Source organism: Podarcis melisellensis (genome assembly GCF_964234715.1).
Source record: "Podarcis melisellensis genome assembly, chromosome: 8".
Lineage (NCBI taxonomy): Eukaryota > Metazoa > Chordata > Lepidosauria > Squamata > Lacertidae > Podarcis > Podarcis melisellensis.
Window position 1 is genome coordinate 7,593,433 of NC_138540.1, and position 540,980 is coordinate 8,134,412.

Consider the following 540,980-nt stretch of genomic DNA (forward strand, 5'->3'; position numbering starts at 1 on the left):
AGATATAGTAAACTTGTTTTCTCCTGCCCTGGAGGCAAGGACCTGAACAATTGGCTTCAAGTAACACAAAAGGAGATTCCAGCTAAGCATCAGGAAGAACTTTCTGATGGTAAGGGCAGAGTGGCTGGATCAGAAAATTAAGTTTTAGTCTAACTGCATGTATTCAGGTGCTTAGGGTCAAGGTCAATGGCTGGAAGCACTTGGGCCAAAGCTGGTCCAGTGTGTGGGATGGCATGGCCTGCTTCTGCTCTTGCCAAAGGGGAGCAAGGGGACACTTTGAGCAATGCAACTGGCATGCAGGCTGCTGCAGACCCGCCATCCCTTTTCAGCCTGGAAAACTCGCTGTTGGCAATTGGAATTGGGCCTACTATTATGAAGATCGTGGCCACTGGTCCCATCACCTCCTGGGAAAAAGAAGGGGAAGAAATGGAGGCAGTGAGAGATTTTACTTTCTTGGGCTCCATTATCACTGCAGAAGGTGACAGCAGTCACGGAATTAAAAGACGCCTGCTTCTTGGGAGAAAAGCAATGAGAAACCTAGACAGCATCTTAAAAAGCAGAGATGTCACCTTGCCAACAAAGGTCCGTATAGTTAAAGCTATGGTTTTCCCAGTAGTGATGTATGGAAGTGAGAGCTGGACCATAAAGAAGGCTGATCGCCAAAGAATTGATGCTTTTGAATTCTGGTGCTGGAGGAGACTCTTGAGAGTCCCACGGACTGCAGGAAGATCAAACCTCTCCATTCTGAAGGAAATCAGCCCTGAGTGCTCACTGGAAGGACAGATCCTGAAGCTGAGGCTCCAATACTTTGGCCACCTCATGAGAAGAGAAGACTCCCTGGAAAAGACCCTGAAAGATGGAGGGCACAAGGAGAAGGGGACGATGACAGAGGGCAAGATGGTTGGACAGTGTTCTCGAAGCTACCAGCATGAGTTTGGCCAAACTGCAGGAGGCAGTGCAAGACAGGAGTGCCTGGCGCGCTCTGGTCCATGGAGTCACCAAGAGTCGGACACGACTAAACAACAACAACATTGGGCCTCAAGGTCGTTGCCACAGCAACAGCGCCATGCTTGTAATTCCTTCCCATGATGCCTCGGGGGCGGCGCTGTTCTACCCGAAGCGATTGGGGGAGCCGCCGCCGGCTTCAAGTCTGCAGCGGGATTTGACGAGGCTCCCGTCGTGCCTTGCGCCGTCTCCATAGCTACCGCTCGGCGGGCGTCCTCCGTTGCCTAGGCCGCGGCGGCCTCACCGGGAGGCGGGATGGGCCCCGGGTCGCCGCTGCGCTTCTTCCCGGGGCTCCTCGCGGCCTACCTTCTCCTGCCGCTGTCCTCGTCCACGGACGCGCCGGCAAGCGCGGCCCCCTCGGAGCCCCCGACCGGCTGGGATGAGGCCACGTCGGGGGCGCCGACAGCGGGTACCCCGCCTCACCCGACCCCTAGCCCCGGCCAGGCCTCCCCTAGTCCGGGCCCCGCCAGCAGCCCTGCGTGGACTTCCGACCCGGGCCCCGCCAGCAGCGAGCCCAGTCCGACAGACGCGGCGGGGGTGCCCGTCCCTTCGGAGCTGCCGGACCCCGGAACGACTCCCCGACCTGGTCCGTGGCCCGCGCCGGTGACCGACGGTGAGCCCCCAGCCCCGCCATGAGCGATGTGGGGAGGGTAGGAAAGGGAAGAGGCGGGAGGCCCGGCGGCTAAATGGAGCCTCCAGAGACAGGGGGAGTCTACCTCGGAACCGCAGCGCCGGCTCGACAGAGGGGCGTCTCTACGTGCCCAGTTTCCTGGAGGTCCCCGTCGCAGTCGCTGTTCAAAGTAGGATGCTGAGCAGTGCGGACTTCTGGCCCCGTCAGTGGTGCAGTTCTGATGTTCTTATACACGTGTATTTTTTTCAATTTTTTAAAAATCAATTTTCCAATTTTTTTTAAACAAACAAACATAAATTCCAACTGCATATAAACCAATCTTAGTAACATGGTTAAGTGACTTCCTCGAATTCCCCTCGGTGAATTTCAGTGTATATCATTATAACAGTTTTCCAAAACCAATTTTCTCATAAAATTAACTTAATCACTTAGCATATTTTTTTCTTTCTATTTTAAATTTAAACATATTAATCTCTTAACATGACCTGTCTGGTATTTGCAAGTTTTTCCAATTACATTATCTTAACATATTTAACTACCGTATTTTTCGCCCTATAGGACGCACTTTCCCCCTCCAAAAATGAAGGGGAAATGTGTGTGCGTCCTATGGGGCAAATGCAGGCTTTCGCTGAAGCCTGGAGAGCGAGAGGGGTCGGTGTGCACCGACCCCTCTCGCTCTCCAGGCTTCAGGAGAGCCCCACCGCCAGCCCCACAAGCACGGGGGACAGCGGGGAGGCGGAACGCCGCCATCCCGCTGTCCCCCGACCTGGTTTGGAGGCTGGTGGCGGGAGAAGCCTGCTCCTCCCCGTTGCCAGCCCCGCAAACTCGGGGGACAGCGGGAGAGGCGCGGCGCGCCTTTCCCGTTGTCCCCCGACTTGGTTAGAAGGCTGGCGGCGGGAGAAGCATGTTCCTCCCCGTCGCCAGCCCCGCAAACTCGGGGGACAGCCAGGGGGGCATTTCCCCCCCAAAAAAACTAGGTGCGTCCTATGGGCCGGTGCGCCTTATGGGGTGAAAAATATGGTAAATAGTCTTTGAATTTCATCCATTCCTCCTGGTACTCCTCTTTCTCCTGGTTGCGGACTCTTCCAGTCAGGTCGGCTAGTTCCGAAAAATCCATCATCTTCATCTGCCATTCCTCCACTATAGGGACTCCTTGTGTTTTCCAATTCTTAGCTAACAAAATTATTGCTGCAGTTGTGGCATACAAAAACAGTTTAACATCTTTCTTGGGCAATTCTAAACCTGTTATACCAAGAAGAAAGGCCTCTGGTTTCTTAACAGATATATATTTCAATATTTTTTTCAATTCATTATAAATCTTCTCCCAGAAGTCTTTCACCTTGGGGCAGGTCCACCACATATGATAAAAGGTACCCTCCTTTTCTTTACATTTCCAGTTTAGATTATCACTGTTATGATAGATCTTTGCTTAATTTCTTATACACGTGTATTGCACAAGTTCAGCCCCTGCTGCTCGGAAGCCGCATCGCTCTGCATTTTGATAGTGTTGGAGGGACACCCGACTTCAGGTACCTCTTGCAAGTGCATGCAGCTGGTTGCTCTCTGCCACGGGTGGAAGGATGAAGAACCAGGTGGACCTTTTGGTTTGCTCTGGTGGGCTCTTCTCAGTGCGGATGAGCAGCACAGCAGATTATGCAGAGCTGTTTTAAAATTAAGGTAAAGGTAAAGGTACCCCTGCCCATACGGGCCAGTCTTGACAGACTCTAGGGTTGTGCGCTCATCTCACTCTAGAGGCCGGGAGCCGGCGCCGTCCGCAGATACTTCCGGGTCACATGGCCAGTGTGACATCGCTGCTCTGGCGAGCCTGCACCAGCGCAGTACACGGAACCCCGTTTACCTTCCCGCTATAAAGCGGTACCTATTTATCTACTTGCACTTTTTTAAGGGTGCTTTCGAACTGCTAGGTGGGCAGGAGCTGGGACCGAAAGACGGGAGCTCACCCCGCCACGGGGATTCGAACCACTGATCATACGATCAGTCCGAGGCACTGTGGTTTTACCCACAGCGCCACCCGCGTCCACCCGTTTTAAAATTAGATACCATAAAACAAGCCCATTGGAAACCAAAAGCATTAAAAATCTTTAAAACAATGGGGATGGAGCCAGCTAAGTCATAATTATGTCAGGTTCATTTATTTAAGTATGACCCTATTTCAGTATCCCCATTTCAGTATTTCTGCCCCCTTATTGTACATTCATATAAACACAAATTACTAGTATTAAAATGCACACAATAAGCTGCATGAATATGGAGAAGAAGATTTTGAGAGACTATGCATGAAAGCAAGTCCTTCAAACCTTCTGGTTTTGTGGCTCTGTATATAATAGAAGAAAGAAGTTGGGCCGTATCCAGTATTGCGCCTGGAAGAGGGACTTCCTTGCCCCCCCCCCTAGGTTTAACATTCAGTACTATTTGTGAAAACCTGTTTGTTTTCAGTGGCCGAGTTGTGTGTCTGTGACCTCCTGGTGGACCAGTGTGATGTAAATTGTTGCTGTGACCCCATATGCACTGCTGCAGATTTCAGCCTCTTCACTATGTGTTCAGTTCCTGTTGTCACGTAAGTGCTTGCACATGCATCATGGCTTGAAATATAAAGATGCAACTTTGAACAGATTCATAAGTTCAAGAAGGGTCTGTGCTGCAGTACAACCTCAGAATATCTATAGGCATATGTCTGCCTAAAAACCAGTCTGTAACCCCAGTGCAGCTTCTGAGTGGAATGGAAAGAAGAGCTGGTTCAAATATGCAGCTTTGAACATGGCTTGCAGGACTGTACCACCCCAAAATACTTGGGGGGGGGGGAGAGGTAATTTCTCTGGAAGCTTCCCCACATCAGAATGTGCATGAATGTGAAAGGTCAGCACATCAGTCTCTCTGATGGATGAGCGTTCCATATACAGTGGTTTTGAAATGGAGACGTGTCCCTCTGAGTATTATGAGATGGTACAGCCCCATAAGAGTAAGCAGCTACATGTTTGAATTGACCCCCCCCCCCCGCTTTCCATTCAGGAACTTTTATTTTAATAGTATTCAAATAAAATAATTTTATTTTAGTTTAGATATTAAGAAATGGTGCTTGAGACAGAAAATACAGATTTTGTATCTCTGTTGGGCTGAAATATTTTTCTCATTCTCTTTTTAAAAATCTCTGGGTGCCTTTTTCAGCTGAAGAGCAGAGTAAAAAATATTTGAATCAGAAGAAAGCTTTTTTTCCTGGGGTATTTCTTAACAGGGCTGTGTTGAAAAGGGAAAGCCATTTTTCACAAGAAGGCAATCCAGGCTATTGACTAAGAGGAGTAGATTATAGAAACTGAGCAAGTATAGCTGAGTTTGCTCACATGCGGTAATGTTGCCAAACTTCTACTAGCCAAGAAAAGAACTATCTTGCCTTCTCAACCCCTTTTCTGACTTCTAGGATGTTGCTGACCGTTACCCACAGTTTTTCAAGCTAGCCTTGCAGGTGTTAAAGCCACAAACTCACTGTAAAGTGCCAAATGATGTTCTCTGAATATGTAGAGTTGTGCATTTCTGCTATGTGATCAATTGCACAAAATCCAGCACAAAATTCCTGGCTTTGATATCCCAGAATTAATTAAGAAGAAGCGTAGCAATGCTTTTCATATCTCCATACCGGAAGGATAATTCTCTACCCATCGAGGGATCTTTTGTTAGGATGCATTTATGTATACAGCATGTGCTATTCGTGTCCCACTGCTGCCCCCGCTCTGTCTTATTAAAGCACCACATATTATGCATGGGGAGCTTTGCTCTGGTTTTCTTTCTCTAGGCAATCTAGCTGCTTTCCTCTTAACAGCTGTTTATGCCTCTGGTATTTTTGTATGTTGTGAATGAGACAACCAAATAAAGCCAGGCTGGTTGGTGGCATTTTTGTTGAATACAAATATGCCAGCAAGTTTTTATTGCAGCATTCAGGGCTTGAAACACCGGTTTTGTTCACTTTTTTTTTTAAAGAAGAAGATTGCTTGAAATAACTGTGAATTCTGGGGACAAAAGGCCACCCTTATCAAACTATTCCCTTCTCTATACATCAGCCCAATCTCACTGTGAGGGCTTATTTCCAGCTCTGTGGGAAATGAATCATCCCATCACTGGGATTGATGCTTGCCATTGTTCTGGCCCACATTGCTGATTGCCACCCACGTTCAGGTACTTTCAGAGCTCTTAGAGACAGCAAAGCAAAAATGTATTGAATTTTAGATGAATTTTCTGTTATGAAAAGAAATGTGGCCTTGCCAGTCGAGAGGCAAATCACATGTGTTTATGTTCTGTGCTGTTCCCTCTGGAAAGTGCTGCTAAAATGTCAGGCATTGTACACAAACACCTCCTTGCATTGCCATTCTTCTTACCGATAATCACTTATTAACAACAAATACAAGTTGGAACTAAGGAAAAATTAGAAACCTAAGCTTAAAACGAACGACAGAGGTGGCGGTTGAAGCCGCTACCAGGGAGCTGACCTATAATGTGCTCTCACTGTTTCTGTGAAACTCTTCAGAGGCTCAGCTCCATTCTCATTGGTCATAGCAGTAATCACATGTATCAGGTGAGACAAAAGATTGACTCAAGCCTATGTGACTGAGCCAGGATTTGAATCTAGCCCTCAGCAGAGTAGGGCTGGGCAATATCAACTTTTCAACATTGCAATGTATCACCAGCCAAACATCTCACTATGATGTTGAAAAGTGGAGGGAGGAATAAGCTGCATTGGCCCAGGCCCTGTGAGACACTGGGGTGAAACCGCCTCCGCTCTCTCTTCACACACCTGCCATTTGGGTGGCAGAAAAAATCAGAAATTCTCCACAGAGACAACTAAGGTCCGTGCAGTTTGTTCCAGTTTGGCTTCTGCTGCTGTTCAGAGGTGGCCACGCATTTACACTTCTAGTAAATAGAAAGCTTTCCTTTCTCATACAGGAAACCATTCATTACTTTTAACAGTTTTATTTTCATAGGGCTAAAAAGGAATATACATATATAAACAGATAATATCACTCCAAAGGAAGGTTGCAGCTTGAAAATCTATTGAACTGTATCTAATATTCCTTGTTAATCTCCTTTGTATGATTTGATATTGTTGCATGATATCGGTAAGGGTCTCCAGCTGTTTTAGACCCTTTTCCCAGAATCATTTGCAATAAATTATCTTTATCATTTATATGCCTTGTTTTTAGTGTCTGAGGCTTGAGTGGTGAGCTATAATAGCACGTGGTTGCTGCAGTGTTATGTCTGGTGCCAAAAGCATTCCTTGGGCTGCTCCTGCCCTGTGTTATAAGGATGTCTCATGTGAGAAGAGGTTTGTTTGGTTTTTTAGCTTTAATTTTTATGTTTGTTTCCCCCGCAGAGGTGACAGGCATCTCTGCAGGCAGCAAGAAGCTCTCTATTCAATAGATCCAACAGCGCATCCTCCAGAGAGGATCTTTCAATTAGCCGACAAGGTCAACCCCAGCATTTTCTGTATTCAGTCCACCAACAGTAAGTAGAGCCAAGTCGGGCATGAACCTCTTGTCTGGTTGATTCTTCAAAGGCCTTGTGTTGAGGGTTGAGATGAAGAGAGAAAGAAGAAGCCTGTCATCTGTGTGTGTGTGCGCGCGCGCGTGCGTGCGTGCGTGCGCGCATACACACACGGTGGAGAGAGGATGAAAGGGAGACATACAATGTGCCACTCACTAATCTCCAACTTCATACTTTCTCTGTGGAATTCCTTTGCCAGCAATACAGTCATTTTCTCGCAGTGTGTCAGAACTTCCTTCAAGACACTTTAAAGCGTATAGTTGGCTCTTCCTTAGTCTGCTCTGTTTGTCTTTAGATGCCTCTGTATAATATGGCAATGTTATTTTACTGTTTTATATTTTTGCCCCTATAATTTATCCCAATTATTTTATTATATCCTGCCTTTCAAAATACAAATCCTTCAAAGGTACCTTACAGAAAGCGGTAAACTACCGTATTTTTTGCTCTATAAGACTCACTTTTTCCCTCCTAAAAAGTAAGGGGAAATGTGTCTGCGTCTTATGGAGCGAATGCAGGCTGCGCAGCTATCCCAGAAGCCAGAACAGCAAGAGGGATTGCTGCTTTCACTGCGCAGCGATCCCTCTTGCTGTTCTGGCTTCTGAGATTCAGAATATTTTTTTTCTTGTTTTCCTCCTCCAAAAACTAGGTGCGTCTTGTGGTCTGGTGCATCTTATAGAGTGAAAAATACGGTACTTACCAAAAAGCACCCCCCAATACTTCTTGCTTCTTGCAAACTGCCTTCAGTATGTAAATGAAGGGGGGCTTTAAAAATCTTTTTAAAGTGTTTATTGTTCGTTTGTTTTTTATTTGTGTTATTTTTGTTGAAAAATCAAGAAAATATAAAAAACACTTTAAATAATAAAATAAGTATTTCATTAATACAGTTGATTAACTTTAGAGGGATTTATAGCAGGGTTGGGAAACTAGCCCTCCAGATGCTTCTGGACTTCAGCTTTCATGACTATTGGCCGTGCTGGCTGGAGCTTAAGGGTCAGTATCTAGCAGCTGTTTGGAAGGCCACAGGTCCTCACCCCTGTTCTGTAGGGTGATACCCAACATCAATTTATTTGATTTCAATGTGTCAACTCTTGAGTACGACTAACATCTGAATATCGCCCCGTCCTGAAGACTTGAAATTGGTAGCAAAAGCTAAAAGCAGCCAAATACACCTGAGTGTGTTTCCATTGGTTCTTCTCTAGTCTTCCAGCCCCTGTTAACCTGTCTCCTGGACATCACTGTTCCTGCTTTTTGTACATTTATAGGGAGCAGGCGTGCCATCTCCTGTGGGCCAAGATGTCTTGGGCCTCCTCAGTGTTGAGGGGCCTTCATGCCGGCATGTTCCTTTGACGATCACCAGAGCGCCTCCGTCAAAGGTGTGCTGGCGATCTCTGCCAGGGAGCCGGTTCGCCCTGGCACATCCTTTTGCTGTTCACCAGGGCTCCATCTGGGAAGGTGTGCTAGTGATCTCTGCCAGGGATGTGGTGGGATGAAGTGTCTTCTCCCTGGTGCGTCCTATTCATTATCACTAAGGTGCCTTCTGCACTAAAGCGCTTCGGCAGAGGGGGAGTAGGTGGCCTTGCTGAGGCAGCCTCAGTCTCATGGCAGTGAACAAATAATAATAATAATAATTTATTATTTATACCCTGCCCATCTGGCTGAGTCTCCCCAGCCACTCTGGGCGGCTCCCAATCAAGTGTTAAAAACAGTACAGTGTTAAATATTAAAAACTTCCCTGAACGGGGCTTCCTTCAGATGTCTTTTAAAGAGAAGATAGCTGCTTATTTCATTCACATCTGAAGGGAGGGCGTTCCACAGGGCAGGCGCCACTACTGAAAAGGCCCTCTGTCTGGTTCCCTGTAACCTCACTTCTCGCAATGAGGGAACTGCCAGAAGGCCCTCGGTGCTGGATCTCAGTGTCCGGGCTGAACGATGGGGGTGGAGACGCTCCTCCAAGAAAGTGGGCAGTTGGGGGATGGTGGGCCAAGTCAGCCTGGTTGGGTTGCGGTGGCACGCATGTGACGTCATGCACGCACAATGCCCCCCCAAATGTTGGGTGCAACTCGCCGCCTCTGATAGGGGTAGACAAATTTCTTCACCTTATGGGATGGCCCATAGCATGGTCTCAATGGCCATTCACACATGCTCTTAAAGCAGTCTCTACCTTGTTTCCAATCTTGTTGTCCCAATATGTGGTGGCATTTTTCCTGTACGATCCCAGACTTGGGAAGAACTTCCATGAGTCCCAAAAGTTCAGTACAGTGGTACCTCGGGTTAAGTACTTAATTCGTTCCGGAGGTCCGTTCTTAACCTGAAACTGTACTTAACCAGAAGCTCCACTTTAGCTAATGGGGCCTCCTGCTGCCGCCGTGCCGCCAGAGCACAATTTCTGTTCTCATCCTGAAGCACTACTTCTGGGTTAGCGGAGTGTGTAACCTGAAGCGTATGTAACCCGAGGTACCACTGTAAAAATAAACTCCAAAATTCAGTTAAATGTACTACATTGAAGCACTTTTTCTTCTCTATCCATCTCCAGACAAAGCTGCTTTATCGTTCCAAGCTCCAGAAATACCTACTATGTACAATTTTGATAGGTTGCTTCAAGAATTTGGCGACAATACCTTTGGTATTGAAAGCAACCTTGCGCTGGTGGATGAGTTGGACACCCGGCAGGCTACAAGTACAAACAGTACCAGCAAGTACAAGGTAAAGTGGGGAGGTACATGTGTACACCCATTTCGTTAATTATTTATTCAAAGAAAGCTCTTTAGCCAGACTTTCAGAGTGGCTTACATATCAATGAAAAGAGCACAGTTTCTTTTTAGGCTTGCAGTCTAAAAAGACACAGCATCTGAGGAAAAGGGATGTGGAGGGAAAAGGGGAAAGCAAGCAAACTCAAGCACCATATCCTTAATGTCCCAAGGTTCTTAGCATTACCAGCTGGGAAGTGGGGTGCTTATAAAGGTAAAGGTACCCCTGCCCGTACGGGCCAGTCTTAACAGACTCTAGGGTTGTGCGCTCATCTCACTCTAGAGGCCGGGAGCCAGCGCTGTCCGCAGACACTTCCGGGTCACGTGGCCAGCGTGACGAAGCTGCTCCGGCGAACCGGCACCAAAGCAGCACACGGAAACGCCGTTTACCTTCCCGCTAGTAAGCGGTCCCTATTTATCTACTTGCACCCGGGGGTGCTTTCAAACTGCTAGGTTGGCTGGCGCTGGGACTGAGCAACGGGAGCGCACCCCGCCATGGGGATTCGAACCGCCGACCATGCGATCGGCAAGTCCTAGGCGCTGAGGTTTTACCCACAGCGCCACCCGCGTCCCTATAGCTTTATAGTTTTATAGTTCAAAAGGTGCTTATAGTTCAAAATAAAACCGCCTGTGTTTTTTGTTGACAGTATAACGATCCCATACAAACATCAGATGGGTTTCTAAGTCTCCCTGCTCCTCTCTTCCTCGCCTGGTGTACCCACAGCAACCCTGCAGGTCAGAGACTATGTGTTGTCCTTTCCTGGCTCTTTCTACCCTGCTATTTGGGCTTTAGCTGAACAACAACAAATATTGTTAATTTTGTAAATATGTAACCTGCCTTTCCACCAGATGGCGCTCAAGATAGCTAACAAATATTTTTATTTATTATTTATTAAATTTGCATACTGCCCTTCGTCCGAAGATCACAGGTTGTTTCACAACAAATAATATTATTATTACCACTACTAATATATCATATTGCTTAATAATGTCGTTTCTAAGTGTTGTTGCTGCTGTTATTATTCTGCAGTATAATCAATTAAATTGCAGTAAAATGTCAAGTAAAAAGCATAAAAGCAAGACAGGTTAAACATCAGTAAAACCAGGAGAGCAATTACTGAATCTCTGTGCCCATCGCAACATACTTACAGGCCAGCATGTCTAAACAAAAAGGTTCCTGTACGCTGGCTAAACATTTTAGTGGTTTTGTTTGACCGCGGATGGCAGTTGGATTTATTAGTAGCCTGAAAAAATATTTTTGGCACTTCTCTTGTATTTTGTGGTTTCTCCAGGGTTTCTTGTGAACCAGGCAGTGAAATGCAACACGATGATCACGGGAGATGCATGCACCACCTTGCCAGGCCTCAGCATGCAGTTCTACACCAGTTCTAGTGTTTTGGCTGTAGGTGATTATTTTGGGAACCAGCCAGAGGGTGGAATTTTGCATGTAACAAACTGAGGGGTGGGGTAGGAAATCAGGATGGCACATGTATCTGCTTTTTATTCAGAAATAAAAGTAAGCACCATTTGTAGCAGCAGCTATAACTTATGTTTTCAGGACCCCCAGTTTTCTAACAAGAATTGAATTTTATTAGTGGAGGATTCTGGGCTGGAGGTTTAATCGCTTGTCACTTTTGCGAAAGCTAATGCAGCTGTGTCTAAAATGCTTTTTCTCTATTATTCCCGCTAGGCACCAGAGTCAAGACTTGTGGTAAGTGTCTCTTTATTCTGTTTGAGAGATTTGCTGCTTATATGTGGGCACTATGTATTGGATATAGTCTCTTACTACACTGATGCTACAATCAAGGCTTAATTGCCTCCGAATTGACCTTCCAATTAAGTGGGGCTCTGAGTCAGCCGCCATACCAATGGTGTTGTTGTTGTTTAGTCGTTTAGTTGTGTCTGACTCTTCATGACCCCCTGGACCAGAGCACGCCAGGCACTTCTGTCTTCCACTGCCTCCCGCAGTTTGGTCAGACTCATGTTTGTAGCTTCGAGAACACTGTCCAACCATCTCGTCCTCTGTCGTCCCCTTCTCCTTGTGCCCTCCATCTTTCCCAACATCAGGGTCTTTTCCAGGGAATCTTCTCTTCTCATGAGGTGGCCAAAGTATTAGAGCCTCAGCTTCACGATCTGTCCTTCCAGTGAGCACTCAGAGCTAATTTCCTTAAGAATGAGTTACAGATAGGTAGCCGTGTTGGTCTGCCATAGTCAAAACAAAAAAATTCCTTCCAGTAGCACCTTAAAGACCAACTAAGTTAGTTCTTGGTATGAGCTTTCGTGTGCATGCACACTTCTGTATTCAACACCCCCTCCTGGTCTTTTCTGGAGGAAGGTGCTAGCAAAGCACATGCTGGGTTGGTGGGAGGGTTGCTGTTTAAAAGTGCCCTGAGCACCTTTGTAAAATGATGATTACGTACTCTCTCCCCATGCTGATCTTTCTGAAGAGGAGGGCCAGCTCAGAGAGGAGGAGCGTAGCTTCAAGTAGTAACATCCAAGCCTCTTCCTCCTCGTCCCTGTCCTTTTCCAAGGGGTCAGCAGGGAGGGGAGTGCTGGCTTAAATCTTCTTGGATAAAAGGCGCTCAAGCCTTCCCTTCTCTACTTACTCCTCTAAATGTTCCTAAGGTTGTGCGTGTGTTTTTGTTCCCCTCGGCATTTTTTGGATTTGTTTTCTTTCCTTCCTGTACACCAGAGCTTTCCAAGCTTTCTCCCACGGAAGCTCTGTGCGTCAGTTTCTCAGCCATGCAAATGTGCTTTTCAGAGGGCACTCCCCTTGATAAAGCGCTGAGAAGCTTAGTGAATGTGCCAAGTTCTCTTTGCCTGGTTTGTGCGCTAAATTGCAGCCAGCTGGATTTGTTGAGGCTGCTCTGTTGTATTTTTACAGGTGAATGTCACCATCCAGTCCATAACCGTGCAGAGTCCGGAGGGGCTGCGCACGCGTCTGAAGAACACTGATGCTCTGATTCTCCCCACATTAAATGGTCAGTCATGCAGTAATGTGGTTCTGGAGGTAAGTGTGCAGTTAGCATTTCAACTCAGCATTTCTTGAAAAGACAGGAGAAGAGGCTTGTACAGTGGTACCTGGGTTAAGTACTTAATTCGTTCTGGAGGTCTATTCTTAACCTGAAACTGTTCTTAACCCGAAGCACCACTTTAGCTAATGGGGCCTCCTGCTGCTGCCACGCCACTGGAGCACGATTTCTGTTCTGATCCTGAAGCAAAGTTCTTAACCTGAAGCACTATTTCTGGGTTAGCGGAGTCTGTAACCTGAAGCGTATGTAACCTGAAGCATATGTAACCCAAGGTACCACTGTACTCCATTCTGGAAACCGGGTGAAATGTAGAACTGCAATAATAATAATAATAATAATAATAATAATAATAATAATAATAATAATAATAATAATAATTTATTTATACCCCGCCTATCTGGCTGGGTTTCCCCAGCCACTCTGGGCGGCTTCCAACTGAATATTAAAAACAGTACAGCATCAGACATTAAAAACTTCCCTAAAGAGGGCTGCCTTCAGTTGTCTTTTAAAAGTAAAATAGTTGTTTATTGCTTTGACATCTGCTGGGAGGGCGTTCCACAGGGCAGGCGCCACTACCGAGAAAGCCCTCTGCCTGGTTCCCTGTAACCTTACTTCTTGCAATGAGGGAACCGCCAGAAGGCCCTCGGCGCTGGATCTCAGTGTCCGGGCTGAACGATGGGGGTGGAGACGCTCCTTCAGGTATACAGGACCGAGACCGTTTAGGGCTTTAAAGGTCAGCACCAACACTTTGAATTGTGCTCGGAAACGTACTGGGAGCCAATGCAGATCTCTCAGAACCGGTGTTATATGGTCCCTGCGGCCACTCCCAGTCACCAGTCTAGCTGCCGCATTCTGGATTAATTGCAGTTTCCGGGTCACCTTCAATGGTAGCCCCACGTAGAGCGCGTTGTAGTAGTGCAAGCGGGAGATAACTAGAGCATGCACCACTCTGGCAAGACAGTCCGTGGGCAGGTAGGGTCTTAGCCTGCGTACCAGGTGGAGCTGGTAGACAGCTGCCCTGGAAACAGAATTGACCTGTGCCTCCATGGACAGCTGTGAGTCCAAAATGACTCCCAGGCTGCACACCTGGTCCTTCAGGGGCACAGTTACTCCATTCAGGACCAGGGAATCCCCCACACCCGCCCGCCCCCTGTCCCCCCAAAACAGTACTTCTGTCTTGTCAGGATTCAATCCCAATCTGTTATCCGCCATCCATCCTCCAACTGTAAACAAACTTCATCAAAATAAAAAGCTGGGCCATGCAGACAAGTGGTCTGTTCTATTCCTTTTGGTCAACCCTTCTGACTTGCATTGAAATATAGCTGCTTTACTACCCTTGCCCTCTAGATTTGCAGTTATGAACATAAAATAGCAGACACATTGCCAACAGGCATGAAGAGCAGGTTCTGCTGGACCCATTTTCCTCAAAGGATCAGAAACCAAAGGACTCTCTGTTATGTCTAGAGCAGGCTCTGCTAAGGCTGCTCTGGAGAGTTCTCCCAGGAAACTCAAGACAGTGCCTTCATTCATTCATGCTGCATTTTCCCACTGGATTATGCCCAAGGCAGCTGATAACAACACTGGATGAACAATAGTAACAGTTAAAAACATAATATAAACCATCAAGCCCATTCTAAAATCCTACCTCATGGTGAAGCACTTTCAACTCAGCTGTGGAAAAAGCCTAATAACTACGTGGAACTGAGTTTGCTTGGTTTTCCTTAAAAAACTCCTATCCCTCATATTTCCAAAAAAGAATTCAATACTCCTTGCAACTATAAAATAGCAGCATAAAAACAAAACAGTACATAAAATCAACATCACAATAATGCAACAGTTAGAATATACAGTGGTACCTCGGGTTAAGTACTTAATTCGTTCTGGAGGTCCGTTCTTAACCTGAAACTGTTCTTAACCTGAAGCACCACTTTAGCTAGTGGGGCCTCCTGCTGCCGCCGCACCGCCTGAAGCCCAATTTCTGTTCTTATCCTGAAGCAAAATTCTTAACCTGAAGCACTATTTCTGGGTTAGCGGAGTGTGTAACCTGAAGTGTATGTAACCCGAGGTACCACTGTAAAGGAGAAATTTCAGCGAGCAGCCATCTTTCTCCCTCTGGGTTCCCCACCCCACATCAATATTTGGATTGTATGGGGCAAGGACCTGTATTTTGTTTCTGCTACATGATGAGGTGAAATGTATGCCCAGGGCACTATATAAATCGGATGGGCAGTCTTAAGCTCGAGGGCCAAAAGTGGCCCTCCAGGCCTCTCCATGTGGCCCTGGGTACTCTACCCAGGCCTCACCTCTTACCAGCCCTCCTTCACACCCTTGTGTGTCTTTGAACTCTTGATTTCCTGGACGGAAACTAGCCTGCTGAACAAAAGTAACATTTACATTTGTTGCTTTGCTCTCTTGTGTCTCTGGCCTTGCCAACTGGTGGCATGTGCCTTCCCCTGCAAGGTTGCCCAGATGGCAGTGTGGCCCTTGGTCTGAAAAAAGGGTTTCCCATCTCAGATATCTTACCTTGTTACATATAATAAAAATGTAAGGATGTCGCCATACTGCAGTTTGTGTAGCTGCTGAATGATGTGGGTTCAAACTGCCGCGTGACAACAGAACAGCAGCATTGGAGAGTGAAGAGGAGAGAGACATGGGCAGGCAAGCGAACAGGTGGGCAGCCCAGGCTAGCAGGACCAGCCGTGACAGGCTGGTGGAGCTCCCCACCTCACACTGACGCCCCCTTTTTGGCTTCAGTGACATTGGAGGCTGAGGAAGAAGGACATGGAGGCAGGAGGGGACTCCAGGCAAACAGCTGAGGAAGTCAGGACAGGTTGTGGCAGCTCCCCAGAAAGTGTCCTGGTTTCTTGTTGCTGCTCTTTGTTTCCCTTCTCCTCACCCTCCTAATTGGTGTTGTCGGCATGAGGTGGGCAGTATGATGTGGGGGGGCAGGATCAAGAGGAGAACGACGGAGAGAGTGTGATTTGGGTAAGCTGTAAGGCATGGGTAGGCAGACTAAGACCCGGGGGCCGGATCCAGCTCAATCGCCTTCTAAATCTGGCCTGCGGATGGTCCAGGAATCAGCGTGTTTTTACATGAGTAGAATGTGTGCTTTAATTTACCCCGTAATTTTCGCTCTATAACACGCACCCGACCATAACACGCACATACAGTGGTGCCCCGCAAGACGAATGCCTCGCAAGACGAAAAACCCGCAAGACGAAAGGGTTTTTCGGGTTTTGCGACGCTTCGCTAGACGATTTTCCCTATGGGCTTGCATCGCAAGACGAAAGCCCATAGGGAAATCTCGGGGACCTTTTTTTAAATGCTGGCGGTGGGGAGCAAAGCCTTTTTCCCCCCTCCGGACTTCAGAAGAGGTCCAGGAAGGCCGGCGGGGGCGAAAGGCTTTGCTCCCCACCGCCAGCATTTTAAAAGCGGTCCGGGATAGCAGGGAAGCGCTTCCCGCTATCCCGGACGGCTTTTGAAGGCAGGCAGGGGGGGCAAAGACTTTTGCCCCCCCCCGCCCGCCTTGGGAAGAGGTCCTGGACCTCTTCCCAAGGCGGGCGGGGGGCAAAAGTCTTTGCCCCCCCTGCCTGCCTAACCGGGGGCTTTTAAATCGCCCCGGGACTGTCCGGGGCGATTTAAAAGCCCCCGGACGGCTTTTGAAGCCTCCCCCCGCCGCCCGGCATCGGAACCATGTCCCGATGCCGGGCGACGGGGCGAGAAAGCCTCCCCCCGCCGCCCGGCTTCGGGGCATCGTCCCGATGCTGGGCGGCCGGGCAGGAACGCCTCCCCCCGCCGCCCGGCTTCGGGGCATCGTCCCGATGCCGGGCGGTGGGGCAGGAACGCCTCCCCCCGCCGCCCGGCATCGGGGCATCGTCCCGATGCCGGGCGGTGGGGCAGGAACGCCTCCCCCAGCCGCCTGGCTTCGGGGCATCGTCCCGATGCCGGGCGGTGGGGCAGGAACGCCTCCCCCAGCCGCCCGGCTTCGGGGCATCGTCCCGATGCCGGGCGGTGGGGCAGGAACGCCTCCCCCAGCCGCCCGGCTTCGGGGCATCGTTCCGATGCCGGGCGGTGAGGCAGGAACGCCTCCCCCCACCGCCCGGCATCGGAACGATGTCCCGAAGCCGGGCGGCCGGGCGAGAAAGCCTCCCCCCGCCGCCCGGCATCGGAACGATGTCCCGAAGCCGAGCGGCGGGGCGAGAAAGCCTTTGTCCCCCCTGCCTGCCTTCCCAGGGGCTTTTAAATCGCCCCGGACAGCGGAGAAGTCCTCCGCTGTCCCGGGCGATTTTAAAATGCCGCCCGCCAGAAGAGGTCGGGGGAAGGCGTTTTCCATAGGAACGCATTAATTGATTTTCAATGCATTCCTATGGAAAACCGTGCATCGCAAGACGAAAAACTCGCAAGACGAAGAGACTTGCGGAACGAATTAATTTCGTCTTGCGAGGCACCACTGTAGTTTTTAGAGGAGGAAAACAAGTAAAAAAAATTCTAAACGAAACAGTGGATGTATGATTTTTGTGCTTCATGCTGTGCCCACAGACATGTGATCTGACGGTGAGTTTGGGGTAGCCCAATGCAAAAATCTTGAGAATCCATGTGGATCCATGCTTTGTAACCACATTTTTGCACCACTGCGGCCCCAGGCAACAGTGGGTGCGTGATTTTTTTGGGTGCAAGCTGTAGCCATGGACATGCTATGTGATCTGATGGTGAATTTGGGGTGACCCAGTGCAAAAATCCTGAGGATCCATGTGGATCCGTGCTTTGTAACCAGGCTCTCTGTCCCTCTCTTCTCCCCACTCAGTGGCTCTTCTCCCGCTTTGCTGTTTCAAAGCGAGCCACAGAGGAGGGATGGAAGGGGAACCATGGATCCTCTGCTCACGACTGCAGCAGATCCCCCCGCCATCCGTAGGCATTCGCTCCATAACACACACAGACATTTCCCCTTACCTTCTAGGAGGAAAAAAGTGAGTGTTATGGAGCAAAAAAATACGGTAAAATGCATCTCTGGGTTATTTATGGGACATAGAAATTCGTTCATTCCCCTCCCCCAAAAAAATATAGTCCGGCCCCCCACATGGTCTGAGGGACGGTGGACCGGCCCCCTGCTAAAAAGGTTTGCTGACCCCTTCTGTAAGGGGAGTGGGGGCATGGTTTGGGGGATTGGCAGGGTTGGCGAGTGAAGTGGGCAGAGGTGGCAGCCCTTAGTAAATGATAAAGAGCTGTGGACTTTCCTATTAGTTAAGCTGCAAAACGTTACTTGTTTTTTGTATTCCAGGCAAGTTACCTTATTACCTTCACAGAGGCAGGTGAAATTGCCAGTGTAGGTGTATCTTTGATCCTGGGGACCATTAACATGATGGCACGTTTTGTATTGCAGTCCTTTGAGATCCGTTTCATTCAGGTAATTTCCCAAATTAATATTTTTGAGATCCAAAAAGATTTAACAAAACAAAAATTTAAAAAGGTTACACGATATTATAATATAACACAAATTCAATTACCGTGGCTGCATTCGTACCATACAATAACCAATCTATGTCTCCTCTGTGCATGGTTAATTTTGCACATTAATTTGTCTAAACATCCATAATCACCTCCTAATATGTTAGTCCTGATGATCATATGATTATTCTAGTTTTTTTTATCTTACAGAACTTAACAAACTTTAAAATAGCTCAGTCTGTATTTCACCCAACATTGTGTATAGGTTTTGATTACATCTTACACTTTTCCCAGTATCTAATAAATAAACTCCACTTCTCAACAAATCCGTTTTCTTGATATCGTCCTCCTCTGGCCCTTATTAAATTCGTTAATTTAATCATCTTGGTTTAATCATGCAAGCAATGTCCCAGATTCTTATTAACCCAAGCCTCTATTGACAGATGCTCTGACTTTTTCCAGTCTTGGCAGATAAACCTTTGGGCTGCAGCTTCCCAAAATATTTTTAATAACTTTGTGGGAAGCTGGTTTGTAACAATATTTTAGAGCTGAAGGCACAGCGATTTCAGTCGCTCAGTGTGTTCCTGTTTTCCTTCAAAGCATAGGTTCTGAAAATCGTTTGTACCTGTGTGTCTTCTGCATGTACCTGAAGCAACAATTTAATAATAACATGAGCTCAATTATTCAAATGGTTTACTGCTTAGAAAACAGTAATTCAGTTTATCTATAATCCTGAAGGAATTTTTTCCTATTAGCTGCTTTGCCACAAATGCTTAATGGAAAATTAAGTGGTATTGTATTTTATGTCCCCTCTGCACATAGCAAGAAACTCAACCTGTTCGTCTCAGCGGAAGCCCTGGTTATGTTGTTGGCCTACCAATAAAAGCTGGATTTCGGACTGCTGGATATCCTTTTTTCATGACTTATCACAGCTCTGCAGAACTGTCCCTGCCTGGGGAAAAGTTACATTTCATAGTGCTCATTTCTTTCAAGGCTGAATCAGTTCCGGATTATTTCTCTGAGAAATTTTAAGTTGTTCAATCCTGAAGACAGTAGTCCCATATGGGAAAGCATACTATGAAATTAGCAATTTCTAAATTTTCTCCTGAAAAAAGGTGCCAGACAGTCAGCACAGAATTAACCATCTTACTCCAGCACACACAACAGGGCATTGCCAACTATCTTGGCTGTTTTGGTTTTGTGAGTTTTAGTGGGATAATGGCCCAAGGTTTTTCTTTTGGTTTTGCCTGTTTTGCTTTTCTGAACTCACTGAGCTGGAAGAAGCCATGTCACACACACACATACACACCCCATCATTTTGTGGGTGATGCTTGGGTTTGGGCAAGCTGTTTAGAAGCTGGAGAGCTAGCTGGGCATGGTGGGGCTTGGGCTCTCTGTCCAGCGTGGGTAGAGGGCTGGAGGGCATTCTCCTGCCACCTCTGCATTCTTGCATCTGGCTTTTGGGGGAAGGGGCAGTCAGTAGCTCAATAGCAGGGCACAGGCTTTGTGCACATAAAGTTCCAGGATCAAAGAATGGCCACCACCTGGAGCAAGTAATAATGCTCTGACAATGTGTGACAAGGCAGTTCAGAAAATAATAATAATAATAATAATAATAATAATAATAATAATAATAATAATTTATACTGCACCCATCAGGCTGGGTTTCCCCAGACACTCTGGGCGGCTCCTAATCAAGTGTTAAAAACTAGGTAAAGGTAAAGGTACCCCTGCCCGTACGGGCCAGTCTTGACCGACTCTGGGGTTGTGCGCCCATCTCACTTAAGAGGCCAGGGGCCAGCGCTGTCCGGAGACACTTCCGGGTCACGTGGCCAGCGTGACAAAGCTGCATCTGGTGAGCCAGCGCAGCACACGGAAACGCCGTTTACCTTCCCGCCAGTAAGCTGTCTTATTTATCTACTTGCACCTGGGGGTGCTTTCGAACTGCTAGGTTGGCAGGCGCTGGGACTGAGCAACGGGAGCGCACCCCACCGCGGGGATTCGAACCACCGACCTTTCGATCGGCAAGCCCTAGGCGCTGAGGCTTTAACCCACAGCGCCACCCGCGTATAGTTAAAAACTATACAGCATTAAATATTAAAAACTTCCCTAAACAGGGCTGCCTTCAGATGTCTTCTAAAAGTTTGGTAGTTATTTTTCTCTTTGACATCTGGTGGGAGGGCATTCCACAGGGCCACCACCGAGAAGGCCCTCTGCCTGGTTCCCTGTAACCTCACTTCTCGCAGCAAGGGAACTACCAGAAGGCCCTCGGGACTGGACCTCAGTGTCCGGGCACAACGATGGAGGTGGAGACGGTCCTTCAGATTCTAGATGTTGTGCAGTTTCCTCTTGACTCTAAATATACATCTGGAATTGTTCAGAGCACAAATGAAGCTGGCCAGCTCACCCTCATGAAGAGCACACCTGCTCAGGATTGCTTAGCTGTAGAAGGAGTTAGAACCCCAATATTGTTTGGGTACAGCATGCTGTCTGGATGCCAACTACGGTAAGGGCTGAAACCAGTCTTGTACTTAGACATGCCATATGCCATTTCCTATTCTTAAAAGGTAAAGGGACCCCTGACAGTTAAGTCCAGTCACAAACGACTCTGGGGTTGCGGCGCTCATCTCGCTTTACAGGCCGAGGGAGCCGACGTTTGTCCGCAGACTTTTTCCCTGGGTCATGTGGCCAGCATGACTAAGCTGATTCTGACGCAATGGAACACTGAAACCAGAGCAGCACACGGAAACACCGTTTACCTTCCCGCCGGAACGGCACCTATTAATCTACTTGCACTTTTTGGGGTGCTTTCGAACTGCAAGGTTGGCAGGAGCTGAGACCGAGCAACGGGAGCTCACCCCATCATGGTGATTTGAACCGCCGACCTTTTGATCAGCAAGCCCAAGGCTCAGTGGTTTACACCACAGCGCCACCCGCGTCCCATTCCTATTCTTACTTCCATGTTTAATAAATTGTTTATCACAGTGTTGGGTTGCAAGGAAAATGCTGGCATCTCACTTAGCAGAGTGGCAGAGTTTCATGTCCCTTGGGTGCCTCCATCTTGAATTTTGGACTTTGCTTCAGCAAACATGGTCTAATACAGTTCCTTGACACACACAGACACTACTCCCTCCTCCTGCTGTGTCCCTTCCAATACCCTTTGCTTGGGCATTTCTAAAAGAAAGAGAGAGATCTCTCCTGCAATGATTTCAGATGTTGTGGCTGTAAAGCTGATTTCCAGCACGCCAGGGACAGGCCTGGCAGGCCCATGAGGCAAGGTAAAGCAAATGCCTCAGGTGGCTGGATCCACAGGGGCAGCAGATTGGGTAGCCAAGGAATGCATTGCCCGCTGCTGCTGTTGCAGCAACAGCTACATGCTCTTTGGTGACCAGAACTGCTGCTTCCTCAGCAGTAGCAACCCGCCCACCAACACATCTTCAGCATGACACTTATTCCTGGTATAGATCTTCAATCACCCCTTCTTCCCTGGTGTGTTGGGGGGGCATTTTGTGGTTCACTTCAGGTCCCAAAATGTCTTTGGTCAGCCCTGGCCAGTGGGGTGGGCACTTGCCACCCCCTGCTCAAAGTGTCATTCTGGCAAAACTGAGTTGCCAGCCAAGGTTGCATTTCCACTGTTAGAGCAATTGCCAGTTTACCAACCACAGACCCCCCCCTCTTTGTATTTATGCTAACTTCTTTGAAATGAATGAAACTCACCTTTTGACTCAGGTAGACAAAATGGAGGAATGAGAATGGTGTAAGTGATTTCTTGGGGTTTTTTTTTCTCTTTCCCCCCCTCCACCCCCAAATATACAACCCCGTCTTACATTGCCAGTATCACCGTCGCATTGAGTAGCCAAAGATGGGAATGGCGTAGTTAGACTGCTCCACAAGGAGCCTTTATGTGCTGCTCTTGAAGAGTGGTTCATTAGTTGGTTGCTGTCCAGCACTGTTGACACAGAAATTTCTTTTCTGAAAGAATTACCAAGGATGCAGACTGCAGGCTCTTGGCCCCAGCGCTCCTGAGTGTGCTGAAGGGTCAAAACTTCCCAGACTACGTGGCCTCTTTTGGAGATTCTCTGCCCCAGAATGAACTGGATTGGCTGCAAATTTCTAACAACGTCACCGAACCGGTAAGAGTATGCCTACCTTGCCCTAAGTCAATATGGGTAGCCATGAGGTAATTTTACTACTTTTGGCCCTCTGACTTCTTCACCTGACTCAACTGCATTTTAAGTTCCATCTTTATCTGAGGAAATGTAACAGCTGCAATCCAGGAGGGTCTTCAGTAGCATAAGTGGGGGTGGGGATCCATTTCAGGCAGTTGGAAGAAGCCTGAAGTTCTCTCTTTTTTGCCAATGATGCCTTGTAGCTAGCAAAACGTCTGTCTCCTTTTTCAGAGCACCTGCGAAATTCCCGTGTCGTTTCAGATAGAAGTGAAATGGACTAAATATGGCTCCTTAGTTAACCCCCAGGCGAAAATCGTGAGTCTCACGGCAACGGTAATGACAGCCGCCTTGCCCCAGGTGGGTGGTGATCTCCTGTGATAGAAGGGAGCTCCTCGCGTGTATTTTTAACTAAATTGGCTTTCGCACTTGCAAGGTTCCATGTCTGTGTATGAGACAGATGTCTTGCTAATGAAACTGGCTTTTCCCACTCAAAGGGAAATCTTGGCACGTTGAAGGTTCTGTTCGCGCTTCCGCTCTAAAGGTGGCATTGAAGTGGTCGCCCCAACATGCTCGGAAGGAAGCTTTATGGACTCCTGGGGTTCTGTAGGAGGATCTGCTAAGCAGCCATCCTTTTTAGCTGTGGCGGTTGCTGGAACCCTGCAAGTTCCTTGTGGCTAAACTGGAAAGAGGGAGGAAGGGACTCTCAGAAATATGGGTGGAATGGAAAAAGAAAGAGAGGGAGGGGAAAGAGAGAGGTCCTTCCCAGCAGCCTCTTTTCCCCAGCTGCCCCCTCCCCACCTTTGCACTCCAGAAGCCAGCCAGCCAATCATTCGGCATGGGAGAGACACTTCCACTAGCCTGTTTGGGCCTCTTTGCATTGCATGTTTCTTTCATTAGGTGCCTTGAGCTTTTATGTTGGCAAAGCAGGAGAATAAATGTGATTGAACAAGCAGCACGGGACTGCTGCTGAAAGCAACTGCTGCCCCCCTCTCCCCGTGGTACAGCTTGCTTTGCCCGCTGGTGCCCATGCCCTGTGTGAGTTCTCCCATGGCCACGTACCCTCGGAGCAGCCAGTGGTGTGGCGCTGGAGGTGGACTCAGGGTAGATTGTACTACATATTAAGGAGCAGAGGCAACAAGATGCAGAGTTGCCATTTTCAGCAGTAGCCCTGTGTTTCTTGCATTTTATCTCTCCAGCATGCCTGTTGTGTCTTCCTTTCAGTTCTGAAACTAGCTGCTGCTACACCCCCAATAGCTGGAAAGGAAATGTTTTTGTACTGAGTTGGTGCTCTAAACATGCACAGTCCTGATCTTAAAGCTCTCCTGACCTTGGCTCCTTATCATATATATTCTGCCAGCTAACACTGACACAACAACCTCTTTTATTTTGGAGCTCAGCATTTGACCTGTTCTGCATGATTCATTCTGTGAAGTGAAACATTTCTTTCCTGTCCCCAGAGTGAGGAATGCATCTTCCTGTCTCTTGCAGGTTGACTCAGGAAGCGAACAAACAATCCAGATCTTCAGCTCTGCCACTTTTGTTGACGTCTCTGCGCCTGCTGAGCCGGGTTACAAAGCACGACCAACCATCGAAGCCAACTTGCCCTTCGACTTTTTCTTCCCATTTGTTTAGTCGCAGCGTGAGCTGCTTCTTCCTTCCTTCCTTTTCTCTTTTTTTTATAAATATTTATTAAGATTTTTAAAGAAAAAAGAAAAAAGTACATTAATAATAAACAGTATTATTTTGCTTTAACAAAGTTTCCTGTCATCTTTGAACTTCCTCCCGCCTCCCGCTCCCATTTACGTCATTAATAAGTTTTTGTCAAGCAAATTATCATCTTATTTCCAACTTGTATACCAATAAAATACATTAAAATGATTGTCCTTCAACTTTGTTTCTCTTAATCTCTCTTGTCATCATTTCCTGATCTGTTTTAGTGATGGCCAATTGTTTATAACCAAGCATCTTTCTTAACATTCCATTAAATCACAATATTTTTGTAAATAAGTCTTAAATTTCTTCCAGTCCTCTTCCATCCTTTCTTCTCCCAGGTCTCGGATTCTGCCGGTCATCTCCGCCAGCTAAATATAGTCCATCAGTTGCATCTGCCATTCTTCCAGTGTGGGTAGATCTTGAGTTTTCCAGTTCTTGGCGAGTAATATCCTTGCTGCTGTTGTCGCATACATGAAAAATGTTCTGTCTTTCTTTAACACCTTCTGGTCGACAATGCCCAGGAGGAAGGCCTCTGGTTTCTTAGTGAAGGTATACTTAAATACCTTTTTCAGCTCATTATATATCATTTCCCAGAAGGCCTTCACCTTAGGGCAGGTCCACCAGAGGTGGTAAAATGTTCCTTCATTTTCCTTACATTTCCAGCATTTGTTATCTGACGAATGGTATATTTTGGCAAGTTTAACTGGGGTCATGTACCATCTGTATATCATTTTCATTACATTTTCTTTCAAAGCATTACATGCAGTAAAATTCAACCCAGTGGTCCACAACCTTTCCCAGTCCTCAAACATAATGTTATGCCCAATGTCCTGTGCCCATTTTATCATAGCCGACTTAACCATTTCGTCTTGTGTATTCCATTTCAACAGCAAGTTATACATTCTTGAAAGTACCTTAGTCTTAGGTTCTAGCAGCTCTGTTTCCAACTTCGATTTCTCCACCTGGAATCCTAACTTTTTGTCACTTTTAAAAACTTCCTTAATCTGAGCGTAATGTAACCAGTCTCGCACTTTATCCTTCATTTTCTCCATGCTCTGCAATTTCCAATTGTCTCCGTCTTTTTCTAGCAATTCCCAATATTTTGGCCAATAGGCTTCCATATTGGTTCCTTTTCGGGCCTTAGCTTCCAAAGGTGAAAGCCACCTTGGTGTTTTATTTTCCAATAAGTCTTTATATTTTGTCCAGACATTAAACACTGCTTTCCTGACAATATGGTTCTTAAAGGCCTTGTTGATCTTAACTTTATCATACCATAAATATGCATGCCAACCAAACGCATTGTTATAACCTTCCAGGTCTAAAACATCAGTGTCCTCAAGAAGTAGCCAATCTTTTAGCCAGCAGAAAGCTGCGGCTTCATAGTACAACCTTAAGTCTGGCAGGGCAAAGCCCCCTCTTTCCTTTGCATCTGTTAATATCTTAAACTTGATTCTGGGCTTTTTGCCCTGCCAGACAAATTTGGAAATATCTCTCTGCCACTTCCGGAAACACTCCGTTTTGTCCACAATTTGCAATGTTTGAAACAAAAACAACATCTTTGGCAGCACATTCATCTTAATTGCAGCAATTCGGCCTAACAAAGAAAGCTTCAGCTTTGCCCAGCTTTCCAAGTCTCTCTTAATTTCAGACCAACATTTTTCATAATTATCTTTGAATAGACTCAGATTTTTGGTTGTTATATTAACCCCTAGGTATTTTACCCTTTTCACCAGTGATAATTCTGTTTCTCTCTGAAACCGTTCTGACTCTATTTCTGTCATATTTTTTCCTAACACCTTCGTTTTTTGTTTATTTAGCTTAAATCCTGCAACCTGACCAAAGTCATGTATCAGTTGTAAAACTCTTTTCGTGCTAGACTTCCTTCCTTTTCTCAAAGCGAGAGGGAACCAGGTTTCAAACCACTCTTCCACTGGGATCAAAGATCCCTCCAAAACATTAACTGGCTGCATGTCTGAAAAGGGAGTATGTGGGGAAAGGAGCCCCAAATAAGCCTTGGCAGGGTTGGACTAGAAGAAACAACAGCAGCAAATCCTCTCCATAATCCTGTTTAGCAGTGAGAGAGAGAGGGGTCCTTCAGCAAATGCAGCTTCCATCATGTGCTACAGTGGAAGTTTTGTGGAGTACAGCTCAACTCTTGTGCAGGGAATTGTAAAGGAAGGAGCTGTGAATCAAGATGGCTATACTTTGCTTCCGCCTCTCCTGGGAAGCTCCAGTTCCCACCTTTGCTGCCCCCCCCCAACACACGCACTTGGATTGTACTACACACCTTGATATTTCTTCCGAATTTATTTTCCGCATGTTTTCCATTCTTCATAACTACTAACTCTCCAAAGCCCAATGCATGTTCCTATATTCATTTCCATGGTCCTGCAAGTAGGAAAAGCTTATTGTAAGACATTGCTTTATTATTTTATTTCATTTTTTAGACTAAAGGAATTGCTCTGTCAGGCATACCCAGGAATTTGCGGGGAAAGGCCACTGACTCACCTGCCATCCATCCTCCTTCCTCTTTAGGTACTTCAATAGTAACTTGCAGTTTTGTGAAGCTAATCAATGCCAACCGGTTTCACAGATTTTACTTTTATTAAATTATTTTTGCTGTTTTTTAAAAACTGTACAGCTGTACAATTAAAGATTGTAATAATTGGTTTTCAGATTTTTTTTTTTCAACACTTGAGTCTTAACAAGCAATAGGGATAGAATATTGTTCTAGGCATGGAAGGGAATGTACAAAAGAGTATGTTCAAAATGGCACAGTATGGAAACACAATTAGCTTCTCCTTGGCGCAATGGCTCAGTTGGGCCCAGGATGGCACCTTATCTGGACTGGCCGACAAGTCCATGTTGCTTCAACACAGCATTAAGCCTTTCAATTTCCAGCTCCTGTTGGAGAAGAGTAATTCTGAGGTCAGTTTGGGAGGCTATGAGGAACTAGAAGACATCCCCCCAGCTTTGAGGTGCGGGGGAAGAAGCAAAGATGAAAAAATGTCAAAACTTAATCACTTTGTAACAGCCTCTCAAACAGCTTTTCAGAAGGCTAAATGGAAAATCTTGAGTGTCACGGGGTCCCTCTACTTGTTCTAGTAAGTGGGAGCACATTGCAAGATCCACCTGACTCTCCACTTCTTAATATACAGTGGTACCTCACAAGGCGAATGCCTCGCTAGACGAAAAACGCGCAAAACGAAAGAGTTTTCCGTTTTTTGAGTCGTTCCACAAGACGAATTTCCCTATGGGCTTGCTTCGCAAGACGAAACGTCTTGCGAGTTCTTGCGAGTTTGTTTCCTTTTTCTTAAAGCCGCTAAGCTGTTAATAGCCGCTAAGCCGCTAATAGCCTTGCTTCGCAAGATGAAAAAACCGCAAGATGAAGAGACTCGCGGAACGGATTAATTTCGTCTTGCGAGGCACCACTGTACGGTGATTTTTCAAGAGCACTTACCCATCGTGATCCTAAACGCCTGTTTAGACAGTTAAGGGAGTCTGGAGCGCAGAAGCAAAACTTGAGAGACAGCAGGGGGAGCATCAGCATAGAGGGGCTCTTGATGTTCTCACCTCTCATAAGGAATACATCTGTGATGGGGGACCTCCAGCCCATGGGCCTAATCTCATGGTCCGTATCCTAACTTGTCGCATGCATCTGCTTTCCCTAAGCCACACTCGCCCGCCATGTGCCTGGCATCTATGAGGTTGGGTGACGGGCTGCTAAAGCTGCTCCCTGTCCTGTGCCTTTGCTGCTGTGACTTAATTTCAAGCCGACTCAGTTACCGTATTTTTTGCTCTATAAGACACACCAGACCACAAGACGCACCTAGTTTTTGGAGGAGGGAAACAAGAAAAAAAATATTCGGAATCTCAGAAGCCAGAACAGCAAGAGGGATCTCTGTGCAGTGAAAGCAGCGATCCCTCTTGCTGTTCTGGCTTCTGGGATAGCTGCACAGCCTGCATTTGCTCCATAAGACGCACACACATTCCCCCTTACTTTTTAGGAGGGAAAAAGTGAGTCTTATAGAGCAAAAAATACGGTACATGCAGCTGGATCAGAGCTTCAGCCACTGAAAATATGGCCTTACCTTCTCTGCACAGCTAGCTTCCATCTCCTGGACCTTTAGGGTGAGTTGCAGGTTGGCTTGCTTGAGCTTGGACATCTGCTGCTCAGACCGTGTTTTCACCGACAAGATGATTCCTTGGGGAATGGATTCAGAGGACAAGAAAGTTAGCCAGGCCCTATTGGCTGAGACCCAGGGATCACTTTCACGAGCTCTTTACAGCGGTTATCCTCACAACTGTCCTCTAGGATGTTCCTCTCACTGGAAAGAGGAGAGGGAGGATGGAGAGGAAGCAGCTGGAGCTGAATCAAGGCCCTCCAGCTGCAGGTCCAGTTTTATCTGTTGGTTTGGAAGCAGTTATATCTGTTGGTTTGGGACGCGGGTGGCGCTTGTGGGTTAAACCACAGAGCCTAGGACTTGCCGATCAGAAGGTCAGCAGTTTGAATCCCCGTGATGGGGTGAGCTCCCATTCCTCGGTCCCTGCTCTGCCCACCTAGCAATTCGAAAGCACGTCCAAGTAGATAAATAGGTACCGCTCTGGCGGGAAGGTAAACAGCGTTTCCATGCGCTGCTCTGGTTCGCCAGAAGCAGCTTAGTCATGCTGGCCACATGACCCAGAAGCTGTACGCCGGCTCCCAGGGCCAATAAAGCGAGATGAGCGCTGCAACCCCAGAGTCGGTCACGACTGGACCTAATGGTTAGGGGTCCCTTTACCTTTACCTTACCTTGCAAGCAGACTGGTCTAGCCAAGCGTTATGGGCTAAGTCACAAGAACCTGCATGTGGAAATAGTCTCAGCAGACCCAAGGGAAGAATGGCGATGGAGGAGGCAGGAAGGGTGAAAACAAGGCAGTGTGTGTGTGTGTGTGTGTGACAAAGCCACTCCTGTTAGGAAGGGCCTGGAGGCCTGGGGAGAGAGGTCAAGGATAACCAGGAAGAGAGGACTGGATATGAATGATCCAGAAGTCTCTGCACTTCCTCTGCCCACAATCAAATTCTGCTATACAATCTACTTTAGAACGATGGATCAAGGATACTGATTGCCAGTATTCTTTCTCATGTGCTCACAGAATTTGCTCTCTAGTGTTTTTTTTAGTTTAACATGTGTTTTCTAGATATGCCACATATCTAGGTCATTGGACGCCAGGCCTTTTCTAGGGCCAGATTTAGCCACCTCCCTCCTACAGTACAAACAGTCCCATGTGAGGACTGTTTGTGACCTTGTGGAGATAGGAAGTAGTCAAAACTTTGGGTCAGGTCTTTTTTGAATGTAATCTTCATATAGAGCAGGTCACAAGAGATTATTCCCCGCTCCAAAATAAGGAAGCATTTTGGAAGGACACTGGAACAGTACTCGGCTGATACAAACAAGTTAATAACAGAGATAATGGCCAAGTTCCTGTTCTCTACTCAAAGGTCTTGTACACTGATTCTAACCGCAATTTGTATCTCAAATTTTATCTTTGTACTATGTACTGTGTAATATATGTTTTAGTCATTTGCTTCATATTGTAAGTGAATGTTTTAAATTGTCAACTGTTCTATTTTAATGGGTCTGTGGCCAAATAATAAAATGATTAAGAAGAAGTCTAGCTGAAAGTTTGTTGTTCAGGCAATACTTGGGACGGCAAACAATGGCTTCCTTCAAGAAATTCCTGCATGGGTATTAGTGCCTGTGCACTGTGACTGGTTCCATACCAAAATCCATCTATTCCTCAAGATTTACCATTTATAATCCTGGCCACTCTCCACAGTCTAAGAAGGATCAGTAATCCAAGTGCTTCAAACTCATGCTCCCGGAAGAGAAGGACAATGTCAAGAACGAATGAGATGATGACAACAATGGCGTCCAGGACCTCAAACTTGTGATGGAAGAACTCCAACCGGTAGACAAAGAGTTTGAAGAAAATCTCCACCAGAAAGAGGGTGAGGATGCTAAGGCTCAGGTAGTGGAACACCTGCCAGGGTGCAAAGAGGGCAAGGCAAAGGTTAATACACTTTTAACAACACCTAGAGAGCAAGCAGTAGATTTTGAGTGAGGAGGAGGATAATAATAAAAATAATGAATTTATTATTTATACCCTGCCCATCTGGCTGAGTTTCCCCAGCCACTCTGGGCGGCTCTCAATCAAGTGTTAAAAACAATACAGCACTAAATATTAAAAACTTCCCTAAACAGGACTGCCTTCAGATGTCTTTTAAAAATAGGATAGCTGCTTATTTCCTTGACATCCACAGGGCAAGTGCCACTACTGAGAAGGCCCCCTGCCTGGTTCCCTGTAACCTCACTTCTCGCAATGAGGGAACCGCCAGAAGGCCCTCGGCACTGGACCTCAGCGTCCGGGCAGAATGATGGGGGTGGAGACGCTCCTTCAGGGATACTGGACCGAGGCTGTTTAGGGCTTTAAAGGCCAGCACCAACCCTTTGAATTGTGCTTGGAAACATACTGGATATACAGTCGTACCTTGGAAGTCGAACGGAATCCGTTCTGGAAGTCCGGTCAACTTCCAAAATGTTCGGAAACCAAAGCACGGCTTCTGATTGGCTGTAGGAAGTTCCTGCAGCCAATTGGAAGCCCTATCGGATGTTTGGCTTCCAAAAATAGTTCGCAAACCAGAGCAGTCACTTCCGGGTTTGCAGCGTTCAGAAGCCAAAACATTCCGGAACTAAGCTGTTCGAAAACCAAGGTACGACTGTACTAGTTTTATCCAGTGGCCCTTTTGCTGCTGAAATCCAACCTAGCCGATGCAATATTTATAGCACTTGTTCCAAGATCTGTTTGCAGAACAGCACAGGGATGCTATTGCTTCACCCAGAGTTTCAAATACTTTCCCCAGCTTTAGATTCTACCATGGGGAAGAGAAATACCTACTGGAGCTAAATCTACCTTTATTCCACAAAGCATTTACGGCCCTATAAAGTCTTAATTTTCTGGAAGGGAGAAAATCCCCAGAGATCAACCCGTTTTGCATTTGTGGAAGGGCCCCCCCCTTCCACTGAGAACTCCACACGCTATGCAATATACTCTGAACTGTACAAAACATCTAGGCATAAAGATTCAGAGAAATATTTAGCATTGCTTGCTACCCTCATGGTTATGGATAAGATTAAATATCCGTTGTCCAGTTCAGATAGGTCTGCAACATCTAAATTCGCAGTGAAGGCTGCTTACAAAACGCCTTCTGGCCTCCCTTGAGATCTAAGATTCTGTTTTTTAATGTATGTTTCATTTATTATACAGGTCAAGTTTTTATCTTTATATAGCGTTAGTTGATATATTTAAGGTTCATACATTTCTAATTGGCTCCAACCTGTAGCGGGATGCAGGTGGCGCTGTGGGTTAAACCACAGAGCCTAGGACTTGCCGATCAGAAGGTCGGCGGTTCAAATCCCCGCGACGGGGTGAGCTCCCATTGCTCGGTCCCTGCTCCTGCCAACCTAGCAGTTCGAAAGCACGCCAAAGTGCAAGTAGATAAATAGGTACCGCTCCGGCGGGAAGGCAAACGGCGTTTCCGTGCGCTGCTCTGGTTCGTAAGAAGCGGCTTAGTCATGCTGGCCACATGACCCGGAAGCTGTACGCCAGCTCCCTCGGCCAGTAAAGCAAGATGAGCACCGCAACCCCAGAGTCGGCCACGACTGGACCTAATGGTCAGGGGTCCCTTTACCTTTTACCAACCCATAGGAAATTATGGGATGCGTGGGTCACATGTACATACACACCTTCCCATATCTGCTCTACAGAGAAAGAGCACTACACATATCTCTTCAAGTATATATATGCATCTCTACAGGTCTAGCAACTGGCTTATTTTAAAAATGAGAAGTTAAGGTTCTGAGGAAGCTGGATTCTACACTTCACAGAAATGCAACACATGAACCATGATTTATATGCAGATTCCTTCCCTATTGCCCTTACCTTGGGTGCAATCTCATGTTTGTCAGGGTGGATGATTTTCAAGTCCAAAAGCAGTTCCCCGAGGACCAGTATGGCGTCCAAAATAACCAGGCAGACAACTAAGATCTGGGAGAGGAAGGACCAAGAGCAGAATAAATATGCAAACCTTTGAAGCCAAGCAGAAGATTGCAAAGTCGAGGCTTGGTGTTCATCAGCCATGGAAGAAAGGTGGCCGCTGGGATGAGGAGAATGAGGCAAAAGCTGCGGCTCAAGTGCGGTGGTGTAGATCATTAGGCTCTGCACCAAGGAGACCTAGAGAATGACTTGGCCTTGGGCAGCTCACTGTCTTTCAGCCTAGTGCAGGGGCCAGCAAACTTTTCCAGCAGGGGGGCGGTCCACTGTCCCTCAGGCCTTGTGGGGAGCCGGACTATATTTTGGAAAAAAATATGAACGCATTCCTATGCCCCACAAATAACCCAGAGATGCATTTTAAATAAAAGCACACATTCTACTCATGTAAAAACACCAGGCAGCCCCACAAATAACCCAGAGATGCGTGTTAAAGCACACATTCTACTCATGTAAAAACACACTGATTCCCGGACTGTCCACGGGCCGGATTTAGAAGCCGATTGAGCCGGATCCGGCCCCCGGGCCTTAGTTTGCCTACCCATGGCCTAGTGCACTCGGCAGGAAAGTTGAAAGACTCCAATGAAGACTCCTCTTTAAAACCACACGGAATTGCTTAGAGCTGGGATGCAAGTTTAACGATACTGTTCTCTATTTGGGATAACCAGGGCCGTCTGAAGCATATCTGGCGCCGTGGTTCAAAGATTCCTCCGGCGGCCCCCCCACCCCGTTTCCCAGAGTTGTTCTCCTCCTGCGGAGGCTTGGGAGGCAAGCTGCACGCCTGCCAGCCATATGGTTGACGGGCATAGCTGGCGGGCGTGGAGGGAAAGGGGAAGCTGCCAGTAAAGTCACACAACTCCCCCATTCGCTGGGGTGCCCCTGGGAGGCCAGCACCCTGCCGCAACGTGCCAGTAACCCCAACAGTAAAGATGGCTCTGGGGATAACACATCTCAGATTTGGTTTGAGGAACCACATTCATTCCCTGGTAGATACATACCTAGGCTTCCTTGTGCCATTGGCAAGGAGCTGTACCAGTGCCCCCCAGTCCTTTATGCCCAGGGCAAGGAGCTCTGCTGGGGCACCCAGAGGAGCCTGCCCACCTCGCTGCCACCCAGAGAAAGTGCATCTAGATCAGTGTTCCCCAAGCTTGGCCCTACAGCTGTTTTTGGACTACAACTCCCATCATCCCTAAGACCAGCGGTCAGGGATAGAGTGAACAAGAATCTAGGATGGGGATCACAAGAGCCAGACAAAACACTGGATCAAACAACTCTCGGCTATCTTTCTAATAGCTGTGTAAGAACTATCTAGCAACTATCTTTTTAACTACCCAATTCCAGCCCTCTTTTTCTAACAGCATGATCTCCAGCCTTGCAAATGACCACCCAAGTCTCTTCCTCAAGTTCTCCTTTCCCAAGCTCTACTCTCTTAGCGTAAAGTCTGTGGCTCCTAAAGGGGCAACCCCCTGGGCCTGCAGGCCAGCACTTTCTACAGACTCCTCCCTGGCACTCTCCCGAAGGACATGACAAATACGATGCACAATTTCCACGGCATATCTCAGGGGGCTGCGACTGTAGGCTTTGCATAGAGGGCAACCATCTCCCTGACCCAGCTGGGACAAAGTGATTGACCACACTAGTTCAACATAAGGAGGAAAGAATGTGCTTTGAATTTCACACGTGTCATAAAAACACGTGTCATAAAAGTAATTGCTTTTTAAATTATAATTATGAGCCAAATTTTAAACTTTGAAGTCCAGTGTCATCCTTTAAGAAGGTGGTTAGAAAATGTGATATGGAAAAACTGTGTTTTATTGCAGCTCCAAACATGCTTGAGGTGCCTTTGAGGAAAAGACACCCCAAGAACAACAACAACAAAAATGTGATTACAAGGAAAGCGCACAAAGTATTTGGAGACCCCAAGTTGACTGGGAGTTCAATTGCTCCTGCTGGTGGCAATGGCTGGTTATTCATGGTCACCAATTTAACCCTAGAGTCCTCCGTCTTATTTGCCTTCAAAGCTGGGCACTCCATACAACACTGAGGTCTCCTGGCCACCAATGTTTCCATTCACATAAGAGCAGGTACCTGCCACGTACCTGAAATTTGTGTGACTGGAACAACTTCTTCATCACCTCCCGGAAGGTGGGGGTCCTGGGGGAAGAGTCGATTTTGACGGCCGTCTCAGGGGTCTTCGCTTCCTCTTCCATCTCCTCTTCCTCCCATTTCCTGTAGTCATTGTTCCACTGAGCAGGATCGTCCCCCACCACGGTGAAATGCTTTAGGTACATAGACATGGTGGCAGCTCAAATGGGCATCACCCTGTAGAAACACACTGTGGAGGGAAAGCTTGAGAGCATCACTGCCTGAGAAGACGACAGCTGGACTTCCTCTAAGGAATGACAATACAAAAGGATAAGAAGAAGAAGAAGAAGAAACCATGTGATCTCACAGTACAAGACTATTTTTTTAAAATGTCTGGATTGTGTGTGGGGGATGATACCTACTTCCCTATTCAGAGTTTGGAAATATCTGAAGCACCCTTGGAGTAGGCTGCATTTAAAAACAACCAGCAAGTTCCTAGGCCTCGTGGTTGAAGAGGTAGATTCAGAACCACTGTTTGGTACTGCCAGAGCGGTACCTACTTATCTACTTGCACTTTGACATGCTTTCGAACTGCTAGGTGGGCAGGAGCAGGGACCGAGCAACAGGATCTCACCCCATTGCGGGGATTCGAACCGTCAACCTTCTGATCGGCAAGTCCTAGGCTCAGTGGTTTAGACCACAGCGCCACCCGCCTCCCAAAAGGGACAGACTCCCCTGCAAAATCATGGCGGGTGTTGATACCGGACCCAAAGAGCAACTTGGCACTGGGGGCTTGCTGTCATGTGCCAGTCCTGCTTGCGTCCCTAAGTCCCGCTGCCCAGAATCATGCCCTTGTGATGGGTGGGGGGCATGATGGGGGCAGCTGCCCAGAAAGCCACTGGCTCATTGCAGCCACTGATCTCCTTAGGTTTGGAAACAAATCCCAGGAGTTTGGATTTGATATCCCGCTTTATCACTACCCTAAGGAGTCTCAAAAGCGGCTAACATTCTCCTTTCCCTTCCTTCCCCACAACAAACACTCTGTGAGGTGAGTGGGGCTGAGAGACTTCAGAGAAGTGTGACTAGCCCAGGGTCACCCAGCAGCTGTAGGTGGAGGAGCGGGGAATCGAACCCAGTTCCCCAGATTACGAGACTACCACTCTTAACCGCTACACCACACTGGCTCACTTAAGCAGGGGTGTTCCTGGGACCAACCCAATGCCTTATGTTTTGTTACCTGCCCTGTGCACAGGTAATGGTGGAGACCATTTATCATGCGTGTCTTTTGCTATTCCACCACACAAGGGCAACATTCAGCACCCTAAGAATTCCCCTCCCCTGTAAAAGAAGTTTCTAGCCTTTAAGGCTGCAATGGCTGATGGGATAAAAGAAATCAGAGGAAGGGGACATGGGCTCAAGTGGAGAAAGTCTCATGTTTAATTCTTGGCACCTCCATTTAAAAGGACCTTGGGTACCAGGGCTGGGAGAGAGGTCGAAAGAGGCCTCAAAAGCCTCACTGACAGAGACTGGGAAGAGCATTGGGGTAAGGTAAAGGAAAAGGACCCCTGGACGGTTAAGTCCACTCAAAGGCAACTATGGGGTTGCGGCGCTCATCTCGCTTTCAGGCCAAGGGAGCCACCATTTGTCCACAGGCAGCTTTCTGGGTCATGTGGCCAGCAGGACTAAACTGCTTCTGGCGCGATGGGACACCGTGATGAGTGCCAGAGCACATGAAAATGCCATTTACCTTCCCACCATAGCGGTACCTGTTTATCTCCTTGCACTGGCCTGCTTTCAAACTGCTAGGTTGGCAGGAGCAGGGACCGAGCAGCGGTTTGGGGTAATAGCTCACCTTGGTAGAAAGTAGCTTCCTGGTCCCATCAGCACCATACATTTAAAGCCCTATGATACCACTTTGGAAAGAGTGACTGATGGTTAAACTACTGCAGGGAGGGAATTGTAATTTGTAAACTGCTTAGAGGTTTTCTTGCTATCAAGTAGTATATAAATTTTCAACCAACCAACCAACCACCACCTGCTGCTTTATAAAGAAATAGAAACCAACCAACCAACCAAAAAAACAAACCTCAAAGCCCCTGTCCAATCCAAGAGGAACAATCTTCATTTTTGGTGGGATGCAGGGTGGATGGTAGTGGAAGGGTGAGGAGACAAAGGAATAAGGTTTCAAGGCAAGCAAATGGGAGCATGCAGGCATAAGAATATCAGAATAGTCAGGCTGCTGGATCCGACCAAAGGCCCATCTTCTAATCCAGTATCTGGCTTGCCACAGCAGCCAACCGGATGCTGCCACAAAGTCCACAACCAGGACGTGGGCACACCAGTCCTCTCCCCAGAAACAGGATACTGTGCCTGGGTAACAGCAGTTGACAGATCTTGATACCAAGCCAGACCATGGATCCATCTAGTTTCATAATGGTGACCCTGACTGACTGCAGGGGTCGCGCCTGTTGCCTTCTGCAGGCAAAAGAGATGCTTTGCTCTCCCACTCCTACGTTTCCTGAGACTTCATTTTCATCTCAGGTCAAAGACTTGTGACTTTGCATTCGAGACAAAGGAAACCAGGGACTTTCCCCAGCTGACAGCTGAAGCTCTTTGCAATGACACGAGGCCGGCTGTCAGAGAGCCACAGTGTCGCAATCTGGAAAAGGCCACCATGAAAAAACCATGCCATGCTCTCAGTGGCGCATCACAGGGGAAATGAAGAATTCCTCCTGCACAGCCTCAAAGGCTGCAGTGCCACAGGCTAAGGCCTAATAATAATAATAATAATAATAATAATAATAATAATAATAATTTATTATTTATACCCCGCCCATCTGGCTGGGTTTCCCCAGCCACTCTGGGCGGCTTCCAACAAAACACTAAAATACAACAACTTATTAAACATTAAAAGCTTCCCTGAACAGGGCTGCCTTCAGATGTCTTCTAAAAGTCTGGTAGTTGTTTTTCTCTTTGACATCTGGTGGGAGGGCATTCCACAGGGCAGGTGCCACTACCGAAAAGGCCCTCTGCCTGGTTCCCTGTAACTTGGCTTCTCGCAGCGAGGGAACCGCCAGAAGGCCCTCGGCACTGGACCTCAGTGTCCGGGCAGAACGATGGAGGTGGAGACGCTCCTTCAGGTATACTGGGCCGAGGCCGATTAGGGCTTTAAAGGTCAGTACCAACACTTTGAATTGTGCTTGGAAACGTAGTGGGAGCCAGTGTAGGTCTTTCAAGACCGGTGTTATATGGTCTCGGCGGCCGCTCTCAGTCACCAGTCTAGCTGCCGCATTCTGGATTAATTGTAGTTTCCAGGTCACCTTCAAAGGTAGCCCCACATAGAGCGTATTGCAGTAGTCCAAGCCAAAGTCGTAGCCTCACGTCCCGTGAAGTATGCCCCATCTAATCCAACAGGATTTACTTCAGGGCAGGCAGAGATAGCATTGTGCTGCATCATAGGCGCCGACTCCATGGGGCTTGAGGGGGCCCGAGCCCCCTCAAAAATTCGTTTGGGGGGGCTCCGTCCCCCCAATAATCTCTGGCGCCCCTCCAGCAGAGCGCCATCGCCGCCCCTCCCCCAGCCCAAAATGCACAGGGAGGGGCGGGCTGCATGCCTCCTGCCCTCCCTCCCGAGCAAAAGCGCCACCCAATTTCCTTTGGAGCTGATTAATAGGCGCAGCACGCTCTCCCCTATTCGCTCACGAGGAGGCGGCGCCACTTTATTTGCATATTCATGAGCTTATTTATTATTCATGAGCTTTCCCGGGCCCCCCCAATATTTTTTATAAGTCCGCGTCCCTGTGCTGCATCGTAAAGCATCGATTTAAGAGGCAGCAAACAACTCCTTTGAAGACCAACTCAGAATGTGCCCCACTGATCACATCCTGGACTTCTTTTAACAGCTTACATGGTTTGCTAATGTTCACACTGGCCAGATAAGCAAGATCAACAAGGATCAGCTCGCCTTCCTTGTTGAATCACTCTCACCTGACTGGTTAGAATGGAGCCAAGAGCCTTAGATAGATGGTTCTGGGGGACAATTCACTACCCCAAACAATGTTGTTGACTATCAAGCACCAGGGACAAAGAACAGGATGGGGTTCAGACCCTATTTGTAGACTTCCTGGAGGCAACTAACCGGGCACTTATGGAAGCAGGAGGCTGGTCTAGGTGGACAGGGAACCTGCAGTCCTCCAGATGTTGCTGGATTGAAACTTCCTTCCGCTACAGGTGTCATGGGAAATAGACAAGGAGGATGGAAGGTGTAGGCCAATAACATCTGGAGGACATCAAGTTCCACGTCCTGTCCAGTGCTCTAGAAATTCTGCTTCTCTGGATCTATTTTTGTTCGTAAAACCACCACAGAGCATTCATGGGATCCATCACTGCGCCCGGAGGGCTCAGGTGACAAGGAGCTGCCTGGTTCATCGGCTAAAACTGGGCCTAAATGCCTTGGCCGCAGTACTCTGTGCTCTGATAACTTCCAGTCTGGGTCCTTGTGACCTGCTCTGAAGACGACTCAGAAACTTCAGCTGCTTCTAAATGCAGAAGCCAGATTACTGGGCTGGGGATCTCCGAGACAAAAATGGCCTTTGTATCAAGGTAGCTGCTTTTCTTGCCAGTTGGTTTCCAGCCCCAATTCAAGGGATTTGAAGCCCCGAGTGACTTGGCCCTGAATTAGCTGAAAGACCTCCTCCTTCCCTATAGACCCACTCAGTGGATAGGGCCATAGCTGTCAACCTTCTCTCTTTTGGCAGGAAATTCCCTTATTCCAGCACCGTTTCCCGCTGCTATTCCGGATTGTTTTTATATATATATATAAAATTTTTATTAAGAATTTTACGTTACAAGAAATAAAAAATTTAAAAAAAAACAGAAAAAAAGAAAAAATATCCAACAAAAATTGTTAAAAACAATCAATCTTTTCATCTCCTTATTTTTCATTTACTTGTTTCTCGGACCTCCTCGGACCTCCCTTTTTTTGTATTCCAAATCAAATTATTAATTCAACAATTTCTTTCCCTCTTTTTGCCTGCCAGATCTTATTCTTAAATTATTACAATCTTAGATTTTTACTTATATAAACCCATTTTTTCATATTCCTTTAACCCATCACAGCTAGAAACCACTTAGTTCCAATCCAACATTATTCTAAAATTCCTTAATTTTACAATATCTCTGTAAATAGTCTTTAAATGCTGTTCCGGATTGTTAGATACTGTATCCCGTAGACTGAAAGTTGACAGCTATGAATAGGGCTCTTGTGCTCATGTTCTGCTGCCTAGTTTCCCACTGGGTTCCCATCTGGTTGGCCACTGCAAGCAGCGCCGGATTCATGTATAAGCTAAACAAGCTATAGCTTAGGGCCCCACTCTCTTGGGCCCCCCAAAAAAATTTAATGGGAAAAAACCCTGGATGTACATTTCCAAAATATAAGATAAAAAACAAATGAAATAAAATCTACAAACAGAAACAGTGCTTTGTGTTGTGTAGGCTCCTATGATGTAAGTCCTGCCTGCTAGCCTTCTCCCTCAAATATCACTGGTTTGCTCCTTTCTATATATAGGGTGCCTACATTCTGCATGGACCATGGCAACATGTGCAAATGGGTTTAGATACCTATTAGGTCCATAAATTACCAATATAGCATATAAAAAGGTAAAGGGACCCCTGAACATTAGGTCTAGTCATGGCTGACTCTGGGGTTGCGGCACTTATCTTGCTTTATTGGCCGAGGGAGCCGGCGTACAGCTTCCAGGTCATGTGGCCAGCATGACTAAGCCACTTCTGGCGAACCAGAGCAGCGCACGGAAACGCCATTTACCTTCCCGCCGGAGCGGTACCTATTTATCTACTTGCACTTTGACGTGCTTTTGAATTGCTATGTTGGCAGGTGCAGGGACCAAGTAACGGGAGCTCACCCCATCGCGGGGATTCAAACTGCCAACCTTCTGATCAGCAAGTCCTAGGCTCTGTGGTTTAACCCACAGCGCCATCCGCATCCCTGTCCCGTAATACTAGAGCCAAAAAACATCATCCAATGAAGCTGAATAGAAGGGGATTCAGGGCATACAAAAGGATGGGCTTCTTCACACAACAGTTAGAAGATTCTACAGATCCACAGAGAAAGAAGCCCAGCAGCTGCTATGAGTCATGACGGCTAAATGGAACCTCCAGCTGCAGGGGAAGTATATCCCTGAATGCCAGGCACCAAGAGGCTACTGCTCTGCTCATTAGACCTCCCAGAGGCAATCAGCTGAGCACCTGTGGAACCAGGACATTGGACAAAAGATGGACCTTTGGTTCGATCCAGTATGGCTTGTCTTATGTTCTTGTTATCTGTGAGCTGGGAAACCCTAAGGAAAATTTTCAGCTGAGTCTCAAACCTTAGGGAAGACACCCCCTCAGCCCCTAACCCGCCTATGTAAGTTGGAGATGAGAGTATTATCCTAGCTCATAGAGCTGTTGCACAACTTAGTGACAGAGCAACTGCCTGGGATGCAGAAGGTCCTAGTTCCATTCCCCACTGGCAGCATCACCAGGTAGGGCCAAAAACTCTGGAGTGTCGCTGCCAGTCAGTGTAGACAATACTAAGTGGGTCAATGGTCTATTTAAACATAGAAAGCCTCCTTTAACTATGTTTAGGGAAGTTTTTAATGACTGATGTTTTAATGTATTTTTAATCTTTTGTTGGACGCTGCCCAGAGTGGCTGGGGAAACCCAGCCGGATGGGTGGGGTAGAAATAATAAATTATTGATGATGATGATGATGAAGATGATGTTTTAACTTCCATGTGCCCTCCACTGGACATTTCACAAAGAAGTTGGGGTCCAAAATGTGATAAATCTCTGCTAAATAAATTACAGCAGTACCTCGGTTGTGAAATGTAATCCGTTCTGGAAGACCATTCGACTTCCAAAACGTTCAACAACCGAGGGGTAAAGGGCATTTGGCAAAGTCAATTGAGAAAACTGAAAAACACGCATCGGAAGCTGTTCCGACTTCCGGAAAGTGTTTGAAAATGGAAGCAATTCCTTCCGGGTTTTCGGTGTCTGAAAACCGAAACGTTTGGCTTCCGAGATGCTCAAAAACCGAGATAAAAGGTAAAGGGAACTCTGACCATTAGGTCCAGTTGTGGCCGACTCTGGGGCTGTTGCGCTCATCTCGCTTTATTGGCCGAGGGAGCCAGCGTACAGCTTCCGGGTCATGTGGCCAGCATGACTAAGCCACTTCTGGCGAACTAGAGCAGCGCACGGAAACGCCGTTTACCTTCCCGCCGGAGCAGTACCTATTTATCTACTTGCACTTTGACGTCCTTTCGAACTGCTAGGTTGGCAGGAGCAGGGACCAAGCAACGGGAGCTCACCCCATCGCGGGGATTTGAACCGCCGACCTTCTGATTGGCAAGTCCTAGGCTCTGTGGTTTAACCCACAGCGCCACCTGCGTCCCTAGCAAAAACTGAGGTACCGCTCACCCCATCACGGGGATTTGAACCGCCGACCTTCTGATCGGCAAGTCCTAGGCTCTGTGGTTTAACCCACAGCGCCACCTGCGTCCCTAGCAAAAACTGAGGTACCGCTGTATTATTATGAAGATGGATGCAGAATATATATTCATAAGAATATACAGGCACAACAACAGCCCTGCTGGATCAGGCTGGTGGCCCCTTGAATCCAGCATCATGTTCTCACCTGGTCAACCAGATGCCTGTGGGAAACTCTCAGACACAAGGGCAGGAATCTCCCCTCCTGCAGTTTCCAATGACTGGCATTCAGATGCATTGCTTCCTCCAGTGCAGCTATCGGTCACAGCCATGGAGAACCCTCTCCTCCATGAACTGTCTAATCCTCTTTCAAGGCCACCCACGTTGGTGGCCATGACTGCCTCCTGTGACAGCGTGTTCCACCAAAACTTCTAACCCTGAGCCAGTGGCGTAGCGTGGGTTGTCAGCACTCGGGGCAAGGCAAGTAATTTGCACCCCCTAACCCGTGGATTTGCGCCCCCTAACCCGTGGATTTGCGCCCCCTAACCCTAACCCTCAGATGTTGCGCCCGGTGCGGCCGCCCCCCCTGCACCACCCAGGCTACGCCACTGCCCTGAGCTTTGTTTGAATCATAGAATCATAGAAACGCCATTTACCTTCCCACCATAGCGGTACCTATTTATCTACTTGCACTGGTGTGCTTTCATAGAATCATAGAATCATAGAGTTGGAAGAGACCACAAGGGCCATCGAGTCCAACCCCCTGCCAAGCAGGAAACACCATCAGAGCACTCCTGACATATGGTTGTCAAGCCTCTGCTTCAAGACCTCCAAAGAAGGAGACTCCACCACACTCCTTGGCAGCAAATTCCACTCTCGAACAGCTCTTACTATCAGGAGGTTCTTCCTAATGTTTAGGTGGAATCTTCTTTCTTGTAGTTTGGATCCATTGCTCCGTGTCCGCTTCTCTGGAGCAGCAGAAAACAACCTTTCTCCCTCCTCTATGTGACATATGTGTTGCATGTCCACAAGGTCTAGCGTCCGGAGAGAGGGAAGAAAACTTTCCTCCCTCCACTTCCTCCATCCAGCTAGAAAGCCACCGTAGATCCCTGATCCCCCACTTAGCTTAGCATGCCTTCGCTCTTACCTCTTCTAGTCTGCTCCTCTCTCTTGGTCCACGCACAGCCTCTGCTTTCACTAGCAGTAGCGGGGAGAAAACACAATTGCAGGCAGGGAAAAGCCGGGGACTGGAAGTATCAGCAAAGCGCTGAGACAGCCGAGCGAAGCAAAGTTTCCTGTCTCGTTTGGTATTTTGCATAAGAAGTATACTGTTGCAATGCAGACTGATGCAAGATGCCCGCATTGCTTCCTGCCTAGCTAAATCTCGCTATGGGGTGGGGGGTTGGACAGAGAGAACGAGAAGCGCACTAATGTTGGTTACAGTCAACATCCAGTCATTTAAAAACCCACTCCACAACTCCTCAGCTTGTTTGTTATGGGTACACAAGCTATCGCCGTATCTCGCCAGGTTAACAGCCACTTGCCCCGAGTGATTCGGGGGGTGGGGGGTGGAATCTGACGCAGAACTGTTTGAAAGTCAGACAACTGGACGCGAACATTTTGTGAATGAATGGGGGTGGAGGGTGGGGAGTCTGATACCTGTCAAATCCGCCGCAGAGCGCAATGGGTCGGCTGCAGTTTAGCCAAATCTAGCACCTGTTGATACTACTTAGAAGTGAACCAGTTAACACAAGGTGCCTTTCTGGGATACACAGTCAAGGTCGCTTGCAAACCAATTCTGAAACACTCAAGAACAGGTTTAGCTTCGAACAGAGCAACTTTGGCAAGGAGGTCTATCAGGGCAGGATGAGCGACTGAACTATCAACTGCTTAGAGCAGGTAACCGGACAGTAAACAGAAGTCAACCACACACCCTATCCTGTTTTGGGGGTTTTCCTGAAACATATTTTAGAAGAAGCAAAGCAAGTTGCCAGAAAATCCGGTGGTCTGTTCTTGGGTACGCTTCAAGGTTACATTGCAAAAATAAAAATAAAACTGCAGAGTATTCTATGAGGAGCTGTGCTTGTCCTCGTTCAAAAAATTAACTTAGTTTTTAAAACCTCGTGAAGAACTATGTCCACATTAAACACAACCCAATTTTATTTATATTTTTGAAAAAATGCCACCACAAAAGTCTTTGTGCCCACAAGGATAGCAGCCAACTGATTTTTGTTCAGAATAGACTCACTGGAATTAATGGACCCTTGTTACCAATGTATATGGGTGCAGACCCATATACAGTGGTACCTCGGGTTAAGTACTTAATTCATTCCTGAGGTCCGTTCTTAACCTGAAACTGTTCTTAACCTGAAGCACCACTTTAGCTAATGGGGCCTCCTGCTGCTGCTGCGCCGCCGGAGCACGATTTCTGTTCTCATCCTGAAGCAAAGTTCTTAACCCGAGGTACTATTTCTGGGTTAGCAGAGTCTGTAACCTAAAGCATCTGTAACCTGAAGTGTATGTAACCCGAGGTACCACTGTAGAAGCATTTCATAAAATAACAGCCATGGGGGGGGGGCTTTCAGGCAGGCCCCAAAGTGAGGGGTCACAGCACACTCTGCAAGACACCTGCTCGCCTGCTCACTATCAATGTGTTGGAAACAAAGAAAGAAGAGGAGGACTCACAACAAACAAAGTCTTGCAGTGTGTCTCCTCGCCCCACAACAGAAGCCTCCTAGAGCAGTTTGGGTCTCAGGTGGGTGGGTACTTTGGGGGTGGGAGGGAAAGGAAAGCAACTGCCCCCCCACTTTGTACTACGATCCGATCCGATACAATATGATATGATACGATATCTTAATTGTCAACGAAATTGAAAAATCTACATAAGAAATTCAAAAACTCCTAAAAACTCAGAAACCCCATTTTAAAATACAATATACTCAAGAGACACCTTATATTGCGTTTAAAACCAGAATTGCATTTGGGTAGAAACTGTTTCTCAGGCGGCTAGTCCTAGTCTTTATAACCCTGTAAGGTAAAGGCAAAGGGACCCCTGACCATTAGGTCCAGTCGTGGCCGACTCTGGGGTTGCGGCGCTCATCTCGCTTTATTGGCCGAGGGAGCCGGCGTACAGCTTCCAGGTCATGTGGCCAGCATGACTAAGCCGCTTCTGACAAAGCCAGAGCAGCGCACAAAAACGCCATTTACCTTCCCACCGGAGCGATACCTATTTATCTACTTGCACTTTGACGTCCTTTTGAACTGCTAGGTCCCTAGGAGCAGGGACCAAGCAACGGGAGCTCACCCCGTCGCGGGGATTCAAACCGCTAACCTTCTGCTCGGCAAGTCCTAGGCTCTGTGGTTTAACCCACAGCGCCACCTGCATCCTGTACCTTCTTCCAGAAGGCAGAAGCTGAAAGAGATCATTTCCGGGGTGTGCACTATCCTGCGCTATCTCTGCAGCTTTCTTATGGCACCTGCAGCATAGATTTGATCTAAGGTGGGAAGAGTGCACCCAATTATTCTCTCCGCAGTCTTTACAACCCTGGACAGCATTGTTTTTTCCCTGGCAGTGCAGCTCCCAAACCACACACAGAGACCATAAGTTAATACACTCTCCACAGTACAATGGTAAAAATGCCATCAACAGGTCCTTTGAGAGATTGTTTTTCCAGAGGATTCGCTACTATTGAAGTTCTCCTTGTTGGAAGCCGCCCAGAGTGGCTGGGGAAACCCAGCCAGATGGGCGGGGTACAAATAAATTATTATTATTATTATAAAGGGCTGAGTTCCAAGGGCTGTCAGCTGGCCCAAACCCGAGTGCTTTGTTCTTAGCTACTGTAGCGCAGTGGTTAGAGCAAACTGACCCTTAAGAACAAAGCATTCCTTGCTCCATGCACTGGCAGAGAATGGAGCGCTCTTCAACTGTCATAGGTTTGGGAGGCATCTAGAAACAATGACAAAAAGAAGAATACTGTGCCACCTTAAATGGAAATCCAATTTGGAGAGCAATTTGGAGAGGCCAAATTTAAGAGGCAGACTTTATCCAAGGGTTTATAAGCCTCCAAGCCAAGATGGGAGAACTGGGGTGCCAGGTCTTAGAGGACAACATGGATATAATAATAATAATAGCTTTATTGCCAATGTACAACCTGTGTACAATGAAATTAACTGAGCCCCCCCCCCACAAACACTGAATCTCATTGCACTCTGTGTGTTTGTCGTACAACTCCGAACGTCGGTTGCACTATATTATTTTCCGTTCAGCAGCCTAACAGCCCACGGATAGAAACTGTTTTTTAGCCTGTTGGTACGACTGGTTATACTTCTATATCTCCTGCCTGAGGGTAGAAGATTAAAGAGGTGCTGGCTGGGGTGTGAATTGTCCCTGAGAATTTTTCTCGCTGTCCTAAGGCAACGATCCCCTGCGATGTCATCTAGTGGGCTCAGGGAACAGCCCATGATATCATGTGCTGTATTTACTACCCTCTGTAAAGACTCTCTGTCCGTGGCTTTCAGGCCAACGTACCGCACCATGTTACACTATGAGAGGACACTTTCTATTGTGGACTGGTAAAAGGAGGTCATCAATTGTTTAAAATTGTTCTTTTGCAAGACCCTGAGGAAATGGAGTCTCTGTTGGGCCTTCCTAACCACCCGAGTTATATTGTTTTTCCAAGGGAGGTCTTCACAAAGGTAAACTCCCAGGAATTTAAAGGAAGAGACTCTCTCCACACACCCATACAGTGAGCATCACAGAAACCTGGTGGAACAGAGAGAACCAGTGGGGCATAGGTATCTCTGGCTATAAGCTCTGTAGCAGTGTTCCCAAACCTGGCTGTTTCGGGACTACAACTCCCATCATCCCTAGCTAGCAGGGTAAGGGATGATGGGAATTGTAGTCCAAAGGCAGCTGGAGAGCCAAGTTTGGGAAACACTGTTCTATAGGAAGGATAGAAGGGCATGCCAGGTGTGGCTATAGCTCTGTACGTTGGAGAGGGCACTGAGCCCAGCAAAGCTAGAAATCCCAAAAGGGAGAGTAAAAGGTAAAAGGACCCCTGACCGTTAGGTCCAATTGTGGACGACTCTGGGGTTGCGGCGCTCATCTCGCTTTACTGGCCGAGGGAGCCGGCGTACAGCTTTCAGGTCATGTGGCCAGCATGACTAAGCCGCTTCTGGCAAACCAGAGCAGCACACGGAAATGCCGTTTACCTTCCCGCTGGAGCGGTACCTATTTATCTACTTGCGCTTTGACTGCTTTTGAACTGCTAGGTTGGCAGGAGCAGGGACCGAGCAAGAGGAGCTCACCCTGTCGCGGGTATTTGAATCGCCGACCTTCTGATCGACAAGTCCTAGGCTCTGTGGTTTAACCCACAGCGCCACCCGCCTTCCAAAAAGGACAGACTCCCCTGCAAAATCATGGCGGGTGCTGATACCAAAGAGTAACTTGGCACTGGAGGCTTGCTGTCATGTGCCAGTGCTGCTCACTTCCCTAGGCCCCGCTGCCCAGAATCATGCCCTTGTGATGGGTGGATGGCATGATGGGGGCAGCTGCCCAGAAAGCCGCTGGCTCATTGAGGCCACTGATCTCCTCAGGCTTGGAAATAAATCCCAGGAAGAAGAAGAAGAGTTTGGATTTGATATCCCGCTATATCACTACCCTAAGGAGTCTCAAAGCGGCTAACATTCTCCTTTCCCTTCCTCCCCCACAACAAACACTCTGTGAGGTGAGTGGGGCTGAGAGACTTCAGAGAAGTGTGACTGGCCCAAGGTCACCCAGCAGCTGCATGTGGAGGAGCGGGGAAGCGAACCTGGTTCACCAGATTACGAGTCCACCGCTCTTAACCACTACACCACACTGGCTCTCGTTGACAGTCCTCTATTCCTCTACTCTACTCTATTCCGAACTTAAAAATGGAAAGCGTAATGCTGGTGGTCAACAAAAGAGGTTTAAAGACTCTCTCAAGGCAAATCTAAAGAAAAATGTAGTATAAACACTGACACTGGGAAACACTGGCCTGTGAGAGCTTCAGTTGGAGAACAGCCTTTACCAAAGGTATCCTGGGCTTTGAAGACACTCGAACTCAGGACGCAAGGGAGAAACGTGCTAAGAGGAAGGCACGCTTGGCAAATCCACACCGTGATCAGCTCCCGCCCGGAAACCAATGTCCCCACTGTGGAAGGACATGTGGATCCAGAATTGGCCTCCACAGTCACTTACGGACTCACTGTTAAAACCGTGTTTATGGAAGACAATCTTACTTGGCTACGAGGGATCGCCAAAGAAGAAGTAGATTTGAAGGGCTTTCCATTCCATGTTAGATGGGGGGGGGGGAATAAAGACACCCCCCTCCAAGAACAGAGAAGGCACCTTGAACCAGCTCATTCACAGTTAGCCTCCACACAGTCAGCTTAGGGGACACACAGGTCACCGAGACAAGACTTCCCCCATGGCACAGATGCAATTCACTTTAAACGACAGGCCTCATTTCTATATTTGCATCAAAACATTTAAGTTTGCACAGGCACTCTGCATTCTTTTGGGAGTGGTGATGCAGAGGCTCCTCACGGGGTCTCTGCCATGGGAGCATATTCACCCAGTGCTTTTCCAGCTGCATTGGCTCCCGGTGAAGTACAGGGTCAGGTTTAAGGTGCTGCTTTTGACCTTTAAAGCCCTTCACGGCCTAGGACCCTCGTACCTACGGGACCGCCTCTCCTGGCATGCCCCACGGAGGACCTTAAGGTCCATAAATAGCAACACCCTAGAGGTCCCAGGCCCTAAGGAAGTTAGATTAGCCTCAACCAGAGCCAGGACCTTCTCAACACTGGCTCCAGCCTGGTGGAACGCTCTGTCTCATGAGACCAGGGCCCTGCAGGATCTGATCTCTTTCTGCAGGGCCTGTAAGACAGAGCTGTTCCACCTGGCCCTTTGGCTTGGAGTCAATTTGATTCCCTCCCCCCTCATTCTCTTTCCTTTCTCCTCCTATGAAGAGATTGCACCTTAATGTTTTAATGTTGTATCTTAATCTTTTAAATTGTATTTTAATCAACTTGTTTTTATTATTGGTTGCTAGCTGCCCTGAGCCCGGTCTTGGCTGGGGAGAGCGGGGTATAAATAAATTATTATTATTATTATTATTATTATTATTATTATTATTATTATTATTATTATTATTATTATTAAGCGGCCAGCTTTCCTGTTCCGTCCCATTTTTTTGCTATAAACACCCTGGCAGGCAGGTTTTGAACCCTTTGCTCAGAAGAGCTACACACTCCTGGCCCTATTAATAGCTCCCTCCACCCATCTCTCATTAAAGCCCGAAGGAAGAATTTTGCCTGGTTAAAGATTCTCCACTCAAATATCCTGAGCTTGCAGAAAAGGAACACTCGGTATGCAAATTCCAGGGGTCACCACACAGCCTTTTCTGACTTCAGACACTTTCTGATAAAATGTGCCTTTGCTAGCCTTGTGAGATAGCATTTGATTTCATTTAAGTGAAATGCTATCTCAAAAGGCAAGTAGCACTGGGGAAGTTCTTTGTTCTTTTTTTACTGCCATTGTACAAAGGATACGATGAGCTGCTCAACACAACTTCAGGCGCTGCCCCAATTAACATCTCACCAGAGTACAGGTAACTCACAACTTACACACATTCAGGTTTACATGCTTGGCAATTTTATTTTTTCATTTTTTTTTTAAGGGGGCGGACATCTAGGAAAAAAGGTATTTGGCCATCCCAGTTCTGCGCACAGACGACAACTGATAGGCCGTTGAATCTTACTTTGGAGCTGACGGCAGGATAGTGTCCTCTACTGCAACTAAAGGCAGCAAAGCAGTTTGGAGAATGGATGGCGGGCCACACAGCACCCACAGCTCTCCCCTCCATTTCCTCTCCAGTCCCGCCAAATCTGCTGCCTGAGGCAGCTGCCTCACCCTACCTAACAGCAGGGCCGGTCCCTATATTGATCTTATCTGTATTGCCACATAATGGAAAGCTTTACAGATAACAAACCATTTCAAAATGGTTAAAAAAAGATTTGGGACACCATGTTATTGGAGAAACTGAATGACTTTTCAAGGTTACTTTAGAAGTCAAGACAATACTTTTTTATAATTTAATGTAATAATTATTATATACCTTAGCTGCATGCATACTTCCTCCTCTGTATTGTGGGTTACTAGTGGATTTTATATGGCATTGTCCACACATCTGTCTTACTTACTGTTTTATGATTCATGAACTACAGTTACAATGTTATTTCCATGAAATATGTTATAATTTATTTATAAACTTAGTAGAAAGAGTCGTTAAAAAAGCTACGAGGAAGGCAAAAAACCGGTTTGATCCCCTTTACACTCCTCTGACTTGGCATTTCCATGTAATTTGCTACATAGTGATTTATTTATGTTTGACTCACACCCATATTTACCAGTGAGCCGAATAACAAGACCAAGCACACCTCAGTCTGAATGTCATCACCCAGGACATGAGTTACCGTCATGATGACAGGTACCACACCTTAACCGTGACCTCTAACATCGACTGCACTAAATTTAAAACGGAACAAAATTGCATCACACAGAGATGTCACAACCATCACCTTAAGCATCCAGCTGTGTTTAGCTCCAAACACAGGAATATTTTCATTAACATTGAAGGGCCCTTGAAAGATTTCTTCCTCACTTAGCAAAGGAGGTAAGCAACCTGAAGTGTTTAGCCGCGATGGGAGCTGGAGTCTAACAGCACAAGTTCCCCAGCCCTATTTAAGGCTGAAATCACATACACACACACGGGATGGGGAACTTGTGGTCCTCCAGGTGCTGTTAGTCTCCAACTCCCATCGGCCCCAGACAAGAATGATGGGAGTTGGGATCTACCATCATACAAAATGCCACTTTGGGTAGACGTTGAGCCGCAAATCTCTTGCCAGCATGGCAGCAACAATGGCTTTGGGCTGCATTTTAATTGACCAAAAAATGAGAAAGAGAAAGAGAGAAGGCCTGACTGTGCTGTCTGAACGTCTCTTCTACGGCTTTTAAAGTTCCAAAAGAGAAATACTTTAAAGCAAATTAAGAAGGCATTTAGGGACGCGGGTGGCGCTGTGGGTTAAACCACAGAGCCTAGGTCTTGCCGATCAGAAGGTCGGCAGTTCGAATCCCCGCGACACGGTGAGCTCCCGTTGCTCGGTCCCTGCTCCTGCCAACCTAGCAGTTCAAAAGCACGTCAAAGTGCAAGTAGATAAATAGGTACCACTCCAGCGGGAAGGTAAACAGCACTGCTCTGGTTCACCAGAAGTGGCTTTGTCATGCTGGCCACATGATCCGGAAGCTGTATGCCGGCTACCTCGGCCAATAAAGCGAGATGAGCGCCATAACCCCAGAGTCGGTCACGACTGGACCTAATGGTCAGGGGTCCCTTTACCTTTAAGAAGGCATTTATAAATTATTTTGTGTATTAAATATTGATAAGCAAACACCGTGTAGTTACGAATTACCTAGCAATTAATTTTGTAGCTGGGTGGGGAGGAGAGTAGGAGGATAACACCAAACCAAGTAAAATCACTGAGAGCAGCAAAAAAATCTCACCAGCCCTACACATGGCCAAGATGTCCAGAGGGGTCTTCCTACGTAAGGCCCATTGAGCAGAACAGGAGCGGACATGCCTTTCAACTGGAGTTTTGCATGCTGGAGTTTCCTGCGAGTGGATCAGATCTGTGCCTTTCCCACTGTGCCACCCTTAATGGCAACTGGACACAGCCCAAGGTGCCTTCCTCCCCTTTTGCTACCTTACTGGTCGCTTTGGGCAAACAAGTTACCGTATTTTTCGCTGTATAAGACGCACCAGACCACAAGACGCACCTAGTTTTTGGAGGAGGAAAACAAGAAAAAAAATATTCTGAATCTCAGAAGCCACAACAGCAAGAGGGATCGCTGCGCAGTGAAAGCAGCAATCCCTCTTGCTGTTCTGGCTTCTGGGATAGCTGCGCAGCCTGCATTCGCTCCATAAGACGCACACACATTTCCCCTTACTTTTTAGGAGGGAAAAAGTGAGTCTTATAGAGCAAAAAATACGGTAGAATACCGTAGATGCCTGGCTGGCAATCAGAATGTGGGCTCTGCTTTCCTCTGAACGTCCCGGCAAGAGGACCAGCAAGGTCTGAAACACCTTGGGCTCCCTTGTTTGCTCCCATTTGATTTCTGCTGTGCCTTCCATGTCCTACTCAGGCTCTCCTTTTCCTCCACCTCATTTATATCCTGCCCGTCCTGCTAAAGGAGCCCAGCATGGAAAACGGCAGAAGAGCCATTGAAACAGCGCAATGTGAAATATGCTCTATGCCTGAGCCCCAAAACACACACACAAACACAAATCTCACGGGAACAGAGAGCAGCCTCGTGAATTTAACTTTCTGCAGGACTGCTGAGGTTGCACTGTGCTCATGACGACTTGCTGACTGTTTTCCCATCATGGGCCCATATTAGACAGCAGCACCTTTGCTCAACGCCCGTGCAATAAATATTTCAGAGGAGCCCTGCAGGATCAGGTGAAATTGGTGTGGGGGTGGGGTGGGAATCTCATCCTGATAAGAGTCTTTGCTGGATTGTCCCCAAGGGCCATAATGAGGGGGCTTTGTGGCTTTGCTTTATAGTGCTGCCAACTGCTTTGAACAGGGCCAATTATCTTTGATGCCAACTAATTTCTTGAAAAGTTATATTGCTTTTGCTGTTTTTACTGTTCTCTTTTGCATTTTGTTGTTAGTCGCCTTGGACCTAGCTTTGAGGAAGAGCAGGCAACAAGTCAGGCGGGGGAGGGGGAGATTCTCCAGCTGCACTGCCTTGTGGGAAACTTTCTGGGGGCCGCGTGCCGGGGGGAGGGAGCAGAGGCAAAAGATTCTGCAGGGCAATGGATGTGGCTCTCACCTTTCTATTTTCCAACCAGGCAAAGGTCAAATGACCAAGACAAGCAGACAAGAGGCATTGTCTTAGTTCAGGGCTCTTAAGGGCAAGTGAGGGAGACTGTCCCAAGGGCCAGATAGAGAGGCTGAGGGGGCCTGAGCCTCTCCCCCCCTGTTGTCAGCAATGGTTGCTATCATTAAATATCAGCATCCGGACTCCTGTTCTCATAGTGGCCAACACTGGAAAGCCTGCAGGTAGGAGTCAAACACAGCAGTCCCTGCCCCACTTTGCCCCCCCAGCAAGGGATATCCAGAGGTGTCATGCCACCCTCAGTAGCCCAGAGGCATCATGGCTAGTGATCTCTGATTACCTTATCCCGAGAGCTCTTTTAACACAGGCTGCTGACCTGGATAGTTGGACAGGAATGGAGAATCGGTTGCCCTGCGCATGGGTTCTCTCCAGCTCCCATCAGGACGATACGATACAATACAATAATCTTTATTGTCATTGTCCCATAAAGGTAAAGGTACCCCTGCCCGTACAGGCCAGTTTTGACAGACTCTAGGGTTGTGCGCCCATCTCACTTAAGAGGCCAGGGGCCAGCGCTGTCCGGAGACACTTCCGGGTCACGTGGCCAGCGTGACAAAGCTGCATCTGGTGAGCCGGCGCAGCACACGGAAACGCCGTTTACCTTCCCGCCAGTAAGCGGTCCCTATTTATCTACTTGTACCTGGGGGTGCTTTCGAACTGCTAGGTTGGCAGGTGCTGGGACCGAACGACGGGAGCGCACCCCGCCGCGGGGATTCGAACCACCGACCTCTTGATCGGCAAGCCCTAGGCGCTGAGGCTTTAACCCACAGCGCCACCCGCGCCCCTTCATTGTCCCATACAGAACAACAAAATTGAAAAATCTACATAAGACATTCAAAAACCAACAAGCCTGCTACCCCAGCTATCCCAACCTGGTTAGCCCCCTAAAAACTCTGATACCCCATTTATAAAATGCAATCATAGCTGTCAACCTTCCCTTTTTTTGCGGGAAATTTCCTTATTTCAGCGCCATTTCCCACTGCTTTCTGCTGCTATCCGAGATTGTTAGATATCCCGTAGACTGTCTCCAGGACAGATGAGGCTGCTGATCCCTTTTTTCAAATCTGGAAGTTGACAGCTATGAATGCAATATACTCCCATAGAGACTCCTTATACTGCGTTTAAAACCAAAATCGCATTTGGGTAGAAACTGTTTCTCAGGCGGCTAGTCCTAGTCTTTATAACCCTGTACCTTCTTCCAGAAGGCAGAAGCTGAAAGAGATCACTATCCTGCGCTATCTCTGCAGCTTTCTTATGGCACCTGGAAGCATAGATTTGATCTAAGGTGGGAAGAGTGCACCCAATTATTCTCTCCGTAGTCTTTACAACCCTGGACAGCATTGTTTTTCCCCTGACCGTGCAGCTCCCAAACCACACACACAGACCATAAGGTAATACACTCTCCACAGGACTTTGCTACCTGAGTCTTGTTGCAAAGCCAGAGACTGGAAGGGGCAAACTGGGTCTCTTGTCTAGAACCAATGAGCCAACACAAAGAAGTCCAGGATTCCCGTGTTGCAGGGGCTGGACTCGATGATATTGCGGGTCACTTCCAACTCTAGGATTCACACATTCACACTCCAGGCTTCCGCATGGCACCGCACCACTCCTGAACCCAACACCACACCACACCCATGCTGATGCTATGGGTAGATGCAATTTTAAATACACTTAAAAAAGAGAGAAGAAGTTAGACTGCCATGGATCAAACAAGGTAGGAAGGCAAAATAGTGAAGAGCCGATTCCACATTTTAACTCCTCATGTATCAGGTGAGGTTTGCGCAGGCTGGGGGGAAAGGGTTTTAAAACATGTTCTGCCGGAGGTTAGACTAGATGACTCTTTGGGTTCCCTCCAGCTCTACAATTCTCTGATTGTATATATAAAAGGACACATCCACACACACAATTTGGGTAACTGGAGACACAGCCACCTTGCTCCCTTAAGGCCCAGGCAACCCATTTCCCACTCCTAATTTTTAGGGAACATATTCAAACCCTTTTAGTAAAACCACTCTAGACCACCCAAAGCTCCCCAAGAGAAGGGTGAGATATGTGAGTTATTATTTTAAAATACTGTTTTTATGAACCCTGGGTTTGGCTCGGACCCACCCATTCCCCTTTAAGACCATCCGTTTATTTGTCTCGTTTCCCCTCCTTGCTGTTGCTCCTTTGACCCAACAACCCCTCGCCTCTTGATTTCACCAAATCCCAGGAGCCCACAAGACCAGAAAACTACCCCCAGCGGCCCCCCAAAACCCGAAGGCGAGGCCTCTGGGACCTAACACAAAGAAGGGGGAGGGACCATCTCTGCACCCCTTCGCCCCCCACCCAAGGCAGCTCCTCGAGGGAGGAATCGAGGGAAAGAAACTTGTTCCTTGCTCCCCTTTCACGCAGAGTTGGGGACCAGGGGGGGCTGCGCACGTTTCCTCCCTGGGATGCCCGGAGCCTCAGGTTCATGTTTCCAGCTTGCCACCCCAAGAGGTGGGGCAGTGCTGCTCGGGAGCCCCCCTGCCCTGCCCACTGGCTCCCCGCTCCCCCCCCAAAAAAACCATCCCCAGTACCGTGTCTGGCTGCAAGCAGGGAACAGACCCAGAACCGCCAGCCTACCCAAGACCGGACGCTGCACAGCTGCTGATGGCGAGGCTGCAGCCGCCGCCTCTTTCTCCGCCTTCCTGCCTTTCATTGGTGCATAAAGTGGGATTTATTTTCATAATGAAAAGAGAGAACGAGGAGGGAGGAGCGCAGATGCAGCCCAAGTCCCGGCCACCCGGATTGCGGCGGAGGAGCATCTGGGGGCAATAAATAAATAAACTGTAGATAAAACTCTACAGCGACGCCCGCCCGCCCCAGAATCTCTCCCATTCTGCCCCTCGGGCTTTTCCAAGAAAGTAAAGTTTGCAGGAATTTTATTATTGGATCCCCAGTTGGGGGTTGGTCAAATCCAGGCGTACACCCCGCCTCCAGCTCAAGTTCCTGTTTTGCACAGGAAATTTCCTTTCCTTTCCTTTCTTTGCTTGGCTTGCAAAAACATCGTCCTCCTCCTCCTCGTGTCTCCATCGCGGGAGGAAATTTGGAGGCGAGGAAAACCATATTGTGGTCAGCGGCAGTTTCATCTCTCGCTTTCCCGTTGCCTGATGGTCCGTTTCCCCCCCTTTTTTCTTCTTGCAAGCGTGCGGAGTGGCTGCGCCCCGGTAGCAGTCCCTGCTAACATGCAAGATGAGAAAGAATGCCTCTGTTTAGAGAAGAGGTATTTCCACCTGAGAGCGGGGAATGTCTCTGTAGAGAGAGAAACACGCTGTCTCTAGATGCTGCTGAACTCCCATCAGACCCAGGCAGCCAGAGATGTTGTGGGGTTGAATACAGAACCATCTGCAGGGCGCCAGGATCCTAACCCCTGATTTAGACAATCCTGCAAAGTATTGTCATCACTCACTTATTGCAGGTGGAAATGCTGGTCATTTTATCATGCAGCTTGTCTCACAGCAACCCCTTTTCAAAACATGTTAGGTTTATGCAAGCTCCTGCCTTACGATCTTTAGCTGCCTGAGGTCCAGCCTGCCACGCCTCCCTCATTCCTTCCATAGTCATTTGTGGGACCAGTCCTACCATTGGGTAGCGTGGTATCCATCTGGACTGTCTAGAGGAGTTGGGAGCACTGTTATGCAGTGGTTCCACTCCTTCCTCCTGGGCTGTGTCCAGAAAGTGGTGTTGGAAGATGAGTGTTCAGACCCCTAGGCACTCACATGTGGGGTGTCTCAGGGCTTTGTTCTCTCCCCCATGCTTTTTATATGAAGCTGCTGGGAGAGATCATTGGGGTGGGGTGGGGGGGCTGGATAATCACCAATAAACATATGATACCCAAGCTATCCCTCTCGTTTAAATCGAAATTAGTGAAGGCAGTGAATGTCCTGTGTGTCTGGAGCTGGTTCGAGGATGGATGGAGGTTAATGGATTGAGGCTGAATCCTGATAAGGCAGAAGTAGTTTTTGGAGGACAGAGGGAAGGCAGGTGTGGGAGACTCCCTGGTGTTGAATTGGGTAACTGTGCCCCTGAAGGACCAGGTGTGCAGCCTAGGAGTCATTTTGGACTCAGTTGTCCATGGAGGCGCAGGTGAATTTTGTGCCCAGGGCAGCTGTCTACCAGCTCCATCTGGTACACAGGCTGAGACCCTACCTATCTGCAGACTGTCTTGCCAGAGTAGTGTATGCTCTGGTTATCTCCTGCTTAGGGCTACCTTTGAAGATGACTTGGAAACAACAATTAATCCAGAATGTGGCTGCAAGACTGGTGACTGGGAATAGCCGCTGGGACCATTTAACACCCAGTACATTTCCGAGCACAATTCAAAGTGTTGGTGCTGACCTCGGCCCAGTATACCTGGAGCATCCCCATAGTTCAGCCAGGACACAGGTCCAGATACGAGGGCCCTCTGGGTAGTGCTGCCCTCTCTGTGGAATGTTCCCCCCCCCATCCGATGTCAAGGAGATAAAGAACTACGCAACTTTAGAAGATATCTGAAGGCAGCCCTGTATCAGGAAGTTTTAAATGCTTGACATTTTATTGTTTTTGTATGTGCTGGAATCCGCCCAGAGTGGCTGGGGAAACCCGGCTAGATGGGTGGGGTATAAATAATGAAATTACTATGTTCAGTCACATGGAATAGGGGTGCAATCTTGTCCTTTGCCCCCAGCAGCTGTATTTTGGACCGGCCCCAAAAGAAACCATTCCAGGCATCTTCTATGTTGACTGAAGAGATTAATATGAATTAACTGAAAAGTTTTTCCAAGAGGGAGCATACTGCAAACATGCACAGGCTCAACAGATTGGGGTAAAGGTAGAAACAATCCACATCTGACAATGTTCATGTTCTGTACATAATATTTATATCCTGCTCATCTGGCTGGGTTTTGCCAGCCACTCTTATTAGATTTTGCATAGCACATTGGTGGGTTTTCTTCGTAGGTTGGATCTATCTGCTATCATACAAGGCCTCAGAGCAAGGCTAGGTCTGGGTAGCTACTTCTAGCTTATGACAAACTGTGTGTATGAACCAATCTTAAGAGCCCACCCAGCATTATATCTGCATGCTTTTTCAGAGACTATTGTGGTTGTACAATGTGGACTTGTACATGCATGCATGTTGGCTGTGAAGAAATTTGCCTTTTCCAAATGGTGTGATTTTTCCAACTCCAGGTCTATCTTCAATGTACCGTATTTTTTGCTCTATAAGACTCACTGCCCCCCCTAAAAAGTAAGGGGAAATGTGTGTGCGTCTTATGGAGCAAATGCAGGCTGTGCAGCTGTCCCAGAAGCCAGAACAGCAAGAGGGATTGCTGCTTTCACTGCACAGCGATCCCTCTTGCTGTTCTGGCTTCTGAGATCAGAATTTTTTTTTCTTGTTTTCCTCCTCCCAAAACTAGGTGCGTCTTATAGAGCGAAAAATACGGTAATTGTGTAAATTTGCACGAAACCCATTTGGCAGTTCACACACAGGCAGGTCTCTACACACTATTCACACAGGTGTTTTCAGTTCACTGGCCTTAGGGCTGGCCATGCCATTAGGCAGATTGAGATGGCCACCTTTCATTGGGTGTAATGAAAGGACAGCAAATCATTATTTATTATGGGAAGGACGGGGCTTTTCTGTTTCGGGTGCCAAAACAACTCGACTGGGCTTGGATACGATGCACTCTGATGTGACAAAAGTTGCTGCTCTGCCTCAGGCGACAAAATTTCCAGCTCCTATTGTGCCAGCCTTAGGAGACTCTGCTGGGACTCCTCTCAACCATGCCAGCTCATGAAAACTGGGGATTTGAAAAACTAGATGTGTATTAACTATTTTATAGATTTAACATTTCCTGGAGATTTGAAGGCCTGGGAAAAAGGTCTCTCTCTCCATCCTACCCTATTCAGGAGAAACGAGGGATTTGACCATCTCAAGACCCAGCAGTAAACTAAAAAGGCTGGAGAACACAGAGTTGCAATGCAAGCACATTTCAGCATAGGGAGGGGGGGGGGGAAGAGCAAGCAATATCAACCCAACAGTTACACTGGGTAGGCTCCTTTGCTCCTGCTACACCATTCCTCCTCTCACTGCTTTTGACCTATGCAACTGAAGTGAATGAGAGACAGTTTAGAATATACAGGGCATATCTGCAGTTTCTTCTGAGCCGTGACTCACTCAAGAGCTGATGGCACAAGCTCTGCATGCCCTTTTCCACTTCTGCTTGTTGCAGTGCATCTTGAAGTGTGTTAACAAAAGGGCCCTGGGTCTGCAGTACGTTTTTGGTTCCTTCCTTTTCCATTGTATGAAACAAAGGGAATCAACACACACTCTGCACAACTGTTGGTCCCCTGGGCAAGACAGCCTTCTCTGACAATCCATGCAGTCTGCTTGCTTCCTGTTAAAAGTCCTGCATATCTGCTGGCAGTTAAGACCCCAGAGAGGCCTCTTAAATCTTGTGCCCATCCAACCCAAGTAGACTCTGAAACAGGCACTCTTTAGGTACAGTTCCTTATGATCTAGATTTGCCTGCAAGCTGACCAGCTGTTGCAAAGCTGATCTATGCTCACCCCAGAAGATGCCCAGTTGAAATCTACTCTCTTGGAGCACTGGGTTTCACTCTTTCTAACAAGGGAACCAGAGGAGGAACAGCCAGGCCCAGCTGGTCACTGAACTGTCAGGAATGGTTCAGAGGTGTGTATCCTGGCCTGTCATTTTGAGCAGCTGCTGTTCAAATTCAATTTCTTAAGGAGGACTCATCAGCATGGTAGGCTCAAGCTTCTTTGTGAAACATTTCCCCCCAAAGTTGCATTCTACCCTGTATGCATGCAATACTGATAAAATTGACACTGAGAAGATTTAACAAGTTATTCATTTAATAAGCATTTTACCACATTGTATTGTACACTGTCATCTGTTCAAAAAGATTAGGTTTTTTTAATTAAAAAAAAACACACACACCACAGGATACTGTGTTATATTCATAGAAACAGGTGAACAGTGTTCACTGTTGTAGCTGGTGGTTTTTTAAACTTTGTGGAATAAGTCTTCAGCTGCAACAAACAAACAAACAAACAAACAAACCCTAAAAGGAATTCTAATTCTCAGGCAAGTCTCTGAACAGCTCTCCACACGTGACAGCTTTCTGAACTGGCTAAAATAGCACAGTAGCAAGCTTCGACATTGAATATAGGGGAAGTATCAAAAGGCTTTAATCCTGCATCCCAGCTGATCCCAGCATTACTCTCTGCTAGTTCAAGTCGTCCTTCCTGCAGAGGAAAAAACCTGACTTAGATACTGCCAATGAATCCCTATGAGCCGTGCCAACAAGTTTTCTCTATGCACTTTGGTTTCACAAAAAGAGACACAAACCTTTAAAATAATGGCTTTAATTGTCATTTTGAAGTATATGGGAGGGAAGTGTGCTTGAATTAAAATATACATCATACCAGGGAAGCTGGCAAAGGTTATGGGGTGGTTTCAAAATGCTGACAGCAACGTAACTAGTGTACATGACAAGAAAAAAAGGAATCCCTTTAAAACAATAAAATAAAAGACATTCACAGTGGTTCGTATAAACAATGTGTAATTCGACAGTAATCAGTTTCCTAGTCTTGCAGCACACTAGTGCCTCTTAAGGTCCTAAAAGAAAAGCAGGCATCACACACCACCTGGTCTGTACAGGTTCAAGGAGTCAATTGTACAATTACCCGGAATGACAGGATAAGTTGCTGTGAAGTATACAGCTGGAACAATAAGGGGAAAAAGCATTTTTTCTCTCTCTTCAAATGAACATAAGAATTTTAAAAAACTCTTCTTGAGAAGGGAGAAAGTCTCATTTGCTGTTACAACCAGCAAACGCCATCCATCAAAATGAAAAAAAAATAAAACCCCACAAACACATTAATCTAGTCTTAGCAAGCTGACAGATACAAGTTACCGTTTTTTAAAAATGATTATATACTATAGTACAAGTCCCAACTAGGCAGGGCCAAGAGTGATTATTTCTTTGCTTGTTTTGTGATCATACCCCTGGGTGGTGTTACAGGCCGGCTAGCATTGGGCTTCTTCTTCTCGGCAGGCTTCAAAATCTGGAATGACAACGTTCTTTCTTAGCAATGGAAGCACTGTATGCAGCTGAACAGAGATGAGAGCACAAGAAGGGGCTACTGGTGATATCCCAAAACCTGTCTATATATATTCTACACCCATAATTTTGTGATTTCCACCCAATGGGCATGGCTAGGTGGCTTAGAGCTGTAAAATCATTCATTCAGGGTCTTGGCACACACAAAAATAATTATTTTTCAGGGCAATAATTTTAAACAGCCTCACCTTACTGAAATATTGCAGTGTAGGAAAAGACGACTCCCTCCACTCCCAAAGGGAAGAGGGAATAGAAGGGTCTTCAGGAATGTCAATGCAGATTCTATTGCCAAAATAGCCTTGCTCCAAGAGGAAGACAACATTTCTTCACTTAAGAGAGTAGCTAAGCAGGGTGCCACCAGAATCTCAATGCACGGGATGGGAAAGGCTCATTCAGTAACAGGTCTCCTGGGACCTCTGGCCTAATCCATTTAGGGCTATAAAGGTAAACAGCAGCACCTTGGATATAAATGTCACCCTGCTTTCCCTCCCACTGCTTGCAATTTTCGATGCCTCCTCTCAGATCACCAGCATTAGGCAGCAGGGAAGAGCCATGACTCTTTGGACAATCCAATTCAAGGTGGAACAGATTACAGCTGTCCTACTTATTTTATGGCAAGCTGGTGCCTCAGCACAGATTAAAGGAAATGGAACGCATTTTCAAATAGCTAGTGCTTATGATTCTGGTTTAATTTAAGGACGACCAGCTTAAAAGTGAAAAGAAGCAACATTATTGGGGGAAATGAGGCACCTAAACCCTAAAAATATACTGTACCTGGAAGGAACACATTAGAGTCTCATCCACGCTCATCATGGCACCCGCATTGTCAAACTCCCCACAGTAATTTGGGGCAGAAAACAGAGTTACCAGTTGCCTTTTTGCAAAGAACTCATATCCATCCTCAACCACCTTTAAAGAAAAGACAATTCAATTAATTGAAAGGGGGTGAATATCACACAACAGCAATAATTTTAATACTCCTAACTTTTTTATAATCCTCCTTCCACTCCTTCTAGTGCAGCAGAATTACTTTGGTGTTGTTGCTAACCCAAGTCGTGATTTCAGAGGTCCCTGGTTCAAATCTAACCACAGTTGTGCCATGTCATCACGACATGGTCTTAGTGTAAACCACTCCCAATCTCACCTGCTCCCCACCCCATTCTGTGATGATCTGTAACCATCTCTTTCTATATATATATATACATATATGAATGAAGCTCTGAGCATTTATCTAAATCTTTTAGCATGGGACACTGAATAACAGTGGCATAGTGGTCTATGCAGGAAGTTCTATGGCTGTACCTATGAATCGAGGCCTCTTGCGTGGTGGACCAAGGGGTGTCCACTGGGGCCCAGGAGCTGGTGGCTCCTTCCCCAGGATCAACTCTTAGCATTTGGTCTTTACCTGATGAGCTCTGCATATAAGATCCAAATCATGTTTATGAAGGAACTTTGCAACCACTTCAGCTCCAAACGTGAAAGAAACTCCTCTGTCATTTTCTCCCCATCCCAGGACATCTTTGTCAGGGTCAGACCACAGCAGATCACAAAGGAGGCCTTGATCTGGCACATCAGTAGGCCGCATAATTCGTCGGATTTGTTCCATTGATTGGAGGTCTGGTGATAAGCCTGCAGGGGATTAAGATGCAGCTGCTTTGCATTTTGTTCACATGCTGGGCACTCAGCAAATGCACACACTGTGCAGTGACAATATCTTCATTCCAACTGCAACCTCATCTATGATGAGGTTTTGTGGAAGCTATCCAGTGCAATCCAAAATTATTCCTCAGATATGTCCCATTTCTGGTATGAACTATCCTCTCATGCCAAGGACATGCTACTGCGAGGCAAGGAGACTGGTAGTGGAAGCATCTGATTTGGTATGCCTCACAGATGATGGGGCAAGTGGTTCAGGTTCTCAAAGCGAATTACAGGATATAACTTTGTAACTAGCACACAAATATATATGAATGACTGTACTTTAAAAAGACTAAAGAGTCATAGGGGGAAATGCCCATGAATAGGACACCTGTATAGGCATCCGCATGCTTCAGACCCAAGACTGGGTACCTTGAGTACTTGGTACTAAGAGATCACAGCTGTGCAAGAGTGGTGGTCTGTAGGGTAAGTTTATCCCTGAATATAAAAATTTGAAGTAAGCAGAAAGTGGCAGATCAAGGGTATTTAAAGAGGTCATAGTTGAGAAAATTTAACAGGATGAGGAACAAACTCCTTTACAGAATCACCACGGTGAAAACAGGTACCCAAAGCAACATAGTACAGGCATCTCCTCACTTAATGCATGTTTGACTCACGTGCGTGTGTTGTTAGGGAAATAATTAAATAAATTGATTTAAACTGCAGAAAGGTGTGAAATGGGCAAAAACAGCTCAAAAAGAACGGGGAAATGGCTAGCAATTCCAGGAGCCTTTGCACCAACCTTTGATGCCTATGGAGAGTTGAGGTTTGAGAAAGGAGGTGTGGAGAGGGCAGTTGTAGTGGAATTTGGCTTTTTAGATGCGTGTTTCCAACTACACATGATTTCATGTATATGCATGGTACCCAGGAACATAGCCCTATATAAGTGGGAAGGTGCCGGTACTACAGAGATAGTGTTTTTTCTTACGCAAGCACTGAACTAAAACTCCTTCCATATATTTATTTAATAAAAATATTTCTATAATACTGTATCATAAAATATATCAAGGTGGTAAATAGTATGTATGTGAGAGAGTGAGTGTTATACTGTACAATATACATTTTGCATGATTTCCTTTTTTTTACCTAAAGAGGTAAAATGTCTTTAAAATATTCCCATGTAGGATCTTACAACCAGTTACCATGACTGTGAGACAAATGGATGCACTTTTCAATTCACGATTCACACAGTAGACTTACAATGTGATCTTCATAAACTAGGATATTGTTATCTGCACAATGATTAACAATGCACCCAAATTTCAGTAACATACAATTTAGTTTTCTTTCTATATATAAAAAGTGCCTGGGACACCCACACCAAGTAGTCTTATTCATTTTTGTGATAGGGTACTTTTTGTTGCAATCAATGTTAATGTACTGGAGCAGGAAAAATGTCCCATGGTTTTCCAAACAAGAACTGATCCAAGAAAATGGATTTCAGTGTCCCTTTTCGGACACCACACACAGCTTTGTTTGGGAGATTTAAAGGTAAAGGTAAAGGACCCCTGACAGTTATGTCCAGTCACGAATGACTCTGAGGTTGTGGCGCTCATCTCGCTTTACTGGCCAAGGAAGCCAACATTTGTCCACAGAAAATTTTTTCAGGTCATGAGGCCAGCATGACTAAGCTGCTTCTGGCGAAACCAGAGCAGTGCACAGAAACGCTGTTTACCTTCCCGCCAGAGCGGTACCTATTTATCTACTTGCACTTTGACATGCTTTTGAGCTGCTAGGTTGGCAGGAGCAGGGACCAAGCAACGGGAGCTCACCCCGTCGCGGGGATTCAAACTGCCGACCTTCCTATCAGCAACCCTAGGCTCAGTGGTTTAGACCACAGCGCCACCCGCTTTTTACCACCCCATTATACATTGGAATTTGGCTTGGAGGAGTTACACAGCGTAGGGTTGATTGGCACAAAAAATAAATTTCTTCAAGATGGAACTCAGTGCTAAAAAAATCCATCTCTTTTCCAGTACTGCTGTAGGCTGTGAATGAAGGAGCAAGGAAGGCTACAGAATTAATCCTTCCTCTTACACCAGCCATCTCCAGAGCAAGCTGCCCATCACAGAGTCAGACAGTCACTATATCTAAGCTGCTCAAAAGTAGGACATTTTATTGCTTTAAAGCAGCTGCCTCAAATTAAAGAGGTATGACCTGTCCTTTCTGCAAGGTCAGAATATTTGTCCTCACATCTGTTCAGCTGTAGCCTCCCAATTCAACACCTAGTATTGCAACCCTGATGTTTTTGCCTGTGTAAGCATACTGCAGTTGCTTATAGTTCAGGAGTGGCAAGGCTAAATATTTAAATCAAAAATGGGTCAGGAGATGCTAGGTTAGTATAATACAAGTATTTTTATAACATGGCACTGGGAACTGTCCAGATAACTTACAATTACCTACAAGTATGCAATTACCCACAAGCAGATAGCATGCATTTATAGCATCATATTTCAGTGGAAGAGTTCCGGCAGTTACAAAATTAGGCCTTTTCAGTAGAAGTCTACTTCTCATTCTGTCTCAGATTATCCATTAGCCCCATCGTTACAGTAACATGTAAGCTGGAGCACCCTATAGTCACCTCACTCTAATGGTGGCGTCACCAAATGCATACATGGTTACTTCCCGTCACCAAATTCGTTGCTCTGGTGATTCACTGTCATGACTGCAGTTCAAATGGTATGGGGGAGGGAACTATATTCAGACCAACTCTGGTATATAATAACTCCTTCCTATATCACACTCGGTCAAAGTTAATTTGCAGGTGTTCCCCTGCAAACAAGGGTACGAATAGGCTGCTTGGACAAACATTCTTCAATACATTGTTACACCAAAAACCTGTCAAGAGTTAGAAACATTATCTCAATTGACATTAGCTGTGAAACTTTGCAGTGTGCTCAACCTGTGCTTTAGATAGAAAGAAATGCCGTGCCTTATAATACAGAGAAAGTGGCTCCAGGCCTGCACAGAGCTTGCCTGAGGCCTGTGGCAGGAGTCTTGTTAGAATAACATTATAAACTTAAATAAAATAAAATAAAGGTGGTGCCTGGCAAAGGCCCCTGGCCAGCTTAATCCTGTAGGGCCCGGGGCAAGTGTACCCAGCTGCCGCCCCACTGCACAGGTCTGAGTGGCTCTAATGCTGACTTACCCCAGATGGTCAAGCAAGTATCACTTTGTAAATCATATATCAACTTACCTCCATGACAGCAGAATATTTTCTCATCCACAATGGCTGCAATTGGTAAACAATTAAAGCAGTCTGTAAAGGTTTTCCACAGCTTGATGTTGTATCTTCTTTTACCTAGGGAGATATTTCAGTACATGGACTCACTTGGATTTTAACAGTGGCAGAAGAAGAGAATAGGAAGGACAAGGAGACCTACATTTACATTTTTGTATCTTTGACCTGCTTAACGTTAAGGTCTTAGTCTGTGTTGGCAGAGAGGAACTGTTTTCCATACCTGCTAAAACCCAAACACAGGGGTATCTCAAACCCTTGAGGATCTTTCCCCCTTCTGTCATAATACCTGCTCTAGAAGAAATAAACTGGCAAGAAGCTCAGGACAGACCACAGAAACGTACTACTTCACACAGCGCGTCATTAACGTATGGCGCTCATTCCACAAGCCACAGTGTGGTCAGTGGCTTGGATGGCTTTAAATAAGCTTGTGACACAAATTCGAGGCAGCTACCAACAGCTAAAACCCCTGATGACAAACGTCACCTGTGTTCAGAGGTAGTGCACCCCTGAATACAAGCTTTGAGGGACAACAATGGGGAAGGTGCTTTCACATTCTACCTGTAGGATGGTGAGATGCTTGATTAGATGAATCTTTAGTCCAGTCAAGCAGGACTCTTACAGTCATCACATCAGCCCTTTTCACATACAGATGCTATTCTAATAACTGTTCTAGCTTTTAGAGACTCCCAAGGCAAAAATAAGCCATGAGCTTGCTAATGATCCCTCACTGCATCTTCACCACTAATAATTGACCCTTAGTCTTGACCTGGAATTTAGGCTCCCATATCCTAGACCTATTTGAACATTGCTCTTACTTTACTGAAGCACATGCTGCCTAAGATGCTGTCAAATGGTGACAGCATCAAGTGCAAATCCTCTTATCACACTCATGGCAGTTTCCGCAATTTGCTTCCAAGCAAGCCTAACCAACAAATTATGCTGAACCTATTAGAAACCTGACTAAGTATGAGGTTCACTGAATGAAGGGGTGGGGAGTATGAGGAGAATCTAAGTGTGAATGCTGCAATTGGCCTACAAGATACAAAAATACACCTGAGCATCAGGCGTGTTAAGCCATTAAAAGGACAGGGATTTCAAACCACCGAGACGGAACCAGTGAACTGCAGACTATTCCATAATATAAAGCTGTAATGTGAAAGGGATCGTTTGGCTGTGTTTTTAATCACATGTTCTGCTTTATTAACAATTCTTCCTGGGATTACAGATATTAGTGAGCAGGCAGTCCCAGACAAATCAGAACAAAGGAAGCTGCCTTAGACCAAGTTAGACCAAGTTAGACATCTAATTCAGTATTATCTACACTGACTGGCAGCAGCAGTTTCAGACAGGATTCTTCTTTCCCATCCCTACTCGGAGATGTTGGGGAATAAAACCTGGGGACCTTCTGTATGCAAAGCAGGTGCTCAATTGTTTTGTATCCATTAAAGAAGTCGTTAAACAGAGAAATATGAGCATGCTTTGCAAGGCTTATGGCAAATGCCATCATTAGCATCATTTGGTACTATAAAATCACTGGGGAGAATAATGGTACAATGTTAATCTGAAGCTGCTGAAAAAGTGGATCTCCTCCCACCTCAATTAATACGAGCCACAAAGTTTGTAGTAGGTTTGCTGTAGGCAGTTACTGAAGTATTACGCTTTTACTGCTCTTTGTAAACCACTTTTAGTACAAATGTATCTGTGAAAAATGCAGTGTTTATTGATATAAATTATGTGATTCAACACATTTTAAAACCAGTGGGCTCAATGGCACACTGGTTACTAAAGACAAGCAAGTGACAGAGGCTATAGGAAAAGCAGACTATCTGATTCATAAAGTCCTGAAACAAAGTACGTATATTTTTCAAACCCTAGGTTTATATCACCAAATGGAACAGCCAGAAACTGAATTTATAATCAATTCCAGAAAGTGCAACAAAAGGAAACAGAGATTACACATTGTGTCATGGCATGGAGCATCCCTATTGTACTTAACCACCATGCAGAGAACAAAAAAAAGGCATGCAATTCAATCAGGCTTGCTTTTAAACAACCAATCAATCAATCAATCAATCAATTATTAAAGGACCAGAAGAGCAGTAACAAGGTATGTCCTATATTCAAGCAAGGCTGATAATGAACTGCCCTCCAAGGAAGGGGAGGAATTCACATCCAGTCCAGCAACTGGAGTAAGACAACACCACCCAGTGCCCACTCAAGGAGGAATGGGTTCAGCTTTGTACTTGCAAACTCAAACTGAAAAAGTTAACATTATAAATATGAGCTTAATTTAACACTTAAGTGGAGGCTGGCAGAGCAGTGAAGACCGGACTGTAGTTGCACCTTTCTCTTCTGAAGAGAGCAAAGGAAGAACAAGAAGACTATATTTCACCTGCCAAAATGATAGAAAAGTCTCTTAACTAGGCAAGTCAGTATTGTCATTAATAAGCAACTCACTCCAAACCCAGACGTTATTTTATAGTAAAAATAGTGCCATTTACACTATGAATCACTTTCCAAAGTATCAAAAGACAGCACCAGAAGTACTTACATTCATCGTAGAAGCCATAAATTCTATTAATGCTGGCACATTCATGGTTCCCTCTAAGGAGGAAAAAATTCTCTGGGTATTTTATCTTGTAGGCCAGTAAAAGACAAATTGTTTCTAAAGACTGTTTCCCTCTATCAACATAGTCACCAAGAAATAGATAGTTGCTTTCTGGTGGGAAACCTCCATATTCAAAGAGTCGAAGTAAATCATAGTATTGTCCATGGATGTCACCTTAAAACAAAACAAAATGGTGTTGATATGGTTTGAGAGTTTGGCTCATTAAAGCAAATGCATGCTAATATACTCACTTTAAAGAATAAGAATTGTTGCACAACATTAAGAAAAGTAAGCATATGTAACAGTAAGTTTCCTCCAATTAGCAATTCCTATTCCATTCATTGGTGTTTTTGCAAAGAGATGTTCAATGGACTGTACCATTGTTTTCTCCAAAGTAGAAACTTTCATACTATTATTTGTGATCTGTGAGGTTAGAAGCACAACAAAGCCAGTCCTAAAAACTGAAGCTGGCTTGAAGTGAAAATTTTATTTGTTATTAATTCTGACTAAGCAAGTCCAGTTTAATATTAATTTTTTTGCATTAAGCAGTATCTAACACAACTTACTTTGACTTCTTGTGAAAAGCAAGGCCTTCTGCTCCAACTTACAGAATCATGCAATGATGAAGAAAAATGGGCCACCACTTTTTAGCATACAAATGGTTATAGATATTACTAACACTGATACAGACAACGACCAACTGATGCACGCCCATGTGCATCACAGCAATGAGGATGTGGTTGAAAAATAGGGTGTAAAAGGGCAGTGGAATAATGTGGTGAAGCGGGCTTATGCATGCTCCACCAATGCGCACAGGGGTCAGGAACATAACCCCCAGGCAAACTGGTCGTTGCCTGTATCCATAACCTAAAATCAAATCTCCACTGGGTTGAAGGACAAAGCTTCTTCTTTCTGGGATTTGTGTCCTCTTTATTCTATCTACTTTCAAGTTTCCCTTCAGAATTCTATTCAAATCAATTCTACTTTTGCCCTCAAGTAGCATGATTTGCATAGGATGACTAGAGTACTTTGACAGCCATATTTTAATGGATTTGCAATCTTCGGAGATGGTGAAAATACCACCTAAGAAGTTGTGCCACATCATCATCAGTTCATTAAAAAAGGAATAGTTGGAGCCAACAAATCTCAATGCTTACCACATATTTTAAGCGGTGCTTCAAGTTCTAACAGAATGGGTTGACTGAGAAAGATTTCTCGAGATTTCAAGCATAATCCTCTTATTTCGTTCTCTTGAAGTTGCACATTTTTACCGGGTTTTGACCCTCTTACTGTGAAAGAAAAAAAGGATGGTCATGTTTAGCAAATGAGATCTACCGAGTTTCAAATCAATCATCATTAAACACATAAAACAGATTATTTACAATAAATGGAAATGACCAATTTTGGGTCTTGAAATATCTTCTGAACTCTTACAGAGAAGGCTCATGATTACCAAGCAGATTTTGATTCAAGCTGAGGGAAGTTTGCCCACTGCTGGAATTAAAAGGCAAATAATGAAAACGCTGCCTATTAAAATATGTGTTGTTCCTAAATTCTAGTGGTCCAGGAAACAAATGCTTCATATATAGGCTGCACCAATGTATTTTATGCTGGTGAAATATTTAGGCTACAGATACAAGAATTATAATTTGAGGACAACCATATGAAACAGATTCTACACCAGTGGTATTTATTTTCCCAGGAAGCACAACTGATCTAGTGCAACACTGCTTATTCCAACTCCATTCTCTCCCAAACATGTATATTACTCAAAACAGTCACATGGATTAATCATAGATTTAAGGCACTGCTCCTTCTGATGAGCTGACAAGATTACGCAGTTAAATTTTTCCCCCCCAAAGAGGAGAATATGTTTTAAATAGCAGTACCCATTTATGGTCCTATTTCAGTTTAACCTGCAACAGTGTTAGAAACTCAAGATATATAAGCTACTTGCCCAATGGCACCTTAAATCTAGGTTATGGTCACCACAAAGGAATGTCTGGGTGCCCTTTTTTGAGATGAAATTATTATTGTTATTACTCATTTCATTTCTCTACTGCTTTATAATTGAAAAAAGCAAGTTGTTTACAATGCATTAAGACATCAAATAAAACTATCTAGAATACAACAAATTCAAGCTTCAAGGAAAGTATTTCAGATCCTTCTCCAAGTGATATTCTGCTTTCCCCATTTTTATTTACTTACTTAATTTATATAGCTGCCCCACAGAAGTACTCTCTAGGAAGTCAGTGTGGTGTTTGGTTAAAGTGTCCAACAAGGACTGGGAGATCAGGATTCAAATCCCTACTCAGTCATGAAGATCACTAGATGCCATTGGGCCAGTAACAGCCTCTTAATCTACCTCACAAGGTTGTTGTAGGGACTAACTGAGAAGGGGGAGAACCATGTACTTCTTGGAGGAAAAGGCAGGCTATAAATTGAACAAGCTCTTTTGCTTACCTGCTTAAGCAAGCTGGAGGGGCCAGCCAGATGGAGATATCCATTGCCAAACAGGCATCTAAAGATCTCCATGTGGTTACAATTGGACCTGCACCAGTTGCAAAACACGCCTGGGGAATTTCAGGCACTGCCTGCATACAACTTCCAAGTTACTGCCAGTTAACAAAGCAAAGGATTCCAAGTTATCACCAATAGTTAAACAAATAGAAAAAGAGCAGGAGACTCTTGCTTACTGGGCTCTGGAGGTTCTTGCAAGCCTGTCTTGAGATTTCACAGGCTCTCCGATTGCCCTGCAAAAGTTTGCCTTTGCATGCAACCCCCAGGAACAAAACCCCCATGTAATCTGCAGTCCCAACTATTCTTAATTACATGGAAGGGAAGAGGTGCAAAAGTTGAATATCTTAATTCAAAACCAAGAGGAATTTGAAAACTGCAAGGGTTCCCAGCTAAGCCAGAGTATGATATTCACCAAACCCAATAAGTTACTTCAAATCAATTAAACCTGATGGCAAGAATGTTCCTCACACCACTTAGACATGCTACCTCATGTTTGAGCAGTGCAACTAACTAAGCCTTCCCAGAGCCTTCCCCAATTGATGCATGTGTTGTTTTCAGTGCAACATACGTTACTCTAGTTACGTCCTTAATTTGTTCCGAAGGTCCGTTCTTAACCTGAAACTGTTCTTAACCTGAAGCACCACTTTAGCTAATGGGGCCTCCTGCTGCCGCCGCGCTGCCGGAGCATGATTTCTGTTCTCATCCTGAAGCAAAGTTCTTAACCCGAGGTATTATTTCTGGGTTAGCAGAGTCTGTAACCTGAAGCATATGTAACCCAAGGTACCACTGTATTCTATTGACCTATTTCAATCTAGACACCACCTGTGCACTGATGTTATACAGGAAGCAGAACAAGCAGTTTAAAGTATTTGCACCGAAGCTTTGAAAATCTCAAAGGCTGTAGTTTAAGACGATTTACTTTGAAGTTTAGTATCAGAAAGGAGTTGCAATTACCAGCAGAATAATTGCAGGGCAATGGTTGTGACATGAGCAAATACATGTTTCAATTTTTCTTCCCCATCATTTGTTAGCATTCATTGATGACATTATCAGTACTATATATTGAGGGTGCAATTAAAATATTTAACACAAGTAATAAGGCATAAACCTATTAATATATTTCCCCATCTCTGCAGTGTGATTATGCATGAAGCTATTGAGCAATAGAGCAATTGCCCCAAGTTCTCCTTCCATACTATAAGCAGCCTCAAATGCAAAGTGTCCATCAGCAACAGAGTTTATAAAAATGACCCACTGATAATTACATTATATGCTTTTAAACAGCTAAGGGTGTTACTGTGTTAAAAGCTTCTATAGACAGAAAACAGATCAAGCATTTTAGAAACGATATGCTTGTAGCAATGCTCTTAAAGAGGGAACCAAAGGCCTGTAGGCAAAACTATTCAGCAGCATCTGTGAAACAGAAGCTTCTGCCACTGCCTCAGCTTATATTCTCATCACCCCCACAAGCAGAGAAGTTTGGCCAGACAGGGATGAAAAGGAATGTATCCTAGAATAGCAATCTGCATTTGATGCCATTCGGAATTCTAGTCATTTCCTATAAACTCTCCCTTACTAGATGTCTTCAAGGAGAAGCTGGAAAATATAGCCTACAAGCCAGGTTCCAACTTGCTACTTAAATCACCCAATAAATAAGAAGTATGACGAAGATCTCTGAAAGTGGTATGACTTAAAATGAGAAGAGATTACCTCTAGAAAGCATGCAGAATTTGCACATGTTGCAAAGATAGCATAAATTTTTCAAGCACTGAAATTTCAGATATTTTTGTTGTTTTCAGGAACTACTGAAAGCAACTATTGCCAGCTCAATGTCTGAAACCAGTATCACAATCTGAATGTCATACCAGTTTCAGACAACATACTACAATATCGCCCAGCTCTAGCAGGTACTTACAGCTAATCTACTATCTATTTTGCAATGTGATTTGTCTGTTCAGAATTCTCAAATGCTTTTAAAAGTGCTTCTCAATTAATCATATTTTAAGTCAATTATATCTTGTTAATTAATCTAACCAATTAAAGTTGCTGTAACATTGAAGCCTTTGCTACTTTCATATTTGACATTTACATGCACTTGTTGAAAATTTCAAGTTAGAACTAAATCTGAAAAAGTATATCTAGGTGTAGTTTGTCAGTAGTTTATGAACCTCTTGTAAACAGACATTCCTTCAGTATTAACAAATTAAGGGATTTGTTCTTGGTCCAACCAAGGAGCAACACTGTTCTGCCAAACTTTGCTTTGTGTAAATAAATTCCCACTCCCTGAATATCCTGTATCCAGAGATTTAAAGTGTCATCATAAATCTGATCTGTAAGAACAAAATAGCTGGGGCTCAACTATTTGCAAGGGATCACTGAACAGTATATCTCATAAGAAGCTGCTGTAGCTTAGTGAACCATCATTTAGAAATTAGTGCTTTTCCCTGTGAATACCCTGATAGTTGTATTGTTCCTTTGTATGAACATCAAACTACCATAATCTATGGTCTGAAGGGGGGAAAAACATTTTCAGAAATGGAGTTGTTTACTTAATAGCAGAAGGGACGCAGACCTCCCAAGGCAGGGAATCCCACAAAAAAGATGCTGTGAGGGAAGTCATGGTGCTCTAACCTCTAAATGAGGGGTTACAAAGTTAGGCTACTTAGAGAGAGAGAGAGGAGACACCCTATTCATGAGCTCAGTCGATACCTTAATGTCATCTCCCACAGCTATCACTAGTGGCCATTATGTAAGCGTTATATAACATTGTACAAGAGTTTATACCCAAATTCATTCCTTCTCCACAACTTTTTGCTTTCTATTGTGTTCTAAACTAACTTTACTATTCTAAAATAAGCCTTGATGTTGTAAACCAGCTTCAATGCAACAATGTTCACTGTGTGCATCAAGGGTTTGGACAGTGCAGTCTTGGACAGTCTTGTCAATCCACCCCTTTCCCTGCTAGAAGCAAACTGATTTAGTCACTTTCTGTGATTTTTGTAGAAACCATTTTGAGCTTTAAGGAAATTCTCCATGAAGCAAACAAGATATATATATAGGAAATATTTGAATGCTTAATATCTTCCTTCAGATTTCATGAAGACAAGAATAAAAAATCAGTAGCCCCACCTCGCATACTAGAGTCAGCCATTTGTGTGACCTAATAGAAAATAAGACTTGACAGAACTTCATCGATAAATTTCGATTAGCTAATTATAGTTAGAACAAACCGTAGGCCCTTGAGTTAGGACATAACAGGGAACTACAGTTCATTTTAAAATGACTGCAGTATATCTAGGGCTGGGCAATATATTGTCCAAAACTGCTTTGAAGTCTGTATCATCCATACCATTTCATAATTTTTGACCTGGCAATATATCGCAAATCATTATATGTGTGCTATGCAAAAATCACAATATGATTTTTCATGGGGGGGGGGGGAACTGTGTGGCCAGCCAATGCTTCTCTTGATTCCTGCAGCCCCTGTCAATTCTGCTGGCTCAGCTCACCCCTGCCTCATGTGGGGGGCAGCAAATTACAAGAGCAGGCGCTGGCAAAAATCACAATGCAGGGAAAACCATGAAGGCAGCCTTATTTCAGACAGTATATCATGATGTTTAGTTGGCAATATATCACCTTATTGAAAACTAGATATTGCCCAGCCCTACACTTCACATGCATGATGGGCATGGGAACATATACAAGCCAAATTGTCATCTTGCAGGATCATTCTCTGGCTCAATCCAGAAACGATAGAATACCAGTTTCTTTTTACAATAACTTCTTCCTCATAATGCCTACCAGGAGATTGAAAGTTCCTGCTTTTAGTTTTAAACCAGGGTCCCCAAACGTTCTTGGGGCACAGGGCTGCATTTATAAATCTAAGAAACTCCTTGTTGGCACTGAAGACAAAATACCTGGCAACAGCTTGTTCCCATAGAATTGGGGTGGGTAACCTATGGTCCTCCAGATGTTGCTGAGCTACAATTCCCATTAGCCCCAACCAGAATGGTCAACAGCCATTATGAAACCTATAATTCAACATCTTAAGGGTCAAAGGCTAGCCACTCCTGCTGCAGCATGAAACTATGGTTTTCCTCTACATCCATGCCAAACTGTAGTAGCAGTAGCATACAAGTGTTGATTTCCAGCACCTGATGAACTGTACCCAAGGAGCTTGCAGATGTAATCTTACAGCCTCTGCCTATATTTGACAATTCCTGGAGAACAGGTGAGTTCCCTACAGACTGCAGGTGGGCAAATGTTGCCCCCATCTTCAAAAAGAAGACCTAGGTAGCTACAAACCGGTCAGCTTGACCTTGATACCAGGAAAGGACCCAGAACAAATAATTCAACAGTTAGTCTGTGAGCGCTTAGAAAAAGATGATGTGATTACTAAGACATGTCATGCCAGATGAATCTAATTTCCTTTTTTTGATAAAATTGCAGGTTTGCTGCATCAGGGGAATGCTGTGGACATACGTTTATCTTGATTTCAGGAAGACTTCTGACAAAGTTCCCCATTGTACTCTTGTAAGGAAGCTGGTAAAATGTGGGTTGAATGAGGTAACTGTTAGGTAGATTTGTAGCTGGTTAACTGACCAAACCCAAACAGTGCTCATTAATAGTTTCTCATCATCCTGGGAAAAAGTGACAAGTGGGGTACCACAGGGTTCTGTCCTGGGTCCATTTTCAATGTCTTTAAAAATGACTTGGAAGAAGAAATTCAGGGGATGCTCATCCAATTTGCAGATGACACCAAACTGGGAAGGGTAGCTAATGCAGCTGAAGACAGAATTGGGATTCAAATGACCGTAACAGATTGGAGAACTGGGCGCAAGCTAACAAAATGAATTTCAACAGGGACAAATATAAGGTTCTGCACTTAGGCAGGAAGAATCAGATGCACCAATACAAGATGGGGGACATCGGGCTTACTAGTAGTACATGTGAAAAGGATCTAGGGGACTTAGTAGACCATAAACTTAACATGAGTCAACAGTGTGATGCAGCAGAAACAAAAGAAGAAGAAGAAGAAGAAGAAGAAGAAGAAGAAGAAGAAGAAGAAGAAGAAGACGACGACGACCTAATGATATTCTAGGCTGCATCAACAGAAGTATAGTGTCCGGTTCTGGGCACCACAATTTAAGGAGGATATTGACAAGCGGGAACGTATGCAGAGGAGGGCTACCAAGATGATCAAGGATCTGGAAACCAAGCCTTATGAGGAATGATTGAAGGAGCTGGGCATGTTTAGCCTGGAAAAGATGAGAATGAGGAGATATGATAGCCATCCTCAAATATATCATGGGTTTTCACATGGAAGATGGAGCATGCTTGTTTTCTCCTGCTCTGGAGGGTAGGACTCAAACCAATGGCTTCAAGCTACAAGAAAGGAGATTCTGACTAAACACCAAGAAGAACTTTAACAGTTAGAGCAGTTTGACAATGGAATGGATTCCCTCAGGAGGATTGTGGACTCTCCTTCCTTGGAGGGTCCAAAGAAGAGGCTGGGTAGCCATTTGTCATGGATGCTTTAGTTGAGATTCCTGCATTGCAGAAGGTTGGACTAGATGACCCTTGGGATCTCTTCCAACTCTATGATCTTACTATTGTCTCTTACCTTTTGCGTTAGCAATTTCTCTGACAATTTTAAACTTACTTCCCTGTTGATTGTATCAATTATTAGTCAAGGAGATGTTCTTTTTAGACCTTGAACAATTACACAATTCTCACCAATTAACAGTGAGGAAAAAGACTGGGAGACGACACGGAAAGTAACCTAAGCTTCTTGAGGAAGAGCTGGGTATGAATATATAATTAAGAAACAGCACTATCCAATACACAAATCAACCAAATATGTCTTACAACATTAACCTCTTTGAAGTCTCACGTTCATTGGGGCTGAGCTATTTTTAAGTATAAATTCCAAGTGGAAATGTTTCAAAAATTCTCTCCATTACTAAATGATTTAACATTTTATTAACACAAATTTGGCATTAAATTGCCATACAATTTATATTATCTTCTAAGATGTTGATGTGTCCTGCTTGGCTCCTAGAGTTATGTCTACACAAACTTTTCAAAGTTTATGTAGCAAGAAATTTAACACTGAAATTACTGAGAAATCAATCTACACTAAATCAATTTTGTTGGCATCTTAAATTTAAGCTCATTGATGAGATGGAGACATGATAAATTATATTTTTAAGTAAATCAAGGTGTTGGAAAACGGACTAACACCAAACCAATGGAAGCAATGTCTCTAGTTCTATTTTATCCAACCCCAAATATCCTACATTCACAAATCCTATCCATTTCCATCGCTATGCTAAAATAAATGAGAAAGACTTTTTAAAAGGTATCTTTAAAAAACTGGAAGGGACGCTGAAGTGAGGCGAGAGACTACAGCAAGACATATCCCTTATATTTAGCTCAGACCACATTGCTGCAGATTACTTTGCATCAAATGAAAAGTTAATTCCCTGATTGAACTCTTCAAGTATAAGTCCTGGATAGACTCAGACAAAGCTAGATTAGTGCAGCCTCCCTCCCTAGCTAAATGTGATATTGCTTGCTGCTACAAGGATAATTTGTCATCAGCTACGGTACTTCACAATGCTTCACCTCAGCCAAGATTTATAAGCATGTTTACCCAGACCTAGAAATCAAAACATGTACTATCTAAGATTTAGGGAATACAGCATATCAGAAACAACCAAGGTCAGACAGATGAAAATGTTCAAATGAGCAGACATCCATGTGGCTCACAATCATGTCTTTAGAGCAGTCAAATGTTCATGTTGCTACAAGGATTAAATTTTTAATTTGTTTGCAAGCTTCATCCTTGCCACAATAATGGCCACAACAGACTGGCCCAGGAGGGTGAGCAACATTTTAACGCCCTCATGATTCCCCAGGCCAGCAGTCATGCAGCTTCGGGAGGGAAACTAAACCAACACTGATTTCTCTTACTACAGAAGTAAGACTCCACTTTGCTAAGCAGAGGGCAAAACAATGAAAAATGACCAACCTACTAAGAAAAACATCAGAATAAAGCACTGCATGCACATCTAATGTCTCAGAATAAGAATTGTGTGCACTCCCACCTATCTTTAAGTTATATGTTTGTTTGTGTATGTATGCACACACAGACACACGGAGTGTATAAGAACTGAGGAAGAGACTGTTGTAATCTGAAAAAAGATCACTGAGGCACAAACAAAGCACCTCCAGACCCTCCATCTTGGATGTGGACCCTTTAGTCTTGCCTCCTTCCCTGCCAAAACAACTCAGGAGAGTCCAAAGACAAAGTCAGAATTGAGATGAGCGGAGGGCTATGGGATTTCAGATACCCTGATGTGTTCTATGCATATGTGTTCTTACCATCCTCCACATAGTCTTTCCCCACCCACAACAATTACTATTTTACTTCCCTTTCCTCTGGCTGAGACTCTTAACCTCACCTCACCTCCTCACAGAACCACAAAGGGGCACTTTTTAAAAAATGAGCCCACTGCAATAAAAAACCATTCCTAATTCGGTTCAACAGCTTCTCCCCACCCTGCCCTTAACAGCAACCCCTTACTTCACCCCTCCACCTTATGGGAACACTTTTTCACAGGCAAGCAACCCCAAATTCCGTTCCCAATAATGCTCCTCAATCTCATTGCTCCTCTGCAATCCACCCCAACCCACTTTCCCCCTCCCTACAGAAACAACAATGTAAATAAATATTAGGAGCCCACCCCCAATTCCACTCCAAATACTCATCTTCCCTCAAGCGGAGTCTGTCAAGGGCCTCCAAAATCCCTACTCTTCTCAAGAAAAACCTTCATCCCCCCCCCCAAGAGAGTTTGGGGGCGGTGGGGGGGGGGAATCCTCTCTATACCACTTTGACCTGTGTGTATCCATACATCCCATATTCAAACAAACACACACACACACACCTCTGTATTGTTAAGAGTCCTCTCTCAAATAATCCACGTACCCCATATTCAAAATATATATTACACAGACACACACAAAACCATTCCAGCTTCCTCCTTCCTACCAGTCTCTCCTGTCTTCTTTCTTTCTTTTTTGTGGCAAAAGGAACAACAGCAGCAGCATTTAGATGCAGTATATACTGTAAATGGATAAAGTCACACGCATACCTAAATCTAAACCACTACATGCACGCCCGTCCACCAGTACAACCCCCCCTCCAGAAACGTCCCTCATTTTTGGGTGGCGCCCCCCCCCCGAGAACATACAACAGCCCCCCCCAAGACACCCTAGATAACCCCCTTCCCTTGGCCTCCACACCTTCGGGTCTCCCCCAAACACAACAACGCTTCTCCCCCCCCCCCATTGAACCCTCCCAAGATACGGGAGGAAGGGAGAAGCGCCCCAAAAGTGCCTGAAACGAGAAGCCAAGAGGCGGCGAACGGCGCGCGCACACAAGTCACGCAATTAGGCTTCATTTATTACTATTATTACCGATAATCGTAATAGGAGGAGAGCAATAGTCAGTGGGGCTTTTTGTTTTGTAACTAAAGGGTGGGATGGTAATAAATAAAATAAAACGGCCTTCGCCCCTCCGCGCTCTTCCTCCTCCCCCCCCCCCAGACTCTGGGCAACCCCTCCCCTTTTAATGGTTTGCCGCCCCCTCCCCAAACCGCGGCATCGACCCCCGAGGGCGGCGGAAGCCCCCCAAGGAAGCCGCCTCACGCGCCGCCCCCCCTTAATCCGGCCTCACTGTACATCCTTATCCCCCCCCCCCCCACACACCGCCGCTCCGTTCCCTCAAGCCGCCCTCCTCGCTCACCCTCCAGCAGCCGTTGGATGATGCTGTCGATGTTGAGCTTGTCAATATCCGCCATCGCCTCTCAGCGGCCGGGGCGAGGGAGCGAAGCCGGAGCCCGCCGGGTCGACCCGCGCGGCTCTTCCCCCGCTCCCGAGCTGGCTCCTTCCTTCTCCTGAATGCCCTACCGCGCGCCCCCCTTTCCTCCCTCGCTCGCTTTCCCGCCCCCCAACCCAGCTCGGTCGCTCGTTCCGGAGGAGGAGGAGGTGGAGATGCCGCAAACAGCGTCGGCGGGCGAACAAAATGGCCGCCTTTCCCTCCTCCCCTCACAAGGAGCCGCCTCCTTCGGGCGCGCAGGGATATACGAGAGGAAGCTGAGGCCGGGGACTTCTTTCCAGGCAAGGGCGGGAAGATTGAGGAAGCAGCGCTTCCCTTCAGGCTGCTGGGCCGTTTGCGCGCGCTGTCTCTCGCAGAGCCTCGTTTCTCTCGCTCGCGCGCTCAAATCCTTCCGCCGATAGATAAGTCGGTACCGGTGGGGGGGGGGGGGAGAGAGATGGTTCTTCGCTCGTTCTTTCTTTCTTCCCCTCAAAGGCTGAAAGGCATTTGGGGGGCTAAAAAGAAGAAAGGAAATCCGCCCAAAAAAGAGAGACAGAGATGGGGGAAAGCGGCCACTAAGTGCTTTTCAGCCTTAACATGTGGTGGGGAAAGAGCACCCTTGAACATGCGCAGAGTTCTGTGGTTTATTTCCTAAGCCTTTCACATGAAGCCAGCACAAACAGCTCTTGGGGCACGATGTGACTGACAAACCTAGACAGCATCTTAAAAAGCAGAGACATCATCTTGCCAACAAAGGTCCATATATTTAAAGCTATGGTTTTCCCAGTAGTGATGTATGGAAGTGAGAGCTGGACCATAAAGAAGGCTGATCGCCGAAGAATTGATGCTTTTGAATTATGGTGCTGGAGGAGACTCTTGAGAGTCCCAGGATTGCAAGAAGATCAAACCTATCCATTTTGAAGGAAATCAGCCCTGAGTGCTCACTGGAAGGACAGATCCTGAAGCTAAGGTTCCAGTACTTTGGCCACCTCATGAGAAGAGAAGACTCCCTGGAAAAGACCCTGATGTTGGGAAAGATGGAGGGCACAAGGAGAAGGGGATGACAGAGGACAAGATGGTTGGACAGTGTTCTTGAAGCTACCAGCATGAGTTTGACCAAACTACGGGAGGCCGTGGAAGACAGGAGTGCCTGGCGTGCTCTGGTCCATGGGGTCACGAAGAGTCGGACACGACTAAACGACTAAACAACAACACAATGTGACACTTGTTCATATGTGAGTGGAGCCTTAATTTCTAAAATGAGGGTTCAAGAAACTTTGGTGTGTGTCTGGAAATTGGGGCCATAAAGCTTCACTTCCCCTCTCCCAGTTCCAGATGTTTATTTTACAGGAGTTGCAAACTTTACTCATACAGGAGTTTCATAGAGCTAAAGCCCTACCACCTGTCACTTAAGAAATTAATTATCAACCGCAAAATTAAAAAGCTGTTCACTAGCCTGGCCAGGCTGGTTTGCATAAGCCGGCCCAGGCATTCCTTATCTGTGACAGTTCTGCAGCTTGCATTTTTATTCATATCCCAAATAATCAAACTCTTACCATTTATTGATTTCTTGGGTTTAGGGGGGTTCCTACTCACAAACCTGCAGCAATATAAAGCACAAAAGCTTCTAAATGTAGGGCTTTCGCAAGTCTTCTACAGTTCTTTCTGAGAACTTTCCCTTTGGAATGTTGCATGGGGAGGGGGGGTTACTATCGGGGAAAGTGTGTGAACTTTCACTTATTTTATTAAATGAATTTTATTTGAAAAACCCAACTTGAACCATAGCTCAATGTTAGAGCACCACCTTTCCGAGCAGAAGGTCCCAGTAGGGATGGAAGGCTCTGGCAGTTGTTGTACTTCCAGGTTTTCATTTTTCCAGTCAACTTCAGTTCTCCACATTTTGCAGCGATTTGCGTTTTTGATTTAAGGCACACATTTTTGCAAGCAATTTCTGCTGATATTGTACATTTTTGTGTTATTTTTACTAGCACGCTTTAGAGGACTCTTCTTCATATCAAATTAATTAAATCTAGCAAAAAAGGGGGCATTTGGGGGTCATGGTAGACAAACCACAATGTGGGCCATATGTTAATTTCAGATTTAAAATAAAGATTGCAAGAGAAAGTCTTGTGGCACCTGAAAAACTAATGCTTATGGTGGCATAAGCTTTTGTGGACATGTAGACACGTGGTTTTCTTTTACGGGGGAAGGAAAGTACGCGCAGAAAAGTACAGGCAATGAGCCTGTATTTTCTGCATTGTGTTGCATTCTGACCTCACAGTGTATAAACTCCCATCCTGCAAGCCATGATTGTGTGTGTGTTTAAACAGCATCTCCCCCATTAAACAGCTCACCTGGTCCACCTGCCACCTGTGCTGCTTCCTTGCTCCCCTGCCCGTTTGCTGTTTGTCACACTGCAATTGCTGTGAGCACCTATTGGCAGCCATGCAAACTGCAGAACTGCAGAACGTGATGACAAGCTTACATTTTTATGTCTATAGAAAGATGAATATATAAATACTCTCTCTGTATACAGTGGAACATCGGTTGTCGAACGTAATCCATTCTGGAAGGCCGTTCAACTTCCAAAACGTTTGACTACCGAGGTGCAATGGGCAGTTGGCAAAATCCATTGGAAAAATGGGAAAACACGCCTCAGAAGTTGAACGGCTTCTGAGGCGTGTTAGGAAATGGAAGTATTCACTTCCAGGTTGTCGGCGTTTGAAAGGCGAAACGTTCAGCTTCTGAAGCGTTCAACAACCGAGGTTCCTGTGTATTCATGCACCACTGATGAAGTGGTTCAGAAAAGCTTGTGCCATAATAAATGTTTCCAAAGGAACCACAATACTCTTTGTTCTTGTGGTACTTTGTGCAACGGAAATCATAACTCCCACTCATGGGATGGTGGTGTAGGCGGGAACCCATGTAACCCGTGTAAGCTGGACCTGAAAGAAAATCTTGCAGTATGAATCACTTTTGTTTCAGCCACATATTCTTTCAGAAACTCCATTTCTCCTCACCCCTATATTTCTCCTCAGCCCCATAGGTGCTCAACATTCTGTGGGTTCTGAGCACCCCACATCCTTATATGGCTGTTGTGGTGTTTCCCCACCACCCTCTAAGTTTTTGTTTTTATGCAAACCCTGGGGTTCCCCCGAATCTGCTTTTGTCCATGTGACGCCATTTGGGCTGCCTAAGGATTAGCACACAGAAAATGAATTTGCTATACAGTAAGCTTTTGTCAAATACATACTTGTGTTCTTTCAAAAAGGCCCACAATTGGATGTGTTTTAATATTCATTGTTTTTCTTCTGGATTCTGCAGAAATCAGTCAGGGCGAAGCCAAGGAAAATCCAAAGCAATTTAAATCAGCTAAGTGCTGATAATATTTATAATTCCATTGGCAGGGAGAAAGGATGTGCAATGTTTAACTACTTTTGGTTTTAATCTTTGGCTGAATGTCGTTTAATTAGCATACTTATTGCTCCTTTAATAGTTAGGGTAGCGTTGTTGTTGTTTTAATTGACGCAAAGCCAGCTCTGCCTCTCTTTTCCTCCAGGGCAAATGCCTTCTTAATGTACACACCAACTGGATCTTTTACCCTGGCAGTTATATAATAACCATAACCATAACATCTCATTATAACTGGTGGAACTTGCAAATTAAGAGTTCAGGCTGGAACGATGAGTCGGAGGAATTTGCAGTGTCAGCTCACCTTGAAGCAAGTCAGGAAGGGAGAGTCAGAGCAGGTAAGATGTAGGTCACCTGCCGCTTAGGTAACCACCGCTGCTGCAGGCAATGACTCTGGAAACGCAAAAGGTTCTGAAGCAGGCTGGGCCTCAAATAGTTCCAAATCGCACCAGCTGGGAAAGAAGAGCTTTATAAATAGCAACAAAGTCCTATGTGGGAAGGCAGGCCATGTCAGGATCTTGCACTCCAGATGGAATTTGGTGGTTTGTTTCTTAAAATCCTTTTCCCAAAAGAACTTTCAACCCAGCTTTTGCATGTGTTTGCATTGCACCGTAGCTACAAACCACAAACAACACCCCCTCTTTTGACTTGATAGCCAGACCCCCAAGTTAGCTCACATGTTTTCTCCCCTGCAATGCTCCCTTCTACACGGCCAGCTCCACAAGGGATTTTTATTTTTTATTTTGTAGGCACTGCAGTAACAAAATTACAATCATGATTCTTAAGCGATAGCATTTTGCTCGTGAACACACTGGTTGTTAAAATGTAGGCTTCGAAGATACATTTCTTACGGAATTAATGTTACTTTAGCGAAGGCAGCTCTTTAGTTTGCTTGTTGTGGTTTTTTTTGTCGCATCAACAAAGCACCAACCAGGCCTTTAATTGTTTCAGTTTAATTGCTCCATACTCTTCCCGTTAAGAGCAGTGATGTGATTCTTGAAGGTAAATTCTGGGACAATCCCTTACATTTGCTGTACTTGGCAAAACACAGCCCCCCCCCCCTCCCCATGCGGTGGGTACTTCCTCCCTCTTGACATTTTCCAAGCTCTGAATTATAGTTTGGCTAAATAATATAAGATGACATGTTATTTATTTCACTCCCTGCGTTTTCGTTCTTTGCATAGCCGCCTCCTGCTCCTCTAAGAATTCCACAAATAGACCCCAGTTTAGAAATGCCTCTATTTGTTTAAGTTTCCCTTTCATATCTTTCTCCTTCTTGGATGTTGTTTCTGCTCTTGAAAAGGTTGCTGGCTTCTTAGACTGTGGCTGCTTCCTACTTCTTCTTAAGTAAATGATTTATAGTTGTAAATTAGCTGGGTTATAATAGATGACAAGGTCCCATTTTTTCTGTGGGTGTCATCACATTTGCAGTATTGATATCTATATGCATGCATATTTTAAATGAAAGGTTACATCACTTTTGCAAGGGGATTAATGTATTCCAAGACGGATCGAAAAATTATTGAAGGCTTCAGGGCTCTTAAGCAGAGAATCTGACAAAGGAGACCCAGGCACGGTCCATTTTATGTAGCTCCATGGCAGGGGTCCGAGGGGAGAGGCTGACCTTCTGTCTGTTGCACATTGGTGCCACCACTTTGAGTGGCCAGAGGGTAGTATTGCAGCTTACCAGTTTGACAGGGGTCAGGTGACATAATGGCCTAATAGGATTCCAGCTGATCCTTAAAAAATGCTGATGCACTGTTAGCTTGCACAGTTGAGTTGTATCATGCACTTCCATTCAAGATCTAGTCCTGCCTTTTTCTTCTCCCTGCATTTCTCTGCCTTCCTCCCTTCTGCTGGTCACTTGCATGCGAAGGGGTCAGAGGAGGCAGCAATGGGGGAGGCTTCTGGCCAGTGAAGGAAAAGGTAAATGGGCAAGACATGATTTCCTTCTATATGCATGACCTTCAAAACAGAATCCTCCACGTGTGACGTGACTCAGCTGTATCAACATGACCACAACATTGCAACATAATAATAGGAAGAAGTAATAGTTCCACTTTATTCCGCGCACTGTTCCGGACACCCAACTGTAAGAAGAACGTAGACAAGCCGGAAGGCCAACAAAGGTGGTCAGACAGATTGAAAACAAGTCCTGTAAGGAAAGATGGAAGGAACCTTGGTATAGTTACCCTGGGAAGGCGTTTGATAGGAAAAGCCTTGTTTGCTGCCCCAGAGATTCACTCTCAGAGGGTAGATTTTTGACTGAACATTAGGAGAAACTGCTTGGTGAGCTGCTCAACAGTGAAACCAATGACCTAAGAGGGGAAGTGACCTTCAAGCAGAGGTTGTGCAGCCATTCAGCTCTGGATTCCCTGCATTTGGCAGTGGAAAGGGAGCTCCCATTTTGGAATCCCCACCCCTCTGAGATATAGTTGGACCCTAGTCCTTGAAGCAGTAGATGGCCAGCCCAAGACCTGCTTATTCGCTCAGGCTTTTAGTGGAACCTGATGTTGGAATTTAGACCATCTAGTTTGCTTCCAGGGTGTCACTATTTTCACATGGGGTTCAGGTCTCACAATTTCAGTAGATTGGGAGGGTTTACGAAACAAACGCGCTTCCCCAAAAGTTCTGACTTTTTGCAACAAGGAAAGGGACATGAAAGTGTGAGGTGCCATGTCATCTAGCCTCTCCTGGCTCTCCACTAACAGATCAGGATGAATCAACAGGTTGTCTAAAAGCGCCTTTGGCTGGTTGTGAAACTTACCTGCCTATTTTTTACTAATTGTGTTGAGAATTTAAAACTTTTAGCTGCAACCCACTCTAAAATCTCTGTGCAATTAAGAACTGGTAAGAAATGTTTTTAAAGAAATGAAATGAAATGAAATGAATAGATGGCCCTACAAGGTCCTCTTCCTCTGTGATAAGGCTTTGGGCTCTTTCCTTGTTCCCCATTTTAAGGAATTTTCTTTCTAGGTTAAGATGGATGTGCATGTTCCCAACAGAAACCTTCCCCAAGTTTATGTTTCACTGCCCAATGATATAAAAACCAAATGATTTAATAGAATGCTCCTACGTAATATCACACTGAAGAAGATTCCAAGTTCTGGAGGCACCTATGACCAACGAGAATAGTTGACTCTTCCAAAATTTAAAAAGGTATTACTTTGCATTTGGAAAATACCGGGGAAATGTGTGCTTCCTTTCTCTCTGACATTTAAGGGAGTCTCAGAAGCATGACAAGGAAATCAGCCCTGAGTGCTCACGGGAAGGACAGATCCTGAAGCTGAGGCTCCAATACTTTGGCCAGCTCACGGGAAGAGAAGACTCCCTGGAAAAGACCCTGATGTTGGGAAAGATGGAGGGCACAAGGAGAAGGGGATGACAGAGGACGGGATGGTGGGACAGTGTCCTCGAAGCTACCAGCATGAGTTTGACCAAACTGTGGGAGGCAGTGGAAGACAGGAGTGCCTGGCGTGCTCTGGTCCATGGGGCCACAAAGAGTCAGACATGACTAAACGACTAAGCAACAACAACAGAAGCATGACAGTACTTTCAAGTGCTTTCAGTTTGGTGACGTTTCAGCACACAACTGAGAAGACAGGAAGTGACACAGCATTCCTTTCTCAGTTGCGCAGGGGTGAATCAAGGCCTTTAAAGGACCTAAGAACTGAGAAAATTATGGTGCCCCCAGTATATAAGATCAAAGCAATTCTGAACCGCAAAATAGAATAAAATTAAAATTATTTGATACTTGGAAGAAGAAGAAACCATTAAAGCAGTCATGGTGGGGAAAATAAGAACTCCCCCCCTTTTTTCAATTCTCTTCTTTTTACGTATCCCCACCTAAACCAGGGGGTGTCTTATTAACATAGATCGAAATTATGCGAGGGAATCTGATTTTACCATGTGTTGAAATAAATCTGCATTGTATTATTTTACGGTTTAGTACTGCTTTTGTTATGAACTACATGTTTGGGACACTATAATATTGTCAGTGCAATGACTGACAACCTAGACAACATCTTTAAAAGCAGAGACATCACCTTGCCGACAAAGGTCCATATAGTTAAAGCTATGGTTTTCCCAGTAGTGATGTATGGAAGTGAGAGCTGGACCATAAAGAAGGCTGATCGCCAAAGAATTTATGCTTTTGAATTATGGTGCTGGAGGAGACTCTTGAGAGTCCCATGGACTGCAAGAAGATCAAACCTCTCCATTCTTAAGGAAATCAGCCCTGAGTGCTCACTGGAAGGACAGATTGTGAAGCTGAGGCTCCAATACTTTGGCCACCTCATGAGAAAAGAAGACTCCCTGGAAAAGACCCTGATGTTGGGAAAGATGGAGGGCAGAAGGAGAAGGGGATGACAGAGGACGAGATGGTTGGACAGTGTTCTCGAAGCTACCAGCATGAGTTTGACCAAACTGCGGGAGGCAGTGGAAGACAGGCGTGCCTGGCGTGCTCTGGTCCATGGGGTCATGAAGAATCGGACACGACTAAACAACAACAACAACAATATTGTCAGTGCCTCTAGAGGTAATCATTCAGCCCTGATCCTGCATCTCTTCCAGCTGTCTTCCCCCCAACACACTGGATTCATCCCTACGTTGTAAGCCTTCCAGCTGGGATTTATTGGGGAGTGGCTGAGGAGCCCCGAGCCTGTGCCATGGCACCCCAAAGCCTTTTGAAAGACCTGGCAGAGCCTCTGCTTCCAGCAGGCCTGTCACTTTGCCCTGGCAGGTGCTTTCACCTTGGAAGGATGTTCCTGTCAGCTCTTATCCATTAACTGGCTCTTCCTTTGAAGGGAAGGCGCCCCCTCTGGGGAAATTCCCTGATGATTCAGCCTGCTGCAGTCTTCTCTTCGAGTCAGCATCTAGTTCACTCACTTCAGAGGGAAGTTGCATTAAGATTCTGGGCTCCTGAAGGTGACGCGTATCCAATAGTTGGTGACCTTCCTACTGGCACCGACTTTAGACAAGACTTAGCAAGGTGCTGCTATTCAGTTAATTGGATTTCAGCAAAGGCTTAGCTCCTTTTTACCATGAAACTGTCAGGCCCACCTTCCCTGTCTTTAGCTATAGCCAGCCAGATGCTGGAGGGCAGCTTGGTGCCTTCCAGATGTGGTTGGACTACAACTCCTATCAGCTGGCTGGGGCTGATGGGAGTTGTAGTCTAACAAGACTTGGAGGGCACCAGGTTCTTTGCAGGAAATGGATGTGGCACCCCAGGACTGGCAGCTGAATGTAGCCTCTGTATCAGGCATTCAGAATTTCCCCCCCAGGCCACTTCCCAGCCCAGCCCTAGTCAGGACCCTCCTGTGTTGCTTTTCATGGCTGGAATATGACCTTGGGACTGCAGTAAGATGTGCGCATGCATGCGTTGAAACCTCTGACTTTTGCACAGCAGGGATAAAGCCTATTGCACAAAGGTAAGGCTCGCAGTCATCACTCCATGACCAATACGGGCAATGCCAAGTGTCCCAATTTTCCAGAGACAGTCACAGATTTACAGAAGCCAATGTGGTTTCTGATTTGATCCCGGAATGTCCCCCTTTTCTTTAGGATGTCCCTATTTTCACCGGAGAAATATTGGGATGTCTCTGTTTTCATTGGAGAAATGTTGGAGAGTATGGCAATGTGGCCCACTAGGAAATAAACCCCTCGGGCTGAAAAAGCCCCCCACCCCACCCCCAGTGCTGAAGATCAGGGTGCACTTGTGGCACTAATGTTTTGTTGTAATTTTGTGAGTCATTCTGAGTCTGGAGAAAAGTGGCATGCAAGAAATTATTTTCTTATTTCAACCATTTATACATCGCTTAATTGCAATAGTCTCTAAGCAGTATACAAGTAATGCAACAAAAATTAAAATAAACAAATAGCTCCCACTTTACTGTAGTTAATTTGGGACAGAGCAATGGGAGCTGACCCTGTTGCGTGGATTCAAACTGCGGACCTTGCGACTGACGAGCCCAAGAGGCTCGGTGGTTTAGACCACAGCTCCACCTGCATCCCCTGGCTGTATGTATTCTTAGTTGCATTTAGGTTTTCCTCCCCATTGTATCTTCATTTTATCATTTCTATCTCTGCATGGGTTTGTATTGATTACACTTATTCCTACAGTGGTATCTTGGTTCTCGAACTTAATCCGTTCCGGGAGTCCATTCAACTCCCGAAACCGTTCGAAAACCAAGGTTCGGCTTACAATTGGCTGCAGGAGCTTCGTGCACTCAAGCAGAGGCAGCGTCCGACGTTCGGCTTCTGAAAAACATTTGCAAACCGGACACTTACTTCCGGATTTGCAGTGTTCAGGAGCCAATTTTTTTTGGCAACTAAGCCGTTCGGGAACGTGTATGAATTGGACGAAGGTGTCCCTCCTTCATGGTGGAGTGATCCTTTGAATGTATTATGAAGCATTCACCTGAGTTCTTTTAAGGGCAAGCATAAAAAGGCAAGGTGTGAATTTGGCAGTTGCGTAAACGAAGATCACACGGGTGTTTTTGTCACAGGGCCCATGACTGCAGGCAACACCTTGCCCAGTTTACCCGATAGCAAAACCCGGGTCCAGCCCTGTGCAACCTGTTAAACATTCCAGTTCAATGTAAGAATAGCCAAAACAATATGGAATGGTGTTCTGCACAAAAGATGGTAACTCCCCTAATCTTCTTCAGTAAATAGACTTTGGTCTTCTTATCTTGTGGTAGGATATCAGCAAAGTAACATTGACTGATTGGTTTAATCCACAAGTCTCCAGCCAAGTTGTTCTGGAGATAAAATAAGGGCCATTTACGTGAAAAGTCCAGTGACACGTACAACAGATAAGGGAGAAGTTTTTTCTCCCTCTCTTTCCATGCCAGGCATAATATTGCCAGCTTCTATCATGTCACCTCTTCCTCACCTTTTCTCTAAACCTAAAACCCCGCATGGTTTTATGGGACGCAGGTGGCACTGTGGGTTAAACCACAGAGCCTAGGGCTTGCCGATCAAAAGGTCGGCGGTTCGAATCCCCGCGACGGGGTGAGCTCCCGTTGCTCGGTCCCTGCTCCTGCCAACCTAGCAGTTCAAAAGCACGTCAAAGTGCAAGTAGATAAATAGGTACCGCTCCAGTGGGAAGGTAAACAGCATTTCTGTGCGCTGCTCTGGTTCCCCAGAAGCGGCTTAGTCATGCTGGCCACATGACCCGGAAGCTGTACGCCTGCTCCCTCGGCCAATAAAGCGAGATGAGCGCCGCAACCCCAGAGTCGGCCACGACTGGACCTAATGGTCAGGGGTCCCGTTACCTTTACCTAAAACCCCGCAATGCTGACCCTTTCCTTGTAGGGAAGTCATTCCACCCCCTTGGTCATTCTGGCTGCCTTTACGGTTGCCAAAGCCTATCACCCCTGGCCAGGCCACCCTCTTCCCTGATTGTAGCACAAGCCTTGCCCTTCCATTCTCTCCCTTCTCATTCACAGCTGTGTTGGCAGCCTTTGAGTCACCCTCTTGCTTCAGCAGCTACCGGATGGAAGAAGCACGCTGGCTGCTAAGGAGCAATTTCCCCACCCCCCTATTATTTCAGAACCAGCCAATATGGGGGACTAATCCTGTGTACTTCCTCCCCCCCCCCCCGCAGCGTATTCCCACTCCTGCAATTTCCTCTTCCTCTGCTGCATGTAGGTCACCAGGAAGCCTTAGGAACCCACCAGCTAACATTCGTCTTTTATTTTATTTTTTAATCTGTTTCAGTACTCGGAGGGGAGGGGGAATGGCATGGCAAGCTTCTTGCATGGCTGCAAGTAAAATGTATTTTCCAGGGCGCTGCCGCCACCAGTTTCATTAAACAAAGAAATGTAAAGGATTGTTATTTTTTTCCCGATGAAAAGAAGGAGAGGGAGAGAGATTAGCAAGGCCCCATCTGCCCTTGTCGCTGGCTCAGCTGCTTTCAGCAGGTTGGACAGCTTCTTGCGCAAAATATGAGCCTTTTTTGAAGGAGATCTTTCCATTTTTCTAGTTTTCACTCTTTCCCCTCTTTCCCCAAACACAGTTGGAGAGGAGCTGCTTCTGCCAAAGCATTATTATTATTATTATTACTACAGATTTTCAAAATCCCAAAACTTTGACCAACTTAATATGTTGCAATCACTATAAACTTTCCCCACAAAGGCCCATATTATCCAACTGCTTATGGTGGCAATTTGGCAGATTTGAGATACTTTGATTGCGTACGTTGCCCTTTAACGAAACCTAGCTTTAAGTGGATCTTAAAGAAAGAGATGCGGGTGGCGCTGTGGGTAAAACCTCAGCACCTAGGGCTTGCCAATCGCATGGTCGGCGGTTCGAATCCCCGCGGCGGGGTGAGCTCCCGGCTTCCGGTCCCAGCTCCTGCCCACCTAGCAGTTCGAAAGCACCCCTAAATGCAAGTAGATAAATAGGTACCACTTTATAGCGGGAAGGTAAACAGCGTTTCCGTGTGCTGCGCTGGTGCTGGCTCGCCAGAACAGCTTCGTCATGCTGGCCCCGTGATGGGCGCACAACCCTAGAGTCGGACACGACTGGCCCGTACGGGCAGGGGTACCTTTACCTTTACCTTTAAAGAAACTATAATGACCCCAGTGGAATTAATTGGTATAACAGGGAGCAGATAGAATGGAGGAGTGAAATGCTTTTTTAAAAAACTCGTTCAATAAATGAAATGGGCTTGCCTGGTCCCAGGGCAGGGAGACTCTGAGCATACCATGAGTGCCTTTCAATAAAAACGACGCTGCAGCTAGTTAGGAGCCATGCATTGCACCACAACAGGCAGCCTCTGGGCATGCTCAGAGTGCATTGCAAAAGGAAAGAGACAGGTAGTTCTAAAGTTCCCTGTGGGGAGGAAGCCTGTGGACTAGGGATGGAAGAACCTGTCAGTTTGAGCAGGAAGTGCCGGGAGAGAAGGTACATGCGGAGGAGTGGATAGACAAAAGAACAAATAATGCGATGGAGTTGGCCGATGTCTTCCTGCTTACATAATCCTTGAGGGTTCCTCCGAAAGCACAACTCTGCATGATAAGGCAAATTGCAGCAATAAGAGCAATTACTGTTGTGGTTTGGCAGCCGCAGACCTTTGGAATGAGAAACCGCTCCTTTGACACCCAAGGCAGCTGCAGGGATCAGGTTTCGAAAAAAGATCCATCGGCTGAAATGCTGCACCTCCTGTTGGCCTAGCTGAGCATCCTCCAGCAGTGCACTGGTTAAATGCGAGGTGCAGAAGCTCACATCCTGCCAGCCCCCATAGCCACCCCCAGGAGAACCCAAAAATGCAGCAGGCCAGTATGTTGATCCATTGATATACCGTATTTTTCGCTCTATAAGACGCACCAGACCACAAGACGCACCTGGTTTTTGGAGGAGGAAAACAAGAAAAAAAATATTCTGAATCCCAGAAGCCAGAACAGCAAGAGGGATCGCTGCACAGTGAAAGCAGCAATCCCTCTTGCTGTTCTGGCTTCTGGGATAGCTGCGCAGCCTGCATTCACTCTGTAAGACGCACACACATTTCCCCTTACTTTTTAGGAGGGAAAAAGTGAGTCTTATAGAGCAAAAAATACGGTAACTATCTATTTCCACCAGCATCTCTCAGCCTAGGGCCCTCGGTTTGCTACAGCTCCCATCATCCTCATGCTGGCGGAGGCTGATGGGAGCTGTAGTCCAAAGCAAACCGAGGGCACCGGGTTGGCAGAGGGTGGTGGAAATAGACACCAAACCACCCATCCTGAGCCACGAAGCCACGACTTCCCCAATGAAGGAGTATCACCAGCAGAGCCAGTTTGCAGTCACAACACGATACTTTATAAGAACAACAACTTGGAGACAAGGAACGACAGCTCAGGCTGTACCCAGGCATGTATCCGCTCAGCTGGTTCTGCAGAAACAGGGCAACTCAAATACCTGCAGCTGAATCCAAAGACTGGTATGGCCAGCAGAATGAGAAACGCCCAATTTGCTCTGAGCGCAAGGAACACCCAGGTAGGACCTGGGCCCTTGTGCAACAGAATGCTTTTTTGAAGGGCTGGCCTGGGAAGACATTCCTGGGCACGCAGGTGCACCTGCACTTAATTGCCACTGTCAGCCGGTCCCCAGGTGCAAGGTGTGTGCATGTCTGCAGAGAGAGTACACCTGGTGCAGGGTGGGGCTACGCCTTCCCCTTGCTGGTCTTGTACAGGTCTTGCAACCTGCAGATCGCACTCCCGTGCTAAACCTCCAGTGGCAAGTCCACAAAAGATGAGGCGATCTGTCTTGCGGGGGTGGGAAATAATCTCGTTCATAAAAAGAAAAGTGTTTCCACCACTGGTTGGGTTTCTAGCATACAAAGGATTTTTAAAGCCCAGCAGTGTGGCAGGGACCCTTATCCGACAGCATCAAAACACATTTGTATTTCACTTTTTCTTCAAGACACTCAAAGAGCCAGTGTGGTGTAGTGGTTAAGAGCGGTGGACTCGTAATCTGGTGAACCGGGTTCGCTTCCCTGCTCCTCCACATGCAGCTGCTAGGTGACCTTGGGCTAGTCAGTGGCGTAGCGTGGGGGGTGCAGAGGGGCCGGCCGCACCGGTCGCAACATCTGGGGTAACCCAGGGTTAGGTTTAGGGGGCGCAAATCCACGGGTTAGGGGGCACAAATTACTTGCCTTGCCCCGGGTGCTGACAACCCACGCTACGCCACTGGGGCTAGTCACACTTCTCTGAAGTCTCTCAGCCTCACTCACCTCACAGAGTGTTTGTTGTGGGGGAGGAAGGGAAAGGAGAATGTTAGCCGCTTTGAGACTCCTTCGGGTGGTGATAAAGCGGGATATCAAATCCAAACTCTCTCTAAGCAGCATTTGTTGTCCCTTCTCCGCCTTGAACCTCATAACAATCTTGTGAGGTAGGCTAGACAGGGAGAGGGAGGCAGAGACTGACTCAAGTTCAAGCGTTGTAGCTGAGCAGGGATTTGAACCTGAGCCTCAAATGGCATAGCCCAATAACAACAATAAAAATTTATTATTTGTACCCCGCCCATCTGGCTGGGTTTCCCCGGCCACTCTGGGCAGCTTCCTACAAAGATTAAAAATACATTAAAATGTCACACATTAAAAACTTCCCTAAATAGGGCTGCCTTCAGATGTTTTCTAAATGTCAGGTAGTTGTTTATCTCTTTGACGTCCAATGCTCTAACCACTCCACCATACTATCATGGCCTCCCTAGGATCTTCCAGTCCTGTGCAGCAATGTTCTCCAGGTTTATCCAGCTTGAGGATTCCCTTTGACTCTCCCACGAAACTCTCGCATGTTGTAGAGGGTCCTGCCGAAGGTTTGGGGGTTTAGAAGACCATTGCAGCCTGGTTGAATTGCAGGGGGTACAGACCTCTACGCCTGCTGCTTTTTGATGCAACCGCTACCTGGCTAAAAGGAAGAGGTGTTGGTGAGGGGTTTATGGCCCAATAATGCACCCCCATGGGGTTGTGGGTTAAACCACAGAGCCTAGGGCTTGCCGATCAGAAGGTTGGCAGTTCGAATCCCTGCAACGAGGTGGGCGCCCATTGCTCAGTCCCTGCTCCTGCCAACCTAGCAGTTCGAAAGCATGTCAAAGTGCAAGTAGATAAATAGGTACCACTCCAGTGGGAAGGTAAACAGCGTTTCCGTGCGCTGCTCTGGTTCGCCAGAAGTGGCTTAGTCATGCTGGCCACATGACCTGGAAGCTGTCTGCGGACAAATGCCAGCTCTCTTGGTCAGTAAAAGCAAGATGAGCACCGCAACCCCAGAGTCGTCAGGGGTCCCTTTACCTTAATGCACCGCCATGCATCCTTCTACCCGCATTTGAGCATTCCTCTGTATGTCTGTTGGGTTACAATGTTAGGAATGTAAGGACATAGCATGCTGCTTTATGGCAAATCCATTTAGCTCAATATTCTGTCTCTGTTTTGAAGGAAAAGCCTTACCTGTAGATATCAGGGCCTGAACCCAGGACCTTCTGTATGCAAATGTGTGCTCCACTACTGAGCCAAGACCCTTCTCTGAATATTGCTCCATTGCAAAATGCAGGCTTGGAGTAATAGCAACATTCCTAGGACTGTGCACTGCAGGAGAAGATTGTTTATTGGCAAGTCAGATTGTTAAGTTGTGGGTGAACCTATCAGATGACACAGCGATTCTTCAAACAGCTCTTGTTTATTCACAGGCCAGAACAGAACTGAAGGGTTCAGCCAGCCTGCTTATATAGAGCTCCAGTACAACACAACTGCAACCACTTTCTGTAACTATCCAATCACTGAACGTCATTTTCAACCCCTTATTTGCATATGTGGACCTGAGTGAAAACTATCTATAGTATCCCCCTGCTGGCCCAGGGTGAGAACTTCAGTACATAACACTTTCCAAACCCAGGAGCAGTGAAGAACTTGTCACTTGCTCCTGAACTCCCATCAGCCCTGGCCAGTTCAGCCAGTGATCTGGATGGAATATCCCAGCAACATCTGGAGGGCACCAGCTTGCCCCCTCAGGCCTGACTGAATTTATTTTCACCATTTTTGTAATCTCGAGTTGTCCCCTCTGCTCACACCATTTTGCCCTCACAGCAACCTTGAGGTTTAGGCTCAGGAGAACCGGCCCTGGTGAGATTTGCGGCTGAGTTGGGATTTGTGTCTGTACCTCTCCAGTCATAGGCCAGGCCAGCAGATGCTGGCTGTCCCTGTAAGCTCCTTGGGGCAGGGCTCTGCCATATGTTATTCTTTGTATCGAGGGGGTTGTAAGAAAGATGCAAGAATCGAGTCGAAATCACCAGGCAACATGAAGGAGATGCAAATTTTAACGACCACGACTGCTAACAGGAAGGGATTTCTCCCCTCTCCAGCTTTTTTTATGTAAAGCAAAATAAAAACAGCTCCCTAAAGGTGAATGTAAGAAGAGTCCTGCTGGGTCAAGCCAACCAGATGCCTTTGGGAAGCCCACAAGCAAGACCTGAGTGCAAAAAGTGCTCTCCCCATTTACAGCTTCCAGAAGCTGACATACTACCTCTGATCTTGGTGGTAGCATCCAGCCATCGCAGCTTGTAGCCACTGATTGCTGCCGACCTGAATTTGTGCCATCCGAGTTGGTGGTCATCACTATATCCTGTGGCAGAGAGTTCCACAGTTCAACTATGTGCTGTGTGAGGAAGTACTTTCTTTTACCTGTCTCCTGCTCTCCTAACATTCAGGGCAGACAAAAGGTGGAGGCAGAGACCATGCTGTTCAGGAGAGGGAATGGAAGAAGCCCTGCAGAAGACAATTCAAATGGAGGAGGTGGCAGAAGCTGCAACAGAGGAACAGGGTGGGGTCTGTGTGTGTTGCTCCTGCTCCTTTAATAGTAAAAGGTAAAGGGTAAAGGGACCCCTGACCATTAGATCCAGTCGTGGCCGACTCTGAGGTTGCGGCGCTCATCTATTAAAGGACTTTAATGCTGAAAGTTTTCATCTGGGGTTTGAAAGCAGAGTGATCTGGTCCCACTTACTTGGGAGTAAGCCTCCCATGCTTTGCTCCCCCACTCAGAGGGGCAAATTTGGGGTCTCACTGTAAGTTCCTTGGAACAGGCGAACTGCCAGTGTGGTGTAGTGGTTCAGAGTGGTGAACTTGTAATCTGGTGAACCGGGTTCGCTTCCCTGTTCCTCCACCTGCAGCTGCTGGGTGACCTTGGGCCAGTCACATTTCTCTGAAGTCTCTCAGCCTCACTCACCTCACAGAGTGTTTGTTGTGGGGGAGGAAGGGAAAGGAGAATGTTAGCTGCTTTGAGACTCCTTCAGGTAGTGATAAAGTGGGATATCAATTCCAAACTCCTCCTCCTCTTCTTCTTCTGTACCGCTCTCCCCATTTCAGAGGAGGCAATGTTCTTGAATACCAGTTGCAGGAAGTCACCAGAGGGCAGAGGGCTCTTGTGTCCTGTTTGCAGGCTTCCCATATTAGGCATCTACTGGGCCACTGTGAGAAGAGGATGCTGGACTAGATATGTCCCCTTTGGCCTGATCTAGCCAGCTCTTACAGAGAGAGAGAGAGAGAGAGAGAGAGAGAGAGAGAGAGAGAGAGAGAGAATGGAAGTTCCGTATAATCCAGAGAAGAAGGATTTAGGAAGCTTGCAGCAATGGCTTTCTTTAATTGCTCAGGGATGATGATGATTTATTGAATTTATACACCACCCTATACCCAGAGGGATGCGGTTGGCGCTGTGGGTTAAACCACAGAGCCTAGGTGTGATGGCCTGGGATTCCGATTCAGAGGATGAACCAGAGGAATCCCAGCCTGCACAGGAGTCCCCGCCTCCAGGGCCGGCTGAACTGGGGCAAGGCCTAGATGCTGAAGAGCCTGCACCTGTGACAGAGCATCAGGAGCTGGCCCCAGGTGAAGCCCTTCTGGCCCCAGAGGGGCTTGACGACTCAGTGGCCACAGGTGAGCCTCCTCCAGGGCCCAGTAACCCTTCGGCCTCTCCTGATCTGCAGAGGCTTAGGGCAGAGAGGCGAAGGGAACTGGTTGCCCCCAGGAGGAGTGCTCGCCTTAAGGCCAGAGGAGGCGGGGCTCCTGGGGGCCGGGACCGCCCCCGGCCTTAGAAGAGGATAAAAGCCCAGTCAGCCCGGCCCCAGGTTGCGGGAGCAACGTTGTTGGCGGCTTCGGACCTTCCTGTGTTCCTGATCCCTGCTCGGCCTCCTGTTCCTGACCATCCGGTGCTCCTGTTCCCTGCTCAGCCTCCTGTTCCAGCGTTCCTGTTCCCCACCCGGCTCTCCGCCTCGGACCTCGCCCCTCTTCGTGTGGACTTTGCTTACACCTACGGTACCTTACCCCCGGGACCAGCACACTAGGACTTGCTGATCAGAAGGTTGGCGGTTCGAATCCCCGTGACAGGGTGAGCTTCTGTTGCTCGGTCCCTGCTCCTGCCAACCTAGCAGTTCAAAAGTATGTCAAAGTGCAAGTAGATAAATAGGTACCACTCTGGCAGGAAGATAAACAATGTTTCTGTGAGCTGCTCTGGTTTGCCAGAAGTGGCTTAGTCCTGCTGACCACATGACCACATGAAGCTGTACACCAGCTCCCTCGGCCAATAAAGCAAGATGAGCGCCACAACCCCAGAGTCGGCCATGACTGGACCTAATGGTCAGGGGTCCCTTTACCTTTACCTTATACCTGGAGGTCTCACTGCAGACAGATCTGCAGCATGCATTGAAAGCACATAACTTTCCCTCAAGAAGCATGGAAACAGTCACTCATGTTCCCCTGCCCACCCCCAGCTGCAATTCTCAGCCCCCTTAGCAAGGAGGGCCCTCTCCTACTCCTTCTCCCTCTCCTTTCCAGTTGGGTACCAATTGTCTGGCACTTGTCCCTGCATCTAAAGAGGCTCTCCTTGCTTCCAGGCTAATGATTCAGTGGCCCTCTTGATAGAAGCGCAGAGGCTTCTGCCAAGCAAGGTTTTGGAAAGCCACCCAGCTAATGAAGATTAAACGTTCTGCAGCAGCCATGCATGATGAGTAATTGGGGCGGATATTTTCATATCAGCTGGACTTTAATAAAAAGTCTTTTTTTTCATATTTCTTTTTGAGAGCTTTCCTAAACATCATACTGGGGTTTTGGGGTGGGGTGGGGTTTGGGTTCCAGAATGGAGCTGCTCATCTTTGTGGGAGACTTTTCATTATCTGCTTCCTTCCAGACACCAAGAGAGAAGAGCACCTCTGAGCACATGCAGAGTGCATTTCTCCCCCAACAGTTGTCATTCCACATGGTCTCCCTGTAATATGAGTGAGTCTTCCAATCATGCCTAATTTCTCTATTTCCCCTGTTTTTTAAAATAGGTTTTAATTGATTGATTGATTTTATTTTTCTGCATTTATATTCCCACCTGTTTTCCAAGGCCATGTATGTGGTTCTCTCCCTCCTTTCTTTTTTGTTTTTTTTTTAATTTTTAATTTTTATTAATATTTTTATTAAGTACAAAATAGAAAACATACATATTCACAACAAAAGAAAATACAAAAGAAAAAGACAATCCATCTAACCAAGGAAAAAGAATTAGAGAATATTTTGTCTCTTTTCATATTTACAGTTATTTATACCTCTATAAAATGCTATTCACAATAAAGCAGTGAAATGAAAGATAAGATATCAGAAAAAGAAAAAAAAGAATAAAGAAGTAAAAGAAAAAGATCACAAGTGAAAATTTTTATAAGTAGATAAGTACTCACAATACATAGCTGTTTCCATCTATATTTATATTCAACTGTATAATTTCATCTTGTCCTTATCTACCTTAAATAAATTGTTGTTATTGTTTTTAAAAAAAGACTTCCACCCTTTACCTCACACGTTTTTAATAATCCGTTCGTCAGAACCTCTGTTCTTCATATTTTCCCTTTGGATTTCCTTAATGTCTCGCTTTGTCTTTTTTATATTACGCGCAAGATTATTCTAAACACAACCAGATTTTTGTAGTTGAGCCCTCCTTTCATTATCACAACAACCCGGTGAGGTAGCTTAGGTTCAGAGGCAGTGAGTGGCCTATGGCCACATCAGTGAGCTTTGTGGCCAAGTGGGGGACCCCCCTCTTCCTTGGGGTCCCCTGGTCCTTTGCACTTGGCTCTCATCCCAGGGCCCCACCTAGGGACCAAACAGCTCCCTCATCCTTTTTCTTTAAAGCAATGGTACGACTTGACATCGACAAACCTAGACAGCATCTTAAAAAGTAGAGACATCACCTTGCCAACAAAGGTTTGTATAGTAAAAGCTATGGTTTTCCCAGTAGTGATGTATGGAAGTGAGAGCTGGACCATAAAGAAGGCTGATGGCCGAAGAATTGATGCTTTTGAATTATAGTGCTGGAGGAGACTCTTGAGAGGCCCATGGACTGCAAGAAGATCAAACCTCTCCATCCTTAAGGAAATCAGCCCTGAGTGCTCACTGGAAGGACAGATCCTGAAGCTGAGGCTCCAAGACTCATGAGAAGAGAAGACTCCCTGGAAAAGACCCTGATGTTGGGAAAGATGGAGGGCACAAGGAGAAGGGGACGACAGAGGACGAGATGGTTGGATAGTGTTCTCGAAGGTACCAGCATGAGTTTGACCAAACTGCGGCCAAAGTATTGGAGTCTCAGCTTCAGGACCTGTCCTTCCAGTGAGCACTCAGGGCTGATTTCCTTCAGAATGGACCTGGCAGGTTACTTGATTGGATACCCTGCTTACTAGACTGGATTGCCTGGGGAGCCTGGCCAGTCTTTTGTAATGATAAATACTTAGTTCCTGGGCCATGTCACAGGCTCACACCCTGTTCAAATTACAGATAGGTAGCCGTGTTGGTCTGCCATAGTCAAAACAAAATAAAAAAATTCTTTCCAGTAGCACCTTAAAGACCAACTAAGTTAGTTCTAGGTATGAGCTTTCGTGTGCATGCACACTTCTTCAGATACAATGGGGAGGCTTTTCCATTTGACCTTGCAGAGAAAACATTTGGTCAGTTTGGGACAGTTTGGGAATCAAAATGGTTCCAGGTCGGTCTTCCTGTGCTGATCTATGTACGTGCTTGGTTGGTACACTTATGAACATTACCATATATCTAAGACCTCAAAATTCCTATCACAGGCTGGACAAGACTCCTGTCTGAAAACCTGGAGAGCTGCTGCCAGTCCGTGTCAACAGTGTTGGGCTAGGTGGATGAATGGTCTGACTCGGAATAAAGCAACTCCTGATGTTCTACATTCATCTTGCCAAACTGAACCCATCCGTGGTTTCTCAGTGCCCAGTGATAGTTCCTCAGCTGTTAAGAATGCTTTCCCCCCTGACATCACAGAATGTTCAGCCAGTAGCTCAGCAGAGCTTGCAAGGTTTCTGTTTTTAAAAGCCCAAGTATTCTTCTTTTCCCCTTGAAAAAGGGACACAGGAATTTGAAATCCAGAGAGAATAGTGGGGTAATTGTTGGAAGAGTCTTGATAGTCAAAGCGCTCTGTGGCCGTCAGGCTGATCAAAGCAAATTTGAGGTTGCGCATTTGAGGCCCGGGTAGAGAACAGGGCGAGCACAGCTTATAAATTTTAAAGCAGTGTGCGTCAGAGATGTTACATAAATCCTTGGGAGCTAAATATAACAGAGCACTCTTTTTTTGGGTGACGGCTGCTTTCCTTGAAAAGGGTGCGTTAGAGCCAGAAAACAGGAATTGGGTCTGTTCCCAAATTTACCGTGCATTTTAAAAAATGTACTCCTCCCCCCCCCTGCCGGCGCCCCCCACCGCCCCAGAGCCTTCAGTAAGCCTCAAGTTTCCCCTTCCCTTATAACTGGGAGGGGAGGGGGCGGAATTACATTTGCGGCTGCTATTCCCAAAATGAACGAAATGTACCCAAGCACTAAATGTCATGCAATTGTCCCAGTAAGTGTTTGGTAGGGAATAATTACAGTATATGAAACACTCTCACTGGGATACATCTATCTACATGACATAGCTGAGACCCTGTAATTGGGAATGAGGATTTCCTCTTCCCCAACCTATACTTGTCTGCTCCTGCCTACCCCAGCTCCCCCCCAAATCTGACCATATCACCTTCTGCCCCCCATCCTTCACATACACACAACACACACACACACACCCTGCTCCTTTGCCTGGAGGGCGTGTGGCTGTCTAGCATGCTGCCTGTGGTTGCTAAGCAACCGGAGGATGCCCTCTCAAAATACATCTGGGAGGCTGGTGGGATGCATCCTTTGCTTGGCAACGACCTGTGCTTCCTTTGCTCCCCCACAGTTCCTCTGGGGACCGGCAAAATGCCTGGGCCAGCCCACAAGTGCCACTTGGCATGATGGTACGCTCTGCAAAGGTGAGAAATAGAAGAAGAGTTTGGATTTGATATCCCGCTTTATCACTACCCTAAGGAGTCTCAAAGGGGCCAACATTCTCCTTTCCCTTCCTCCCCCACAACAAACACTCTGTGAGGTGAGTGGGGCTGAGAGACTTCAGAGAAGTGTGACTGGCCCAAGGTCACCCAGCAGCTGCATGTGGAGGAGCAGGGAATCGAACCCGGTTCACCAGATTACGAGTCCACCGCTCTTAAGCACTACACCACACTGGCTCTAATAATAATAATAATTGTATATATATAATAATATATGATATTATATATAATATATAAATAATTATATATATAAAACAATAATAATTATAATTATAATAATTTGGGCACGGGTGGTGCTGTGGGTTAAACCACGGAGCCTAGGACTTGCCGATCGGAAGGTCGGCGTTTTGAATCCCTGCGACGGGGTGAGCTCCTGTTGTTCGGTCACAGCTCCTGTCAACCTAGCAGTTTGAAAGCACCGCAAAGTGCAAGTAGATAAATAGGGACCGCTCCCCGTTGGGAAGGTAAACGGCATTTCCGTGCGCTGCTCTGGCTCGCCAGAAGTGGCTTAGTCACGCTGGCCATGTGACCCGGAAGCTGTCTGCGGACAAGCGCCAGCTCCCGGCCTATAGAGCTAGATGAGTGCGCAACCCCAGAGTCGGTCATGACTGGACCTGATGGTCAGGGGTACCTTTACCTTTAATAATAATTTATTATTTATACCCGGCCCATCTGGCTGGGTTTCCCCAGCCACTCTGGACAGCATCCAACAAAACACTAAAATACAATAACCTATTAAACATTAAAAGCTTCCCTAAACAGGGCTGCCTTCAGATGTCTTCTAAAAGTTTGGTAGTCGTTCTTCCCTTTGACATCTGGCAGGAGGGCATTCCACAGGGCGGGTGCCACTATCGAGAAGGCCCTCTGCCTGGTTCCCTGTAACCTCACTTCTCGCAGGGAGGGAACCGCCAGAAGGCCCTCGGTGCTGGACCTCAGTGTCTGGGCAGAACAATGGAGGAGACGCTCCTTCAGGTATACTGGAGCAAGGCCGTTTAGGGCTTTAAAGGTTGGCACCAGCACTTTGAATTGTGCTCAGAAACGTAGCACTACTAGTAGGAATAATAATAATAGGGACAATCTGGAATAACAGTGGGTCCCAGAAGCATCAACATGAAGGATATAGTTAAACTCTGGAATGCAGTGATGGCCACCAACTTGGATAGCTTTAAAAGAGGATTGGACAAATTCATGGAGGAGATGGCTATCGATGGCTACTAGCCAGGATTGTTCTGCTCTGCTTCTATGACCAGAGGCAATAATACCAGTTGATGGAAACCACAGGAGGGAATCATAGAATCATAGAGTTGGAAGAGACCACAAGGGCCATTGAGTCCAACCCTCTGCCAAGCAGGAAACTCCATCAGAGCACTCCTGACATATGGTTGTCAAGCCTCTGCTTAAAGACCTCCAAAGAAGGAGACTCCACCACACTCCTTGGCAGCAAATTCCACTGTCGAACAGCTCTTACTGTCAGGAAGTTCTTCCTAATGTTGAGGTGGAATCTTCTTTCTTGTAGTTTGGATCCATTGCTCCGTGTCCGCTTCTCTGGAGCAGCAGAAAGCAACCTTTCTCCCTCCACTATGTGGAAGATGGCTCTTGTAATCAAATCCTGCTTGCAGGTTTTCTATTAGGGCATCTGTTTGGCCACTGGGAGATCAGGATGCTGACCTTTGGTCTGATCCAGCAGCCAGGCTCTTCTTATGTTTTTATGGCACCGACAAAGCATGTTCAATGCAGGACAACTAGGATGGTGGAATAAAGTTTCAGTAGCAACACTTTCCAAGATTAGCATTTGGTATGGATGTGTCTGAGATGTGGAACAGAAGATTAAGTGGAGGAGCATGGGGCATGGTAAAGGGTAAAGGGACTCCTGACCATTAGGTCCAGTCGTGACCGACTCTGGGGTTGCGGCGCTCATCTCGCTCTATAGGCCGAGGGATCCAGCGCACAGCTTCTGGGTCATGTGGCCAGCATGACTAAGCTGCTTCTGGCGAACCAGAGCAGCACACGGAAACGCCGTTTACCTTCCCGCCGGAGTGGTACCTATTTATCTACTTGCACTTTGACATGCTTTCGAACTGCTAGGTTGGCAGGAGCAGGGACCGAGCAATGGGAGCTCACCCCGTCGCGGGGATTCGAACCACCGACCTTCTGATCGGCAAGTCCTAGGCTCAGTGGTTTAGACCACAGTGCCACCCATGTCCCACAGCAATTAAAGGTAAAGGGACCCCTGACCATTAGGTCCAATCATGACCGACTCTGGGGTTGTGGTGCTCATCTTGCTTTATTGGCCGAGGGAGCCGGCGTACAGCTTCCGGGTCATGTGGCCAGCATGACTAAGCCGCTTCTGGCGAACCATAGCAGCGCACAGAAATGCCGTTTACCTTTCCACTGGAGCGGTATCTATTTATCTACTTGCACTTTGATGTGCTTTCGAACTGCTAGGTTGGCAGGAACAGGGACTGAACAATGGGAGCTCACCCCATTGCGGGGATTTGAACCGCCAACCTTCTGATCGGCAAGCCCTAGGCTCTGTGGTTTAACTCACAGCACTAGCTGCGTCCCTATGGGGCATGGTTGGGGCCTTCAAATATCATGCAGAAGATATCTGAAGTATCTGAAGAAGTGTGCATGCACACGAAAGCTCATACCAAGAACTAACTTAGTCGGTCTTTAAGGTGCTACTGGAATGAATTTTTTTATTTTGTTTTGACTATGGCAGACCAACACGGCTACCTATCTGTATGCAGAAGATAGACCAGGCTCATTCTCCAGAGGGGAGGAAAAGACCCAAGGGGTGAAAATGACAAGGAATGGCAGATTTGGGCCAGCCATTGGGAGAAACATCCCAGCTGTAAGGGCTGCTTGGCTGTGGGACAGGATGCCTCAGGAGGCTCTGCTTGGCTGGAGATGTTTGAAGCGGAAGCTGCTTGGCTATCTACTAGGGGTTTGCTGCAGTTGCAAGACTCTGGCCCTGGAAACCCTGTACTGAAGAACAAGGCAACCAGATAACTTCTAGTGTCTCTCCTGAGTCTATGTTTAAATAATTCCATATAGTTTGGAAACAAGAATAGGCAGCTCTGGAATTCAGGTTGGAAATTCAGATGCAGAAAACAAGTTGTAGACTCTTGAAAATTTCAAAAGGCCAACAGGAAGACCTCACCAGCGCCCAGACTTTATTTCAGAGGATATGAGACCAGATGGGCAAACAGTGCCAGCATGAGGTCATAAAAAAAAAATGTTGGAGAGGAGACATCTGGGAAGCTCAGCTAGACTATAGAGGGTAGACTATTGGGTCCAGTTGTGGCCGACTCTGGGGTTGCGGTGCTCATCTCGCTTTACTGGCCGAGGGAGCTGGCGTACAGCTTCCGGGTCATGTGGCCAGCATGACTAAGCCACTTCTGGTGAACCAGAGCAGCGCACGGAAACGCCGTTTACCTTCCCGCCGGAGCGGTACCTATTTATCTACTTGCACTTTGATCTGCTTTCGAACTTCTAGGTTGGCAGGAGCTGGGACCGAGCAACAGGAGCTCACCCCGTTGTGGGGATTCGAACCGCCGACCTTCTGATCGGCAAGTCCTAGGCTCTGTGGTTTAACCCACAGCACCACCTGCGCAGCTAGACTATAGGCCCTCGTGAACCAACATCTGGGTAAGGGAAAGCAAAAAGCACTTCAAAAATAGTAGCCATTCAGTCCTGTTTGAGACTGACTGAGCGAGATCAAATTCCTCTTTGAAAGAAAAAGTCTTTTTAAACCTCTGTCTAAAAAAACAACATGCCAATCAAACAAAACTCCAACTCAAGCATCACTTGAGAGCTATGCAGTCCTTGATTAGATGTGGTTTGGGCAGCCATTGCAGCAAATCAGCTAATTGCAAAATAAAATTTATATATATCATGAGCCTTTGCTAAGCACAGCTGGCTGGATCTGATGGGAGTTGTAGTCCAAAGCATCTCGAACGCGTGGTGAAGGCTGAAGATATATATATATTGTGGGATGTAAGACACAAGAGCAGTCAAGTACAACATTCCTAGAGTGAACATGTTTAGACATGGGGAGGGATGTTTGTCCAGCCAGCAGGTAAACTTCCTGTTTCCCTCTGGGCTGGGACAGACTTCCTCTACATGTGACTAGAGGTAGGTGTGGCCTCACCTGTGCAGGTAATGATAAAAGCACAGGGCAGGGCAGCCATCTCTCTCTTCCATCTCTCTTTCACCTCTCTTTCACCACATGCATCGAAGGAGCAACATCTACTGAGTGAAAGATGCACTCTTGGCTCCCAGCCAAGAGTGGACAAAGGGACTGTCTTCTTATAAGATAGATTCCAAATGTATATTACTTCATTAAGCTTAAGTCTGCCTTCTGGGATCTGATTGTGAACAGAATGTAAGTAAACTCTTTTTATACTTTTTGTAAAAGACTGTGTTGCCTCTTCTATTTTATGAGGGAATAAGGGGAAATTACCAGAGTAGTTATTATAGAGGTTTTAGCGGACCTGAGCAAACGCTGCCATTGCAAACTTAAAATAAAGGGGAATGTTTTACTCTGCTGATATCGGGGAACTTGTTAACACAAGTTGGATAAGGATAGAATCAGACAATATATCCTCTCCTGCATCCCTGAACATTCATATATATATATATATATATATATATATATATATATATGCAGGTTTTGGTGTCCTCGGGTGTCTTCCCGTGTAAAAGTTGGGGTGTCTAGGCGACGTTTCGACGAGGTCTCACTCGTCATCTTCAGGCTGGTGCTTTCAGCTTCTTGTTACTGGAACAGAGCAGGATCTCAGTGTTTGAGTTCCTATAAATACTGTTGAGGGGGTGTGGTGTATAGCCTCCAATGTTCCGGGCAGAGAGGAAGTTCCCAGGCTAGTGTGCCTTTTCTTCTTTTGTTCCTATACACCACACCCCCTCAACAGTATTTATAGGAACTCAAACACTGAGATCCTGCTCTGTTCCAGTAACAAGAAGCCGAAAGCACCAGCCTGAAGATGACGAGTGAGACCTCGTCGAAACGTCGCCTAGACACCCCAACTTTTACACGGGAAGACACCCGAGGACACCAAAACCTGCATTCCTGTACCCGTGAAAATCTACGAAAGCATATATATATATATATATATATATATATATATATATATATATGTCATTCTAGTGAACATTAGATCACAAATCCCTCTCCCCTACCAGCAACACCACACCTCTATGAAGCTGATGAATTGAGACAATCGGGGAATCTTACTGGAACATCAAGAACCCACCAAGGGGCTGTTGGGAACACAGACGGCCAAGGAGATATTATCGGAGCAGATAATCTGCTCCAAAAACACCAAGCGGAATGAGAGAGACTGAGTGTTTTCTGCTGCTCCAGAGAAGTGGACACGGAGCAATGGATCCAAACTACAAGAAAGAAGATTCCACCTAAACATTAGGAAGAACTTCCTGACAGTAAGAGCTGTTCGACAGTGGAATTTGCTGCCAAGGAGTGTGGTGGAGTCTCCTTCTTTGGAGGTCTTTAAGCAGAGGCTTGACAACCATATGTCAGGAGTGCTCTGATGGTGTTTCCTGCTTGGCAGGGGGTTGGACTCGATGGCCCTTGTGGTCTCTTCCAACTCTATGATTCTATGAGTGTAAACTGCACCAGGGGTAAGGAGCACACTCGCAAGGAGACTTCTGTCTCTCCAAGAGTGGCAGAGTGACTCATTGCTAACCAGCCTGTGCTTCTTCCAGCCCACCCCAGGGGAATCTTCCTTGAACTGCATTCCAGTCCATCAACAGCAGCAGTTGTGTAGCATGGGGGGGGCAGGGGGGTCGTGGCCCCGGGTGCAAGTTTCTAATGGTGTAGTGGTTAAGAGCGGTAGACTCGTAATCTGGGGAACCGGGTTCGATTCCCCGCTCCTCCACCTGCAGCTGCTGGGTGACCTTGGGCTAGTCACACTTCTTTGAAGTCTCTCAGCCCCACTCACCTCACAGAGTGTTTGTTGTGGGGGAGGAAGGGAAAGGAGAATGTTAGCCGCTTTGAGACTCCTTTGGGTAGTGATAAAGCGGGATATCAAATCCAAAACTAAGGGGTGCAATCTGGTGCCCCCACAACAGGCTCCCTCATCAAGGCCAGAGCCGGGCCAGGTCTTTGTTACTGGGGCAATGTTTTCTTCTCCTTCTTGCAGGGAGGAAACCACCAGAAGGTCCTTGGAGCTGGACCTCAGTGTCCAGGCAGAACGATGGGGGTAGGGATGCTCCTTCAGGTATGCTGGGCCGAGGGATTTATCTCGGGTGATTCAGAAAAGCAAAAAACTGGCCTTGCCCTCCTGTCCTCACAGCTAGCCAGTCTGGGCAGCACACATGACTCCACCAGCGCTTTCCCACCTTTTTCTTCCTCTAACCCTCTTTGGTGGGTGGCAGTGGTGGCACCCCCTGGCTTCCTCCCAGGTGGTCAGGTGTCCTTTTCCTAACCATCTGAAGGCAGCCCTGTTTAGGGAAGCTTTTAATATTTGATGAATCATTGTATTTTAATATTCTGCTGGAAGCTGCCCAGAGTGGCTGGGGAAACCCAGCCAGATGGGCACAGTATAAATAAAAATATATATTATTGTTGTTGTTTTTGTTGTTTCATCGTTTAGTCGTGTCCGACTCTTTGTGACTCCCTGGACCAGAGCACGCCAGGCACTCCTGTCTTCCACTGCCTCCCGCAGTTTGGTCAAACTCATGCTGGTAGCTTCGAGAACACTGTCCAACCATCTCGTCCTCTGTCGTCCCCTTCTCCTTGTGCCCTCCATCTTTCCCAACATCAGGGTCTTTTCCAGGGAGTCTTCTCTTCTCATGAGGTGGCCAAAGTCTTGGAGCCTCAGCTTCAGGATCTGTCCTTCCAGTGAGCACTCAGGGCTGATTTCCTTAAGAACAGATAGGTTTGATCTTCTTGCAGTCCATGGCACCATCTGTAGTGATCATGGAGCCCAAGAAAGTAAAATCTCTCACTGCCTCCATTTCTTCCCCTTCTATTTGCCAGGAGGTGATGGGACCAGTGGCCACGATCTTTGTTTTTTTGATGTTGAGCTTCAGACCATATTTTGCGCTCTCTTTCACCCTCATTAAGAGGTTATTTAATTCCTCTTCACTTTCTCCCATCAAGGTTGTGTCATCTGCATATCTGAGGTTGTTGATATTTCTTCTGGCGATCTGAATTCCGGCTTGGGATTCATCCAGTCCAGCCTTTCGCATGATGAATTCTGCATATAAGTTATGCAATACTAAGCTCAATTAAAAAGTCAATTAAAACAAACTGTAAATAAGTGCACCTTCAGCATGTGACAAAACCTTACATGGTGAAGGTGCTAGACAGACTTTTTGTGAGAAAGTAATTTTCCTAAAAGCTGTCAGTTCAACACACACACACACACACACACACACACACACACACACGGGGAGGGGGTGTTAAAAAGAGGAGCAAATGAAAGTCCTTAGACCTCCATAGCTGAGCCAGCTCAATGCATGGATTTTCATCTCGTTTTCATATTAATAAACATGGGGGACCCACCATATTTCACAGGAAAATGGCACTGGAACTTCAGAGCCAGGTAAGTGAAGATAGGGAGTGAAAAAAATATTAACATCACATGGTTAGGACAAATTACATGGATACATTAAAAAGGGACGACAGAGGACGAGATGGTTGGACAGTGTTCGTGAAGCTACCAGCATGAGTTTGACCAAACTGCGGGAGGCAGTGGAAGACAGGAGGGCCTGGCGTGTTCTGGTCCATGGGGTCACAGAGAGTCAGACATGATTAAATGACTAAACAACAACAATATTGCATAAGTCCCAGGTCCTCATGAAGTGCAAGGGGTCATCTAGTCTAACCCCCTGCCATCCTGGAATCCTGCCCACAGCTGTCTCTCTGGGTGGGCTCAAACCACCCACCTTAGCAGACAGACCCACTGACCAAGTGTGCCACAGGACACTGAAGATAAGCTAACCTCCATATAAGAGTTTGCCAAGCAAATCTGTCTCTGTGGCACAAATCTCCTGATCACCCCTTCTTGCTCCTGCTGTTATTTTCCCCACAGGTTTTCCTCTCTCCCTACAGTTTCCCCACAGCTTTTGGGAAATGTGCAAAAGCTGTTTTATTTGCAGAAGAGAACCAGCAGGCAACGGTAGGCTTGACATTCAGCTCCTATGCAGTGATTCTCCCTTGCAAATCTTCCTCTCTGCATTATGTCAAGCCGCAGACTTGTATTTGAGGGAAGATGCCTTCAAAAAAAGGAATAAAACTTTTTGACAGTTCCATATTTAGCCCAAGTGACTCAAGGCTTAATCCTTCTACATAAGAAGCCCCAAACTTAACCATTTTTTAAACACATCTTCTGTCTTTTGACAGGATGAGGGAGTATGAATCTACCATGCCAATCCTGATCCTTTTCTTCTTTACGCCAGCATAGCTGCTAAATCAGTGGCTGCTAAACCACAATCCATTTCCCCGGAGATTTTATTTAATTATTTTATTTCTCGGTATGCTTACACTGTTTGCTTGTAAAAAAAAAAGTGCAAAATGTTTTGCAAAAAAGAATAAGACAAACACTATATCAGGAAAAACAGTTAAAAATGACTATTTTAAAACATTCAAAAAAACGTAAAATCAGTGGTAAATTTTAAAAAAGATTAAAACACACACCAATGTTCTACAATAATGATTTTAGCAGGTGCTGAAAAGTGTACAGCCAAGGAACCTGCCTGCTGTTGAAGGAATGGGTTTCCCCAAACCCAAAACTGACTGTGCAGGCAGTTTGAAACGGGCACCAAAATCCCTATTTTTCCTTAGCTAAAATCCATTAACTTGAGCTCTGAGTCAATGTATAAACAAGCGCTCAGAGCCCTCTCCTTTATCAGTTTGTGACGGCAAGGATGTCCTTGGCTGTTCCAGTGGAGTAGGGATGACATGTCTAGGTCTTATCTTATGTCCTGACCACACTGACACACAGACCTATTCTGGGAACAGCGCCAGAGTGTGTTCTTGGAAATGGTGACCTCTTGCTCCAAGATAAGAGTGGGAACAGGAATACCCTTTTATGGTCAGAAGTACAGGAAGGAAAACCCTTTTATGGTTAAGAGTAACCTGAGCAGAAACATCTATGATGTCAACCTGTGTGGACAAGTTGATGTGCTTGGAATCCTGGGGAGGGTGGGAGAGGGTGCCTGGAGGATATATATATATACTGCATGAAATCTCTCATTTTTTGGACTTACTGTGGACTGACCACGCAAATGCCTTTCTGCTGCTCTGGAGATCAGGAATAAAGAACTCTTTCTCTAAACCAACCCTCGGTGTCATTTGACTTCCTTCCTCCCATCCGGGAGCAACGCAGAGCCCACCAATCAGTAAAGTATAATAAGGCTACACTGTCAAGAGGCAGGGAGTTCCAAAGTGTGGGTGCTGCTAAACTAAAAAAAATGAAAACATTCCTTCCAGTAGCACCTTAGAGACCAACTAAGTTTGTTATTGGTATGAGCTTTTGTGTGCATGCACACATACCAATAACAAACTTAGTTGGTCTCTAAGGTGCTACTGGAAGGATTTATTTTGTTTTGTTTCGACTATGGCAGACCAACACGGCTACCTACCTGTAACTAAAAAAAAAAAAAGCAGTTTCTTAAAGATGCGGAGCGAATATTATGTGGCACATGTAACAGTGTCAGTTCTGCACATCAAACTGGCTGAGGCAGGCAGACCCCAAGATTGTGGTGAAAATAATAGGAGGAAATGCTGGCAAACCTTCGGCTTTCTTTTGAGCTTCCAACACATGCTGAAGAGGCAAGCCACCTCCCAGTTTCATTGCATAAGCAACTTACCTCTTCTGCAATATCAGTGGCTGAGCGCAGTTGTATAAAAAGCAGAGAATCCTTTCTCAGTTGTGTTACCCCACCACCGCCAGCTATGCTAGACTGGAGCCACTAAGGCACTGTGCAGCGATTCAGTTCTAGAAAGGAAGCCATGGGGACTGGGAGCAACTGTGCCCTTAACAAGGGAACAAGCCAGCTGGAACAGTGAGAAAACTTCAGTACCAAGCGGAAAAATAAGACACCATCTGAAATGGCTCTCTGCAAGCTGGAGGGAACAGAAGCAACTGCGGCCAGGAGCTGAAATGAAAACACTGGGCTATGGGCAAAGTATTAGAATGAAGCAGAACCTGCAGAGGGAAAGCTATCGGTGCAGGAATTGACTGCAAGCAAAGGCTGCAGATGTTGGCACCCAGTCTCTGACAGGATAAAGGGAGACAATTTCTCCTGCCTCCAACCCAGTCCCATTGAACGGGACTAAATAGGAACTCTCCCTGGTCTTTAGAACTGCAGTCCCAATGGCCTTGGCGGAACCTCAATCTCTTCGCCTTTACTGCAGCATAATAATAATTATAATAATTTATTATTTATACCCCGCCCATCTGGCTGGGCTTCCCCAGCCACTCTGGGCGGCTTCCAAAAAAATATATTAAAATACTGTACTACATCAAACATTAAAAGCTTCCCTAAACAGGGCTGCCTTCAGATGTCTTCTAAAAGTCTGGTAGTTATTCTCTTTGACATCTGGTGGGAGGGCGTTCCGCAGGGCAGGTGCCACTACCGAGAAGGCCCTCTGCCTGGTTCCCTGTAACTTGGCTTCTTGCAGGGAGGGAACCGCCAGAAGGCTCTCGGCGCTGGACCTCAGTGTCCGGGTAGAACGATGGGGACAGAGATACTCCTTCAGATATACTGAACCGAGGCCGTTTAGGGCTTTCAAGGTCAGCACCAACACTTTGATCTGTGATATGGGTACAATAATACTGACCTGACTTACAGGGCTGTTGTAATAGGAACAGAAGGAATGTAAATGCAGAGCTGTGGAAAGCCCAGGCAACGTTAAAATTCTGATTCCCTAACCTCTCGGACCTCTGAGGCTTCACAGTCCTCCCGTTTCCTTTTTTTTAAAATAGGATATTTATTAAGATTTTTTTAAAGTATTACAATAGAAATGAAAAAAATAGCAAAAATACAAAATAAAAATAGTTAAAAACACCCAGATTTTCCATTGCTAGTTTTCCTTTAGCTTGTTTCCTGGACCTCCTCATACCTCCCTTTTTTGTATCCCACTTCAAATTGTTGGTTCAGCAAATCCTTACCATTAAATTTTTACCTGTTTATAACCCTTTTTTCATATTCTCTTAAAGCATTACAGCTGGAAACCACTTAATTTCTATCCAACATCATTCTAACATTCATTAATTTTACAATATTTCTGTAGATAGTCTTTAAATTTCTTCCAATCTTCTTCCACCGACTCTTCTCCCTGGTCCCGGATTCTGCCAGTCTTTTCTGCCAATCCCATATAGTCCATCACCTTCGTCTGCCATTCTTCCAAAGTGGGTAGATCTTGTGTCTTCCAATACTTTGCAATAAGTATTCTTGCTGCTGTTGTAGCGTACATAAAAAAAGTTCTGTCCTTCTTTGACACCAATTGGCCGGCAATGCCCAGAAGGAAGGCCTCTGGTTTCTTCAGAAAGGTATATTTAAATCCCTTTTTCATTTCATTATAGATCATTTCCCAGAAAGCCTTCACTGTCCTCCCATTTCCAAGTATATCTTCACACCAATAAGGCTCATCCGCACTGAGGTTCGATGTGCATTTGGAGCAGCTTCTCTTTTTCTCATTCTTTGTGGCGTCCACATACCAATTAGATGTGTTTTGGGCAGTCACTGCAGCAAATCAGCTAATTACAAAATACCGTACCCTGTTTGAGGTGAGGCGACCAGAACAGAAGATTTGCTTCTTTTCGTCTGTCCTGAATCTCCCAGCGTTCAGTCTCCTCTGCTTGCATTAAAAGGCAAAGCAACCCCCTCCCAGCCCTTTTGGATTCAGATGCTACACACACACACACACACACACACACACACACACACACACACTGCTCATGCACAGTGGTGGTGGTTTCGCTGAGAAGCATCCCGGGAGGAGTGCTGAAGCAATGAAGTCACATCAGTTCCCAGCAAAGCCTGAGAGTTCTGCACTGTTTGAGATGGAAATCAAAGAGAAGCCCTTTTCTGTGGCCCAAGCAAATGTTTTCTGTAAGTGAGAAACATAAAGAGACACTTGACCGCATCATTTCCTTTCCCGACAAGTCCATTGACTGTTTGGTCCAGTGCCGGCAAACAATGGAGAATGGGGTCCATAGAAGTTGTGGCACAAAGGACTGTTGTTTGCACACACACCGAGATGGACAATGCACTGCAAGCATATGAAGAATAGCAGGGGGAAAGGCTCTTCTTAGACACTGTAATTGCAAAATAAAATGTAAATTGCAATAAATGGGAGAAGATCTTTCATACGAACCTGACTCACATCCTAATAAAGGTAAAGGTAAAGGGACCCCTGACCGTTAAGTCCAGTCACGAACGACTCTGGGGTTGCGGTGCTCATCTCACTTTACTGGCCGAGGGATCTGGCGTTTGTCCACTCTGCAGACAGTTTTTCCGGGTCATGTGGCCAGCATGACTAAGCCGCTTCTGGCGAAGCCAGAGCAGCACATGGAAATGCCGTTTACCTTCCCGCCAGAGTGGTACCTATTTATTTACTTGCACTTTGATGTGCTTTCAAACTGCTAGGTGGGCAGGAGCTGGGACTGAACAACAGGAGCTCATCCCATCACGGGACCTCGAACCGCGACCTTCCGATCGGCAAGTCCAAGCAGCACAGTGGTTTAGACCACAGAGCCAAGGGACATGTACCCCTATAACAATTTAGCCTACATATTCACAGTATCGTGTAGCCCCTAACACGGCCCTGTATGACAGACCAGTATTATTATTAGCCCCATATTGTAGATGGGAAGACTGAGGCTCAACTAAGGCCTCCTAGTGAGTTTGCAGCAAAGGGGCCTGGCAAACTGGGGACTTTCCAGTTTATAGTTCAGTCTCTGGGCTCTTTTTATTTAGATGATGCTTTCTGGGTGTTTTGCATTGCAGTTCCCTCCATCCTCAGGCAGCCCATCTGCTTGGTAAGGTTGATTCAGGGCTTGCCCACGTTTGAGCATCATTTGCCTGTTCATCCATGCCTTGAGATTAGTTGGGAGTACGGCAGACCAAACCTGCACATGCTTCTGTCTTTTCCTGTTCATACCAGGAGGCATTCCTCTTTTGTGGGACGTGGGTGGCGCTATGGGTTAAACCACAGAGCCTAGGACTTGCCGATCAGAAGGTTGGCGGTTCAAATCCCCGCAACGGGGTGAGCTCCCGTTGCTCGGTCCCTGCTCCTGCCCCCCTAGCAGTTTGAAAGCATGTCAAAGTGCAAGTGGATAAATAGGTACCACTCTGGCGGGAAGGTAAACAGTGTTTCCGTGCGCTGCTCTGGTTCGCCAGAAGCGACTTAGTCCTGCTGGCCACATGACCCGGAAGCTGTACGCCGGCTCCCTCGGCCAATAAAGCAAGATGAGTGCCACAACCCCAGAGTCGGCCGCGACTGGACCCAACGGTCAGGGGTCCTTTTACCTTTACCTTTTACTGCAGCCCAAACCTGCACATGCTTGCATTTGTGGATAGGGACCAACTTCTGTCTTTTCCTGTTCATACCAGGAGGCATTCCTCTTTTTGGGAGGGTTGGGGTCACTGCTTTCTAATCTGTCGATTCTATTGCACCCATAAAACACCAGCAGGGAATGCACTTTGTTTTCACAAAACCAAAAATGTGCAAAGACACCCAGCCAGGTAATTGTAAATGTGCTTGTGCAGTGTGTGAGGGGAAGGGCCATATCTCAGGGTGTCTGCCTTGCAAGCAGAACGTCCCAGGTCCAATCTCTCTCCAGGGAGGACACAGTGGCGTAGCGTGGGGGGGTGCAGGGGGGGCCGGCCGCACTGGGCGCAACATCTGGGGGTTAGGGTTAGGTTAGGGTTAGGGGGCGCAAATCCACAGGTTAGGGGGCGCAAATTACTTGCCTTGCCCCGGGTGCTGACAACCCACGCTAGGCCACTGGGAGGACACTGGGACTTCCAGCCACTGGTATACAGAAGCGTTGCTGCTTCTGACGAAGTAGAAATTAGTCTCCATCAGTCATGGTTAGTAGTCATTGGCAGAGCATCCTCTGGCACAGAGCATCCTCGTTTATTGTAGATGCATGAAGGGCAAAACTGTCAAGGTTCGGCTCCACGGTCCTGCTTTCAATCTTGAGGATTCACACTAGGAAAGATTCCCTGCGCATTCTCTGGGATTAGGGGTTAAATCCTAGTTTCTGGTGCTGAGCCATGAAGATCAAGCTCGGTGCGTAAACCCCAAAAATCAAGCTCGGTGCGTAAAGATCAAAGATCAAGCTCGGTGCGTAAACCCCAACCCGCAATGAGAAATCGGGTAATCTGGTGAGGATCGCCCACCCCGCGGAACGCCCGCGCCCCAGCCAATCAGAAGCTGCCCGCTCACAATCGGATTCCGCATTGTGCGCGGAACTCTCCGCGGGGCGCGTTCTAGTAAGCGAGGCGCTTCTGCTGCAAGCGGAGCGGGAGGCGGGCGAAACGCCGACGCTGGCCTCATTTTCTGCCCTTTGGAGGATGAGCATTTTCCCTTTCGTTGGCCGGCCTCTCTGAAAGGAAGGTAGAGGAGTCCGCCGTCGCGCAAGTTGCGCGGCGGTTCGAAGAAGAAGACGCTTGCAAGATCCTGTCCCGCAGAAGAAGGGAGGCAGCGCTGCGGCTGTTGCCCGGAGGAAAGTGAGGCTTCTACTTAGCCCAGGCTCCGTTATTCCCCTTCCTTCTCTCCCTATGGCTTGTCCAAATAATTGTTGTCAATCACATCTGAGCCCTCTTTCCCCATCAAGCCTCTCTATTTCCCCCCTATTTATGTGATCGATATTCACGGTTCTTTCAAAAGCAGCATAACTAAGGTCCCTGCCCCCAGAAGTTTACAATTTCTATGCTGCAAAATAAGCAGGCGGGAGGGTGGATCCAAGAGGTCAGTGCAATTGAAATGGGAGACGCATTTATTATTATTATTATTATTATTATTATTAATAATAATAATAATAATAATAATTTACAGGTATTGCATTTACTGTATATCCCACTTTTTTCTTCCAGGAGCTCAGGGTGGCATACATGGTTTCCCCCTCATTTTTTTTTATTAAAAAAATAAATTTATTTGTTTGATTTTTCAGATTAAATTTTATAATCGCATAACTCTCTGCTGGACTTCCCTCCTCCTATTGTTAATCATACCCTCCTGCATCTTTTATGATAATCCAAATCTTTTACATCTCCTTTATGTCCAAAATTCACCATTAAACTACAAATGTTATTCCAACCCTACTAACCATTATTTATTTATTTCTATACCGCTTTGCATTTTTAATAAAAATCTCGAAGCGGTTTACAGCATATTAAACCTCTTCATTAGGCCTGGTGTTTACAATGGTTTTTAGGATAAATTAGAAATTTTCCCCATTCCTAATTAAAATTTTGGTTTTCCTGATTTCTGGTTCTTCCAGTCATTTTAGCCCTTTTCAGCATAATAAATCCACTTCATCTGCCATTCTCCTCACCCTCCTCATTTAATCCGCACATCCTAGGTTAGGCTGAGAGGCAGGAACTGACTCCCTCACCCTGATCATCAAGGGAGCTTCATTTGAACCCTGGTTTCTCCCAGGTCGTAGCCCAACACTCTAACCACTGCACCACACTGGCATGAGACTCCAACAGTGCTTGGAAGTGTGTGGGCAGTACCTGATGTAAAGGTAAAGGGTAAAGGGACCCCTGACCATTAGGTCCAGTCGCGGACGACTCTGGGTTTGTGGCGCTCATCTTGCTTTATTGGCCGAGGGAGCCGGTGTACAGCTTCCAGGTCATGTGGCCAGCATGACTAAGCTGCTTCTGGAGAACCAGAGCAGCGCATGGAAACGCCGTTTACCTTCCCGCCGGAGTGGTACCTATTTATCTACTTGCACTTTGACGTGCTTTCGAACTGCTAGGTGGGCAGGAGCAGGGACCGAGCAATGGGAGCTCACCCTGTTGCGGGGATTCGAACCGCCAACCTTCTGATCGGCAAGTCCTAGGCTCTGTGGTTTAACCCACAACGCCACCCGAGTTCAGGTGTAAATAGACTAAATGACACACACACCCCACCCCGCCCTCACCTGCTCCCAAATTCTGGGCTTGGCAAACGTTAGTCAACCTTGCAACTCCTTCATGCAAAGACCTAATGAAATATCTAGGCTGACCCGCTTGGAATGGGTCCGTTTCCATAGAAATTTCAAGAAGGTTTGTGCCCCCACCAGTACGTGCTCTCTTGTCATTTCTATGGAAACCCAAGTCCTGAATGGGTTGGACAAAGCTGAGCCATCTGTTGCACCCCCTCATTATAGAAGGAGAACAGGCTCTGTGATGCCATCAGGCTAATGTTCTCCCGTTAAGCTCAGAGAGCCATCTGGGGTGATTTCGCCTTAAGGGAAGCAGAGGAAATGGGGTGAGGACCAAATTTGCCAGTACAATGGAGCAATTGCTGATGGGGTCTCGCTTCCGAATGTACATTTGCTGTTCTTTTCAGGGCACGGGTCTTCCTTCAAGAAACACATTACCTTCGTTTTGCTTGACGGAGGCGACTGACATCAACAGGAAAGAGAATGAAGGCATTGACTAAAATGGCGACTGGAACTACCCTGGTAACTGCTCTGGAATGACTCTTGAAGACATCTTGTGTTTAATTACACGGCACATTTATTGATGGGCCCAGGTTGTCACCAACATCTAACACTATATTGAAAAGATGACATTGGTACCAGTGGTTTTGTTTTTCTTTTTCTGAGGCCGTTTCCACATGTGGGTTTTGTTTTGTTTTCACTCATAATGGTTGGTCTGGGCTGTGGTTACATGCCTGACACACAATTTCAGATCAGGCAACCTCAGGTTCCAACTCTTAAATGGATTGGTTGCCGTGGGATGCAGGGCCTTTTTTGTCGTAGCCCCAGAGCTCTGAAACTCTCTTCCAAAGGATGTCAGCTGGGCTCCCTCTCTGACAGCGTCCTATCCCTAAAGAAGAGAAACGGTCTCCTGTGTGATTCGGATAACCCCTTTAAACCATGACCTATGTTTTAGGTGATATCACCATTGTTTTAAACCATGATCTATGTCTTAGGCGATATCACCATTGATATCCTTGATTAATTTATGAGCAGAGGGCAATGTATAGGTTACAAATTTATTGTAATGTATGATGGTGGTCTTTGTTTTTGTTTTGCTTCGGTTACTGTTTATCTTTTGTAAGTTTTGGCGATTTTAAATTTGGAGGTTTAAGTATAATATGTTGGTATGGGAAACTGTCGTGTAACGGGCCAATGGCCGCAATAAAGATCAATCCAATCAATCCAATCCTCTCTGACAGCAGAAAAATATGGTTTTGTTTCCTGCCCCCTGAGTTCTCCACTGGTATCTCCACTGTTGCTGCTGCTGTTTTAAAACTGCCCAAATAGGAAGATGCTTTCTTTCTCTACTGGGATTTTGGAAGCTGGGGCCGGGGGGGCCGGACGCTTGTGGGATTCCCAGTAGGGTAGGGTACCTGCTATGTTTCAGCCCCATCAAATGGCTTTTGTTGGTGGGAGATATATAGTAATCATCATCATTTATTATTTATACCCCACCCATCTGGCTGGGCTTCCCCAGCCACTCTGGCTGGCTTCCAACAAAACACTAAAATACAATAACCTATTAAACATTCAAAGCTTCCCTAAACAGAGCTGCCTTTAGATGTCTTCTAAAAGTTTGATAGTTATTTTTCTCTTTGACATCTGGTGGGAGGGTGTTCCACAGGGCGGGTGCCACCACCGAGAAGGCCCTCTGCCTGGTTCCCTGTAACTTGGCTTCTCACAGCAAGGGAACCGCCAGAAGGCCCTTGACACTGGACCTCAGTGTCCAGGCAGAACGATGGAGGTGGAGACGCTCCTTCTGGTATACTGTACCGAGGCCGTTTAGGGCTTCAAAGGTCAGCACCAACACTTTGAATTGTGCTCGGAAACATACTGGGAGCCAATGTAGGTCTTTCAAGACGGGTGTTATACGGTCCCGGCGACCACTCCCAGTCACCGGTCTAGCTGCTGCATTCTGTATTAGTTGTAGTTTCCAGGTCACCTTCAAAGGTAGCCCTACATAGAGCGCATTGCAGTAGTCCAAGCGAGAGATAACCAGAGCATGCACCACTCTGGCGAGACAGTCTGCGGGCAGGTAGGGTCTCAGCCTGCGTACCAGATGGAGCTGATAAACAGCTGCCATGGACACAGAATTGACCTGTGCCACCATGGACAGGGAAGTTTGAGCCTTTTGAGCTTAAAACAGACCCCACTCCCCTCTCTTTCCCCCTCCCCTCCTGATCTGCCCTGATCCGCAGCGCCGGAAACAATCCCGCTCCAGGAGCGAGAACTCTGACTACACCGAGAAGGAGAAAGAGATGATGGCCGAGATTGAGCTGAGGAAGCTGCAGCAACAGTTTCGGATCATGGTAGAGAATAGGAAGTCTTTTGGGATCAAGACTCAACGGCAGTTGTTCCAGCAGGAGTAAGTGGGGCAGAGTTTTGCGAGGAGGTGGACATATGAAGGGACGGCCACAGGGACAGGAGGTGGGGAAGCTCAGGCACAGGGGCCAAATGCGGCCCCCGGGTCTCCCTGTTTGGCCCTCGGAACTATCCCCAGGAGTATAGCCCTTGCTTTTCAAAGGCAAAGGTGCCAAATCCGTGGGGTTTTTTTGCCCCTGACCCCCACCTGTCCTGGCTCCCATCTGACGAAGGACATGGAATTACATCACGGTTTCTGCCAGAAGCTTTAATGACCACTGCAGATGCACTATTGACAAAAAAATTAAAAAATCTCTCCTATAGAAAAACTATGGAAACAAAAGGTAAAGGTAAAGGGACCCCTGACCATTTGGTCCAGTCATGGCTGACTCTGGGGTTGCGGCGCTCATCTCGCTTTATTGGCCGAGGGAGCCGGCGTACAGCTTCCGGGTCATGTGGCCAGCATGACTAAGCCGCTTCTCGAGAACCAGAGCAGCACACCGAAGCGCCGTTTAGCTTCCCGCTGGAAGCTATCTACTTGCACTTTGACATGCTTTTGAACTGCTAGGTGGGCAGGAGCAGGGACCGAGCAACGGGAGCTCACCCCGTCGCGGGGATTCAAACCGCCAACCTTCTGATCAGCAAGTCCTATGCTCTGTGGTTTAACCCACAGCGCCACCAGTGTCCCACTACGGAAACATTAAGACATTTTTAAAATATCCTAAAGAAAAAGCAATCTCAGCACAGTGGCGGCTCATTTTCCCAACAACTCCTTGGGAACTCGCCTCCTTCTTCCCCATAGTGCACATTCCTTAACCACCATTCTGCACCCGTTCTGTTTGGGGCTGAAGGAAGGTCCTTGGTTCATATTGCCACGTTGACTCAGATCAATGTGACCAGCCCCAGACCCCTTTTCCGGACCAGACCCCCTCTTTCAGATGCCCACTGGCATTAAGATGATAGCCTCCCACTATGGATTGGTTCCAGCGTCCAGTATTTGAGGCGCACTGTTCCTGCACATGGAGGCTCTGCTTTCGTTCCTGATGGCCATTGGCTGCCACTGTTTACGGATCCACCCCATCTCCTTTTACAGCCATGTAGGTGAACCCCCCCTTGCACATGCGTCCCGTTGTGCGGAGAAGTATTACCAAACGCACAACTCAGTTGTGGGCCTCCATTGGTGCGTCTGTGCAGTGTTTGATGTGAGGATGCACACTCTTAACCTCTTTCCCTCCTTTGCCACAGGAGGCAAATCCACGCCTTGAAACAAGAGCACGACGAGATCAATTTACTTCTGAGCCTCACCAAGTCGCCTCGGAACCTTTTCATCGACGACCGCAACTGCATGGAGCTTAAATTCCTTTTGCAGACCAAGGATGAGTACGACGCCCTCATCAGAGCCACCAAGGCCTTGATCTCGGAACTGGATGACAAGGTGCATGGTGGGAAATGTCCGGAGGGGTGTGAGGTCTGGTGCGCACACCCTGAAATTGGCTTGTATTTTTGGCTTTCTAGTTTGCTGCCAGCAGAAAGCCTCGAGTCATAGTATTATAAAGGTAAAGGGACCCCTGACCATTAGGTCCAGTCGTGACCGACTCTGGGGTTGTGGCACTCATCTCACTTTACTGGCCAAGGGAGCCAGCGTACAGCTTCCGGGTCATGTGGCCAGCATGACTAAGCCGCTTCTGGCGAACCAGAGCAGCGCACAGAAACGCTGTTTACCTTCCCGCTGGAGCTGTACCTATTTATCTACTTGCACTTTGACATGCCAGAAGCGGCTTAGAGAGCCAGAGTCGGTCACAACTGGACCTAATGGTCAGGGGTCCCTTTACCTTAAATTGGATTTAGAACAGTAAGAAAAGAGAATAAGATAGTTAATAGTTGGAAATAATTTTAGATTAAGAATGATATTGGAGAGCTGTTACATGCAGGTAGAATGAAATTCAGAAGGGAGGGATCTGAGGAAGTCAATTAGCAATGTAAGAGAAATTGGGTTTTTAAGGGATATGTGTTTAAATTTCCATCATTTTTTGTTTTTCTTGTTTAGTACTGTATTGTGTTTTCTTTTCTTTTTTCTATGTTATATTTATTATACGTAATTGTGGATTTTTTTTGGGGGAAAATAAAACCAGATCGGAACAGCAGCAGCAACATTTGATGTGTCTGAATAGACTTATCTAAACAGAAATATTGGGTGGGGGGAAGGCTCCAAAAAGTGGGTGTCTATGGGGCGAAGGGACCTCACGGGTAAACTGGTCCTGAGCTATTCATATAAAGGTCTTCATGGATCTCTTTCGTTTCAGATAACAGAACTGGAGAACAAGATTAAGAAACAGAAAATGCTTGTCATCAAAATGAGGCAGGAGTATGATGGCAGGTGGTTGCAGAAGCAGATTCAGCTCTTGGATAACCGACTCAATCATGTGAGCTGTGGCCCCCCCTGCCTCCGCCGGTCCAGAGCCCCCTCCTGAGTCCCACACCTTCTGCCTCTGCTGAGAACCAGAGTCTGCCTCCTCGTGCAGGTGGCAATGAAATAATCTCACCCCCTGCGAGAAACCAACATTATAAACCCAGTTAAAAGCAGAGGGAACTGTTTATATTCTGCTTCCAAGCTTCAGGGGAGCATCCTGCAACACACACACACACACACACACACACACACTCTGTGCTGGTCGAGTGGGTTACCTGAGAGGCGAGGTCCAAGTCTGGTCTGTGGTCAAAGGTGCAACGTGGAGGCTGTAGTAACTGAAACTGGGTGCAGGGCAGGGAGTTGGGTGAAGTCAGGAATAGGCTACCAAGCAGGGAGCCAGGGCCGGGTCAGGAGCTCAGGTAAGCAGGACAGGGTTCAGGCAGGAACTAGCAACCAACAATGTTGCTCCCGCAACTTGGGACTGGGACTGGCTGGCTTTTATCTGCCCCGAGGCATAGGGCGACCCCGATCCTCTGGTGACTCGCCTCTCCTGGCCTGGAGGCGAGCCCTCCTCCTGCGGGAACTTAGTTCCCTCCGCCTCTCTTCCCTGAGCCTCTGAAGCTCAGGAGAGGCTGGAGGGTCACCGGACCCAGAGGCAACCTCACCTTCTCCTGATGGGGCTGAGAGTGGAGCACCTGCAGGCAATGGGTCCTCCATCACTTCAGGAGCCAGAGCAGGCTCAGCTGATGCCTGCACCTGAGGACTCAGCACAGGTGAGGACCCTTCAGGCTCAGGCCCCAGCCCCGGCTCAGCTGGTTCTGGAGGCGGGGAATCCTGTGCAGGCTGGGATCCCTCAGGTTCAGCATCCGAGTCCAAATCCCAGGCCATCACACACACACAAGGGAAGGACCAGGAGACTTGCGGGGACCCCACGTTTTGTAGAAGGACCCATTTATTTATTTTTAAGGGGGGGGATCCCAAGGAGGAGAACATGTTGCACAATATCCCCAGAAGATCTCAGTGGCACAGGATGCTGAGATCAGAGAGAAAAACCGGGTAGGAGGGATGGAGGACCTCCGACCCAGGGGCCAAATGTGGCCCTCCAGGGTCCCCTCTGCCCCTCATGTCTCCCCCCCCAAGCCACATTCCCTCTCTGCAGGTCACAACTCTCGCTACCTCTGCTCCACATCTTCCTGGGATGTGCCCTCGAATTCCAGCCAAAGTAAACGTATTAAAAAACAACACCCGATCTAAAGTCATGACTATTCAGCAAATCTTTGCAGGAAGAAGGTTTTGCAGTTTAGGACAGTAATAATTATAATAATTTATTATTTATACCCCACCCATCTGGCTGGGTTTCCCAAACTCAGGGCAGCTTCCAACAAAACACTAAAATACAATAACCTATTAAACATCAAAAGCTTCCCTAAACAGGGCTGCCTTCAGATGTCTTCTAAAAGTCTGGTAGTTATTTTTCTCTTTGACCCCCTGTCCCCCCAAAACAGTATTTCTGGATTCAACCCCTTCCTCATTTTGCTCTTTCCAGGTCACGGTTTATTTTGACACCATCCTGATCACCAATGCCAAACTCCGCGAGGAGATAGAGAACCTCCAGTGCCGGAAGTCGGTCTTCGATAACATCTACTCCCGGCTTCACAAACAGCTGGAGCAGCAGAGGAAGACAATGGACATGTCTATTGAGCAATCGACGCAAGCCTACGAGCAAAGGTGAGAGCAGCCGGTCCCAGGTTCAAATCCCGCCAGGTTCAAATCCTGGGATCTGCCCCGCCCTCACCTGAAACCCTGTAGAGATGCTACCAGTCGTTGTTGTTTAGTCGTTTAGTCATGTCCGACTCTTCGTGACCCCATGGACCAGAGCATGCCAGGCACTCCTGTCTTCTACTGCCTCCCGCAGTTTGGTCAAACTCATGCTGGTAACCTTGAAAACACTATCCAACCATCTCATCCTCTGTCGCCCCCTTCTCCTTGTGCCCTCCATCTTTCCCAGCATCAGGGTCCTTTCCAGGGAGTCTTCTCTTCTCATGAGGTGGCCAAAGTACTGAAGCCTCAGCTTCACGATCTGTCCTTCCAGTGAGCACTCAGGGCTGATTTCCTTCAGAATGGGGAGGTTTGATCTTCTTGCAGTATATGGGACTCTCAAGAGTCTCCTCCAGCACCAGAATTCAAAAACTAGCCAATGTAGACAACACTGAACCAGATGGGTCAGTGGTGTGACTGTTAAAAGCAGCATCCCTGTGTTCCTTTCCTATTTCTGAACATGCGTTTTCCTGCATTGCAGGGGGTGGGAATAGATGACCTTTGGGGACCCCTTTGTGATTCAATGATTTCCCCGTCACCACCACTTCTGCCCGCTTCTAGGGTGGAGGCCCTTGCCAGGATCTCTGCGATGAAGGAGCGGCGCTGCAAGGACATTGCGCAGTTCAACATTGAGTTTCGGGAGCTGGAGCGGATCTACAACCACGAGACCAAGCTGAAGGCTTTCATGCTCATCAAGTTGGTTGACCGCTCAGAATTTGAGGAGCAGGCCAAAAAGGAAGAAGGTACCACGCGTTGTTGTAAACAAAAATCTGCCCTTTCCTCCTCTTATGGGGTATCCAAGAGCCCATATGGAGTCCTTCCCTATTGGTAGGAGAAAATAACAGAGGCCAACCAGAGAATATTGAGAAGCAAAGCAGCTAGTAAGCCTGATCTTTATTGATCTGTTGCAACAGGGTGCTCCCCTCACCCACAGGAGAGGAGGAGGAACCCAGAACCAAAGGAGTGTCTGCCCTTATATAGACATTTTAAATTGCCCGCCTTGGAGTCAAAGACCACCCCCTAAAACATCATACATACATCACAGAAGGAGGCGGTCTACAACAGAAATCCTGTTTGCCAGGATACCTGTTAATGGTCACTGATTGTTTTACTTGGGCAGCCTGGCCATTCTTTTGTGATGGTTAATACTTTTAGTTCCTGAATCCAGGTCATGGGCTCACCTTATTCATACACAAATACGTCCTTCAGACAAGATATGTAGACAAAAAGACATTTTCTCCCTCCTTGCAGATAAATATATTGAGGTCAATTTGGGAGAGTCAAAATGGCTTCAGGACTGCTCTCCTGTACTATTTCAGACATGTGGTTTATATACTTGTGTGTGTGTTTGCCTTGTACATTTATAAACATTTGTTTTATATTTGGGACTTTAGAATTCTTACAACAATATGCTTATGAATTTAAAGTTATGATTTAAAGGCTTGCTGAAGACACTCCTGTATTTATGAAATGAATAGATTTTAAAGTTTCTGCTGTTAGGGTCTGCTTTGTACATTTTAGCCAGTTGCTCAGCCTTTGGGCCCCTGAATGTGTGAAGCAGAACACACTTGCTGCTGAAAGCGAGAGGACGGATCCTGTGGGCGGTATTCAGTCACGGTGCAGTCATGAAACTGGCTCATATCCCGGCCTGTTTGGTTGCTTGACACCACAGCTTCCATGACTTTAAATTTCAGCTCTTTAATTGCTGCCTTTTAGTGGGTTGAGCAATTGATGATAATAATAATGAAAAAAAATTATTTACCGTATTTTTCGCTCTATAAGACACACCAAACCACAAGATACACCTAGTTTTTGGAGGAGGAAAACAAGAAAAAAAAATATTCTGAATCTCAGAAGCCAGAACAGCAAGAGGGATCACTGCGCAGTGAAAGCAGCAATCCCTCTTGCTGTTCTGGCTTCTGGGATAGCTGTGCAGCCTGCATTCGCTCCATAAGACGCACACACATTTCCCTTTACTTTTTAGGAGGGAAAAAGTGAGTCATAGAGCAAAAAATATAGTATATCCCGCCCTCCCCAGCTGAAGCTGGGCTCAGAGCGGCCAACAACAGTTAAATAATACAGCATTCTAAAATCAATTCATTATAAAATCAGTTCAAATCAAATTCATGGCAACCATTGGGCTTGAGTTCTGTGAGGATTACCGAAGGATGGGGTCAGACTGTGCCTTGGCCAAAGGCCTGGTGGAACAGCTCTGTCTTGCAGGCCCTGAGGAAAGATGTCAAGTCCCGCAGGGCCCTAGTCTCTTGTGATATGACAGAGCGTTCCACGAGATCGGAGCCACAGCTGAAAAAGCCCTGGCTCTGGTTGAGGCCAGCCTAATCTCTCTGTGGCCCGGGACCTTCAAGATGTTTTTGTTTGAAGACCGTAAGGTCCTCCGTGGGGCATACCAGGAGAGGCGGTCCTGTAGGTACGAGGGTCCTAGGCCGTATAGGGCTTTAAAGGTTAAAACCAGCACCTTAAACCTGATCCTGTACTCCACCGGGAGCCAGTGCAGCTGGTATAGCACTGGGTGAATGTGATCCCGCAGTGATGTTTTTTCATGAGTGTTGTGAGTCAGTGGGAGCGAGTTAACGGGCTTGATGCCCAAGTCTCCTGCACTTCTTGGGGTCCCGGATCCAACAAGGGTCAAAAATCAAATGGAGGATTCCGCTGTTGAGTTACCCAGGCAAAGGGCATAAGAACCACCTAAGTATGGTCCTTTGTATAACGAAGGAAGTAGCTTTGTGCCAGAGGGCAAATGGGTGGGTCCCCTCCTTCACCTGGCTGGTGGTGAGAAAGACCAAGACAAAGAGTGTGTGTCATCTGAGCCAGAAAAGGCAGAAGCCAGAGAGTGAGAGCCATGCTTGATTTCTGTTTAAATCCAGGGCTGTGGCTATGGGAGAAGCAAGACCTTCTTGGGGTGTTAATGCTATGAACTCCTCTTAGGCTCAGGTTGTATATACGTGTAAATAAACCATAGTCTCTGCTGTCCGACATTCTGCAAGGAAACATGAACCTGCCAGGAATGAGCCAGCTCCCAGTGAAGGTTTGCAGCCAACTGCAGAAAGCAGCCAGGAACAGGGAGACTTAGATGTTTGGCAGGGGAGAGCCGGCAGCTGCAGACTGCTGCTCTTCCTGACCTTGATGGCTGAGCGGATAAGGCAGTAGCTGAGAGCAGGCTAGAACACAGCCAAAGCTCGTAGGAAGCACAAAAAGGCGCAAAGAGTCTCAGAGGCAGCCTCTCAGACCAGGGAGAGGGTGGACCTGATCCACTCAGTCCGAAGAGTCAGTGAATGGGAGGGCTGCTAGACAGGAAGCAAAACAAGAGATGTGAGAGTCGTAAGTTCAATATCTTCTGAAGAACCCGGAAGGAATCTTCAGAAGGGTCATCTTGAGTAATGATGCCGGAGGCTTTGTTAGAGCCGTCCAGAGTTATCTGTTTGTCTTGGCAACAAATCCTCCTTTTTAATTATGTATGCTTACTGTGTTATCAACCTGGGAACTCCTGACAGAACCCTGGGTAAGTGCCTGGAACCCCCTGGAGCCTTGCACCCCTCGGAGACTGAGGTGGCAAGAGACAATTTTATGAACCCTCCCCCTTGAATCCCTTCCAGCTCTCAAGGCCAAGAAGCGAGCCAAGACCAAGGGGGAGAGCTTTGAGAGTTACGAGGTTGCCTACATGCGACTGCTGAAGTTGACGGAAAACGGGGACATTGACCTGCTGGTGGAGGATTTCATTGAGAAGGAGGAGAAGAACTTTGCCTACTTCAGCTACGTCACCGAACTGAACAATGACATGGAGAGGCTGCAGAAGAGGATTGAAGACATCCAGGTCTCCTCTCTGCCCTCCCCCCCTTCCTACGCCCCTCCCTTGTCCCTGGTCTTCTGGCCCTGGCTCCCCAGGCTGGGCTCTGGGCTGCTGATCCTGCAGCAAGTGGGCTGTGTAATAATAATATTATTATTAATATCCCGTCCTCCCCAGCCGAAGCCGGGCTCAGGGCGGCTAACAACAATAAAATAGTACAACATTCTAAAATCATTTCATTATAAAATTAATTCAACTCAAATTGATGGCAACCATTAGGCTGTGAAGTTCTGTGAAGATAGCCAAAGGAGGGGGTCAGGCTGTGCCCTGGCCAAAGGCCTGGTGGAACAGCTCTGTCTTGCAGGCCCTGCAGAAAGATGTCAAGTCCCGCAGGGCCCTAGTCTCTTGTGACAGAGAGTTCCACCAGATTGGAGCCACAGCCGAAAAAGCCCTGGCTCTAGTTGAGGCCAGCCTAACCTCTCTGTGGCCTGGGACCTTCAGGATGTTTTTGTTTGAAGACCATAAGTTCCTCTGTGGGACATACCAGGAGAGGCGGTCCCGTAGGTATGAGGGTCCTAAGCCGTATAGGGCTTTAAAGGTTAAAACCAGCACCTTAAACCTGATCCTGTACCCCACCGGGAGCCAGTGCTCCTGGTGACTCCTGGATGGAAATAGCTTGGCCACAGCTGTCCATGCCCTGGTAACCACACAGTGCTGCAATGCCCTTGGTTTGGTATGGAGGCTGCAACTGGCGCAGAACATGTCAGTCAAACGCCCACCAGAATGCAACACATTGCATGGGGGATCTGGCACTGACTGCCAGTTTGCTACCAGGCCACAGTCAAGGTGCTGGTACTGCCATCTAAGGCCCTGCGCAGCTCAGAACCAGGTTGCTTAATAATAATAATAATAATAATAACAACAACTTATTATTTATACCCCGCCCATCTGGCTGAGTTTGTTAAAAACAATATAGCATTAAATATTAAAAACTTCCCTAACCAGGGCTGCCTTCAGATGTCTTTTAAAAAGAAGATAGCCGCTTATTTCCTTCACATCTGGTGGGAGGGCGTTCCACAGGGCGGGTGCCACTACCGAGAAGGCCCTCTGTCTGGTTCCCTGTAACCTCACTTCTCGCAATGAGGGAACTGCCAGAAGGCCCTCGGCGCTGGACCTCAGTGTCCGGGCTGAACGATGGGGGTGGAGACGCTCCTTCAGGTATACAGGACCGAGGCCGTATAGGGCTTTAGAGGTCAGCACCAACACTTTGAATTGTGCTCGGTAACATACTGGGAGCCAATGCAGATCTCTCAGGACCGGTGTTATGTGGTCCCGGCGGCTACTCCCAGTCACCATTCTTGTACAGTCATGCCTCGGGTTTCAGACGCTTCAGGTTGGTTTTTTCGGATGTGCCGAAACCCAGAAGTTACTTCCGGGTTTGGGCGGTTGCGCATGCGCAGAAGTGCTAAATTACACTTTGCGCATGCGCGGAAGTGCCGAATCGCAACCTGCGCTTGTGCAGACGCGATGCTGCGGGTTGCGAACGTGCCTCCCGCACGGATCACGTTCGCAACCTGAGCGTCCACTGTACCTCCCAGAAGCAGTCAAGGACATTTTTGTTCTAACAGGTTTTCCCAGCTAGATAAGAGCGTCTACAAGTCTCTACTTGTTAGGGTTTTCATTTTGCTTTAAGCCAGTGTTTCCCAGACTTGGGTCGCCAGCTGTTTTCAGACTATAACTCCTATCATCCCTAGGAAGCAGGTCAGGGATGATGGGAGTTGTAGTCTTAAAAACAGCTGGAGACCTAAATTTGGGAAACACTGTTTTAAACATAATTGCTTTTTTGTGTTTTTAACTATTTTATGTGTAAATTGCCTTGAGATGGTGGCTTGGGAGGTGATTAACAAATCAATTGCAATAATACATACATACATACATACATACATACATACATACATACATACATACAGTGTGAGAGAGAAACATTTCAGTAGCTAAAATTGTCTCATTGCTGCCATCATGTAGCCAATGAAGGGACTACAAGATGGCTAATATGTTGGGAGATTGCTAGTTAAACCCCTCTACCACCACCACCATCTACTCTTTTGGTTGAGAGCTGGACCAAACCACTTGATGTACGCTCTGAAAATGCATTCACCAACACCCACGCACGAATTCTGGAATGCATACCAGATTCCTTCTATATATTTTTTTTATAATATTTATTAAAGATTTTCTTAATACAATAAAGAAGAAAAAACAAAAGAACAACAAAAAAGAAAACAAGAAAAGCACTTACACCTTATACAAAAAGCATACCACAACCGAATCAATTATATAATAACCATATTTTCTTCGCTTTTTGGACTTCCTCACATCTCTCGTTCCTGCGTTCCTGGTTTATAAAACTTTAACCAGCAATTTATCACCTTGTTTCAATTCTTATTTTATAATTTTCCAATATTGTGTCCCTAACTTTAGATACTTTTATCCAAACCTTAAATACTTAATTTAGACATAATATTTATCCAAAATTTATATTTTCTTAAATTTCACTTGTCTTCATATTCTTTTCAACTAGCTTAGTGGTGCCATGTTATTTACAATCTTGCATCTTTCTTAACACTCATACAATTTGCAATGTTATTGTAAATAGTCCTTAAATTTCTTCCAGTCCTCTTCCACTGCTTCCCCTCCCAGGTCTCGGATTCTGCCAGTCATTTCTGCTAGTTCCATATAGTCTATCAGTTGCGTCTGCCATTCTTCCAGTGTGGGCAAGTCTTGGGTTTTCCAATGTTTGGCGACAAGTATCCTTGCTGCTGTTGTTGCATACATAAAGAATGTTCGGTCCTTCTTTAACACCCTCTGGCCAACAATGCCTAGAAGGAAGGCCTCTGGTTTCTTAGGGAAGGTATACTTAAATACCTTTTTCAACTCATTATATATCATTTCCCAGAAAGCCTTAACTCTAGGGCAAGTCCACCAGAGGTGAAAGAACGTTCCTTCAGTTTCTTTACATTTCCAACATTTATTGTCAGACAGATGATATATTTTTGCAAGCTTGACTGGAGTCATGTACCACCTATATATCATTTTCATAATATTTTCTTTCAAGGCATTACATGCCGTGAACTTCATACCGGTGGTCCATAACCTTTCACAGTCAGCAAACATGATATTATACCCAATGTCCTGTGCCCATTTTATCATAGCTGATTTAACCGTTTCATCTTGTGTATTCCATTTTAACAGCAAGTTGTACATTCTTGAAAGTACCTTAGTTTTAGGTTTTGTTTCCAACTTCGATTTTTCCACCTGGAATCCTATCTTTTTATCCAAATTAAAAACCTCTTTAATCTGAGCATAATGTAGCCAATCTCGCACTTTATCTTTTAATTTCTCCAAACTCTGCAGCCTCCAATTATCTCCATCTTTTTCTAATATTTCCCAATATTTCGGCCATTTGGCCTCCATATTGAGTCTTTTCCGAGCCTTGGCTTCCATTGGTGATAACCACTTGGGGTCTTGTTTTCCAATAAGTCTTTATATTTTGTCCAGACATTAAACACTGCTTTCCTAACAATATGGTTCTTGAAAGCCTTATGACTTTTAACCTTGTCATACCACAAATATGCATGCAATCCATAAGCAAAGATTCCTTCTAAAAAGGAGCCTGCAACATTGACAGCTACAGGAACAAGAACAGAATTCTCTGATTAATCCATCCATTAAAATATTTTATCTTGTTATTTCCAGTTGCTTATACATATTCATGCAAAGGATGAAAGGGAAAAATAAAACAAATAAATAAAAACTATAAGCATGCAAAGGAGTAAAATATTTTACTCTGATTAATCACCAGCTATGCTATATTAGCATTAATAGCCATGGAAATTAATAATAATTATACAACCTAGGCAGGGGGCACCAACTCTTTGGGGCCCCTGCGTGCATAAGTGGATATCTATTGGCGACAGACGGTTTCTTCTTACAAGACTAGCATTGCACTCAGGTGGCACATAATTCCAACTTTTCTTTACCTATTAGTTTTCACATTTTATGTGATCTTTCAGACGAAGTGAGATCGAGGACTCAGCTATACAGCTGCAAATAAAACGTGTGTTGTAAGGTGCATTATACAAATGCAACACTAGATGGCGATGGTGAGCTGTGGCAAATTCAATATATTTTTCAAAACGTTTCTTTAAAAAAAGCACTTTCACAATTTTTAAAATATGTGCCTAGATTCCACCCTACTTCTGGAAATCTAGCGCAGTTGGAGCGACACCCATAGGATAAAGGGAGGAGCTACGTATGTTGCTCCACCCACTTTTGCCCCTGGCCCCGCCCACCATCTGCATGTGGGCCCCCGGAAACTTACCAATGAGAAAATATGGCCCTCACAATTTTTTGGGGGGAAAGGTTCTGGACTCTCTGCCTGAGACCCTTTGTGCCCTTCTGTGTTCTGTAGAATGAAATCAGCAAGCTGAAATCCGAGCACAAGAAGGCGGAAGACATCATTCACAGCAACATGAAAGAAGTGGAGGTAAATGGGGCACATGTGGGGCTGACCTGTGGGGTCCCGTCGCTGTGGGGAAAGGCTGCGACGTTTGGGACTTTCGAGTCCCATAGCTCAAAGGCAGCGTGTCAGCGTGTCCCGGGTTCAATGCCCAGTGGCATCTCCCGGGAGGGGTTGAGAGCTGCTGTTCAGTGCAGACAGTGCCAGATTTACATATAAGCTAAACAAGCTATAGTTTAGGGCCCCACTCTCTTGGGGGCCTGGGGCGCGGGTGGCGCTGTGGGTTAAACCCCAGAACCTAGGACTTGCTGATCAGAAGGTCGGCAGTTCGAATCCCCACGACGGGGTGAGCTCTGGTTGCTCGGTCCCTGCTCCTGCCAACCTAGCAGTTCAAAAGCACGTCAAAGTGCAAGTAGTACCTTCCTCTGGTAGGAAGGTAAACGGCGTTTCCGTGCGCTGCTCTGGTTAGCCAGAAGTGGGTTAGTTATGCTGGCCACATGACCCGGAAGCTGTACGCCGGCTCCCTCAGCCAATAAAGCGAGATGAGCGCCGCAACCCCAGAGTTGGCCACGACTGGACCTAGTGGTCAGGGGTCCCTTTACCTTTACCCCTGACTGTTAGGTCTAGTCACGGACAACTCTGGGGTTGCGGTGCTCATCTTGCTCTATAGGCCGAGGGAGCCGGCGTTTGTCCGCAGACAGCTTCTGGGTCATGTGGCCAGCATGACCAAGCCGCTTCTGGAGAACCAGAGCAGCGCATGGAAACGCTGTTTACCTTCCCACCAGAGTGGTACCTATTTATCTACTTGCACCCTAGAACAATAGGGTCCAGAATGCAGCAGTCTGATTGGTCCACAGGAGCCACCCAATCCAGCTCCAGGTGGAAGTGAATCCGCAACCTGATTGGCCTACAGGAGAATCCCGGAATTAGCCAATCACGTGGGGTCCATTGTGTAAATAATGTATATAAAGCAGACTTTCTGGGGGAACTTCCATTCCTCCTCACCACTATGAGCTGAATAAAGAGCATGAAATCCACTCTCGACTCCGAGTATATTTCACCTGACCACCTCTCCTTTGGTCCGCAGGAAAAGCTGCAGAAGACCACGGAAGATGCCAACCTGTACGAGTACAAGCTGAAAGAGAACAGCAAGATCCTGGACCAGCTGAAGCAGGCGGTGGACTTCCTGTTCAAGGAAACTGGCTGCGATGCCACCAAGATCAGGGAGCACCTGGGCGAGACGGGGGAGATCACAGATCAGAACCTGATGCAGTATTTCAGTGAGTGATGGGGCCATGTTGTTATTGTTGTGTTGTTTAGTCGTTTAGTCATGTCCTACTCTTCGTGACCCCCTGGACCAGAGTACGCCAGACACTCCTGTCTTCCACTGCCTCCTGCAACTTGGTCAAACTCATGCTGGTAGCATCGAGAACACTGTCCCACCACCTCATCCTCTGTCGTCCCCTGCTCCTTGTGCCCTCCATCTTTCCCAACATCAGGGTCTTCTCCAGGGAGTCTTCTCTTCTAATGAGGTGGCCAAAGTACTGGAGCCTCAGCTTCAGGATCTGTCCTTGCAGTGAGCACTCAGGGCTGATTTCCTTCAGAATGGAGAGGTTTGATCTTCTTGCAGTCCATGGGACTCTCAAGAGTCTCCTCCAGCACCATAATTCAAAAGCATCAATTCTTTGGCGATCAGCCTTCTTTATGGTCCAGCTCTCACTTCCATACATCACTACTGGGAAAACCATAGCTTTAACTATGCGGACCTTTGTTGGCAAGGTGATGTCTCTGCTTTCTAAGATGCTGTCTAGGTTTGTCATTGCTTTTCTCCCAAGAAGCAGTCTTTTAATTCCGTGACTGCTGCCACCATCTGCAGTGATCATGGAGCCCAAGAAAGTAAAATCTCTCACTGCCCCCATTTCTTCCCCTTCTATTTGCCAGGAAGTGATGGGCCCAGTGGCCATGATCTTAGTTTTTTTGATGTTGAGCTTCAGACCATATTTAGTCTATATCCAGACCATATCCAGACGGCGCCCTAGACCAGGCCCAATTCTCGAGTTGCTTCTGCAATGGACCCAGATGCACACAGACACCAAAAAGCATCACGGGGCTGGCAACACCTCTGGAGGGTTTCAGGCACAGGATCTTTCCCTGGAGATGCCACTAGGATTTGAACCTGGGACCGTCTGCCTGCAAGGGAGCCACTCTGCCACTGAGCTATGGCCATATCCCTGCAAATCTCCATTGGGCAAGAATAACCCACGTTGCTGGAATCCATTGCCCAGTAGCTCCAGCAGGCAGCATGGTTGGCTGCTAGAAATGATGGGAGTTTTAGTCTAGCAAGATGCTTGAAGCTCTCTGGCTTGCTTGGGGAGCAAGGAGCTCTCTGCATTCTGTTTCTGGAGGGCCCAGGATGCTCTTGCAAGATCTTGCAGGGCTGTTGGGAATATCCCAGACCTGGTACTTGGAGAGGACCTTGCTTCCCAAGAAAGGTGGAGAGCTTAAAGGTTTTTATGGACCAGGAAACCCATCCCATAAAGAGCGTTTAAGCTCTCTGCCTTGCTTGCATTTAATTTGTGAGATTTCAGCTCTTCAAGCAGCCTTCAACCATGTATGGTTAGAATGGCACAAGTTAAATGTGTGTTAAGTTAAATGCGTTACAGGTAGGTAGCCGTGTTGGTCTGCCGTAGTCAAAACAAAACAAAATAAATAAAATAACAAAAAAATTCCTACCAGTAGCACCTTAGAGACCAACTAAGTTAGTTATTGGTATGAGTTTTTGTGTGCATGGGATGCGTGTTAAGTAATCTTACAATTGCCACATTGGTCTCACTTTTTCCCCAAATTCCGACTGCGGAAAGTTAAAGTGCGGCTTATATTTGCGACCTTAGAGTATGCAGCCAGGAGCAGCGAGGAAGGGAGCAACTTATATTGGGGTATTTTTTATTCTCTCCCCCCATCAATTTTAAAGGTGCTGCTTGTATTTGGGTGCGGCTTATATTCAGGCCAATACGGTATAGTCATAATAGTGGATGCATTGCAAGAAGCAATGCAGATCTGCTTGTGTTGCCTTTCAGCTTGATCTACTTTTCCCTGTGCACAGGCGCGGGCAAATGATTCGTGGGCAACTTAAGCTGTGTTTTCTGTGAAGTCCCATTGTACAACACGGAGCTTGCATGCCATTCTCTTGAAGCAACTTGTGATTTTCAGTGCTCCTACATGCTTAGCTTTGGGAAAGACAGTGGTTAAAAAGACCCCCTTGCATGCAGATTCTGTAGCTCCAGGACACTGGCGACTGTGGAAACTGTGGGATGTGATCCATGAGAGGCAGTCAAGTACAACATTCCTTGTAACGCTAGAGAAAACATGCGAGGGAATGTTTGGTCCAGCCAGTCAAAACTTCCTGTTCCTCCTGGCTGGAGCATCCTTCCTTTTGCATGTGATAGAAGGTGGGTGTGACCTTACCTGTCCAGGTAACAAAAGGACAAGTCACGCAGCACACCTCTCTCTTTTTAACTTCCTTCTTCGTTTGACCAGCTTTTAGCTAGGACCGCTCTGCTAGCTTTCAGCTAGCAGAAGCACTGGGATTATTCCTCCATATGGGATAGATCCACATGTACATATTTGTAACTAAGTCTGCCTTCAGGGATCCAACTGTGAACTGATGTAAGTAAACTTCTTTTATTGACTTTGAATAAGATTGCGATGTCTTTATTCTTTTAAGAGGGATTCAAGGGAACTTACCAGGAATGTACAATTCAATCTGAGACAGGTTGAATTGTATAACAGTGAGAGGCTCACACGAGCCTGCAACCAGTTATCTGCTGTGCATGTGAAAAGGGGGACTGTAACTCTGCTACATAAAGGAACTTGCTAGCGCAAGTTAGGAAGGATATTAATAAACAATATATCATCTCCTGCCACTCTGAACATTCCCACAGAAACAGCAAGGGGTCTTTGACCCCTAGTGACCTCCAGCCAATACGGCGCCGCTCCTGAAATACACCACTTGTCTCCTCCCTGCAGGCATCGTGGAGAAGAAAAGCAATGACCTCTTGCTGATCGAATCTTTCCTACGTTACAAGGAGCTGGAGGGGGAGCTGGACTCAGTCCCCATGCTGAACCCCTTTTTGGGCGGCTCCGCCTTCCTGAAGAAACTGGAGACCATTAAGATTGCGCCACCTTCTCTCAGCGTCGATCCCTTTGCGGAGACGCTGGAGCCCTGTAAGTAACTGTGGCTCTGATGCAGAGGACAGTGACGAAAAATTGTTCTAGATGCTCTCAATATATGCAGCAGGCCTGCAGCTAGGGGTGAAACGAGGCTTTATTTCATGTGGGTCAAAGACCCAGTTTGGTACCAACACCACCCCACACATTTGTGTACACACACACACAGGCCGGCAGCCCTCTGGAGGCTTCACCCGGGGCAAAAAACCTGGCTAGGTCCCCCATAGCTACAACTCTGCCTGCAGCTTACATGTGATTTGCTTGCACCATTGCAGCTCTTCGGGGTGGGGAGACAAATAACAATAATAATATTTTTTTATTAATACCCCACCTGTTTGGCTGGGTTTATCCAGCCACTCTGAGTGGCTCCCAACAGAATATTAAAAATAGAATCAAACATTAAAAAATTCCCTAAACAGGGCATCCTTCAGATGTCTTCTAAAAGTCAGATAGTTGTTTATTTCCTTGACATCTGATGGGAGGGCGTTCCACAGGGTGGGCGCCTCTACCGAGAAGGACCTCTGCCTGGTTCCCTGTAACCTCACTTCTCGCAGGGAGGGAACCGCCGGAAGGCTCTCGGAGCTGGACCTCAGTGTTTGGGCTGAACGATGGGGGTGGAGATGCTCCTTCAGGTATACTGGGCCGAGGCCGTTTAGGGCTTTAAAGGTCAGCACCAACACTTTGAATTGTGCTTGGAAAACATACTAGGAGCCAATGTAAGTCTTTCAGGACCGGTTTTATATGGTCTCGGTGGCCGCTCCCAGTCACCAGTCTCGCTGCTGCATTCTGGATTAGTTGCAATTGCTGGGTCACCTTCAAAGGTAGCCCCACATAGAGCACATTGCAGTAGTCCAAGTGGGAGATAACCAGAGCATGCACCACTCTGGCAAGACAGTCTGCAGGCAGGTAGGGTCTCAGCCTGCGTACCAGATGGAGCTGGTAGACAGCTGCCCTTGATACAGAATTAACCTGCATCTCCATGGACAGCTGTGAGTCCAAAATGACTCCCATGCTGTGCACCTGGTCCTTCAGGGGCACAGTTGCCCCATTCAGGACCGGAGAGTCCTCCACACCTGCCCGCCTCCTGTTCCCCCCCAAAACAGCACCCCTGTCTTGTCCGGATTCAACCTCAATCTGTTAGCCACCATCTATCCTCCAATCGCCTCCAGACACTCACACAGACCTTCACCGCCTTCACTGATGCTGATTTGAAAGAGAAGTATAGCTGGGTATCATCCGCATACTGATGAACACCCAGCCCAACCCCCCTGATGAACTCTCCCAGTGGCTTCATATAGATGTTAAAAAGCATGGGGGAGAGGACAGAACCCTGAGGCACCCCACAAGTGAGGGCCCAGGGGTCTGAACACTCATCCCCCCCCACCACTTTCTGAACACGGCCCAGGAGGAAGGAGCGAAACCCCTGTATAACAGTGCCCCCAGCTCCCAACCCCTCTAGACGGTCCAGAAGGATGTTATGGTTGATGGTATCAAAGGCCACTGAGAGATCCAGCAGAACTAGGAAACAGCTTTCAAACAAATGCAGAGCTGGGTAGGGGAGAATGGACAGTGGGAAGAGGCCATCCAAGATCTCACGTGACCGTCCCAGAACCCTGTGAGCAAGGAGGAGGGCTTAAAAAGCTCTTTCCTTGCGGGGGTTTCTCGTCACTGAAAGAGTTTTCAAGCCCTCCACTTTGTTTACTGGGCTCTGGGAAGGCCCCCCAAAATGCCTCTGGGCAGCTCGTGAGTCATCCCGCAGCCTTCCAGAAGCCTTGCATGGCCATCCCAGAGTGTGGTGAGGAAGGGATAGTCTCCGTGGACAGGGAATGATGCTCCTGAACACCAGAGCATCTCCTGCTTGCCAGCTGGCCTCCGCTGCCACCAGTCCTGTTTAGCAAAGGGGGAACTGAAATGCAAGTGAGAGGTTGGCCAACCAGCAGATCGTTTCCTGATCTTTCCCAAGGAAGACCCAAGTTTACGACGAGCTGAGCAAGGGGACGAGGGGGTCTTACTGGTCATAGCGCCACTCCTTGGTGTGTGGAGTGCCGCAGGGCGCAATCCTCTCCCTAATGCTTTTTAACATCTTTATGCGCCCCCTTGCCCAGATTATCCGGAGCTTTGGGCTGGGTTGTCACCAATATGCTGATGACACTCAGCTCTATCTGCTGATGGATGGCCACACCGACTCGGCCCTGAACACACTGACCAGATGTTTGGAAGCTGTGGCTGGATGGTTTCGTGGGAGCCGATTGAAACTAAATCCTTCGAAGACAGAGGTCCTATGGCTAGGTCGGGATGGCATGGGGATGGGGGACCAACTCCCTTCTCTTGCGGGGGCCCAATTAGTGCCATTGCCTTCTGTTAAGAGTTTGGGTGTAATCCTTGATGCCTCCCTTTCCATGGAGGCGCAAGTTACAGCAACAACCAAGGTGACATTTTTCCACCTTCGCCGCATCAAGCAGTTGGTCCCTTACCTTTCCCGCCCCGACCTGGCCACAGTGATCCATGCGATGGTCACCTCCAGGCTTGACTACTGTAATTCGCTCTACGCGGGGCTGCCCTTGAAGCTGTCCCAGAAACTCCAGCGGGTGCAGAATGCTGCAGCGAGGCTCCTCACGGGGTCTCTGCCATGGAAGCATATTCACCCAGTGCTTTTCAAGCTGCACTGGCTCCCGGTGGAGTACAGGATCAGATTTAAGGTGCTGCTTTTGACCTTTAAAGCCCTTAACGGCCTAGGACCCTCGTACCTACGGGACCGCCTCTCCCAGTATGCCCCACAGAGAGCTTCAAGGTCCATAAATAGCAACACCCTGGTGGTCCCGGGCCCTAAGGAAGTTAGATTGGCTTCAACCAGAACCAGGGCCTTTTCAACACTGGCTCCGGTCTGGTGGAACGCTCTGCCTCATAAGACCAGGGCCCTGCAGGATCTGATTTCTTTCTGCAGGGCCTGTAAGACAGAGTTGTTCCGCCTGGCCTTTGGCTTGGAGCCAATTTGATTCCCTCCCTCCCTCTCTTTCTTTTTTCTTTTCCTTCTCCTCCTGCGATGAGGCTACATTTTAATATTTCAATATTTTAATGTTGTATTTTTAATTTTGTTTTTAAATTGTAATCATTTAACTTGTTTTTATTATTGCTTGTAAGCCGCTCTGAGCCCGGCCTTGGCTGGGGAGGGCGGGGTATAAATAAAAATTATTATTATTATTATTATTATTATTATTATTATTATTATTATTATCTGAATCAAGCTTGAGCCTGGGCGGAGGGTGAGGAGGAGCAGGTGGCCAGGCTCAAATTCTGTTTTGTTGCAAGCTATAATTAAAAACCAAGCCTAATGTTGCGGATTACACCTCTAAGCTGCAACCCCTTAATTTCCCAACAGTGGAGGGTCCTCTGGACCACAGCACCCTGCGGGCCATGATCCTGGAGAGCCTGGAGAGGGAGAAGATGAAATCGATTAAAACCTCGGTGGAGAGAATGGAGGCCAGCCGGGAAAAGAAGAAGTATTCCACCATACCCTAAGAGGAGGCAGGCCGGCCCAGGGATTCTCAGCCCAGTCCATAGACTATGTATGTGTGTGTGTATATATATATATATTTATATTTTAAAAAATACAAAATGGGATGGAGTACCAAAATGGGCTCTCTTTTATAAACATAAAAGGTTATTAATAAAGGACACAATTTGACTTTTGCATTTCTACAGTCTAACCTTTGCAATGTTTTATTTTTACTATTGGGACGCGGGTGGCGCTGTGGGTTAAACCACAGAGCCTAGGGCTTGCTGATCAGAAGGTCAGCAGTTTGAATCCCCGCGACGGGGTGAGCTCCCGTTGCTCGGTCCCTGCTCCTGCCCACATAGCAGTTCAAAAGCACGTCAAAGTGCAAGTAGATAAATAGGTACCGCACCGGCGGGAAGGTAAACGGCGTTTCCATGCGCTGCTCTGGTTCGCCAGAAGCGGCTTAGTCATGCTGGCCACATGACCTGGAAGCTGTACGCCGGCTCCCTCGGCCAATAAAGCGAGATGAGGGCCACAACCCCAGAGGCGGCCACGACTGGACCTAATGGTCAGGGGTCCCTTTACCTTTACTTTTACTATCAAATATTTCTCTCCATCTACTGGCTGAGTATGGTGGTGGGCATCTGTCTGCTCCTGTTTGCAGCATAGAAGCAGAACCATGCATGCACCCACATATTTCTTGAAAGCTTTTAAAAAAAATCCTTTACACAAAGTTTGCTTTGAGAGAGATGTGCTGCCGCACATTTGAGTGAACTCAGCCCCTGGAGAGGAGGGGGAGTTTTCCCCTCTAGAAATATGTGAATAGAGCTGTCCAGCTTGACCTTGATGCTCCTGCAATGCATATTGATATTTCTTTTTTCTTTTTAATGCTTGGCTTTTGCACAGCCAGGAGATTGGCTGGGTCCATTAGCCAGGGAAAACCCAGGGATCTATCCGAGCATCTCTTTGTTTCTTCCAATGACATTAGTGAAGCTTGGAGGACCAGGATGGGGCTGGGCTAGCCAATGGGAAGATCCTGGCAGCACTCAGATGGGAAATGTTATGTACTGAGTTAGATAGGATCCAAAATGCAGCAGTCTGATTGGTCCTAGAACAATAGGATCCAGAATGCAGCAGTCTGATTGGTCCTAGAACAATAGGATCCAGAATGCAGCAGTCTAATTGGTCCTAGAACAAAAGGATCCAAATTGCAGCAGTCTGATTGGTCCTAGAACAATAGGATTCAGAATGCAGCAGTCTGATTGGCCCTAGAACAATAGGATCCAGAATGCAGCAGTCTGATTGGTCCGCAGGAGCCACCCAATCAAACTCCAGGTGGAAGTGAATCCGCAACCTGATTGGCCTACAGGAGAATCCCGGAATTAACCAATCACATGGGTCCCATTGTGTAAATAATGTATATAAAGCAGACATTCTGCGGGAACTTCCATTCCTCACTAGTATGGGCTGAATAAAGAGCATGAAATCCACTCTCGATTCCGAGTATGAGTATATTTCAGGAAATGTACCTTAGGCAGAGACAGGGAACCTGCGGCCCTCCAACTGTTGGTGGACTCCAACGCCCAACAGTTCAGGCCAATGGGGTGAATGGTCAGGCATGATGGGAGTGGTAGTCAAACCACATCTAGAGGAACACAGGTCTCCTGTCTCTACTTCCTGCCTGACTCCATCCTCACTTCCTGCCTCAACTCTATCAATCAGAGTTCCTCCCATAAACCACATCCCTCCCCATTTCTTATTTATAATAATAATAATAATAATTTATTATTTGTACCCCACCCATCTGGCTGGGTTTCCCCATCCACTCTGGGCGGCTTCCACAGAGACAAAAAATACACTAAAATGCCACACATTAAAAACTTCCCTGAACAGGGCTGCCTTCAGATGTCTTCTGAATGTCAGGTAGTTGTTTTTCTCTTTGACATCTGATGGGAGGGCGTTCCACAGGGTGGGTGCCACTACCGAGAAGGCCCTCTGCCTGGTTCTCTGTAGCTTTGCTTCTCGCAGTGAGGGAGCTGCCAGAAGGCCCTGAGCGCTGGACCTCAGTGTCTGGGCAGAATGATGGGGGTGGAGACACTCCTTCAGGTATACTGGGCCGCAATGGAAGAACTAAGTCGCATGAGCATTATTTTGGTGGCATTTGCAAAACAAATCAGGCTGCAGCATCTACCCGCTCTCCCTACTCCGCAGGTGAAAGGTGGTGCCCTCCCCAACGGGGAATCTCCACCCCTCCAAATGCTGGGTTCATGGGATCGTGCCATAGGTGGTTCTGGATTCCAGACCATCTGGAGGGGGTCAAAGATGACATGTGTCCACAAAGCACTGTGGGGCTGAAGACCAGGCTGCCCTGACGCTTAGCCAAGCTCAGAGTCTGGGACCAAGTTGAGAAAGCCAGGCAGGTGGCCCCCATGAACAGAGGGAGGAGGGCCACCCCTGACCACTGGTCTTGCCAGCTAGGGATGATGGGAGCTGTAGTCCAAAAACAGCTGGAGACCCAAGTTTGGGTAGCACTGCTCTTGCTGAAGCAAGGATGGGGAACAGCTGTGGCCCTCCAGATGTTGTCGGACTCACAGCTTCCAGCAGCCCTAGCGAGAATGGCCAGTGGCTGGTAGGGTGGGAGCAACATCTGGAGGGGTCCTGTCAGGGGCTCCTTGGGGGCAGGAGGCAAGAGGGAAGGACAAATTCTTGTTGCTGAGAACCAGACACCCCATTTGTAGGGGGCATCGGGTGTCCCCACCCAGGCAGAGTGTGTGGAGCGGAGCCTTAGGGGGACAGAGTCCCAGAAACGTGCCCTGTTTCACTTTTCACAGCTTGGCCGGAGGGACCCGCCAACCATTTGGACGTCTTCGTAGTTTCCATTTGGTTTTCAAGCCTCTTGCCTCGTTCCTCATATACCTTGGAATCGTGGCTTCTGGACCTTGAACAAAAACCTGTTCCTTGCTGTCCATTAAGAGTCGCTGCTGTTGTGTGTGTGTGTCTGTGTGTGTGGCGGGAGCCCGGCCTTCCCCATCCTTGAGTGAAATGCTCTCATAAGAACACCAGAGGGCAGCACTGTCCAACGATCTGATTCTGAGTGTTGTAAACCAGCTAGGACTGTTTTAGTAGTATAGTGGTACCTTGGGTTAAGTACTTCATTTGTTCTGGAGGTCCGTTCTTAACCTGAAACTGTTCTTAACCTGAGGTACCACTTTAGCTAATGGGGCCTCCTGCTGCCGCCGCACCACCAGAGCACAATTTCTGTTCTCATCCTGAAGCAAAGTTCTTAACCCGAGGTACTGTTTCTGGGTTAGCGGACTCCGTAACCTGAAGCATCTGTAACCTGAGGTACCACTGTACAGTCATACCTCGGGTTACAGATGCTTCAGGTTGCTTTTTTCGGGTTATGGACCCGCCAAAACCTGGAAATACCAGAATGGGTTACTTCTGGGTTTTGGTGGTCATGCATGCACTAAAGTGCTAAATCATGCTTTGTGCATGCGCAGAAGCACCGAATCACACCCCGCATATGCGCAGATGCGCCGCTGCAGGTTGTGAACATTCATCCCACATGGATCATGTTCGCAACCCGAGCATCCACTGTACTCTGCCCTTCTTGGCAATTAAGCCCAACTGAGAAACAAAACAAGTTTCAGGACACATGGGACGTTAAGGCACAGGTGGGGAGCTGTCAGCTGATGGACACACAGGTGTGGTATGGGGGAAAAGACGCCATGAGCCAGCTGGTGAGCCCAGACTGGTCCACAAGCTGGAGGCTTCCTATAACCAGACAGATGGGGGCTGCTCCCATGAGTGCTGGCCCTATTGCATTGGGGGAGACAGCCCCCAACCCCTGCAAAATTACCATCTGGGAAAATGTCCCCCTGGAGGAACGGCAGATTCAAGACACCGAGCGTACTCTGTTGGGTCCTTCCCACCACCCTTCAGATCCATCAAAACCACCCCAAGCCCCAAGATACTGGTGAAAGCCCAGGCCTAAAGCTATCATTCCCACGTGGCAGTTTGAGGTCTCCCTTCCCTGAGTCCTCCTTGGGATGAGGAAGACATGTGCTGTGGACCAGAACTCTCCCAGTTCTCCCAGGGAAGGATGGGCCAGCATGGGTGGAGAGGAGTATAAAAGCTCCAGGACTGACGCAACACCTCGTCTAACTCAGGTCCCTGTAACTGTAGCTGGTCCACAGAATGGATCCCCAGCATTGATGGAGCAGTGGTGTCAGAAGTGGGATATGTGCTTGTTTGCAGCTTGGGTGCTGGCTCCTGCATGAGTTCATTCTCCCCTACCAGGTTTTGCCAAGCCAACTGTTATTCACGTAGGAACATGTGGTGTCAGGTGTGCGTGCAGGAGCTGGGCCCTGTGACCAACAGGACTCTGCAGGATTGGGGCCTTCCTAAGTTTGTTCTGAAGAGGCAAGACACGACCACACAGGTGAGCCGATTGGTAACTCACAGCACCTGGTGGCAAGAGCCGGGAAGGGATATAAGGTCAGAATTTTCCCTTCGGCTCTTTGCCTTGCTGCGTTTGGTTCCTTGACTCCTTGTTTCTTGATCCTCGGACCCTTGACTTCGTGACTCCCAGGTCTCTGACCCTCGGACTCTTGGCTTCCTGACTGCTGGCTTCTGGACTCCCGTTCCTGCTCCCACCCCGCCATCTTGCCCCCGGTCCCGACGTCCCCAGCCGGGACTTTGCTCGCCCGTGAACTGGACCGTGACACATGGACTCGGTGAAAAATTCAACACAAATACAATTTTGGAAATGTTTCTCAAGTCACGAATGAATTCTTTCACACAAAGAAGACGGACAAGGGACTGGGAACACCAAGAAGACAAGAACTATCAGGAAGCCTGTGAACCTCCCAGTTTTCACGGTGAGGAACAAACAGAGTTGTGAGGAGAAGGAAGCCCCACTGGGTACCATTCCAGGCCCCGTAGGAAGGGTACTCTTCCCCGCCTTCAATCTTTTTCCTCTCCGTGAGTGATGATATGGACGAGGTTCTTATAGTCCAGGTTGCCGGTCACGTCCGGAGGGAAGGCTGCAAACATTTGGTCTATCTGCGGGAAAGAAGCAGGCAGGGAAAAGTTCTCTGGAGGTTCATTTTATCCAACGTTGCACCGGTTATACCAGGAATTGCAGTCCTCTAACTGCTTTGACTGATGCTCAAGCAGCACAACCCTATGCACATTTATTTAGAAGTAAGCAAGCCCTGTAAGGATGGTGCTGTGGGTTAAACCACAGAGTCTAGGACTTCCGATCAGAAAGTCGGCGGTTCGAATCCCCACGACAGGGTGAGCTCCCGTTGCTGGGTCCCAGCTCCTGCCCACCTAGCAGTTCGAAATCACCTCAAAGTGCAAGTAGATAAATAGGTACCGCTCCAGCGGGAAGGTAAACAGCGTTTCCGTGTGCTGCTCTGGTTTGCCAGAAGCGGCTTAGTCATGCTGGCCACATGACCCGGAAGCTGTATGCTGGCTCCCTCGGCCAATAAAGCGAGATGAGCGCCGCAACCCCAGAGTTGGCCACGACTGGACCTAATGGTCAGGGGTCCCTTTACCTTTTAAGCCCCTTAAGATGGGTGCTCAGTGGGACCAAGTGTGCATAGAGGATTGCACTCTTAATCAACCCAAGCTCTAGCATGCACAGTTACCTGGGAATAACTTGCACTGAAATCAATAGGCATTATATCTCAGTAGACATGCATAAGACTGCCAGCCAATTAGCAGCAGGGCAACCTTATGCCTGTTTCCTTGGAAGTAAGTCCTTCTGTGTTGTCAATGTGTTTAGACAGGGAGTCTTATTATCCTTATCGTTAGTCCGGGGGGGTTAGTGTAAAAATACTGCTGAATACTTGCTGGTGCCCCGCCAGCAGAAAAGCAACATTACTAAGCCAAAAATATTTTATATGAATATATGAAGAGGCTGCTGGATCAGGCCAATGGCCTGCACCTAGGCCAGCATCCTGTTCCATACAGACGGGGCTGCTGAGATGAGAGCACAGAGTGAGAGCACAGTCCTCTCGCTTGCTCTCACAATACTACAATTCCCAGGGTTCCCTGGAGGGAAGCAGAGAGAGAACCCTTGGTCCAGGAGACTTTTCTAGCCTACCAGGAGTTGCTGGGAAATGATCCTAGGATCATTTGCCAGCAACGCCCGTGCTCTGCTGCTCAGATATGGCCCATCCCTAAAAATAAAGGGAGCTGCTCTACGTTCTTGACGCAGGGTGGAGTTAAGTAAGCTGGAAGGTGTGCAGAGGAGGGCAACCAAGATGTTCAAATGTCTAGAAACCAAGCCTTATGAGGAACGGTTGAAGGAGTTGGGGATGTTTAGCCTGGAAAAGAGGAGATATAATAGCCATCTTCAAATATCTGAGGGGCTGTCGAATGAAAGGAGCAAGCTTGTTTTCTCCTCCTCTGGAGGGTAGCACCTAAACCAATAGCTTCAAGTTATAAGAACTTTCTGACAGAAAGAGCTGTCTGACAGTAGAATGGACTCCCTGGGAAGGTAGTGGACTTCTTGGAGGTTTTTAAGCAGAGGTTGAATGGCCATGGGTCAGGGATGCTTTAGTTGAGATTCAAATCATTGCAGGAGGTTGGACTAGGCAGGGAATGGCCTGGTTGGCCCAAGGGGGTGCAAAAATTGCACTTCACTCAGTGTGATGGCCTGGGATTCAGACTCGGATGCTGAACCTGAAGGATCCCAGCCTGCACAGGATTCCCCGCCTCCAGAACCAGCTGAGCCGGGGCTGGGGCCTGAGCCTGAAGGGTCCTCACCTGTGCTGGGTCCTCAGGTGCAGGCATCAGCTGAGCCTGCTCTGGCTCCTGAGGTGATGGAGGACCCATTGCCTGCAGGTGCTCCACTCTCAGCCCTGTCAGAGGAAGCTGAGGTTGCCTCTGGGTCCGGTAACCCTCCAGCCTCTCCTGAGCTGCAGACGCTCAGGGCAGAGAGGTGGAGGGAACTAAGTTCCCGCAGGAGGAATGCTCGCCTCCAGGCCAGGAGAGGTGAGTCACCAGAGGATCAGGGCCGCCCTGTGCCTCGGGGCAGATAAAAGCCAGCCAGCCCATTCCCAGGTTGCGGGAGCAACATTGTTGGTTGCTAGTTCCTGCCTGAACCCTGTCCTGCTTTCCTGCCTGAGCTCCTGACCCGCCCTGGCTCCCTGCTACCTTGCCTGTTCCTGACTTCACCTGACTCCCTGCCCTGCACCCAGCTTCAGCTACTACTGACTGCCTCCACATTGCACCTTTGACCATGGACCGGACTTGGACCTCGCCTCTTGGGTAACCCACAGGACCAGCACACTCTGGCTCGGACTGGATATGAGTCCTGCTTGTTTCTGCACGGCTTTGGGTGGCCAGGCAAGGACACAGGTTCCTCTGGGCACCTTGGCAGAGGAACGCAAGGGGCAGGGGCACTGATACAGCTCCTTACCAAAGGCGTAAGGGAGTCTATGTATACCCCTGGCTTGACTAGATGGCCCTCAGGGTCCTCTACAGCTCTACAATTCAATTATTCTAGGAGCATAGGAGGCAGAGCAGTGTTCTCAGTATTGCATATCGTGATGGACAGCAGTGGTCCAAGGTCCAGTTTCCCCCAGTTTTACATGCAGAAGCATAGCTGTCAACTTACAGATTTGAAAATAAGGGACCAGCAGCCTCGAAAATAAGGGATCAGCAGACAAAATAAGGGATTTTCCGGGCACAGGTATGTTCAACTTCTGAGCCCCTCCGAGTCAAAGGCAGAAAGTCTAGCCAGCAGCCAAACGAAGCCTCATCAATAAGGGACAGCAGCGGGACATGGCGCTGGGATAAGGGACTGTCCCGCCAAATAAGAGACGCTTGACAGCTATGCAGAAGCCAGGCACTGAATGCCAAGCTGTCTTCTGTTTCTGAGCTCCTGCCCTCCCACTTAGCCCATTCAACGCCTGCCTTTCCCCAAGGCCTCTTCTTACCTCCTCCTTCGAAAACCGTTCTCCTTGCGTCATCAGCATCTCCTTGATGCTGCAATACAAAGCAGGGGACAGATGGAGGACCACGAGGGAGCAAAACCCCAGAGCAAAATGACAAGGAAAGCTTTGAGAGGAGCAGAGGCTGCAACCGCTTAATTGAAGGGCCTGAGAGACAGATGGCCCTCATATCTCATAATCAAAGAATGAAACAGGAAAGGATTCACCACGAAGCTTCCAAAATCAGCACCAACATCATTTCGGCTAGCATCCTGTTCTCACAGTGGCCACCCGGAAGCCCCAGTGGGAAACTCACAAGCAGGTTGCAAGCGTGGGAGCAATTCTCCCTTCCTGTGGCTTCTAGAAACTGGTATTCAGAAGATTTACTACTCTGGCTGTGGATACAGAGCGTAGGCACCATGGCTAGTAGCCGTCAATAGCCTTTTCCTCCATGAAATTGTCCACCCGCCCCCCCCTTTAAAGTCATCCAAACTGATGGTGATCCCTGCCTCATGTGGTAGGGAGTTCCACAGGTACTTACTAGTTCGCCTTCAGGCCTTTGCCTTCTGGATCGAACACTTTGAAAGCGTTCAGAATAGTCTCTTCTGGATCCGCACCTGAAAGTCACAGAAAAGAGATCTGGAAAGTGAAATACTTATGGGAGGCTGGCCTGTTCTCTCCATCACTGTGGGGGGAGGGTGTTCTTACATTGCTGGGGGTTGGACTAGATGACCCTTGGGGTCCCTTCCAATAATAATAATTATTAAATATAATTATTTATACCCCGCCCATCTGGCTGAGTTTCCTCGGCCACTCTGGGCGGCTTCCAATCGGGTGTTAAAAACAATATAGCATTAAATATTTAAAACTTCCCTAAACAGGGCCGCCTTCAGATGTCTTTTAAAGATAAGATAGCTGCTTATTTCCTTGACATCTGAAGGGAGGGCGTTCCACAGGGTGGGCGCCACTACCGAGAAGGCCCTCTGCCTGGTTCCCTGTAGCTTTGCTTCTCGCAATGAGGGAACCGCCAGAAGGCCCTCGGTGCTGGACCTCAGTATCTGGGCTGAATGATGGGGTGGAGACGCTCCTTCAGGTATACAGAACCGAGGCCATTTAGGGCTTTAAAGGTCAGCACCAACACTTTGAATTGTGCTCAGAAATGTACTGGGAGCCAATGCAGGTCTCTCAGGACCAGTGTTATGTGGTCCCAGCGGCCACTCCCAGTCACCAGTCTAGCTGCCGCATTCTGGATTAATTGCAGTTTCCAGGTAACCTTCAAAGATAGCTCCACGTAGAGCGCACTGCAGTAGTCCAAGCAGGAGATAACCAGAGCATGCACCACTCTGGCGAGACAATCCACAGGCAGGTAGGGTCTCAGCCTGTGTACCTGGTAGACAGCCGCCCTGGACACAGAATTAACCTGCGCCTCCATGGGCAGTTGTGGGTCCAAAATGACTCCCAGGCTGCGCACCTGGTCCTTCAGGGGCACAGTTACCCCATTCAGGACCAGGGAGTCCCCCACACCCACCCGCCCCCTGTCTCCCCAAAACAGTACTTCTGTCCTGTCAGGATTCAACCTCAATCTGTTAGCCGCCATCCATCCTCCAACCGCCTCCAGGCACTCACATCTCTATGATTCTATGTGTGTGGCAAGGTGGTTGGAGCAGACAGTGAGGAGATGCCAAGAACCTCTTCCCAGAAGGTGCTCCTTGCTTGTGGCATGGGGGGAAACACCTTCTATCCTCGTCTCCGATCTCACCTTTAAGTTTTTCTCCAAACATGGTCAGGAACACTGTGAAATTGATAGGCCCAGGAGCTTCCTTGACCATGTCGTCCAGTTCTTCATTCTTCACATTCAAGCGTCCTGAGGAAGGAGGGAAACATGACAGAGTAGAACAGGCACCCCCATCTTCAGCCCTCCAGATGTTTTAGACTACAGTTCCCATCATCCCTCACCACTGGTCCTGTTAGCTAGGGATCATGGGAGTTGTAGGCCAAAACAACTGGAGGGCCACAGGTTGGGGATGCCTGGAGTAGAAGAACTCTAGGGGAGATTTGTCAACGATCCATTCAAATATCGAACTAATAATAATAATAATTTATTATTTATACGCCACCCACCTGGCTGGGCTTCCCCAGCCACTCTGGGTGGCTTCCAACAAAATATTAAAATACCATAATACATCAAACATTAAAAGCTTCCCTAAACAGGGCTGCCTTCAGATGTCTTCTAAAAGTTTGGTAGTTGTTTTCTTCTCTTTGACATCTGGTGGGAGGAAGTTCCACAGGGTGGGCGCCACTACCGAGAAGGCCCTCTGCCTGGTTCCCTGTAACTTGGCTTCTCGCGGTGAGGGAACCGCCAGAAGGCCCTCAGCGCTGGACCTCAGTGTCCAAGTAGAACGATGGGGATGGAGATGATCCTTCAGATATACTGGACAGAGGCCGTTTAGGAATTATCACTTTAAGCCTGTGCAACAGGAGCAGGCAGCTTGCCGCCTTTTGGGAGAGTATAATTTCCACCAGCCCCAGCAAGCAGAGCCGATAGCCGTGGGTGACGCGTGTTTTAGTTTGAAAAGAGAGCACCGTGTTGGCCACACCAGATTGAGAGGCCCACCACCAAACCTTTGGCAACTGACCAACTGCATCTGGTGGCCCACCAGAGGACTGTTTTGTTACCTGGAACTGCAAAAATTAGGGTTGCTGGGCACACAACAGGCCACTATAAATAGTTCACAGGGCTCATGAGAGGCAGTGTGGTGTAGTGGTTACAATGCTAGACTGGGATCTAGGGTTCCAACAAGCGTTCAAATCCATGAAGCCTATTGGAACTCGCCTTGGGCCAGTTTCTGCCTCCCAGTCTCACCTCCCTCACAGGTTTGTTGTGGAGATTAAATAAGCAGGAGGAGATCCACTTCTTGGAGGAAAGGGTGAGATATAAATGCAGGGAATGAATGAATGAATGAATGAATGAATGAATGAATGCAGACTGGTTTGGGCTTGATGGGTTACAAGTCCTGCTGAACTTTCAGAAAGATCCCAGATCTTTGAACAGCAAACGATTCAGATTTCTGCATGTTTGGTTTTTCAGACTTTGTGGGAATCGACATTTTGAATTTAAGTTGGTGGACCTGGCAGAGAATTTTAGTTGGGTGGTAAGAGGAGAGAAAATGTTGGCAATTGAAATAGGCCTTTTCGTTGAAAAAAAAAATCCATGCATGCTTTATGTATGTCTATTTATTAAAAATGCTTCTAGGCTGCTCTTTGGGGTTGTTTTTTTAATCCAACTTGAGTCCTATTCAGAGCAGAACCACTGAAATTAATGAACCCAAGACGCCCAATCTTCTCTATGCATTTAAAGCAGAATCACAACACTTCAAACAGGCGTGGTCTCCCCTAAAGAATTCTGGGAGATGTAGTTTGTGAAGGGTGCTGAGAGTAGTTAGTAGGGCATCCTATCCCCCTCCCAGAACTACAATTCCCAGAGTTCCCTAGGAAGAGGAATACACTGTCTGGGAATTGTAGTCTCTTTAAAGTGGTATGATACTGCTTTAAATGTATACAGTGCAGATGGGGCCTAACTCAGGTTCATTAATTTCAGTGGGTCTACTCTGCGTAGGACCAGCAATGAATGCAACCTTTCCCCCCCCCCGCCCCCTTTTTATACAAAGATACCAGGTTGCTATACAAAGGTAAAGAAAAGCAAAACAGACAAATCCTGTGTAATACAGTTATGGATAATACATCATAATATTAAATAAAAACACTAGACGCAGTTTTAAAAGCAGACAGCCTAGATACAAAACCATAAAAATATAAGGTTTGTCCTGGTTCTGCTTACTAGCTTTTGGGTGTTTTATAGGGTTTCTTTGCTTACCTAATGCGGCGAACGTATCTCTCAGGTCTGCTTTGTCAATGAACCCATCGCGGTTCTGATCCATGATAGTGAAGGCCTAAATGAGGGATATCAGGGCACAGTTGTGTTACCTGGCCACATTGCAAGGTCGTGCTAGATGCAGAAATTGCTTTCCTGAGAATCTTGGCATTATTATTAGGGGTAATTACATCCGCAAATGTGTGCATTAGGAGAAATTCACACTAAAATGGTGGTGAATTTTCACGAGGGCTTTAAAATAAATGCATTGCCAGATGGTACACAACACCAGTGCAGTTAGGGAAAATGTACAAAACTAGTTCAAATATATGTTGGAAGTGTAAGGAAAAGGAGGGGACATTTTATCATATGTGGTGGGATTGTAAGGTAATTTTAAAAAATTGGGAAATGATATACAATGAATTGAAGAAAATGTTCCATTTAACATTTGTTAAAAAACCTGAAGCATTGTTATTAGGGATTGTAGGGAAAGATGTGCCAAAAAAGCTGAAAAACATCTTCATGTATGTGACAACGGCCGCGAGAGTTTTAATAGCACAAGGATGGAAGACTGAAGAAACCCCCAACTAAAGAATCATGGCAAGAAAAAATGATGGATTATGCAGAACTGGCAAAACTGACATACAAGCTACGGGACAAGGATAACTGTGACTTTAAAGATGAATGGGAACCTTTTACAAAGTATTTGAAGATGCAACAATGCGAACTGGACTCCTTGGCTAGTTTTGAATAAACATTCACAAACTTTTTATTGATAATAATCAGCTAAATAGTTTGAGGTTCTATACAACTGTGTAACATGCAGAAAACAGCATTTTTAGAGAAATCAAAGACTGGAACTGAGGGAAGTCAAGGAGTGGGGGTGGGTGGGTTCTGTGGGGGGAGGGAGGGAAAATGGGGGTGGAATAAGGATGATATGTTTCTGGATAATATGTTTTGTTTTACTTTTGAATAAAAAAGTTATTTAAAAATAATAATAATAAAATAAAATCAATGCATTGCGAAATGCTGCGGGAATGTGGTCACTGCAAATTGGGGAAAAAATAGGATGGGGGACGGGGACGGAGTGAAAATCAACCCAGAGTATGCACCACCTGCTGGTGTTTTGCCATGGGTTGAAATTGGCAGGAGTCTTGTATTCCAGCATTTAAGCTCTGGTATTGTGAGCAGGTTCCACGGCTGAGACCGGGCTTCCCATTTAAGCCCCTTTTAATTGGTTTCTAGAACCTTTAGTCTCTGAGAATGTGGACTCACCCAGGACTTGGCATGGAATTCTGTGCTTAAAATAAACGAGTAAAAGAATTGGCCTAGCCTGCCCTCAAGGCTCCCTGCGGCCGGCTGATTTGGGATAGCAAGTGAACACCTGCAAAGAGGTGCTGCTTTTATTACAGGTGTGGAACAGAGACTGAGAGATGAGCCAAAGGCTCTTCAAGGGAGTTTGTGGAGAGTGAGATTTGAATGTGGAGCTGCTTCTTTGACTCAGTGCACAGCCAGCCTGGACTGCTTTCTCAGAATGATCTAGGAAGCTAACAAAATTTTGTTAGCTAAAAATTGCAAACTACAAGATTTACCAACAGTGGAGGACTGGCAGATCATAGAATCATAGAATTATAGAGTTGGAAGAGACCACAAGGGCCATCGAGTCCAACCCCCTGCCAAGCAGGAAACACCATCAGAGCACTCCTGATGAAGATGATGGAATATTTGGAGCTGGCCAACCTAACCGGAAGAATCCGTGATCAGAAGGAGGAGGAGTATCAAGATGAATGGAAGAAATTTAAGGACTATTTAAATAAATATGTTAAGTTAATCTAAGTAGAACTACTTGTGAGTAACTGATTGGCCTAGGAGATAACTATGTTAAATTACATCATACTATGGATTGAAGTCAATATGGAAAGGAAGAAAGATGTTAAATGATTAAGAAATTATTATTGGAAAATAGTGTTGGAAAACTGCGACAATGAATAATTTGGAAACTCAGCTAGTGGGATTTGAGGAAGTCATATAACAATGGTGCAAAAGTGGATATCTAACAGTTAAGATAAATGTTTGTTTGCTTGTCTTTTTTCTCTTTAATGTAATGTTTTCTTTTTTCTTTTTATTATTGTTATATAAATTTAGAAACTTGATAATTTTTTTTTTGAAAAAACAAACAAAACCAGAATGATTTAGGAAGATTTTGGGTGCAACTCTCCCCCCAAAGGCCATTCCCTGTCTTGACGTACCTCCTTGAATTCCTGGATCTGAGCCTGCTCAAACATGGAAAAGACATTGGAGTTGGCGCCTTCGGATCGCTTCTTGGCTTTCTTGGGAGACTTTGAGAGAAGCAAGGGGGAGAATAGTTATTCACGGGTGCCCCCTTAAGCCTCGGAGCTGCATCAGGGCTGCAACAGAGGTGGGGAGCAGAAGGAAGGTGCTCCAGCTGCACAGCTAAAAAGCCAGCAGATTTTATCATTATCACTAAGCCGTCTTTACCATAGGGCTTAGTGGTGCATTGTGCCAGGGCGCCAGCCTCTCAGGGGCGCTCCAGAAAGCGGGGGAGCTGCGCGGCTTTGCTGGCAGCCTCCCCTTTCCCTACATACCCGCCAGTTGCGCCCCAACAACCATAAGGATTGCTCTCCTCCCGAGGAGGCTTGGGAGGGGTGCAATTTCACTCCCAAGCCTCTGCAGGGATCTCTCTCCCGCAGCGGCATGGGGGAGAGTAGCAGATGGCTGGCACTGTGCAGCTACGGTCGCCCCAACACTATCCGTGGTAATTTGGGGGCGCTGGGCAGATATTTGCACCCCAGCGCCACATCTGCAAAAGACGGCCCTGCATAGAATCACAGAACTGTAGAGTTGCGAAGGGACTCCCAGGGTCGTTATTACTATTAGTAATTGATTATTTATGCTGTTACTGTTTGATGCCCAGGTGGCTTCTAAGCAATTTGCCAAACACAAAAACCAGTTGCACCACACTGTTAAAATATGGAACAATTGGGGGGGAAAGTAGCTAAAATTCAGAACAAACCAATCCTATTAAAACATTAACCAATAAACATTCACCTATATATGTCCAATGTTTATTGGTTAATGTTTTAATAGGATTGGTTTGTTCTGTATTTTAGCTACTCTTTTTTTAAAAAAATTGTTCCATATACAGTGCCTAGGACTTGCCGATCAGAAGGTCGGCGGTTCGAATCCCCGTGATGGGGTGAGCTCCCGTTGCTTGGTCCCTGCTCCTGCCAACCTAGCAGTTCGAAAGCACGTCAAAGTGCAAGTAGATAAATAGGTACCACTCCGGCGGGAAGGTAAATGGCATTTCCGTGCACTGTTCTGGTTCGCCAGAAGCTGCTTAGTCATGCTGGCCACATGACCCGGAAGCTGTACGCCGGCTCCCTCGGCCAATAAAGCGAGATGAGTGCTGCAACCCCAGAATTGGCCACAACTGGACGTAATGGTCAGGGGCCCCTTTACCTTTACTATATATGTCCAATATCATGAAGGTGGCGGACTCTCCTCTATTGGAGTTTTTAAATCAGAGGTCTGTCAGGGATTCTTTAGCTGTGATTCCTGCATGGCAGGGGGTTGGACCAGATGACCCTTGGGGTGCCCACCTGCTCCACAATTATATGATTCTATGAAAAGAGGCCGTCAAACAAGAGGCCTTTTAAAGCATCCCGTTAAATTGTTCATACCCCACTCTTCATTATTCACACAATCCCAGAGGGAGGGCTTATTCCCATTTAACTTTCTGTTTTCCAGGCATTGCCCACACTTTAAAACTCCATGTCCGACTGCTCTTTCTCTGACTGAGTTTTCTCCCTGAAAACCCGCTCTTTCCTGCTGAATTGGCACAAGCGGCAACCTGCAGAAAACCCGAATTGCCATTTGTTGCGCTTCCGCTTTAAAGGGTGGCTTTTTGCAGGGAAAACTCAAGGCAAAAGCACAGTTCAGTGTGAATAACTTTTAAAACACAACAAATAAATATTTCACTTAAATATACAAGCAGACCGTATACTAACAGCTTAACTGCATCCGCTGAGTGAGGGGCAACACATTCTGGGAGCCTCCTCTCTCGGTTCATCTTAGCTGGTTTTACAGGTGAGTGTGAACCTTGGGAAATTCCTAAGTAAAGGTTTTTAGAACCACTATTCTGTGGACTTCACCGGAGAGCAATGTTTGCTGATCTAACAAATAGACAGGATATGGAACGCGAGGTTGCTCATTTTCTTCTCTTCTTGAGCGTTTGTGTTCCGTCATTTTATACTACGAGCCTTCTACAATTTATAAGCTACCTTTGAGGTCAGTGCACCCCAGTATTCTCTACAGCAACTCAGGGAGTTGCCTTGTGAAGAATTGGACCCTGAGTCTGTCTTGCGCAGTGCTGCCTACATCAACTGGCTGGACTTTCAGGTCATGGTCTCCAAGATCTCAGGTCAGGGTCTTTCTCAGTTGCCCGTGGGCATGCTGGGGACTCAGGCTGGCACTGTTTTCGAGCCGGGCACCTGGGAAAATGGCCAAATCCTCTTGGGTAGCCTTCGTCCTCGAAGTTCGTTGTCAGAACCACAACTTGCTGAAATAGTCAATTCCACAGCCTCACTATGAATTTCAGGCACGTCCAACAACAGGTTGATTGTGATCTACCGGTAGATCACTGGACGTCTGTGGCAGATCACCGGTAGATCACTGACTCCTCCCAAAGAAGCTAAACAACTTTGACCTGAACCGCAAAAAAATGGGTGGGCTTTCCTTCCAAAAAAAGGCTCAACAACTCTGAACAGAACCCCCCAAAATGGGGTAGATCACTGCCAGTTTTGAACTCTATGAGTAGATCGCAGTCTCTTGGGAGTTGGCCACCCCTGAATTATATGAACGACTTTCCTTTGGTTCTGTCCTGAACCCCAAACCATTCAGCTTTAATTGGATGCGGCTGGGTGGGGAGAATACATAAGATGCTGTCTTAGACTGAGTTTGACCACTGGTCCGTCCCACCCAATCTTGTCTACATGGATTGGCAGCAGCTCTCTAGGTTTCCAGGCTCACCTGCAGGTGGACCTTTCATAGGAGACACACCTTTTATAGGAGACACGTTTTAGATTGTAGGTGGACTCTTCTGTTTTTAAGCTTTTATGGGAAAAGGGGTTGTCTTTTCTTTATAATCATTTTCCGGATTTAAATTATATCTATACATCATGTGCTTTTAATGATATTCTCACTTGGGGTTCGCTGCCCTGGAATCTTTGGGCAAGCAAGGAATATTTCAAGTATACAAACGAACCTGCGTTCCCACTAACTTGTGGGGTAATTTGCATGCTTCCAAAACCTCAGAGAACAGTCATGAACTGCTGTAAAACTTCTCAGCCTCCTCTGATTCAAATCAGCTCCCCCAATTCATGTAGGCTGCGGTCCTTACCCCACTTACCTGGAAGTAAGCCCCACTGAATTCATTGGAGACATGTAAAGGAATGTGCTGTGAATCTAGCCTTGAACATCCTTGCGAAGGGGAACCTGATCCATTGCCCAGATTCACCTGTTAAGCAGCTCTTCTTCACCTGAGATCAATAACCAGCCAGTGGCATAGCGTGGGTTGTCAGCACCCGGGGCAAGGCAAGTAATTTGCACCCCCTAACCCGTGGATTTGCGCCCCCTAACCCGTGGATTTGCTCCCCCTAACCCGTGGATTTGCGCCCCCTAACCCGTGGATTTGCGCCCCCTAACCCTAACCCCCAGATGTTGCGCCCAGTGCGGCCGGCCCCCCCTGCACCCCCCACGCTACGCCACTGTAACCAGCCTGCTTTCCCAATATTTTCTGGGACCTGTTCTCACTCCATCCTCTGCCCTCTGCCCCAAATATCCCCTCTCTGACCCTCTTACTTACCATGTCTCAGACCAAACTGTGCAGTCCACAGTCCCGTTCCAAGAGGAATCTTTCAGCTGGTGCCCCTTCACTCCGGCTGCCGAGACAATAAATAGAGCCCATCCCAGATTAAAAATAAACCCATCTCCACTTTTGGCTGTGGCAGGTGAGTTAGTCCCCCTTTCTCTCTTCAACCCCCCCCCCATCTCCTTTCTCTCTTCTTAAATAACAGCTCATTGTCATGCGGTGACATGTGAGACGGACAACGGGCTCCAAGGTTAGAGGCATGCCGGGCGCCCTGACAGTTTCTCCATTTAAGACGTCGACGCAAGTCCTGCTCAGTGGCTGAATAATAGCTGGACACCTGCGTGTGTCAATTTCTCCTGGATGTGCAGCTGGAGGGGCAGCAGAAGTGTGTGTGTGTGTGTGTTAAATGGCACACCAAGCAGAATTACCAGCCGGCAGCGATGCATTTTGTGTCTGTGTGTGCATATCAGCCTTCAACAAACTTGGGGGCCTCCAGCTGTTTGGAGTTATGAATCCCTGGTGCAGCTATATAATGGGAGTTGTACAGTGGTACCTCAGCTTACAGACACTTCAGGTTACATATGCTTCAGGTTACAGACTCCGCTAACACAGAAATAGTACTTCGGGTTAAGAACTTTGCTTCAGGATGAGAACAGAAATCGCGTGGTGGCGGTGTGGTGGCAGAGGGAGGCCCCATTAGCTAAAGTGGTGCTTCAGGTTGAGAACAGTTTCAGGTTAAGAACGGACCTCCAGAACGAATTACCGTAAGTTCTTAACCCGAGGTACCACTGTAGTCCAAAATGGCTGGAGGGCACGAGACTGGCAAAGACTGGTGAGTGTATGTGTGTAAAAACGCAATTCCCATTGTTGTTGCTGTTAGCATTTTTGTCAATTTCCTTCTAAGCCACCATCTCAAGGCGTTTTATGCGCAGGAGAATCAAAAACAGTTAAAGGGACAGCAAACACATTGAAGGCAAGACGAAAACCCTGACAAGTGGACAGCCACGGCAGGGACCCATTTCACCAGCTGAAAAGTTCTGTCAGGACAAAATGGCCTTCAGCCGCTCCTGGAAAGTGTCTGTTGTTATCTTGACAGGAATTCTGCTCCGCAGAACCACACTGAAAGCCCTGCTCTATCCGCTCTTGAGCACTCCATCAGAGCAAATGGGTTTTCTCAGTGGCGTAGCGTGGGGGGGTGCAGGGGGGGCGGCCGCACCGGGCGCAACATCTGGGGGGTAGGGTTAGGGGGCGCAAATCCATGGGTTAGGGGGTGCAAATCCACGGGTTAGGGGGCACAAATTACTTGCCTTGCCCCGGGTGCTGACAACCCACGCTACGCCACTGGGTTTTCTGCTCATAGATGTGTAAGGGGTAAGGAGGTCCCTCAAGTCGGGCACGCTCTAGAGCAAGATTTCTCAACGTCCACGCTGTGGGGCAGTTTTCCTCTGTTTATACAAGATGCTGGGGCCCTGTCTGCTTGGGAGAGAGACCTTTCCGCTGACCCTGCCCTGACAGTCTTTGTGTTTATATTTTTAGCTTTTTACGCTGCCCCAGAGCATCTCCTTGCCTGGGGCCAGGAGCAGAGAGATACTTAGACAAGGGGGAAGGGGGCTGAAGGTGACACCCACAATACCCTGTCTTTGTCCTTGCTTGCAGCTGTCTTACTTGCACAGGATGAAAATGAATGATGAAGGTGGCAGCAGCTGCTGTTTTGGATGTGCTTCTGCACCACCCCTCTCCGAACTACATGGGAGAGTTGGAATTCAGTCTTCCAGGAAGGGGAGTCCTTCTCAGTCCCCAAAACAGAGCCTCCTATTTCTTCAGCCCTTCTTCAGTCTGTCCTTGCCCATGGAGACTCCCGCTCTCCCCATGCCTGACCAGTTGACCGTTGGCCATTGGGAACCCTGTGGGAGTTGACATCCAGCAACATCTAGAAGGCCGGAAGTGCCACATGTCTGATATACCCATATATATATGGGTAAAAAAAAAAAACATGATACCAAACAAGACACATATAACAAAGCTTCGCTATGAATTTAATTCTGCTGCTGCGTAAAGGAAAAACCCAAACAATCGTGAAGATGTAGAAAAAGCGAAATGGAAGGCCATGAAAGGTAATGTTTAGATTTTAAGTTTAGGTATAATGAAATAAGAGGGACACGGGTGGCGCTGTGGTTTTAACCACAGAGCCTAGGACTTGCCAATCAGAAGGTTGGCAGTTCGAATCCCTGCGACAGGGTGAGCTCCCATTGCTCGGTCCCTGCTCCTGCCAACCTAGCAGTTCGAAAGCACGTCAAAGCGCAAATAGATAAATAGGTACCGCTCCGGTGGGAAGGTAAACGGTGTTTCCGTGCGCTGCTCTGGTTCGCCAGAAGCGGCTTAGTCCTGCTGGCCACATGACCCGGAAGCTGTACGCCGGCTCCCTCGGCTAATAAAGCGAGATGAGCGCATCAATCCCGGAGTCGGCCACGACTGGACCTAATGGTCAGGGGTCCCTTTACCTTTTTTTATAATGGAATAAAGTTCCAGTCCATAATGGACGATGGATATCTAAGGTGGGAAGGACTGCTCCCTGTTGTCTCAAAACAAAAGTGACAAACAAAAACCAAAGTAACTGAGGATTGTTGAATTTAACTCCTCCAAGTTGTCTGTTTTGCTCTGTCTCTTTTTCTGTAACTGTCAACTGCTCCCATCTTGTTCCACCATCCTTTTCGAGTGAAATGGGAATATCTCCAGTGGTTGGCCAACTCTAGGGTTGCCATGTTTCAAAAAGTGAAAATCTGGACACAAAAGTTGTTGAACTTATTTCTGGTGGCAGCTATTTCTGTCCCGACACTGTTTCCGACTGCAGTATTCTGGCTAAGAAAAGCCGTGTGTAAGTTCCAGTGGGGGGTCAGGTTAGAGGGGAAAGTGGGTAGAGCAATATTACCTATTCCATTCAGGACAAAGCATTTGAGGAGACCACAGAGCAGGGCCAGTGAGAGGGGGCACTGTTGTAATATACAGTTACTGACTCACATTTGCATGCACGAAAGGGTTAACCTGAGCCCTGAGCTCAAGTTGCTCGTGAGGGTGTGGCTTAGCAGGCTCTCAGCAGGCTTTGCCCCACCCCTTTTTCTTTTCTCTTCCTGCTTCCGGAAACAAGCAAAGCAAGGAGCCAGGGGGCCAATGACTCCCAGTTGCAAGAAAAACCAAGTGAACTCAATGAGTCTCTCCAAAAGGGAGATTTTACAGCCTGCATCTTTGCTAACCCAAAGATTGCATGATCCTTTTTGTAAGGAAACAAAGTACCGTATTTTTCGCTCTATAAGACGCACCAGGCCATAAGGCACACCTAGTTTTTGGAGGAGGAAAACAAGAAAAAAATTATTCTGAATCTCAGAAGCCAGAACAGCAAGAGGGATCGCTGCGCAGTGAAAGCAGCAATCCCTCTTACTGTTCTGGCTTCTGGAATAGCTGCGCGGCCTGCATTCGCTCCATAAGACGCACACACATTTCCCCTTACTTTTTAGGAGGGGAAAAGTGAGTCTTATAGAGCGAAAAATACGGGACTTGTGTGTGCACTGATGAGTTAACAACTCTTAGGGAGTATTTGTCAATGCTGTTTTGAGGGAGGCAAATCGGGTGTAAAGGCACCCCCAGCCCCTGCCCTGGCACATGCTCAGAAAGAAAACAAATGTTCAGGGTTGGGGATTTTTTGTAACAGAAATAAATGTTCAGTCTGACCTCTTTTGGAGCACAGTGAATATCCTTCTTGGCAGCTGCTTCTCGCTCGCATCGCCTTTGTTCTGGATTCCTCCCTAGTTGGATGTTAATTCTCAGGGCTTTAAAGGCCTAGCAAGCTATCCTAGATATCCTGGGATGGAGATGGAGCTAAACTAAGCACCCAACACCAGGATGGAAGGAGCAATTCAGAAGAGATGAAAGGAAGCCACGGGGCGCTCCAGGTGGATAGGACAAGGCTCCTTCCGCTGATGCCCTTTTCAGGTGAGATTCAGTTGCATCCTGTTGTAAACAAAAATTGCTCTTTTCCCTTATGGGGTATCCAAGAGCCTATATAGAGTCCTTACATAGGTTCCCTATTGGTAGGAGAAAATAACAGAGGCCAACCAGAGAATATCGAGAAGCAAAGCAGCCAGTAAGCTTGATCTTTATTGATCTGTTGCAAGAGGGTGCTCCTCTCACACGCAGGAAAGGAGGAGGAACCCAGAACCAAAGGAGTGTCTGCCCTTATATAGACATTTTAATAATGAGAACGATTGGAAGTTTTTTATAGAAGACTTTATTGGATAAGACATGATGTTGTATAAAGATTTGGGGTTTTTTTTTAATTGACATTTTCTTGCTACTGTTAAACTCTTTTTTATCCTTCTTTTTCTTCTTTTTTCTTTTTTCCTGCTTAATTCTGTTGTACTTACCTTTATTGTATTGTATTTTAAATTAATAAAGATGTTATAAAAAGACAAAAAGAAGATGAATGTTGGAACATTCAAGAGAGGGAAAAGGAAGCCTAAAACTTTCCCCTGCAGGAAGCAGTGATGGCTCCCAACTTGGATGGATTTAAAAGAGGCTTGGGCAAGGTCACGGAGGAGGAGAGGGCTATAGATGGCAACTATGATGCTCTGCTTCCCTGGTCAGAGGCAGCAAGACCAGTTGCTGTGTTATGTACTGAGTTGAATAAGATCCAAAAGGCATTGGTTCTAGAACAATAGGATTCAGAATGCAGCAGTCTGATTGGTCCTAGAACAATAGGGTCCAGAATGCAGCAGCCTGATTGGTCCTAGAACAATAGGGTCCAGAATGCAGGAGCCTGATTGGTCCTAGAACAATAGGATTCAGAATGCAGCAGTCTGATTGGTCCTAGAACAATAGGGTTCAGAATGCAGCAGTCTGATTGGTCCTAGAACAATAGGATCCAGGATGCAGCAGTCTGATTGGTCCTAGAACAATGCAGCAGTATGATTGGTCTGCAGGAGCCACCCAATCCAGCTCCAGGTGGAAGTGAATCCACAACCTGATTGGCCTACAGGAGAATCCTGGAATTAGCCAATCACGTGGGCCCATTGTATAAATAATGTATATAAAGCAGATATTGTGGGAGAACTTCCATTCCTCACTACTATGAGCTGAATAAAGAGCATGAAATCCACACTCGACTCCAAGTATATTTCATGCTGGAACCCACAGAAGGAGAGAGGGCTCTTGTGCCCCTGCTTGCAGGTTTCCTTTTGGGGCGTCTGGCTGGCGACTGTGAGAAGAGGACGCTGACTAGATGGGCCAGGGGCCTGATCCGCAGCAAGGCTCCTCGGATGTTCTCCTAGGAAGTGTCACCTTCCCAGTCAGAAAAACAAGAGGGATCGTGAACAAAAGGGGGAGAGACTATGCGAGTTATTCTGGGGTGAGAGCCAAGGCATTTTGAAAGGGATTTAAATAGACGGCAGGCCAAGCCTGTCGGACAAAGAGAGACGGGATAAGAATAAACTCCTGGACTCAAGCTGAACCTTGCAGTTGGTTTGGCCGCCTTGCCTTGCTCCCCGGCTGGGGGACTTGAGGGAGGGGGGTGCCATTCCTCAATGTCCCAGTGTCCGCTGAAAGCGGCCTTGGGCCGAGGCTGACCCCTGGCCCATCGAGCTCAGTGTTTGTGCTGGGCCCGGGGGTAACCTGTGAAACGCGGTCCAGGGCAGGTCCAGAATCCGAAGGTTCCACTGGGAGTCAGTCCGACAGGGCCAAGGCAGGAAACCAGGCAAGGACAGGTCAGAATCTAGCATACAGCAATGTTGCTCCCACAACCTGGGGCAGGGTCCAGCAGCCTTTTATCTCTGTTGGGGTAAAAGCCGGTCCTGATCCCCCAGCAACTCACCTCCCTGTTTCGCCCGGAGGCGAGCACTCCTCCTGCAAGTACTCAGGTCTCTCCTTCTCTCAGACCTTACTCTCTGCAGCTTGGGAGACGTCAGTGGGTTACTAGACCCAGAGGCCGCCTCAGCCTCTCCTGACCCAACTGGTAGTGGAGCAGCTGTAAGTGATGGCCCAGCTGAAGGCAACAAGGTAATCCCCACATCTGGAGCCAGGGCAGGCTCAGGTCCCTGACTCGGCCCAGCTGGTGCTTGTTGCAGGGGAACCTGTGCAGACTGGGGCTCTTCAGGATCAGGCCCCAGACTTGGTTCAGGTGATGCCTGAGGCAAAGGATCCAGTGCAAACTGTGTCTCCTCTGGTTCCGAGACTGAGCCCAAGTCCCAGGCCATCACAGTGTTGTCCAAACAGCAGCAGCTCTCCAGGGTTTTCAAGATGCTGGAATTCAAACCTGGGTCCTTCTGCATGCAGATGCTTGGCTGCTGAGTTATGGCTCTCCCACATTCAATTAAACACCTAAGGTTCGGATACAGCCACTCTCACCCCTGAACTGTCCCCAGCAGATGCTTCTGAAGAACTGACTGTGTTTTCAGGCAGGGGTCCCTCCCAGTCGTCCCGTGAGGGTATCTGGGAGCTGGACCTGGGACCTTCCCTATGCAGAGCAGAAGTTCTAGCATCCCTGCTCTTCTAAAGATAGCTGCTTCACCGCTGCTGCCAATATACCTCTGCAATTTATTCAGATTTATAACCCTAGCAAGCAGCAAAAGGTCACAGCATATCAGCAACGCCTTGCAAGAACACCCCTGGATCAGGTCCATAGCTCAGCCTCTTGACTTTTGATTAGGTGACTGCTTGGCCGATTTATGCAGCTTGATTTCCTTTGTTTGTTTGTTCCTTTGATTAATTATTTCTGTTGGATTAGGTCAGGGGTCAGCAACCTTTTTCAGCAGTGGGCCAGTCCACTGTTCCTCACACCATATGGTCGGCCAGACGATATTCTGAATAAAATAATGAATAATAATATTTTTTTATTTATACCCTGCCCTCCCCAGCTAAGACTCAGGGCGGCTAACAACCAATAATAAAAACAAGTTGATTAAAATACAATTTAAAAGATTAAGATACAACATTAAAACAATTAGGGAGCAATCCCATCATCGGAGGAGAAAGGATGAATTCCTATGCCCCACAAATAACCCAGAGGCGCATTTTAAATAAAAGCACACATTCTACTCATGTAAAAACACGCTGATTCCCAGACCATCCACGGGCCTGATTAAGAAGGTGATTGGGCCGCATCCAGCCCACGGGCCTTAGGTTGTCTACACCTGGATTAGGTGGTGACTTTATTCCAAATTGCAAAGTGCAGCAGTTTTCTTTTCAAGAAGAGTTGGGTGAAAGACACCTGCCCACACCCCATTATTGCACACAAAAGTGTTTTATTTTGCTTCGTGTCCAGGTTGCTGAAACCTCCAGCAACTGGGGCTTCCAGACGAGTTATGTCGAGTAGAAATAGAAAGGAACCATGTGTATATGTGTATGTCTTAAGGCATTCCTGTAAATGCAAGTTATGCTGCTGGTTAAAAAATAAATATATAGAAGACAAGATTGGGTTTTCATTGCCCTCTTGTGGTCAGACTTGGCAGTAGCACCAATGCTCTTGGGAAAGGAAGACCCGTTGCCATCTCACCACTACTGTCTAAATAACAGTACTGTAGTAATAATAACACATGTTTGACTTGGGTAATTTGTGAATCATTGATTCTCCTGCAATTTGCATTAACAACAACAACAATAATATTTATTTATACCCCGCCCTCCCCAGCCAAGGCCGGGCTCAGGGCGGCTAACAAGCAACAATAAAAACAAACTGAATGAATACAACTTAAAAACAAAATTAAAATACAACATTAAAATATTGAAACCTCATCGCAGGAGGAGAAAGGAAAAGAAAAAAGAAAGAGGGGGAGGGAATCAAATTGGCTCCAAGCCAAAGGCCAGGCCGAACAACTCTGTCTTACAAGCCCTGCGGAAAGAGATCAGATCTTGCAGGGCCCTGGTCTCATGAGACAGAGCGTTCCACCAGGCCGGGGCCAGTGCTGAAAAGGCCCTGGCTCTGGTTGAGGCTAATCTGACTTCCTTAGGGCCCGGGACCACTAGGGTGTTGCTGTTTATGGACCTTGAGGCTCTCCATGGGGCATACCAGGAGAGGCGGTCCCGTAGATACGAGGGTCCTAGGCCGTGAGCATATGGCTTTGTTCACACATATCTACAACCTGAGCAGAGGATGGAGGGGTTCGCAGCATTAACGCTCCTGACAGAATTTGTTTCCCCATTAGGGATCTAGCCATAGCTTTGGGTTCAGTACGGAGCTCATACAAAAAGGCAAGGTGTGTTCACATTACAGACTTGAAATGCAAGGAGGCCCATGCCAAGCCAGATGAGAGAGGGGACAGGTGGGAATGACTCCACTTGGAGTCCATCCAAGTTTTGGTTTCCTTGAACCTGAACCCCTCCTGGGATTCCTACAGCTGCCCCCAAATGTTCACAGCACCCTTAGACACAAAGTGAGAACGCCTTACATTTTCTAGCTGAGCTGAAGCTGGTTTGAGAAAAGTGAAACCTGCGTCAAACCGTAGTATTTAACAACATAGGTAAAGGTAAAGGGACCCCTGACCATTAGATCGAGTCATGGCCGACTCTGGGGTTGCGCGCTCATCTCGCTTTACTGGCCGAGGGAGCCGACGTACAGCTTCCGGGTCATGTGGCCAGCATGACTAAGCCGCTTCTGGCAAACCAGAGCAGCGCACGGAAACGCCGTTTACCTTCCCGCTGGAGCGGTACCTATTTATCTACTTGTACTTTGACGTGCTCTCAAACTGCTAGGTTGGCAGGAGCAGGGACCGAGCAACGGGAGCTCACCCCGTCGCAGGGATTCGAACCGCCAACCTTCCGATCGGCAAGCCCTAGGCTCTGTGGCTTAACCCACAGTGCCACCCATGTCCCTCATTTAACGACATAGATTGTGGCTAATATTGTGTGGATGCAGCTTCAGAAACTGTCAGTGGGAGCTCAATGGTTTCAGAGTAAGCAGCAATGTGGACAACCCCACCAAATCAGTCTTCTACACCATAGCCAAATGGCCAGAAGATCCTGCTGGGATCACCCCAGCTGCTCCCCCCCCAAAAAAACCCAAATCCCTTTTGTTCCAAAAGTCTGCACTCAATGTGCATAGCATAGGGTCATTTTTACACAATCGATAGAACAATGAATCACTGTTGGAGAGTGAGAAGTGCAACAGAATGTTGTGTCCTGGAGTGCTTCTGTTAAGTGTTCCAGCCAGCCAGCCAACCACACCCTCCTCCCGGATATTCCATTCCATTCCATTCCCCTCTGGCTTTCCATTCCACCCCCAGCCCCCCCGAAAAGCCAGTCAGCAGGAAGAAATGCCAACGAGGGAAGAATGGAGAATGAAACTGATGGAATATGCAGAAATTGACAAATTAACAGGGAAAATTCGAAACCAACGCGATCAGAGATTCACCGAGGACTGGAATAAATTTACAGAGTATATCAAAACTGTGTGTGATCAGGAAATAACGCTTGCTGGATTTCAGGAAGCTCTGTGAAAAGAATAGATAGGAATGTCGCTTAAAAGAGAAGATAAAATAAGGATTGTTAAAGTGCAACATAAATTTAGGAAATGTGTGAGAAGTTGTGATAAATATGAAAATTGTCAGATAGGCTGATGGAAGTCTAAAAGATGTATAAGTTAAATTGGATGTTAAATTATAAATGGAATGGTTATTGGAAATTTGAATAAAAATTAATTTTTAAAAAAGAAAGAAAAGTCAGTCAGCATTCTCTGGCCACTGAGCATGCTCAGCCCTCATTAACCTGCTTTTCTGTTCCCTACTCTTGAAGAGGTTTGTAGGTTTTCATGTATGTTTTGCTCTTACCATAGAATAGTATAGTTGGAAGGGACCTCGAAGGTCATCCACTACTCCAACCCTGGGAAATGCAGGAATCTCAGCTAGATCAAGCCCCATGTTGGGTAATGAGCCCCATTGTTGCAGGAATTTATGTATAGGTTGGGGGGAGTGTTTGCCCCTCCGGCAGATATCATGCACATGCAGCCCACTACCAAAATCAGCACAATCGCTTTTGTGATTTGTTCCCACAAAACACTTCATCACAGTTTCTTCCTATCTATTCAAAGGGCCTTTGCTGCACGATACCAAATGTAACAATTCACTGATAAATGTACCTATGTACAGAGGTGCCTCGCAAGACGAAAATAATCCGTTCCGTGAGTCTCTTCGTCTAGCAGTTTTTTCGTCTTGCGAAGCAACCCTATTAGCGGATTAGTGGATTAGCGCTATTAGCGGTTTAGCGGCTTAGCGGCTATTAAGGGCTTAGCGGCTTAGCGGCTAAAAGGCTATTAGCAGCTTAGTGGCTTAGAAAAAGGGGGGGGAGCGAAAAGATTCGCAAGACTCGCAAGACGTTTTCGTCTTGCAAAGCAAGCCCTTAGGGAAATTCGTCTTGCGAAGCGCATCGAAAAACGGAAAACCCTTTCGTCTAGCGGGTTTTTCGTCTTGCGAGGCATTCGTCTTGCGGGGCACCACTGTACTGGCTCACTGGGAAAACTTCAGAAATTCATATAGACATGTGAGCTCAGCTACTCAGCAGCCCCTCTGCCTGGGTAATAATTCCTGGCATCCTGATACCTGAGTGCCAGACAGGTAGCCATTCCAGAAATAACAAACCCAGATGAAGACAAAAGGGTGTGATTAACTTGGCTGGGAAACAGGGAAATGCAAATATCTCTTTTGTTACACTTGATGGGTGTTTGGTGGAGGGCAAGGGGAACCATGGCGCAATGTCCAGGATGCTCAGATTACTGCCACCAGACCTCCCCTTTCAGGATGTATGAGTGATGTAGTTTGGGGGGGGTGTAACATGGGGATTAGCAGCTAATAAAAGTTTGGGGGCTCTTTTGTTTGGGGCATCCATCTTGTTCCACCTTGTGGCAGGTGGGAGTCCTGTCGCGATAGTCTTCAATAAAGACCAAGCCTACTGGCTGCTGTTTTGCTCTGGTATTCCTGGCTGGTGTCCTAGTTTTTTGTCCAAGGGAGCCCTCAGATTTCTCCGTTAACACCATGTTGGGCAAAAGACTCCTGCATTGAGGGGGGCTAGACTAAATGACCCATGTGGTCCCTTCCAACTCTACAAATCTGTGCTTCTGTGATACATGGCAGATCCAACCTCTACTTAAAAACTTCCAAGGAAGGAGAGTTCACCTTCGCTCATGGGAGTCTGTTCCACTGTTGAACAGCCCTTACTTATGCAAACCTAGGAGTTCCTCTGAGCCTACCTTGACATCTTTCCGCAGGGCCTGCAAGACAGAGCTGTTCCGCCTGGCCTTTGGTTGGGACTCAATCTGACCCTTATGTTTCCCTCCCCTTATAGTCTTGGTCTATGGGCTATTATTAAAACGAGGCTGCATTTTATTTTTTATTTTTTCAATTTTTTTATTAAGTTTCACAAAATTATACACAAACAAAACACACATACAAACAAACATAAATCATATCCTTATTAAAATTACACTTATTGACATTGTTAAGTGACTTCCTCGCTTCCCCTTTGTTGAATTTCCGTGCATATCCTTATAACGGCTTTCCAAATCATAATTCTTATAAACTTAGCTTAGTCCATTAACATCCTTATATCTTTTCAATTCGAAATTGTACATGTTAAACATCACTTAACTTAACTTATATAAATTCCTAAGCCAATCTGTTGCCTGCAAGCTATTTCCAATTAGTTTAACTTAACAAATTTAGCTAAGTAATCATTAAAGTTCTTCCATTCTTCCTGATACTCCTCCTCCTCCTGGTCGCGGACTCTTCCGGTTAGGTTGGCTAGCTCCAAAAAATCCATCATCTTCATCTGCCATTTTTCTATCATTGGTAATTCTTGGGTTTTCCACTTTTTAGCTAACAAAATACGAGCAGCAGTTGTGGCATACAAAAATAATTTAACACCTTTCTTGGGCAATTCCAAACCTGTTATTCCAAGAAAAAAGGCCTCTGGCTTCTTTATAAATGTATATTTCAACATTTTTTTAGTTTGTTATAAATCTTTTCCCAGAAGTCTTTCACTTTGGGGCAGGTCCACCACATGTGATAAAAAGTTCCTTCCTTTTCTTTACATTTCCGACAAAATGAGGCTGCATTTTAAATTGTATTTTTAACCTGTATTTTAAATTGTCCCCCATTATGTTTTTATTGTAATTTTACTGGTGTTAGCCGCCCTGAGCCCGGCTCTGGCTGGGGAGGGCAGGGTATAAATAAAATATTATTATTATTATTATTATTATTATTATTATTATTATTATTATTACCAACACTTTGCATTGGGTGTGGGAGATGCTCTTGCAGCTACCCTAGAGGCAGACCAAGCTGTGATGTGAACATCAGTCTCACCTGATGTCCCGGGGTAACCCCATTCAGATCCCTCCAAAATGACTACCAAACTAGGGAGCTGTCCTTGGTGGCAGAAGATCCGGCGCCAACTCCTGCAGCTTCCGAGTAGCAGATTACAGTGGTACCTCGGTGTCAGGGAACTGCCATCGGAACGAGAGGAGGAGGCGAGGCTCCACGACGATGCTGGAGAGGGGCCAAGTAGGGAGAGAGGCAGGTCTCCTGTTGGGGAAGAAAATCAGCGCAACACCAGGGATGGAGGGGGGACAATGGGGGAAGCAGAGAGCAGGCTCAGAGACTCTTCACTGGACACCAGCGGGGAGAGCACAGGTCCTCCGCTACCCATGCCCTCCCTGCGCAGAAGACTTCCGCGCAGGGAGAGTAGGAGGAGACTGGGCGTCAAACAACTTTTATGTTGGAAAAGGTTTAAGAAACGCCCACTGTCGGATTCTGCCAGCGACTGAACAGCCACAAAGTGAGGGGCTGTCCAGCCAGGAAAGGTTTAACCAGGCCACATAGCCAGGAGTGGTGGCAACTTACGCACGAGCAACCCCATATAACCATTACACTCGGGTTAAGAACTTAATTCGTTCTGGAGGTCCGTTCTTAACCTGAAACTGTTCTTAACCTGAAGTACCACTTTAGCTAATGGGGCCTCCCACCGCTGCCGGGCGATTTCTGTTCTCATCCTGAAGCAAAGTTCTTGACCCGAAGTACTATTTCTGGGTTAGCAGAGCCTGTAACTTGAAGCGTTTGTAACCTGAAGCGTCTGTAACCCGAGGTACCACTGTACAGCTATAAGAAGGCTGTGCATAGTAGAGCAATGCATATAGATATATGCATACATAAGTTTCTAGTCCTCATGGCCCTTGCTTCCCTTCTACCTTCCCTGCCCCTGCTTACCCCCTCCCAAACTGGCTCTTTTGAAAAACATGACTCATGAAAGTGGACAGGCAAACATGAATGGTAGAATATTTGCGGCTAGCAAAGGTGACGGGAAGAGTTAGAGGCCAAACAAAACAAAAAAGTCCACAAGGAATGGAGAATATTTAAAGAATATTTGAAGAACCATGGTATAAAGGGTAATCTCCTAGCAGACCTAGACTGAACCTTGTAGTATATAAAGGTAATTGACAATTTACATAGAAATATGATAAAAAATAGAAGAAATGATTAACTGTGTGGTAAAAGTGTATTTAACAGATAACGTATGATGATGATGATGATGACGACAACAACAACAACAATTTATTTATACCCCACCCATCTGGCTGGGTTTCCCCAGCCACTCTGGGTGGCTTCCAACCAAATATCAGAAATAATACAGCGTCAGATATTAAAAGCTTCCCTAAACAGGGCTGCCTTCAGATGTCTTCTAAAAGTCTGGTACTTGTTCTCTTTGACATCTGGTGGGAGGGCGTTCCACAGGGCGGGTGCCACTACCGAGAAGGCCCTCTGTCTGGTTCCCTGTAACCTCACTTCTCGCAGTGAGGGAACCGCCGGAAGGCCCTCGGCGCTGGACCTCAGTGTCCGGGCAGAACGTTGGAGGTGGAGTTGCTCCTTCAGATATACAGAATGTTTGGAAGTCTTCTTTAAAACCTCAACTACTTTTTTTTCTTCAATTTATTTTTATTTATTTTTCCTTTTCTTTCTTTTTCTCTTTTTCCCTTTTTTCATAAATTGTAGTGCCATGTGCATTGCGAGGTATACAAAGTATCTCTGCTTCAGTTGCCCCATTTTCTTTTTTGTTACAAACAAAAACAGAGAGTGTTATATAAATGTATATTTTTTAAAATAATAAAGATTGAATTGGATAAAAAAGAAAAAAAAGAAAGTGGAGTGAATTATGCTCGACAAAGCAAGGGTAAAAGGTAAAGGTAAAGGTAAAGGGACCCCTGACCATTAGGTCCAGTCGTGGCCGACTGTGGGGTTGCGGTGCTCATCTCGCTTTATTGGCCGAGGGAGCCGGTGTACAGCTTCTGGGTCATGTGGCCAGCATGACTAAGCCACTTCTGGCGAACCAGAGCAGCGCACGGAAACACCGTTTATCTTCCCGCTGGAGTGGTGCCTATTTATCTACTTGCACTTTGACATGCTTTCGAACTGCTAGGTGGGCAGGAGCTGGGACCGAGCAACGGGAGCTCACCCCGTTGCGGGGATTCGAACTGCTGACCTTCTGATCCTAGGCTCTGTGGTTTAACCCACAATGCCACCTGCATCCCTTAAAGCAAGGGTATATTTGAATATTTGTTGTTTGCATGTTTTACGCAGATTGCTCCAATGCATTCTGGGTCTGATCCAGACGAGAAGGAAGAGGAAGGATGCTGTGGCTTAGCTTCTTGGTTCGTGGAGGCAGAAGGGATGAATGAGAAAATCCAGCAGGAAGGTGACGCCAAAGGCCTTCAATGAAGCTCCGGTGGCTGTTTTCCTCCCCCGCCCTCTCTCCTCCAAAGTTCAGCTAAATTAATTGGCCCTGGGTGCAATTACCTTAATTTCCAGCATTAGCTAAAAATCTATAAATGTCAGAAAGTAACATGCGGCTGGCTAATGGGAGTTGTCATGCCAGCCACCGCCGGGTCCCCTCGGCCTTGCGTTCGAAACAGCGTGGGGCGCTGAATGCCAAAGAGAACAGAAAGGAAGAATGAGATACTTCAGGGCTTTGGGAGACCCACACCTCTCCCTCCCGCCAGAACGAGGACAGCCGTATAGAAGCAGGACACACACACACCCTTAAAGAGATTGGGGATACTTCCCACAAGTTTTAAAATCCATCTCGTCTGCTGGAGATTTGCCCCACTCTAACCACTACGCAACACATCCTTCCTTATCCTGTCTGTCAGTTTGGAAGCGAAATGGAGCCATCCAAAAAATAAGGGAGGGGTGGTGGTTGCAGTAGACTCGCCAGGAACACAGGAACGCAGAATTGCAGAATTGGAAGGGACCAAGGGTTATCTAGTCCAACCCCCTAGTCCAATATACAAGATTGCAAATTATTATTATTAATTATTATTATTATTATTATTATTACTATTATTATTATGTAATCAATCTTTATTGTTTTAAAATACAATCATACAACGAAGGTAAGTATATCAGAGTTAAGTACAAAAAAAAAGAAAACAAGAAAAGGAAAAGGAAAAAAAAAAGAAAATTCATCACATCAAAAAAAGGGGGGAGATTTTAAAAAAAGAAAAAGTAACAATAAAGAAAGAACCAAATGTTTATACAACATCATGTCTTATCCAATAAAGTTTTCTGTAAAAGACTTCCAATCTTTCTCATTATACTTTTTCTATAAGATTGCAAATTAAAAGAAGCTGTTACCGTATTGGCCCGAATATAAGCTGCACCTTTTTCTTCTTCTCCAAATTCCAACTGTGAAAAGTTAAAGTGTGGCTTATATTTGGAGCCAAGCGCCAGCCGCTTCCATCCCCCATTCAGCGTCGAAGTGCTGAAAGGCAGGCCTCACCTTCAAATAAGCCCGCCCTGTGGAACGCCCTCCCATCAGATGTCAAAACGATAAACAACTACTTGACATTCAGAAAACATCTTAAGGCAGCCCTGTTCAGGGAAGTTTTAAATGTATGATATTTTAGTGTTTCCTGGTTTCTATGGAAGCCGCCCAGAGTGGCTGGGGGGGCCCAGCCAGATGGGCGGGGTATAAATAATAAATTATTATTATTATTATTATTATTATTTGTGGGTGCGGCTTATAGTCGGGTCAATACGGTATATAAAACCCGAAAGCTTTGCTAAGGCATACAGAACATTTTAGGTGATGGTAGAGGAACCCCTCCCCCCGTTTCCAGACAGACACCTCAAGAGACCAAGGCTACAAGGGTCCTGCCTCAGGTTTACTGCCAGAGGCAGTAAAGGTAAAGGGACCCCTGACCATTAGGTCCAGTCGCAGACAACTCTGGGGTTGTGGCATTCATCTCGCTTTATTGGCCAAGGGAGCCGGCGTACAGGTTCCGGGTCATGTGGCCAGCATGATTAAACTGCTTCTGGCGAACCAGAGCAGTGCACGGAAACGCCGTATACCTTCCCGCCAGAGCGGTACCTATTTATCTACTTGCACTAATGTGCTTTCGAACTGCTAGGTTGGCAGGAGCAGGGACCGAGCAACGGGAGCTCACCCCGTCGCAGGGATTTGAACCGCCGACCTTCTGATCGGCAAGTCCTAGGCTCTGTGGTTTAACCCACAGCAAAGAGGGCACCCTTTCACCTCTTGGGGCTCATCCACACTCCTGCCACTTTCTCCCAAGGAACCTGCTGTTTACTGCTGAATTGGAACAAATGCCGGTAGGGATTCCTCCAGATTGGCCCAATTTAGTGCTAAAGCTTCTCAGACGAGCGTATCAGAGGCTGGCTGCTTGCAATCTTTGCTTGGCATTGCAATAATCTTTTTGCATCAGCACCTGCCACCTCTTTCCACTCGTCCTGCTTTAAATATGGTTGGGGCTTTAAAACCCTGGGAAATCCAGACTCCCAGACCTTCCAAGTGTCCCTATTTTCCAGGGACGCCCCTGATTCAGAGAAGCTGTTCCGGTTTCTGATTTGATCCTGGAATGTCCCCCTTTTCCATTAGGTCCAGTCGCAGACGAATCTAGGGTTGTGGCACTCATCTTACTCTATAGGCAGAGGGAGCCGGCGTTTGTCCGCAGACAGCTTCCGGGTCATGTGGCCAGCATGACTAAGCCGCTTCTGGCGAACCAGAGCAGTGCACAGAAACATCGTTTACCTTCCCACTGGAATGGTACCTATTTATCTACTTGCACTTTGAAGTGCTTTCGAACTGCTAGGTTGGCAGGAGCAGGGACTGAGCAACAGGAGCTCACCCCGTCGCGGAGATTCGAACCACCGACTTTCTGATCAGCAAGTAATAGGCTCTGTGGTTTAACCCACAGCGCCATCCACGTCCCTCACTTTTCCTTAGGATGTCCCTATTTTCATTTGAGAAATGTTGGAGGGTATGGAGTTATTCAATTCCCGAGCTGTCTGAAGGCAATCCTTTATAGGGACTTCTTAATAATGATGATGATGATGATGATGATGATGTTTTATTATGTTTTTATATATGTTGGAAGCTGCCCAGATGGCTGGAGCAACCCAGTAAGATGTGTCGGGTATAAATAGTAAAATTATCATTATGGAATGGGGCGTCCTTATTTTCATCGGAGAAATGTTGGATGGTATGGACTCCCCCTCGTCTTTGACACCACCTTTCATGTGGGTTAAATTAACACACAATCAGGCAAGCTAATTAACCTCGCCTGGCTCTCTGGCAGGCGACTGTGCGGCGGAACCCCCCCCCCCTTTGTGGCCCAAGGGGATAAATTGCTTTTGTTCCCTTTTTTTGTTGTTATCGGCCCTTTGCAGAAAGCGCGAGCCTCTTTCTTCTGCACCTCGCTCAGGCAGAGCAGACCAAATTGGGGGGAAAAGAATTCAGGTTAATCAAATCTTTTCTTCCTTCCTATTTTTTATCAAACGCAAGAGGGGGCTGCCCTATTAATTAGAAGGCCTTTTTTCATGTAAAACATGACGTCCTTTGCAGATAAGGAGAGAAGATACTTGATTCTCCTACCGTTACAAGCGTGTTTCTGTTGTTTGGTTCCACGCCTACCCATGCTGTGTAGGTGTCCCGATTCGTTTTGAAATTCCGTGGGTTTCTTCACCTTGGCATAAACAGATGCAGATTTCAGTGTGTGTAAAATCCAGGAAGGATTTCTGGATTTACACAGTGTGTAAAACAAACTGTTTCCTAGCATTTGTTGTTGTTGTTTAGTCGTGTCCGACTCTTTGTGACCCCATGAACCAGAGCACGCCAGGCACTCCTGTCTTCCACTGCCTCCCACAGTTTGGTCAGACTCATGTTTGTAGCTTTGAGAACACTATCCAACCATCTCGTCCTCTGTCGTCCCCTTCTCCTTGTGCCCTCCATCTTTCCCAACATCAGGGTCTTCTCCAGGGAGTCTTCTCTTCTCATGAGGTGGCCAAAGGATTGGAGCCTCAGCTTCAGGATCTGTCCTTCCAGGGAGCACTCAGGGCTGATTTCCTTCAGAATGGAGTGGTTTGATCTTCTTGCAGTCCATGGGACTCTCAAGAGTCTCCTCCAGCACCAGAATTCAAAAGCTTCCATTCTTCGGCGATCAGCCTTCTTTATGGTCCAGCTCTCACTTCCATACATCACTACTGGGAAAACCATGGCTTTTACTATACGGACCTTTGTTGGCAAGGTGATGTCTCTACTTTTTAAGATGCTGTCCAGGTTTGTCATTGCGTTTCCTAGCATAGCAGGTCTAAATCAGGCAGGGAAATGCAAAATGCCTTACTCAAGGCACAGGATTCAAATCCCATGATCCAAAAATGCCCTTCTTGGCATCTCTGGGAGAACTGCTGCTTTTATTTCAAGCTGAGACAGAGACCCAACATTTTACCCACAAGTTCACAATGTGTTGTGTAATAGGGAACAGAATGACAGAATGGATGCTAGGAAACAGTTTGTTTTGCACACTTTTCCTACAGTAGATTTAGGTTGCTTCCAGACAACCTCTTTATCGCACATCCATCCTGACTTGCTTGCACAAAGTTCGCAGGGCAGTAGATGGTCCTTTATTGTACATTCACACTGATTTGTCTGATGGAGATTAAACAACATTCGTAGCAAGTTTTGCCTCACAATTTTCAGTGTGCATTTCCCAATGACTTTCATTAGAACGAAACTCTGTTTTGGACTGCAGAGGGCGGGGAAGAGTTCATTGCACAACAACCCCAAATTCACTTAATCTCAGAGTCAAAATATTCCTGAACTATTTGGTTCAAAATTGGGAAAGGAGTATGACAAGGCTGTATATTGTCTCCCTGCTTATTTAACTTATATTCAGAATTCATCATGCGAAAGGCTGGGCTGGATGAATCCCAAGCCGGAATTAAGATGCCAGAAGAAATATCAACAACCTCAGATATCCAGATGACACAACCATGATGGCAGAAAGTGAGGAGGAATTAAAGAACCTTTTAATGAGGGTGAAAGAGGAGAGCGCAAAATATGGTCTGAAGCTCAACATCAAAAAAACGAAGATCATGGCCACTGGTCCCATCACCTCCTGGCAAACACAAGGGGAAGAAATGGAGGCAGTGAGAGGTTTTACTTTCTTGGGCTCCATGATCACTGCAGATGGTGACAGCAGCCACGAAATTAAAAGAGGCCTGCTTCTTGGGAGAAAAGCAATGACAAACCTAGACAGCATCTTAAAAAGCAGAGACATCACCTTGCCAACAAAGGTCTGTATAGTTAAAGCTATGGTTTTCCCAGTAGTGATGTATGGAAATGAGAGCTGGACCATAAAGAAGGCTGATCGTCAAAGAATTGATGCTTTTGAATTCTGGTGCTGGAGGAGACTCTTGAGAGTCCCATGGACTGCAAGAAGATCAAACCTCTCCATTCTTAAGGAAATCAGCCCTGTGTGCTCACTGGAAGGACAGATCCTGAAGCTGAGGCTCCAAGACTTTGGCCACCTCATGACAAGCGAAGACTCCCTGGAAAAGACCCTGATGTTGGGAAAGATGGAGGGCACAAGGAGAAGGGGACGACAGAGGACGAGATGGTGGGACAGTGTTCGTGAAGCTACCAGTATGAGTTTGACCAAACTGCGGGAGGCAGTGGAAGACAGGAGTGCCTGGCGTGCTCTGGTCCATGGGGTCACAAAGAGTCGGAGACGGCTAAACGACCAAACAACAACAACAACACTGTAGGGTTAGAATAGTTGTTGCTCATGGTCCCTTCCAACTCTATAATTCTATGAACCTGCGTTTGTTGGTATGTAACTGAATCACAAAATAGTGACAGTCCGAAAGAGCCCTTTCTGAAATGCATGGCAGAAGTGTCTGCCACAAGAAGCTTACAGTTTAAACATCAACGGTCAGGAAGAGAACCGATGGAGAGGATGAATCTTTATGCCACTGTGAATCTACTTTTGCACACTGCTACAAACTCAGCTCACTTTAATTGCTGCTGCACTTTCCGTGAAACCTGGGCCTCTGACTGCCATGGGAAGATGATGCCCAGCTCCCTTTGGAAAACTACAATTCCCAGAATTCTTTGGGTTGCAAAACTGTTGCAATCAAAGTGGGCTGAACAATCTGCTCCTCTTGGTCCTATGGCGTCTGTAACAGGCTAGAAAGTGTCTGCCGTCTTTTGGCATGTGTTTTCCAGTTAGAAGACAAACATTATCGTTTGAGTCCCAGATGTGCCTGAAGCTGTCAGTTTCTGGACCACAAGACGATGCTCTTAAAAATCCAGCTGCTGTTTGGTTGCATTTGAAGTTCTTTATTCCTTTCTTGCCTCTGTTACCATCTGGGTCTTCATCTGTTGGATTCTTGTGAGATCTTGAAAGATGGAGCCATGCACAGACTAGGGTGCAAGGCAGAAAGGCTGCATGGAAGTCTACAAGCAATGCTGCCTTTAACGGTGCGAGGCTTGTTCTTCGCGGCCTGTCATGGCAGTCATTGGCCCTGCCTGTGGGGGCAAAAGACTCCGCTGAATGTTCATCAGTTGTTGGGTTTTTTAAAGATATTTATTAAAGTTTTACAAAAAGAAAAAAGTAACAGAATAAAAAGAAAGAGAAGAAAAACAGAAAAATAGAAAAAAACATTTAAAAAAACCAAAAACAAATCAATCTTTTCATGCCTTATATTTCATTTACTTCTTTCCCTGACCTCCTCACACCTCCCTTTTTTATATTCCAGTTCGTATGTTTAATTCAGCAAATCCTTTCCCTCTTTGTTTTAATCTTAACTCTATATCTCAACATATTATAACTTTATATTTTCATCTATTATCAATCCATTTTTACATATTCTTTTTAACCTTGTTGCTAAAACCACTTCATTTCAATCCGACATCATTTTAACATTCATTAATTTTACAATGTTTCTGCGAATGAATGTTCATCAGTTTGGCTGGGGCCAGGCATGAAAGCAGTACCACTGAGGTTCAAAATATTTCCCTGGTTCCCTTTATTTGCCACTATCGTTTACTCCAACCTGCTATTGCATCAGTGTTATTTATTTATTTTACATTACCCTCTGTGAAATATACCCGGAGGCGAGAGTGTATTTCATGCTCTTTATTCAGCTCATAGTGGTGAGGAGGAATGGAAGTTCCCCCCAAATATCTGCTTTATATACATTATTTACACAATGGGCTGCACGTGATTGGCTAATTCCGGGATTCTCCTGTAGGCCAATCAGGTCGCGGATTCGTTTCCACCTGGAGCTGGATTGGGTGGCTCCTGTGGGCCAATCAGACTGCTGCATTCTGGAGCCTATTCAACTCAGCACAGAACAGGGTCTGGTGGCTGGTGGGCATTGGAACTGGTGGGGCAAAAGGCAGGGAGCCCGCCAGTAGGTGGCGCCAGAGCCAAGGACAGGTGGAGTCAAGTCCCTTTCCCTCCACTGAGTTTTACAAGAGAGAAGCTGAGACTGAGCAAGAGGAAATTGTTTGGTAGGGTCACCCTTCCTTCGTGGATTGTTTTCTTTTTGTATCATTTTTTATTACAGTTTTCCGTTTTACATTTTAGAATATTCATTTAAACAACCTTAAAATATCAATGACTTCCCCCTTTCCAAGGTTCATTTTGCATATGATAAATCCCTGCATATTTTACATAAACTAAACCTTCAGTATTCAGTTATTACAGCCGTCAAAACTGATTTACGCTGTTGAATCTATCTTAATGCTGCCAATGTTTCCAAGTGTACACAATCCACCCCATATATTCAATAAACATTTCCTAATCTTTAAACGTATGTTCTTCTTAAGTCTGCAAGCTGTGTGCATTCCATCAGTTTAAGTTGCCATTCTTCTTTCATTGGGACTTCGCTCGTTTTCCATTTTGGGGCTAACAAAACATGAGCCATAGTAGTAGCATACATAATCTTTTTTGACACCTGGGAATTTCCCTCTGAATTATCCCCAACAAAAAGGACTCTGGAGTTTTTGTGTGTGTGTGGTTTTTCTTTTTTTGAAAAGTACTTTTAAACATTTTTTTTCAATTCATTATGGATCATTTCCCAATACACTTTTACCCTTTTACAAGTCCACCACATATGATGGAAAGTACCCTCCATCTCACTGCATCTCCAGCACTTATCTGATTATCTTAGCAAATCTACTCATTAAATACCATCGGTAAATCATTTTCATGAATTTGTCTCATCGCCCCTTTTAAATCTCCTAACCCAGTTGCCATAACTGCAGCTTGCTTATTGATGTATTTATTTATTTGGAAAACATTTCTATACAGTACCGCTAAATCATAGAAATATATCAAAGCTGTTTATGACATTCAAATTTTTTTTTTTAATAAAACATACAAGCAGGAAAGTTAAAAACAAGCATCCATTCACCATTGCGGAAGAATGTATTCTTAATTGCCTGCATAGGCCCGGCAGAATAGAGATGTTTTCAGCAGGCATTTATAAGTTGCCTCCTGCTGAGTCTCTAGTGGCAGTGAGTTCCACAGGCCTGGGCTGATGACGCTTCTGGGTGTGAATGCCACAAACCAGTTCTGCATAGTCCTTGCATTCCTAATTTGATTTTGCTCTCAGCTTGTACAACCTGGCTGCCGAGAAGCCATTTTGGTAACAAAATCTGTCGGGATCACAATATCTAGGAGGGATTGCTTGCAAGATGAGGGTCTTGGAGGACACTCTGCTGGAAAAGAAATCTACTGGAAAAACGTGCCTTTCTCTATGTGGGCATGTATCTCGTTTTATAGCAGATTTTTATCTTCTTGTTAGCCCAAATTTGGTTTACAAAGGTCTCATTGAAGCCAATGCATCAGAGATGGTTTGTTCAATCCCCTGTCATCTAACTACTCAGGAATACATTCTTCATTCCCCAGTATATATTTACAGTATGTACTACAGGTACATGGGAGTATTATGGGTTAATGCAGTTCACGAAGCTAATACATATGTTTTGGGGGCTTTTTGTGTTGGGGGGAGGTAAGAAAATGGGAACATTCCCATCCCAGCCAAATATAAATTCCCTTTGACCAATCCAATTTCCCAGGAAATCAATGCATTTTAACATGAGCTAATATTTATGAAATTGAATTTTGCGGAGGAACTAATGCAGTCTGACTCTACTTTATGCATTTTTATTAAACTAATGCATTTTAAATTTATCTGTCATATATTAACGACAACAGACCACTGGTACTTACAGTGCAAAATAATATACGTTTGCAGAAATCGATAGTGCCCCCCCCCTGTAACCGCAAGCAGCCGAGTTCGTGCAGAGCGAGGCTGAGAGGTATATGACAAATCCACGAAGCTTCTTAATTTGCTGCTTATGTACATTAGCCAGTAGGTTTGTTTACTGGTAATGATTATTCTGTTTGGGAGGAAAAAAGTTATTAAAACAGAAAGGGACGGACTGCTGTTTTATGGCATTGCATACTGAAGTTGTATAGGCCACAAGCTCTCGCTTATATAATAATAATAATGAATATATTACAGTGGTACCTCTGGTTACGTACTTAGGTAATTCGTTCCGGAGGTCCGTTCTTAACCTGAAGCACCACTTTAGCTAATGGGGCCTCCTGCTGCTGCCGCACCGCAGGAGCACAATTTCTATTCTCATCCTGAAGCAAAGTTCTTAACCCGAGGTACTATTTCTGGGTTAGCGGAGTCCGTAACCTGAAGCGTGTGTGACCTGAAGCGTATGTAACCCGAGGTACCGCTGTATTTATACCTCACCCATCTGGCTGGGTTTCCCTAGCCACTCTGGGCAGCTCCCAACAGAATTAGAAACACGATAAAACATCAAACATGAAAAACTTCCCTAAACAGGGCTGCCTTCAGATGTCTTCTAAAAGTCAGATAGTTGTTTATTTCCTTGACATCTGATGGGAGGGCATTCCACAGGGAGGTGCCACTACCGAGAAGGCTCTTTGCCTGGTTCCCTGTAACCTCACTTCTCGCAGTGAGGGAACCACTAGAAGGCCCTTGGAGCTGGACCTCAGTGTCTGGGCTGAACGATGGGGATGGAAATGCTCCTTCAGGTATACAGGACCGAGGCCATTTAGGGCTTTAAAGGTCAGCACCAACACTTTGAATTGTGCTCGGAAACGTACTGGGAGTCTTTCAGAACCGGTGTTATGTGGTCTCGGCAGCCACTCCCAGTCACCAGTCTAGCTGCTACATTCTGGATTAGTTGTAGTTTCCGGGTCACCTTGAAAGGTAGCCCCACGTAGAGCGTGGACATATCATGGCTTTTGTACCACATCTTGAATTTGGGGTGCGTTGCCTGGAATGTTAAAACCTCTACTGGTGAACCAATAAGCTAAAATGAAGGATATTAGGGTCGTCTGTCTGAACATAAGAAGAGCCGGCTGGATCAGGCAGAAAGGGGGTCCCATCCTATTCTCACAGTGGCCCACCAGATGGGAAACCAGCACTCAGGATCCAAACACTCTGTACTATCTTTTATCTTTTCCTGAATCTTCCAACATTCAATTTCTTTGGCTTTCCACAAGTTCTAGTGTCATGAGAGAAAGAGAGGAGAGAAAAGACTTTTCTCTATCTGCTTTCTCCAAGTCAAGCATCATTTTATAATATCTATCATGACAGCTCTTATTCACTTTTGCTCTAAATTAAAAAGCCCCAAACGCTACAGCCTTTCTTCATCCCCGATCATGTTGGTTTGTGTCAGGTGTGCGTGCAGGAGCCAGGCCCTGTGACCAATAGGACCTTGCAGGTCTGGGGCCTTCCTAAGTTTGTTCTGAAGAGGCAAGGTGCGGCCGCACAGGTGAGGCCGCTTGGTAACTCACAGCACCTGGTGGCAAGAGCCGGGAAGGGATATAAGGTCAGCATTTCCCTTCGGCTCTTTGCCACAGCAACATGCTTTCTGCCTTGCTGTGTTTGGCTTCTTGCTTCGTGATCCTTGAACCTCGGCTTCGTGACTCCCTGCTTCTTGATCCTCGGACCCCTGACTTTGTGACTCCTTCCTTCCTGACCCTCAAATCCTTGGCTTCTGGACTCTTTGCTTCCTGACCCTCTGACTCTTGGCTTTCTGACTCCTGGCTTCTGGACTCCTGTTCCTGCTCCCACCCTGCCATCTTGTCCCCCGGTCCTGACGTCCCCTGCTGGGACTTCGATTGCCTGTGAACCGGACTGTGACAGTTTGCCCTTTTTCTGGAACGAATTAAAAAAGATTTTGAAATATAATTTTAATAAAAAACCAGAGGCATTTTTATTAGGCTTAATTGGTGAGGAAATACATAAAAGTGATGTAAACATGTTTATGTATGCCACAACGACTGCAAGGACACTTTTGGCTCAGAAATGGAAGCAGCAGGAACTTCTAACACTGGAAGATTGGCAGGTCAAGATAATGGAGTATGTAGAGATGGCCAAGTTGACGGGGAAGATCCGTCATCAGCGTGACAAACTGTTTCCAAAGGACTGGAACAAATTTATATTTTATATGAAAGAAAACTGTAAACATTTGTAAACGTTTGTAGGCTTGAATTGAAATGTTTTGTAATGTAAATATAAGATTTACCAATAATGAGGTGAAATATTATAATTTGACAAAGGGTAAATAAGTGCTTGTAGAAATGCGAAGAATATGGAAAGTTACGGTATGTGGAAGTTGGAAAGAGGGAGGGAATTACTTACAGAGTAATATAGAATTGTGTAACAAAATGTGAATATGATTTAAGTGGAAAACTCAATAAAAAATATTTTTTGAAAAAAGAACAGATGGGTGGGGTATAAATATTAAAACCATCATCATTATGGAAAAGGACACCCCTATTTTCATCGGAGAAACGTTGGAGGGTATGTTCTTCTTCTGCGCCATCTTGCTTTTTGTTCTTCTATGCAATTGTTCTTGTAGGGTTTTCAATAAATTTTTTGGGGGGGAGTAGAGTTATGGGTTTTTGTTTGTTTGTTTACCTGAGGGGTAAAGGCAGACTTAATTTAACAGCTACTGTATGCCTGACTGAACTCCATTTCCAAGCAAAGGAGCACAACCCCTCTTGCAATAAAACAAAAAATGAGGAAGACATTATTTGCATACCCTCCTTTGTGGCCTGCAGAGAAGTCCCTCCCCTCACTAAAAATGGATTTTCAGGGTGGGAGGAAGAAAGGTGCCTCTCTGGCTGGGGGAAGCGGCGGGAATATGTGAACAGCTGGGTGAAGTAATGAAGGCAGACATGGGTTTGCCTGTGGAGATGAAACTCCTATTCTGAAAAGCCTGGTGAAAGATGGGGAGGGGGGAGAGGCTGTGTAACCCACAGGTAGATAATGTGCCCCCCTTTTTTTACCCTGGGGATAACTAAAGTCTTATAAATGAGTAAGTATATAAATAATTTTCACAAAAGTTATGCTGACAAATTTTATTTCAAGGCTTGAACCGTATCTGCATATAAAGACAAAATGGAAAATATAGATATACAGTGGTACCTCGGGTTACATACACTTCAGGTTACACACTCCGCTAACCTAGAAATAGTGCCTCTGGTTAAGAACTTTGCTTCAGGATGAGAACAGAAATCGTGCTGCAGCAGTGGGAGACCCCATTAGCTAAAGTGGTACCTCAGGTTAAGAACAGTTTCAGGTTAAGAACGGACCTCCGGAATGAATTAAGTTCTTAACCCCAGGTACCACTGTATAGGGAAGCTTTTAAAAAATGTTTAAAGTTTTATTAGTTTTTTTATGTATGTTGGAAGCTGCCCAGAGTAGCTGGGGCATCCCAGTAAGATGTGTGGGGTATAAATAGTAAAATTATTGTTATGGAATGGGACGTCCCTGTTTTCATTGGAGAAATGTTGGAGGGTATGAGTTAAGGAGTCACACCTATTTCTCTGCCCCTGTTAACTCTGTCCATGCCCACGACAGGCTGAACCCTATTCCTCATCTCCTCTCTACCGGGTCCCTGGTCATCAGAGAAACTGAAAATATCTCTGGCCCTGGGACTGTGGTTTTTATAGTATCTCAGTTTACTAATTTTTCTCTTTAAAAAACACCAGTTAAGGGGTTCCAGCTCAGCAGCTGTGTCAAAGATTTTGAAAATACAGTGCTGCTTTTGACTTCAGCGCTAGCACTGAAAAGGCAGGGCTACAGTTATTAATAGGAATGGGATTTTCTGATAATCTCGAAGTCAAGCTTATCAGCACGGAATTATTTTCTAATTTCCAACTCGCTCATTAATCTCAGCAAGAAGCGAGTTTTCTCCCCCACTCCCTCCCCCAGTTCCATTAAAAATATGATGAACTCTTGCATAATTATCTGCATAATACTCATACGATATGCATATACCGTTCAGGTTTCCCAAGGTAAGCAGGACATAGGCAGATGCATTAAAAAATGCATATATAACTGTAGAAGAATGTGCATGAATTAATACTACAGAAATTTATTAACTCTCTAATACGTTGACTCTAAATATGTATTCTACATCTGTGTATAATTTTGCAAATAATTAGACAGGCTTTTTTTTATGAAAAAGCGTCCTCATCTGACAGATCCGTGGTTCAGATCGCAGCGTCAAAACAGCGAAATGGTAAAACTAATTAAAGATCATGCGCTAATTGTTGCAAGGAAGGCTGCCGAAATAAGGCGAGGCAGCTGGGAGAAGAAGCATCGTTTGACATCTGCCAAATGGTGATAAAGATGGGAAGAGATGTGTGGCACTTGGGAAGGGTGCAGCAGCACCCTTGAACAGGTGGCCAGGAACAGAAAGTCTAGCCTGTGGGAGAAAAGGACCCCAAGAACAGAACAAAGCCACCCGTTTCTGTTCCTTTCCCTTCCTAATTTTTTTCCAGTCTGAGATTGGGTCCAGTTCTCCCCATTCCCCAAGTCAGCCCCCAATTCTTGCTTTCTTTTAAAGCAGGGGTCAGCAAACTATTTCATCAGGGGGCCAGTCCACTGTCCCTCAGACCTTGGGGGGGGGCTGGACTATATTTTGAAAAATATAAATACAGTGGTACCTCAGGTTAAGTACTTAATTCGTTCCGGAGGTCTGTACTTAACCTGAAACTGTTCTTAACCTGAAGCACCACTTTAGCCTATGGGGCCTCCTGCTGCCGCCGCACCACCGGAGCCCGATTTCTGTTCTCATCCTGAAGCAAAGTTCTTAACCTGAAGCACTATTTCTGGGTTAGCGGAGTCTGTAACCTGAAGCATATGTAACCTGAAGTGTATGTAACCTGAGGTACCACTGTACCCTGCAAGCCAGTCCCGCAGCTGCCTCTGGACCTGGAGGAGGAACGCACTCTGCATGCGCTCAGGAGCACCTCTTGGTGCCGCCCGCTCACCGGCGTTGTTGATGAGTGACAGCCGCTCCATCGGCCCATCCCACAGAGCTCTCAGGCGGAGTGCACCATGCGCTGTGGCCTGTTGTCCGAGGCCAGGTTGGTGGGTAGGCCGCGCATGTAGAGCGCTGGGCATGTGGCGCACAGCTCACCCTCCAGCTGCTCCAGCGGAGCCGCTGAGCCCAGACCCACTGCCCACCCGCTGGTCTCTCAGTCCATGGCCACACCGGGTTTACCTCAGCAATGAGGCTTCAGATTGGTTGCAGGAACTTCCTGCAGCCAATCCAAAGTTGTGCCAGCACCGCTGAACGCACAGATGCCGTGCCAGCATCGCAGAAGTCAGTCCATGTGTGGTGAAGAGTCCGCAGCGTACGGGGACTGACCGAGTGGGCAGCAGGGTCCACAGGCCAGATTTACGAGCCTGGGGGGCCGCATCAAGGCTACCGGGCCTTAGTTTGCTGACCCCTGTTTTAAAGCCCTTTTGAAAATCCACCAGCATTGTAGTGGAACATAGCTGTCAACTTCCAGATTTGAAAATAAGGGACCAGCAGCCTCGAAAATAAGGGATCAGCAGTCAAAATAAGGGATTTTGCTTAGCTTATACATAAATCCGCCACTGATGGAGCCATGCTGCTTTTGCTGGGTTTTGCAGGGAGTTGGACTAGATGATCCCAAGGGTCCACAACTCCCACCAAAGAAGAGGGGCAGGCAAAACTGAAGAACGACGTCGAGATGGCAAAGCTTACAGGCAGAATTAGAAACCAGGAAGAGGACCTCTTTAATAAAGAATGGGGAAAGTTTATAATTTAGTTGAAAAGCTATTGTAAAGAGTTACATACATTGGTAGGATTGACAGAAAACTTGTAGTAAAAATTTGAACTATGGATGGACAAATGATTTATAAAAATAGAGTTATGAAAGGGATGCAGAGGGGGAAATCACTGCATTAAGACACTGCACTGGTTGGAGGGGATGCTAAGCAGCACGTCGGGGCTGTTGTCGTCCTGGCGCGAGGAGTTCCATCGGCCCTTCCGAGAGGGCCGAGAGGGAGGGAGGGAGGGAGACTCTCACCCACGCCGCCTGCGAGCCCGGCATGTGGCGGCTGCGGCGCGGCCACTGAAGCGCCGCCCTTCTGTGTCCCTTCTCTTCCTCCTCCCTCAGGCCGCCTACAGCTTCCCCTGGCAGCACGGCGGAAGTCTCGCAAGAAAGGGGCTGCCTGCCTGCCCGCCGCCATCCGTCTCCTCACGACGTGCCCCTGAGGGGGAAAAGGGAGAGACGGAGATGCGGCAGCTCATGCGCGCGCACTCTCGTGGCCAAAGACCCTGAGCCGCTGCTTCCCCCCTGAGCCGGGCGAGCATGAAACCCGGGAAATTTAAGGGACATCATCAATCCAGGACAGCAGCGAGAAACGGCGCTGGGATAAGGGAGTTTCCCGCCAAATAAGGGACGGTTGACAGCTATGTAGTGGAAGGCAGAGAGTTGAAAAGCTCCTTTTGCACAGCCCCTGACCTGGAAAGAGCTTATAAGCTCTTTTCCTTGCTTACTGGGCTCTGGGAGCCTCTCAGAACATTTTGCAAGGTTGTGGCTGATCCAGCGAAATCTCATGAATGGGGACGCAGGATCGTGGGCCTGAACTCTGGACAGTTTGTGCATCTTGAGGTCAAAATAGAGGTCCAGGAGTCCACACTGTGTCTGCGCAGTCCCGGATTGCTGCAGTGTTGCCCTGCCGCCACCAGATGGAGCCTTTAGCCAACGCGCCGGAGTTTGTCATATCCATAATCCATGTCAGGGAATCTATTAAATTATTAGTGGAAGTTACAAATTTATGGGGGAAGCAAACCTTGCCGAGGTGAGCAGAGCCCGAAGACTGACGCAGAGTAAATCACCTGCCGTAATAGGTTTGGACGTTAACAAGCAACAGCTTCCATTATTCATGAGGATGCAAAAGCTGAAACAAAGCTAAACCCGTTTAAATCATTTAATAACCCTTACAGGGAGGGATTTCTTTTAAAGCTCCTTGAGATAATGGGTCTCTCAGAGTCCAGGGGGGACTCATTCTGCTGGAGTCCAGCCTGTCTGCTAGTCAGAGGTGTGGTGGGGGCAAAGCGTACATTGCAAAACCGATTCCCCCCCACCCCTCTAAAGCAGGGGTCAGTAACCTTTTTCAGCCGTGGGCCGATCCACCGTCTTTCAGACCATGTGGTGGGCTGGAATATATTCTTGGGGGGGGGGATGAATGAATTCCTATGCCCCACAAATAACCCAGAGATGCATTTTAAATAAAAGGACACATTCTACTCATATAAAAACACCAGACAGGCCCCACAAATAACCCAGAGATGCACTTTATATAAACACACACATTCTTTGTTGTTGTGTAGTCGTTTAGTCGTGTCCGACTCTTCGTGACCCCATGGACCAGGGTACGCCAGACACTCCTGTCTTCCACTGCCTCCCGCAGTTTGGTCAGACTCATGCTGGTAGCTTCGAGAACACTGTCCAACCATCTCATCCTCTGTCGTCCCCTTCTCCTTGTGCCCTCCATCTTTCCCAACACCAGGGTCTTCTCCAGGAGGTCTTCTCTTCTCATGAGGTGGCCATAGTATTGGAGCCTCAGCTTCAGGATCTGTTCTTCCAGTGAGCACTCAGGGCTGATTTCCTTAAGAATGGATAGGTTTGATCTTCTTGCAGTCCACGGGACTCTCAAGAGTCTCCTCCGGCACCAGAATTCAAAAGCATCAATTCTTCGGCGATCAGCCTTCTTTATGGTCCAGCTCTCACTTCCATACATCACTACTGGGCACACATTCTACTCATGTAAAAACAAGCTGATTCCCAGACTGTCCTTGGACCGGATTGAGAAGGCGATTGGGCCGGATCTGGGCCCCGGGCCTCAGGTTGCCTACCCCTGCTCTAAAGCTATCAGATGCCAAAGGACTGGGCTTGCAACTCTCGACGCTGCTGCCTTCTACCAATCAAACCCCTAACCTAGAGAGCTTGGCATTGCCAACACTGGCCGGCAGCGTCCCTGCAGGGATTCTTCCCCATCCGTCCCTGGAGATGTCCGGGATTGGACCCCGGACCTTCTGCATGCAAAGCAGGAGCTGTGGCCTCTGTATGTCTGACTGGGGAAGCGAAATGGTCAAACATCCAGCAATAAGGGACCATGGAAGAGGTTTCTCTCCAGCTAACTATCTGTCAGGTCTTCAGGTACCCAAATACAGACGGTCTTTTACCCTCGCCAGATTTAACGTTCTTCCTTCTGCCTTACTTCAGGGCAGATTTGAGGGTAAACCATACACAGCACGGGTCTGTCCTTGTGGCTCGTTGGAAGTTGAAACTGCTTCACATGTACTATTACGTTGTCGTCTTTATGAGGATATACGCTTGACTTTTATCACACCTGTTTTGCAAAAGTCCAGGAAAGAATCGGAATACCATAGTTTAAAACTCCTGCTAGAGGACAAGAATCCCAAGACTACATTAAATGTAGCTAAATTCTGTGCGTCTGCAATCAATCGCAGGAAGCAAGTGGTATCCCATAATGTTCAAACCCCTAAATGTTAATTACAGGGGACACGCTAACAATTAATTTTAATTTTTATATTTAAAGCCTTGTTATATTCATATTGTCCCTTGTATTTCTGATATTTTTTATGATCTGTGATATTGTGTGTGTTGACGCTGGTCTGTGACCGTATTAATAAATTCATTCATTCACTGGGGAAGGAGCTGATATAGAGCTGGGCGTGGGGCCCCAAACTCTCCTCAATGCAGCAAAGCCAGAGCAGGAGGCTGCCCAACCTCAGAAATCTCGTTTCTCAGTGAACCTCTTTGGGTTGCAACCTCCAGTTCATGGTCACAGAAAGCAATTGATTGATGGGTGTCTCACCACCTGCCAGGTTAGGTTTTGTGATCTGTGTGGGGTGAGGCCTCCTCTGTGCTCCGCCCCCCCAGTCTGAGACAAGGCTGTCCCTCTCAGTGATCGGTTTTCGGGCATCTCGTGACAGCTGTGTCCACACAGGCATTTGGGAGAGGTCTGAACGGAACGGTCTGCATTGGTGCAATCAATGTGCTTTTTAAAAAAGGTAAAGGGCCCCTGACCATTAAGTCCAGTTGTGAAGGACTCTGCGGCGCTACTCTCGATTTACTGGCCGAGGGAGCTGCAGTTTGTCCGCAGTTTTTCTGGGCCATGTGGCCAGCATGACTAAGCCGCTTCTGGCTTAGAAATGAGAGCAGCGCACGGAAACGCCGTTTACCTCCCCCCCGGAGCTGTACCTATTTATCTACTTGCACTTTTGGGCGTGCTTTTGAACTGCTAGGTTGGCAGGAGCAGGGACCGAGCAACGGGAGCTCACCCTTTTGCAGGGATTTGAACCGCTGACCTTCCAGTGTGGTGTAGTGGTTAAGAGTGGTGGACTCGTAATCTGGTGAACTGGGTTTGAGTCCCTGCTCCTCCACATGCAGCTGCCCCACTCACCTCACAGAGTGTTTGTTGTGGGGAGGAAGGGAAAGGAGAACGTTTGCTGCTTTGAGACTCCTTCGGGTAGTGATAAAGCGGGATATCAAATCCAAACTCTTCTTCCGATTGACAAGTCCAAGGGGCTCAGTGGTTTAGACCACAGCGCCACCCACGTGCTTTTGTTGTGCTGTTTAGCAAATTTAGTTGTGTCTGACTCTTCGTGACCCCATGGACCAGAGCATGCCAGGCACTCCTGTCTTTCACTGCCTCCTGCAGTTTGGTCAAACTCATGCTGGTAGCTTTGAGAACACTGTCCCACCATCTCCTCCTCTGTCATCCACTTCTCCTTGTGCCCTCCATCTTTTCCAACATCAGGGTCTTTTCCAGGTAGTCTTCTCTTCTCATGAGGTGGCCAAAGTATTGGAGTCTCAGCTTCACGATCTGTCCTTCCAGTGTGCGCTCAGGGCTGATTTCCTTCAGAATGGAGAGGTTTGATCTTCTTGCAGTCCGTGGGACTCTCAAGAGTCTCCTCCAGCACCAGAATTCAAAAGCATCAATTCTTCGGCGATAAGCCTTCTTTATGGTCCAGCTCTCACTTCCATACATCAGTACTGGGAAAACCATAGCTTTAACTATACAGACCTTTGTTGGCAAGGTGATGTCTCTGCTTTTTAAGATGCTGTCTAGGTTTGTCATTGCTTTTCTCCCAAGAAGCAGGCGTCTTTTAATTTCGTGGCTGCTCTCACCTTCTGCAGTGATCATGGAGCCCAAGAAAGTAAAATCTCTCAGTGCCTCCATTTCTTCCCCTTCTATTTGCCAGGTGATGGGTTTTACTGGTGTTCAAATCCTTTGTTTCGTGGTTAAGCACGTAAGAAGAGCTTGCCGGATCAGGCCCATCCAGTCCAGCACCCTGTTCTCACAGCGGCCACCCAGATGCCTCCTCTGGGAAACCAGCAATCAGGACATGAGCACCAGATCCCTTTCCTTTCCTGCCCCGAATCTTCCAACCTTCATCTTTGTGGGAGGTCTAGAAGTGAAGCTCAGTGGGGTTTTTTACTTGTGTTCACTGCCCCGGGATCCTACGGGATGAGGAAGGGGACAGTTTTTGAATGAAAAATAAAATAAATAAAAGCAAGCAGCTTTTATCATAACCTCTCTGTTAGCTCTGGCTACCTAAACCCCAAATGGACTCTGAAGGGATTTATCTCTACAGGAAAGGCATTGTGGACATGCCTCTATAAAGCACAGAGAGATGGTTCGTCTGCTGGCATGATCTGTTTGCCCAGCTCTCTTGGTTTTACAAAAGAGGAACGTAAATAACTTTTCTTATCCTAAAACCAGGGAGCAATTTTAACGTGTGCGTTTGAGTGTAGCAATTTCAGCAGGAAGGTCAAGGTACGTAAGATGGCGAAAGCCTGTCATGGGGCGATATTCAGGATAAAACTGAAGGAGGCAGTGTATCAAGGAAGACTGGTACAGTACGGTTATCAACTCAGGTTCGTCTTGGAAGAAAAATGATAGAAAGTTGGGATAGATTTTTAGTTTAATTTACCATGCTGGCTACCAGTTCTGAGATCTTCAGCCAAGAATGGCCTGAAATAAATGAGAATTTGGGCTGTTTCCCCCCACCCCCTGAATATATATGTTCACTCCTTGATGACTTGCATAGATGAAGGACAGCTGTCACTTCCATACATAAATTCTGAGTAGAATGGAGGCGTGTTTTCTTTTCGTTTGTGCTTCAGCGTCCCTGTCCCACGAAAGATCTGCCAAATTGCCTCAAACACTCAGATCATGCGTTTACCTGCTTGTCAACAAAGGATAGTGTACGTTTGTGGGGGTCACAGTTAAGAATCTCGGGCTAGGACCACAGAGACCCAGGTTCAAATTCTGCCTCAGCCATGAAGCTAAGCTAGATGTTTAGTGCAACATCGCCTTGATACATCCACTCAATCTCTATGCAACATCATCTATTGGACAGGTCCCATCCTGCCTTGGTTCTTCCATTTTTTCTCAGACTCCAAAAAGCCCAATTTTTTTTTCCAGAAAAGGGGAAGTGTACTTCATTATCCATAGAGGAAGATCCCTCTTCGTGTTTCTCTTCCGTTTTGTGGTGAGCATCATTTTATGACCCCATTTTGTGTGTGTTAACAATCTTTTAATTAGCACTAAAATTTCTGGCTATATATATTTTAAAAAATGGTAAGAGAGGTATCGTGCTATAACACCATCATGCCGTCTTACAAAACAGTGTTAATAGCACGCAGAGTGGCATTAGAGCACGGTACCTTTCTAACATTTGGGGGTGAGGGGGAATAGCTGGAGAAGCGTTGTCGTGATAATGAAAACATTGGAATGAAATAAAGGTCACCCAATGGCACCTTCCAAAAGGGCTAAAGGAGCAGGGAGGTGGGAAGTTCTATCAAGGCAGACCACTGGGTCCATCTAACTCTGTATTATTTATTCTCACTTGCAGGAGGAGGGGCTCTCTGGGGTTTCAAATGGGGGGCATTCCCCGCCCGACCCTGGCTGGACCTGCGACCTTCTGCATGCAAAGCATGTATTTTAATATTTTGCTGGAAGCCGCCCAGAGTGGCTGGGGAAACCCAGCCAGATGGGCAGGGTATAAATAATAAATTGTTGTTGTTGTTGTTGTTGTTGTTGTTGTTATTGCCTGCCACTCAGCTGTGGTCCACACACAGTGAATGCGAGCCGGGCTGCAAATGCTTCTCCCATAGCACCTATGTTACGCTATGTTGGACAGGACATAATGTGATGCACACACAGAAAAAGCTCGATAAGCCCAGATTGTGCGGAAATTGCAATTCTGCTCACGGACTGCAATGGGTTGCGTTTGGGAGCCACCTGGGGTGACATTGGGCTGGCCAGCGTCTCTTGGCCCAGCCGAGGGTCATCATGCAGGCTGCCCTCCACACCTCAGAGGAAAGGTGGGATGCATAAATTGGCTCCCAGCTCCACCTGGTACCCAGGCTGAGACCCTACCTGCCTGCAGACTGTCTTGCCAGAGTGGTGCATGCTCTGGTTATCTTCCGCTTGGACTACTGCAATGCGCTCTATGTGGGGCTACCTTTGAAGGTGACCTGGAAACTGCAATTAATCCAGAATGCGGCAGCTAGACTGGTGACTGGGAGTGGCCACCAGGACCACATAACACCGGTCCTGAGAGACCTGCATTGGCTCCCAGTATGTTTCTGAACACAAATCAAAGTGTTGGTGCTGACCTTGAAAGCCCTAAACGGCCTCGATCCAGTATACCTGAAGGAGCATCTTCACCCCCATCGTTCTGCCTGGACACTGAGGTCCAGCACCGAGGGCCTTCTGGCGGATCCCTCGCTGCAAGAAGCCAAGTTACAGGGAACCAGGCAGAGGGCCTTCTCAGTGGTGGCACCCGCCCTGTGGAATGCCCTCCCATCAAACGTCTAAGAGATAAACAACTACCAGACTTTTAGAAGACATCTGAAGGCAGCCCTGTTTAGGGAAGCTTTTAATGTTTAACAGACCACTGTGTTTTAATACTTTGTTGGAAGCCGCCCAGAGTGGCTGGGGAAACCCAGCCAGATGGGCGGGAGATAAATAATAAATTATTATGATTATGAAATACAATATTGACTTGTGCCATCAAGCTTTGAGAGCGGGTCATGGGAGATCCGACACAGCACAGAAAACTCTTGTGCCAATGAGGCAAATACAAACAGTCTTACTCCTTTGTAGCCTGCTGCCCAGGGTGCCTGGCACTGCCCCACCCCACCTGCCTGTGGGGAGCCGGCCGGCCCTCAGAGAGCCTTCGAAAGCCACCTTGTCTGTGAAGCCACAACCGGTTAGCTCCTCCTGCAGGAGGAAAGCCAAAGTACACGTCCTGGAACTGCTGACTCTCCCCTCGTCTGCGTCAGTGTTGGGAGGGTAAGCGCCTTGGGGCAGGGGACTGTCTCATTTATTTCCCCCTAAAGGACGAAGAGGGACGTGGGTGGCGCTGTGGGTTAAACCACAGAGCCTAGGACTTTCCGATCAGAAGGTTGGCGGTTTGAATCCCTGCGACGGGGTGAGCTCCCGTTGCTCGGTCCCTGCTCCTGCCAACCTAGCAGTTCGAAAGCACATCAAAGTGCAAGTAGATAAATAGGTACCACTCCAGTGGGAAGGTAAATAGCGTTTCCGTGCGCTGCTCTGGTGCTCCAGAAGCGGCTTAGTCATGCTGGGCACATGACCCGGAAGCTGTACGCCAGCTCCCTCGCCTCGGCCAATAAAGCAAGATGAGCACTGCAACCCCAGAGTTGGCCACGACTGGACCTAATGGTCAGGGGTCCCCTTTAGAGGAAGGAGGGATGGGGAGGCGAGAGGAAGGCAAGCAAATTCAGGCACCACAGTGTTCTTAAAATAACCAACTGGGATGGAAGGGGCAGTGGCGTAGCGTGGGTTCTCAGCACCCGGGGCAAGGCAAGTAATTTGTGCCCCCTAACCCGTGGATTTGCGCCCCCTAACCCCCAGATGTTGCGCCCGGTGTGGCCGGCCCCCCCTGCACCCGCACGCTACGCCACTGGAAACGGGGCTCCTTGCTGTTAAAAAAAGGCCTGTCAGGCCTCTGTTATGCTCCCAACACATCAACGTTGCTGTGTTGGAAATCTTCAGATCCCAGAGCGCACCTGTGGACTGGCGCTACCATTAGGCGAGTGAAGCTGCTGCCTCGGGCGGCTGATTTGGCATGTCCTGAAACCATCAAATGGTTACTAACTTTATTACGCCTGGACTTCTACTGCCAGGGAGCAGCGCCTGTAAGATATTCCATCTCTGGTACCGATATAACTTGGGTCTTTGGGGCCTGGACTTTAGGGGAGGTGGGGATCATTTGCTATCCTGCACCAAGCAAGCAAATGTATTGAAGTCTGAAAAGGTTTTTTTGGGGGTGGGAGAAGCCACCCCTACAGAAGGAGGGGTCTGAGGCTTTTGCAAGCTCTCAAAGGGGGGTGGGTCTGCTGCCCTAATTTCTTCAGCCAGCTCCTTTGTGGATGGGCAATGTGGATCACGCCAATCGCCTTTGGGGCACAGCTTGAGCTGAATCCCAATGACTTCATGGGTTCCCTTCCCTTTCTAATTTAGCCATTTCATTTCTAGCAACTGTTGCCCCCATATCCTAGCTGAGCCCCTCTCCCCAGAAAGACCACCACCTTCGCTGCCATCCATCCCCATTGGATAGACTCCTGGGGTGCGAATTAATCCCGTATCCGAGCGCCGAACCAAATCGCCCATCGCACCGGCGACGGCCGCGATCCTACGCCCTGCGCCAACTTTCCAAGAAGCTCCCGGGAAGTCGGCGCGGTTTACTCCCGAGTAAACCCGACTCTGCTCCAAATCCCCCCTGTCGCCGCCGCCCCCCTCCCACTTTTGAGGATAAAGCTCCGCCGAACTCAAACAGGACCACCTTTCCCGGGGACCTGCGTAGAACCAGGCCGATCCTATAGGTGGGCTTCCTCGCGAGTATGGTCTGGCGACTTCGGCGCGAATGACTTATGGTGATGACACTCCTCCAGCAAAGTCGGTCGGACTTACTTCCGAGTAAGCATGCCTGGACCGGGGATGAAATATTTTGTTTCGCTGGGTTTGTATTGCAAGCGAATTTGCCGACCCTCCTTTTTGCTGACCCCCCCCCCCCAATCCCCCCGTTTCCAATATATAGATCTCCGTTTCATTTTGCTGCCTCGCTTGCAGTTTCTTTCTCCATCCCGCTATGGGGAGGAAGAGGAGAGCGGGGGGGGGGGGACCGAGTCCAGCCGCAGCTCAAGCCCCCCGAGAGGCGGCCGGGGACCCCCGCCGGCCGGCCAGCCAGCCTTCCCTCCCCCAAGATGGCCGCCGATGCGGGATCGATGGCTCGATATCGGGAGCCCGGGGCTCTCCTCCTCCGGCGGCGGCGCCAGGTTGGTGTCCGGAGCGCGCGCGGCGGCGGCGGCGGCGCTGGGCGCGGGGCCTTTCGGGGCGCAGCGGGAGGAGGAGGCGGCGGAGGAGGCGGAGGAGCGGGAGGGGGAGGACGGGGCGGTTGGCTGCCTCTGCCTCCCTCCCTCCCTCCCTCCCCTCCTCCCCTCCCCATCGATAGGTATTAGAAATTGATTCCCCGGCGCCGGCGCCGCTGCTCTTTGTTCGGTTCGCTCCTTGATCCCGCAGACGCAGCAGCGCCAGAGAGCGAGCCAGGCAGCCCACGCCGCTGCCCGTGCGCCCCGCAGCGCAGCCGGCTCGCCGGGCTGGATGGACGCGCCGCCGGAACCGGAGCGGACTCTCGCCGCCGCCGCCGCCGCTTCGTCCTCCTCCTCCTCCTCCTCCTCCGCCCCTTGGCGCGCATCCTCCGCCTCTCCGGCCGCCTCCCCCGCCGCCGGCGCGCGACTTCTCCGGGCTGCAAAGGTGACGCGCGCGGACTTCTCTCGCCCCCTCCCGGTCCCCCGCAGTTAGCTTCTTCTCGCTCCCTCCCCAGCTCTATTTTGGGGTGTTGGGGGGGGGAAAGGGGGTGGCTGGGTGTGTGTGTGCGCGCTTTGTGCTTTTCCTAACTAAAGGCGCCTCTCGGGGCGTCCCGGGAGCTGGAGGGAGGGAGTGCCGGGGTGGGGTGGGGGGGGGGGAGAACATGCGCCCCACAACCGGCTCCGCCTCCGGGCTCTCCTGCCTCTTTGCTCCCTGCCTCCCCCCCCCCCCCAGCGCTCTCCTTCACAACGATTCTCCCCCCACAAAACGGGCTCGCCCAAAGTGCCAAGTGAATGGCTGGAACTTTCGGAGCTGCGACTTAGAATGGTTTTTGTTGGAGGGGGGGGTCAACTCATTGTATTATTAATAATAGTAATAGTTTTTCTAGAGGAGTTGTTTCATGTGGCTTGCAAAGTGTGGGGGGGCGGAAAGGACCTCATCCTGTTGTCCCAAGTCCTGGGCGTCCCAAGACCCCCCAGGAGCTGAATCTCCTGGCATGCCTTGGGGGGGGGTTGTAATATTTCAGGGATGGGGGGGGGCGTGAGAAATAGAGAGGCGCTTCTCCGCCTGGGGATGTCCCCTGATGGCATCTTCGGCCCCAACATTGCCAAGCACTGGGGTTGGTACCCATTTCACATCTTCAAGTCGGCTCGCCAGGCCTAGGCGCCTGTTTTGTGGTTTTTGAAAATAGGTGTCTTTGCACACCCCCTTGACCTCCTCCAGCCCTCCCTCCCTCTCAGCCCCCCTCCCATTTCAGTGCAATTTTCGCTGTTTGTCTTTAAATGAGATGGTTTCAGGTTTAATTTTGAAAAACTGGACTCTAAATGTATTTCGGGAATGTCAGATAGATCTGCTTGGGTGTATCTCCCCCCCTCCCCCAAAAAAACCCCTAGCCATCCCGTTTGCATGTCCTTCTCTGCAAAATAAGGCAGAACTGCTTGGAGGTGTTCTCCCCTCGGCACACATCTGCCCCCCCCCCTGAATCCCACCTCTCCCCATCCCTTCTCCCCAAAAGCAGGTAAGAGAGTTGTTTAAAGGCTTGCTGGTTGTATTTACTGGACAGGAATGTACATCAGCGGCAGAGAAATTATGCTTGTTTTCTTTTCTCTCTCTTTTAAACTGCTGGGATATTAGGGAGACGGAGGGGAAGGCTGCAGTCCTTATATCAGTGGGGCTGGCTTGAGAGTACAGCACACTATTGTCTCCTGCACAAATTCTTGTGTTCCTTCGGAAGTGCCTTCTCTTCCCCGACAGCATTTTGCAAACCAGACCTCTGCGGCGCATGGAGGCCACTTGCTCTTTAGTTATGATTGATGCTCTGTAGCATGGAGAATGACAGGAGCATGGCAAAAGGAGAAGGTAGAAGTAAGGGGCGGAATTGGGTCTGTTCCTTGGTGTCCCTGGGCCCCTTCTGTGTGTGCGTGGGGTGGGAGGTGTTTGGAAACTTCAACTGCAAAATTGAGCTGGGCAGGTCTTTTTTTGGGCATGGCAGACGTCCTCACTGCCCAAATCTTGGCAGCTCTGCATGTTATGGTTGCATAGGAATCACCGGTGTTTCCCGCAGGAATTGCACGCAGCGCGGACTTAACGCATGAGGAGTTGGAGTGTAGGACACGTTTGTGCATGGACTAGCAAAATCCACACTCGTGAGAGCCGTTATTTTTATTGTGGGGAAAACGTCTGTGTAACTATTGTGTCCCTTGCAACGATTATAACCTGGAGGAGCTTCCCCCAGTTGGCCAAGGTGCTGTGCCACTGACAGCGTAATAGCATCTTTGCTTGCCACGCTTTCATTCGCGAAAAAGAAACCTGAAGTGCCCTTCTCTCAAATGCCTGGAAAAAGACTTCCTGCTCCTTAGGTTCAGTAAGCAAAATCGGCTTGCTCTCAGAAGAACCAGCCTCCTTGTTGTTTTTGCATGAGCAAAAGTGTCCAAAAAGTGCCTGCAGAGCAGCGACTCATGCAGGGGCACACAAGGCACACTTCTCTGAGGGCAGGCAAACCTGTTGCGTTACGAATGATGGCAGCATCCTAGGTTTACCTACCCCCAGCAGAGGTGGATTGGAATGAGCTGGGGCCAGCGTCGCAGTGGATCATGCAGAGATGCAGCGGGCAACCTCCTCTGTGGGTGAAGACTTGAATGTGCGGGAGTCTTTAAACGTTTGCTTTTAAAAACAACAACCCCAAGTTGTTGTAGCATGTTTGCATGCCCCAGACACACAGGTTGCTATTCCGTCTTGTCAAAAAGACCACAAAAGTTCCTACCGTGCACAATAATGTTTTGCTAGCCTGTTGGGAGCCGGCAGAGAAAGAAAGGAGGGTGCTTCTGCACTGAAATCCTGTGACCACCAGGCAAGTCGTTAAATGCAAGGCTGTGTTAAATCATGGCCTCAGAAGCTGCAGGTCCTGACTGGTTCGTAGCTGAGTGGTGTGTAATTGTGGCACCACAAGATTAGATTGCTGGCTGCTTCGAAGGCTCTAGTCCTCTACTTAACCTCAGACTGCCATTCGTCTGAAACCTGCAGGTGGAAACAGATGCAACTTGTGCTATGATTGCAGTGGCGTAGCGTGGGGGGTGCAGGGGGGGCCGGCCGCACCGGGCGCAACATCTGGGGGTTAGGGTTAGGGGGCGCAAATTCACGGGTTGGGGGGCGCAAATCCACGGGTTAGGGGGCGCAAATTACTTGCCTTGCCCCGGGTGCTGACAACCGACGCTACGCCACTGTATGATTGTGTGGGGTGGGTGGCTATCTTACGACTATATCCTACCTGGTTTCTTGGTATCCTGCCCCATTGCATTGGTGAGTTGGTAAATGGTATCCCCAACAAGCCATCCTGAAAAACATGTAGCCCCCAGGCTCTTCTCATGTGGGCAGGAGGTGGCAGGTAGATCTGGGAGGGGAAGCCCTTCAAAATGTGGACACCCCCAGCCCGTTTGTTCTCGTTCAGGTTTGAATCACCAACAAAAGTTCTCGCTGTCTCTGTGCACAAACTGCGTAACTGGATTGAGGTGTCTAAGCTGAAATCCACCGCTTTGCCATGGCTACAAATGAGTACTTGATTTTTGGATGGGCATTAAAACGAGCTTTAAAATGCAGTGTGCTCTACAGGGGCGGGGGAAGCAAATTTAGGTACACTTTCCCGATGCTTCAGTAACATATCGGCGGTTTGAGAATTTAATGCAGTTTAGCTTTTAAGGAGATTATGCGATGCAGCTGCAATTCCCAGGCCTAAATGGATCACAGGTGGTAGAATCTGTTGGATTTGGATGATGGTTCGTTGCTGGTCGATGAAAGGGGATTAAACCCTTTTCTCTCTCAGGGTTTGTGATAACTATCTGGTGCATTTTGTGGGCCCCCCCCCCTGGTGCCACAGAGGCTGTTGTGGGTGTCTTTTTGAGCTGGGGTTAGGGGTACTGCCAGCTGGTTAGGAGAACTGGCAAGAGGCTGGGTAGCTTTCTGGTGTTTGTGAAGGTTTGTGAAGTGGCATTGCTGCTGCATTGGCAATGAAGATGCCAATCCTAAAGGGATATGTCCACTGGCTTTTGCCTTTTTAAACACTCCTGTGTGCTTGGCTGAGTTGTAACTAAGAATGCCAGGAGAGCCCAGGAGCTGTCCAGAGGGGGAACACCTAGTCCAGTGTCCTTGTTTCCCGCAGTGGCTGGACAGATCATTCTGGGAACCCTGAAAGCAGGACTTGAACACAGATCTCCTGTGCTCAATAGCGGAATGGCCATTGGTTAGGGTTGGTGGTCATTGATGTTTCTTGCGGAGCATCCCCTATCAATTAGCTTCTTTTTCACTGGTCTGAATCTTCTGCTTCCTTGGATTTCCACAAGTTCTAGCATAATGAGAGACGGAGACAAACTTCTCTGGTCATGTCTCTTCTTATTCACCTTTTCTCTAAGCGGGGAAAAAACCCCAATCCTTTCCTCGCAGGAGCGGCATTCCAAACTAACTGGGCGCCAGCCACATTTTGTGACATTTCGGCTCCCTCGGCCAGTAAAGCGAGAGGCGCGCCCCAACCCCAGAGACAGCCATGACTGGGCCTAATGGTCAGGGGTTCCTTTATCTTTACCTATATATAGAGAGAGACAGACAGACAGACAGACATGGGAGGGGCAGATGAGAGCTGTTGCAAGGGTTTTGAGGCCTCCGTTTACTAGATAACTAATTCAGCCAAAGCAATCCTCTGAATCCTTAGGTAAAGGGATCCCTGACCTAATTAGGTCCAGTTGTGGCTGACTCTGAGGTTGCGGCGCTCATCTTGCTTTACTGGCCAAGGGAGCCGGCGTACAGCTTCTGGGTCATGTGGCCAGCATGACTAAGCCGCTTCTGGCGAACCAGAGCAGCGCACAGAATCACCATTTACCTTCCCGCCGGAGCTGTATCCATTTATCTACTTGCACTTTGACGTGCTTTCGAACTGCTAGGTTGGCAGGAGCAGAGACCGAGCAACGGGAGCTCACCCTGTCGCGGGGATTTGAACCACCGACGTTCTGATCGGCAAGCCCTAGGCTCTGTGGTTTAACCCACAGTGCCTCTTACATCCTTACCCGGGAGTAAATCCCATAGTAGCAAACGAAGTGGGCGAGATGGCAGGAAGAGTGATCACCGTCTGCAAACCCAGACGCTGTTGCCCAGTGGGTGAGCCTTCCTTCTGTACAGGAAATGCTCAGGTGCGTGTTGTCAGCTGCTCAGATTCCTGCAGGCGTTTGCCCAGCACAGTCAATAAGGACTAGATACTTGCTTGCCCCCACAATTCGTTCATTCCCCTTTGTTGTGGTCCTGTAGAATCTCAATGAAGACGCGGACCTCCTTGACCCGGTTTCCAGGACAACCTGAACCAGAAGGCGCAGGTTACTCCCTAGAAAAGGTGCTTTATTTGTAAACGGGATCCAGGGACAATAGTGTTTGGACAACATTGACAAATGGGTGCCGCGTGTAATACATGCCGATAGCACGATAGCCCCCCAAAACGCTTTGATTGTGGCGTTGGTCGTCGGTACAGCGAGAGCTCGCGGAAATGAGGAGGGATAAATAATTCTCTCTGAGATGACGCTGGGCATATTTCATTAGGCTCCGGAAATGGTCTTAATAGTGTAATATTCCTGATGTAGGGTTTCTTGCACTGTTCCCTAATAGGCACATAACCAGATTTATGCCTTTTGTAATTCCTCTTCTCCCCTCCCCCTCCTTTCTGCTTCTTGGGTGTACACTGTTTTATGATCTGCAGTGATCGTTCGGCAAGGTTTTACTGTTTGGTGTAGTTTATTCTGCTTTTGCTAATGGATTGAGGGTGGGTAAGGATAAGCAGGGTGGGTAAGGACGCGGGTGGCGCTGTGGGTTAAACCACAGAGCCTAGGACTTGCCGATCAGAAGGTCGGCGGTTCGAATCCCTGCGATGGGGTGGGTCCGTGCTCCTGCCCTCCTAGCAGTTCGAAAGCACGTCAAAGTGCAAGTAGATAAATAGGTACCACTCTGGCGGGAAGGTAAACGGCATTTCCGTGCGCTGCTCTGGTTCGCCAGAAGCGGCTTAGTCATGCTGGCCACATGACCCGGAAGCTGTACGCCGGCTCCCTCGGCCAATAAAGCGAGATGAGCGCCGCAACCTCAGAGTCGGCCACGACTGGACCTAATGGTCAGGGGTCCCTCTACCTTTAGCTTTAAGGATAAGCAGTGGTTTGCATTCTGGGGCAGGATGGTATAGTGGTTAGCGCATCAGACTACTAGGACCTGGGAGATCAGGGTTCATATCCCCACTTGGCCATGAACCTTAGTGGGCGTGACTTTGGGCAAGTCACTGCCTCTCTCAGCTAACCTACCTCGCAGGATTGTTGTGGGGTTGAAATGAGGATGGGGTTCGAAACTAGAAGGGCGCCAGGCGCAATTTGCGCCTAAAAGATTATCCATTAGCGAGCACCTCAAAAAGTCTGGGTGCTTTATTTTTGCGCCTGGCTGACACTCAAGGATTACTGAAATGTATGTGCTTTGAAGCCTCAAAGTATATGTTAAGGACAGACGATACGTTAAGGAGTTTAACAATAAAACATAGAGTGTTTTGTGTGGTACCTATATTTTTATTGTAAACAGCAAGTTAAACATGCATTAACAATTTCTGCTAAACATGTGAGATTAACAATATTATTAGCTTATTAGTTCATGCTTATCAAAATAATAAATAAAAAGTGTTGCCCCCCCCCCCACATGGCAACTGGACATTCTGTTTTGGCACCCATGACCCAGGTCCCAGAAGCCATTTGGCTCCTAACTCTTTAAAAAAAAAATTAATTGATTTTTCCATGTGTACTTCTTCTAACAATATATCTCTAACAGTGTTTCATATTTCCACCCTCCTCTCCTGGACTTCCCTCATACTCCCGTTTTGCTCTATTTCCATACTGTTCACCCTGCGTATTGTTTCCCCCAAATTTTCCTAATACATATAGTCCTATTTTTTGCTGTATACAGTTGTGATTGTTTACTCAAACCCTGCCAATGAGTCCATTTCTTCATGTTGCCTCTTCATATATGTTGTAAATGGTTCCCATTCTCTTTTAAAGTCTTTGTAGTTTTTCTGTTAGTTTTGCCAGTTCTGCATACAGTGGTACCTCGGGTTACATATGCTTCAGGTTACAGACTCCGCTAAACCAGAAATAGTACCTCAGGTTAAGAACTTTGCTTCAGGATGAGAACAGAAATTGTGCTCCGGCGGCAGCAGGAGGCCCCATTAGTTAAAGTGGTGCTTCAGGTTAAGAACAGTTTCAGGTTAAGAACAGACCTCCAGAACGAATTAAGTTCTTAACCCGAGGTACCACTGTATTCCATAAGTTTCCTTTGCCATTGTTCTTTCATTGGTATTTCTTCTGTCTCCAAGTTTGTGCTAGTATAATTCTTGCCGCTGTTGTTGCATACATAAATAATTTCCAGGTTTTTTTTTTTAAAAAATATAATAATAATAATAATAATAATAATAATAATAATAATAATAATAATAAAAAAAAATTATTTATACCCCGCCCTCCCCAGCCAAGGCTGGGCTCAGGGCGGCTAACAAGCAATAATAAAAACAAGCTGAACGAATACAACTTAAAAACAAGATTAAATACAACATTGAAATATTAAAACATTAAAATGCAACCTCATCTCAGGAGGAGAAAGGAAAAAAGTAAAAAGAAAGAGGGGGAGGGAATCAGATTGACTCCAAGCCAAAGACCAAGCGGAAAGAAATCAGATCCTGCAGGGCCCTGGTCTCATGAGACAGAGCGTTCCACCAGGCTGGAGCCAGTGTTGAAAAGGCCCTGGCTCTGGTTGAGGCTAATCTGACTTTCTTAGGGCCTGGGACCTCTAGGGTGTTGCTATTTATGAACCTTAAGGTCCTCCGCGGGCCTTCGGTTGCCTACCTCTGGTCTAGAGGTCTAGTGCATGGACAGGCAAACTAAGGCCCGGGGGCCAGATCTGGCCCAATTGCCTTCTCAATCTGTCCGGGAATCAGTGTGTTTTTACATGAGTAGAATGTCTCCTTTTATTTAAAATGCACCTCTGGGTTATTTGTGGGGCATTGGAATTTGTTCATTATTTCTTTCGAAATATAGTCTGCCCCCCCCCACAAGGTCTGAGGGACAGTGGACTGGACCCCTGCTGAAAAAGTTTGCTGACCTCTGGTCTAGTGCCTCTCTCTGTGCAGAGGGTCCATTTTACCATACTTCAAGTCATGTCCATCTCTGTCTTCCTTGCCCATTTTGGGAGGCGTGTGAGTGTGTGTTTGTCAAACGTTGAAGGGCTTGGGTGTGTTTCTTCCTCTGTGTCTTGGAGGAGTCTGGAAGCGCCTGACGGAATGTTTTCATTGTTTGGAATCTTAGACCTTGAAAAAGTGGGATGTTGATTAAAACATTATCTCTGCGTGATATACCAGAGTGCATAAATTTTACATACATATCAGCTAGTTGAGACATCCATTAAATGGCGTGACAGCTCGACTTATCTAAACGTGCTATCATTTAACGATGTGTCAAAATTCTTTATCCTAGATGACAGTGGTAAATAAGCTATCGCTTCCATTAAATTTGGGAAAGTTGGGGGGTTTGTCCTTAAAAAGGGAAACGAGAGAGAGAACAAGTTTTGCCTGCCTTGTGCCCTCCAGATGTTTGGGACTACAGTTCCCATCAGCTCCAGCCAGGGCTGATGGGAATTGTAGTCTCCAACTCATGGAAAGCACTAGGTTGGGAAGGTTGAGATAGAAGAGTCATGGTCAGAAGGACTGGTTGGGTCCCCTTTTTCAGGAGTGAAACTCCTGGAGGCTTTGTGGAATAAGCTTCCCACAGACTTTCATCTGGTACTGGTACCATCTTGGTGGTCTTTTTGGTACCAGGTAGAAACCTTTTTCTTGCCGACCGGAAGGTCGGCGGTTCGAATCCCCACGACGGGGTGAGCTCCCATTGCTCGGTCCCAGCTCCTGCCAACCTAGCAGTTCAAAAGCACGTCAAAGTACAAGTAGATAAATAGGTACCACTCCGGCGGGAAGGTAAACGGCGTTTCCGTGCGCTGCTCTGGTTCGCCAGAAGCGGCTTAGTCATGCTGGCCACATGACCCAGAAGCTGTACGCTGGCTCCCTCGGCCAATAAAGCGAGATGAGCGCCTCAACCCCAGAGTCGGCCACGACTGGACCTAATGGTCAGGGGTCCCCTTTACTTTACCTAGAAACCTTTTGATTCGCTCATGTCTTTTAAATGACTTACATTCTATAGCCTGAACCTCTCTGTTTTAAACTGGGCTTCTAATTCTTTCCATTTAATGAATTTGTTACAGTTTATATTGTATTACCATGTTTCTTGTTTTGGGAGCCTCCTGGAGAACGCTTGTTACAGAGCAATATAAATGTGGAAAATAAGTGTAGACCTTGCAGCAAATGTGCTTATTTGAACTCAGATTTCCGAATCTACGTCCCAAACTCTAGATCTGTTACATCATGCTGGATCCGTTTTGAGTATCCTCCTGTCTTCCAGCAGAGTTGGTTTATACAGAGCAGAGGTGAGGAATCCTTGACAGATGTTGCTGGACTCTTAACTCCCATCAGCCCAAGAGATGATGGGAGTTGGAGTCCAGGAACATCTGGAGGGAGGAGGGTTCCCTGGCCTGGGTGCAGAATGGCAGGTGGGTTCTGCTGCACCACTGTAATTTGACCAAGGGTTAGTGGCTGAGCTGGTTTCCTATCTCTCTTTCGCTGTTGGGAAAGAAATTGGGACAGTGAAGGTTTCACCCAATTCCACCTCCCTCTTTATTTCTCCTGTTTCCTGTGGTTTGCATAATTGAGACTCCACCAGATCAGATCCCTGCAGAAGACTACGAGGGTTTCCTCCCCCAATTTTATCTTTAGTACAGGCTGTTCTTACTTTAGAAACGGATGACCCCAATTGCAGCCCAAAGAGGGACTTCTTTCCTAATTAATAAGCCCATTAATTAATTGTGTGCACACCACAGTCCATTAAGAGATGGGGGCTGGCTGGCCTGGAGATGGAGGTTAGTGGATTCTTTCTGCAGCCCAGCAGACAAAACGGGGGTGCAGCCATTGAGGGGTGTACACAGAAAGCTGCTTGAGGTTGAGTCAGAGGGCTGTATCCCCTAGAGTTGTGATGCACAAGGACTCTCTCAAGTCTCATCTAGAGGGTCTTTCCAATCTCCTGTTACCTGAGTTGCTGGCAACTGAACCCGGGACCCCCTGTGTTCAGAGCCTGTGCCTTGCCACTGAGCTGTGTGGTCCTGCGTCATAAACCTCACTGCCACAGTTTCATAGAGGTGTTAGAATTCCTGCTCCATGATTGCAGTCATGGGATTGTTGTCTATCACATGATGGTGTATGTTTTCATTCCACAGAGTGGGAAGTGACGGAGACAGGATGTTTGTGTTACTGTGTTCCATGAAGTGGGACTATTGTCCTTTGTTCTTTCTCTTTGCTGTCTGATGCTAGAGAGAGAGAGGGAGCCATGTTGCAGTGCTCCGTGTGTGTTTATATGTAAATAAAGTAGATTAGCCAAAATGCTGAGTTGCTGAGGTCTGTTACGCAAACTGCAAAGATTCTGCAGATCCCTAAGTGTGCCGGTGTCTGTTGGCACTGGGTGCTGTGATGTTCGGGCAGAAGAAAGCTTTGGAAGCTCCCGAACGAATGGCCAGGAGAGAGAGAACATGCCAGTTGGGCATGTGTCTCTGCCAGGGTCCTACTCGAGTGTAGTGTTTGGTCCTTGAGAACCAGCTCAATTTGTAAGGGGTAAGGGACGAGGGTGGCGCTGTGGGTTAAACCACAGAGCCTAGGACTTGCCGATCAGAAGGTTGGCGGTTTGAATCCCCACGACGGGGTGAGCTCCCGTTGCTCGGTCCCTGCTCCTGCCAACCTAGCAGTTCAAAAGCATGTCAAAGTGCAAGTAGATAAATAGGTGCCACTCCGGTGGGAAGGTAAACAAATGGTGTTTCCATGCACTGCTCTGGTTCGCCAGAAGCGGCTTAGTCATGCTGGTTGTATGACTATATGCCGGCTCCCTCGGCCAATAAAACGAGATGAGCACCGCAACCCCAGAGTCGGCCGTGACTGGACCTAATGGTCAGGGGTCCCTTTACCTTTAAGGCACCACAGCCCAAGTGCTGGATGCCTGGGTTCAAAATCTCACCGTGGCACCTTACGGAAGGAAAGTGAAGTAGCCCCAACCCATGTACCATAAAGGGGAGCAGGTTGAGAGTTGGACAGGTCTGTACCACGGGTACACAGTCCACTAACTCTCTTTTTCCTGCCTGGTCACCTGGAGACACTTTCTCCTCGCCAAAGGCAACCAGTTGAAGGGCTGCCTATTTGGACCGAATCCTAAGTCATTCAAGCACCTCCGAAACCCCAGTCTTGAAAATCTGAGTTTGACTGAGGAAAAGTAGGAACGTAAGGTGTTAAAGCAAATTTTGAATCTTGCTGTGTGAAGCTTGGGGGTGGTGCTGAATGTTTAATTGCTTTGGCAAAGAGTTGGCCAAATGGTGAGGGCCAGCTGGAGGCACCTTATGAAAGGCATATGCTCAACCAAGGAACCTTATCCTAGCGCCTGCACCTCATTCACTGTTCCTCCCCATATGCTTGGTAAATGAGCTGGGTGCCCTCTTAGTCCTTCCTTCTTCCTCCTCTTAGCCACAGAGGCTTAAAAATAATAAAAAATGCAGGTATTATCCAAGCATCCTCAGATCCCTGAGCTAATGCTGTTTCCCCCTGCTGAGCATAAAGCTTTTTGATTGTCAGCTTGCAAATTGTGATTTTATTATTATTATTATTATTGCTATTTTAAAAAGGTTTAAACGCCTTGCTTTTTTTTAGCATAAGATCCTTAGTTGTTTAAGGGAAACATGTTTCCACGTTCACTGCGCTGCGCATGGGTTTCAGGGACCTGTGGGGTGTTGCAAGTAAGAATTTCAGTATGAGCATGAGGAAGTCTGGCTTTAAGGACGACAGGGGTGTTCTTTTTTATACATGTAATGAAAATGCATACTGCTTTTTTTTCTTGATAGAAAGGCATGCTCAGTTTAAGCAATAAAATTGCAGAATATAAAAACCTTACAGTATGATAAAAGGGAAAAAGGAACGTATATTATGTAAGATAGCAATGCGCACTTTCCTAACCTGGCCAGAAAGTGGTTGAATTCATTTAGAGAGGCAGTATGGCACAGTGGTTAGAGTGCTGGACTAGGAGCTGAGAGATCAGGGTTCGAATCCCCCAACTTGCCTATGAAACTCACTGGGTGACTCAGCCTAGGCAGGATCTGATTTCTTTCTGCAGGGCCTATAAGACAGGAGTTATTCTGCCGGGCCTATGGCTTGAGATCAACTCGATCCCCTCCCTCTCTTTCCTTTTTCCTTTCTCCTTCTGTGATGGAACTCCTATTTGGGGACTTCCCTGGCTTTTTTCTGGCCCATGTAGGACCAGTCTGGATAGTTGGCCTTGGTGAAGATTTGACGTTTTCATCCCCAAAATGTTTCTGATTTGAGTTCCTACTGAAATGAGGCTGCATTTTAATGTTGTATTTTAATCTTGTTTTTAAGTTGTATTTCAATCAATTGTTTTTATACCTGGTGTTAGCCACCCTGAGCCTGGTCTTGGCTGGGGAGGGCGGGGTATAAATAAATTTTGTATTATTATTATTATTATTATTATTATTATTATTAGTTTTGTTTTGTTGTGAGGATAAACCAGGGAGAGCTATGTGGGCCACCTTGAGTTCCCTGGAGGAAAGGTAGTATACAAATGGATTAAATAAACACATTTAATTTATGTGTTTTTATGTTCATTGTGAACAGACATGAACTAACTCAAAAGACAGGAGGTGGAATCATGTGACAGGCTCTGCCCTATGGGTGTTAAGATGCCACCTTGCCTCCCTGCAGTTCCTCCCTTGGCCTCAAGGGCGGCAGCATTCAGACCAGAACGTTCCGCCATTGCTGCTTTAACTTTTCCTATGTTTTAAATTATTGCTGTAATTTTTGCCTCGTGATGATTTTACCGTTTTATCTATTTCTGGACTCAAGCGGCATGTAATTTTTATGAAATAAATATCTGCACTTGAGTACCAGTCCCACCCCCTGCAAAAGAAATCAACAGTTACGAGAATCAAGATAGTCATAGCCTAGGGAACATCTGCGCAAAATTCTGGCTTTTGTGTTTTGTTGTGTTTCTTATTTAGCCTATTGCTAGCTGTCCAGGGTCTCCTGGGTGGGTGGAAGATCTGGGCGGGAAAATAAATATTAACTGATTAATCTACGTGACCTCTCTCGCTTTTCATCTCTAATCATAACATTGACAGGGAAAAGAGGGACTGGAGGCTCCAGAGAGGGGGGGGGGAAGGGTTGCTATTAATATTTATAAAGCTTATGACGGGAACATGGGTTTTAAGGAGTGTGCAAAAGTTGCCCACAAAATCTCGCTAGTTCAAGGGAGAATTTTTTGGTCTCCGAAGAAACCCCTCTGATGTTTTTCGCCTGAGTTCATTTCATTTTTTACTTGGCGAGGGAGATAACGGCAGATCACAACTGCCCCAGTGCAATAGTACAGATTTTCTGTTTTTGTATTGTGATTTTATGTTGTAACCAACCTGAGACCTGCGAGTATAGAGCGGTATACAAATTTAATAAATAATAATAGTAGTAGTAGTGGTACTACAGTGGACGCTCAGGTTGCGAACATGATCCGTGCGGGATGCATGTTTTCAACTCGCAGTGGCGCGTCTGCACATGCACAAAGCACGATTTAGTGCTTCTGCGCATGCGCAACTGCCGGAACCCACAAGTAATCCGTTCCAGTAATTCTGGGTTTTGGCGGTCCGTAACCCGAAAAAACGCAACGAAGCGTCTGTAACCCGAGGTATGAGTGTAGTAGTAGAAAGCCATCAGCACCCTTAACAAAGTATAAAGGTAAAGGGATCCCTGACCATTAGGTCCAGTCGTGACCGACTCTGAGGTTGCGGCGCTCATCTCGCTTTATTGGCCGAGGGAGCCGGCGTACAGCTGTCACATGGCCAGCATGACTAAGCCGCTTCTGGCGAACCAGAGTAGCACACGGAAACGCCGTTTACCTTCCCGCTGGAGTGGTACCTATTTATCTACTTGCACTTTGACATGCTTTCGAACTGCTAGGTTGGCAGGAGCAGGGACCGGAAAACGGGAGCTCACCCCATCGCGGGGATTTGAACCGCCGACCTTCTGATCGGCAAGTCCTAGGCTCTGTGGTTTAACCCACAGCACCACCTGCGTCCCTCAACAAACTATAGTTCCCAGAATTCTGCGGGGCAAACCATGACCATGTGTAGTGCTACCATAGTGCTATGAATGTGGCCTAAGAGTCAACCCAGTCCAGTTGGCACGGGTGCCAACGTAAATAAAATATTGGGGGGGGGTGTTTGCAGTTAAGCCCCGCCCTGCATAATCACATGACACGGTGCATGCGCACTATTTGAATGACCATGCCTATCAACTTGGAGGGGGCGGCCCCTCTCAATTATTTAATGGGGGGGTCGAAGACCCCTTAGCCTAGGATTGCCATTCGTCTGGGTTTCCCCAGACATATCCTCTTTTGGGGGTGGGGGCAGCATGCCCATACAGGTGGATTTATGCATTTTACATTGTGTCCAGTTTTTTTGGGGGGGCGGTGTTATTTATTTATTTACGGAGATGCGGGGTGGTGGTGGGGTGCCCCAATGTGCCTGGGTTTTTGCTACCTCAGCCCCTCGGAGTTGGCTCGGGTGCCCATCGACTTCTGCGTGTGGCATTGGGGAGGGGCGCCATCTTGTCATCAGGCAGCAAAATGCCTTGCCCTGTACTCCAGATGTTTTTGGAGTACGAAACCATGCTGGCCCAGGGCCGATGGAGGTTTGGGGCTTAAAACATTGGGGGGGGGGGGAATGACACACCAGGTTGGGGGAAATTCATTTACAAAGAGAGCAAGTTGCTTGTTGAGACAAGCTTGCTTTGTGGTTGTGCTTCACAAATGGCGGGTAGAAGAAATGAGCCTCTTTGTTGTTGTTCTTTAAAGATATTTATTGAAGTTTCAAAAATTATATAAAAGAAAAACAATGATACAAACAGAACACAAACAAAAACAAGTATAATTTCAATCCCTTATTTTCTTATAACTTACTTCCCCGACTTCCTCATACCTCCCCTTTCTGTATTCCAATTTCTAATTATTAATTCAGCAAATCCTCTCCCTTAATTTTCATTTAATTTTTAACCTTTCTTTTCTTTTTACTTAATCATTACAGCTGAAAACCACTTAATTTCTAAACCAACATCATTCTAACATTCATTAATTTTGCAATGTTTCCTAAGATAGTCCTTAAATTTCTTCCAATCTTCTTCCGCCGTCTCTCTTCCCTGGTCTCGGATTCTGCCAGTCATTTCTGCCAGTCCCATATAGTCCATCACCTTCATCTGCCATTCTCCCCTGGTGGGTAGATCTTGTGTCTTCCAATACTTTGCAATAAGTATTCTTGCTGCTGTTGTGGCGTACATAAAGAAAGTTCTATCCTTCTTTAACACCGATTGGTCAACTATGCCCAGAAGAAAGGCCTCTGGTTTCTTCAAGAAGGTATATTTAAATACCTTTTTCAATTCATTATATATCGTCTCCCAGAAAGCCTTAATCCTTGGGCACGTCCACCAAAGGTGAAAGAATGTGCCTTCATTTTCTTTACATTTCCAACATTTATTATCGGGCAAATGATAAACTTTTGCAAGCTTGACTGGGGTCAAATGACACACCAGGTTGGGGGATATTCATTTACAAAGAGAGCAAGTTGCTTGTTGAGACAGGCTTGCTTTGTGGTTGTGCTTCACAAATGGTGAGTAGAAGAATGAGCCTCTTTGAAACAGGGGCTTGAGCCACGAGTGATCCCCTTCCAAAACGGTCTTCGGATGAGTTATTTGCCCCTCCAGCCTCTTACAAAAGATGTCCTTCTTTGTGGTAGGTCTTTTAGGCTTCTGCTGAGATTGTTACCAATATTTATCCAATCTCTGTGCCTTCTTGTGGGGTTGGAAATTCTTCCTTTATCAAAACTGCTTGGACTTTGTTTTGGACCCTTTCTTTTACTTTGTTCTATGACCTGCTTTCTAGATTTGATGTTAAATGGTGCTCAGACCCTACGGGGTTAAGTTAGTCATGGCTAATTGGAGACTACTGCTGTCAGAGGACCTACTCTTGAGTAGGATCTAGATGGATACCATCCTTGTGTGTTGTTCCCCCCTCTCCTCCTTGCTGGATACAAATATTTTGATATCTTGCTTCCACACTCCTGTTGTCTTGGAGCAATTTTTGCTTGTTGGAAAATAAGTGGAAAGGATGGAGAATGTTTATCTTGCCCGCTGGAGATCTGTTATTGCATGCTGATCAAATTTGTCGCTCTGGCTTCCTTCCTTTCCATCTCCTGCTCCCCCACTTTTGCCTTTTTCAGCTGCGAGCTGCACATTGTGAGTCTGGAATGTTGCTGTGGCTGAACAACGCTACCCTGAGAATTACAGCTCCTCTACTTTTTATTTTTTAACAGCTAGGCTTCTAGCCCTCAAGGCTGTAGATGGTCAGCTGGAAAGCATTTGGCCAGGACATCTGGTAAGATCTTGAGAGAGAGGTTTGGTTTATTGCCGTCCCATCCAAAATGTGACCTGTACTTCGGATAGATGTTTTCGGAAATGGCCTTGGTGTTTGGTTGTTTGGGTTTTAAGATTTAATAGTTGGCAAGGTTGGCTTCACCCCAGATGCTTGGAGGATTAATGTAAGAGGCAACAGGATCAAAGAAAGAAATCTGGTTGGAAGGGTTTGATTGTAACCCAAAGGTTGTTTTAACCTTATCTGTACAAATTCTATTTTCTTTCGGCTGCTGCACAGAGATTTTCCTATCGGCACACTATGCCCCAAGACAGGTGTGTTGTTAGTGTGTGTGTGGCGTGCATGAATTTTTCTTTTTTCTTTCTGGTTGCTTTTTCAAAGTTCAATGATTATGCACACAACACCGTTTCGATGATAATCTCATTGTTTCTTTGTTGACAAAGCCATGCCATTTTGTACTGCCTTGCTGTGTAATTATTGGATTTTGGTGTGTGTGTGTATTCGTGTGTGTTTTTTTACTAGTTCAGTGTAACGTTTACTGATTTCCCCAAAGCTTCGAGAGGACCCTGGAGTATTGATCTAGCTGCAGTTTTAAGTGACTCACAGCCAACGCAGAGGCTGCTTTAATATTAATTGCTTGACGCGAGGTGCGCTCGCCGGCAGTTCTGCGACATGGATTCCAAAAAGAGAGAGTAAATAACCAAGCACGGGCTCATGTAAATATTGCCCTAGTGGGAGCAGGGCTGTGCGTCATTCGCACCACCAAGTGAATCACAGTGGCACTTGAGTTTAGGCCCTCTCATTGTTGCAGGAATGCAACTCAAGAAATGGAAAGTTCCTTTACACAACCCAAAGAATGGGGGTGCCTTTCTTCTTGAGATCTGGGCACCCACTTCCAGGGCGAAGTGTGGGGTTGTGCATTGTTGTTGTTTAGTCCTTTAGTCGTGCCCGACTCTTCGTGACCCCCTGGACCAGAGCACACCAGGCACTCCTGTCTTCCACTGTCTCCCACAGTTTGGTCAAACTCATGCTGGTAGCTTCGAGGACACTGTCCATCCATCTCATCCTCTGTCGTCCCCTTCTCCTTGTGCCCTCCATCTTACCCAGCATCAGGGTCTTTTCTAGGGAGTCTTCTCTTCTCATGAGGTGGCCAAAGTATTGCAGCCTCAGCTTCAGGATCTGTCCTTCCAGTGAGCACTCAGGGCTGATTTCCTTCAGAATGGAGAGGTTTGATCTTCTTGCAGTCCATGGGACTCTCAAGAGTCTCCTCCAGCACCAGAATTCAAAAGCATCAATTCTTCAGCGATCAGCCTTCTTTATGGTCCAGCTCTCACTTCCATGCATCACTATTGGGAAAACCATAGCTTTAACTATACAGACCTTTGTCAGCAAGGTGATGTCTCTGCTTTTTAAGATGCTGTCTAGGTTTGTCATTGCTTTTCTCCCAAGAAGCAGGCATCTTTTAATTTTGTGTTCGTACACCCCATAATTCTATGTGCAGAATGTGAGGATGTGCATGGAACTTCCTTTCCTTGGAACATCATTTTTAATATTTTATAAAAAATGCACACACAAGACAAGCGTGTCTGGTGTTTATGGCAGCCAAGACGTGCTTGAAAACGTTTAGCAGCCATTCGTTTGGGAGTGAGTGATTTATTATTATTTATTTCATAAAAAATTACACACTGCTTGATTGTAAGAAGGAAGAAAAACCCTCCAAGAGGTTTATAAAAAGAATAAAACAGTAAAATTATATCAGCAACAACAGTTGAAGTAGCTATTTAAAATACTCAAATAATAATAATTAAAATCAGCAGTAAGCTAAAATCAGCTTAAAACACTTATTAACATGCTGCATAACTGGGTAAGCTTGTCTAAACAAAAATGCTTTGAGCAGGTGCCAAAAAGAGTACAGCGATGGCACCTGCCTCCTATCAATCGGCAGGGAGTTCCAAAGGTGCTGCAGCACGAAAGGATCAATTTCTTACAAATGCAGAATGAGTATTATGTGGCAACATTAACAGGACCGCGTTGGCAGATTGAAGTGAATGAGTGGGTGTATATGGTGTGACGCAAGTTCAGCAACTTTTGTAGCTGGTCCGCCCCCCACCCCGGAGGGACTAGGACAGGGGCCAGCAAACGTTTTCAGCAGGGGGGCGGTCCACTGTCCCTCAGACCTTGTGGGGGGCTGGACAATAGTTTGGGGGGGGGGAATGATGCAAGAGCACCACGAGCCCAGGTGGCTGCTTACCTGTGTCTTGCGAGCGGCAGGGGCTGGCGGCAGTGGTGCACGAAAGGGCTCCGGAGAGGGGCTGCTTAAAATGGCGGCCGCTTGAGCACTGCTGCTGCTGCTGGCACCAACAAAACCCAGCCCCCTTCCTCCTCTAGGCAGGGCAGGGAGAAACCAGGAGGAGGGTGGGAGGAGGAAGCGCCGCCGCCGCCGTGTGAGGGAGAGGGGAAAAATGTGTGCACCCTGGCAATCCATGTGGTGATTGCTGGACTGTCCGCACGCCAGATCCAGAAGGCAGTTGGGCCTGATCCAGACCTTAGTTTGCCGACTTATGGGCTAGGATATTTTGCAAATACAGTGGTACCTCGGGTTGCAGACACTTCAGGTTACAGACTCAGCTAACCCAGAAATAGTACCTTGGGTTAAGAACTTTGCTTCAGGATGAGAACAGAAATCGTGCTCCGGCAATGCGGCAGCAGCAGGAGGCCCCATTAGCTAAAGTGGTGCTTCAGGTTAAGAACAGTTTCAGGTTAAGAACGGACCTCCGGAATGAATTAAATTCATAACCCAAAGTACCACTGTAGTGAAAACTTTCAGAATAAACAAAGTAAGAATTAAGACAAAAAATGCGTGATGGATACAGAATTCTTGGATGTGGAATGTGGAGTTTGGAATTTTTTGCGGTGCATGGTTTTTTGGATTCCCCAGGTGTGAAGGTTTTTAAAAACCGAAGCAATCTGCTCTGCTCTGGTCCCCCACCAAAGTCGCTGGAGCTGGGTCATTTCACAGCCAAGCCGGGGAATGACCTCAGCCCGTTCCAGCCTATGTCTCCAGCAAAAGACTCTTAAAGGCCCAGCCCTCTATCCTCAAAAGGGAAAAGTCTTCTGAGATGCCTTGCCCATCATGCTCCCTGCAATGTTGGATTGGTGGGGTCTTGAGAAAGGCATTCTGCTTGAAGGTGTCGGTCTGGCCTTTTTGCTCTGACTTCGCTCTGTGTTCTGGCTTTGGGCTTGCGTCCAACCAAGCTGGGATTAGTTGTAGTTCCTGCATTGCTGGACTAGATGACCCTGAGGTTCCCTCCAAATCCACATTTCTACGATTCTTGAAGCACGCCCCCGCCCCCCAGCAGCGGGTATTCAGAGCGATGCTGAATGGGCTAATGGGCATCACACTTGACTAACACTTGACTTGACAATCTTGCCCGGCCACCTACCCTGGGCACAGAAGGCAGCCCTCTCATAGGGTCTGGAGGAGGCAGCGGTCAGAGCAGGACAAAGCAGGGTCAGAGCATGAAGCCATGCCCCCCCTTTTCCCCCCCAAACAGAAGTTGGCCAAGAAATTCATAAAGAGGTCCTTGGTTTGTCTCATGACCCTCCTGTCACCTTTTGGCAGTTTTGTAGTTCGTTCCCAGTGCAATAAGGGCATGCAAGCTAAATTTCTGCCTGATGTCCTACCTAAGTCGTTCTTCCGCCCCGCAACACTCTGGGATTTACAGGACCCTAAAAAGTAGAGGTGGCGCTGTGGGTGGCGCTGTGGGTTAAAGCCTCAGCGCCTAGGACTTGCCGATCGAAAGGTCGGCAGTTCGAATCCCTGCGGCGGGGTGCGCTCCCGCTGCTCGGTCCCAGCGCCTGCCAACCTAGCAGTTCGAAAGCACCTCCGGGTGCAAGTAGATAAATAGGGACCGCTTACCAGCGGGAAGGTAAACGGCGTTTCCGTGTGCGGCTCTGGCTCGCCAGAGCAGCGATGTCACGCTGGCCACGTGACCCGGAAGTGTCTCCGGACAGCGCTGGCCCCTGGCCTCTTGAGTGAGATGGGCGCACAACCCCAGAGTCTGTCAAGACTGGCCTGTACGGGCAGGGGTACCTTTACCTTTACCTTTTTAAAAAGTAGAGACATCACCTTGCCAACAAAGGTCTGTATAGTTAAAGCTATGGTTTTCCCAGTAGTGATGCATGGAAGTGAGAGCTGGACCATCAAGAAGGCTGATTGCCAAAGAATGGATGCTTTTGAATTCTGGTGCTGGAGGAGACTCTTGAGAGTCCCATGGACTGCAAGAAGATCAAACCTCTCCATTCTTAAGGAAATCAGCCCTGTGTGCTCACTGGAAGGACAGATCCTGAAGCTGAGGCTCCAAGACTTTGGCCACCTCATGAGAAGCGAAGGCTCCCTGGAAAAGACCCTGATGTTGGGAAAGATGGAGGGCACAAGGAGAAGGGGACGACAGAGGACGAGATGGTTGGACAGGGTTCTCAAAGCTACCAGCATGAGTTTGACCAAACTGTGGGAGGCAGTGGAAGACAGGAGTGCCTGGTGTGCTCTGGTCCAGGGGGTCACGAAGAGTCGGACACGACTAAACGACTAAACAACAACAACAACAGAATCCTAGAAATGTAGACTTGGAAAAGCCTAAGAGGGTCATTCAGTCCAAACCCCTCCAGTGCCGGGAATATTTTGCCCAACGTGGTACTCGAACCCACAAGCCTGGGAGATTTGCACTGGAAATTCTGCAAATTGGACATCAGCTCTCTGAAGCGCTAGATTTGCATCTGGGCAGTCGCAGCGCAGCCCAGAATCCTCTTGGCTTGGGGAGTCAGGTGACTCCAACAAGGCCAATCAGCTGTCGCAGTGTCATATAAAGCTCCCAGATCTTTTGCTGCCTGGACAGCTTTCCACTGAGACCTCGTGACCCAGAGTCATAGAATTGTGGAGCTGGAAGAGACCCCCAGGTTCATTTAGTTTAGTGCAATGTAAGCGAAGGCCTGTGCCCCAAGGGGCTTGCAATGCGGCTGCCCGGGTGATTGGAAATGCTTGTTTCACATCTCGCAAGGGTAGCGAAGGTGGATTGGGCCCACTCCCGTGCCCGACCTCTTAGCAGACAAAGCTTGGAAAGGCTGCTGGGTTGGTGGAGTTTCTCGCATTCTAGATGCGCTCTCTCTCTCTCTCTCTCTCTCTCTCTCTCTCTCTCACACACACACACACACACACACACATTCTCCTCCCATAATTTGATTCCCCTTTATTGTAATCCAGCCTTTGGAGTATTCCTGCAGTAAATATCTGATTAGCAAAAACCGCACTGTGTCAACTGCTTTTATAAAAGGAGAGGTGATGGGGAGATGGAACATTCCCTTGTTATCCTTTGCGGCCGTTCCTTCCTTCCCTCCCCCCTGCCCGCCCCCCTCCCGGAAGATTGGAGCCTGCTCCAGAGTCTCCTGCTACTGAACTTTTCTTTCCAATAAAAGCAGCTAATTAACATTATTCTTTAATTATTGCCTCTATCAACAAGGGGTCTGATTCTACCAGCAGGCTAGTCTCGCTCTCTCCGCAGCTACCCTTGTGTACGCTTCAGTTCCTGTTGCCTGTTGAAATGAATTTGATGTCATCTGTCCATTGTCACTTAATGGGGGCTCCTGGGTAATGATGTTGCGTTCGGAGCGCTGTTAGCAGCCCGCCAGCATGTAATTCACCCCCTCAGGCAATAGTACTTTGGAAGTCTCTGGGTAGTTTTGAACTCTCTGTTCTTAATTAAATATGCATTTTTTTCACGGTAAGCAGGTTAATTCTTTTGTGCTGTGTTGTAATGCTGTTAGGAATTTTTCATAGTTCTTATTAAACATTATTCAGGCGTTGTGGATTCTGTAATTAAAAAAAAGAAAGAAAGAAAAAGGAAAGAAAAGAAAGAACAAAGATAATTTAAAGAAAGAACGAACCCCACCACCCCACCCCTACTACTCCCGGTTGTTTTCTTCCCCCCTGGTTAATTTATCAAATGAATTTTGCAAAAAGAAGGGGAAAATTGGTGGGGGGTGGCGGGGGGGTGGGAGGTGTGTGTACATCCCCAGAGTGTTTTAAAATGGGAAAGATTTAATTGCTCTGCTGGGATCAGTTGCTTATGGAAGATTTGGCTGTTTGATTAGCAAACCCTTCAGAGGAAGGCTTTTAATGCTCCACGAGTTTAAATCCCCCCCCCCCGAATCGCTGGGTTCTCTGCAGATGTCTTCTTCGTTCTAAATGGGCCTTTTTCAAGTGTGGGGTGGAGAGCAAGGAGGAAGGATTTTAGCAGAGGGAACAAGGAGCAGCCATGGGCTTGCAGCTCTGTGGTTGGACTAGAGTTCTCTAGTTTTGTGGAAATAGCTCCCTTTGCCATGGGTTTGTGATTCCATGGGCTTGGGCTTGATGCCCCTTGGGGTCCATATAGAAGCCTATGGTTCTATACGTAGCAGGTGCTTAGGGAAATGATGGCGTCTTTGTATAGGCACAGCTTTCCAAATAATTAGGGTTGCGGTGGTTTCATTCCTGGAGTGATTTGTGTTAATGAACTAAGCAATCCCTTTGATCAATTAAGAGGGTGTCCCTTATTAATTTGGGCAGCAGATTGCATCCCCCCTCTCTAATTTGCTTTTAATGCAACAACTTGCAAGAAAAAGGAAAAAGAAAACCCCTCTATCTTTCTCATGGAGGAAGGAATGCCTGCTTTAACTAAGATACTGGCTTGATATACACAGAATGCTGAACCATGATTTGTTTGAACAAAGTCCAGGAGGCTTAACCATGGTTTGTTACAAACCACAGTGCGAAGCCATGGTTTGTTGTTGGCTGATGAATTATGGCTTGTTTTGACTATGGCATTGTACAGTGGTACCCCGCAAGACGAACGCCTCGGAAGACGAAAAGCTCGCTAGACGAAGGAGTTTTTCGTTTTCTTAGCCGCTTCGCAAGACGCATTTCCCTATGGGCTTGCTTCGCAAAACGAAGCTTGCCCCGCAAGCTCCGGGAATAGCGGGGAAGCGCAGCGCGTCTTCCTAGCTGTCCCCGGACCTCTTTTGAAACAAGGGGTGGCAACAGGGAGAAGCCATCTTCTCCCCGCCGCCCCTTGCTTTAAACAGGTCCGGGGACAGAGAGGAAGGTGCAGTGCTTTCCCTCTGTCCCCGGACGGTCTCCATAGGAACGCGTTGATTGATTTTCAATGCATTCCTATGGGAAACCGTGCTTCGCAAGACGAAAAACCCGCAAGAAGAAAAAACTTGCGGAACGAATTAATTTCGTCTTGCGAGGCACCACTGTACTCAGCTTGCTTGACAGTGGTCTATTTGGGCTGGTAAGGTGTGTGATGTCCACGTTTGGGCAACAGGTGGATGTAGAGTTGGGAAAGATGTGCTGATGGGCACAGTGGACGGACACTATCCTGCTTCTCTACAGTGCAGAGCCTGCTGCAATTACGTCTGGACTGGAGCTTATAATCTGGCTGCAGGCTAAAAGCCTCTGACTCTCAAAACGTAGCCTGAGAACTCAAAAGTTAGCCTGGCGTAGCCACGCAGAGAATAGATTTTCACACATACAAACCCCATTTGGACCCTCTGATTTCATCAGTGCTGTAACGCGACCGAAAACTTTGTGTAAGCGTATGCATGTGTGTTTCCCACCTTTTAAGTAATTCCCAAAATTTCCTTTTTGAGCTACATGTCCTTTCCCTTGATCAGGTTACCGATAATCTACCTTGTCGCCTAACGAAATCATGCAGCATATCTGATTTTATCCAGCGGCAGAAACTGGTGGTTCTTCTGCTGTGTCCGAATCGGTGTAATATTTTCATTAGACGGTGACAGGAGAAATGGGCCATTGACATTTGCTGGTAACGATATTAAACCATCAAATTGGCTTATTGGCATGTTGGGGAAGGGGCCACGCTGGGATTCCTTGCCCTCCCTGCACACAGGAGGCAAAAGCAAGGCAGACTGTGTTGAAATCCCACTTGGCCTTCAGGATCCGGGTGGCCTGGGAAGTGAATACAGCATGGTGTAGTGGTTAGAGGGTAAGACTGGGACTGGGGAGACTGGGGTCCAGATCCCCTCCCTTCCAGCCGTGAAGCTTGTGATGTTCTGGTATTTCTTCCTATACACATAAGAACTTAAGGCTGTCGTCACGTGGCCCTGATTGGAGGACTTGCGGTGCCTCAATGCAGTCTTGGATTTGCATGATGGGTCCATAATGAAGCAGAAGGTGACAAGGGTGCTGAGGAGTTACAATGTGTGGGAGGAAGGAGGTGCTGGAGATTACCATGGGGGGGGTGGCTTGCGTGCAGGGAGGAGTTTGCACAAATGGAGGTGGGAGGAAAAGGAGGCATGGGGATGAAGGTGAAAACGGGCGTGCAAAGTGGGTTTGCAGAATCGAAAGGCTTTCAAAAACGGGGTTGGGAAATTGAGAAGGGGGTTTATACCTTGCAGATTCTCAGGTGGTCTCTACGATCCTGATCTCAGTTGGTTGTTTAATCAGTTTGATTGTTTCTGTTTGAACTGCTTTGGAATACCAATTGCCAGAAGGAGAAGAGTTTGGATTTGATATCCCGCTTGATCACTACCCGAAGGAGTCTCAAAGTGGCTAACATTCTCCTTTCCTTTCCTCCCCCACAACAAACACTCTGTGAGGTGAGTGAGGCTGAGAGACTTCAAAGAAGTGTGACTGGCCCACTTGTGTGAACTAACCACATTGCACGTTCTCCCTCCCCCAATAAAATCTGGAACAACTTTTCAATTTTCAGTTTAATGTGGAAGGAGGGCACAAAGCGAAGGGTTTGAGCTCTGAGATAGGCTGAGCAGGGTCAAGACAGAAGTGAAAACCTTGTGGGATGCTTTTTCCAACAACAGCCAACCTGGGCAATCATTGGAGGCCGTCTTCCAACTTACCTTATTTTTTGCTCTATAAGACTCACTTTTTCCCTCCTAAAAAGTAAGGGGAAATGTATGTGCGTCTTATGGAGCGAATGCAGGCTGAGCAGCTATCCCAGAAGCCAGAACAGCAAGAGGGATTGCTGCTTTCACTGTGCAGCGATTCCTCTTGCTGTTCTGGCTTCTGAGATTCAGAATATTTTTTTTCTTGCTTTCCTCCTCCAAAAACTAGGTGCGTCTTATAGAGCGAAAAATACTGTACCCCTCTAAGAGGGGATATCTTGGGGGTTAACCACCAGAGAGAGAGAGCCTTTTCTGTTGTGGCCCCACCGTTTGAGGAATGCTCTCCCCAGCAAGGCCTACCTGGCGCCAACACTGTAATCTTCTCAGCATGAGGTCAAGACTCTCCTTGCAGGCACTGATGGCTGATTTTCTAGTATTCTGCTGGACTTTTAAAATTACGATTTTTTTGTGTGCTGCTGTTGGTTAGATGAACACTGTGGACTCAAAACTGTATAGGATAATTTCTCTTGTTTCGCTTCAAGCTTCATAGACTTTTTAGGTTGCTGTGTTTTTCCTCCTGCAAGCATGTTTTCAGCAGCAGGTGCTGAACAAAAGGTTGTTTGTGTGATACGCACCACATACAAGCTGCCAGCTGGGAAGCTTCATCAGTCCTAGGGACTAGAAGCTTGGACGTTAGAATGTTGATAGCCAGAAACTGGAAAGAAGCAAAGAGTTTAAATGTAGGGAAATGGTATAGTGTGTTTTGGGAGATGGCACTTTCTGAAAAATTGATCCAAAAGCCTCTGGTTACCCTGGCGGACCTTTGCTTTGATTCAAAGGCACCTTTTTTAGTGTTTAGGTCCGTGGGCTCTTCCAGAGCATCTAGAAATTGGTCTGGAGGAGGGTTGTGGCTTTTAACACACACACACACACACACACACACACACACACTGCTGTGAAATGGCAGTCCAGACGAGATCAATATGATCAGGTCTGCAAGGCCCCCTGGAGGGGATTGTTTTGTTTTTTTTCCAGAAGAGGTTGACGTGATGCATATGCACTTATAAATATATTATTATTTGAGAGGGGATTCAGCCCAGACTCCAGACTCCGTCTTTTGTCTTTTTTATTTTTTATTCTTCTTTACATGGCGCCAGCATTCCGTGCAGTTGTGTTTTATGGCTGCCACTCTTGCTGAATTAACCCAAATAAGCTGCAAGATTTAGTTGTCTGTTGGGAATCAGTTAGGAAAGAAAAGGTTTTTTTTAAAAAAAAATCCCATCAAACTGGTCCACATTCACCATTTAAAGCAGCATGGTACCGCTTTAAATTGTCACGGCTTCCCCCAAAGAATTCTGGGAGCTGTAGTTTCTTAAGTGTGCCGAGAGTTGTCACATCTCTCCCCCCCCCCCATTCCCCTCACAGAGCTGCAGTTTATAGAGTTCCCTGTGGAGAGGGATTGATTGCTAAACCACTCTGGGAATTGTGACTGAGAGAGAAAATAAGGGGTCTCCACACTGACAAGCTGCTCTGATACTGGTCCAGATCCTATGGAGAGTTTTACATAGCATTGAAGACAGGGTTGTCGTTAATTCAATTTATATATCGCCCTTTATCAAAAGGGCAGTGGCAACATTAGAAACACATTACAAACACCAACGATAGAAACATAATAAGCACATAGTAAAAGTGCCATTTCTTTCATGGGGGGCGGGAAGAGTCTGCTCTGACTTGGGTGGGCAACAGCGTTCGAAAGCAGCTAGGCAACAGGCACGTTTTGCAACTGGTTATTGATCACTTGTGTCCAAGTCAAGGTGCCAAGATGATGCTTGACATCTCCACCATCTTGGAGGTGCCTGCCTGGAGATCCTTGGATCTGGACTGTTTTCACACATGAGCAACGCATTCTGCAGAATTCGATTTTATCTGCACTGAATTTCAGGAACCAAAAAGTTGCACTGAAGATTATGACCTTTGAGCCGTTTTCCGCCAAAATGGCAACTAGGTGTTCCGTTTTGGCGACTGTAACCCTGGTTTAACGAGGCATTTGGCGCCTAGCTTAGCCAGTGTGGTGTAGTGGTTAAGATTGGTGGACTCGTAATCTGGTGAACCGGGTTTGATTCCCTCCTCCTCCACATGCAGCTGCTGGGTGAGCTTGGGCCAGTCACACTTCTCTGAAGTCTCTCAGCCCCACTCACCTCACAGAGTGTTTGTTGTGAGGGAGGAAGGGAAAGGAGATTGTTAGCCGCTTTGAGACTCCTTCAGGTAGTGATAAAGCGGGATATCAAATCCAAACTCTTCTTCTTCTTCTTCTATCTGAGTTTCTAACACTGCCGGGCAACATTCTGTTGTGTAGGTGTGTTCTCCAGTAGGGCTGGAATAGATGCTCGGCTTAAGAGGGTGGAGGAAGAATGTCTTCTGGGGCTTCTGGGTTATTCTGGAGACACCTGAACTGGAAGATGGGGCAGAGTGGTCTACTTTGGAGTAGAGGATAGATTTTTATCCTTCCTGCTCCCCAGCCTTCCTCTCTGCTTCTGGGAGTGCCAAAACATGCTAAAAATCATTCTTTGCAGTCATGAGGCTAGCACCTTGTTCTTTTGAAAAAAAGAGTAAGTTGAGCATCTTGAACCCAGCCCACCAGGGATATTTCACCATACAGGGCCCAAATGCCTTTCATGGCCTGACTTCGCAACCATGAGGGCCACAGGACCTCGATGTTTCATTTAAGGGGAAAATGAGGTTTTTAGGATCTTAAATGTTGTTTTGGATTCTGAATGGTGGCATTCTCATAGTCCCGAGAATGGTACCCCAGGCCTCACTCACAACACTAACTTGGTGCCGTAGACTGTGAGGCTACATCTTAAACACACACACACACACAGCACAACATTTGGCATGTTTGCTTAGAAGTAAACTCCCCTGCGAGAGACGTAGGTGGCCCTGTGGTCTTAACCACTGAACTTGGGCTTGCCGATCAGAAGGTCGGCGGTTCGAATCCCCACGACAGGGTGAGCTCCTGTTGCTGGGTCCCAGCTCCTGCCAACCTAGCAGTTCGAAAGCACATCAAAGTGCAACTAGATAGATAGGTCTGGCGGGAAGGTAAATGGCGTTTCCGTGTGCTGCTCTGGTTCATCAGAAGCGGCTTAGTCATGCTGGCCACATGACCCAGAAGCTGTCTGCAGACAAACGCCAGCTCCCTCAGCCTATAGAGCGAGATGAGCGGCAACCCCAGAGTTGTTTGTGACTGGACTTAACTGTCAGGGGTACTTTTACCTTTTAAACGCCCCTCCAGTGTGTTCAGTATGCCTCAGATTGCAGCCTGAACCCACAAAACCTTTGCGTTGCAGGGTCCTCACCGCTTTTAAGGCTGTGCAAATATTGCTGCTTTCTGTCTTTGAAAAATCATTTTCGTCTTGGGTCTTCTGGAGGGAAAAAGTGAAAATGCGTGTTAGCAGGCAAAAGGAGCTTACAGGAGCTCATGCTGGACTGAGCTGATGAAATTGTATCTGACTGGCTGGCGGGTAGCAAACTCTTTGCTCGGAGCCTAACAGGTGTGAAGGTGTTGCTGTTTCCCTAGCCGCTCCTGAGGCTACAGCCCTCTGAGGTGTTCTTCCAAAGTGGCTTTCTCCTTTGAAAGCAAATCTCTGGGTCAGCGTAGCCGAATTGTGTTGAGGACCAACCTTGCAGATGAGGAGGAAAACGGGTGTGCAACTCAGTCGGGGCTGTGGCTCAGTGGTTAGAGCCTCCGCTTTGCATGCAGAAGGTCCCAGGTTCAGTCCCCAGCAGCATCTTCAGGCTAGGTTGGGAGACACTCCCTGCTGGAAACCTGGGGAGCTGCTGCCGATCCGTGCGGACAGTACTGAGTTAGATAAACCAACAGCATAAAGCGGCTTCCTGTTTGCAAAGGCTGCTTTGGAATGCGACAACAAACACAGATCAGTTGTAGAGTTGGTGCTGACCTCAGGCTTGCATGGTCCTCGCTTCCCTTTCCAGGGGGTTTGGGCTACAGTTCTTAGCTGTCCCAACCTGCACTTTGGAGGATGCTAAGAACTGTAGTCCAGAACTTCTGGAGGAAGGCTAGCAGAAAACGTCTGGTCCTGGTTAGCAGCAAAATGCAGTTGGGTGCAGGAGTGCCGACTTGAATGAAATAGGGGAGCAGGTAAGCTCCCACATAATCAATCATAAGACACAGTTGTTGTTGTTGTTGTTGTTGTTGTTTAGTCGTGTCCGACTCTTTGTGACCACATGGACCAGAGCACACCAGACACTCCTGTCTTCCACTGCCTCCCGCAGCTTGGTCAAACTCATGCTGGTAGCTTCAAGAACACTGTCCCACCATCTCGTCCTCTGTCATCCACTTCTCCTTGTGCCCTCCATCTTTTCCAACATCAGGGTCTTTTCCAGGGAGTCTTCTCTTCTCATGAGGTGGCCAAAGTATTGGAGCCTCAGCTTCAGGATCTGTCCTTCCAGTGAGCACTCAGGGCTGATTTCCTTCAGAATGGAGAGGTTTGATCTTCTTGCAGTCCACGGGACTCTCAAGAGTCTCCTCCAGCACCAGAATTCAAAAGCATCCATTCTTTGGCGATCAGCCTTCTTTATGGTCCAGCTCTCACTTCCATACATCATTACTGGGAAGACACAGTGCATGCACACAATTTGAATGGCAATGCCCGTCAACTTGGGGGGCTCTCCAGCCCCCTCAAATATTTTATGGTGGACCTTGGCACCTAGGATTTGGCTTTGTCTGGACTCGGCATGGCCAGGTTCAGTAACAAGCCAAATAGTCGGAAGCAGAGATGGTTGCAGGCCACCCAGATGGCAACCTCTGCTCCGCACTTGAAACAAGGAACCAGAATCGACAACTCCCTCGCCTCTCTTCAGTCTTTGAGGCCCCTTGGCCACCTGTAATCTTCCAGCAAAGGATAACAATTGCCGGGCGTCAGGGGAGGATTTGAACTGGGGCTCAGCTTCGTTTTTACAATCCCAGTCTAGTAGAGCTTTGGTGCCTGTCATGGAGGTGCCCCCCTCCTTCAGTCGGGGAAGATTCCTAGCTCAGAGGTAGAGCATCTGAGCCCAGCTTCACTCCCCAGTGGCATTTCCAGGTGGGGCCAGGGAAGAAGCCTGCCAGAGATGCTGCCGATCAGTTTAGACCAGGGGTCAGCAAACTTTTTCAGCAGGGGGTTGGTCCACCGTCCCTCAGACCTTGTGTGGGGCCAAACACACATATATTTTTTTGGGGAAAAGAACGAATTCCTATGCCCCACAAATAACCCAGAGATGCATTTTAAATACAGTGGAACCTCGGGTTACAGATGCTTCAGGTTACAGACTTTGTTAACCCAGAAATAGTACCTTGGGTTAAGAACTTTGCATCAGGATGAGAACAGAAATCGTGCTCCGGCAATGCGGCAGCAGCATGAGGCCCCATTAGCTAAAGTGGTGCTTCAGGTTAAGAACAGTTTCAGGTTAAGAACAGACCTCCAGAATGAAATAAGTTCATAACCCAAGGTACCACTGTAAAAGGACATGTTCTACTCATGTAAAAACATGCTGATTCCGCGGGCCGGATTTAGAAGGTGATTGGGCCGGATCCGGCCCCCGGGCCTTAGTTTGCCTATCCATGGTTTAGACCAGTTTTTCTCAACCTTGGGTCCCCAGGTGTTGTTGAACTACAACTCCCATCATCCCTAGCTAGCAAGGCCAGAGCTCAGGGATGATGGGAGTTGTAGTCCAACAACATCTGGGGACCCAAGGTTGAGAAACACTGGTTTAGACAGTACTGAGTTAGATGGACCTAATACCTGGATTGTTGACTTACAAGTTGCTACAAAGGGCTGGATTTGTGCCCTGGCATCGCACAGTACCAAGCCAAGGGAGGTGAGGGGTTCTATCAAGGAGGGCAAATCTTCGGCTCTCCAGATAGTTCGGGGCTCCAGCTTCTGTTGTCCCTGACTGGGACGGGTGGAGTCCAGAATCATCTGGAGGGCTGCAGGTTTCACATCCCTGAGTTAGATGCTAGGTCCAAGAGGTCTTCTCTTGGCAACCAGGTTGAGAGCTCCCCTCCCACCATTGCAGTTTGAAGCATCGCTGCCTTGGACCATGGAGGCAGAGAACAGCCATGGTGGCTACTGGTAGCCTTCTCCTCCTCCCAAAATTTATCTGATCCTCTTAAAGCTGCCCAAGTTGGTGGCCCTCATCACCTTTTGTGGGAGTGAGTCCCATAGTTTATGCTCTCCATGACAAACCCTTTTGCCTTCCGGTGCTCAGCTTTGTCAGATGTCTGTGAGTTCTAGTGTTACGACAGAGGGAGAAGAAACTTTTCTCTGTGCCAGAGTCTGCCTCTGAACGTACCAGTTGCTGGGGATCCCAACTGGGTGTTTATCATCCCCGGCCCACTGCCCTGCTCCTGGACTTTCCAGAGGCACCTGGACGCTGGGCTGGCTAGAGCCCTTGTGCTCGGTCCATCCGCCAGCTTCTTCTGACATTCTCCAGAGCCGAGAACAGTGGCGGCGGCAAAGGAGGCAGCTTGCTGACGCCAGTAATGTATTCCCAGTCATGACACAACGTGGCAGCATGTCATGAACCTCTTTCCCCGGGGACCGATGGGCCTGTGATATTGGCTTTAACCCACAAAGTCTCCAGTTGGCGTGCAAATTCATCAGGCTTCCGATATTGCTCTTGGACCACTGAATAATTTACACTTGCCACTCTCGGGCTGGGCCGGGTCATCGAAGTTCATGGGTTAATAACAGGGTGCGTTTTTTCCCCTTCCTCCTCTGGTGTGGTGTGTGTGCCTGTGTGTGTGTGTTGGCTGTCAGCAGCTGGCTTGATAACATATGAAAGAATCCTATTCTCTTGATTAGATTTTGAAATGGATCAATTTTTAATCAGCAGAACATCTGACCCACTCAATAAGAGTGTAGCATGGTGGCGGAAGGGTGGGGGGTGGACGACGGAGACCGGTGGCGGCGGCAGCGGGGGGGGGGGGAGAGAGAGGATTTTTGGCTTATTTAGAGAGCGGTGCGTTTCTTCCTCCGCAGTAGAGGCAAATGTTCGGGGCCGGAACCAGACCCCACCCTGAAAATAAAATTGACTGCAGGGCTTTAAAAAACAACAACAACAACAAATTCCTGACTCCCCAGTCGTCTGCATTTGATCCATCTGTTAGAAAATCCATCGGTGCTGCTTAAGAGATAAGAGCGCCAGCTAAATGTTTGAGTCCAGTTATCCATTCTTATTGACTCGCCAATTGGGAAACGCTGCTTAATGGATGAAGGGAGGGGTGCCCCTAAAGATGTCATCTAGCTAATGTGGCAAGCCACCTTGGCATTCGCACCCTGAAGATTGAGCCTGGGTCGGATCTGTGCAACCCTTGCTAGGTCTTTTTGTTGTTAAGTTTCCCAGACACGGCTTGGTCTGTCTCCGATCTCAAACATAAGGTCTAGAACCTTGAAGATTCAGAGGTTTGCTTCTGGCACCAGAACAATGCCACATGTCATTATGGAAGACTCGTGTGTGGATCCTGGCTAGATCCTTTCAAGGTCCTGAATTCCCAAGTCTTGTTTCCAATACCCAATTCTCCTGAGGTGGGCTGGCGGCCAGTGGGGGGGGGGGAGGTGTTGTTCTTATTTCTGGCATAAATTATTAACCTAATCCTAGCATAACTTAGTCCCATCTGCTCGCTCTTCAACGTTCTCCTCACCCAGCCTGTCAGTCCGACGCCACCCTTGAATTCAATTAAAGAGGAATATTGTAGCAATATGCATTCATCAGCAATATGGTGTTCCTTGTTTTGACAGCAAAAAGAGAGAGGGAGAGAGTTTTTGGGAGGCTCTGCTGTTTACCTCTTGCTGGTTCACCGTGATGCGAGGGTAGCAAAACCTTCAAGGGATCTTCCACTTTTGAAATCCCCGGATTTGCACTTTCAGAGATGTTCTGCCCAGGCTCTTTGAGAATTTTTGAGCATTCTTTGGCAGCGGAGTGGGGAGACATGCGCAGAGCCAGAGACTGCAGGAGAATGGCATGTTTTGAGGAATGGGGAGACAGGGTTGATGGATTTGCTGGAAGCAACTGGAGGCATGGGGGTGGGGTGGTGATTCCTGCATAGACGCCCCTCTCCCTGGTTTTCTTTTGTGCTTCAGGTTTGCTGAAGAGTTCCTGGACCCATTGGTGTGAAAGATGAGGGTTCACGCAGGCAGGACTTGGGGGCTGTCGGCTTGAGGGGGTCCAGAAGCATGTGTGTGATGTCAAACAGTCAAGGGTCAAGGATCCGACAGGGATGGGTGCTTGGGCAGCGCCATCATGCCAGACGCCAATTGCTTGGCATGGTGAGTGAGCCCTAAGTGGCCTGGCAGGCAGGGTTGACCATCAGATGGTGGACTCCTTAGTCCAGCTAGTACTGGAGCCTAGAGATCCATGATAAGGTTACCAGATTTTTTTCAATGAATCCAGGGACATTTTTCAACTTCAGTGGATTTTGTATGGGTACTGATTTGTAAATTCAGGGACTGTCCCCGGGAAATGGGGATGTCGGGTAATCTTAATCCATGAGCACAAGACATCCATTTGGCCTAGCTGCTGCTGCTGCTGCTGCTGCTGCTTCTTCTTCTTCTTCTTCTTCTTCTTCTTCTTCTTCTTCTTCTTCCTCTTCCTCTTCCTCTTCCTCTTCCTCTTCCTCTTCCTCTTCCTCTTCCTCTTCCTCTTCCTCTTCTTCTGCCACCCATCTGACTGGGTTGCCCCAGCCACTCTGGACAGCTCCCAACCAAATATTAAAAACACAATAAAACTTCAAACATTAAAAACTTCCCTGTGGTGGTGGGATGGGGGAAAGAGATTTCCACAATGCAGCAGCTAGACTGGTGATTGGGAGTGGCTGCCAAGACCACATAACACCGGTCCTGAAAGACCTACATTGGCTCCCAGTACGTTTCCGAGCACAATTCAAAGTGTTGGTGCTGACCTTTAAAGCCCTAAACGGCCTCGGTCCAGCATACCTGAAGGAGCGTCTCCATCCCCATCGTTCAGCCCGGACACTGAGGTCCAGCTCTGAGGTCCTTCTGGCAGTTCCCCCACTGCAAGAAGTGAGGTTACAAGGGACCAGGCAGAGGGCCTTCTCGGTAGTGGCGCCTGCCCTGTGGAACGCCCTCCCACCAGATGTCAAGGAAATAAGCAACTACCAAACTTTTAGAAGACATCTGATGGCAGCCCTGTTTAGGGAAGTTCACTCTCAGCCTAACCTTGTGAGGATGAAATGGGGAGAAGTTTGTAGGCTACCTTGAGCTCCTTGGTGGAAAGGCGAGATATGGATGGAATAAAATAAATAATACAAACATCTGGAAGGTGGGGAGCAGGTTAGGGGCAGCCGCTTCCAATGGCTGAGCGGGAATGGCTAAATCTGAGTTGGAGCCTGTGGGTCACAAAGCAGGTTTTCAGCCGAATCCCCTTTCTCCACTCTGGAGCCAAGGCAGTAAAAGAATTCTCAGTGTGGGAAAGACTTCCTCTAGAAAATAATACCAATAAAATAGCTTCTGTGGGCCAGTATGTAAAGGTAAAGGGACCCCTGACCATTAGGTCCAGTCGTGACCAACTCTGGGGTTGTGGCGCTCATCTCGCTTTATTGGCCAAGGGAGCCAGCGTACAGCTTCCAGGTCATGTGGCCAGCCTGAACTAAGCCGCTTCTGGCGAACCAGAGCAGCGCATGGAAACGCCGTTTACCTTCCCGCCGGAGCGGTATCTATTTATCTACTTGCACTTTGACGTGCTTTTCAACTGCTAGGTGGGCAGGAGCAGGGACCGAGCAACGGGAGCTCACCCCGTCGCGGGGATTCGAACCGCCGACCTTCTGTGGGCCAGTATGTTTCAGAAATGAACCCATTCAGTGCCATGCTGTGAAATACCTCTTTGCTGCTCTGACATCTGCTTGGCCAGCCCATCTAGGTGACCAGCCTGCTTCGAGAAACACTTAGAGGTTGGGTTGGAAGGTGCCCCCGCCCCCCAGAATGTAGGTTTCCGCAGCCCTGCTCTTTTTTGGGGGGGGCTATTGATTTCACCCCTCCAAAACCATTTCCCAGCACTGCAGGGTGTGGCGCTTGAAAGCCTACAGCTCCTCGCGTATGGGGCAGAAAGGATCCTTTTGGGTCAGATCCGGTCCTGCTCTGAGAGTCATGAGAATGGGGGAAGCAATCTGGAGATGCACTTTGAGTGTGTGCAGTCCTGGGGGCCTCGAGCGAAGAGAGTGTCGGAGGGCGTGGGGCACTCGGGGAGAGCATTAGCAGCGATCAATTCCAGCTTCAAGATACGCTCTTTGCTGAAAAGACACCCACTGCTCCGACTTTGAAGGCTCGCTGGGAACGGAGAGAGAGAGAGAGTGAGTGTTAGTTGGGCAGTTGAATGGAACTGACTTTTGTGGAAAATATGTGGAAAATATGAAGACTCTAAGGAAACTGGCGGTCTAATTAAATTAGCTATTAGATGTATTTTAATGCTTACAGTTTTGGGGTGATGTGATTATCTAGCATTTTCTCCACCTGCAAACATTTGGGGGCCGCTGCCTCTTTGCTTTGCTTTCCAAAGACACAAGGGCTTTTTGTTGCTTCCTTTTGTTGTAAAGAACAAAGGCAAAACTTCTGTAGCCCTGAAACAGCTGTAGAGAAATCATGCTGATGATGTTTTGTCAAAGCATATATCATAGAGTTGTAAGGGAGCCTAGAGATCATCTAGGGCAACCCCCTTTTCCAGTGCAGAATCTGGGGTGTGAGATACAGTCATAGCATTCCTGACAGATGACCCGTCCAGTCTCTGCTTAAACACCTCACCGAAGGAGAGCCAACTATATTTTTCTATATTGAATAATAGAGTGCATTTGTGATGTTATTAGTTAATTAATTAAACTTGTATATGTTTTAAAATAATAAAAAATATTTCATTTTCAATTAACAATGAAGGAGAAATGATTTAAAATAGTGTGGCATAGCTGATTGAGGGGAAAGATTTTTGGAAGGCAGCCTCGAGAACTTTTGTATTTTGGCCCCTTGTGGGTCGGCCACAGATCCATGCGGTCCTCAGCCCAGAAATGGTTAACTGCCCCTGGTTTATGGATGAACCTCAGCAAGTCTGACTGAAGGACCAAGCTCACTTGCCCCTTCCCTCTCTGGCCAGGAGGAGGAGGAGGAGATTTGCTGAGATGGCTCCAGTTTCAAAGAACCCCTGGTCAGCATTCTGTACACACCAGGGAACCCTGGTTTAAAACAATCTTTGGCTCGTTTAATACACCAGCTTTGTAAACTGTGGTTTGACTCTGGCTTGTTTTGAAATTGACCAGGGTTTGCATTGGACCAGGGTTCTCAGCTGATAGGTAACACTATCAGCCCTTGCACTAGACCTCTAGACCAGGGGTAGGCAACCTAAGGCCCGTGGGCTGAATGCGGCCCATTCACCTTCTCAATCCGGCCCACGGACGGTCCGGGAATCAGCATGTTTTTACATGAGTAGAATGTGTCCTTTTATTTAAGATGCATCTCTGGGTTATTTGTGGGGCCTGCCTGGTGTTTTTACATGAGTAGAATGTGTCCTTTTATTTAAGATGCATCTCTGGGTTATTTGTGGGGCCTGCCTGGTGTTTTTACATGAGTAGAATGTGTCCTTTTATTTAAAATGCATCTCTGGGTTATTTGTGGGGCTTGCCTGGTGTTTTTACGTGAGTAGAATGTGTCCTTTTATTTAAAATGCATCTCTGGGTTATTTGTGGGGCCTGCCTGGTGTTTTTACATGAGTAGAATGTGTCCTTTTATTTAAAATGCATCTCTGGGTTATTTGTGGGGCATAGGAATTCGTTCTCCCCCCCAAAAAAAAATAGTCCGGCCCCCCACATGGTCTAAGGGACAGTGGACCGGCCCATGGCTGAAAAAGCTTGCTGACCCCTGCTTTATACAGTACAGTGGTACCTCTAGTTACAAACTTTATTTGTTCCGGAGGTCCGTTCTTAACCTGAAACTGTTCTTAACTACGAGGTGTGCTTTCGCTAATGGGGCCTCTTCCTGTCACTGCGCTGCCAGCACACGATTTCCATTCTCATTCTGGAGCAAAGTTCTCAACTCAAGGTAACTCTTCCAGGTTAGCAGAGTTTGTAACCTGAAGCGTTTGTAACCTGAAGCATTTGTAACTCGAGGTTCCTCTGTATACAGAAGGACAGATCTCTCCCCGAGAGGCTTGCAATGTAAAATTGGACCCAGGGTGTGGGGACAGCAAAAGTAAGGGCATCAGGCTAGAGGAAGGAATATGTGATAGTTTCACTTGTATGATTACTGTTACCCATTGACCCTCCTTCCAAAATATTTGACATTTTAAAACTGAATGTGAGCTGGTTCCCTAGTGGGGATTATGTGCTTGCTATAAGCCCCTTGATAAGGGACGCAGGTGGCGCTGTGGGTTAAACCACAGAGCCTAGGACTTTCCGATCAGAAGTTCGAATCCATGCGGCGGGGTGAGCTCCCATTGCTCGGTCCCTGCTCCTGCCAACCTAGCAGTTCTAAAGGACGTCAAAGTGCAAATAGATAAATAAGAACCGCTCCAGCGGGAAGGTAAACGGCGTTTCCGTGTGCTACTCTGGTTCGCCAGAAGCGGCTTAGTCATGCTGGCCACATGACCCGGAAGCTGTATGCCGGCTCCCTCAGCCAATAATGCAAGATGAGCGCTGCAACCCCAGAGTCGGTCACGACTGGACCTAATGGTCAGGGGTCCCTTTACCTTTACCTTTATAAGCCCCTTGATACTCTGTGCGTTTAGTCATTGTTAACATGGAGAATGACTGGCCTGGCCAGAATTTGCAATCCATGCTATGTATATGTCAGACATATGTTTACAGAAATGGATAGATGGGGATGGAGTCTACTCATTCTCCCCACCAACCTTTTCCCCTTGTGGTAACAAATGAACTCCTGTCCGGAGTTAATACAGAGCTAGCTTGGTGTTATTATAGCAGCATCAATGCAGAGTTTTAAGAAACATTCTGCTAGACAGAAGTACTCAAGTAATGACCGCCGTAATGGCTTATTATCCCCTCTCCCTCGTGTCAGCGGGAATGCAAGATATATCAGCTGCTGATTAAAAACATTAGTGACTTCAGCAGGTTAAATATGCATATTATATCATCCCTGGCGTTTTTATTTTCTCCAGAGCAATGGAGAGCCCTAGATTAAAAGAGAGCGCGTCTCGACAATAGTAGTACTGGTTCAAAATGGCAAAATAATTTTTTGCAATATATAATTTTGAAAGTAAGTGCTTGTTTTGATTCAAGTGATTGAGGGCCTGTGTAATTGAAATGTTGAGTTAGTTGTTTGAAGGTAGCTGTCTGACTGGGGTTATGAGACTTGAACAGGCAACCGTGCAGCAAAGATGGGGAACACCCCCCCCCCCCGAATGTGGGCCTGGGACTAGATATCATCAACCCTCTGGGTTGCCTCCCCGCCCCCCCCCCAACACCAGGTGCTCAGTGGGGATGGAAATATCTACCAATCTTGGTTTCCTCAGCTTCACATTTTCCCAACCTTAAATTTCGTTCATTTTGCAGCAATTTGTGATTGATGGATTTTAACTCCTCATGAAAATTCAACAGCATTTTAGTGCAAAGTTCTCCTAAAAACCACATTTTTATATGTGGTCCTTACTAATGTACACATTGTTGCAAGCGGTTTCCCCTAATATTATGCTTTTTAAATGTTACGTTCGCTAATGTCTTCATTTCAATGCACATTTTCCCAGAATGTATGTATTTCTGCTAACATTGTTCGGAGAAACCACATCGCAAAATTCAGGTAAGTGTGACTTGCGAAGGATAGCTGCGTTTTGGTGTGTGTATTGTTCTGGAAAGTGCAAAAAGGATAGAATCATCTTTAAATGTGAACAGAGTTGGATTCCATCCCTAGTGGGGAGGGGAAAGGGCTTGTGATGTTGTACAAAGTATGAGATTGCATCTTCTTTCTGCGAGAAAATCCACCGCATGAAAATCAAAGCGGAAGGGAACATGCCACATCAAGCTTGGTAAATGTAAAGGGACCCCTGACCATTAGGTCCAGTCATGGCCGACTCTGGGGTTGCGACGCTCATCTCGTTTATTGGCCGAGGGAGCCGGTGTACAGCTTCCGGGTCATTTGGCCAGCATGACTAAGCTGCTTCTGGTGAACCAGAGCAGCACACGGAAACGCCATTTACCTTCCCGCTGGAGTGGTACCTATTTATCTACTTGCACTTTGACGTGCTTTCGAACTGCTAGGTTGGCAGGAGCAGGGACCCAGCAACGGATGCTCACCCCGTCCCGGGGATCCGAACCGCCGACCTTCTGATCGGCAAGTCCTAGGTTCTGTGGTTTAACCCACAGCGCCACCCGCGTCATCCAGCTTGGTATTCCTTGCAAATAAGCAGAAAGGAGTCCGTGCATCTTGCAGTTGCACACACAATTACATTTCTTGAAGTTTGAAGCTTTAAATAATCGTAGGAAAGTTCAGCTGCGTGTTGGCTTCATTGAGATTCCTAAATTCTTTCCCCCTGTTGCATGTCCAGGACAGATCAAGGGTGATGGGGGGGGTTGCTGCACTTCTTCAAGGACCCTGGGTCCCAAACCAGCGAGGTTCCAGAGTCGACCTCCCACAGATCCTTGTGTGGATGTGAGGCATGACCCTACTCACTGTGTATATTCTGGGAGATTGCTTGTTGGTGAAACATTTCCTTATGCATCCTTGAAGTTGGAAAGGGGGTGAATGTTTGGTGCAGGGTGGGGAGACGTTTGTCCCTTTCCTGCCCGCCCCCCAGGTCCAAAGGGCCTTTGAGATCACCTCCCTGTTTCTCACCGAAACGCCCCCCCCCTGCCTGCCTGTATCCCCCCTTTTCTGCCATGTGACAGCCACTGTTAATTCCAGTTTCTGGTGCATGCCCTGTTCCAGAGGCTTTTATTTCTTTGCGGCTGAAAAGCATTGATGCTGTGTGCAGCGAGAGCCTTTTGTGTGGAACTTAGGTTCCTGAAAAATTTATTTACTGCTACTGTGATCTGCAGGAGTGGACTGATGTTTATCTCCAGTAGTTCTTGCCAGGGAGAAAGCGGAGGGGGGGGAGAAAGCGGGGAGCAGTGCATTCCTCTCTCCCAACCCCTTGAGAGGCCTTTTAAATAAGCACCTCATAGTAGCCTCTGTGATGGCCGAGCGGCTGGCTTGATAGACAGCACAGGGGGATATTATTAGCCATAAGCTCACTTCATCTTTTCCTCGCCTTTTCAGAGGATGCATTCTGTCTTTACGGCTGGTGCGTCCTGGACCCACCAAGTATTTGAAGCTAAGCAAAATTATACCGGCTGTTACCGCTCCTCGGTCGATAATACTGGGAAGCACGCGCGGCTCTTGAACAGCTCTTTTCCAGCTCACCTCCTGACACGGAGCAGGTCCCATCTGTGCAGGCGCAGCTCAGAATTGAGCTGGTCAAAAGAAGCAACTCAGCTTCTTCCGAGAGGGCAAGGTCTCCGTCCAGACCCAGGGCAGGGCGCTGAGTCCCACGGAGTCCAGGTTTTTTTAATAATAAAGAAATAGCAAATAATTCTGTGTCAAGGACCACAAAACGTGCATCAAGAAGGAAAGGCTTCTTGTTGACATGTGAATGTGTGCATAGTGTCCTCTTTCCTTGGCTGTGCATGATTTGTTCAAAGACCGTAAGCAGAGTGGTCCGTCTATTCCAATATAGTCGTCCCGCGGAAGTTGAACGAAGTCCAAAACGTTCAGAAACCAAGGCGCAGCTTCCGATTGGCTGCAGGAAGCCAATTGCAACCCGTGGAACCCGTGTTGGACGTTTGGGTTCCAAAGAACGTTCGCAAACTGGAGCACTCACTTCTGGGTTTGCGGCGTTTTGACTCACAAGGTGTTTGACTTCTGAGGCACGGCTGTACCTGGATTCCAGCTGTGGCCACCCAGATGCCACAGCCACAGGATGAGGCACAAGGAATTGAGTGGAGGCATAGATGCCTTTCTGCTGATCATAAGGACTAGAAACTTTGTTTTTGTAACTGAAAGCTGGGCTTGTCAGGATGCTGATTTGTCTATTAGATATGGAATACTTATGGAGCTGCCTTATCCTACCAGAGGTGTGAGGGGCCCCAAGCCCCGAGGCAAAATGGTCTGGCCCTCAGAAGTCCCCCAGAGGCCACACCCCTTGCCTGCCTTGATTTGCATCCTGCGTATTTTCCCCTGGCTGGAGTGTGTCTCTGAAGTCTGCAAATGCCTCTTGCCCACTGAATGGAGGATGGAGAGCTCCTTTCTGTGTGTAGAAACTAGTACAAGGGGGAATCCTTGCTCTGCCCGTGTCTGCTTTTGGCCCTGCCCAGAGAGGCATGTAGCGCTGGGGCGTAATAATAATAATAATAATAATAATAATAATAATAATAATAATAATAATAATTTTTTATTTGTAGCATAGCCTCCATGAATTTGTCCAGCCTTCTTTTAAAGCCATCCAAGTTGGTGGCCTTCACTGCTTCCTGTGACAGGGAGTTCCACAGTTCAACTATGCACTGCAGGATTAAGCATCCTATTTTAACTGTCCTGAACCTTCCAACATTCAGCTCACTGGGCACCCACAAGTTACAGCATTATGACAGAGGGACATAAACAGTTCTCTACCCACTTTCTCCATGCCTGCCACAATTTTTGAAACTGCTCTCGTCTTGTTGCATCCTTTCTTCAGAGGAAGTCACTCCATCGCTTTTCCAGCTGTGCAAGATCCTCAGTTGCAGAACTAAGCAGCAGCCTGTTGAATTTTGCAAGAAGCCGCTAGATGCCTTGGCGAGAGGAAGCCGGGCCCAGGCCTGCGTCTTCCGCTAGCTCCATTGATTTTGAGCCGGCCCTGCTGCCTCCTTCTGGGTCAGAGGGCAGGACTTGGCCCCAGGACGGCAGCCTGTGCTGGAGGCTGGGAGAAAAGTCCGAGCTGCTTATGGGCTGAAGTAGAATTCCTTGATTTCTTCACAAAGGCCCTTCATTCCTCTGTTCGCTGGGCTGGATGGAAAAATGGTTCTTGGGTCACTTTTTTCTCAAGCCTGCTTTCCTTGCTCCTCAAATAATCTGAGACAGGAAGAAAGGCTCCTTCCCCCACCCCCAAAAAAATTGGGAGGGGGTGTCGATAAACAGTTGAAGCAAACAAGAGGCTTGCTAAACAGCCACAGTCCCCCCCCTCAACCATCTTGTGCAGCAGATTTTGCAAAATCGGAGGTGTTGAGGCGCTGCATGTTAACGGGTCCTAAATAGGTTAGCAGTGAGGAAGTGGATTCCCCCCCCCCTTGTTGTGAGTCCCAGGGCGCCTTTGGGGGGTCTTGGAGAATGCGCTTTTAAGATGCAAACTCAGGCTTGTCTTTCATTAGTCTCACCCCAGGGGCTCCTCAAGCTGCAGAAAGGAAAGGGGAAGAAAGGATCTTGAATTGGAGTCCTCGCAGGGCCCTTTGCTCTGTGGCGCTTCTGGCAGGCCGCCGGAATGGAACATCGCATCCGCTTTGCCCCTCGCCAAAGCTGGGGGTCCTTTGCGGGGGGGGGTGTTAATAGTCCAGATTCATTACCAGGGAAGTGATGGGTTCATTGCCCTGCTGTGCGTTCTGCACGTTCGGGAAACGAACTTGTATTTGATTCATTCGCCGTAGTTCTATTTGTGGAGGAAATCTTCCCTGGATAGTGTTGTGAGTAGCTTTTGCAAACCCTCTCCTTTCGGGCGCTTTCTATACAATTTTGACTCTGCGAGGAATAGTTTTTTGGTAAGGTGAATTATCTGACAGATGCAGTGCTCTGTGATTTTCTCCCTATGCCTCCGTAGAATCACGCCGTGCATGAGAATTGAAACAGTAATTGAATCATCTGAAATGTGCAAATGCGCTCTGATACATGCCTTAACGTAAAAGTATGAAAATCGTGTTTTTTTTAAAAAAATTGAAACAATATGGGTGCACACATACACACACCTGGATAATATGGGCTAACTCTAGGAATACTGCGCTCTGGAGTTGCGGGGGTTAGGGGAGGCCTGGGCGAGTGACCCATAGTGGAACTCCACATAATGAAGAGGGGCAGAACATGAAGGAATTTCTTCACGCCACACCTGGACACTTTGGTGCTCTTTGCACATGTAGGAATGATACGATACGATATGATAATCTTTATTGTCATTGTCCCATACAGAACAACGAAACTGAAAAATCTACATCAGACATTCAAACCAACAAGCCTGCTATCCCTGCCTCTTTACCCCCCTAAAAATTCTGATACCCCATAATTAAATACAATATACTCCCACAGATACTACCTTACACTGCGTTTAAAATAAAAATCACATTTGGATAGAAACTGTTTCTCAGGTGGCTAGTCCTAGTCTTTATAACCCTGTACCTTCCTCCAGAAGGCAGAAGCTGAAAGAGATCATTTCCGGGGTGCACACTGTCCTGCGCTATCTCTGCAGCTTTCTTATGGCACCTGGAAGCATAGATTTGATCCAAGGTGGGAAGAGTGCACCCAATTATTCTCTCTGATGATATTTTCCCCACACTTGTCATCCTTTGGGGAGGGGGTCTTGTGGAACTGAAGAGAAGAAAGGTGAGCTCCCCCTCCCCAAATTTTATATGCACAACGGTCCTGCGAGGTGGGTTAGTCTGGGAGAGAGGATCGCTTACCCACAGTTACACATGCATACACTGATTTCAGAGGCTCATGAGAGATTCGAACCTGTGTTTCCTAGCCTGAGAGTCTAACTGCTCTGTAATCCTGGGTTTCCCTGAATGCGTTGAAGCAGCCTGGACCGTCCCTGCCCTGGTTTTTATTTTGGGGATGCACAAACCACCTGCTTGGAAACCCAGAAGCTCTGGATGTTGAGCTTCAGCGACTTCTGAGGCTGCTATGTTTTTCTTTCTTTTATTGCTAGCGTTGTTCTCTTTTCCTCCCCACCCCCCCTGCCTTGCTCCCCAACGACTTTCATTCCCACTCTTGAGTGTCAAAAGAGATTACCGCAATGTTAGGTGCTGCAAAGTTCACATTATCAGCGGAGACCTTAAAAGAAGCAAGTTGTTTAGCTAGGCTGGTTTCGAGGTTTGTCGTTTGGGGTTGGGAGGGGAGGCAGGTGGGGAGAGAGAGGTGGGGTTTTTTGTTCCTTTTGCTCCCCCTCCAAAGGAGCTCTAACATGTTTGCAAAATGCAAATGTCTGTTGTGGGGAGGGCATCGCTCTGAGCGTTTCCCCGAGAGAGGCCATCAAGGCACAAAACCCTCTCCTTCCCTCTAAAACTTCAATGCATTAGCTCCTCAGTTTGCATGCTGTGATGGTGGCAAAGTTAAGAGCCCCCCTCCCATCTTCCATTCATTGATTGCAATTAGCGCAAAGGATTAAGGGGTGGTTGCCTAGCTGAGTGAGACCAGGGCAGTGGCAAGTGGTGGTGGCCACAGATCCAGACCCCATGTTCTCCGCTTCATCGATTTGTTGTTTAGGTTTTGCCTAACTTTTCCCCTCTGAAAAGGTTCTCTTTGGAAGTTCTCTTCTCTCAGTTGTAGCTGCCTCCACGGGGAATTTCTTCTCCCTAGCCTCCAGGTGGCCTTCCAGATGCCAGATGGAGCCACTGCCATGAGCCCAGTAGTGCTGTCTCCATGCAAAATATCCTTCCTCCCCAGCACTCAGCAAAAGGGACACTGGGCAAAGCGCTGCTCTGCGCACGTGCGCGGAGCAGTTTGCGCTTCTGTGCATGCGCGAGAACATGCGTGAGAGGTAAACCTGGAAGTAACCCATTCCAGTACTTCTGGGTTTGCCGCAGACGTTTGCCGAAATGGACGGTTGACGGGGCGGATGTTCGCGGAGGTATTACTGTAGTTCGAAACGTTGGAAGGCACCAGATTTGGGGAAAGCTGGCCAAAGATGGAAGAAAATTGGCACGGAAACCACAGCATTGAGGCAGGCTGGATTTCTTGACCTGGTTTGATGTGTGTTGTTGCAGCTGGACTGTTGCCGGGGGGAAAAGCCTCTGCTCCCAGCAGAAAAGAAGTACAGTACAGTGGTACCTCGGGTTAAGTACCGTATTTTTCGCTCCATAGGGCGCACCGGACCATAGGGTGCACCTAGTTTTTAGGGGGGTGAAATAAAGAAAAAATTTCCCACCCCAGCCCCCAGAACAGGTCCAGGAGCGGCGGCAAGATTGCGCGCAACCTTGCTGCTGCTCCCGGAGCTTGTGGGGCTGAGAACGGGGGAAGCCCGAAGGCTTGCGGATAGCTGTCTTAAGCCCGGGGAGCACATCGGGAGTTGGCGCTGCGCTCCCCAGGCTGCAGGCTGCAGGCTGCTATCTGCATGCCTTCGGAGCCCGGCGGGAACTCACGCCGCGCTCTGAAGGCTTGCGGATAGCTGCCTGAAGCCTGGAGAGCGAGAGGGGTCGGTGCGCACTGACCCCTCTCGCTCTCCAGGCTTCAGCGAAAGCCTGCATTAGCTCCATAGGACGCACACACATTTCCCCTTCATTTTTGGAGGGGAAAAAGTGTGTCCTATAGAGCGAAAAATGCGGTACTTAATTCGTTCCGGAGGTCTGTACTTAACCTGAAACTGTTCTTAACCTGAAGCACCACTTTAGCTAATGTGGCCTCCTGCTGCTGCCATGCCGCCGCAGCACGATTTCTGTTCTCATCCTGAAGCAAAGTTCTTAACCCAAGGTACTATTTCTGGGTTAGCGGAGTCTGTATCCTGAAGCGTATGTAACCTGAGGTACCACTGTATATACCACAGGGTATGGAGGAAGTGGATAGAAAAAAGATCTCCCTCTCTCATGCACATCCAATGAAGCAGAAGACTGGAAGATTCAGGACAGCTCAAAGAACCATGGAAGTGGGTAGTTTCATGGAGGAGAGAGCTATAAGGCACAATGGCTTCTGAATTCTAGTTGCCAGAAGCCACAGGATGGGGGAGTTGCTCCTGTCCCTGGATCCTGCCTGCGAGTTTCCCATTGGGGCATCTGGTTGGCCATTGTGAGAACAGGATGCTGGACTCCCTTTGGCCTGTTCCTGCAGGTGCTCTCCTTAAGCAAAGTGGAAACTGTATAAAGGGGTTGTTGTGGTGAGGAAAAAGCCCGAGAACACGTCAGGCGGGATCAATAAATTGCCAGCCCTTCAGAGCAATTTGGTCTGAAAGTGCTGATCACTGGGAATTTTGAGATTACTGAGGCACTGTTGTTACGGGAGCACCGAGAGCAATCCTGTTTGGAAGGGAAGCCTGCGTACTCTCCCCGCCCACCCCCAATTCCCACTTCTCCAGTACTGTCTACACGTTCACAGGCTGCAAAATGGGGAGCAACTTGGCAAAGCGTTTTTGCAGGGAGAGAGGCAAAGTGCAGCGAAAAGAGCCTTGCAGAAAACTTACCTTATTCTGGTGGCTATGGACTCGTTGCCTGCCATTTTGTGAACTGCCCCAGGATCTTCAGATGAACGGCGGTATGAATATTTAACAAACAGCAGCAATCTTTTCCCACAATCCACCTGGGAGCAATGCTTTATGACAAGACAGCATCATTTCACAGTGGACTTCTAAGGCCCTGTGACTAGCCAGACAAGGGAGCAATGTTGGCCCCCTTCTTGCCATCTTCTTCTTCTTCTTCTTCTTCTTCTTCTTCTTCTTCTTCTTCCTCTTCCTCTTCCTCTTCCTCTTCTTCTTCTTCTTCTGTTTTCACTTATAGACCACTTACTACCTGAAAGGAGGGGCGCGGGTGGCGCTGTGGGTTAAACCACAGAGCCTAGGACTTGCTGATCAGAAGGTCAGCAGTTCGAATCCCCGCGACAGGGTGAGCTCTCGTTGCTCGGTCCCTGCTCCTGCCCACCTAGCAGTTCGAAAGCACACCAAAGTGGAAGTAGATAAATAGGTACCCCTCTGGCGGGAAGGTAAACGGCGTTTCCGTGCGCTGCTCTGGTTCGCCAGAAGCGGCTTAGTCATGCTGGCCACATGACCCGGAAGCTGTACGCCAGCTCCCTTGGCCAATAAAGCGAGATGAACGCCGCAACCCCAGAGTTGGCCACGACTGGACCTAATGGTCAGGGGTCACTTTACCTTTACCTTTACTACCTGAAAGATTTCAGAACAGTTTACAGTGGATAAATACATTAGCATATGTGCCCAGTAATTAAAACCACGTCAGATGATTCATATAACAAAACTGATAAACAATAATTCATAGAATCGTAGTCAGAAGGGACCCCCACAGGTCATCTAGTCCAACCCCCTGTATTGCAGGAATGAGAGATGGCCATCCAACCTTTGCTTAATTGTACCCATGAACAAACAAAATCCCTCGCTGCAAGAAGCAAAGCTACAGGGAACCAGGCAGAGGGCCTTCTCGGTGGTGACGCCCGCCCTGTGGAACGCCCTCCCATCAGATGTCAAGGAAATAAACCTGACATTTAGAAGACATCTGAAGGCAGCCCTGTTTAGGCTAGTTTTTAATGTGTGACATTTTAATGTATTTTTAATCTTGGTTGGAAGCCGCCCAGAGTGGCTGGGGAAACCCAGCCAGATGTGCGGGGTACAAATAATAAATCATTATTATTATTACAAGGGAATTTTATTTAAAATTGCAACCAACACATCCTTACAATCGCTCACCTAATCTCACCCATGGTTTTCACAACATCTGAAGTCTTTGGGGCCTCGTTTCAGGGTCTTGCGGCAGCCTTCTGACTGTGTTGGAACTGGCTTATCAGCTCCAATTTGCAAACAATCCTTTTTGTGGGCCTGACCTCTGACCTTGGCCTTCAACCACCCTCAATAGCTCTTGGCCTTGCTTGCTTCTCCCGCCCCTCGGAAGCAGCTCCACTCCTGCGCCCTCCGACACATAACTGGATGTCACCACTGGTCCCACCAGTATGTTTCTCTGTGCCGCGAGAGCAACCTTTTAATTACACTTTATGATCATTGCTGGCAGCTGCCAGTCATCTTTTGACGAGTCGGCAAAGGGGTGCTGTCAGCTGGGATCAAAGCAGCTCCGTTTACACGGTGGCATATCGGTGGGCCAACACTGTGTGTGTTTTCCTCAAAATAATCCTTTCTTTTTCGAAAAGGAGATTTTTCAAGGAAGCGGTAAACACTGATTCAATTTGCCTCTGGTGAGACACCTCCGAGGGCAAAGGCACCTGTGTTTAATGCTGTGCCTGGGTGACTTTTGACCCTTGTGGGCGCTGGTTCTCTCCACGGGGAATCCAAGCTTCACGTGCGCTGCAGGAGCATTGTTTGTGCTGGATGCCACGGGGCTTCACCCTGCTCTGTTTGTGGGGAGGAGTTCCCAGGTGGCACATTGGGTTCTGCCGCTTCCAAAACTCATTTATGGATGCCTCTGTCTGCAAAATTGCTTCCCGTGTGCAGTTGAGAATATGAGGTGCAGATTTGAAGTTGGCAGCAGTGGGGTGTTAACATATTAAAGATAAAGGTAAAGGGAATGTGGGACGCGGGTGGCGCTGTGGGTTAAACCACAGAGCCTAGGACTAGGACTTGCTGATCAGAAGGTTGGCGGTTCGAATTCCTGCGACGGGGTGAGCTCCTGTTGCTCGGTCCTTGCTCCTGCCAACCTAGCAGTTCAAAAGCACGTCAAAGTGCAAGTAGATAAATAGGTACCGCTCCGGCGGGAAGGTAAATGGCGTTTCCGTGCACTGCTCTGGTTCGCCAGAAGTGGCTTAGTCATGCTGGCCACATGACCCGGAAGCTGTACGCTGGCTCCCTCGGCCTGTAGAGCGAGATGAGCGCCGCAACCCCAGAGTCGGTCACGACTGGACCTAATGGTCAGGGGTCCTTTACCTTTAAAGGGAATGTAAACTCTGCTAAGTAAAGAAACTTGCTAACGCAAGTTAAAGGTAAAGGGACCCCTGACCATTAGGTCCAGTCGCGGACGACTCTGGAGTTGCAGTGCTCATCTCGCTTTATTGGCCGTGGGAGCCAGCGTACAGCTTCCAGGTCATGTGGCCAGCACTGCTAGGGTTAAGAACTTTGCTTCAGGATGAGAACAGAAATTGTGCTCTGGTGGCGCGGCAGCAGCAGGAGACCCCATTAGCTAAAGTGGTGCTTCAGGTTAAGAACAGTTTCAGGTTAAGAACGGACCTCTGGAACGAATTAAGTACTTAACCTGAGGTACCACTATAGATAAATAGGTACCACTCCAGCGGGGAAGTAAACGGTGTTTCCGTGCGCTGCTTTGGTTCGCCAGAAGCGGCTTAGTCATGCTGGCCACATGACCCGGAAGCTGTACGCCGGCTCCCTCGGCCAATAAACCCCAGAGTCGGCCACGACTGGACCTAATGGTCAGGGGCCCCTTTACCTTTATCCCCTGCTTCAAGGGCACCTCGTTCCTGGTATCGTACGAACATCAGTTGTACCTGGAGCAAACGAGGTATGGTTTGCTCTGGCCCTTCCCCCTGCCTGCATCGGCTTGATCTTGTAGCATGAACTTCGTCCAACGCGGGTGTCTGTCTGCTGATGTACAGCGACCCCAGAAAATGGTCCGTGACCTTTGGTTGAGGACGAGGCCCTGGCCGGAGGCTAATTGCGGCTTAGTAATTGAGGAGTGTTAGTCAATAAGCCAATGAATCAAATTGTCCGCCTATAGGATAGGTCTTTGATCTGAACAAAGAGGAAAAAGCCTGGATGGCTGGGAAAGCCCTTGAGAGGAATATTGTTGTCGGAGGAAACGATGGACTCCCCACCCCGGCCTTTTGTGGGGGGCGCGAAAAGGCTTTTTGCCCTTTCAGTTTTGAAAATGCTCAGCATTTTAAGATCTGCAAGGGAAACGGGCTCACTCTTGATCCCATAAGTGCGCGTCACCTGTTCCGCAGGGATGCAGGCTAGATCCTATTCTGTGGCAGCCACTCCCACCCCCTATGGACTCTGGCGAACCAGAGCAGTGCACGGAAATGCCGTTTACCTTCCCGCCGGAGCGGTACCTATTTATCTACTTGCACTTTGATGTGCTTTCGAACTGCTAGGTTGGCAGGAGCAGGGACCGAACAACGGGAGCTCACCCCGTCGCGGGGATTCAAACCGCCGACCTTCTGATCAGCAAACCCTAGGTTCCGTGGTTTAACCCACAGCGCCACCCGCGTCCATATGTACCGTATTTTTCGCCCTATAGGACGCACTTTTTCCCCTCCAAAAATGAAGGGGAAATGTGCATGCGTCCTATGGGGCGAATGCAGGCTTTCACTGAAGCCTGGAGAGCGAGAGGGGTCGGCACGCGCAGTTGCGTCTTACGTTCTATTCAGGCTGAGAATGGGGTTCCGGAACGGATCCCATTTGCATCCTGAGTTACTACTGTACAGTGGTACCTCGGGTTAAGTACTTAATTCGTTCCGGAGGTCCGTTCTTAACCTGAAACTGTTCTTAACCTGAAGCACCACTTTAGCTAATGGGGCCTCCTGCTGCTCCTGCGCCACCGGAGCATGATTTCTGTTCTCGCCCTGAAGCAAAGTTCTTAACCTGAAGCACTATTTCTGGGTTAGCGGAGTCTGTAACCTGAAGCGTATGTAACCTGAAGCGTATGTAACCCGAGTACCACTGTAATCTACAAAGTTAAGTCCTTTGACTAGACTGAAACCACTAAGTAGTTTCTGAGTGGCTCTAAAATAATTCTCATCAGCATGTGCTGGCTGGGCCTGATGGGAATTGTAGTCCAGCTCCCATCTAGAAGGCAGCAGCTTGAGGAAGATTGGACTTTGGAGCAGCCAGTCCTTTTTCCTCAGCTTCAATACAAAACAAAGGACAACTTTGCTAAAGATCCTCTGGCTTGGAACGGGTTATATTTCATTCGTGTTTAAATTCATGTTCTCCGTGGCTGTGTTGTCTTGAGGAGAGTTTAATTGGTGGCAAATACGTTAAATTTAAAAAGGAAAAGGAAAGTCACATTACTCCCCCCCGCCTTTCTATTTTGGGGGCTGAGATCACTTGCAAATTCCATCTGAGCAGCTGCAGCGGTGTCGCAATGGCAAACTGAGCAGATTAGGTTAATGAAGTAATTGGGTTTATTTGAAGGAAATATTGTTTCAGCCATATGCCAAAAGTTGCAGACTTTGAAAACTGTACAACTTGGTGTGGGGTTTTTTTAACTGCTAAAAAAAAGAGTCTCATTTTGCAACCTCTTCTTATCGTTCTCTTGATTTTGGACAACTTCCTTGTATTGTTGATTTAAATATTTTAAGACTGTTAACCAGTTTAAAGGATTTTTCGGCGGCTTGGTTATCTGCCTTTTAATGGATGGATTTAAATTGAAACAAATTGGCATATTGCAAAATAAAAATAAAAGTGGGGAGCTGAATGATAGAGCATCTCCTTTGTATGCAGAAAATCCCAGGTTCAGTTCCCATAAATTGTAGGGTACAGTTTATTGCCTGAAGCCACTGCCAGTCAGTGTAGGCCACATTGCCTAGACCAGTGGTTCTCAAAAGGTGTGGCAGGAGAGGATCGCAAGGACAATCAAAGAAACATTTAAGCATTTCAGTGTAGTATAGTATGGTATTTATACTGCAGAATATAGACATATATAAACGAGAGCAAGATTTTGCATTGACAAGGAGATGAGAGTTTGTTTGTCTCCTAAATCAGATCTACTACGAGTGAGATTTCCCAGCAAAAACAAGTTCACGCCTGTCATTGAGTTTGTATCCATACTTTTTTATATAATAATTTTTATTGATTTTAACATATGAATTATAAAATGTGCCACGGAATTTATACAGTCTTTTTAGACTTCTATCAGCACCTCTGATAATCCACTGTTTTATCCACTTCTTATACATTTCTTAACTTTATATTGCCTTTAACAAATTGTCTCTTAACAAATTACCCTCCCCCTTATCCATTTTTACAATACTTCTAATAATACTCCTCACAGAACTTCTTGCAAACCTACAAACGTCGTCTGATCTTCACAAATACTTTTCAAATAGTCCGTAAATTTACTCCAGTCTTCCGTGAATTTCTGGTCCCGCCAGTTTCGAATTCTTCCTGTTAGTTTATTTAGTTCTGCATAATCCATTAACTTCATCCTCCATTCTTCAATCGTCGGTAATTCTTCTTGCTTCCATTTTTGGGCCAATAATATTCTTGCTGCTGTTATTGCATATAAAAAGAGCTTACATTCTTTTCTATTTATATCACTCCCAAGTTTGTATACATACTTAAGCTACATATATGTAAGAGGCTTGTTTCTAATTATATTTTGGGAGTGATTCATGTTCTTACGCAGCTGCTTTGTTTTATACTTCCTGGATGTCCCGTGAACATATTATAAAGTAGTTGTGTTCTGTGTTAGAAATCAAGCTCTGCTAGGAGTTTTTTCCTTTTTGTTTTCCAATGTATTTCTTACCAATGAAAAAAAATAGTGTGACCAGAGCAAATTTTTATTCTGAAAGTGTGGCCCAGGGGAAAAAAGTTTGAAAACCACTGTGCTAGATAGACCCAGGGTTTGACTCGGTGTAAGGGTCAAAATTTTTTGAATTATGGTGCTGGAGTAGACTCTTGAGAGTCCCATGGACTGCAAGAAGAACAAACCTCTCCATTCTGAAGGAAATCAGCCCTGAGTGCTCACTGAAAGGACAGATCCTGAAGCTGAGGCTCCAATACTTTGGCCACCTCATGAGAAGAGAAGACTCCTGGGAAAAGACCCTGATGTTGGGAAAGATGGAGGGCACAAGGAGAAGGGGACGACAGAGGACGAGATGGTTGGACAGTGTTCTCGAAGCTACCAGCATGAGTTTGACCAAACTGCAGGAGGCAGTGGAAGACAGGAGTGCCTGGCGTGCTCTGGTCCAGGGGGTCATGAAGAGTCGGACACGACTAAACGACTAAACAACACCAAGGGTCAAAGAATAGGATCATACACTATTAGAGGGGACCCCATGGGTCATGTAGTCCAACCCTTGAAAGATAGAGGTGTCTTCGTGCTGAATTTGAAGTACATTTAGGATAATTCACCACAAAAAGATTTAAAAAGCCAGATGTCTGAGTGGAAGAAGTTCCAAATAAGGCTTCCTTCTGTTCAGGACAGATAAAAGAAAGTACTTTTCATGCAGCACATGGAAAAACCATCCTAAATATCATCACAGAAGCTTACGAAAAGCTTGGCCTATCACTCAACATCCAAAAAACCCAAAGTGCTGCACCAATACGCCTAGGGCTTGCTGATCAGAAGGTCGGCGGTTCGAATCCCCTCGACGGGGTGAGCTCCCGTTCCTCGGTCCCTGCTCCTGCCAGCCTAGCAGTTTGAAAGCACGTCAAGTGCAAGTAGATAAATAGGTACCACTCCGGCGGGAAGGTAAACGGCGTTTCCGCGTGCTGCTCTGGTTCTCCAGAAGCGGCTTAGTCATGCTGGCCACATGACCCGGAAGCTGTACGCCGGCTCCCTCGGCCAGTAAAGCAAGATGAGTGCCGCAACCCCAGAGTCGTCCGGGACTGGACTTAATGGTCAGGAGTCCCTTTACCTTTTAAACCCTCTGCAGTGTCACAAATACAACTCAGTGGTCTAACGTTGAAAAATGTTGATAACCTCTCCTACCTGGGCAGTTATCTTTCCGCAAGGGCCGACATTGTTGCTAAAATCCAGCATCACCTGAGCTCTGCGAGTGCAACTTTCTCCCAATTGAAGTGCAGAGTGTTTGGGGACCAAGACATTCGTAGGGAAACCATGAAGCTTGTTTACAAAGCTGTTGTACTACCAACCTTACTGTATGTTTGTGAAACTTATAAACACTATCTCCAACTCCTTGGGAGGATTCCATCAACGGTGTATCCAATAAATTTTACACATCATTTGGGAAGACAGACGAACTAATACCAGTGTACTGGAAGAAGCAAAGATTACCAGCGTTGAAGAAATGATTCTTCAACATCAGCTTCGTTGGACTGGTCATGTTATGTGGATGCCTGATTATCATCTTCCAAAGCAACTATTCTATTCTGAACTTTAAAATGGAAAGTGTAATGCTGGTGGTCAACAAAAGAGGTTTAAAGACTGTCTTAAGGCAAGTTTTTAAAAACGCCAACAATGGGGAAACACTTGCCTGCGAGTGCTCCAACTGGAGAACGGCCTTTACCAAAGGTGTCTTGGGCTTTGAAGACACTCGAACTCAGGACGCAAGGGAGAAACGTGATAAGAGGAAGGCACGCTTGGCAAATCCACACCGTGGTCAACTCCCACCCAGAAACCAATGTCCCTACTGTGGAAGGACGTGTGGATCCAGAATTGGCCTCCACAGTCACTTATGGACTCATTGTTAAAACCGTGTAAGACAATCTTACTCAGCTACGAGGGATCATCAAAGAAGAGTTGAACTATGGAACACCCACCTACAGGAGGCAGTGAAGCCTTTAAAAGGAAGCCTTTAAAAAAGGATTGGACAGGCTAATGGAGAGGTCTGTCAGTGGCTACTAGCCACAATAACTGGAGGCAGCAAAATTCGTTTGGTCCTTGCAAATAGGTAAAATGTGGGGACTTAACATGTTTACACTGAGTGGTGCTTGATTCTGTTTGATTTTTTAAATTGCTACAGTGGTACCTCGGGTTAAGAACTTAATTCGTTCCAGAGGTCCGTTCTTAACCTGAAACTGTTCTTAACCTGAAGCACCACTTTAGCTAATGGGGCCTCCCGCTGCCGCTGGAGCACGATTTCTGTTCTCATCCTGAAGCAAAGTTCTTAACCTGAGGTACTATTTCTGGGTTGGCGGAGTCTGTAAACTGAAGCGTCTGTAACCTGAAGCATCTTTAACCTGAGGTACCACTGTATTTTTATTTTAGAAAGTCGGAAGGTGGCTGTCTATAGAATGCTGGGAAGATTCTTGCGGAGGGGGATGAAGGAGAGAGAGAGAAAGGACGAGGGGCTAACGTGACTGCGATGAAATGGATGTGCCTGTATGTTTTATCGCTGCATTATAGTTTAAAGGGACGTGGAAATAAAATCTCATAAATCATCGTCCGGTCTCTCAACAAGAACGAGAGAACCTGGCATCAGCCTTAATCTCTTTTCAGCCAGATAGAATGGCTCTGCACCCTTTCAGAGCCTTAAAAGTTTGTGTGTGGAGAAAATTAACCCCTTCCATGGATTCCCCCCCCACACACATATTGCAACGGGACAGTCTGTCTACTCCAGGGGTCAGCAGCCTTTTTCAGCCGTGGGCTGGTCCACCATCCCTCAGATCATGTGGTGGGCCAGACTATATTTTGAAGGGGGGGGGGAATGAATGAATTCCTATGCCCCACAAATAACCCAGAGATGCATTTTAAATAAAAGGACACATTCTGCTCATGTAAAAACACCAGGCAGGTCCCACAAATAACCCGGAGATGCATTTTAAATAAAAGGACACATTCTACTCATGTAAAAACACCAGGCAGGTCCCACAAATAACCCAGAGATGCATTTTAAATAAAAGGACACATTCTACTCATGTAAAAACACGCTGATTCCCAGACCATCTGTGGGCCGGATTGAGAAGGCGATTGGGCCGAATCCAGCCCCCAGGCCTTAGGTTGCCTACCCCTGGTCTACTCCCCTTCTGAAAACTTTGAAGGGTTCAAAGAACAGGCGAAGCAGTTTGTTCCTTCATTTTTTGAAAGCTGCATTTGAAGGGGGTTTGCGTGTGCAGGTTTGGTGCAATTCTGCTGGAGGCGAGAGGGTTGGGGTTTGGTGCCAAATTCATGAGAATCTCAGCTTTCCAAAAGCAAATTACAGTCATACCTCGGGTTAAATGTGCTTCAGGTTGAGCGCTTTCGGGTTGCGCTCCACAGTGACCCGGAAGTAATGGAATGCGTTACTTCCAGGTTTTGCCGCTTGTACATGCGCAGACGCTCAAAATGACATCACGCGCATGCATGGGAGCGGCGAATTGCGACCTGCAGGCGCGGGTTGCGTTTGCTTGTGGATGCGGAACGGATCCTGTTCGTATCCAGAGGTACCACTGTATAAACCATATGAAAGGAGGTTCAGAACTGTCCAGGCAATGCTTGATGAAATTTCAGAGCGACTCAAGTTTATATTATTTATTTCATAAAATTTATATACTGCTTGATCATAAAGAAAACAACAACACACACAATCCAAGGCAGTTTACAAACAATGAATTTATCAATAAAAAAACAAGTATTTGAAATAATGAGAAAATGATTAAAATCAGCTATGAGCTAAAACCAGATTAAAACACATATCAACATTCCACATACATTTATGTAAAGGTATAGGTAAAGGGACCCCTGACCATTAGGTCCAGTCGTGACCGACTCTGGGGTTGCGGTGCTCATCTTGATTTACTGGCCGAGGGAGCCGGTGTACAGCTCTGCTATGAATTTACCTAATCCCTTTTCAAAGCCACCCAAGTTGGTGGCCCTTTCTTCCTCTTGTGTGAGTGAGTTCCATAGTTTAACTCTGCACTGTGTGAAGAAGGACTTGAATACCAAATCACCCAACATCTGCACTTCGTTTTCATATGGTGCAATTAAATCCTGTAACGGTTTCACCTTTCAGTCTTTCAGCCTGCTTAATCTGAGAAGACTTGGTGCTTTCGCTGTTTATTAACCTTTGCTGAAAACCGAGATTCCGTTTCCCCCTCCTTCCTCATTGGAGGGGGGGGGGAGAGACCCGGCTTTGGCATTCATTAAAACTGAGAGAATTCTGTAATGACAATTGAAAACTGGCGCATGAAATGATCTTTCTTCAGTTTGCCATGATAGCTGAGAAAAATGAGGCGTGGTCTGGGGTGGTGGGGTGGGAATCTGATCTGCCAGTTCAAAGGGGTAGGTGTTTTATGTACCATACAGTGGAGCCCCACCCCCTAATAATCAGCCAAATTGGGGGGGCGGGGGCAGCATTCATTCATTCACAGTATCTGGACAAAGAAAAGCCTTATTTTGGAGAAGGGGCACTCAGGTGTGAGGGAGAAGTTTCGCTTCCTTCATCGAAATCTTTGTGGCTGAAATGAGTATAATCTTTGGGAATATTCTAGGAGCAATAAGCAGTGGCTCTGTGGCTGTGGTTTTCAATATTTGGGGGGGGGCAATCAAAAGTTTCTCCCCCCTCTCAAAATATTAGAACTCAGCAGGGTCCCTGTTGGAAGATTCAAGACAGGCAGAAGTCAGTAGGCCCGCACACAGCGCATAGTTGAAACCGTGGAAATAGCTCCAAGCAGGGTGGTCACTGCCCTGAACCTTTAAAACTATCATTTTAAAGACGAGTTTCTAGCAATGATAGCTATGGCCTTCTCCATTAGAGGCGGTGTTGTTTCCTGTTGTTGTTACCAGCAACTGGTGTTCAAAGCAGGGAGGGCAGTGTTACCTTCGTGTCCCGTTTGCAAGCTCCCCATAGACCTCTGGTTGGCCGCTGTGAGGGTATTGGGACATGGGTGGCGCTGTGGTCTAAACCACTGAGCCTCTTGGGCTAATAATAATAATACAGTGGTACCTTGGGTTGCAGATGCTTCGGGTTACAGACTCCGCTAACCCAGAAATAGTACCTTGGGTTAAGAACTTTGCTTCAGAATGAGAACAGAAATCACGCGGCGGCAGCAGGAAGCCGTTAAAAGAAAATGTTATGAAAATGGTATACAGATGGTATATGACACCAGTTAAATTGGCAAAAATGTACAAAACTTGTAACAAATGTTGGAAATGTAAAGAGAAAGAGGGTACATTTATTCATATGTGGTGGGAGTGTAAGAAAGTGAAGGGGTTCTGGGAAATGATTTACAATGAGTTAAAGAAAATGCTGAAATATAGCTTTGTAAAGAAACCAGAAACCTTCTTACTGGGAATAACTAGAAAAGAAATAAATAAGAGGGACTGTAAACTCTTTCAGTACGCAATAACAGCAGCGAGAATATTTATGGCTCAAAAATGGAAACAAGAAGAAGTACCGACTTTGGAAGAATGGAGAACAAAACTAACAGACTATGCGGAACTGGATAAATTAACTGGAAAAATTAGATTTCAAAGGGACCATAGGTTTCTAGAGGCCTGGGGAAAGTTCAGAGAATATTTGAAAACTATATGTGAAGAGCATACAACGCTAATGTGTTTTAAAGAAGTTTTGTGGAAAAAAAAAGAAATATTGTAAGAATGTAAATGAGGGGAAATTTTTTTTATTTAAAGGCGATATTATAATTAAGGACTGTGAAGTTAGGAATTCAACTACGGATGATTGTTAGAGGAGTTGAGGGAGGTCCAAAAAGTTAAAATATGCGGTGTGAAATTTGTACGATTGGAGATTTTATGGAAAAAACTTAATAAACATTTATATATATATATAAAAAGAACTTTGCTTCAGAATGAGAACAGAAATCATGCAGCGGCAGCAGGAGGCCCCATTAGCTAAAGTGGTACTTCAGGTTAAGAACATTTTCAGGTTAAGAACGGACCTCCGGAACGAATTAAGTTCTTAACCTGAGGCACCACTATAACAACAACAATAATAACAACAATAATAATTTATTATTTATACTCCACCCATCTGGCTGGGTTTCCCCAGCCACTCTGGACGGCTTTCAACAGAGCATTAAAAACAAAATAAAACTTCAAACATGAAAAGCTTCCCTAAACAGGACTGCCTTCAGGTGTCTTCTAAAACTCAGACAGTTGTTTATTTCTTTGACATCTGATGGGAGTGCGATCCACAGGGCGGGTGCCACTACCAAGAAGGCCCTGTGCCTGGTTCCCTGTAACTTGGCTTCTCGCAGGGAGGGAACCGCCAGAAGGCCCTCAGAGCTGGACCTCAGTGTCCGGACTGAACGATGGGGGTAGAGACGCTCCTTCAGGTATACTGGGCCAAGGCCATTTAGGGCTTTAAAGGTCAGCACCAACACTTTGAATTGTGCCGGGAAACATACTGGGAGCCAATGTAGGTCTTTCATGACTGGTGTTATGTGGTCTTGGCGGCTTACCAATCAGATAGTCGGTGGTTTGAATCTGTGTAATATGGTTGAGTATAAATAAAAATAAATATACTATTAAAGCCTAGATTTGCATGGGAATGGAAATGTATGTTTGAAGTGAATGTCTTCTTTATTTTTAGATGTGTGTCTTGTAGAGGGTGCCATTTTGGAAGAGATATTCCTCTTCTAAATGGCGGTTGGAGTGTAGCAATCTCTGGAGGGCCCCATCCTGGCTATTCGGAGAACAGAGATGTCTCTTCAAAGGGGTTTCCTGTCACCCGCACTTACTGCATTAAAAAGAGAATAAGAAGAATCCATTCCTGGGTTCAACTGGGAACACCTAGTTTAGTCTATTAAACGGTTCTTAAGTGATTAATCAGACTGATGAACTTACAGAACTTCAGAGTTCTATTTTTAGCTTAGCACCAGAAACGTGCAAGATTTGGAGCACGATGGAGGAAGAGCCGTTTCCCCCCCCCCCTTCCACGAATGCTCACAATTGTTGGTCAGGACTTGTCAGCTCTCCTTGAAAAGGAGGGGAAAAAAAGAAATCAAAATTAAAATACTGCACTGAAGTAATTCTGAGCCGAGGAAAGCTTTGATTTTCAAACTTGGGTGCACTAATTGCTTTAAATTGATGCAAATTGGGCCTATTACTATTACTTTCTAGATTAAGCAAATACGTGTTTACTACAAAGCAGCTTCAAGAGTGAGCCAAAAATGTACCAAATTGATGATTAAGTTGCGGAATCCACGCCCACAGGATTTGATTGTGGCCCATAGTTTTGATTGCTCTTATTTATTTTTTAGAAAGAGTAAACAAATGCATGGAGAATAGTACTGGACTAGCCAAGACCATTAGCCACAATTGTTAGTTGAGCCTCCCTATTCAGAGGCAGTCTATCTGTGATTCCCAGTTACTGCAACAGGCAAAAATGGCCAGTATCCTGCATGCCCTGTTTGTGAGCTTCCCAGAGGCACTTGTTCAGTTGTACTTCGCTTCAGAGCCCTGGACAAAGAACAACACTGGCTCCAGTATCACCGTTCTTAACATTTCCTGAGATACCCGATTTGCAAAGCTTCAGGAGTTGTGCTGCTTTTGGCATGACAGAACATCACAGGAGGTGTATCCCAGGACACTTTTGACCATCCCAGGCAGGCAGCGGTCCTGCATGCCTTTGGGAAGGATGAAGGAAGCCTCTGTCTTCCTCCTTGCGACTGGCTAGCGATAAAGGGTGGCTGCCGCCAGGGACGTCAGAATCCAATATCCTCCTGGTCTGCCGCCTCCTCTTGCAGAGAGAGGCTGCGCAGGGATGGGTTTCATCGGAGCATCTGGAATTAATGAGCCGGGCCGGTGCAGAAATCAATGCCTCCTGCTTTAATTGCGCCATGTCGAAGCTTTGTCTTTTTATTTTGAGTTATGTAGTTACAGCAGGAGACGTCTCTTTAAACCGCTCAGCTCTGGGTCTCCTCGGGGGGGGGGGGAGTCTAGAGGAGGGGCGTTCTTCTCCTAGTGCCGTGGTTGCTGAACTTCTGGGAACCGAAGCCCAACTCTGTACACACTTACACCATTTTGGAGGCACCCACAAAAGGCTTCATTAACTTACTAATGCCAGAATGCCTATGTTATCAGTGACCACTCTTAATTACGTCCTTGTACTTCCTGCATTTCATTCCCCCCCTGTCCTGAACCATGAGGTCTCCCTTCATCTTACGACAGGTGATGGCCCAAGCAAAGGGTCCCAGGCTGGCAGGAAAGTAAGGCAGAATCAGAACATTGGAGAGGAACTAGAATGTGGGTTTCAGGACCATGGACAGTTACCCAGTAGCTGAGGCAGAGCATTCACGTTGTTTCAGCAGTGCCTTAGAGCAGTGTTCCCCATCCTTGGGCCTCCAGCTGTTTTTGGACTACAACTCCCATCATCCCTTGCTAGGAAGACCAGTGGTCAAGGATGATGGGAATTGTAGTCCAGAAACAGCTGGAGGCCCAAGGTTGGGGAACACTGCCTTAGAGCAACCAGCTGCCCCCAGGGCTTCATAGCCTGAGCTAATTATTAGTTGGCTAAGGGCCTGGCCACTGAATGCAGCATCTGGCTAGTGAAAATCTGCCCTTGTCTGCCGTAGTTAGCTCTTTCTAAGGGTTTAAAGTTGAGGGACGATCCCCTCAGGGCTCTCCTGATCCTCCAAGGGGTCTGTGGACTTCAGCATTGCTCTTGCTAAGGGCAGCTAAAGGTCTGTATAGTTAAAGCTATGGTTTTCCCAGTAGTGAAGTATGGAAGTGAGAGCCGGACCATAAAGAAGGCTGATCGCCGAAGAATTTATGCTTTTGGATTATGGTCCTGGAGGAGACTCTTGAGAGTCCCATGGACTGCAGGAAGATCAAACCTCTCCATTCTGAAGGAAATCAGCCCTGAGTGCTCACTGGAAGGACAGATCCTGAAGCTGAGGCTCCACTACTTTGGCCACCTCATGAGAAGAGAAGACTCCCTGGAAAAGACCCTGATGTTGGGAAAGATGGAGGGCATAAGGAGAAGGGGACGACAGAGGATGAGATGGTGGGACAGCGTTCTCAAAGCTACCAGGATGAGTTTGACCAAACTGCGGGAGGCAGTGGAAGACAGGAGTGCCTGGGGTGCTCTGGTCCATGGGTCATGAAGAGTCAGACATGACTAAATGACTAAACAACAACAATACCGCAATATGGACTTCAAACAAGTTTTGGGATTGCATTCACGGGGACGGTTCAATGGCTTGCTAAACCCCCAAGGTTTAGTGTTTTGCCCAAAGTTTTGTCCGGAATCCCTTTGGCCGTCTGTCGTCAGATCCTGCTGCTTCAAAGTGGGTAGATTTCTACGTCCTTCCATTGTTTTGTTTCAGCAGTAATTCAAGGACACCAGTCAGGCTATTTGGCCCAATTGGAATAAGGCAATGGGCAATGAACGATTGGTTTTGTTTTTCTGCTTGTTTCTGCGGTGCTGCATTTAAATCACAATTGTCAAGCTGAACTCACACATCCCAGATGACTTTTTACAAGAAATAATTAGTATATAGATGCTTACTTTATTAAGAAGACTTCCTCTTCACAGGCTTCCTGGATGTGTTGAAAACGCGCAGGGGGGAAAAGAAAGGGAAGGAAACTTGAATCAGAAAATCCCATAGACTGGAGGGTGAAGGTGGAAATCACATGTTGAGAATACGACTACTACTATTAATGTTATTATTGTTTAATGACACAAGCTGATGAAACTTCTCATTCTGTAACAGCCTTTGCCAACCTAGTGCCCTTCAGATGTTGTTGGACTCCAACTGCCAGCACCTTTGACCCTTGGTCATGTTTGCTGTGGCTGATGGGAGTCCTCCTGTCCTGAACCATGAGGTCTCCCTTCATCTTACGACAGGTGATGGCCCAAGCAAAGGGTCCCAGGTGGGCTGGAAAGTAAGGTAGGATCAGAATATTGGAGAGGAACTAGAATGTGGGTTTCAGGACCATGGACAGTGACCCAGTAGCTGAGGCAGAGCATTCACGTTGTTTCAGCAGTGCCTTAGAGCAGTGTTCCCCAACCTTGGGCCTCCAGCTGTTTTTGGACTACAATTTCCATCATCCTTGACCACTGGTCTTGCTAGTGAGGGATAATGGGAGTTGTAGTCCAGAAACAGCTGGAGGCCCAAGGTTGGGGAACACTGCCTTAGGGCAACCAGCTGCCCCCAGGTCTTCATAGCCTGAGCTAATTATTAGTTGGCTAAGGGCCTGGCCACTGAATGCAGCATCTGGCTAGTGAAAATCTGACTCCAACTGCCATCACCTTTGACCCTTGGTCATGTTTGCTGTGGCTGATGGGAGTTGTGAGTCCAGCAGCATTTGAAGGCTGCCATCTGGCTAGGGAAACCCAGCCAGACGGATGGGGTAATATTATTACTACATTAGTGACCCATAAAGTAGATCATACCAAGCAAGATGGACCAGTGGCATGACTTGATAACAAGGTAGTTTCCTATGTTTTTCAAATTAATCCCCCTGTTGAGCCAGAGGGCTCTTCATGATGTTCCTGGACTTCTGTCATCCCTGCCCATTGGAGAACCTGGCTGGTGCAGATAATAATTTATTATTTATACCCTGCCTACCTGGCTGGGTTTCCCAGCCACCCTGGGCAGCTCCCAACAGAATATTAAAAATGTGATAAAACATCAACATTAAAAACTTGGGAATAAAGATGGGAGTAGGAAGTTCCACAACCTACGGAGATGTTCACCATCCCTTTTTTAAAGTGGTTTCCGTCTAATGGAAGGGAGAGACTTCCTTCTTCCGGTTGATGGTTGGTTGTGCTTAAGTGTTGCCATTGCCCCATCTCTGCCCACATTGATGCAGGACCTGGTATGGAGCACTAGGGAGGTTCCCTGTGTGTGTTGCACTCAGAAGACACTATTTCAGGGTTCTGTGATGCTGTGTAATTGCAAGAGCCCTTGTGTGAGTGATTTACTACATTTACTTTCTCTCTTTCGCCTGCTACAATCAGACCTTGAAATCTGTGCTGCTGGGGCTGATTCACTGATGGGTAGCATAATATGTGGGTGAGACAAACCCTTGACCAGAAGCTAGTATTTCATATAGTAACACTCGATTGGAAACCCCAAGTTGGCTGGAGATCTCAATGCCATGTGTGAACTCTGTTGCAAACCTGGGTTTGTTGCCATATAGCATGTGGAAAGCGCCCTGATCAAAATGCTAAATCCTGACTCAGTTTGTATACAAGGACCCAGTTGTCTGAATGTCCATGAAAGCCGGCCAAGCAAAGAGGTTTACTTGGGAGCAAGTTTCATTGATTTCACATGAAATCACTTCCAAGTAGATACGCTGAACGTCACAGCCATAATACCCCAATTTCATGTTTAATTAATTTCAGTACAACTTTGGTCCTATTCTGGCCAGGGGGTTTTAGTTACAGGCTGTAAGGATCAAGATGTTATTAATACAGTCTGAAAGTAAACAGGGTGTGGATATTTTTAGCAAATTGTTCTTTATGGTATTGATTTACATGTAATGTAGTACTTGCATGAACAGTGGTTATAAATCTGCAAGCATTCATCATCTGAAATAGCTATGAACTTAGTCAATTTTTTTTATTTATTAGATGCAATGATGGCGTTTTCTATCTGGATTTCTAAACCTACGCATCCTCAAAGCTCTGGGGAGGTGAGGGTTTATAAAAACAACACACGCAGACACACACACAGAGCAATCTAATTAAATCATAGCTGGACATGGAGGCCTCACCCCCATTAAAAAGTTTTTATTCTGACCACCCGGGGCCAGATCAGTGTGAAAAGGAACAGAACTTTTATAGCATTTGCAAACTTGGGCAAGTCTCCAAGGGAAATGAGTTCCATAGCTGTCAACCAGCCCATGAGAACATTTCTTTGTGCTGTGTACCGTATTTTTCGCTCTATAGGACACACCCGACCATAGGGCACACTTTGTTTTAGAGGGGGAGAACAAGAAAAAAATATTCTCCCCCTCTCTGTTCAGCGCCCCTTCAGCGAAGCGGCAGGAGAAACAGAGCCCCTTCCATTTCTCCTCCCACTTGGCTGAAGGGGCACTGCACAGCTCTCCCTCTCTGCTGAAGCCAGGAGAGTCTTGCTCTCCCGGCTTCAGTGAAAGGAACCCGAAGCCTTTGGAGTGCAGCGCAAGTTCCCGCTGTGCTCCAAAGGCTTCAGGGATAGCCGCCTTGCTCTCCTGGCTTCAACAAAAAGGAACCGGAAGCTTTTGGAGTGCAGCGCGAGTTGGTCAGGGAGCAATGTCTAGAGGGCAACAGATTCCCCATCCTTGCTCATGAATGTGCTGCCAGTGCATTGTCATTGCAGAGTGAGGGCAAGCACTTGGTCCCCTTTCTGTAGCACCACATCTCTTTAGGCTCCCGTAGGGATTTTTTGAAACTGGATTCTATTCAAACGCGATTCCTTAGAGCCATCCTTAGGATTTCCCCCTCGGTAGCGGGTGCGGTTATGAGACTAGAGGTCGGCTGGCAAGCTCTAAGGTATGTGGCCTTGAAGACGAAGCTCTGGCTATGGCTCAAGCTTTGTTTTAAACCAGTGGGTATTGCCCCCTTGATATTGAGGGACGATTTCCAATCATCGTGGGAAAGGGAGGTCATTAACGAGGTTCAATCCTGCGGATTGTCTCACCTTTACTTTGAGCCTATGACGTACAATCAAGCTAGAGCTGTGATCTCCCAGAGACTGAGTGACATTGCCAGACAAGAGGACATAGCCCAGGTAAAACCAGGGATGTTCCTAGGGGACCAGATTTATCGGACCATACCAGCCCCCTACCTTGCAGAAATCTACTATGTGGAATACCACAGACTTCTTACAGCGGCTAGATTAAATGTCCTTGACTCTGCGATATTGTGGGGAAGGTACAGGGGAGTACCATACGCCCAGAGAACCTGTCATTGTGCCATGGGTGTGGTTGAGTCCACCGAACACATTCTCTTGACCTGCCCTTCTTATGCAGAGCTTAGACAAAATTTTATAGACCCACTCCTATGTCAATTTAGCTTCCTACCCGGAGAATACCAGGTTTTACACTTGCTGAATAATGTCACTAGAGCTATACCTTCCTTGGTGGCCAAATTTCTTTTTTTAGCTTTTAAGCGTCGCAAGACTATAATTGACTGTATTGATATGGGGCTATCTGTTTAGCCCATTTTAGTGTTGGCTAAGCTGTAGCACCAACACACACACCAGTTTAAAAAGAAAAGTGGTTTTCACAGCCGACAACAAAATCAGCAAAAATGCCATGAGTGAGGTGGTATTTGCTTAGCTGGGTAGGTTCGTGGTTATGTAAAAAGGCGCAAGGCTACAGACCACAAACTAACCAAATCTGGTTAGCCTGTTCAGAGGGGTTGCAAATAACGTGGTCAGTTTTGAATATGATTCCGGGGCAACAAAATGGTTTCCATCCAGTTGTCTAAACCTCTTTGTTTTTCCCATGGGCATATATAAAACTTTGGGGCCTGTAGTTTGCAGAGAGTGTGTGATGTGCTCAAGTTCTAATTTTAGCAGTTTAAAAGAAGATTACAGGCTGCTCACTTGGGACTTTTTCTAAAAAAGCTTTTTACAATAACAAGTGAAAGCTCCAATGCCTTTAATCCTGAACTTTAATTTAAAATTAAAGAAATCTTTTCAACTTGGCGTTCTTTCCCTCTTTGCTCTTGCATTTTTTTTCCACGAGGATGAAGCTTTTAAAAAACAACAACACAATTGCTTACAGGGCAAAAGATGCGCTAAGCCATTTAAATTTCTTATGAAGATAATATATTTATTGAATGGGAAGGAAAATCCAATGGGTGCCTGAGGGGTGTAGAGATGCGGCAGCAGCAGTTTGTGGGAGCGGTGGCGATTTTGAGGGGAAGTGTGAAAAGTGTGAAATGTTAAATAAAAATGGAGAAGGGGTGCAATAAATTCCCATTGCCCAGTAGCCCCTGCCACCAAAACAAAGAATAGTTCTGGTGCCCAGAATTCTGAAAGAAACAAGGATCAGATTTATCTTGTTCTAATATGTTCTGCTGTTTGAATGTTTCTGTACAAGACTGTTTCAGAGACACATTTCTCTTCGAAAAGGAAAGGTGCCAGAGGGACAATAAAATAACAAAAGCCACAGGAAAAGTGGATACAGATATGCTTGCGCCCTTCTCATGCCTATCATACTGCAACTTGAGGTCACCTGTTGAAAGTGATTTGCCGGTCGGAAAGTACTTTTTCACACAATGCATATAAAATCTCCAGAACTCAGTGGTGCAAGATGTTGTAATGAGTTTGAGCTAAAAAGATGATGGCAACAGATCCATGGAAAGGAGAGCAGGTCTATCTGGCTGTTAGCCTCAAGGGCTGAATGGAGGCAACATCTCAATGAATAGGTAAAAGCTAAGGATACCCCTGACCGTTAGGTCCGACTCTGAGGTTGCGGTGCTCATCTCGCTCTATAGACTGAGGGAGCCGGCGTTTATTCGCAGACAGCTTCCAGGTCATGTGGCCAGCATGACTAAGCTGCTTTCTGGCAAAACCAGAGCAGCGCATGGAAACGCCGTTTACCTTCCCGCTGGAGTGGTACCTATTTATCTACTTGCACTAGACATGCTTTCAGACATCTAGGTTGGCAAGAGCTGGGACCGAGCAACGGGAGTTCACCCTGTCACGGGGATTCGAACCGCTGACCACCTGATTGGCAAGCCCTAGGCTCTGTTGTTTAGACCACAGCGCCACCCTTATTCTCAATGAATAGCTGTTGCCAAAACATGGTTAAAAAGCATTCTCCAAAAGCAAAAATGAGAGCAAATAGGAAAAGTTTTGTTTTTTTTAATAACCCATGGCACATGTCAGAAAATAGGAGTTACAGTATTCTTGGCATATAGGGACACTTTGAAGGACTGGGGCCATCTCCTCTTTCTTCATTAGAGCCAAACTAGCTGAGGTGGGCAACATTTGCTGTTTTTAATGTCTTCTTTAGGGACGTGAGTGGCGCTGTGGTCTAAACCACAGAGCCTAGGGCTTGCGGATCAGAAGGTTGGCGGTTCGAATCCTCGCAGTGGGGTGAGCTCCCAGTGTTCGGTCCCAGCTCCTGCCAACCTAGCAGGAATTTTGTTGGAGACCGCCTCCTTCTGTGATGTATGTATGGTGTTGGGGGGGGGTCTTGAGCTACAGGGTGGGCAATTTCAAAAGTCTATATAAGGGCTTGCGCACCATTGTTCTGGGTCCCTCCTGCCTCCTGCATATGGTTGTGAGCACCCTGTTGCAATAGTTAACAAAGATCAGGCTTACTAAGCTGCCTCGCTCCTCAATATTCTCTGGTTGGGCTCTGTTATTTTCTCCTTCCGATAGGGGACCTACTTAAGGACTCTGTGCGGGCTCTTGGATAAGGGAAAGGGAGCAGTATTTTTCTTATAACACATCCAATGGGAGCTGTGGTCCAAAATATCTGGAGGTCACCAGGCTTTAGTGTTTTGTTGGAAGCTGCCCAGGGGGGCTGGGGCAACCCAGTCAGATGGGCAGGGTATAAATAAAAAAAATATTATTATTATGGAATAAAAGGGTAAAGGTAAAGGGGCCCCTGACCATTAGGTCCAGTCATGGCTGACTCTGGGGTTGCGGCACTCATCTCGCTTTATTGGCCCAGGGAGCCGGCGTACAGCTTCCGGGTCATGTGGCCAGCATGACTAAGCCGCTTCTGGTGAACCAGAGCAGTGCACGGAAACGCTGTTTACCTTCCTGCTGGAGTGGTACCTATTTATCTACTTGCACTTTGACGTGATTTGGAACTGTTAGGTTGGCAGGAGCAGGGACCGAAGGATGGGAGCTCATCCCGTCGCAGGGATTCGAACCGCCGACCTTAGTCCTAGGCTCTGTGGTTTAACCCACAGTGCCACCTGCGTCCCTCAATTATGGAATGGGACCTCCCTAATTTCACCGGAGAAATGTTGGAAGGTATGAGAGAATGCGCCTGCGCATAAGTCAGTCAGGGAGGGGGGATTTGAACAAGGGCGAGCACGGCCTGCCCTCCCACCACTTCCACATCAAGCTTTGTAAAATGAAACGTTTGTGCGCTCCTGACAAAGAGGGCATGGGCTTGCGGGGGGGCGGGCTGGATAAAGAGGTGGATCAAAGGCCCTTCGCCGTGATGCAGAGATAAAAGGCGCCCCCTGTTCAGGCTCCCTTTAACTGTTGGCAAGCAAGCGGGGTCACAGTGCTCTCCCTCCTCAGCCTTGCAGGGCCCCCCCCCTCAAAGTTATGGAAAGCCGGAGATAATTAATGTTGTTGAAAGAAGATGATTCCGTTGGCGTCTGGGAGGCTAGGTCCCGTGTCTGCACTCTTCTGGAAAAGAAACAAGCTAGGGAATCGGGGAGGTGGGGGTGGCGGCCAGTGAGAATGGAGGGAGCTTCCAATTTAACTGAGCAATAAATAATATCCACAGATAAAGAGAACATTAAAAGAAAGAAAGAAAGTCAGACAGACAACCATGTTGCTGTTATCTGATAGCAGCTGAAAGTGCAACTGGTCTAGTGCAGACAGACTGTTCCGCAGTGAAATTTGCCCCATATTTCCTCGTAAACAGAGCCCCATAAACTATGCCGATAGTTTTCATCACTCTTCTGCCCCCTCCCCTCCGGCCACCTTTGACTGTAACGTAAGGAAAATTCTTGACCTGCTTACAGAGGTCTCGGGTTCACATATTATGCTGTGAAAATGCCATGTTGCGAACCGTCCTGGGGTCTTTGGATGAAGGGCAGCATACTAATTTAATTAACAACAGCAGCAACAACAACAACAGGGAGCATCTATTTTTTTTGGGGGGGTTGCAACAATTTAATTGCGGTTGGGAGGAGTTAGGGTGGCCCATAATGGAAATCCACAGATCCCACCTCTTCACTCCACACATTTTAAAAATAAAAACAATGCCCTCACCTCTAACGTTCCAACAAATGCGGACCATAAGACACACCTAGTTTTCGAGGAGAATAAGAAAAAAAAATATTCTCTCCCTCTCTGCGCAGCGCCTCTCCAGCAAAGTGGGAGGAGAAATGGAAGGGGCTCCGTTACTCCTGCGCCCACTGTGCTTGGGGGTCTTTGTTTGCTATCCCTGAAGCCAGGAGAGCAAGAGGGATTGGTGCGCAGCGATCCCTCTTGCTCTCCTAGCTTCAGGGATAGCTGCGCAGCCTGAATTCGCTCCATAACACACACACATATTTCCCCTTACTTTTTAGGAGGGGGAAAGTGCGTCTTATTGAGCGAAAAATACGGCAGGTCAGGGAGCTGGGGCTCCTATGCCCCCACGTCATCTGAATACTTTCCCTTGGCCTCTTGGGTCACAGGACCATATTGTGATGTTGGTGGGAGTGGCAGGCTCAGAAGTTTGCAAACTTCTACTTGCCCTGTTGAATGAAGTTTGGCAGGGCACTGAGATGATGCCTGGATCCAGCCTGCCCATTGCGTGGCAACAAACCTGACTTTTCAGACGGGACATTCCCAGCCCAGCTTGGAGATGCCATGGGACTTCCGCACACAAAGGTGATGCTGTGGCCCTGAGTTGTGGCTCTTCTCCATGACTTACGAGGAGCCACCCCAGTCCTGGCCACCAAGGACTGGGCCTTTACGGTGCACGTGTCCCAAGCATTCCTAAGCTGTGCACCTAAAAGGCAAGCAGAAAGAGGCCCTTGGATTGAAGATCACCACCATCTGATTCGGGGGTTGGGCTAGATGACCCTTTAGGTCCCTTCCAACTCTACAATTCTAGGAAATTGTGCCCCAAGTGGCTCACAGCAGGGGAGAATTAGCTGTGGGGTCTCAGAGCGGGTGATCTTCATAAAAGGGCAGGGGGAGGGAAGAGAAGGGAAATAAAAGATCAGGCTGGATTCAAATTAAAGGCCAGGCAGAATAGCTGTGTCTTACAGGCCCGACGGAAGGAGGTTAAATCCTGGAGGGCCCTGGTGTCATGGGACAGAGCATTCCACCAGGTCGGAGCCATCACTGAGAAGGCCCTGGCCCTGGTGGAGGATAGTCTGACTTCCTTAGGGCTCAGGACCTCTAAACTATGATTATTCATGGACCTTAAGGTCCTCTATGGGGCAGACCAGGAGAGGCGGTTCCAGAGATACGAGGGCCCTAAACCACAAAGGGCTTTAAAGGCTGCAGACAGGAAATGAGGTAAAACTGGAACAGAGAAGAGGAAATGAGGCGGTGGGGCAAGGGGAGGGAGATGCATAAATAGCATCTACATTTCTCCATTGATGTTGGTTTCGCAGGTATTTTGGAGGAAAAACCTGGCCTCTCGATTGGATAGCTGTGACAAACGTCCTGCTTTCTAAAAATCCCTTTCAGAAAACGGGAAGGAGTGTGTGATGCATTTCATTCCCCCCACCCCAGTGGTCAGCCTTCTCCATGTGCCAACCTGATGCTCTCTAGACACTTCCATGGTGGCTGTGCACTTTCTCCATGGTCAGATTCAGCAATGCTTCTGAACCCCCGTCACTTAAAAGCCACAGGAGGGGAGAGTGCTTTTCTGTTCAAATCCTGATTGCAGGACAGTCATCTGGTTGGCCACTGTGAGAACTAGATGCTGAACGAGATGGACCATGGCCCTGATCCAGGAGGCTGCTCTTCTGTACTTAACCGCCCATGTGCTACTTACAGCTTCCACCCTAGCTAGCTCACTTGATGCCGTATTTTTCGCTCCACAAGACGCACCTGACCATAAGACGCACCTAGTTTTTAGAGGAGGAAAACAAGAAAAATATTCTGAACGAAACAGTGGATGTATGATTTTTGTGGTTCATGCTGTGGCCACAGACATGTGATTTGACGGTGAGTTTGGGGTGACCCAATGCAAAAATCCTGAGAATCCATGTGGATCCGTGCTTTGTAACCATGTTTTTGCGCCATTGCGGCCCCACGAAACAGTGGATGTGTGATTTTTTTGTGTGTGTGCAGGCTGTAGCCATGGACATGTTATGTGATCTGATGGTGAATTTGGGGTGACCCAATGCAAAAATCCCGAGGATCCATGTGCTTTTACCTCCCCCTGCCAGGCAGCCTCCTTTATCTCTAGCGTCCCTTATCTTCCTCCCCGATTGCTTGCCGATCAGCTGCTTCCTTTCAGCACCCCCTTCCCTCTTGTTTGCCTCTTTTCCTTAGCTGGAGCAGTTTTTTTGCTCCTCCTTTTCTTCTAATTTCTCTCCTCATTGCTTTAGTCTTCCTGTCTCCTCTCCTTGCAAGTTCACTGTCTTTACCTCCCTACTCCTAGGCAGCCTCCTTTATTGCTAGAGTCCCTTATCTCCCTCCGATCGCTTGCCAATCAGCTGCTCAGCAGCTTTGTTTCAACACCCCCTTCCCTCTTTCCCAAAAAAAATTATCACGATCTGCTTTTTGCCCCTGGGCAATTCGGCTCCAGGGACCACGCATTCGCTCCATAAGACACACAGATATTTCCCCTTCCTTTTTAGGAGGAAAAAAGTGTGTCTTATGGAGCGAAAAATACGGTATATTGACCTGGGAAGTCTTGGAAACTCCCAGTTACCTTCGGCTTTCCAAGAAGGTTGGGCGGGCTGAGGTGAGGTGAGAGGAGGAAACCATCCAAGGTGGGAAAGGGACTGTGTTGTGGCTCAGGAAGTCTGGAAGAGGCAGCTGATCATCAGGAGCACATGAGAGAAGCCCTGGCCACGTTGCCATTTTGCAAGGCCCCAGTACTGCCTGGATTTTTGCTCGCTGCCTCTGCATTAATCTTCTGCGAGAGCAGTATATCTGTGAATAATTAAGCGCGACCCGAGCTTTCTAATGAGGCTGTTTTTAAGAGATGTGTTCTGCATTCTTGATCTGCCCTGGCCTCTTCCCGCTGATTGGGAGGTGCCCATTAACCATACGTGTGTGTGTGTGTGTTTAAATCTGTCTGTGTTAATAATCGATAGATGTATGCCGTTGCCCGAGCTGTTTATGCAACTCTTTTATCAATGCACAGGCAGCAGGGAATCAAGATGTGAGCGGATAAGGCCAATACGCTGAACGCGGTTTAAAAACTGGGATGAAATAATGACTAGGATTTCAGTCATCGGAGGAAATGCTCAAGTAGGTGAAGGACTGACCGTGGTACCAAATTGGGATCCCAGAAGGAAACGGGTGGGTGGACTTTAGGTTTGCAGCATTTGCGCTGGTGTTTACTAGATCTTTGAGATCTGCCAGCTGGAGTCAGGTGGAAAAGCCATATAGTTTTGAAGAATTCTGAACCCGGGAAATTGTTTTGTGTACTGAAAAAGAACAGAGCTCATGGTCCTTTCATGCAGAAATCCACTGCTATTTACTGCAAGCTGTCTTCGTTTCAAGGGATGCGGGTGGCACTGTGGTCTAAACCACAGAGCCTAGGACTTGCTGATCAGAAGGTTGGCGGTTTGAATCCCCATGACGGGGTGAGCTCCCGTTGTTTGGTCCCTGCTCCTGCAAACCTAGCAGTTTGAAAGCACACAAGTGCAAGTAGATAAATAGGTACTGCTCCGGTGGGAAGGTAAATGGCATTTCCGTGTGCTGCTCTGGTTCGCCAGAAGCGGCTTAGTTATGCTGGCCACATGACCCAGAAGCTGTACGCCGGCTCCCTCGGCCAGTAAAGCGAGATGAGCGCCGCAACCCCAGAGTCGGCCACGACTGGACCTAACAGTCAGGGGCCTTCGTTTCAGCACAATAATTTAGAAAGGTGGTCATCTTGTTGCTTCTATTGCTTTTAAAAACCAAAGTGAGACATCCCTGCTGATCTACTGCAACTATTCTCGGATCTACCAGTAGATTCAGATCTAGCTTCTGTCCACTCTAGATTGAAACCCATGTCAGCTGGTCCACATTGGCTGTCTCTGCCCTGCCCCAAGTACCTGTGCTTTGTGTGTTGAAGGCCCCAGCTTCAGTTCCTGGCACCTCCGTGTTTATCATCATCATCTTCATCATTTTATTTGTATGCCAGCTTTCCGTAGTTAAAACCATGTGCCAGGCAGCTTACAACATGAAAAGATGTGCGTAATTATAACAAAAGTAGTCATGCACAATAAATAAAGCCCACCAGAAAGTACACAGCCAAATTGAACAATTTCCTTGTAAATAATGAATCATAATAAGATATAAAAAATAAAGATATAAAAATAATACCAATAGTAGCAACAAAAACCCCTAAATCAGCCTTTCTCAACCTTGGGTCCCCAGATGTTGTTGGACTACAACTCCCATCATCCCTGAGCTCTGGCCTTGCTAGCTAGGGGTGATGGGAGTTGTAGTTCAACAACATCTGCGGACCCAGAGGTTGAGAAAGGCTGCCCTAAATGATGTCCCCTTAATGAGTCCGTTCAGCAGCCTCATCTTTTGCAGCTGGAGTCAGTCAAGGCACCACTGTTTACACCTCAGGGCCCCAATGTCTTTGAGAATGCTTCTCCTGCTAGGAACATACATGGCCCCTTAGGGCTTCTTTTTGAGGCCCCTTTCTCGGTCCTTCCTCTGAGAGAAGCTTAGAAAGTTGTGACAGGGGAGAGCAAGGGAGGAGAAAGGGGGGTGCGGTAAGTGTGGGCTGCCCCGGGGGTCCCACTGAGGGTGGGTGACAAAATGCCGGGCGGCACTCACCACGGGGCATGCAGTGTGCCCGAGCCACACGTCTCTTCTGTGGGAGACGTGGTGGCTTAGGTGTGCGCAGGCTCCCCGCTGCCCAAACAGTCCCCCCACTGCCCTCCCCCCCCAGCTGTAGGGCAGCTGAGTGGGAGGAGGCAGGCAGACTCCAGAGGCCCTGCAGTGCACCCCGCCCCTATGGGGGGCTCGCCCTGTCCCTGGGTGCGGTGTCCCAGGCGCCCGAGTGGCTTCCTCCACCACTGGGGGAGAGTAGGGCCTTTTTAGTTGTGGCTCCTCATCTGTGCGATGCTCTTTCCTTCAAGGGCCGCCCGGAGCCTTTGCTGACATCTTTTCGATGCCAAGTAAAGATCTGCCTTTCCCCTCAGTTTTTGATAGATTGAGACAATGCTGTTTGTACTAGTCTGCTGCCCCAACCTGCTGTGTGTGTGTGTGTGCGCGCGCGCGTACCTTTTAATGAATGGTCAATTGGTTGAAGGATTTGGGAACAGAAGAGGGGGCCCTTTCAGTGGCGTGCCCCCCTCCCCATTTTGGAACTTTATTCAAAGTGAGTTTGAGCAAGCCCCACCCTTTCTATAGGTATATATTTTAATGGGCCTTAAAGACAGACTTGGTTCTTTTGGGTTTGGAATCCAGGTGGGTTGTTTTTCTGTTTAGTATGCTGGTCCAATATCTTTTCAGGGTGGAATTGGATATCTGTTAACTGTTTAAATGGTTTTATTATTGGAATTTATATCTCTCTATTTGTATACGGTTGTAAAGAGTGTTTGGGAGATGGTTTTGCCCGAAAAGCAGTCCAGACGCCGATTAAATAAATAAATGATGGGAAAGACACTTCCACCCCCTGCCACTTCCCACCCTCCTTTTCTCTCTCTCTTTGCCTGAGATCCTTGAGAGCAGCTGTCCATCAGAGTTGACCATGTTGGGCTAACCAACTAGATAAATGGTCTGATTTGATGTGAAGAATCAGCACCAGCACAAGCGGCTGGGGGTGGGAACTGTTGTGCAATAAAAAGGTAAAGGACCTCTGACCATTAGGTCCAGTCGCGGATGACTCTGGGGTTGTGGCGCTTATCTCGCTCTATGGGCTGAGGGAGCCGGCGTTTGTCTGCAGACAGCTTCCAGGTCATGTGGCCAGCATGACTAAGCCACTTCTAGCGAACCAGAGCAGCACACGGAAACGCTGTTTACCTTCCTGCCGGAGCGGTACTTATTTATCTACTTGCACTTTGACATGCTTTCAAACTGCTAGGAGGGCAGGAGCTGGGACCGAACAACAGGAGCTCACCCCGTTGTGGGGATTCGAACTGCCAGCCTTCTGATCAGCAAGCCCAGGGCTCTGTGGTTTAGACCACAACACCACCTGTGTCCCTAGCACAATACTCTTTTGAAAAAACAAAACAAAACCATCCCCCCTTTCTCCATCTCTCTGTGTGTGAAAGTATTAAAAAGCCATTTTGGTTTAAAAACCCCTAATTTCATTCTGGTTAGCTTTTAATTTGATGGCACTTTAAAAAATTCATTTTCCTCCTAAACTTAATCTTTCATGGTGTAATTTGATATAGTCATTGGCCATAATGTTTAATGTCCCGCCGATAAATGCTATGGGCTGCTTTGGAATGATTTAGGGAGTCCTGAGAGATGAGAGGTGGGGAGAACCCGTCTTGCTATTGGGGCTTGGCTTGGCTTTGATCTCTACCGAGCACAATTCTCCATGGCTGTCTTCCACCGCAGGGAACAGGGGCTTTTGTAGAGGAGGCACGGGGAATACTGCTGCCCTGGCTCTCGCCGGAGGATGGAGAACTCACGAGTACGGTTTCCGCCCAAATCTGCAACGCTCAAATCAGTGCAGTACTAGGGATCAGAGGCACGACAGGTGCTCTGCATTGCTAAGACGTCGATCCTGTTAGGTGGGAATGCAGAGCGAGCAAGGCGGTTGCTTGGATTGGGCAAGCAAACGAGAACTCCTCCCTGAGAGCTGGACCTGAGGAGTCTGCTTGCTCTGAGGTCTCCGAGAGCCAGTGTGGTGTAGTGGTTAAGAGAGATAGACTCGTAATCTGGGGAACCAGGTTCGCGTCTCCACTCCTCCACATTCAGCTGCTGGGTGACTTTGGGCCAGTCACACTTCTCTGAAGTCTCTCAGCCCCACTCACCTCACAGAGTGTTTGTTGTGGGGGAGGAAGGGAAAGGAGAATGTTAGCCGCTTTGAGACTCCTTAGGGTAGTGATAAAGCGGGATATCAAATCCAAACTCTTCTTCTTCCATGACCCAGGTGATGGAGGAGGAGACAGCAGCAGCTCTCAACCAGGCTCCTCCTGAGAGGGTGGGCTGGTAGCTCCCAGGGTGGTGCTGGGATGGGTTGCAAGGCTGGCATGGGAGCCAGGAGTAAAGTACCGTATTTTTCGCTCTATAAGACGGACCAGACCATAAGATGCACCTAGTTTTTGGAGGAGGAAAATAAGAAAAAACCCCAGAAGCCAGAACAGCAAGAGGGATCACTGTGCAGTGAAAGCAGCAATCCCTCTTGCTGTTCTGGCTTCTGGGATAGCTGTGCAGCCTGCATTCGCTCCATAAGACGCACACACATTCCCCCTTACTTTTTAGGAGAGAAAAAGTGAGTCTTATAGAGCAAAAAATACGGGTGCAGAGAGCCTGGGTGACGTGTGAGGGGACAGGGTGGAGCTCCACTAGGACCCTCCCTCGTTGCTTGTGACTCCATCCTTGGGTGGCTTCTGTCTTGAGACCTAAGGCAGCTAAATTCCAACCCACTGGGCCCCTTCCCAGGGTCTTCAGTGGGCAGCTCCTCCAAATTCCCGCCCCCTTGTCCGGCTCCAGCCAGCCCCTCCAGGATGTCTCCTCGGGGCTCCTGACACCTGGGGCCCCTCACTTGCTACTGGACTACAATTCCCATCAGCCCTGACCAGTGGCCATCCAGGCTGAGGCTGATGGGAGCTGGAGTCCAACAACATCTGGAGTCTAAATGATATTTATTTATTTATTTATTTATTTATTTATTTATACATACCCCGCCCTTCTGGCTGGGTTTCCCCAGCCACTCTGGGTGGCTCCCAATCAAATATTAAAAATACAATACAGTGGTACCTTGGGTTACAGACGCTTCAGGTTACAGACGCTTCAGGTTACAGACTCCGCTAACCCAGAAATACTACCTCGGGTTAAGAACTTGGCTTCAGGATGAGAACAGAAATCATGCTGCGACAGTGGGAGGCCCCATTAGCTAAAGTGGTGCTTCAGGCTAAGGACAGTTTCAGGTTAAGAACGGACCTCCGGAGCGAATTAAGTTCTTAACCCGAGGTACCACTGTACCAGACTTTTAGAAGACATCTGAAGGCAGCCCTGTTTAGGGAAGCTTTTAATGTTTGACGGACTATTGTATTTTAATATTTTATTGGAAGCAGCCCAGAGTGGCTTGGGAAACCCAGCCAAATGTGCGGGGTATAAAGAAATTATTATTATTATTATTATTATTATTATTATTATTATTACAGTATCATCATCATCATCATCATCATTATACTAAATTTAAATGTTTGCAAAGCAGTTTTAACTTTCCACACTTCCCATGAAGCATTTCCTCGGGGCTTGTGTATTTTTTGTAAGAGGGCTGGGAATATTTCGCTCAAGACACCCCCTCACCCCAGCATTGCTTCTCCACAGGGCTACCATTTCTGGGCTTCCCAAGTTTTGGAGCTGTGTGAACTCGGCCAGTCCATGAAACTGTAGTGTAAACATCTTGTAACGGGGGTGGGAGGGGGGAGCGCTTGGTAGGATCTTTTATTTGGGTCATATACTGGAAGGACAAGCTGGCAGGGCTAGAATTGCATGAGGCATCAATTCCCAGAGTGGTATAACAACCAACCCTTCTTGCCCAGGGAACTCTGGGAATTGTAGTTCTGTGGGGGAATGGGGAGTCTCCTAACACCTACCAGCATCCTTAAGAAACTACAGCTCCCATAATTCTTTGGGGGGAAGCCATGACTCTTTAAACTGGTGTGATGTAGCTCTGTGAGGAAAGTTAATTAGGCTATCTTTCTTGCACTAAAAGTAAACTTTTTTGGGGGGTGTTTTCAGCTGTCCAAAGTCAGAAAATGGCAAAGTCTAATGCTCTCAGTGCAATGTTTGTATATATTATTTAACAGAAGTCCAAATGGGAGGAATCCGTATCATTTCTCTAAGTGACAACCTGCTTTCTAAAAGGGGACAAATAAAAAAAAGATGGAGAGAAGGCGGGATTGCTTTTGCATTCTAGACATAGTAAAAAAGAAAAAAGAAAAGAAAAAAGGCACCTTTTCTGGGTTTTAAATCAAGCTATAAAGTTACAGTGCAGTTGCATAAAACACTCTTCCAATTTAATCCATCTATCTAGTGTTCCATCTAATTACTACATTAGAAAAGGCTTCAGAGCATGTATTGAACATTATAAATGGGAATAAAATGATTCTGGTAATGGCTTAATAAAGCAGGTGAGCTCTGTCTCTGTCTGCTTACATACTTGGGTTGGGGCCAGATTGATTTATCAGGAGCGGGGGTGGGAGGGGAGACAGAGCCCCCACCTCTCCAGGTCTTCAGACTTGGGAAAAGCATCTCTCATTTAGAAGGCTATGGCTTTTATTTTTCCTTTTGGGCTTTTTTTTTTTTTTTTTTTTGCTTTTCACAAGAGACAGGCGTCATCGACCTCTTCCTTTCTGTGAGCACTGGACTTCTCAAGAGCTGCCTACAGCAGTGATGGGAAGCCTTGTGTGGCAGCCCCACTCCCAGTTGTTGCCAGACTCCCACTCCCATCAGCTCCAGCCAGCCTGACCAATGACCAAGGTGGGGTGGGAGATGATGGGCGCTGATGGCAGATGCAGCCCAGCATCAGGAAGGCCGCAGATTCCCTGTTCATGTGCTCAGCCTGCCCTGCTACTGCCCACACACAGTCTGTCTAGGTAGATCTAGCCCTCTCTGTATGGCAGAAGCTTCCTCACGTTGCGCAGAGAGGTGTCACCTGAACTGACAAGAGTTGCCGGGGATTGAAGCTGCAACCTTCTGCCTGCCTAGCACCTGTTCAGTTACCAGTGGAATGAAAATATAGATGATTGAACCTGAACAGTTTCTTTTCGCCTCCACCACCTCATTTGTTTCGTCAGAACCTGCTTAGCATTTGAGGGCTGGAGGGAGGGAGAGAGGAGTGGTCCCAGAGACAAGAAACTTAAGGACTGTGACTAGATGGCAGATTTATTTCATTGTTGTTGTTTAGTCGTGTCCGCCTCTTCGTGACCCCCTGGACCAGAGCACGCCAGGCACTTCTGTCTTCTACTGCCTCCCACAGTTTGGTCAAACTCATGCTGGTAGCTTCGAGAACACCATCCAACCACCTCGTCCTCTGTCGTCCCCTTCTCCTTGTGCCCTCCATCTTTCCCAACATCAGGGTCTTTTCCAGGGAGAATTTTAATTCTCATGAGGTGGCCAAAGTATTGGAGCCTCAGCTTTATGATCTGTCCTTCCAGTGAGCACTCAGGGCTGATTTCCTTCAGAATGGGGAGGTTTGATCTTCTTGCAGTCCATGGGACTCTCAAGAGTCTCCTCCAGCACCATAACTCAAAAGCATCAATTCTTTGGCGATCAGCCTTCTTGATGGTCCAGCTCTCACTTCCATACATCACTATTGGGAGAACCATAGCTTTAACTATACGGACCTTTGTTGGCAAGGTGATGTCTCTGCTTTTTTTTATTTCATAGTCAAGCCCCAATGATCCCATCCATGGTGTCTTTGAAATAAAATCAGGCAAGGAAGCAGAAGAATCCTCAACAGGATTCTCAGTGGTCCTAGCAGGGAAAATGGGGAGAAGAGGCCTGGCCCATAGGAAGCACTGGCTTCCAATAAACCGCAAAATCCACCTGCCACGAGAGATTGGGAAGGAGAATCCCAGCCTTCTCTCCAGTGGAAAGCGTGGGCATGTCAGACTGTGCAGTTAGCTAGTCCCTGATCCTCACATGGGGACATACGAGTCAACCCCAGCCATGGGAAGGGGACAGGGCCAGAGGGACTCTGGCCAGAATAAGGCAAAGGGACAGATGTCGGGAAACCAGCACATTGCCCCTTGGGTAAAACAGGGTGCGGGAGAAGGAGGAGATTTGGTCCAAGACAAAACCCAAGAAACATTCCCAGTAGCAGCAAGAGAGGGCAAGTTCCTGTTTCACACCACAGGACAGGATGAGGCAGCGTCTAAAGGGATTACTGGCAGCTCAAAAAAGGTGAAGCATTTAAGAAGATCCATGTTGGTGAGGTCTCCTCCGTGGGGAAAGCAAACAGTGTTTGTTCCAGGTTCTGGAGAACCATCAGGCAAGATGGTATTATTATTACTATAAATAAGCCCACAGCTTAGGGGCTGCTTCAGAGAGAGAGAGAGAGAGAGAGAGAGAGAGAGAGAGAGAGAGAGAGAGAGAGAGAGAGAGAGTTTGGATTTGATACCCCGCTTTATCACTACCCGAAGGAGTCTCAAAGTGGCTAACATTCTCCTTTCCCTTCCTCCCCCACAACAAACACTCTGTGAGGTGAGTGGGGCTGAGAGACTTCAGAGAAGTATGACTGGCCCAAAGTCACCCAGCAGCTGCATGTGGAGGAGAGGGGAATCAAACCCGGTTCACCAGATTACAAGTCTACCACTCTTAACCACTACACCACACTGGCCTTCTCATGTGCCACCCCCACCCCGCCAGACATCTGAAGGAGATGGAACAGCCAAGAGGGCCCCCTCTGTAGACCTGGGGGAGTGGGAAGGAGAGAGGGGAGTCTTTCAGGTATTGAGGACCAAAACAATTTAGGGCTGTTGACACTGGACTCTGTTTAAAATGGCTTCTCCGTGTAAATCAGGAAGTGACGTCTCCAGACACTGGAACGGCTCTTCTTCTCTTTGTGGCTGTGATCTCTTGGGTGAAACGGACGCTGTTAGGCAGTTGAATGTGCAGGCATGCTCTGTCCGTTTCCCTGCCACCCTTCCTCGCAGCCCCGGGCACTGGCAACCCATGCTACACCACTACTCGTGGCTACCCCTGCTTGCTTGCCAAGCTGAGAGCTAGTGAGCGAGCGGGCAGCGGTATCCGCTGCTCCTTCTCACTGCCACCACCGTTTACTGGGCCATTGTGAGAGGCAGTGAAACAATCAAGGTCTTCAGCAAATGCCTGGGTGTGCTCACTTTTGACACTGGCCCTGCTGAGCTGTGGTGCCTGATTTTTTTTGTTTTCCCTCTCCCCTTCCAGTTGCATCCCCATTTTTGTCTGTTAAATTGCAAACGACTAAAAGTGGCTTAATAAAAACTAATGCATTATATTTACAGTGACGTTATACCGTACGTAACCACTTTTCTGCCAGCGCACTCGAGGTACGTAAAATGTTGTTGTAAACACATCATCAGTATGATAAGTGCAGAGTGAGATTCTCAGGTTGAAATGAAAGCTGAGGAGGAGGAATTTGAACTCCTGGCTACATCCCCCTCCCCCCCGAGGCCTGCTTAGCTCTCCCACAACCCCACACACAACAGCAGCTTTCCGTGGTTATTTTGAAATAATGTTTGATGGCGAATGGGGCTCAAGGAGGCCCCCTTGCATATTTACAGCCCCTGGACCTATAATTTCTTCCTTGCAGCAAACTAAATGTGCAGGTGTCAAAAGGTTAAGTTTCAGCGCGCCAATCAGGTGCCCATCTCTCATGGCGGCCTGCCATTTTCGCTAGGCGTCTTCAGCGTTGTCATGGATACTGAAGCATGGGACCCCTGAGATCAGAGCCTTGGAATTAATGGCAGCCCCGTCTAAAGGATTCCTGTCTGGGCTGAGTTGATGGATTACATTGATGCGCCATTTGTCATACTGTAATTGTTGTGGCAAATGTAATACCCACCAGTATAAACATTGGGCTGCTTTGCTAATAAAACCCAGGATGGGAAGACAGAGGGTGATGCACTGTTACATTCACTTACAGAGACAATGTTTCTTTCTGTTTCGGGCTCGCTCCTTCTTTCTGAAAACCCCACGGATCCCCATCGTTTTTATTGATGAGGTGAAACGTGAGGCCACTTTGTGAGGTGCCTGTTTGAAGCCAGGCCTGCCTGGGCTTGGGCGCTGGTCTCCCGAGAATGACAGGGGCGCCTCCAGATATTTGCAACCCGTCGATGGGTGTCCGGCATCGTATGTGCCATCCCTCCGTCTCATTTCTGTGCAGCTTTAATTTATTTTTTTATGACATTAATGTTGTTGTTGTTTAGTCGTTTAGTCGTGTCCGACTCTTCATGACCCCATGGACCAGAGCACACCAGGCACTCCTGTCTTCCACTGCCTCCCGCAGTTTGGTCAAACTCATGCTGGTAGCTTCAAGAACACTGTCCAACCATCTCATCCTCTGTCGTCCCCTTCTCCTTGTGCCCTCCATCTTTCCCAACATCAGGGTCTTTTCCAGGGAGTCTTCTCTTCTCATGAGGTGGCCAAAGTACTGGAGCCTCAGCTTCACGATCTGTCCTTCCAGTGAGCACTCAGGGCTGATTTCCTTCAGAATGGATAGGTTTGATCTTATTGCAGTCCATGGGACTCTCAAGAGTCTCCTCCAGCACCAGAATTCAAAAGCATCAATATCCCACCCTTCCTCCCAGAGTTGTCCAGGGCGACCAACAGCCAACGTTGACACAATGAAAAAACATCTAAGAACAAATCCAAAGCATCGCATTGAAATAAAGTTCCTTTGCTCTGGCAAAAGTACATTGCATGGCCAGTGCCCCCTTGGGCATGGGATTCCATTCAGAGGCCTCTGTGGCTGTTGTACAGCCAATAATTTTAAAAAAAATAAAATGCTTTCCAGATACCATCTTGCAGCCATAATTTGGTTCCAGGAAGCTGTTTGGTCCAGTTGGCTGATAAGCTAATTTTGCAGCTGTGGGACCTTAGCATACCTTGAACTAGGGCTCTGTGCTGCTTGCCTCACCCACCTCCTGAGCTTAGGTGGGTCAGGCAAAGAAAGATAATAAAAATAATAATAACAGTAGCAAATAATAATTTATATTGCCTCATCTGACTGCGTTGCCTCCACCACTCCTGGGCACCTGGATTGTCAGAGAACGCCCTTCTCCAGCTTCCATTTTCATGAGAAGTATCTTATGTGTGTACAAAAGAGGAGGCCTTTTCTGTGGTGGCCCCTCTGACTGTGGAAATATGGCTGCCATGACACTGCATTCCTTCCAGCTCAGTGTTAAAACCTTTTTATTTGCCCGGGCATTTCAGTTTGGTATTTTTGGGCTGGGTGAGTGATTTGTTCTTTAGCGATTTGTATTTGTAATTTAAGGGTAGTTTTTTGTTGCTTTTTTGTTTTTTTAAAAATGAATAAATATTATGAATGGTCCTGTGGCCATCTTAGTGTGGCCCAGTCCAGCTTTATTTGGTTCCCAACCCATCAGTTGTGCAGCCTGGAGCAGAATGAGGCCCCTCAGCTTTTGTGCTGATAAATATTTGTTGGTCTCCTTTGCTGCATCTGAAATCTATTACTATTATTAATGCTCATGCTAATTCCATTCCTATACTGCTTAATATATTTTAAAAATCCAAGTGCTTTACAAAACACTAAAGCAACAACAGGCAACTTAAGCAACAGTCAATTTTACAAAAATAAGCAGTTACATATAAAAATGTTTTTTAAAATACAGAATTGTTAAAACAATGCACCAGGCTCCCAGAAACTGCTGACAGCACTCTCTAAAATGGTTTCCCAAACTTGGACTTACAGCTCTTTTTTGGACTACAATTCCCATCATCCCTGACCACTAGTCCTGCTAGCTAGGGATGATGGGAGTTGTAGTCCAAAAACAGGTGGAAGCCCAAGTTTGGGAAACCCTGCTCTAAAACATACAACCAATGGATCTGTTAACTGCCCAAAGGTTGCCGATGAGGGAGAATGAATTAATTTAGTAGCTCCTTCTTACAACAACCAGAAACCTATAGTTAGTGGCTGAGTTTAGGCTTAAATATATAAAGCACTGTTGGTGTCTCACATGTGTGTGTGTGTTTGGCGAAAATGCCAGCAAGACAGCTTCATAAAACCCACAGATTTATGGTGCCTTGATTGACTGCCGGTTTATTGTTCGTTCCTCATTATATTAATGTGATGAGATTCCCTGCTGCTTTCCTCTGCCATTATTTATGGCGGTGGAATTGTTCCTTCGACTTTCACCCATTGTTCCAGGACAGCCTTGCTCCTTTTGAAGGAAACACCATTGGTGCGTCCTCGGCTGTTCAGAATCGACATAGGAATATGGGGAGCTGCCTTACTTAAAACCGAGTCTAGACTGTTGGTCTGCCACTGACCATTAGCAATGGCTCTCCAGGTATCTTTCAGACACTTGGGTTGCAGGCAAGACAGATAAACAGTAAACAGCCCTTCCCAATGCTCGTCGTTCTTTAAATTCATGGAATCTTTATCCTAGGGATGTTTTTGAGATTGGGGCTGGGTGGGCTGGATAGACAACTGGTTAAAGAACAGGAAGAAGAGAATCAGTTGACAACTGACCCAATGGAGGAAAATTAGCATTGCGGGTTCACCTGGAACTGGAGCTCAGTGTTGTTCTTCAAGATCTGGAGTCACTGAGGTGCAGTAGGACTGGGCAATATATCGCCCAAAACCGGTTTGAAGTTCATATTGTGGCATTGTTGTTGTTTAGTCGTGTCCGACTCTTCGTGACCCCCTGGACCAGAGCACGCCAGGCACTCCTGTCTTCCACGGCCTCCCGCAGTTTGGTCAAACTCATGCTGGTAGCTTTGAGGACACTGTCCAACCATCTCGTCCTCTGTCGTCCCCTTCTCCTTGTGCCCTCCATCTTTCTCAACATCAGGGTCTTTTCCAGGGAGTCTTCTCTTCTCATGAGGTGGCCAAAGTATTGGAGCCTCAGCTCAACAATCTGTCCTTCCAGTGAGCGCTCAGGGCTGATTTCCCTAAGAATGGATAGATTTGATCTTCTTGCAGTCCATGGGACTCTCAAGAGTCTCCTCCAGCACCAGAATTCAAAAGCATCCATTCTTTGGCGATCAGCCTTCTGTATGGTCCAGCTCTCACTTCCATACATCACTAATTAGTTTCATAGTTTTTGACCTGGCAATATATTGCGAATATATTTGTGCTGTGCAAAAATCACAATGTGGGGAAAACCATTAAGCCAGCCAATGCATCTCTTAATTCCTGCAGCACCTGTGTGGTGCAGTGGTTAAGAGTGGTACATTCGTAATCTGGGGAACCGGGTTCGCTTCCCCGCTCCTCCACCTGCAGCTGCTGGGTGACCTTGGGCTAGTCACACTTCTCTGAAGTCTCTCAGCCCCACTCACCTCACAGAGTGTTTGTTGTGGGGGAGGAAGGGAAAGGAGATTGTTAGCTGCTTTGAGACTCCTTCGGGTAGTGATAAAGCGGGATATCAAATCCTCCTCCTCCTCCTCTTCTTCTTCTTCTTCTTCTTCTTCTTCTTCTTCTTCTTCTTCTTCTTCTTCTGTCGGCTCAGCTTTTCCCTTCCTCATGTAGCGGGCAATGAACCACAAAAGCAGGCGCCGGCAAAAATCACCATGTGGGGAAAACAGTGAAGCCAGCCAATGCCCCTAGCCAACTCCATCCTTACTTCTGACATCGTGACATATGGATATATTGAGATGTTTGGCTGGTGATATATCAGGATGTTGAAAACCAGATATCACCCAGCCCTGGTGAGAATTGGAACAGTCAAGTTTGCAGAGGGTGCTCAACGGTTCAGGGCGGTGAGATCCAGACTCTCCAAACTGGGTGAATGTAAATTTGATGTCCTGATGAAATTTGATGTCAGTTAAGTGCAAAGTCATGATTGTGCCAGAGAAACAAAAAATATCCCTTGGCCATGAATCTATCCCTTCCAGCCTGGTGCCTTGACAACTCTCCCAAGTTAAGTTCCTTCGTAAGAACATAAGCAGAGCCATCATCCTGTTCTCGCAGTGGCCAATCAGCACAGGAGCCTGGCTGGTTTGGTTGCCCTTTTCTGAATCTTTTCCAACTCTGCAATCTCCTTTTTGAGGTGAGGCGACCAGAATACTGTATGCAGTGTGTTCCGTATGCAACCACACTATAGATTTGCACAACAGCATTGTGATACTGGCAAGGTCCGTATAGTTAAAGCTATGGTTTTCCCATTAGTGATGTATGGAAGTGAGAGCTGGACCATAAAGAAGGCTGATTGCCGAAGAATTGGTGCTTTTGAATTATGGTGCTGGAGGAGACTCTTCAGAGTCCCATGGACTGCAGGAAGATCAAACCTCTCCATTCTGAAGGAAATCAGCCCTGAGTGCTCACTAGAAGGACAGATCCTGAAGCTGAGGCTCCAGTACTTTGGCCACCTCATGAGAAGAGAAGACTCCCTGGAAAAGACCCTGATGTTGGGAAAGATGGAGGGCACAAGGAGAAGGGGACGACAGAGGACGAGATGGTTGGACAGTGTCCTCAAAGCTACCAGCATGAGTTTGACCAAACTGCGGGAGGCAGTGGAAGACAGGAGTGTCTGGCGTGCTCTGGTCCAGGGGGTCACGAAGAGTCGGACACGACTCAACGACTAAACAACAACAACAACATTGTGATACTGGCAGTTTTAACCAGAAGTGATTGTGCCCCTTTGGATGCATTAAGAAACGCAGGGCACAGATGGGTTTGGTTTCCCCCTCCCCTCTTGAAAGAGACATGCGATTCTTTTAATTCCCTCTCTTTAAGCTCATGGCTAACCCAAGTGGGGGTTGTGAGGGGGGCAGGAATGCAGGAGGGGCAGAGAGCAAGTCGGAGGAGAGGGAGAAAAAGATAAACACCCTCTCCGTGTTTGCAGTCATCTGTAATTTTTATCTCTTGACCTTTTAAGCATAAGCAGCAGTAAAATGAAGAACTATGGTTGTCATTTAACACCCTGCCTGTATTAACTGGCTTCTACCCATGAGCCGTGGTTTTAAATTGGTTAATGCAGGCGACTTGCCGCGGCTAATAATAATTCAGATTACTACTGTCAGCCATTCCGGTTTCATGGGTAATTTAGTAGTTGAATAATTTTATATATATATATATATATATATATATAAATTCATCCGTTCCTGTGCGCTGTTATGAATCAGTAGATGGTTTACCATTGGCAGCGGTAACTGTAAGAAGATTTAAATTGCTACTGAAAAGGATTTGAGTGAAGGTAATGTTTTATAATGTTCTAAGCCATATGCAGTACTTTCAGGCCTCATCGGTTTTACATTGATTCCTAGCGAAGTGTTTAATTGCATCATGAATGCAATATAATTCAGTTCTTTTGGCTAATATGGTATATATCTCAAAGTGATATACAGCACCGGCAGAGGAAATTCAGAATTTCCTTGGGATACTGGCGCCTGGGCAGGGGTGGCCTGTGTGGCTGCAACTCATAGGCTCGAGGTTCTGTTCAGGAGGGGAATTTCATAGACACTGGGTGTGCAAATCACATGTGCCGAACTTCCCCAGTGGGGTGCCCTCCAGATGTCTTGGACTACAATTCCCATCTCTCTTCTCTCCACTTCCACCCAGTCCCAGGTTAGGAGTATTACTGGGGTTATGAATTTTAAGGATGGGTACACCCACAGTTTCCCAAACATGAGTCTCCAGCTGTTTTTTGGACTACAGTTCCCATCACCACTGACCTCTGGTCCTGCTAGCTAGGGATGATAGGAGTTGTAGTCCCAAAACATCTGGAGACCCAAGTTTCGGAAATTGGGGGTGTACCGAACTACAGTCATACCTCGGGTTGTGATCGTGATCCATGTGGGAGGCATGTTCGCAACCCGCAGCGCTGCGTCTGCGCACACACGTGACTTCATTTTCTGGTTCTGCGCATGCGCGAGCACCAAAACCCAGAAGTAACCCATTCTGGAACTTCCGGGTTTGGCGTGGTCCGCAACCCGAAAACGCACAACCCGCAGCGTTCGTAACCCGAGGTATGATGGTACAGAGCCGAATCGAAGCTGTTTTCGCCTTCGTAGCCTTTGTAACCTACATCTTTAAAAATACTCAGCATTAAGTATAAGAGTGTTCCCAAGCACTTTAGCAAGTACTTTAGCACTTAAGTACTTTAGTACTAAGTTGTAGACAACCTCTCAGTTAGCTTTACAAAAGGCAGGCTATAACATTACTATCCACATATTTCATTCAAAATATTGAGGTTGGAAATTTTACTTGACTAGGCAGGGTGGTCTCTAGGTTGGGGTTGGCGTCGTTCCCTACCAGCTTGTTGTGCTGGAGGACTGCAACATTAACACTGAGCCTCCTTTGTCAAGAGTGGCTCAGGATTTCTGGCCCAAGTAATTTCTGGCCCTACCCATCCTGGAAGGCACATTATGGACTTGGTTTTGTGTGCTTGATTGAATGTTGTGATCCTAGAGTGGAGGAACTTTCTATTGTTCTGTGGTCATGGTCAGCTCACTACTTGGTGGTGTTTAGACTTGCTACATCTCAGAGCCTCTGCAGGGTGGAGAACCGATTAAGATGGTCCACCTCAGGAGACGCTCAGGAAGTTTCTTGTTGCCTCAACTTGCGATTCTGTTGAAGCCCTGGTGGATCTCTGGAATGGACGGTGGACTCGATCACTCCTGAGCATCCCCTCTCACAAAGTAGAGCCAAATCAGCCCCTTGGTTCTCTGGGGATCTTGTGATGATGGAACACATGAGAACAGTGACTAGAGTGATATTGGCAGAAAACTTGGGAATCAGACTGAACAGAGTCTAGAGTCTTTTTGAAGTCCTATTCTGTGACAGTGTGGGCAGCAAAAAACTATTTTTTCTCTGCCTCCACTGTGTTAGCAAGGAGCAGTCCAACAGAGCTGTTTTGAGTGGTCAAGGGTCTTTACACTCTGGCCCACGTGGAGAGAATTTAAGACCACTCAACAACCCACTGTGAATAATTTGCTCAACACTTCGCTGACAAAATCACTTAGATCCGTTCTGACTTGGATGCTACAGCTGATACAAGTCTGGTAGATTTGGCCTTTGCTTGTCCAGTGGGACGTGGGTGGCGCTTTGATCTAAGCCACTGAGCCTAGGGCTTGCCGATCAGAAGGTCGGCGGTTCGAATCCCCGCAACAGGGTGAGCTCCCCTTGCTCGGTCCCTGCTCCTGCCAACCTAGCAGTTCGAAAGCACGTCAAAGTGCAAGTAGATAAATAGGTACCACTCTGGCGGGAAGGTAAACGGCGTTTCCGTGCGCTGCTCTGGTTTTGCCAGAAGCGGCTTAGTCATGCTGGCCACATGACCTGGAAAAACTGTCTGCAGACAAATGCCGGCTCCCTCGGCCAGTAAAGCGAGATGAGTGCCACAACCCCAGAGTCGTTCGCAACTGGACTTAACTGTCAGGGGTCCTTTATCTTTACCTGTCTAATGTTAATGGATACTTTTCAATTTGTACAGCCTGAAAGATGTGGACAGGATCTTTGGAAATGTGACAGCTACCGCATACGTGCTACATCCTTGCACTTCCTGGCTCATCAAAAAGTCCAGTGGGGGACTGGGCTGGGTGGGTGGGTGGAGTGGTCAATGCGTCCTTGCAAGAAGACAGGATTCCAACAGGCCTAAATGAGCCAGTTATAAGACCTCTATGAAAAAAGCCCTCCCTGAATCGCACCACATTTAATATTAATCGGCCAGTTCCAATATCCCATTATTGGGGCAAGGTAGCAGAACACGCGGAGGCATCTCAGCTCCAGGGGTTTCTGGAGGAGACAGCTTCTCTAGATCCATTTCAATTTGGTTTCAGGCCAGAAATGGATTTGGTCACCTTGGTAGATGACTTATACCAGGAACCTGTCAGGGGAAACATGTGACAGCTGGTGCAACCAGAGTAACGCAGTCCAGGTCCAGTCCTGAATCCAAGGGTTCCGCAAGGAGTCAGTCCAACAGGGCCAAGGCAGGAAACCAGGCAAGGTCAGGTACAGGATCTCAGGCAGGTTCTGGCAAACAGCAACGTTGCTCCCGCAACCTGGAGCGGGGTCCAGCAGCCTCTTATCTCTGTCGGGGTAACAGACGGTCCTGATTCCCTGGTGACTCACCTCCCTGTTTCGCCCGGAGGCGAGCACTACTCCTGCGAGTACTCAGGTCTCTCCTTCTCTCAGACCTCAGTCTCTGCAGCTCAGGAGATGTCGGTGAGTTACGAGACCCAGAGGCTGCCTCAGCCTCTCCTGACCCAACTGGTAGTGGAGCAGCTGTAGGTGATAGCCCAGCTGAAGGTAACAAGGTAAACCCCACATCTGGAGCCAGGCCCAGCTGGTGCTTGTTGCAGGGGGACCTGTACAGACTGGGGCTCTTCAGAATCAGGCCCCAGACTAGGTTCAGATGCCGCCTGGGGCAAAGGATCCAGTGTGGACTGAGACTCCTCTGGCTCCGAGTCCCAGGCCATCACACTTGGTTCTGGTGGACCTCTTGGCGGCTTTTGATACCATCTACTATGGTATCCTCCTGGACCACCTTGCCAGGGTGGGACTTGGAGGCATTGTGCTACAGTGGCCCTTCCTTGAGGGGTGAACCCAGAAGGAGGGGCTTGGGGTCCCTCAGAGTTCTGTTCTTTCCTCCCTGCTATTTAACATTTACATGAAACCGTTGGGAGAGGTTGTCCCAAGTTCAGTGTCACCAGTATGCTGATGACAGCCTGCTCTGTTTCTCCTTATCACCCAAGGAAGTTGTCTTGGTTCTAAACCCGTGTCTGTCATCAGTAATGGACTGGATGAGGGTGAACAAACTGAAACTTAATCTAGACAAGACAGAGGTGCTCTTGGTCAGCCTGAAGGCAGAACAGGGAATAGGGCAATACAGGAATCTTAACTAAAGCATCCATGACAGATGGCCATCTTTCTTCTTCTTCTTTGGCGATCACTTGTAGCCAAGTAAGATTGTCTTCCATGAACATGGTCTTAATGGTGTGTCCATAGGTGATTGTGGAGGCCAATTCTGGATCCACACATCCTTCCACAGTGGGGACATAGGTTTCCGGGCGGGAGTTGATCACGGTGTGGATTTGCCAAGCGTGCCTTCCTCCTAGCACATTTCTCCCTTGCGTCCTGAGTTCGAGTGTCTTCAAAGCCCACGACACCATTGGTAAAGGCTGTCCTCCCATTGGAGTACTCGCAGGCCGGTGTTTCCCAGTTGTCAGTGTTTATACTACCTTTTTTTAGATTTGCCTTGAGACAGTCTTTAAACCTCTTTCCATTTTTAAGTTCGGAATAGAGTAGTTGCTTTGGAAGATGATAATCATGTCCAGTCCATCAAAGTTGATGTTGAATCATCATTGCTTCGACACTGGTGATCTTTGCTTCTTCCAGAACACTGGCATTAGTTCGCCGGTCTTCCCAAGTGGTAGGTAACATTTTTTGGAGACACCTTTGATGGAACCTTTTGAGGAGTTGGAGATTGCGTTTTTAAGTGGTCCATGTTTCACAAGCATACAGTAACGTTGGCAGTACAAAAGCTTTGTAAACAAGCATTTTGGTTTCCCTGCGAATGTCCTGGTCCTCAAACACTCTGCACTTCAATCGGGAGAAAGTTGCACTCACAGAGCCCAGGTGATGCTGGATTTCGGCATCAATGTCGGCCCTTGCGGAAAGATAACTGTCCAGGTAGGAGAAGTGATTGACCCTCCAGCGAGTGACCGATAGCCATCCAACCTGTGTTTAAAAACCTCCAAGAAAGAAGAGTTTACAACCTCCCTAGGGTGTTTGTTCCACTGTTCAGCAATTCATACCGTCATAAAGTTCTTCCTGGTGTTTAGCCAGCATCTCCTTTCTTGTAACTTGAAGTCATTGTTCTAGATTCGGGTAGGTATCCGTGTTGGTCTGACGCAGTCAAAATAAATTAATTTTTTTTAAAAAGTTTAAAAATTAATTAATTAATTAAAAACTAATTAATTAAAAAAATAATTTAATTAAAAAATTAAAAAACTTAATTGGTCTCTAAGGTGCTACTAGATAATTTTTTTATTTATTGAAGCCATTGGTTAGAGTCCTACCCTTTTAAGCTGGAAAAACAAGCATGTTCCATCTTCCATGTGACAGCCCTTGAGATATTTGAAGATGGCCACACACACACACACACACACACACACACACACCAATCTCTGGCTTGTGGTCTACACTCACTGCTATTTGTTTATTCCAGCAATAAGAAGCTTGCTTTTACTACAAAAGGAACACAAGGTTCTCAGTGTACATAATTGTTTGCCGTGAAACGGCACTAGCCTAAAATGTGCACACAATGGGGCAGTATGACAAGGGACAGACTATGGTTCACACATAACACTAAGCCATAGTTTAATAAACCATAGTTTAACTATAGTTCATGTTATGTGCAACCCTGGTCAATGAAGGAGCTGGGACTGAATGATTCAGTCTTGCCCCCATTGACCATGGAATGGTTTTCGGGTAGGACTGTGCCAAACCTCCTTCAATTTTGATGTTCACTTCAAAAGTAGCACATTCAGCAGATGACCAGAGAAATATTCAGCTGAGCATGCCCTTTCATTTCTCCTTGCCTCCTGCTCCATGGATCTGTTTTTCCCATCATCTTCTCTGTCCTTGCCGTCCTTGGCCTCGTTCGCCCACACTTGTCATTTTTAATCCGATTTGGCTGTGGCACCCTGTGTGACTTTCCAAGCACCCATGACGTCGGCGTGTTGTGTGCAGCATCGTGATTTCGACGGCAAAATGGTGCCGCGGCTGCTATGATTAATGGGCGGGGTGGGCAAAGAAGGGTAAGTCAGTGAGGGCAAGGGAGGCAGAGGACAGGAGGGAACAGGGGACCAATGGACTCACAGCATGTGCCCCCAATTTTTGGCATTGGAAGGGGCTTTTCCATATGAAACTAAGCAGTGTCTTCCATTGGTATTGATTGATTGATTGATTGATTGATTGATTATATAATCCCATGATATGGTATATGATGAGACCACTACTTTTTAGAAGTTAAAGAGCTCTGGGTCTGGTCAATAACCACCTTGGGAACCAAATGTGTGTTGCTTTGGAAGAATATTGGAATATAAATATAAAGGGAATGGATGGATGGATGAATGGATGAATAAATAAATAAATGGATGGATGGAGGAGACTCTTGAGAGTCCCATGGACTGCAAGAAGATCAAACCTCTCCATTCTGAAGGAAATCAGCCCTGAGTGCTCACTGGAAGGACAGATCGTGAAGCTGAGGCTCCAGTACTTTGGCCACCTCATGAGAAGAGAAGACTCCTTGGAAAAGCCCCTGATGTTGGGAAAGATGGAGGGCACAAGGAGAAGGGGATGACAGAGGACGAGGTGGTTGGACAGTGTTCTTGAAGCTACCAGCATGAGTTTGACCAAACTGCGGGAGGCAGTGGAAGACAGAAGTGCCTGGCGTGCTCTGGTCCATGGGGTCACAAAGAGTCGGACACGACTAAATGACTAAAGAACAACAGCAACAACAGAGCTCCAGGGGCTTGAGGTGGTGCATTGGTCCTGCCTCTTCCAATTTTATCTGCATCACGAGCCTGTGAGGTAAGCACAGCTGAGAGATTGTGACTGGCCCAAGGTCACCCAGGGATCTTCATAGCTGAGCCAGGTTTTGAACCCAGGTCTCAAGATTCCAATTGTTGTTGTTTAGTCGTTTAGTCGTGTCTGACTCTTTGTGACCCCCTGGACCGCATGCTGGTACCTTCGAGAACACTGTCCAACCATCTCGTCCTCTGTTGTCCCCTTCTCCTTGTGCCCTCTATCTTTCCCAACATCAGGGTCTTTTCCAGGGAGTCTTCTCTTCTCATGAGGTGGCCAAAGTATTGGAACCTCAGCTTCACGATCTGTCCTTTCAGTGAGCTCCCAATGTAAGATACCAACTCCTCCCACCTTTTTCGGGGTCCCTGCTCAGAGAGTTTCTTTCTCCTGAGATGAGGCGGTTGGTGAGAAGAGACAGGGTCTTTGGGGTTGTGGCACCTCATTTCTGGAACTCCATCCCTTTAACTGCCCATCAGCTTCCCTCTCTGGTGATATTTAGGGAACAACATTTTTTAAAAAATAGGAAACTCTGCTTTCTACCCAACCCCAATGCTTTCAGTGGCATTTGACAAGCGCCGTTCAAATAGATCTGACAGCTTCTTTCATCTGTTTGTTTTGTAGCAATGGCCTAATTTGTTTAACTACTAGTCATCTTGAGAAGGCTCGTGATTGATAAGGAAGGGTACCAGCTTTTTAAACGAATTAATTAATTAATTGCTGACAAGCTGCGCAAACCATTGCTCATTTTTCGGCCGGGGGGGGGGGCTTGTGCCGTAAATATTCATGTTTAATTTGCACACGCCTGTCATTTGGTTTCTTGGGTCCCTCCAACCTCTACCCCTAACCCGTGTGCCAAGATGTAGCCTCTGTGACTTCATATCGTTTTTTTGAGCCCAGTTTGTTTACCTGGTAATATGGAGCAAAGAGGATGCTACCAACCCTGTTCCCTGAGGCCAGGTGTGTTCCCAGAAAAGCCTGCTCATCAACCCATTGTTTGGATAGTCCCATTGATTAGCAATCTCTTAAGCTTCGCCCTAAGGTCCGTATAGTAAAAGCTATGGTTTTCCCAGTAATGATGTATGGAAGTGAGAGCTGGACCATAAAGAAGGCTGATTGCTGAAGAATTGATGCTTTTGAATTCTGGTGCTGGAGGAGACTCTTAAGAGTCCCATGGACTGCAAGAAGATCAAACCTATCCATTCTGAAGGAAATCAGCCCTGAGTGCTCACTGGAAGGACAGATCCTGAAGCTGAGGCTCCAATACTTTGGCCACCTCATAAGAAGAGAAGACTCCCTAGAAAAGACCCTAATGTTGGGAAAGATGGAGGGCACAAGGAGAAGGGGACGACAGAGGATGAGATGGTTGGAGAGGGTTCTCGAAGCTACCAGCATGAGTTTGACCAAACTGCGGGAGGCAGTGGAAGACAGAAGTGCCTGGCGTGCTCTGGTCCAGGGGGTCACGAAGAGTTGGACACGACTAAACGACTAAACAACAACAACAAGCTTTGCCCCTGCAGGCGAGTGAGGTGGGTCCCCCCCCCCATTATGCTGCTTAATGTGACTTCAGAGTTGCTAGCGGGACTATGCTTTTATATCATGTTAGGGAACACGGATACTAATTCAATACAAAACCCTAATTCAGTAGAACTAAACTCTACCCCCTTTCTTTTTTGCTGAGAACAGAAAACTACTTAACGTCAATCTCCTAAATTCGTAGCATGGAATAATAAATACGTAACTGTGGATTACTTTCTGTTTTTCTGTGGCAGCCCCAACTCAAAAGAACAACTTTGGAAGCAGAAGTAGACCCACTGGAATTAATAGATCCCGAGTTAGTCATTTTCATTCATTTCAATGTTGTCTATTTTTAGTAGGGCTAATATTGGCTACAACCTGCTGTGTAGCCTCCCCAGCCTTGATATTCCTTTGAGCAATTAATCTGAATTTCTCTTCAACTGACCAGCGGTCTGGCTCAGTAGAGGCAGCTTCCTATGTACCTAAAACCAGTCGGTAGAGCAGAAGACTCTTAATCTCAGGATCATAGGTTCATGCCCCATGTTAGGCAAAAGATTTATACATTTCAGGGGGTTGGACTAGATGGCCCTTGTGGTCCCTTCCAATTCGAGGATTCTAATAATATTTTCAGTTAGGTGGTGCAGGCAAATGTGCAACATTTCTACAGGTTACAGAATTCAGCACTCGATTTGTGCAGGCATTGATTTCACAGGTTGCAGAAATCAGCTGTCAGTTTGTGCAGGTTGCAGAATTCAGTTATCAACGTACAGTGGTACCTCGGGTTACATACGCTTCAGGTTACACACGCTTCAGGTTACAGACTCCGCTAACCCAGAAATAGTGCTTCAGGTTAAGAACTTTGCTTCAGGATGAGAACAGAAATCGTGCTCCGGCGGCGCAGCAGCAACGGGAGGCCCCATTAGCTCAAGTGGTGCTTCAAGTTAAGAACAGTTTCAGGTTAAGTACGGACCTCCGGAACAAATTAAGTACTTAACCTGAGGTACCACTGTACACTGATGCCAATTTGTACAGGTTGCAGAATGTAGCTGTCACTGTATACTAGTTGTTGGTAGTACAGGTTTTTGGTCGCCTTGGTGCAGAATTAAAGGCTTTTTTTTTATAAAGTGGGGCATGCACATAGTTCGGTTATCAGAGCATTTATTACTGCTAGATGTGGCTCTAAAAGTAGAAATAGGAGGAATAATAATAATAATAATAATAATAATTTATTTATTTATTTATACCCCGCCCATCTGTCTGAGTTTCCCCAGCCACTCTGGGCGGCTTCTAATCGAGTGTTAAAAACAATACAGCATTAAATATTAAAAACTTCCCAAAACCTGGCTGCCTTCAGATGTCCTTTAAAGAGAAGATAGCTGCTTATTTCCTTCACATCTGAAGGGAGGGTGTTCCACAGGGCGGGCGCCACTACCGAGAAGGCCCTCTGCCTGGTTCCCTGTAACCTCACTTCTCGCAGCGAGGGAACCGCCAGAAGGCCCTCGGCGCTGGACCTCAGTGTCCGGGTCAGAACGATGGGGATGTAGATGCTCCTTCAGGTATACAGGGGTGCAGTATACCTGGGGTTCAGGAAAAGGAGTGCAGAAGGGGGCTGGTCCAAAACTGTTGCTTATGATCTATCTCAAGGGTGGCCAACTCCCCAGAGACTGTGATCTACTCACAGAGTTAAAGACTGGCAGTGATCTACCCTCTTTTTTGGGGTTCAGGTCAAAGTTGTTGAACTTTTCTTAGGAAGGAGGAAGGCCCGTTTTTGGGGGGTGCAGGGCAAAAATGTTGAGCTTTTTTTAGGGGAGCCAAACTTGCTGAGCTTCTTTAGGGGGAGCCAGTGATCTACACAGACGTCCAGTGATCACGATCTACCTGTTGGACATGCCTGATCTATCTGATCACTGTTCAGCTTTGTCATTTTCTTTCTTCACGCAGCACATAATTTAACAGCTCCATCTGGTACATAGGCTGAGATCCTACCTGCCTGCGGACTGTCTCGCCAGAGTGGTGCATGCTCTGGTTACCTCCCGCTTGGATTACTGCAATGCACTCTACGTGGGGCTACCTTTGAAGGTGACCCGGAAACTACAACTAATCCAGAATGCGGCAGCTAGACTGGTGACTGGGAGTGGCCGCCAGGACCACATAACACAGGTCTTGAAAGACCTACATTGGCTCCCAGTACATTTCCAAGCACAATTCAAAGTGTTGGTGCTGACCTTTAAAGCCCTAAACGGCCTCGGTCCAGTATACCTGAAGGAGCGTCTCCACCCCCATCGTTCTGCCCGGATGCTGAGGTCCAGTGCCGAGGGCCTTCTGGCGGTTCCCTCATTGCGAGAAGCAAAGCTACAGGGAACCAGGCAGAGGGCCTTCTCGGTGGTGGCACCCGCCCTGTGGAACGCCCTTCCAGCAGATGTCAAAGCGATAAACAACTACCTGACATTCAGAAGACATCTTAAGGCAGCCCTGTTCAGGGAAGTTTTTAACGTGTGATATTTTACTGTATTTTTGGTTTTATGGAAGCCGCCCAGAGTGGCTGGGGAGGCCCAGCCAGATGGGCGGGGTATAAATAATAAATTATTATTATTATAACATACAAGGTTCACAAGATGTGGTGATGGAACCTGGCTCAGGTAGCTTCAAAAGAGAGATTATTCATGGAGGATGATAGGTCTATAATGGTTTATGATGACTTAATGGAACTTCTGTATTTGGCCACTGTAGGAAGCGAGATGATGGATAGGAGGAACTTGGGCCTGATCCAGCAGGGTTGTCCTGAGGTTCCCATTCTGCGGTGCTAGCTTCAGGGTTTTGTGGTCAAGGCACCCAGAAGCAGTGGGATGTACTAATCAAAAATTCTCTGGCATTGCGGTGATCTCCTGTCTTTGGAAGGTTTTTGGTCCAGTTCTTGAAGAGGTTTTCATTCTATTCATTCACAGATTGTGTATTCTGTGAACATTCTTGTAATGACTGAGCTTCCAAACTACATAAGACTGAAATTAAGAGATCAAAAGCGTAACAGACTTGCAAAGAACTGGAGATCATTCATTTACTTGTTGGAACAGTACGCATGCAAGCATTATTATTCCAAGTATTTTGCGTCCTGCTTTTCATCAGAACAGATCGCAAAGCGGTTTAGAAAGGAAGTAGAACAAAATTAAATACAGTATATAAAACATCAAAATCCATAAAATAAGATTCTGTTTACTCAATACCCATGCAAATGCCACACTCTATAGGCACATCCATGCCTCAGTAAACCTAAACGTAAAAGGTAAAGGTAAAGGTACCCCTGCCCGTACGGGCCAGTCTTGACAGACTCTGGGGTTGTGCGCCCATCTCACTTAAGAGGCCAGGGGCCAGCGCTGTCCGGAGACACTTCCGGGTCACATGGCCAGTGTGACATCGCTGCTCTGGCGAGCCAGAGCCGCACACGAAAACGCCGTTTACCTTCCCGCTGGTAAGCGGTCCCTATTTATCTACTTGCACCCGGAGGTGCTTTCGAACTGCTAGGTTGGCAGGCGCTGGGACCGAGCAGCGGGAGCGCACCCCGCCGCAGGGATTCGAACCGCCGACCTTTCGATCGGCAAGTCCTAGGCGCTGAGGCTTTAACCCACAGCGCCACCTGCGTCCCTAAACCTAAACGTATCAGCCCACAAATACACTCTTCCTCAATCTCAACCATTATTGATCTCAACCACTTCAGTGTATATACAAAAAGTCGGTGCTTTAACATTGGCAGTCTTGAGGCTATGAGGCTAAAAGCAAATTTAATTTGTGGGGCTCCGCCAACCCAAAAGAAAACCTAAGTAGAACAGTACAGTCAGGTGATGATAGGCACATCTTTTATCAGTTTTAGGATTATATAATTCTATAATATTTGCTGTAATAGCGCAACTGGGAACCGCAATATATAGTCTTTTAATCTGAATAACTTGTATGAATATGAAGTTGAGCATTCTTTATAATATTTCGTTTTTAAAAATAAATAAATGAAACATACAAAAAAATATAATGTGGTCATGGCACATCATAGATTCAGATGGGAGGCCCCTGCATGACTTTCTGAGGACCGACTTAGCAAGTTAGGCTAAGGTTACCAGACGTCCCCGTTTCCCGGGGAAAGCCCCCAGATTTACAAACCAGTCCCCATACAAAATCCATTGAAGTTGAAAAGTGTCCCCAGATTCATTGAAAAAAATATCTGGTAACCTTAAGTTAGGCCCCAGCCTGAGCGACCCTCCCTCCCTGGGGGGGCGAGGGTAGACACCAGTGTGTTCACCTCCCTCTTGGGAAGCGCTCAGGTATTTTTAGCAAGGCGCGACCTTCGCCCACTTGGGTTTTGCAGCGACGCTCTCCCAAGATGGCAAAGAGCGAGTCAACTCACATTAGCCGTCCCCTGTCAGGGCACGTCATATTAGTCCTGCATCGTATTAGTTTTTGTCGGCACTAATGTGATCCGAAAGTTGCTAATCTGACAAGACTCCTGCATTGTATCAGTGAAAACAAATATTAATTCGATAGGATGGAAAATTGCTAATAAGAAGCCGAGTTGCTAATGTGACGTGATGGATCTCCTGGAGAGAGACGGCTCCTCGCTGTCCTGTACTTTTGCGAGAGTACCTTCAACTGAGGCTCAAAGGCAAGAGGACATTGTGTAAAGTTGGGCCTTTGTGGTAAAGTTGCCTTCAGTCCCTTGGGAACGCCTCTTGTGTGGGAGCCATTGCACAGCCCTCCTTTGTTTGGGTAGAGGAAAGGGGAGAGAGTGGGGGCCCTCCAGATGTTGCTACCGCCTCTTGCACCATCGCTGACCATTGGCCACCCTGGATGGGACTAATGGGAGTTGGAGTCCTACAACATCTGGAGCTGGGTTGGCTCAGGATGTTCTTGTTGCCAGAGGAGGAAGACAAGATGGCGCCCCTCATGCCATGTACCAGACTGGCAGCTGAATCTGAGTTCAGTCCTATTCCTCCTCCTCCCCGCCTGACCGCTCCCCACAAGACATTTCCACAGGTCTCATGAGTTTGGGTTGCAAATTTTCCTTGCCAGGTCTCTTCTTTGGCCATCACTCGTAGCAGAGTTAAGATGGTCTGCCATAAACACAGTTTTAACAGTGAGTCCGTAAGTGACTTTGGAGGGCAATTCTGGATCCACACATCCTTCCATAGTGGGGACATAGGTTTCCAGGTAGGAGTTGATCATGATGAGGGTTTGCCAAACATGCCTTCCTCTTAGCACATTTCTCCCTTGCGTCCTGAGTTTGAGCGTCTTCAAAGCCCATGACACCTTTGGTAAAGGCTGTTCTCACAGACCAGTGTTTCCCCATTGTTGGTGTTTATCCTACATTTTTTTTTAGATTTGCCTTGAGAGAGTCTTTAAACCTCTTTTGTTGGCCACCAGCATTACGCTTTCCATTTTTAAGTTCGGAATAGAGCAGTTGCTTTGGAAGACGATAATCAGGCATCCGAACATCATGTCCAATCCAATGAAGTTGATGTTGAAGAATCATTGCTTCGACACTGGTTGCCAGGTCTAATGGTACGGCAAGGTCCTGGCATGTGTCATCAACACAGGATCCTGGTTGGCCACTGTGAGAACAGGGTTGTTGGTCTGATCCTCCAGTCCTTTTCTTAGCATTCTTACGCATGGATGTTGAATTTGTTCAATGCTCTTGGGCTGTTCCACCACAGTGCATGAAATTCTAGGGAAGAGGGGGTGGAGGTTAGGGCTTTCAAAAGCGGGCTTTTTAATTTGGCTTTCCAGCACAGAACATGGTCCCTCTGTTCTTTTTAAATACACAAGAGCAAATTTATAGTGCTCATTATTAGTGCAGAGGAACAGCTGTGGGGACTGAGGAAGAGTTCATCTGTCCATGGCCCAGTGGAAGAAATTTAGTGTCAACTGATAGACTTGGCCTCTTCTGTACCAACACATGCTTGGAATTACAGGTGTGTTTTTATTATTTTTAAAAAAGAAGTATGGAAAATATCAATTTCTGTCTTGAAGAGGCATAGTTTGCGAACTGGAACTGAAGAAAAATAAGCATTAAACAATTACGGGAGTTTAGGTTTGTTTAAAATGCCAGCAGGGCTGGAGGAGCAAGCCACCTATTATCTTGTGGTGAACTATTGGACTGTTTAGCACCACGCTGCTTCTTGGCAAAGCCTGGGATCCGGGCTGACCCAGGCGGTGGCAGCCCCAGGATGTGATTGATTGGAGGGGAATCTGGAGCAGCAGCAGTGGCACAATTGCGTCACCATGGCGGGACTGCTCTGTATGAAGATTGCTTTGCTTATATTTGCTGTACTGGGTTTCATTTGCTGTTTCTTGCTAGGGTTTCTTGCTATTTGTGATTTATCCAGGAGTAATTTATTGCCTTCAGATCTCCTCGCCCACCTGTCCCCAGTCTCTAGGCCCCAGAGCAGGGGTAGTCAACCTAAGGCCTGGGGGCCAGATGCGGCCCAATCGCCTTCTCAATCCTTCCCACAGACGGTCTGGGAATCAGCATGCTTTTACATGAGTAGAATGTGTCCTTTTATTTAAAATGCATCTCTGTCTTATTTGTGGGGCCTGCCTGATGTTTTTACATGAGTAGAATGTGGTACCTTGGGTTACAGACACTTCAGGTTACAGACGCTTCAGGTTACAGACTCCGCTAACCCAGAAATAGTACCTTGGGTTAAGAACTTTGCTTCAGGACGAGAACAGAAATCGTGCGGCGGCGGCACGGCAGCAGCGGGAGGCCCCATTAGCTAAAGTGATACCTCAGGTTAAGGACAGTTTCAGGTTAAGAACAGACCTCCAGAACGAATTAAGTACTTAACCCGAGGTACCACTGTATTTAAAATGCACTTCTGGGTTATTTGTGGGGCATAGGAATTCATTCATATTTGTTTTCAAAATATAGCCCGACCCACCACATGGTCTGAGGGACGGTGGACCGGCCCATGGCTTATAAAGGTTGCTGACCCCTGCTCAGAGGTTGCCCGGGAAGTTGTGGTGTTGTGTTAAAACCCTTGTAGCTTTGGGCCCCGAGGAGAGTGTGCCCACTCAGCAGGAGATGATGGGAAGGGTGAAACTGGGTGCGCGCGCAGATTTGCCACCCAACCTTATGTGTGGGCAGACTTCTGACATTGTGCATAAACTCTGGCTGAGGTGGGGCAGGCGAGCGTTTGGAGATGGAGGCTGGCGTCTATGGGATAGCAGCATCACTCAAAAGAGGCCGGATCAATTTTTGTGGTGAAATATACCTCTGGGCCACTGTCAAGGCTAGGCTAACAATCCCCACATCAATCTGGGTCCTGGTTGTCATGCATGTGCGTCACATTGAGCACTTCCAGTATCTTTCATGCACACAGCAGGGCAGCCATGATGGATCAAAATGATTGACGCTATGCCATGCCTGCTTATCTTTAGCCTTGGTGCCCTGTGAACCCATGAGCCTGGCTGACAGATCGGGGCCACAGGGCTGCCCAGTCCAGCATCCTGTTAGCGACAACGGCCAACCAGAGGCCCCAATGGGAAGCCCACAATCTGGGCATGAGCACAACGGCAGCCGTACCCAACGGTACTGGAGGCAACGCACATTCATCCTCAGCCGCAGCGTCTGGCAACCTGACCATCTCCGATTGGTCTGATCTCAATGTTGTTTGGCAACCACTGCATCTAGTGGGAGCGCGAATTTCATAGTTCAGCCATTTGCTGTGTGAAGAAGTCCATCCTTTCTGTTTGTCTCTAATCTTCCAAGCTTCAGCTTCATCAGGAGACCCGTTTGGCTTCTAGTATGATCAGGGAGCCAGTGTGGTGTAGTGGTTAAGAGCGGTAGACTCGTAATCTGGTGAACCGGGTTCGATTCCCGGCTCCTCCACATGCAGCTGCTGGGTGACCTTGGGCTAGTCACACTTCTCTGAAGTCTCTCAGCACCACTCACCTCAGAGTGTTTGTTGTGGGGGAGGAAGGGAAAGGAGAATGTTAGCTGCTTTGAGACTCCTTCGGGTAGTGATAAAGCGGGATAACAAATCCAAACTCTTCTTCTTCAGGGCCAGACTTAGGTCTGATGAGGCCCTCAGCTACTGAAGTTATTGCGGCCCTTTATATGTCCAGCTGTCCTTTGTCAACAACAAATTCTCACTGTTTTTTTGTGATGAATATATGCTATATGATAATTTATGGACCTAATAGGTATCTCAAGCCATTTGCACATCACAAACTATGTATTTTTATCAAAGTAATTGTTGAACTGAAATACAATAATAGTGAAATACAGTTAAGAAGTGTATTAACAGTGAAATAATTATTAAGCTCTAACTTAAATTGATTGCTGTATGAAGGTTTTGTTTTATTTGTTTTTTATATTATTTTTTGGAAATGTACATCCAGATTTTTTTTCCTTTAAATTTTTTGGGGGCCTCCAAGAGAGCGGGGCCCTAAGCTATAGCTGATAGGTACAGTAAATCCGGCACTGAGTATGATAAGAAAGAGGGGGAAAGGCGCTCTCTCCTCTTTCTCTATATCATGCGAAATCTTCAACACCTCTATCATGCCCCTCTTTTACTCACCTTTCCCCGCCTAAACTTAAAACGCCCCCTTTGTTCTAAAGTTTGCTTGTAGGGGATTCCACTGTGGCTCCTTGGTCATTCTGGCTGGGCCTTTTCCGATTCCACAATATCCTTCCCACGGTGTGGTACAGAACAGCACACCTTATTTCAAGTGCACCTTATTTCTGCCCCCTCCTCTGATGAGTTTGTCTGACCCTTTTCCCACATTGGCTAAGCCAGACATGCCCATCGTGTCAGCTCCGAATAAAACGGCAAGTCGTGGGGAAGAGAAGCTGCTACCACGAGTCCTGTCTCCCCGCCCCGTCCCCTGGCAAATTCTTGGCTGCCATTAGCCAGCGAGTTAAGATGTAATCTAAATCGTCTCTGCTCCCCGGCTTCAAAAATGCACAGAAACTCGCAAGATACCTTGCGGGGAGAATTGTGCATCTTAGAACAGGTCTATAATGCAATCAATTCTGTATATCCCAAGTGAAACAGCAACATTTATTTAACGTCTTTTATGGAGCAGCTGAGTTTTATCACAAATCACATTCCATTTCCATTCACCAGGGACCCCTTGAAGGCTAAAACGCACTTACTTTTCTCTAAGGAAATTTACCAATTCCTCAATAAAGGCCCATTTGCCTCTCTATGTAAAATTGACACATTTATTGAATATTAAGCATTTGTTGGTTTCTTCCCTGTTCTTTCTCAGCTTTATTGGGCTGCCCTTAAAAGTCATTAGGGGGAGGATATATCAAAGTTGTAAAGGTCTATTTATTGTATGGCAAAGGAACAGCATAGAACCTGCTCCTCCTCCCCCCGCCCAATTTGTTTGCAAATGGTTGCTGTGTATCCTTGCTTTTCTCTCTCACCTTTTTCAGAGAGCTCCATCAAGCCAGACCTTTCATACCAACACTTGGGTTTCCTTGCACCATCTTTCCCTCAGGTGGGGGATCTAGCAGCTTGTTTTTATATTTTTATGAATGGGTTTTAAATATTTGTGAATGGCTCTGTTGTGGTTGGTGCCCAATGGCCTGATCAAAATAAGAATGCAATGGGTGGAGGGTCTCGATTTCTGCATTCTCCCAACTTTTGAACTTGGCAAGGTTGCGTGGGCACATGAAGCTGCCTTCTCCTCCGTCAGGTTTTTTGGCGCATCTTAGCCGGGATCGTCTACACTTGAGTTAGTCAACCTGGTGCTCATCAGATGTTGTGGACTCCAGTTCCTGTCGTGCCTGGTTGGCCACCCTGGTTGGGCCAAATTCAAACCATGTCTTGAAAGTTTCAGTGATACCACTTTGAGCAGCCATGGGCTCCTCCAAAGAATCATGGGAGCTGTAGTTTGTTAAGGGTGCTGAGAGTTGTTCAAAAGGGAAAGGACAGTTAAGTCCAGTCGCGAATGACTCTGGAGTTGCGGCACTCATCTCGCTTTACTGGCCGAGGGAGCCGGTGTTTGTCCGCAGACAGTGGACTAAGTGTGGACAGTGTGGCCAGCATGACTAAGCCGCTTCTGGCAAACCAGAGCAGCGCACGGAAACGCCGTTTACCTTCCCGCCGGAGTGGTACCTATTTATCTACTTGCACTTTGACATGCCTTTGAACTGCTAGGTTGGCAGGAGCAGGGACCGAGCAACGGGAGCTCACCCCGTCGCAGGGATTCAAACCGCTGACCTTCCGAACGGCAAGCCCTAGGCTCTGTGGTTTAGAGCACAGTGCCACCCGTGTCCCTTTTGCTGAGAGGTGTTAGGAGAGCTCTATTTCCCCTCACAGAACTATGGTTTCCCAGAGTTCCCTGTGGAGAGGGATTGATTGCTAACCCACTGATCACAACAAAAACCTGTGTAAGGGAGCTGATTGACGCATGAAAGGCAGTGCTGTTTCTCACAACATGTAACTTGGGCAAATTTGCTGCCACAAACGGTGTGGTGGACTGGAGCCAATTCCTAGGGGCCAAGATCCCTTCGCTTCTCCCCCCCCCCCCAAAAAAAAATATTCGAGCCCTCCCCCCAGTTGATAGACATTGCTATTCATATAGAGAGGTGTACCATGTCATGTGATTGGTTATCTGTGGTGGGGTGTAAAAGGTAAAGGGACCCCTGACCATTAGGTCCAGTCATGGCTGACTCTGGGGTTTGCGACGCTCATTTCGCTATACTGGCTGAGGGAGCCGGCGTTTGGTCTGACTGCAGTTGGTGGGACCTGAATGCTGCAGCAGAGCAGTTCTTAGGCCGTTGCTGAGCAGTGAGAGAAAGGTACTCTGCTCATGCTCAGGGAGGTTCTCTCTCACACAATACAAAAGCAGGTTCGGGGTGGAGTCTAGGCATGGCCAGCGATGGGAGTTGAAGTCTGGGAATGCTGGGATGACACCAGTTCCCCATTCCAGCCATGATGGGTTTTGTTGACTGCTAGCCCAAGGCTGTCACGTCAAATTATGTTCAGAGAGACAGAGACACTGTGGTGCAATGGCAGGAGTGCCAGGCTGGGGCCTAGAAGGTAAAGGGACCCCTGACCATTAGGTCCAGTCGTGGCCGACTCTGGGGTTGCGGTGCTCATCTCGCTTTACTGGCCGAGGGAGCCGGCGTACAGCTTCCGGGTCATGTGGCCAGCATGACTAAGCCTCTTCTGGCAAACCAGAGCAGCGCACAGAAATGCCGTTTACCTTCCTGCCGGAGTGGTACCTATTTATCTACTTGCACTTGGCGTGCTTTCGAACTGCTAGTTTGGCAGGAGCAGGGACCAAGCAACAGGAGCTCACGCCGTCGCAGGGATTCGAACCGCCGACCTTCTGATCGGCAAGTCCTAGGCTCTGTGGTTTAACCCACAGTGCCACCCGGGGACCTGGAAGACCAGGGTTCAAATCCCCACTCGGCCACGAAGCCAACTGGGTGACCTTGGGAACCAGCTGCTCTCAGCCTATCCTGCCTCATATGGTTGTTGTGAAGATTGAATGAGGAAGGGAGAAACCATGTAGGTGTGCTTGAAAGCTCCTTGGGGAAAAAGTTGGGATATAAACAATAAATGGATTGTTGAACCCCTGTCCAACCACAGGGCCGGCCTCCCAGACCAGCCTGCCTTGCTCCGCAGTGCCTTCATCCTCCCAGTTAATCCAGTCCCCATTTTAAAGGTGCGGGAAAGTGCTTTGAAATGCTTAGAGGGGATAAACAGCTTTTAATGAAGTTACAGTGCTACATAATGGGTATCATAAAATTGCCTTCATACTGCAGGGTCCCAGGATGGTTTTTACTATCGACTGAGAGCAAGCTGCGGTTCTCTCGCTTTCTGTTGCAGCTGAAGCGAGGGGCGGGGTGGAAGAGGAGAGTGGCTGGAAAAATGGGGGATGTATTGAAATTACTTAATAGAAATAACTGGTGGACACTCCCTCCTCTCCCTGCCTTTTTTTTTGGGGGGGGGGAGATGCGATTGGGAGCTGCCTTAAGGGGCTAGGCTGTCAGAGCCGGTTTGCGACTCCCGGAGAACATGGCGAGTTTCATTGCAGCAAAACAGATGTTCACCTTGTTTCTCGATCGGCTGTTAGATGAGAAATTTATTGCTCTTGCGCCAGGCTGGGAGCTCCTGTGCTGCGGAGTCTATTAGGCGAAAGTTGGGGGGGTGAGAGAGAGAGAGAAAGAGAGCTGGCAACCCGCCAGGCTGGTCCTGTTTTGATGGAAGCCAGAGGAGGCCACACCAGGCTCAGAGGCGCCAGCAGTAATGCATCGGCCAGACGCTTCTGATTGGGCGATCGATTGGGCTCTGATTTGATTTATTGATCGATAGCCTCAGAAAAAAAAATTGGCGTCTCAGAAAGCTTGGGCTAATCTTTAACTGCTGCAAACATCTTCAGGGGCAGAGAAGAGAGGGCGCATGTATGTGCATAGGGGTGTGTCTGCATTTGTGTGTATAACACAAACACATGTATGTAATCTGTGTCTCTCTCTGGAAAGGGAGCAGGCCGTAGGCTGGCCGAGAATTTCAAAACTGATAAAGGAATTTATGGAAGGCATTTGGGCTTATCTTAATCACACAGCGGGGGCCCGGATGGCAAGCCTCTTCTCTCTCTCCCCCCCCTCCGCCCCATCTTTCTGCGAGCCAGCAGACAATCGCCAGGCACAGAGAGCTGGGGTAGATCTATAAATTGATGGGATTCAAAGCCTGCAGCATCGATTACCATTATAGCAAAAAGAGAGGAAGGGGGAGGGAAAAAATCAGTGGCGTGCGGAATGGCTGATTATTTTTAGACAAAGATTTTGCCCCTCTCAGCAGCAATTTTTTGCTGATCCCGTCACTTGCGTCAGATGTCTGCTGTTGATTGCAATTAGATGCTTTAGACACCCCCCCTTGCCCCCACTTCTGTGGGGGGGGAGCTTTCCCTCCCCACCCTGCACTCTTTCTGCTTATTAAATCTCCTCTTTTGTTTCTCTTCTCTCTGAGCCTCTTTCTCCGAAACTTTGCAGCTGGCTGACTGGTAGGATTGTGTTACCCAGAAAAAAAAGGCCCCCTCCTATCTGGGGTTAGGGGTAATCGCGTTGCGGATCGTTGGATTATAGTTGGCATGGTTCAGGTAATCCCATGGAAAAATACAGAACTTTTGCACACACACACACCCCTTAAAAAAAAAAACCCCACTGTTCTCCTGGACCAGTCTTTGCCAACCTGGTTCTTCCAAGTTCTGAGAACCACTGCTGTCTGGGGCTAAAGGTAAAGGGACCCCTGACCATTAGGTCCAGTCGTGGCCAGCTCTGGGGTTGCAGTGCTCATCTCGCTTTATTGGCAGAGGGAGCCGGCGTACAGCTTCCGGGTCATGTGGCCAGCATGACTAAGCCGCTTCTGGCGAACCAGAGCAGTGCACGGAAACGCTGTTTACCTTCCCGCCAGAGTGGTACCTATTTATCTACTTGCACTTTGACGTGCTTTCAAACTGCTAGGTTGGCAGGAGCAGGGACTGAGCAACGGGAGCTCACTCTGTCGCAGGGATTCAAACCGCCGACCTTCTGATCGGCAAGTTCTAGGCTCTGTGGTTTAACCCACAGTGCCACCCGCCTCTGGGGCTAAATAGCACTGCAATTCGGAGCCTCTGAAGGGCAGCAGGTTAGCCAGAAGCTGTCCTGAGTGCTTCAGAATTTGGAAATCTGCTATACAGAATTTCCCCCCATGGCTGCCACCAGCAAGGACCCTTCGGGATCGGAACAAAGGTCTGGGATAAAAGGATCCTTGCTGTTAGGGGTGAGATTCCTGCTCCAATCGATTTCTGGCAGTGGATCCTGCCATCAGCGTCTTATTGCTTCCACAACCATGAGCCTATTTATTAGGCTCGTTAGTTGCTTGTTATAACAGAGGTCTCCCAGTGACTTGCAATGTATTGAGAAACATAAAGATATTATAATGTTAGCATTCATAAAAAAGTCATAGAAATATCCAGAACAACCCCTCCCCTCGCAAGAGCCGCAAGAAACTTTGGCAACACACTAACAGAAAAACACCACCACCTATCGAAACCTTGGGGGCAAAAATAAGTTTTTACCTGGGACTGAAAATAAGCCAGCAAAGGCAGATCTCCTTAGAGTTTCACAGGTGGGGAGCCACTCCTTTAGGAAGGGAGCCAGAGAAGGGCCTCAGGTGAGAATTGTAAGAGGTGGGTAGATTCGTATTGGGAGAGGCATCCCAGAACGTCACACTACCACTCCCATTAAAAAGGGACGCTTTGAGGGAAAGGACTTTCAAATTATGTGCAGCTGTCCATTTGTTGCGAGTAAAATGGAGGATAAAACTTCATTCCCATGGATTTACTCCTTTAGGAGCATAAGAAGCTGCCTTATTCTGAGTCAGAGCAGTGGTCCATCTAACTGACTGTCAGCGGCTCCCCTTAATGAGTGTTGTCCATTTCCCTTTACAGTGGTGCCTCAGGTTAAGTACTTAATTCGTTCCGGAGGTCCGTTCTTAACCTGAAACTATTCTTAACCTGAAGCACCACTTTAGCTAATGGGGCCTCCTGCTGCTGCTGCGCCGCCGGAGCACGATTTCTGTTCTCATCCTGAAGCAAAGTTCTTAACCTGAAGAACTATTTCTGAGTTAGCGGAGTCTGTAACCTGAAGCGTATGTAACCTGAGGTACCACTGTATCTGCATCTGCATTCCGTTCACCATATCTGCATCTCTGTGTGTGTGTGTTTAAAAAAAGCCCTCATGAATTTTTTTTAGTGTGTATTGTTTCTAATATTTTTGCAAGCAGTTTTGCATAACATCATGAATTTTTGTTTGTTATTTTCACTAATAATACAGTCGTATCTTGGATCCCAAATGCCTTGGTACTTGGATGTTTTGGCTCCCGGAAGCTCCCGGAAGCCAGTGTTCTGGTTTGCAAACGTTCTTTTGGAATCTGAACGTCCATTTCTGAGGCTTCCGATTGGCTGCAGGAGCTTCCAATCGGAAGCCGTGCCTTGGTTTCTGAACGTTTTGGAAGTCGAACGGACTTCTGGAATGGATTCCGTTTCACTTCCGAGGTACGGCTATATATGGATTTCTGTGCACAGTTTCCTCACACACACCCCCACCAAATGTGCACTTTTTGTGTACAGTGGAAACTGTTACGGACGGGATCCGTTCCAGAGGCCCATCTGTAACATGGAACTGACGCAAGCCGAAGTGTCGCGTCTGCACATGTGTGAGCGGCAAAACCCAAAAGTAACCCATTCCGGTACTTCTGGGTTGCCGCGGGACGTAACACAAAAACATGTAACCTGGAGCAGACGCAACATGAGGTATGACTGTACAGTGGTACCTCAGGTTACAGACGCTTCAGGTTACAGGCACTTCAGGTTACAGACTCCACTAACCCAAAAATAGTACCTTGGGTTAAGAACTTTGCTTCAGGATGAGAACAGAAATTGTGCTCCGGCGACGCGGCAGCAGCAGGAGGCCACATTAGCTAAAGTGGTACCTCAGGTTAAGAACAGTTTCAGGTTAAGAACGGACCTCCAGAACGAATTGAGTTCTTAACCTGAGGTACCAGTGTATACAGTTTTTGTTTGGAGAGCTGCATATAAAAAATTGGAAATTCCAAAAGATAGCTGTGTTTCATTCAGTTCATGTATTGGCTTCAGGAAATGTAAATAAGATAGGTTTGGCTCAAAATCCTACCCAAACAGAAGCTCTCCTCCATTCCCGTCTACTGATAATAAATTGCATGTGGCCAGTTTACACGACAGTCCGAGTGGAATAAAAATAATAGAATCATAGAATTGTAGAGGAGGAAGAAACCCTGAGAGTGATCTAGTCCAAACTTCTGCAATGCAGGAATCTCAACTAAAGTATCTAAGATAGATGGCCGTCCAATTTCTGCTTTTAAACCTCCAATGAAGGGGAGTCCACAACCTCCCAAGGGAGTCTGTTTCACTGTCGAACAGCACTTACTGTCAGAAAGCTCTTCCTGATGTTTAGTTGAAATCTCCTTTCTTGCAACATGAAGCTAGCTCCCCAACTCTGCAGGGAGCTAGTGCAGCTAGTAGCCACAAACTTGTTCTGTGTCCCAGAACTGAATAACGATGTCACAAAAAGCTGGGATAGCTCAGTCGGTAGAGCAGAAGGCTCTTGATCTCAGGGTCGTGGGTTCAAGTCTCATGTTGGTCAAAATGTTCCTGCATTGCAGGGGGTTGGACTAGATGACCCTTGGGATCCCCTTCCAACTCTACAAATCTATGATTTCCTTTTTTAAAAATTGCATGCGAAAAGCCGCTCCTGGTTACTTCTCCAGGTTTCTTCATTTCTGCAGTCTAGGGTGGAGAGGGTCCTTTTGATGCTTCCATTGTAGTAGTAGTAGTAATAAATAATAATAATAATAATAATAATACAGTGGTACCTCGGGTTACAGACGCTTCAGGTTACAGACTCCGCTAACCCAGAAATAGTACCTCGGGTTAAGAACTTTGCTTCAGGATGAGAAAAGAAATTGTGCTCCGGCAGCAGTTTCAGGCTAAGAACAGTTTCAGGCTAAGAACAGACCTCCAGAACGAATTAAGCTCTTAACCAAAAGTACTACTGTAATAATAATAAAAATTATACCCTGCCCATTTGGCTGGGTTTCCCCAGCCACTCTGGGCGGCTCCCAACAGAATACCGATAATAATAGTTTTTAAAAAGCGATAAAACATCAAACATTAAAAACCTCCCTAAGCCGGGCTGCCTTCAGATGTCTTCTAAAAGTCAGATAGTTGTTTATGTCCTTGATATCTGGTGGGAGGGCGTTCCACAGGGCGGGTGCCACCACCGAAAAGGCCCTCTGCCTGGTTTCCTGTAACTTGGCTTCTTGCAGTGAGGGAACCGCCAGAAGGCCCTCAGAGCTGGACCTCAGTGTCTGGGCTGAATTATGGGGGTGGAGACACTCCTTCAGGTATACTAGACCGAGAGTCAGAATCTTTAGAACATAACATCAGAAGGTAAGAAGAGCGCGGCTGGATCAGGCCCATCTTGCCCAGCATCCTCTTCTCGCAGCGGCCACTCAGATGCCTCAATGGCAAACCCGCAAGCAGGAAGAGAACACAAGAGACCCCTCCCCTCCTGTAGTTTCCAGGAAATGGTATTCAAAAGCCATTTGACCATGGAAGCAAAGCCATTGTGGCTATTAGAAGAAGAAGAGTTTGGATTTGATATCCCGCTTTATCACTACCCGAAGGAGTCTCAAAGCGGCTCACATTCTCCTTTCCCTTCCTCCCCCACAACAAGCACTCTGTGAGGTGAGTGGGGCTGAGGGACTTCAGAGAAGTGTGACTGGCCCAAGGTCACCCAGCAGCTGCATGTGGAGGAGCGGAGACGCGAACCCGGTTCCCCAGATTACGAGTCCACCGCTCTTAACCACTACACCACACTGGCATCACAGCAATTTTCCTAATCCTCTTACAAAGTCATCCAAGTTGGTGACTGCTGCTGGCTCCTGCAGGAGCGAGTTCCACAGTTTAACAGCTACATGAAGGAGCCATTTCTTTTAATGGAAACGGACGGGTGGAGATGCTATCCAGCTTCCTGACGATGACCTCAGCCAGTGCTGTTGAAAGCTCTCAGCGCCCGCTGGAAAACTCTCTGGCGGTTGCTGTTTTTCTTTCTTTTGGAAATCTAATATATTGATTAGCTTTCTTCAGTACAGCATCAATAAAAGTGTATAATGGCATGGCTGGGCCCTGTGGCGTCTTCCTCCTGCTGGTCTGAAAGCACCTCTATCCACTCCTCTCCTGCCTGCCCTCCAACCGGCAGGCAGGAAGCCAATGTCAGCTCTTACCTTGATGGCTGGGCATGGCTCCTGCTGGTCTGGCTGGTCTTGGCAACCCCGTCAGCAGGACGGGTAGCAAAACCTGACTTGAGGGTAGGTGGGGGTTGGCAGCCGGCAGCCCCTGTGCTGAATCCGGCCAGCGGGGCAATATCTCCTGCTTCCATGGGTGCAAAGCCAGAGGGAAGATGGACTGTAGCCTCGCCAGTGGTGCTCTTTGTTGGCAGAGAAACTGCTTCCATTCCCATCAATATGACCCTACACAAAAAACCGTTGCCAGCGAAGACGGCATTATCCCAGAGGCTGGTAACTCTTTCTATAGGGATGCAGGTGGCGCTGTGTGTTAAACCACAGAGCCTAGGACTTGCCGATCAGAAGGTCGGCGGTTCGAATCCCCGCAATGGGGTGAGATCCTGTTGTTCGGTCCCTGCTGCTGCCAACCTAGCAGTTCGAAAGCACGTCAAAGTGCAAGTAGATAAATAGGTGGAAGGGAAACAGCGTTTCCGTGCACTGCTCTGGTTCGCCAGAAGTGGCTTAGTCATGCTGGCCACATGATCCGGAAGCTGTACGCCGGCTCCCTTGGCCAATAAAGTGAGATGAGCGCCGCAACCCCAGAGTCGGCCACGACAGGACCTAATGGTCAGGGGTCCCTTTACCTTTTAACCCATTCTAAGGAGAGGGCCTCCTGCTTTTCTTCTTACATCCTTCACATCTTCCAGTAGGCCTGGTGAAACGATGACATCTTTTGCACTAAAGGCAGCTTTGCCAACAGTAATAACAGTAATTTATATTCTTATCTCTCTGATCCTGCATGCTGAAGATCAGGGTAGTTAGATCCTGGTGCCTGCCGTCCAAAGAAAGAGTTCAAGCAGCCTGCGAAAATTCCATGTGTTTCAGCCCAGCCATGAGCAAAGTGTTGTTTCTGCTAGTCTGATCACAAACTTCTTTGCCTAAATTGGGACTTAACCATCAGCCGACAAAGTTACAGCAGAAGCCTGCTCCACGTTTAAATTCTGTTTCCTTTTGAGTGTTGCTGCGTATGCTGCTTTCAGAAATAGCCTTTTTGTAGCCGTTCAAGGCAGCTTGCTGAGTCCCCTTTCTCCACCTGCATTTGTTGTTTTTCACCAGCCCTGTCTCAAATTAGGCTGTCAGAGCATCTTGCCTCTTTAATAGGGGGCATTTTTGGTCCGTCTCTGTCACAAAGCCATAGGTTAGGTTGCCAGAAATCATAAGGGGGGGAGAGATACTTAACAACAACAACAGTTTGGAAGTCCTTTTAATTTAATTTGGCCTTAACGTTTTAGTAGGATTATTATTTATTAAATTTGTATACAGTGGTACCTCAAGTTACATATGCTTCAGGTTACATACACTTCAGGTTACAGACTCCGCTAACCTAGAAATAGTGCTTCAGGTTAAGAACTTTGCTTCAGGTTAAAAACAGTAATCACGCTCCTGCGGCGCAGCGGCAGCAGGAGGCCCCATTAGCTTAAGTGGTGCTTCAGGTTAAAAACAGTTTCAGGTTAAGAACGGACCGCCGGAACGAATTAAGTATTTAACCTGAGGTACCACTGTGCTGCCCTTCATGCATGGATCTCAGGCCAGTTCATAGTATAAGAAGGCAAGACAAAGAAAAATACATGATAAAAACATTAACGCCCCTCCCCACAGCCCCCGCCCACAGACACATCTTAAAAGGGTCTAGGATGTTATTCAGCCAAAGCTTAACTTCTGCTCAGCTGTGAGGACTAGAAACTTGAGCTGTTGTTTCCCCCCCAAACAAAAGCTGCTGTTCTCCGAAATGTAAGCAGTAATTTCCTTCTTCCCAACCTAAGGACTGTCCCCACTGCTTGTCACTATTTAGGGCCACCATATTTTGAAGAGCAAAAATGAAGGCGCATATGTCGACTTCTACTTTTAACTACGGACGCGGGTGGTGCTGTGGGTTAAACCACAGAGCCTAGGATCAGAAGGTCGGCGGTTCGAATCCCCGTGACAGGGTGAGCTCCTGTTGCTCTGTCCCTGCTCCTGCCAACCTAGCAGTTCAAAAGCACATCAAAGTGCAAGTAAATAGGTACTGCTCCGGCAGGACTGTAAACGGCGTTTCGGTGTGCTGCTCTGGTTCGCCAGAAGCGGCTTAGTCATGCTGGCCACATGACCAGCTGTACGCCAGCTCCCTTGGCCAATAAAGCGAGATGAGTGCCGCAACCCCAGAGTCAGCCACGACTGGACCTAATGGTCAGGGGTCCCTTTACCTTTACCTTACTTTTAACTACAGATCACTATCAAGACTCTACCCAGGAAAAAGAGGGCATGTCCTGGGAAAAGAGGACATATGGCAACACTTCCCTTCGTAACTCCCCTCCAGGAAAAAATATTCTTCCTCCTCCTCCCCCCCCCACCACCAAACAGTGGAGCATCTTCCCTTTAACTAGTTTCTGACAGATTTACTTCTTGCACAGCTTGACAGATGGAGGATTGTGGTGAGATGTTTTCAGAGCGAGAGAACAATTTTGCCATAATTAGAAATTGGTTGGGTTAACACGCAGCCCCCCCCCCCGCCCCTTCCGCAAAATCTTTAAATGCAGCAGCAAATCTGGGTAAGGGATGTCTCTCTGCCACACAATCGGTTATTAGCACTTGATCAGTTTTCTTGGTGGATGGCTTGCCGCTGGTGCGTGAAGCTTGTACAATAATAGGCCTCTTGATTAACGGATTTGCATATCTTTTGAGGACCCGGAATCTGCATTCTCTGTCCTCCGCTGCCATTGTCACAGACCCTATACATCTGCACCAGAGAAATGCACAATGCACGCTTGGCTCTCGTGCCGCTGGGGTGAGTGAAAGCATCGCTCCCTAGAGCCAGCAAAATAGATAGGGATGCAGGGAGGTGGAATGGGTCAGACCAGGGGAGCAGCAGAGCTGCGGGGCAGGAGATTGCTGCTGCCAGGAGAAGTGGAGGCATTTGCCTGCGGTAGAATAACATGCAATGGAATGAGACCCAGAATTCACAGGGAGGTCCCAGCTGTGCCCGGCACAATGTTGATTGCCCTTCCTACTCGGTTGAATCCATTTGGTGAGGATGCCCCCAATGAGCCAGGGAGGTCCTTCCGGTGTTTGCCGTGGGTCACCCGAACAGACGGTTGTGTTGTAATTTGATGTCAGTGGGGCAAAGGACCCACTCCCAATCAGGCCAGCACAAAAAGGTCTTTCCTACCCTGGGGTGTGTGGTTTTTTGGTTGGGCTGCTTGCCAGTGTGGTGTAGTGGTTCAAAGCGGTGGAGTTGTAATCTGGTGAACTGGGTTCAATTCCCCGCTCCTCCACATGCAGCTTCTGGGTGACCTTCTCTGAAGTCTCTCAGCCCCACTCACCTCACAGAGTGTTTGTTGTGGGGGAGGAAGAGAAAGGAGATTGTTAGCCGCTTTGACACTCCTTAGGGTAGTGATAAAGTGGGATATTAAATCCAAACTCCTCCTCCTCCTCTTCTTCTTCTTCGGGTTCTAGGCTGGGGCATTGCTGTGGGGTGCCCAGACCCTGGTATGGTGTTTTTTATTGGCCCCACATTAAAATGAAAAGAAGAAGCTCAAACTCTTCTTTCTGAATTTGCATCTATCTTTCTGTCCGTCTATCTGGAGCTGCAAATTTTCTTCAAATCCAGCCGGGCTTGTTTCTGCTCCTCACATCTTCCATCTCTTAAGTCTCTCTTTTACAGATAAAGTTGATAAAACTAGGAAGCTCAGTATTTCTCCTTCTCTCTTAAAACCGAAACAAACCATTCTGGCTTGATGCCCATCCCGGAAAATGGAAACGCCACACCTTGATTAGAATTTGGAAGGGCTGGCGTTGGACCTGATCAAAGTTGATGGGCGTAGCCATTCACATGGTGTGTGTACAGTGTCTTGTGATCAATTATGCAGGGCTTACCTGTCGTCGTCCCCCCAATATTTTATTCAAGTTGGCAAGCCCTGCCTCCCCACCACGCTTGAGCCACACCATATTAACAGTCCAGACAAGAGCAGATGAAACATGACGGCCTCTTTTGAGCTGGACAGGTTTTCTGTTTACCTCCGGCAGAGGCAAGAACAATGGGTGTCTGTTGGGGAGCGAACAATGTGATGTGGCTCTGCTTTAATTTGCTCAGTGGGTTGGGCGCCTTTTCCTGATTGCCGGCTCCTGGCCTTGATGGGGATCAAAGAGGGAAATGATGGAGCCAGTGGGCGGGCGGGGGTGAGAGACAGAGCGTTCACATGCACAGACCGCAAACCCCACTTAGTGTCAAGTTGTCTGGGCTTAGTGAATAGCCCCGGGTATGGATTGCTAGCCTATAAATCAGAATGGCCATTGCCACTGGGGGGCTCCCTTTTGGTTTAGGAACTTAATAATACTGATAGCTACAGAAGTTTTGATGCATATAAAAAGCAAGATTTTGACTCCAGGTAACTTCTCGGTTAGATTACTGAAACGGGTTATACATAGGGCTGCCTCTGAAGCAGTGGCGTAGCATGGGGGGTGCAGGGGGGGCCGGCCACACCGGGCGCAACATCTGGGGGTTAGGGTTAGGGGGCACAAATCCACGGGTTAGGGGGCGCAAATCCATGGGTTAGGGGGCGCAAATTGCTTGCCTTGCCCCGGGTGCTGACAACCCACGCTACGCCACTGCTCTGAAGACAGTTCGGAAACTTCAGCTGGTGCAAAATTCAGCAGCCAGGTTGCTCACCAGGGCAGGACACTTTGAGCATATTACACCAAAACTGGACTGACTGCACTGGCTACCAATTAGCTTCTGGGCCCAGTTCAAAGTGCTGGTTTTGACCTATGAAGCTTGAAGCAGCTGAGGACCAAAATACCTCAAGGACTGCATGTCCCCATATAAACCTGCCCGGACTCTGTGTTCATCATCTGAGGGCCTTCTTTGTGTGTCTCCACCATGAGAGGTCTGGAGGGTGGCAACATGAGAATGGACCTACTCTGTAGTGACTCCCTGTTTGTGGAATACAGTGGTACCTCAGGTTACAGACACTTCAGGTTACAGATGCTTCAGGTTACAGACTTCGCTTAACCCAGAAATAGTACCTTGGGTTAAGAACTTTGCTTCAGGATGAGAACAGAAATCATGCGGCGGTGGCAGCGGGAGGCCCTATTAGCTAAAGTGGTGCTTCAGGTTAAGAACAGTTTCAGGTTAAGAACGGACCTCCAGAACGAGTTAAGTTCTTAACCCGAGGTACCACTGTACTCTCCCCAGGGAGGCTCGGGTAGAAATCATATATTGAACAGATGGAAAGCCCTTTAATCTGAGTAGGCTGAAAGCAAAAAGTAAGGTTACCGTAACTTCAGTCATAGAGCTTCAGTATGCTGATGACAATGTAGTGTGTGCACACTCAGAGGATGACCTCCAAACCATCCTAAATATCTTTGCAGAAGCTTACGAAAAGCTTGGCCTATCGCTCAACATCCAAAAAACCAAAGTGCTGCACCAACAAGTACAAAACAACCCCTCTGCAGTTCCACAAATCCAACACTGTGGTGTAATGTTGGAAAATGTCAATCACTTCTCCTACCTGGGCAGTTATCTTTCCACAAGGGCCAACACTGATGCCGAAATCCAGCATTGCCTGAGCTAGGCGAGTGCGGCTTTCTCCCAATTGAAATGCAGAGTGTTTGAGGACCGGGACATTTGCAGGGAAACCAAAATGCTAGTTCATAAAGCTATTGTACTGCCAACGTTACTGTATGCTTGAGAAACATGGACCACTTATGAACGCCATCTCCAACTCCTCGAAAGATTCCATCAATGGTGTCTCCGAAAAATTTTGCACATCACTTGGGAAGACAGGTGAACTAATGCCAGTGTTCTGGAAGAAGCAAAGATCACCAGTGTTGAAACGATTCTTCAACATCAACTTTGTTGGACTGGTCATGTTGTTTGGATGCCTGATTATCGTCTTCCAAAGCAGCTACTCTATTCTGAACTTAAAAATGGAAAACGTAATGCTGGTGGTCAACAAAAGAGGTTTACAGACTCTGTCACGGCAAATCTTAAAAAACGTAGTAGAAACACCGACACCTGGGAAACACTGGCTAGGGTGTGGGAGGCAGCAGACACCAACCATTAGGACTCCTAGGAGTGCTGCCACCACCAAGACCATGGTGTCAACGTAACAAAACATGGGCCAGGTGGAGAGGTACTTTGGGCAACACTCCCCACCCCCAGTCCCCAACGGGTCAAGCTGCCCAAGGCTGGTTGAAGTTGGAGCTCAGCAAGAGCCACACACTCCACCTTCCCTGACACAGATGGATAAAATGGTTAAAGAAGCAATTAAGATTGGATGCCCTGTTTCCGACAAGCGATCGAGGACTCGAGATTAATTCTTTTTCTTTCTCTCTGCCGCACAGTTTGGAAGTTACTCGCTTGAGGGTATCTCCGAGTCAGGCATCAGCGACTGTTAAGATCACTTAACAATAAACAAAGAGGCGCAAGGCACATTTTGCCTCGGAGGATGCTACGTTGCGCCTGATTTGGCATCACTCCCAACGCCCACCTCTACCAGTCTTGGGCGTGGGTTGCCAGGGTCCTGTTCCACCCTGACTCCTGTGTTCTCGCTGGGCGTTCTGCCAGTGCTTTTCCTGCTGAGGAGAACAGGGCATAAAGTCTAATAAATACAACAGCCCTTTAAGGTAGAGCAAGCTAATACTATCTTTATTTTGGAGAATGTCGGGGGGGCTATTGGGAGCAAGAGTGAGTGTCTTGTCCAAGAGGCAAGGAGGATTAGCCCATTGTTGACTACCAGCCACAATGGCTCAATCCTGCCTCCCAGTAGGAGGCACCAGTTCTTCTGAATACCAGTTGCTGGAAGCCACAGGAGATGAGAGGGCTCTTACATTCAGGTCCTGCTTGCTTATGGGCTGTCCATTGGGGCATCCGTAAAAACAGTGGTCTAGACTAGGTGGACGCCCATTGGGCTGGGCTGGAAATCTCCTCTTATGCTGCTTGTTGAGTTTATGTTGAAGCTGAGATTTGAGCCCCTTTGTTACAGCTCTCAGTGTGCACAGGGACTGGTCGCGGCTACTGTGTGATAGGATAGATCCTTCGCACATGCTCAGAGGTACTCTTATCTTGCAACTCCGCCATGCGTTCCAGAACCGAACCTTGCTATGCTTGTGCCCCCCAAATGTCTGCTTGCGCCTCGCCAAGGAGTCGGCGGGCCGCGCAGCACAGCCCTTTGGAGACAATTCCCTTCTTTCTCCATCGCCTGTGATCTTCCCCTAATCTAAAATGGAATCTCTGGCTCGGGAGCTTTATCAAAACAGTTGTAATGGGATCTCAAGAAGGACAGTGATTTTCACAAGCGTGTTAGATGTTCGTTCCAGGGAAAGATATGAAAGCTGTGGGGGTTTTTCCGCAGGGGGTGAGAAACGAACACGGTCAGGAAACGAGTGATGCTATCAAGCATATTACACAAGCCATAGCTCTGTGTGTTGATCAGCTTGGAGAGGAAGGCACAGAACTTTATTCATCCGGCCCAGTGGCTTTCTCGGCCTCCAATGCCACGCTGATAAGACCCAGGGCTTTGGTAGGTAAGCACAGCAAATGGTAAAGGTAAAGGGACCCCTGACCATTAGGTCCAGTCGTGACCAACTCTGGGGTTGCGGTGCTCATCTTGCTTTATTGGCCAAGGGAGCTGGCGTACAGCTTCTGGGTCATGTGGCCAGCATGACTAAGCTGCTTCTGGCAAACCAGAGCAGCACACGGAAACGCTGTTTATCTTCCCGTTGGAGTGGTACCTATTTATTTACTTGCACTTTGATGTGCTTTCGAGCTGCTAGGTTGGCAGGAGCTGGGATGGAGCAACGGGAGCTCACCCCGTCGTGGGGATTCGAACCGCCGACCTTCTGATCGGCAAGTCCTAGGCTCTGTGGTTTAACCCACAGTGCCACCCACGTCCTTATACATAAATCCGGCACTGCCCAGAGTTGAACAGGAGGAGTGCAGTGTAACCATCTTCCTCCGGGCTGGGCCGACGGTTAGCATACCCTGAAGGGGTGCAACGGCCAACCTCTTTCTGGGTTTGGAAACTTTTAATCGGTTTGTTCCTGGTGGTTCTGCATTTGCTCTCTTGTGGCACTTTGTTGCCCCATGGCCCACCGTTTGGGGATGACCTGGTGACTTTGCTGCCTCACACACTTGTCTGAATCAAGGCAGCTGAAGCTGTGAGGCTGTCCGCTGCACCCCTGCCTTGCCCACCGCAAAACCCAGAGCTAAAAACAAAACAACAACCCCCCCCCCAATCAAGCCATTCACGGGTCGTGCTGCAAGGCCATTAAAAAACCTGCTGACTCCCGCTTTCTTACTCCTTGTCTCAGTCTGTATACACAGGGGGGGATTCGGTTTTTATCTGCTTTTTCTCCAATATTTTTTTTATATCTAACAGTGAAATATTTATATGGCCCAATAAAAGGCGGAAAGCTTGCAATCTCTCTCAAATTCATTGGAGACCGAGAGGAGCTTCCTAGTACGAATTTAACACCCAGCCGTGACCCCAGTAATTGACTCCATACATCTTTAGCATCAAGAATTTACATAATACGCAGGAAAATGATTGATAGCTCCTGGAAGCCAGCCTGTCTGCCGAGAGGCCATGTGCACCGCCATCCGTCTTGCACGCTGCGGCCTGTCTCACCCTGCCCTGCATCGCAAACATGGCCGTGACACCGGGACTCTCCATGTCACCTCCCCCCACCCTGTCGACCACCACAATCCAGGACATTTCCTTTTTAAAGAACAGGAGGTCTCTCTTCAGCAGCACCTGTGGCAGCAAAAGGGTGCATAAAACTCAGATATGGCTTAAGGACCAATGGTCACAAATTGAGGTGCAGGATTCTGGGCTCGTTTTTTTCTGTTACGCCACGAGGCCTTCACACAAGGCGGTCACTTCAGGTGACGTAGTTTGGACGTTGTTTTAGGGGCTCCTGGGAGAGGAGGCAAACTCAGTTCAGCTCAGAGCGCAAAACCACGTTAGGAGGTTTTCTGAAGGAACATCTCCATCCCCATCGTTCAGCCCAGACACTGGGGTCCAGCTCTGACGGTCTCCTGGATGTTCCATCCCTGTGAGAAGTGAGGTTGCAGGGAACCAGGCAGAGGGTCTTCTTGGTAGTGGCGCCCGCCCTGTGGAACGCTCTCCCTTCAGATGTCAAGGAAATAAACAACTACCCGACTTTTAGAAAACATCTGAAGACAGCCCTGTTTAGGGAAGTTTTCAATATTTGATGTTTTATTGTGTTTTTAATATTTCGTTGGGAGCCGCCCAGAGTGGTTGGGGAGACCCAGCCAGATGGGCAGGGTATAAATTAGTAGAAGTAGTGGTAATAATATTCTCCCACACAAGCCTGCTTTGTTAATTTTTGCTGCTTTCATTTATTTATTTTTAATAATTTTTATTAATTTTACTTATAATCACAATCCATAACATTGTATCCTCTTACTAAATCTCTTGTCTCAACCGAGCCTAAACGACTTCCCTCCCTCCCGCCTAGTGGTATACAAAATAAAATTTTGCATTTTTGCATTGCACTTCCTTTCCTATTCTTGTTATATCATGACTTAAAATATTAAATTACTCAACCTGAATAGGTAGCTAATTCATCTTACAAATCTTCAGATAACCCTGCTAATGATGTTAATTGCTTACAGTTGTCTTTCAAATATAATATAAATTTGTTCCAGTCTTTTTGGAATACTTGATCTTGCTGGTTCAGGACTCTTCCTGTCAGTTTTGTCAGTTCTACACAGTCCATCATCTTCATCTGCCACTCTTCTTTTGTTGGTATCGTGCTGCAGTTGTTGCATATAAGAACAATTTTTTATCTTGTCTCGGTATCTCTTTACCCACTATACTCAGTAAGAAAGCTGCTGTTTTTTTTAACAAAAGTGTTTTAAAACATTTTCTTTAACTCAATATATATCATCTCCCAGAATGCTTTTACCTCTTTACATGTCGACCACTACACCATGCTGGCCCTCGGCGCTGGATCTCAGTGTCCAGGCTGAACGATGGGGGTGGAGACGCTCCTTCAGATATACTGGACCGAGGCCATTTAGGGCTTTAAAGGTCAGCACCAACACTTTGAATTGTGCTCGGAAATGTAGACAGAACCTTTTTTATGTATGCAACAACAGCAGCAAGAATACTCATCGTGAAGTATTGGAAGACACAAAATTTACCCACCCAGGAAGAATGGCAGATGAAGTTGATGGACTATATGGAACTGGCGGAAATGACTGGCAGAATTCAAGACCAGGGAGAAGAGTCGGTGGGAGAAGACTGGAAAAAGTTTAAAGATTATTTACAGAAATACTGTAAAATCAATGAATGTTAGAAAAATGTTGGAATGAAGTTATATGGCTTTAGTAGAAATGTTACAAGGAACTAAGTACAAATAGATTACTAATGTATTAAAGGGGAAAAATAAGGTTAGAACATGTTAAGAAAAATTACAGGACAGAAAACAGAGGAAGAAGGAAAGGAATTGCTGAAACAGTTAATTGAAGTGGAATTCAAAAAGGGAGGTGTGAGGAGGTCGTTGAAACAAGTGAATGAAAGATAAGATATTGAAATTATTGGATGTGTTTTAAATTGTTTTTGTTTTGTTAGTTTAATGTCTTAGTGTTAGTGTTATGTAGTGTCTTTGTTTTTGTATTGTATTGTTTTGTTTTAATTTTCTTTCTTTTGTAGTGTTTAAACTGTTAATAAATATTATTTAAAAAAAAAAGAATTGTGCTCGGAAATGTAGATGGGCCTTTGGCCTGATCCACCAGGCTCTTCTTACGTTATTGGCTGGCAGGAGTTTGCCCCCACAAGTAGGTGGGCCACTGCGCCCTGCACCAGCCTCCAAGGAACCGTAGTCCTCCTCTATCCAGCCTTTGTGATTTAAATCAATATTTTAAAAAGAAAGAAAAGAATAAGTAGCACAGCCACGAATGCGGGGAAGGACTTTGATGAAAAGCACCCCTTAAAATATGCAACATCATGGCAGCCGTGGGCTATCCTTTTGAGGGCTGTCCCTGATGTTCCTGGACTTTCTTTTCTAATAGTGTCTTTCTCTGCGTTCTAAAAAGAAGAATCTAACATTCCATATTTCCTTAATGGGTTTCACACGTGCCGGTCTGTCCCCCTCCAAAGCCAGCATGATATGAATCCATAATTCTTTAATGAAACATTTCCCTGCGCTTCCAAGTGAGCTGTGCTTGATTTACAGAGCTGTACACAAAAGGTCAGTTTACTCAATCCTGGCGCTTTCATCACCCCTGCCCCAAATTCTGCTGGAATTAAAAAGCCATCTAGATCTTTTGAAACCTTATTTATGAACACTTGAAAGCATAAGTAAGTTATCGTTTGGATGCCTTCTTCCTGTTCTGATATATATCAGCTGGTGATGGCATGGACTTGGAGCTTAAAAACAACAACAACTATATCACACAACGCAATATGGTGCTCTTCTACTATTTTGACACTCTTGCTGTGTTTTTCTTACAGTTACCAAAGAAAAAAAGGGAAGGGGTTATTAAGAATATTGATCAGCCAAGTGCTCTGTTAATTTGAACCCCCATCTGTATTTGTTTACATAGAAATCTCTCTATTCTAGATTTTATTTTTAATTTATTTTTTGGCTGCTTAATATATCCTCTTCTGTTCAAAATATTCAGCCCTGCTGGAGTTGGCTGGCACTATCTTAAAAGACCTGGACCACAGGCTATATGTGTGTGCTTAAGGACTACAAAGGGACACAGGTGGCGCTGTGGTCTAAACCACTGAGCCTCTTGGGCTTGCCGATCAGAAGGTCGGCGGTTCGAATCCCCGTGATGGGGTGAGCTCCCGTTGCTCAGTCCCAGCTCCTGTCAGTTCGAACTCCTAGCTGTTCGAAAGCATGTCAAAAAGTGCAAGTAGATAAATAGGTACCGCTCCAGCGGGAAGGTAAATGGACTTTCCGTGCGCTGCTCTGGTTCTCCAGAAGCAGCTTAGTCATGACCCAGAAAAACTGTCTGCGGACTAGCACTGGCTCCTGTAAAGTGAGATGAGCCCCATCTCCCACCTATGGCATCAGAATCAGGGAAGGTAGGAGCACTACTGGCCCATATCTCTCCCCTTTGACAGGCAGGGACATGCGACCCGCAGCTTGACCGTCACGGCTTCTTGTGGATGCTACCACAACACCTCAATAATTGGAAAAGGAGTCGATGTCTTGCTAGAGGAAACCTAGAACACGTGGCCATATACAGTGGTGCCCCGCAAGACGAACGCCTCGCAAGACGGAAAACCTGCTAGACGAAAGGGTTTTCCGTTTTGGAGGCGCTTCGCAAAACGAGTTTCCCTATGGGCTTCCTTCGCAAGACGAAAGCCCATAGGGAAATCTCTGAGACAGCGGGGAAGCGCAGCGCGTCTTCCCCACTGTCCTCGGACCTCCTCCGAAGGCTGGCGGTGGGGCAGAGAGACCTCCTCCCCCCGCCAGGCTTCGGAAGGCTCCTCCGAAGGCTGGCGGTGGGGCGGAGAGACCTCCTCCCCCCGCCAGGCTTCGGAAGGATCCTCCGAAGGCTGGCGGCGGGGCGGAGAGACCTCCTCCCCCCGCCAGGCTTCGGAAGGCTGCTCCCAAGGCTGGCGGTGGGGCGGAGAGACCTCCCCGCGCCAGCCTTCGGATGGCTGTCCTGAAGACTTGCGGTGGGAGGAGGGTTTTCCTTCCCACCGCCAACTTTCAGAATGCTGTTCTGAATGTTGGCGTGGGGAGGAAAAACCCTCCTCCCACCGCAAGCCCCGGGAACAGAGGAGAAGCGCTGCGCACCTTCCCCTCTGTTCCTGTACCTGTCCTGAAGGCTTGCAGTGGGGAGAAAAGCCCTTCTCCGCACCGCCAGCCTGGCAAGCGGTCTCCATAGGAACGCATTAATTGATTTTCAATGCATTCCTATGGGAAACCGTGCTTCGCAAGACGAAAAACTCACAAGAAAAAAAAACTTGCAGAACGAATTAATTTTGTCTTCCAAGGGACCACTGTATTTCCCATGCTAGTGAAAAGGGCCTACAAAATATGCTATCCTCTGCATCCCAACAAATCTGGATGTGGCATGCCTTGTCCCTGCAGTAAAGGTAAAGGGACACCTGACCATTATGTTCAGTCGTGGCCGACTCTGGGTTTGTGGCTCTCATCTCGCTTTCTTGGCCGAGAGAGCCGGCGTACAGCTTCCAGGTCATGTGGCCAGCATGACTAAGCCGCTTCTGGCGAACCAGAGCAGCACACGGAAACGCTGTTTACCTTCCCACTGGAGTGGTACCTATTTATCTACTTGCACTTTGACGTGCTTTCGAACTGCTAGGTTGGCAGGAGCAGGGACGAAACAATGGGAGCTCACCCCGTCGCAGGGATTCGAACCGCCAACCTTCTGATCAGTAAGTCCTAGGCTCTGTGGTTTAACCCACAGCGCCACCCGCGTCAAGTAGCGTCAAGCTGCTACTTGGGGCCAATTTAGCTGCATGATCGCCTCACTGTGTAAATACCCACTTGACCGCTTTGATTTGTGGAACTGGCCCTGGGACCAAACAACGGGAGCTCAGCCCGTCACGGGATTCGAACCACCGACCTTCTGATTGGCAAGTCCTAGGCTCTTGTGGTTTAACCCACAGTGCCACCCGCGTACCTGTACTTTGGCCAGTTAAGAAGCTTATAGGGATCAGGCACAAGCTCAGGTATATTTGCAATATGTCTAAATATCTGCTTCTCCCCCAATGCCCGGGGGCAAAGGTTTTGTGATCTCATTCAACCTGTGTCTCCACTGATGTGTCTTTCAATAAACTGAATTCCTTTTCCACTCACCGTCCCCTCAGTTGACTTAAGGGACCCTCTAGGGGCCACAAGACCATGTGCACTTATGGATGCTTTAGCCAGAGAAGATGACCTTGTTGTGGATGGATGTGAATTCCATACAAACTTGACCAAATAACGTAGGAGGAACGAATACAGTGGTACCTCAGGTTACATACGCTTCAGGTTACATACGCTTCAGGTTACAGACTCCGCTAACCCAGAAATAGTGCTTCAGGTTAAGAACTTTGCTTCAGGATGAGAACAGAAATCGTGCTCCGGCAGCGCGGCAGCAGCAGGAGGCCCCATTAGCTAAAGTGGTGCTTCAGGTTAAGAACAGTTTCAGGTTAAGAACAGACCTCCAGAACGAATTAAGTACTTAACCCGAGGTACCACTGTATTGCAAAAATACATGAATACTTAACCTGGTAGCTGGCGAGATTTGCGTTTGTGCGTGTTGTGATTATATTTAATTGTCTAGTTATATTTTGTTATACGTGTAAGAAAACCAATAACAGTTGCTTGAAAGGAAAACCAGGAATAAGGCAACAACCCACATTTAGCTCGGCCTCAAATATCTCCTTTGAGAAAGACTGTACACTATTCATGGTATGGAGATCACTTTGGGGCGGTGTAGGCCATTGTGGTGTTTATACGTGTTTCTGGGGTTGTTTTTTCCTACTCTGAGCCAACTTGAGGTTTCTTTAGACATGAAAGGTGGGGTGTTCATTTCTTGGGGAGGGCATTAATAAATGGCTGAATGTATGCAACAGAAGCTGCACCCCCTCTCTGCAATTGCCCTTGGCTCCTGGGGAAAGGGGTAAATGACTGTTGCCTGTTGCTTGCCCAAGGAGACTGGGTGCGTCTGTCTCCTAAATTCAAAATGTGCCATCGCTGGATGTTCCACTGCCAGTTAGTGCAAAAACCTCGTAAACTGACAGTGTCCATCTTTTTGACTTTCGAGTCAGTTGTGTGAAACGGCTTGCTTCAGAAAATGCTATTTGTTATATGCAAGGGGTAAAATGCCACGACTCATTCCTCTCTCTCTCTCTGTCTCTGTTCTGTTTTGGTTTGGTTTTGTTTTGTTCCAGAAGGAGCTTAATTCTGTTGCTTCCGAACTGGCGGCACGGCAGGAAGAAAGCGAGCATTCTCATAAACATTTAATTGAACTCAGCCGGGAATTTAAGAAAAATGTACCTGAGGTACAGTATATTTGCTATTATAGAATTAACTCAGTGGGTAGCTGGGTCTCCCTCCCTTCTCCCATTCAAACAGCTCTCTCTCTCTCGCTCTCTCTCTCTCTCGCTCTCTCTCTCTCTCTCTCTCTGTGTGTGTGTGTGTGTGTGTGTGTGTGAAAGAGAGATTTATATATTTATTGACAAACTTGAGTGACCAACAAGAGAAGGATAAGGTAATCAGCCCCAAATTCTGGCCTCAAATGCCCAACTATAGCATATTACAACACAATCTGGTGGTGCAATTGCAGCTAGTCCTCTTAGTTTCCGCGCATGTCGTTTATGGCATAAAATACCTCAAAGGGGTTCACCAACAATAAAACTATCTGTTAAAATGGTTAGAATGATGGGTCAGGCAATAATTAAATCAACCCAGTGCCGGATTTACATACAAGCTAAACAAGCTATAGCTTAGGGCCCCACTCTCTTCGGGGCCCCCAAAATATTTAGGGGGGGGACTGAATGTACAATTCCAAAATATACGATAAAAAACAAATAAAATAAAATCTTCACACAGCAACAGGCTTTGGATAGCTATTAGGTCCATAAATCACCATAAAGCATATATTCAACACAAAAAACAGCGGCAATTTGTTGTTGACAAAGGACAGCTGGACATATAAAGGGCCCCATTACCTTCAGTAGCTTAGGGTCTCATCAAACCTAAATCTGCCCTTGAATGAACCATAAGCTAAAAGCACATCAAAACACATGTTGACATTCTACACAGCTGGACAGGCCTGTCTAAACCAAGAATGTTTTTAGCAGGGATCGAAAAGAGTACAGCAAAGGCACCTGACTGATGTCAATAGGCAGGGAGTTCCAAAGTGTAGGCGCTGCCAGACTAAAATATCCATTTCTTACAAATGTGGAACTGGTATTATGTGGCAGCTGTGGCAGGTCCAGTTCCACAAATCGAAGCGGTCAAGTGGGTATTTACGCAGTGAGGCGATCATGCAGCTAAATTGGCCCCAAGTAGCAGCTTGACGCTACTTGACGTGGGTGGTGCTGTGGGTTAAACCACAGAGCCTAGAACTTGCCGATCAGAAGGTCGGCGGTTCGAATCCCCGCGACAGAGTGAGCTCCCGTTGCTTGGTCCCTGCTCCTGCCAACCTAGCAGTTCGAAAGCACGTCAAAGTGCAGGAAGATAAATAGGTACCACTCCGGCGGGAAGGTAAACGCCGTTTCCGTGCGCTGCTCTGTTTCGCCAGAAGCGGCTTAGTCATGCTGGCCACATGACCCGGAAGCTGTACGCCGGCTCCCTTGGCCAGTAAAGCGAGATGAGCGCTGCAACCCCAGAGTTGGGCACGACTGGACCTAATGATCAGGGGTCCCTTTACCTTTACCTTTTTAGCAGCTTGAGCTTGAACTTGACCCAGGAGCAATTTGGAAGCCAGGTCTCAGGCGTTGTAAGCTGACGGGGTCTCACTCCTGTCAGCAATTGGACTGCAGCATTCTGCACTAACTGCATGCCATCATGTCTTGGCTTGTGCCCTCGCCTGTCAGAATGACGGGGTGCCCAGCGCCTTGGCACAAAATCTCCCTTCTTTCAGAACTGTGCTATCCCCAACCCTGTCAAGTTATTTTATATAACAAGAAAAAGTGTTCCAAGGCCTCGTTGCAGAAATCCTGGCACCCGCCTCTCTGAGCAGATGGAACGCCACTTTGTTGCTGTTTTTGTTGCCGCTGCTGCTCTTTTCCTCTCCCCAAAATAAATGTTGTTTTAGTCAGTTTGACAGTTGGGGGCTTACCCCGCCTTCACTCCCCTTCCCTCCCAACACCGCCTCATGCCAGCTTCTACAATTATGTTCCTAGCTTGTATCTAAATTAAGAGGACTTGGGGTGTAGGGTTTGCAGCACCTTATATTATACTAAGGTATTAATTGGGGGGGGAGGCAATTAAGTAGAGAGCCGAAATCCACAAACCCTGTCCCATGAGAGGCAGTGTAGCATAATGGTTAGAGTGCTGGACTAGGACCAGGGAGAAACAGAGGTGGGGGACTCCTTGAACCAGCCCTCCCCCCCAAATACACAAAGCAAATCTTTCTGGCCCCAACCATATTGGCATAGCTGTCAACGTTTCCCTTTCTTAAAGGGAAATTCCCTTATTCCGAATAGGATTCCTCGCAAGAAAAGGGAAAAGTCGACAGCTATGCATATTGGCTCCAGTAGCAAAATAGGGGTGAGGGCAATAGAGTAGACCTAGTACAGAAATATGTTGGGAAAGATGGAGGGCACAAGGAGAAGGGGACGACAAAGGATGAGATGGTTGGATGGTGTTCTTGAAGCTACCAGCATGAGTTTGACCAAACTGTGGGAGGCAGTGGAGGACAGAAGTGCCTGGCGTGCTCTGGTCCAGGGGGTCACGAAGAGTCGGACACGACTAAACGACTAAACAACAAGAACAAGTACAGGAATGGACTTAGCTTAGCGCCCTGTTGGGGGTGCAAATTGCGCCTTCCCCAGGTGTTAGATCAACCATTTTATGAGCAATTGTGCCATAAATTGAGGAGAGGGGCTGTGTGTACCTGGGTGTGTACATGAGAGTGTGTGGATCAGCGTGTGAGTGGGTACACCCATTTTTGCCCTCATTCCCCACTGGTCTGCGATCATTGGAAGAGTGGCCAAGGATGAAACTGGCCAAAAAACATCACCATCTCCACCACACCAGCGTAAAAATGGGCCTTTGTTTCTCCTTTAAGTATTATTGTTCTTATCCTCAGTATGCAAATGTAATCAGCTAATTAGTCGATTTGAAACCTGCTCAATTAATCAAAACCAAGGCTTCTTTAATTAGGTGACAGCCCAGCTTCATAGGAGGAACCAGTCCCGATTCTGAGGGCTGGGTTAACAGACTCGGGTCTAATTGCGGGCTTCCGCCATTTTCTCTCTTCCAGGAGGTCCGCGACATGGTGGCTCCTGTCTTGAAGAGCTTCCAGGCAGAGGTAAGAAGCCATCTGTGCCCAAGGTACTTCTTAGCAACCGTGAGCTGCCTGTAAGCCGCTCAGGGGACACAAAGTAGAAGCAGGGCCTAAGAGAAAAACGAACCACACACAGCAGCGTCAGCAGCAGGTTCAAAGTCCAAAGATGGCGCCAGGTTTTCGGTGTCAACTCAAGTGGTAGCTAACATGGTGCCCTTCCAGATGTTGTTGGGTGTAGTGGTTAGAGTGTCAGACTTTGACCTCGGAGAGAGCAGGGTTCGAATCCCCATTTGGCCAGGAAGTTCACTGGGTGTCACCTTGGACCAGTCACTGCCTCTCAGCCAAACCCTACCTCACAAGGTTGTTGTGGAGATTAGATGGGGATGGGGAGACAACAAGCACACCAAAAGGTGAAGTGTTAATGCAATCAAACAATCAGTCAATCAATCAATCAGCTCTACCTCTCGTTTAAATCGGAACCAATGAAGATGGTGAATGAATGTCCTGTTGGTGTCTGGAGGCCATTAGAGGATGGGTGGTGGTCAATGGATTGAGGTTGAATCCTGACAAGACAGAAGTACTGTTTCTAGGGGACGGGGTGGGCAGGTGGGGGGGATTCCCTGGTTCCTAATGGGGTAACTGTGCCCATAAAAGACCAGGCGCACAGCCTGAGAGTCATTTAAAGCCCTAAATGACCTTGGATTTGTATACCTGAAGGAGTTTCTCCACTTCCATCGTCCAGAGGTCCATCTCCGAGGGCCTTCTGGCGGTTCCCTCAAAGAGAGAGCTCTCCCACTCAGATGAGACGACCTCTTTGCTGCTGTGGTAGAAGCCAATACCACACGAGCATATGGATTTACTTCCTCCATTAAATTACATGCACAAGAGATGGATTTGATGATGGGTTCACTGACTGGGTGTGTTTTTTCCACCACCCCTTGAAAACATTTATTATTATTGCCTGTCCTTCTCCCGCAGGTGTCAGGGCAGGTTACGACCAGTTAAAATTCAGAAATAAAAACAGTTAAAACATACTACATTCACACGAGCAGGGTGGGTCCTGAAACACACATCAGAGGTGTCGAAGGCCAGGGCCAAGAGTTGTGTCTTCAGCATTAACAACAAAGCTGTATATTGAGGGGCTGCCACAGAGAAGGCCCTCACCCAGGCCACCCCCCAAAACTTGTGAGGGAAGTGGAACTGCTGAGAGGGCCCCTGGGCAGGTCTGTTGTTTTTGATGGCTTCCTTAACTCCATCCATCAAGGCTTTTTTGCTGTGGGGAATAAGATCTATTCCAGCTTTCGGTGGAGCCATGGCTCTGAGAGATTTAAATGCTTCCGAGGTGGTGAAGGCAGGTGTTGGAGAAATATCACACTTTGGAGCGTTCCTAAAATCTTCATTATTCTTTTGCCGGGGTGGGGAGTGGAGAGGAGCAGAGAAATCTGTTCTGTGCGGCTTCTACCCCGCTTAGCTCGAAACCCCCAGAGAGACGCCGGCGCACGGCAACAGCACATTAGAGACTGTCATCTTGCGAGCTTTGCCTTACTTCTAAATCTGTCTCTTTGGAACGACATAACGGCACAAGGAAAAATATTAAAGTAAACAATAACTGGATTTACACAAATGTGGGCTGATTTCCATATTTTTCATCACTTCATTTTATTACCCAGTTTTTACTGATATGCTTATTTATTTATAGGGCAATCCGGTATTGATTCATTCCGAAACGCTCGGCGTAAACACATAAAAGAGAATGATAACAATAGGAATGTATTTCTGGTTGTTTTAAATACTGCCTGTTTCCCCAGCAGATGTCATTAGATCCTCTGGGAGAGGGGTGGGGTGGGACGGAGGGGGTGGGGTGCTGGCACAGAGAAGGGAGCAGGGCCGGGGTATCCATGAGGCACGGTGAGGCAGCTGCCTCAGAGCTCTTTAACCAGCCAGCTAGTTTGTAGGAATGCAATATAAGAAGAACCCTATTTTCCAGGGACAGTCCCGGATTTACAGAAGCCATCCTGGTTTCTGATTGGATCCTGGAATGTCCCGCTTTTCCTTAGGGCATCCCTATTTTCATCAGAGAAATGTTGGAGGATATGGAGTTGCCTGACCCCCCAAGCCAAGGAAATAAGTAACTATACAGTGGTACCTCAGGTTAAGAACTTAATTCGTTCTGGAGGTCCGTTCTTAACCTGAAACCTGAGGTACCACTTTAGCTAATGGGGCCTCCCACTGCCGCCATGCTATTTCTGTTCTCATCCTGAAGCGAAAGTTCTTAACCCGAGGTACTATTTCTGGGTTAGTGGAGTCTGTAACCTGAAGCGTCTGTAATCTGAAGCGTCTGTAACCTGAGGCACCACTGTACAACCTTTAGAAGACACGTGAAGGCAGCCCTGCATAGGGATTTTAAAAAAATATTCAATGTTTTCTTATGTTTTTAGATGTGTTGGAAGCCACCCAGGGTGGTTGGGGCAATCCAGTCAGATGGGTGGGTTATAATATTATTATTATTATTATTATTATTATTAATAATAATAATAATAATAATAATAGAGTGGTACCTCGAGTTACAAATGCCTCAGGTTACAAACGCTTCAGGTTACAAACTCCGCTAACCTGGAAGAGTTACCTTGAGTTGAGACTTTGCCCCAGGATGAGAACGGAAATCGTATGCCGGCGGCGAAGCAGCAGCAAGAGGCCCCATTAGTGAAAGCACGCCTCTAGTTAAGAACAGTTTCAGGTTAAGAATGGACCTCCGGAACAAATTAAGTTCATACCTACAGGTACCACTGTACAGTGGTACCTCAGGTTACATACGCTTCAGGTTACATATGCTTCAGGTTACAGACTCCGCTAACCCAGAAATAGTACCTCAGGTTAAGAACTTTGCTTCTGGATGAGAACAGAAAACGTGTGGCACAGCGGGAGGCCCCATTAGCTAAAGTGGTGCTTCAGGTTAAGAACGGTTTCAGGTTAAGAACAGACCTCCAGAACGAATGAAGTTCGTAACTAGAGGTACCACTGTAATAGACATCCCTATTTTCACTGGAGAAGTGTTGGAGGGTATGCACCATGCCATCTGGGCTGCCTAGCCTTGTCTAGACTGCAGTGGCAGAGCACAACTGTCCTAGCTAGCAGCTGCTGAAAACTTTATCCTTCATGAACTTGTCCAGTCCTCTGTTAGAGCCACCTAAGTTGGTGGCCATCCCCATTTGTTCCTCCAGGGAGGTGGGGCCTACCACACTTTGGCTTTCCTACCTGAGTCTTCCAGCCGTACCAGCTGCCTTCTGAAACAGCTTCTCTTAGCCCTGCCTTCGGTCTTGTGCATTTGACTTGGTCTTGTGACTGGACCCTGCTTCTCTGAACTTCAAGAGCCCACTGAGCTGGACAGGAGGGAGCCTGAGATCCCAGTCCATCCACAGTGGTCAAGGCCTTCAGACTGGTATGGCCTAGACCAGGTCGTTGGCTGCTGTCTCTAAACCCAGATAGACACAGTGTGTTCACTGGCCTCCCAAGTTCCTGAGGTCAGCTGCTGGTTCTGTGAGCCTACTGGAGCAGGGACCTATCTTCTTGAATTTTGTGAAGTGCCAGGCAGAGCAAGAATGTGAAACCTTTGGCCCTCCATATGTTTCAGAATTGCTCTTGGGAGAAAAGCAATGACAAACCTAGACGGCATCTTAAAAAGCAGAGAGATCACCTTGCTGACAAAGTATAGTTAAAGCTCTGGTTTTCCCAATAGTGATGTATGGAAGTGAGAGCTGGTCCATAAAGAAGGCTGATCGCCAAAGAACTGATGCTTTTGGATTGTGGTGCTGGAGGAGACTCTTGAGAGTCCCATGGACTGCAAGAAGATCAAACCTCTCCATTCTTAAGGAAATCAGCCCTGAGTGCTCACTGGAAGGACAAATCCTGAAGCTGAGGCTCCAATACTTTGGCCACCTCATGAGAAGAGAAGACTCCCTGGAAAAGTCCCTGATGTTGGGAAAGATGGAGGGCACAAGAAGAAGGGGACGACAGAGGACGAGATGGTGTTCTCGAAGCTACCAGCATGAGTTTGACCAAACTGCGGGAGGCAGTGGAAGACAGGAGTGCCTGGCGTGCTCTAGTCCACGGGGTCACGAAGAGTCGGACACGACTAAACAACAACAACAACATGTTTCAGAATTGCAACTCTCAGCGGCCTTATCAAGCATGGCTAGTGGCCAGGGATGGTTGGAGTTGGAGTTCAACAACACCTGGAGGGCCAGAGATTCCTCACCCTTGATCTATTCTAGGGTAATGGTTGTAGCTTAGTGGTACAGCAAATGCTTTGCACACAGAAAGTTCCTGCTTCAGTTCCTGGGACCACAAACCTAACATGAGCCAACAGGGTGATACAGCAGCAAAAAAATCCAGTGCTGTTCTAGATTGCATCAACAGACATCTAGTGTCCAGGTCAAGGGAAATAATAGTACTGCTCTATTCTGACTGGTGACAGCCCATCTGGAGTCCTGTGTCCACTTGTGGACACCACAAAATTTAAGAAGGAAATTGATGGAACTTGAGCAGAGGAGGGCAAGTAAGACGTTCAAGGGTCTGGAAACCAAGCTTTATGAGGAACAGTTCGAGGAGCTGGGTATGTTGAGCCTGGAAAAGAGGAGATATGATAGCCATCTTCAAATATCTTAATGGCTCTCAGTGGAGGATGAAGAAAGTTTGTTTTTTCCTGCTGTGGAGGGTAGGACTTGAGCCAATGGTTTCAAGTTACAAGACAGGAGAGTCAAACTAAACATCAGAAATAACTTTCTGATGGTCAGAGCTGTTTGACACTGGAACAGACTCCCACGAGAGGTGGTGGACTCTCCTTCCTTGGAGGTTTTTAACTAGATGTTGTATAATCATCGGTCATGTATGATTTAGGTAAGATTCCTGCATTGCAGGGGGTTGGACTAGATCAGTGTTTTTCAACCACTGTTCCGCGGTACACTAGTGTGCCGCAAGATGTTGCCTGGTGTGCCGTGGGAAAAATTGAAAAATTCGAAAGATTTAAAAATAAAGTATTTTATAATTTTTCATATTTCTCTTTACTTACTATTTCATAATAAAGTAATTATAAAATACTTTCTTTGTGTTTATTTGATTCCTATTCAAGAGAATTACTTTATATATAGTCAAAATAGGCACAGAGTTAATTTTTTTAACATTTTCTAATGGTGGTGTGCCTCGTGATTTTTTTTTCATGAAACAAGTGTGCCTTTGCCCAAAAAAGGTCGAAAAACACTGGACTAGATGACCCTCGGGATCCCTTCCAACTACAGTTCTGTGATTCTAGGGGAAACGCCTGCCTGAAACCTTGGAGAGCCACTGCGAAGTTAGTGTAGACAATAACGAGTGAGATGGACTGTTGGTGTGACTTGATATGAGGCAGCTTCTAACATTCATGTGCTTTCATTTTGTGGAGGATATGACGCTGAGATCCAGTGTGGTGTAGTGGTTAAGAGCAGTGGACTTGTAATCTGGTGAACCGGGTTCGCTTCCCTGCTCTTCCACATGCAGCTGCTGGGTGACCTTGGGCCACTCACACTTCTCTGAAGTCTCTCAGCCCCACTCACCTCACAGAGTGTTTGTTATGGAGGAGGAAGGGAAAGGAGAATGTTAGCCGCTTTGAGACTCCTTCGGGTAGTGATAACGCGGGATATCAAATCCAAACTCTTCTTCTCTTCTTCTAAATCGAGTCAGAACAATGCACCCATTTAGGCCAGTATGGTCTGCTCTGCTCTGAGTGGTGCCTGAGGCCAGGATCCTTTGCTGCCCTGCCACCTGAGAGTCAAAGAGTTGGACCTTCTGCATGCAAAGCCTGAGTTAAAGCATCAAACATTAAAAACCTCCTTAAATAGGGCCGCCTTCAGATGTCTTCTAAAAGTCAGATAGTCGTTCATTTCCTTGACATCTGAAGGTGTTCCACATGGAGGGTGCCACTACCTAGAAGACCCTCTGCCTGGTTCCCTGTAACCTCAGTTCTTGCAGTGAGGGAACCGCCAGAAGACCCTCAGAGGAGGTCCTGGCGTGGCATGGAGATTAAATGGATGAAAGAAAGTATATCTCCCTCTGTCGTAATACTAGAACTCATGGACTTCCAGTGAAGCTGAATGTTGAAAAATTCAGGCAAATAAAATGATGGCCTTCTTCATGCAACACATAAACTATGGAAGTCATTCCCACAGGAGGCAGTGTTGGCCACCAACCTGGGTGGCTTTAAAAGAGGATTAGACAGGTTTGTGGAGGAGAGGGCTATCGATGGCCACTAGCCAGAATAGCTGTGGTCTATCTTCACAGTGGCGCTGTGGGTTAAACCTCAGTGCCTAGGACTTGCCGTTCAGAAGGTTGTTGGTTTGAATCCCTGTGACGGGATGAGCTCCCGTTGTTCGGTCCCTGCTCCTGCCAACCTAGCTGTTCGAAAGCACATCAAAGTGCAAGTAGATAAATAGGTACCGCTCCAGAGGGAAGGTAAACAGCGTTTCCGTGCGCTGCTCTGGTTCTCCAGAAGCGGCTTAGTCATGCTGGCCACATGACCCAGAAGCTGTCTGCGGACAAACACCAGCTCCCTCAGCCTATAGAGCGAGATGAGCGCCGCAGCCCCAGAGTTGATCACGACTGGACCTAATGGTCAGGGGTCCCTTTACATTATCTCACAGCAATGCTTCTGAACACCAGTTCTTGGAAACCACAGGGCTCTTGTGCCCAGATCCTGCTTTCTGTTTTCCTTTTGGGGCATCTGGAGAACAAGATGCTAGGCTAGAGGCGCCACTGGCCTGATCCAGCTGTAGGGCTCTTCTTGTGTTCTTCCAGTGCCCCATGGCCCTTCTTTTCCATGGAAGCAGACTGGAGAATGTTGCCATCCTTAGCTCATCCTTAGGCCTGGCTGGTAAGGTCCTAGCATCTGGGATGTGATGAGCCTGCAGACTCTGGGCACACCCAGCACATAGCTGTCAACGTTTCCCTTTTTTTAAAAGGGAAATTCCCTTATTCCGAATAGGATTCCTCACAAGAAAAGGGAAAAGTTGACCGCTATGAACCAGCGGTGCCTGTGGGGAGCAAGGAATAAGAGGCACCCTCCTTTCAGAGGAGAGGTAACCAGCTTCTCTCTTCCCCCCCAACCTGATTCAATAAATAAAAACCTGCCTTTAATTTTCCATTACTGGGAAGACAAAAGGCCTGACCGCGACAGTAGTGGAGTGGCGACAGCTTGAAATGGCCAAAGTTTTTGAGTCTCCTTGCAGACAGGGAAAAGAGCAGAGCCAGAACCCCGCTAATTACAAAAGTTGCTTTATGAAAGATAATTCAAAGCAATAATTTAGCAAACATAATCAAGTAGCACAGATGGGGATTCTGATGAATAGTTTGCAACATGCAATTAGCAGCTCTTGCAGTTACATATCATTAACCCTCAGAGCACAAAAATTATTTTCTCATTATTAGATGAAAAGGTAAAATTAAGCTGACTAGACAGTTAAGGAACAAACTACAATTAATTACCTTCATTTATTACAGTCATTATTTGAAACTTTATCCCCCCCACCTTCTCCTCCTCCTCCTCCTTCGACTGGATGCGTGAAAACATCTAAATTAAAAGTTTTAGTACATTAAAATAAAGGTAACATAGTCTACATGCCTGAGCATCCAAAATAGTGGTGGAAGGAAAGCAAAGAGATGACTACAGTGTCCCAGTTGTCACTGACGGGTCTTTCAAAGGCTACGAGTTCAAGAATCCGGGTTATTTCACAGAGCTCTCCCCACCGCAGGAACAGAAACTGACATTCAGATAGGAGAGGCTATTCAAGGGGCAATTAAGGGACGCGGGTGGCGCTGTGGGTTAAACCACAGAGCCTAGGACTTGCTGATCAGAAGGTAGGTGGTTCGAATCCCTGCGACAGAGTGAGCTCCCGTTGCTCGGTCCCTGCTCCTGCCAACCTAGCAGTTCAAAAGCACGTCAAAGTGCAAGTAGATCAATAGGAACCACTCCGGCGGGAAGGTAAACGGCGTTTCCGTGCGCTGCTCTGGTTGGCCAGAAGTGGCTTAGTCATGCTGGCCAAATGACCCGGAAGCTGTACGCCGGCTCCCTCGGCCAATAAAGCGAGACCAACACCACAACCCCAGAGGCATCCACGACTGGACCTAATGGCCAGGGGTCCCTTTACCTTTTTAAGAGGTTATATATCATTTATCCTCAACCTGTATTCGTCGGGAAGCAACAAAATGGATAGAACTGGCAAACAGGAGCCTTTTAATTAAAAGCCCAGGAGCCACCAAAAGCCTCAATAGTGCTTTGCCTGTCTATACAAATAGGAGGGGTGCTGCTGGAGCTGGAGGTGCTGTAGTTATGTTTTATCACTCCCAAATCACCAATCCAAACTGAAAAAAATAAGAGAGAACCAAAGAAAGCAGTGGAATGTACTTATTTGAAAGTAACATTTGAGAAGGGACGCGGGTGGCGCTGTGGGTTAAACCACAGAGCCTAGGACTTGCCGATCAGAAGGTCAGCGGTTCGAATCCCCGTGGCGGGGTGAGCTCCCATTGCTCGGTCCCTGCTCCTGCCAACCTAGCAGTTCGAAAGCACGTCAAAGTGCAAGTAGATAAATAGGTACCGCTCCAGCGGGAAGGTAAATGGTGTTTCTGTGTGCTGCTCTGGTTCGCCAGAAGCAGCTTAGTCATGCTGGCCACATGACCCGGAAGCTGTACGCCGGCTCCCTCGGCCAGTAAAGAAAGGTGAGCACCGCAAACCCAGAGTCGTCCGTGACTGGACCTAATGGTCAGGGGTCCCTCTACCTTTACCTTTAACATTTGAGTGTTCCATAGAAAAGTGAACAAAGCCCAAAGCCCACTGGGCACCTCCATAGGGTTGTCAGTGGGCAGCTCCTTGAATGCTTTCCATGGAGGCGCTTTCCATGGAGGCGCAAGTTACAGCAACAGCCAAGGTGACATTTTTGCACCTTCACCGCATCAAGCAGTTGGTCCCTTACCTTTCCCGCCCCGACCTGGCCACAGTGATCCATCCAACGGTCACCTCCAGGCTTGACTACTGTAATTCGCTCTACATGGGGCTGCCCTTGAAGCTGTCCCAGAAACTCCAGAGGGTGCAGAATGCTGCAGCGAGGCTCCTTACGGGGTCTCTGCCATGGGAGCATATTCACCCAGTGCTTTTCCAGCTGCACTGGCTCCCAGTGGAGTATAGGGTCAGGTTTAAGGTGCTGCTTTTGACCTTTAAAGCCCTTCATGGCCTAGGACCCTCGTACCTACGGGACCGCCTCTCCTGGCATGCCCCACGGAGAGCCTCAAGGTCCATAAATAACAACACCCTAGTGGTCCCGGACCCTAAGGAAGTCAGATTAGCCTCAACCAGAGCCAGGGCCTTCTCAACAGTGGCTCTAGCCTGGTGGAACGCTCTGACTCATGAGACCAGGGCCCTGAAGGATCTGATCTCTTTCCGCAGGGCCTGTAAGACAGAGTTGTTCTGCCTGGCCTTTGGCTTGGAGTCAATTTGATTCCCTCCCCCTCTTTCTTTTTTCCTTTCTCCTCCTGTGATGAGGCTTCATGTTTTAATGTATTTTAATCTTGTTTTTCAGTTCTATTCATTCAACTTGTTTTTATTATTGGTTGTTAGCCGCCCTGAGCCTGGCCTTGGCTGGGGAGGGCAGGGTATAAATAAAAAATTATTATTATTATTATTATTATTATTATTATTATTATTATCATCATCATCATTATCATCATCCTCATCATCATCATCATCATGGTCCTACCAGCTCCTCCATAAGACTCATAACACCACCCCAAACAGGAAGCCTTTCACAGCCCTTCCTGTCCAAGAGTGGACCATGGCCAGTCTGGGTGGGTGGGGCCAAGGTAAAGCCTGATAATGCTTCACTATCTGGGCAGATGCTCCAGAGTGGGTGGTTCCCAGTCCTTGCCTGGCATTCTCCTGAGAGCAGGCTCTGCGGCAGATACTCTTAGAAGTTCTTTGCTGCACTGCGAAGCTACAATTGAAAAGATGAGTAGGCATATCCCCTTTAGGTAAAGGTAAAGGGACCCCTGACCATTATGTCCAGTCATGACCAACTCTGGGGTTGCAGCGCTCATCTTTCTGGGTCATGTGGCCAGCATGACTAAGCCGCCTCTGGCAAACCAGAGCAGCGCACGGAAACACCGTTTACCTTCCCGCTGGAGCGGTACCTATTTATCTTACTTGTACTTCGATGTGCTTCGAACTGCTAGGTTGGCAGGAACAGGGACCGAGCAACAGGAGCTCACCCCGCCGCGGGGATTCGAACCGCCGACCTTCTGATCAGCAAGTCCTAGACTCTGTGGTTTAACCCACAGCGCCACCCGCGTCCCATATCCTCTTTAAAAAAGGAAATAAAAAGCAGATCTCGCCCTGTTTATATATAAGGTTGTCCCTGTTTGTGTGATATGTGCTGTGCAGTTTGTTAATTAAAGGGATACAGCATGGGTCGCCTTCCCAAATCAAATGATAGTCTGTCACAGATTTCCCCTGCTCTTCTGCCTCTACCTCGTCTGTGCCTCAGTTTCTCCACTCGGCCGGCCAAAGCTCCATTCTCTCCCCACCCCACCTGCCTTGAAGGCACAAAACGGTTCAGAGTTCAGGGAGCAACACACATCCAGACTGACCTTTTCTCACTCTGGCACTTAAAATCAATCTCCTACGCTCAGCCCTGGCTGGAGTTTTCACTCAGGGACCTTTTCAGACTGGTGCAGGCTGGTTGTCCACCCTGCCACAACTGCCCCTCGTAAAATATGATCGCCAAATGTGTTTGCAAGTGCCTCGCTTTCTCCTTTCCCCCCAATGCTTGGTGTTTTCAAAGTTTTTAAATGGGGTGGAGGGGTGCAGAAAACACGCTTTTATTACTTCTGTTAGGGCAGCCTAAGAATTGCATTGGCCGGTTTTGCTGCCACACCACACTGCTGGCTCGCAACCAGCTTCTGACTGACTGAGATCTTGAGAGCTTCTTTTCACATGTGCTTCTGCCAAGCCGTTCTCTCCCTCCACCCCAAGAGGAGGTTTATTCTCGGTTCCCAGGCTTTGCCCGGGCCTCCACAACCTTCATACACAAGCTGGCAACTGCTGCCTCCTTGAACTCGGCCAGGATCCCTGTCAAGCGGTGGAAACGGGATTGTGTGAGTGTCCCTGTGTGTGGCGTGACAGGCAAAGGACTCCTTGAGAAACTTGTAATGAGATTACCGTCCTTTGGCTTCTAATATCAGGAACTTTGCCAGAGCTCCATTGTGCCTGTCAGGAAATATTATGAGGAAATAAAGGGCTCGCAGCAATTTTATTTCATTCAGCATCATCATCTTGGCAAAGTAAATGATTTAAAGCCGCCCCTCCCCCTCCTCTTTGTTTTCCTCCTCAGTTAAGCGGTCTTTTTCAGCAGATCTTTGTTATATATCCCATTAGGAATAACATCATCCAAAGGATAATACTGGTTCATGTATAATTTCTTCTTTTAACAACAGAATGATGATGATGATGTTGAATTTGACCAAAACACAGTCTTATCTTGAACTAGAACTCCCATGCTTTAGAATCAACTGTTTGATCTGTTTGATGTAAGCTGGGGTGGGGTTCAGTTTTGTTCTGGCCTTGTGAGATTTTGGGGGGTCTCCTCAGCCAGGCTCACACACCTCAGCCGATCTCTGTCCTGCCTTCTCCCAGCTGGGGAGGCCAGGCTGACACTCGCTGAAGGGACAGAAGTTTAGAAAATTATGCAAGACACGCAGAGAAAGTGGAGAGAGAACATTTTCTCCCTCTCTCCTAACACTAGAATTGTGAGTATCCAGGTTGGAAGGTTGGAAGATTCAGATCAGAGAAAAGAAAGGACCTCTTCACGTACACATGGTTAAACTGTGGAACTCACTCCCACTGGAGGCAGTAAGGGCCACCAACTTGGATGGCTTCAAAAGAGGATCAGAGTTCAAGTACACAGTCGAAACACTTGAGTTGAGAAGCAGGGGCAGGGAGAATTCCAAGGGCCAAGCAGGGAAGCCCATTTGGCCCCCAGGCCTGACCCGAGGGTCTGAGGAGACTCATTTGGGCGAAGGTCTTCCTTACTAGTTGTTGCAGCGCCGTCTTGTGTACGTTTTGGACTAACATGAGCCACCTTAAAATCTCTCTGCTCCAAAGAGCTTTGCTCTTGTCGTCTGGTTTGGGGTTGCATGGCGAGTTCCCGCCTCCCACCAGTAGGAATAAAGACACATGACACCGATATTTGAAGGTTAATGGGCTAAAATTGCCCGCAACTTTATTGGTTACAGGTGATGAGCGGTATTGGCTTAGGCATTGGTCCTATCCGACTATCCAGCTTCAGCCTGCTTGCTTGAAGACCCGGAAGGGTTAACACCAGCAGGGGGAGCCCTGCTGATGCACATCAACTAGACATTCCCCCGGGGTCACCACTTGGGGGCGTGCCTTGGGCCCTGGCCTCCATAGGCTTCCGACGGGGCCACACCCCTCAGAATCCTTTACTGGACTAGCCTTCAATATCCGGGGGAGGTGATGGTGCTCCGCCCCCCCATTCATCTACATAACAATACCCATACCAGTGCCTAACCACCAAACCGAGGAAGTTGTGACGATTTGCTACGAGGTAGGCGAAAAAACCAAATGGCTGGTGCCAATTTGCCAAGTGGAAAAATTCCTACTAGGCCCCTTTACGGCGACCAACCAAAGTCCATAGCAAGGTCAAAGGAGAAACCTTGAAGGGTGGGTGGCTGGGAAATTCACCCAGCTGAGCGGCGGCCAAAGAGGAAGATCCTCTGCCGCGCTTGCCTTAAATGCGGCAAGCCACACCCCCTGAGCCAGCCAATTGGCTGGCCAGGGGGATGACGCAGCAGAGGATTCCCCTGATTGCGCGGGGCTGGGAGTGTAAAAGCCCGCAACACCAGCTCCTCTCAAGGTTGGAAGTGGCTTTTTATTGTGATGGCGCAGTACCTGGAAGGAAGGTGGTTTGAGACTTTTTGTAAAGGAAGCCATTGGACAGCTAAAACTAACCCCCCCCCCAAAAAAGCTACCAATTGGGGGAGGGGACAATAGGAGGCATCAAACAGATCCCTTTGCCCCTCCTTCTTCACACTCACAGGGAAATAGCCTCCCATTTTCCACAAGGAGGTCTCTTTCCCTCACCTGGCAGACCCTATCTTAACATCTCCCATTTTAGCTTGCAGTTCCTGAGTTTGGAAAAAGGGTATCAACCCGGGCAGTGGGGGGTGGCGGAGCAGGGCAAAAGCTGCAATAACACCACGGTTTGTTCCATTTTCCTGTCATGGCCCCATTTGCTAATTTCTACATTATATCTGAAGAAGAACCTATCCATTCTGAAGGAAATCAGCCCTGAGTGCTAACTGGAAGGACAGATTGTGAAGCTGAGGCTCCACTACTTTGGCCACCTCATGAGAAGAGAAGACTCCCTGGAAAAGACCCTGATGTTGGGAAAGATGGAGGGCGCAAGGAGAAGGGGACGACAGAGGACGAGGTGGCGGGACAGTGTTCTCAAAGCTACTAACAAACTGCGGGAGGCAGTGGAAGACAGGAGTGCCTGGCGTGCTCTGGTCCAGGGGATCACAAAGAGTCGGACATGACTAAACGACTAAACAACAACGTTATATCTGAATGTAAAATCTATTGTAGACCCCTTAACCTGGAAAATCACGGGATTAGAGCAATGAAATTTTGGGGGATTAAACCAGCATGCCGTTCTTTCCTGCTCTTTTCACAGGGGAATTGTGGAAAGGACAAAAGTGCATCTGTGTGGAAACGGCGTCCGGTGATTTTTGTAGTTGTGAATCCCCTGGTGTGAATGACTTTTCCTGTGGCATGCCAATATATTGGTAAAAAAACCTACACTTCCGTCATGCAAATCGAATTAGAAAATGGGCCAGAAGCACTAGCATGATAAGCAGGAAAACTAACGCAACATTGTCAACATCTGAATGCACCCAGGGCTCCAGCTCACCAGCCCTTCCCTCCTCCAGGATACTCCCTTGCATTTCTCCACCTCAAAGCTTTTCCATTCTGCTATCCCTCCAACAAACTCTCAGCATTCTGTACCCACTGAGCCTGCTCAGTCCTTGTTTGACAGATTCCACACCCCCTGCTCTCCCTCAAATAAATATTTTGTTGTGCTTCTGCAAACTTCAGGGATTTCCCCACCTCAAGTCTGCTGATTCCACCCTCTTATGCACAGATGATGCTGTATGGCTGCATAAAGTTTGCTATTAGCCTAATAGAGGCAGTATGGTGTACATAAAGCTCCACACTGGGTGGATGAGTTTGCTATTAGCCTAATAGAGGCAGTATGGTGTACTGGTTAGAGCAACAGTGTTCAAAACCCCAGTTGACCATGAAGCTTGCTGAGTGGTGGTGGCCTTCGGCAGGTCAGTGCCTCTCAGCCTAACCTACCTCAAAGGGTTGCTGTGAGGATTCAAGAAGGAGGGTCAGAACCACGTCCATCACCTTGAGTTCGTTGGAGGAAAAAGGTGGGGTGGAATTGCAATAAACAATAAATAAATATAGCAGTGGTGGGATGCCTGTGGCCCTCCATATGCTCCTGGACTACAGTTCCCATCAGCCTCAGCCAGTGCGGCCAGCGGTCAAGAGCGATGGGAACTGGTGTCCAAAAACACTGGGATGGCCTCATGTTCCCTATACAGTATATATCGTGGAAAGTGGTTTGCCTGTCCATCCTCTATAAATTGGGCTTCCTCTTGAGATACTGTTGCCAAACCTGGCAGGAGAGTTCCTGAGGTGAGGGTGGCAGTTTTTGTCAGTGTTGGGACACCGGCAACCATTTTGAATCAAGATGGCGGACCCAAACGTCACTCAATTGCCCAATTTCTGACATAGGCTCGGCCGCCTCTGCAGATATTTCATGGTCTCCAGACTTGGCACAAAGGTTTGTTGGCACTGTTTGTTGATGTTTGGGTGTTGGGCACCATTTTGAATCAAGATGGCACACCAAAAAAAAAAAAAGGCTTTGGGGTGACTTCACCCGATTTTGGGTGTGACGGGTGCAAACTCACAAATCATCTATCAATTTTAAAATTACATATATATTTTTGGGAGGGTTTACAAATTCCCTGGCAGCACTGGGTATTCCCCATGCGTAACTTATAAACAACCTATTTGCCTTATAGAAAGCCAGGCAGATATCTTCTCCATTGAGTGGAGCTGTCAGTGGTTTCAGGAAGTGGTTTCTTTCTTTCTTTCTTTCTTTCTTTCTTTCTTTCTTTCTTTCTTTCTTTCTTTCTTTCTGTTTTTAGTTATACTTTTCAAGTTTATGCATTTCATTAGTTTTACAGTCAATTTAACATTTCAACGTTTGACTTCCTTCCCCCCTCTTTCTGCGGTTCCTTAAATTTATAAATTCAGCATCTCCAAATTCATTTAATTACCTACTTTAAATATATACTCATATGAAACTGCAGGTTATTACAATAATCCTGCTAATGCTTTTATCTGTTTGCAGTTTATCTGTAAATATTCAATAAACCATTTCCATTCTTCCGTAAAAAGTTTGTTATCTTGGTTTCTTATTCTTCCGGTAAGTTTCGCCATTTCTGCATAGTCTGTAAGTTTTTGTATCCATTCTTCCTTTGCTGGGACTTCTTCTTTCCAGTTTGGAGTGAGTAGCATTCTTGCTGCTGTAGTAGCATACATAAATTTCTGTTCAATTTAAGTAGTTCTGTCTCTATACTTCCCAAAAGAAAAGCTTCTGGGTTTTTTTTTTAAATTTTATTTTATAAAGGTTATCTTGAACATTCTTTTCAATTCATTGTAAATCATTTCCCAGTAAGCTTTAACCTTACTACAAGGCCACCGCATATGATAAAAAGAACCTTCTTTCTCTTTACAGTTCCAACACTTGTTTGATTTAGATTTATACATTTTTGCCAGTTTACTCGGTGTTAGATACCAATGATTAATAATAATAATAATAATAATAATAATAATAATAAATTTATTATTTATACCCCACCCATCTGGCTGGGCTTCTCTAGCCACTCTGGGCGGCTTCCAGAAAAATATTAAAATACTGTAATACATCAAACGTTAAAAGCTTCCCTAAACAGGGCTGCCTTCAGATGTCTTCTAAAAGTCTGGTAGTTGTTGTTCTCTGTGAAATCTGGTGGGAGGCCGTTCCACAGGGCGGGTGCCACTACCAAGAAGGCCCTCTGCCTGGTTCCCTGTAACTTGGCTTCTCACAGGGAAGGAACTGCCAGAAGGCCCTTGGCGCTGGACCTCAGTGTACAGGTAGAACAATGGGGGTAGAGACGCTCCTTTAGATATACTCATTTTCATGTAATTTTCTCTTAAACCATGGCATGCTGTAAACTTTATATCCATATTCCACACTTGTTCCTGTGTTTCCATATCTATATTATGACCGATATAAGGCACATGCTTTCTGTTTCTAGACTGTGACCCCTTTCTTCAACTGGCGCTTATAATGCCAATAACAAAATGAAATGAACAAAGAATTGGCCCACTTTTTCTCTCGGCCCTATCCACATCACCACCAGCGAGGGACAGGGAGCCCATGTTGCTGGACCCCAGGACTCATCACCCCCAGCCTGCATGCCAAAGGTTCTGAGTTCAAGTCATGCCATCTCCAGAAAGAACTTGGAAAGTTCCCAGCCTGAAAGCCTGGGCAGCTGCTGCTGCCAGTCCGTGTAGGCGATATGGAGCCAGGTGGACTGATGGTCAGACTCAGCACGAGGCAGCTTCCTCTGTTCCGGTTATGGGAGTTGGAATACAACAACATCTGGAGGGCCACAGTCTCCCTTTCCCTGTCATAAGCTTTCTGGAGTCACCTTGGATAACAGGACTTTAAAAAAATTATATATATTAGGGGGCTTTGTCTTCATTTTTTATTTTATTTTTTGAGTGACAATTTAAATTAAAATATAATTGCCACCAGTCCCTGTGTTGGGGGCGGGCGGACCTGAAGAAAGTTTGATGCAGCCTAAATCCTCCTCCAGTTGCAATCAGTCCTGCCAATTCTTGCGCTTTTTATCTGTTTGTGTTTAACCATTCCTTGATCTGGGGGGAAATATCAACAGACAGAGAAAGAAAGTGGAGGGCAGGAGAGAGAGAGAGAGAGCGTGCAACCCCCTCCCCCCCTTTTAACCCATCAATTACAATAATATTTTTGCTTCCAAATGTTGCTTTCTAAAAAAGAAAAGAAAAAAAATCAGAAAGTTGGCTTGATAAGGTATAATCATAGCACAGAGGCCAGCCTGACAGTAGTAATTAATTAGGCCATTATGCATTCTACGGTGATAATTGCTTTGCTGGAAAGTCACCAGCCATGGAAGGGACCCGGCGCAGAAATGTAATTCATCAATCTCGCGTCGTTGCAGAGCGCGGCTGTGTTTTCTCTCACCTTGAGTTAGTGCGCATGGCGGGGAGGGGGGGAGTTAATGATACATTGATGTATAAAAGTGTGGGGGGGCTGAGGGGGTTTGGCTGAGCGGGATTTCGTGGGGGGTGGGGAGGCGAGGATACGGAAGGTAGGGGAAGGGCTGTAGCTCAGGGGTAGAACACCCCCCTTGCATGCAGAAAACCCCAGGTTCAACACCCCCCCCTTGGCATCTCCAGGAGGGGGGGCTGGGGAAGACCCTCCGTCTGAAATCCTGGACAGGCACTGCTACCAGTCAGTGTAGACAACATGGGTGTAGAGCATGGGTAGGCCAACTAAGGCCTGGGGGCCGGGTGCTGCCCAATCGCCTTCTCAATCTGTCGGACGGTCCAGGAATCGGCGTGTTTTTACATGAGTAGAATGTGTCCTTTTGTTTAAAATGCATCTCTGGGTTATTTGTGGGGCCTGCCCGGTGTTTTTACATGAGTCGAATGTGTCCTTTTATTTAAAATGCGTCTCTGGGTTATTTGTGGGACATAGGAATTCATTCATTCCCCCCCCCCCCAAAACATATAGAGTCCGGCCCACCACATGGTCTGAGGGACTGTGGACCGGCCCCCTGCTGAAAAAGGTTGCTGACCCCTGGTGTAGATGGACCTAACAGTCTGGCAGGTCTGCAAGGCAGTGTCAGACAGACTGCGTATGGTCACATAGGTACAACCAGTTCCTTGCTGTGTCCATTATGGCTCAGGTGATGGAGGACCCATTGCCTGCAGGTGCTCCACTCTCAGCCCCGTCAGAGGAAGCTGAGGTTGCCTCTGGGTCCGGTAACCCTCCAGCCTCTCCTGAGCTGCAGAGGCTCAGGGCAGAGAGGCGGAGGGTTACTAAGTTCCCGCAGGAGGAGTGCTCGCCTCCACTGCAGGGAGGGTTCAGGGGGGGGGGATTCCCTTCCTGGCAGGTGAGCCAATTAACCAGGTGTATCTGGGGATGGTGAATGTGACCTAAGTTCCAGAGCTGCAAGGCAAAGGACGCTCTGCACTTTCTCTTGGAGAAATGTTTCTTAACCTGGGCCAGTGGTTATATGGAACCAAACAGGACCCTATTAGGAATATAGGAAACTGCCTTGTACTTAATCAGACCAGTGGTCTCTCCAATTCAATATTGTCTGCACTTCCATGACTCTCCAGGGTTTCTGGCAGGGAATTGTCCCAGACCCACTGTGATGGCTTGGGATTCGGACTCGGATGCTGAACCTGAGGGATCCCAGCCTGCACAGGATTCCCCGCCTCCAGAACCAGCTGAGCCGGGGCTGGGGCCTGAGCCTGAAGGGTCCTCACCTGTGCTGGGTCCTCAGGTGCAGGCATCAGCTGAGTCTGCTCTGGCTCCTGAAGTGATGGAGGACCCATTGCCTGCAGGTGCTCCACTCTCAGCCCCATCAGAGGAAGCTGAGGTTGCCTCTGGGTCCGGTAACCCTCCAGCCTCTCCTGAGCTGCAGAGGCTCAGGGCAGAGAGACGGAGGGAACTAAGTTCCCGCAGGAGGAGGGCTCGCCTCCAGGCCAGGAGAGGCGAGTCACCGGAGGATCGGGGCCGCCCTATGCCTCGGGGCAGATAAAAGCCGGCCAGCCCCAGTCCCAAGTTGCAGGAGCAGCATTGTTGGTTGCTAGTTCCTGCCTGAACCCTGTCCTGCTCTCCTGCCTGAGCTCCTGACCCGCCCTGGCTCCCTGCTGCAAGCCTGTTGCTGACTTCACCCGACTCCCTGCCCTGCACCCAGCTTCTGCTACTATGGACTGCCTCCACATGCACCTTTGACCTCGGACCGGACTTGGACCTTGCCTCTCAGGTAACCCACAGGACCAGCACACCCACCTGGAGATGCTTGCAGGGACTGAACCAGGGACCGTCTGTGTACAAGGCAGGTGGTCTCCCGGGGAGCCCTTCCCCCTGGTGCCTCAAGGCCTGCCTGGGCACTGTAACCTTCCAACAGTTTGACTTCACCCCCCAAGGCACAGTCCGCCATTTTCCCCCAGGACAAATGGATCCCTGCCAGCCTGGGCTGATGAGCTGTGTCACCCCCTCTGGCCATTGCAGGAGTGGCCCTACAGCCCAGTAGAATATAAGGCTCATAACTCCTTTAGTTTAAGGGCTTCCCTGGTGGCAAAGGGAGTAAAGTGCTCAGGCTCTCCTACCTGACAGTCCCGGATTCTAATCCCTGCATGAATGTCACAAGGTTTAATTGCAGTTCATTTTTCAATGTCAGGGCATGCTTGGGAAAATAGGAAGTAGCTCAGTGGAGAGAAAAGAGCCTCTGGTGTTGTGCATGCCCTCCTGTTCCTAACTCCCCTTTAGTTCTGCATTCTGCAGGATGAGACCTGGTAGCTCGGTTGCTGTGCAAATGTAAGAGGAGGCAGGGGAAAGAGGGGTGGGAATAGCGCTAGATGGGGGAAAGGCGGTTTCTGCACTGCAGTCTGTTCTCTTTGCCCCATACTACTCAACAGAACTGTGAAATTGACTACACCAGTGAAATTAACTGTACCAAAAGCCATTTGTGGTCTAGTTTCTTTCTCTCTTAGAAGAGATGGAGGGTTGTTTTTCTCCAACAGTTTTCAGTTGTGTAGCTGTATGTTTGAGTGAGTGAGTGCATTGGCTTGTGTGATGGCAGTTGTGGCATAGAGCCGTTTTAAGGTTACCAGATTTTTTTCAAAGAATCCGGGGACACTTTTTTCTTTGAAAAGAGAAAAAAGTTATTTTTAAAAAAGTTGTTTGTTTTTTAAAAAAGAAGTAATCTCTTCTGTGGTTTCCTCTGTTGCGCAGTCTTCCTCTGGGTCCCAGCCTGCTCTCTTGGAGTGCTATCTACCGTGGAGTAGGCTCGGGTCGGGCCTGGGCTCAGCCACATGTCCTTGCCCTCCCAGTGCTCTCCTACCTCTCCCCCTCAGCGGCAGCGTGACAAAGTTGGGGCTCCCCTCTTTTCTCTCCTTCCTCTTCCTCTCTCTTCCTTCTTCTCCTCCTCTCCTCCTTCTCCCTGTGTCAGCTCCAGGTTTTTCCTGGCCCCAGAGCACCACTGGGCAGTCAGTTGGGTGGCCAGGTTCTTTCACTCCCGGCTTGATTTGGGTCACGGGGGGGGAGGGTGTCAGCGGTTCCCCCAGTTGACGCACCGGGTGTCCCCGGTTCCCCCTCGGCAGTGGTGGCAGCAGCGGCAGTCTCAGCGGCCCAGAGCCAGCCTGGTGGTGCAGTTGGCTCTGGCTGGCTTCAGGAGCTGCTCGCTGCCATGGCGCCCGCCATTTTGTCTCTCTGGAAGTCCCCATATGATGTGCCTTGTGCCGTTGAACCAATCACACAACATTCACCACCTACTAATAAATCTACAACACTTAAAATATAAATCCGGGGACATTCCAGGGACGCATTTTGTCCGGGGACAGATTTGTAAATCCAGGGACTGCCCCAGGGAAACAGGGACATCTGGTAACCATGTGGCAGCCATGGCATGCACTATCCGCTCTTCCGAAATAGCTGTGAAAGGACACCTGGGGAATTCCCTTTGTGGAGAAAGCGTCACCTGGCTTCACCATAGAAAACTCAGGCCCACAGATGTATGGGTGCTCATGGCCCATGTGCAGAAGCTGAGGGTACCACAGTCAACATCATACGATCAAAATAGCTGGAAGGGGCTGTGTTGAGTGGTAGGAGACTTGGGGGGGGGGGAGCAGCAAGCTTTTTTGGTTCATTAATCACTGAATGCCAGATTACAGTGTGACATTTAACTTGAAAAAAGAAAAACTTTTTCAGGAGAGTGAGGTAAGAAAGCACCCAGGTAAAATACCAGTCTGCAATTCATCAGGTCACAGGTTTGCAGAAAATGTAGCATTTAAACCCGATGATGGAAGCAGGCATGAAAAGTGCCGCAAGCAGGCAAATCTTTGATCCCGTCGGAGCTGCCTGAACTCCCAGGAATGTCTCTTTCTCAGGAAAGGGGCTCCTCTTAGGTTACAGGAGGGTGAATTTCAGTTAGGGGGAACTGCAGATTGACCAGTTGGGTTATGGCTGTCAGAGGCAAAAGAGGAGAGGGGGGGCTCTTGCACCTTTAAAACCTGAGGGGGTTTCCGTAAGTGGAGTTTCTCATCAGTGGCGTAGCGTGGGGGGTGCAGGGGGGCCGGCCGCACCGGGCGCAACATCTGGGGGTTAGGGTTAGGGGGCGCAAATCCACGGGTTAGGGGATGCAAATTACTTGCCTTGCCCCGGGTGCTGACAACCCACGCTACACCACTGTTTCTCATGCAAAGAAAGAGCCCCTTGTACATTTTCTTCTACATTTGGCCCTCCTGAATTACCTAGAGGGCTCACTTGAGGTCAGGAAGAGACTGGAAAACCACCTCTTAGAGAGCCAGTGTGGTGTAGTGGTTAAGAGCGGTAGTCTCGTAATCTGGTGAACCGGGTTCGATTCCCTGCTCCTCCACATGCAGCTGCTGGGTGACTTTGGGCTAGTCACACTTCTCTGAAGTCTCTCAGCCCCACTCCCCTCACAGAGTGTTTGTTGTGTGGGAGGAAGGGGAAGGAGATTGTTAGCCGCTTTGAGACTCCTTAGGGTAGTGATAAAGCGGGATATCAAATCCAAACTCTCTTGTAGATGTTGCAGCTCGGGTTCCTTGCGCTGAACAAGTGGATGGGCTAAATGGGCCTACCAGACCCTCCCCTCCAAATCTAGCTTTTCTAAGCAGTGGGGTGCGAACAGTTTTTTTTTATTTTCTGGGCTCAGTGAACTGTATGTGGACGGAGCCTTGGTGAATAAACTTGTGGGTGTCACAAACACAACATTGTGTAGCACACCCACAGTTGACCTGGATGCAAAGTGTGTGGGAGGGTGAGTTAATTTTGCCTGTTTTTCAGAAGAGAGATGGGGAAATGGGTAGGAGGTTCGGGGCTTGCTCCAAAAGACCCAGGGCTTACGCCCCCTGGGTATATCCCCCGCTCCTCAGATTGGCGGCATACATTGCTGAGCACTGAGGAAGGTGCAGCTGTAAAGATCCTCAGTTCAAGGCTCTGGTCACCTTTAGAGTAAGGTTACCAGATTTTTTTCAATGTATCTGGAGACACTTTTCTTTTTTCTTTTCTTTTCTTTCTTTTTTGAATATTTATTGAATTTTAAATATTTATTTATTTATTTATTGAATTTATTGAATATTTATTGAATTTTAAATGCAAATCTCATTCATCATGTTATTTACAATTATTCTCCCTCCCCTCCTCTGGACTTCCCTCAACTCCCCCTCTGCCGAGTTATTTAGTTTTATTTATCGTATCCTGCTTTTCCGACACAAAAATAAAATCCCTTATCATTTCTCTGAAATATCTGTTACTCAAATGAAATTGTGAAAGTTCATTCAAATCCTGCCAGTGAATCCTGTCCGTTCTGTTGTTTCTGCAAATCAACTGTAAATGGTTCCCAGACTCTTTTGAAGTTAATCCAGGGACACTTTTCAACTTCCTACTAAATACAGTGGTACCTCAGGTTACATACGCTTCGGGTTACAGACTCCACTAACCCAGAAATAGTGCTTCAGGTTAAGAACTTTGCTTCAGGTTGAGAACATAAATCGTGCTCCGGCGGCGCAGCAGCAGCAAGAGGCCCCATTAGCTAAAGTGGTGCTTCAGGTTAAGAACAGTTTCAGGTTGAGAACGGACCTCCGGAACGAATTAAATACTTAACCCGAGGTACCACTGTAGATGGATTTTGTGAGGGGACTGATTTGTAAATCCAGGGACTGTCCCCGAGAAACAGGGACGTCTAGTAACCTTACTTTAGAATTTAGTTTGCCTTAGTACAGAGAAGGGCCAGATCCAGGAATGGGGACAGGGCCAGGCACATCCCAGTCACCTGTCATCACATAGCATGATTCAGATTGAAAGCCATGGTTGCAGAAGGAAGAATTGAGAGCACAATCTAAGGGTGCCTCTGATAGAGTATGAATTTGGCACTAATTTGAATTGGAGACTGTATAAAGCTGTATAAAGGTGAAGGGGCCCCTGACCATTAGGTCCAGTCGTGGCTGACTCTGGGGTTGCGGCGCTCATCTTGTTTTATTGGCCGAGGGAGCTGGCGTACAGCTTCCGGGTCATGTGGCCAGCATGACTAAGCCGCTTCTGGCGAACCAGAGCAGCGCACGGAAACGCTGTTTACCTTCCCGCCGGAGTGGTACCTATTTATCTACTTGCATTTTGACGTGCTTTCGAACTGCTAGGTTGGCAGGAGCTGGGACCGAGCAACGGGAGCTCACCCCGTCGCAGGGATTCGAACCGCCGACCTTCTGATCGGCAAGTCCTAGGCTCTGTGGTTTAACCTACAGTGCCACCCGCGCCCCGTCTTGAAGCTGTATAGGGTACCAGTAAAAAGGCCTCGGGGGAAATAGTGCGTGTTTCTGGTTCTGATTTGGTGGCATGGTTTCAGCATCTAGCACCCGATGTCATATGATGCCAGGGGAGGGACAGCTGTGCATGGCTATGTAAGGATATCCACACAGGCCAAATGCCAAGTCCTGGTGGACCCCACTAGATCTTTGAGCCTGAGGTTCCTGGCCAGTGCTTAGCATACCCTCTGTGGGACTACATTTCCCATCATGCTCTGTTTCTGCAAAATCGCATTATCTTAGCCTTGTCTGTGCCGTAGTAACCGTGCTGCATCTCTTTAGAACAGCACCTGGGTCACTATACAGTGGTACCTCGGGTTACTTACGCTTCAGGTTACAGACTCCGCTAACCCAGAAATAGTACCTTGGGTTAAGAACTTTGCTTCAGGATGAGAACAGAAATTGTGCTCCGGCGGCACGGCAGCAGCAGGAGGCCCCATTAGCTAAATTGGTCTTCAGGTTAAGAACAGTTTCAGGTTAGGAATGGACCTCCAGAATGAAGGTACCTGAGGTACCACTGTATTACATGTAAGGAAGTAATTGTGGGAAGGGCTACTTGCACACCTAAGTCCCTGATTGCTTTGTTTCATACTCACAGTTGAACCAGGATTGTGGTTTTTAATAAAATGCCTCGAGGGCAATATTTTTGTCGGTGGAAACTGATGAAAACACACTTTGCAACGATCCTGTTCCCTTTGGAAGCATTTTGGGGACGGAAGGGAGAAAGCAGGGCTGTGTACTAGGGCGCTAAAAAAAGACCCTGCCTTACCCAACGCTGACAATAGGGAAGGGGGGTGAATTGGAGGGGGGGGAGAGATAGAGCTGATCTTTGTGCTCCAATGCCCGGGAGCAGGAGCAGCAGCAACAGAGAGAAGGCCGTTTGCTCAGGTGGCTGGTGAATTACAAATGACTGGTACATCTTCTGTTCTGAATGACAAGCAATTTAAATTCAGTCTTGTGTGGAAGGTTTGCGAGCTTTTTTGAGCAGGAAAAAAGGAAAGGAAGAAAAAAATACATCTCTTCTCTCTCCTCTGCCTCCCCCCCCCCTCTTTTTTTAGATTTAATAGATTGGCTTAGCAGCTACTGCACCAGGACAGACTTCATTTGATAATTATCAAAACGGCCACTTGGGATTGGTGGCAACCATTTGCTAATAACATTGCTGCAGGGTTCGAATGGTGGCAGAATCTTTGGGGAATTTCAGCTCTGTGTGTGTGTGTGTGTGTGTGTGTGTGTGTGTAGCTTAAAATGCAACAGGGCTTCTGGGATAGGAGCTGAGCTAGGCAGGAATAACCGTTTCTCCCCAAGATGGAGAAGCTTATTCTAATACGTGTAAATGTGCTTCAGTCTTGCCCTGTTTTCTAGCTTCTCGCGATGCACCAATCTTGCCTCTTACAAAAAGGCTTGTCTTGGCATCAGGCTAAATGGAACCGCCAAGCCCAGAGACCGTGGGCTGCAGAATACCAGCTGCTGTGTGTGTATATTAAAGGGGTCACCTCTTTTATTTCTGGAGACATCTAGCTGACCACAGAGGGAAACAGAATACAGGACTAGATGGGCTCTTAGTGAGGTCCAGCAAGTCTTATGAGCTTGAGGCAAGTCAATAATAATAAGAATAAATTAACAAATCATTTCTAGAATAATAGGATGCCATCCGTGTGCACTAAAGGGATAGTTCTCTGCCCTGAGGAGTTAACAGTCTTAAAATTTGCTGCCAAGGAAACAAAGAAGAAGAAGGGGAGGCAACATTACCATCCACCCTAGAACATCATCTTAAGTCGATGACTTTTCCCCAGCAGTAGCTGTTAAGCCAATCTATTAAATCTGATGGAAGGGAGGAGAGAGGAAAGATAAGCGTTTTTCAGGAGACGCATTGCTGCCTCCATCTACGGAGACCATTGTGGCTACTAGCCACTGATAGGCCTCTTATCTTATCCGTGAATTTGTCCAGTCCTCTCTCTTTAAAGCCATCTAGGCTGGTGGCCACCAGTTCCTCCTGTGCGAGTAAATTCCATATTTTATGTGTTGCATGGAAATGTAATTCCTATTATCTGTCCAACATTGAGTTTCATTGGCTGTCCATGAAGTCTAGTGTTGCAAGAGAGAAAGGAAAACTTTGCTGTCTCCACTTTCTCCATGTCAGGCATCATTTTATAAACTTATATCATGAATGTGAAGACAGGCTCCAGCAGATCTAGCAGACAAGACCATGATTAGTGGGTCCAATGTGATCATTTTCATGTGGCCAAACAAGCAGAGCTGAACTCTGTGGCTGTTTTTTTCTTTCTTGTCAGGCCCAAAACTGCAACACAGAAAGCTGGTCTTTGCACCCCAGGTCTCTTTCAGAATATAAAGTGGTTGGGAAGAGCGATGGAGGTGTAGCTTAAGTATGTGTTTCAGGGCATTCGCAAGACCCATCCCTAACCAAAAGCGAGTGACTAAATAAATGTAAGAATGAATCAAATAATCAAAAAATTGCTTTTGAAGTGATGGTTACAGGGTCTGGGTTGGTTCATATGGGGAGAGGTGGTCCTTGAGGTTCTGAGCTGAATAAGGATAAATAGGTCAATACAGGCATTGTTGTTTAGTCGTTTAGTCATGTCCGACTCTTCATGACCCCATGGACCGGAGCACACCAGGCAGTCCTGTCTTCCACTGCCTCCCGCAGTTTGGTCAAACTCATGTTTGTAGCTTCGAGAACACTGTCCAACCATCTCATCCTCTGTCGTCCCCTTCTCCTTGTGCCCTCAATCTTTCCCAACATCAGGGTCTTTTCCAGGGAGTCTTCTCTTCTCATGATGTGGCCAAAGTCTGGGAGCCTCAGCTTCAGGATCTGTCCTTCCAGTGAGCGCTCAGGGCTGATTTCCTTCAGAATGGATAGGCTTGATCTTCTTGCAGTCCATGGGACTAAGAGTTTCCTCCAGGACCATAATCCAAAAGCATCAATTCTTTGGCGATCAGCCTTCTTTATGGTCCAGCTCTCACTTCCATACATCACTACTGGGAAAACCGTAGCTTTAACTATACGGACCTTTGTCAGCAAGGTGATGTCTCTGCTTTTTAAGATGCTATCTTGTTGCAAAACAGGCATACCTGAGTTTATTGAACTTTGCCCCATTAAGTCTTCCTTGCTTGTCACAATGCATTAGGATTCATAGACCCTCACCGTGGCGCAATGAACTACCCTGCTCAGCTGTCTTCTTTTAAACAGCAGCAGCTGGAGCTGCGACTCTATTTTAAAACAGCTGCAAAGAATGCTGTGGATAGACGAAAAGCAAAGGGAAGTGGTGAGAATTCCAAAGTATCAAAAAACGGGGGTTACGGGCTAGGGAAATAGTTGTAAGGTAAAGGGACCCCTGATCATTAGGTCCAGTCGTGACCGACTCTGGGGTTGCGGCGCTCATCTCGCTTAATTGGCCAAGGGAGCTGGCATACAGCTTCTGGGTCATGTGGCCAGCATGACTAAGCCGCTTCTGGCGAACCAGAGCAGCGCACAGAAACACTGTTTACCTTCCTGCCGGAGTGGTACCTATTTATCTACTTGCACTTTGACGTGCTTTCCAACTGCTAGGTTGGCAGGAGCAGGGACAGAGCAACGGGAGCTCACCCCATCACAGGGATTCGAACCGCCGACCTTCTGATCGGCAAGCCCTAGGCTGTGTAGTTTAACCCACAGCACCACCCGCGTCCCTCCAGGGAAATAGTTGTACCATATGGTTAATCCGGCACTGCCATTGGCAATATCCATGCGCAAGGCTCAGCTCGGATCTGCAAGGAGCGCATCTCACAGCTGCCCCGCCCTCTCAAAGTCTCATTTTAGCATTTCTAACAAGCAATAAATTGGACAACTTGACAAGTATATAAACACCCGAGGTCTTTTTTGGGGAAAGCGGGCATTTGTCTTTTCGCTGTGTCTTGCTGCACTCGCTGCTTTGATGCTGAGCCTTCCCCAACCATGTGAGAATTGAAGAATGACAGGTGACGTTTCTCTGACTTCAGCAAAAAAAGAGAGAGGGAGGATGCTGTGCTGTGGGAGTTTGGTGGCAAATCCATCATGGCTGACACAAAGTTTGACCAAAGTTGGGAGGAAAGTTTTAATTACAGCTGGAGCCACATGGAGCTGCGAAAATTCCCTAGGTTTTGCAGAGCGGTGCTGCAGATTTAACTAGGGTAAATAATTCATAAATGAGGAATGGTAATGTTGTGGTTGCATTTGTGCCATTCAGTTCTTAGCAGGGGTGCAAAAATGTTTTGCAGAAGTTAAGAGCCTGGGAGAGATTTAGCATATATTTTGCTCTATAAGACTCATTTTTGCCCTCCTAAAAAGTAAGGGAAATGTGTGTGCATCTTATGGAGCAAATGCAGGCTGCGCAGCTATCCCAGAAGCCAGAACAGCAAGAGGGTTTGCTGCTTTCACTGTGCAGCGATCCGTCTTGCTGTTCTGGCTTCCGGGATTCAGAATATTTTTTCCCTTGTTTTCCTCCTCCAAAAACTAGGCGCGTCTTGTGGTCTGGTGCGACTTATAGAGCGAAAAATACGGTACTTGCAGAGAGGGAGAGAGGGAAGTGAGAGTGCGGATCCTGCTTCCCCCATCCATGCCCACCTCCTTTCCAAGCAGTGCCGAGATGCCCCAGAAGTTCTCCCACGTGGATTTTTAAGATCAGTGTTGTCAGCACTGACTGTCTCGGATTTCACACAAGGACGCCGTGACCCCACCGTCAGTGGAATAAAGTGGGGCCACACTGAGCCACCTGCCCTCCCATGCAGGGGGGAGCCTGACTGGCCGATGTGGCCCTTGGCTGGTGGAGAGGAGCAGTGGGCTGGGCTGGGCTGGGGTCACCTGGTTCGCACCCCCTCAAAAAATTGTGCACCCAGGGACCTGACTACGCCCCTGAGCAGACCCGAGCCTTTGTTTTTTTCGGTGAAAAATCACTATGACATCTCACTAGCATGACAAATAATTTTTATTATGCCTCATTCTTTCTGGAGACAATTTGAATCCAGGAGCGCGGAGATGTATTCAATCTGTACATTTAGGAAGTGAAGTACAGAAATGAAAGTTTGCGCCTTTTTAATGTCCCAACACACTCCTTAAAGACATCGGTTGTTCTGGCTGGTTGAGGAAGAACTGAGGTGGGACTTATCTCCCCACAAACATATTTGAACGAAGAGGCGGAATTTGATTTTTTATTTAAGCCATGGCATTAAATTATAATTTTCACCTACTCAAGGCACATTAAAGTTTTATGATGGCGTGACATTACAGGAGCGTCAACGATTTTGCCTGAGGCGTCGGGCACGGTTTCGAATGCTGCGGGTCTGGGTGGCGGAAGCAGCAACATTTGTACCTTCTCTGGTTTTACATGATATCCAGGTGGTATTTGGGGAGGAAAAATGAAGCTCTGGGTAGGTGTGGCAATCTTTTTCTTTTTCTTTTTCCCCTTCTTGAAGTGTTTGCAGGAGTCTGTAACCCAAAACATTCAGAATTGACTACTGACCACATGTATGCCTCGATTCAGGACGGACAAAAGAAATATTTTCCCTCACACACAATACATGACTGGTGGAATTCACCTGCCACTAAATGTAGCATGAATAATGAAGGGTCTCTCAGTGGCTATTAGCCACTGACCCCATTTTCTGTGGCAGTCTGTGGAGAGCTTCCCAGAGACATCTGGTTGGGAGGGTGCAATAAAATAATAATAATAATAATAATAATAATAATAATAATAATAATAATAATAATAATATGTTATTTATACACCACCCATCTGGCTGGGCTATCCCAGCCTCTCTCGGCGGCTTCCAACAAAATATTAAAATACCATAATCCATCAAACATTAAAAGCTTCCGCAAACAGGGCTGCCTTCAGATGTCTTCTAAAAGTCTGGTAGTTGTTGTTCTCTTTGACATCTGGTGGGAGGGCATTCCACAGGGAGGGTGCCACTACCGATAAGGCCCTCTGCCTGGTTCCCTGTAACTTGGCTTCTTGCAGTGAGGGAACTGCCAGAAGGCCTATTTTCATTTGAGGAGTGTTGGAGGGTAAGGACTCTGCACCTGGAAGTCTTCGGCCTACTGTTGAAGGGACAGAATAGAACATGCGTTTTCGAGGTGGGGGGCCCCTTTGTACAGTGATGGTGGTCTCGGGGGCGAACAAAGGCGTCGTGACACCCGGGGCGAGGTGTCGCTACATAGGGCACGTGTGCGGCATCGCTACATATGACGCATGCGCTGTACGTAGCAACACCGCACATGCGCTGTACGTAGCGGTTTGCCGCCAGTGCCGTACGGACGGTGTCGGGATACCCTGCTGGATCCCACCGCCGTATGTACAATGCTCGAGTCATGCCAGCAGCAAACCACTATGTACAGCACGTGTGGCATCGCTATGTACAGCGCATGTTTGCAACGCAAACATAGCCACCAGCACAAGGAGCATCTGCTGCAGTTGTGAACAGAGGATCCTCCACATGCAGCTGCAGCGCCGTAATGGCTGGTCGTGCCGCCACGAGCCCCCGCAGGGCGCCTTCTTGTCACCCCCCCCCAGACATGGCATCCGGGCCGCACCCTCCCCGTTACGATGCCACTAGGTGAACTGTTCCAGTGCCACTGGATGGGATGTAGCGCTGAATATGAATGGACGCTCAGGTTTTTTTTTAACTTCTTCCTCTCCCATCCGGCTATTAGAGGGGGGGTTGAAGAGGGGGCCAGCCTGCCTGCCTGGCACCTAATTAGAGGAGATTAATTATTTCTTGGGTCTTCCTGCCAGTTTGAATGGCAGTTTGGGGGAAGGGATTTGATGCGCAGCACACACACGGAGAGTGAGATTTTGCTGACCACCTGGATTACAGAGAAGAGGGAAGGGGGGGCTAAAGGAATCTTCTATCCAGTGCCAGCCCCCAGATCCTCCCCTCCAATACATTAACAACAAAGGGAAGACATGGGTTAAAATCATGCTGGGCTATCTATGTTGAGGTGCAAAAACAGGCTTCGCCATACAGTTTCTATTCAATTTCTATTCTTATACTGCCCATTATATCGAGACTCAAGAAAAGAGCTGATCGAACCGATTCTGAGGAAAATACCTCGTAGTACAGACGACACCTATATCAGACACCTATTAGCTGATAAAGAGCCCAAAATTAACAGGCCTGTGGCAAAGTACTGTTACATTGCAACAAGAATAAGACGAGCAATGATGTCAGCAACGGAGTTCGAACCGTAAACATTGAAGGAACGATAATAAACAGGAGTGACATTTGAATTCAATTTTTAAAACCTTAAAAGACGAAACCTGGCATAAATATAAGCACCAGTTTTGTGAATTGGCCATATTTCCACTGGTATTTGTAGCACAATACTACTTATAATGTCATATTTTTATAAACTGCTTTCTGGTCATTGACCGTATTAAAGATATTTGATTTGAATTGTGAAGCCCATATTTGCAAGGGGAAAAAACAAGCAACTTTCAGGTTTGCGTGTGTGTATTTTAAAATTGTAATCCTGAAATGGGATTAAAAACTCACCCAAGATTTTGGCTTGTTCTTCAAGAGCGATGGCTGCTTGTTTCTTCCTTTTTGCCATCGTCATGTTGCTAAAGTTGATCTCTGTAAAAAGGTAAAGGTAAAGGTACCCCTGCCCGTACAGGCCAGTCTTGCCAGACTCCAGGGTTGTGCGCTCATCTCACTCTATAGGCCGGGAGCCAGCGCTGTCCGCGGACACTTCCGGGTCACGTGGCCAGCGTGACGAAGCTGCATCTGGCGAGCCAGCACAGCACACGGAACGCCGTTTACCTTCTCGCTATAAAGCGGTACCTATTTATCTACTTGCACTTAAGGGTGCTTTTGAACTGCTAGGTTGGCAGACGCTGGGACCGAACGACGGGAGCGCACCCCACCACGGGGATTCGACCCGCCGACCATGAGATCGGCAAGTCCTAGGCGCTGAGGTTTTACCCACAGCGCCACCCGCGTCCCTTATAAAAAGTTAGGTATAACAAATTTATAACCCGCTTTTTAAGCAAAAGGATTTTCACAAAGCAGCATGCAAGCACCAAGACAAGTACAATCCAACTGGCATCGTAAAAATGTAAAAATATAAAAAGCCAGCCTGTCGCTGAAGAGAGATGGTTGCAGAGTTGGGATTCAGTTTCTGAGGTCAGCTGGTGGAGAAAGGAATAGCAACCATCTTGGGTCACCCCAAGATTCTGTCTCTCACAACTTGCAAAAAATGCCCAAGGAACAGGAAGCTTAAACTGGTTTTAGCAGTCATTCCTGCTCCCTAGGTAAAGCTAAAGGGACCCCTGACCATTAGGTCCAGTCGTGACCAACTCACAGGTTGCGGCGCTCATCTTGCTTTATTGGCTGAGGGAACCAGAGCAGCGCATGGAAACGCTGTTTACCTTCCCGCTGAAGCGGTACCTATATATCTACTTGCACTTTGACGTACTTTCGAAGTGTTAGGTTGGCAGGAGCAGGGACCGAGCAACGGGAGCTCACCCCGTCGCGGGGATTCGAACCGCCGACCTTCTGATCGGCAAGTCCTAGGCTCTGTGGGTTCCTTAGGGAGCTGTAATTCTGTGATGGTGGCTAAGGAGTATTAATAATATAGAGAATTCACTGAACTGATTGTTTTTGGGGTAGGCTTGCCATATTCCGAAGAGCAAGGCCGAGCGTGGCTCTAGCGTCCCTGCCCCCCCGATAATTTCTTTTTATTATTATTTTAAAAAACCAAACCCAGGTACTTCAGTGGCCCCCGTCTGTGGAATGCTCTCCCCAAGTAAGTTCGCCTGGCACCTTCATTATGCACCTTTAGGCACCAGGCAAAAACGTTCCTTTTTAACCAGGCCTTTGGTTGATTTGATTGACATCCTATGTCCTTAAAAATAATAATAATTGGGGGGTTGGGGTTGGGTGGTGGCTGTTTTTATTTTGATTGTGGATTTTGTGTTTTGTATTTTGATTTTATTCTGTTAACTGCCCTGAGACCTGCAGGTATAGGGCAGTATTATTATTATTATTATTAAATTCAAAAATCTGCCCAGATGGGCACGCCGGCCCCCCAAAAGAGGACATGTCCAGCAAAACCCAGACGTATGGCAACCCTACTTTGAGGCCACATCCACACCATATATTTAAAGCACTATGATACCACTTTAAGTTGTCGTGCCTTTCCTCCAAAGAATCCTGGGAGCGTTTGTTAAGGGTGCTGAGCATTTTTAGGAGCCCCTCATATTCCCCTTGCAGAGCTACAATGTACAGCAGCGTTTTCCAACCTTGGGTCTCCAGCTGTTTTTGGACTACAACTCCCATCATCCCTGACCACTGGTTCTGCTAGCTAGAGATGATGGGAGTTGCAGTTCAAAAACAGCTGGAGATCCAAGGTTTGAAAACACTGATGTACAGAATTCCCTGTGAAGAGGGAGTGATTGTTACACCACTCTGGGAATTGTAGTTTGGGGAGGGGGCAATAGGGGGTCTTCTAACAACTGGTTAACTACCATAACATTCTCTCTCTTTTTTGCAATGTATACAGATTTTTGTTGCTGTTCTTTTTTGTTTTCTACATGGGTGCTATTTCTTTTCTTCTTTCTGTCTTGTCTTACTCTGTGCAATTGCAATTATGTGTTCTTTATCTTTCAGTAAAGAATATAAAATGATAATAATTTATTATTTCTATCCCGCCCGTCTGACTGGGCTGCCCCAGCCACACTGTGCGGCTCCCAACAAAAAAACAGTAAAAGCGCAATACACCCTAAAAACTTCCTTGAACAGGAATGCCTTCGGATAAAAACAAACAAATATACAGTTCCCAAGATTCTTTGGGGAAGCCAGTGCTTTTTTTCTGGGGGGGGGGGTACGCATTCCCCTAAACATTTTGTGAATCTAAGTTTGGCCTCATTGAGGGGCATTACAGTGGTACCTCGGCTTATATACGCTTCAGAATGCAGACTCCGCTAACCCAGAAATAGTGCTTCAGGTTAAGAACTTTGCTTCAGGATGAGAACAGAAATTGTGCTCTGGTGGCATGGCGGCAGCAGCAGGAGGCCCCATTAGCTAAAGTGGTGCTTCAGGTTAAGAACAGTACAGTGGTGCCCCGCAAGACGAACGCCTCGGAAGACGGAAAACCCGCTAGACGAAAGGGTTTTCCGTTTTGGAGGCGCTTCGCAAAACGAATTTCCCTATGGGGTTGCTTCGCGTCCCCCCACGGCTTTTTTTCGCTTTTTTTGCCCTTTTCCTAAGCCACTAAGCCACTTATCAGCTGTTCCGCTGATAAGCCGCTTAACAGCTGATCGCTGAAAGCCGCTAGACCGCTGTAGCGCTAATCCGCTAAGCTGTCAATGGGCTTGCTTTGCAAGACGAAAAACCGCTAGACGAAGAGAATCGTGGAACGGATTCTTTTCGTCTAGCGAGGCACCACTGTATCAGGTTAAGAACGGACCTCCAGAACGGATTAAGTTCTTAACCCGAGGTACCACTGTATTTCAATAAGAGTAGGAAAATGAGAGTACCCCTCAACTTTTTACTTTTTCTTTTTTGAAAAAAAGCACTGCCATAACTGTTCAAGGTGTTCTCCTGGTGCTTTAAATATATGGTGTGTAGATGCACCCTTAAACTGGTGTGAAACCAATTGATATTTTTAATATAAGCCTAGGAGAAGGGTTGCTTATTCCTGGAAACAGGGCCTAGTCCTAGTTTTGGCCTTTGTCTAGGACATGGCTAGGCAAACTAAGGACCGGGGGCTGGATGCGGCCCAATCGCCTTCTCAATCCGGCCCACGGACATGGGAATCAGCGTGTTTTTACATGAGTATAATGTGTCCTTTTATTTAAAATGCATCTCTGGGTTATTAGTGGGGCCTGCCTGGTGTTTTTACATGAGTAGGATGTGTGCTTCTATTTAAAATGCATCTCTGGGTTATTTGTGGGGCATAGGAATTCGTTCATATTTTTTTTCCAAAATATAGTCTGGCCCCCCACATAGTCTGAGGGACGGTGGACCGGCCCCCTGCTGAAAAAGTTTGCTGACCCTAGGAGCTCAGGGAGGCAGAAATTGTTCGCCCCTTCATCCCTCCCACATTTTATCCTCTCAAGAGTGAGATAGGGACAAAACAAGAATTTAAACCTCATTCTTCCTGGTCCTCTTCTGACACTCTGACCACTACACCTCACCGCAAGACATTCATTAAATAATAAATTAAATTCCTTAATGTATTATGTTATTTTACCACCTTCAGGGTGGTTCTGCCTCCGGCACTCAAGCTGTCTTGGGCTGTCCGATTTGCAGCGTCTTCACCTGAGAGCACAACTTTGCGGGAGAAAACTGCATTTCCCTTGATGGTTCCTGCGTGGTTTTAGTTACTGTTATTTTTATCTTCCCCTCAGGTGGTTGCTCTTAGTAAAAGAAGCAAAGAAGCAGAAGCGGCGTTCCTGAGTGTTTACAAGCAACTGATTGAAGCTCCAGGTATGGTTCGCCTCGGCTCCTTTCGCGGAATTGCTTCTGAAAGGGCAGAATTGTTGTTCTGAGTGCTTAGTTATGATTATCCAGAAGCCTTTGCTCACAGGAGCATCCTCAGGACTCGTTTGCTGTGGAAAAGGCGACGGCTAACAAGATGCCTAAGTCTCTTTTTATATTAGCGGTGCCATGAAAATGATAACCACAAAACAGGCCTTTTCATCCCTTGCAGTGCATCCAGTGGTGTAGCGTGGGGAGTGCAGGGGGGCCCGGCCGCACCGGGCGCAACATCTGGGGGTTAGGGTTAGGGTGCGCAAATCCACGGGTTAGGGGGCGCCAATTCACGGGTTAGGGGGCGCAAATCCACAGGTTAGGGGGCACGAATTACCGTATTTTTTGCACCATAACACTCACTTTTTTCCTCCTAGAAAGCAAGGGGAAATGTCTGTGCGTGTTATGGAGCGAATGCCTGCGGGTGGTGCATCTGCTGCAGTTGTGAGCAGAGGATCCATGGTTCCCCTTCCTTCCCTCCTCCGTGGTTACAAAGCATGGATCCACATGGATCCTCAGGATTTTTGCATTGGGCTACTCCAAACTCACTGTCAGATCATATGTCTGCATGAACCACAAAAATCATATACAGTGGTGCCTCGCAAGACGAAATTAATTCGTTCCGCAAGTCTCTTCGTCTTGCGAGTTTTTCGTCTTGCGATGCACGGTTTTCCATAGGAATGCATTGAAAATCAATTAATGCGTTCCTATGGAAAAAGCCTTCCCCCGACCTCTTCTGGCGGGCGGCATTTTAAAATCGCCCGGGACAGCGGAGGACTTCTCCGCTGTCCGGGGCGATTTAAAAGCCCCTGGGAAGGCAGGCAGGGGGGACAAAGGCTTTCCCGCCCGGCCGCCCGGCTTCGGGACATCGTTCCGATGCCGGGCGGCTGGGGGAGGCTTTCCTGCCCCACCGCCCGGCATCGGGACGATGCCCCGATGCCGGGCGGCTGGGGGAGGCGTTCCTGCCCCACCGCCCGGCATCGGGACGATGCCCCGATGCCGGGCGGCTGGGGGAGGCTTTCCTGCCCCACCGCCCGGCATCGGGACGATGCCCCGAAGCCGGGCGGGGGGGGAGGCGTTCCTGCCCCACCGCCCGGCATCGGGATGATGCCCCGAAGCCGGGCGGGGGGGAGGCTTCAAAAGCCGTCAGGGGGCTTTTAAATCGCCCCGGACAGTCCCGGGGCGATTTAAAAGCCCCCGGTTAGGCAGGCAGGGGGGGGCAAAAGTCTTTGCCCCCCCTGCCTGCCTTCAAAAGCCGTCCGGGATAGCGGGAAGCGCTTCCCTGCTATCCCGGACCGCTTTTAAAATGCTGGCGGTGGGGAGCAAAGCCTTTCGCCCCCGCCGGCCTTCCTGGACCTCTTCTGAAGTCCGGAGGGGGGGGAAGGCTTTGCTCCCCACCGCCAGCATTTAAAAAAAGGTCCCCGAGATTTCCCTATGGGCTTTCGTCTTGCGATGCAAGCCCATAGGGAAAATCGTCTAGCGAAGCGTCGCAAAAACCGAAAAACCCTTTCGTCTTGCGGGTTTTTCGTCTTGCGAGGCATTCGTCTAGCGGGGCACCACTGTATCCACTATTTCGTTTAGAATATTTTTTTCCTTGTTTTCCTCCTCTAAAAACTACGTGTGTGTTATGGTCTGGTGCGTGTTATAGAGCGAAAAATACGTACTTGCCATGCCCCGGGTGCTGACAACCCACGCTATGCCACTGAGTGCATCCTCACTTCCTACTTTTGTGTGTCATCAGAGCTGCTTGCTTGGGGGTGTTCCAGATTTCCTCAGCAGCCGGAGTCGATTTGGATCTCTCCGATTTTATTTTTGAAAGTTGCTAGTTCTTGTGATGGTGAATATTTGCTAAGTTCTAACTTTAGTCCTTATTTGAAGGCATGTTTTGTTACGTCACAGTAGACCCCTCCTGGGAGAATGTGAAGTGGGAATGCCTGTTCTAAGATGCTGTCTGGCTGTTGTTTCTGTAAGTCAGGCATAGGCAAACTCGGCCCTCCAGATGTTTTGGGACTACAACTCCCATCATCCCTAGCTAAGAGTTGTCAGGGATGATGGGAGTTGTAGTCCCAAAACATCTGGAGGGCCGAGTTTGCCTATGCCTGCTATAAGTACATATATTATTGTGATGATATTATACAATACATGTTAAAATTACTATTACACAGTATGATCACATATTGCACAGGGGTTGTGTTAGGGGGGTGGTGTGTCGATGCAAAAGCACGTACAGTGGTACCTCAGGTTACATACGCTTCAGGTTACAGATGCTTCAGGTTACAGACCCTGCTAACCCAGAAATAGTACCTTGGGTTAAGAACTTTGCTTCAGGATGAGAACAGAAATCATGCGGCAGCTGCATGGCGGCAGTGGAAGGCCCCATTAGCTAAAGTGGTGCTTCAGGTTAAGAACAGTTTCAGGTTAAGAACGGACCTCCGGAACGAATTAAGTATTTAACCCGAGGTGCCACTGTATACTCAAACCACCCCTGTGTGACCGTCCTTCCAGAGCCAGTGTACAAGATGAGCTATGCTCCCCCCCCCCCAAAGAAAACTTTTAAGCTTTCTGCCTTCCTTACCATGGTCTGGGAGGCTTGCAAGATATCGCAAGTTCCTTTGAGTTCCTGTAAGATCTCAGGAGAGCATCCCAGAGCACAATTGCAGCCAGCCAGCATTCAGCCACACAAGGTTGAAATTGCGCAGCTTAACCATGTATAAGATATGATCGGACTGTATCATATATATTATATAATAAGTGTATTATATATTCATATTATACAATGATAGGCCAGGTTCAGCTAACTAGTCGTGCCAGCAGAAGCCTGCACAAGGACTTCTACCAATGTAACAGGGATTTTCCCCCCTCTCCTCCTCCCACCCACCCTTGCAGCCCCCTCCAAAAGTAAAATTGGCTTGGCTTAGAGGTGCCGGGGAAACCCCTGGAGGAGAAAGTAGATCATTCCATTGGGTTAGCAGAAATCCTTGGGCTGGTGGAGCAATCTTCTTAGCACTATGTTGAATTTCTCCCAATCATAGTAATAATAATGTTGCCTGACTAATCAGTGACACATTTTTTTTGTCCCATTAAAGTTGGCAGACCTAACTGATAGGTGGTCACTGTAATTGTCTTTTCCTGGTGTGGGCATTTGGACCATACAGTGCAAAGTTTTGCCGGAGCGGTTTTATCGCTGAGCATCCGTCTCTCCACCTGCCCCTCCGGCGTTTCTGACTTCATTTCCCCCGCTGCGTCGGGTCTCGCCTATCGCTCCCTGCATGGCAGGAAGGGCTCGTGGTGAGCTGGTGTCCCCCGTGTTCTTTTTGAAGAGGTAGCAGAACAGACAAGAGGAAACATCTTTTGCTATCGCTGTATTTCAGTGCCTGAGCCAAATCTGTCTTGACAATAAAAAAGGAATACATTTGCTCTCGCCTTGTAATAACGCTGCCGCGATCCGCGCTTGTCTCTTTGACAGCAAGTTAACTAAGATGACTGAACTCCCTTCACAGCAAAGGGGCAGACAATGGAATTTAGATTTGATGGGTTGGAAGGGTTGCGATGCATATGGCCATACCTCTCAGGTATTCCTTGTTGTGTGCGTTTGACAAAAGGATTATGGAGCTGTAAGGCAGGAGCAGTGTTTCTCCACCTTTCCTTTACCACTTGCAAGCCCAGATTTTGGAATTTGAAATCCGGAAGGGAAACAACTACCTAGTCCTCATGGCTGTGAAGATTAGCTTGCAAACAGGTGAGCTATGCCTGATTGAATGTCAGAAGTCAGTGAGGGGGCTGAGAAGAGGTTCCATTGTTTGAAGCTGAGGGTGGAGCTCTAGTTCTCGGCTGATGTTGATTAAAATATTTTTCATTCGTTCTTGTAAATGGTTTCACTGCAATCCAATTCCTATATGCTTCTACACTCAGAAGTACCGTATTTTTTGCTCTATAAGACTCACTTTTTCCCTCCTAAAAAGTAAGGGGAAATGTGTGTGTGTCTTATGGAGCGAATGCAGGCTGCACAGCTATCCCAGCAGCCAGAACAGCAAGAGGGATTGCTGCTTTCACTGCGCAGCGATCCCTCTTGCTGTTCTGGCTTCTGAGATTCAGAATATTCTATTTCTTGTTTTCCTTCTCCAAAAACTTGGTGTGTCTTGTGGTCTGGTGCGTCTTATAGAGCAAAAAATACAGTAAACGGCACTGAGTTCAGCAGGAGTTACTCTGAAGTAACTCAGAAGGATTGCAGGCTAAATATTGCAGCTCCGTTTACTGTCTCTATAAATTCATTCCATCTTTGTTTGTTTTAGTTTTCTTCATGTGTGTCCAGTCCAGTGTGGCAGCTCTTATATTATCTGCAAGGACAAAAGAGGTCCTAAGATTTGATCAGAACACTCACCTCACGAGAGGTTCCAATGAATATTCTGCCTAGGAACATTAGGGGTTATCCATCAGTGAGAAAAAAGACCTTTTGAAGAAACGAACAAATACTCAAAATTGCAGCTATGAATAAATTAACAGAAGTGGCTTAAAGAAGAAATAGCTCTGATACTATTGATGAAAAAGTGACAATGCTTGTTTGGGTTTTGGAACTAGAATGCCAAGGACTGGATATGTCAGCAGTGCTCGGAATTGGTTTGTTTTGTAGTTATCATGATCCTTTGACTTTGAGGGGCTGATTCTTGTGTTCAGTTCCCTTGCCTTTATTTAATTCTTGTATTTATTATTATTATAGTTTAGTGCATTTATGTACCACCCGATTAAGACCTTTAGAGGCCCTAAGGAGCGGAAAGATTAAAGCACTTGCCCCCATATACAACTCAAAGGAAAAACAGTACTAAAATAATATTTCGTTTTTCGAAATGGCACAAAGCTTACATGGCATGCTGCAATGTTGTGCATGGTTATCGTGTGCAACACATGACAAGATCTGATTCCCTTGCATTGCTTTGATTTACATTAGTAGAACACCCCCCTGGTTTAGGTGGGAGGAAGTGATAAAAGGAGACCAGGGAAAGTGGGGTGTAAGAAAGTCTCACAAAGTTCTGATTTTTCCCGTGATTTATAGTTTTGATGTGGGGGTTGAGGGGGGGGAATGCCAAATGTCAAATTCTTTCAATAATTTCTCATTTCCGGCAGTGCCCCTGCTTTGCTTTAATTTGTTGGAAGCTGCCCAGAGTGGCTGGAGCAACCCAGTCAAATGGATGGCATATAAATATGTTGTTGTTGTTGTTTGCTGGTACCTTAAACACATGCTTAGGTAAAGGTAAAGGGACCCCTGACAGTTCAGTTCAGTCGCGAACGACTCTGGGGTTCCGACGCTCATTTCGCTTTACAGGCTGAGGGAGCCGGCGTTTATCCGCAGTTTTTCCAGGTTATGTGGCTAAGCCATTTCTGGCGCAATGGAACACCCTACATCAGAGCAGCGCACGGAAACGCCGCTTACCTTCCCGCCAGAGTGGTACCTATTGATCTACTTGTACTTTTTGGCGTGCTTTTCGAACACATGCTTAGTCAGCTTATTATATAATCCAGCACTGTGATGGTCCATGATTGGTGCCCATGCTCAGGGTCCACTCAGTCACCAATAGAAATTTAGAAATAGACAGCATTGCCTCTTATGATTGGCTGGCAGTAGGATGGTGCTCAATTGGCCAGTCCGCCTTTTCTCCTTTCCTTATCAAGGTGACCACTTTTGCTGCACTCAGGGTCAGCTGCAAGGACATGGCACACTCTTGAGTCTGTTTCTGGGTCTGACCCCACCAGAGTCTCTGGCCCGATCAGTCCTCCGCTCACCTCCTTGCCCTGGAACCAAACCCTGACCTGCCAGAGTGCAGCTTAGCTGAGTCTGTCAAGCTCCTAACAGCCAGAGTCCTACAAGAGAGCTTCTAAGAGGATGTTAATTCGTTTTCCAGGCAGTTAGGAGTTTGGGCAAAGCGGGTGTATGTCTATTCCCTCCCCTGTCATTAAATTTCATCATGGAGCATGAAACTATAAGGACTCTATGCTCTGCGATGGGTCACACACAAACCAGCCTCACACTGCAATTTTCCAGTGCACCCTTGCTCCTTTTTCCTTGAATACTCCTCTCCCCCAGAATGAATCTTTCCCTGCAGGTATTCCACCTATATATTTGTTGTATATTTGTTGACGAGCAAATTCTTTGTAGAACGTTTCAGAAGCAACAAACAAGTTCCTGATTCAACACTTTTTTAGACAGATTTCTTCGAGGGATGGTGTGTTTCTTTGGTTGAGTGTGTGTGTGTTTTGAATGGCTTCTGCCAATGCAAACGTCAAGCGGAGAAAGGCAGCGAGAAAGTCTGATTGCTCAGCAAGTATTTTGATAAAGTGAGCCCGGGCTTGTGTGTCTGTAATTACGGGAAGAAGGGAAAAAATCATAAATCTTCTTGATATTGTTCAGACAGATGTGGCATGGAGGAGAGGGACGGGTGTGTGTCTGTGTTGGGCTGGGAGGGTGGCAGGGAAGGGAAGCAGTAAAATCGTGTTAAAAGCATAATTAATGTCATTGTTGTCGAGGATGGTTTGATTTAAGCCTCCCTTTTGACTTGCATGGTGGTGATGGATGATGTCTTCATTGTGTTTTAGCTTTCATGGGGGCGGGGAGATCTAAACAAACCACAGACTTGTTGGAGAAAGTAACTTGTTAAGAAAGGGCAGGGCTAGGAATATGTGGGGTGTACGTAACATAATAGGGGCCAGGATTCAGCTTCCTTGGGATCCCAACTTTCAAGATTCTAGACCTCAAGATTCTCGCAATATACCGTATTTTTTGCTCTATAAGACTCACTTTTTCCCTCCTAAAAAGTAAGGGGAAATGTGTGTACGTCTTATGGAGCGAATGAAGGCTGTGCAGCTATCCCAGAAGCTAGAACAGCAAGAGGGATGGCTGCTTTTGCTGCGCAGCGATCCCTCTTGTTGTTCTGGCTTCTGAGATTCAGAATATTTTTCTTCTTGTTTTCTTCCTCCAAAAACTAGGTGCGTCTTATGGTCTGGGGCGTCTTATAGAGCGAAAAATACGGTATTTGCAAGGGCCTCGCATAATGAAATGATATGGCCTAGGACCCTCATACCTACAGGACCGCCTCTCCTGGTATGTCCCACGGAGGACCTTATGGTCTTCAAACAAAAACATCTTGGAGGTCCTGGGCCACAGAGAGGTTAAGCTGGCCTCAACCAGAGCCAGGGCCTTTTCGGCTTTGGCTCCAATCTGGTGGAACGCTTTGTCACAAGAGACTAGGGCCCTGCGGGACTTGACATCTTGACATCAAGACAGAGCTGTTCCACAGGGCCTTTGGCCAAGGCACAGCCTGACGGCCTCCTTTGGTAATCCTCAAAGAACTCTAGCCCAATTGTTGCCATTAATCTGATTTGAACTGATTTTATAATGAAATGATTTTTGAATGTTGTATCATTTTACTGTTGTTAGCCGCTCTGAGCCCAGCTTCGGGTGGGGAGGGTGGGATATAAATAAATTTTTTTTATTTTTATTTATTTTATTATTGTTGTTGTTGTTGTTATCATTATCTCAGGAGTTATCTCATTGTTTCAGCCGGGGAGCTCTTATATTCTGTCCTTGTCCCCAGCTGCAGGAGAAAACAGGTTGGGCAGAGGAGAAGGACGACTTTCATCTGTGTGCTGTAATATGACTGCTTTTGCACGTACAAACTTCTGCCAGAAATTTGTTAGTTGGGGCCACTGTGGTTGAATTCACATGTGCATGTGTTATATTTGAACCTGTGGAGTCTAGAGGCTGCTCCTCTGCATTGTTCTTCATTATGAACACGCCTCTTAGGGTGTTGTTGGGGGTAATGCAACATTTAAAAACGAGAGGGAAATGTCTCCCAAAAGCTCAGTATTGTAATACCCGATACTGTTTAGGGTGTGATGTCATTAGGCTGCATTAATTGCAAGCGGCATGTGAGGGCATTTGTTAACGTGGGGCGACCGTGCAGTGTGAAGGGTCTCTTGATGCAAGCAGGACGTTGAAAGATGGTGTACAGAGCCCAGGTTGGTCTTGCTAAGGTCAGGATTCACCACAAAGTCCTTTAAAAATGAACAGTTAATGTAAAAGAGGCAAGGGGAGAGATACAGGATTTGTTATGGTAGCTTCTATGCCGTGACGGGGTGAGCTCCCGTTGCTCAGTCCCTGCTCCTGCCAACCTAGCAGTTCGAAAGCACGTCAAAGTGCAAGTAGATAAATAGGTACCACTCTGGCGGGAAGGTAAACAGCGTTTCTGTGTGCTGCTCTGGTTCGCCAGAAGCGGCTTAGTCATGCTGGCCACATGACCCAGAAGCTGTACACCGGCTCCTTCAGCCAGTGAAGTGAGATGAACGCCACAATCCCAGAGTCGGCCACGACTGGACCTAATGGTCAGGGGTCCCCTTTACCTTTTTATGCCTTCTAAAAAGAGGCCAGCAATTGTCTGGTTGATTTCTGTGTCGCTTCTTCATTTTGAAAAGAGACCCCAGAGGTGGGCAGAAAGCAGGCTTGCAAACTAGCGAGCCGTGAGGAAAGAAGGTTTGAGCACCACAGAAGAGTGAGAAAGTGCAGGGTGCTTCCTTACACTGAGACAGAGAGTCTTTGCCCATGCAGCCCCGCTGTCATGGCCCCAAATAATCCTTGGAGGCAAAGTCCACCAATGAGGCACCCCAGGAGGAGATGGATCAACCCCCTGATCCATCCCATGTGGAGCCCATATCTCATCCCCCGAACCCCAGGGGGACATACTGTTGGTCCACAGATTTCTTGGGGGATCAGGGAGGCCCTTAGGTGACCACCCAACAGCTTGAAGAAGCCAGTTGCTACAGAGGAAGGCACCATCACTATGGCTAATCACATGTAGCATTCCTGGGGCATGATGATGATGATGAAGAAGATGCTAATACCCCACCTTTTTCCCAAACAAGGACTCGAGGTGACTTACAGATAAAATAGGTAAAGGTAAAGGGACCCCTGACCATTAGGTCCAGTCGTGGCCGACTCTGGGGTTGCGGTGCTCATCTCGCTCTATAGGCCGAGGGAGCCGGCGTACAGCTTCCGGGTCATGTGGCCAGCATGACTAAGCCGCTTCTGGCGAACCGGAGCAGCACACAGAAACGCCATTTACCTTCCCGCCAGAGTGGTACCTATTTATCTACTTGCACTTTGAGGTGCTTTTGAACTGCTAGGTGGGCAGGAGCAGGGACCGTACAATGGGAGCTCACCCCGTCGCGGGGATTCAATCCACCGACCTTCTGATCGGCAAGTCCTAGGCTCTGTGGTTTAACCCACAGCACCATCCGCGTCCCACTACAGTTAAAATAGAAGTGGTTAAAAACATAGGGGGGAAACAATTCATAAGCGGTTAAACGCAAATAATTAAATGTGTGTGTGTTTGTGTATTAAAACATGCAGATAATTACAATACAAATATCACAACACCATCCCTTTCCTTAAAAGCAGCCAGTCCTAAAAGCCTCTTGGAATAAGTAAGTCTTCACCTGCCAGCAGAAGGAGAACAAGGAGGAGCCAGTCTAACTTCCCTAGGAAGGGAGCTCCAGAGTCTGGGACCAGCCACCAAGCATATCTAGCCCAGGTTTTGAAGATCTGCCTGTTGCTTCAGGATACTGCTGGGACAACTTGTAGGATTTGCCTCAGCGGCCGGATCACTAACCCCGGTTCTGAAACTCACACCTAGGTCCCTCTCCTTTTTTTTTTAAATATAAATATTTATTAGAGTTTTTGAATAAAAGAATACAGTAATAATAAACATGTTTTGACAAAATTTCATGATATCCTTGAACTTCCTCACGTCTCCCGCTCCCACTTACATCATTAGTAAATTTTTGTCTCTCCAAGGTGCTGATCTTGCCACCTTCACTTTTTTCTCTGCCTAGAATTCTGGAACTACTGGTGTCCTCCTTGCTTGGGCCAACCTGTTGGGTATCCCCATGGATTGGGACACCATTGTTGTCTACTCTGACTGACAGCCCCTCTCAAGTGTGAAGAAGGGACTGAACCTGGGGCTATCTGCATTCAAAGGACGTTCCCTATCACATTGCTATGCGGCCATTTGAGGAAAAGGTAGCTGGGCTTTTCATGAAATGCACAGTTTGGAAAAGTTCCAGCAACCAAAATGACCATGGGGGTGGAGCAACTCTCCAATGAGGAAAGGTTGTGGCATTTGGGACACTTTGGTTTAGGGAAAAGGTGAGAAATAGGTGGTGGGATAACAAGGAGGGAGCCAGTCGGACCTCTCATGGGAGGGAGTTTGGCTGTATGAATGGTGTGTCATGGGTCACCAACATGGTGCCCTCCAGATGTTGATGAACTACAACTCCCATCATTCCAGATCCCTGGGAGTGGGTTACCCCTGCTTCAGATGGATTAACAGAAAAGAGGTTTCCCAGTGGCTTACTAGGCCCAGTAGCATTGCTGTGTGGCTTTAGAGCCCAACCACTAGGGCGGCAAATACATCTGAGAAACCTCTACCCTCGCAAATTGCCATATTGAGCACTCCAAAAATTGCAGTTTAGTTAAAATCAACAACATGGTTTGAGGTTTCATTCATGTGTGTGTGAGAGAGAGAGAGAGGGAGAGATGAGTTTTTGTCAAGACTGAAATGTACGTCAGCAGGGCTCTGGGCATGTCTGTTCCTTTGCAACAGGCGTGTTGTTAGGGGGTGAAGTGGGATGAGGAGTCTTTTCTGCTGGGCGCGGGATCTTCTGCCCCTTCTTATAAACTAAACTAAAAATAAGCAATGCATCAGGTCCCAGAGCAGGCTACAACAATTCAAAATATCAGAAACAGTTTAAAACAAATCTGTCACAGGAATATGGTGGGTCCCATAGGCGCCGACTCCATGGGGCCTGAGGGGGCCCGAGCCCCCTCAAAAATTCCCCCCCCCAATAATTTAAGAAAATTATTAGTTATATTATGCTTTGTAAAATCACAAAATTATGTTGGTATTTTTTATTTTCCTTGTTTGACGATAGTTACCTTTTAATATACATTCAGTAATGAGTTAAAACAAAGCCACTCCCGATCTAGAGAGGGGGTGGGGTTGCGGGCTCTCGACCCATCAACAATCTCGCGGGGGCTGGCGTCAGCAGCGGGAATTCCCCCTAGCTCATTAATATTCACCGCCCACGGCGGCAGCCAATCGGCTGCCGCAAAGGGCGGGCCCTCACAGGTTCACTTAAGGTCGGGGCAGCCCGGGGCTCGCCCCTTTCGTTCCCCCAGCAGCAGCGGTTTGGAGGTCTTGGGCCCCCCCAATATTTTTTATAAGTCGGTATGGGCCCCCGCCCCCCCCCCCAATATTTTTTATAAGTCGGCGCCCCTGGTGTGTCCTGAAAACATGTGTCTCAGGTGTCGAAGGCCAGGTGAAGAGCTGCGTACTGCAGAAACACACCTCCGTGGGGGAGGGGCTGTCATAGAGATGGCCCTCTCCTGGGTCGCCGACACCCCAAGCTTCTGAGGGTGATGGAATTACCCTAGGAAGACGCTGTGGGGGAGGAGGTGGTCTTTCTGATACTTGCATCCAACATTAGTTACGCTCAGAGTAGATCCATTGAAATGAATGGACCTGACTAACTGCACAGTCATAACTGCCTATTTGGAAGTAAGCCTTATACAGTTCAATGGGACTTACTCCCTGGTAAATGGGATTTGGGATTGCATGCTCTCTTAGGTAGATATATTTATAAAAAAATAAAGAAAACTTGCTCATAGGGTAGCAGATCTAGTGAGCCTCCAACCAACCACTGTCTTAATTTGCTTAGAGACCTAAATTTGCATCTATTAGCATACACAATTTTTATGCGAATTTTTGCCATGGCTTTGTACCCTTAGTCTATGAAGTACCTAGCAATCCCCTTGTTTCATAAGACATTGTCAAAATGTGTTTTATTTTCTTCTTCATCCACCTTCATTATGTGTGTGTGTGTGTGTGTGTGTGTGTTTTCCTGGAAGCCCTACGGAGTCAATACTTTATTACCCAAAAGGCTGACTTGAACAGAGAAGGGGAAAGTCATCCCCCCCACACACATACCTTTTTTCTGGTTGATGCAAAAACTGTTTCCAGAATAAATTGGGGGTTGCAAGTAATGTTCAACAGCACCTCCTCGTGGCCGGACGTCAAATAGGTGATCTAGATAGCAAGGCTTGCTTCAAAGACCGACTTCACTGAGTTTGGTCTCTTCCTGCGAACGTTCCATCGAATGCAGTCAAAGTAAATTAGCCGTTAGTGCTCTCAGGCCATAGCAAGCATGACTTTAAAGTACTATTTTGTTATATATTTTTCTGGCTTTGCCGGAAAAGTTCCCACGGAGGGAGAAACCAAACCTGAAAGTCAGTTGCCCTGTTGTTATCTTTTCATTCAGCAGCCTAACAGCCCACGTATAGAAGCTGTTCTTTACCCTGTTGGTGCGACAAATCATGCTTCTATATCTTCTGCGCAAGGGCAGGAAATCAAGAAAGTGCCGGCCAGGTTGTGAATCATCCCTAAGAATTTTCCTCACTCTCCTGAGGCAACGTTCTCCCGCTATTCCATCCAGCGGATTCACGGGACAGCCCATAATATATTGTGCTGTATTCACCACCCTCTGTAGGCACTTATTCCCTTAGTGTGACAGAGTCATGGGCATTGCTCAAACCTAAGAATAGTCTTGCTGGATTAGATCAAAAGCTCACCTGGTCTAGCGCCGCCTCCCAACACCAGCTGGCCAGGTGCTTCTGGGAAACCTCCCCTCTAGGAAGACTGTGACAACAACCAAACCACAGTTTAAGACATGGAGTTTGTCCATGTCTTCAGTACCTTGGAATAAGGAAGCTTTCATTTAGCTTTCTTGGCTGATAGCTACTGATATATTTCTCCCCTTCCATGAATTTCCCTAATCTCCACATAAAGTATCTAACCAGAGGATATCCTCTGTGTTTTTGTTACAGATAGGTAGCCATGTTGGTCTGCCATAGTCAAAACAAAAAAAATTCCTTCCAGTAGCACCTTAAAGTCCAACTAAGTTAGTTGTTGGTATGAGCTTTCGTGTGCATGCACACTCGTGTGCATGTGTATCTGAAGAAGTGTGCATGCACACGAAAGCTCATACCAAGAACTAACTTAGTTGGTCTTTAAGGTGCTACTGGAAGGAATTTTTTTTTGTTTTGACTGTATTTTTGTTTTTTAAATTAAAACTTAAAGCATCACCAATGGGCACCATCATATAGCCTGATCCAGATCATTGCTAGGAGTCTGAGGCATGGGCCCCAAATCTTCTTTTTTTATTTTTTAGGGTGGGTAATGAATTCAGAGGAAATTGAATTGTGGGGGGTGATCTGACTTAGTGGGTAGGGGGAAATAAATTATAGAAATACATTGAAGCTGACTATATCTAGAGATGATTTAAGAATAATGAAGGGGGATAACTGGAGGGGAATTGAATTGACTCGCATCAGGACCTGTTGGGAAATGAACTGGGGATGGGGGGGTAAATGAATTAATCAGGAGCTGATTTCGGGTGATCTGGGGCAGAGTGCAAATTCATTTTAAAATTATCTGGGGTGACTTGGGTGGGGAATTAGTTGGATTGCCGTCTGCAATATTTAAATTCCAAGTTTTGCATATGCAAAATTGACGAACATTTGTGCCTTTTGGTCCTATGTCTGGAACCTTTCATGTATCCATCAGGGCCCCTGCCTAGGTGTGCCTGTGTTTAAGAATTTAATATCCCTCCAGGGTAGTGTCTGCCCCCCACATCTTTGGGCAACAAAGTCCATTCATTCTTTAATATTTGTTGGAATTAGTTCTTTTGCTAGTACTGAACCCATGGTCAATTGACTTTGATGCATGACTCCAAGTTCAAATATTTGTGCATGTGAGAAAGAGATTTTCTCTCTGTATTGCTTAGATCAGTATCATCATCCAGTAGCCTATAGAGCATGTGATGTTGCCTTACTCCAGGGACAGCCAACACTGTGTCCTGGAGAAGTTGTTGGACTCCAGGTCCCATCAGCCCCTGCCACCATGGCCAAAGGTGAGAGGTGATGGGAGCTAGAGCTGTTCAGTCTGTAAAGCATAATATTGCTTTACACAGACACAGTCAATTGGTTCTAATCTTCTTGTTGTTGTTTAGTCATTTAGCCGTGTCCGACTCTTTGTGACCCCCTGGACCAGAGCATGCCAGGCACTCCTGTCTTCCACCGCCTCCCGCAGTTTGGTCAAACTCATGTTAGTAGCTTCGAGAACACTGTTCAACCACCTCATCCTCTGTCGCCCCCTTCTCCTTATGCCCTCCATCTTTCCCAACATCAGGGTCTTTTCCAGGGAGTCTTCTCTTCTCATGAGGTGGCCAAAGTATTGGAGCCTCAGCTTCAGGATCTGTCCTTCCAGTAAGCACTCAGGGCTGATTTCCTTCAGAATGGAGAGGTTTGATCTTCTTGCAGTCCATGGGGCTCTCAAGAGTCTCCTCCAGCACCATAATTCAAAAGCATCCATTCTTCTGCGATCAGCCTTCTTTATGGTCCAGCTCTCACTTCCATACATCACTAGGGGGAAAACCATAGCTTTAACTATATGGACCTTTGTCGGCAAGGTGATGTCTCTGCTTTTTAAGATGCTGTCTAGGTTTGTCTACCCTGTATTATCTCTTCCACCTGCCAGTGGCTCTCCAAGAATAGAGACTACTAGAGGGTATTCATGGTTTGTCCATGTTTCTAGTCCTTAAACATGTGAGAATGTGGGATGCAGAACCCCCTTTAGTCCTCTTAATTAGAGAAGAGTTCTGATGGTCCTCCTGTGTTGTGATTTTGCTGTCCTGTGTAGTCTTGCCTACTGATGGATTTATAGCATTTCATTGTACTCTGCTGTATATATTTATGCTGCTCACAGTTTGTTTGTTTGTTTGTTTGTTTGTTTGTTTGTTGGAGGGGGGCTAGGGCCCCCCAAATTGTTGTGCAAATAAATTGCAGAAGTAGCTGTGATAGTCAGGAAGTCTTTGGGGAACCTCCAGTATACCACAGAATACCAGTTAAAGGTACCCCTGCCCGTACGGGCCAGTCGTGTCCGACTCTAGGGTTGTGCGCTCATCTCACTCTATAGGCCGGGGGCCAGCGCTGTCCAGAGACACTTCCGGGTCATGTGGCCAGCGTGACAAAGCTGCTCTGGCGAGCCAGCACCAGCGCAGCACACGGAAACGCCGTTTACCTTCCCGCTATAAAGCGGTACCTATTTATCTACTTGCACTTAGGGGTGCTTTTGAACTGCTACGTGGGCAGGAGCTGGGACCAAAAGACGGGAGCTCACCCCGCCGCGGGGATTCGAACCGCCGACCATACGATCGGCAAGTCCTAGGCACTGAGGTTTTACCCACAGCGCCACCCGCGTCCCATACCAGTTGCTGGAGAGCAAAACAGCAGGAAAGGACTATTGCCTTCAAGCCCTGCCTGGGGGCTTCCTGGAGGATTTGACCACGGTGGGAAGCAAGTTGCTGGACTTTATATACCATTGACCAGATCCTGCAGAGCTGTTCTTGCATCCTCACCTTCCCAGTCCCAGCTGCTGCCCGAGATCCTTTTCACCGGGCCTTTAAGCACCGTTATTCTGCCACCTTTGCTATCACCCTGGCAGCAAAATAAAAAGAGAGCGTACACACAAAGTCTTAGGTGGCATGGTGCGAACGCCATCGGATTCCCATCAGCTCACACCCTGAAGCATGAGGTTTAATTGCCCATATCGTTATCTTAGCTTGCATAGCTGCAAATGTTATTAACAGCCATAAAGTTATCCAGTCCTTTATTCCACCCTCCCTGCTTCAAACCCAGCTACGCTCCACGTCTCTCGCTGATGATCCACCACAGCTGGGCGTCCTACAGGTGGATCATAAGACAGGCAAAAAACGCCGGTGCCCCTTTTATTGGCTCGGGATTTATTGCCTTCCAGTTTCCTGGAGTTTCTCTGAGCTGCAAAAGTGTGATACGCTAAGAAGGGGACACACTCTTCTGCAGGGTGAGATGGAAGAACTTTCAGATGGTAAGAGACCTGTTGACGGTGGAACAGACTCCCTCAGAAAGGTGGCGAGCTCTCCTTCATTTGAGGTTTTTAAACAGAGGTTGAATGGCCATCTGTGAGTTGAGGCCACTATAGGGCAGGCAGAACTTCAGCTCGTGTTGTTTGCTAGCTAGAGTGAAATTTGCATCCACCTACTACACAGCCGAGGAAGGTTTCCTTTTTGGATAGCCTGGGCTTTTAAAAACTCTCAAGGAGTAAATTGTTTCACTGGGTATCAGCTTCTATTTTTATTGTTAATACAATTAATTTTTAACTGCTTTCTAAACCACTATCTCAAGGCGATCTGCACATAAAAGAATTAAAAACGGTTGAAAACACAAAAACAACAAATAGATTTAAAACAAGACAGAAGCCCTTACAAGTGGGCGCTTGTGGTTTGCCAAGACCCTTTTATCCGGCTGGGAAACCCTATTTCCAGAAAGTGCAGATGGCAGGTGCCTGTCATATCTCAACAGGGGTGCTGTTGCACAGAACAGGGGCAGCCACACTAAAGGCCCTGCTCGAAGTTACTGCAGGGAAAAGGATGAGTGTCTCTCTGTGTGTAGAAACCTCCACATTTCCTTGGCCGAAATATAATCACCTGTACACAGATAAGCGTCTCAGCCGTTGCCTGGCCCTATCCACCACTGGGATGTGGCCCCCAAAAGATTTGCTCATGAGGGAATATGGCCCTTGGGCTGAAAGAGATTTCTCATTCCTGGTGGAAACTTTCCAAGGCCAGGAATGTTTTTTATTTCCATAAAAATGCGCACCCCGTTCTTTCCATCCCGAAAGGGGTTGCTTATAAAAGTGTCTTGCAAAAGCATAAGAACAAGTTCTAAAAAAATAAGAACCACCCATTGTTAAATACACAGTGACCAGTGTGATAGCGGTATCACAGGAAAAGACGCCAAGACTAACAACCCAATAAATCAAATTAAGCAGAATCAAAAGCTTGCTTAAAAGGAAAGAAAGAAATATCTCCAGTTTCTGGCAGCACACAAATAAAGAATAAGATATCGTGACCTCCTGGGGCAGGGAGTTCCACAGATGGGGTCCGAACATCACAAGGAAAGCTCCCTCACACATTGGCACCAAGCATTCCTCAGACAGCAGTGGCAAATGGAGGAAATGGGAAACAGTTGAAAGGATGGGTAGATTCATATAGGAGGAGGCAGTCCTTCAAGTAGCTTCAAGCTTGGAAAAGGTCGAAACCGGCACTTCGACTTACACTCAGAAACAGGCTGGCAGGTGGAGTCATTTTACAGGGCGAATTGCTTCTCTGGAACATTATGATAGGTGGCAGCATCCAGAACTGGGCCTTCGGAAGGTGATGCTCAAGGTGGAAGGGAACAAATGGGGCCGGCCCTATCATTAGGCAAAGTGAGGCAGTGGCCTCAGGTGGCAGATCAATGAAAGGACACCAAATAGTTGTTTAATTTATTATTATTGCATTTTGACAGAGGCAGGGAGAAGAAGAGGTGCTTGTAGGGTTTTCTTCCTCGAGTACCAAAATAGTTTGTCGCCTCGGGTACTCACTATTCCATCTCAGGCAGCAAAATGTTCTTATCTGGGTAGAGAAAATGTATTTGCCTGCAATGCCTTCTTGTCATCATGTTTTTGTGTCTCTGGGTGAGAGAGAATATCGTTAGTTATTAGTGACGCAGTCTCTGGAGTGATTTCACCTAGGCTTATGTCTGGACAGCATTGTATAAACCCAGGGCAAATATACTGTTTGCCCTCTGAGTGAGGACAGAAGTCCACTTTAAATAAAAAATAAATAAACGATGCTGCCACTGTAAGATGGCATCCCCATAACCTGTTTTCCCCCTCTATAACTTGTGGCGTGGGTGGCGCTGTGGGTTAAACCACAGAGCCTAGGACTTGCCGATCAGAAGGTCGCGGTTCGAATCCCCGCGACGGGGTGAGCTCCCGTTGCTCGGTCCCTGCTCCTGCCAACCTAGAAGTTCGAAAGCACGTCAAAGTGCAAGTAGATAAATAGGTACCGCTCCGGCAGGAAGGTAAACAGTGTTTCCGTGCGCTGCCCTGGTTCGCCAGAAGCGGCTTAGTCATGCTGGCCACATGACCCGGAAGCTGTACGCCGGCTCCCTCGGCCAATAAAGCGAGATGAGCGCCACAACCCCAGAGTCGGCCACGACTGGTCCTAATGGTCAGGGCTCCCTTTACCTTTAACTTTTGGCAAAATCAACCATGTTCCCCAATGCCATTTCCCTTTGCATTTCCCTTACTTCAAGCAGCCGGTGATGTGGAGTAAAAACAAACACAAAGAGGGTGGGTGTCCATGTTCTGTCATAAAATAGTGGTCACGAGGTGGTCCCGTTCAGGAAAACCGGTTGCCTCTTCTGCCATCATCTCTCAACATCACCCCCCTTGTAGGTTTGCCATACATCCAGAGCCTCCAGGACATATCCAGAATATTGCGGTCGGTGTCTGGGTGTGAATTGTCTAAACAATGACTTTTGGGATGGGGGAGCTTTTCTGTCTGGATTTTTACCTTCAGACAATGAGGGATCCCGTGGCAAGCAACACCTCCGTGTCACCATTCACAAGAACAGTCCAAAATAGCTGCCTTTGATTTTCTCCTGCCTGCTATTATGCCGGCCCTTGTTTTTATTGTCATAACTGAGGGCTGGTTTTCTTGCTGCCTTCGCCTGCCATATTAGCAAGAAAAACTCACTTGGTCCCATCTCTTCCTAGTCTCCCTAATTTTTGACCCTAGAAATCCCGATTCCTCGTCTCGTTCCCCCCCTCCTCCTCCCCGCTCAAACGAAAAGAAAAATAGGGGAAGGAAGAAACATGAGTCTAGTACAATGGGAGCCATTTTCTTGAACTTATTAAAAAAGATCCAGACTTGTAAATTAATTTGTTCGTGTTGTACAATGGCAGTGCAGATGGACTCATTAGCATGCACACAACAAATAATTATAGATGAATTTTTTAGCTGGCCTTCCTAATGGGCTTGCTGGGTTAATTATGTCAATGTATAATTACATCGGCCCTGGGAGGCATAATGGAGGTCTCCCGCTGAGCAGATGCCGGCTAATGATGGCGGCTTGCTGTCGGGAAGGAGGAGACCTGTTTGGAATGCACCTGCTTACCTCTGCAGAAACCGCCATTGTCTGCGCCCGCAACGGCCTGAGTAAACAGGCATTATTGGCAGAACGTGCTGTTGGACAGTAACTCCGGCAGGCCTGCAGTGGCAAACAGGAGCAGGATGGAAAATCCTTTAAGCCTGGACTGCAAGAGACTCTGTCACTTAGATCGGCTCTCCTGTTCGCAGGTCCGGCAATATTTGGGGTTTTTTAATAACTTTTTTATTCAAAATTAAAACAAAACATATTATCCTTCTCCCCCCCCCCATTTTTCCTCCCTCCCCCCACCCCCCGACTTCCCTCAGTTCCAGTCTTTGATTTCTCTAAAAATGCTGTTTTCTGCATGTTACACAGTTGTGTAGATCCTCAAACTATTTAGCTGATTATTATCAATAAAAAGTTTGTGAATGTTTATTCAAAGCCAGCCAAGGAGTCCAGTTCGCTTTGTTGCGTCTTCAAATACTTTGTAAAGGGTTCCCATTCATCTTTAAAGTCACAGTTATCCTTGTCCCGTGGCTTGTATGTCAGTTTTGCCAGTTCTGCATAGTCCATCCATTTTTCTTGCCATGATTCTTTCGTTGAGGTTTCTTCAGTCTTCCATCCTTGGGCTATTAAAACTCTCGCGGCCGTTGTCGCATACATGGAGATGTTTTTCAGCTTTTTTGGCAGATCGTTCCCTACAATCCCTAATAAAAATGCTTCAGGTTTTTTAAACAAATGTTAAATGGAACATTTTCTTCAATTTGTTGTATATCATTTCCAAAAAAAATTTAATTACCTTACAATCTCACCACATATGATAAAATGTCCCCTCCTTTTCCTTACACTTCCAACATACATTTGAACTAGTTTTGTACATTTTCCCTAGCTGCACTGGTGTTGTGTACCATCTGTACAATGCAATATTGGTGACGGGCAGAAAGGACTGCAAGATCTGGTCTTCTGGGGTTGCCGTTCTTTGTTAGGTAGCATGAACCAGCCGTTGGTTCTTCCACCTTTTCTTCATTGCTTGCCCTCATGGCATTGTGTGTTGTTTGGTCCCAGGCAGCTGCTGTAAATTCAGGGCTGGGGGTGCACTAGAGTTCCTGCAGAAAGCTGGCAACACTCTGGGTTCAAAACCCAGCTTCTGGCCTTTTGTAGGCTGCAAAGACAATGCTTAGAAGTGTGGTGGGTAATGCCGGCTGAAACCTGGATGTACCTGGGCAAATTCCACAAGCTTCTAGAATCATAGAATCATAGAGTTGGAAGAGACCACAAGGGCCATCGAGTCCAACCCCCTGCCAAGCAGGAAACACCATCAGAGCACTCCTGACATATGGTTGCCAAGCCTCTGCTTAAAGACCTCCAAAGAAGGATACTCCACCACACTCCTTGGCAGCAAATTCTACTGTCGAACAGCTCTTACTGTCAGGAAGTTTCTTCCTAATGTTTAGGTGGAATCTTCTTTCTTGTAGTTTGGATCCATTGCTCCGTGTCCGCTTCTCTGGAGCAGCAGAAAACAACCTTTCTCCCTCCTCTATGTGACATCCTTTTATATATTTGAACATGGCTATCATATCACCCCTTAACCTCCTCTTCTCCAGGCTAAACATGCCCAGCTCCCTTAGCCGTTCCTCATAAGGCATCGTTTCCAGGCCTTTGACCATTTTGGTTGCCCTCCTCTGGACACGTTCCAGTTTGTCAGTGTCCTTCTTGAACTGTGGTGCCCAGAACTGGACACAGTACTCCAGGTGAGGTCTGGCCAGAGCAGAATACAGTGGCACTATTACTTCCCTTGATCTAGATGCTATACTCCTATTGATGCAGCCCAGAATTGCATTGGCTTTTTTAGCTGCCGCGTCACACTGTTGGCTCATGTCAAGTTTGTGGTCAACCAAGACTCCTAGATCCTTTTCACATGTACTGCTCTCAAGCCAGGTGTCACGCATCTTGTATTTGTGCCTCTCATTTTTTTGCCCAAGTGCAATACTTTACATTTCTCCCTGTTAAAATTCATCTTGTTTGTTTTGGCCCAGTTCTCTAATCTGTCAAGGTCATTTTGAAGTGTGATCCTGTCCTCTGGGGTGTTAGCCACCCCTCCCAGTTTGGTGTCATCTGCAAATTTGATCTAGTCTTGCTTGCACCCTCCTCTCCTTTCCAACCACCCTGTTGAGGTTGAATACGAATGTATACACACAGAGAGACATGTGCTAAGGCATTTTTATCCCTCATACTTTCGGCCTGATCTTCATTTGCATTGGCATGAGTTACGGTCGTTTATGACTTGTTACGCGAACTGTTTTGCATCTTGATTCCCTTTTAAGAGCAATGATTTAAATACAAGGAAGTAGCTGGAGAGGCGACGGGGATCCCCTGTGTGCCAGAGCTCGGTGTTGCTAAAGAACAGCTGCAGGGATGCTGGCTGCTCTCCAGAGCGTGGGGCGTGCGCATTCAGCAGTGCGCACAGTGCTTCCGTGCGTTGAGGAATGGTTGCCTGAGCACCATCGCTCCCCTGGGAAGTGTGGGGCCAGCTGAACCTCCCTGCACGTTTTCAACCGGCTTGGTGGGCATTTCTGAGGACAGTAGTTTTCAAGCTGTGTTCGGAAGACTCCCTGGAGCCTATCGCGCTGGGGCTTTTCTTCAGGAAAATTACTGTTAATGTTGCACCAGTGCCCCGGGAGGAGAGTTGGTTCACCTCTGCAATGTAGGGAGGGTGCATGTTCTGGGACATCTCCTCTTGATCAAACAACATAGAAAGCAGAAAAATTGATTGTGGGCAGTGGGGGGAGAATAACATGATTGGATGTTTGTTGTTGTTTAGTCGTTTAGTCGTGTCCGACTCTTCGTGACCCCATGGACCAGAGCACACCAGGCACTCCTGTCTTCCACTGCCTCCCGCAGTTTGGTCAGACTCATGTTTGTAGCTTCGAGAACACTGTCCAACCATCTTGTCCTCTGTCGTCGCCTTCTCCTTGTGCCCTCCATCTTTCCCAGCATCAGGGTCCTTTCCAGGGAGTCTTCTCTTCTCATGAGGTGGCCAAAGTATTGGAACCTTAGCTTCAGGATCTGTCCTTCCAGTGAGCACTCAGGGCTGATTTCCTTCAGAATGGAGAGGTTTGATCTTCTTGCAGTCCATGGGACTCTCAAGAGTCTCCTCCAGCACCACAATTCAAAAGCATCAATTCTTCGGCAATCAGCCTTCTTTATGGTCTAGCTTTCACTTCCAGACATCACTACTGGGAAAACCATGGTTTTCAGTATACGGACCTTTGCTGGCAAGGTGACGTCTCTGCTTTGAATGCTGCCTCCACCCATATCCCCACACTTTGAAAAGTAGCTCAAACCTTCTTCCACGACATTTTTGTTTTCTCCTTGCGGGAAATCTTTGAGTGGGAGAGGAGGGGTTCAGCTCTGTGAGCCCCACTTGCGTTCCAGTTCCAGAATGTTGGCCCCTTTGTTTCTGGTGCTGTCATAACTTAAGCTTTAATTCACACGAAGTGGCCGTAAGCAAAAGAGGCAGATTTGCAGAATGTGTGCCCTTGAGATGAGAACCAGGACGCTTTGAGACGTTTCAGGTCTCTGTGGCAAGTGCTTGGGCTTCATCAGAACGCAAGGGGGGCACCCCCCAAAAAAGTAATATTATTATTATTTAAAAAGGCAGAATGATTGGCAATGTTGCATTAAGTCTGCCATGGCATTTTAAAGTCCACAGGGAAAGTGGTAAGCAGATAAAACTGTTGTTGTTTTAAAGTGTGCCCTGATCATGCCCTACACTGTCTCACAACCTTCTGCTTCTTACTCTGTGGCTGTTACTCTGTGGGGTTTTTTAATGGTAGCTAACTTGTTTGCCCAAAGACCTCCTTAGGGTGTAAATCTCATTGTGCCATCAGCTGTGCCACGCTGACTAGGCTGCAGCAGCCCACCGGTGTACCTGCCTGCCCTGGGTCTGCAAGCCATCGTTTGAATTGCCCACGATGCCTCAGGGTGCTGCTACGCCCAAGGGGATTGTGGGAGATTTAAAATGAAAGCTCACCGCCTCCCATTGTTGCCTGTAGGTTAAGTCCCACCAAGAAGGGGGATTTTTCCAAGGCTCTCTTCAGATGTGGAGCTGGCCCCAGAAATGAGGAGGGGGGAATTCAGAGACTGGCGCCATCTTGCCTTGCCAGAGTGGCCTCCTCGATGGGTTGACTTCCTGGGTGCTGGTACTACCTCTGTTCATCTTCTGCCCTTTGTCTAGATCCTGTACCGGCCCTCGAGACGGCGCGGAGCCTTGAAGACCGGCGCCAGCAGCTGCACTGCCTTGGTCCTGAAAACCCGCCTTTGAAGGAGCTGAACAGGCTGCGGAAGAAGAACTCGGAGCTCCTTTGTGCAAAAGGTACCAGGTCGAACAAGCCCCTTATGATTCAAGCAAAGCCATGTGTACCAAGCTGCAGAATGGAGTGAGGACAAGGGCCTGTGCAACTGATGCAGATACATGGGATGCAGGGGAAAGCCATGGAATTTGGCCCCCTGGAATCCCAGCTCTCATTTAGTGGGGAAACGGCCAAGTTTCCAGTCCTTATGCTTGCAATTACAGTCACACCTCTTGTTACATTTGCTTCAGGTTACATCTTTTCAGGTTGCATCCCGCAGTGACCCGGAAGTACTGGAAAGGGTTACTTCCGGGTTTCGCTGCTCACACATGCGCAGACACGCAAAATGACGTGCGCATGCGCAGAAGTGGCAAATTGCAGCGTGTGCGCACGACGTGGGTTGCCTTCCTTTCAGGTTGTGAACGGGGCTCTGGAACGGATCCTGTTCACAACCAAAGGTACCGCTGTATATGCTTGAAAGTGTACAGCTGTGGGGAGCTGATTGTCTGGTGCCTTCAGTGCCCAGTGTCCTAGTGGCTTTAGTTTTTCTTTTTATTGCCTTTATCCACTTTGGACATGCAGGGTTCTGCTTCTACACACACACACACACACACACACACATTTACATGGTCCAAATAGTAAACACTTTATTCCTACAAGAAGGGCATATACTGTATTTTTCGCCCTATAGGACGCACCTAGTTTTCAGGGGGGGAAATGAAGTAAAAAAATATGATTTCCCCCCCGCAGTTCTGGGAGCAGTGGACATGCTGCACGCAGCCTGTGCGCTACTCCAAGACCTTCTCCCTGCTTTTGTGGGAGGTGGCGGAATTCCCCCACTTCCCGCAAAAGCCCACAGGAGCCCAGCGTGACTCCTGCGGGCTTTTCGACCAGGAGGGAGAAGGGACCGAAACGGCCAGTCAGTCCCTTCTCCCTCCTCTAGGAAAAGCCCCCAAGAGCGGTACGCTCTTTAAAGGGTGCGCGGCTCTTGCGGGCTTTTCTAGGAGGTGGGGGAATTCCCCCCCCCCCTAGAAAAGCCAGCAGAAGCCGCGGAGCCCCTTTAAAGAGTGCGCGGCTTTTGCGGGAGGTGGGGGAATTCCCCCATCTCCCGCAAAAGCCCACAGGAGGCATGGAGAGTAGCGGGAAGGCGTCGCGCGCCTTCCTGCTGCCCCCCATCCTCTGGGGCGGGCGATGGGGGAAGCGCTGCTCCCTCCCCCCCCCGCCAGCCTCAAAGAGCAGACTCTCCTGGCTTCAGTGGAAGCAACGCAAAGCCTCCGGAGCGCAGGCTTCGGAGGCTTCGCGTTGCTATCGCTGAAGCCAAGGAGCCTGCATTCGCCCGATAAGACGCACACACATTTCCCCTTCATTTTTGGAGGGGAAAAAGTGTGTCTTATAGGGCGAAAAATATGGTAACACCTGTGCTCAGAGACCCACACTGGTTGCCAATTTCAGCTACAACTCCCATCAGCCTTAGCTGAGAAGTCTCACTTAGAAGGCTCCCAATCTGACGGTTCTACAGGCTCTTTTTACATGAGTATGGAGAGTTTCCGAGTGGCCCGTTTTGTGCTTTCGTGTTGTGCATAAAGAACGCAGAGTTCTGCTGCTCTTGAGGCACAAATTCTGTTTCTAATTAACTTGGTTTTTTTAGTGTGGCTTGCACGGCAGTCTGTGGCAGGTGGGAGCAAACTTTCCAGGGGGTGTTAGGGGGCTAAATGCAAGCTTCTGTCCCCATCCTCAGGCCAGAGGACTTTTTGCCTCCGTAAATTATGAACGTTAATAGCCGGTGCTGCCGAGCAGCGGGGAAGGAGACTCCATCCCCGTCATTTGCACACGAAACTGCAGGAAGCGCAGAGACGATGTGCCCCCACTTGGGCCTGGCATGAGCAGAGTCTTTTCTCACTCTGTCCATCAGCCTTGCCTTGTTGAAGGAAGCCATTAGCAGAGACAAGCAAGCCAGGAAACTGCTCACTTTGGCAAGCACCAGGGCTGCTCTCAGACCCCTGTTTCCCCTGCTGGGACTCCAAATTGCAATTGATACCGTGGTCTCTGAAGGCTTCCTGCCCTTCCCTATCGTGCTAATGGGTCTGGTTTTTACACCCCCAGAGGAACGGGAAGGTACCCCTCCGGCCGGCCTGGCTGCTTCGGAGGGGCCCAGGCTTGCCAGCATCAACAGCAAAGCACTCCTTGAGGAAAACTCGCTCCACAGAAATGAAGTCGAGAAGCAAAAGTACGTGAGTAGTTTTTTGTGGTTTTTTTGGTGGCGGGGGCTGACATCTGAAGAAAGAAAAATTACTGCATTGCGCTCTGTGTGGGGCTCCCCTTGCCCTTGATCTGGAAGCTGCCGTTGGTGCAGAACGCTGCAGCACAATTGCTAACAGGAGTGCGAACCCCAACAGCATACATACAAGGCCAAGGTGTTGCTATTGTCCAAGGCCCTTAACAGCTTGGGACAAGTTCACCTGAGAGATCACTTTACCCCATAAATGCCCACTGAACCACTTCGGTTGGCAGAACTGGCCCTGCCACAGGTGCTGTATAATACTTGTTCCACGTCTAAGAACTCGATATTTTAGTCTGGCAGTACCCAAACTTTGGAACTTCCTTCTATTGACATCAGTCAGGTACCCTGGCTGTACTCTTTTCGGCCCCTGCTAAAGCCATATTTGTTTAGGCAAGCCTACCCCAGATATGTGGGATGCAGGTGGCGCTGTGGGTTAAACCACAGAGCCTATGGCTTGCCGATCAGAAGGTCAGCCGTTTGAATCCCCGCAACGGGGTGAGCTCCCGTTGCTCGGTCCCAGCTCTTGCCCACCTAGCAGTTTGAAAGCACCTCAAAGTGCAAGTAGATAAATAGGTACCGCTCTGGTGGGAAGGTAAACTGCGTTTCCGTGTGCTGCTCCAGTTCGCCAAAAGCGGCTTAGTCATGCTGGCCACATGACCCGGAAAAACTGTCTGTGGACAAACGCCAGCTCCCTTGGCCAGTAAAGCGAGATGACTGCAGAGTCGTGAGGGGTACCTTTACCTTTACCCCAGACACGTAGAATGCTGACATGTGTTTTAATTTGGTTTTAGCTTATCGCTTATTTTAATTATTATTTGAATGTTTAAATACATTTTTTTCTGACCATTTTATTGCTTTATTCTTTTTGCAAACTGCTTTGAAGTTTGTTTGTTTTGTTTTCGACAATCAAACCTGGCATAAATTCTATGAAATAAATTGATTCTCCTCTTCCAAGAGATAGAGATCAAACACACGTTTCAGAATCAGGACTTGGGAGGAGAGGAGAGTTGAGGAGAGGGATCCATAAACCTTGGCATGCTACTGCTTTCCTTTTTGTAGAGAAAATAACCTTGCACGCACAAACAGCCTCCCCCTGCAAGTCCTTTGTGCATACCAGAGGGGCTTGCGAGGAGGGGAGGGGTCTTGTGCCACTCTAGTGGTGCTTTTTGTAGAATGTGGAACGGGGGGGGGGGCCTCCCACAGAGCCACCACAGATAATAATAATATAATAAGAATTTATTATTTATACTCCGCCCATCTTGCTGGGTTTCCCAGCCACTCTGGACGGCTTCCAACCAAATATTTTTTAAAAAATACAGCATCAAACATTAAAAACTTCCCTAAACAGGGCCACCTTCAGTTTTCTTTTAAAAGTAAAATAGTTGCTTATTGCCTTGACATCTGCTGCGAGGGCTTCCACAGGGCAGGCGCCACTACCGAGAAGGCCCTCTGCCTGGTTCCCTGTAACCTCACTTCTCGCAATGAGGGAACCGCCAGAAGGCCTTCGGTGCTGGACCTCAGTGTCCGGGCTGAACGATGGGAGTGGAGACGCTCCTTCAGGTATACTGGGCCGAGGCCGTTTAGGGCTTAAAAGGTCAGCACCAACACTTTGAAGTGTGCTCGGAAACGTACTGGGAAAGAGGCTGGTTGCCTCTCCAAGTTCCTCCCTTGGCAACCTGGCAAGAGGATTTGTGCAGCCCCTCCCACTCAACCCATTGCATTTATTGGTAAAACACTAGATTTCCCCCCTATGCATTTTTAACACAAATGCACTTCTTTGCTGGAATCAGTAACGAGGGGAGAAATTATTAGAAAAATCTGAAATCCATTCATGCAGGAATTTAAAACACACTCTGGCTGTAATCCACACAAAATGTGTGGTTAAAAACAGCATCGAGCTGTTTTTGCAAAAGTGCCCAGCTGCTCTTTCTAAAGGAATTAGGTCTCTTTACTACTCGGGATGTAAAGAGTCCAGATCTCCCCATTCACATTTTTGTTGCTTTTTCAGGACTTCTCCTGACTGATGCTTTACTTTCTGCAACACATTCCTAGCACAGCTAATAGTGCATTAGAGGCCGATTCATTCTCCTTTAGCTTGTTCTGCGATTCTGTCCAGAGGGTCTGTACACAATGAAAGCAGGACAAAAATTAAGCAGAGCATTCATGTTTTTAAAAGTTTTCAGCAGGAAGTTGATGCGCACGGATCAGAAGGGAAGCAGTTTGGCTGCCCCAGAACTTTTGCAGACTCAAAATAATTTGAAAATGGGTTCAGGTATAACCTCCCCAATAGCATCAAGAGCACAAGCCATCACAAATGTGCAATAAAAACAACGTCCGGGGGCCTCCTTGGTCAGCCCGTCTCTTACCCCAGTTCAAACTTGCTGACTGGCAGGAGAAGTGGCAATTTTATTCCGGGCTGGGATTCGACTGCCTTATTAGCTCAAGAGCGGCCAGTTGACATCTGTCTCATTCCAGGGGCCTGCAGGAAGCACAGATCACTTTGGCCGCTCGGCTGGGGGAAGCAGAAGAGAAGATCAAAGTGCTCCATTCAGGTAGCTCTTTCGTGACCAGAATGCTCCTGAGGCTTCCTCTAGCTTCGTGTACAGTGGTACCTCGGGTTACATACGCTTCAGGTTACATACACTTCAGGTTACAGACTCTGCTAACCCAGAAATAGTACCTTGGGTTAAGAACTTTGCGGCAACGATAGGCCCCATTAGCTAAAGTGGTGCTTCAGGTTAAGAACAGTTTCAGGTTAAGAACGGACCTCCGGAACAAATTAAGTACTTAACCCGAGGTACCACTGTATAACCCTCTGTGGATTCGTGCATCTGTGAGGCTCAGTGGGGAACCCAAACATACAAGAACCTTTTAACTGAAGGCATTTCTAAGAACCCAAATGTTTTAGCCTGGCAACACCTACACTTTGGAACTCCCTGCCTATTGTCACCAGGCATGCTCCTTCGCTGTACAGTGGTACCTCAGGTTACATACGCTTCAGGTTACAGACTCCGCTAACCCAGAAGTAGTGCCTTGGGTTAAGAACTTTGCTTCAGGATGAGAATAGAAATCGTGCTCTGGCAGCTCAGCAGCAGGAGGCCCCATTAGCTAAAGTAGTGCTTCAGGTTCAGAACAGTTTCAGGTTAAGAACGGACCTCCGAACCGAATTAAGTACTTACCCCGAGGTACCACTGTACTCTTTTTGTTTGTTTTTTTTTTTAATATAATTTTTATTAAGATTTTCCAAATTAAAAACAAATTAGATCCAATTCATACACTTTCTTCCAAAACCAAAGCCAGGACTTCCCCTTCCCGCCCCCAATTGCGTTCCAAATCTTCCGAATAAGCAATTAAATTCAACAAATTTTTATCCCATGACTCACTTAACATCAATAACCCAATTTTTCCAAATTCCCATCCCCTAAGATCGATTTTTTCCCTTCCACGAGTTCCCCCTTTCAAAATTTTATAAAAAAAGAAAAAAAAAGATATAAAAATAAAAAAATAATTTTACAACCTTTGGATTCCAAATTTCCCTCCCCCCTTTCTCTGTTGTGTTCCTTCTATCCCTTCATCCTAATGTCTTCCTGAAGTTCCTACCCGCTTAATCCATGTCCCTCTAGTAGTTTGCCAGTCATATTTAATTACAAATGTCCAATCTTGGAAGGAGTCTGTCTCAAAAAGGGGCCCATTTTTTCTATCCAGATTTTTATATCCAGGAGTAAAAAACTCCCATTTAATTTCCATAAGCTTGTCAAATCTGGATGTCCCAAATCACTGTACTCTTTTTGGCCCCTGCTCAAAACATTTTTGTTTAGGAAATCTGATCCAGGTTTGCAGAATGTTTTTACACGTATTTTAATCTGTTTTTCGTTTGTTGCTGATTTTAATTAGTATTTTCTGAATGTTTTAAAATAGCTGTGGTTAACTTTTTTTTATTTACAATTTCCTTGCTTCTTCTTCTTTTTTTAAAAAACCGCTTTCAGGTTTTTTTCTCACGATCAAGCGGTATATAAATTTATGAAAATAAATAAATAAAATAGGCAGATGCTAAATGACAGCATTGTAAGCTCAAGACAGGGGTCTTTCGTTTTGCTGCTGATACTCTGCAAAGCACCAGGTGACGTTTGTTTGCCTTTTATCGATAGATAACGGGGCTGCTGCCCAGTTTAAATCAAGCGTGGTTGATGACTCACGGGAGTTTTAGGCTATTACATCAACCAGTTAAACGTGCAACAAATTTCATATTGATGGGGGGCACAGCTAAAGAAAAAAGCTGGCTGCAACTGATGGGAGTTGTCGTTCGAAACATTTGGGTGGGCACCAGGTTAGCGACGTCTGTCCTAGTATTTTGCTAAAATCTCCTTCCCCGTGATGCTTGCTACATCCAGATTGCTACTGCAGAGTAATATTCTTGAAAAAGGCTTCGGGTCATCTCTCTCTCTTGCTGTCCAGAGCAAATATGATCTATCCGATTCCAGTGGAAGGGTGTTTTTGACCCTTTGCTTCTGTTGTTTCCCACCCCCCCTTGCTAATCAGCACTGAATGCAACCCAGACAGAGCTGGTCGACTTGCGGTGTAAATACGATGAAGAGGCAGCTTCAAAGTAAGTCCCTTTGCTTGTTCCACTCAGTAACATTTATTTAGACGTTTATTTGCATTAATGCATTTCTCAGCTGCTTTTCCACCCAAAGAGGTCCAAAGTGGCTCACAGCCACTGCTTTTAACATGCAAAATTGTAGCACTCGAATGAAATGAATAAAATAGCAAACACAGGCAGCGGTGCCAGGTGCAAAATAATAATACAAAATCTAGCAAGAGAGCCAGGGCAATGGAGACCAAATAGCCCAACAAAATCAGATAGAATTGATTGATTGATTGATATTTATTGTCATTGTCCCATACAGAACAACGAAATTGAAAAAGAATCTACATAAGACATTCAAAAACCAACAAGCCTGCTATCCCAGCTATCCCAACCTGGTTAGCCCCCTAAAAACTCTGATACCCCATTTATAAAATACAATATACTCAAATAGAGACTCCTTACACTGCGTTTAAAAACAAAATCGCATTTGGATAGAAACTGTTTCTCAGGCGGCTAGTCCTGTACTTTATAAGCTCACCTTACTTTCATTGTTAGCGGTCAGCAGGTCGTTAAAACATGTTATAACAATTGACAAGTACACTTTGTAACATTGATAAAAATACATATTGATATAGCTGAAAATCACAGGATTAAAATAATGAAATCATAGAATTGGGCCCCAAGGGACGTCCAGCTCCCTACAATGCAGGAATCACGGACCATATTTATCTATCAGGCTAATAAGGAGAGTTTTATTCAAAAACTTTGCCACCTGTTCTGTGCCTGCCATCATGGGAACGCCCTCCCACCAGATGTCAAAGAGAAAAATAACTACCAAACTTTTAGAAGACATCTGAAGGCAGCCCTGTTTAGGGAAGCTTTTAATGTTTAATAGGTTATTGTATTTTAGTGTTCTGTTGGAAGCCACCCAGAGTAGCTGGGGAGAACCAGCCAGATGGGCGGGGTATAAATAATAAATTATTATTATTATTATTATTATTATTATTATTATTATTAGTCTGACTGCTCCCCCCTGAAGCATCAGAAAACAAGCTTGCTCCACCTTGATCCTGATCCTGTTCCTTGATGTGCTTTCATAAGGTCCCTATTGCAGGTGAGGGAGGGGGTGAAATCCCTGAGAGGCCAACTTATCTTTCACAGAGCTCCACTAGACGCTCTTGTGTTTATTTTCCTTGGTTGTGTCCCAGTTGGGGTTCTTTTTTTTTGTCACGGGGCAGGAGTGCCTTTTCCTAGCCTCCTTTTTCAGGCAAGCAGCTGTGGCGATCGCACAGGGTCCCCGGACGTTTCACCGTCTATTGATCCCTGTGCCACCACTTTATTTCTCGCTGTCCCCTAGCTGGGACAATACTGAGTCCAGTCAGGGTTAAATTGGAACATAAACTTTTGTTTATTTATTGCAGTTTAACAAGCGTGTGGTTTCATAAACCGTATCAGTCAATTACATTCATTGGGTGCCTATCCAGACCTATAACTTCTGCTACCTGCTCTCCCTCACTAAACCACCTCTCAGATATTTACTTGTCTTCCTAGCCCCTAACCGTTCCTGACTCAGCTTATTTCTCTACAGTAACTCAACCTACCCACAGACTCTATCCCAATTCACTCCCACTCCAAGCAACTACCCAACGAACTCCTCCCTTTGCCCTTCCCAGAGCTGGTTTTATAGTCCCTCTGACTCCACCCCCTGGGTCCTGATTGGGTAACCTGTTTAACTATTTCACCTCCAGCACTCTCATATGTTAACGTCACAGCAGCATCCTTGAAAGGCAGCCAGAAATGGGTGGTGTGTCGTCGTGGCCCCTCCCCACTCCTCTTCCAGCTGTTTTCAGCATTCTCCTTGTCTGCCTGCCGTTCAGATGCATCTCCCACATTTCTCGTTCCGATTATGCAACAGACTTGGAATGCTTACTCCTATCATGCCCAACCAGATGTTCTTTGATCATGCCGTGTGCAACAATTTGCTTAGGGCAAAAAAAGTTGCCTTTGATCAAGATTTTAGCTGCTACATGTTGAATGAGGAAGGATGAGGTGGGGGCAGAATTTGGCATCCACATTCCTTGTGTGTGGGGCTGGAGGCTGGGGAGGAGGAGAGATAGGCTTTATCCTTTTAGAGATTCTGCAGCAAGTCCTCCCCTCCCCTTAAAGGTAAAGGTAAAGGGACCTCTGACCATTAGCTCCAGTCATGACCGACTCTGGAATTGCGGCGCTCATCTTGCTTTATTGGCCAAGGGAGCCGGCATACAGCTTCTGGGTCATGTGGCCAGCATGATTAAGCCACTTCTGGTGAACCAGAGCAGCACCATTTACCTTCCCACCAGAGCGGTACCTATTTATCTACTTGCACGTTGACATGCTTTTGAACTGCTAGGTTGGCAGGAGCAGGGACCGAGCAACGGGAGCTCACCCCGTCTCAGGGATTCAAACTGCTGACCTTCTGATCGGCAAGTCCTAGGCTCTGTGGTTAACCCACAGCGCCACCCACATCCCTCCCCTTGCTATGTAGCATTAACCAAACATAAGAGAGGACCAGCTAGAGGCTATGGAGTGAGTTTTGTCACAGGAGCAGTCTAGCACATTGTAAACTGCTTCTTAAAACAACCAAGCAGTGTGTAAATTTTATGAAATAAATAAAATGAAGGTGGCATCATCAGTCAGGGAAGCCGTATGCCACCGCAGAACGTGTCCATTGTATGAAAATTGGTACATTTACACAAACACGTGTACATTTACACAAGATATAATGTTTAGACTGCAGTGGTTATCAACCTGTGGGTCCACAGAAGTTGTTGGACTACAACTCCCATCGTCCCTGAGCTCTGGCCTTGGGAGTTGTAGTTCAACAACATCTGGGGACCCACAGGTTGAGAAAGGCTGGTTTAGAGCATGGATAGGCAAACTAAGGCCCAGGGGCCAGATCCGGCCCAATCGCCTTCTAAATCCGGCCCGTGGACAGTCCGGGAATCAGCGTGTTTTTACATGAGTAGAATGTGTCCTTTTATTTAAAATGCATCTCTGGGTTATTTGTGGGGCATAGGAATTCGTTGATTTTTATTTTTTTCCAAAATATAGTCCGGCCCCCCACAAGGTCTGAGGGACAGTGGACCGGCCCCCTGCTGAAAAAGTTTGCTGACCCCTGGTTTAGAACATGGAGTATGTTCTATGATATATTTGTTTTCCTTGCAAGCAAAACCACAGCTACCTTTTTCTTTTCTTTTCGCCATCCCATGGTGAAACACAGAGCCTTGACAATAATATTGCCTTGGATTCAGATCCAGCCCTTCTGCTAGCCTTTCCCTGCATCCATAAGATATCCAGGTTTCATTGTAAAGTACAGCAATCTCCCGTCCAAGCTCTGCACTTGTCCCTACATGTCATGTAACTGATTGCCTTTGCTTTGCTGCCGCAGGACAGATGAAGTGGCCATGATTATGACGAACCTTGAAAAAGCCAACCAGGTAACCATGGGGAGAGAAGAGGGAAGGGCTTTGGGGTTTGCGGGGAAGCGCAGGTGGCCTCCTGCGATTGCTGTCCTTGGCAGACGCACTAACCACTGCTTCTCTTTCTTTGCAGAGAGCCGAGGCTGCCCAGAGGGAGGTGGAGAGCCTGCGGGAGCAGCTTGCATCTGTAAACAGCTCTCTTCGCCTGGCCTGCTGCTCTCCCCAGGGATCCAGCGGGGTGAGGACAAGGAGAAGACCTCCACTGGGCCTCATCCTATGTCACGAGGCCTATGGTCAGCTGTCCCCAACCTTGCCCCCTCTTGAATTTTGGGACTACAACTTCCATCGTGCTGGCTGGGCATGATGGGAGTTGTAATCCAAGACCATTTCTTTTGGTGGGAGGCAGGCTTGCCTAAGTGAATTGGCCCAGTTTTGTTGCCTCAAATCCCTTGGTAAATATTTGAGAGATTCTCCAAATTGAGAGTTTGCAGTCTTGAACCGGCAACCTCAGCAGCCCAAGGCTTGGGGCTTTGCCTAGTGAGTGAGTAGGGATTTTGTGTGCCCAAGCCCCAGAGGCATGCAATATCAGCCCCTGCAGTTGGCAGGCAGTGTAGAGCCTCTGGACTGGTCAGTCCTCCAGGAAACTGGCCTCCTGCCCCTGAAAGGGGAACAAAGCAGACCCAATGAACTTCAATTAGAAGTGGAAGCCCTCCAGCACAAGGACCCTCCTCCAAGCAGGAATGGCTCCATGAGGACCCCAATTTGCCTCTCTGTTTGCGTTGGCTTAACGAGGCTGAACTTTGGAGGCCCTCTTCAAAGTTTGGGATGCTTCAGTCCTCCATCTTTATTCAAAATGGCTTTCAGACGTAGATGAGAATTGGCTCTCTCAGCTCAGGAACCATCCAGCTAAATTTGGCAATGATATCTCAAGCAGGTGGCGCTGTGGGTTAAACCACAGAGCCTAGGACTTGCCGATCAGAAGGTCGGCGGTTCGAATTCCCGCGACGGGTTGAGCTCCCGTGGCTCAGTCCCTGCTCCTGCCAACCTAGCAGTTCGAAAGCACGTCAAAGTGCAAGTAGATAAATAGGTACCTCTCCCACGGGAAGGTAAACGGCGTTTCCGTGCGCTGCTCTGGTTCGCCAGAAGCGGCTTAGTCATGCTGGCCACATGACCCGGAAGCTGTACGCCAGTTTCCTCAGCCAATAAAGGAAGATGAGTGCCTCAAGCCCAGAGTCAGTCACGACTGAACCTAATGGTCAGGGGTTCCTCTAATGAGTCTGAACTTTGGAGGCCCTCTCCAAATTTTGGGATGCTTCAGTCCTCCATCTTCATTCAAAATGGCTTCCAAACGTAGATGAGAACTGACTCCCTCAGCTCAGGAACCATCCAGCGAAATTAGGCAACGATATGTCAAGAGACGTTTGAACCCACAGAGGGCAGACTGACAAACGCTTTCAAAAAAATTTAGCAGATACAAACACACACACATACACTTTCACCTGCCTCCCAAAACAGTTTTTTTGCATCACTTCCCGCTGCTAGAATGTGGCCCCTGGCAAATTTCCCATGGGAGAATGCGGCCCTTGAGAGACTTCCAAATTCTCCCCCTTAAAAAAAAATACTGCTGTAATTTTGTTGGGAGGCACCCACCAAGAAGTTCCTTTCTAAAAAAAGAAAAGAAAAACTAAAGAGCTACATGGGGTTTGGACCCATGTACCTACGCGACTGCCTCTCCTGGTATGCCCCGCAGAGGACCTTAAGGTCCACAAATGACAACACTTTGGAGGTCCCAGGTCGCAAGATGGTTAGATTGGTCTCAACTAGGGCCAGGGCCTTTTCGGTACTGGCCCCGACTTGGTGGAACGCTCTGTCCCAAGAGACCAGGGCCCTGTGGGACTTGATATCTTTCCGCAGGGCCTGCAAGACGGAGCTGTTCCACCTGGCCTTTGGTTTGGACTCAGTCTGACCCTTATGTTTCCCTCCTCTTATGGTCTTGATCTATGGGCTACTTTTAAAATGAGGCTCCATTAAAATGAGGCTCCATTAAAATGAGGCTACTTTTAAAATGAGGCTCCATTTTAAATTGCATTTTAACCTGTCTTTTAAATTGGGGTTTTTTTCCTATTATGTTTTTACTGTAATTTTACTGGTGTTAGCCGCCCTGAGCCCAGCTCTGGCCGGGGAGGGCGGGGTATAAATAAATATTAGTAGTAGTAGTAGTATTTTTCCTGTGAACCGCCTCGTCTTTTGCAGGACAAAGTGAATTACTCCCTGTGTCCAGGGCCACGGTTGGAGGCAGCGCTGGCCTCCAAGGACCGGGAGATCCTCCGCCTTCTCAAGGAGATCCAGCATTTGCAAAACTCCCTGCAGGAGCTAGAAGAGTCTTCGGCCAACCAGATTGCAGACCTGGAGCGACAGGTGGCAGCCAAGAATGATGCAATAGAGGTTCGTGATGCAGAATGCAGAGTTGAGCTCAAGGCCTCCCCTGCAGACTCTTGTTGTGTTGGGGGGGGCAGCTGAGGGGGGGTGGATTGAGCCCCACCCCACCCTTCACAACTCACCCCATCTGCATAAAGGTTGCTTTTTTTAAGAATCAGAAGAATTTTGTTCACTTATTTGAATCTGGCTTCATTATTCATTGATGAAGTTAATCTAGAATCAGTAGCTGTATCCATGAAATAGTTTTCTTTTACTATTCCCATAAGTCGCTTTGGGTTGCTTGCGTGGGAAAAGCGACTGAAAATACAACAAATGGCAGCAATAATATACTCAGAGTAGACCCGCTGAAATTAGTGTGCATGACTAACATAGGTCCCCTGATTTCAATGGGTTTGCGCCAGGTATGAATTCAAGTGGACCTAACCCAAGGTTCGTAACAAGGTATATATGTATATATTTCACATACTGTGTACATAAAAATGTACGGCTGTCATCGCACAGCTACCATGGGACAATTTGTCCTGCTGCATCACAACCCTGGATTTGCAGAAAAATCCAAGAGACCAAGGAAAGCGAGCTTATTAGTTGCATGGGGTGCGAAGGGGAAGTTTTGGGGGTTCATGGGGGGTGGCGGGGGGGTTGATGAGTGAGCAGACAGGGGCACAGACCCTTGTGTGTGTGATTGTGTGCCTGCACCATTACACGCACAGTGGTACCTCGATTTTCGAACGCCTCCATTGACAAACATTTCGGTTTACGAACACCATAAACCAGGAAGTAAATGCTTCCATTTTCAAACGTGCCACAGCGGCTTTCGCTGAGCACAAGATCCTGGGGCCTAGCTGTCGGCCGTTGAGTTTTCGATTTTCGAACATTTCAGAACTCCGACGGTCTTCCGAAAACTGAGGCATTTGAGCTCCAGTTCAGTTGAGGATAAGGTTGTGGGGGCGAAGATCTAAATTATGTCTTGAGCATGGCTAATAACATGCTGGATTTCAGACTGGCCTAAGATATTGTGCTGCCTGAGGCAAAGGAAGAGACGGCATCTCCCTCTTCTATGTGCAGAAGCCAACTAAACTAGCAGTTTAATGTTTTTTCAACATTGCCCGCTCCAGTACCTGTATCTCTGCCGCTTGAGGTGGCTGGCGCACTCTGCCTAGCGGTCTAATCCCTGGCTCGATCACCCAAGCTAGCTTTAGGCTGCAAACACCCATATCTGATTTTGAACCCTTTGTTTATATTTTTTTCTTTTAGAAGTTGGAAGAAAAGCTGCGGGCCCAGTCAGATTATGAGGAAATCAAGACGGAACTGAGGTAGGGTCTCTGGGTGAGGATCCCTGGCCTCTGCTGGGTGCTGTTTTAGGTCAAATGCTCTGACTACCAGGAAATGAGATTCACAATAAGGCGATTTTCTCCTTTCGCTTTTGCAGGGCTGTGGCACTGCTCTTTTCACCCCTGGATGTTTTACCCTGGGACAGTTGGGTTGCTGAGCTTTTCTCAGCCCTGTCCCCTAGAGCAGGGAAACACTGACACATCCAGCCTGAGAGTTTTGGGGTGCTGCAGTGTATCGGTGGAGGTTGCAAGCAGACGCAGCCCCAAGCAAGGATGTCAACAGCATGAAGCATGTCCTCTTGATATAGGCTGCCCTTGTCATGGTTGTGGGTTCCGCAGCCCCGGCTCTCATCGCTTATAAGGCTTTTTCAGGCGTTCAGAAGCAGAAGGGAGAGAGGAAGTGCATAATCAAAGTTACAAAACACAGGAGCAGTACAGGGGTGTATTTTCCAAATAAATAGAGGGCAGATCACGTAGAAAATAAAAGCAGCTGTAGAAATATCACGGAAGCCAAATTTTCACGCTTTGGTTGGGAGTAGGTGTTTCGCATGCCTGAAATTGACACAAAAGAAATGAAATCCCACCACAGCGTAAAAATGTTCCAGGTCTACCTTACCCTTAGAGACCCACGATTTGTGAGTTACCGTATTTTTCGCCCTATAGGATGCACTTTTTCCCCTCCAAAAATGAAGGGAAAATGTGTGTGCATCCTATGGGGCGAATGCAGGCTTTCGCTGAAGCCTGGAGAGCGAGAGGGGTCGGTGCGCACTGACCCCTCTCGCTCTCCAGGTTTCAGGAAGCTATCCGCAAGCCTGGGGAGCCCGCAGGAGTTCCCGCAGGGCTCCTTAGGCTGCAAATAGCAGCCTGCCGCCTGGCGCGCAAGGCTCCCTGAAGCAGAGCGCTCCGTGCGCCGGGCAGACATCGGCCAGCCCCACAAGCTCGGGGGACAGCAGGGAGGCGCAGCACCTCCATCCCACTGTTCCCCGACCTGGTTTTGGGGAGGAAATAAAGGGATTTTTTTTTCTTTATTTCCCCCCCCCAAAAAAAAAAAAAACTAGGTGCGTCCTATGGGACGGAGCGTCCTATGGGACGAAAAATACGGTAGTTTCTCTGCAAACAGCCAGGGTCTACATCTATGTTTACCACAACAAGAGGTTAAAATCCTGTAGTGTCTTCTATTTCTGGGCCAAATAAGTTATCTCTCTAGCATCTGCCTAAGAAAGTCCTTAGATCAGGAAGTTGCTGTTTGGTCATCCCATGAGCTCAAAGGGGCAAGTTGTGGGGCAGAGGGCTGTACAGCTCCTACGTTTTGTAACTTTAGTTATGCTTCTTTTGTACTTTTTATTTTACATTAATAAAAATCTTTTATTAAAAAGATTTGGGAAAAAAGAAAGAAAACCTGGGAGTGTTTCATGCACTTTTTCTCTCTCCCCCTGTGCACCCACCACCACCAACATACTGCCGCGTTGATATAAATAAGCAGGCTGTGCAGTTTGCAAGAGATGTCCTTGAGATTGTTTGAGAGCTGAACGCAGACTGTCTCGCACCCCAGACGAGTATCATAAACAGCAGCAGGCGGTGTTTGGGGGTGGCTCCACCCTCCTGACACCAGCAGCGCCTACCTGGAGGGCACCATGGTGGTGCAGAGGCAGGGGACGCACAGCCCCCCGCCAGATGGATCCCTATGCCTGTATGTCTGTGCAGCTGCTCACCCTTGCAAGCAGCCCTGTCTCACCTGAGTGCTGCGCATAGGAGTCGCTGTGAGTCTAGTGTTGAGGCTGGGGGTGCTGCTGCTAATGGCCGCTGCTAGGTAAAGGGTAAAGGGACCCCTGACCGTTATGTCCAGTCGTGGCCGACTCTGGAGTTGCGGTGCTCATCTTGCTTTATTGGCCGAAGGAGCCAGTGTACAGCTTCCGGGTCATGTGGCCAGCATGACTAAGCCGCTTCTGGCGAACCAGAGCAGCGCACGGAAATGCCGTTTACCTTCCCACCAGAGCAGTACCTATTTATCTACTTGCACTTTGACGTGCTTTCGAACTGCTAGGTTGACAGGAGCCGAGCAACGGGAGCTCACCCCGTCGCAGGGATTCGAACTGCCAACCTTCTGATCGGCAAGCCCTAGGCTCTGTGGTTTAGACCACAGCGCCACCTGCATCCTATGGCCGCTGCTAATAGCCTGCTAATGATGCCTCTCTCTGTACCCCAGATTCCATGGCCTTGGTTCAGATGTTTCCATGAACCTAGGATGGGGGAGCGTGTGGCCCTCCAGATGTGACTGGGCACCTCTTCTGCTGAGATAGGGGAGGGAAGCAGGGCCACTCTGCAGGCGCTGCTGTGAGACCAGCAACTTTTACCACCTCCTCTCCTTGAGCTTTTCAAGGGACGCAGGTGGCGCTGTGGGTTAAACCGCAGAGCCTAGGACTTGCCGATCAGAAGGTTGGTGGTTTGAATCCCCGTGACGGGGTGAGCTCCCGTTGCTCTGTCCCTGCTCCTGCCAACCTAGCAGTTCAAAAGCACATCAAAGTGCAATTAGATAAATAGGTACCACTCCAGCAGTAAGGTAAACAGTGTTTCCGTATGCTGCTCTGGTTCGCCAGAAGCGGCTTAGTCATGCTGGCCACATGACCCAGAAGCTGTACACCGGCTCCCTCGGCCAATAAAGCGAGATGAGAGCCGCAACCCCAGTCGTCCACGACTGGACCTAATGGTCAGGGGTCCCTTTACCTTTACCTTTTTACCTCCTTGAGCTTTTCCACCCCAGCTGGCCCGTAAAATAATTCTGTACCTAAGTTTCCTTATTTCCTCCTCTCTCCCCATCTGTTTTCCTATTACGTCATGGCCTTTTAGACTGTAAGTTTGAGGGCAGAGGCTGTTATGGGGTTTTGATGAACGCATTTGATTAGCAAATAAAATAAAATAGACTCCTGTTGGCACTAGCCAGCATGAACAATGGACAGGGGACATGGAGGCCCAGTAGGTTCCCTGTAGTGAACATAAACCATGCAGCCCTTTAGAGATTTGAGCCTCGGAGTTTTCAAGCTCCACACCTCACTCTTTGCTGTTATATGTGCTGGATTGGGCTGTAGTCCGAAATATCTGTAGAGCACCAGGCTGGGAAGGTCCTAGAAGCCAATCTTTGCACTGTGGAACAGGAGCCTGAGATCCGCTTGCAAGCTGTCCAGGAAACCCATCACTTATACAACTCCCTTTTTTATTTTGCAGCATTTTGAAAGCGATGAAGATGGCCTCCTCTAACTGCAACCTTTCCCAGGCAAGTGCACACTGCATGAAGGGCCAGCATGGTGTCTTGGTTCTGCTGGACCTGGGAGACCAAGGTTCAGATCTCCCTGCTCAGCTATGAATATCACCTTGGGGGCCCAGTCATTGCCTCTTAGCCAATAATAATAATAATTTATTATTTATACCCTGCCCATCTGGCTGAGTTTCCCCAGCCACTCTGGGCAGCTCCCAATCAAGTGTTAAAAACAGTACAGCATTACATATTAAAAACTTCCCTGAGCAGGGTTGCCTTAAGATGTCTTCTGAATGTCAGGTAGTTGTTTATCTCTTTGACATCTGATGGGAGGGCATTCCACAGGGCGGGTGCCACTACCGAGAAGCCCTCTGTCTGGTTCCCTGTAACCTCACTTCTCACAATGAGGGAACCGCCAGAAGGCCCTCGGTGATGGATCTCAGTGTCTGGGCTGAATGATGGGGGTGGAGACGCACCTTCAGGTATACTGGACCAAGGCCGTTTAGGGCTTTCAAGGTCAGCACCAACACTTTGAAATGTACTGGGAGCCAATGCAGATCTCTCAGAACCGGCGTTATGTGGTCCCGGCGGCCACTCCCAGTCACCAGTTTAGCTGCCGCATTCTGCATTAATTGCAATTTAAGGGTCACCTTCAAAGGTAGCCCCATGTAGAGCATGTTGCAGTAGTCCAAGCGGGAGATAACTCGCCTACCTCACAGGTTTGCAGCGAGGATAAAATGGGGAAGGGGAAGACCAGCCAGTTTGTAGTTGTTTAAAGAGTGTCCTGGAAATAATGGCATGAATCAATGGGAAGAAGCACTCAAACATTTGCAAACTCCGTGACCACATGAGAAGCATTTTCCAACCCTTGAGTCAAGGATGCTTTGCAGCCACAGGAATGCACACGGCAGAGAGTTAAGTCTTTATTGACAAAGATAACACAATCACTTCTACAGCGATTCAAAGTGCTGGTTTTGATCTATAAAGCCTCAGGACCTCAAGGACCGCCTCCTTCCACATGAACCTACCCAGACCCTGAGATCATCTTCTGAGGCCCTCCTTCGTGTGCCTCCTCCTTGAGAGGTCCGGAGGGTGGCAACACGGGAACGGGGCCTTCTCTGCAGTGGCTCCCTGTCTGTGGAATGATCTCCCCTGGGAAGTTCGCCTGGTGCCTTCATTATACACCTTTAGGTGCCAGGCAGAAACGTTCCTTTTTAACCAGGCCTTTGATTGATTTGACTGGCATCCTATGCCCTTTTAAAATGTGGGGGGGGGTTGAAGAGGGGGGTTATTGTGTTGTTGTTGTTTTGATTATGCATTTTGGGATTTTAAATTTTGATGTTCTTCTGTGGACTGCCCTGAGACCTGCAGGTATAGGGTGGTATATAAATCAAATAAAATAACAACAACAACAACAACAACAACAACAACAACAACAATACAGCTGTGGATACCTGGGAGTACCTATGCACACCAGTGTAGCGTCTAGGCAGCTATTCCCAGGTCTGCAACCTATGGAGCAGTTGCAGGAGCTGGGGACCACTCCCCCTCCACCAACTTATGTAATAATAATAATAATAATAATAATAATAATAATAATAATAATAATTTATTTATACCCCACCCATCTGGCTGAGCTTCCCCAGCCACTCTGGGCGGCTCCCAATCAAATGTTAAAAACAGTACAGCATTAAATATTAAAAACTTCCCTAAACAGGGCTGCCTTCAGATGTCTTTTAAAGATAGGATAGCTGCTTATTTCCTTCACATCTGAAGGGAGGGCATTCCACAGGGCGGGTGCCACTACCGAGAAGGCCCTCTGTCTGGTTCCCTGTAACCTCACTTCTCGCAATGAGGGAACCGCCAGAAGGCCCTCAGAGCTGGACCTCAGTGTTTGGGCTGAACGATGGGGGTGGAGACGCTCCTTCAGGTATACTGAGCCGAGGCCGTTTAGGGCTTTAAAAGTCAGCACCAACACTTCAGATGTCAAAGGGAAAAATAACTACATGCCAGACTTTTAGAAGACATCTGAAGGCAGCCCTGTTTAGGGAAGCTTTTAATGTTTGATGGGCTATTGTATTTTAATATTTTGTTGGAAGCTACCCAGAGTGTACCTTCCTGTGCACACATAGCTGGAGATGATGGCTTTGTGGAAGCTTCCTTTGCTCTTCCCACTTCAGTTCTCTCCTGGTTCTGGGAGACAGTGGTGCTGGCCAGGGTGAGAAAGCACCGAACCCTTCACTGGTCTGGCCTGCCTCTTCCACCAGCTCTGAAGCTTCCTCTGCCCCTAATTCTTGCCCCCTGGCTGGTACAGATCCCCACAACCCACTGCTCCCCTCTCCAGAATCAGACTTCAGGGGCCCCCCCTTACCCCCCGGCGCCCACTCATCAGCATCCTGCCAGTCCTGATGCCTTGCTTCCCTGCCCAACTTCCCTCCCTCAATTCAATCTTTTGTTTTTATTTTTAGAGCATATCAAAACCCAGTGATGTTTTGCTTCTGGGAAAGGAATCCTTCTACCCGTCGCAGAAGTTCCTTTTGGAAAAACCAGGTCTCGTACCCAGTACTGGTAGGTTGGGGTGCATGAAAATGCATTTCTACAGAGGTCCCTGGTGGGTTTTCATCGGGTGGAGGAGGTCTTGCATGCAGAGGGGCCCTTGCAGGTTAGATGTTGCAGCACCACAGAGAACTCCAAACAAGCAGATTTGCACCATGGAGGGTTGGAAGCAAATGGCATTGGGGGCCTTTAAAGCTGAGCAGGGGATCCAGCAGCCCTAGTGTTGCTGGACACCAACACCTGGCTATTGGTCAGGGGTGGTGGGAGCTATGAGTCCAGCAATATCTGTGGGGAGAGGCATAGGTGTCGGCATCCTTCAGGGGTCGAGGTGCCAGCTGGCTAGCCCCCACCTGGATCATGCCCTCCCAGCCGTGACGATCCCCTGATTTCTGGTGCGACGTAAATCAGCGACTCAGACTTCAGAAGCCTGAGCACGCTATAGTAGCAGAGCATACTGAGCAAACAGAACAGGCGTGAGGCTTGTGGAGACGTACTAACAGCTAAAGATTTATTAAGCATAAATCAGGGCAAAGAAAACATGTCGTCTCCCTTTCTTCTCTTCAGAGAGAGAGTGAAAAGCAAAAGCTATACAGTGGTGCCCCGCAAGACGAACGCCTCGCAAGACGGAAAACCCGCTAGACGAAAGGGTTTTCCGTTTCGGAGGTGCTTCGCAAAACGAATTTCCTATGGGCTTGCTTCGCAAGACGAAAATGTCTTGCGAGTTCCTGCGGGTTTTTTTTCCTTTCCCCCCTTTTTCCCAAGCCGCTAAGCCGCTTAACAGCTGATCCGCTAAGCCGCTTAACAGCTGATCCGCTAAGCCGCTTAACAGCTGATCCGCTAAGCCGCTTATCAGCTGATCCGCTAAGCCGCTTATCAGCTGATCCGCTAAGCCGCTAATAGTGCTAAGCCGCTAAGCCGCTAATGGGCTTGCTTCGAAACACGAAAAAACCGCAAGACGAAGAGACTCGCGGAACGGATTCTTTTCGTCTTGTGAGGCACCACTGTACACACAATGGAAGTTCCCAGCAAGCTGTGCTGGAACGTAAACAGACATGTGACATGTAACAATCCCATGTTTGCTCCTTAAGGTGGAATCGAATTTTCCAACCATAGGTTCTGCTTTAGAGTAAGCTATAGTTGGTTTGTGTATCTCTCCCTTCCGCTTTGGTCTCTAGAGGAGGATCCCTCGGAGGATGAGTCGGTGAAGGACTCCATGGGCACAGACCAATCCTACCTTTCCCCTCAGCACCTCTCGCACCCGCTCCGGGAAGATTCGACCTCCCCGTCCCTCATCCAGCCGCTGCTGGGCCCCTCCATGGCTCAGGAGGTACCGAGGACTTTCACGCTCTCGCCTTTTCCTGCTGAGCGTATCCCACTGGACTCCCTCCTCCCGAAACAGATGGGGCCTCCTGCGTACAAGAACGAGGCTGGCAGCATGGCAGCCTTCCCTTCTGCTTTCTACTCCGCCAAAACGGCAGCGTTGCCAGGCAACCCCAGCCAAGCCATCCCAGCCAGCGAGGCGAGCCCACCCAGTGACCAGTCGGAAGGCAGCAGTTCGGGTTCGGCCGATGAGGAGCAGCTGGACACAGCCGAAATTGCCTTCCAGGTGAAGGAGCAGCTCCTCAAGCACAACATCGGCCAGCGCGTCTTTGGGCATTACGTCCTGGGCCTCTCTCAGGGCTCCGTCAGTGAGATCCTGGCCAGGCCAAAGCCTTGGCGTAAGCTCACGGTCAAGGGGAAGGAGCCGTTCATCAAGATGAAGCAGTTCCTCTCCGACGAGCAGAACGTCTTGGCCCTGAGGACGATCCAAGTCCGCCAGAGAGGTAAGTAGGCTAGGCAGGAGACTGGCAGGTGGACACAGTTTTTGTGGGTCTCTTTGGACCTGGAGGGAGCAGGGAAGGTCGCTTCTGGCATAACTATCCAGGCCTTGTGAGGAACAGGCCCCTGAGGAAGAGGAACAATATAATAATAATAATAATAATAATAATAATAATAATAATAATAATAATAATAATAATAATTTATTATTTATACCCCGCCCATCTGGCTGAGCTTCCCCAGCCACTCTGGGCGGCTCCCAATCAAGTGTTAAAAACAGTACAGTGTTAAATATTAAAAACTTCCCTGAACAGGGCTGCTTTCAAATGTCTTTTAAAGATAAGATAGCTGCTTATTTCCTTCACATCTGAAGGAAGGGTGTTCCACAGGGTGGGCGCCGCTACCAAGAAGGCCCTCTGTCTGGTTCCCTGTAACCTCACTTCTTACAATGAGGGAACCGCCAGAAGGCCCTCGATGCTGGACCTCAGTGTCCGGGCTGAATGATGGGGGTGGAGATGCTCCTTCGGGTATACTGAGCCGAGGCCGTTTAGGGCTTTAAAGGTCAGCACCAACACTTTGAATTGTGCTCGGAAACATACCGGAAGCCAATGCAGATCTCTCAGAACCGGTGTTATGTGGTCCCGGCGGCCACTCCCAGTCACCAGTCTAGCTGCCACATTCTGAATTAATTGCAGTTTCCGGGTCACCTTCAAAGGTGGCCCCACGTAGAGTGCGTTGCAGTAGTCCAAATGGTGCTCCTTTCCACACGCCAAGGCGCATAGTGTTGGGTTGGCACCTGAAGCAGAAAGCCACATCAGGGTCTCTCCCTGGGAGTGAAAATACAATATAGATTAGAAAACACTTTGCTTCCTTTTCACGCTCACCGAAACCCAACCACCTGAGGCAGGTACCTCGCTCTTCCTAATGGTAGGGCCAGCTCTGCTATTCTCCACCCCAACGGTTATTTTTATGTTGTGAACCACCCTGTGGTCAGTTACATTTCCCCTTTATCTCAGAATGGCTTAATTTGGCTTTGAGGCAGTTCTGGGGCAACTCTGCCCTTTCATGTGTTGTTATACTCCCAACTTCTATCAGCCAGTGGTGTTTCTGAGAGGGCCAAAATTTCTGTCTCCAATCTGAAAACAAGAATAGTGTGCCTTTTCCTCTAAAGCAGTGGTTCTCAACCTGTGGGTCCCCAGATGTTGGACTACAACTCCCATCATCCCTGATGTTATGTACTGAAGTTCTCACCCTGGGCCAGCAGGGGGATACTGTATATAGTTCAGGTCCACATATGCAAATAAGGGATCGAAAGTGACGTTCAGTGATTGGATAGTTACAGAAAGTTGTGACAGTTACATTGTCCTGGAGCTCTATATAAGCAGGCTGGCTGTACCCTTCAGTTCAGTTCTGTTCTGGCCTGTGAATAAACAAGAGCTGTTTGAAGAATCGCTGTGTCGTCTGATATGTTCACCCACAACATAACACCTGAGCTCTGGCCTTCCTAGCTAGGGGTGATGGGAGTTGCAATCCAACAAAATCTGGGGACCCACAGGTTGAGAACCGCTGCTCTAAAGCATAATTTTAGCCCAAAGCAAATTTATACAGATTGAATCTATTAATCCGGATGTGGAGTACCACACTTCAGCCTCTTGGCAGTTCCCCTTCTGGGCTGGTCCGCATTGCTCTTGTTTCAGCCCCTTGCCATCCTTCCCCTCCAAGCCATGGTCTCGCAAAGGCAGGGCCCAACAGCCAGTTCCTGGTCTCTTTCCCGTCATGGCATGCAACTAATGGTAGGAGACCTTTCCTTCCAACAGGGGCTCCTAAAAATAGCTGAGCACTGGCGCCGGTAAATACTGTATTTTTCACCCTATAGGACGCACTTTTTTCCCTCCAAAAATGAAGGGGAAATCTGTGTGCGTCCTATGAGGCGAATACAGGCTTTCGCTGAAGCTTGGAGAGCGAGAGGGGTCAGTGCGCACCGACCCCTCTCGCTCTCCAGGCTTCAGGAAGCTATCAGCAAGCCTTGCAAGCCCGGCGGGAGTTCCCGCAGGGCTTCCTTGGCTGCGGATAGCAGCCTGCTGCACAGAGTGCGGATGCCCTGAAGCAGAGCGCCCCGCACGCCGGGCAGATATCCGCAGCCTGGGGAGCCCTGCGGGAGTTCCCGCAGGGCTTCCTAGGCTGCGGATAGCAGCCTGCTGCACGGAGTGCGGGGAGTGCTGAAGCAGAGCGCCCCACACTTCAGGCAGACATCGGGCAGCCCCACAAGCTCGGGGGACAGCGGGGAGGCGGAGCGCCGCCATACCGCTGTTCCCCGACCTGGTTTGGGGGGGGAATAAAGGGGGGGATTTCTTTTATTCCCCCCCCCCCAAAAAAAACCTAGGTGCATCCTATGGGCCGGTGCATCCTATGGGACAAAAAATACGGTACTCCCTGACATTAACACGAGCTGAGTTGGTACAAAACACAAGGCAAGTGGCAGGCCTCAAATGTTGTGCTTCTTTGATCAGGCAGCATTACGCCCAGGATTAGGACGCCAGAGACGGGCTCTGACGATGCCATCAAGAACATCCTGGAACAAGCCAAGAAGGAGATAGAGTCACAGAAAGGAGGTAAGGGCCGTGAGGAACCACCAAGGTTGCCCTCGGTGGCATCTTAATATTTTGCAGGTTTGGAGTTTGTCCAAGAATACAAGAGGGTCTTTTGCCGGACAGCTGGATGGAAAAGTGAGCTACGAATCATCCTCTCCGCAATGGGACAGTATCCGGCGACTATCCAGGAAGTGTTTTCCTCCCCAGTAGTCCTGGATTATACAATATAATGCTACTGAATACTGTTTGCATCATCATAGTACAGTGGTACCTCGGGTTAAGAACTTAATTCGTTCTAGAGGTCCGTTCTTAACCTGAAACTGTTCTTAACCTGAGGTACCACTGTAGCTAATGGGGCCTTCCACTGCCGCCATGCAGCTGCCACACAATTTCTGTTCTCATCCTGAAGCAAAGTTCTTAACCCAAGGTACTATTTCTGGGTTAGCGGAGTCTGTAACCTGAAGCACTGTATAGTGGTATCCCTTGTTTGTGTGAGACGGAGGAGGGCTGGGAATGTGTATTTTAAGGAGGTGCTTGCCAGCTTTTACAATTAGTTTCATTTTCTAAAAAATCATTTTTTTCCAAAATAAATAAATCTACCCCATTATTCAGGAACATTTTTCTAGTTTATTAAAAGCTTTTTTCCATTTGTTAATTAATTGATTGCTTAAAAGTTGAAGCTTTCTACTTTTTATTTATTTCCGGTTATTACCCCTTTCCTTCTACTGCTCAAGGCAGTAGTGCCTAATGGGGAGAAGCATCTGGGAGCTCCCAGGCAATCTTTTCTTCAGGCACTGACCAGGCCCAGGCCTACTGAAGTAAAAGGAAAGGGGGGGGGGGAGTTCAAGCATAGTATTACAGGTGTGTATGTGTGTACATTGATGTCATAAAACATATTTCATAAAATTTATACACTACTCGACTGTAAAAAAAACACACCTCAGATTGGTTTGCGTGTTCCATATATGTTACACACAGAATGAAATGCAACATTAAAGTAAGGTATATTTAAGGGACGCAGGTGGCGCTGTGGGTTAAAGCCTCAGCGCCTAGGACTTGCCGATCGAAAGGTCGGCGGTTCGAATCCCTGCGGTGGGATGCGCTCCTGCTGCTCGGTCCCAGCGCCTGCCAACCTAGCAGTTCGAAAGCACCTCCGGGTGCAAGTAGATAAATAGGGACCGCTTACCAGCGGGAAGGTAAATGGCGTTTCCGTGTGCGGCTCTGGCTCGCCAGAGCAGCGATGTCACGCTGGCCACGTGACCCGGAAGTGTCTTCGGACAGCGCTGGCCCCTGGCCTCTTGAGTGAGATGGGCGCACAACCCCAGAGTCTGTCAAGACTGGCCCGTACGGGCAGGGGTACCTTTACTTTACCTTTATATTTAATGGCATTGGAATATATTATATTAATTTTCATTTTCCCCTCAAAAAATTATTAATTTTTAAAACAAACAAACATAGATCATAACTCAACTTGGTCCAGTATTAATATCATAGTTAAATGACTTCCTCAAATTCCCTTGACTGAATTTCATTATATATATTGTGAGGGTTTTCCAAAATAGTATCTCATAATATTATATATTAATTTTCAATGGCTGAAGCTGTGATCAGCCTTTTATTAGGATGCCTTCGTTAAAATCTGATTGGGTAGCACGAGGGCTAGGGAGGAGAGACCCCGTTTATTTTTATTTTTTTTTAATAAAAATTTTATTAAAGTTTCAACAAATTTTTATCATAACCAACAAAACAACACAATAACAAACAAAACACAATATAAAACATAAAAAACAAAAAACACATATAAATTCAATTCTTAATTTCTTGTAACTTACTTTCCCGACTTCCTCATACCTCCCCTTTCTGTATTCCAATTTCTAATTTATTTTCACCAAATCCTTCCCTTACTTTTGGCTTAATTTTAATATTACTTATTTTCTTTAAATTAACCATTACCGCTACTAACCACTTATTTTCTAACCCAACGTCATTTTAACATTCATTTATTTTACTATATTTCTTTAAATAGTCCTTAAATTTTTTCCAATCTTCCTCCGCCGTTTCTCTTCCCTGGTTTCAGAGAGACCCCGTTTAAAAGTCCTTTAAGGTGTCTCCATTGAGCTCCAGTGGCCTCCCTCTTTCTACCCTCCTCACCTGTGCCCCTTCCTTCCGCAGGGGACACCAAGAGCTCTGCGGTGCCCCAGGTGATCACCAACGGCACCTGCGCCAGCAACTCTGAAGACGCCATCAAGAGCATATTGGAGCAGGCCCGCCGGGAGATGCAGGCCCAGCAGCAGGCCTTGCTGGAGATAGAAGCGGGGGGCGCCAGCAGGCCTGTCGCCACACCCCCTGTGGAGCGCTCAACCCTGGCCACGGTCAGCCAGAACATCGTCCAGGCTTACATCAAGCAGGAGGAGGGCATGCTGGGTCCAAACGCCGGTGGCAGCACAATGCAGAACCCCCTGACCGTGCTCTCCCCTGCGGCCTTCGTCCAGAGCATCATCCGGAAAGTGAAGTCCGAAATCGGGGACGCCGGCTCCTATTTTGACCAACACTGGGCTTCCGAAAGGAGCTTGCTAAGCCGTCCGTACACCTCCGTGTCGCCTTCCTTGTCCTCCTCGTCCAGCTACTCCAGCATGGCCAATGGCCGGGCGTGGCAGCGGGGCGAGCCCAGCGACGCCAACCCGAACGAGGAAGACCTGGTGACCTCTGAAGATGAGCCCCACAGGGTGATAGAGGTCAAGTCGGAAGTGGCCGGCTCAGAAGCCCAGGGAGCCGGGCGCCTGTCCTATTACCCGTCCTACGTGCCAAGGACTCTCAAACCCACCGTCCCGCCCTTGACGCCGGAGCAGTATGAGTTGTACATGTACAGGGAAGTGGACACCTTGGAGTTGACGCGGCAGGTCAAGGAGAAGCTGGCCAAGAACGGGATCTGCCAGCGCATCTTTGGGGAAAAGGTACCCCAGCAATAAACATTCAGCCCTTAAAGAGGCTTGTGGCCATCCTTGGCTCAAGAGAGGGTGAGAGAGACGTGCAAAGGAGAATACTTTTTATTCTCCTGGGCATTTGGGCAGCATTATATAGGCAGAAGGGACGCGGGTGGCGCTGTGGGTTAAACCACAGAGCCTAGGACTTGCCAGTCAGAAGGTCAGCGGTTCGAACCCCCGTGACGGTGTGAGCTCCCGTTGCTTGGTCCCTGCTCCTGCCCACCTAGCAGTTCAAAAGCACGTCAAAGTGCAAGTAGATAAATAGGTACCTTTGCAGCGGGAAGGTAAACCCTAGACTTATTATACTTCTGCGGACTTTCAAAGATTGACAGACGCGTGTTCATTTGTTTTCAAATATATAAGGGAATTTACGAGTGTACACATTTTGTTTTTGTTGTACTGAATCGTGTATATTATGCAATAAGAACTACAGTGCTATCTAGTATACTGGTCTTCGTGTTGCTTGTGTTGTTTGCTGTGTTAGGTTTGCAACACAGGGGTTTGTTCTTCTGTAGCGGTGGTTTTTAATGGCGGGGCTTGGACATGGACCAAGGCCTCCGCCATCCTCCTCATCTCCTGTCTTGTTTCAGGTGCTGGGTCTGTCTCAAGGGAGCGTGAGCGACATGCTGTCTAGGCCCAAGCCCTGGAGCAAGCTGACTCAGAAAGGCCGGGAGCCCTTCATTCGGATGCAGCTGTGGCTCACGGACCAGCTGGGCCAAGGCATGAGCCAGCAAGCCAACCCGCCACACGGTAGGTCCCTGCTGGCCCTCCAGCATGGGGCAGCCTCTTCCTCGGGTCAAGGCTTGGCGGTCAGATCTCCAGGCAGGCCAAACCCCCACTGGAAAGAGTCTATTCCTCTTCTCGTTGTTATACATTGGTACCGTAATTCGTTCCGGAGGTCCGTTCTTAACCTGAAACTGTTCTTAACCTGAAGCACCACTTTAGCTAATGGGGCCTGCTGCTGTGCTGCCGTTGCACGATTTCTGGTCTCATCCTGAAGCAAAGTTCTTAACCTGAAGCACTATTTCTGGGTTAGCGGAATCTGTAACCTGAAGCGTATGTAACCTGAAGCGTATGTAACCCGAGGTACCACTGTATATTTATTTAAAACATGCCACTTTCCCTGACTGAAGGCGGCTTACGGACAAAAATAAGAACAGCTAAAAGCATAGAATACACACACACACATATATCTCTTCAAAACCTCAGGAAAAGCAATGGCCATTCGAGATCATTGAATGCAAATATATCACGTCAGAGCGAAGGTGGAAATGCCACTCTCTTTCTTTTTTGGTAACAATTTTTATTAAGGTTTTCCTTTTTTCCTTTCTTTTTAAAATGCTTTATTGAACTTAAAAGAAAGTAAAATAGAATCAAAAACAAAATTCTTCATAGATAACACAAAATCATAATTTTTTTTTTCACGCTCCAAACAAACTCTTTATTAAGTGTTTGAACCATGGGAACTGGAATAAGATCTTCCCTGCACCAGGAAACTCTACTGTGACGTCTTAGGGAATCAATAGTTGCTTTGTCGCTCCTGCTGCCGATACCCTCCACGCCGCATGTAGCCTCCTTCGTTCTTGCGATAGCCATCCTTCTGGTCCCGGAAGTAGCCCCCATAGGTGCCTTGCTTCTGGTCAAAGACCCTCTCGTTGTTCTCCACGAGGCTGCCCAGCTTCTCAGCCAGCTGGAGCGCCAGGTTCTGTTGGGACGTGGGCTCCGTCCGGTGCATTTGTCATCATCTTCTTAAGGTTCCAACAACTTCCTGTCGACTCTGTATTTCTTTGAATGTTCATTTACCTAATGCACTATTTATCTCAGTTATTGTTGCTAATTATCAAGAAAATTGTAGTTTCCTACACATATCCATTGTATCGCAGAAGTTATTCGAAGGCTGCCACAGAGGTTATACTACTACAATAAGATGATTTTTATGGAAACCCCATTTCTCAATAAGCATTAAGGTTTTCCAGTATTGCAATGCAGTACGAAAGAGGAAAACTGTTACAAAATAAGACAAGAGGAACAGGCAGGCAGAGGTCAGAGGATTAAGTACATCTGTCTGAGGCTACTGACTCATCTGGAAAATATATATAACACTGAATAGGAATGAGAGGGTTGAAAATGTGAAGGAGGGAGTCAGAAAGTCCAGTAAGGAAGTCTTATGAGCTTCCAGACATCCCACGAGGAACTGATTTAGGTGATTGTCATTGGCATACGGAACCAAGTCCCACCAAACTGCCACCAAAGAGTCCGGTTTGGTTTTTCCAGATAAAAATCTCACGTGGCAGGTAACCTTTTTCTTATTAGGCAACTGTTAGTAGATTTTTCTACTTGTTTTTATTATTGCCTGTTAGCCACCCTGAGCCAGGATTTGGCTGGGGAGGGCGGGGTATAAATAAAAATTATTATTATTATTATTATGTTGGTGGTGGTGGTGGTGAACATATCAGACGACACAGCGATTCTTCAAACAACTCTTGTTTATTCACAGGCCAGAACAGAACTGAACTGAAGGGTTCAGTCAGCCTGCTTATATAGAGCTCCAGTACAACGTAACTGTAACAATTTTCTAAAACTATCCAATCACTGAATGTCACTTTCAATCCCTTATTTGCATAACTATCTAGAGTATCCCCCTGCTGGTCCAGGGTGAGAACTTCAGTACATAACAATTATTATTACAGTGGTACCTCGCACGACGAATGCCTCGTAAGACGAAAAACTCGTAAGAAGAAAGAGTTTTTCGTTTTTTGAGTTGCTTCGCAAGACGAACTTCCCTATGGGCTTGCTTTGCAAGACGAAAACGCCTTGCGAGTTTGTTTCCTTTTTCTTAAAACCATTAATACTATGGGAATCCGTGCTTCGCAAGACGAAAAATTCGCAAGACGAAAAAACTCGCAGAACGAATTAATTTCGTCTTGCGAGGTACCACTGTATTATTATTTATTCCACAAAAGGTTGCAATCAGGGATGTGGCGTTTCCACCTTCAAGATACTCTGCACAGCACTTAGAAGCTACTTTGATATCAAATTTCTGTTTCTTTCCCTGAGGCTTTGAGATATATTATTTCCAAATGTGGGGGGTGGGGGAAGCCTGCCTGGAGAACCGGAGAAGGCATGGGGCTCATTCCCCCAGGCTGTCCCGACAGCACCCTTCTTGCGCAGTCACCCTGTTTCAATATCTTGTTTCCTCATTCTGAGGCATGCAGGTGCCAGGTAAGATCCCGAGGGAAATGAAAACTGGTCTTTTAGTTTTGTTTTTCAGCAACATTTGTATGGCGCATTAACAGTGTCCATGTACTATATCTCGGTAATCCTTATGGCAGTGAATCCTCCAATGGTTAATTACAGTAAACCTATACTGTTAAATGGGACGCGGGTGGCGCTGTGGGTTAAACCACAGAGCCTCGGACTTGCTGATCAGAAGGTTGGCGGTTCGAATCCCTGCGACAGGGTGAGCTCCTATTGCTCGGTCCCTGCTCCTGCCAACCAAGCAGTTCGAAAGCATGTCAAAGTGCAAGTAGATAAATAGGTACCGCTCCAGCGGTAAACAGCGTTTCCATGCGCTGCTCTGGTTCGCCAGAAGCGGCTTAGTAATGTACGCCGGCCCCCTCGGCCAATAAAGCGAGATGAGCGCCGCAACCCCAGAGTCGACCGTGACTGGACCTAATGGTCAGGGGTCCTTTTACCCTTTACCTATACTGTTAAATCAGGTTATTATCCCTATATCACTGATTGGGGAGACGGCAAAGGCCAACAAGTGAGTTTGATGGCCGAGTGGAGATCCAAACTGGGGTCTTTCAGCCTCAACATTCATTTTCTGAGAAATGAACTCTGTATTTAACCAGTTTACACTCGCTTGAGCAACCTGAGATTGCTGCTTCTTTCTTTAACATTGTACACTCTAGATATACTACTCTTATATGGCAGCCTTGCAAATAAGCCTGCAAAAGTTACTAGCCTGCAGCGTTCTTTTTTTGCAACACCTACTAAGTTGCTGGTGGCCTGAATTTCCCTGTTGGCCAAGCCCCTTCTCCGCAGCTAGCATGGAAATCCTGGCCACTGGCCTTTTAGTGGGCTGGTTTGAAAGAAATTCCCTTCTACCAGGAAAGAGATTGTTCCTTCCTCCATAGCTACCACTAAAACTAGGTGGGCTGGCAGAAGACGAAGGGAGTGGCCAGTAGTTCCTCTGCCAGTCTGCTTACTCACCTGCATGCAATTCCTGGTTGCCTATGACTACCAAACAAGTTGTTAAAGGCAAGGCTGGATTTTATGGGTTTCCTGCCAATCCTTTGAGCTGTTGAATTATGAGTATAAAAATTAAAAAATCAGGAAGTGTGGTGATGATGGGAACAAATTAGCATGTGGGCTAAAAAAAAAACCCTCCCTGCAAACCACTTCCTCTTAGTACCTTGTAGCATAATTATTTTCTGCTGTTCTTTGTTCTGCGTGGCTTCTGTCTCCAGTGGGGTCCTTATCTCCGTTTTTTATAGTTATGGGGCGGAAGGTTTTACAGAACACTCTGGCCAAAATAATTTTCCATAAAGGCAGTTTTGAAATACGCCTAAAAAAATATGAAAGGTGCTTAAGAAACAAAACAATGCAATAATGGTAAACTTTAAACTTTAGTCCCAGTTACCCTGGGACTGCAGAAGAGAAGGGCTTAAGCCAGGGAACCCCTGGCAGGCTGTTGCCTCCTGGGAAGAACATCACTTCAAGGGGGAGACCAGCCTGCCCCATTCATCAGCCAGAGATGCACCCACCACCCTCTCACCACCACAATAAAGTATTCTTGGCTCACACTGGAACTGGTTCTGGAACTGGAGAGCTGAAAGGAAGCATACTTTGGCCCCATGTATCAGCCAGGGGACTGAGGGATGTGTATCTGCGTGCTCCCCTGTTTTCCAGTTTCACCACTTCCAGAGGGTCTGCTCATTGAGCATTCTTCCTGATTTGCTTGCTCAAGGTTTTCAGGGAAGGTAATATGACACCCAGTGTTTACTGAGCATTCATACTGATTTGTTCAGGGATAGCCGCCTGAAGCCTCCGGAGAGCAGCGGGAGCTCCCGCTGCGCTCCGGAGGCTTCGAGTTCCTTTTGCTGAAGCCGGGAGAGCAAGACTCTCAGCAGAGAGGGAGAGCTGCGCAGTGCCCCTTCAGCGAAGCAGGAGGAGAAATGGAAGAGGCTCCATTTCTCCTGCCACTAAAACAAGGTGTGTCCTATGGTCAGGTGCGAAAAATACGGTAATACTAAATCTTCCAACATTCAGTTTTGTTGGATGTCCACCAAATCTAGTGCTGTGAGAGAAGGAGAGAAAAATCCCTCAACTCACTTTCTCTATTCCATGCACAGTTTTATAAACTTCCACCAGGTCACCTCTAACTCAGTTTTGCTCCAAACGGAAAGGTCCCCAAACCTTACTTGCATGCTGGGACAAACCCCCAATCTTGTTTTGTATGGTTCCCCAACACCTTTCCCAGTCTGTTTTGCTCTTCTCTTTTGCTGTGTTTTATAGACTGTCACTGTTGAAAAAGTTATTTACAAAAAGGGCAGCAAAGGGATCAAATAGAAATCATTGTACTCCTAATGTGGAAAAAAAATAAACTTCCCTTGTAGTAGAAGTGTCGGGTAGTTCCCTAAATGCTTCAAACATTCCCCTGTTTTGTAAGCTGCTTCACAAATCATATAAACTCTTTCTCTTATATATAAAATCACTGTTACGGCACATCTAGCTGTAGAGGGGTATTTTGTATATACCATAAGAAAAAACAGTGGGAAGAGGCATCATGCCATAGGGTGCTACCAATTTTCCTCGATTACTTTTGCATGTATCAAATGAGCATTAAAGACTCATCTCCTCCTCAATTCTAGACACATTACAAAACAGAATAAAAACACGCTTCGTTGAGCTGCCAGTCTGTCTCTCCATCTCTCCTCTGTCAACTTCTGAAAACATTCTTTTCAAAGAGGCATTTGAAGGGGAGGCGCAACAGCCGTATCTTGTTGAACATACTAATTATGGAGGTTGCGGCGGGAGAGGCAGATGCATAAAAACAGGGCGTGTGCGGAAAATGTGTGGCACCCTATTTTCCAAAGCCCTGTGCCCGTTCTCTATCTCTCCCCCATTCTATATACAATCACACATGTGTTATGGGGAATGTGAGAAGTTTGCATGCCTTCTTAGTCAACTAGCTAGGTATCTTTCATAACAATAAATAAGAAAGAGAAATAACAGGACGGTTTTAGTGATTTATTATTATTTTTTTAAAAGAGGCTATGTTCTTCTCTTTTCTTATTTATTTGTTTTCTTTGTTTAAAAAAGAAGGAAGTTTCCTGGCATCTGCCTTCCCACTTAAAATGCCTCCTTCAGGACGGCCTGATTGTGACTATGTACATGCATGGTATTATTTATTTATACAGTGGTACCTCGGGTTACATACGCTTCAGGTTGCATACGCTTTAGGTTACATACTCCACTAAGCCAGAAATAGTGCTTCAGGTTAAGAACTTTGCTTCAGGATAAGAACAGAAATCGGGCTCCGGCGGCGTGGCGGCAGCAGGAGGCCCCATTAGCTAAAGTGGTGCTTCAGGTTAAGAACAGTTTCAGGTTAAGAACGGACCTCCAGAACAAATTACCGTATTTTTTGCTCTGTAAGACTCACTTTTTCCCTCCTAAAAAGTAAGGGGAAATGTGTGTGCGTCTTATGGAGCGAATGCAGGCTGTGCAGCTATCCCAGAAGCCAGAACAGCAAGAGGGATTGCTGCTTTCACTGCACAGCGATCCCTCTTGTTGTTCTGGCTTCTGAGATTCAGAATTATTTTTTTCTTGTTTTCCTCCTCCAAAAACTAGATGCGTCTTATGGTCTGGTGCATCTTATAGAGCAAAAAATACGGTATTTTGTATATACCATAAGAAAAAACAGTGGGAAGAGGCAGAGGGAGAAACATCATGCCATAGGGTGCTACCGATTTTCCTCGATTACTTCTGCATGTATCAAATGATCATCTCCTCCTCAATTCGAGACACATTACAAAACAGAATAAAAATACACTTCGCTGAGCTGCCAGTCTTTCTCTCCATCTCTCCTCTGTCAACTTCTTCACACAGCACATCGTCGGACTCTGGAACATGTTTCCCCAGGATGGCCACCAACTTGGATGGCTTTAAAAGTCGGTTAGACAAGATTCAAGGAGAAAGGGCTATCGATGGCTCTTGTGTTTTGCTCCCTGACTTCCCACAGGCATCTGGTTAGCCAGTGAGAACAGGACCAGCAGGTTGTTGTTCCCTTCCTTTCTGAATTCTGCTCCCTTTTTTGTTGTTCGCAGCCAGTCCTGGGGGGGCTCGGTCGTCCCCTTCCCCACCACCCAGCCCCTCGGAGCAAGAGAAGAGCCCCCCTGAGCCCCTGAGCCTTGCCCTGGAAAGTAGCAAAGAAAACCAGCAGCCGCAGAGCAGATCCGGTTCCTCGCTCAGCGGGAAGATCTGCCCCAGCAGCCAGGCGTCCGTCGGCATCCAGGAGATTGTGGCCATGTCGCCGGAGCTGGACACTTACTCCATCACCAAGAAGGTCAAGGAGGTCTTAACGGATAACAACCTCGGTAGGCGTGCTCAGGGGGGCAGCCGCCGGCGGGGGGGCGACGTACTCTGGGGCCACAGTTCAGCTTGCTACATGGACAGAGGCCATGGAGAGGTTTTCACCATTGATCTAGGGCAAACAAACTACAACCCTGGTCAGGAAACTCTGTTTTGAACCAGTGCATGTTTTGTAATAATAATAATAATTTTTTTATTTATACCCCCCGCCCTCCCCAGCTAAGACCGGGCTCAGGGCGGCTAACAACCAATAATAAAAACAAGTTGATTAAAATACAATTTAAAAGATTAAGATACAATATTAAAACAATTAGGGAGCAATCTCATCATAGGAGGAGAAAGGAAAAAGAAAGAGGGGGAGGGAATCAAACTGATTCTGAGCCAAAGGCCAGGTGGAACAACTCTGTCTTACAGACCCTGCGGAAAGAGATCAGATCCCGCAGGCCCTGGTCTCATGAGACAGAGCATTCCACCAGTCCGGAGCCACTGTTGAGAAGGCCCTGGCTCTGGTTGAGGCTAATCTGACTTCCTTAGGGCCCGGGACCTCTAGGGTGTTGCTATATATGGACCTTAAGGTCCTCTGTGGGGCATACCGGGAGAGGCGGTCCCGTAGGTACAAGGGTCCTAGGCCGTGAAGGGCTTTAAAGGTCAAAACCAGCACCTTAAGTCTGACCCTGTACTCCACTGGGGGCCAATGCACCTGGAAAAGCAGTAGTCACGATTTGCCCCCCGATGGCGGCTTCTCCTCAGCATATTTTAGTACTGCAGAGGTAAATCGAAGGAAGTGCGGCGAGGAAGAGTTAACAACTGGTTGGTGTGTATGTTGGAGTTTCCACTAGTTTGTTTCAGGGCCTGCAGCGCCTCCACTGAGCCAACTAAATAATATTTGCATTGGTGTAACGTATTGCTGTCTTACGGCAGTCGCATATTTATTTATTAATGATCTGCCCTAAAGACCCAGATCAGGAGCTCAGTGTATCCCGTGATTCTGCAGAAGCAGAGTGCCAGCTTTTGGGTTGGGGTTTTTTGTTTTGTTTTTTTAGAAAGCAAGTTTCTAGACTTTATGAATACGAAGTTTAAAAGTGTGAAAGCATGCACAGCTTTCTAATTTACATAGATCAGTGGTCTTCAGCGGGTTCAGACCTGAGACCCCAGCTCTGGCTCCTAAGCTGCAACATGGGACCCATTTTCACATTTTCACTTGGTTTGCATTTGATAGTGCTAAGAAAGCACACTATTAATCCTAGAATGGCAATTCACAGAGCAAAACGTATACCAGATTTACGTATAAGCTAAACACTCTCTTGGGGGCCCCAAAAAAGTTTAAAGGGGGGAAAAACTGGATGTATATTTCCAAAACATAAGATAAAAAACAAATAAACTAAAACCTACATACAGCAACAGTGTTTTGTGTTGTGTAGGCTCCTATGATCATAGAATCATAGAATCATAGAGTTGGAAGAGACCAGTAAGAAATGAGCCCTGCCTGCTAGCCTGCTCCCTAAAATATCACTGGTTTGCTTCTTTCTATATATAGGGTACCTACATTCTGCATGGACTGGTCCATAAATTACCATATAGCATATACTCAGTGCAAAAAAACAGCAACAATTTGTTGTTGACAAAGGACAGCTGGACATATAAAGGGCCCCATTACCTTCAGTAGCTTAGGGCCTCATCAAACCTAAATCCGGCCCTGAGTGCTACCCAGTACTATTTTTCTAGAGAAATGAACACCTCCCTCATGATGTGCGCACAAAGCAGCTTACAGCAAACATTCAAAACATCAAGATACAGAGCACTGGAAATAAAAATATACAAAATACAAAGCATGTCAGTAAATCCAAAAATGACAAAAGTTAACAATTTAGCAGACTCTGAATGAATTCAATGTTTTTAAAACAACAACAAGGCTTAAGTACATAAATCCAGAGTAAAATGAGAATTAACCCAATCTTGGTCTGAAGGAGCGTCTCCACCCCCATCATTCTACCCGGACACTGAGGTCCAGCACCAAGGGCTTTCTTGCGGTTCCCTCACTGCGAGAAGTGAGGTTACAGGGAACCAGGCAGAGGGCCTTCTTGGTAGTGGCGCCCTCCCTGTGGAACACCCTCCCACCAGATGTCAAAGAGAACAACTACCAGACTTTCAGAAGACATCTGAAGGCAGCCCTGTTTAGGGAAGCTTTTAATGTTTGATGTATTACAGTATTTTAATGTTTTTTTGGAAGCCGCCCAGAGTTCCTGGGGAAGACCAGCCAGATGGGCTGGGTATAAATAAATTATTATTATTATTATTATTATTATTATTATTATTATTATTATTATTATTATTGGTCCCAGCACAAAAGACCTGGATCTCAGCCCTCTGGTTCACCCACAAACAGTTCCCCTAGCTGCAAGGACTTCTGTTGCTTCTGAGATAACAGCAGCATCAAAACAGTCCCTCTAAGGTGCTATTCACTTACGTTACCCCTTTGCTGGAAATGGCCAGTGCTGCAGTTACCGTATTTTTCGCCCTATAGGACGCACTTTTTCCCCTCAAAAAATGAAGGGGAAATGTGTGTGCGTCCTATGGGGCGAATGCAGGCTTTCGCTGAAGCCTGGAGAGCGAGAGGGGTCGGTGCACACAGACCCCTCTCGCTCTCCAGGGTTCGCGGACCTCTCCGCAAGCGGGGGGAGCACTCCCGCTGCTTGCGGAGAGGTGCCTGCATGCGGAAGCCTGGGCGCGCTGAGCTCAGCGCGTCCAAGCTTCGTGCACCTCTCCGCAAGTGGGGGGAGCGCTCCCGCCGGTTGCGGAGAGGTGCCTGCATGCGGAAGCCTGGGCGCGCTGAGCTCAGCACGTCCAGGCTTCGCGGACCTCTCTGCAAGCGGCGGGAGTCAGCCCTGGGCTCCCACGGCTTGCAGAGAGCTGCCTGTTTGGGGGCTGGGGTCAGGGGAAGCTCCGGCGGGCCTCCCCCGCCCCAGCCCCGCGCTTGGGGGGGGGAAATAATTTTTTCCCCTTTATTTCCCCCCCAAAAAACTAGGTGCGCCTTATGGGACGGTGCGTCCTATAGGGCGAAAAATACGGTATGTTTGTCCTCAGCGGCACACCCCAGTTTGAACTTCCAATTTCTCTCTCTCCTGCTAGGTCAGCGGCTCTTTGGAGAGAGCATCCTGGGCTTGACTCAGGGGTCCGTCTCTGACCTCCTTTCCAGGCCCAAGCCATGGCACAAGCTGAGCCTTAAAGGAAGGGAGCCCTTTGTCCGCATGCAGCTCTGGCTGAACGACCCGCACAATGTCGACAAGCTCCGGGACATGAAGAAGTTGGAGAAGAAAGGTGAGGCAGGGGAGGGTGCCCATGCCGGAACTGCTTGCCTTCCTGGGCCGGCGTTGCAGGCAGCAGCTGTGTGACACCTGGGGAGATGGCACGCTTTCCCCTTGTGTGGACCACACTTTCTCCAGGGATGCTGTAAAGCTACAAGGGACCAGGCCTGAGATAAAAGTTCCTGCCCCCAGCATGCCTCCCCTTTGAGCTGAATGGGTAATGCCTCCTTCATTGGACGTATTTAGCTCCTTCATTGGAGGTTTTCAAACAGAGGTTGTGTGAGGTGGGAGTGTGGTTGCTCGCGAAGATAGCAGTCTGTCTTTACAAGATTAATTGAGTGCAAAACGTATGTGCAGTGCAGAAGTCCAAAAACCATGCCTGCCATAATCATTAGTAGATTCCAGAAGTGCCTTCTTCCTGTTTGCCCTCCAGCATAAAAGCCTGGGAAAACCCCTCTCCTCCTTTTATCCTTACGTGAAATTCCCCAACCAAAGCTATGCGACGGAAGAGGTGCATCCACTTCCCTGGGAGTGGTGTTTTGGCTCCTCTCAGCCTGACTGAGCCTTTGCCTCGTCGTCCCCCCTTTCTCTCGTCCTCCGTGTCTCCTGAAAGCTCCCCCTCCCCAGACTCTGACGACGTGGAGCTGCTCAACAGAGGAGGAGGCTGTCTGTAGGTTCCTGTCTCTCCCCCCTCCCTGGAAAGCAGACCCTGACAGGTTGCGTGGCCATCTATCAGGGAATCTTTAGCTGTGATTCCTGCTTTGCATTCCAACCCTGCAATTATAAGATTCTGTGATATGCAGTAAGGATGAGTGAATCCTTTCCTTCTACAGTGGTGCCTCGCAAGACGAAAAGAATCCGTTCCGCGAGTCTCTTCGTTTTGTGGTTTTTTCGTCTTGCGAAGCAAGCCCATTAGCGGCTTAGCGCTATTAGCGGATTAGCGGGCTTAGCAGATCAGCTGATAAGCGGCTTAGCGGATCAGCTGTTAAGCGGCTTAGCAGCTTAGCAGATCAGCTGATAAGCGGCTTAGCGGCTTGGGAAAAAGGGGGGAGGGGAAAAAACCCGCAGGAACTCGCAAGACACTTTCATCTTGCGAAGCAAGCCCATAGGAAATTTGTTTTGTGAAGCACCTCCAAAACGGAAAACCCTTTCGTCTAGCGGGTTTTCCGTCTTGCGAGGCATTCGTCTTGCGGGGCACCACTGTATTTCTATCTGGGGGCAGGGTGAGGAGAGACACTGCATATCTGGAACATCTTTCCACAAAAGCCAGTGGTGTCTGGTTTTTGCAAGGGTAAATGGAGTTTTTTCAAAGTCTCCATTTGCCAGTTCGCTCCCTTCTAAGCTCAAGGGTGCGTTGTTCCTCCCCCCCAGGGTGCTGCCTGACTTCCTTTTGCAAATGGCCCATCCTTGACAACCTTGTGCCTCGATTCTATGACTGGCTTCATTCTGCACTCGGTCACCCATGTATTCTTTTATACACAGTGGTACCTCTGGTTGCGAACAGGATCCATTCCGGTGGCCCGTTCACAACTTGAGCTGAATGCAACCCACGTCTGCGCTTGCGAGGGTCGCGATTCACCACTTCTGCGCATGCGCATGACGTCATTTTGCACGTCTGCGCATGTGTGAGCGGCGAAACCCAGAAGTAACCCTTTCTGGTACTTCCGGGTTGCTGCGAGACGCAACCTGAAAACATTTAACCTGAAACAAACATAACATGAGATATGACTCTCTCTATATATATATAAAAAAAATAGCTCACAGATAACTTTTGAGAAACCGTTACTTTATTTAGGGCACACATCCAGAACTTTCTGTTCCTGAATTACAAAGATCAGTTGCACCCCTAAAGTTTTCTGCTCAGTGTCTTTCTTGTGCAAGAGGTTGAGTTCTGGGTCATCCCCACTGTTTCAGAAGCAGAAGGTGCCTGGCTCTGGGGAAATATCTGTTGCGCTCAGGTCCTGCGTGCGGGTTTCACACAGGCATGTGGTTGGCCACTGTGAGAACTGGGTGCTGGACTAGATGTGCCGTTGGCCTAATCCAGCGGCCTCTTCTTATAGCCTGATGTTTAAATCAGGACCATAAGAATGCCTTTTAAGGATCCTTCCTCCCTTCTCTCTAGCCTACCTGAAGCGTCGCTATGGACTGATCAGTGCCGGCTCAGACAGCGAGTCCCCCAACACCCGCTCGGAGTGCCCCAGCCCCAGCCTCCAATCTCAAGACCTCAGCCTTCTGCAGATCAAGAAGCCAAGGGTGGTCTTGGCTCCCGAGGAGAAAGAGGCCCTGAAGAAGGCTTATCAGCTGGAGCCCTACCCTTCCCAACAGACCATCGAGCTGCTGTCTTTCCAGCTTAACCTCAAGACCAACACAGTGATCAACTGGTTCCATAACTACAGGTGAAGAATCGGGCCAGATGAGCTTTCAACCCCTTCCTTTCCATATTAAGGTCTCTGCCAGGGCTGCTTTAAGTCCAGGGGTGGGTGCCCACAGGCCAAAGGGCAGCACACAGCCCTGGCTGGAATGGTCCTAGTTGCGTGGTAGGTGGGAGGTGTCAGTGTTTGAAAAAGAAAAGGTTCTGAACTCCTTCTTACTCCTTTGCCTAGTCCTCAGACCTTGTTGTTGTTGTTGTTTAGTCGTTTAGTCGTGTCCGACTCTTTGTGACCCCATGGACCAGAGCACACCAGGCACTCCTGTCTTCCACTGCCTCCCGCAGTTTGGTCAAACTCATGCTGGTAGCTTTGAGAACCCTGTCCAACCATCTCATCCTCTGTCGTCCCCTTCTCCTTGTGCCCTCAATCTTTCCCAACATCAGGGTCTTTTCCAGGGAGTCTTCTCTTCTCATGAGGTGACCAAAGTCTTGGAGCCTCAGCTTCACGATCTGTCCTTCCAGGAAGCACTCAGGGCTGATTTCCTTAAGAATGGATGCATTTGATCTTCTTGCAGTCCATGGGACTCTCAAGAGTCTCCTCCAGCACCAGAATTCAAAAGCATCAATTCCTCAGCGATCAGCCTTCTTTATGGTCCAGCTCTCACTTCCATACATCCCTCAGACCTTAGTTGGCACAAAAGAGTCTTTGAGAAAGAGTATTATTGCAGAGTATTGCTGTTTTAGGGACACAGGTGGCGCTGTTGGTTAAACCACAGAGACTAGGGCTTGCTGATCAGAAGGTCAGCGGTTCGAATCTCCACGACGGGGTGAGCTTCTGTTGCTCGGTCCCTGCTCCTGCCAACCTAGCAGTTCGAAAGCACGTCAAAGTGCAAGTAGATAAATAGGTACTGCTCCCGTGGGAAGGTAAACGGCGTTTCCGTGTGCTGCTCTGGTTTGCCAGAAGCGGCTTAGTCATGCTGGCCACCTGACCCAGAAGCTGTACGCCGGCTCCCTCGGCCAATAAAGCGAGATGAGCGCCGCAGCCCCAGAGCCAGTCATGACTGGACCTAATGGTCAGAGGATTGTTGCTTTTATTCTTAAAAAGTCTTCTTCTCCAGCCACAACCAACAGCTTTTTACACACACCAAACGCAACCAGCTTCCTACCATCCAACCAACCCACAACCCAACACTAACACTGACCACTCTGTCTATACAGGTACAATTTGGTGAAAGGTTGCATGAGTCATTGTAGGCCTCTGACTCATGCTGACTGTTAAAGAAACAGTGGCCAATTTTTAGCCGTGACAGGAAACAGCAAGGTGTGCATGCAAAAAAGCTCCAATTGTGACATGTGAAAGGGTCACACCCGTTGGCCTGGCTAATTTTGTCTCTGGCCCCCACCCACCACTGGCACGCGGCCCCAGGAAGATTTCCTCCCCAAGAATTGCAACCCTCAGATTGATAAAAAGATTCCCCACCCAGGTGATCCATTACAGCTGTGTTCATTTGAAGATGAGCTCCACCTCTGGGCAGTGAAAGGAATGAGGCACCGCAGCGCACTTCCGTATTGTCCACTCATCTCTAATGCAGTCAGGATCTGATCACGGAAACTGCTTAGGTGGTGTGGGCTGCTTGGTGTATTGGTGGCTCTTGTGCATTTTCAAAGGGTTTTGCAGTCTTTGTCCTTACGACACTCCCAGGGAGTGAAGCCACTGTGATTCCTGTAATAAGAATAATAAGAATACTTTTATTATTCGTACCCCGCCCATCTGACTGGTATGCCCCAGCCACTCTGGGCTGCTTCCAGCATATACAAAAACATAATTAAACATTAAAAAGCTTCCCTGTGCAGGGCTGCCTTCAGATGTATTCCCAAGGTTGTATAGTTACTTATCTCCTTGACATCTGATGGGAGGGCATCCCACAGGGTGGGTGCTACTACCAAGAAGGCCCTGTATCTTTAGGTAAGGCATTTTGGCTGAGAATAGTAAGAGTGGCCCATGCCAGAGGCAAATTTAGGGGAGTGCAAATGGTTTGCCGGCACTGGGCGCCCAGCTGAGAGGGCACCACCAGGGGAACTGCAACAATAACAAACAACAGAAGGTGTTTCCGAGCACAATTCAAAGTGTTGGTGCTGACCTTTAAAGCCCTAAATGGCCTCGGTCCAGTATACCTGAAGGAGCGTCTCCACCCCCATCATTCTGCCCGGAGGCTGAGGTCCAGCGCCGAGGGCCTTCTGGCGGTTCCCTCACTGCGAGAGGCCAAGTTACAGGGAACCAGGCAGAGGGCCTTCTCGGTAGTGGCGCCCGCCCTGTTGAACGCCCTTCCAGCAGATGTCAAAGCGATAAACAACTACCTGACATTCAGAAGACATATTAAGGCAGCCCTGTTCAGGGAAGTTTTCAACGTGTGATATTTTACTGTATTTCTGGTTTTTATGGAAGCCGCCCAGAGTGGCTGGGGAGGCCCAGCCAGATGGGCGGGGTATAAATAATAAATTATTATTATTATGAGAGGTGTGTGTGTGATGTCACACAGGGTGCCGCTGAAATTTGAAAGCCCAAAGTCCACCCCTGCCGATGCTCACAGAATGAGTCAGCGGCAAAACTGGGCCTTGAACCCTAAAACTTTCTTAGCCTTACTGCGTGGTGCGCCACCCTACAGACCATTCTGGCTCTCACTCTTCCTCGCTAAGTTCTCGAGCTCTTCTGCTGTTAGCCGCCCTGACTCCCTGGCCTTTTCCCCGGCAGGTCCCGGATGCGCCGTGAGATGCTGGTGGAAGGAGCGCAGGAAGACACCGACCCGGAGCAGAGCACGACGCCAGCCAGGAGCTCCCTCAAGGACCCTCCGCCCCAGAGCCCTGACTCCGAAGACGAGGACAGGAAGCCCACCTTCAGAGACGCCGAGTGCCAAGGGGAAAGCGAGTCCCTGGTCCAGATCAAGGAGGAGCAGGTGGAGGACTGTGCAAACCACAGGGACACCTGCAGCCTGGATGGAGAGATGGAGCCTCTTTCCAGGTCCAGCCTCAAAGAAGAGCCGGTGGAGGCAGCATATACAGGGAGCCCAAACGAGGCTCACAATGTGACATGGGGCAGCGCCCCACATAACAAAACACACGTCCCCGGGGCTCCCGATTACCCCTCTTTGCATAACCCCCTGGAGTCAGACAGCAGCGAGAGGCCTCACCCGGACCCCATTAGCTTTAAATCGGCTTCCGAGTCCTCCCGGTGCAGCTTGGAAGTCTCTCTGAACTCTCCATCTGCAGCCTCCTCGCCGGGCCTCATGGTGTCCGTCTCTCCCGTCCCGTCCTCGTCTGCCCCCATCTCCCCGTTGCCACTGAGCGCCGTGGCTGCCAAAGCGCCGAGTTCAAGTCCCGCCACGGATACGGGCTCGACGCCCCCGAATGCCAAACTGAACACAAACATCCAGCGGCGGCACGAGAAGATGGCCAACCTCAACAGTATCATCCACAGGCTGGAGAGAGCAGCCAACCGAGATGAAACCCTGGAGTGGGAATTTTGAGGAGGCCGAGTCAAAAAGAAATAAACTACCCGTATTTTGTTGTCCAGGTTTTAGATGCTGTTGAACAAGCTGGTGAAGCAGGGAGTCGTAGCGGAGTGTGTACAGAAATAGATCTATCTAGCTATATATATAATATACATATATCTATTTTATTAATTTCCTCGACTACTAAGGAAGAGAGATAAACCAGCTCCATTTTGTTGAACAAGAGTGGTTAAACAGCTACGCTGTAGCTCCTTTTCTTAGCTCCTGACGGGAAGATAAAATTGACCTTGTTTGTTTTAAAAGTGAAAACGGAAAAAAACAAACAAAAACCCACTTGGGAACACTTTTAGAAGAAAAAACATATTAAAATAATATTTATAGACCTCTTTTAGATATTTTAATAAAAGGAAACTTTGGAATTTATTAACAGCTCAAGCTGCTTTGATATTAAAAGATAGCTATAAACTGTATCAGTTGTGTCATTAAATGTCCACTGAAAAGTCTTGTAGTTTGCCACTGGATGAGATTAAAAATAATTTAAAAATTTAAAGATATAACCCAGACTCATTGATCAAAGCCATCAAGAAGCACTATGAGACTGACCAAAATTTTGCTAAACTTGATCACCGAGGGGGGGGGGAGTGGCCGCATTTTCCTCCCCCCACCTGTCTGTAAGACACAGCGTTAGTGCGACATTTTCCAGGGACTTGTCTTATAGTCCATGAAGACTCTAAATTTGGAATCCACGATGCCATCCTGAGTCTGTTACTTAGTTCTGGTGGTATGTTTTGGAACCTGTTCGGTTGTTTTCCTTTTTCCTTTCTTTCTTTTTTTGTAACATGGGGGCGGGAAGTGTTGCGTGCCGTTGTATATGTTGTAGAGATATGTTTGCAATAGCCTTCCTGAACAAGGTGTAGCATGGTTTGAGAACTGACTCCTTAGCCGGGATTCTTTCCTCCAGCAAGTGACCGGCCAGAAACCAAAACCAAGGAACACGGCCAGAAACGTCATTAACGAAGCAGCAGCAGCAAACAAACAAACGGCAGCCATACGCTTCCTACTGCCCACTATTTTAGAAAGTATCATCTTTTGTTTCAGAAAGGTGTGTTTGGCAGCTTGAGAAATATTGCGGTGCGTTTGGTTTTTGGCAAGGACAGACTTCAATAACCGGGACACCCCATACAAAGGTTTACATTTTGGGGGGGGGGGGTGAAAATCACTGCCTTTTTGCTTAGCTCAGTGTTTCGTTTCTGGAAGGGAGCAACCAGCGGAGGTTCTTGCCTACAAGAGTATGGAAATATAGAGGAAATGTTGGTTCATGCTCAGTTTGTTTTCCACCCCACCCCACCCCCAATTGTCAACCCAGTCATGAGTTCCCCATGTGCCCTTATTCATTCCAAGGGAGACCGTACCGCAGGCTTAGAGGAGAAGGTCTGGGGCACATCAAAGGACTTTTAGGCTTGTGCCCAGGACTCTTGTGTTTTTAACAGCCCCCACTGGAATCCCAGTCAAGTCAAGAATCCCCTGTCAGATGTGGGATTCAGCTTCCTAAAATGGAACACTTCCATTTTCATTTATTTTTTTAAGTTTCTGGTCCTCATTGCTATGAAGAGAAGCTTGAAAGTGTATTGGCAGTGCGTACTGAAAATTCAAAAGCTGGAGTAGATTATATGTGTGCTGAGCAGTGTTAAGAAGATGGCGCTTTGGACCCTGACCTCGTTTCCCACAGCTGACATCCTCCATCACCAACCACAACAGTTCTCCATCTTTCCTTCTTCCTAGTTTGCCTGCACTTACCAAGAAAACGCCCTTTGAAAGCTTTATGCAAATTTGCACACACTTATTTTGCATACTAATTCCATAGCGCATAATATGCTTCTATGATGTATGGCATAATTCATTAGAGGGGGTGGGACGTATTATGCAAAGTAAGTTTCTGCAAATGTGCATGTTTTTATCCTGACCGTCAAATTCATAATTTTCTTTGGTGCAGAATTGGCAGGGAAGCAGGGGTGGCCCCGGCCTCCCAGAAATCGGTTGGGGGCTGCAATGTACGTATTTTTCGCTCTATAAGACACACCAGACCACAAGACACACCTAGTTTTTGGAGGAGGAAAACAAGAAAAAAAATATTCTGAATCTCAGAAGCCAGAACAGCAAGAGGGATCGCTGCGCAGTGAAAGCAGCAATCCCTCTTGCTGTTCTGGCTTCTGGGATAGCTGCGCAGCCTGCATTCGCTCCATAAGACGCACACATTTCCCCTTACTTCTTAGGAGGGAAAAAGTGAGTCTTATAGAGCAAAAAATACGGTAGCTTTCACTGATGCTAGATCTGGCATAGAACTTGTGCTAAGAGAAATAGGAAGGGCCATAGCTCAGCGGAGGAGTCCGCATGCATTGCATGAAGAAGTTTTCAGGTTCAATCCCTGGCATCCTCAGGTAGGGCTGGGAATGCCCCCCCTCCCAGATCTTGGAGAGTCAGTGTCAGTCAGTGTAGAAAGTTGTGTGGACCAAGGGTCTCACTCTGTATAATGCAGCTTTTAGGTGGAATCTGGCCAGGGAGCGCTTAGAGGAGGATCACTGACCAATTGTCCCCCCTATGTGTCTAGGTGGGACACTTGGTCAGTGAGTATATCTATATCTCCCCAGAAGTGGGCAACTCTTCCTCCCCCCAAACAAAAACCCAGTCAAATGAGGACTTAAGGATGCACAGTCTATCCTAAATTGATCGTGGAAAGTTGCATCAACAGCAATAGAAAAAGAGAAAGCTTAAGTAAGTTAGCCTTAGTATTTGAGAAGAGGTCAGACTTTAGGGACGCGGGTGGCGCTGTGGGTTAAACCACCAAGCCTAGGACTTGCCGATCAGAAGGTCGGTGGTTCGAATCCCAGTGACGGGGTGAGCTCCTATTGCTCGGTCCCTGCTCCTGCCAACCTAGTAGTTCGAAAGCACATCAAAGTGCAAGTAGATAAATAGGTACTGCTCTGGTGGGAAGGTAAACAGCGTTTCCGTGCGCTGTTCTGGTTCGCCAGAAGCGGCTTAGTCATGCTGGCCACATGAGCCGGAAAAACTGTCTGCGGACAAACGCCGGCTCCCTCGGCCTGTAAAGCGAGATGAGCACCGCAACCCCAGAATCGGTCACGACTGTACCTAATGGTCAGTGGTCCCTTTACCTTTACCTTTACCGACTTTACACCTCTGGGTGAGACATTTAGGGTAGACTGTGCACAAAAAATGCATTGGAGCTGTAGGGCGAGAGCTATCCAAAATAGGGGCGGTTGCATCTGTTGGCTGCATCTGTTGCTTTCAGGAGAGCCTGGTCAGCTGTTCCGTGGCCACCTCCTCCAAGGGCAGGTTTTGCTGCTTCAACTCTGCATCAGCAGTAACAGAATGATCCAAACAGATGATGCAAGAAGGCTGCAGAATCACCTGGTGAAGGCTGGCCAGGAGACAGATTAAGCCGGCCTACCCACCTTTCCTTTCATTTGGCTCCTTTGAGCTCATGTGATGTGAGGAGCTTTTCCTTCAACTATATCCTGCTTTCATTAAATTATGTCTCAGGACACCTGCATGTCCCGTCCCCCCCTCAAGCAGAGTCAACCTCTCAAAAACAGCTCACAGTAATAATAAAGCAGCAGCTAAAACATTTTTACGGCTGGCGGCAAAGGAGAACTTTAAAAAAAGCCAGCTAGGACCACAACACAGGGCTCCCCACCCTGAGAGCTCTGCAAAGGAGCCACCATGACCTCTGGTGACATCAGGGCAGTCTTTTGAGTCAATCTGTCAAGGCCCCATTCAGTAGAGTGAACAGGAAGGCGCCCAGAAGTGGTCGGATTTCCCACATTTTGAAGTGAAGCAATACAATGGGAGTGGAGGAATTGATTGACTGCAAGACCATTAAGTCCAAAATTCTTGAAATAACCTAGCTGCACAGCTGCCAATGACCTAACCTTAAAACCGGCGTAGGTTTGTGCAGGATGAGGTAGGTCTTTGAGCTTCCCTGATCCCACGCCACGTAGGGTTTTGAAGGCTACTCAAATGATGCTCAGAACCGGACCAGGAGAGAGTACAGCTGTTCAGAATGACTACCTTAACAAGTTTGGATTTGAGAGCTGCTTTCCTCCCACCCTGCCTCGTTCTCAATTAACACTGGTTAATCCAGTTATTCATTCCTTAACTTGGGCTTGAAACGCTTTTGAAACAACAAGCTGCTTTTGAAAATGGAGAAGCAATGAGTAGCCCGCTGTTCCCCCCCTCTGTTTTCATCAGAATGGAAGGTATTTTTATGTACAGTGGTACCTCTGCTTACGTACTTAATTCATTCCGGAGGTCCGTTCTTTTTTTAAAAAAATAATAATAATTTTTATTGAATTTTCCATTATACAAATTTGCCATATCAAACAATTTTCACAAATTTCAACTTTTTGGACTTCCCTCAGCTTCTCTGCCATATTTTCCCCTTTTTACACATTTTCTAAATATTGCATTTTTAGATTACCCTTACTGTCCTGTTTCTGTTTAACAATACTCCTCTCACTTCACAAAGCCTCTTTAAATCCCACTAGCGTTATTTGTTCGTCACATATACTTTTCAGATATTCTGCAAATTTTCCCCAGTCCTCGATGAACTTGTGGTCTTGTTGATATCTTATCTTCCCAGTTAGTTTATCCAGTTCTGCATAGTCTATGAGTTTCGTCCTCCATTCTTCGAGAGTCGGTAGTTCCTCCTGTTTCTATTTTTCAGGTCCGTTCTTAACCTGAAACAGTTCTTAACCTGAAGCACCACTTTAGCTAATGGGGCCTCCTGCTGCCACCGCGCCGCCGCCGCACGATTTCTGTTCTCATACGGAAGCAAAGTTCTTAACCCGAGGTACTCTTTCTGGGCTAGCGGAGTCTGTAACCTGAAGCGTATGTAACCCGAAGTACCACTGTATTGGCAGTTCACGGCTTCCCTTGATCTGGCCTTCTGACAGGCCTTGAAAATGGCCCCCATGCAGGAACCATCTGAGCAAATGCAATTTTCATGTACCGTTAACATTTCTAACCGTTTGCACGTCAGCAGGAAACAGAAAGTGGACTTGGATCCATTGACTTCTCCCCCCTGGCTTTAGTGGAACAGGGTTTTTGAACTAAGCACTTAAGAGAGAGTCTTTCAAACCCGGAGAGAAATCCTGTTGCACTGAAAGCTGGCGGGCAGCGTCAGGTCACGTTTTCTTAGATTCATGTACTGTACTTTAAAAAGTTTCTACAAGATTGATTGAACTTTGTTAAACATTTTAAAGAAAAAAAAAGGACCACAAGTTCTGTAAAAGAGCCACTAAAAATAATAATAATAATGAAATTGTATAACATCTTGGCTTGGCGTCTCAGTTTATTGTGTTGATCTGCTTTTTTTGTTCACTGGTGCCCTGCTAAATTAATGAAGTCTGTGCCCTGTGCCTTCCTGCACTAGGTGATGGGAAGAAAGGCCAAAGGAACTCAAGCAAGAGTACCGTATTTTTCGCCCTATAGGACGCACCAGCCCATAGGACACACCTAGTTTTTGGGGGGGGAAATCAAGGGAAATTTTTTTTATTTCCCCCCCAGGTTTGCGCAGCCATCCCCAAGCTAGAAGAGGGAGACGGAGCGCTCCATCTCCCTCTTCTGCCTTCAGGGACAGCGTCTCTAGCCTCCGTGGGGCAGCAGCTTGCCCCGCTGTCCCCCGAGCTTGTGGGCCTGGCGGGGGGGGGGAGAAGCAAGGGACCAGGTCGGGGAACAGCGGGATGGCGGCACTGCGCCTCCCCGCTGTCCCCCGAGCTTGTGGGCTACAGGCTGCTGCCCGCAAGCCTTGCGAGCCCGCAGGAACTCCCGCCGGGCTTGCAAGGCTTGTGGATAGCTTCCTGAAGCCTGGAGAGCGAGAGGGGTCAGTGCGCACCGACCCCACTCGCTCTCCAGGCTTCAGCGAAAGCCTGCATTCACCCCATAGGACGCACACACATTTCCCCTTCATTTTTGGATGGGGAAAAGTGCGTCCTATAGGGCGAAAAATACGGTAATTCTATGATGTCTATATCCTGCCTTTCCTCCACGGGCAGCAAAGATGGTGTCAGAGCCACCCGTCTGGTCCCAGCTCACAAGAGACCCAACTCCAATCCGGTTTATTTACAGAAAGTCTTTATTGAAGATCATGGTTGCGTTTACATTCCATCTTGGTGACTCTACGTCTGTAACGTTAGACCGCTGAAGTCCCCTCTGAATCCGTACCGCCTCGGCACCAATTTAAGAGGCTTGTGCTGGACCACCTCTTCCTCTCCTTCCTTTTCCGCAGGGTCTTTCTGCCCCCCTGGGTTCCCCCTCGCCGGGACTCGCCCGAGGCTGAATCCTCTGATGCCTCTGCCCCCCTCCTTCTCACTTTGGGGCCGGGCTCCTCCCCAGGGCTCTCCTCACTTCCGCGCGCCTCTACATTTGAACTTGGCGCGCGTACGTTGCTTCTGACCTTTCTCTCGACCGCTACACTGCTCCCGGTGCTACTCTCCACCCCCTCCGGCTGAGCGTCCTGCTCCGATCTCCTTCCCCTGTCTCCTTCTTGCTCTGCTCCCTCTGACACACTGGTAACTCCACCCCCTTCACTCCGTTCCGGCGGAGAAACCAGCCCCGATCTCCCACTCCCACTGGGGGCTCTCCTCTCGCTCCCCTGCTCCTGATTGCTCCCCCCTTGGGCTCCCCTTGGTCTGACCAGGGGGGCTCCCTTTTGGGAGTCCTCTGACTCACTGGACAGACTCATGGACGACCTTTGGTCATCGTCATCCTCCTCCTCATCTCTCTGGGATTCTTCCCCCTCGCTCTCTGTCTCCTCCCCCATCTGCTCTTCTCTCCCTGAAACCCTGACAGATGGTCTTCATTTGCAGGTGGTACCCAAGCTTCTCTACTGCTCACAGCAAGCTCTGACAACAGCTTTCTGTTGTGGAAGTAGACTGACAATTCAGCAAAACACGTGGAGAAATAGGTCAGTGCGGCCCAACTGCTATGTCTGTCTCTGTTGCTCAATCACTGTTTTCCTCGTTGCTGCCTTCCACGGGAGCTGCCCCACCTTCTGCTGAATTGGGTCACCATCAACAAACCCTGGAGAAGGTGTGGTGCAGCAAGATTGCAACTCTTTGTGCCTCGCCAGCTCACCCAGCCTCTCGCCTTGTTTTGATTTGCTCTGGGAACTCGGAAGCAATTTCTGACCGGCTGCAAAATGTTTACACTTGTGGTTTTTTATCTGGAATAGAAAAGGGCTTCAAGCAAAGCACACAGGCAGCTTGGGCGTGAACTGGACACCCTCAACTGTGCTTGGAGAGGCTCCTTGGATTGTGAAAGAGGAAAACACAGGCTCAACACGTTGGGTTTTGCACCTCAATTCTTCAGTGGAAATCTTTAATCCTGTTTCTTAATCAGAAATATGGTACAACACTGGGTACTTGCCATGACATCCCCAAAGCACACATATCACCTGTGAAAATGAGGTGCCAAAGTACAGCCCCCTGGGGAGTACAAAGGGTTCCTCTGGGTAGCAGCCATCTGTCTGAGGCAGCCATTCACAAACAGTACCAAATTTAAACAGGTTTCGGAGGAGAAACAAGAGACGTTGATGAACAATCTCAAATTCAGTTCGCATCTTTGAATCAGCTTTTTTTAAAGGGCTCACAAAAGTTCAGCGGCATTTTAGTGCACATTCCTCCCAGAATACATATTTTTCATGCGATACTCCCTAATACACATTTTTGTATGTCGCTTTTATCAATGTATGCATTTCCTTTGGCACACTTTTCCCTCAAGTTATTTTTGTACACATCTTTTGGTTTGAGAACTGCAACCCCAAATTAAGAAATGCGCCAATTAAAAAAAAAATAGCTTCACTTCATGTCCCAGGTGGTTGCAGGAAGCATGAATTAGCTGGGTCTGCAGTAAAAAGCAAACCAAACCTAATTTTTCTCCCATTCCCAACGCTTATCCAAAGATTCCTCAAGGCCCCAGTTGAGGGAACAGAAAGCCAGGGCAGCGAAATCAAGTTCCAAACTGGTTTTGCCTTGTTGTGCAAATTCTCCCTGCATGACTTGTCAGGGAATGTGACTGGCACAACTGCCGGGCGGCTCAAGGGGACTTGAGGGAAATGAATTGTCACATCCAACCTGCAACTAGCACACTGTTTGGACACGGCAATGAATTTGGAATCACTGAAAGCAAGGCGGCAAGATCTAGCGAGGAAGGTTGTGCCCACGGGAGAATGCTCAAGCATAAAACATCGCAAAAGGGGGGGGGCAGAAGACTTAACTTTTTGCCATAGTGCCAGCCTTTGCAAACATGGCACCCTCAGATGTTTTACACTAAAGTCCCCAGCCAGGATGCTATTGTAGCCCAAAACATCTGGAGGGTACCAAGTTGGTGACAGCTGGCACAATGCACTAATTGCTTCCTGCTGACTCTTGTGGCTGGCGATAGGTAAAGGTAAAGGCACCCTTGACCATTAGGTCCAGTCATGACCGACTCTGGGGTTGCGGCGCTCATCTCGCTTTATTGGCCAAGGGAGCCGGCATACAGCTTCCGGGTCATGTGGCCAGCCTGACTAAGCTACTTCTGGCGAACCAGAGCATCACATGGAAATGCCGTTTACCTTCCTGCCAGAGTGGTACCTATTTATCTACTTGCACTTTGACGTGCTTTTGAACTGCTAGGTTGGCAGGAGCAGGGACCGAGCAACAGGAGCTCACTCCGTTGTGGGGATTTGAACCACCGACCTTCTGATTGGCAAGTCCTAGGCTCTGTGGTTTAACCCACAGCGCCACCTGCGTCCCCCTTGGCTGTTGATACGGAGTGACAAAATTGCATTCTCCTCTTTCAGTGGCAAAAATATGCCCTCTGTCCTTAAAGAGCTGCCTGCACTTTCGACACAAGGCTGCCTCCAAGCCCCGGGCACCCAGCCTCCCACAGCTGCAAGCCAGTAGTTGTGAGCAAGCTGGGTTGTTGCAAGAAAGCCTGTCCTTGCCTCCCGTTTTCCTTTTGAGAAGAAACCCTGCCCAAGACCTTAGCTGTGGAGCTTTTCAGAAACCCACCGGCAGGTTCAATCGCCAAGCACAGATAGGTCTGCAAACAGACCCCTGCTTGAAACCCCCAGAGCACAGCTGCCAGTCGGTGCAGGTAATGCTGAACTAGATGTGATCAGTATTAGCTCGTAAGCTGCATCCTATTTTCGTTTGCCTAAATGCATTTTTCTGGACAGTACCAACCAGAAATGCAGAGGACGCCTCATTCCCCTATCCCATAATACAAGATCGGAGGCGGACAAAGGGATACACATATTCTGTTCTATTTTTACAGTCTGTGGTAGCTGAGTTCATCAGAAGGAAGCAGGAACAGAGAAGTGATAGATTATATATACCCACGGGAACACATAAACAAAGCTGGTTTCGCAGGAACCCCATTTCACACAAACCTAACTCGAGGAACAGCTGTAGAAGAAAAGCCCAGGCTGGGAAAATAGCTCAGGAGGTGTCGTACGACGCCTCCTCTTTTTGGCTGAAGTTTGAAAATGACTGCCTGAAAGAAATGGCATTTCTTTCCTCTTCCAATCACTTTTACCAATGCAATTTCCCACGCCGCATTGCACCGCCATTTGTAAACATGAAAAGCAGGAACGTGATCTCTGGAGAAGGTCCAAGGTTCAGTCTGTAGCATTTCCTGATAAGGCCCAGGGAGCCTGGGCCTGAAATACTTGATAGCCACTCCAGCTTGGACAACATGGAAGGAGATGAACCAGTGATGTGGTTTGGAGCAAGACAGCTTCCTATGCTCCTATTTCACTCAGCTCCTTATCAACAGCCATGAGGCCTAGGAACTTACTTCATTTTGAGGGGAAGAGCTGTAGTCCAGTGGCAGAGCTAGACAGGTCCCTGGTTCGACCCCCAATACCTCCAGGTAAGGCTGGGAATGCCCTTTGTCTGAAACCCTGATACTCTAACCACTATGCTATGCTGCCTCTCCCTCTCTAGCAATGAAGAGTAAAGGAGAAATGAACATACACAAAGCTGTCCCTCTTGTCTCCTCATCACGAGAGCCAGCTGAGCGTCCCCTGTGCACGCACACAAAACATGTACATTTTGGGGCAACTCAACTCCTTCTCTGTAAAATGAGATCGCAAAGATTCCCTCTCAGCGGTGTCATGATGGCTCTAGTTCAAGAAAGATTCTTTGCCCTTCAAACAGGCTTTATAAAATGGTAAATGGGGTGGTGGTCAAGGCAGAGGAAATATTTTACAAAAGAAAGGGGGAACTTCTTAAGTTAACAGAAGCAGTGCAGACAACAGGTTGGAGCGAACAAAGGTTGCATCCATCCACACTGCTGTTCATTCAATTTCCACGACATTTCCTTAACTGCTGGGTTCTGCATTACATTTGAGCTTTCACTCAACGTAAAAGCTACTTCCGGAAACATAGCATAATATGGAACAAATATAGCACACGTTTCCATGTTACCTGCAGAAGGATTTTTTCCTGCAAGCAAATGAATTTTTCTGTATCACAGATAGCAGAGAGATGAGCGCTAAACTGGCTCCATATTCCACTATATTTCATGCAAAAGCTGGAATATGATACAGAAATTAACAGTAATGGGAATATTAGGGAAATTGGAACTAACTGATGGGTGAATGCAGCCTAAGTGCTACTCCGAGTAGACCCCTTGAAATTAATGGCCCCAAGTTAAGTCATGTCCATCCATTCCAAAATGTCTCCCCTGAGCAGGATTAGCAATGGATGCAGCCCAGTATTTTTCTATGGCAGGACACAGACTTTTTTCTTCGGCAAATAAACACAGCCTGCTCCTTGCATATTGCAGCCGTGTCTGAATCATTAACCGTGCATCTTGGGTTTCGATTGTCAGAGCACCAGGAAAAAAAATTGACAGCTGCCCTTTATTTCAGACTCTTAGTGGACGTTTCCCCAAGGTCATATTTGGGGAGAGGGGGAGGTTGAGTATTAAACCCATTTACAATTGTAGTGTAACCGTAGTCTTAACCCCACCTAAACCAGTGCCATTCAAAGGTGAAACTGAGTTAAGAGGAGCATGCAGAATGAAGGGTCCCCGAAGGCCTCTCTCACACCTGTATGCTCAGGTGCCTCTACTTTAACCAACGACAAACCAGGAACCCCCAACACCTGACAGTGCTTGATGCAAGATGGAAGAATCCCAGGAGACAGCAAGTAAAACGATGGCGAAATTTTCCAAACCAGCCCCGCCATGATGTCAGAACCGGGATGGTCCGTGTAGATGTCTCTGCCTTCCCTTTGGTGGAGAGCTGGCCCAAACCATCTGATCCCACGGCTTAACCTGGTCAGAATGCTCTCCCACCACCCCAAACTGTGCCCAACCCAGTGTTTGGTAACAGCAGACATCCGTCTCTACGGCAGAAGCCCCTTCCAGGAAGGAGAGGACGACCACGGTAAGAAATGTCAACACTTCTGACAGTGATTCGAGTCTGGCCTGGGTGGTGGTGACAGCCAGTATTAAAGTCAGATCCCTTTTCATCATTAACAAGCTGAGGCTTTCTAGGTGCAAAAGGGTGGCAGGTCTTTTCCAGGAACTTCACGGAGAGGGGGAACAAGGAGTGGAAAAGTACCTGGCCCAGGTTTTAAAGGCAATGGGAAGATTTGAGCTGGCAGGCAGAGTTTCCAGGAGCGGAGTGTTATCTGCAGCAGCCAAGGTCTCCATTTATTGGCCTCTCCCAAGGTGCCCCCGCTGCCAAGGAGCCCCTCACAGCCCTCCATCCTTTTGTCCCTCCAGCCATGCCCTTCTCAGCTCCAGGACTTCCCTTCCGTACGAGTCATGGAGTCTGGAAAAGCAGCTTGGGCTGCCAGGGCCCTCTGAACTACAGGAATTGCCAGAGAGAGCCCTCCTTCGAGGAGGCAGCGGTGGGGGCTTCAGACCCCCATCAAAGCTGTCCTCCCCACAGGTCCTGGTGCCCCAGGAGTTGGCTTGGGGGTACCCCGCCGGCAGGCTGGTTGGGCCTTCGGAGTTGTACCAGAGGGCGCAGCCATTTTCTTTCGCCGGGATGCAAATCGGGACGGACGGCTTCTCCGGGAGCAAGTCCTGTGAATTCGGCGCCATTTTGTTCTTCCGGTAAAGCGGCGCCCTCCGCTGGACCCGGTGGCAGCCGGAAGACGCCTTCTGCATTTCCTCCAGCTGTTTCTCCAGCTCCCTCACCAGCAGTCGCAGGTAGCCAAAGCTGGCGCGAGAGAGGGCCTTGACCCAGCTCTCCATGGCGGCCTGGCTCTCCGCCGCCAGGACGTAGGTGCGGGACTTGGCGCAGTCAAAGCGGATGGCGAAGGCGAACTCTTCCGTGGACTCGCACAGCTCCACGGTGCAGCCCTCCAGGATGACAACACCCACCGGCTCCCGGCTCTCCCGGTCCTCAAAGTAGAAGAGCATGTTTCCCCTCAGCACGAACCAGCGGCGGTGGTAGGCCGTGTTCCTCTCGCCCTTCTTGTAGAGGAAGCCGGCGTTGTCCGCCGGGGCGTCGCAGGTGGCGTAGAAGGCCAAGCTCCGCTCGTTCAGCTTCATGTTCGCTCGGGCCTGGAAACGAGGAAGAAAATAAGAGGGAAAGAAAGGCTGAGGTTCCCCAACCCCTGGCAGGAACCAGGAGATCTATCAGGCCTGGAACCCAGGAGGTGTCGGCTATTTTGAGCCCTCTTCTAGAGACACAAAATGGCCGCAGCCTCCGCCCCATGTAGCTGAAGAGATTCAGGAGAGGCAGGAGGAAGGACTTTTTCACACAGCGCTTAGTTGTAACTATGAAATTTTGCTCCCACAGTATATAGCAACGGTCACGACTGGGGTGGCTTTGAAAGGCGTGTGGGCAAATTCATGGAACTTTTTTTTCTATTTTTTTTTTCTATTTTATTTTTTACCAACCACTAAAACACAAACAGTGAAACCCCCCAGGCGTCTGATACTTTGGGTATACAATATTCAATAATATACATATTCAATAATAACATATTCAATTTAACCATATGTACACTTTTATATACCTTAACGCTCCTCCTTCCACAAGATTTATTTAACTTTTAACGTTTTGATTGCTCCAAATTATTCAAACCTACTCAAATAATGCAGTATCTTCTCAAAACAATCCTCCTCTTTACTTAACACTACTGGTTGTAATGACTATGCGCTACTCCAGCACTGGGGAACTAACTGAATTCCCCTTGCGAGCATCACAAGTCGGGAGAAAGCTATTGATCTCGGGTCCTTGCTTGCAGGATTCCCACTGGGGCACCCAGTTGCCCACTGTAGGAACAGGATGCTGAGCTAGATAGGTCCCCTTTGGCCTGATCCAGACACTGGGCTCTTCTGGTGTTCATTCATGCCCAACAACACTTCAGCCCTGCCTGAGAGGTGCCCAAATTTCAGGCTGAATTTCACAAACGTTGTCCCCCAGCTTAGCTTCCCCGCCAGGATTCTTCCTAAACGATTTATTGCCAAATAAGGTAATAACCTCTGGAGTTAAGGGGAGCATGCAAGTTCAAAGGAAATCAGTATATCAGGCCATCCCCACATCTCAACTCGCTGCCAAGAGTTGCAGCTGGTCGTTTAGGTAGCTTTCCTAATCCTGGGCTGCTCACACAGCTGAGATCTAAGGTCTTGCAAGGGAGCTTTGCAAGGGATTAGACTGAGTTATCTCACTGCTCAAGTGTAGCAGAGTTTCTTAATTGCAAGAATTTATTATTGTTTTTAATTTTATTTTCAGTTTTCAAAAGTTCGCAGTTTTCAAAAGTTCACCTTACAATCACATACTTCCAATACAAATACATATTAGACTCCACGCCCCCTTTGTGGTTTCTTGTCCTATTTAAATTTTTAACACTGCGTTTTCCACTTTACTCCATTTTTAAGTTATTCTGCAATTTACCTTGAAAATAATTTTAACTGCTTAAGTTAACCCTACTAATGCACTTACTTGCATACCATAATTTTTCAGATATTCAACAAATGTTCCCCACTCTTTAATTATTATTTTCCCCCTCTAGGCTTCTTATTACACCTGTTCTTAATTGCAAGATATTAGCTCCTTTGTCAGCAACTTAAACAGGTAAAAGGTAAAGGGACCCCTAACCATTAGGTCCAGTCACGGATGACTCTGGGGTTGCGGCGCTCATCTTCCTTTATTGGCCGAGGGAGCCGGCGTACAGCTTCCGGGTCATGTGGCCAGCATGACTAAGACGCTTCTGGCAAACCAGAGCAGCGCATGGAAACGCCATTTACCTTCCCGCCAGAGCGGTACCTATTTATCTACTTGCACTTTGATGTGCTTTCGAACTACTAGGTTGGCAGGAGCAGGGACCGAGTGACGGGAGCTCACCCTGTCGCGGAGATTCGAACCGCCGGCCTTCTGATTGGCAAGCTCTAGGCTCTGTGGTTTAACCCACACCACCACCCGTGTCCCTAAGTTAAACAGGAGATGCATAAATTAAAACTTTTTTAAAAAATGGAGCAGAACAACTTTTTAATTTGGTGCTCACACACACAACTTAAATCACAACTTAAATCAGATCACATTAGCTGAAAAAATGCAGGTCAAGATTTTGAGGTGAGGTGAATAGAACAATGATGAGCACTTTCCCTGCAGCGCTCAGCCCCTCACAAGGCCAGGGTGTGACACCTCCAAAATCTGCACGCTTCCTCTAAACACCACCAGCATCTCCGCATTGTCTGCTGGGCAAATGTGCATATAGCAACTTGGTGACCCGGGGGGGGGGGGGGAATGTGGATGTGACTGACAGCTGTTTCCAGGATCGAAAAAACAAAGGAGGAGGAAGCTCTTCAATGCCAATTCACTTCCTCTATTCTAATCTTAGCAGTTTTTGCTAACACATTAAAAAAAAAACAGAAGGAAAGAAAGAAGGAGGAAAAGGTTTTGACTACTGAGAAAGTTGCTAATCGGGTCAAACAACTCATCCTGCCCTTCTGGTGCTGAGTAACTCTCCTGAGGATGTGCTCCCTTCCAGCCATCTCCTTCTCCATCTTGCCACTGCATCTTCTGAGGTCATTTGCTTTTAAGGAGGAGTTGGGAGGGTTCTAATGTTATCTCCCGCTTGGACTACTGCAATGCGCTCTACGTGGGGCTACCTTTGAAGGTGACCCGGAAACTGCAATTAATCCAGAATGTGGCAGCTAGACTGGTGACTGGGAGTGACCGCTGAGACCACATAACACCGGTCCTGAGAGATCTGCATTGGCTCCCAGTACGTTTCCAAGCACAATTCAAAGTGTTGGTGCTGACCTTTAACGCCCTAAACGGCCTCGGTCCTGTATACCTGAAGGAGCATCTCCACCTGCATCGTTCTGCCCGGACACTGAGGTCCAGCTCCGAGGGCCTTCTGACGGTTCCCTCGCTGCGAGAAGTGAGGTTACAGGGAAACAGACAGAGGGCCTTCTCGGTAGTGGCACCTGCCCTGTGGAACACCCACCCTTCAGATGTGAAGGAAATAAGCAGCTATCCTATCTTTAAAAGATATCTGAAGGCAGCCCTGTTTAGGGAAGTTTTTAATATTTAATGCTGTATTGTTTTTAACACTCGATTGGAAGCCACCCAGAGTGGCTGGGGAAACTCAGCCAGATAGGCGGAGTATAAATAATAAATAAATTATTATATGTTTACCCACTCCATTGTTTCAAAGAGGCCCTTCCTTGCTCACAGAACCTTGGAGAACATAAGAAGAGTCCTGAGGCTGGATCAGGCCCAAGGGGGCCCACGTAGTCCAGCACCCTCTTCCCACGGTGGCCAACCAGATGCCCCATGAAAAAACCCGCAAGCAGGACCCGGGTGCGAGAGCGGCACTCTTTCCTCCTGCGGCTCCAGCAACTAGGATGCAGAAGCATTTATTGTCTCCAACCATAGAGGCAGAGCTCAGCCATCAGGGCTAGGAGCCACCCGCAGCCTCGTCATGAATTTGTCCATGTGGGAATGTTCAGGGAGGCAGGAGAGGATATATTGTTTATTAATATCCTTCCTAACTTGCGCTAGCAAGTTCTTTTACTTACCAGAGTTTTACATTCCCCTTTTAAACGCACAGTGGATAGCTGGTTGCAGGCTTGTGTAAGCCTCTCACTACTAGGTTCCTGGTAAGTTCCCTTATATCCCTCTTAAAAGAATAAACATGCCACAATCTTGTTTAAAGTATATAAAAGAAGTTTACTCATATCAGTTCACAGTGGGATCCCTGAAGGCAGACTTAGTTAAAGATCTATACATGTGGATCTATCCATAGCTGTCAACGTTTCCCTTTTTTAAAGGGAAATTCCCTTATTCCGAATAGGATTCCTCTCAAGAAAAGGGAAAAGTTGACAGCTATGGATCTATCCCGTATGGGGATAATCCCAGTGTCCTAGAATCATAGAATCATAGAATCATAGAGTTGGAAGAGACCACAAGGGCCATTGAGTCCAACCCCCTGCCAAGCAGGAAACACCATCAGAGCACTCCTGACATATGGTTGTCAAGCCTCTGCTTAAAGACCTCCAAAGAAGGAGACTCCACCACACTCCTTGGCAGCAAATTCCACTGTCAAACAGCTCTTACTGTCAGTTCTTCCTAATGTTTAGGTGGAATCTTCTTTCTTGTAGTTTGGATCCATTTCTCCGTGTGCGCTTCTCTGGAGCAGCAGAAAACAACCTTTCTCCCTCCTCTATGTGACATCCTTTTATATATTTGAACATGGCTATCATATCACCCCTTAACCTCCTCTTCTCCAGGCTAAACATGCTCTGTTGGCTGAAAGCTGAAAGGGCATTTCTAGCTAAAAAGCTGCTCTAACAACAGAGGAAGTCAAAGAGAGAGAGAATGTGCTGCGTGTCTCATCCTTTTGTTACCTGGACAGGTGATGTCACGCCCACATTCAGTCACACGCAAAGGAAGGATGTCCCAGCCAGGAGGAAACAGGAAGTTTTCGACTGGTTGGACCAAACATTCCCCTGCATGACCACTCTAGGAAAACAAGGAATGTTGTACTTGACTGCTTCTTACGTATCACATCCCACAGTCAATTCCTCTTCTATGTATTCAGCTTGTTTTATTTTAACTGCGTAAGCAGTCTTGAGTCCCAAACTGGGGGAAAGGCGGGATATAAATAGCACAACACAACATGAGGTTGGAGGGCCATGTGTCAGGGATTCCTGCATTGCGGTGGGTTGGATCAGGCCTTTCCAACTTTGCAGTTCTATGATCCAAAGCTAAATCGAAAGATGTCGTTTTCCATGGCTCTATGTGGTGGTGATCAGAGGGCACCGCTCTGTCCCTGCCACCTCTATGCTGCAAGCCCTACCTGCCTGGCATAGACATTAAAGGAGGGCCATGATGGGCTCAAACGCACCTCCCAGAAAACATCACGGTCAGTGAGTGTTCCTGACATGCAAGGCAGATGTAGGAAGAATCACTTGAAGCTAAGAAGTGCAGGAAACCAGAAGCTGCCCTCGAACCAGCCTTCCGGCCAATGATGCATATAACCGGTTAGGAATGATGGGGTTTGTAGTCCACCAACATCTGGAGGGCCACATCTGGATGTCCGCCCCACCCCAGAACAAATCCCTGCCATGCTTGGGACTAATCTTGCTCAGTCCAAGGACCAAAGCCTGAAAAGGGATGCAGTCCAAGCAATATATATATATATCTATATGCTCCCTTTTCTGCAGTAACAGCACAATCCTAACCATTCCTACTCAGAGGTCAGTCCCTAACAAGTTCAACAGGGCCTACTCCCAAGAAAGTGCGATTGCAGTCTTACTGGTTCCTATGGTAATATTAACCAATTGGATTATGACGTCATTAAGAAGCTATTTTATCAATTTATCACTTTTATAAAAGTATATACACCCTCCCCCCCCACCGCCGTAAGATTTTGACCGATTCCTCCCTTTTCTTCTTTCTCCCATAGTTAAGTCCATCTCCTTCCATAGTCACTACCTTTGACAGAAAAAAGAATTGCTGATTTACCTGGGGCAGATGTTATTTTAGATGTGAAAAGAAGGTATTAAATTAATGAATCTTAAAATGATGTTGGATTGAAAATAAGTGGCATTAGCAACAAAGTTAAAGAATATGCAAAAAAATGGATTGATAATATATGAAAATATATAATAATATGTTAAGATTTAGAGTTAAGATAAATGAAAGAGGGCAAGGATTTGCTGATTTGATTATGTAAATGGGAACACAAAAAGGGGAGGTGTGAGGAGGTCAATGAAACAAGCAAATGAGTTTAAAGATACTTAAAAATGGATTTTTTTTAATTTTTCTTTTTATTTTGTAATCTCTATTTTTTAATTTTTGTATTTTTCTTTTTCTTATTTTTTTCTTTCTTATATGTTTTTTGTTTATTTCACTCTGTAAATTTTTGTTTTTTGTAAAACCTTAATAAATATTATATATAAAAAAAAGATGTGAAAAGAAGGTATTTACTTATGTTATCCAAGTACTTAACAAAAGCCCCAGGTAATAACATTCCCTCTTTGTAAGAGAAAGTCCCGTTGAACTGAGAGAGGTTTACTTACATGTAAATATCTGTCATCAAGGCTGGGAAGCTGCAAAATGGGAAGGAACTTCTTTAAAAGGGGGGGGGGATCTGGATTTTCTTGCTGGTCACAGGCGCCTCACTTTAAAGTTGGCTCTGAGAAGGCAATAAGAGAAAATTTCAGTTTTCAGAATGGAAAGGCAATGTTTCATCTCCATCCAGACAACCCAGGATGTAAAAGCACCAGACATGAGGATATGCAGTCATCGGTGTGTCAAATGGTTAAGCAATGGGCACCAGGCATGAATCCATTGCCAAAGCTGTGCATATTTGGGTATGTCTACCCAACGTTAAGCAACCTTAGGACAGCAGTTGTCTTTCTTAGGAGGAATCACCTTGGAAGAGATATCTTTCTCCGACTTGCACACCAGATTCCAGAGTCCCAGATTCAACTCCCAATGGCATCTCCAGGTAAGATATCCTGCCTGAAATCCTGCCCACCAGTGTGGACTACTCTGAACTATATGGATCAACGATCTGAGTCTTCCTCTGTACCGTATTTTTCGCTCTATAAGACGCACCAGACCACAAGACGCACCTAGTTTTTGGAGGAGGAAAACAAGAAAAGAAATATTCTGAATCTCAGAAGCCAGAACAGCAAGAGGGATCGCTGCGCAGTGAAAGCAGCAATCCCTCTTGCTGTTCTGGCTTCTGGGATAGCTGCACAGCCTGCATTCGCTCCATAAGACGCACACACATTTCCCCTTACTTTTTAGGAGGGAAAAAGTGAGTCTTATAGAGCAAAAAATACGGTACTTGCTGGGCTGCATGATGGTGTCTGTCACACAGCAGCAGCAGCAGACACAACTTCAGGAGAGGAATCTTCTCCCACCGTGGAAGGGAAGTCCTCTTATCTAAGATGGCACTGGTGGTCCTTAGAGAAGAGGCATTCTCTCTTTTTAAAAAATTTAAATTCCATAATAAATTTATTATGAGAAGAGGCACTCTCGCCCAGGAAGAAAGAGGTCCTTCAAGATGCCACCTGCTGCAACGGTTGCCCTGCCCCATCCTCTCACCCCTTCAACACTGTCATTTTACTCACATGCAAACTTTTTCAATCTGTGAAAACTTGTGCAATTAATCAACTTAGTTTTCTTTTCACCAGGTGACCCTCCTAATTAACCTTTCCTCGCATGGGTACTTAATATGGACTTGTTACAGATAGGTAGCCATGTTGGTCTGCCATAGTCAAAACAAAACAATTCCTTCCAGTAGCACCTTAAAGACCAACTAAGTTAGTTCTTGGTATGAGCTTTCGTGTGCATGCACGGAAGGATTTTTTTTTGTTTTAATATGGACTTGTTACTCCTTAGCACCCCTTAACCAACAAACCCCCCGTTGTACTCGCAGGTGAGACCGAAATCTCTCCATGCAGAGATGAAGCTAAACTGTCAATACCGCCAGGATCCGACCGCCTAACCCCGTGACCTCCAAGCTAGCGTGCTGGTCTCCCCAGCAGTGTTGAAGCGAGACCCAGTTGCCAGTCCAGTTAGGACTGGGAGACTCCCGTCCTTTGAGAACGCAAGGAAAAGCCCTGCATGAATCAGGCCCATAGCCTATCAAGTCTAGCATCTCAAAGCCACCAACTAGGTGCCTGTGGGAAGCCAGCGAGCAGAATCCAAGCAGAACTCTCCCCTCCTGTGGTTTCCAGCCACTGACATTCAGAATCATTTCTCCCTCGGACCACAGAGCCAGATTGCCCTCTTGTCCATGAATTTTTCCTCCAAGTGCATTTCCTCTGCTCTCTGACCTCTATTTCTGGAATGATAATATTCCATTATCTCCCTCCTTCCTTTGAAGTTGGTAGTTAAGACTCCTGTGCCACACTGGCCTGATCTGTGTATCTACTAAAAATGTACAAACATTATATATTAATATCAACACTAATAATAATAATAGGGATGCGGGTGGCGCTGTGGGTTAAACCACAGAGCCTAGGACTTGCCGATCAGAAGGTCAGCGGTTCGAATCCCCACAACAGGGTGAGCTCCCGTTGCTCGGTCCCTGCTCCTGCCAGCCTAGCAGTTCGAAAGCACGTCAAAGTGCAAGTAGATAAATAGGTACCGCTCCGCCGGAAAGATAAACGGTGTTTCCGTTTGCTGCTCTGGTTCGCCAGAAGTGGCTTAGTCATGCTGGCCACATGGCCCAGAAGCTGTACGCCGGCTCCCTCGGCCAATAAAGCGAGGTGAGCGCCACAACCCCAGAATTGGCCACGACTGGACCTAATGGCCAGGGGTCCCTTTACCCTTTACCTTAATAATAATACAGTGATACCTCGGGTTAAGTACTTAATTCGTTCTGGAGGTCCGTACTTAACCTGAATCTGTTCTTAACCTGAAGCACCACTTTAGCTAATGGGGCCTCCTGCTACTGCTGCGCCGCCAGATCCCAATTTCTGTTCTTCTCCTGAAGCAAAGTTCTTCACCTGAAGCACTATTTCTGGGTTAGCGGAGTCTGTAACCTGAAGCGTATGTAACCTGAAGTGTATGTAACCCGAGGTACCACTGTAATAATAATAATAATAGTACTTCTATTGTCCACCCTTCACCCTAAGGCCACAGGAGGGCCGGCTGCAGCTCTAAATCACAGTATTCAAAACAGTTTTAAACAGCTGGCAATCGCATATACGTGTACACGCAAGGCACCCAGAGCCTGCCCATGCCCACGTGCCCCCTGCCCCAAGGTCCCCTGCGCCCTTCCCCTCTCCAGGGGGCGTGTCGCGGGAGGGAAGGGGAGCCAAGGGGACCCCCCCCCCGCCCCAGTCGCGAAGCTTGGCCCCCGCACCTGGAGGCGGAGAAGGAGAGGCGTGCGCCCCTTGGCCATGTGCAGAGCGCGCGCCCCGGTGGCTTCTCGCCGGGCCCCTCTCCTTGCCGGGCGCAGGCTCTCCGCTCGCCAGCCGGGCAGCTCCTTTTGTCCGGCGGGGCTGGGCGCTGCGCCCTGGCCCGGCCGCCTGCGGCTCCGCCTCCGCCTCCGCCTTCTCCGGGCTGGCAAAGAGCCTCGCCGCGCTCCGGCCGCCCCTCGCCTTCCGCTTGCCGCCGGGGGCGCTTGGGCAGCTGCGCTCAGCATTGGGGAGGGGCGCGCAGTGGAGGTGGTGGGTGGGGGGCGTCGCTTGCTGCTCTCTCTCTCTTTCAAATGTCATTCCTATGTTTTAGATCATGGCCCGGGGGCCGGATCCGGCCCTTGGACGGTCCAGGAATCAGCGTGTTTTTACAGGAGTAGAATGTGTCCTTTTATTTCAAATGCACCTCTGGGTTATTTGTGGGGCCTGCCTGGTGTTTTCACATGAGTAGAATGTGTGCTTTTATTGAAAATGCATCTCTGGGTTATTTGTGGGGCATAGGAATTCGTTCATTTCCCCCCCAAAAATAGAGTCTGGCCCCCCACAAGGTCTGAGGGACAGTGGCCCGGCCCCCTGCTGAAAAAGTTTGCTGACCCCTGTTTTAGATCAGGGACAGCCACCATGGCACAGATGTAAACAAGGCACATGTATCCACTGCCTTGTATTTTTTTTTAATAATAATATTTATTGAAGTTTCAAAAAAAAAATTACAAAAATAAAAAAGAGAAAAAGAAAAACAGAAAATATAAAATACAAAAAATAGAAACAATTAAAAACAAGTCAATCTTTCCATAACCTATCTTTCATTTGCTTGTTTCCTTGACCTCCTCACACCTCCCTTTTTTGTATTCTAGTTCAATTAGTTATTTCAGCAAATCCTTTCCATCTTTGTTTTTATCTTAATAATTTATCTTAATATATTGTAACTTACATTCTGACCTGTTAACAATCCATTTTACTTAATCCTTTATAACATTACTGCTAAAACCACATAACTTCATTCCAGCATCCTTCTAACATTCCTTAATTTTACAATGTTTCTGTAGATAGTCTTTAAATTTCTTCCAGTCTTCTTCTACCGACTCTTCTCCCTGATTTCGGATTCTGCCAGTCATTTCCGCCAGTTCCATATATTCCATCACCTTCAAATGCCATTCTTCCCCGGGTGGGTAGATATTGTGTCTTCCATATCCACTGCCTTGTAGAACATCTCTGGGAGAAGAAAAGGATAAGGAGTAAACCCTACAGAAAACCAGAATAGAGTCCCTAAGCCGTTTGGATGGCACTTTGCATATGCTTTCTGCAGCCGAGCTGGTGCCAAATATATTGCTCTGCATTCCTTTGGACCACATCAGCAAGGCTTGTGGTCTGGGCAGCTCAACACCTCCAGACACACAGCCCAGGTTTGTGTCCTGGGTTGTGGGAGGGGGTTCACTTTGGTGCTGGTTAAAGCCCTGGTTTTCCCAGTACAGTGGTACCTCGGGTTACATACGCTTCAGGTTACATACGCTTCAGGTTACAGACTCCGCTAACCCAGAAATAGTATCTTGGGTTAAGAACTTTGCTTCAGGATGAGAACAGAAATTGTGCTCCGGCGGCGCAGCAGCAGCAGGAGGCCCCATTAGCTAAAGTGGTGCTTCAGGTTAAGAACAGTTTCAGGTTAAGAACGGACCTCCAGAACGAATTAAGTACTTAACCCGAGGTACCACTGTAGTGATGTTTGGAAGTGAGAGCTGGACCATAAAGAAGGCTGATCGCCAAAGAATTGATGCTTTTGAATTCTGGTGCTGGAGGAGACTCTTGAGCGTCCCATGGACTGAAAGAAGATCAAACCTCTCCATTCTGAAGGAAATCAGCCCTGAGTGCTCACTGGAAGGACAGATCCTGAAGCTGAGGCTCCAATACTTTGGCCACCTCATGAGAAGAGAAGACTCCCTGGAAAATACCCTGATGTTGGGAAGGATGGAGGGCACAAGGAGAAGGGGACGACAGAGGACGAGATGGTTGGACGGTGTTCTTGAGGTTACCAGCATGAGTTTGACCAAGCTGCGGGAGGCAGTGGAAGACAGGAGGGCCTGGCGTGCTCTGGTCCAGGGGGTCACGAAGAGTCGGACACAACTAAACAACAACAAGGCAGCGGTTAAACTTCACCCCTGGAGGTGCACTCCATTGTCTCTCGAGACAGGCACATGCCAACAACAGCAATATATTTGTGCGGGCTTAAATGCCACCTTCGGGGGGGGGTGCCCCCCTTCCCAATTAAAATACAATGCATTACAGCATTTAATTGGTGAAACTGTAACCAATGGGACTCCCTTGCTGTAGCATCTGCGCTCGCTGGCTGCCCATCTAGTGCCGAGCCAGTCTCAAGGCCCTTGGGTCTGCATGCAACGCCCTGCACAGGGCGTTGAGCCTGAGATACCTTAAGAGCCACCGGAGCTTTTATATCCCTGCTTGATCACTGAGATTATCCAGAGGAGGGTCAGCCAGGTCACGGAAGCCCAACAGAACTCAACTGGAAGTTGGGCATTTTGTGTTGCTGGTTCCAGGCTGTGGGAGACCTTTAAAAAAAAATGTCAGCAGTCTTTGCAGGTGTTGCCAGCCAGTATAATGATTAACTGTACTGTTTTATTAGTTTTGTGCTTTCAGCATTGCACACAGTCCTAACAGTTTGTGCTACGGCTGCACAGAAATGCTTTTTTAAAATAAACAAAGTTGTTGGGGAGGCAAGGAGAAGTGGAGTTTGTTGGGCCAGGTGGAAAACGGAAATGAGTCAGGAATCACCAGGAATCACAGGATATTGAATACCATTTGGAAAAGGAAATCGGAAAATGCAAGTGGAGGGAATGAATTGGCTTGTTTGAGCCCCATACAGCTGATCATAACAGTATTCTGGCTGCCTGGAGCTCTGGCCTCACTCGAGGACAGGAAAAAGATGGTGTCAGAGGCTGACACTAGCAGCGAGTCAGGTGAGATATCTGTGGAGGCCGAGAGACTACTGTTAACGGAGAAATCCGAGGGCTCCCTTGCAGTGGCGTAGCGTGGGTTGTCAGCACCCGGGGCAAGGCAAGTAATTTGTGCCCCCTAACCCATGGATTTGCGCCCCCTAACCCTAACCCCCAAATGTTGCGCCCGGTGCGGCCGGCCCCCCCTGCACCCCCCACGCTACGCCACTGTTCCCTTGGACAAAAAAACAAGGACACCAGCCAGGAATACCAGAGCAAAACAGCAGCCAGTAGACTTGGTCTTTATTGAAAACTGTTGAGACAGGACTCCTACCTGCCACCAGGTGAAACAAAATGGAAGCCCAGAACAAAAGAAGACCCCAACTTTTATTAATCCCCCAAACTACACCCCTAAAACTACATCACAAAAAGGAGGGGTTGAGGGAGGTGTTGTGGTGGTAATCTGAGTGTCCTGTCACCTGGCTGGTTCCCCCTTTCCCCCTCCCCATGAGTACTTTCCAGGTGACAAAGGGGAGTTTGCAGTTTCCTGCCCCCAGAGGGAAGAGCTGATCATTGTCCTTTGTTCCAGTCAGTGCTGAATCCACTCCTATATGCAAGTTCTTTGTGACCTTGGTGGTCTTCTGTCTAGGACCATCAGGGTTGGCATAGCAACTGGGCAGGGCTCCTGTGTATGTGCTGGCATGCTCAAGGGATTATGGCTGCCCTGCATCAAACCTTCCCCATTTTGTAGTCCTTCCTTCATGGAGTAAAATAAAAGTGGAACGGTGCAGATCCGATGTATGGTTGATTTTCTATGAATTTATAACAGAAGTGTAGCATATGTTGTGTGTGAGTGTGTGTGTGTGTGTCGAGTTTGTACAAACTGAATGATTGGGGGGGGGTTTCCTGCGACACTACTAAGGGAGATACAACTGATGAACGCCACGGGCCCCCCCGGCAACTCACAATCGGACACAGTCTGTTGAACCCCTTTGCATGCAACCGACAGGAATCTACAGACACATTTCATAACTATAGAAAGCAGAGAGAGAGAGAGAGAGAGAGAGATGCATCTGCAGGACATCTCAGTCAGTGCTGCTGAAAGTGCAGCAACTTCGGACTCAAACGCTTTCCATTCCAGCTGGCCGTTACATAACATCCGTAACTAAAAAACAGTCCCTGTGCTTACATTTTTCCTCCAGCCTCCTAATCCCTTTTCTTCCTGTGTCATGTCTAGATTGTTAGCCTGAGAACAGGGAGTGCCTGAGAGCCTTTTTTCAACAGAGAGGTAAAAAAAAAAAGGGGGGGCTTAAACTTTGAAAAAGTTTCTGCAGGTGACTGGTTTTGTTTTGTTTTGTTTTAAAAATAATTTTTATTGAATGGTTTTATGTTACAAAAGACAATACAGCCATACTACCACTAAATGTAATTAAGAAATAAAAATTACATACATCGATATTTAGTTTGTTACTTGCTATTTGCTGTCTTATTTCTTATTTTTTGTTTTTTTTAGCAAGCAAATGTAGGCTCCAGCATGATCAGCCATTGCAGCTGCATGCAGGCCCAGCCCAACTATTAGGCAAAATGGCAACCTCCGATGGCAGGTGGGTGGGAAGCAACCCTGAGTTTATTTGGAGACAGAGATGCCTCCTTCAGCCCCACTGAGATAGTCTGCTGCTTTTGGATTTGGTGCAATACAGTGGTACCTCGCAAGACGAATGCCTCATAAGACGAAAAACTCGCAAGACGAAATAGTTTTTCATTTTTTGAGTTGCTTCGCAAGACGAATTTCCCTATGGGCTTGCTTCGCAAGATGAAAACGTCTTGCGAGTTTGTTTCATTTTTCTTAAAACCGTTAATACCCAGGGAATCCGTGCTTCGCAAGATGAAAAAATCGCAAGACGAAAAAACTTGCAGAACGAATTAATTTCGTCTTGCAAGGTACCACTGTATGTGATCCCATCATCAGATTTGAAGATTCAGCTGTCCTGTCAGGTTAGCTTCTGTATGTGGAAGCAAAATGTCTTGAACTGCCCTTGGCTGCATCTCTTGAGTTTTCTTCCTATATACATAAAAATGTAAGGTTGTCGTCACACAGCTCCCATTGGATGTTTGGTAGTGCTGCACCACAGTCCTGGATTTCTGTGAATGAATGGGGTTGGAAAGGTGAAAAACAAGCTTCGTAGTTGCATGAGGTGAGAAGGGGAAGCTCTAGAGGGTTAGTGTGGGAGGGGATGGCAGTGGGGTTGGTGGGCAGAATGAGCAGGGGCACAGCCCCTAGTAATGGTATTAGGAGTGATATGGTGGCAGTTGCATAAACTTTTGGATCAACACAAAAAAAATTCCTTCCAGTAGCACCTTAGAGACCAACTAAGTTAGTTCTTGGTATGAGCTTTCGTGTGCATGCACACTTCTTCAGATACACTGAAACAGAAGTCACCAGACCCTTCTATATAGTGAGAAGGTGGGGAGGGGTATTACTCAGAAGGGTGGTGGGAATGGGTGATAGCTGTGATTAGCCTGTTGACGACTCTTAACGACTGCAATAGGTCTTACAGGAGAAAGCAAGGGGTGAGAAGGTGAAAAATGGCTTTGTCATGTATAATGAGATAAGAATCCAAGGTCTTTGTTCAGACCAGGTCTCTCCATGGTTTTAAGTTTGGTGATAAGTTGCAATTCAGCAGCTTCTCTTTCCAGTCTATTTCTGAAATTCCTTTGTAGTAGAACAGCTACTTTGAGATCTTGTATAGAATGTCCTGGGAGATTGAAGTGTTCTCCTACTGGTTTCTCTGTCTTGTGATTCCTGATGTCAGATTTATGTCCGTTTATTCTTTGTTTTGGATCAACGCTAAACATAAGTAAGGTCCCCTCATTTTGGTTCCGGGAAAAACACAGCTTTTCCTCCCAGGCTGTTGATGAACTACAGTGATGATCTATGAATGTGACTTCATAGAATCATAGAGTTTGAAGGGACCCGAAGGCTCTAGCCCAGCCCCCTGTAATGCAGGAATATTCAGCTGTCCCAGATGGGGAATAGACCTGCAACCTTGCCATTGTCAGCACCACACTCTTAACCAACTGTGCTATCCGGGCTGACTTTTTCTGCACGATATTTATTTTCTTTTTTCAATTTGTATAAATAATTTTTATTAATTTTCCAACATACATTTATAATATCCAATCTAAATTTATCACATATTTTCTCTTTTGAACTTCCTTAAGCCTCTCTAACAATCATCCATTATTCAATTTTTCAGTTACACATTTCCTAATTTTTATATTGCAATTTACATACCTTCACCCTCTTATTTTTCTTCAACACAATATTCCTCAATCATTCACAGAGCTTCTTGAAATCCCACTAGCGTTGTTTGCTCATCACATATACATTTCAAATAATCTGAAAATTTTATCCAATCTTCGATGAACTTTTGGTCTCTTAACTCTTAACACACTCTTAACCAACTGTGCTATCCGGGCTGACTTTTTCTGCATGATATTTCTACTGCTGCTGTTGGGGATTGCTTTGTGCATTGATTGATTGATTTTTAATATTTTTATTGGATTTTTATAATTTTATGTAGCTAAAACTATAAACAATAAGTAAGGCATAATTGTGCATTATTGAAACAAATTGCATATGTTTTTCTGCAAATGTGTTTGTATTCTAATGTTTGCCCTGCTCTCTATTTACTTATTTTTTCCCCACCTGCATAAAGTTGGTTTCCGTTTGCTCAGAGCAATCATGGTGGCGGCCACCAGGTGGCGCTTGAGCTTTGTTTATTTACAAACTCTGTCCTGTGTAGTTGGTGGTTGGTGGGGTTTCTGGCGCAACTTCTTATTTTAGTCATTATAATTTAAAGGTAAAGGAACCCCTGACCGTTAGATCCAGTCATGGCCAACTCTGGGGTTGCAGCGCTCATCTCGCTTTACTGGCCAAGGGAGCCGGCGTACATGTGGCCGGCATGACTAGCGAACCAGAGCAGTGCACGGAAACACCGTTTACCTTTCCGCCAGAGTGGTACCTATTTATCTACTTGCACTTTGATGTGTTTTCGAACTGCTAAGTGGGCAGGAGCAGGGACTGAAAAACGGGTGCTCACCCTGTCGCGGGGATTCGAACCGCCGACCTTCTGATCGGCAAGCCCTAGGTTCTGTGGTTTAACCCACAGCGCCACCCGCATAAATTATTATTTACATGTGCGCAAATGCTTTACGCTCACTTCGCTCTAAAGACAACATACGAAGGCTGCAAACTGTAAACCTGCCCTTGCAAATTCTCACTTCTTAAGAGAGGAGTGGGTGAGATTATACACTCAAAAAGAAGGGGGGAAGTGCCAAAAAAAACAGCCAGTGGCGTAGCGTGGGGGGTGCAGGGGGGGCCGGCCGCACCGGGTGCAACACCTGGGGGTTAGGGGGCGCAAATCCACGGGTTAGGGGGCACAAATTACTTACCTTGCCCCGGGTGCTGACAACCCACGCTACGCCACTGAAACCAGCAACACACAATGAAAACAACCTTTTCTGCACAGCTCCTCTTTCTCTGGGGGGTCACGGTGGCCTCTTGTTCTTGAAGCACAGGAGTTGGAATGGCAGCTGTTTTCCTTGGAATTTTGAGTTATTTTTAGGTTGTGCCTAACGCATGAAGGCATGAGGTTTGCTCTTCCTGCTGGCTCCAATGTTGCTGCAGACTCTCGCCCCTGCTCTTCCCACTGGGCTGAGGGGGAAGGGCCCCCTGACCGTCCCTTGCTGAGTAACCAAAAACGATCAAGGGGTGGAGCGACTCCCCATGGCGAAAGAAAGCCAGGCTGCATTGTTTGGGGCTTTTCAGTTTCGAGAAAAAGTGAGCAAGGGCTTGTCTTTTCTTCCACTCTTTCCAGGTACACTCTGCACCTTAAAGCTCCATGTCTAACCCCTCCTTTTTTTAGTCCACATTTTTCCCTACAAAAACCCGCTGCTTAAAGCTGAATTGGAGCAAAAGCAAGTGAAAAACCTGAATTGATGTTTGCTCTGCTGCTGCTGCTGCTGATGATAATTACAGTGGTACCTCTGGATGTGAACAGGATCCGTTCCGGAGCCCTGTTCGCATCCTGAGTAGAATGTGCCGCTTCTGTGCATGCCCGTGATGTCATTTTGAGCGTCTGCGCATGCGCGAGCGGTGAAACCCGGAAGTAACACGTTCTGTTACTTCCGGGTTGCCGCAGAGCGTAACCTGAAAACGCTCAACCCGAAGCACATTTAACCCAAGGTATGACTGTATTAGGGATGTGGGTGGCGCGATGGGTTAAACCACATAGCCTAGGACTTGCCAATCAGAAGGTTGGTGGTTCGAATCCGCGCGACGGGGTGAGCTCCCGTTGCTCGGTCCCTGCTCCTGTTATAAGAATTTTTTTTAAAGATATTTATTAAAGTTTAACAATTACAAAAAAAGAAGAACAGACAGTAATAATAAAAAAGATTACAATACTTCAAAAATAAAGGAAAATACAATACTAAAAAGAAAAAGAAAAAAGAGAAAACCCAAAAACACTACAGTTAAACAATAACATTTAAAAACAATAACATCCAGTATTTTAATATCTTTATCTTTCATTTACTTAATTCCATGACTTCCTCGCGCCTCCTTTTTTGTATTCTTAATTCATAATTGTTTCAGCAAGTCCTTTCCCTCTTTCTCAGATTTTGTTCCATAATTTATCTTAACGCAATCTAACCTTAAATTTTACACTTTAACCCATTAACAATCCATTTTAACTTAATTCTTTATAACCTTTCTGCTAAGACCATGTGAGTTCATTCCAGCATCTTTCTAACATTCATTAATTTTACAATGTTTTTTTAAAAATATACTTTACATTTTTTCCAATCTTCTTCCATCGACTCTTCTCCCTGGTCTCGGATTCTGCCAGTCATTTCCGCCATTTCCATGTAGTCCATCACTGTGTTATAAGAATTTTAAGGCCTTAGATATGTAATAAATCTTCATAAATGTACCAAGCAAACACGTACATAAATATATAAGCCACATGTCTGAATCCCCACAGAGAAAAAGTCCTGAACAAATTGACCTTAAATATTTCTCTGCAAGGTCAAAGTGGGAAACCTCCCCATTATCTCTTTCCTCACAAATCCTGTCTTAATGGCACATTTAAGATATCAATAGGGTGTGAGCCTGTGACCTGGCTCAGGAACTAAGTATTTATCATTACAAAAGACTGGCCGGGCTCCCCAGCATATCCAATCAAGTAAGCATTAACAGATAACCTGACAGACAGGAGGTAAACAATGCACTCAGATTTCTGCTGTAGACCACCCTTTCTGTTATGTAGGTATGATGTATCTGGGGGGGCGGTCTTGGACTCCAAGGCGGGCAATTTAAAATGTCTATATAAGGGCGGACACACCTTTGGTTCTGGGTTCCTCCTCCTTTCCTGTGTGTGAGGGGAGCACCCTGTTGCAACAGATCAATAAAGATCAGGCTTACTAGCTGCTTTGCTTCTCAATATTCTCTGGTTGGCCTCTGTTATTTTCTCCTACCAATAGGGAACCTATTTTGACCTTGCAGAGAAAACATTTGCTCAGTTTAGGAATCAAAATGGTTCCAGGTTGGTCTTCCTGTGGTGATCTATCACTCCCCTCACCTGGTTTAGCCGGCCTGCCGAAGCCGTTCTCCAGGTGTGGCCACTGTTTGTTGCATGCTGACAGCTTCTAGAAGCCACAGGTGAGAGCTGAATCCAGGGTGGGGGCCAAAGGAGGACAGACTATCCCAGAAGGAGCCCATGTCCCACAGCAAAGCTACCGTCCCCTCCCCTAGCAATTATACAATTCTGATTCCACAGGGAAGATTTTGGGTTTTTGACCTGCAGGGGGCGCTGGCTGCACAATAAGCCATTGCGCCGGGTTTTGGTCAGGCTAGGGAAAATAATCCTAATTCCACTTCTTTTTTTCTGGGGGGTACACATACCCCTAAATATTTTGGGAATCTTTGTACTTTTGTCTATTTACTTTCCCTGATTTGAATTATAAAATGGTGGGTTTCTCGAGTCAAAACGAGAGTACCCCTAAACACTTTTTAAAGGAAAAGAGCACTACCTAATTCAATTTATCTACAATTCCAGCCATATACACACACACACATAAACACCATTTCTCTCCTGCACATCTCTTGCTTTCGTTACAGAAAAATGTTATCATTCACCCAGTGCTTTTCCAGCTGCACTGGCTCCTGGTGGAGTACAGGATCGGGTTCAAAGTGCTGGTTTTAACCTTTAAACCCCTATACGGCCTAGGACCCTCGTACCTACGGGACCGCCTCTCCTAGTACGCCCCAATGAAGAACCTTACGGTCTGCAAATAATAACACCTTGGAAATCCCAGGCCACAGAGAGATTAGGCTGGCCTCGGCCAGGGCCTTTTCGGCCTTGGCCCCGGCCTGGTAGAACGCTCTGCCACAAGAGATCAGGGCCCTGTGGAATTTGACCTCTTTCCGCAGGGCCTGCAAGATGGAGCTGTTCTGCCAGGCCTTTGGCCAGGGCTCAGCCTGATTCCCCTTTTCTTTTTGTATAAGAACTAATATGAAAGAAGCCTTCCAGCATTCTCACAGGCCCATTCATATAAGATCAGCGTAAACAGTTCGCCCCCCCCCCCCACCATGGCTTCCTCCGTGAATTTGTCCAAACCCTTTTTCAGACTGTCACAAGTTGCGGGTCAGTTCATCTGGTTAGAAACCTAGGAAACCTAGGCTGATGTTGTTCCATCTATCTTAGGATTGTCTAAAAGCAGAGACATCACCTTGCCAACAAAGGTCCGTATAGTTAAAACTATGGTTTTCCCAGTAGTAATGTATGGAAGTGAGAGCTGGACCATAAAGAAGGCTGATCGCCGAAGAATTGATGCTTTTGAATTGTGGTGCTGGAGGAGACTCTTGAGAGTCCCATGGACTGCAAGAAGATCAAACCGCTCCATTCTGAAGGAAATCAGCCCTGAGTGCTCACTGGAAGGACAGATCCTGAAGCTGAGACTCCAATACTTTGGCCACCCCATGAGAAGAGAAGACTCCCTGGAAAAGACCCTGATGTTGGGAAAGATGGAGGGCACAAGGAGAAGGGGACGACAGAGGACAAGATGGTGCAACAGTGTTCTTGAGTTTGACCAAACTGCGGGAGGCAGTTGAAGACAGGAGGGCCTGGCATGCTCTGGTCCATTGGGTCACGAAGAGTCGGACATGACTAAACGACTAAACAACAACAACAACTCTGACTGGTAGCATCTCTCCAGGGTTTTGGGCAGAGGACACACCTCGCCCTACCTGGACACGCCAGGGATCGAACCCGGAACCTTCTGCTTGCAAAGCAGGCGCTCTCTCATTGAGCTACAGCCTTACAGCCCTTCCCCTAACAAGAAGCTGCCTTAGTGGAGTTGTGAGAAGACGAAACATTTATGGAACAAGGCATTTACCATCCCACCTGCGATTTCATAAGGAAGCTGGTCCTGGAGGAAGAACTGTGAGGGAAGGGACTCCATCAGCAAGGCCTTCTTCCACCTGCCATGCCTCACCCTCCAGTCTCTGCTTCTCGATTTGTATTGCATTATTTTATGCACTGTGGCTTGCAGTTGTTTTATTGATTGTACTGTAAAGGTAAAGGTACCCCTGCCCGTTCGGGCCAGTCTTGCCAGACTCCAGGGTTGTGCGCTCATCTCACTCTAGAGGCCGGGAGCCAGCACTGTCCGCAGACACTTCCGGGTCACATGGCCAGCGTGACAAGCTGCATCTGGCAAGCCAGCACAGCACATGGAAACGCCGTTTACCTTCCCGCTGGTAAGCGGTCCCTATTTATCTACTTGCACTTAAGGGTGATTTGAACTGCTAGGTTGGCAGGCGCTGGGACCGAACGGCGGGAGCGCACCCCGCTGCGGGGATTCGAACCGCCAACCATGCGATCGGCAAGTCCTAGGCGTTGAGGTTTTACCCACAGCGCCACCCGCGTCCCGATTGTACTGTAGTTTCGAAATTAATTATTGTAATTGTTAAGAGTGGGTTTCTGTTTAATGTTTATATGCTGATGGCACTGTGGGTTAAACCACAGAGCCTAGGGCTTGCTGATCAGAAGGTCGGCGGTTCAAATCCCCGCAATGGAGTGAGCTCCCGTTGCTCGGTCCCTGCTCCCGCCAAGCTAGCAGTTCGAAAGCATGTCAAGGTGCAAGTAGATAAATAGGTACCGCTCCAGCAGGAAGGTAAATGGCGTTTCCATGCGCTGCTCTGGTTCGCCAGAAGCGGCTTAGTCATGCTGGCCACATGACCCGGAAGCTGTACGCCGGCTCCCTCGGCCAATAAAGCGAGATGAGGGCTGCAACCCCAGAGTCGGCCACGACTGGACCTAATGGTCAGGGGTCCTTTACCTTTATTATTATTCTATACTATTCTAATGATTGTTGAATGTTACTTTATTTGATGTAGATTGCTTATTTTAAAGCTGTTTCGTTATCACATTTTTGCATTGCATTAGATTGTTATAAGGTGTACATTCTTTGTTTCTTCAGCCTGTAAACCGCCTTGAGTATTGTAAGATAGAAAGGCGGTATGCAAATTAAAAGTGATGATGATGATGGGTGATGATTTCAGGTCCCATGGTAGCATTCTTGTCAGGGTGCCAGACATCCCCGTTTCCCAGGGACAGTCCCCGGATTTACAAATCAGTCCCAATATAAAATCCATTGAAGCTGAAAAGTGTCCCTGGATTCATTGAAAAAAAATCTGGTAACCTTACATTATTGGCAATTGTTAACACAAAAACTCGATCAGCGTTGCTGCAGGCAGCTGCTAGATCAGAATTAGCATCTCGTTGGAAATATGCAAACTACATTGTCATACCACAAATAATAATAATAATAATAATAATAATAATAATAATAATAATAATAATAATAATAATAATTTTATCCTGCCCCTCTGACTAGGTTGCCCAGCCACTCTGGGTGGCTTCCGACCAGTGGCATCATAGAGTTTGGCACGCCACCCTGTACGCAAAACTGGCACGGCTCGACTGATGTGAGGCACAACCAAAAAAGGCCAGTTTTCAGTACGGTAATCTGGCAACTTTTCATCAACTTTATAAACAAACAGCAAAGCTTGCGCTGTCCTAGAGGTGATGTTTCATTATGGAGGGGATGCATTCTTAATGTGGTAGAACTGGACTGAATTTCCCTTCTTTATCTCCTTATTTTACTCTCTCACTCCCCCCCCGGCCCCTCTCTCCTGGACTCCCAGCCAGAAAAAGTAAAGGTCGCTCGCAAATAACTCTTCCCTTGGTTGATGTGACAAAAGGTTTTTATTCACGTTGTGTGTTGCACATCTCTTTTATGTCTGTTAAAATTTCAGTTAAAATATTTTGAATGGGAAAAAAAGCAGCTGCCTTATCCTTCTTCAAGCTGCTGGTCCGCCCAGACTAGTATTGCTGACACTGACTGGCAGCATTCTCCGGGATTTCAGGTGCTAAGGACGGAACCCAGAGCCTTCTGCAAGCAAAGCTGCTGCCCTGCCACTGCGCTACACAACCCTTCCCCTAACAACAAGCTGCCTCATACCGGCCAGTTTTGTCAACACGGGCTGGCAGCGGTACTTTGGGGGGGACTGGATCCGAGCTTTCTGCAAGCAAAGCAGCTGCTCGGCCCTTTCCCTAGCAAGAAGCTGCTTCATACGAAGTCCACCCAGACTGGTATTGCCGACACGGATGGGCAGCAGCACTTCGGGTTTTCAGATGCTGACGAGGGAACCAGAGCCTTCTGCTGCTGCCACTGCGCCCTTCCTCCAACAAGGCGCTGCCTCCTACAGAGCCCATCCAGACTAGTATTGCCGACACGGGCCGGCAGACACTTGAACCCGGAGCCTTGTGTAGGCAGAGAGCAGCCCTTTCCCCCTACGGAGCCGGCGAGCAGGGGCGCGCGGGGAGCCCCGCGACCTCTCCAACTCCTGTGCGCTCTCGGCCGCCTCTCCGCGCTTTCTCCTCCGCCCCTGCGCGCCGTTTCCTGGCGAGGCGAAGAGCCGCCTCCGAGGGTGGGAAAGATGCGGGCTCGGCGGCCCTCCCGCTTACACAACCCCGGCCGCCTTCCGCTCTCGAGGACCGAAACTGGGCGCTAGAAAGTTTCCCTGCGCGCCCGGGCGCTTCTCGCCGAGCGCGCCAGAGCGCCAACTTCTCCCTCCGACGACGCGCCCCGAGGAGCCTTTCGCCGCCAGAGCGCGCGGCCCGCCCGGCTCTCCCGCGGCCCCCGAGGGGCGGCTCCTCCTTCCTTCCCGGACCCGGGCTGCCTTTTACATAACCGCCCGAAAAAGGCGTCGCCACCGCCGCCCGGGCGCCTGGAGGGGGCGAGGCGAGCGCGGTCCCTTCGCCGCCGCCTTGTATCTCTCTCTCGACGAGGCGGACTCTCCTCGCTGCTGCTGCTGCTGTGGGCGGACGGGCGCCGGGCAAGGCGCACCATGGGCCACGGGGCGAGCGCCGGCTTCTCCTACAGGTAAGGGGACCCCCTTTTCTGTTGCTCCCCCTTTTTTCTTCCGCTCACCTAGCGCGCCTCTGCTCCGGGAAATACTTCGAATTTGGGTCTACTTGCTTGAGGACTATCTCTCCCCCCGCCCCTTAAAAAGGGCATCTTTTATTCAAAGTTGATTGCTTGGGGACAAAACACGAGCTCCCCAAAAAAACCTAAGGGTTTTCCCCTGTGCTGTAGTACAGAAAAAGAGTGCCGCTGAGCATGGACAGAGTGCCCATTCCTTAGCACTGAGGAGCTGTTGGCTCAGGATATGAAGGGGTGGGCAGGCTGAGCTGTGCCGTTTTAGCCAGCAGGCAGCATGGAAATGAGTCCTGATGGGAAAGCTGCCCCTGTTGGATTTCTGACAGCTGGGTTTAGATGTGAAGAGTGCAGGATTTTTGCAACTGCTTTTCCCTGCTCTTCTGCATACGTTGGGGAAGGGCTGTGATCTGCCATCTTGGCTGCCTCAATGCTTATTATTGTTATCATTAGTTTACGGGCATTTTTTACCCCCCATTCACCCCAAGATTTTGGGGTGATCACAGCAATTAGAACATTTCATTTCACTTTTAATTTGTATACCGCCTTTCTGTATTGCTACGCACAAGCAACAAAATATACAACAAAGAACACACACCTTAGAATAAAAATCGTAATAAAACGTAACTTTAAAGTGGGACAACTTATATTAAATGGAATACAGCGGTACCTCGGGTTGCATACGCTTCAGGTTATGTTCGCTTCAAGTCACACATTCCGCTAACCCAGAAATAGTGCTTCAGGTTAAGAACTTTGCTTCAGGATAAGAACAGAAATCGGGCTCTGGTGGTGTGGCGGCACCAGGAGGCCCTATTAACTAAAGTGGTGCTTCAGGTTAAGAACGGACCTCCGGAACGAATTAAGTACTTAACCTGAGATACCACTGTAATAGTCAATAACCTATTGGAATATAATAGCACACAATAAAATTAACTCTCGAAAAACATCAGCAAATGATAAACAGAAATTCACTCTTAATAATTACCAAACCATGATCTGTAAGAATAACTGCAAGTTGCAAGGCATAACCGTTTGAAGGAACTTAAAATCCCAGAATTACGGTGGGTTCTAGAAATAACCACATCTCAAGCGCCAAAAGCCAGGGTTGAGAAGTGAATCTTCAGCATTCACCGAAATGAATGCCGTACAATGAAGGTGCCAGACAGGCGCAGCTCTGTGGGGAGGGAGCCCCACAATTTAGGGGCTGCCACGGGGAATGCCCTCTGCCCCTGGGCGTCCCCAGCAACCCTGAAATTCTGAGGGAGATGGAACTACCCAAAAGGGTGGTTTATTTTGGTACCTGAGAGGGTCTGTAGCAAGGTTACCAGATTATTTTTCAATGAATCTGGGGACACACTTCAATGGATTTTGATTGGGGACTGGTTTGTAAATCCGGGGACTGTCCCTGGGAAACGGGGATGTCTGGTAACCGTAGGTGGTCTTTCAGGTGCTTGGGGCCTGAGTCATTGAGGGCTTTAAACACCAATGTGAGCACCTTGAATTGGGCCAGGAAACAAACCGCCAATCAGTTCAGCTATTTTACAAGGAGAGTTCTATGAGATGTGAAAGCAACCCAGCCAGGAATCTGGCCGCTGGAATCTTGGACCAATTGAATGTACAATCTCGTTCGTGGGAGACCTTCCCCAGACCCCCACCCCTTTTAAATATATGAACCTGCCACCCCTATTATTATTTATTAAAATAATATTTATTAAATTTTCCATTTTAACAACCCAATCAAACCACATCATATATTCTGAATTATGCATATTATTCAATAACCCAACAGATCAAATATTATGCCAAATTATAAAAATTTTCGGGGGGACGGGATCTGATCACCTCATACTTCTACTGCTTTTCATAATCATTCCCGATAGTTCCCATAAGCCATTCTGATGTTAATCCTCATTACAGTGGTACCTCGGGTTACACACGCTTCAGGTTACTGACTCCGTTAACCCAGAAATAGTACCTCGGGTTAAGAACTTTGCTTCAGGATGAGAACAGAAATCGGGCTCCGGTGGTACGCTGGCAGCAGGAGGCCCCATTAGCTAAAGTGGTGCTTCAGGTTAAGAACAGTTTCAGGTTAAGAACGGACCTCTGGAACGAATTAAGTACTTAACCCGAGGTACCACTGTATTTTCCGCAGCCTCTGAGCTGTTCCGGCAAGCGAGATAGCTCAAAACAGTGTGCTTCTGTGTGATTTTTAAGTCCAAGATTCCCCTCCGTAGCTTCGCAGACTGATGTTTCTGCCAAATCAGTCCAAAAATCTTCCCACGCCATGCAGATGCCCAGTTTGTTCAGTCCAGATAAAATCCGATCAGGGCATCTGCCCAATACTTTTCCCAGACCAGTTGTAATTCAGACATTAGCCTTTCCAGGTAAGGGTTTTAGTTGAAAATCCAAACGTGAAACATTGAAGACTCACCTCCCCCTGACTAGGTAATTTGATTTAACAAGCTGGTCGGTATTTGAACCTGCCACCCCTAAGTTGGGGGGGGGGTGTCCTCTCTCCCTGCTGCCTGGCATGGAGTGGCCTCCATGCACCTCGATGCAAAATGTGCCGCTGCTTTGAGGGTTGCCAGTTTGGGCCAGAGAACGTCTGCTTTTTTGATTGGGCAGCTAAAATAGAACACAAAAGACGGAGACACTTTCTTCTCTTAGCTATATCTCTCCATGCCTGGAAAACCTTTTGTCTGCTAGATTTCTGCATGTATAAAAGGTGAAAAGTTGGCAACTCTTATCCGCATGTGTGGCAAGAGAAATCTTACAGGTGTGCAGTCTTGATTGGTGGTGGGGATGACACACATTTGGACAAAAGCAACGTTTTTAAAAGCCAGGCTATATAAATGGGCAGAAAAAATAAATACAACCAATACATTACTCATGCAATGTCAGCAAAATTGCAGCCTCTCAAATGGGTGTTCCCAGTTCCTTCATGTAGCCCCCCCTCCCCACTGGGGCCTTTTGGTCCTAGACACAATCACGAACACCCCGCCCCCCCTCAAATCTTCCCTGCCCCACTGCCAAATAAGGTTGCAGCAACCCTTCCTCTTCAGTGACTAGAAACTTGAAAAAAACACACCAAAAAACCCACAAACTACGTAAATTAAAGCTGAGAATGTCAGGCTTCTCTTTTCTATGTGCAATGCTAATGTGTGTGCTTTTGTGGAATTAGTCCGGCCATTAGTTTGCATTTGACCCATCTCTGAAAAACAGAAACAAAAAAAGTGCTTTAGTTGCCAGTCATTTCCTGTGTCTCCCCTTGAACCCACTGAGAGATTCTTGAAAGTCTGTGTTCTGAGTGTATGTGGGAAAAAGAAGAATTGGTTGGTGTGATCCTTTGGCCTTTGCTAGGCTGGCCTGGTGCAAAAGATGGCCAGTGGCTTTGCTATGCCTTTCAGGGCTGCAGGACAGAGAATAAAATTATCTCTCCACCCCCCACAGTAAGCTGCGCGTACTGAAATTCTCCAGCCGCAGGTGGCAAATCCGTCAATTTTGATTTCCAACTGTTCTTTTTTGTTGCTGTGATTTTTCTCTTTAGAAGTTGTCATGAAAATTCACCAGCTGTTTATTGTGAATCGTTCCTAATAACCAACATTTTTAAAATGTAATTTCGCCCCACCTATCATAATGCATTTTGGTGTTATTTCATTGCTATGGATGGTGTTAGGCAATCTTCCCCTTAGTATATATAAATTTGGAGAACTGCACCACAAAATTCAGAGAAGTGCAGATTTTGAAGGATGGCTGTGTTTTCTAGTTCAGGGTGTGATCCAAATCTCTCCCCCATTATCACTATTCCTCTTACACCCAATGCTACTCTTGTGAAGGATATTTTAAGTCACCTTGTGACCCTCTCCAACCCAACAAACACAATGTGCTTTAACTGTATTATACAGGGGTCAGCAAACTTTTAAAGTCATGGGCCGGTCCACCCTTCCTCAGACCTTGTGGTGGGCCGAAGAAAAAAATGAACGAATTCCTATGCCCCACAAATAACCTAGAGATGCATTTTCAATAAAAGCACACGTTCTACTCATGTAAAAACACGCTGATTCCTGGACTGTCCACGGGCCAGATTTAGAAGGCGATCGGGCTGGATCCGGCCCCCGGGCCTTAGTTTGCCTACCCCTGGTCTGGACCTTGTTTATTAGTTTGGACCAGGGGTCAGCAACCTTTTCCAGCCGTGGGGCGGTCCACCGTCCCTCAGACCATGTGGGGGGCCGGACTATATTTTGAAGAAAAAAATGAACGAATTTCTATGCCCCACAAATAACCCAGAGATGCATTTTCAATAAAAGCATACATTCTACTCATGTAAAAACACCAGGCAGGCCCCACAAATAACCCAGAGATGCATTTTAAATAAAAGGAAACATTCAACTCATGTAAAAACACGCTGATTCCCGGACCGTCCGTGGGCTGGATTGAGAAGGCGATTGGGCCGGATCTGGCCCCCAGGCCTTAGTTTGCCTACCCGTGGTTTAGATCTAAGAGGCAACAATATGCAATGCCCTTTTAGGGGGCAGAGGATGCCCTCTGCTTTGGAGAATAGCCTGCTAGTTGAGAGCTGATGAGCCCCATCGTTATATATATTTAGGTGTCTGCCAGAAACCAGATTAATTAAGATTAAGGGTTTGAAGGTTATTTTGCTGAAATGATGCATCTTCCGTGGGTATGTAAACACCCACCAAGTTTAGCTTGTTTTTTGGTTTTCCGGATCACTTGCTAGAATCTGTAGCTCCTTAGGACAATCCTAGTGGCTGTGAAGAAAGAGAAGAATTAAATCAGAACGTGGAACCATACTCTTGGTGGTCAGTGAATCTGCCTCTTAATAATAATAGTGGTAGTAGTAACAGTCACAAAGCTGTTCATTTAACCTCTTCATTCTCGCATCTTTGGCCACATTGACTCATCTCGCTCTGTTCCTGCCATCGACATTTGGAAGCTCCTGGAGGGCAGGGACTTTTTCTTTTAATTTGCAATTAATTTAGGGCCCAAGATATAGGGAGTGTTGTTCGTTTCCACCCCACGCACCCACCCTATCAAGAACCCTGTGAGGCGGGTTAGGGCTGGAAGGCAATTTTCTGGGCCATTGTGGCTGAGTAGGGATTTGAACCCAGAGCCTTGTGGTCCTAGACCAACACTCTAACCACTTAACATCACGTTACAGCTTGCTCTGTGAGAAAATACACTTCTGAATAAGCAAAAAGTGGAGCTGAAGGTTCATTAGACCGCTGAAGTTAGGATTTCTGCCCCGTATTGGAGCATTATGAGGATGCCTTATGAGGAACGGCTAAGGGAGCTGGGCATGTTTAACCTGGAGTAGAGGAGGTTAAGGGGTGATATGATAGCCATGTTCAAATATATAAAAGGATGTCACATAGAGGAGGGAGAAAGGTTGTTTTCTGCTGCTCCAGAGAAGCAGACATGGAGCAATGGATCCAAACTACAAGAAAGAAGATTCCACCTAAACATTAGGAAGAACTTCCTGACAGTAAGAGCTGTTCAACACTGGAATTTGCTGCCAAGGAGTGTGGTGGAGTCTCCTTCTTTGGAGGTCTTAAAGCAGAGGCTTGACAACCATATGTCAGGAGTGCTCTGATGGTGTTTCCTGCTTGGCAGGGGTTTGGACTCGATGGCCCTTGTGGTCTCTTCCAACTCTATGATTCTATGATTTATCCTATCCCCCTCAACCCACAATATTCATATTGAGATGACACTACCTGTACAGGTGACTGGCCTCTACAGGTGCCAAGAGATTGCAGCAACCTGAGGCCAGGATTAGCTGTCAAGGAAACTGGAGAAGAGGCCTTGAATGCTCCTACGGAGGGAGGGGAGTGCTTGAGGGTGCAGGCAGGGAGAAAGGAGAATTGCTTTGAAGCAGTCTGACGCTCTCCTGACTGGGACTGATGGGAGCAGTTGTCCAAACCAACTGTCCCCTGGCCTGTTCCCAAAAGCAGCATCTCATTATAGAGCAAGAAGTGTAAGGAGGTGTTCGTGAATCTGAATTTATGATATGGTTTATCTCTGTAGGTCATGGCATAAGATTGACATAACTCTAATACGACATGAGATCCTCCAGGATGAGTTTTGGTGACTATGGAACCAGCCAGATTCCAGCCCCCTGCTGAAAGGCATTCAGGAATATCCACACAAATCTGGTTTAATGATTAACGCATGCAAATTTAGCTGTCAGGTAAATACAGTCGTACCTTGGCTCCCAAACGCCTTGGTACTCGGACATAGTGCTGGATTTACGTACAGTGGTACCTCAGGATGCGAACAGGATCCGTTCCGGAGCCCCATTCGCATCCTGAAGCAAACGCAACCCGCGTCGGCGCATGCGCAGGTTGCAATTCGCTGCTTCTGCACATGCGCGTGATGTCATTTTGCCCATCTGCGCATGCGCGAGCGGCAAAACCCGGAAGTAATGCGTTCTGTTACTTCCGGGTCGCCGTGGACCGTAACCCGAAAGCGCTCAACCTGAAGCAACTTCAACCCGAGGTATGACTGTATGAGCTAAACAAGCTATAGCTTAGGGCCCCACTCTCTTGGGGGCCCCCAGAAAATTTAAAGGGGGAAAAAACTGAATGTACATTTGGAAAATATACGATAAAAAACAAATAAATTAAAACCTACATACAGTGGCAAATGGCTTTAGATACATATTAGGTCCATAAATTACCATATAGCGTACACTCAACACAAAAAAGGGACGCGGGTGGCGCTGTGGTCTAAACCACTGAACCTAGGGCTTGCCGATCAGGAGGTCGGCAGTTCGAATCCCCGCGATGGGGTGAGCTCCCATTGCTCAGTTCCCATCACCTGCCAACCTAGCAGTTCGAAAGTACGTCAAAGTGCAAGTAGATAAATAGGTACCGCTCCGGCGGGAAGGTAAATGGCGTTTCCGTGCGCTACTCTGGTTCGCCAGAAGCAGCTTAGTCATGCTGGCCACATGACCCGGAAGCTGTATGCCGGCTCCCTCGGCCAATAAAACAAGATGAGCGCTGCAACCCCAGAGTCGGTCACGACTGGACCTAATGGTCAGGAGTCCCTTTATCTTTTACAACACAAAAAACAGCAACAATTTGTTGTTGACAAAGGACAGCTGGACATATAAAGGGCCCCATTACCTTCAGTAGCTTAGGGCCTCATCTGGCCGTGCTCGGACGTTTTGGCTCCTGAACGCCACAAACCCGGAAGTGAGTGTTCCGATTTGCAAACGTTCTTTGGAACCCAAACATCCAACGGGCTTCTGTGGCTTCCGATTGGCTGCAGGAACTTCCTGCAGCCAATCAGAAGCTGCGCTTTGGTTTCCAAACATTTTGGAATTCGAATGGACTTCCAGAACGGATTCCATTTGACTCTCAAGGTACGACTGTACTCAGCTCCTCATCCATCCACACAATGGTAAGGTGATGTAAAGGATGTCAAACAAAGACGCCTAATTTCAGGTAATCGCTCACTATCAGCCATTCTTCACTAAGACGGGCGAGGTGAGAACCAGGGCAGGAAATTCCAGAGGTATCTATGGAAATCATAGAAATTTCACAATTCACTCCCCTCTCCACTGGCATGCCTTGGCAAAAAGGGTGTTAAAAAAATAAAATAGATGCAAAGCTTAGTTGGGCTCTCCTAGCTCCAACAGGACAGAACTTATTCAGCGCTCCTCTGGTTTGCTTTAAGGACAGGTATGCTTTCTTTTCTCCTCCTCATAGTGTGGGTTTATAGCAAAATTGTCATGTCCATTCTTCTGTAGGATTTTAGACTAGGGAATCTTCCACTCCTTAATCAAGGTGTGTTAGATATTGTTATATGCTACCTGCTTAGACTGTAGCTTTGCTGTCTAAAGCAGCGTTTTTATATATTCTGTCCTTCCTATTTTTTTGTAATAAACCAAGCCTTTTTATTTCTTCGTGTGAGAGCTTCTTGTGGGCATAAGATTGTTGACATACACACCCATAAACAAGCACACATCATAACTCCAGCAAAAGATCCTAAATCTCTCAGCAGTGTGCATATGAATATACACCTGAGTGCTGGCTGCGTACCTGGGAGTCCAGGTACAGACTCGTAACAACCATGTCTCTTGGGCTAAGCTGGTCCCTACCATTAAGCCGAGTGAGGCAGCTGCCTCGGTTAGCTGATTTGGGGTATTCCCAAAGGGCAGCAAATTATTAGGTAAAGGGATCCCTGACCATTAAGTCCAGTCGTGACCAACTCTGGGGTTGCGGCGCTCATCTCGCTTTATTGGCCGAGAGAGCTGGCGTACAGCTTCCGGGTCATGTGGCCAGCATGACTAAGCCGCTTCTGACGAACCAGAGCAGCGCACAGAAACGCCGTTTACCTTCCCACCGGAGTGGTACCTATTTATCTACTTGCACTTTGACGTGCTTTCAAACTGCTAGGTTGGCAGGAGCAGGAACCGAGCAACGGGAGCTCACCCCGTTGCGGGGATTCGAACCGCCAACCTTCTGATCAGCAAGTTCTAGGCTCTGTGGTTTAACCCACAGCAAATTATTAGTTACCCGATTTATTACCAGCTGGGGCTGATGGGACCTGTGGTCAATAGACTCACCCCCTCCTCAATCATATTAGCCTCATTTCCTTGTAAAGCCTTCTGAGCTAAGGGCTACCACTGCATCTCGCAGCACAGCAGAAATGTTGGTGGGTGTGAAATAACCATTGCAACTCATAGCTACGGACAGCCTTACCCTCCATGAATTGTGGAATATATCAAGTGAAGCGTCTCCTCCTTCTGTTCTTTCTGCCTGCTGGAAAAGTCACTGTGGGCAGAACGGGTCAGGATGGGACCGGGTGTGCCTCCCTCTGGGATTATGCATTCCAGATCATTGGCAATTGGCTTCAAACTTCATATGTGGGTGGGGATTGTAGTGCATAAATGCAAAAAAAAAAATTATAAGTGGGGTGGGACAATGCTAGAACTCATTTAACTTGCGCTCGTTGCTAGTTTATTTATGGCTCAACACTTTAAAACTTAAAAAAAAGGTTTTTATTATTATTGACTAGGTTTGTGGGTAAGAAGAGCAGTCTTTGGATAATCTCTGCAGTTGGGTTTGCGATTTTGGTGCCTTCCCCCACGCACGACACTTTCCCCCCTCATTCTGGTCATATGAGAGCAGAGCGGACGGGGTTTCTCAAAGGCTTGTTGTCTGGAATGTCCTCAGTGGGTTGCAGGTTAAAATGAAAGATCGTCTCCCTTTTCTCCGCCCATCCCCCTGGGAGCTGATGCCATATCTGGATAACATCCAAGAGGATCATCTGTGAGGGATTTGCCTCGGCCTTTTTGAAGTTGCACAGCCTCTTGTTGTGACTTGCTGGTATCATATGCCGGGAAGATTAAGGATGGATACAGAGGGCCGTGGCTCACAATTCCGGAGGACTGTAAGAAGTCCAGAGCCAGGGTTCCTGTGTCCAAGTCCGATACACTAACCATGACAGCTAAATGGAACCTCCATAGCCCAAGGCAGTGTACCTCTGACTATCAAATCCAGAGCCAGGGTTCCTGTGTCCAAGTCCAATACGCTAACCATGACAGCTAAATGGAACCTCCATAGCCCAAGGCAGTGTACCTCTGACTATCAAATGCTGAGCAGAAACAGCAAGGGGAGGTGTTTGGAAGACTGCTTAGTGCTACCAAAATTAACAGGCCAGTGTTAAAAATATTAAAAACTTTGTAGAATGCCTGCAGATTGAGAAGCTGGAAACAGGCATATTTCACCAATCAACAGTGGTATTGCCTGTTCTCCAAATTCAATACAAATACAGTCGTACCTTGGAAGTCGAACGGAATCCTCCTGCAGCCAATTGGAAGCCCCGTCGGAAATTCGGCTTCGAAAAATAGTTCGCAAACCGGAACAGTTACTTCCGGGTTTGCGGTGTTCGGGAGCCAAAACGTTCGAGAACTAAGCTGTTCGAAAACCAAGGTACGACTGTAATGGCGAATTTTTGTTAGTAGTGAGGGGCCTTTTATGAAAAGGTGTGTGTGCATGAACATACGCACACTTTGGGGGAAACTTTCAGTGTCCTGTCGTGAACTTCCACGATACACCTTTCCCTACTTTTCCTTGCAAGGTCAGCATTTATTTTTCCAATCTCTTGGCTGAAAGCCAGCTAAGTGTGCGAGCGACAGAATCCTGGATGTGGTTGTTTGCGGTGCCCAGCTTGGCTGCATTCTGGGGGATGGGTTGGTGTTTCTCAGAAGTTTGTTGGCGGTTCTCCGAGTAGATCAGGAACGGTGGGCATCTTGTGTTTCAAGCTTTGTGCTCAGCCAGAGGTTTGGGTTGGGGAGCTGGCGCACACAGAGCGATGGCGAGACATAGCAGGCCTGGCCAGGGTGCACTTTGTGGCTTCCCATCACCGTCCACAATGCCAAGATGCTCTGTGGCAGACCCGTCTCTGTGGAAAGGGTTCCCTCAGCGTGGAAACAAGGGAGGGAGCCAGTTTCTTTCCTTCTGTACACTCCTGTTCGGTTCTGTTTTCTGGTTCTGCTCGTCGTCCTCCTTTCCCTCTCATCTTTCTTCTGCCATTGCTCTTTCAAAATCTTTTCCTCTCCCAAAGATTGTTGCGGTGCTGCAGATGCAACCCATTCTAGGTCAGACCTCACAATCCTATTGCGGCTTGAACATCACTCACTGAAGACTAGTGAGCTACTGAATATCTTCCTATATACATTAAAATGTAATGCTGTCATCACACAGCCTCCGTCAAAGGATTTCTAATTGCATAGGGCAAGAAGGGGAGGCTCTAGGGGAGGTTAATTGGGGGGGAATAGAAGGGTGGCTGGCGAGGGGAACAGGCAGCCCTACAGCTGTACAGTGTGTGTGTGTTTTGTATATATGTTTGCTGCTTCATGCACTCTGGTGTTGCCCCTGTGTGCCAAGGGAGGGGTTCTCATTGAGAACCCAACTGCCCCAGAACTTCAGACCTCCCTGCTCTTCAGGAGCACGAAATATGCTTCCCCCTGCCTCCATCTGAGCAGCGCGTCAACTTCCCCAGTCTAAAAAGGAGGAGAAGCTGGGAGTGGACTTCCTCCTATAGTGCTCGCTAGAAAAAGCCATTGTGTGATTTTTTTATTTTATTCGGCTGGCAGAAGGGGGAATCTTCCAAGCGCTTCTATTTCGGTGTTGCGCGGCTGCCGTTGCCGCACGTCAACGCTGCCCTTCCTAGTGCGTGACCGGGAACTCTGCGCACACAAGTGGGGGGGGGGGTCCCTCCACTTTCGCACCAGGAGCTTTCCTTCCCAAATGGGTGGGCCACCCCCTCCGGCCAGCAAGTCCACAGGTGCCAGTCTGCCACCTGCAAGGTAACGGTGCACATCTTGTGTCGATTTGGGGCGGGGTCCTTCCTTTACTTTCTCTGCTGCGCTGGAGTGCGGGGGAAGCCCCTTCCTGAAATTGCGCTTGCTGTTTTGCAATTTTTGGCTGTGTCACTAAGAGGGTGGGGGGGGGTTCCACCGCTGGGTGGGCTATTTACAGTGTGTTGTTAAGACAATCCTGGCTTTAAAACAGGAGTTTCTACAAAGCTGCCATATCCAGTTGCGCTGATAACATAGTTGTCCGATGGGAAGGAAAACCCAAATATGGCACCTCTCCTTTGGAAGGGAGGACCAGTTGTTGTTGTTGTTTTGCAGGGCAAGGGGTATTGTGGTGCTTTGGGGTTCCTCCTGCTTACGGCCGCAGGATCCCACCTACCCACGCTCTCTCCCCCACCCCCACTCGTTTCCCATTGACCACTGGAAAGTTTGAGGTGAAGCACGAGGCCTGGTGTGTGGAAACGGGAGCAGTTGCTGAGTCATCCACAGGCTGGTCTCGCTGATAGACCCAGCAGGCGGGGGCCCGGCTGGGGGGCAAAGAGCTCAGGCGCCCGACCAGCAGCGGAGCACGTTTGCGTGCCTTTCTGGGTTCCGGATCCGGAGCAGATTGGAGGCTTCTGGCGTTGGCTTCCAAGTTCTGCCGGCTCTTCTGGGCCGGGTGGCTCGCCCCGCCTGGGGTTCGGCCGCCCAGAATCGTGGCGGCGTGGTATCTGTGGGGGTCCTCTCAGCCACGTGGTGCCCCTGCTTCTTCCTTGCGTTTGTTCTGACCAAGGGCATGTGAAGTCACCAGCAGCGTAAGAAAGGATCCTCATCGTCCTGCTATCTCCTTTGCTCCAGCTCCCGGCCTGCTGCAGCTAACTCTTTCCTCGCTTTGCCCATTATCGAGACCCCTGCTTCTCAGATCGCTGCCTGCTATGTCTTCCTGTCCCCCACTCACTCTGACCCCTGGGATGTCTTGCCACTCAGGCCTGCTCTTGACACATGCCAGACCCCGGCGGCTTTCCTCTTCCTGGGCGTGCTCCCAAAATGTCGCACGGCTCAGCGTTTTGGGACTGACCCTTTTCCCCTCGGAAAGCAACCCATGCAGCCGCTGGGTGCTCCGTGCAGCTGCCCATTGCGAGTGTGTGATTGTTAAAGAAAGCTTGCAATCTGGGCGAGCTGTGAATCAGAAGCGGGGAACCTTTTTCAGCCTCCTGGGGAAAGTGGGGGTGCCAGGGGGCCCCCGTCTGGCAGTGGTTGATGGAGCTAGACTCAGAAGTTGGCATAGCTACTTCTGCAGTGGGCAGAACACTGCCGTTTACAAGACTTGGACTGTGATCGTTATTATTTAAAGGACCCTCTCTCTGCCAGCAAATTTTCCTAGAGAGGCGTTCCCGTCAGTTTGCCTTTAAATTGCAAGCATGGGTTTTCTCGAGGGAGTCTCGAGCCTGCCTGCGAAGAGAGGCTGCCCATGTGCTGCTGACTGGGGCGGGCAATGAACGCGCTTCCTGCTTTGTGCTGCAACGCTAAAAACACTTTTGCAGGATGAGGAGAGGGGCTTGCTGGGAGGGCGTCACGCTCTAGGGCCAAGCGGGCTGCGAAATCCCATGCCTTTGTGTAGAGAGAGGCTTTTGAGAGAGCGCTGGACTTCCTTGCACAAACCTGGGGCCGGTCCTACCATTAGGTAGAGATGAGGTTGCCTGCCTCAGGCAGCAGGTGCTTAGAGGCTGTGAATGAGGCGCTGGAGGGACAGAGGAGTGCTTACCGGTATATGCCTCACAGCATGCCTGCCCTGCTAAGCTAGCCTGGTACCCTCAGGTGCACTGTAGTGCAGGATATCATCCCGTTGCAAAGTGTGGAACTAAGACCACACTCACAGCATTCATTCAAAGCACTATGATACCACATTAAACAGTCACGGTTCCAGTTTCAGAGTTCAGGGACACATCCCAGCCCTCAAGGAGAATGCAAACCAGGACTACAAGCTTGTGTTGCTTGGGAGAGTGTCTTGCCTGGGGAGAAGCCCTGAGGGTCAGATCCAGAGGCTTGCAGGGCCACCTGTGGCCCTGTGTGGAAGGTTCCCCACCCCTCCCATATGGGTGGTGGAGCAGATACTTGGAAACGTAGCATGTCCATTCCTATTCCTTGGAAGAACCTGGTCTGTGTGCAAAACCGGGGGGTGGGGGTGTTCAGGGGGCTGCTGTGGGGGCTAGATGTGGAGTCTGATAGCCAGGAACAACCTTCTCCTATAGATCAGGAGATCTATATTGCAGTTTTTAAGGCTATACATTTACAACCACATGCATTTATTGCATTTTAATATTGCTGTGTTGTCTCTTCCCTAACCTTCTCCTCAGAACAACCCTGCGAGGTAGATCCAGCTGAGCCATAATAATATTTTTTTATTTATACCCCGCCCTCCCCAGCCAAGGCCGGGCTCAGAGCGGCTTACAAGCAATAATAAAAACAAGTTGAATGATTACAACTTAAAAACAAAATTAAAATACAACATTAAAATATTGAAATATTAAAACGTAGCCTCATCGCAGGAGGAGAAGGAAAGGAAAAAAGAAATAGAGGGAGGGAATCAAACTGATTCTAAGCCAAAGGCCAGGCGGAACAACTCTGTCTTACAGGCCCTGTGGAAAGAAATCAGATCCTGCAGGGCCCTGGTCTCATGAGGCAGAGCGTTCCACCAGGCTGGAGCCAGAGTTGAAAAGGCCCTGGCTCTGGTTGAAGCCAATCTAACTTCCTTAGGGCCCGGGACCACTAGGGTGTTGCTATTTATGGACCTTGAGGCTCTCCGTGGGGCGTACCGGGAGAGGCGGTCCCGTAGGTACGAGGGTCCTAGGCCATGAAGGGCTTTAAAGGTCAAAAGAAGCACCTTAAATCTGACCCTGTACTCCACCGGGAGCCAGTGCAGCTGGAAAAGCACTGGGTGAATATGCTCCCATGGCAGAGACCCCGTGAGGAGCCTCGCTGCAGCATTCTGCACCCACTGGAGTTTCTGGCACAGCTTCAAGGGCAGCCCCGCGTAGAGCGAATTACAGTAGTCAAGCCTGGAGATGACCATCGCATGGTTCACTGTGGCCAGGTCGGGGCGGTTGCCCTTGAGCTGACCTTGGAACTTGGATCTCTCCGAATCCTAACCAGACACCCTTTCCACTCAGTTTCACTAGCTAAATAAGAGGTTTGGGGTTTAAAATGTCCTTGAAAGACAATGCAGGGATGTTCTTGTTTTTGGGGGACACAAGAAACCAACCAGCCCGCTTTTGGTAAACCACTTTGAGTTTCCTTTCTTCTTCTTTTTGCACTCAGACAGTGTGTAAATCTTACGAAATAAATAAAATAAATGGAAACTCTCCTGAGGGGAACTCTCTTGAAATTGACCCGTATACAGTGGTACCTCAGATTACAGACGCTTCAGGTTACAGACGCTTCAGGTTTCAGACTCCGCTAACCCAGAAATAGTACCTCGGGTTAAGAACTTTGCTTCAGGATGAGAATAGAAATCGCAAAGCTGCGGCGGGAGGCCCCATTAGCTAAAGTGGTGTCTCAGGTTAAGAACAGTTTCAGGTTAAGAACGGACCTCCGGAACGGATTAAGTATGTAACCAGAGGTACCACTGTAGTCAGAACCGGCAGTGTCTATGAATTCAAGTCCATTGTTGCTCCTATGGCATTATTACTCTTATTACTACTTTTGCCATTTATTCCTATTGCGGTTGTGTTCTCGTTTTTCCGCAGTGCACCCAAATGTTTCCGGCCCCTGTGATGAACGGGCTCCCTGCCCCGCCAGGCGACCCCGCGCACCCCGGCGGCTGGAATGAGTTTTGCGAGCACCATGCCATCTCCACCGCCAGAGAGCTGGCCCGCAAGTACCTCCTCTTTGTCAGCGAGAACCCGCAGCACGAAGTCCTGGCGGCCGAGAACTTCTCCCTCCAGTTCGCCGACCTTTTCCAGCAGTATTTCCGCAACGAGGTGAAGGATGGCTTCGCAATGAACCGGTTCCGCATTCTCCCCTTCAGCAGGGTGCGGGATTACCGGGAGACCGGCCGGAAGCAGCCGGGGGGCTCCCTCGGTGGCGTCGTGGCCAAAGCCGAAGTGGAGCTGGCTGACCAGGCCGCCAGGGGCCCGGAGGCCCACCCCCGAGGCCTGACCAAGGCCTGGAGCTCGGAGGACCTTGCAGGAACGGCTTCCCCCTTGGCCGCGAGGAGACCCTTTTCCCTGGACCGCCTGAGGAGGAGTTGGCGCAGCTTTTTCCGCAGGAGGTCCTTGGAGCCGGCCCCAGGAGGAGGGGAGATATTGGACTCCGTTTCAAAGCCTGGGCTTGCCCGGAAGTTCTTCCCTTGGGCCCTTTCGCAAGACCCCTCTTCTCAGATTCAGAAAGAGGGCAGTCTGAAATACTGGATGGTGACCGAGGCTACGATGGACAGCGGAGCTTGCTGGCAGAGGTGCCGGCTGGTTTTGCGGAGAGCGGGGGCTTTGGACAACGGCGATTACATCCTGGAGGTCTTTGATCCCCCCAAGGTGAGTGAAGGGAGCCGTTCCCAGAGGCCTGTCTCTCTGTCTCAATGGCTTGTTGCGGTTTTGGTTGCCTTGGGCAAGCTGTTTGCTGCCCTGTATCACAACTGTGCCTTTTCCCCAGTAAGCAGAATTTGTCTCTTCCTTCATTTTCATTCATCCTCATGGCAAGAACCACTGTGATGGGCCATTTTGCTCAGGGGCTTTGTCTCTTTCCTACGGCGCACAATTATATTTCTAGAGTCCTACTGCTAGTAGAGGGCAAGGGCTTGCTTTACATTAGGCATAGACAAACTCCAGCCTTCCAGATGTTTGGGACTACAATTCCCATCATCCCTGACCCCTGGTCCTGTTCGCTAGGGATGATGGGATTTGTAGTCCCAGACATCTGGAGGGCCGGAGTTTACCTATGCCTGCCTTAGATGACTATGTGCTTAGAGAAATTCACAGGGAAGGAGCAGCTAATCAAGAGCAGGGCCATTGTCAAGGCGAAGTATCTGTCCCAATGGTTTGTTGTCGTGCTGGCACTTTGCGTGTGGGAAAGGAGACCCATTTTTGTGTGAATCTTCTACTAGAATGGTGTTGCTGTTGTTTACGTTTTCTAGACTGGTGAGAAGGACCTGGTTAAACGGTGCTTGCCCTAGTGAAAGTAGTGATCATCATTTTCCCAAGGGAGGTGGGTTTACTGAAAGTGAAACTGAGCTGGGGATGTTGGTGTTTTGGATGTTTTGTCTCGAGGTCTAAGCTTAGATGTGGGGTAGACATCGCCTCCCCCACCAGGCCCTTTTTCAGTTGTGCATTCATGGTGGTTTTGAGGCTGCAAAATGCAATCCCACTTTCGGTGCAGTTTTGCAACTGCAAGAAAGTTTGGGGGTGCTTCGATTTTAATTGGCATGTGTCTCGCCAAACCAAAAATGAGCAAGGGGGTGGTGTGACTCCCCTATAAAGAAAGGTTGCAGACTTGGAGACGTTCTAGTTTCGAGAAAAGGAAAATAAGAGCTGCCATTATAGACGTTTATGGAGAAAATTGGCCTAGGAGAGTTTTCATCCTGTCGTAACACAGGAATTTGTTGACATCCGGTGATGCCGAATGTTGGAGGAGCCAGATAAAAGGAATTTGTTATTTACACAGCCCACAGTTTTGTTCTTTATAAATGTTTTTATTTATTTTCAAAATTGCAAAAAAGCATAAAGATCAACATAATGTAATATTTGGCTTGGCAAACATACAATCCTGTCCATCAGCTTATTCCAAAAGGTCTCCCACATCCTTCCATGTATGTTTGGTGGTTTTCTCCCATGATCTTTGTCTCTTATAGCCTGTGAATGGCTACCAGGAGCTACAGAGTGATAAACGATCAGATTTTCCTTGTGCTGCTCATATGTCAGTTTTTCTGCCAATGCTACCATACAGAATCGAGTACAGTTGTACCTTCGTTTTCAAACTGCTTAGTTCTCGAACATTTTGGCTCCCGAACACCGCAAACCCGGAAGTGACTGTTCTGGTTAGTGAACTATTTTTGGAAGCTGTACGTCCAACAGGACTTCCGCGGCTTCTGATTGGCTGCAGGAGCTTAACCCAGAGATGATGATGATGATGATACAGTGGTACTTTGGGTTACATACGCTTCAGGTTACAGACTCCGCTAACCCAGAAATAATGCTTCAGGTTAAGAACTTTGCTTCAGGATGAGAACAGAAATAGCATGGTGGCGGCTAAAGAGGTGCTTCAGGTTAAGAACGGACCTCCAGAACGAATTAAGTATTTAACCCGGGGTGTTATTGTTTAGTCGTTTAGTTGTGTCCGACTCTTCGTGACCCCCTGGACCAGAGCACGCCAGGCACTCCTGTCTTCCACTGCCTCCCGCAGTTTGGTCAAACTCATGCTGGTAGCTTCGAGAACACTGTCCAACCATCTCGTCCTCTGTTGTCCCCTTCTCCTTGTGCCCTCCATCTTTCCCAACATCAGGGTCTTTTCCAGGGAGTCTTCTCTTCTCATGAGGTGGCCAAAGTATTGGCGCCTCAGCTTCAGGATCTGTCCTTCCAGTGAGCACTCAGGGCTGATTTCCTTCAGAATGGAGAGGTTTGATCTTCTTGCAGTCCATGGGACTCTCAAGAGTCTCCTCCAGCACCATAACTCAAAAGCATCAATTCTTCGGCGATCAGCCTTCTTTATGGTCCAGCTCTCACTTCCAGACATCACTACTGGGAAAGCCATAGCTTTAACCCGAGGTACCACTGTAATAATAATAATTTATTATTTATACTCCGCCCATCTGGCTGGGTTTCCCTAGCCACTCTAGGCGGCTTCCAACAGAATATTAAAATACAATAGAGATGGGGGCAAGTTGCGGTGGTGGGGGCGCCTCTGACATTTTGGTTGCCTTGTTGGGATGGAATCAACAGATAGCAGCTCCCCTCCTTTGGCAAGTAGAGCTGCTTTTACATGTCTGCAAAAATTTGGCCCCTGCATATCTCATGGGAGCTAAGGGCTGAAAGCCAGCGTCCTTGAATGAGCCGGCCGAAAGTAAATGCTCTTTCCATCTCTTTTGGGGTGTGTGTGTGTGTGCGCGCACGCATGTTTGCGCACTCGATCTTGGCTGCTGCCCCAAAGGAAGGTTTGTGAATGGCGAAAGCCTTTTTACTTGGAAAATTTTGTAAGCGCAGGTCACAATGAAGATAGGAAAGGCCATCAGTAATAAGAATCGTCTTCTTTTTTTTTTGCAGAGGAGAAATTTGCTTTCCTCCTCCTCCTCCTCTCTTCCATGCCTTCAAAGCTCCCCCCCCCCCCATGTTAAAACAGGAATCTATTCATCCGACGCGCACAGAGGCCGGCAATTAATAGAGAGCCGAGGACGGGGATTGAATTTAAACTCACGTAGGCTCGCCAAAGGATTTGGTGTTTGGCGTTCGCTCTCCTCTCTCCCCAACCCCCAGCCCTCCAGGAACTAAATATAGCTCCGTGGGGCCGTGTCGGATGCGAGTGTCTTCCGGAGGACTCAACAACATAACATTCTCCTCATGCAGCTTTTGGCCTTCCTTTAATGAGAGAATATTTTCTACACACCGCAGCTCCCCCACAACAGGGGAAGGCAGTCTGCGTTTGCCCTTAAGTTACAGATGTGTGAGGGAATAAGTATTAAGCGCTGTTGTTGTTGTTTTTAAAAAAGAGGGCACAGGGGTTACTTCTTAGATTTGCCACAAATCCAGGGATTTCTTGTGCTAGGGAGCTCCGTTGCACTTCATGAGATTCCTACCGAACCCCCAGTGCGTAAATGTTGCTTTGTCCGCATCGAATTCATTAGTTTATTATTGCATTTATATTCCACCTTGTCCTCCAAGGAGCTGAAGGCGACAAGCACGTTTTAAACCTCTTCGTTTAATTCCCACAACAACCCTTTGAGGTAGGCTAGGGGGAGAATCTGCAAGAAGCCCCAAGGTCACCCAGAGAGCTCTCTGAACAGGTGGTAGGATTTGAACCCTGATCTCCCAGGTCCCTAGTCTGGCACTGCACCGCACCGGCTCGTAATTAACATTAATTATTTAATTCTTATTAAACAAGAGCTACTATTTATTAATTAAGAGCTTTTAGTATACGTTTATTTGTTAAACGGATTTCTGTGCTCTCCCCTCAGGGTACATTGCCCATGCCCAGGCAGTTTCCAGGGGGGGCAAATATTTTTAAAACGAAGCTTAGAAGCATCAGAAGATCCCAGGTTAAATACAGCAAATTTGCCATTTTCAAAAACCACAAACAGATCAGCAGCAAAACCTTTTTTACCTCCCTTTAACATAGGACTGGGATTTTATTTTTAAAGGCTTTAAGAGTTCTCATAAAAGCCGGCCGTGACAAGGACCTTCCGTGTTTCTCGCTGGGGAGGGAATTCCAAAGGGGTGGAGCTACTACTGAGAAGGCCCCGTCTCTTCCAAGGGAGAACGGAGGAGCCTATTTTGAAGGAGATCCACCTACACCTTGGATTGCGTGGCTTGGAATGCATCAAGGAGTATAGGTGACTTGATAACATGCCAAGGTGCTCCCCTGGCCGCCCCCAAAAAATCAATCCATTTTCATCCTTTGGTAATCTTTAAGAGCAAGCCTGGTCTCTGGATGGAGCAGAGGTATATTTCAGAGTAGCTAGTGCAGGGAATAGGGGACGCATAGGAATGGATTAAACCGCAGAGCCTAGGACTTGCCAATCAGAAGGTTGGCGGTTCGAATCCCCGCGACGGGAAGAGCTCCCGTTGCTCAGTCCCAGCTCCTGCCAACCTAGCAGTTCGAAAGGACATCAAAGTGCAAATAGATAAATAGGTACCACTCCGGCGGGAAGGTAAACGGCGTTTCTGTGCGCTGCTCTGGTTCGCCAGAAGTGGCTTAGTCATGCTGGCCACATGACCCGGAAGCTGTATGCCGGCTCCCTCGGCCAATAAAGCAAGAGGAGCGCCGCAACCCCAGAGTCGGTCACGACTGGACCTAATGGTCAGGGGTCCCTTTACCTTTACCTTTAGTGCAGGGAATGGGGGCCGATTCCTCTTTCCACCCCACCCCCCCCGACTCCCAACTGTGCATGCTAACTTTGCTCCACAGAAATTATAAAGCGGGCAGGGGTGTTAGAGAAAACTGTTGCATCTGCAGCTCCTAGCATCTAGCACTATCTCACAGACTCAAGCCTGCAAGTGATGCTAGTTTTGCTATTCCTAAACTGGCTCTGATCTAGATCCTTTCCCTGGGTTCTGTCTTTCGGCCACATCAAGACCTATCTTTGGTCTCAGCTGCAAATAAAATGTTTTAAGCGTGTTTCAAGTACAATATACAGTGGGACCCTAGATAGTGATGGTGAGCCTTATGGAAAATTCAAGGTACAGTGGTACCTTGGTTTGCATATATTTTGGATTACAAACATGTCAAACCCGGAAGTGCGTGTCCCAGTTTGCAGCCTTTTTTTTGGATTATGAACAATTTTTTTTGGGGAGGCCCCATTGGCGAAAGCGTGCCTTGGGTTACAACCTATTTTGGTTTACAAACAGACCTCCGGAGCGGATTATGGTTGTAAACCAAGGTATACCACTGTATTCTTAAAACCTTTTTTTTTTAAAAAAGAAGCATTTTCAGAACTTTTTTTATATGTATGTAGATTCCACCTTTCTTTATTTTTTTTTGTTTAGGAGATTTATATACCACTGTTCACTCAACAACAAAGATCCCAGGGCAGTTCACAAAGAAATGTCACGTTTAAAAATCAAAAGGCAATTAATGTGAAAAGTAATTAGAAGAAAAGCCCAGTTAAAACTTCAGATAGATCTAGAATCCCTTAAGAGGCCTGAGAGAATGAGAACAATTTTGCCTGGTCATGAAAGGACGGCAGAATGGACTCTCCCCTCTTTGGGGAGGGAATCCCAGCTAAAAATGTGTCATCGCTGTTAGTGAGAGGACCTGATGAAGGGCATCATCAGATGACCTCTGAATCTCGGCAGGTGTTCCATTAGGTACCTGGGGCAATGTCACATAGGGCTTTCAAAGCCATTACCTTGAGTTGGGCTGGCAAGTAAATTTGGAAGCCAATTAGCGCATTTTTCGCTCCATAAGATGCACCTAGTTAACAAGAAAAAAAAAATATTCTGAACAAAACAGTGGATTTTTGTGGTTCATGCTGTGGCCAAAGACATGTGATTTGACGGTGAGTTTGGGGTAGCCCAATGCAAAAATCCTGAGAATCCATGTGGATCCATGCTTTATAACCATGTTTTTGCACCATTGTGGCCCCATTCAACAGTGGATGTGTGATTTTTTTGGTGCAGGCTGTAGCCATGGACATGTTATGTGATCTGATGGTGAATTTGGGGTGACTTAATGCAAAACTCCTGAGGATCTATGGGCTTTTACCTCCCCCCTCCCAAGCAGCCTCCTTTATCTCTAGCGTCCCTTATCTCCCTCCTGATCGCTTACCGATCAGCTGCTTCCTTTCAGCACCCCCTTCCCTCTTGTTTGCCTTAGTATCTTTCCCTTAGCTAGAGCAGTTTTTTGCTCCTCCTTTTCTTCTAATTTCTCTCCTCATTGCTTTAGTCTTCCTGTCTCCTCTCCTTGCAAGTTCGCTGTCTTTACCTCCCCCCTCCCAGGCGGCCTCCTTTATTGTTAGCGTCCCTTATCTCCTTCCCGATCACTTGCCGATCAGCGGCTTTGTTTCAACACCCACTTCCCTCTTTTTTTTTTTTTTAAAAAGCATGTTCTTCTTTTTGCCCCTGGGCAATTCGGCTCCAGGGACCACACATTCGCTCCATAAGATGCACAGACATTTCCCCTTACTTTTTAGGAAGAAAAAAGTGCATCTTATGGAGCGAAAAATGCGGTAAGTACTTTTAGTGCCCAGAAACCTTGCACCTGCAGTCTCTACTAGGTGTAGCAGAGGAGGATAGCTCAGTTGGTAGAGATATCCCTTACTCTTAATCTCAGGGCTGTGGGTTTGAGCCCCGCATTGAGCCAAATATTCCTGCATTTTGGGGGTTGGGCTCGATGCCCTCTGTGGTCCCTTCCAGCTCTCCAGTTCTAGGATTCTAATAGTTTCCAAATTGAAGCTCAGCATAGAATGTATTGCCAAAAGAGAACCAGAGTTCATATCACTGCGGCCAAGATAGTAATGTCCCAGAGACTTTGCAGCTGGTGAAAGGCACTTCAACCCCAGACTGGGGGAATGTGGATCTCTCCAGAGCAGAGTATTAAACAGAGTCAGGCGGTGATCCACCCACTGAGCTTCTGTCTTGCTAGGATCGAACGTCACCTTATTGGCTGCCATCCTGCTGTTGGTTCAATACTTCTTGTGCACACACACAAATACTGCGTTCCAGATTGCAACATGTTTCTTACTGGTAAAAGGATGTGTTGATTTATTCTTTCTGATGGGTTTTATCCATTTCCGCAGCGTCACTTGGAGATTTTCACACTTTGTCTCTCCTGCCAGGTCCTTCAGGGCATTTGAGGTGCCAGCTGGCCACTGGGCGAAGGAACAAGTGTCAAGAATGGCACGCATGACAATGTTTATATGGTGTGCTTTTCTGTTTGCAGTGTGTGTTGAGCTCAAGGAGCAGATACTCTAACTTTTGGCAGAACTTTTAGCACTCGGTCTGTCTCACAGTTGAGGTTCGGCAAACTTTTCCTTTTTCCTTTCCCCTCTTAATTTAACGTGCCATGCAAAGCAATGTTTGCTTTCATCTAGCAAATCCAGCTCTTGGAACACGATGCTCATGAAATGGTTTTGGACATGGTGTTGGGGGAGAATCCAGAAATAGAGAGACTAAAGCCCAGATTTCAACGCAGGAGGGGGACTTGGCCTAAAAATTGGGTGCCTCAAAAGGAGAAGAATTGGCAGATTCTGTGCCATCGAGCTTCTCCCTTGGGCATCCCCTGGCCGCAGGTGATGGATGGCCAGCTGAAAGGATACTGGAACCAATAATTCCAGGAAAGCATTTTTCGGGGTGGGGTGGGGGCTGTTTTCCCCTTTGAGAGCTGACTCGACTACTCTGCCAGGTTCCAGCCCAGAGCAATACAATATTTACAGCCAAGCTGAAAAATCCCATGAAAATTGGTACTTCCAACGGAAGCATCTGTAGTCATTTTATTTCAACCAGATGTTACAGCAGGAGAAGTTCCTTACCCCCCAATCACTATAGTTATTGCAGGGATGGGGAGCTCCTGGCAACTTGGGCTAATATGTGGCCCTTGAGGCAACACTCTCCGGCTCTCACGACTCTCCCCAGTCCTTGCTCCTACTTGCCTCTGCTCTGTCAGCTGAACAGCGATAAAGCATCTCCAGCCCAGGAAGTCTTTCTCTACCTGAGATCCTGAAAGAGTAGTCACAGAAGGTAATGGGGTGTTTGCATGTTACATGTACATGTTAACAATACCTCAATACCTTAAGGGCCACCTCTCCCCGTATGAACCGACCCAGATCCTGCGCTTGTCATCTGAGGCCCTTCTCTATGTCCCCACTCCTAGAGAGGTTTGGAGGGTGGCAACAAGAGAACAGGCCTTGTCGGTGGTGGCTCCCCAACTGTGGAATGCTCTCCCCAGAAAGGCTCGCCTGGCACCGTCATTACACATTTTTAGATGCCAGGGAAAACATTCCTCTTTACCCAGGCCTATGGCTATTAAGTAATCTATGGCCTGTGAAAGTGTGTGGGAAAAGAGTTATTATGGTGATTATTTTACAATTAGGCTGTCTGCCAGTATGTTTTTAGTTAAGTTTTTTATCATGGAAGTTTTTAATGTGTTTCTATTGCGGTACACCACCCTGAGATCTTTTGATAAAGGGCAGTATATAAATTGAAACAACAACAACAACAACAACAACAACAACAACAACAACAACAGTACACTCCATCGCACGAACGCTTGGACATTTATAGAGACGGCTTGTGCCAGTGTTCAGTATATATGAGTAATCTGAGCTAGATTGGAACTGGTAATTCCCCCCACACGAGGCTTGATGGACAGTTAGTCTGCTATAAGGATGGAATGGATAAAAATTTGAAATTTAAATAATTCCCTGGAGTAAAGACGTCATTTTTGTTGCAAAGCGAGATTCTTAGCGTCTCCAGCAAATCAGAAGGTGGAATTTGGTTAGAACTGAACGTAGAGATGTTGTCCTTGTGTCTTTCTCAGTTCCCACAAATTTCTCCAGTGACTCCCCTCACTTAATCACACTTGCTGCCTTCCCCCTGAGCCCCTTTGCTTGGTCCCAGCAATATGGGACTAATTTGGGACCAATTTGGAATGTCGATAACTTAACAGAATATGCTGCTATTTTATTTGTTTTTTATTAATTGGCACGGGCAAAGATTAGTCAGGCCTCTGCCCCTTGGAGCTTCCAGTCTAAAGTTTGCTCATTGGGAGAAAGAAAGTGTGGGATGACACTTGTTTTGTTGTAACGTCATCTAACCTCCCTACCAACAAATCAGAGTGAATGTTCATTAAATAGCTAGCGTTGTCTAATCTCCCTGCAAACGAACCAGAAAGAGTGCTCAGTTCAACAGGTGGTGCCCCGATCTTCCTTGTGTTCTTTTCTTCTGGGCCAAAGCTGAACTGGAGTGGGAATGTGCAGATGTTCAGAAGGTCGGCGGTTCGAATCCCCGTGATGGGGTGAGCTTCCGTTGCTGGGTCCCTGCTCGTGCCAACCTAGCAGTTCGAAAGCATGTCAAAGTGCAAGTAGATCGATAGGCACCGCTCCGGCGGGAAGGTAAACGGTGTTTCCGTGTGCTGCTCTGGTTCGCCAGAAGCGGCTTAGTCATGCTGGCCACATGACCCGGAAGCTGTACGCCGGCTCCCTTGGCCAATAAAGCGAGATGAGCACTGCAACCCCAGAGTCGGCCACGACTGGACCTAATGGTCAGGGGTCCCTTTACCTTTACATTTAAGGAGTCTCAAAGAGGCGAACAATCTCATTTCCCTTCCTCCCCCACCACAAACACTCTGTGAGGTGAGTGGGGCTGAGAGACTTCAGAGAAGTGTGACTGGCCCAAGGTCACCCAGCAGCTGCATGTGGAGGAGCGGGAAAGCGAACCCGGTTCACCAGATTACGAGCCCACCGCTCTTAACCACTACACCACATTGGAAAGGATGGAATGGTTTGTTGGCCCAAGTTGTGTGTTCCAGGTATCCTCACTTCGAAGTGGCTGTTCACTGGGGCTCCTTGGTTTGCATGGGGGAGACTGTGAGGCCTCCTCCAGAAACTACGAAGCGTACACCTTGCAAAACACGACCCACAATCCTTTGCAAGGTGCAGGAATCCCCAGAGCGAAGGACTCAACCTGCAGAGGGTTTCCTGCCAGCAGAACGTTTTGAAACCGCCTGTGACGCAGCTGCTTGTTCCATTTCCTACTCTGAAACCTGGAGACTTAGCACAGCAATGTCTTTTTGCCTCTCCTTTCCATACTTGCAAAACCCGTGGGGTGGGTGGGGGTGGGCGAGTGTGGGGAGCCCCAGCCCACTCGTTCCAGATACATCTGCCCTGCTCTTCGGTTTCTGTCTCTTGTGCTTGATTTCTCTGGAGGCAAGGCAGGAGAACCTTGCAGCCCTGAGCCACGGCAGGCCTAACCGCAGGCCCGGCTCGGAAGTCCCTGTGCTGGCTGGCGCCTTTGTGAATGGAGCAGAACTCTTTTGCAAAGCAGCTTTTCATTCATAGGGAGGGCGGGGGGCCCTGCTTGCAAAGAGCTGCTTTGCCACACAGCTTCCTCTTTGGAAGGGCGCCTTTTCGGTTACGGCACCGAAACTGTTTTGATATGGGGGTGGGTGGGAGTGGGCTGGGGAGTTGGTTGAAGCAGAGATGCCCAACTTGGCTTTTTGACGAGCCTCTGAAACATAAAGGTAAAGGGACCCCTGACCATTAGGGCCAGTCGCGGATGACTCTGGGGTTGCGGTGCTCATCTCGCTTTATTGGCCGAGGGAGCTGGCATATAGTCATGCAACCAGCATGACTAAGCCGCTTCTGGCGAACCAGAGCAGCACACGGAAACGCCGTTTGCCTTCCCACCAAAGTGGTACCTATTTATCTACTTGCACTTTGACGTGCTTTCGAACTGCTAGGTTGGCAGGAGCAGGGACCGAGCAACGGGAGCTCACCCCGTCGCAGGGATTCGAAACATAGCTGTCAACTTTTCCCTTTTCTTGCGAGGAATCCTATTCAGAATAAGGGAATTTCCCTTAAAAAAGGGAAAACGTTGACAGCTATGCTCTGAAACAGCTCTTGTGCAAATACTCACCCACATTTCTCTATTTATTTCTTCCTGACTTCTGTTTATTATATCTTGCTTGCCTTTTGGCGGCCAAGCTGTCCTTTGCAGCTGCAGTTGGACTCCTGTTCCCATCGTCCCTGACCAGGGGCTGTGTTGACTGGGACTGATGGGAGTTGGAGTCCAACAGGGATGGAGAGGAGGGAAACCAGCACGGTTCAGATTTTTATGCGAACCTGCCTGATTTGCACTTTCTGAAAGAGTCCGTAAACTGAAACTCGGCTGTCGCTCGGAATTTGCACCTCTCCAGATTTTGTGGTTTCTCCAAACAAATAAGGCACACAAGGTGCAGTGTGCATAAGAGGCATATATTAGTGAAAATAACATATAAAAAGGCGTATGTTGGGGAACGTTGCTTTGTACGCAATGTGCCTTTGAGAGCAAGCAAGAAACGAGAGACTGAAAGAGTCTGAAATTGACAGGTATGCCTATCCATCAAACAGTTTCTGGAGGCCTCGGACCCCCCCAGCTGTGCTCAAAAGCACAAGAGAAAAAAGTCTTGTCGGTTCAGTCTTTGTCTCTGAGGCAGGGGCTGAATCCAAAATTCCTTGCGTAGAAAGCTTGGTGTATAGGAGGAGGCAGGTTGAAGCATAGAAAAGCACTCTTATCACGCTCCAGAGCATCCCTGGTTCTGCGGTATGCCTTTGAAAGTCTGTGCCTTGCCTTTGAATCTGTAAACGGATTTCAAATTAAAGAATTTCTCCGTAGGAAGAGGTTGGCATAGAGCACTTGGCAGAGAAGGGGTGGTGTAGATGAGCATTGGGCCAAAGATTGGGAGATCCTGGTTCATATCTTCATTCAGACAAGGAGCTCATTGTGTGACCTGGTCGTACTCTGCACCCCCAGCTTTCTAACCTACCCCAAAGGGTTGCTGTGAGTGAGGGTTAAAAGGGGCTGCCGAGCTCCTTACAGAAAGGTTGGGTTTCAGTGTAATAACTAGGTAAAGGTAAAGGGGCCCCTGACCATTAGGTCCAGTCGTGGCCGACTCTGGGGTTGCGGCGCTCATCTCGCTTTATTGGCCAAGGGAGCCGACGTACAGCTTCCGGGTCATGTGGCCAGCAGGACTAAGCCGCTTCTGGCGAACCAGAGCAGCGCACGGAAACGCCGTTTACCTTCCTGCCGGAGTGGTACCTATTTATCTACTTGCACTTTGACATGCTTTCAAATTGCTAGGTTGGCAGGAGCAGGGACTGAGCCATGGGAGCTCAACCCGCTGTGGGGATTCGAACCGCCGACCTTCTGATCGGCAAGTTCTAGGCTATAGTTTAGACTATAGCGCCACCCGCGTCCCCTGTAATAACTAGAGATTAATAATAAAATGAATAAATAAATGCTAATAGTTAATAATAGACTGGGCACACTGTATTAATACACTAAAGCCAGGGCTTCTTAGCGCATTGTATTTCTAAGAGTACTTTTCAGAATTTTTTAATTCCCGACCCCCCCCGGAATTTATTTCATTGAGTGTCAAGTTATCTAAAAAGATGTGTGTTGGCAAGCCGTCTTGTTGCCAGATAGGCGCTTCTCTGCAAAACTGGGCTTTTCTTAGTGTTTTAGTGTCTTTGGAGCCAGCTTCTAGGAGCTGAGGTCCCTCTGCCCCCCCCCCAAAAAATATTTGGGCATTGCCATTCAAATAGTGTGCATGTACAACATCTTGTAAGGGACACAGGTGGTGCTGTGGGTTAAACCACAGAGCCTAGGACTTGCTGATCAGAAGGCTGGCGGTTCGAATCCCTGCGATAGGGTGAGCTCCTGTTGTTCGGTCCCTGCTCCTGCCAACCTAGCAGTTCAAAAGCACATCAAAGTGCAAGTAGATAAATAGGTACCTCTCCAGCGGGAAGGTAAACGGCGTTTCCGTGCGCTGCTCTGGTTCGCCAGAAGCGGCTTAGTCATGCTGGCCACATGACCTGGAAGCTGTACACTGGCTCCCTTGGCCAATAAAGCGAGATGAGCGCCGCAACCCCAGAGTCGCCCACGACTGGTCAGGCCCCCCCCTTTACTTTACTACATCTTGTAATTGATTATGTGGGGGGTGGAGCTTACCTGGCCTCTCACCCCAATGTTTTATTCCTCTGTAATTTGTGTGAAATGTGTGAAACTGCTCTTGAGTACCAACACTGAGGTTTTCTGGGCTAAGCCCCAGTTGAGTCACAGCCCTGATTAAACCTCCCTCCCCGCTCTTTAAATTCGGAAACTCTGAGGTTTTTTAAATTTTTCTTCGAAGGCTGTCTAGCAGGCAAGTGTTGGGGTTTCGTGCCGGTTTCTCCCCGCCCCCCCCCCGCCCCCCACTGAGGAGCATTTTCCTCTCCAAGTTTTGCAAGAGGAGACAAGATGTGTCAAAATCTTTGTTTGTCATTTATTAAACCACAGCTTTTTTCCATCATTGGTCATTTCCGGCTAAGACTTCAGAGCAGCTCAGCTACGCGTTTTGGCATTAATCACTAAAGTATGAAGTCTTTCTCATTTTGAAAACTGTTGCTGGGACAGTCTGGGTGTGCAAAAGGAGATGGGCTCTTTGAAGAGACGACCACAGTGCAAGGAACACCCTCCTCCACTTCCTTATTAAAATACACATTTCCAAGTTATATAAAAAGCTGCTAGTACTGCGTGTTGGTGTGGCGATCTTATTTTTCAACATCCCACCCTGGAGCGCAAATGAGCATTAAAAGGTTGTGTAATCTATTGACAGCTAGTTTAATAACATGAAGTTATGGAAAGTTCTTGTTTTCAGTATGGGCTCGGTTTTTTTCTTAGCATGTTTCCAAAATGGCAGGCAGGAAGGCCTGGTGCCAGCTTGCTCAGAGGTTTAGAGAGGGCAGCATGCCAGGAAGAAGGTTCTGCTGTTGCACTGGACTTGCGGCCTAACACAACAAAGGGAGCTTGCCACCGAACACTGGTGCTGCTGGGGAGAAGATGACGTCAACAGTGCAAGGTAGCAGCAGCTGACAGGGTTATGTTTTGCTCGCAAGGCTGCTTCTGAACAGGAACAATTTATGAGTGCTGGGCATTATCCTTCAAGTCTGGAAATTATTCCAAACCTTTCAATTCCTGATTGAACTGGAAGACTTGTCGTTTAGTCGTGTCCGACTCTTCGTGACCCCCTGGACCAGAGCACGCCAGGCACTCCTGTCTTCCACTGCCTCCCGCAGTTTGGTCTAACTCATGCTGGTAGCTTCGAGAACACTGTCCAACCATCTCATCCTCTGTCGTCCCCTTCTCCTTGTGCCCTCCATCTTTCCCAACGTTACGGTCTTTTCCAGGGAGTCTTCTCTTCTCATGAGGTGGCCAAAGCATTGGAGCCTGAGCTTCAGGATCTGATTGTCTTTGTCCATGGAGTTTTCTTGGCAAGGATACTGGAGTGGCTTGCTGGTTCCTGCTCCAGGCGGATCATGTTTGGTCAAAACTCTCCACTATGACCTGTCCATCTTGGGTGGCCCTGCAAGGCATAGCTCATAGCTTCTCTGAGTTATTCAAGCCCCTTCGCCACGGCAAGGCAGTGATCCATGAAGGAGCTGGAAGACTTAGGTAAAGATAAATGTGGGTAGGAGTCAATTGCAAATCACTGTGGCGTTCGTTCATTAGGGGAGACCCAGGGGTTTTGGTGGCAGGGTGTGTGTGTCAGCAGTTCCAGCGCTTCTCAGGTGGGCTGATCCCAGGGAAGAAATCAGCTGTGAGGGCCCGATCCAGATTGGAGCTGGCGCTGTTGGGGAACAACAACCAGCACATGGGATTACAGCCTTGTACACTTGCTTAAAAAGACAAATCTGTTTCACAAACGTCTCTTGTTCTGCAGCAATTTCTACCGGAGGACATCTAGTCCTATTTTTAGATAAGATGCAATACAGAAAGAAAGGAAAGAGAACGAACTCCCTGACTCCTTTTGTTTAGCCTTGGCAGAGAGCAGGGAGCGCTGTCTGTTGCTAGCAAGGTTTCCTGGAATAAATAAGTTGTTATTGCTATGAATTTATTGTTATTATTCATCATCCTTTTCACACAAAAACAACACATGGGGATGCTTATGTTAAAAAGTCAACAGTATGTAGCCTCCAAACAACAAAATCAAATAGAACCAGTTGCTACTTACTCCTTAATTTAAATAAAACAAAAGAGATTATTGTGGACTTTAGGAAATGTAAATTGAATATTCAGCCACTTATTATTGGGGGGGAAGTGCGTGGAACAGGTCTCAGTGTTTCGAATTCTGGGAATGGAGTTGAGAGATGACCTAACATGGGGAGAAAGCAGCAAAGACCTAATGAAGAGAGCACAGCAAAGGTTATATTTTCTGAGAATCCTCCGGAAAAACAATCTCTCAAAGGACCTGTTGATGGCATTTTACCATTGTACTGTGGAGAGTGTATTAACTTGTAGTCTGTGTGTGTGGTTTGGGAGCTGCATGGTCAGGGGAAAAACAATGCTGTACAAGGTTGTAAAGCCTGCGGAGAGAATAATTGGGTGCACTCTTCCCACCTTGGATCAAATCTATGCTTCCAGGTGCCATAAGAAAGCTGCAGAGATAGCGCAGGATAGTGTGCACCCCGGAAATGATCTCTTTCAGCTTCTGCCTTCTGGAAGAAGGTACGGGGTTATAAAGACTAGGACGAGCCACCTGAGAAACAGTTTCTACCCAAATGCGATTTTGGTTTTAAACACAGTGTAAGGTAGTCTTATATTGTATTCAATTATGGGGTATCAGAGTTTTTAAGGGCTAACCAGGCTGGGATAGCTGGGATAGCAGACTTGTGGGTTTTTGAATGTCTGGTGTAGATTTTTTCAATTTCGTTGTTCTGTATGGGACAATGACAATAAAGATTCTCATATTGTATCGTATCATATTTGTGATTCCAAAAGGGCCCATTTTAATAACCATATTCTCCGCCTGTGTGCGCGGTTGTGTGTAGAGGGGGGAATTTTCCCTTTCTTGGGGGGGACTGTTCTCCACCCAGGAGGGACTACGATGCAGAAGGCCTTGCTGTGGATTGACTCCCCACCTCCCAGCTTGTCTCTGTTGACACTGAAGTTTCTCCTTTTGGGTATATTGAGCTACAGGGCCGGCCCTACCATGAGGCAAGGTGAGGCAACTGCCTCAGGTGGCAGGATCCACAGGGGCAGCAGATCCCAATGTAGATCTTTATCCCCTCCCGCTTTTCCAGATGTACATCCTCACTCACCCTTTCTTCCCTGGCGGGAAGTGGGGGCACTATTTTGTGGTTTGTGTCAGGCACCAAAAAACATTGGGCTGTCTCTGCCGAGGTAGAATGAAAGTCTTGAATCAGCTCATTCGGAGGAGTTGCAGTTCCTTCCTGAGGGTGTTTACACTCTCCAACAATTTAAGACTTGGGAAAACATATTTGGACTCTGGTTATAAACATTCTTCTAGCAGCAAAGGAGCTGAGCTACAAAATGGGGGACACCTGAATCTCGCTTGGGCCTGGAACCCACCAGTAAAGTAAGATTCTAGTCCGCATGACTGTGAATGAAGGGTTTCAGAAGAAATCTGAAAGCAGAACAAAGGTCTATTCGTGACCATTTAGCAGGCCTGCTATATAAAGAGAAAAATCTTAGTCAATTAATTGCATGCATATCTGCATATGGGAAAGCAACAAATGGTCTAAAGGGAAAAGGCAGACCTATGTTTTGTTTTGGATCGCTTTAGAAGAGGCCACCTCCCTTGCCCTCTCTCACATCAGAGAAAAGCCCTATACTTTGATTATTGTCTGCAGGGCCTTCTCTGTGGCAGCCCCTAAGCTGTGGAACTCAGGTGCGTTGGACTTCTTCACTGTAAAGCTTTCAGTGAATGCAGGCCTTTTTCCATCCGAGATGTGAGTTTTCAGGGCCCATCCCCGTTCCTGTGAATGTCATATGCTTTAACTGTTTTTAATTCTGAATTTTGAGTTGCTGTCACATACACACACCCCGGGACCTGCCGGCGAAGGGAGAGAATGGGGACAGCACCCAGCCTTATGTGGCTGTTCACATTGGTGAAGAATAGATTAGAGAGACCTGTTTCTCCAGTCCTCAAAAACCTGAACCTATTAGCAGAAGGAAGTTTCAAATCCCCTGTCTCCCTCTAAATTTCTCTCTCTCTCCACCCGCCCCGCTTTTTGGAGTTTTTGGGTTTTTTTGCCGCCTCAGCAGGTTTTCTCATCTGGCTAATGCAGAGAGTTTCTCTTCCGCTTGCGCGATGGGCTGCTAACGCAGTCTAATTTGGGGAACGAGCTCTCTTGAGATCTTCCTCTTTGACTTCCTGCAGGGCTTGCATGTCTTTGTTCGTTTGGGCCGGAGAGCGCATGAATGTGCTCCCGTCTGTTTCCTGCCTTCTCGTGCTCGGTGCCAGCCGCGCATTTGGCAAGGACGTCAAGGGGAAGTGAGGTGTGGGGGGAAGGAGGACAGGAAGGGAGTGGGGGGGGGGGGTCCGTGCCCAGGGAGGTCCCTGCTAACAAATAAAATCCGCATTCACAATAAATGCTATCAAGCCAATAATGGTTAGTCTTGCTCATGTTGCGCCTCTATTTTGTGGGGGCAGATTTGGTCACCTGGAGGCAAAGTTTGCGCTCTGTGTGGGGCTTCAGAAGTTGCAGAACGCTGCAGCACGATTGCTGACAGGTGTGCATAGAACACCTGTGCTCAGAGATGTGCTATGGTTTCCCGTTTGGTACCAGGCCAAGTTCAAGGTATATGAAAAGGCCTTAACACCTTGGGACCAGTTAACTTGCAAGATAGCTTGACCCTATGTTTGTCCACTTGACTGCTTCGACCTGTGAATCTGGCCCTGTTGCACATTTGTTAAGAAACAGATATTTTATTGTTGCAGCAACTACCGTATTTTTTGCTCTATAAGACGCACCAGACCACAAGACGCACCTAGTTTTTGGAGGAGGAAAACAAGAAAAAAAACATTCTGAATCTCAGAAGCCAGAACAGCAAGAGGGATCGCTACACAGTGAAAGCAGTGATCCCTCTTGCTGTTCTGGTTTCTGGAATAGCTGCGCAGCCTGCATTCGCTCCATAAGACGCACACACATTTCCCCTTACTTTTTAGGAGGGAAAAAGTGAGTCTTATAGAGCAAAAAATACGGGACTTTGGAACTCCCTGCCTATTGACACCAGGCCTTTGATGTACTGTTTTCAGTGCCTTCTAAAAACATGTTTCTTAATAATAATAGTAATAATAATAATAATAATAATAATAATAATAATAATAATAATAATTTATTATTTATACCCCGCCCATCTGGCTGAGTTTTCCCAGACAAGCCTACCCAAGTATGTAGAATGTTGATACGTATTTAGCTTATTGGTTATTTTAAAAAGTCTGTTTGAATATTTAAATAGCTGTTTTTACTGAAACCTTTGTTGTTTTATTAGTTTTGTAAAATGCTTCGAGGGATTTTTTTTGTAATTAAGCAGTAGATAAATGTTACGAAAATAAATAAATAGGCAATTGGTTATTTACAGACTGAACTTCACACACACACTCCTGCAAAGTATCTGCTTTTTGCATGCATCTCAACCCTGTGGCCTGTGCTTAGGATGCTACAGCCAGGCATTGGAACTATGAAAGCGGGGAAAGCTCAGCAATGGAATGCTAATAAATGTTGCTTTTGTGAATCATCTAAATATGGTAATTTTATTTTTATTAAAGAAGGCCTCTACGTCTTCATAGGGAACTTCTTCTGGGTTAATATATAATTCCAAGTAGAATTTTTAAAAAAAATGATTTTTGAAGTTTTGTAAACGTCACCTCTATCTCCTCTAGTAAGTGGGATTGTTGACTTGTCTTTCTTTAGACGATTAGCCAAAATCTTTCCTGGTCTTTCACCATTCTCCCAGTATCTCTGTCTTACACAAGTGAGTTTAAGTTCTATTTGATGAGCTAATATGTTATGTAATCCAAATTTCCTTTTCCTTTTTTTTTGGTATTTCCTTGTACAATATACTGGTAGGATTCCTAATCACTTGTGCCCTTAAGTCAACAACGGGATGTTGACAAGCAGCGCAACTTCTGTGAGGAGCATGTGGCGTTTGTGCCTGGCACTCATAGGGCTGCGTGCGTCCCTTGCACTAAATAAAAAACAGCTCCCTGTAAAGGGCTTTTATTGCAACACCACAACATGCCTGCAAACAGCATTTCTAACCACATTTACCGCCTTGGGGATGAGGCAGTTCTCCTGCGCCTGAGCCCAACACATAGGCAAAACACCTCTTGCAGCCTTCGGTCTCGGGGTTCTCTACTTGCACACCCATGTTCCTGTGCCAATATGACTTTTGGGAGAACCTGGCAGAGCCTTGCTTGCCCTTTGCACCAGGGACAAGGGGATTAAAGAGCCCTTTCCTTTCGGTCAAGGGGTGTGTCTTCTGCCTCCAGTTTCAGAGACACTTTGAATACCATTTGCTGGGAATCACAAATGCGGACAGGGCTGTTGCTATCTTCAGGTCCTTCTTGCAGTCATCCCAAAGACCGGTGGCCAATGGGTTTTGGGGTCGATGGGCCCCCTTTGGTCAGATCCACTGTCAAGTCTCTTCTGGTAGTCTTATCCCCGCATAATAATAATAATAATTTATTTGTACCCACCCATCTGGCTGGGTTTCCCCAGCCACTCTGGGCGGCTTCCACAGAGACTAAAAATACACTATAATATCACACATTAAAAACTTCCCTGAACAGGGCTGCCTTGAGATGTCTTCTGAATATCAGGTAGTTGTTTATCGCTTTGACATCTGATGGGAGGATGTTCCACAGGGCGGGTGCCACTACCAAGAAGGCCCTCTGCCTGGTTCCCTGTAACTTGGCTTCTCGTAGCGAGGGAACCGCCAGAAGGCCCTCGGTGCTGGACCTCAGCGTCCGGGCAGAATGATGGGGGTGGAGACGTTCCTTCAGGTATACTGGGCATGATATTGCGGCTGTGTGTGGAAGGGGCCTTTGGGACTAAGGGCTCTGCTTTGGGAGCACACAAATAGGGAAGTTACAGATAGGTAGCCGTGTTGGTCTGCCATAGTCAAAACAAAAAAAATTCCTTCCAGTAGCACCTTAAAGACCAACATTGTGTATGCCATCAAATGCCAACAGTGTCCTTCAGCTCTCTATATTGGACAAACAGGCCAAACCTTACGCCAAAGAATAAACAGACATAAATCTGACATCAGGAATCACAAGACAGAGAAACCAGTAGGAGAACACTTCAATCTCCCAGGACATTCTATACAAGATCTCAAAGTAGCTGTTTTACTACAAAGGAATTTCAGAAATAGACTGGAAAGAGAAGCTGCTGAATTGCAACTTATTACCAAACTTAAAACCATGGAGAGACCTGGTCTGAACAAAGACATTGGATTCTTATCTCATTATACATGACAAAGCCATTTTTCACCTTCTCACCCCTTGCTTTTTCCTGTAAGACCTATTGCAGTCGTTAAGAGTCTTCAACAGGCTCATCGCAGCTATCTGCCAATCACCCATTCCCACCACCCTTCTGAGTTAATACCCCTCCCCACCCTCTCACTATATCGAAGGGTCTGGTGACTTCTGCTTCAGTGTATCTGAAGAAGTGTGCATGCACACGAAAGCTCATACCAAGAACTAACTAAGTTGGTCTTTAAGGTGCTACTGGAAGGATTTTTTTTTGTTTTGACAAATAGGGAAGCCCTTCTGGGCTGGGTTTGGCCCTAAGGCCGCCAGCTGCCGACTCCTAAAAGTGGGCTTCTTTGACTGTAAACAGCAACAAACCCTGTCAATATTGTGGTTGCTCCCCCCCCTTTCCCCTTCTACCCTCACACACGATGAGTTATTTCTTCAATTCCTGCCCTTGAGGTTAACTTTCGGGGCGGATTTTGCCGTGTCTCTTTCTGTCAAATCATCTCCCCAAAACCAGTTTTGTTTTGAAGAAACCAAGAGTGAATCGCGGCACCAGATTCCGCCTGACAGGGGCCAGCCCCTCGGTCCTCAATCAAAATGAAAATGTGTGGTTAGGCACCTTCTTCTTCTTTTCATTCAAGGCTTTTTAGTAACGAAATACTTCGCTTGTCGTTCAATCCAGCTTGAAAGCAGGAACACCCCCCTTCCCTCCATGCACACCCCACACGTCCTTTTAAGTTATTTGTTCTGTTTTCTTATCAGAGCAATGATGGGGGTTTCTCAGCTTCTCTCTGGCTTTTTTTTGCAAACATATTTTTAATGACTCCAATCGGCTTCTTTCCTTCAATGTGTTCGTCTTCATAAGAAATGCATGTTTAGTGGCCCGGGGGGGGGGGAGGGAGAAGGGAGGCTGCCTCCCCACCCAAAATTACTTCTATTTTGTTGCTAAACAGCTGTTTGCTATTTCAACAAGGCAGCTTTTGTGTCTGGATGAAGCCTCATCTGAGGCTAGTGTTTTTTATCCACTGAGGGAAAGCCCGTGGCCACGATCCAAGAGACCCCCTTCCTGCCTGCACACAGATTTCCTGTCAGCATTTGGGTCTTCCTGGGGATTTTGTTTCCTTCCAGCGCAAAAAAAGCATCTCAAAACCGTGTCAAGAAGTCCCCTTTGCAATTTTTTTGAGGGGGTGGAGGGGCGGTAGAGGAAGGTAGACCGCTTGCCTAGTGGTTACTAGGCCAGTTCACACAACAGTTTGCAGATCAGCCTGATAAATCAGGGGAGCCTTCATTTTTCATTGCCTTTTAAAATTAACCCATTCAATAAACGCACAAGAGGTAATATGTTTCACGTAACCAGAGCTTTGTTGTCGTTTTGCGCATTTTAAAATTAACCCAGCAAACATAGTTCCATTTAAGCATGTGAAAAGTCTAACCTGTAAATGTTTTCTTTAAAACTAAAAAGGAAAAACGTAGCAGATCATTGTGTTCAAAGCGCTTCATCATAGCTGTCAACTTTTCCCTTTTCTTGCAAGGAATCCTATTTGGAATAAGGGAATTTCCCTTAAAAAAGGGGAACGTTGACAGCTATGCACTTCATGTTTGTTATATTGATAATAATAACAATAGCTTAACTTAAAAGAGATTATTATTATTATTATTATTATTATTATTATTATTATTATTATTACTATTGAAGCCTGAAGTCAGTGCAATTCCCAACCCCTCGACACTCTAATGGAGCCTGCCTCTGTGTTTTGAAAAGAGTCTGGGATCTGCCATTTAAATTGGGAGTGACAATTGTGGCATTGTGCAATATCTAAAATGCTGGCTGCTGGACTCAGCAGCAAGGAGGGGACCCACAAGAAGGCACCTTGTCCAGGTGCCCCTCAAAACTAGCACTCTTCACATTTCAGATTTCGGAGGAAGGGAGCTGAGAGAGTGCAGTCTCTGATTCTCATTTTGTATTTTATTATGTTGTGCACTGTGGTTTGCTGTTGTTTTATTGATTGGAGTTTAGAAATTACTTATTGTAACTGTTGAGTGGATTTCTGTTTAATTTTGAAATGCTGATATTTAATATTTGCATATTGTATATTGTATTATGCATATTGTCTTATTTATATGATGTTAGCCGCTCTGAGCCTGGCTTTGGCTGGGGAGAGCGGGATACAAATAAAATTTATTTACCGTATTTTTCGCTCTATAAGACGCACCAGACCACAAGACGCACCTAGTTTTTGGAGGAGGAAAACAAGAAAAAAAATATTCTGAATCTCAGAAGCCAGAACAGCAAGAGGGATCGCTGCGCAGTGAAAGCAGCAATCCCTCTTGCTGTTCTGGCTTCTGGGATAGCCGCGCAGCCTGCATTCGCTCCATAAGACGCACACACATTTTCCCCTACTTTTTAGGAGGGAAAAAGTGAGTCTTATAGAGCAAAAAATACGGTATTTATTATATTTATGGTAGCCCCAGAGTTCCTTGGGAACCATTCTGCCTATCCCATCTTTTCTCCAAAGAGCCCAAGGCTTCTAGAGGGTTGTGTTTTTTGGGTGGGGGGGTTAGCAGGGGGCGACAAGAAGCCTGTCGGTGGCTACTAGCTAGGATGCCTCTGCTCTACCTTCACGGCTTGAGGTAGCAGCGCTTCTGAATATCAGTTCCTGTAAACCACAAAAAGGGTGAGGGCTCTTCTGCTCGATTGGCATTGTTGAGAACAGGATGCCGCACTAGGTGGGCCACTGGCCTGATCCGGAAGGCTGTTCTTATGGTCTTATCAGCCCCAGCTCCGTATGGTCGTGCTGGCTGAGGCTGATGGGAGTTGTAGTCCGGAGGGCACCAGGTTCACGATAGCTATTCCAAGCTTTTGAGAGGAAAAGATGGCCGCTGTGACTTTCCTGCGGCCTTGCAATCTCGCTTCCAGCTGCAACCGCATACCCTCCAACATTCCTCTGATGAAAATAGGGGCGTCGTGAGGGAAAGTGGGACAATCCGGGATTAAATCAGAAACCGGGGTGGATTCTGTCGATCCGGGACTGTCCCTGGGAAATAAGGACACTTTGAGTGCCTGCTTTAATGTCACCTTGCAATCTCGCTTCCCGTTGCAAGTCTAGATTTGCCACTTGGTCAAAGCCTGACTTTGCTATCTATCTTGGGGCACGTGTGGTTCTGGGAGGCAGTAGTTGCTGGGGTTTTTTTTTCTATTGAGACCTGTAGCTTCCCCTTGATCCTGACCAGAATGGATCCCTATGCAATAACCATAATAATAAGAGGAGTAATGTCAGCCAAACCTGCTACCATATGCTTCCCACCCCCCTGAGAAATCCTCGTGACAGATATTCAAAGCACAAAAAGAAGTGCTGTTTTCTTGTTATTAAAAAAACTGTACCTAAATACAGTGGTAACTTGGTTCTCAAACTTAATCCGTTCCGGATTAATCTTAGTCCATTCGACTCCCGAAATGGTTCGAAAATGTTAAGTTGTGGGCGAACATAGCAGACGACACAGCGATTCTTCAAACAGCTCTTTATTCAGATGTCAGAACAGAACTAAGCTGAGGGGCTCAGTCAGCCTGCTTATATAGAGCTCCAGAACAATGTAACTGTTGCCATTTTCTAAAACTATCCAATCACTGAACGTCACTTTTCGATCCTTCATTTGCATACAAACTATCCAATCACTGAACGTCACTTTTCGATCCTTCATTTGCATAACTATCTACAGTATCCCCCTGCTGGCCCAGGGTGAGAACTTCAGTACATAACAGAAAACCAAGGCATGGCTTCCGATTGGCTGCAGGAGCTTCCTGCAGCCAATCAGAAGCAGCGGAAGCCGCGTCCGATGTTCGGCTTCCGAAAAACGTTCGCAAACCGGAACACTCACTTCCGGGTTTGCGGTGTTTGAGAGCCGATTTGTTCGGGAGCCAAGCCGTTTGAGTACCAAGGTACCACTGTAAATGAATAGTATTCTGTAGTAGGATGAACTGAATTCTGAGATGTATACGAATTCATGCTGAGCAGAAACTCGCCTGATTCATTCGCAATGAATACACAGAACATACCCTGTGCCATCTGAGGGGAAAGGCAGGGGAAGATGCGGTAGTCAAAGTCTCTCACCGTTTCTTAGCTTTGACTACCATCTACTGCTTGCTTGGTAGAAGACTACATCCATGAGGACTGGGATCTTTCTTTGGTTCAAAACAAGATGCTTAGGAAGTTGGATCCCACATCATCCACCTATTCTGTGCTGCCTCTGAACCCACATTTATTTAATATTCTGAAATGCTTTTAAGTCACCCTTCAGCCAAATATTGCAAGGCAGTAGTGTACCATGTAAGTTGTTTTTCACTGTTTGTAACATTTAATTGTTCTGACCTGCCCTGGAACCTTAAGGCGAAAGGCAGGTAATAAATTTAAATAATAATATTTAATCCTAATCATGGAATGGGGGGAGGGAGGGAGGCCTCCGGACAACTCTCTTTTTCACATCGGGCAATTGGTCACAGCATTTTCACAAATTCATGGAGGAGAGGCAAATCGATGGCTTCTAGCCACAATGTCTATGCTCTCAGCCTCCATGGTTCAAAAAAACTGTGGAAGCATTCTTAGATCATTAACTCTCCAATAATCACCGCTCAGCCATGATGTGCGTTGAGTGACCCTTCACCGGTGTCACAGCCTCTCAGCCCTAACTTTCCTCACAGGGTTGTTGTGAGCATGAGATTGAAAGCGTGGAGAACCACCTTTAGCTCCTTGGGAGGAAAGGTGAGTTAGAAATGTAATGGCAAGAAGCAGATAGTAATATCTCTTCGCTTGCAAATGACCTCTGAGCTGTCCAAGTCTTCCCTAAACTGAAAACATTTCATGGTAATCTTTTTCTTCTTCTTATATAAGTACGTCAGGTTGAGCAAACTTCTCCTGGAGCAATCCACAGTAGCTGTACTAGTATCAAACCCATTTTATTTATTTAAAACATTTAAATCTCACCTTTTCCTCCAAGAATCTCAAGGTAATGTACATGGGCCTCCCTCACTCGCCAGTCAACCTCTCCTGGCACACTCTGGTCATCTTGGTTGTGATGTTCCAGGGCGAATTAAGCCACAGATGAAGAGGACTAAAAGCTTGGGGCAGCTTTATTAATTGTGCAGCATGCCACATCTTAGAAGCACTTCCAGAGTAGTCAGAGGTGACATTAATAATAATAATAATAATAATAATAATAATAATAATAATAATAATAATTTTTTAATTTATACCCCGCCCTCCCCAGCCAAGGCCGGGCTCAGAGCGGCTTACAAGCAATAATAAAAACAAGATGAATGATTACAACTTAAAAACAAAAATAAAATACAACATTAAAATAATGGAACATTAAAATATTAAAATGTAGCCTCATCGCAGGAGGAGAAGGAAAAGAAAGGGGAAAAAAGAGGGAGGGAATCAAATTGGCTCCAAGCCAAAGGCCAGGCGGAACAACTCTGTCTTACTGGCCCTGCGGAAAGAAATCAGATCCTGCAGGGCCCTGGTCTCAGGAGACAGAGCGTTCCACCAGAGCTGGAAAGGCCCTGGCTCTGGTTGAAGCCAATCTAACTTCCTTAGGGCCTGGGGCCACTAGGGTGTTGTTATTTATGGACCTTGAGGCTCTCCGTGGGGCATACCGGGAGAGGCGGTCCCGTAGGTACAAGGGTCCTAGGCTGTGAAGGGCTTTAAAGGTCAAAAGAAGCACCTTAAATCTGACTCTGTACTCCACCGGGAGCCAGTGCAGCTGGAAAAGCACTGGGTGAATATGCTCCCATGGCAGAGACCCCGTGAGGAGCCTCGCTGCAGCATTCTGCACCCGCTGGAGTTTCTGGGACAGCTTCAAGGGCAGCCCTGCGTAGAGCGAATTACAGTAGTCAAGCCTGGAGGTGACCGTCGCATGGATCACTGTGGCCAGGTCGGGGCGGGAAAGGTAAGGGACCAACTGCTTGATGCGGCGAAGGTGGAAAAATGTCGCCTTGGCTGTTGCTGTAACTTGCGCCTCCATGGAAAGGGAGGCATCAAGGATTACATTATCACAGTGGATTTTATGGTGGCTGAACTGGTCTCCATTTCTTTCATTAGTTTATCGTCAGAAGAGTCTAAACCACTTTCTGCTCACTTTTCTTTTTGGAGAGGTGTGCTATCCTGAACTTTTTTTCGATATTCCCAGGGCCAAATTTAGGTTTGATGAGGCCCTAAGCTACTGAAGGTAATGGGGCCCTTTATATGTCCAGCTGTCCTTTGTCAACAACAAAATGTCGCTGTTTTTTTGTATTGCATATATGGACCTAATAGGTATCTAAAGCCATAAAATATGTATTTTATCAAAGTAATTGTTGAACTGAAATACAATTAGGAAGAAGTATATTAACAGTGAATTTTTTTTGGTGGGGGCCAAGAGGGTGGGGCCCTAAGCTATAGCTTGTTATATAGCTTGTATACGTAAATCCGGCACTGGATATTCTGATCTTCTTTATTTAGATATTATGCCACTGACTCCAAGGTTGTTGCTAACTTCACAAGCCTGCTGTTGATGTATCCATCCATGTTTGGCATTTATTGGTACATAATTTCCAAAGTGTGTAATGAAGGATGCATAATTCACTTATATATTCCCCGCCATTCAACCAGATCTTAGGGATGTTTTCACCATTTTATACCAGTTTGGGGTTTTTTTATGTTTTGTCTGTACAGTGGTACCTCTGGTTACGAACTTAATTCGTTCCGGAGGTCCGTTCTTAACCTGAAACCGTTCTTAACCTGAGGTACCACTTTAGCTAATGGGGCCTCCTGGTGCCGCCGCGCGATTTCTGTTCTCATCCTGAGGTAAAGTTCTTAACCCAAGGTACTACTTGCGGGTTAGTGGAGTCTGTAACCCAAAGTGTTTGTAACCCAAGGTGTTTGTAACTCGAGGTACCACTGTAATTGGAAAGAACGGCCTTAGAGACTGGCATGTGAGGGCAGCTTGTGCCACTCCTGGGTTTTCAAAGCTTGGACATATCAACCTCTTTCATCTTCCTGAAAAGTCATTGAGTGGGGGTGCTTTACAGTGGTACCTCGGGTTACACACGCTGCAGGTTACATACGCTTCAGGTTACAGACTCCGCTAACCCAGAAATAGTACCTCAGGTTAAGAACTTTGCTTCAGGATGAGAACAGAAATCGCTCAGCGGCGGCGGGAGGCTCCATTAGCTAAAGTGGTGCTTCAGGTTAAGAACAGTTTCAGGTTAAGAACGGACCTCCAGAACGAATTAAGTACTTAACCACTGTATTTGGAAATGTCCCTTTCTTGCTGTGGCTCCAAATCTCACCCAGGTATCTTCAGAACAGGGGGAGCCCAGCCTCTGCATCCTGTCCCCTGCATGCCTTTTGCAGTGGCTGGTGGAGGCTTCTTCGAAGACCGGACTTTGCTGGCCTCCTTATCGCAGGAATGTATCACTTCCTCTTTTAGTTTCTTCATTTTCTTTCTTTCTCTTAATTTATGCCCTGGTCTCTCCCCCCCTCCTCCCCCGCCCCTCTGTGTTCTCAGTTCTAGGCAGCTCTGAGGTTGCTTTTTCTCTGAATTGCTGCTTCTTAGAACTTCTTCCTTTTCTGTGCTCCCCAGAGAACACGTGGCGGAACAGTGGCTTCTGAGATGGAAAGGCGGTGCTCCCTAGTGGGTGGGGACGTGCGTTGGGATTCACACGGCCATGACTCTCCTTCTCTGCACCCCCAATTGTATGTTTTTAATGTCATTGGATTTTCACATAGATGTTTAAACCAGTATAGTACCATTTATAGTTGTCCTGTAAACTGGAGCAGAAGCCATTTCTGGCAAGGCCTTTGCATGCAAAAGGTCCCGGGCTCCGTCATATTCATGTTTCCTTCTAGATTTCCTTGCTGGCTGCTGGCATATTATTCCCAGTGTCCTCTCAGGATTGCTTTCACGCAGACTCTTCCGCGTGAGACTTCTAAGAGCTGCCTGATAAAGAGTTTCTTTTTGTCGTTCAGGGCCACGAGGTCTGCTTCCTCCTGAGATGAAAAGGACTGATAAATGCTCATGGGTAGAACATCTGAAGGCAGCCCTGTATCGGGAACTTTTTAATGTTTGATGTTTTGCTGTGTTTTTATATTATGTTGGAAGCTGCCCAGAGTGGCTGAGACAACCCAGTCAGATGGGCAGGATATGTTGTTGTTGTTGTTGCTGTTGTTGTTATCTCCAGTTAGCAGGTACAGTGGTAGCTCGGGTTAAGTACTTAATTCGTTCCGGAGGTCCGTTCTTAACCTGAAACTGTTCTTAACCTGAAGCACCACTTTAGCTAATGGGGCCTCCTGCTGCTGCCGCTGTGCCGCCAGAGCACGGTTTATGTTCTCATCCTGAAGCAAAGTTCTTAACCTGGAGCACTATTTCTGGGTTAGTGGGGGTGGGTGGGTTGTTGGGGGTACGGGCAAGACTAGAACATCAGGCTGCCTTAGGCCTATAGCAGGTTCTTCTGTGTCCCCAGCTGGGCTCCGTGTCTGTTGAACCAAAGGCGAACTGTCCCAGAAGTTCCACTCACACCATCTTGGCAGCGAAGATAACCTTACAATGAATTGGTAGTTGTTGTAGCTGCAATGAGCTCAGGCCTGCTTACATTCCGTTGCTTGGGTATAAGCTAACTGGCTTGCGTTGATGTTGTCCTTATCTGTGGGCTTGGGATGCTGGGCTCTAAGCCCAGAAAGGGGAGCTATCTGTAATAATTGGGTATTTGCCTCCTATGCCCTCCTTTGGGCAGGTGGAGCGATGGGAGGTCCTGGGCAGTGTGACGCATGTTGCTTTGTGTATAAAGAATATGTGCAATTTTGCTCCCTTGCTGTGGTGTCCGTATTGCATCTCTGCAAGAGGAGGCTAGGCCTGGCGGCCTGACTCGCTGCAAGAATAAAGCATTGGAACTGGCTGTTCCTGATGCCTTTGGTACAGTGGCGTAGTGTGGGGGGTACAGGGGGGGCCGGCCGCACTGGGCGCAACACCTGGGGGTTAGGGTTAGGGGGCGCAAATCCACGGGTTAGGGGGTGCAAATTACTTGCCTTGCCCCGGGTGCTGACAACCCACGCTACGCCACTGCTTTGGTATCCCTGCTCCCAACGACTCCCACAAGCCCTTTGCAGGGGCTGTGGTTCGAAACACCATGGGGTCCCATGCCTGAAGAGGTCTCCTGCTTGCCTGCTTGGGCTCCTGGGACCCTTTTACGTGCAAGGCACGAACCGCTAAACTGCCCTTCCTCTGAGCAATCCGTACAGGCAATTGAAGCAGCTGTGCTCTTCTTAACCACAGCAGCTATTCTTAACGCAACCCAGCGGCAGGCGGAGGAGAAGAGTGGGGTGTAGAATTTTGGGTCTGCCCTAGATGAAGAAGCAGAGTTGTGAACGGTACTCAGGAACCACAGCAGAACCATCACTGTTTAGAGTGTTAGGCTAGGACTGGGGAGACCCAAGTTGCCCACTTGGACATAGAAGCTCACCGGGTAATCTTGGGCTAGCCTAACCTACCTTGTTGTTAGGATATAAATGAAGAACGCTTGCTCTTCTTTCCTTGGAGGAAAGGTGCGGTGGACGCATACTTAGCTGATAAGATACAACTTTATTCGCATTAGCCAATGGCCATAGCAACAGTAAACCATTACAGTACAGTGGTACCTTGGGTTACAGACGCTTGAGGTTACAGACTCCGCTAACCCAGAAATATTACCTTGGGTTAAGAACTTTGCTTCAGGATGAGAACAGAAATCGTGCAGCGGCGGCAGCGGGAGGCCCCATTAGCTAAAGTGGTGCTTCAGGTTAAGAACAGTTTCAGATTAAGAACAGACCTCCAGAACAAATTAAGTTCTTAACCCGAGGTACCACTGTATATGAAGAAAAGGAAATTTGATATAAGAGCACAATTTAAAGTCCTGAATCAGCAGTCCAGTTAGTGGCCCTTATTCTGATTGCCCCAGCTATGAACCTAGCAACCATTGCTGTTTCCTGCTCATTTGGGATACATACATAGAGTTGTCTGCATGTTTCTATTGCTCTACTCTTCTTTTATGCTATAACGTTTTATTTCTGGAATGCATTGAACTTTTAACAGTTTTATTTTAACAATGCAACAAACGAGGGCAGAATTCTCAGAGTTTGCTGTGCACATGGCAGCATGTGCACCCGCGCTGACTTATACCCTTGCAGTGAGAACCCAGTGCCACCCATTTAATCCTGACTTGAGTTAAATCAGCATTTTTTTAAAGACTCTTGAGCTCCACCCACTGGAGCCCAGGCAGATTACTTGGCTGGGGAGGGGGATACCCTTCGGATGAAGGAGGAGGGCGCCAGCCTCCTCGGTCCCAGAGGCAGCAGATTGTGCCCTACCTCAAAGGGAATCCTCTTTTGAGTAACGCTTCAACCTCACTGAACCACTTCTCTTGTGGGGTAGAGGAAATGAAAGTTTTGTCCCATGGAAGCTGGTGGCGTTTTGTGGAAGTGTCTGCTTGGGGTTTTGTACCCTTTTTTTGGTCATAAATAGTGGAACCAACTCTGCTTTCTGCACTCAATTCCGGCCTCTTGGGGATCCGTCCTCTTCTCCAACCTCTGATCTGGCAGGTTTCCTTATTTTTAGGGCTCCTAACCAACTGGGAGGATTTTTAGTACATGAATCATGTACACTTACTACGTGAATTGCTTGCTAATTGAGTTTCAGTATAAATAAGGTTTGCTTTCTTTGCCAAAAAGCTCAAAACGGAAACAAAGGTCGGATTTGCAGTTTTACGTGTTGACACTCGCTCTCAGAAGGCAAGTCAGTAACATACAGGCCTCAGTACAGCTTTCTGAAATATCAGCAACTTGGACGCTAACTTGGACCCCTAAGAAATAATTTACTTCTCCGTCAGCTAAACCTTTAGCTGACTGATTTATAAAAGGACACAGGCCGTGACGTCCGCTCTTCCTCAAGCCAGCCCTCCACCTGAAATCCTCTCCCGTCTCTGCCATTTAATATGCCATAGAGGGCGTGTTCTGCCGCTCCTGCAATTAGGCAAAAACCCAGGAAACACAAACCCTGGATAAGGGCCTGGGCCCCTGCAAGCGAGCGCTGCTGGCATTAAAGTACACTTTGCCTCGACAGCAGCCCAGTGGTCAGCACTGTATGATCCCAATTAAAGGTAAAGGGACCCCTGACCATTAGGTCCAGTCATGGCCGACTCTGGGGTTGCGGCGCTTATCTCGCTTTATTGGCCGAGGGAGCCGGTGTACAGCTTCCGGATCATGTGGCCAGCAGGACTAAGCCGCTTCTGGCGAACCAGAGCAGCGCATGGAAACGCCGTTAACCTTCCCGCCGGAGCGGTACCTCTTTATCTACTTGCACTTTGACGTGCTTTCGAACTGCTAGGTTGGCAGGAGCAGGGACCGAGCAACGGGAGCTCACCCCGTCACGGGGATTCAAACCGCCGACCTTCTGATCGGCAAGTCCTAGGCTCTGTGGTTTAACCCGCAGCGCCACCCTTATGCTCCCAATTACCTAGCTCAATATTGCCTACTCTGGCTGGCAGAGGCTCTCCACGATTCCAGGCTGCAAGTCTCTCCCAGCCCTCCCAGGAGATGCTGTTGGGATCTTCTGTTTGCAACACAGAAGCTAAAGGCCCTTCCCTGATGTCTGGCAGGTTAAATTTCATTACGTTTTCTATTATCCAGGCTTCCTGCAGTTGCTCTGGGTCTCGCAGTGCATTGTCACGGAGATAATTGCACCCCATCTGGGAGACTCTGTTAACTTCAAAGTCCGCCGCTGGAATAGCCACCACTTGCCCCACTCCCACCCTGCTAAATTAGTAGGCAGGGTATAATTAATAACTTTTCTTTGCCCAGAAGCTTCTGTGTATTTTACTGCTCTCTGTGCTTTTGGAATTTATAATTCTTTCTCCTTGTTGTTTTTATCTCTCCCGCCGACGCCCCCCCCCCCAGCCGCCCCACAGTCCGTCTTTGCAAAGGGTTGGGGGGGGAGAATTTTTTTCCATCAGTTATCTATGGTGTTGTAAACAAAAAAATTGCCCTTTTCCCTTATGGGGTATCCAAGAGCCCATATAGAGTCCTTTATAGGTTCCCTATTGGTAGAAGAGAATAACAGAGGCCAACCAGAGAATATTGAGAAGCAAAGCAGCTAGTAAGCTTGATCTTTATTGATCTGTTGCAACAGGGTGCTCCCCTCACACACAGGAAAGGAGAAAGAACCCAGAACAATGGCGGGCAAGGCCTTATAAATACTTTTGAAATTGCCACCCTGTAGATCAAGACCACCCCCAGAAACATCATACATACATCACAGAAGGGGTGTAACCTAAGACCACCCCTCAGATACATCATACCTATATCACAAAAAAGGCGGCCTAAACAGAAATTTGAATGTTGTTTTTCTCCTGTCCTCGTTTATCTCCTGTCTGGTAGGTTACCTGTTAATGCTTACTTGATTGGATTTCCTGAGGAGCCTGGCCGGTCTTTTGTAATGATAAATACTTAGTTCCTGGGCCAGGTCACAGGCTCACACCCTATTCAAACACAGACATACCCTTAAGACAGGATTTGTGAAGGAAAAGACAATGGGGAGGCTTTTCCACTTTGACCTTGCAGAGAAAACATTTGCTCAGTTTAGGAATCAAAATGGTTTCAGATCGGTCTTCCCTGTACTGATCTATGTACGTGCAGTTATGAACATTACCATATATCAAAGACCTCAAAATTCCTATCACAATGGCAAATGCATTTCAGCATCTGCAAGCTGAGAATTATATATATATTTTTAAAAAACCTGGTTGGATCCTGCAGAGGTGGGGGACCTCCGAAGAGCGTGCTGTTTGTGTTTTACGTGTTGAAAGGACACCCTGTTCTATTTCGCTGCCGAGCCTGGTGACTTGCCTGCCTCTTTATCTCTCGCCACCAAATGTCTCCTAACACTCCCTGCTTCTCTGCCTTTTGTCTGTTCCTGGTGTTGCATTCTGAGGAACCGCAGAGCAAATTTGGGCGAAGCTGATGGGCATGTTGTGGGGGGGGGTGGAGACAGAGCTTTTGTTTTTTGTTTCTTTCTGTTTTCGTAGTGATGTGTTGGCGTCAAAACGACCCTCGTGCAATCGTACAAACTGTAGGCGGGACAGTTTCTGTTATCTACTTATGTCCTAGAATTTCAGTACGAAACAAAACAACAAAGCAGTTTACGAAAAGAAGAAAACAATAAAATTATCAGTGAAAACAGTTATGAGCATGTATATAAAACATTAAAAGGTTTTCTACATAAAAAGGTCCGTATAGTAAAAGCTATGGTTTTCCCAGTAGTGATGTATGGAAATGAGAGCTGGACCATAAAGAAGGCTGATCGTCAAAGAATTGATGCTTTTGAATTCTGGTGCTGGAGGAGACTCTTGAGAGTCCCATGGACTGCAAGAAGATCAAACCGATCCATTCTGAAGGAAATCAGCCCTGAGTGCTCACTGGAAGGACAGATCCTGAAGCTGAGGCTCCAAGAATTTGGCCACCTCATGAGAAGAGAAGACTCCCTGGAAAAGACCGTGATGTTGGGAAAGATGGAGGGCACAAGGAGAAGGGGACGACAGAGGACGAGATGGTTGGACAGTGTTCTTGAAGCTACCAGCATGAGTTTGACCAAACTGCGGGAGGCAGTGGAAGACAGGAGTGCCTGGCGTGCTCTGGTTCAGGGGGTCAAAAAGAGTCGGACACGACTAAACAACAACAACATAAAACATTTGCCATCATGATTAAATACAACGATAAACTTAAAACAGATTAGATGTGTATCAGCATTCTACATATCCAGGCAGCCTGTCCACTCAAAAATGTTTTTAGCAGGTGCCTGCCTGGTGTCAATAGGCAGGGAGTTCCAAAGTGTGGGGACTACTGCACTAAAATATGAATTTCTTAAGAGTTCCCTGGGAAGACGGATTGGTTGTTAAACCACTCAGTATTACTGTTCTGTGAGAGGAATAAGGAGCCTCCTTTCAGCCCCCTTAACAAACTACAGCTCCCAGAATGCTTTGAGGGAAGGTGTGAATTTTGTATTGTAGAGCTTTAAATGTGTGGTCCGAATGTGGCCAATGTCTGATGCAGACGATGCTTGAGGTGACGCAGTGACACCACACTGTGCGCCTGGGGTGTCATGGCGACAGCATGTCACCCCAGGGGTCGTTTTTATTGAGCATGGCAAAGAAAAAGGCCAAGGTGTACAGAGAGCCTTCAGACACCTGGCTGGTCCCAGAAAGGGGCTGGATGGTGGTGCTGCTGTCCACAAGTGTCTAGGACGTGGTGGAATTTATTGATTTGATTATTGGTTTGATTTGATTCATATACCACCCTTCATCAAAAGATCTCAGGGTGGTTCACAAGATTAAAAATATAAGATAGGCAGCCCTGTTTAGGGAAGCTTTTAATGTTTAATAGGTTATTGTATTTTAATATTTTGTTGGAAGCTGCCCAGAGTTGCTGGGGAAACCCAGCCAGATGGGTGGGGTATAAATAATAAATTATTGTTATTGTTGTTGTCATTATCGTTATCATTATTGAAGTGCAAATAAATACAGTGGTACCTCAGGTTACATACGCTTCAGGTTACAGACTCAGCTAACCCTGAAATAGTGTTTCAGGTTAAGAACTTTGCTTCAGGATGAGAACAGAAATCGTGCTCCAGCGGGTGGCGCAGCAGCAGCAGCAGGAGGCCCCATTAGCTAAAGTGGTGCTTCAGGTTAAGAACAATTTCAGGTTAAGCACGGACGTCCGGAACGAATTAAGTTCTTAACCTGAGGTACCACTGTAGTGAACACAGAAAGCAACAAAACAGTAACACACCCACACACCCACAAAAGCACATTTAAAAAGCTGTAGAATATTGATCAGCCCAAGGCCTGTCTGAAGAGGAACATCTCTGCCTGGTGCCTGAAGACATATAATGAAAGCACCAGGTGAACCTCCCTAAAGAGAGCATTCCACAGATGGGAGCCACCACAGAGAAGGCCCGTTCTCATGTTCCCGTCCTCTGGACCTCTCATGGAGGAGGTACACGAAGAAGGGCCTCAGATGATGAATGGAGAGTCTGGGGTGGTTTATATGAGGAGAGGCGGTCCTTTAGGTATTGCGGTCCTGACCCGTTTAAGGCTTTATAGGTCAAAACCAGCACTTTGAATTGGGCCTGGAAGCTATTTGACAGACAGTGCAGTTGGGCCAGGAGCGGTGCGGTATGTTCAAACTGTATGGCCTGGTTACCAGCCTAGCCACCGTATTTTGTACCCGTTGCAAGTTTCTGAACCACCTTCAAAGGAAGCCCTGTGTATAATGCGTTGCAGTAATCCAGCCTAGAGGTTATTAGAGCCTTGATAACAGTAGAAATATATACAGTGGTACCTCTGGATGCGAACGGGATCCGTTCCGGGCCCAGTTCGCATCCTGAAGTGAATGCAACCTGCGTCCACACGACTGTGCGGGTCGTGATTCACCGCTCATGCGCATGATGTCATTTTGAGCATCTGCGCATGTGCGAGCGACGAAACCCGGAAGTAACGCGCGGAGCGCAATCCGAAAATGCTTAACCTGAAGCTACAGGTATGACTGTATAAAAAAAATTATAAAATTGTCCAGTAGCACCTTGGAGACCAACTACCGTATTTTTTGCTCTATAAGACTCACTTTTCCCCTCCTAAAAAGTAAGGGGGAAATGTGTGTGCGTCTTATGGAGCGAATGCAGGCTGCGCAGCTATCCCAGAAGCCAGAACAGCAAGAAGGGATTGCTGCTTTCACTGCGCAACTATCCCTCTTGCTGTTCTGGCTTCTGAGATTCAGAATATTTTCTTTCTTGTTTTCCTCCTCCAAAAACTAGGTGCGTCTCGTGGTCTGGTGCGTCTTATAGAGCGAAAAAATACAGTAAGTTTGTTCTTGGTATGAGCTTTCTTGAGCAACAGCAAAGGGTCCAGGAGTACCCCCAAATTACGTACCTGCTCCTTCAGAGGGTGTGTGACCCCATCAAGAGCAGGGAAAGTTCCCATCCATCCAGTCTAGGAAACCGCCCACTAAAAGTGCCTCTGTCTTATCTGGATTGAGCTTCAGTTTGTTGGCTCTCATCCAGTCCAGTCCCGAGGCAAGACAACGGTTCAGCACTTCTACTGCCTCACCTGAAGATGAAAACGAGAAGCAGAGCTGAGTGTCGTCGGCATACAGTGGTGCCCCGCAAGACGAACGCCTCGCAAGACGGAAAACCCGCTAGACGAAAGGGTTTTCCGTTTTGGAGGCGCTTCGCAAAACGAATTTCCTTATGGGCTTGCTTCGCAAGACGAAAAGGTCTTGCGAGCTCCTGCAGGTTTTTTTCCCTTTCCCCCCCTTTTCCTAAGCCGCTAAGCCGCTTATCAGCTGATTGCTAAAAGCCGCTAAACCACTAATAGCGCTAATCCGCTAAGCCGCTAATAGCTGTGGTTCGCAAGACGAAAAAACCGCTATACGAAGAGCCTCACGGAACGAATTAATTTCGTCTTGCGAGGCACCACTGTATTGCTGACAACGTACTCCAAAGCTCCGAATGAGCTCCGAATGAGCGGTTTCCTGTAGATGTTAAATGGCATATATTATAATAGGCAGTGCCGTTTAGCGATGCCTACCCCCCCTTCCTGACAAAAGCGAGCTGACCATTCGGAGCCCTTGCTGCTGCTGCTGCTGCAGCAGCAGCATTTGGCTCCGGATTACAAAAGGGGCCCATGACTCATCAACCCACAAACCTCAGAAGGCTGCAAAACTGGGAACAAAAACAGCATGACATAGATGGAAAGAAGAAGCGGATTCCCTGCATCCCACCCCCCCCTGGATAGCCGAGAGAGCAGATATATTTTGGGAGTCTCGGCCACATCCCCTTCCACGGCAACAAGGAAATCCGATTGTCCTCCTCCTCCCCCCACCTCCCCCCCAGCACCGCCAACTAACTTGCCCAGTACCTGGAAGGTGGTAATGTTCCTGCTATTAATGAATAATAATAATAATAATAATAATAATAATAATAATAATAATTGTGGTACCTCGGGTTACGGGACGCGGGTGGCGCTGTGGGTTAAACCACAGAGCCTAGGACTTGCTGATCAGAAGGTCGGCAGTTCGAATCCCCGCGACGGGGTGAGCGCCCGTTGCTCGGTCCCTGCTCCTGCCAACCTAGCAGTTCGAAAGCACGTCCAAGTGCAAGTAGATTTATAGGGACCGCTCCGGCAGGAAAGTAAACGGCGTTTCCATGCGCTGCTCTGATTCGCCAGAAGCGGCATAGTCCTGCTGGCCACATGACCCGGAAGCTATATGCCGACTCCCTCGGCCAATAAAGCGAGATGAGCGCCACAACCCCAGAGTCGGCCACGACTGGACCTAATGGTCAGGGGTCCCTTTACCTTTACCTCGGGTTAAGTACAGTGGTATCTCGGGTTAAGTACTTAATTTGTTCCCGAGGTCCGTTCTTAACCTGAAACTCTTCTTAAACTGAAGCACCACTTTAGCTAATGTGGCCTCCTGCTGCTGCCGCGTCGCCGGAGCACAATTTCTGTTCTCATCCTGAAACAAAGTTCTTAACCTGAAGCACTACTTCTGGGTTAGTGGAGTCTGTAACCTGAAGCATATGTAACCCGAGGTACCACTGTACTTAATTCGTTCCGGAGGTCCATTCTTGACCTGAAACTGTTCTTAACCTGAGGTACCACTTTAGCTAATGGCAGACTCATTCAGAAGGTTGTGGACTCTCCTTCCATGGAGGTTTTTAAGCAGAGGTTGGATGGTCATCTGCTGAGATTCCTGCGTTGCAGGGGGTTGGACTAGATGACCCTTGGGGTCCCTCCCAACTCTTAAGATTCTATGATTCTAAATGATCTGCTCTTGTGTGTTGATTAATACATATGTTCACCATCTTTGGGAATATCATTTGGGAAGGGGCGAAGCCGATGGCCCAGCACTGACTCCAGGACATGTGAATGGGGCGTTTGTTTTTTTGGGGGGGTGCCTGCTGGGGCCCCCTCCTTTTAAGCTGGCCTCCCCTCCTGTTCCCTTGCGCCTTCCGCCTGGGGAAAGAGGCATCTCTCTGCCTTCCTCCCATTTCCTGGATGACTTCTGCAGCCCTCGATCTGCAAGCGGTTTCACAGATGCTGGAATCTCCAGCAGCTGTGGGGTTGTTTTCGTTTCAGTTTGTTGCTGCTTTGTGTAACCTCCAGCAGAACCGGCCGCCCCCTGTTCCCCCCCCCCCCAGCCTTGCAGGGTGGTGCTTTGCCAGCATCCAGCAGGCCTGGGGTTTGGCTGGTTGGGTGCCTGCTTGCCACCGTGCTGCCCCTCTGCTAACACCGCTGACCCCGAGTGGCTCATGGCTCCTTAATGCCAGTGAGTCACGCCGGCCGCCCCTCTTGGCCAAGAGGATTTCTGAGGCTTGTGGAAAAATCCAAGCAGCCCATCAGCTGGGGATGGAAACGGCCTGTCTGGTAAACCGATTGCGTCATCAGGCTTCCTGCATTGGCTCAGCATTCCCGCGCCTCACGCCAGCTCTCAGAATCCGACCCTTTTTGTGCCAGTCCTGCTGCCTCAGTTGGGAGAACTGGTCCCAGCTGTTGTCTTTCAAATACCTCTCTTTCAAAACAGAATCAGTGAAGGCGGTGAAGGTCCTGTGTGAGTGCCTGGAGGCAGTTGGAGGATGGATGGCGGCTAATGGATTGAGGTTGAATCCTGACAAGACAGAAGTACTGTTTTTGGGGGACAGGGGGCGGGCTGGTGTGGAGGATTCCCTGGTTCCCTCATTGCGAGAAGCAAAGCTACAGGGTACCAGGCAGAGGGCCTTCTCGGTAGTGGCGCCTGCCCTGTGGAACGCCCTCCCATCAGATGTCAAAGCGATAAATAACTACCTGACATCTAGAAGACATCTTAAGGCAGCCCTGTTCAGGGAAGTTTTTAATCTGTGATATTTTAGTGTATTTTTGGTTTCTATGGAAGCCGCCCAGAGTGGCTGGGGAAACCCAGCCAGATGGGCGGGGTACAAATAATAAATTATTATTATTATTATTATTATTATTATTATTATTATTATTATTATTATTATTGTCTCATTTTCCCCTCCTGGTTTCTTGGGGTGGCATAATTACCAAGGAAGGTGGCATTTCGGAAGCAGTGTGGGAGGGGCAAGAATGCACCCCCCCTGCGGTCCAGAGACCCATACAGACATAACGGGCACCGCATGGAATCTTTTCCACCCGTCGGGAGCTTTCTGTGCTCCTCCGTCACGTCAAGGGAGCACAGGAAGTGGAAGTGGTCACTGAATACAATGAGGTTCTCTGCTGAAAATACATCTGTTTAAGTTCCAAGGTTCTAGTCCTCTTGACAGCGGAGAATAATAATAAGAAGAAATTTTTATTTATATCCCGCCCTCCCCAGCCGAAGCTGGGCTCAGGGCGGCTAACAACAATAAAATAATACAACATTCTAAAATCATTTCATTATAAAATTAATTCAAATCAAATTGATGGCAACCATTGGGCTAGAATTCTGTGAAGATTGCCAAAGGAGGGAGTCAGTCTGTGCTTTAAAGCAATCTGGGTTTACTAGGTGTAATCTCAAAGTTGGAGTGGTCTAATCAGATTCTGAATTGCACACCTTCCAACATTTCTCTGATGAAAACAGGGACATCCTATTCTGTTGTTGTTGTTGTTGTTGTTACCCCGCCCATAGGGCCGGGTTTCCCCAGCCACTCTGGGTGGCTTCCACCATATATAAAAAGATAATAAAACATTAAACGTTTTAAAAAGCTTCCTTCTATTGGGTTGCCTTCAGATGTCTTCTAAAGGTTGTATAGTTTCTTATCCCCTTGGCTCAGGGGTCACGTAACTCCATACCCTCCTATGAAAATAGGGACGTCCTAAGGAAAAGCGGGATATTATGGGATCAAATCAAAAACCAGGATGGCTTCTGTAAATGTAAATTCCAGGCTGTCCCTGGAAAATAGGGGACACTTGGAGGGTCTGGAATTTCTAGCAGGCAGGATTTGGGGGCTTCCTTGGGAGCATGAGTAGATTAAAGTTATGCAGGGGGGCGGGAATCATTTGCATCATTTATACAAGCTGTTGAATCCATCTTTCTTTGATGAATTCTTTCTCCCATCATCCTTGGCAGCTCTGAGCAGGGCTGATGGGAGTTGGAATACACCACTACCTAGAACAGGGGTCAGCAAACTTTTTCAGCGGGGGGCCGGTCCACTGTCCCTCAGACCTTGTGGGGGGGCCAAACTATATTTTGGAGGAGAAAAACGAACGAATTCCTATGCCCCACAAATAACCTAGAGATACCTTTTAAATAAAAGCACACATGCTACTTATGTAAAAACACCAGGGAGGCTCCACAAAGAACCCAGAGATGTGTTTTAAATAAAAGGACACTTTCTACTCATGCAAAAACACTGATTCCTTGACTGTCTGCGGGCCGGATTTAGAAGGCAATTGGGCCGGATCCGGTCCCCATGTCTTAGTTTGCCTACCCATGACCTAGAAGGCCACAGGATCCTTACTTGCTGCTTTAAGCTCTTAATTCTCTCTCTAGTTCCGTCTCTCTGTTCTTAAACTGCTGCTTTATTTATTTATTATTTATGTCCTAGCTTAGACTGAGAGAGGCAGTGAGTGGCCTAAAGTCACCAAGCGATCTTTATGGCCAACTAAGGAATTTGAACCCTGGTCTCTCCCAGTCCTGGTCCGACACTCTAACCACTATACTGCCCTAGCTTTCTTTTCCTCTCCCTCTTCATCAAAAGTCCCCCCCAGACATTCCTATTCCTGCCCACCTCCCAACCATTTGTTCCCACTAAGGAAACACCCTTAGCATGTTTTATTTGGTCAAATCCCTGGCCGCTTTCAGCTGTTTGGGCGAATGCAAATTCACCATGATTCTCCACCCAGAGTATCTCACAGTGGTGTTGTCAGAAATCAGGGTGGAAGGAGGGATGTCTTGATCTCTGCCTTCCTCCCTAGGTGGCTTCTCCACCCATTCGGCCACTGTCAAAGCCCCTTGGGGTCTGAACAGGCCAGAAACTGTGGTCCTTCAATTTTTTACAGTGAGAAATACATGTCATCATTGCTTGTAACTTTGGCCCCTGAAAGGCTGAGCCACAGAGGCAGCTGAATTCTGGGGTAGCTTTTAAACAGAGGGTGGAATGACGGATAGAATCTGTGTACAGTGGTAAAGGTAAAGGGACCCCTGACCATTAGGTCCAGTCGTGGCCGACTCTGGGGTTGCGGCGCTCATCTCGCTTTAGTGGCCGAGGGAGCCGGCGTACAGCTTCTGGGTCATGTGGCCAGCATGACTAAGCCGCTTCTGGCGAATCAGAGCAGCGCACGGAAACGCAGTTTACCTTCCCGCCGGAGTGGTACCTACTTATCTACTTGCACTTGACGTGCTTTTGAACTGCTAGGTTGGCAGGAGCAGGGACCGAGCAACGGGAGCTCACCCCATTGCGGGGATTCGAACCGCCAACCTTCTGATCAGCAAGTCCTGGGCTCTGTGGTTTAACCCACAGCGCCACCCGCATCCCGCGTGTACAGTGGTACCTCGGGTTAAGTACTTAATTCGTTTCGGACGTCTGTTCTTAACCTGAAACTGTTCTTAACCTGAAGCACCACTTTAGCTAATGGGGCCTCCCGCTGCCGCCCGAGCACAATTTCTGAACCATTGACAGGAGAAGGTGGGGGAGCCACCAACTCTGATGGTTTTAAGAGGCTTGGAGAGGTTCATGGAGGAGGCAGCAATGCTTCTGAATTCCAACCAGTTATTGGAAACCACAGGAAGGCGGAGCTGCAACAATGCTGCCAGATTTCTGCCTTTCTTTTGTCCTGCCAGAGACGTTTTGTTGGCATCTCTCAGAGACAGAAAGCTAGACTTTTTGATCCAATCTAGCAGGATCAAGGTGGGTAGTGTGTGTGAGCCTTATTTCCTTAACTCCCCATCCAAAATAAGGCATGTGCAAATGGTCAAGCACTTCCAACACCTGCTGAAAATGTTTTTTTGTCTCCTGGCTGCTGCCGCCAGCCTTTTATGAGATTCTAAGGGGCACTTAAAATGAAATGAAGGGGTTCTAGTGATTAAGATAAATAAGAGTATAAAGGGAGGGATAAAGGATGAAAATAAATAATGAATGATCTTGCTGAACTAATTTTTAAAATGGAATACAAGAAAGGAAGGCGGGTGGAAGTAAGGAAAATAAGGTTTTGAAGGTTATTAATTTGAAAGAGAGTTCTTTTTTATGTTAAATTTCCTTATTTATGTTTTCCTTTTTTCTGTTTTTTCTGTTTGTATTTCTGATGTTTGTTGTTGGTTGTTTATGTGATTTTTGTTGATTTTTGTTGGTTGTTAATTTTTTGTAAAACTTAATAAAAATTATTTTTTAAAAAAATATATTTGTGAGATTCTAAGGATGCTTTTGAAGAGTCTGCCTGACTCCATTAGTGATTTTCATTGAGATGCCCACATAACCAGAAGCAAACAAATACTTTAACAAATAATAAACAAATAATAAACCCTAAAAGTTAGGTCCATTGTTTTTTTGCTCATTCAGGAGTCCTAGGACACGATCTCTGCTTCTCTGTAGCTTACACCAGGCAGGAGGTTGACAGGAGGTACAGGGCTGATCCACAGTGCACTTCCAAAGCACATGACTCCCCCCCCAAAAAAAAAAGAATCCTGGGAACTGAAATTTCCCCCTCGCAGACCAATTCCCCGCACCCTACAGATCCCAGGACTCTTTCGGGGCAAGACACGTGTTTTGAATGTGCATTTGATGTGCCTTTCAATGTATGGTTCGGCTCTTCCCGTAGTCCAGATCCTCTGAGGGATGCCTTGCTGGTGCAACCAGTGTGTGGACTTGACTCACCGCAGCTGCTTCTCTGCCTCTCTCCGCAGAGTTCGAAGCCAAAGCTGCAGACCACCTGCTCAGAGATCCAAGAAATCCGTCCCTGCACTCGCCTGGAGATGCCGGACCACGCAGACACCTTTGTCCTCAAGATGCTGAAGGTATCCTGATGCATTCGCTGCACTTATGGGAGGGAGGGACACTTCAGGGGCAGCTGGAGGATGGATGGCGGCTAACTGATTGAGGTTCAATCCTGACAAGACAGGAGTACTGTTTTGGGGAGACAGGGAGCAGGCAGGTGTGGAGGACTACCTGGTCCTGAATGGGGTAACTGTGCCCCTGAAGGACCAGGTGTGCAGCCTGGGAGTCATTCTGGACTCACAGCTGTCCATGGAGACGCAGGTCAATTCTGTGTCCAGGGCAGCTGTCTACCAGCTCCATCTGGTATGCAGGCTGAGACCCTACCTGCCCGCAGACTGTCTCACCAGAGTGGTGCATGCTCTAGTTACCTCCCGCTTGGACTATTGCAATGCGCTCTACGTGGGGCTACCTTTGAAGGTGACCTGGAAACTACAACTAATCCAGAATGCGCATCTATACAGTGACTGGGAGTGGCAGCTGAGACCACATAACACTGGTCTTGAAAGACCTACATTGGCTCCCAGTACGTTTCAGAGCACAATTCAAAGTGTTGGTGCTGACCTTTAAAGCCCTCAACAGCCTCGGCCCAGTATACCTGAAGGAGTGTCTCCACCCCCATCATTCTGCCCGGACACTGAGGTCCAGCACCGAGGGCCTTCTGGCAGTTTCCTCCCTGCAAGAAGTTACAGGGAACCAGATAGAGGGCCTTCTCGGTAGTGGCACCCGCCCTGTGGAACGCCCTCCCATCAGATGTCAAAGAAAAAAACTATTATCTGACATTTAGAGGACATCTGAAGGCAACCCTCTTAATGACTGATGTTTTAATGTATTTTTAATCTCCTGTTGGAAGCTGCCCAGATTGGCTTGGGAAACCCAGCCAGATGGGTGGGGTATAAAATAAAATAATAATAATAATAATAATAATAATAATAATAATAATAATAATAATAATTTATTATTATTCCTGGGCAGTATATAACTCCTGTGCTCTGAGATCTTCACTGGATGCCAGTTTGCTACTAGGCCAAGCTGAAGGTGTTACTGTTAGTATATATGCATACTGACATACATTTTATGAAATCAATTAAAGGGTGTGGATATCCCATGGGGTTTTAAAGACGATCTGAACCTAGACAGCATTGCCTCAGCATTATGATGAACTCCCAGTGTTTATCTTCAGCAAGGATACTCATTGCTAAATACTGGAAAACTCAAGATTTGCCCACACTGGAAGAATGGCAGATGCAACTGATGGACTATATGGAACTGGCGGAAGTGACTGGCAGAATCCGAGACCTGGGAGAAGAACTGGTGGAGGAGGATTGGAAGAAATTTAAGGACTATTTACAAAAACATTATAAATTGTATGAATGTTAAGAAAGACATAAGACTTGCAATAACATGGTACCAACAAACTTGCTAAAAGGAATAAGAATTTAAATGCCATTAAAAGAAAAGACAAACTTTGGATAAATATCACGTTAAAAATAAGATTCTAGAATTATGGTTTAAACTTTCTAAAGTTTGAGATTTAATATTGGAAAATTGTACTATTAGAATTGAAACAAGTTAATAATTTGCTGGTAAAATTTATGAGTTTAGAATGCAGGAACGAGAGGCGCGAGGAAGTCCAAAGAGGAGAACGAATTGTGGATATTGGAAAACTATATGTTACTTTGTATGCTTTTTATTGTTGAAAACTTTTAATAAATATTATTATAAATATATATATATATATATCTTCTTTTTCTCTCCCCCTGCCACAGGTAAACACCTCCATGGATCTTGTATTTGAGGCTGGAGATGACCAGCAACTGCGTTCCTGGATGTGTGAAATTAAAGAGTGTCTCCATCGGGGGTGAGTTATTGCCCCACTACTCTCTGTGCCAGGGCTGTGTGATGCAGTTCTCCAGGTGTTTTTTTTTTTTTTAAAAAAAGAGGATTTCTAGTCCCTATGGCTGGAAGATAAGCTTGAATGTGTACAGCGATTCCTTGTGGAATATCTGAAGCAAGGGAGGCATTGGGCTGCCTTGATTAGCAGATGCAGAGCGAATTAGACAAGATTATCTTTTAAAATGCAGACTAAGATGGGGTCCACCTTTTCCTGGCGCAGATTTTCTTTCTCTCTTATCGCGCGGTGCAGATCCAGGTTCGCATGCTCAGAGTCTCTCGCGTTGACTTTTGCTTCATGTATTGCAGGCCGTAATCTAGGCCCTAAAAAGTGGGTCCGGGGCTGGTCCTTGGTTGGTACAAAGCGAGCTCTGGACAGAAGGGATTGGAAGACAGGGAAGTGCATAGGAATGTTTCCCCACCCCCAGTTTTCTCAGCACCTCATGAGGGTTAGAAACCTGCTTCTTTAAATAAACAAAAGCCCGTCCTGAAACTTCCAGCATTCAGCCTGATGGGTTGCCCATGAATTCTAGAGTTATGAAGGAGAAAAACTTTAGTCTAACCACTTTCTCCATGCCAGGCATAATTTATAAACTTCTATACTGTCTCTTGTTACTGACCTGTTCTCTAAAGTCCCAAACACGGCAGGCTTTCCTTATGGGGGATTCATACTATCCTCTTTATTGCCCTTTTTTATCTTTTTCCAACTCCACACTATCCTTTACTGGGTATTTCCTGTACTATATAGCCTGGACTGACCTAGAGGTGAAAATGCCCAGAGTAAGGATGGCTTCTGTGATGAAAATAGCCATACCCGAAAGAAAACTGTGTGGAACTAGGTGTTCCTTGTGTGCAACGATGCAGGAAAGCTGAAGAATTGGTTGAGGAATTCAATCTTGATCTATTTAATTCATTTATTTAATTTAATTTTTTATTATTTATTTAATTTATTTATTAATTTAGTATTTTTAATCTCTTGTTGGAAGCTGCCCAGAGTGGCTGGGGAAACTCAGCCAGATGGGTGGGGTATAAGTAATTAATTATTATTATTATTATTATTATTATTATTATTATTATTACTTGGACTGCGGAATCCATGTCCTTTCTGCACCTTGTCTTCTGCTTGGCTTGGGAAATTTGTTTTAAGCCCTGGAGTCCATAGGAAGCAAGAACTTCCTCTCGTGTATCTGGGGGTTTAAAGTCCTTCCCAAGTCAGAGTGTGGGATGCCCAGGTAGATGCAAGGCCAGTCTCTCTCTCACGCCTCTTGGAAAATGTACTTCTTTCAAAGACGTCCCACTTCCTCTTGGGGCTTCCTCTTACTGAAATCTGCCAGGGGCAAGAAGTGGTATTGTGATTTGCAGAGAGCCATACTGTGATTCCTTTCATTCGCTCGCACACACACACACACACACCCTCCACCGAATTTCAGACTCCTTTTTGACCTTCTTGTAGCAGCAGTGCTGGGTGGCAACTGAACTGCCTGTGTCCAAAACCAACCTGCCTGCTTTTCTCCAAGGTTCCGTGCCCCTTTTTCGGAGTATAAAATGGCTACATTAACACCGTGTGTTTGATCAGGAGTAGCATAAATGTGCCAGGAAATCAGGTCCCAAACTTGTCACTAGTGCCAGGCCACTTGGTAAGTGGGGTGTGTGTGAAGACAACCTGGGTGACATCTGAGCATGTACCGTATTTTTCGCACTATAGGACGCACTTTTTCCCCTCCAAAAATGAAGGGGAAATGTGTGTGCGTCTTATGGGGCGAATGCAGGCTTTTGCTGAAGCCTGGAGAGCGAGAGGGGTCGGTGCGCACCAACCCCTCTCGCTCTCCAGGCTTCAGGAGAGCCCCACCGCCAGCCCCACAAGCTCAGGGGACAGCGGGGAGGTGGAACGCCGCCATCCTGCTGTCCCCCGACTTTGTTAGAAGGCTGGCGGGGGGGGAGAAGCCTGCTCCTCCCCGTCGCCAGCCCCGCAAACTCGGGGGACAGTGAGGAGGCACAGCGCGCCATCCCGCTGTCTCCCGACCTGGTTTGGAGGCTGGCGAAGGGCTTCCCCCTCCCCCAGCCCCGCAAGCTCCCAGAGCGATGCCAAAGCTGCGTGCAGCTTCGGCATCGCTCTGGGTCCCGTTCTGGGGGCTGGGGTCGGGGGAAGCTCGGGCTTGCGGAGAGCTTCCTGTTCTGGGAGCTGGGGGGGGGATAATTTTTTCCCCTTTATTCCCCCCCCCAAAAAAATCTAGGTGCGTCCTATGGGCTGGTGCGTCCTATAGGGCGAAAAATACGGTAATCTGTGTGTGCCCAAATAGTTGTGCTGCACAAATCTCTTTCACACAAACACCTGTTCATACACCAGGCAACTTGGACCAGTTTTCAGGTTAATTTTCAAGGCGGGGGTTCCCAAATTCCGGTCTGGGGACCACCGGTGGCCCGCAAGCTGCACAGTGTATTTGAAGAATGGTGGGAGCAGCGCATGAAATAGTCGTTTTGATTGCATTTTGATTGCTGCTTCTGTTTCTTGCCTTGCATTTTGTTATTTATCGCAGTATTTTCCATTGCGTTCTACGGAACTAAAATGGGAATGCAAAAAAATACAAAGTAATAAATAACAGGAGCAATGATGATAGCAATAATAATAATAATCCTACAATATCTACAACAGCATATCATGATTGCTACGACAAGCAGACAAATCAATAGGTGGTCTGCAATTTTCAAGTGATTTGTATAGGAAGAAAGAGTTTTGTAACCAACTCCAGGTGTTGGTTGGGAGGGTTAAGGCCAGTTTTTGAGGCAAGTTCTGACCAATGTGTTTTCCTTCATCTTATAGGCTTGCTTACAAAGGCATTCAGAAAAGTCTCTTTCCTTTAAAGTATAGCGCCAGCAGACTCACCACTGCCTTATGCTGAGAGAAAACAATATGGGTTTTCCCCTGGAATTTCAAGTTTTCCAGTCCTCACTCCCATCAGGGAGCTCTTTCTTTTGCTTTTTTGCTTTTCTTTGCCTTATCCTTTGTTGCTGGCCTTGGGAGCAGGGACTTTATCTGTCCTGTTGGTGTTTCACAATCAGAAACATTCTCTTTCAGGTCAGAAGGCGCCGATGTTGAGCTGATCTCGGACTCTCAATCGGAGGCTGTGACCGCAAGCCCCACAAACAGCAGCACGGACTCCCTGAACCAAGGTATTTGGGGCTCATGTGTGGTGAGGTCTGAGGTTGGAGGGGGCTCTTCTCCTATGCCCTTCAAGAAAAAAGTACCAAGAAACATCTGGTTGAGCAGTTCAAGCTACTGGACTCTGGGGAACCAGCAGAAGGGAGTTCCCCGATACTAACAAAGCTGCCTATTTTTTGTTTTGTGTTGCTAATTCTCTGGCTCTGCAAACTGTAAGCACTTGTGTGTGGTGCACCACGTTTTTACCATAGCTGCCTTGAGCTTTTCTGGGGGGAGAAATTGTTTAAAATGACAGCTGAGTCCCCTTCCTTCTCCCCTAGGGGCAATGCCACCCAGCCTCCCAGACCAGAACAGCCAGAAGACCGACCACTACCTGACATCCTTCCCCTGGTTCCATGGCCCCATTTCTCGAGTCAAAGCCGCTCAGCTGGTTCAGCACCAGGGCCTTGATGGACATGGGGTTTTCCTCATCCGACAGAGTGAAACCCGCAGGGGAGACTACGTCCTCACGTTCAACTTCCAAGGAAGAGCAAAGGTACAGCGTCTCTTGCTGAGGGGACCTTCTCTGACACCAGTCAGTACATTAGCAGGCGGGCTTTCATGGCCCAAAACTGGAGCACTGTTGAAATCCCACTTGTACTTCATATCTAAATAGCTTTCTTTTTAATGTCCAGGAGACTTGCGATAAGGCAACCACATTCTGGGAGGATGTATTCAAACGAATTAGCTAACTGGACTAAAAATATTCAAAGGCGCAGAGTTAGCTTTACTTAATCTTTACCCAGGGGACAATATAAATCTGAATTTTAAGCCTCTTATTGGCCAGCTTCTGGAAATTCTTAAAGGATGGGGCATTGAACACATGGTCGAGATGTCTGGCATTTAGTGTTGATGGAAAAATTAATTACTAAACAAAAAATAACAAGAGGAATGAAATGAAAAGACAGTCTTTTAGTGGATTGATATACTTTTATTATGTTCAGTGCAAGAGAGGAGAATGCAATTAAAAAAGAGAGGGAAAAATGAGTTGGACTACAACTCTCATGGCCGTGGCTGACTTGCGCTCATGGGATTTGTAGTCCAAGACAACAGGTTGGGGAAGGTTAGGCAGTGGGGTATCCCCCGGCTCAGGTGATGGGATTTGCACACGCCCTTCTGATCCTTGCTGAAACTTTTACATGACCTGTATGAATTGGCTGCTGTCGCTGACATGCGTCTTCCTGCTTCCTTTACCTTGGCAGCACCTACGGCTCTCCCTGACCGAGAGAGGCCAGTGTCGTGTCCAGCACCTGCACTTTGCCTCCATCTTGGACATGTTGCACCACTTCCAGCGCTTCCCCATCCCCCTGGAGTGCGGAACGGCCTGCAACGTGCAGCTGTCCAGCTATGTAGTGGTTCTTCCACATGCACAAGGTAGGAGGCAGCTATGACTGCCATTTAGCCTCTTCCGTGCATTGGGCCTTTTCCAACCACACTCGGCTTTGAGCAGGAAATAAGGAGCGGAGGCAGACAGATGCACAGACGGCTGGGGACTGAACTTGGGGAACTTTCCTCTCTTCATCATTGCTAAGGCTGAGATCACTGAACACTTACCGTATTTTTCGCTCTATAAGACGCACCAGACCACAAGATAGCTGGGATAGCTGCGCAGCCTGCATTCGCTCCATAAGCTGCACACACATTTCCCCTTACTTTTTAGGAGGGAAAAAGTGAGTCTTATAGAGCAAAAAATACGGTAAGTTTGTTAAGATTTTTACACCCTCCTCTGTTTTCTGCCAACATCTATCAAGGTAAAAGTGCTGTTTTCTAGAATTCCTGCTGGAACAGCTTCAGCAGGCCTGGGAGAATTCTAAGGCTCTGTCCTTCTGGAATGAGGAAGGCAGCTGGCTTTGGACACCAGCGCTTGTGGTTTCCTTCCACTGTAATTTGGTGGGGGAAATCCCTTGCCATATCCTCCGCTCTCTTCCGCTTTCGATCCCTCAGCTGGAAGGTGGAAGCCTCTGCCTGCTGAACTCAGCTGGAGAAGTGTGTGTGTTGTATTAAACAACAACAACAACCCAAATCACCAACGTATGATGTTTCTGCTTAGGTGCAAAGCAAGAATGTGTGTTGCTTAGGGGTGACATAGCCCATTCCTGCTTTGCTGATACAGGAATTGGAAACAGAAAAGAGGGAAGCTCTTAAGCTCTTAGCACCACCAAGGAACACCCAGCTAGTTGCAGACAAGGATGATCTCAAAGCAATCAGGTGCAGTAGTGTAAAAGTTAGCTAGTTCTTGGTTTCTTTTCTAGTCATGCCAGCAATGACTACTGTAGGTCCATTCAGGGCTAGTAACTTTCAGAGCCTTGTCGAGAAGGGAGCAGAGTGCCTTGCCTGCTATTTAGCTGCTTCCTGTGCTGCCCTTGCAGCTGTGGAGACATTGCAGCTCATCATGGTTCTTGGAAACATGGAACCAGGCCATTGTGCCTATCCCCACGGTGGAGTTGTATGGAATGTCATATTTGGTGTTCTGTAAACACCAAAGGGACGCGGGTGGCGCTGTGGTCTAAACCACAGAGCCTAGGGCTTGCCGATTGGAAGGTCGGTGGTTTGAATCTGCACGATGGGGTGAGCTCCCGTTGTTCGGTCCCAGCTCCTGCCCACCTAGCAGTCTGAAAGCAGGTCAAGTGCAAGTAGATAAATAGGTACCTCTCCGGCGGGAAGGTAAATGGCGTTTCCATGTGCTTCCATGTGGTTCGCCAGAAGCAGCTTATTCATGCTGGCCACATGACCCGGAAGCTGTTTGCGGACAAACGCCGGCTCCCTCGGCCTATAGAGTGAGATGAGTGTGCAAGCCCAGAGTCATCCACGACTGGACCTAACGTTCAGGGGTACCTTTACCTTTAAACACAAGATTCTAGTCCTTTCAGCTAACGGTACTTTTTAAAGAGTCGGTGGGTCGTGCCTTCTCAAATATCAGAAATGAACTGACACGGCCTTACATTTTCAATGACTGAGGATGTGGTCAGATGCCCCATATTAGAAACTTGCCCTAGCAAGACTGTTTAAAAAAAGTGCATATAATTCTATAAACATCCGCCAAGTCACATCTTACTCGCCTTTTTAGTTTAGAGAAAAGGCATAAGAGGCGACATGATAGAAGTGATAAAATTAATAATTTTAGAACTTACGGACATCCAGTGTAGCTGTATGTTGGAAGATTCATGACAAGGAAAAGGAAGGACTTTGTCATACAGCATAAACTATGGAACTCTCTCCCACAGGAGGCAGTGATGGCCACGATCTTGGATGCCTTTAAAAGAGGACTGGACCATTTCATGGAGGGCTATCAATGGCTTCTTGCCATGATGGCTATGATCTGCTTCCACAGTTGGCGACAGTAAAGCCACAGGAAGGCAAAGGGCTCGGGTGCTCGGGTCCTGCTTGTGGGCTGAGGTTAGCCACTGTAAAACCAAAATGCTGGACCAGATGGGTCATTGGCCAGATCAGCCTCTTGTGATGCTCTTATTTGTTTGCATAATCTCTACAGAGTGCAGAATTTGGCTTGCCTGTTCAGCACGCGGTTCATGCCGCCCGTCTGTGGAACGTCATATTCCCTTATGTCGGCATATTTTTAGGATATCCAGTATAACTCCCCCTCATTTCTCTTCCTCCCAATTCAGGCTCCAGCAGCACAGTCCCACTCTCCCCCTCCGTCCACCGCTGCCACCCGGAATTCAGCCTTGTCCAGCTGAGCCCTTCCAGCTGCCCGCGGATCCACCTGGCCGACAACCTCCGACAGAGCTCCTCGGTGGAGCAGATATTCCACCTGGTGCCCCCTCCAGAAGAGCTGGCCAGCGGCCTGTGGCCCAGCAGCCACCTGACCAGCCCACCCACCACCCCTGCAACGCGCCAGTGGGACAATGATTACGAGATGGACTCACAAGGCAGGTCCCACCTGCGGGCGGTTAACAACCAGTATACATCCCTCTGACACAGCGGGATGGGGCAACAGCCTGTTTTGCACAAGACTCTGGATAAATGTTTCAGAAAGCCACGGAAAAGACTTATTCCTCTTGGCTGCAGGCTCGTGCTGGGGCCAGGCAGCTGGGTACACTTGCCCCCAAGCCTTGGAGGGCTAAGATGGCGGGGGGGGGGGGCGCCGTGTACTAGGGACCGGCTGCTTTTTTGTTTGAGTTTATAACTTTATTCTAACAAGACTCTGCCCCAGGCCTCAGGAAAGCTCTGCACATGCCGGCTTGGCTGTGTTGGTTTGTAAGATAAGATTGATAACTCACTCCACTATGGATGTGACCCTTCGATTCGGCTGATTAAATGGCCTCTCTGTTAAGTTTTTTCACTCAATCCTCTCATCGGTTTTGCACATGGCTCTTCCTTTGCTTTAGGCTCCTAGCTTATTTTTGTTGCTACCGATACATACAATATTTTTTGGTCTCTGTAACGATGTTCCTCTACTTGAGGAAAAGGGGAAATGTGTGGGCAGTAGAAGAAAACCCCCAGATCCAACTAGACTCAAGTGATTTGCTCTTTCCATCACCTGCCTCTCATTCTGTTGCTGGATGAAGGCAATTGAGCTCTCTTTAGCTGAGCTAATTTCTTGGCCCCCCTGGGAACTAAGGAAATCATAGAATCATAGAGTTGGAAGAGACCACAAGGGCCATTAAGTCCAACCCCCTGCCAAGCAGGAAACACCATCAGAGCACTCTTGACATATGGTTGTCAAGCCTCTGCTTAAAGACCTCCAAAGAAGGAGACTCCACCACACTCCTTGGCAGCAAATCCCACTGTCAAACAGCTCTTACTGTCAGGAAGTTCTTCCTAATGTTTAGGTGGAATCTTCTTTCTTGTAGTTAGGATCCATTGCTCCGTGTCTGCTTCTCTGGAGCAGCAGAAAACAATCTTTCTCCCTCCTCTATGTGACATCCTTTTATATATTTGAACATGGCTATCATATCACCCCTTAACCTCCTCTTCTCCAGGCTAAACATGCCCAGCTCCCTTAGCCGTTCCTCATAAGGCATCGTTTCCAGGCCTTTGACCATTTTGGTTGCCCTCAAATCTGTGTTTTGTTTTTTAAAACTTACGCTCCTTCCAAGTAGGGTAATACAAACAGAACCAGGTGGTTGTTGGAAGTGCAGGCAAGAGGAACAACCATGGCAGAAGGCCATCACCACCACCCCTGTGCACAATTTTTGGCCTTAAATATCTAAACACTCAGATCCCTCAACCTCCATGCAGGCCTAAAACGATGCAAACGCACCACAAGTAAGACAGATTCAACTGTTGTGGCTTCCCAGCAAGGAGCACAGGGTGTACCTGTCTTGAGTAGGCAGAGGAAGATCACACTTGTGGAGTGGATGAAAGTTCCTTTTAACAATCCCATCACTGTCCCTCATCTAGCCTAACATTGTGTACTCCAGATTGGCATAGCCTCTTCAGAACCTCACCCATACCTGTGGTCCTTTAACTGGCTAATGGCACAGATTGAACCTTAGGACTCCCGCATGCATGCTACAACTGGGCTATTTCTCCCCACCTTAAACTAGAAGCGCCATCATTCCTGGCAACACCGATCTCCTTTCAACATCAGCTAGAGACACAGCAAGGGAAGGGTCAGGGAATAGGCTACAATTAATGGATTGGATGCTCATGAGCAAATCAAAAGGAACCAAACCTACTAGGAAGCAGCTGGTCAGCTCAACTGGTCCGCTTGGTTTGGTATTATCTCATTGGACCAGCTCTTCCAAAGAGGTTTTCCCTGTTACGACATGGGACATTCCATCACTGAGCTATGAAATTATACGTTTTGAGGTTAAGATGACCTAGCCTCAAATAGCTGCTTCCTTCCAACCAACCATTCCAGTGGGGAAAGGGGTCATCTTGCATCTCTGCCTTGCCCCATAGGGCTACTCTGGCCTTAAAACTACTGGTACTTGCTTAGCATCCCTTGTTCAAGCCCAACCGTGCAGCACAGAATTATTCAAAACAGCCAATAGCTTCTGATCCTTTTCCAAATCTGACTTCTTTGCGAACACCACACCAACCTTACGAGGGTTACAGGGATTTTTTTTCCCCTCTAAAAAAAAAATACACAGCAGCTGCCTTTAAGCAGTTTCAAAAATGCTTCAAATGCTTTTGAGAGTAATTTTAACAGCATAATTCTTAGAGGAAGTCTAAGAACCTCAGTGAGGTTAAGACACACATTTATTAGGCATTAACTTTAGGAGCACAATGAAAACGACACGCTGAATTTGCTCTTTTCCAGCATCCTCAAAGCCACAAACGCCAGAGTTGGGGGGAACCTCTCCAAAAAACAGAAAGCCTGGTCTAACAGCATATTGGTACCAAGGGGATCTGCTCTTGATATAGAATGAAAATAGCTTAAAAAATGTACCCCAAACCAGCAGAGAGCAGGGAATTTTTTAAAAATATATACCGTATTTTTCGCTCTATAAGATGCACCAGACCACAAGACACACCTAGTTTTTGGAGGAGGAAAACAAGAAAAAAAAATATTCTGAATCTCAGAAGCCAGAACAGCAAGAGGGATCTCTGCGCAGTAAAAGCAGCGATCCCTCTTCCTGTTCTGGCTTCTGGGATAGCTGCGCAGCCTGCGTTCGCTCCATAAGACGCACACACATTTCCGCTTACTTTTTACTTTTTAGGAGGGAAAAAGTCTTATAGAGCAAAAAATACGGTATATGGGAGAGGCCGTTACCATCTTTCCCCTGCTGTGTGTGCAAAATCTAACAATTATTTGGGGGGCATGGGGAGGGTAGCATGTATCAGAAAACAAACATGGGTAATGGCAAAGCATATACAGTATAGTCAAGTTAACAACATTGTCCACAGTCTAGCAAAATGATGGCTGTGTATCCAAAGATACTAGAGGTTTGTTGTTGGTTTTTAAAAATGCTTTTTCCCCTTTGAGCTGTTGCCCACACAAGTTAACCTCACACAGATTTAAGCATGGGACCCATGTGCCCGCTGGACGGTAAAAGGGCCTATGATTAGCTAGCATTTCATCACACTAATGCCTTGTGCTGGAATGACCTTTGCTGAAAGTTTGTTCAAAGCAGGAGTCCAAAAACATCTGAAGGACCACAGGTTGCTCCCCCCTCCCCCCGGTTTCAGCCCATTCTCGAGTTCTTCTAAGGAACTTGCTCTGATCTTTCCTACCTAGCAAACCTAAATTCTCCAAACCACATAACCGGTAGTAGAGCAGTAGCGAGGTCCCTGCCTAGATATTAAGTGCCTTTTTCCTATCACCAGCAGTGCTTGGCGGCTCATGCAAATAAATTTCTTTCTCCCTCCCCTGACCATCACCATCAGAGATCCTGTTTGTTCGCTCAGAACGTCAATCAGGGCTCAAAGCCTTCTGGGACGTTACAATTTCTGATACAAGTGCAGGTGCTCATTGAGGGCAGGGTTTTCAGAGGCTGGGGGCAAACCTGCATTCAGGCTCAAAATTGCCCTGCAGGTGGCATCCTCCAAAGGGGCTCAACATGCAGTGTAAAATTAGTTTACCTGGGTCCCGCTACATCCTCACATTTGTGCCAGTCGTCCTTCAAGATCGTCACACAAAAAGAGATGGACGGCAGGATGGCAAAGCCCCAAGGCTGAATAGCACCCGGCCATGAAGAGTTTACTTGACGTCATCTCTGTGAGCTGTAGGTATAAGCTTCCTGCACTGTGGTTTCCAAATTTTAAAATCTTAACAGATTAGTCTCTATCAACAGCAGCAAATGAATGAGCTCCACAGCTTGCTATTTATTTTTTTTTTTTAAAAAAAACCAAATAGGCATTTAAAGAAAAAAACTGAGTGCTCTTGTTCTCCACCTTTCTACTCTTGTATAGTATAATTTTTCTATATATTGTTTCTGTATGTACTGTACATGTAACTTATTCTTTAATACAGCTAAAAAATACATACAGATCTGCCCCTGCAGTAAAATAAAACTGTTTTTAGAATTTTCAGTGGTTGGTTCCGTGATCATTTATTTTTCCTTCCACCCCCACCCCCCCATGGAGCCATCCTTACAAAATCTTCTTTTTAAATCACCCGATAAGATACTTGAAAATGGGAATAGCCTGTGTGGTGCCCTCCAGATAACAGCATCAACCGTGTGGGTTGCTGCGAATTGGGAACCCATCAATTTTTGAAGGGCACCACCTTGGTTTCTCCTGCTTTCAAGCTGAAATCAGTCACATTTCTTGGAATGGGGAAGAACTGCCTGGAGGACACAAGTCTTACATCCTGTGAGCACAGAACGTAAGGAAGAGTTTCCATTAATCACACACACCTCCCACTTCAGGCATTCCTGAGCCCAAATTACGTTGTGATGATGAGTCACTAGCTCAAGAAGCCGTTGGTGGAAGATGGTGCTTTTCTTAAGCTATGAGCCCAAGCAGCTGTGAAGCTTCCATGCCAGAGGTATCTGCCTCTGATATATAGAGGAATAAACAACTTAGGGTGTGGGCAACTGTTGCCTTCAGCCCCTGGGTTCCTGGTTACTGGTGGACAGAGTATGGTAAAGAGTTAGGTCTTCAGGCTAATCCAGCAGGTACCAACTCCTAAGTGAAAGCACCGTATTTTTCGCTCTATAAGACGCACCTAGTTTTTGGAGGAGGAAAACAAGAAAAAATATATTCTGAATCTCAGAAGCCAGAACAGCAAGAGGGATCGCTGCGCAGTGAAAGCAGCAATCCCTCTTGCTGTTCTGGCTTCTGGGATAGCTGTGCAGCCTGCATTCACTCCATAAGACGCAGACAC

At 47.3% G+C, this 540,980-nt stretch overlaps 8 protein-coding genes and 2 long non-coding RNA genes across 16 annotated transcripts; 6 read left to right on the top strand and 4 right to left on the bottom strand.

Annotated features, from left to right (window-relative positions):
- The first annotated feature begins 1,147 nt into the window (after positions 1 to 1,147).
- Positions 1,148 to 24,233, top strand: TCTN1 (tectonic family member 1). 2 transcript variants are annotated; one of them, XM_081922969.1, is made up of 14 exons: positions 1,157 to 1,618; positions 4,094 to 4,214; positions 7,017 to 7,147; positions 9,720 to 9,889; positions 10,581 to 10,668; positions 11,226 to 11,335; positions 11,624 to 11,644; positions 12,818 to 12,943; positions 18,244 to 18,369; positions 19,233 to 19,315; positions 20,776 to 20,916; positions 22,390 to 22,543; positions 22,811 to 22,936; positions 24,068 to 24,233. In XM_081922969.1, exons 1-14 carry the CDS (start codon positions 1,261 to 1,263, stop codon positions 24,209 to 24,211), a joined length of 1,899 nt encoding a protein of 632 aa, XP_081779095.1. In that variant the 5' UTR covers positions 1,157 to 1,260; the 3' UTR covers positions 24,212 to 24,233. The 2 variants fall into 2 exon arrangements, with proteins under 2 accessions (XP_081779096.1, XP_081779095.1); XM_081922970.1 differs by lacking the exon at positions 22,811 to 22,936 and having other exon boundaries at positions 1,148 to 1,618.
- LOC309376586 lies at positions 14,193 to 18,233 on the top strand. The gene is made up of 3 exons (XR_014171246.1): positions 14,193 to 14,801; positions 15,031 to 15,962; positions 18,104 to 18,233. It is a non-coding gene; the product is annotated as an uncharacterized lncRNA (long non-coding RNA).
- A 2,644-nt stretch (positions 24,234 to 26,877) lies between the features above and the next one.
- Positions 26,878 to 56,164, bottom strand: HVCN1 (hydrogen voltage gated channel 1). 3 transcript variants are annotated; one of them, XM_081923020.1, is made up of 6 exons: positions 55,545 to 56,164; positions 34,483 to 34,718; positions 32,276 to 32,380; positions 30,085 to 30,316; positions 28,384 to 28,496; positions 26,878 to 27,196 (listed from the first exon to the last, which is right to left on the bottom strand). In XM_081923020.1, exons 2-6 carry the CDS (start codon positions 34,678 to 34,680, stop codon positions 27,131 to 27,133), a joined length of 714 nt encoding a protein of 237 aa, XP_081779146.1. In that variant the 5' UTR covers positions 34,681 to 34,718; positions 55,545 to 56,164; the 3' UTR covers positions 26,878 to 27,130. The 3 variants fall into 3 exon arrangements, with proteins under 3 accessions (XP_081779146.1, XP_081779144.1, XP_081779145.1); XM_081923018.1 differs by having other exon boundaries at positions 55,499 to 56,163; XM_081923019.1 differs by lacking the exon at positions 55,545 to 56,164 and adding an exon at positions 43,101 to 44,177.
- A 3,966-nt stretch (positions 56,165 to 60,130) lies between these two features.
- On the bottom strand, positions 60,131 to 80,152 carry PPP1CC (protein phosphatase 1 catalytic subunit gamma). 2 transcript variants are annotated; one of them, XM_081923009.1, is made up of 8 exons: positions 79,964 to 80,152; positions 69,792 to 69,923; positions 68,578 to 68,808; positions 65,982 to 66,086; positions 62,493 to 62,716; positions 61,862 to 61,996; positions 60,971 to 61,031; positions 60,131 to 60,209 (listed from the first exon to the last, which is right to left on the bottom strand). In XM_081923009.1, the coding sequence occupies exons 1-8, from the start codon at positions 80,016 to 80,018 to the stop codon at positions 60,196 to 60,198; spliced, it is 957 nt and encodes a 318-aa protein (XP_081779135.1). In that variant the 5' UTR covers positions 80,019 to 80,152; the 3' UTR covers positions 60,131 to 60,195. The 2 variants fall into 2 exon arrangements, with proteins under 2 accessions (XP_081779135.1, XP_081779134.1); XM_081923008.1 differs by lacking the exon at positions 60,131 to 60,209 and having other exon boundaries at positions 60,314 to 61,031; positions 79,964 to 80,151.
- A 36,708-nt stretch (positions 80,153 to 116,860) lies between these two features.
- Positions 116,861 to 141,181, top strand: CCDC63 (coiled-coil domain containing 63). The gene is made up of 12 exons (XM_081922977.1): positions 116,861 to 117,046; positions 118,875 to 118,989; positions 120,708 to 120,874; positions 122,116 to 122,305; positions 123,174 to 123,293; positions 124,827 to 125,008; positions 125,660 to 125,841; positions 128,713 to 128,930; positions 133,375 to 133,449; positions 134,510 to 134,702; positions 137,449 to 137,646; positions 141,029 to 141,181. The coding sequence occupies exons 2-12, from the start codon at positions 118,951 to 118,953 to the stop codon at positions 141,166 to 141,168; spliced, it is 1,704 nt and encodes a 567-aa protein (XP_081779103.1). The 5' UTR covers positions 116,861 to 117,046; positions 118,875 to 118,950; the 3' UTR covers positions 141,169 to 141,181.
- Positions 141,182 to 145,903: 4,722 nt separating this feature from the next.
- On the bottom strand, positions 145,904 to 158,987 carry MYL2 (myosin light chain 2). The gene is made up of 7 exons (XM_081923032.1): positions 158,850 to 158,987; positions 155,215 to 155,304; positions 152,969 to 153,044; positions 150,854 to 150,958; positions 149,636 to 149,711; positions 149,101 to 149,149; positions 145,904 to 146,212 (listed from the first exon to the last, which is right to left on the bottom strand). Exons 1-7 carry the CDS (start codon positions 158,850 to 158,852, stop codon positions 146,114 to 146,116), a joined length of 498 nt encoding a protein of 165 aa, XP_081779158.1. The 5' UTR covers positions 158,853 to 158,987; the 3' UTR covers positions 145,904 to 146,113.
- Positions 158,988 to 198,093: 39,106 nt separating this feature from the next.
- CUX2 (cut like homeobox 2) lies at positions 198,094 to 434,897 on the top strand. The gene is made up of 23 exons (XM_081923033.1): positions 198,094 to 198,385; positions 326,301 to 326,411; positions 329,342 to 329,389; positions 364,562 to 364,640; positions 388,037 to 388,174; positions 390,255 to 390,378; positions 392,908 to 392,984; positions 394,972 to 395,038; positions 398,448 to 398,496; positions 398,612 to 398,716; positions 400,732 to 400,923; positions 402,172 to 402,230; positions 405,471 to 405,519; positions 407,970 to 408,069; positions 409,233 to 409,880; positions 412,386 to 412,487; positions 414,639 to 415,420; positions 416,041 to 416,200; positions 422,782 to 423,051; positions 426,176 to 426,364; positions 428,474 to 428,747; positions 431,472 to 434,283; positions 434,542 to 434,897. Exons 1-22 carry the CDS (start codon positions 198,233 to 198,235, stop codon positions 432,241 to 432,243), a joined length of 4,548 nt encoding a protein of 1,515 aa, XP_081779159.1. The 5' UTR covers positions 198,094 to 198,232; the 3' UTR covers positions 432,244 to 434,283; positions 434,542 to 434,897.
- A 1,581-nt stretch (positions 434,898 to 436,478) lies between these two features.
- Positions 436,479 to 437,576, top strand: LOC309376584. The gene is made up of 2 exons (XR_014171244.1): positions 436,479 to 436,554; positions 436,970 to 437,576. It is a non-coding gene; the product is annotated as an uncharacterized lncRNA (long non-coding RNA).
- A 3,963-nt stretch (positions 437,577 to 441,539) lies between these two features.
- Positions 441,540 to 451,283, bottom strand: PHETA1 (PH domain containing endocytic trafficking adaptor 1). 2 transcript variants are annotated; one of them, XM_081923012.1, is made up of 2 exons: positions 450,790 to 451,283; positions 441,540 to 444,813 (listed from the first exon to the last, which is right to left on the bottom strand). In XM_081923012.1, the coding sequence occupies exon 2, from the start codon at positions 444,799 to 444,801 to the stop codon at positions 443,995 to 443,997; it is 807 nt and encodes a 268-aa protein (XP_081779138.1). In that variant the 5' UTR covers positions 444,802 to 444,813; positions 450,790 to 451,283; the 3' UTR covers positions 441,540 to 443,994. The 2 variants fall into 2 exon arrangements, with proteins under 2 accessions (XP_081779138.1, XP_081779139.1); XM_081923013.1 differs by lacking the exon at positions 450,790 to 451,283 and adding an exon at positions 449,113 to 449,375.
- Positions 451,284 to 467,972: 16,689 nt separating this feature from the next.
- SH2B3 (SH2B adaptor protein 3) lies at positions 467,973 to 536,559 on the top strand. Of its 2 annotated transcripts, none has more exons than XM_081922973.1 (8): positions 467,973 to 468,101; positions 483,225 to 484,007; positions 527,067 to 527,177; positions 528,924 to 529,015; positions 532,124 to 532,218; positions 532,528 to 532,742; positions 533,449 to 533,620; positions 535,870 to 536,559. In XM_081922973.1, the coding sequence occupies exons 2-8, from the start codon at positions 483,234 to 483,236 to the stop codon at positions 536,178 to 536,180; spliced, it is 1,770 nt and encodes a 589-aa protein (XP_081779099.1). In that variant the 5' UTR covers positions 467,973 to 468,101; positions 483,225 to 483,233; the 3' UTR covers positions 536,181 to 536,559. The 2 variants fall into 2 exon arrangements, with proteins under 2 accessions (XP_081779099.1, XP_081779100.1); XM_081922974.1 differs by lacking the exon at positions 467,973 to 468,101 and adding an exon at positions 479,291 to 479,490.
- The last annotated feature ends 4,421 nt before the right edge of the window (positions 536,560 to 540,980 follow it).

Bases quoted from the DNA above. Each gene is read 5' to 3' on its own strand.
- TCTN1 (XM_081922969.1), top strand. From the start codon at position 1,261: ATGGGCCCCGGGTCGCCGCTGCGCTTCTTCCCGGGGCTCCTCGCGGCC. The intron at 9,890-10,580 runs GTAAAGTGGGGA...TTTTGTTGACAG, and splicing joins ACAGTACCAGCAAGTACAAG to TATAACGATCCCATACAAAC. The intron at 22,937-24,067 runs GTGGGTGGTGAT...TGTCTCTTGCAG, and splicing joins TGACAGCCGCCTTGCCCCAG to GTTGACTCAGGAAGCGAACA.
- HVCN1 (XM_081923020.1), bottom strand. From the start codon at position 34,680: ATGTCTATGTACCTAAAGCATTTCACCGTGGTGGGGGACGATCCTGCT. The intron at 32,381-34,482 runs GTACGTGGCAGG...TTCCTCTCCCAG, and splicing joins TCCAGTCACACAAATTTCAG to ATCTTAGTTGTCTGCCTGGT. The intron at 27,197-28,383 runs GTAAGGCCATAT...CTTCTCCAACAG, and splicing joins AAGCTAGCTGTGCAGAGAAG to GAGCTGGAAATTGAAAGGCT.
- PPP1CC (XM_081923008.1), bottom strand. From the start codon at position 80,018: ATGGCGGATATTGACAAGCTCAACATCGACAGCATCATCCAACGGCTG. The intron at 68,809-69,791 runs GTAAGCATTGAG...TTTTGTTTTAAG, and splicing joins AGCACCGCTTAAAATATGTG to GTGACATCCATGGACAATAC. The intron at 61,997-62,492 runs GTAAAGACCAAA...TTTTCTTTAAAG, and splicing joins TTATATGCAGAGCTCATCAG to GTGGTTGAGGATGGATATGA.
- CCDC63 (XM_081922977.1), top strand. From the start codon at position 118,951: ATGAAGGCATTGACTAAAATGGCGACTGGAACTACCCTG. The intron at 125,009-125,659 runs GTGAGAGCAGCC...GCCCGCTTCTAG, and splicing joins ACGCAAGCCTACGAGCAAAG to GGTGGAGGCCCTTGCCAGGA. The intron at 137,647-141,028 runs GTAAGTAACTGT...ATTTCCCAACAG, and splicing joins TGCGGAGACGCTGGAGCCCT to TGGAGGGTCCTCTGGACCAC.
- MYL2 (XM_081923032.1), bottom strand. The intron at 153,045-155,214 runs GTACGTCAAGAC...TCCCTCATTTAG, and splicing joins AGATCCAGGAATTCAAGGAG to GCCTTCACTATCATGGATCA. The intron at 146,213-149,100 runs GTAAGAAGAGGC...TCTTTCCCGCAG, and splicing joins AACGGTTTTCGAAGGAGGAG to ATAGACCAAATGTTTGCAGC.
- CUX2 (XM_081923033.1), top strand. From the start codon at position 198,233: ATGGACGCGCCGCCGGAACCGGAGCGGACTCTCGCCGCCGCCGCCGCC. The intron at 398,497-398,611 runs GTAACCATGGGG...CTTTCTTTGCAG, and splicing joins ACCTTGAAAAAGCCAACCAG to AGAGCCGAGGCTGCCCAGAG. The intron at 423,052-426,175 runs GTAGGCGTGCTC...CTCTCCTGCTAG, and splicing joins CTTAACGGATAACAACCTCG to GTCAGCGGCTCTTTGGAGAG.
- PHETA1 (XM_081923012.1), bottom strand. From the start codon at position 444,801: ATGAAGCTGAACGAGCGGAGCTTGGCCTTCTACGCCACCTGCGACGCC.
- SH2B3 (XM_081922973.1), top strand. From the start codon at position 483,234: ATGTTTCCGGCCCCTGTGATGAACGGGCTCCCTGCCCCGCCAGGCGAC. The intron at 532,743-533,448 runs GTACAGCGTCTC...TTACCTTGGCAG, and splicing joins ACTTCCAAGGAAGAGCAAAG to CACCTACGGCTCTCCCTGAC. The intron at 533,621-535,869 runs GTAGGAGGCAGC...CTCCCAATTCAG, and splicing joins GGTTCTTCCACATGCACAAG to GCTCCAGCAGCACAGTCCCA.